This window comes from Cydia splendana, chromosome 4 (assembly GCF_910591565.1).
Source record: "Cydia splendana chromosome 4, ilCydSple1.2, whole genome shotgun sequence".
Classification (NCBI taxonomy): Eukaryota; Metazoa; Arthropoda; class Insecta; order Lepidoptera; family Tortricidae; genus Cydia; species Cydia splendana.
In genome coordinates, this window is record NC_085963.1 from 17,194,511 (window position 1) to 17,771,226 (window position 576,716).

General features: G+C 37.6%; 24 protein-coding genes across 38 annotated transcripts; 9 read left to right on the top strand and 15 right to left on the bottom strand.

Moving 5' to 3' along the window:
- Nucleotides 1–85,163: 85,163 nt before the first annotated feature.
- On the bottom strand, nucleotides 85,164–147,722 carry LOC134790035 (leucine-rich repeat neuronal protein 2-like). Its single transcript, XM_063760789.1, has 3 exons — nucleotides 147,405–147,722; nucleotides 104,360–104,450; nucleotides 85,164–87,973 (listed from the first exon to the last, which is right to left on the bottom strand). The coding sequence occupies exon 3, from the start codon at nucleotides 87,945–87,947 to the stop codon at nucleotides 86,217–86,219; it is 1,731 nt and encodes a 576-aa protein (XP_063616859.1). The 5' UTR covers nucleotides 87,948–87,973; nucleotides 104,360–104,450; nucleotides 147,405–147,722; the 3' UTR covers nucleotides 85,164–86,216.
- Nucleotides 147,723–151,776: 4,054 nt separating this feature from the next.
- Nucleotides 151,777–185,101, top strand: LOC134790021 (adenylyl cyclase X E-like). Of its 4 annotated transcripts, none has more exons than XM_063760765.1 (19): nucleotides 151,777–152,283; nucleotides 157,091–157,273; nucleotides 160,717–160,863; nucleotides 161,558–161,723; nucleotides 162,546–162,748; nucleotides 164,157–164,306; nucleotides 164,875–164,993; nucleotides 169,134–169,278; nucleotides 177,336–177,472; nucleotides 178,320–178,469; nucleotides 179,038–179,182; nucleotides 179,388–179,453; nucleotides 179,619–179,755; nucleotides 179,865–180,035; nucleotides 180,127–180,451; nucleotides 180,534–180,897; nucleotides 182,850–183,281; nucleotides 184,078–184,202; nucleotides 184,279–185,101. In XM_063760765.1, exons 2-19 carry the CDS (start codon nucleotides 157,103–157,105, stop codon nucleotides 184,762–184,764), a joined length of 3,639 nt encoding a protein of 1,212 aa, XP_063616835.1. In that variant the 5' UTR covers nucleotides 151,777–152,283; nucleotides 157,091–157,102; the 3' UTR covers nucleotides 184,765–185,101. The 4 variants fall into 4 exon arrangements, with proteins under 4 accessions (XP_063616835.1, XP_063616837.1, XP_063616833.1 ...); XM_063760763.1 differs by lacking the exon at nucleotides 151,777–152,283 and adding an exon at nucleotides 153,721–154,092; XM_063760764.1 differs by lacking the exon at nucleotides 151,777–152,283 and adding an exon at nucleotides 153,721–154,092 and having other exon boundaries at nucleotides 161,561–161,723.
- A 9,685-nt stretch (nucleotides 185,102–194,786) lies between these two features.
- LOC134790020 (general odorant-binding protein 56a-like) lies at nucleotides 194,787–195,865 on the bottom strand. Its single transcript, XM_063760762.1, has 2 exons — nucleotides 195,727–195,865; nucleotides 194,787–195,175 (listed from the first exon to the last, which is right to left on the bottom strand). Exons 1-2 carry the CDS (start codon nucleotides 195,775–195,777, stop codon nucleotides 194,819–194,821), a joined length of 408 nt encoding a protein of 135 aa, XP_063616832.1. The 5' UTR covers nucleotides 195,778–195,865; the 3' UTR covers nucleotides 194,787–194,818.
- A 3,267-nt stretch (nucleotides 195,866–199,132) lies between these two features.
- LOC134790022 (uncharacterized) lies at nucleotides 199,133–203,739 on the top strand. The gene is made up of 4 exons (XM_063760768.1): nucleotides 199,133–199,292; nucleotides 200,356–200,599; nucleotides 201,242–201,380; nucleotides 203,537–203,739. Exons 2-4 carry the CDS (start codon nucleotides 200,366–200,368, stop codon nucleotides 203,638–203,640), a joined length of 477 nt encoding a protein of 158 aa, XP_063616838.1. The 5' UTR covers nucleotides 199,133–199,292; nucleotides 200,356–200,365; the 3' UTR covers nucleotides 203,641–203,739.
- Nucleotides 203,740–205,048: 1,309 nt separating this feature from the next.
- On the bottom strand, nucleotides 205,049–224,621 carry LOC134790024 (N-alpha-acetyltransferase 35, NatC auxiliary subunit). Its single transcript, XM_063760770.1, has 14 exons — nucleotides 224,451–224,621; nucleotides 222,360–222,442; nucleotides 220,028–220,179; nucleotides 218,980–219,203; nucleotides 218,379–218,559; nucleotides 217,665–217,851; nucleotides 216,634–216,815; nucleotides 210,190–210,426; nucleotides 209,716–209,856; nucleotides 209,085–209,248; nucleotides 206,644–206,827; nucleotides 206,146–206,303; nucleotides 205,919–206,012; nucleotides 205,049–205,333 (listed from the first exon to the last, which is right to left on the bottom strand). The coding sequence occupies exons 1-14, from the start codon at nucleotides 224,483–224,485 to the stop codon at nucleotides 205,193–205,195; spliced, it is 2,163 nt and encodes a 720-aa protein (XP_063616840.1). The 5' UTR covers nucleotides 224,486–224,621; the 3' UTR covers nucleotides 205,049–205,192.
- Nucleotides 211,825–216,340, bottom strand: LOC134789593 (uncharacterized protein K02A2.6-like; the record flags this gene model as incomplete). Its single annotated transcript, XM_063760162.1, has 1 exon — nucleotides 211,825–216,340. A coding segment is annotated over one exon (1,695 nt), but the record flags the coding sequence as incomplete, so codon positions are not given.
- A 926-nt stretch (nucleotides 224,622–225,547) lies between the features above and the next one.
- On the bottom strand, nucleotides 225,548–230,484 carry LOC134790023 (uncharacterized). The gene is made up of 6 exons (XM_063760769.1): nucleotides 230,228–230,484; nucleotides 229,802–229,902; nucleotides 228,539–228,686; nucleotides 226,573–226,665; nucleotides 226,111–226,268; nucleotides 225,548–225,765 (listed from the first exon to the last, which is right to left on the bottom strand). The coding sequence occupies exons 1-6, from the start codon at nucleotides 230,277–230,279 to the stop codon at nucleotides 225,559–225,561; spliced, it is 759 nt and encodes a 252-aa protein (XP_063616839.1). The 5' UTR covers nucleotides 230,280–230,484; the 3' UTR covers nucleotides 225,548–225,558.
- Nucleotides 230,485–231,569: 1,085 nt separating this feature from the next.
- On the bottom strand, nucleotides 231,570–234,753 carry LOC134789909 (uncharacterized). Its single transcript, XM_063760594.1, has 7 exons — nucleotides 234,520–234,753; nucleotides 234,263–234,431; nucleotides 233,771–234,047; nucleotides 233,227–233,371; nucleotides 232,606–232,974; nucleotides 232,320–232,488; nucleotides 231,570–231,765 (listed from the first exon to the last, which is right to left on the bottom strand). The coding sequence occupies exons 1-7, from the start codon at nucleotides 234,632–234,634 to the stop codon at nucleotides 231,588–231,590; spliced, it is 1,422 nt and encodes a 473-aa protein (XP_063616664.1). The 5' UTR covers nucleotides 234,635–234,753; the 3' UTR covers nucleotides 231,570–231,587.
- Nucleotides 234,754–236,496: 1,743 nt separating this feature from the next.
- LOC134790025 (uncharacterized) lies at nucleotides 236,497–244,041 on the bottom strand. Its single transcript, XM_063760771.1, has 6 exons — nucleotides 243,664–244,041; nucleotides 241,038–241,130; nucleotides 240,087–240,242; nucleotides 239,567–239,656; nucleotides 238,375–238,701; nucleotides 236,497–237,969 (listed from the first exon to the last, which is right to left on the bottom strand). The coding sequence occupies exons 2-6, from the start codon at nucleotides 241,108–241,110 to the stop codon at nucleotides 236,642–236,644; spliced, it is 1,974 nt and encodes a 657-aa protein (XP_063616841.1). The 5' UTR covers nucleotides 241,111–241,130; nucleotides 243,664–244,041; the 3' UTR covers nucleotides 236,497–236,641.
- A 3,939-nt stretch (nucleotides 244,042–247,980) lies between these two features.
- Nucleotides 247,981–254,369, top strand: LOC134789527 (uncharacterized). The gene is made up of 5 exons (XM_063760101.1): nucleotides 247,981–248,353; nucleotides 250,945–251,091; nucleotides 252,683–252,775; nucleotides 253,267–253,483; nucleotides 253,892–254,369. The coding sequence occupies exons 1-5, from the start codon at nucleotides 248,284–248,286 to the stop codon at nucleotides 254,148–254,150; spliced, it is 786 nt and encodes a 261-aa protein (XP_063616171.1). The 5' UTR covers nucleotides 247,981–248,283; the 3' UTR covers nucleotides 254,151–254,369.
- Nucleotides 254,370–254,847: 478 nt separating this feature from the next.
- Nucleotides 254,848–275,147, bottom strand: LOC134789965 (uncharacterized). The gene is made up of 12 exons (XM_063760691.1): nucleotides 275,055–275,147; nucleotides 273,901–274,087; nucleotides 273,369–273,763; nucleotides 272,766–273,099; nucleotides 265,478–265,603; nucleotides 258,568–258,656; nucleotides 258,169–258,337; nucleotides 256,791–256,942; nucleotides 256,422–256,520; nucleotides 255,935–256,081; nucleotides 255,228–255,561; nucleotides 254,848–254,935 (listed from the first exon to the last, which is right to left on the bottom strand). The coding sequence occupies exons 1-12, from the start codon at nucleotides 275,095–275,097 to the stop codon at nucleotides 254,878–254,880; spliced, it is 2,133 nt and encodes a 710-aa protein (XP_063616761.1). The 5' UTR covers nucleotides 275,098–275,147; the 3' UTR covers nucleotides 254,848–254,877.
- LOC134790049 (pancreatic triacylglycerol lipase-like) lies at nucleotides 260,202–266,836 on the top strand. The gene is made up of 6 exons (XM_063760807.1): nucleotides 260,202–260,309; nucleotides 262,295–262,346; nucleotides 264,681–264,826; nucleotides 265,391–265,633; nucleotides 266,037–266,391; nucleotides 266,756–266,836. The coding sequence occupies exons 1-6, from the start codon at nucleotides 260,267–260,269 to the stop codon at nucleotides 266,811–266,813; spliced, it is 897 nt and encodes a 298-aa protein (XP_063616877.1). The 5' UTR covers nucleotides 260,202–260,266; the 3' UTR covers nucleotides 266,814–266,836.
- Nucleotides 267,485–269,602, bottom strand: LOC134790047 (pancreatic lipase-related protein 2-like). Its single transcript, XM_063760805.1, has 5 exons — nucleotides 269,547–269,602; nucleotides 269,268–269,457; nucleotides 268,465–268,859; nucleotides 268,050–268,383; nucleotides 267,485–267,557 (listed from the first exon to the last, which is right to left on the bottom strand). The coding sequence occupies exons 1-5, from the start codon at nucleotides 269,581–269,583 to the stop codon at nucleotides 267,512–267,514; spliced, it is 1,002 nt and encodes a 333-aa protein (XP_063616875.1). The 5' UTR covers nucleotides 269,584–269,602; the 3' UTR covers nucleotides 267,485–267,511.
- Nucleotides 275,148–280,030: 4,883 nt separating the features above from the next.
- On the top strand, nucleotides 280,031–284,139 carry LOC134790041 (pancreatic lipase-related protein 2-like). The gene is made up of 6 exons (XM_063760798.1): nucleotides 280,031–280,134; nucleotides 280,780–281,317; nucleotides 281,604–281,752; nucleotides 282,334–282,579; nucleotides 282,963–283,299; nucleotides 283,630–284,139. Exons 1-6 carry the CDS (start codon nucleotides 280,098–280,100, stop codon nucleotides 283,694–283,696), a joined length of 1,374 nt encoding a protein of 457 aa, XP_063616868.1. The 5' UTR covers nucleotides 280,031–280,097; the 3' UTR covers nucleotides 283,697–284,139.
- A 1,650-nt stretch (nucleotides 284,140–285,789) lies between these two features.
- On the top strand, nucleotides 285,790–291,422 carry LOC134790048 (pancreatic lipase-related protein 2-like). Its single transcript, XM_063760806.1, has 6 exons — nucleotides 285,790–285,859; nucleotides 286,328–286,514; nucleotides 287,658–287,806; nucleotides 289,902–290,147; nucleotides 290,557–290,887; nucleotides 291,346–291,422. Exons 1-6 carry the CDS (start codon nucleotides 285,823–285,825, stop codon nucleotides 291,389–291,391), a joined length of 996 nt encoding a protein of 331 aa, XP_063616876.1. The 5' UTR covers nucleotides 285,790–285,822; the 3' UTR covers nucleotides 291,392–291,422.
- Nucleotides 291,423–291,608: 186 nt separating this feature from the next.
- On the bottom strand, nucleotides 291,609–305,414 carry LOC134790070 (sodium-coupled monocarboxylate transporter 1-like). Of its 4 annotated transcripts, none has more exons than XM_063760830.1 (13): nucleotides 304,939–305,414; nucleotides 301,867–302,026; nucleotides 299,556–299,621; nucleotides 299,377–299,428; nucleotides 299,134–299,201; nucleotides 298,482–298,636; nucleotides 297,379–297,519; nucleotides 296,811–297,029; nucleotides 296,197–296,336; nucleotides 295,338–295,436; nucleotides 294,335–294,501; nucleotides 292,940–293,117; nucleotides 291,609–291,698 (listed from the first exon to the last, which is right to left on the bottom strand). In XM_063760830.1, the coding sequence occupies exons 1-13, from the start codon at nucleotides 305,145–305,147 to the stop codon at nucleotides 291,631–291,633; spliced, it is 1,722 nt and encodes a 573-aa protein (XP_063616900.1). In that variant the 5' UTR covers nucleotides 305,148–305,414; the 3' UTR covers nucleotides 291,609–291,630. The 4 variants fall into 4 exon arrangements, with proteins under 4 accessions (XP_063616900.1, XP_063616899.1, XP_063616902.1 ...); XM_063760829.1 differs by having other exon boundaries at nucleotides 295,309–295,436; nucleotides 304,939–305,413; XM_063760832.1 differs by having other exon boundaries at nucleotides 295,309–295,436; nucleotides 301,867–302,015; nucleotides 304,939–305,075.
- Nucleotides 305,415–306,901: 1,487 nt separating this feature from the next.
- LOC134790060 (sodium-coupled monocarboxylate transporter 1-like) lies at nucleotides 306,902–318,508 on the bottom strand. 3 transcript variants are annotated; one of them, XM_063760815.1, is made up of 14 exons: nucleotides 318,043–318,504; nucleotides 317,273–317,432; nucleotides 317,053–317,118; nucleotides 315,918–315,969; nucleotides 315,505–315,572; nucleotides 315,015–315,169; nucleotides 312,358–312,498; nucleotides 311,235–311,343; nucleotides 310,997–311,106; nucleotides 310,573–310,715; nucleotides 309,568–309,695; nucleotides 308,425–308,594; nucleotides 307,552–307,777; nucleotides 306,902–307,029 (listed from the first exon to the last, which is right to left on the bottom strand). In XM_063760815.1, the coding sequence occupies exons 1-14, from the start codon at nucleotides 318,252–318,254 to the stop codon at nucleotides 306,961–306,963; spliced, it is 1,809 nt and encodes a 602-aa protein (XP_063616885.1). In that variant the 5' UTR covers nucleotides 318,255–318,504; the 3' UTR covers nucleotides 306,902–306,960. The 3 variants fall into 3 exon arrangements, with proteins under 3 accessions (XP_063616885.1, XP_063616886.1, XP_063616887.1); XM_063760816.1 differs by having other exon boundaries at nucleotides 306,930–307,025; nucleotides 318,043–318,505; XM_063760817.1 differs by lacking the exon at nucleotides 307,552–307,777 and having other exon boundaries at nucleotides 306,953–307,029; nucleotides 318,043–318,508.
- Nucleotides 318,509–319,432: 924 nt separating this feature from the next.
- On the top strand, nucleotides 319,433–324,217 carry LOC134790074 (exosome complex component RRP42). The gene is made up of 6 exons (XM_063760838.1): nucleotides 319,433–319,572; nucleotides 320,102–320,298; nucleotides 321,337–321,502; nucleotides 322,138–322,317; nucleotides 322,811–323,031; nucleotides 323,679–324,217. Exons 1-6 carry the CDS (start codon nucleotides 319,516–319,518, stop codon nucleotides 323,779–323,781), a joined length of 924 nt encoding a protein of 307 aa, XP_063616908.1. The 5' UTR covers nucleotides 319,433–319,515; the 3' UTR covers nucleotides 323,782–324,217.
- LOC134790072 (sequestosome-1-like) lies at nucleotides 323,820–338,704 on the bottom strand. 5 transcript variants are annotated; one of them, XR_010144155.1, is made up of 10 exons: nucleotides 338,684–338,704; nucleotides 337,866–338,043; nucleotides 336,762–336,923; nucleotides 334,542–334,720; nucleotides 333,804–334,185; nucleotides 330,978–331,325; nucleotides 330,548–330,691; nucleotides 329,842–329,964; nucleotides 328,733–328,799; nucleotides 325,002–325,137 (listed from the first exon to the last, which is right to left on the bottom strand). XR_010144155.1 is itself a non-coding variant. In XM_063760835.1 (9 exons), exons 1-9 carry the CDS (start codon nucleotides 338,687–338,689, stop codon nucleotides 324,989–324,991), a joined length of 1,671 nt encoding a protein of 556 aa, XP_063616905.1. In that variant the 5' UTR covers nucleotides 338,690–338,704; the 3' UTR covers nucleotides 323,820–324,988. The 5 variants fall into 5 exon arrangements, 3 of the variants coding, with proteins under 3 accessions (XP_063616905.1, XP_063616903.1, XP_063616904.1); XR_010144154.1 differs by having other exon boundaries at nucleotides 329,842–329,979; XM_063760835.1 differs by lacking the exon at nucleotides 328,733–328,799 and having other exon boundaries at nucleotides 323,820–325,137.
- Nucleotides 338,705–339,782: 1,078 nt separating this feature from the next.
- On the bottom strand, nucleotides 339,783–341,322 carry LOC134790063 (uncharacterized). The gene is made up of 2 exons (XM_063760820.1): nucleotides 340,641–341,322; nucleotides 339,783–340,185 (listed from the first exon to the last, which is right to left on the bottom strand). The coding sequence occupies exons 1-2, from the start codon at nucleotides 341,320–341,322 to the stop codon at nucleotides 339,863–339,865; spliced, it is 1,005 nt and encodes a 334-aa protein (XP_063616890.1). The 3' UTR covers nucleotides 339,783–339,862.
- Nucleotides 341,323–341,327: 5 nt separating this feature from the next.
- On the bottom strand, nucleotides 341,328–343,232 carry LOC134790064 (biogenesis of lysosome-related organelles complex 1 subunit 5). 2 transcript variants are annotated; one of them, XM_063760821.1, is made up of 4 exons: nucleotides 343,172–343,232; nucleotides 342,728–342,810; nucleotides 342,451–342,639; nucleotides 341,328–341,501 (listed from the first exon to the last, which is right to left on the bottom strand). In XM_063760821.1, exons 1-4 carry the CDS (start codon nucleotides 343,191–343,193, stop codon nucleotides 341,328–341,330), a joined length of 468 nt encoding a protein of 155 aa, XP_063616891.1. In that variant the 5' UTR covers nucleotides 343,194–343,232. The 2 variants fall into 2 exon arrangements, with proteins under 2 accessions (XP_063616891.1, XP_063616892.1); XM_063760822.1 differs by lacking the exon at nucleotides 343,172–343,232 and adding an exon at nucleotides 343,011–343,159.
- A 484-nt stretch (nucleotides 343,233–343,716) lies between these two features.
- LOC134790061 (arfGAP with SH3 domain, ANK repeat and PH domain-containing protein) lies at nucleotides 343,717–443,483 on the top strand. Of its 2 annotated transcripts, XM_063760818.1 has the most exons (17): nucleotides 343,717–344,055; nucleotides 356,469–356,541; nucleotides 364,194–364,342; nucleotides 381,033–381,287; nucleotides 421,510–421,755; nucleotides 422,535–422,796; nucleotides 423,047–423,271; nucleotides 428,248–428,470; nucleotides 428,757–428,937; nucleotides 429,807–430,088; nucleotides 430,772–430,891; nucleotides 431,167–431,353; nucleotides 434,049–434,171; nucleotides 434,914–435,023; nucleotides 435,985–436,032; nucleotides 437,591–437,782; nucleotides 438,125–443,483. In XM_063760818.1, exons 1-17 carry the CDS (start codon nucleotides 343,930–343,932, stop codon nucleotides 438,323–438,325), a joined length of 3,003 nt encoding a protein of 1,000 aa, XP_063616888.1. In that variant the 5' UTR covers nucleotides 343,717–343,929; the 3' UTR covers nucleotides 438,326–443,483. The 2 variants fall into 2 exon arrangements, with proteins under 2 accessions (XP_063616888.1, XP_063616889.1); XM_063760819.1 differs by lacking the exon at nucleotides 435,985–436,032.
- Nucleotides 443,484–444,389: 906 nt separating this feature from the next.
- On the top strand, nucleotides 444,390–455,707 carry LOC134790073 (probable hydroxyacid-oxoacid transhydrogenase, mitochondrial). Its single transcript, XM_063760837.1, has 9 exons — nucleotides 444,390–444,878; nucleotides 445,205–445,283; nucleotides 446,117–446,325; nucleotides 446,905–446,992; nucleotides 447,514–447,622; nucleotides 449,681–449,994; nucleotides 450,274–450,455; nucleotides 454,254–454,524; nucleotides 455,289–455,707. The coding sequence occupies exons 1-9, from the start codon at nucleotides 444,826–444,828 to the stop codon at nucleotides 455,370–455,372; spliced, it is 1,389 nt and encodes a 462-aa protein (XP_063616907.1). The 5' UTR covers nucleotides 444,390–444,825; the 3' UTR covers nucleotides 455,373–455,707.
- Nucleotides 455,708–455,778: 71 nt separating this feature from the next.
- Nucleotides 455,779–461,909, bottom strand: LOC134790069 (leucine-rich repeat-containing protein 15). The gene is made up of 2 exons (XM_063760828.1): nucleotides 461,802–461,909; nucleotides 455,779–458,708 (listed from the first exon to the last, which is right to left on the bottom strand). Exon 2 carries the CDS (start codon nucleotides 458,693–458,695, stop codon nucleotides 456,101–456,103), a length of 2,595 nt encoding a protein of 864 aa, XP_063616898.1. The 5' UTR covers nucleotides 458,696–458,708; nucleotides 461,802–461,909; the 3' UTR covers nucleotides 455,779–456,100.
- Between the last annotated feature and the right edge of the window lie 114,807 nt (nucleotides 461,910–576,716).

Sequence of the window (576,716 nt, forward strand, 5' to 3'; positions counted from 1 at the left end):
TCCCTGACATTAGCTCTATGTTGCGGCAGCCGCATCACTTCCTGAAAGCATCATTTATCAACATGAACTATTTACATTTAGATATCCTGTGGTTATCTAGTCCATAGGCTGCACACGCACAGTGATCGCAGTAGGCTATAAAGAGAGTTATTGTTTCTTGGGCTGTACATGTACATTGGCTGAAACTGCACGAACTTTATAGTAGTCACTCGGGTCACTCCCCAAAATTACAAACCGTACGTACATAAGTTAGCGATTATTTTCTCGTCCAATTTGGATACCTATTATACAAGTTCATAGCGCATATTGGGACAAGGTGTACCTTGACACATGTTTATATATGCCACAAATATATGTACGTTAGCTAATGCCATTACTGATACTTTTGTTTTTCAATAATTACAGATTGGTACTACATACTGTAGCCATACAGAGATATTACATTATCAGCTTGTTTTTCTAGCGCTCCACACAAAGTCACGTTCACATTGGACTTCCTCAAATGACATATTTAATTGTTGTTTTAAAATCCGTATAATCTGCGTACTGTATTGTTTGAGGACAATCAATGCTTTTACGAATCCGAAGTTTGTTGTTTCGAGACAATTGCACCACGACAGTCAGTAACCCCTTGTGTCGTCTAAATCAACAAGGGAACCGGACAGATTTGCTAAACAAGCGCAGGCGACCCGGGCAGACGTTGAGAGAATAAATAATTGTATATACCTGCCTATGTACCTTTTACGCAATCAATTATAAAGAACGTAGGAGAAAGAAAATTCGCAGACTGCATTTGTTTCACAAATGTGGGTCATACATTATGCTTATTCTAATAAACTAGTAGTTCGCCCCGAACTGAAAACTCGCGGTTCGCCAAAAAGATCAATTGAATGCAGTGATACTTAGTCTTAGAGATGGGCATTTCGTAATTGATTCCTAATTCCACTATTACTTGATATTACTTTGCAATCTGATTACAGATTCCCAGATTACTTTGTAATCTAACAATACCGAATTACTAAGTACAATTCCATTTGAGGAATCAGGAATTAATTTTTCAAATATTACAGTTACTAGTAATTGGAATCAATGTCGATTCCTCATTACAGGAATGCATTACTTGATTCCTTTCAGATTACATTTCGTACTACTACTATCAAAAGTACATTTCGATAGTAGGTAGATATAGATGTTGTTGACTTACTAGGATGCATCTATACCTTATTTGAAACAGGTGTGCAGATTTCGAAAACGATGACGATGACCTATAAAACGATATGCATAACGAATTTTATGACATACAGCATGGCCGCCATTTTGGATTCCAAAATGGTCATCATTTTCGAAATCTGCGCTCACTAAAACCTATAAAACGACATCAATGACGAATTTTATGACATTATGCGTGGCCGCCATCTTGGATTCCGAAATGGTCATCATTTTCGAAATCTGCGCCCCCTAAAACCTGTAAAACGACATCCATGATGACTTTATGACATACTGCATGGCCGCCATTTTGGATTCCAAAATGGTCGTCATTTTCGAAATCTGCGCCCCCTAAAACCTATAAAACGACATCCATGGCGACTTTTATGACATACTGCATGGCCGCTATTTTGGATTCCAAAATAGTCATCTTTTTCGAAATCTGCGCCCCCTAAAACCTATAAAACGACATCCATGACGACTTTTATGACATAGTGCATGGCCGCCATCTTGGAATCCAAAATGGTCATCATTTTCGAAATCTGTACCTCCCAAAACCTATAAGCCGACATCCATGACGACTTTTATGACATACTGCATGGCCGGCATTTTGGATTCCAAAATGGTCATCATTTTCGAAATCGAGGCCCCTAAAACCTATAAAACGACATCCATGACGACTTTTATGACATAGTGCATGGCCGCCATCATGGATTTCAAAATTTTCATCATTAAAAAAAATCTTCATATAAAAAATTGTATTTCATACAATCGCGATACAATAGAAAGCTTTTCAGTCGAGCACCGTGTTCAGGCAACGATGCTTGCTGAGTTGCCCAAGTAGTCACGAGACTGAAAAGCTTGACTACATCACTATTGTATACAATACTTTTTCTACAAGTCAACAAAAATAATACTTTAAAGTCTTTAAACTAGTAGAATCATACAAACAAACCAAACCAAAAGTATACAGCTAAGATACGCGAGTATGTAGCCGCGATACCTTCATACTGGTACGCGCCCCGGCCGCCGCGCCCCGCGCCCCACGGCGGGTTGGTCAACGACATACCTTCTCGTAACTCATGAGGCCCTGGTACTTGCTCCTTGCTAAATTCAATTTATAAACAGTTTTTTTTCTCGATTTTAGCCACCGTAGCCTATGGAGTAGTCACCAAGTAACGCTAAGCGGTTTTCGTAGTCTATGGATGTTTATATATTAAGGGTGTCAAATGCGCGTTTCTGACTTATGAAGCAATTGTTCCTACAATACAACCTAAAATAATAAATGTGTAAACCGAGCACTTTCATTTGATACCAAACTCGACCATACTTTCTTGCAATTAAAATGACCAGAATAGCAAGACCCCTCACAAATAGCTTTTTAGCACTTTCAGCTCTTCTAGCTCAATAACCTCGAACCTGTTCGAGCCAGCACAAAATTTAATGACCAAAATATAATGCCCTCAACTATACGTTCACCCAATTTCATTTAAATTAGAACATTTTTACTTAAGTTATCGAGTATCAAACTATCCTCTGATAGTTCAGCTTAAAAACATCGAAATGCCGGGACGTGCCCCTAGCCAGCCGTGTGTTCAAAGTCGAATGTAAGAACTTCACTTCGCTTCGCTCTCTCGTTCGACAAGTAGGTAAAGTCAATACCGTCAATGCGATTGACAATAAGTTAGTAGTATTTGCTTGATATTTGTGCGGATAGTTTTAATAAAAATCAGGTAAATGTTATTCCTGTTTTTATCCCTATTCACCCTGGGGCCGATTGCATAACAAACTACAACTAATATTACAAGCGGAACTCCTTATTTAATAAGTGAAATTAGAAAAGGAGTTCCGCTTGTAATATTAGTTGTAGTTTGTTATGCAATCGGCCCCTGGTTGACATTACCTATGTTCCCACTAGTAGTTCGCCCCGAACTGCGAACTCGCGGTAAATCGAGCAATTTCATTAGATACCAAACTCGACCAATTTTCTTGCAAATAAGATGACCAGAATAGCAAGACCCCTCATAAATAGCTTATTGGCCTTCTAGGCTCCTCTAGCTCCATAACCCCTTGATCGAGCCTGCTCATAATATAATGACTAAAATATAATGCCTTCATCTACACGTTTACCCAATTTCATTTATATTTGAACAAATTTACTTAAGTTATTGTGCATCAAACTATCCTCTGACAGCTCAGCTTAAAAACATCGAAATGCCGGGACGTGCCCCTAGCCAGCCGTGTGTTCCAAGTTGAAATTAAGAACTTCGCTTCGCTCGCTCGTTCGATAAATATATAATTTCACAAATTTTAATATTGATGCGAAAAATCTCATAACTAATAAAATAAAATGAAAATAAAGATTTTCCCTTTCGAACTCAGTATTAAGTAATAAAAATAAACCACTAAATGCCTGTCATCTGCCAAATATGTCAGTGCCAGCTACCGCGCTCCGCAAAATATTTCCATAAAACATTAATTAGCGACAAATAAGCGAATACAAAATTACGCACAAAAACATTGGCTGCAAGTAAACGCGTTAAAATATAAAATGAGGCTATTTAAATCATAATTATTATTTCACACGGCGCCTGGAACCACAGTTTAGTTGATATCCCGACGATCTCGCATTTTGTTCGTTTAAGGGCAAGGGTCCATTGAAATATAGCTATTTTCAGTGCCAGTACCTAAATATTACCATTAAGTTACAATTACCTACTAACACACATAGGGTCGTGTTTCGTGTTAGGTAATTATATTATGAAAATTATGTAGTTTTATGCAATTGCCGACTGCGCTTGTCTTAATTCAAACATCTAATTCTCATTGTTCTCGTCAAGTTGATTCTAAAAAAACCGGCCAAGTGCGAGTCGGACTCGCAAACGAAGGGTTCCGTACCATTATCTATAAAAACGGTCACCCATCCAAGTACTGACCCTGCCCGACGTTGCTTAACTTCGGTCAAAAATCACGTTTGTTGTATGGGAGCCCCACTTAAATCTTTATTTTATTGTGTTTTTAGTATTTGTTGTTATAGCGGCAACAGAAATACATCATCTGTGAAAATTTCAGCTGTCTAGTATCACAGATCACGAGATACAGCCTGGTGACAGACGGACGGACGGACGGACAGCGGAGTCTTAGTAATAGGGTCCCGTTTTTACCCTTTGGGTACGGAACCCTAAAACAGCACAATGTCAATGAGCACAACGTCAATAAGATGCGTTGTTTTGATTTAATTTGTCATTATTTTCGCACATTTATCTAACAAAAACTACTCTTCAACAAGCTACAAAAAAAATCACGCTCCTTCTTGGAAACCTCTATACGTCCGTGTCTTCGCAAAATCACAAGGTAATAGGTAGTTATTAGACAGTACATTTGGAAGGTTATACTTATTTCATATTATAGCCATCCTAGCAAAACTGCAGTGGATCGTCGCCCTCCGCTCGCAGTGAACCTGTAATAACACAGCTGAAAGCATGGGACATAATGCTATTTACTTTGCGTGTAGTGCTTTAGTCCACTCGCGTAGCTAGATAATTTCGCTGCAGAGTATGTATGGAAGACTGGAAGCTAAACTCAACTAAATAAATAAATAAAGGTACCTTTGTAGAATCAGTGCTCGAAAGAAAAGTGCTCAGAAAGATCTATGGTCCTGTAATAGAACATGATATATACCTATCGTCAACGCATGAACCACGAGTTGGATGTACTCATAGAGCACGAGAACATCGTCAGGTTCTGTAAGTCACAGCGGCTGAGATGGGCGGGTCACCTTGAAAGGATGCCGGACAAGAGGGCAGCAAAAGTCATGACAAGGTGGACGGCGCAACAAAAACTTTACCAACTTTACCAACTGGAAGAAGATCGCCAGGTACCGGGACAACTGGAGGAAGATTGTGGACGAGGCTAAGACCCACAAAGGGTTGTAGCGCCAACGGAAGTAAATAAGTACCTTTGTAGAATTGTTTATTGCTCTTAAGGGTAAAATATAATAAGAATATAAATCATATTATTTGAACTATGTACCTAATAATTTGTAATATTAGTAGACAGCATGTTGTTGAACACCTTACCACCCAGGTACCTATAGGTAAAATAATTATTTAGACAAAATTGCAAGATCAAAAGCGAATGGATGCCTTTGAGGACTCTGAAAATATGCTATATTTATTATTATTACCTATAGACACCTACAGACACAGACATAGGTATATACCTATGTCTGTTCGAATAACTAGTAGTACCAAAAAGTACATACCTACATACGTTCCTATATTTATACAGCGACTTTCAAACCGCAGGGATCGTAGGTTCGAAAAGAGGCTCCTAAAAGTGAGTGTCATGAAACTTACGTAGGCAAGAAATTTCAGTTTTATAATTTACCAGTAACTTTATCGTGATCTAATTCGTGAACAAACCGGGCTAATCCCAATAAGGCTTAGTTTCCCCTCTGGGTTGATTGATCCAGTAGTAGTCGGCTACGTAAAATTCTACGCCAATTTTTGGGATAAGATTACTTTTTGAATTTAGGTAACCAAGAAAATGTTATATACCGGGTGTTTCTTATAACAGAAGCAATAAATTAAACAGTAGCTATACTCCTCAAACTGACCAACATTTGTTCATCAACTTTTTAAAATAACTTATGCTTTGATTTTGATTACACTTTAAAGATAAAGATAAAGAATTACAATGCGCTTATGAACGTCAAATAACCGAAAAGGGACTTAGATCTTAATTCCTTTGATATATCCTCATACCTCTAGTCTAGACGATGATTCAAATATTAAAGGTATAAGTATTAAATATTTTAAGTATGGAAGTCTTAAAAGAAATAGTGTTAATTAGCGTTTTAGCGATGATTAGTCCGATAACTGCACATTACCTACACTCATCGCAGTTTATCTTGAGGTTTCGAAAGCAGATTTGACATTCCGTATTCGGTAGGGGTTTCTAAAACAGACTTTGATTTCTTTTTAGGAAACCCGGTTTCCAAACAAGACGAATAATTCCGTTTTCTCTACTGGTTTCGAAAATTTGGTTTCGAAAGTGGCCGAAAGGTCAAATAACCGGCTCCAACCCTACACCTCTGCTTCGAGAAAGTTTATTCTAAGACGCAATGTTGCAAATTTTGTTATGTTTAAAGCGTGAAAAATAACGTAAAACACACCGTACAGCCATGTGATCTGATGTCAGCGTAAATTGAAGGCAATATTTGTTGGTATGAAAAAGAGGAAGTCTAAAAGTATCATAATTTTTAAAAGTTGTTTAACAAAGTTTTATAGTTTGAGGAGTAAAATATAAGTTTTAATTGCCTGTAACACGAGCAAATAATTAAAACATATATTTTACTCCTCAAACTATAAAACTTTGTTTAACTACTTACTTTAAAATATTAACAGGACTATAAACTGAAATAAATGTCATATACTAAGAAAAAGTGACCAAGGCCTCTAGTTAGGGTTGATAAAAACAAATTAAAATATTTTTCAGAAATAATTTAATTTGTTCAAATACTTTAGTATTAACAGGACTTACACTGGATGAGCTTAAAATAACTTACCCGAATTAGTACGAGTATGAAGGACGTAGAACTGCGTCCTCATATTTTCATAACGTTTGATTAAACTTATATAATTCGGGTAAGTTATTTTAAGCTCATCCAGTGTGAGTTCTGTCTTAATGCACCGCATCATTCATTGGTCAATAATCGTCGTATGCCGGTGACATCTGCCAGCACAGGCCCACCGACTCAGTGAATCATTGATTTCGAGCCAATTTATGTTTATTAAATATTCAATTTTGGCCGACGCATTGAGAATATTCGTTTATTTGTGGTTTTGTATTTACTCCGGGAAAAGTTTTCCTCTTACGGCTTTATTTAAATGGAGGTTTTTAAATTGAAGAAAAACTCTAGGTACCCATTGAACTCGTGTATTTTATTATAGAAGTTGGAATTAAAGTTATATTTAAAATATCGTGAAATATATTCAAAATTAAAAGCAATATTTGCTTGTTTAGGTTTTGAAATAACGGTATTATTTAATGTTACACGAAGTCCGCCCGATCAGAATCAAACCTGGAGTACCTCAACTTAACAAACATCAGCTCCGTCATCTTTTTATTTTTATTTAATTATAGTATTTATTATTCAGACCACTTGGGTACGGTGACAGATGTCATCTCCATACAATTTATAAGTTTCACCGTACCCAAGCTGTTTGAAAAATTATATAGGTAATGAAATCTGCCGTAACTTCATATTTTTCCACGTCCCGGAAATGCTTGTCATAGAAGCGATATTGCTCAAGCGGCACGTACCTATACCATCCCAGGCCTGTTGATTCAACATCGAAATATAATGAAACAAACAATACATACGTGGAAGAAACAGAAGCTAATTCAGCCCCGCACGTGTTACATTCCGAACACGTAACCCGTAAGTAACGGCGCCTCCGCTTCTCGCATGTGACACCTAGCGTTAGGTGCCGTGAAAAATGGTCCATTTCCCGAAGCGCGGATAAATTTATCTTCCAAGACTATTGCGAGCCACGTTATGCGAGTGTTAATATTCATTGTGGAACAACAACGTGACTTTGTGGGTTATAATCTCGCTGGAGTTATTTATGAAGTGGGTAGCTTATTGACTGAGAATGACGATGGGTTTGGATATCTAAGCGTGCCTGAATATATAGAGACAAGTTATGCTTTTGTAACTTCAATTCTAGATATAGTTTTTTTTTAGCATTAGAAAAAGGATAACATATCATGACGTGTCTTCTTATAGAAAAACACTGTTGAAAAATAAGTCACGGCAAATATGTAAAAAAATTAAAGCACATATTACCTACAAGAAAATTTGTGGTTTGCGAACAAGACAATATCACACAAATGATTTGAATGAATGATTCGTATAGCAAAACATCTGGACATAGTCTAATCATTTCTTTTCGTTAAAAAAAAAGTTTTGGATCTGTGCATGGTGGCCTTTTAGAGAATATGGCATGTTGCTTACGACAACTCTGACTTAGACATCTAATATAACTATCATGGAGCGTTTCTATCGACCGGCTCTAGCGATGGATCAACGCCATGAATGTCCGTTAGGCTTTGGTTTTTAGCTTATTCTTCTAGCTGTCTCCGTCATTTCGCTTGCATCAGAAACTGAAGGGATTCCAAAACGTGGGGTGAAAAATCGTTTTTATGTAAAAATTTAAATTCACCACATTTATTCCGCAGCTGCTCAATTGAGCAATTATGAAGAGGACACTTAGATAAGATGTTTTGGCAGCCTATTAACCTTTTGTTACTTTAAATCGTACCGAAGAGTCGGTGAAATAGTCTCAAATTCAGCTCGATAGGCTTGTCCGGACTACATTTTCTATACGGTATTAAAAGAATCATAAAGTCCCTAAAATAAAAAAAAATTCAAACCTTCTTAAATCAGATATAGCTTAAAAATACCCTCAGATCATACTCTAAGAACATAGTAATACAAAATAATACACATTCCAACATCAACAGTTAGACCAGGTTTTATCTGTCCCTATACTTAACGATACGGTCTTTATTATGATCACTTACATTATTTTGGTTTTATATAAGTACCTAATATATTTTTTTAATACCTACAGTACCTACCTACTACCTATACAGATTTGAATGATCTGTAATTACCAAGGTATACAATAATACCTACCTATGAATACCGCAGCTTATGGACGAATCGGACCACAAAAGCCTGCTTAACCGTCTTAATAATACATCTACATAGATACAAAAAAACATTTAATAAAACTTACTTGAACCTTGAACTTTTAGGCAGTTATTTAAATCACAGCTAGATGCATTAGTTTAATCCCAGACTGGCTAAAGAAAACAACAGAAAGAGCAACGCAAAGGTGATTGCGAAAGAAAAACACAACAGCTGTTTTCAGTTCACAACAGATTAAACATTAAAGCCATTTTCGCCGTGTTTATTCCACAAAAACAGTTTCACGAGATTTTAAAACCGATGACAAAGGCTATGCACTGAAAATGTCATACGACCACAACGCCAAACCAATTAACCGTATCTGGTGCTATAATTTCTCTCTGCGCTCAGCAAGGGTGGGCGCACACTGAAATATGACAAAAATCGCATAAACCAGACGGATATAATTCAATTCTCACCAGCCAGAATTGATCAGTGTTAGTCAGATCAACGTGAAATCTGATATTTGGCAGGGACGGTCAATTTCCTTATGCCCCTAAATAATGGATGGCGAGGGGAGCGTTATTATCTTAGTTACCAGTGCTGGTCTAAATTGCTACAGTAACGTAGTTTAGGTAATTTTAAATATGGCGAGACCAAAACTCAATATCAATAATGGAACGTACCTTTTAATGTTGATTTAGTTGCGGTTCATTAAGCAAATCAGATTTAGCTTCTGAGTTAATTTGCTTCATTTATCATAACTGACTTATATTGCTGCAATCGTACTAATTTAAACAATTTACCTGATTTACAAGTCCATTTTGGACCAATCCCGGTCTTTTGATAGGCTTGCGTGGGGATATAGATACAACACGTAGAGCCCCTTTGGAGAGCTTTAATGTCATGTAGAACGCCTGCTGGAACACGTTCACAGGCGCAACAATAGACACCCATTGAACCGGTCTCAGCAGGCAGGCACTATTGTAGAAAAAGTGAACAGTACACCGGTCTATGGATTGAAGTTTGGGTGGACAATGAGACATAACAAGTCCATCATTATTAGTTTATTTGTAGGTATGTACAATCAGAATCAAATAGTCGTTTAGTTTTTTTTTTATTTTGTTTGTTAATAATAAATAAATAATAGATAGTAACTGGTAAAATGGCCAAATATAATCGTAGGTACCTAACACACCTTTGTTGCCATATAATAAGCAAGTGGGCCGATCAGACATTATATTTCATGTTCACAGTACTTAAAAACAATTTAATGAATTTATATCTTTAAGTAGGTACCATTATGCTGGTGACATGAATTTCTTCAAGAATTTTCTATATGTGAGCATCTCAATAATAGCCGTGTATAATCAATATTAATCTAAATCAATTAAGTATCCTATTCATCATCTTGGATAATATTAGATGCGGGATAGATATCACTATTGAAACAAATGAACAATGGTATTCGTTACGTACAGTCAAAATCAATAGTAGCCGAAGAACGCGCCAAAAATATCTGTCACCCCGGAATACTTTTTAATATACGATATATATCTCTATCAGTTAGCGTTCAAAAGTACTAGTATTATATCACAGTCTAATATTCTACATTTGTAGGTACCCCTATACCTATATCTCTTTGTGTTAGGCAAGTTATTAGATAATACTTTTGACACGTAGTCTGATGCGCTACTTTGACGCCGACTGAACTTACTTATATTAAGTTGTTTTGTAAATCCAGTACCTACTAAGTTTTAGTTCCGGTTAGCTTACAACAATAGACTACCTAATTTAACTTAAAAACGCATAAGTTACTAATTGAAGATAAATCAATTTCTGTGATTTTCTAGTACAATTGCGTGATGTTATTTTAATTAGGGCTATTTGGATCTAGGGAAATCATAAGATTTAAATACGAATACACATTTTAAATATACCTACTATAGTTTGGCAATAGTGGTAACAGCACTTTTTACCTTACCAGTGGCTCATAAATCTCATAATCCCATACTATGTAACATCCCTGAATATTTGTTATTTTCTGCAGGATAATTCCATGACTCCCCTCGTACATAACCAAGCGAAAATATCGCATTATCTCATTGCCCGTCATTCGCCGGCAGCGTCCATGTTCGCCGTAAGTGTCGGTGACATCCGACGATACATGTCGGCGCGGTGACGCGCAAATTGAGTTGTACGCTTTACGCAGTGTGCTGATTCCGATTGACAAGTGAACAGTCCCGGCTGGGATGGGTCAGCACTCAGAGCGGGATTGTAAGTTACATTCACATGTCACATTTTAAGTGACCTTACGCTTTGATGTAACGTTTACCTTGGCGAAACAAAGTGACATAAGACCGTAAGGTTATTTTTTCAGCATAATAAATTTAAACCACGCTACTAAGTGATTCATATTCAAAGCTTGGGCTTAATGGGGAACTACATATATTGGGGAGAAGCAGTTGAAGTCATAAACCTAATTCGTATACGTATACGTAAAATATACGTATTTGGCATTAACATTCCCAATCGCCTTAATTGATTGGAAGACGAGACTCGCTGCACTCTCGTTAGGGAAAATTACGTAAAATGTAGATTATCGCAGAGCTATTTCACTTAAGAGCCAACGGGAGTGGTCATTTCTCCATACAAAACGTACTCCTCGTTTTCCTCCGTGGTTTTTGAAGCTAGAGCAATGATTTTTTCAACACAGATTAATATTGTCAATATCTGTGTCGGACCGTTTTGCTTTTTTTGATATTTTTGTTTTTTAAGGCGCTAGAGCCCTTCAAAAATGGCCAAAATGGCCTAATTGACTATGCCGCAATGAGAGGCGTGGCATTCAAAACTGATATCAATTAGCCAAAAAAGCAAAACGGTCCGACACAGATAATTTCATAATCATTTAGATTTCCAAATTTGGTTACGATTGGTTAAGTTTTGGAGGAGGAAACAGAGGAATACGAAACCTCGATTTTTGAGATTTTTACGCAGGATTTTTCGCCTTGTCCTTATCGCACTACTTTTAGGTGCCGTTTCCGTTAGCGAGACGGGTATATTTACCTAAAATATTTAAAACACAGCTCCTGTTTCGTCTTAAGGATGTTTTAGGTCACTCTGTTCGCAAAGATATTTAGATTTTGAAGTCTTGCAATTTACCCTTGGTATTTATTTATTTAAATTCAGCACAAATGCCGAACTTAATGCCTTAAAGCATTTTCTACCAGTCAACTATAGGGTAAACAATAATTCTCGAACGTGGGAACGTGAGTAGATATTTATATGTAGGTACGTGATGTTCATATATGTAAGTATAGAAACATACGACAGATAAACCAATCTAAACACGTACCATCGACTCTCAACATAATGCAGGCTTGAAGTCCTGAAACAACACAACACGATGTAGATATGAAATTTACTTAGGCCTGTTTGGGTAGGGCCGACATTAATCCCGAACAGTTTTAATATTCTGGGTAAAAACGACTAATATACTTAAGATTTATTTCACCAAAATACAAACAAAGCTTTGTTTGGTACAATTATATACCTACTTTTAGGAACTTTATTGAAGAAACGATAAGGTTAAATTCGTTTGAAATAAAATTTAAGTCTGTTTCTCAAATTGACATATTTATTTTGACATGTAAGTAGGTACTTGAATTTTTGTATTTTACGACGGTTAGGTTGAGGACTGTACGCAAAAGACCTTTTATAAAAAAAACCGGGCAAGTGCGAGTCGGAATCGCGCACGAAGGGTTCCGTACCATAATGAAAAAAAAATGGAAAATAATGCAAAAAAAAACGGTCACCCATCCAAGTACTGACCACGCCCGACGTTGCTTAACTTTGGTCAAAAATAGGGAATGCAAATCGGTTATTTTTTGTATGGAAATAACCGCGGTTTCGGTTAATAACCGATAATTTCCATACAAAAAACAAGTGCGAGTCGGACTCGCGTTCCAAGGGTTCCGTATATTACACAATTTTTAACAATCAGTGCTTAAGATATTTTGATGCCCTAAGCATTTCTAGGTGCCCCCTCTCCCTAGGGTCATCAAGATTACATTGATTTTTTGGTAAATTGAGAGAAGTTCATTGCCGCATTACAGCTGAGAATGGAAATCAGTCACATCATTTTATCACGAAAATTGACAGTGCCGCAGCAGTAATGTTGCAACAGAGTACCTAATGCTGTTGCAGTCGCCACCCGAATGTCACCTTTATCATAGCGTAGAAAGTAATAGAAACGCGAGCGAAGCGAGCGCGGAAATTTTTCGATATAAAAACGCAATATGATAGACAGTTGTACATTTTTACTTTTAGTATGGAAATCAGTCACATCATTTTATCACGGAAGTTGACAGTACTGCAGCAGTAACTTTGCAACAGAGTAATGTTGCTGCAGTCGCCACCCGAATGTCACCTTTATCATACCTTATAAAGTAATTGAAAACGCGAGCGAAGCGAGCGCGAAAATTTTTCGATATAAAAACGCAATTTTAGTTTTAGTCCCAACCAGGCGCGAATCCAGGATTTCATACAGAGAAGGGATGGGACAGTTTTCTATCAGCCTAGCTTCGCATAGGGCTCGATATTTAAGGGTCTCAGCGAGGTTTGTTTTCATGCATAAAATATGCAAGAAAGCAGAGAGCTTGGAATTGAATTGGCGAAGTGTGAGAAAGGCAGTAGGCCCAGCTGCGAAAGAGGAAAGCTTGGATTTGGATCCACGCCCAAGTGCAATTAAGGCAGAAGATCAACTTTGCCATAAGGCAGAAGGCCTCGCATAAGACCTAACGCCGAACCGCAAAAGAGTGGGTTGAAATCGAATCTATGCATGTAATCACGACTCTTCTACTGCTACCGATTGTTTCCCAAAGAATTACGCGCCATTATTTTTGCAAATTAGCTTTTGGACAGCTAAAAAAATCGTGTGGTAAAAACGATGTGTCAGTCCCTAATTTTAAAATTTGTTCACCTTTTTCAACCTGGCATTTTGGTGCCCTCCCTGAACGTGGTGCCGTAAGCACGTGCTTGTTTTGCTTATTGGTTACAAAGTCTTTATTAATTCAACCATTAAAGTCGACGAGTACAAAAAACTTTGAGCTAGCTCTCAATTTAACATATTTTTTTAAACATTATTTTTAATTTGACCTTACAATTACTCGTAAGTAGGTAAGACCGTTAAATATTTAAAATGATTATCTTATCAGAAAATTATCACCAATTACTCTAAGAAAACTACTACTCTAAGTAATCCGGCACTGTTAACAATGTATTTTTTATGTGAAACGTGAGTGAAATCTCTTTAAAAAATCCGTAGGGGTCGGATCAAAAACTGTAATTAAGTCCGACTCACGCTTGACTGTACATTTCTAATAGGTTTTCCTGTCATGTATAGGTATAGACCTATTTTATGTACTTATTTTTTTTAAAATTTAAGACTTAGTAGTTTCGGAGATAAGGGGGGGGAATGGTAATTTTTTGCCTATTTTCTTGAATAACTTCTAAACTGTTTATTAGAAAATTATAAAAAAAAAATATTTGAGATCCTTACAATAAGCTCTTTCATTTGATATGTAACATGATATAGTTTGAAAAATTTTTTTTTTCATTTTTTCATTTACCCCCCAAAAGTGGCCCCCATGTTTAAAATTCATTTGTTTACGTTACATGTCCGTATTTGGGTCACAAACTTACATATGTGTACCAAATTTCAACTTGATTGGTCCAGTAGTTCCGGAGAAAATCGGCTGTGACAGACGGACAGACAGACAGACAGACAGACAGACAGACAGACAGACAGACAGACGCTCGAGTGATCCTATAAGGGTTCAGTTTTTTCCTTTTGAGGTACGGAACCCTAATAACCGAAAATAACCGATTTGCATTCCCTAGTCAAAAATCACGTTTGTTGTATTGGAGCCACATCTAAATCTTTATTTTATTCTGTTTTTAGTATTTGTTGTTATAGCGGCAACAAAAATACATCATCTGTGAAAATTTCAACTGTCTAGCTATCACGGTTCGTGAGATACAGCCTGGTGACTGACAGACGGACGGACGGACGGACAGCGAAGTCTTAGTAATAGGGTCCCGTTTTACCTTTTGGGTTAATTAATTAATTCATTCCAATTAATATGTCAAATTAACTATTTAGTAAATGTATACACTCAATAATTATAAATTTAAAATTAAGTTAAATTGAATGCAACGTAATGATCTATGTCATATTGTAATAATGTACTTATTTATTATTTTTTTATTTTTTTTGCATGGACAAATAAAAAGCTTTCTTATTATTATTACCTTTTGGGTACGGAACCCTAAAAAATCACATTTAACTATTGTGTTTCGTATGTCAAATGTTATCATTATTTGCTTTTGTATCTATGTTAAGAATTACATGTTAGAAATAATTAATTTAATCAACCACATAAGAACATATAATTCAATATCACATCGATGTGACCGGCTATCCTGTCTAGAATTATTTTTGACGTAATTTAGTAATGTCTTATATATGTATATTTCAAGAATATTCTAGACGAGATAACAGTCACTTTCCCAATCAATCATAGTCTTCCTTAACTTCCAACTTCCATTTGGCTTGATGGAATTAGTACCTAAACTTGCTGAATGTTCTCCTTTTCATTCAAATTTTGATCATTAGTGTACAGAATACGGGACCTTGTTTGCAGTTGTAGATCTGTTTGTTTCCGATCTAAATTCTGATTCATCAAAACTTGGTTTCGGTTGTTAATTTTCTAGAACCGACCCTGTTAATAGACGATTTATATTGCTTGGGTCAGATGTAAATTGCATCTCACCACTTTACTAAACAACCGAACCAAAAACTGAATAATAATAATTACCTACCAGTACTTATTTATTCAAGGATTTCAATTATTTAGGTTACGTCTATACTTTCCTTTTTAGGGTTCCGTACCCAAAGGGTAAAACGGGACCCTATTACTAAGACTTTTAGGGTTCCGTACCCAAAGGGTAAAACGGGACCCTATTACTAAGACTTCGCTGTCCGTCCGTCCGTCCGTCCGTCCGTCCGTCTGTCACCAGGCTGTATCTCACGAACCGTGATAGCTAGACAGTTGAAATTTTCACAGATGATGTATTTCTGTTGCCGCTATAACAACAAATACTAAAAACAGAATAAAATAAAGATTTAAATGGGGCTCCCATGCAACAAACGTGATTTTTGACCAAAGTTAAGCAACGTCGGGAGTGGTCAGTATTTGGATGGGTGACCGTTTTTTTTTTGCTTTTTTTTTGTTTTTTTTTTTTGCATTATGGTACGGAACCCTTCGTGCGCGAGTCCGACTCGCACTTGCCCGGTTTTTTATCTCGTTGCAACTAGATTGAGCAGCATACCTCCTTACCTTACCTTTACCTTTACCTTTTTTTGTCTCCTCCTTTTCTTCTTCTTTTCCCTGCCCTTATTCCACGTTATGTGGGGTTGGCACAACATGTTTTTCTCTTCCATTCTCCTCTGTATTTGGTCACCTCAGCACTCACTCCTTTCTTTCTCATATCCTCTTTCACACAATCCATCCATCGGCTTTTTATACTGAGTACGAATTAAAAAGAGCTTTTTAATAGCGCTACTTTTAACAATGGAGCAATTTGCCCAACAAATTAACAATCGGTGAGCCCTTTACAGTTGAAACAAGTCCTGTAATAAGTAATCTTGTTAGATAGACATTGTTGGTAACAAGGTGCGAGAGACGGACCGAAGTTAAGGTAATTCCCTCTACTTAGATCGTAAGTTTTGAGTCCAACATACCCATAAGGGATCGTCGTCGTATTTAATCTATACAGTAGCGTTATTGAATATTGTTACCTTAATTATAGGATTTGGCTTAAACAGCACAAGTTTATCTAGGCTTTTAATTATTTAATACTGTTTAAATTGTCGGGGTACGATGAAGTAGGTTTTTAAGAATATGTTTTGCTACATTTCATAATATGCTCAATTGCTTATTATACGCTCTAAAATAAAGTATTATGTTTGCTGTTTCTCAACAGTTCCAACTTTTAACTGTATCGTCACTGTAGTTTCTAGATTGCAATTTGCTCTCCAAATGCAGCACCTTGAACTAAGAGTTTTTGTTTCACGTTCGTAGAATTTCATTTCCGTAAAGTATCAACTACGTTATTCGGGTACGTGAAGGCAATGCTTGAAATACGTCTCCTTTAAAACGTCTCCAAGTTGAACACAGAAAGCAGTACAATTCGCTACAAAGTAACATCAGAGTAATTTAGTTAGTTTCTATTTAGCTGCACATTTCGTATGACGTAAGATGACGAAAAATGTTTTATAAGTTTCTTAAAATTGAGAGAATGTGGCTTAATTGACTGAACAATGCATTTAATTGTAAACATATTTATTATTAAAATCAAATTTAACAAAGCCTTAGAATTAAATATTACCCTCTAGTTCGTTAGATCGTTTCTAGACCTTACATTAATAAAACCCACTCACTCGTCACTCTCGTCAGCCTTAGGCGTACGAGTAAAGCAAGATTCCCTTTCTAATGAATAAAAATTCATTCCATCCTAACCGTGGCCAATTATTTTTAAAAATAGCCCTTTCCCTACCCGAGGACATGTAGGGCTCTTTGTCAGAACAATACTAAGTAGCGCAGACGCACCCCGACACCCGTAGCGGCATAGGCGAGACTCCAGGCGCCGCGGGCACTGTCTGCTTGCCTACTTCATTTGAATCCAGACACTTTCATGATACACGTACAAAGCTTTGCAACGAACGTGAGACAAAGTTGTGTTAAACATGGTTGCAGATCTTTGATAGTGAAATTACATTTTTATTTTACGTTGCTCTCTGAAACGCTTGTTGAAGTTCATCGATTTTATTGCCGATGAAGTTGCTTGGAAAACTAAAGTTTACATTTAAGGTTACCTGTGTTGCTAGCTACATAAATATTCAAATTGAATTCTAAGGCACTAGCAACAATTCTCATTTCACCATGACTGGTTCAAATAAAAGCGAAAAATGACGCAAGACAACGTCACTCAGCTGTTGTTTCAACATATTTCAGTGCAGTGAAACTTTTCAATTGGCATAAAGTTACGCGTGCGGGCGTCTGATCAAATTATTAGCATGTTGCGGCTCCCTACTACTCCGTCAGAGTTCGAACAACACAACAGTGAAACGTGATATGTTGAGGTCTAAGGATATTCAACCTAGTGCTTTGTTAAATTGAGTTCTAAAGTAGCAATAAACTAATTTTCAAGAGCAAGTGATAAAGAACTTACGCCCATTTATGTTTTAGAAGCTTGGCCTGCGTGCCTTCGTTAGATGACGAGAATGATTAGTAGCTGTGTGTGGAAGTTCTTAATAAGTATTCATAACATTTGCATCAGCCAGAATGGTTCCCCTTCTTGTAATTTACACCAACTTCCGAGGTCTTGTTACTCTTGTAATCTCTAAGTTCACGTTAAACAACCTTGTCTTAGGTTCATTTAAATTTTAAACGGAAGCAAGAATGTTATTTTACTTTTAAGCTTAGCATAATATTGTGGACCACATAATTTAGTAGGTAATACATATAAACCATGTTAACCATTTCTTATAAATATGTTTAAGCTAGACTCGTGGGTTTCTTTACACTAGCACGATGATTTTACCTCAAATGTACGATCTTTCCCGATCTGTTGACATTTAAATGCTTGACAAACGGCGAATTGAAAATAACGTATTAAAAGTTAAAACCATCTGCCAAATTACGAGTATGTACGTACCTACAACTTGTAACATGTAAGTCACTTAATTAGATTTTATAATCACCGTAAGTAGATTTCAACACCAATTATTATAATAAGACAGTAATAAATATCAACCATCCTAAATGTTTACTTTAAAGCACTTGCCAACTGCCACCCCAGAGAGCAATAGCAAATTAAAACATTTCACTTATCCCTTTTTTCGTCCGCTTCGTCGAGAACAATCGTGGCATTTTCTCGGGCGGGCAACGGGTCATCAGTCAAGCGGAGTGGCTGCCACTCGGCCGTACAGACACAGGGGATTGTAGCCCTCAATGCACTTTTACTTTATGAATGTATAGTTCTCCGCATTTCGTTTCTCTATCTCGTTTATCATCCTCCGCACTGTCAAAGGATTTGAATTTGGAATCGGATAAAACCACGCTATGCAATAAAATGAGTTCTCGAGCAGATTGCTGGCGACTTTCAGCTAAATTGACTATTAACAATATTCGTTACCGTTTCGTTGGTATTTTGAAAGCATTTCATTAGTTACGCTGTTCAAGTTGTAAGTTACAATAATTTTCTATTGTTGTTAAATCTATTATTCCTTAGCATGAATATACTCAAGAATGTTCCGCCTATTCAGTTTATCTGAAACGATGGGTTATGCAAAGTACTGCCGTTACTCTAGTCAAATTCCTTCGTAAATGGACTATTTTTTGTCACAAAGTGACTGCGATGTTTACGTTTTACTAAGTTCGCGTTAATTTATATTTACCTAGCGATCCGCCCCGGCTTCGCACGGGTAAACCTTAACAAAGTATTCACTTAAACCTTCCTCAAGAATCACTCTATTGATAGGTGAAAACCGTATGAAAATCTGTTCAGTAGTTTTTGAGTTTATCCCGAACATACAATCAGACAGACTCGGCGGGGGACTTTGTTTTATTAGATATTAACTATAACGTATTTTCAGGTTTTTAATACTTTTAAAAATACCATTACTTATTCAATATTTTTTTAGAATACGTGTAATATTGTAACGCTTTGACCTATTATTCTCTGTTATTTTATTCATAGAATGCTCCCTAGCCGTAATATGTCAGCGGCGCGAGGGCGCGACTCATCCGTTAGAAGTCCAGTTCCTGGCACTTTAGTACCGCGGCAAGTGCCATGCCACGGAACATAGGTATACTTAGTTGCCTAGTTGCATTGAAAAAGTGAGTTCGCAGGACCACGAGACAGATGATGATGGTAGCAATTTTTCTGTTCTAAGACCAACTTTTATTTTTAATAATCACTACAAACGATTCTTATTGAGTAATTGCGTATAAAATCTGACAGGATTAATATGTCAAATCGTCAGTTCGTTTAAAATTAATTACAACTGTTCTTGTATAACATTTTAAAATAATATATTAATTTAAACTTGTAAAAATATGTTAACTCTATATGGATATCCAAACAGGAGCTAGTGCCACTTGATACAATTCGGTAAACTAACACTCAGTGCATCAACATAAATTCTAAACTAGTTATAATTACCCCGCGGTCTCGCAAGGCATTCTAACTCGCGGTAAATTACATTGGGAGCAACACGCAGCCGGAGTTGGGGCTCGCACGTCCCCAGTCCTAATTTTAAAAGGCACTATAAGTATATGAGTTTCATATGCCATTATTTCTCTCTCCAATGAGCAGTAGCGTTATGACGCGATGTCATCCCGTCCGCAACGCAAATGTACCAATTATCATATCTAATGTGCCGAACATGGAAACGCGGTCTTCGCGTAACTCTGGGTATGAATTGTGCCTGTGTTTTTGATCGCTGTTTAATATGTTTGCAGAGATATGCAGCGGATGAAACTGACGGCTTACTCATATATGAACAGTCTATAACAGAAAGCTAGAGTTAGACCAAGAAAATTCTGCAGCGATTTTGATAGCCCACGCAGACCACGCAGTGCAAGTGTTATTTTAAACGTCAAACTTCTATGAAATTATGACGTATAAAGAACACTTGCACTGCGTGGGCTATCAAAATCGCTGCAAACTTTTCTTGGTCTAACAGTAGAAACTATTCCCCGATTCTGGCCCCACCTCTCAGTGGTCACCGATCCTGACCCCAGGGCCGATCCACCGCCCCCGGTGAACCTAAAAAAAAAAAAAAAAAAAAAATAGCCCCCCATTTGAATTGATTGCGCTAGGTCTCAGCAGTGCCCGGCGCCTCCTTCAGGTACTTACGAAATACGCTAATTAAACAATACACCTTGCTCACCACGGTAACAATAGGCTTATCGACCCTTTTCTATTGTTCGATCTCGACTCGGGCGCGTTATTGTGTTACCGAGAATACTACCTGGACCCTTCACCCACCGACGTCTTCATTCATGCCTTCTTTATGTGTGTATTATACTGTAGGTGTTTGTGATAGGTATTAGCGATAGGTATTTGCAATAGGTATTAGCGATAGGTATTTGCAAAAGGTACTTATTTGCGATGCATTATCTTATTATCTTACAACCTCTTGGAGCTATTTCGATTTATAAGGAATACAGTTCTAACCTAACCTAACCTAATTAGATTTTACACAAGTAATCCGTCGGTAGCCTAAACTAACCTAAACCTTCTTTTACCAAACCTAACTTGACCAAACCTAACTAAAATCAACCTAACTTCTCATTTCAAACTAACCTGATTTCACCTAGTCTTCGTTCAAGTTATGTTTTAACCTAAATACCTAAACTTACCTATCCAAACTAAAGCATCCTACATATCGTATACATACTTACCTATATTGTGCATATTGTATTGTGTTATTTTATTTAGTTTTACCTATTTCTAACTCATTATTTTTGTCTGCGATAAATGCAATTCAACCTAATGTAGCCTTTTTTTATTCTTAAACTATTCTATCTTCTTAAACTTAGTATGTAAGTATGTCTCATTATCTAATACTATATATTTACTATACATTTTTATGTTCTTTGTAACACGATAGAAAGTAAACTCGTAGCTACTTGTTTCTTTGTATTATTAAAATAATAACGAGGCGTGTGAGGCATTTCTTGTGCACTTGTTTTCATTGTTATAACAGCTTAATTGCTTTATTGATAGACGTGTATTATATTTTATGCTGACAATGGATTATTATGTGGATATAATTTGGGTTTGAGTACAGGGAGCGTCTGTTTAGATGAACTTGTTGAGACATGTTACTTTGTATGATTTAAAAAAAATAACGAGACGTGTCAACTGGTTTCAACATGATTTAGTCTAATACGTCGGCATTTCTTGTGTGTTGGTATTCATTGTTATAACAGCATAATTGCTTTATTGGTAGACATCTATTATATTTTATACTGACAATGGATTTATTGTTTCCTATTATGCTTTTGAATTTCGGTTTTAGTAAAGAGAGCGTCTGTATTAGATGAACCTGTTGAGACATGATTTGAACGATACTGTATCCTGCTCACTATCACAGTATAAAAGCCGAAGAGAAATGGCTTTGAGTAAGTATTACTGTCGTGGCAGTCCTCTGTATCAGAGCTCCTTGTATCTACTGCAGTATATAGAAATATAGTGTTAATTCAACAGTGAAGTGTTTAAGTGTTTATAGAAAGACCCAACAATGGATGTAAGTATGTCTTTTATTACCGTAACTTACTTTGTTTTGTTTTCACTTGTGTTCTTTGTGTTTTAATTATCAAGATTGTAGACAGTGTGTAAATTATTGTTTTATATTGTTTCAGTTCACTGAAAATACTTTCAAGAACTATTACTACCCGGATGATAATAAAGACGAATCAAGCGATGAAGAGGGTACGCTTGGTCTCAAAGTTAAACAAGCCATCGCAAAGAAACGTTCAGGAAACAATATCGATAGCTTCTTTGAACGACCTAAAAAGCAGTCTAAAGTTGTGAAACGGTCTTCAAATGTGAGCAAAAGTTCACCAGACGGTGTTGCAAACTTGTCATCCGGACAAGACGACGGGGCCTATGCATCACATTTGATTAAAATCGAGATATATGATATGCATAAAATCAAAAACGTCCCACCCATGGAACACTGGAAGCATGCGGACTTCAGATTGAAATATTTTGCGTTGGAAGACGATTTGGAGCTACAAAATACGCGAAATATTATTTATAACATAACAAAGCAATTAGCTTCTAAGGACAGTAGTGTGAAATATTTTATAGATAATAAGAAACAGTGATAGTTATAATTATTAATGATAGTAGTAGCTTAATGATTGTGTTAACGTATTTCTCATTTTTTACCTCTCCTTAAGTACATTTTCCATGTAACAGATTTTTTTGTGTCGTCTCGTTTTTTAAGTAACAAAGAATGTTAAGAAATATTTTGTAAATAATAAAATTTAAAAAAAAATGTGTGGTTTAAAAGGTCTTTGTATTATATGAAAAAATAAAAAATCTTATTTAAGTACACGTATTATTTTATTTCACAAAAAATGTTTTAAACATATTCCTTAATATAAGGTCATTACATACAGAATTATCAGAAAACAAACTTAGCATATCTGTCATAGTTTTTCCATGATATTTAAAATACAAATAAACTAGACAATATTCACCACAAACTGAAGTAAAATGGTTTTGAAGAGGTTTATTGTTATAAAACCACTGTCTGGTGTTTCTTTTTAAAAATAAGTTATGGTAACCTGAAGGTTTCCGTCCGAAGGAATCAAAATATTCTCCTATACCAGTAACATCAATGTGTATGGCAACCCAGTGGGAGCCTGGTTTCGTGTCAGGGTCCAAATTACTAACAATAAAGACAGGTAGATCGACCCAAATAGGTATTTTGTTAGCAGCAAAAACATTTGATTCAAAAAGTGGGTTTAATTTCTTCATACAAAATTGAATCTCATTAGTATCCATAATTACTTAATTAATAACAATTTATGTCTTGATGATGCTGCAAACAATGACTACAACAAAATAAAGTAAACGAAAGAAAACATTGTATTTATATAATTATGTTTTTCAACTATTATAATCTACAGATACATCACGGTTTTTGTTTATTTCAATAATGTTGTCAAATTCTGCATACACGATACAATTAATGGTGCTAGTTAGAGCCGAATCAAAGCGTACTTCTATCCGAACACTTCCATGTCTAACAAGATTCCAGTGTGAAGTTGAACTAGCAGATAAATCAGGGGTTAAATCAAAACATAACAAACAATATCCTCCACCATAATCTGTTCTACTTATTCCATTACCTTCGTTGTGAAAATGAATACCAGTTCCAGAAAATAAGGTGTGATATGCCGCCGCTATTAAACCAGAACTAAATGACGGTTGTAATGTTTTAGAAGGAATTTCATGACCATCTACAAACAAGCTAAATGAATTCATATTATAATTTTGAAAATTAAATGGATTCAAAGCTAAATTTCCATTAAAACCTGAATTTGATACAAATCCAATAATACAGCGTTTAGGAATTTGTCCGAGAAATATATTATCCAATGTTTTACCCTGGACCCCTGTTGGTATTGTGAGAACCTTAACTTCTGCTCTCGTAATGGGGTACTTCGCAGTCGTTGTTGCCAATACTTTTTGATGGGCTAACAAAACGCTAGGATTGATTTTTGTTCTTCTAACAATGAGACTAGCATCTGTTATTTGTACTTTAAGTTTTTTATCTTGATGACAAATTAAATTAAATGATTCTTTTGATCGGACTAACTTAATACGCAATTCAACACCATTTATCAAGAATTTCTCTTGGTTAAATATATCGCCATGCAAATGTCCAATCATTTCCACTTCCTTACTCTCTTTGATAAATTCTAGTCTTTTCTGAAATCCTTTGTTGTTGGCATCAACGGTATCCATAAAACCTGGGGTATCCTCATACCATAACCCACAAGTAAGATGGGTTTTTTTGGCTGCCGGTCCATAGTTGAGAAGATTTTCCATATAAGCACGGTAAGCATATGTATTGTTTGGGGGTGATATGAGTTTTTGATTTAAATATACATCAAGTTGGTTGAAAAGGGAATGTAGCCAGTTATTGGTGGGTCCAACTCCGGCATCTGCTTTTAATTTTGTCCCATCTTGATTCAATACTTTAGCAGTAATATGTAACATTGTGTGTGATAGATCAATGTAGTCATCTCCTGATCCAGGTACTTGAAATTCAATGGGGCCATCATCACTTAAAGATGAAATTGGTTTGTAATGAATCCAATGTCCGCTTTCAATACTTGTTTGAGTTGATGGAAGGGCAAATATATCTAATTCAGATTTTGCACATTCACATGAATGACTGTGTAGAAATGACATTATTTAACTTGAAAATATATCGTTATTTTTATTATTATTTCTACTTCCTCTTCGTCGCGATGCTTTTCGAGTAATGAGTGGTTCTCTTCTTTTATTCGACATTTTATACCCAGATCCTGACATGAGAGAATCAATTTTTTCATCAGCCTTTCTTTTTAGGTTAGCGCTCGCTTCCTTAAATCGTGATCGAATGGAACTATCCATAGGACGAGAATTTACCATATCAGTTAACAAACCAACCCCTGCCCCTAAGGTTTCTTTTCCAATGGTTTTTAAACCGCTAGATAACAAAGGGAGCACTGATCTAAATAGTCCACCCAAAAAACTGCCTATACCATGTCCTCGTTGATATGGAACTCCCTTATAGACAATACCTATCCCAGAGCCGGCTTGGTGTGAATAATAATGTTCGTAAGGACAAGAGACTGACGATCTGTTGTAAATCATTTTACTCGTTGAAAGTGTAGCTTCACGCAAGAAGATCCAAATTGAAATGGTACTCTGACACCAGTCGTTGTTCTTATATCTATTTCAATGGTATCGAACTCTCTTCGTAAAACTGGTACATAATGAGCGGGTGAGAAGATGTGAGTTTTATAAGCTCCATAAATGAACTTAGTTGGATCTAAAGGTATTATTCTGAGTAATGAAGTAATAACATCTCCGACTACTTGTGGGTGTATTATATCAGTATAAACAAATATTTGAGATGGTAAACCTAAATATAAATTTGCAGGGCTTTTTCCTAATGTATTTTGTTTTAAATTTGTTTTCGGTTTAAAACCCAATTGCAGACTTAGTATCGGAGTTGTAATGATAGATGTTATTTCTTTATTTGTTGTTGCTATTCCAACCAGTTTTGTTAATCCATCATATCGAAATTTTACGTTATTTTTTAACTGTGGGTTTTCATTAAACGCTTGAAGAAAATGATCTATATTATCATATGTAGTGGCTGGTATATGAGTTTTTATATCTACTATTTTTGTAGTTTTATCGGTGGGTGATAACACCTTTTTCTTTAAATAAATGATGTTTTCGTGCTCTTGAACATTATACATGGAACAAGGATATTGAAATTCCACCAACCCAACTACCCATTCTCCATCCAATTTAATGGTCTTTGGTAATTTAGTTAAGAAATGTGCAGTCGTGTTATCCGTGTAGTAATCTGATGAACTATTACTTAACAAAGTTAGATAAAAACTATTTTCACTCATATTTTCTTTAAGTTTGATTCAGGTATCCAAGAATTAAATTTATTAGGATAACCTTGCCACTTAACTAGTATTTCCTTTCTGCCAGCAACTCGACGCGAGCGTATTATTTTATCAATTTTATACTCGTTGGAGGGGAGGTAAGTTACCTTTTGTAATTCTTTAGAATAAAATGTACCAATGATGGGTTCACCTTCTAAATCCTTTATTGTATAAACAACTCGTGGCGATCTGTTAATAATCGAATCAATAATAAATATTTCATCACTCCAATTACTTTCATAACCTTTTTGAAACACATGCTTATATTTAGTGATTCTAACATGATCACCTACATTTAGTTTTTTAGTTTCTAATGAAATTTGCCTATCTTTTTTGCGATCATATAAATTACACCAAACAGTCATAATATTATTAGAACTAACATCAACTGGGCGCATTTTAATGCTAGAATGATAGCTATGGTTGTAAGAATGTAGAAGATCTTGTAATATATTTGTGTAGTTATATGTATTCTTATGAGTGAAGTAACGCCACATTTTCATTTTAAGTGTTCTTTGAAATCTTTCTACTATACTTGCTTTAATGTCGGGGTTATTAGTGGTATAATAATTAATATTTTTGCTCTTAAAGTAATCTCTAACCGCCTTTGAAACAAATTCTGTACCTTTATCAGATTGGATGTGACGGGGAACAGAGTTGGCTTCAGTAAATATGCTTTCAAAACATTGTTTAACAGTTGCTGAATCCTTCTTCTTCATGGCTCTTGCAAAAGCATATTTACTGAACACATCAATAACACAAAGAATATATTTGTACCCATCATTATATTGACTATAAGTACTCATATCACTTAAATCAGCTTGCCAAAGTTCATTAAAGTTCGAGAGAATGTATTTATTTCTAGTAAATCGTCTATGAATAGGTTTATGCAGCGTGTGCGTATCTTGAGATTGTAACCATTTTTTCACTTCCTCTTTGTTCATTTGACCTTTCATTTCCTTTGATAAATTATTTAAACTGCTATAGCCAGCTGGATTAGAGACGTCATAATAGATTCTGTTAATATCTAATAAGGAGTCCATCTTTCCCACTCTATTTTCTTTCCGGATCGCTTTTGCTCCCGTGTAGCAAGAGGCGTAGAAGTGTTATTATCTTTATCTGTTGAGGCTCTCGTCTTCACAGATGTGGAGGGGGTAAAGGGTTCAATCAAAGGAGTACCATTAATAAATGCTAAATTTGTAGGATTACCTATGCATGACCTAGGAACTTCGATATCTTTTAAAAGTAAAGCAAACACTTCCCATCCAATTGGCTTAGGACGTTTAAGACATCTAACGGTGTCGCTTACCAAATCAGTAATATTACTATTTTGAATGGTTTGGTTATTTATAACAACTTCACCAGTCTGTTTCCACCAAATTTTCGGTTTACTTGAAACAATGTAATCTAACAACGTTCGAGCTTTTTTTTCATAAGATTTAGGTAATATGTTTATAATTTTTGACGGACTAATTGGCATTAGTTCTTGATTTATTTCGCCAGGTGGTGTATTAAACGATGACGGTGTGGCTGCTTCAGTTACATTATCTGTAACTGACTCATTATTTTCAATCTCCTCCTTTTTGTTCACTTTTGTTTTTATAATATCATTACTTTCGTTGATGACTTGATCTACCCCCTCCATCACGATGGGTATTCTAAACGGTTTTCGATCTGTTTCAATAAAATGTAGAAATCTTTGTAATGCTTGAGAATATAACGTCCACTTTTCGCGATCATTCATTTTACTTTTAAGGATTTTTTGCATCTCTCCATCTAGCCGAGATGAGGAATTTTCGGGTGGACTCTCATTCCGTTTCAGCCTTTCAATAAAATCTGATTCAACTAATAACATTTTTTTTGTGTTTTCCATTTTGTTTATGATAAAGAGTTCACTAAAGCACTTAAAACTGCACCTAAAATAATAGGTAGAAATGCACCTCCTTTTTGAACTATAACAGTTTTTCTTATTTTATGTTTCCCTTTCGAAACTAATTTTCTTAAAATATCTTTATATTTTTTTAGTTTCGTCTTTTCTTTTTTTTCTAATGGAATTTTCCCATTTAGGACGTTATAAATGCACTCACAAATAATGTTGATCTCTTCATCGTCACAAGATTTAAGTAATGCAGTACGATATTTGGGTTTAAGCAACTGCAATGCTTCAAGTAAATGTTTATATGTGTTTACTCTTGCATGCATCATGTAGAACTGACTAAAATATGGTGATTTTTATCATATTTAAACCCCTTTTTAGGTACATACACTGTGCAATGACCATCAAACGGAAATATTTTTGTTTTAAAACGGCATATGTCATTTGTATTTTGTTTCAGGTCAATCATGAGGTAACCATGAGCCTCCTTTGTAGCATCTTTGTAGGCTTCGTCCACAAACTTTGAGTTTTCTGGGTAAACTTGTCGTGACAGGTAGCGTATTTGAGTTTTATCCCTGGGATTTTTAAAAAATACAATGTAGCTTGTATTCAATGAAATATCACGTTGACCTCTACCTTGATGAAATACGTTTTGTGTAATATAAAAAACACTTAAGTTTCTATGATGACTACCTTTCGTAAAAATGTCAACGATTCGTCCATCCGATTCTCTCATCAAATCATCTATAATAAGAAGTTTAGGTTTCTTCCCATCAAAAATTGAAAAATCTGGTATTCCTTGACTATAATTTACATTTTCCAGATTGTAGAGAGGTTGCATTTCATCATAACACCAAATAATTTCATCAAATTCAACATTACATATCTCTTTGGAGTTATTCAAATGCGAGGAGGATTTTAAACGCTTATTACGAAAGGGTGTCTATCCCTATGAACACATGTCATCATACGATTCTTTAAACTTAACAGCTCTTCCCTCTAAAGATGATTTCTTTAGTTCCTTGTCTGATAGTCACATCTCAGAAGAGGATTATGATCACGCAAAAGATGTTTGGTCTCATTTTCAATGCAAAAATATGGGTGATTATTCTGATTTATATTTAAAAACTGATGTTCTATTACTAACTGATATATTTGAAAATTTTAGAAACCTTTGTCTTAAGACGTATGGATTAGACCCCGCTCATTATTATACTGCTCCGGGATTAAGTTGGGATGCAATGTTAAGAACTACAAAAATAAAACTAGAACTCCTAACTGATATCGATAAAATAGCTTTTATATCAAAAAATATTCGAGGTGGCATATCACAATGTAGTAATAGATACGCGAAGGCTAATAATATTTTTTTGGAAGATTATAATCAAAATATCCCATCGTCATTTCTTATGTACTTTGATGCAAATAACCTTTACGGGTGGGCTATGTCTCAATGTCTTCCTACCGGTAAATTTGAATGGGTAAATACAGATACTGACTTTAATATATCTGATGACGCTGATCATGGTTTAATTTTAGAAGTTGATCTCGAATACCCTAACGAGTTGCATGACTCTCATTCAGATTTGCCATTTTGTCCTGAAAACGTTTGTTTGGGTAATTCCAAAGAAAAAAAATTAATTCCTAATTTAAATAAAAAAACGAATTATGTCATTCATTATAGAAATCTAAAACAGTGTTTGAAGAATGGTTTGAAATTGAGTAAAATCCATCGCATTCTTAAATTTCAGCAGTCTATGTGGTTAAAAAGTTACATAGATTTGAACACCCACATGCGATCACAGGCATCATCCGATTTTGAAAAAGATTTCTTTAAACTAATGAATAATTCAGTGTTCGGTAAAGCCATTGAAAATGTTGCAAAACGCGTAAATGTCAAATTATTAAATCACTGGGAAAATCGAGGAAAAACGCAGGGGGTTCAATCTTTGATAGCGAAACCTGAGTTCCATAGTTTATCCATATTCTCTGAGAATTTAGTGGCCGTTCAATTGAATAAAACTAAAATATTTTATAATAAACCGATTTATCTGGGATTTTGCGTATTAGATATATCGAAAACTTTGATGTATGACTTTCACTACAGCTACATGAAAACCAAATATCCAGACAACCTTAAGCTTCTTTATACAGATACTGATAGCTTAGTATATCAAATTTTCACGGAAAATTATTACGCAGATATAAAATCAGATCTTAATTTATATTTTGATACATCTGACTATCCTCCTAACAATAAATATGATTTGCCGTTAATAAATAAAAAGCGATTAGGGTTTTTCAAAGATGAAAATAATGGTAGAATTTTAAAAGAGTTCGTAGGTCTGAGATCTAAAATGTATACTTTAGATGTTGAAAAATATGACGAGAATGATGAGAAAACTGAAAAATACGGTGTTTTATCAAAAGCCATTATTAAATATCGTAATCTATGTGTATGTGTGTATGTGTGTGGGTGAGTGTTGATATGTTAACGGATGGACTTTAAATGGTAATATTCAGAAAGATGATTACTATTTAAACAACTCAGATATAGTAGACAAAAAACAAAACAAAATGATTACGTAAATTTTTTTTTATTATTTATGATCACACTTTTAACATTATTTTTTTGTTTCATATTTACAAAAATACCTTAAAAGATACAATAAAATAAAATTCATACATTTTTTTACATGTTTACAAGTAATACCTTAAAAATATACAATGTACAAACAATAATTTGGAATTCGAATGTTCTGTGTGATTATATTACAACTTTGAAACTTTTTCATTATTGCGGTATTTTATAATGACCCCACGCTAGAGTGTCAGAAGAGTTTTCTAATAAGTACCGTTTTGTATCTTCATGCGATAATGATATTTTATTTATTTTTTGAGTGAATATTATATGTTTTATAGACTTAAATCTTAGCATTTGAGCGCGTTGCAAATTTTTATTAAATAAACACGTTTTGTAATTGTCAAGAGTAAATTTTTTTGTAACACATTTATTGACTCCTTTGGCTTTTGATAAAACACCGTATTTTTCAGTTTTCTCATCATTCTCGTCATATTTTTCAACATCTAAAGTATACATTTTAGATCTCAGACCTACGAACTCTTTTAAAATTCTACCATTATTTTCATCTTTGAAAAACCCTAATCGCTTTTTATTTATTAACGGCAAATCATATTTATTGTTAGGAGGATAGTCAGATGTATCAAAATATAAATTAAGATCTGATTTTATATCTGCGTAATAATTTTCCGTGAAAATTTGATATACTAAGCTATCAGTATCTGTATAAAGAAGCTTAAGGTTGTCTGGATATTTGGTTTTCATGTAGCTGTAGTGAAAGTCATACATCAAAGTTTTCGATATATCTAATACGCAAAATCCCAGATAAATCGGTTTATTATAAAATATTTTAGTTTTATTCAATTGAACGGCCACTAAATTCTCAGAGAATATGGATAAACTATGGAACTCAGGTTTCGCTATCAAAGATTGAACCCCCTGCGTTTTTCCTCGATTTTCCCAGTGATTTAATAATTTGACATTTACGCGTTTTGCAACATTTTCAATGGCTTTACCGAACACTGAATTATTCATTAGTTTAAAGAAATCTTTTTCAAAATCGGATGATGCCTGTGATCGCATGTGGGTGTTCAAATCTATGTAACTTTTTAACCACATAGACTGCTGAAATTTAAGAATGCGATGGATTTTACTCAATTTCAAACCATTCTTCAAACACTGTTTTAGATTTCTATAATGAATGACATAATTCGTTTTTTTATTTAAATTAGGAATTAATTTTTTTTCTTTGGAATTACCCAAACAAACGTTTTCAGGACAAAATGGCAAATCTGAATGAGAGTCATGCAACTCGTTAGGGTATTCGAGATCAACTTCTAAAATTAAACCATGATCAGCGTCATCAGATATATTAAAGTCAGTATCTGTATTTACCCATTCAAATTTACCGGTAGGAAGACATTGAGACATAGCCCACCCGTAAAGGTTATTTGCATCAAAGTACATAAGAAATGACGATGGGATATTTTGATTATAATCTTCCAAAAAAATATTATTAGCCTTCGCGTATCTATTACTACATTGTGATATGCCACCTCGAATATTTTTTGATATAAAAGCTATTTTATCGATATCAGTTAGGAGTTCTAGTTTTATTTTTGTAGTTCTTAACATTGCATCCCAACTTAATCCCGGAGCAGTATAATAATGAGCGGGGTCTAATCCATACGTCTTAAGACAAAGGTTTCTAAAATTTTCAAATATATCAGTTAGTAATAGAACATCAGTTTTTAAATATAAATCAGAATAATCACCCATATTTTTGCATTGAAAATGAGACCAAACATCTTTTGCGTGATCATAATCCTCTTCTGAGATGTGACTATCAGACAAGGAACTAAAGAAATCATCTTTAGAGGGAAGAGCTGTTAAGTTTAAAGAATCGTATGATGACATGTGTTCATAGGGATAGACACCCTTTCGTAATAAGCGTTTAAAATCCTCCTCGCATGAAAAATTCAATTTTAATTCATGAAATTGTTCAGGCAACAAGTTTTTTGCCAATTTGTCAAGACTACTGGACATAAATTTAAGTGAATCGACAAATCTCAATTTAATTGTGCGATTATTTATTTGTAAGCTCTTAGAAAATGAAATGTATTTCTCTTTGTTCTCTGGAATCAGTTCAATGTCGCCTTCCGCCAAACCAAGCCCATGCACTATAAAATGACTATCATAGTTACACAAATTATGGAAAAATACAGGTACAAAATTAGGTGCCCTGTATTTTTCAGAACAAAATTTATGTGCCACTCCTTCATAAAGACCAGTATGGTAATTATAGGAAATGACTGAATCCTCGTTTAAATTTTTATCACAAATATAACATGTACTACTCTGAGCAATATGCACATTATTTGCATTAGATAAAGGCAATGGAGTTTTTACAAAAGTATTTCTCCTACAAATAGCCTTTAAGTCTTGTTCCATATACTTCATAAATTCCTGGGTGCAATTTTTGCCTTTATATGTTCTGTACACTGACAATTTATCATTATAAGAACATTTAATGTAGTATCCAAAACTATATACCTCATGTTTTTGTACATTTGTTGTTGAGGATGTAGTAGGATTAATTGTACCTGTTTGAATCGGGTTTAGAAAGGCCTCGAAATCAGCATAAATAACAAAAGGTACCCTTAATTTACGTTCATAATTATCGAAAGTAAGTATATTGGAGGAAACGTTTTCATTGAACCAGTTTTTCTTTTTATCCTGTTCTGAAGGTAAATGTGTACAAACATGGAAACAATCGTTTCTTTGATGATTCATTAAATTGTCGCGAGTTGTAAAGTTCGACAAACAACCATCACAAATATGTGCAGCATGCTGTGTATTTGATAATTGTTTAGATACTAACCTAGATAAATTTTTGATATAGCAATAATGCCCCTTACTGTCTTTGGATATGTACAATAAATTCAAGTGGGTAGCTTTTTTGCACTTTGTTAAGTGTAATGGGCCTACTACGTCATGTTTTTTACTTTTCGAATTGTATTCAAGACCAAAAACGTTTATACTTATATCATTCATTTTTTCAAATTTCTGAATATCTCCAACCTTAAGTGGGAAAGTTAAATTTCTAAAATTTAATTTATTTTTATGCGCTATATACGATTTCGTAGTGTTTGAACGATGACTTGTAGGTGGATACAAGCCTGACAATACAGCCCATCTAAAACATTCATGATCATTATTTTTTACATTAATAACTGCTTTTCTGTTCTGAATATCACGTGGTAATTCGATGTAGGAAGAACCACGCAATGGATTAAATTTGTTTACATTGACATCTAGATAATTAAATTTTACTAAACTCCATCCACTGTCTTTTCTCTCAAAGTTAAATAATTTTGTTAATATATCTTTAACAACTGACTCGAAAATATCATCTTTGTCGCTGCTAACATCAACTACATTGTTACATAATTGGAAATCAAATGTATTATTTACTTGTTTGCTCTCTTGAGTAAAATCCGCATTCAAAATAAAGTTTACTTTTAAAGCATGGTGATCAGTGAGGGAACGATCCAATAATGCAAAGATTTTATCTTTATTTCCTAGTAAAATGGATTCGGGAGTAAATGGTTGGTGAACATTTTCATTTAATAGTATTCTGTAAGTGGCCACCCTATTCTTAAAAGCATTTTCAATTAACTGAACATTAACCCATTCAATGTCAGCCCTTAAAACATTATTTTTGTGAAGATTACTATTTAAATGATTTTTAAAATATCTTTTAGAAACAAACTTATTACACACAGAACATTCAATTTCATGATTATTATTTGTACTCACAATGACATCGGGAACTGGTTCGGATGATGTTGATGCTACAGGTTCAGCAGCTGCTGAACGGTTTTTCTTCACCAAGAATTCTTCGGTCTCCAAAACTGCAGCTGTCCTTTTTACTCCCCGTCCTATTTGAGAAGATCTATAACAATACATAATAAACATAAATATCTTAATGTCAGATAAAATAAAAATAATTACTAAAACGGTTGGTTGTATATACTAACGTAAGTCTTTTCGACACTGCTGACAATAGGCCCGCATCATCAAAACTCCATCAATCACATCTGATGACTGAGTATTCCCCTTGGAATTTTTGATATGCCCATCACATGGTGTATAATACGGTATAATATCAGAATCTTCCAGTAACGAGTGAGGTAATTTGTTTGATATATACCACATTCTTATATTTCTATGAAAATATGCTAAAATAAATTCTTTACTTAATTCCTCAATCTTATCACGAGGCAAAGTGAGACCAATATGATAGTAAGTAAACACCATTATATGATAATAAGGAAAAGGATATCACAGTACAAGCACGGCACCAAAACACTGAATGATATGAACTCAAGATACCCCGCTTATATAACCAGCACTCTCCCACCCCACGTTTATCCTAACAATAAGTTCTGGTCACAACAAGTTAGGAGGAACCCATCCTTTGTTAAACAGGTACTGGTTAAGAGTTATAAACATGTATGAACAGGAATACTTTTACTTACGCCTCTCGATGTAGTTGGCTCACAAGACGGGCAGCCTCGCATAGATCTTCATTTTCTTCTATTTCTTCACAGAGTCTGATAAGTTCAAGATCGTAGACATCACAACTCAAAGAGTCCATTATGAAATGAGAAATCATACAGTGCTTTCTTTCATTTAAATAGTTGACTACAGGTATAAGATTTCTAAGAGTGGGGACTGCAATCTTTACAAATGAGAAGTATTAAATTAAAACTTGTTGTAATGTGATACAATAAAAATAATCTGTTACATGGAAAATGTACTTAAGGAGAGGTAAAAAATGAGAAATACGTTAACACAATCATTAAGCTACTACTATCATTAATAATTATAACTATCACTGTTTCTTATTATCTATAAAATATTTCACACTACTGTCCTTAGAAGCTAATTGCTTTGTTATGTTATAAATAATATTTCGCGTATTTTGTAGCTCCAAATCGTCTTCCAACGCAAAATATTTCAATCTGAAGTCCGCATGCTTCCAGTGTTCCATGGGTGGGACGTTTTTGATTTTATGCATATCATATATCTCGATTTTAATCAAATGTGATGCATAGGCCCCGTCGTCTTGTCCGGATGACAAGTTTGCAACACCGTCTGGTGAACTTTTGCTCACATTTGAAGACCGTTTCACAACTTTAGACTGCTTTTTAGGTCGTTCAAAGAAGCTATCGATATTGTTTCCTGAACGTTTCTTTGCGATGGCTTGTTTAACTTTGAGACCAAGCGTACCCTCTTCATCGCTTGATTCGTCTTTATTATCATCCGGGTAGTAATAGTTCTTGAAAGTATTTTCAGTGAACTGAAACAATATAAAACAATAATTTACACACTGTCTACAATCTTGATAATTAAAACACAAAGAACACAAGTGAAAACAAAACAAAGTAAGTTACGGTAATAAAAGACATACTTACATCCATTGTTGGGTCTTTCTATAAACACTTAAACACTTCACTGTTGAATTAACACTATATTTCTATATACTGCAGTAGATACAAGGAGCTCTGATACAGAGGACTGCCACGACAGTAATACTTACTCAAAGCCATTTCTCTTCGGCTTTTATACTGTGATAGTGAGCAGGATACAGTATCGTTCAAATCATGTCTCAACAGGTTCATCTAATACAGACGCTCTCTTTACTAAAACCGAAATTCAAAAGCATAATAGGAAACAATAAATCCATTGTCAGTATAAAATATAATAGATGTCTACCAATAAAGCAATTATGCTGTTATAACAATGAATACCAACACACAAGAAATGCCGACGTATTAGACTAAATCATGTTGAAACCAGTTGACACGTCTCGTTATTTTTTTAAAATCATACAAAGTAACATGTCTCAACAAGTTCATCTAAACAGACGCTCCCTGTACTCAAACCCAAATTATATCCACATAATAATCCATTGTCAGCATAAAATATAATACACGTCTATCAATAAAGCAATTAAGCTGTTATAACAATGAAAACAAGTGCACAAGAAATGCCTCACACGCCTCGTTATTATTTTAATAATACAAAGAAACAAGTAGCTACGAGTTTACTTTCTATCGTGTTACAAAGAACATAAAAATGTATAGTAAATATATAGTATTAGATAATGAGACATACTTACATACTAAGTTTAAGAAGATAGAATAGTTTAAGAATAAAAAAAGGCTACATTAGGTTGAATTGCATTTATCGCAGACAAAAATAATGAGTTAGAAATAGGTAAAACTAAATAAAATAACACAATACAATATGCACAATATAGGTAAGTATGTATACGATATGTAGGATGCTTTAGTTTGGATAGGTAAGTTTAGGTATTTAGGTTAAAACATAACTTGAACGAAGACTAGGTGAAATCAGGTTAGTTTGAAATGAGAAGTTAGGTTGATTTTAGTTAGGTTTGGTCAAGTTAGGTTTGGTAAAAGAAGGTTTAGGTTAGTTTAGGCTACCGACGGATTACTTGTGTAAAATCTAATTAGGTTAGGTTAGGTTAGAACTGTATTCCTTATAAATCGAAATAGCTCCAAGAGGTTGTAAGATAATAAGATAATGCATCGCAAATAAGTACCTTTTGCAAATACCTATCGCTAATACCTATTGCAAATACCTATCGCTAATACCTATCACAAACACCTACAGTATAATACACACATAAAGAAGGCATGAATGAAGACGTCGGTGGGTGAAGGGTCCAGGTAGTATTCTCGGTAACACAATAACGCGCCCGAGTCGAGATCGAACAATAGAAAAGGGTCGATAAGCCTATTGTTACCGTGGTGAGCAAGGTGTATTGTTTAATTAGCGTATTTCGTAAGTACCTGAAGGAGGCGCCGGGCACTGCTGAGACCTAGCGCAATCAATTCAAATGGGGGGCTATTTTTTTTTTTTTTTTTTTTTTTTTCTTTTTTTTTTTTTTAGGTTCACCGGGGGCGGTGGATCGGCCCTGGGGTCAGGATCGGTGACCACTGAGAGGTGGGGCCAGAATCGGGGAATAGTTTCTACTTCTAACTCTAAATAAGTATAGATGTAGTGAATAATCAGTTCCCATCGTACTCGTATTTTCTCGGAAACGTTATAGAAATAGAAATAGAAATTTATTTGCTAGAAATGTGGTAGGTACAGAAATTTGGTGTTAACATGCAATTTTGCGAGTTCAGCACATTTCGCCAATAATCTAGGCATGCAAATTATGTTTTGTTTTAACCTATATTATACTATACATTATTTACAAACTATTTACATAATCTGGGGGCACGGCCGTGCCAAGACGTGACATATCATATTACTCACCATCGCATTAGACTGGCAAATATAAATCATTAATTTAAATCTACAGCTCTTGATAAAAATATTTCAAATTAAGCAAAACATAATAAAATAAGAAATAAATATAAAAATAGTTCTAAATGTCTAAAAATAACTCCTGTACTGAATAAAAAGCTTTTTCCAGTAACCATTTATGCAATTTTGACACAAACCTTGCATAAGTTAATTCTTTTATGTCGTTAGGTAGACGGTTATAAATTTTTATGGCCATTAGGTAACAATTTTTGCTGTAAAGCTTACTGTTATAATTACTTGTCACTACAAGCCTGTTTGGATATCTTCTATTGAATTTACACACATTTCTCAGCTTTGTAAACAATTCAGGATGCAACCTTACAAATTTACACGCTTCTAGTATATATAAAGACGGCAATGTTAGAACTTTTAGGCTCTTGAATATGTCTTTACAAGGTGTTAGCGGTGGTAGGTTACATACTGCTCTAACGCATTTTTTTTGAGAAATAAAGACTCTCTTAATATCTTTTGCGTTTCCCCATAACAGAAGACCGTATCGAATAACTGAAGCTACGTAACCGTGATAGGCAGTAAGAGCGGTAGCTTTATTAACAGTAGTAGCTAATCTTTTAAGGACATAGATTAAACGATTAATTTTACAACATTTTTCCTGTATTTGTGGTGTCCAAGAGCAATTTTTATCTAACAGTATGCCTAAGAATGAAATTTGTTCTGATTCAATAATGTCAATTCCTTTATATTTAACACTTAAATCAATTGGTCCTTTTTAGGGTTCCGTACCCAAAGGGTAAAACGGGACCCTATTACTAAGACTTCGCTGTCCGTCCGTCCGTCCGTCCATCCGTCCGTCCATCCGTCCGTCCATCCGTCCGTCCGTCCGTCCGTCCGTCCGTCCGTCTGTCTGTCTGTCACCAGGCTGTATCTCACGAACCGTGATAGCTAGACAGTTGAAATTTTCACAGATGATGTATTTCTGTTGCCGCTATAACAACAAATACTAAAAACAGAATAAAATAAAGATTTAAATGGGGTTCCCATACAACAAACGTGATTTTTGACCAAAGTTAAGCAACGTCGGGAGTGGTCAGTACTTGGATGGGTGACCGTTTTTTTTTTGCTTTTTTTTTTGTTTTTTTTTTATATGGTACGGAACCCTTCGTGCGCGAGTCCGACTCGCACTTGCCCGATTTTGTTTTTTATTATAAAATTGTATATATTTGGTTTTAGTCAGGTTAGGTTGCAAATTATTATATTCCATCCATTGTATAATGTCATTAATCGTATTGTTTATGTCCGTATTATATAATTTAATATCATCACATGGTATAACTACAGATATGTCATCAGCGAAGAGTAAACAGTGGTGTCTTGTAGCCGAAGGCAGGTCGTTAATATACAGTAGAAACAAAAGTGGCCCAAGGACACTGCCTTGGGGTACACCTCTGTTGTTTTCCATAATGTTAGATCTCGCAGAACATACCATTTTTTTATCGTCAATATTGTCTATCTCCACAAATTGAGTTCGATTATTTAGATAGCTTTCTATCCAACTCGAGGCTAATCGTCGGAGACCATACAGTTCACATTTTCGCAACAGGCGATGATGAGATACAAAATCAAACGCTTTGCTCATATCAAAGAAAACAGTTACTACAGGTACTTTGTTGTCAATGTTATCAGTAATTATCTTAACAAGGTTAAATGCTGCTAAGGTTGTTGATTTACCTTTTTGGAAAGCGCTTTGTTGAGTATTAATTGTGTCATGCTTATTGCAAAAAGAAACGATCCTCGCATGCATTATTCTTTCAAAAATTTTCGAAAAAATAGATAATAAGGCTATAGGTCTGTAATTATTAAGGTTCTCTTTATTGTCTTTTTTGTATAATGGCTTAATAATGGAGGTTTTTAATCTATCTGGAAATGTGCCAGTTGTAAATGAAAGATTTATCAAAAAGCATAGCACGGAGGCAAAAGTATCAATGCTCTTTTTTATGATAATCGTAGAAAATCCATCAGGTCCCACAGAGCCTGTACTTTTCAGCGATTTTACTATTTTAATGAGTTCTTCTTCATCACATGGATAAAGAAAGATAGTACTCTTAGCTTGATTTGACTCTAGACTTAATTTATATTTGTTGTGATCGTAATCATTATTTGTTAGGTTAATAAAAAATTCATTAAATGTGTTGGAAATTTGTTTTTTGCAATGAATAATATTGCCATTGTTATTAATTTTGACGATTTCTGTTCGTTTGTCATGCTACTTCAATCAGTCTCAGTAGAAAATTGTTCTGACTGAACTAGTCAAATATCTATCACAAATACCAACGTTTCCGAGGAAATACGATGGGAAAAGCTTAATATTTACATCTGTATCTATTATGTCGGCGGCCGATCTAAAAATCAGGCAGATTGTAATTCTGTGTAATGTTTTGACGGTAATCACGTTAAACCAATAGATAGGTAGGATAGGTTTGTTAAGTTACTTTAGATGCCGGAAGGGCAAATTGTCCAGAAATATAGCAGAGCTCTGTCGACTCAGGGAACGGGACAAAGATTTTCACGTTTCACAATATGCCTAATAGGAATATCACGATTTGCCTGATCTTACGATCGGCCGCCGACATCTATAGGTACTACATTTTACTGTGTAGAAAACTACCTCTGGCAAACCGCGTCACCTCTCGGCTTTTAGGGTACTGCCACCAAAATAATGCTATGTCGGATGGATAATTTCAAGATATGTAAAATGCAAAGCATTTCTCCTTGTTCTTTACCATTGGGTGAATTTTAAGTCGTAGTTATTGTCTTTTTAGGTCTAAACACCAATTACCTACCCTCCATGTACAATATACTGTGACCTCTGGCTGTTATGTTGGATCACGACAGTGAATAATGGCGGAAAAATGAAACAAATCACTCCTACTGTGGATCTATATAGACGAAATTTTAAGTAGGTACCTAACGTTTTCCCTTAAGCGTAGCGTTAACGCTGTCGATATTTGAAGACAAGCTTTTTTTATATCTTGCCCAGGCTTAAAGTTCAGCGAGCCCGTTTATCTCACGGCCGTTAGATGTTGAAATGAGTTTAACTGCTTGCGAATAAAGATGTCCTTTTTAGATAAAAATATCCAAAGGGGATGAAAGAATTTTCTAGTTTTCTTCGAAGCGGTCCGAACAGAGGGTTCGACGATGGCGAGTGACAATAAAATTAGATAAGTACAGGATAGTCCCGTTCCGTCCGGCCCGTACTGCGGACGAAATCAATCGCAGTAAAACACGGGACGGCGGCCCACGACACTCGCTGACTTGATAAGAACATTTATCCGATTCCAGACCGTAGGTCGTGGTCACAGTATGCTTTTTCTTTTGTGCCTCTAGAAAAGAAACGGTCAAAGTGTATAATCTTTTCGCTTTGCTGTAAAGACACGAAACGAATGAACTTTAGCGAAAAGCGGCAGCATCTATTCTCTCTGTATAGCTAAATTATCTACGTAGAGGTTGGAGAATATTTACTATTTAGTTCGATGTTTGTTGTGTATTTTGAAGAAATATTTATACAATTATCTACCAAACATTTTAATAAAATCTAGTTATAAATATAACTGATTTATCAAATTTTGAACCAGATGACTGCCCTCTTGGCTGCGGTCTTTAGGTTAAAATTCAGATTTATTTGCCATGTATGATTTGAGTGCCTAGTCATAAAACGAAAAATTAATAAGTGATAACATACTTTTCCATGTAGTAAATAATTAATTACAAACGGAATATGAATATCCATAAAATTATATTCCGTCTTCATTTTAACCTGCAGATAAGTTAAAAGTTAAAATAGGAACTCAAAGTTTTGTGCTGTGTTACTTGCACCTTCCGAGACCTCTACAAAACATAGTTAAAAACCAATAAACCGATAACCGCTACGCTATTCCGAAGGCCATAACATTAATGCACGTGTTGAAAAATGAAATTGATTTCGCCCCCGCAGTTGCGTGCCGTATCACCGGGGCTCAAGTGGATGGGGAGGCTGCGCTAATAACTAGCTCCCTGCCAGAGATGTTTATTTAATGGCGTACCATAGACGCTCTAATAGGGATTCGCACTTGTATCTCCGCGCCGCGAAATTATTTTTAGAGACAGCGTGTACCTACGCACGTGAGAATTGATGACGGCGGAATTCGATAGAAATTGAAAAGAAACGGTTTAAATTACGTCGATGGCTGGAACGTGATTTATGTGGAATGTGTAACTTTAGATTTGTATATGAGGAAGATTATTTAATGATAGAAATTAGGTATTTAAATATTAACTAGGTATTTGCCGTATTTGCAATCGTCTTAGCATTATTGATAGTTTTTTTCTATTTTCCTTAACAACTTTTTACGATCTAAAAATTACCTACGAACAATTTAATATATATACCGGCACGTTATTTAGTTATGTAAAGCACAAAATGTATTTATTCTAGAACACTTTGGCATCTTAATCTATCTAGGTCCATAGATAACAAAATAATGCAACTATATTAAAACCGATAATGATAACTGAAAACGTAGGGAACCTAGTAGGGAAGTTTGAATAGTAAATTACAAGACTCAACATTTGTGGCAACCATGTAATTAGGTAATATCTACTTGCTTGTCTGACCCTCGACACCGACAAGCACTTGTCTGTCACGGCGCTTCAAAAGGACGTGGTGGAACTAAAATTCTCCTTTGCCTAGTTGCATTGAAAAAGCTCCTTTGAGACCTAACAACTCGGGGAACTGTATTATTGTCTTCGACATCCGCTTCGCTTTATTTCGAGTCGCTCTCCACATAAAATGAAGGTAGGTAATTTTGTGAACCAAGGACAGTAAAAACCCGGAGACAATTACCTTACTTATTTAGAATGGCCAGCTTATCTTTAGCGGCTATGCTAATATAATTTCACAGTGATGTGACAAAGTTTCATCACCTAAATCACAAAGAGCTCGCACCTCTAAAAAGGAAAATGCAATGTAATACGCTTAAATCAAGCTAATGTGACGTTTTTGGCGTCGGCCTACCGCGTTCTTACTACGCGAATTCGCAAAGCGTATGGCCAGATTATCATTTGAATGTGCCCTCAGACGATTGTTGGATTCCGTGACAGTTGTACAATGGGGGAACGCTGCCCCGAAGCACAATATTTTTGTCGAATATAAACCTGTGTTTCTGGCGCCTACACGAGGAAATTACATTTTTATCAGAAGTTACATTTAGCATTTGGCCCGTTATCTCAACCTTCTTTCCCTGCGTAAAAAGCACTTTGGATTATCCTTATCTTTAAACGTGTTTTGATTTGTAAGTACAGAGGCTGAAAACCATTGCTAATATAAACATTCAGAGTTTAACACTACTTAGGTACATTACGAGTAGGTACATATATTTTTTATCTTTTTTTATCGAAAATTAAGGCAAAGGTTAAAAAAAATGTTTTGATCGTTATTTATTTCAGTCGGGAACTTTAATGAAAAATGCTCAATTTGTAATAACGTTTTTTTAAGGTCTCCTACCTACAGTTGACATTATAGAGTTCCAATTCAGCAATGAGTGGCAAGTTCCAATTTCAGAATCGACTCGCTTTTTACAAGTCATTGGTAGCTATTATAATGTACATTGAGTAATTTTCTACTTTTCATAATAATAAAACGTTGAATGACAAGGCATGAATGGCGCTATGGAATTCATTAGGAGTATAAAGAAACAGTGGAAAATAATATAAAATGGAACCTAATCTTTTAGTAAAATTTTGCTGGACATTAGGGAAGTACCTAGTATATTTACTTAGACGTAGTGCAGGTGTGCCACTATAGGAGTAGGTACCACGCTTCTGAGGGTATCCCAGATCGGTACTGTAAGAATAGCGATGCATTTCTTGCTTTTCCTGAACCTTATCCGCCGAAATGCCAGCATTGGATCAATGAAAGTATCGAGAAAATGAGAATCGTGCAGAAATTGATTTTGCCTGTGGCCCAAGGCGATGCGATCTTCCATTACTTTTTTTCAACCGCCTTCTATCTTGTCTACCGCCAAACAGGGATGATAACAGTTTTTGTCGAAACAATAACATAGGTAAGTTTATTCTTTACCATATAAATTGGATATAAGGAAGAAAAGTTTTCTTCTCGGTAATAACCCAATTTGTGTACGTTGCTTTTATACGTTTAACGTAGCATCGCTTTTGTTTTTTATTAGAAAGAGCAGAGAGCTCAGGTTTGCTTTTCTTGATTTATAATTCTTTTTTGAGATTTCTTTTGGAGTGTCTATATTATACCAAAGCTACTCTGATTTTATTATTCATAGGTAATGTACCTACGCGAACACTTTTTACTCGCTCGTACTACTTAAACATCGTAACTTTAGTTATTTATTTATTTACTGTAATAAATATTAAGGCTTTGTTATTCAAATCCTGCGAACGATATTTTTACCATTTCTCAGTGTCCGATTGAACTGAAATTTAATATAAGTACCTCGTTCATTTCTGGTTCGTGATAATGTAATAATACCTACTAATAATATGCTAAAAAGAAGCTGATCTGTTTATGTATGAAGTAGGAAGGTGATTAAAGAAACTTATAAAGCAACAAAAACATTGCATGTCCATCGAATTTAACTCATTAAACACGTCTTGGGGAAAACGAATTAGGTATAAGATACGAAAGAAATAAATAGGTAGCTGACCACAAAAACTTGTACATTAATATATAGGCATATGAAAAAAGTATACATGTCTTGCTTTAGGTACTTATGTAAATACTCTTACTAACACTAAATTAAAGGTTTAAGATGGCTTATTTTCCAACAGATGATTGGTGAAAGATATTTAATAAATATAAAATCTAAAGTAAGTATATTTCCGTCAACAATACCCATGGAAACAAACCAAGTTTGCTCAAGAAAACATCCTACAGCCTAGTAAAGTTGGCGCTTTATGAGACAGGAGAAAATTACGATATCAATCTATTCCCCTATACAGAAACAGGGTGTCCGCAGTCATATGCAAGTGAGACAGGCCGGGTATTGTAAACAGTTTATTTGAATAAACTCTGAATAATAGACTAGTTTGAAAGCGAGCTTTGCCGATAGTGTCCGCCGACGCGACGCTAATCAATCACTACTACAACCACGCAACTGACTCGATCTGTGCCATAGTAAATCTTGGATACAACAAGTAAGATTTTGTGGAATGATATGAGAAACGCGTTTCTTGTTTTGTTGTGAGATGCACTTGCCCTAAGGCTTTCTATAGCAAGATGTACAATTTAACAATGTAGAGCCAACTTTTTTAATACGAGTAACTACTATTTACCTCTAGAGATGTTGCTAGTTGCAGGTCTAAATAGATATATTAAGTGGATATTCAATTACTTTCAGTCTGCTCAAAAAGCAGATCGAAAACCGGCCTGAGCATAATCTTGTTTAAGAATTAAAATTTATAATTTATAATTCCCCGAAATTCTGACAAATTGTGAATCTTGTCTTTCTGAATTGCAAATAAACAACCACTGAACGTTATAGTAGATTTTTTATGCATAAATACAAATTACAAAATTATACAAGTCACCCTAGACTTGCCTACCTTTTAAGTTTTCTTTTGAATTTATCTTTACACGCTTTCAATTAGCTAACACTCGCCTTAAAAATACAGATGCCTTCAGTTCAGACTTGGAAGTGGCCTTAAACTTTATGAATACTTAACTATCCGTCAGTTAATTAGATTACGTAGGTACTTGGCACTCGAAAATTGTAAGTACCTATTTAACTCCGTAAGAACGTTCTTAGTACCCTCATAAACAAGTAAATAGTCTACCCGAAGGCATTTACATTGTGATTCCGTCCAGGGCTCGGCCTTGAGATAAATAATTCGGGCGAGGACAACCAAACAAGATTTGAATAGGTCGCATCTTAGTAAATAATAGTACTTATATATACCTATATTATTTGGAGCATGAAGGCCCCGGAGGCCTTAGCATTAGCTTGTTTAAACTTTCAGTATGCGGATCACGTATCATAATGGTTTATTTGAAGATATTTGTTGCATGAACTGACGTAGAATCGGGCCTTAAACTCATTTTGTTTGAGGCTTGATTCCACATCGTTTTGTGCCCATGACATGATATTTTTAACCGGCTTCATTTAACTTCAACTGCACCCTACAGTCCTTTTTAGGGTTCCGTACCTCAAACGGAAAAAAACGGAACCCTTATAAGATCGCTTTGTTGTCCGTCCGTCTGTCCATGCGTACGTCCGTCCGTCCGTCCGTCTGTCTGTATGTCTATCTGTCAAGAACCTTTATCTCGGGAATGCGTCGAGGTATCGAGTTGAAATTAAAACCATTTAATGTACACTTAAGCTAACGAAACTTCTAAGTTAACAAAAAGAAAAGATACGGCCGTTTATGTCGCAAAAAAGTATATATCGACACTCTCAAGGGAATCAAAATTTATAGGGTACTTCCCGTTTACCTCTAGAACTATGATATTAATGCGTCACTTTACTAAACATTTTGACCTTAAGCTAGCAGAAGACTTATAGCTGGCGGAATTAAATATAGTTATTTGTACAACAAGAAATCAAAGTTTGATATTTCTTCGAGTGCTTATTTTGAGTCCCGTGCAAGCGAAAGATTCTATAATACTCTATCTCGCTACGCTCGTGAATCTAATTTAGAATCTTGAGCGTAGTAAAGGACTCAAAAGCGCACGAGTAAATGAGTCACGAGTAAGTAAATGCACGATGTAAATAACTTTGATCTCATGTAGTACACAAAATTTTTCACCTTAGCAGTGAGAACACACCTATTAGACAACTTGAAAAATGTAATCCTTCTTCGTCGCTTAATACCTATCTACTCATGTTTTCTTAAGATATACAAACAATTAAGTTTAATTACCGCAATCGAACACAAAAACAAAACGTAATAATAAATTAGAACCCAAGTATTTCGAACTTGTATTAGACCCCGCATGTTGAAATGACATTTGACTATAAAGGTCACTTGAATGTCATTTTGTCTCACTCCGTGAGCAAAATCGCATTTTGCTCACTGTTTTTAAGAAGCAAAGTACCCTTGTTCGAGCTGCTGAGGTGAAAAATATATTACCTTATTAATTGTATGCTATTTGTACAAACATTTTAATTTTAATTAAACTGAAACGAGTGAAAAACGACCATGGCACGCCACAGTTTGCGGTGGGCGAATTAATTTTTAAAAGTGAATTACTTTCATTTAGCATTCGTCGAAACTGACATGTTATTATACGCATAACTTAATTATTACGCATAATAGAATTGTTTTAACCAAACTAACCCTTTATTAAAACAAAAATCAGTTTTTAACTTCTAGCATTCTACTTATTTATTAAATTATGAAACCTGTTGAAAAAAAACTTACAAAATTGAGCACAACCCCATCTTGCACGTTACTTAATGATAGAGATATACTAACGTGTAACTATTCCACAAATAATTAAGCAGGGACCCCTGGTGCATGAAGAAATGATATGATTGTAAACACATTAATTCCACAATAAATTGTGTAAACTACTATAATATTGTACTACAAAAACTACTTATAATATTGTAGCGTTAAAGTATTGTTCAGGTAAAAAACCAACGAAAGACAGTTCTTAGCTCACCTGTAGGCTTATTTGATAAAGTAGCCATATTGTTATACTTACCAAATAAGCACAAAAACAGTGAACAATATGGTTTGAGTGCATATAACTATGTATATTCATTTCTCCTCCCATTTTTGTCTTTATAAATGACATGGGATAACTTGTTGAGTGCACGCAACGCATGTATATAGCCAGCCTAGCTTCGTGCGGACCACTCGCGCCAAGTAGCGGCCATGTTCGCTTCTCCATGTAAACTATTGCTCATCGCGATAAGATAATGTTGTGCGGAATCATGAATTATTCCACTCTGACGTCGCTGCGAAGTACAGGAATATTTTCTCAGTTGCCTCTAGGTACCTAATCTATGGAAGTAAGCGGATCACGTCGGCTTATTTGTGTTTGTTATGAGATCGCAGCCCCTTGGCGCCACAGTGCAGTTGCATAGACTAGCTACACAAGTTTGTGCGGAAGAAAACCGAAATTATACCTTTGCCGGTGTATATTTTTGTTTAGCGAGCAATGAATAGAGTTTTGTACAGTGAAGGTTAGCTGAAAGTGTTCCCTAGCAGGATTCATAATCATCTTATTCCCTCTTCATACTCATGATTTCGCGTTCGGTTGCTAAGGTCTCAAGAATCCTGGAGCTCAAGGTCCGTTTTTGGCAAACTAATCCAAACGTTTGGCATTGTGTTTACGGAAGCAACTGTTATCTGACCATACAACCGAAAGGGGAAGCAGTCCTTACCGAAGTGCCATTGCCATTGCCTAGTAATTGATTCGTACCATCGCTCGCCCACTCTGTTAACGTGGACCTTATGCCTTTTGTAATAAGGTCCACCGATGTACCTACAGTTAGGAGTATTGCTGTTTGTACAAGTGGGGGTTCGAACCCACGACGTTGAGTTTGAAAACTGCACACGTTAGCATGGTGTATGATCATCATAACAGACAAAGACAGTTGTGTATAGGTCTCTCCCAATGCAATGAATACCTACTAGATCCCGTGCCGCTCTCGACCAGTATGCCCCTTAACCGAATCATCGATTTCCTTACATGGTCACTATTATCAAAAATACAGAAATTGTAATATAATATGTTCTATGATTTGCCTGAGTGAGCCTTTTTGAGTTAGAAGTGCCTACGTAGACCCCAATGAACAACAAAACAGACTGTCCAGCACCGATTGGACTCGGCAATTACACCTGAATTGTCCGTACTATGTTGGCACTGCAAGCAATTCCTCGCGTCCGCATTTTTCAATGAAACATCTGTATTCGACTCCTCGCCTGTACTGCAGTCACCCTGCATTGCCCTTTCTATTGTGCAAACAGAACTAGTTCAAACCGGACGTATCTAGATTGTCTCCGAACAATATCTACTGCTTACTGTCTCAACCTCATTCTTTAGACAAACGCATTGGAAACTCGAGCTTTATTTATTTGGACATAAGATTGATTTCAAAAGTTAATGTTGATATGATATAAGAGCTGCGGAAAGTAAGAAGTGAGTATCGGAATTTATATTCCCCCGAGTAACCTTGATAACTTTAACAAGCTACCAATGTTAGAACAATGATATATTCCTCGTATTTGCCTACTAACAAGGCTTTATAAATAAATAACTTAGTGTCAATATTAATGTGGTAAATTATTTTAAAGTCGGGTCTAAGAGTTTCATGTTTCATAAGATATTGTCATTATTCAGAACCGAGTTCCAGGATATCCAGTGTCCATATACCTACAAATATGATAAGACAAAAAAACGATGTTATTGACCTTTGTGATGTTCCATTTATAAAAAAAAGTCAAGTGTAAGAAATACAACTCGTAGGTACCTACATTGGTTGTCTCATGTACAAAACAATGTGATTTATTTATAATACATTACCCTCGGTTTAAAAGTTCTCACAAAATAATTGTATTACTAAATAAGAACATTTTATGTGAACACTACTTATCAAAATCAGATTAAGTACTCACTCACGAAGCGTACCTATTCTAATTTTAAACGCATGATGAGATGTTAAAATCTTAGGGTTTCGGGGTGAGATTCATAAGTTGATAGCTGGTTGAAGAAATGTTACTTTTGATTTTGAAATATCATAATATCCATAACAAATCTAGTTTGTTATGTATTAATAAGATCGAAGATCGAACTCATATTACGACTCTCCTTCGCTCAATATCAATTAGTGCGAGACGTACCTACCTACGTAGATTTATTATATAGATAACATGATTCTAAGTTTACTAGCTGAATTTCCACTGTTTTTATCATACTACGGAACCCTAGACAATTTCAACCCGCGCGAACACTTCAGTAATAAAAACATAATATTGATTGATTGATGTAGCCGTTACATAGTTACTATAATATCGCCCCACAATAGTTTTCTAGTGCCAATGTTCTAACACTAGATAGCTATTAATAAATTCGCACTCCACTTGTTAGTTTTTGTCCATTGCATTGTATTCTTTGGCCATCTTGCAAGAATTCTGAGAAAATTAGTGGAACTGCCGGAACTTTCCCATCGCATCAGCTTGTAATTTTTTGCAAATTAAGTTCATTTTTTTTCCTTTTCAAGAATGTCTTTGTTCGTCAGGTCCATGTTAAAATAATAGTAAAAGTCTGATGGAATTCTTTTCATTTATTCTAGGCCAAAGGTAGAATTCCTAAAGTAGTAGGTAAGTAGGTAAGTAACATTTCGTCGGTGCGAAAAAAATATAAAAAAATTTTTTTTTAATCTTTATTACTTTTGAAAATATCCATAAATAACGAATTCCGCTAAACAACATTAAATTTGTACAAAAAAATAGCTATGTGATTTTTTTAACACATAACGAAATTAAATGCCTTGTTCTCCGTTGAGGGTGATGGCGATTGTTGCACATGGCGATTTATTGTAGAGTGGATTACCCTAAAATCCGCTGTGTGTCATCTCGTGCTACGTTACTTTGGCAATAAATCGCTGTGTAAACTTCACACATGACGATTTTAAGTGAACCAAATTTAAGTCGCTATGTAGTAAAATTCAGGTTAAAATAATTAATATTGTAAAAATTTACGAAAAAAACTGTTTATTTTCTTCATGAGTATCATATATAAACCATTGATCTATTAGAAAAAAAATATACAGGTGCAACAAATATATTACAAACAGCAAAATAAATAGATTTGTTCGTCTTCTGAAAAGTAGCTTAAAAAATACATGGCGATTTATTTATTCGCACCGACGATTTGTTTTTGTTACACAATCATGGGATATATAGTCGTAATCTATTAGAATGTTCGAGTATTGCTTATAATACCCTGATTGTATCATATAATTTTATGATGATTAAACAGAAACATACATATTTAGAGAATAGAACAGAGAATAGAGAGCGTTTATTCGAGGCAAAATAATTTATTCCTCCCTAAGAAAAATATTTTAGTTCGTACATAAAAATCCCTTGTCTTCTGGTGCAAGCATGTTGAAATAAGTTTAATGTTAGGTCGTGAAACCACGATTTTATTTCCTTCAAACAATCACAAACGAATAAAATCAGTGTGACTACAGAATAATGAACGAATATTACATAACAACTACATATTGGCATGGCGCGCTTCCAACTGAAATTTGAGCTAAAATAAAAATATTTACACAGAAAATAGCTTTGTATATTTATGGCAAAGATGTCGATTAAGTGTTCGTGTTCATTTCTAACACGTGTTCTCGAGAATAACATGTATAAACAACGATATTATACTGTAATCGAGCTGGAAAGCATCATCGGATTCATTTTATGTCCAACGCCTTGAATCCAACGAATAAAACTTGTATGTTATTCGCAGTACGCGAATCGTAACTACAAAACGTGCACACGATGCTGTAAGCTTGGTTATTATCAGATGTTGTTACTATTAGAGAATAGTTTGGGAGAATATATATACGGACCTGTATTAGAAAAATACTTACCTAACAGGCAATATTTCGTACTATGCTAATGCTTAATGGTGCCCGAAAGTCACATCACTTTTACTGACCTACCTATATCATTAATTTATTGCCTTCTTAAGAATGTTAAATCCTAGTAATATTGAAACTGATGGCTGATGGGACACAAAAGTTCTTGCGTGGACACCAAGTACCGGAAGACGGAGCGAGGAAAAGTCCTATGGATGCTCGCTCGTTGTGGTGCTCCTTGGGAAAAGCCTTTGTTTGGCAGTGATTGCTTTTAGCTGAACTGATGATGGTAATATTAGTTATCAATTAAATTCCATTATACTAATGAATAAGGTCCAAATTGCTTAGCAAAGTAGGTAAGACAAAAAGGAAAGTTTTTATAATTTTAAACTGCTGAAATTTTTTGGCTTGGTAAGCTAATAATGAATGATCCTTTTAAAAACTTTAAATAGTTGTAAACAAAGAATGGACGGAACATTTTCAAGGCAATCTCTTTAATTAAATTCATGGCGCGCCAGTATAGGTGCTTGAAAGTTATACGGTAAGTATAAGTTATACGTTTCAGGTTATAAAAGCTGAATTACACACACGTTATGTAAATAAGCCATCACCTAATACTCCACACGGCCAACACGAGTAATGGATTGCTACAACAGTATGCAAATCGTAATATTTCGCCATTATTAAAATGTAAAAGTTCCATAAGGACCGTTATGCTGAAGTATTCTGTAGGGTTGAAAACTTGCCGTTTATTTTATTTAAATAATCCATCGTAAGGTACTCTTAAGCATGGTTCTCGCTCCCCTACTTTTCGAAGCTCTTTTAAAACGCTTTCAACATATTGAAAAAAAGTAAGACATTTGGTATAGTACGCAGCTTAACGGCGATAGAACTGATATCTGTGTCAAAATAAAGCATGTAATGCTTGCATAATTGATTTATTTTTCGCTCATAATATTAACTGTAATATCGAAATTTTGTGTATTAATTAAGTATATCGCGCATATTGTATATATTTAAATTCTAATGTAAGTAGTTAATAATTTGTATAACGAGGTTTATTTGATAGCTCGCATTGTTTAATTAATTCTGTTTCACTGTAAATTACGCAAATTATAATATTCATTGCAGTTCAGTAAAAATGACAGAGCGTGGTTATTTTGTACGTGGTTTATTTTGTAAGTTATTTGATTTGAAGCCAATTAGATATAAACTAGAGGTCTGCGTTAATGGGTTGTTATGTGTAAAAATGTAAAAGAGCTGGGGGCCGATTTTTCAAATTTCGAACGCTCCATTTAGTGCATTTTTTCGTTCAAGAATATCTTCACTACCAGGCATTTAAATTCTACAAATAGAATTGAAAACGAGCTGTTGTCAATACCACTAGAGATTCCCAATTTCTATCGTTAGTATTTCAAAAATTAGCATTTCGCTGTTTTCCACCGATTTTCGAGTGACGGAATCGAGCGATCGAAATTTGAAAATTGGCCCCCAGCTATTACATATACCATTAATACATAACAATCCATTAACGTGGCACTCTAGTTTATATCTAATTGGCTTAAAATCAAATAACGTACAAAATAAACCACGCAATTAGTGGTTGCCAGCCCTAGTTGTTGGTAACGCGTAAACACACGTCGCTAACGAACCGGAGCGGCCCCTGCACAAATTTGCAATTTCGATTGCTTGCGTGCTACCTGCATTGCACCCACATATGAGTGTTGCCGTTTTAAAAATGCAAAGCGGCGCTATAACACTTTACATTGATTAGGAGCCTTTGATGAAGGGGACTAGCTTTTTGAAGTTTAATGTTAATGCTGGAGTAACGTCTGGTTTTATTATAATCAGGGTTAGAAATATTAGTGCTGGTGACGTTAAAACACACGCAGACGCTTTCAAATAGTACCTATTTTCTTAAATAATTACCACTTATTAACCTCTTTGATTAAACGATATCGCCACTTGAAATGAGCAGTACATAGTACATAACGTCAGTGACCGACATTATCATTAAACTAACAGGAGGTCAACTATATCTGGAGGTGACAGAACCTATACTAAAATGTATTTTAGTTTAATAGTACATTTGTAAATTTATTAAAGGTGCATACGATACCTTACGGTAACCAGTTTTACTATAAAAGACACATTTACAAATTTTTGGTTTTATCTTAGGTCGTTGCATTATTAACGCAAGTTATTTATCTAAAGACAAGGGTAATCATAAGTATATATGTATAAATTTATTTCTAAAAAACCTCTCAATAAGTTGTTACACAAGACTTTATAGCACACAATGTGCACGCAGCAACCGCCTTATAGGTTGTAATAAAGTTAAAGTCGTAACATCTCACACTCTCCACTTACCACTCGTCTGTAAATGTCCCGGTAAACCTAAAATGTTTCAACATTTACACTTCTAAGAAGATTTCATTCATAAACAAGTCTTCGTTTTTCGTCGCTTTGATAAAATCGTAAAATCATTTTTATGTGATCGAACATCACCTCTCCCGTAGGATTTTCCCACAATGTTCTTTTTACGACTTGAATATAAAATCAGCTGTAGGTGTATTCGAATTTGCTGTAGATACCTATTGTAAAGTGAAATAGTGTATTTATCGCATAAGTGTTGTAAGGATTTAAATAATAAAAAAATTAAATATAAAACCAGCATCAGCTACAAATATTACACAATCTACTTTTCAGTGCAATGTTATTTTCGGTTCTGTAATATTTAATCTAAAGTTTTCTCAAAATCACATGTATGTTCAAACAATTGTTAGATACAAGAACTTACACCACCTATAGAACTATGTAGTTCGAACGATCACAAAACTGGAGTAGCCCAAGAATGTCCGTGTGAGTAAAATAGTTACGAGTGACGTGACGTGCAAGCTTGCAAATAAAACTAATTATTAATTTAGAAACATTTATTGGCACGCGGCGTAAAATCTGATATTCAAAACATATTCGTTAAAAATGGTGTTAAAGCTTGACGCAACATATCAATCAACAAAGGCACATGTGCACAAAAATTACGGTTTCCACACAACCACTCGGTCGTTTTGCAAGTTTAACAATATTTCAGTTTTGCCGTCAAACTCATACGAACATGGTTTTATTTCATCGCCGGTGCACGATCGACTGCCGTCGTTTTATTTGCCATAACGCTATTTCATACAGCTCTCCGACATTTTTTAGTAAAATCAATAACAATATAGGTACGGTAGTGGAATATTGAAACAACTATTATAACTTACTATCCAACGACCAGTTAAATACCAACATCTAGTTGCAGCTATTTATAATTACCTATGTATATTAAATTACTTTTCAATAAAGGAATCATGGGTGGACAGTAAAGGATATTATTTATCTCTTTTATCAGAGGGGCAAAATCATTCAACGTGCGTTCTTTGTGGCCAAAATTAACTGCAACAAATTCTACAAGTCAAGTCAAGAATGATATGACTGAACTAGTCTTGTAGCAATGTAAGGTAAGTAGGTTATTTTTTTTTTATAAATATACAAATCGACCTAATCCCATAGTAAGCTCAATAGGGCTTGTGTTGTCGGTACTAGACGATATTTATATAATATAACAGATAGATATATGTACCTAAACACTTATTATACATAAATATGACCGTGCCAGGATTTGAACCCCGGACGGAGATGCTTTGTTGGCAGGGTCACTACCAACTAACTAGGAGCCCATTTTTTTTATTAAAACCTAAATGAATGCTGAGTTCATTAAACTACTGTAGCTGTAAATCAAATATTATTTACTTTATTTAGTAACCCTAAATATGATTAATGGACATATTATTCTTTATCTTATGTCAATAAAAATAGTTAATTTATTCATAATTGATAAATGGGTTGCCAGGGTACAGGCGCACTCGCTGGAGAATTACCAGGGCCGAATTGATTTAAAACGTGCCCGTAAAGCGTACCCGAAATAATTTGCTTTGAATTTCATATTAAATTTATTTTCATCACTTCAAATAGTAATAAATGAAGTATGCATTATATGAAACTAATACTCGTAATTAAGAATTATTTCTTGTCTGTTGTGTTGTTGTTATATACCGGGTGTGGCCTGTATCATGAGCAAAAAATTAAACTGTAGGCTGTACTCATACTGACCAACATTTGTTCAGCGACTTTTAAAAATAACTTGTGGTGTGATTTTTATTACACTTTAAAGTTTATTCTAAGACGCAATGTATTGCGAATTTTGTTATGTTTAAGGCGTGACAAGCAACGTCAATCACAATAATATGGCGTGGCGATGGCGTCCATTGAAGATAATATTTATTTTGTATGAAAAATAGGGAGTCTAAATACTTCATAATTTTTAAAAGTTGTTGAACAAAAGTGTCACCGTTTGAGGAGTACAATCTATGTTTTAATTCTTTGCTCGTGTTACAGGCCACACCGTGTATACACATCAAATTACGTATCTGATTCAAATACGTATAAAAAGACATATATTATTATTGCTATGCCAAAATTTAAATCACAACATGTTAAAGGAAAAATGAGAACAAACACCAGCTTTTCCAATAATTATCTAAAAAGTGCCATTTTTCAAATGTATGTACAACAATTAACTAACTAATAACTAACTAACTACTAACTTAAATGCGATAGGGATAAGTAAAAAAAAATATCATTGTCATTTTATTATTGCAACAATAGCGTTCTAGTGTACAATATGTTACCCGTTATAAAGAGTAAACATAAGCACAATAATAATGTAATCGTGACCACGAAACCGATGACAACGACGACTCATCTATTAGCTGGGCTTCGGGCTGCGATACAGTTAATTAAAATCCAATATTGTCCAACCAAAATTGATTGCGACAAAGCGCTGGTCGCTAAACTAAGCAAGACGTGCTGTTGTTTTGTTGGAATAAATACACTGGGGTGAAGTGGGGTCTCAACTTAAAGAAATATCAAATAAAGTATGTTCTCTCAAAATAATTTTAATATAATTTTAATTGACACGATTATTTAAATGACACACGTTTATATTTTTGGTGAGATTGTTTTTTAGATATAAACTCAAGTCGCACTACGCACTTGTAACAAAGTACATTGTTACAACTCTTCATGTAGGTATAATATATTTCACATAACTTACGACATTTAAAGCTTTTGAATAGTTGTTTCAAGAAATTATATTACGTTTTCAAGCCTCAGGCTGTGCTTTGAAAATATATGGCGCAGACGTTTAGCACATCAAATACATTAAGGAGCTCTTGATGGACGCTTTTTCAAATCCACACAGTTTATTCGGCGCCATTTATTTTAGTTTAATAAAATTAATGCAGCCTTCTTTAGTATTCCCTTAAACGATGACTCACGCTAAACCGGGCCGTGCCCGGGCCGAGGCGTCGGACACGTCATTTTCTATGGCGGCTGATCGGGAATCACGTGGTGTTTTCCATAGAAAACGAAGCGCCGGAAGGTCTGGCCCGGACCCGGCCCAGTCTAGCGTGAATCATCCTTAAGCCTGCAAAACACTCGCAAAATCAATAGCCCGAGGCTTTATAAATCCGTCTGAAATCTTACCACTTGTGTGCATTTTTAAATAAATGACAGCTGTAATAGCGTTCCATTAAATATTTGCACATAAATTAACTCCCACACTAGGAACGTGCATGGTGCTTTCCCATTGTCGGGCTCTTCAAATGAATAATATTATTCTTGCTAAGGTATAATATTAGTATCGTGTAGCCTCTACTTAGCAATTAAAGCTGTGTACTAAAGCTAACAGACCACGCCTACATGTTAACACTATATTAATATTGTTACCCTTAACTAGTGTGAGACAATAAAACTTTAAAATAATATACTTTTTAAATCGGTGAGAGGTGTCTATAACGTTTCCAGTCACAATGGATTTGAAGGCATCCAAAATTGAATTGAAATTTTTATACATTTTTAACAATCGTCCTCCATTCTGCCATTGACCCGGGCCGGCTTGCGTGCTGACAGCCCCTTGCGCATACTAAAAATGCTATAAAAGCTCTAGCGTGTAAATTTACTTATGTCCTTGTGGAGAACTCGGTAGCGCGCACATTAATCCAGCAGACAATACTGACCGTGACGCAACGCAGTGTTTGCAGAGACAATAACAAATTATTCATACTCGGCGATGGAATGTAAACAGAATATGATTGGCTATTAGCATGCGGGTTCCAGGCCTGGCCTCTTGGGACCAAGGGAAAGGTCTACGAGGGATCATCTCCCCATACTATTAACAAGTAGCCACCGCATCCAACTTTGTTCCTAGCGTATTCCAAACTTAATTTAATTAATTACGGTCCCCTTGGTGAGTCCATTTTCCTAAATATTATTTCATATTTAGGGAGCATATATACTTAGATCAAACGTGGGCATAAGAAAGTGATGCCCTCGGGTTTATGTTTTAATGTAGAGTTAAAATTCAGATTTAGACTTTATTAAACTGGAGAGCTTGTGGGTTTTTGATATTAAATATAGGCAAGGTCAATGTATAATATATTGTTATTTATGTATATTTAATACCGAGTTCATACATTTGTCACTAAGCGCGAGTAGCCAATGTATGATCTCGCAATAAATAAAATGATCATCCAGAAAAAATACAAGGATTTGGTTCAAAAGATTTGGTTTATTTAATTATTAATACTTTATTGCACAAAAAAAATAACTTAGTGTACAAAAGGCGAACTTAATGCCATGAGGCATTCTCTACCAGTCAACCTTAGGGCAAAGCAGAGAAGATTGTAGGCGGTGCATTATAGAAAAAAAAGAAAATATCAACAACAACACACAAGATCTTGTTTACAGTTCCTCCAAGTAAAGTAACAAAAAAGTAAGAGACAAATTGGATGTCTGGTCGGAATAAACTTAGGTTAATATGATATAGTAATTTAATAATTATATACCTAGTTAAAAATACTCGGTAGACTGGCAATAAATTAAATATTCTTTAAAACTAATATCCAGTAAAGAACACACGTGACGCATTTTGCGGGACTATTAAAGCGTTCCGACCACTGGCGGCGGCGTTCGGTTGGATTTTATTGATCATTATTCATTATAAACAGCGACATAAACTGACCACCGCGTGTTGTATTAAGTCGTTACGAGGGTTTATTGCTAGAAAAAAAGCAACGTTGCATAAAATTAATTACGATATTTATCAAGGATAATTTACACGTGGTGAAAATAGATCGGCGCGATAGGCTGCGGTCGCAACACATCGGAATTGCAGGATATGTTGACGGGGCTGGTTGCTAATTAAATGTTATTATGGTTATTAAATATAAACTTGCTCAATTATTATTGAGTGGTTATAACTTGTTGCAGACAATACAAAAATTTACGGATTGATCGGATAACTTGATGGAATTATAGTACTAAACTATAAGAGAAGGAGGCGTATAGTGGGACAGCTAGAGCCTAGATTACATAAGTTTTTGAGAAGCCGGTTCAAAATTGCAATAAGTACAAATAGCGCGCAAGGATTGGTGTTTTATTGGTACGTTCTGGAGACATCGTGCGCTAACTCAATATCTATGCAATCTGTGGTTATCTATTTTCAGCTATTTTATATGTACCTTAATTTGGCAATCTTCGCCCCTACCAAAATAACCTTTGACCCTCGTTTTGTATTTTTTTCCTAACCATTGACCACCATTAACCATTAGGTATTGACGGTAAAGGAAGCTTGAATTACTACATTGACGTTTTTATGCCAAATTACATCACATTCATAATTCAATATCAAATTGATACGAATCGCATAATGTTAAATAGATATTGATATTTTACATAACTCCTACATCATCCGCTCTCAGACTATCCACCCCGAGGCTTCCTAGCTTAATGCCCACTTGTAATTTAACACGTCAAGTGCATGTGAACTGTGCATAGATAGGTACATATGTCTGTATTAAATACGCCAGTAGCTATTTGCTACACGCTCCATGAAGAGTATTCAAACGTGATAGATATTGCCATAGGGACAACAATATATAACCACTTACTAGACACCTGACGGGTGCTTGATAGACATCCGAAAACTAACTGAATGCGAGTTTAATGCGGGGTTTAATAAAAATAAATCGATAATAAAAATAAATAACAACCGGATCCGTAGGTAATTCGAAAAGTAAAAAATACAGAGATGGATATTGTTAATATAAATATTTGGAAAAAGATATGTATTTGATACTTGTACGTATTATAAAGCGTTTGTAGTCAATGCTCTAAAAGAGTAGAAAAAACCCATGGCCATGCTCAATGTAGGGTTCCGTAGTTACCCGTCCATCGCAATAGGTTAACCGATCATGTTCCCTATAGTTTTCATTGAAAGTCTTTAAGTAAACTTGAATCGCACAATATTTGTCATATTTGTTAAAGTTAGAGGGGCTTCCAAAAGTGCAATTTTTTTCTTTCGTAGCATTTATTTTCTCAAATAGGATTGAAGTGGAATACAAATTTATTCCCATTTTTTGTGTAGGGACGTACCCTAAAAACTATTTTGTAGTTATTATTTTACCACTTTGTCGGCGTGATTGATTTATATATTCATCAAATTGCGGCTTTCTAGCGCTAACGATCACAGACACGTAGTCAGACAGACGGACGCGGGGAAACTATAAAAGTTCCTAGTTGACTACGGAACGGAACCCTAAAATCAAATAAGTGGTTATTTGTTGTGTATATATTTTTTGTACAACTCGTTGTAACCGCTGCAATATTCCGGTAATATTCGAACTCGTGTTAACGAAGCTGTGCTGCACAAATTTGCAATTTTGATTGGCGCAGAACAAAGCCGCCATATTGCTCCCTGTTAGTTGATTGTCAAATAAGTAATAATTTAATATTTCGTTTGCTATTCGCAGTTATTTTTTAATGGTTTTTATTGTGACCCAATTGCAACCAGTGCAGGTCGCCGATTACATTCGAATATTTGCCAATTTCATCTATGAATTTTAACAAAGCGTACTTTTGCTTTTTATGTTAAATTTTTAATTTTAATTTAAACTTAACAATTTGATTCAATAATATCAATATTATCGTTTTAAGTTAAAGAACGTACCGTAACACGGGAGAAAAAAGGATGGTGGGGGCAGTAGGAATGTAAATCCATAATTTATTTTTTAATTTTCGGCTTTATTTTTCGGGCTCAGATTGCTCTTAAAGTATTTTTATTATAAGTATTTGCCACCCTGGAATACTATTCCAAATAGAAGTTCGCCTTCAAAGCTATCTTTCACAGTCCAGTACTACATGTAAAGACATATCAGTTTTTGCTATGTTATTAGAGAGACGGGGTTTAAAGTTCATATCGGGGTCGATCTTTTTTTGAGTGGATGACTACAAACTTTGTAGAAACACATTATGACAGACAAATGTCACGTTTTATCAAAATTTCCAGTACGGTTACCATCAGTTTGTCACTGACATAAACGCCGTCGAGAACGTAATTTACTTTCTATACATCCCGTTTGCACTAATATGCGAGTGCGAGCGAGATGTATAGAAAGTAAATTACGTTCTCGACGGCGTTTATGTCAGTGACAAACTGATGGTAACCGTACTGTTTGACGTTTCCTGTAGTAATGCAGTTAACAGTATTACTGCTATAGTATTGCGGTCCGACATTGCTGCCGATTGTATGTAGTAACGCTGGTGAAGTCTGAATCTTAGTGTTACCTTAAGGTGCCAGTCCATTTCTAACGGGTACACTACATAATTCCGAAATATTTTATGCCGAATTTTAAAATATCGAATTTTATTATTCCGATTTTTAAATGCTCGACCCATCAAAATTCCGATTGTCGTAATTACCGAATGATGAAAATCACGAAGTTTTATATTTCCGAATAGTAAAACCGACGATTTTTTAAATTCTGAACCACATAATTCCGAATATAACAATTCCGATAGGGAGAAACACCGAATTTAACATTTACGATTTTTGATATCACGAATTCCGAATTGTCATAATTCCGAAATTTTGAATTCCGATTTGACGTGATTCCTATTTTTTAAATTCCGAATAACGATAATCCGAATTTGTTGTTAATAAATAAAGGTACCTACGTTTCTACGGGGGGTAGCAGTTCTAACGTAACCTAAACCTACTTTTTTTAAAACAGTTATTTACTGTAGGGGTCGCAGTTCTAACCTAACCTATACCCACTTTTCTGTAAGCAGTAAGTTTCTAGGGGAGGGAGGGTCGCAGTTCTAACCTAACCTAAACCTACTTTTCTAGTAGAAGTTGGTTTCTGTAAAGGTCGCAGTTCTAACCTAACCTAACCCACTTTTCTAGTAGCAGTTGGTTTCTGTGAAGGTCGCAGTTCTAACCTAACCCATTTTTCTAGTAGAAGTTGGTTTCTGTGAAGGTCGCAGTTCTAACCTAACCCACTTTTCTAGTAGCAGTTGGTTTCTGTAAAGGTCGCAGTTCTCACCTAACCTAACCTACTTTTCTAGTAGCAGTTGTCTTCTGTGAAGGTCACAGTTCTAACCTAACCTAACCCACTTTTCTAGTAGCAGTTGGTTTCTGTAAAGGTCGCAGTTCTAACCTAACCTTACCCACTTTTCTGGTAGCAGTTGGTTTCTGTAAAGGTCGCAGTTCTAATCTAACCTAACCCATTTTTCTAGTAGGAGTTGGTTTCTGTGAAGGTCGCAGTTCTAACCTAACTTAACCCACTTTTCTAGTAGCAGTTGGTTTCCGTAAAGGTTGCAGTTCTAACTTAAGCCACTTTTCAAGTAGCAGTTGGCTTCTGTGAAGGTCGCAGTTCTAACCTAACCTAACCCACTTTTTTAGTAGCAGTTGGTTTCTGTAAAGGTCGCAGTTCTAACATAACCTACTTTTCTAGTAGCAGTTGCCTTCTGTGAAGGTCGCAGTTCTAACCTAACCTAACCCACTTTTCTAGTAGCAGTTGGTTTCTGTAAAGGACGCAGTTCTAACCTAACCTAACCCATTTATCTGGTAGCAGTTGGTTTCTGTGAAGGTCGCAGTTCTAACCTAAGCCACTTTTCTAGTAGCAGTTGCCTTCTGTGAAGGTCGCAGTTCTAACCTAACCTAACCCACTTTTCTAGTAGCAGTTGGTTTCTGTAAAGGACGCAGTTCTAACCTAACCTAACCCATTTATCTGGTAGCAGTTGGTTTCAGTGAAGGTTGCAGCTCTAACCTAAGCTAACCCATTTTTCTAGTAGGAGTTGGTAACTTAACCCACTTTACTAGTAGCAGTTGGTTTCCGTAAGGTCGCAGTTCTAACCTAAGCCACTTTTCTAGTAGCAGTTGACTTCTGTGAAGGTTGCAGTTCTATCCTAACCCACTTTTCTAGTAGCAGTTGGTTTCTGTAAAGGTAGCATGTCCAAATGATTTAATATAAATGCATTTTTTTTTTGCAGATCCATTTTAAAAACGACTGACCATATAATTACTTCCCTTTTGAAAATCACGAATTTCATTATTTCGAGTTTACAAAAGATCGAATTTCTGAATTCCGAATTATTTTATTTCCGATCGGTCAATGATTTTTCGGAATAGACAAATTCGGATTTTTTTTTTTCGGATTTTTAAAAAATCTGAACTTTAAGCTTTCGTTCATATGACAATCGGATTTTAAGTATTCGGAAATAGCGCAGTCGTGATTTTCTTCTTTCGTGGTTTTCAAAGTCGTGATTTCGATATTTCGGACGTATAAAAAATCGTGATTATGAAAATCGAGGTTATGAAAGTCGGAAAAACATATTTCGGAATATTTGGGTGTTCCCATGGTATAATAATATACTTACTCCGCCTGGTACTCTATTCCGAGATTCGCGTATGACCTAACTGACACGGGCTTACGTCATCATGCTGTTTACAGGTTCTCAAACTTTAAAATGTGGGAGAATTTTAACCAACGGTGAAAATTATTTTAACGGCATTAATTTTAAGTTATTCATGTAGAAACATAGGTAAATAAAACAAATCTAATGTATTAAATTAAACTTTATTTATCTATACAAGACAAACGTTTGAAAAACGAATTCACAGTTACACATTAATTACCAAGCTTACGGCGTGAAAAGTTTGGAAAACACTGCGACTGCTGACACTGAGCGAGAAGGAAATAACAATTAACACGCGTTCGACAAGGATGACGGTCAGGGCATGAAATTATCTAGATTCGAATTGTCAAATGTGACAGAGCTATCCTGTGTTGTCAGTAGTGTAAACAGAATTACCCGAACGTCTGAAATTTCTGTCGTGAATCGGAAGATATTGCTAACGAATAATTAAAAATGACGTGTTATTGTAAAATTTAAGATAAAATACATATAAATGAAAATTATAAAATTATAAAGAAATATTTTAACTTATTAACCATAGGTATAATGTACCCATGTAACATGTTATGTTGAAATAAAGTGGCAATGTTATTGTGACGTAGGCCCGTGTCACTCTGGGAATAGAAGACCATGTTTTATTAGACCATGGGTGTTCCCATTTCTAACGACAGCAGCACTACCATACATTTTACTATGGAAATTGACAATAACACCGACGCGTTCGTACTATTAGTGCAGCTGCGGTCAGAAATGGAATGTTACCCTTAAACGCTTCAAGAACAAAAACAGGTAGCAACAATAACATGACGCGCGCAGACTCAATTTACTTTACAGCTCGTAAAGGATGACTACTTCTGCCACTCTCGTTTGACAGTTTATGGTAAAATAAGGTTTTACGCTAACGTGGATTTCCAATATCTCGTTTATATGCAGAACATAAAACGTTTTGTTACAACTACGTTCGCACCAGACAATGAGAGTGTTGAAGTTTCAGATTTGTCTGTAACTTTATTGGTCTTCGTCATTTGAATAAATATAGCAAATATAGCAGATACCGATTTTTGCTTAGATTTTCTGTTTCCGAATTTATTACTTAACAGCTGTAAAACTCAACAACTAGCAAAACTTTCAAAAGTAATAACAAGTTCGTTAAGAACGCAGCAAACAGCTTGCCAACGGGCAATAATATAAACGGAAAACATAACTTTATCCTACTGTTTATGAAATCGAAATTCTTAATCCACACAAATCTTACTAAAATTTTAATTACGGCGTCGCGGCTATGCTCAAATTCTAATCGACTTTTAAATTGCAGCTATTCTTGTCTGGTGCGCTCGCTTCAGACGGCCTGGAGGCTGAACTTTCATCCGCGGACCCATTCCTCGTTAGCTTCTCCTTAAAACTTCCCCGGCAACTCCGACAAGTTTTTTAACTTTACTGGAACCCGCTTCCCATGATTAATTAATTCGATTGTGTGTGAGCTATTCGCGGCGTGATCGCTTACTCCAGTGTCCATTATTTCCATGATTTCGGTCGAACGTTCGGGGGTCGATTCTGCTCGGTCACTGCGCTCAACACTCTTGTTACATTCCGGCTTTCCGGGCGCTTTTTTTATCATTGAAACCTGAAAGGGGGGGCGTGTTTCTTATAGAACGACTCAATTAGACGATGGGGGCGGTTTAAAACATGGCTTTTGTTATCTTTTTAATTCCGCAACATAAGATATTGTATCACGTATTTTAAGTCGAAATTTGCTCGACATGCTTCGCTTTTCATTGAGGCAATACGAAAAACTAGTTTTAAATAGGAAAAACGCGTTTTCACTAAAAACGTTCCTCACGGTGACATAACGAGGGAGATGTGTATCGAGTAAGTTCATAATCATAACCACATCAAGTTGTTATTTCTAAAGTTCGAATGCCGCTCTTGAACTCTTAAAATAAAAGTAACATTTTCTAATTTGCACGTTGAAACTAATCACTTTCTTGCCTCGCTCGTTTGCGGTGCCAAAGCACGCACGTTATTTAATTAAGGCACCATGTATTAAAACATTGAAATTCCGCACTTCACTTCACCCTCAGTGCTTTCTTGTGTCGTGTGTGATTTTATGAGTCTTGGCAAGTAAAGACAATAGTTTGGGTTGACTTTGTAATAATAAATATTTATTTAATAGGTATTAGGTATGCATATTACGCTCATTTTGACGCTTGAAGTTCCTTTCCATTTGATATTGGTATTTTATATGTAATTATTAATATCTCTGCTTTATTTTAATAGTAGGTACCTTCGTGTATTTTAATGTTGAGTATTATAATTTTTATTTTAGTACATTTTATTTTTAAAGTGGTAAAAATTTACTTTTACCTCCGTATTATTTTTATAACACATCGAGGATTTAAAATAATCCCCAAAAAAATCAACAAAATATGCTAATATTATTTACTTGCCATTAATACCTAGTTTATTTTCTGAGTAGACTTCATCGTTCAGTCGGTACAACGCTCAGAGTGCAACTTTAAATAAATGATTAATATTCGGTCGGCAGGTTGGCGCGAGTGTGAGCCTTCACTAAAACTAAACTTATCGACAGGAATAAATGTGTGAAGAAAGCTTAAATTCCATGTTGATGAAATTCCCACTTTATGTAGATCCACTGCAGGAGTAATGGGAACATTACTCACGAGCGGATAAACGCCTGTAGCGGTTGCCACGTTATTGGCATCACGGTCGCATTTACCTTACAAACTGGTGTCTTAAGTACACTGTTTCAATTTAAGACACGATAAATTAAGAGGATGGTATTTGTTGGTGACTGCAACATAGGTATCGCTGTTACACTATTCCAAGGTGTGGGATTTTTAGTTTTTAGGGTTCCGTACCTCAAAAGGAACCCTCATTTTTCCCATTTTTCTCTATGCTGCTGAGACATGGACACTAAGGGCATCCGAAGAACAGAAGGTGAATGCCCTGGAGATGTGGTGCTGGAGACGAATGCTGGGTATATCATAGACTGAGTTCCGGACCAACGCATCAATTCTTGTGGAGCTTGGCATTAAAGACCGGTTGCTTTCTACGGTCAAAACTCGGATCCCCAACTTCTTTGGACACGTGTCTCAGCGAGATGGAACATCCATAGAACGCCTAGTTGTGCAGGGAAGAGTGGGAGGTGACAGGGCTAGAGGAAGATCGCCAATGAGGTGGACCGACCAAAGCCAGTGTGTCGGTCACAGTAATAAGCGAATGCTCACGGAAAGCAGCTCTACGGGAGAAATGGCGACGTGTCGTTTAACAAGTCGCTCAAAAGTCTACATAATGGCCACGACCACTCTAAGGAAGAAGAAGACCTCAAAAGGAAAAAAACGGAACCCTTATAGGATCACTCGTGCGTCTGTCTGTCTGTCCGTCTGACCCCCCCCTCCCCTCCCTTTATCTCCGAACGTACTCATCTAAAATTTTGAAAAAATACAGAAAATAGTTCTTTAGCTATAAGTAGATGACAGGAAAACCTATTAGAAATGTGCAGTCAAGCGTGAGTCGGACTTAATTACTTAGTTTTGGATCCGACCTCTACGGATTTTTAAAGACATTTCATTCACGTTCCACATAAAAAATACATTGTTAAAAATTGAGTAATGTACGGAACCCTTGGAACGCGAGTCCGACTCGCACTTGACCGGTTTTTTCGTAAATAACTCGTAAACTCTGGCCCATTCGCTCGCTAGGATCAACATTTAATTACGACAATTATTCAGGAAAAACGTTAAATTGGACCTTTACACCCCAAACAAACAACACTGATACCTAGCTGCATGCATTTACTCCAAGATTTTTTTTTTTATAAAAATCTCTCCAACCTCTATTTTTCTTGAAAGTATGAGCCTGATGCCTGATTTCATTCGTATTCTGTACAAAAGCCTTTTCAATAACACCGCACCCTACTTTTAGAAAATTACGAACTGAAGGGTTTTTCTTAATATCATCTCAGGAGTAAAAATATTCTCAAATTTCGTTATAAAAATCAGGGCTCTTCGCGAGAATTAGAGCCGGTTGACATGGTTTTAGCAATGTTATAATTTCGTAATTGAAAGAGCTTTCTCTCAGAAAATTTTCTCTCAAGAATATTTTGCCACGTTGCTAGCGCGATTTTAATTTTGTTGTGGTTCTTCTAGCACGTTGTTGCAGTATGACGTTATGCATTCTAAATAAAACTGACTTACTTTTTAAAGCTCGCCTCTACAAACATGCAATTACGATAAGAAATTTTCTAACTTTATATCAAATCTCAGTTTTTTCTAGTCACATATTTCTTGGTGTTTAAATATTTGACTTCACGGTCAAAATTTCTCCTTGTAAGTTATTGAATGTTTGATCCTTAACACAGCACTATTCACATTCCTATAACTAGCCTCTATATAACTGTAAATTTGTGCCACACTATTATAGAATGACAGTGGTCTGTCAACATTTACTACTTACTACCTATAGATTATTTGTTTTGCATGAAATAAATACTTAAAATACAAATATATATAGCATCTGCGCTACCGAGCGAAATGAAGGGAAAGGGGACTATAATTAAATAAATTAACACGAAAAGAAATTTGTTATCATTTTCCTTTCATGTCCACAATAGAATGGGGTAAAATATAGTCCAATTAAAACTTTATTACGATATCGTCCAAAGATCTTACACTTTTCGGTGCGTGGGGCCATTTGAAAATTTTGGGAATGGGGGAATCCGGGAGACACCCTGGTGGGAGACTTGAATCCAGCTTAAACGTAGGTATTCATATATTCAGGCATATGCATGCCAATAAAGATTTTATGTATTTTGATTTTCGCATTTTTTCAGGAAATTTGAACTAAATCTTCCATCGGGTTAAGCCTGCCAGACTCTATGAGTCAGTGTGGCAGACACATATTTAAGTAAAAACCACATAATTTGAGACAAGTAAATATTCAAGACCGACAATCTCCTCGTAACACCACGAGCCCCGCGTACCTCATCGTTTTTGTAGCTAGCATTTTTTACGATTAATACTGCAGCGTAAAGGTGACATTTGGATAGCAACGGAAGTATTACTGATGCAATGTTACTGCTGCAACGTTGACGCAGGCGGTCTCATTGTCAAGCTCGGCGGTAAACTGAATGACGGATTGAATATTCTAAACGCGACAGAAATACGGCAAAGATATCAATGCAACTTTTCAATAAAATTAATAGTGGCATCGCCCTCGTCAATGCTGTAGCAGTGACGTTGCAACGGTAAGGCTCCGGCACTGGCCACTGCTGCACACATCCGAATTTCACCTTAACAGCAGCGGAATTAAATACCTACTGTAGTCAATAAAAACAGCAATGGCCTTAATCAGATAACGTAAATGTTTAAACAGTCGATAAGTATTATATGTTATTTGAATATGTTGATTATTAAATATGCTACAATATTACCTACATGAAAACCATTTTAAATTAAGGAAAATGTGAAACTCAGATTTCAGTAGAATTATCCGGCTTAATTATCGCTCAAGCGACCCGAATGTTTGCAACATTATATTCATAACAAATACCCGAAGTTTTCCCTAAAGAGTATGTCATCCGTACAGCAGTTATCATAAATAAGATAAGCGTTTGTGTAGGAGTTCTTCGAGCAAAAACCCTAGTGAGGGAAACGGCCTCGGGCGCGGTTGCGTTTGCTGTATGCTTACAAATTATATTGTATGGGGACGATAATTATCTCGGCGAATAAGGGCGCATATAGGTATACAAATTCTCTGAGATAAGCAAACGTAAATTTTAGTTGATGTTTTTTTTTGTGCTAACCATTGTTGTGTTAAATCGCAATGACATGGAAATTTAAATATAATGTATTTTGTGGTTTTTATTTCATTTTGTACCCTCCCCACGTGACCGCCACCATACATGAAGCTGGGACAAATGGAATGGATTATATGAAGCGCCTATTCCTATCTGTGCCCGGCGGGACAAATGGAAATACACTGTTTCAACAATTCATTTATTCATTATCTGTGTTAGGTAGTTAAGTAATTCAATTTGTAAATACTAAAACATACCGCATCAGCATATGCGGTAAAAGAGCTTGAACATATATTCAAATAGGTTTTGCATGCTCCACATGTTCACACGTTCACAAACTGCTAGTATCAAAACAAAAATAGTTTTAAACTAAGTTAACTTTAACATAAAAGTCTACTCACACAACTTAAATACACGCGAGGATAATGTTTTAATTGACACGTTTTCAAGTTTCAACCAACCATGAAGTGTCCTCTGGCGGAACGCCAGTACTACTTCCAAATAGATATCTTTTATTCAGGAAAACTCAAACTTTTCTCGCCATAAATCCACAAGTAGAGGGAGCCTTCATGAAAATGTAATGAGAAAGAACTATTTATGGCTAATCCTTCCGAAATAAACTGCTCGAAGCGGTGTCCGTTGGAATTTCTACGCATGACTATTGCAAGAAAGTGTCTGGCGGACTTGCAAAATGTTTGCAACAAAAAGTTGTGGCGGTGGAGTAGGACGTATTTATAGTATTGTTAAAAGGAGACGTATAGGGTAGAAGATAGATGAATGAGCTAGAAGGCAGAGTGGATTTTTGAATTGCAAATAGGGGAAATGAAACTGCCACCGCCTCGGTCGTCTCCGCCACCCTAGACCTCTTCCGTCGTTATAATCATCCTTAATAACACTGGAGTGTTTTAATGAATTTATGTAGTGATCAAAGCAAGAAGCTAACTTGAAGAAACTTCAAGTGTGTATGTATAAGGTTGTGGGATTATGACTTGTAAGCCTCTTTTCCTATTTCGATTTGTTCAACGGAACTGCCGGTAATAGAATTAGTGAAGGGTGGAGAAATGTTTTTAGGGACGTTTCAAGAGAATTTTGATTTTATTTTAATCAGTTAAAATAGTATCGTTTCGTGCTTGCAATACTTGGGCACCAAAATTTTTAAAGGAAACTTAACTTTATTAATTTTAATTAAGATTTAATCTCCAATATGTTTTGAGATGTGGCCGTATTGCAGACAGATGGCGGTATGTCTTTAAAATATATCAAAGGTATTTAAGTTTCTTTGTATGGCACTATTGTGATACCGATAACCACATTTTAATCGTAGTTAGTTCAATTTTGTATTACTTAAGTGACTAAGAAATTAAATGATAAATAAGGTACGTTTTGTTACCAAAAATACTGTAATATTTGGTCCCATTCAGAAAAATAAGCATAAAGCTCAATTCGACAAACAGAAGCAAATGGGGGTCTATTTAATTGTAAAGACGGCTTGTGGCTGAGTTAATAGCTAGAATTTAATTCTGGTGGGTAACATTCCTCGGTAGATTGCATTCCGCCGTGTGGCAGGCTGGCTGGCGACGTAAAGTGCATGACGGGGATGCTACAAGTAAATTAGTCGCGTTTTAAGAAACAATGACTCCCAATTAAAGTTTTTGTATTAAACCAGTACAGATTTAGTCAGAGCTGAAGCATTTCTCAAATATTGATGGGTTAGTGAAATATCGTTCCAAACGAATCAAGTAACATACAATACAGTTTTAAAGCCAAGAACTAGTATTCTTAAAAATAGGTATTTGCTTTGAAATCAATCAAACACTATTGATAATATTTATGATATATTAATGATGTGGTTTACATTGGTACAAAAATTATAATATCACAAAAATGTTCTAAGTTTTTCTTTAAATTGAAAATAATTTAATATCAAGTAACTCTATTTCACATAGAAAACGGTACCTACTAGAAAACAAATAATAAAAAAAAATATTTTCTACTAGACACAATTTTTTCAATACAATTTTTCCTATTCAAATAACCCGAAACGGCAAAAACGATTGTTCAAAGGGACAACACTCGAAGCTCTCAACTGGAGGGCATGCAAATTGATACCACTCCAGCATCGCGACAACTCGAGCACCAGTGGGGACTGTCTACGAGTGATTTAATTAATACTTACTATTGTACACTTATATTTATTCCATATTGTTTACAAGTACATGGCATTTTCTCTATTGAGAGCATAACAGCCCTAGGTACTAGTGAAACTAGGGTTAGTTGCGCACAACAGTCGTTGAATTAGATTTAACACGTTCGCTGCGGCAATTAGCTTAATGTATTAACTATACCGATAATTCGACTCCATACATGTCGGTACATGTATCGTATCGTAGGTGAAGTGGGTTCAGAGTTAAGTAAAAAGCCTAAAAAGGGGTTGAAAATGTTAACTACATTTCACGAAACATTCTACCACGCGTCATACCTACTCGTTAATTTGGCATAGAAGGTAATTTGAAAATTGTTCAGCCTAGTTAGCCTAGCTAGTTATTGAAAGCGCAACAGCGAAATTCCATCAACGTTTGTGTCATAATGACTAGGCGATCGCCGAAATTCGGCAAATTTGCCTCAAGCGGCTTATTCGAATAGCCTTTGACTTTGCGAGCATGTGAAGTTGTTATCTTATTAACTAAAATTCATCGCTAGACCGTGATTTCAGCATTATCATGCCAAAATTCTCATTAAGTTTCAATGAGAGTTCGCGTTTTCATCGACTAATAAAGTACAGTGATCGTGCTTGAACTACGAAAATAACATGTGTATTATTACTTATACATATCAAAAGTGTACAATACCTACCTTGGTTTTTGTCAAATATGTTTTAAAGATATCAGCTTTAATATGCGATTAACATGAACTAATGAGCAAAAAATAACTTTAGTCGATATAATTTGATTTTTTTATTACAGTTAATCCCATTTACAATTGATCTCCACAAAACCAGAGATTAAATAAATCAATGCCAAAAGTGACACTGGCCTATTCTAAAAATCCCTAGAAAACTTAAACCTTAAACCTAACCTTGAGGATAGGAGAGGAGGAATAAACATAAATAGATCGGATCCCACTCACTCCACTCAATCGGCATAGCTAAGGTGCATAAAAAATGGATAGCAGTGTGGTAATCACAGGTTTGATTACGCAAAAAGAGATAAGTATGTAGATAAGTATACCCGTAATGTTTGCTGCAGTGCTGCTGTAGTCCACACTTGTAGTCCCTTATAACCTTCGCATGTTTTCTACTAGTATCGTAAACAATAAATTACAAGCGTAGTACATACGTTATCCGAATGGACAGCTGAGTAAAAATTGTTTTATTTGCATCGCACCTGACTTGACACAACGGCTTATCTGTGGTAGCCTTTTTTAAATTTACTCCTTCCGAATGGAAATGAAACGAATTTATTAGGTTTTCCATTCGAATACGATTTGATGGTATCCGTTTTACGGTCACACCGATGTAGGTGCACGGGCTGTGTTCAGTAACATCAATAAATCTCTATTGGATATTAGTATTTTAGCCCTTAAGCGCTATTTATTTAGTAGCGTTGGGATATCAAGCGTATTTGAAAGTGCTTCGGAATATGCATTGATCATATTTTTTAAACTAATACCTAATAATACCTATAATGTATATATGTCAGTTTTGTTTACATAGCTGAATTTGCAAGCAAATGCAATAACTGTACTCTTTAAAATAGGTAATATCTGGGAGACCGAGCTTTGCTCGGAAAGCATATAAAAACTCAAAGTCGCGTTTTTCCAGAGATAAGACCTAGCTAGATCGATTTATCGCCCCCGAAAACCCCCATATAGCAAATTTCATCGAAATTGTTAGAGCCGTTTCCGAGATCCCCGAAATATATATATATATAAATAAATAAATAAACAAGAATTGCTCGTTTAAAGGTATTATTAGATTTATTACTTTGACAATATAACAATAGCCAATTCAGTCTGCTGTAGCAAAAGGACAGTCCCCAGATAATTCCCCTTTCTTCTAAGGCAATTCAATTAATATTCTTTGTCCTGACGAATAGATTCTTAATCTCAAAATCTTACTTAAAGCTTGACGGGTTTATATTAAATTCAGTAATTTATGAAAGTTGACTGTTTGACCCTGGCCTTAAGAATATTGCGAGGGTTTAACTATCTGAAATAAAATTGAAATATTCAACATGACATCAAATACATAGCTAGAAATCTGGCTGCTCAAATCGTTTTACCGAATACCGACCAATCGTAAAACAAGCGTTTTTAGGGTCGTACTCGACCGGGATTTCTATTTCACAAATTTTAAAATACGAACAGCATTCCTGCCAGCAATAAAGTTATTAAGCTAGAGTAGTCGACAAAAAAATTTCGATATAGCATGGGAGTTTGGTGTAGTTAGCCAAAAATTGGCTAACTAACTATGCTGGATGCTTTGTAAATATTGTTTCATTGCAGGGAAGCTAAATTGTATCTCATTGTTGGCGGACATTAACTACAGATTATAAATCTCGCGCGCTGTCGTGTACTCGCTTCTATGGGCTAAATGTACGACATCTGCAAACTCATTTACAACTTTTCGCTACAAAACTAATGGTGTTTTGGTTGAGTTTTTAGTAACGCGTAGTTTAACTGCGTTATCCTATATTTTTATGCCATAATGATACGAATAAATTAAAATGAAAACTTTGCAAAAACATAAAGGTCGTTGGAAATATATCCAAAAAACTATTATTTTACGATACTCGTTAATTATTAAGGAACTATGAGGTTAAATTACCTACTTGTGATGACTACCCATTGTATGATGTAGGAGGTGTTTTGGATGTCTCGGCGACATAGTTGAGGATTTTATAAGAAAGTAAGTAATACTTTAGATAACATTCAAACGATTAGTAATGATAAAGCTTTTTATTACCTTATGAAGCATAATGAAAATGTTTTCATAAATTCGATTGAAAGAAAGAACGCTGCAGTCGGGTGAATAAATTAATATTCAATTTGCGATGCGAAAATGACCGAACTAAGTGCAATAAAAAAATCATTATCCCCATTTTGAAGTTCTGCATACATATATGTAATTCATTATTAACGAAAAAAGGAATATTGTACTTTAATCACTAATATTTCCGCTAATATTTATGTAAAACAATAGACAAATGCAGTACAATGTGATATAAGTCCAGTAAACAAAAAATAATGTAGGTATATAAATCACTTCTAAATATTATCACATTTTTAGCCTCATTTGAATATGAGCCCTTCGGCGTGTCAGATTATGAAACACGTAATAATAGTATAACAGCTTGAATAGGAATACATTTATCATAAAAAATATTCATTAAAATCTTTGATAACACGCGCCACTGAATGAAACTTGATGAATTTTCCCCCATAATGGAAAACGTAATAAGAAATCGTAATTTATTTCTTATTGAAATGAGGATAATAGACGCCCAGCCGCCCTAAGAAGCACCGAATTGTTCCCCGCAGAGCGAGCGCACTGAGCATCATGATATTAACATTATAATCCAATTTGTGGCCTCAACTGAGGTGGGACTCATTATGAAAGTTCCTGCATTATTGCAACTGACGTTAGATCTACTGTACGTCTAATTCGAATTTGTGAAATGCATTTTATATCACGCGAATGTCAGTTAAGCGGTCGGTGTCGGGACGAATCTAATAAGATTTGGGCGCAGCCGTGTTACTGTCATTCTTTAATTTAATCTCTTTTGAGGAAATTATATCACTTTGGCTATTGCATTCATTATTTTTTAATTAATTTTAATACCTATTTTTAAATGTTCTACTTAACAAATTAAGTGATATTTTTTTCACCACGATGTCAGCAGACAGGTAGGTACTATCCGTTTAATGAGGAACAGCGATCTATACGAACTCCTGATATTCTGGTGGTTTCAAAAGCGCGTTTTTCACTAATATTAGAAATTTAATGTGCACGTAATTGTAACTTGATTAAACGTCCTTATATCCACATTAAGTAACAACTTAAATATTTGTGAAATCAACATTTCTAATAGAATGCATATTTTGGTCAATGGAAACACTTGGCTGTTACCTAAAGTTTTTGCTTCTTTACACAAAATCCAGCTATTTTTGCGAAATACCTAACCGTTCTCGGAGTTCTGAAGGTGTTTTTGTAATTTTTCGTTGTTCAAAGTGGATAACAATGTTAATTTTATTGATGCGAAGGCCACCCCGGAGAATAGACTCGGCAGAGGGCCGCAATCATTAGTATGCTGATCGTAAAAAAAGATAATTTTGTTGTTGGAGCATACAATTTATGCGATTTTTTGGGAAACTTAGGTGTTATTGCTTTTTATTATTATCGAAATGTTTGTATAATTTTCCACTGTATAATTGATTCGAAATTATCATACTACAATACTAAAAAGTCCAGGGAATAGGATCTTGCCAGCAGATTGACATATAAAGAGACGAGCCTGTGCACGAGTATGTGAACTAGCTAAACACTATTATACACAACTAAATAGTACATTGTAGGAGAGGGCGGAAAACCGCTAAAAGATGGACGAGTGCGTTTGAGGGCCGACACGTCAAATAATACGAGTCCATCTTTTGCTTTCCGGCCGAGGCATTACATAGTGTTTTTCACGACTACTGCGAGGAAATAAGAAAACATTTGCATAACTATAAGTTCTAGCCCGCGATTTCTCTGGTAACAAATTACTAGCCACTGCCTGTGTTGTCTCTTGAATTTCGGAGGGCGTCAGCGTAAGAAGATCATTTTCTTCACTAGAAGGACTCATTTTTATAGCGAGCGTAGATACGTGTTTCTTGTATTTTTTAGTCAAACACAATTTACACTATCCAATTCAGTAAAAGTATTTTAGGATCCCGCCTTTTTTACTTTTTTTATCACTTTTAAGAGGCGTTTTTCTGTTATTTGCTTCAAACCGACTCTAAACTTAGAAGCGTTTTTGCTAAAAATACCACAAACAGCTACAAAAGTAAAAAATGCCTTTAGCGTGAGCTGAATGTATAATTGTTAAAAAAAAATAACAGAATGGTTTTGTCATTTCTTTTTTTTTTTAGCAAGAAATTGGTCCTTTTTTATTTTTGAACGAAAAAGTTGCGCCACAAAACCTTTTATTGATTTTTATGTTTTAAATGATACTCATTGCTATAGCGAACCGTCACCAATGACAGATCATGATAACAATGAAACATTGTAGTAGTGGTGGTTCAGGTGCTACAGCTATTGCCTACTTTCCAGCTTGGTTATAGACCATCTATTGCCACATTTCCGAACAGTGGCGTGAAAATGAAATTGTAGGTTATAATTTAAAGAAAGTTAATCTTTTTAAATAAATATGTACTAGTATTCATAGTAATTTGTATTTTCAATCATAGCAGAAAAAAAAAAAATATTGCAAATACATAGGTTTATACAAGTAAGTAGGTATCGATTTTTTAGTTTTTAATAAAATACCTATTTTTCATTATGATCACATGTAGCATTCCCTTTTTATAGTTTCAATTATTGTTTATAGTATTCCGCTTTACCCCTGTAGCAAATACATTAAATGATAATTATCTAATATTATAACTACCTGCACCGTTACTATCTTTATTATATCAATGCCAAAATATTATTCAAAGGCGACGAAGTGACATACCTACATATAACCCAAGGACACTAGAGGAATAATCACAATACAGTTTGTAACAGCGGGAACTCGGCTGTACAATTCTTAAAAACTTTTTTTAAATTCATTTGCACTGCATTCAATACAACGTAGAACATTTCTTTAACCAACCCCTGCACGTCATTAGGGGAGTGCCACTCGTAAAGCAGACGTAATGGGTTTTATCTGTGACTATAAAATTTATTTACACATCTACTAGTATATTATAGGGACGCAATGTGCACGGCAAACTTAAAAATGGGTACTTACAGAATGATAAAATGACGAATTTATATGATTTATTAACAATTTAATGACAAAATGAGGAAAATATTTTTTTGTTCATAAAACTTACTGAGAGAACGGACTCAACTCAAATTGGTCAACATGGTATGGTGGTTTAGATTACTTACATTTTGTCGTAAGTACTTACTCTAAAATCCCTTACCTACCTACTAATTTCCACTGTCGATATGCAACCATCGAGTTAGTAATTTACCTGTCAATAAAACGCCTCTTTTTCACTATCTGAGCCTTCAGAATGATACAAATGAAACATGCAAATTCAATATGTTAATCAAGCCTCAAACCAACAAGGAGATAAAGTTTACTTCCGATTAGAACGTAGAGCGTTCTGCCAACTTCCCGACTTCCCATTCAGTAATTATTCTACAATGACAAATTGCCGTTTTCAAACATCGAATTTAATTAAGAACAGAAGGAGCTACCATCCCAATTCCCACATACAATTCCGCAGAATACAGAATAGTCTGTTGATCTGCGGTTACATTATATGTACTTACTACGCACGTAAGTACCATAGAACTTTCCAAAGGGAGAGTGAAAAAACTACAGAAGGAAAGTAACTATGTTTCTTTGTCGCTAATTTCATCAAAAAAGTTTGGGGATCTAAAGTCCTAAAAAGAAACCTACATAAGGGAAAGATTTATATTAAAGTACTTTATTACCGGGAATAAGCCCCGCGTTATACAATTACATATTCCTTGGTATAATTATTTACATTTAGTTTTTGTACCTGTGTTCCCCGATTTTTCATGGACGCTTGTGGGATTTGTGACTTCGGCCAAACTCGGCTCCGCTCGGCTTAGCATTGCTCCGAGCTATTATTAAGGGTTGACACAACTTGCCGCTTTGATTTGAAGGGACAGCATGATTCGACCCTGAACCGCTGTCAAACTTCGGTTTTGTAGGAAGTTTCCTTTGTGTACGGCAGTACTATTATTTATTCTGTGGTGGCGCGTTAAATATAAAAAAAATCCCTCTTACCTACCATCCTTACACCCGTGATGATTTTTGTTGATCTGGCGGTCTGCTGTAGTATCAGGCTCTACTGGCTGCAGGCTGCATTCCCTGCGACCGTCCCTTCGGTCCTATAACGAGCAGTGTCGTGAAATAAATCTCGCACACCAGCTGTACCGGGCCGTTTCAGCCTCCTTTCAGGAGGAGGATAAAAGGTCTTTATTTTTTCCCGCGAACCTTTATGTTCGATGTGTTTTGATTGGTTCGAGTTTACTGAGCGTTAAATATTAAAGCTATTAAGAGATTGAATTCGGGTTTTTCAATGTTTTTTTTTTACGATGAAAACATCGTTTGGAAAAAATGTTGTGTAGGCACTCTTAAAAGCCGATAGCGTAACCGTTGGTACATGTACAGTCGGCGTCTCGCTATCAAAAATACCTGTTCTCTATATATACAGAGTACTAAAAATATTTGAGCGTGTACTACAACACTTTAATTATAAAGTTTTTAAGGTATTTTTGAACACTTTGTTCGTTCCGATACAACAGATGGTGACTGCACAGTTAAATTGATTCATATAATGAGAGCATATCACCAAAAAGAATAGATAGTATAGAGGGGTCCTGTCATTGTCAATTTTGTAGTCACGGTACATTTACTGCCATCTGTCGACACACGATTAAAACTTAAAATAAAATTGAAAATGTATAAAATAATCAAAATATGTTTACGGATAAATGATTCTTAATTTTTATTGTTCCATACTGACCCATGTTCCTTCACTGATATGTGTTAAAACTGTTAAATACCAAGCGGTGTCGTTAACGCCATCTAGCTGAGAATAGGCCAAAGGTAATGGCGCCATCTATTCGAGAATGACTTTTTCTTGGCCGTCCGAGGCACGTTTTTTTCTTAGACTTTATTTATCTTATACGGAGTTATATGTATCTCTGATATCACTAACTACTTATGTACTTAATTTGAATCTCCTAAAAATCTATTGAAAATAAATTGACTTTCTATTCAAACGAATAAAATGTTTGCAAAAGAGTATTTTATTCAATGAAATGTCAAAGGAGTCAAACAAACCGAACTCGGAATTGCGAATTTGGCAGACAAATAAATTAAACGCGTGCTGTCTATTGGCACAACCAATAGGAAGCTTTTGAAAAAAATGGAACTGCCCGCCGTATACAGAAGGTTCCCAAATTTATGCTACAGTTTCACTCCCTTACCGAGTCCATTAAAACTGTCCATCTATCCGTTTGCGGATTTAAACCAAACGGTCGACGGTCACGAATCTAAAAAACATTTATCACTCTCGATTTCCCGCCCTCGACCGCGAGCGTGCCAGGAGTATATTTTTCACCGGCCAAGTACGAGGAAACTTTATGGATCTTTTGGCAATTCTTATCACGAGGCGAGTAATAAATGTGCATGGACAAAGTCAAATAGGCCCACCGCAGAATACACCCGCTGGGAATTTGCACGTGACGATGATGTTGTAAGTGGAAAATTTTGACTAGCATGCGTGTTTTGTTTTTGGTTAGTCTGTAGTCAATATATGCATTAACTTTCATACTATATTATAAGTACCTAATTATAGCCCAGCAAAATGTATAGAAATAGCACTAGACTATTTAAAAAAAACACATTTCTTTCTACTTGCTCTATTTGCATGTCACTAATTCTCGTTTAACAAACTACAAGAAGTAATTTATTTAGCCTAGATTGTGTAAATTCAAGTTTGGAAAACAAACCAAGTCAACATCACCTGTAAACAGCATTCACCATCGCGCTGCCAATTACAACGGGCTAACAAATGATACATTTAAACGAAGGCTAATTGTGAAATAAATGCCCTACACGTTTACTCCATTACACAGGGAGTAACCCGTGCAATTTTACTTTTGAACCCAGCCAGCGCATGGCAATTTGAGTACTTTGACATTCATTTATCTCCATTATAGGTCTGCGAAGGTAGTCGTGTTTGGGACGCGGGAATGGGTCCCGTGACGATCGTCCCCTCACTATTGAACGAAATGAAGATGTGGGAAGCTCAAAAAAGTAATTATAATGCATTACTTTTTACATTTTCAAATATTAATGTGACGTGGAATTGTAGATTTGAACGTACTGAGATGTCTGAGATAGAAACATCGTAAAATTGAAAGGCCAGGTATGTTCTTAGCAGTCTAAAACTTGAGAATTGAACACGTGTAGGTTTAACTAGGTACCGTAAAATGTGCCTACTTTACTTTCCATTGGGTAATTGTGCTCCAAAAGTTTTTTTCAGTTTATGAAAACTATATAGGTATCGTAACCCCATTGAACTATCACTAAATGATACAAGTGATGGTCTACTTTAAATCGGCTATCAACATATCTACCTACCAGATTATGATAATTTTTTTAAATTAAAATTAAATTTCGAATCTTGGAACAAATTTTGAAACAAAACATGCACATTTTACGGTAAGTACCTACTGTCAGCATCAGAAGTAGCTAAGCAGGCCAGGTGCTCAAAATGATCTTGACGCGACTTTATTGTTAAGAGAATAGGAGCGCGTCAAGGTAATTTTGAACACCTCGCCCGCTTAGCAACTTCTGCTGCTGACTGTACGAGCACATATAAGTATTTATTTCTATTTATATCAAAACCTTAGTGGATCCATTAGTTAAAGAGACCTTCGCAGGAAAAGTGCTTGTACAATTCAAAACAAACTTTTAAAGCCTGTTTACAACTTAGGCCACAATGATTATCAAGTCTGAAGTGCCCACAAAATTACAGTGAACCCACAACTTTGGTTTGACTTTAGCCGGGCTAGATTATGACCGATTGTGTTTATTTGTGCGTGTTATAATGGTGTTGCGAACGACCGGCGTCAATGTATCAAAGTTTAAAATTACAGGGCGTAGGGTGCACTTTGTATCGTTTTTGTTCCCGTGTGGGTTAACTGATCTATAACTTATCTGTGCCCTCGGGCTTTTTACATCCCCTTGTTAACGTCAAACCGAAAACCATGCAGGATATAGATAAATAAATCGTTTATCAATTTTATTAAGAGTAGAACCCCCTCGGCTTTATAGCTGATATCGACATTTTACCGGGAATTCTGTTGATTCTCTCTTCCGTATTAATATGAAATATGAGTATGAATTAAAAATATACTTGTATTCCCTACCCCGTTTTCCCTAGCTAGTACAAGTGTATGATACGATGATATGAATTTTTTCGCATCACGTTTATTTTGCATCGATTGTATATACCTACTTATAGTACTTTTCATATAGCCTGGGTGCAGTAACAGCTATCATCTCCATACAATTTATACCATTAAAACGCAAAATATGTATTGAGACGACAGGAAACTCAAGGTACTTGAAAAATACTATTATATTTATATATATAGTTAGGTACCTACTGACATACCTACATGCGTCGGTTCAACTTTGACGGTTTGGTATCATAATTCATTTTTTTGTATTTAACAAAGGGTAACTAATCCTTCCGCTTTTCTTTAATATTTTCATTATCCCAGTTACACAACTGGCATATGTAAAACAGCAATGGGCATTTAATCAGAAACCGGTCACAATTCTTTACTTAACCCAGTGGATTACTTAACCGTACATTACATAACCATATATATTAAATCATACATTACATACATACATCAGCATCACAAAGGCTGTGCCTTCATGCAAACTATCCGTTCCTAGAATTAATAACTACTACGGGGATAGAACCCTTAGGAAAAGAATTCCATACATACTTAATAGTTTGCCTGAAGCCATAAGACGTGAAAATATTAAGCCAAAATTTAAATTTATTGTTAAATAAAAACACTAGGATATAAGTTATTAAGTTTCATAACTAGAGACTGATGACGCCACAGTCAAACTCATTGTTGAGTTTTGCGGGTCTATGACTATTTTTTAAGAACCCCTGTATTTTATTAAGAAATAATAATAATAAAAAATACTTAAATCAAAAAGACTGAACGACAAAATCAGATGCCATCATTTAATGGGCGCCGATATCGACTGAACAAACGACTTTATCGTAATCAACTTGTTGCCTGGCAGGACTGAAATTCATTATCTGAAACGCATTACTGTATTTCATTTTACCCGGAATACAGTAATTAACAAACTTAATTGCTATTTATTTTCACGTTTGCTTGCCGAGATGGCGAAATGTGGTATTATCGATATCGGTGTTCGAATCAATGTTAATTATAATGATTAACGATTAAATCTTGAGTGCTGTGTGTGGTCCAGCCTACTTGAATTTTGTGATTTAATGAATGGGACGTAGGTTGTGCCTACTGACGTGAAATCATTACTTTTGTTCATAAGGTTGCGCTACATAATCAGTTTTTGTACGTTAATCAACAGACATCGTAAATTTTAGACAATTTTTGGTGCAGCGGACTGGTGTTTACGGAATTGGTATAGATTATTCCAACTGAAATGGTAAATTAAGGTTAATATTAACGTAATTAACGCTAATTAATCATTGGGGTTGAAATTGTCTATACCAATTCCGTTAACACTACTCCGCTGCACCGAAAATGCTATAAAATTTACGATGTTTGATAATCAATGATCATCACATCAACTTTTTTAAGGGTTGGCAATACTATGATACTCATCATCATCATCATCATCATCATCATATCAGCCTTTTATCGCCCACTGCTGAGCATAGGCCTCTCTTCGAGTTCGCCACTTATCCCGGTCCCGAGCCAATCTCATCCAGAAGTGACCCGTATCAATCTTCCGAATGTGGTCCACGTACCCAACGAGCCAACGGACGCCAAACACTTATTTCGTCTGTAAGCGGCCACCATTCCGTTATGATAATATTTTAGAATAAGTTTTTGGCAAAAATTTAATTTTTGGTACAAGCTTTTATCGCTGACTGTACTTTTCTTACAACAGACAACTAATACTCATCGAGACAATTCTAAAAACCCCTAACACAAATAGGTTGCGTTGTTTCATCACAGAGTTCCTATGGCCACCTCCTGTCTTCATAATCAGATCAGCTCGATGGTACCATAATATTGCATTGTCATCCGATTTATACATGCATGCAAAAATTCAGCTCAATCGGAAACCGGGAAGTAAATCAAATTTAACTTGCAAAATTTGATGACAGAACGACAGACAACGGGATAGGTGAAACTTATTCCCAGCTGTTGGCATCAAGATGTTGCCACTGGCAAAACCTGATTTTTTTCTCACCTTTCAGTTGGAACAATCTCCGGGGTCTCAGTAGTTACCAGCAAAACATTTTTAATTTTCAATACTAAAAGCCACCAAACTAAATGGTGGTTACTAATGTGTTTTTTTTTTCTTAGTTGTTCTCGGTAGAAAAAGTGAGAAACCCAATCTAGCTGTTACAAGTGGCAACAAATTCGTGGTAACAGCTGGTAATAACCAAAAATACTAATCAGCACACAATACTTACACATTAAAAATCTAAATTCAGCAGCAGCATCCAGACTCGAAACTTGTGTGATCGCGTAGTTAACCATCTAAAGAGGCCAATTGTGATTTAAGTATAGAAATGTAAAATATCCAAGGCCAATGGTTATTTATATTCGTAGAAATGTAAAATATTCCATTAATTTGATCAAAATGAGCGTAGCAAACCTACTGCACGTTTTTTGATGTATATAAATGAACGTTTACGTTTCTAAATTAGAATAACGACTGTCGTTTTAGACAAATCTTAGGCACTTGTCCCACCAAGAGCGAGTAAGCGATTAACTATCGGCGATTTTCTCGCCCAAGAAACGAACAAAAGATTAGGATCCTGTGTTAGTAAAAGAGACACATATATTAATAGTTCATCGCTGGCTGTTCACACTGGCGGCGAGAACACTCGCTCTACTAGTTTGTCGCCGCGATAAGATAAAACTAGCTCAGCGGTACTCGCTCGGCGATGCTCGCTTCGTAGTTAGAACTTAAGCTGCGAGACCAATCAGTCTGCGTGTTCGGCTACTACGCTGCACCGCCCGAGCGAGTGACGCGAGTAATAGCCCGTCGCACTCGAACACTCGCCTATAGCCGAGCGACAAAACTATTGGAGCTAACACTCGCTTCTCGCCGCTCGCCCACTCGTTTCTAGTTTATCGTTCTACTCGCTTATCGCTCATCGTCGGCGGTGGGACAAGTGCCTTTATAAAAATAATCTTCTATGTGGTACCTAGCCAAGGTGACAATCGTTTGCGCTACGATAACGAAACGCTTTGTGTCTCTCTATCAGTTCTGTCACTCTTACATATTACGTAGTGACAGTTGCGTTTCGTTCGTTACTGAGCGTAAACGATTTGGCATGTTGGCTACGCACCCTGGAAACACATTTTTGATATTTAGATTTTTATTGATGTCTTAGAACTTAAAAGATTTTAATTCTAGCTTAGCTCCTGACAAACTGTAGTAGTGTGGAAATTGTGGAATTCATAATTCTTATTAAAATTGTGTTCTTCATTATTTTGACGTATACATACATACCTACTTACTGAACCATTGTCAGTACATATAGTAGAACGGGGAATCGTATCTACTCTTAGAGGATATAACCAAACGGAGACGCCATGTCTATAATTTTCGGTACAAAATAGTCTGCCTTTTTTTGCGGGGGAGGGGCACATCAAATGTATACGTAACGTCAAAAGAGCCATGTCAGATAAACGTCAGTCCATACATGTGGTTGACATCTGGTTGACCATTGGCCGCCTATTTTTGACAGAGGGGAACGCCTGTAAATGACCACTCCGTTTGGTTATATTCTCTAAGTATCTACTGTTCTGATTAGAATAAAGGTGCAAGAAAACAAAGAAGTTTATTAATTTTTTATTTTTTGTTTGTTTATAATATTTAAATAAGTTTCATAACAAAAGTTTTATGTATTCCGTATGTATGTATAAATAGCCTTACTCTATCTATATGACTGTAGGTATTATCGATTGAATAGGTATTTTGTTTCTCGGTTATGAAGTTTATAATATTTGTAAAATTCATTGAATAATGTGTATTATTATGAAAATGCAAAGATATTACTTCCAGCTAGATCATTTGACATATTCACTAAGTACAAAAATATTAATTCAAGATCTATTAAGAGAAAAAAATGCACTAAATAAGTCTTATGAAATCAATTTACAAAAATAGCCAATTAAAATGTATCTTTATTTTGTACCCCTTTTCATCAGAGCAGCTGGTTGGTTGATTAGTGTATATGTATATATACTTGATTAGGCTATGTACGTATGTGTTAAGCACATGGATGACTCGAACAATATATCTCGCTCTATTTTACAACTAAATACGCTATAACAATGTAGCAAGATAAATTAACAAATTTATTCCTATTCTGATATTATTTGAAATTATTATTACTCTATATTGCTCGTCTTTGTACAAAGTTTCAAGTACCTATTGGTGTTCTATTCAGAAAATATAACTATTATTAATATACTTTACAATTACATACATAATTATGAGTAAATATTTATTTAGCATTGAATATCTCAAACAATTTGTAACGCACTTAACAATGAATGAGTACTCAATTCTGAGGAACTATGCATACAAAACAAAACGAAGACATAGAGTTTACTCTATTAGGCATATTTAAATGGGTTTTAGGATTAACATGATTAAAGGAGTTAAGTACAAAAACGAGGGTAATGTCTTTATCTGCACTGCTAAATTAACTATTTACACGTCTATTTACAAAGCTATCACATCTTACAATTTTAGTCGTATCACTATTTACAATATTGCAAATTCATTGTCTCTCGTCTTCGTGACGATAATACACGGTATCACTAATTACCTCTCGACGTAGCAAAGAAAATATTTTGGTGATAATATTGTCCTTTGCAAGAAACTTTTGTTAGACGTACACTATGTGCGGCTTTTCGGGGGTCCGATGGTGAGGGATCGTTTCGTAAGCGAATTGTTGGTAAATATGCTCCTCACTATCTTCTTGGAAATATGGATTCTTATCCACACTATGCCACGGTGGATTCAATGAATGAAAGTTATTAGTCACTGAGGAACCGATCATCAGATACCGATCGGTGTCCCTCTTATTTTCTTGTTCCCTACTCCTCGTTGAATAGCCAAGTCCATTGCTTAACTTTGACACATCACCGTTTAACATAACACTCGTCATAACTTGCTTTGACTTGTCCCCTTTGCACTTTTTCAAAGGTCCCAAAAAGTATAAAACACCCCCCACGACGCTTATAATGATACTCACAATCAGCACCACAACTGCCACTATCACCCAACCGCTTGAGCACCCAAATTCAGATTCAGGAATCTGTACAAATAAAACACCCTTCAAAGGCCCCGGGCCTGCGCATTTGATGTCCTCATAATCTAGCGTAAGCGTAGCACTCGCATTGCCCGACTTTTTGCTACTAACTTCACACTCCGTTCCTAGTTTCCACAACCACAACAATGAGCAATTACAGACAAATAGATTTCCTGATATCTCTAGTTCTTGTAGCCTGTCAATAGGAAAATGTGATGCTTCTAGTGTTTCTAGGGCGTTGTTCTTCATAAACACATGCGTGAGTTTTGGGTTTCCGTGAAATAATCTCGGTGGGACTTCGCTCATCTTCACGTTTTCATTCATCCAAATTTTCTGCAGATTTATGTTGTCAACAAATGCCCTCGCATCAATCGTTTTGAGTTCATAAAGCCTGCTCAAATGTAAGTGTTTCAGATGGAAAAGGTTTTGGAAAGACAAGGGTGGAACGCTTTGGAAGAAGTTCCCACTGAGGTACAAATGCGACAAGTTTACTAGTTTGGAAAGAGCGGATGTGGGTATCGTTGTCATGTTGTTATCGCTCAGGTCCAAGTGGCGAAGTGCGGGTAAGTTGTGGAATCCCAATGGATCTACGTTGCCAATTATGTTACTATTTAAGTCTAAATGACTCAGTTCTTTTAAATATGGCATACCATGCTTAGACACCTGTTGTATGAGGTTTTCAGATAAATCTAAGTATTGTAACTTAACAACGTAGAACAAATTGATAGATGGTATGTCTAATATGGAATTATTTTTGAGCGATAAGATCTTCAACGATGACAGGGGTTCAAAAGTGTCCGGATCGAAACTCTCCAGCCCGTTGTTTGACAAATCGAGTCTCTCCAACATAGATAAATCTTGAAATGTTTGTGCGTGTACATTACGTATTTCATTATCTGACAAGTTCAAGTCGATCAGTTTTTTCAAGCCGACGAAGGTGTCCCTTTCTAGTCGCTTCAGTCTATTATGGCTGACATTCAGTTGTGTCATCTCAATATTGCTTTCAAAGTTCTTACTACCTAAGTCCTGTAATCTGTTGTAAGAGATATCTAGGATGGTGATTTGTGTGTAGAAAGCGAAGGTGTAAAGAAGATTGTTGATGGAGTTGTGCGTAAGATTGATGTGGGTAGCCTCGGGGTTGAGTTGTATAGGAACAATCTCGAGACTGGCGTTGGCGCAGGAGGCGGTGCGCAGAGCATCGTCGCAGGCGCAACGCGCCGGGCACAGCGTGCGCGCTGCCGCGCCCCACGCCCATGCCACAACCACCACCCACCAACGCCACTTCGCTACGCCGCGCGGGCCCATAACATCTCATGCGTACTCCACCGGCCCTGCAATGAAAAAAAGAAGTTGATTATAATTAAAAATGTAAATCTTATTAATGCAAGAGAACAAAGTTGGAGTTGAACATACAAAAGTTAGACTGTGGCCAATTCCATCGGCGTAGATGAGAATCTACCAACATCATTTTTCCTAAATTATTGTTATCGCAAAAATACGCCGCTCTCCGGGGGTAAATCGCCCTACAGTGCCACAGAGCAAAGTAAGAATATACAGCTTTATCGCTATCGCTTGACAAAATCTTAATATAATTTCTGCCAAAAATGCAGATAACAGAGTGTTTTCTACGCAACTTGCGTTAGGGGAGTGAAATTGTTTGATCCAAATTAGACCGATAAGAGACATGCTACGACGGCAAAATATTTTTTCCTTGTCTTTTGTTGTGCCGTGAGATGGAACGACATAAGTAGTACGGCAGGCGGGCAGATTGCACGGAGTCTTGAGGACGGACATTATTCATGTCCATGATTTGTTATTCAATATACCGCCATGACACGTGGCGCGGACAATATGTTTGGAACGCTTGTCATTTTATCCCACGGACAAGCACATGTAGTTTAATGCGTTTTCTGCTTTATGGGGTTTTCATCGTATTTTAATGAAACTTGAAAGGTATATCTTATATGTAATTCTAAACGCATTAGTGCATTAGATATCTGCTCCGTAATATAAATCGCCTCTGATGCGCTCACTGATAATGATGACCCGATCTACATACTACAACCGTTTTTTTAAACACTGATACTTTGACATTTTACATGTTCCTGCGATTAAGGCAGCATTATGTCACGGCGATAGTTTACGAGTATTTACTGGCACGTTTCGCCTAAGACGAATGTAGGTACGCCGTAAACAGAAACTAGCGGCGAGCAACCGCGCCGCTAATCCTCCCGCCCGAGCGATCCTCTAGTTACAATACCTTCCCAAATGTTCAACGATTTAACAAAGGAGCGTTTGGTACTTTAAATTAAATGTACGGCTTTACAATTCGACGGAATGTATAATGAATAGCAGCGTAACATCTGTTAACGAAGGCGAACGATCTCGAAAGTTTTCACGCGCGGGAATAACTAATTGCGAAGGTTGGAATTCAATTTATGGGTTCTGGTGCGCCTCCCGAGAGATCAGGCCATACTAAAGTATTAATAATGCAAAACAGTGTCACGGAAAGTTTTTGATTCCAAATGCAAATTAAATTAGGAAACAAAGTTAGGAGTGCTGAGCTTGATCCAACGCTTTGTCAGATGTCGGTAGCGATATTACAGCAAGCGTTTAACAAACATTAACAATGTTTAACTTAAAGATTAAATCACCTAGTAAATTTAGGCTAAATATACAGAAACTGCTTTCATACATCGGGTAGTCTGTCAATACGACGGTTGAAATGGTTTTAAAGGACGAGAAGACAGCATCAAGTCTCCCTCGGTAACTAGATCCGCCGAACGGATTACCCCGGCTCGCCCGAATTACAGAAACCATACACAGACGCACACCCGATACACATTAGAGCTCCCCGTATAAGAACGGATTAATTCTGTAATGTTACAAATGTATTCTAACTTACGTGAACCCAAAATATTGCGAATTTAATCATATCATGATTTTGTAAGACCCAGTTGCATTTGTATAGGAAAGCTTTAATAAAATCGAAATGTATTATCCAGTAACTTAGGAAAATATTATAAATAGGTATTCATGATTTTATTAAGTAAATACATTATCTGAAAACTGTTCACATCTCAGGGAAACGCTCTGCACCAGTCGCTTTCATGCCATTCCCAACCGCTAGTCAGGATTTGGTAAGTTATTCGTGATTAGTCCATAAAGCTATAGTATTGTATCGGTTATTATAACTCGACTGTCAGCTGTCATCATTTAGCATTAGTACAAAGTGAGCCATGGGTAGGTGCGATCAAAAGGGAGGGCACGCCCTCACTTCCGAGCCGAAACAGCTCCGGCCGGCACTCTTTTGTCTTTTAATTTCCTGTCCGCCGAAGTGCGGCGATGCCATCGTGAATTTCGCTTTCGTGAGCTTCGTTAACTTGTATCGGCCTTTGTTGTTGCCTATTGAACTTTTCCATTACGACGTCATCGATTGAAACCGCTAAATTCGTTGGAAAATTTGTGTCGCCCAAATCAACTCTCGAATCAGCCCTAGCGGAATTAACTGAGGCTCTTCGTTTTCCTTTTATAAATATGTGTTTAAAAGTTTGTTTTGTTTGTGCTGTTGCTCTAAAATGGAAATTAAATATTCCCTTATTGAAAATTTCTGTTGGTCTGTTATAGAATTTCAATACGGGATTTCAATAAAGTGTAGCGGACTTGTGTTATGAGAATTTCGTTAGAGACTATTCTTGTTTTGAATAATGGAACGCAAATTTTATGCATAAGTTTATATTCAATTTGCGTTTGTTGTTTTCTGACCTAATTATGGATTTGTATATTTAGTCTTCTTCCTTATGAATACATAAATTAAATTAAAGTATTTGCCTTATTCCTATACTTGGATTTTAGTTGTTACTAGCGACCCGCACGGGTTAACAAATTATAAACTTAAACCTTCCTCAAGTCTCACTTTATTGATAGGTGATAACAGAATTAAAATCAGTTCAGTAGTTTTAGAGTTTATCGCGAACATACAAACACACGAACAGACAGACGCGGCGGGGCACTTTGTTTTATAAGGTGTTAGTGATATCACAAAACTATTTACAATTATTATTTGTTTTTATTTTCTTCAATAAACTTGTTTGTAACATGTAGGATTAGTTATCGTAGCACTTTATTAACTATTGATCATAAACGTGGCCTTGAAGGGTCGCGGACATGTGCCATACATTTTTAATGTCATGTTTGTCCTGATCGATTACGTTACATTTGATGTAACTGACAATGTAGCTAACTTTTAATAGGAACTACAAAGCTTTAGATACATTTGTGTTTCAGTAACTTCTGGGAAATGGTTGGCTATCATCCTAATTACGTCATAAAATCGTAATATAGTTCAGAGCGAAGGGTTCCTCGTAATTGGCTCTAAATTCAATATCCAGGGGTGGGTTACAATCGTATTTATAACATTGAATGTCATCGGTTCCATTTAAATGGCGGAAACTATACAGTTGGGCCTAATTGCAAGAGGGCGATCGCTACCCCATGCCGAACGGGTCCACTAAAGTTATCATGGTGTTAATACAACTTGAGACGTTACTGGCACAAAGACGGTTTACGAGGGGCGCTGAGACAATAAAACCAATGTAAAAGTCGGCTAACCGCTCTCCCTCTTCGAGAAAATACCCCTCCCGCTTATTTTATGATTCGCCTAAGACGAAGGTATGTACGGTTCATTTAAAAATAGACTGTGCATTATTTCGAAAGTTCCCCTCCGTTTCAAACATACATTTAATTTATAATATCACTTAAGCCATCTTAATCTTTGGGGCGTGTATGAGTCTACTTATACGATTTTCAGACGTCGATCGAAGTGCGTACGTGCCTCATGATTCGTCAGTGGTTGGTGAATCGGTGAGTAGTCGGAGTGGCGGCAAGCACTAACGGCCATAATGAGAAAACTTGGCCGGTTGGTGGAAGTCTGCCGCTCCAATAGTTGCCGAGAGCGTGGCAAAAACCAAGCGGAGCGACTAGCGGTGATTCGATTGAAACTTTACGCTCAGTTCTACTAACAAATGTTACAAGTTTTTCCGCTGTCCAAGTGGAAATAATTACCCAAGAATGTCTATTATGTCGCTTTGCTTACTAATAAACATCTAAATTGTAGTTCACAACAAAATAAATATTTTATAAAAATATTATATGCATTCATATAATAAAAATACATATAAGTACTTATCGGAACATTGAATGTTTCTGTATACTTCTGCTACAGAAGTATAGTAGAACTTCATTAAATATCTTGCAGCCAAAGAAAAATCAAAGGCAATCGAAACTTTCACCAAACTCAGTAAATGGCGCAGCTGCAGTGTTTTAATTAAATGGACTTGGAAATAATATGATGTAATTGACAATGCGTGTTCGGGACCTAAGCTGTCGAAATCTGAATGAGCAGAGATTCAATAACCTAGGTAGGTTTTTTAAGATATTTACTTTTCTCTCTAACAGTCAACGATCTTATCGCCATATTAATAAAGTTGTGTAAGTAGATATTCTTATCATCATCAACTTCACCAACTTTACCGCTTCCCATATAACAATTTTTGCTCATCCCAAAAATTTTATTCCGGCTTTTATTCGGTAAACTCTAAAATGTCTGTTGTTTTGGTTTTAGAAACAAATCTCGCCGGCAGCTTGCAGGCTTAGCTACTGCCAGCAAATTTTAATATCACTGGGGAAAAGCAGCCACTATTAGTTGCGCTACCGCTATTGATTTTGCAATCACAGACGGATTAGAGCTTCGCGTGATTATTATTCGGCAATTTAATTGCTGGCCGCTCAGGCTATACGTGTGGTAAGTAAATACTAGGATAAATTATACGTACTTTTATCAGCCTTTCAATAAGCTTTTATATTTTTTATTTAAATACTTTATATTTTTATTTTTATAGTTGCGTGAGATTAAAGTCAACAAACATGAAACCCATGATAGTTTTCCGATGTTGGAAATCGATTTATTGTTTGCGATAGGTTTTCGGAAATGGATTTCCATGTCGAGTCATTTTGCAAAGCCAATGTTTGTCAGACGCTCACAGTTTATTTACTTGAAAACGTTTTTTTCGACGTATGGGTACTGGTGCTGGTACTAGTGCATAAATAAGATGAATATTTGGCATGGTGGCGATGGTTTTGCATTCTCTCTTATCCAAAGAACAGTCATAAATTAGCATGGAGTCAAATGTTAATTCAGGCTAACGTTTCATTGTATTTACATATGTTAAAGAGAAACGTGAGTTACTGATTAGCTGGGTCGGATACAAGTCATAGTATCAGCGGCTTTAGTAGGTAATTTATTATGCGGTTGGAAACGCTGACACGGTTTAGTTTTGAATGTAGTAACATATCTGGGTAATAAAAATTAAATTACCATACTTAGCAATATCAGTCAAACGCTAAATCGATCTCGCCGTTTTGCAATCACAATAGAAACCAGTTTCTGCTTTCGTTACTTACCTAAACGTATCTGTAAAATATCAAAAGCAAAAGCGACTCCACATCGGTATAGGTTCACAATACAGAATGTTGCCACAAATATCTTTCAAGCAAGGTTTACAGGGATGAAATAAAAAAGTACCGAACAAAGCGTCTACACAATACCATTTTCTCTTTCAGAGCAACAGAGCAGGTCTAGTGAATCAAGCTTCTCTATGGGCGCCTTTATAAACGCAATAATGAGGAGTGCCAAGGCGGCATTCAGCCGTGCGCCCTAACGAGAAGCGCCGATGAATCGCCCATGAGGCGAGCACAAAACTTGCCACTTGGCGGCGTAATAGCGAGCTCGCCTGCAAGTCGCAGCACGCGCCGCGCCGCCGGCCGCCGTGCCTTCTCGCCAAGCTAAAGGGCTTTTAGGGAACACCAACTTGCTTTCGCTTTGACTTTCATCGCCGACCGAGGATTAGGCGCCTTGGCCCGATTGGATGCGGCCTACGATTGAATAGTCAATGAGCGAATTCAGGCCAAAGCAGCGAGCGCACAAATTTAAAGCAAGTGCAGTTTACGATTTGCTAATGTTCTAATAGATCGTCGTACTGATTGTGCGGCTTTATGTAGTTGCTCATTGAATGGCCCGATAGCGTGTTTATTTCATTTATCTAGTTTAGATGCTTTAAATCGATCGCCGTCAACCTGATTTAAAGTGGGCCTTATAAAATAATACCTATAATCAGATTATTAAGTACAACCGTACAACCTTCATTACACCGAAGTTAAACATTATCGCGTTGATTGGTACTTAAAGTACATCCGGAATTCTGGATAGGGTCTGAAAAAATAGCATTAACTATTTTACTCAGCAATTTATAAGTTAGACGTACTTGGTGATTTCAGGAGAATTCCGCCCGCAATTCTTAAACCGCAGTATACGGTTCTCAATGTTTACACATTTCCAAACTTCCGATTGTAACTCGAGGAAAAAACGAACAACTGCCATGAATTGTTTGCCTGTTATTAAAACTTTTCCTTTGAGAAATGGAGTCGGTAACAAAATTAAAAAGTTACCGTTTGCATAATCATAACTTTAAGTTTGGGTGGATGGTATAAGAGGCTGAAGACTGTTTAAGGGTGGTGGGAGTTGCAAATGACGTGCTTACGTTGGTGATATCGAGCGGATCGCGCGCTAAGCCCGCAAAATGGGCTCGGGCCAAATGAAGACGCGCCGCAGAGCTCGTCTTAAGATATACCTACTGCAAAATTAGTCAATCCTATCGCTGCCATCTTTAGCAAAGTCGGTGAGGCTGAATAATGAAATAGCTCATTGAAACGGTGGATAGGCGCTATCGACACTTGGGGGGGCATTGGAACGCGATCCGAGACCGAGCCGAGGCGAAAATCCCACGGATTCCGTATGAGGTATCTGCGGGCTCTTTTAGGGTTATTAAATGGAGTGGGTTTTAGGGAAATGAGCTGGGAAATATATCTATTCTTCCTTTGGCCGAAGAAATCCTTGTTTTCGGTAAATAAAGTAACGGCTATAAAATAAATTAGGGAAGTTCACACTTTGTCTTCATTGCGGGCGGACCGGGTGGAGTTCTCATCCACGCGCTCATATGGCGGTTTGCCAATAAGGAGCTCGAAACTAGAATAGTTTTCAACTTTCAGCCTTTTGTTTATATTGATCTGAATGGGAGTAGAATAATGGCAATAGACTTTTGAGTAGGTAAAATAGTTGTTAAGCCTCTATGATTAGTTCACGTTCACAGCATATATGTATTACGCACACAGTCCTCCTCCCTGCGTAATTAATATAAATCTGAATGTCTATACGAATTCATTAACTACGATTTCAGCTAAAGACGATGGTTACGACTACCTCAATTTATTAATGTAATAGGAACTGAAAAATCAATTAGACAATTTTAATGACTTTGCAGATAATAGCGAAAGCCATAATACTTAGAGGCGGAATAGAAGTTCCCCTCAGATCGTTTCAGCGCTCTTCTTAACGCATGGCCAGTATAATTATCAAGTTACTTTAAATTGTTAGAATAAGCAAGCTCGACGAATTTCATATTAATAAATACACAGACAGTAGATAAAAAATTAAAAAGTAAAGCTACATAATCCTCGCATGTTCTCTTTTAACTGACATATTCGTTTGCTTCCCCTCAGTTTTATTACAAGCGAATACAAAACGGCCTCATGCCTAGTCTCGCCTGTTACAAAGCTAAAGCACACTCGCATGAGCTAAGCTCGGCCACACTCCGTGAGCGTAACTTGCAACAAAATCCTACGTTTCAGTTTCCATCGGGAGGTGCAACGCGCGAGGGATTCCCGGCTACGTATTCCGCGTCCGAAACGAGACGGGGTTAGGGTGCGGCGGCTAGGGTAATGCGTTTTATGAATGAATGAACAGCTGAATGGGAAAATTTTACTCCCGACTAACCATTGGTTTTGGATCTAAAGCGCAGTCGGCCAACGAAACGAAGACCGGAGCATTCTTATCGCCGCAATTTCGAATTCACAATTCTACCCTACCTTTACTACCTATTACCTATTTGCCAGAGGCGTGAAATTTGATATATAAGACTTGAAATGCTGAAATAAAACTCTCGTTCCTAATATGAGTTTAATGTATTGAAATTTTGCTCTTGGCGATGTGCGTCGATTCCACTGCAGTTTTACGATGTGTATAAAATTTTGCTAAGAACTGAATAAGTTTATGACGCTTAACGGTTAAATGGAGCACTAGTATTTATGCCACTAGGTTTATGGGACAATCATGACTTTGAGCTTTTATAGTATACTCGTAAGTACATAATTTTATAAATCACGCTCGCTGTGAAAGCATTATAAAATAATGTCGGCTGCGCTCTGCATAAAGTTAAGTGCAGGTCCGCTGGTTCCTTTAAAACCGAATAATCCTCCTCATGTTAGCGGTCGCATCCTTAAGGAGCCTGTGATGGTCCGCTTTGGCAACCTGATTCCAAGAATTGGCGTAGGCACTAGTTTTACGAAAGTGACTTTCATCTAACCTGCCAACCTAGAAGGGAAACTAAGCCTTATTGGGCTTAGTCTGGTTTACTCATGAATAATTCTATAAATTTCGAATATAAGTTTCATGAAGCTTGAAACCGCTACCTTGAAAGTCACATCACACGCCTAAAACTGTTAGGATGCAACAGAAAAATATTATATTGTAATTCCCGAACTCAAGATATAAGTATTCGAGAGTATACTGAAAGTTGCGAATGGAAATTTTTAGCGACAAAATAATTACGGAAATGGAATGAAATGGTAAGCTTTTACGTCTTAATACCTAAGTAATGAATTTCTCTCAAAGGCCAGGGTCTTAACTCGATTTGCTCGGACTGAGCGTTTGATTACGGCGGCCTGTAGTCTGTTGCCTCAGCAAATAATCAAGAACACGTAACAAGGAAGTTTCAGTCTACGTGCTAATCTCAACGCTTTGGCGAACGTGTCCTGAAAGGATGCTTAATTTCGCACATCCAATATACTGTACTGTACCATGCTTTAAGATTTAGCGCCAGAGGAAATAAGTTTGGTATAACGACTCCACGTATATTTATAGTATACAGTATAAGGTACTGTATACTATAAATATTGTATACTATAATTTTAACTATTATGATTTTTCGACACTTGAAATAATACAACACTTTTGCTGCATATTTTGTCAACCACGTCGCTATGTTACTTTATTAAGTTATCATTCTTGGCTAGGTCAAGCCAGTATTATTATTGTCTCAAATATATTTGACTAAAGGATAGGTTTACTATGAGACTATAGCAGAGTATTTCAATGGTCGTGTTTCAAATGTATTTTCATTTTACACAAAATCAGGAAACATTACTTAATTAAAACGACGTAAATTAGAAATTAATGCTAATATATGTTACATATGAGTCGCTTAACTTCAAACTCAGATAAATTCACCGTCAGATATTGCGATTTTGGCATTAGAAAAAGGTAATATGGTAAGATATTTGCTAAGAGGGTCGAATGGACTTATTAAACGTGAGACATGACATTTTGAGAGTGAACGTCATATCTAACACCGCAGCTTCTATTCGCAAACAGACCAGTGACCGTAGCGGAAGCAGCTGTCACTGTCAAACGGATAGTCGTAACTTCACGCGAGTTACGGTACCTGCGAGCTGCGTCGGCGCAAACGATTTTTTACAATTTCCACTCGGGAGGCGACAGGTGCGCGAACGGAATCCGGCTTAGAAATAATCAAATAATGTAAGAAGAAAAATGGATTGCGGATACGCGTATTTACTCCGATTTAAATATAATTCAGAACATAATTGGTTTAATTAAACAAAACCTGTTGATTAGCAAAACAAATCATATTTATGACTTGACCGTGAATAGCTTGTAAATATTTTTTCTTGAACTGTTACAAATTAACATGAGAAAAATGCCAAGCTAAACATTTAAAAGAACAATTAATCTCAAAGTGCTCCGAAAAAAAACAGCATGAAACTGTTAAAATCTTGTAAATAACACCGCTCGTTAAACTTGTAACATTCAAAACATCTTCTCACGTCAAATCAGTTTCGCTTTGTTACGTGACTACTGCTAGTAAAGCTTTAATATCTCCAAACCAATATAATTACCATGCTATAAACTCGAGTATAAAATATGTCTTTACTTCTTTCGTTTCCCACGAACGCCTACTTCAGTGGCCAATGCCCCGTTATCCAATGATCTGAATCTTTGATACGATAATGACACTACAAAGTATTGGTTACAGAAAGTTACCGAAACTTTGTGGCGGCGAATATCGGGTGTCGAACTGTCGTCAATGCATTCAAATAGTAAATTGATCAGCAAGTTTCTTCGACCAAAAACCGCAACTATTAAATTGCTTCGGCATATGAACAAAGATAAAAGAATGCCGCTACCAAATATTTTTAATCACAGTTTAATGAAACATATTGACTGTAAAACTGTCCATAGATCAATCCAATTTAGAAACGTGATACATAGTTAGTTGAAGATTTATTTTACATTCTTCCTATACTCTGGTAAGATGTTTTATGGAGGCAAGATGTCGAAATAATGGCCACTATTATTATGTCGTATTTTTAGTTGGAATATCCTCTTATTACTTTTGAACAAGAAGCTATTGTAAATATTATTGGTGTTGAATAAAGGCTCAAACCGCAACCGGTAAACAGAGAAGTGGATTTTCCGTAAAAAGACTAATAAGAACGGGCTAATATTGCGGTCTTAAACCACCGAGTTCCGTTCAATATCAAATTTAGGCTAAACCAAATTCAAAACGTTCTCACCGCTCCGCTCCGCCGCGCACGAGTGTAGCCTCTTTCATAATAAAGCTTTAATTATTTTTCTTGTGAGCCAATACAATCATTTTAATTACGGCGGAGATTGATACTCCACATCCCAGCATTCGTCATGGCTCTAGATGATATTACGCTATTATTATGAGTAGTAAAAACTATTGTAAATACTTTATAACAGATCAAAATATTCGGCTCGCACGTTTCGTTGATGGTAAACAAAATTTAAAATCTCCGACCATTGATACCTGCCACAGACATTAATTAGATATCAATTCAGGTCTGAGCGCGGACGTTACATTTATTATTGCTTTAAGCAATGATTAATAACACTATTATTAGCAGAAGCAAGACCTTCTAATTTGTTAACGGTATCTGAATGTATAATTCGCTCATTCTAAAGCACTTCAAACGGACCTAAATAAGTAGGTAGTTTATATTATATTTATTGATGTCATACCTAAATAGAGATATAACAATATAACAAAGAAACTATATCCTGTGTGAGACTGGGCTACAAATACCCCGCCCTATTCGAATTCACGTCAAGTCGACGTATTTGTAATTCAACACGGAGTCTCCGGCAGGGCTGGCTCGCGGTTAGAGTTCGCTTGTCCGCAGGGAGCAGCTACTTTCAGCCATGGCTGTGGATAAAGTGACGCTACGTACTTCGCCTCGTTTACCTACAGATGCTTTATAAAATGAAGACGCCTTTCGAGTTAATAGAGACTGAACGAGGATTAATTTAAACATAAACCAAGTCGGAATATTCATGCAGTAGACCGCTGACTTAGCATAATTCTTAGTAGTACTTTTCCTAATTCGTCATTAAATAATAATACTGTTTATTATAGCGCCTAAAATCTCAACGGGAACAATGATATGCCTACACATCTACATAGTAGGTACCTACATTTGTTATTAATGAAGTAATTTGTAGGCAACGAGTTAAAAGTAATTTATTTGTAATCAAATAATTACTTATATATTACTTACTAACTTTTCTTGAAAATATTGGGTAGGTATCATATGTATTTAGTTGACAACCCTGAGTTTTGAGACTCGTGTACGACTGTACGTATTGTTTCACCTACAGCCCAGTGCACACATGTACCTACAGTCAAGAAAGTTACAGTTAGTGAGACGGTTCAGAAATGCATCTTAGGACTCGATACAATATTCTTGTACGTAGTACCTATTTGGTTCACACCTCAAATCATGTCAAATACATCGTTTGTTATATAAAAAAACAGGAGAAGTCAACCATAGTTTTATGGAAGTCGAGCGCTTCAGTCACCCGTAAAGCGAACCGCGGAGTTTGCCATCGGCGAGTATAGAACATTTCTGCACCAACAGATTGGACACAGAAAAATAGAGACATGTTTATTTTTATTCTGGCCATGCAAAGAAAACACGAAGATTTTAATCCATGCTACTATGCACATATTGTGCGTTTTTAAAATGTGTATGTATATGTATATTATACTTAAATAAAACCCGTTCTATACTGACTTATAAAAGTCTGCATTTGAAGCTTTACTTGCAAGTAACCGGAAACGCTAGCGGTAAAAGAGTATATTTCTTCTGAATACATTATAATAATTGCCGTAAGCCAAACTCACACAAAGCAAGCACATTTAATTATGCTGTTATCTTCCTTGGAGATAGTTATGTTAATTATCCACTGTGTCATCGTTATTCCATTACGTGTATAACCAAATTAAGTTATAACCTAATTAATGCAACCATGCAACCGGGCTGCAACAAAGCCCCAAAATTCATTATGGCCAAAGCGTTGCAGTATAAGCAATTTAGGTCGTCTCTAATTTCGTCCACCTACAAGCCACGTAACCGCTGTTGAGACGACGGATCCACGTCCGAGGATCTCCTGTTCATTAAGTGAACTGGGAAGGTCGATGGCTTTATGGCACGATTTGCATTTACACGACCCCGGCACGGATTACACCGACACTTATCCGCTGCCGAAATGAGCCAACCACCAAATAAGCCTTTGTTTATATACAACGAATTTTTCACCCCCATTCATTTTGACGGGCCATCCTAAAGGTTTTCACGACGAAAATGCTTTACGACGCGTATTCCGTGAGCACTTAGGATTTCTCGCCGGCCCTTTTTGATGATTAGTTATTTACTTCAGCCAGGGGGCGGTTGATTTTCTAGAACGTCATTTTTTATTTACTTTCAACGAATCAATTATAATTAATGCGATGTCACAGTACCTACATAAAAATAATTTTCTTACTATATTAAGTATGTATTTCATCGACAAACAATGATATCTACCCTACCTACTTCTGATCTTCTTATATCACTTTTTTTATAATTTTCATGTAGCCTGTTAAAATACACTAACGAATATTCTACCTTATAGATACGATAAGTACTTGAATTAACCATAAAGAACATTCTAATATTATCATGTTACCTGAACTATTATCATTTGAAACATAAAGACACTCATACTTGAGTACCCGAACAAACCTTATATTTCTCATGCGACACGATATTTCATCCGATCTTATGCATATTAGATAGCCACACTATCAGACTATCGCTTCTCGTATCGTCCTTTGTTCACATTCCTGAATCAACTGCAACATATAACCGTTGACTTTTAACAAAGCGCACATAACACCTACTTCAAATAGTTGTCCGAAACCTAAACACGAGAACAAAGGACCACTAGTGCTGGAGTCTACGTGTGTATAAACACGACGTTCAGAAATCCCTGCTGACCCACTTTCGGATAACCACCTTTGAATCGCCCTGACAAAAGCATGTCGATAGAGGAACATAATGTCTGTCCAGCCGTCGAAGCCTCAATTTAGAGCCCGCATGAGCCTATCGACAGATCAGGTCGTAGAACTACGAGTGATGGCGTGAAGCCGATCGCCCGCGCCACAGAATAGAACCATTGTTATAGCGGCTAACCTTTTTTTTACTCATATAAAATAAGCATTTGAGTGAGCAACCGTAAAATTTAAAACGTTAAAAATGGCCACCAAAACCTTACCATTTTTTTGGGAAAAATAATCAAACGAACAAGCTAATGGAATGCATGAATTTTTAAAAGCCAGCGTAAGCTCAAAAGCTGTCTAAACGTGTTCAGGGATAAGAATCCCTTTGTTTATCTGCACACAACCAGGATCCGTTTACCACATAGAAATTGTTAGCAAATTGTGTATGTTGTGTGTATAGATAAAGGTAGCTATTCATTGTGGAGCACAATCGGCCTATTTGCCGGGCTGTCGCCGCCGCACACAGCGATACCCTTAATCAGGGAAATTGCTTAGTAATAGAGCCCAACTAAAATTTGTATGATAATGAAACTGGGCACCGCTACCGAGCTTCCACGGTGATTTTCTATCGTTAGCCAACCTTACGTAATGGGTTTAATTCGCGGAAAAAATAACGACACTCCATAGCTGTTTAACGTTTAACGTCGTTAATTGGTTAATTATGATACGTTACTTTTATGTGTCACATCCTTAGTGGTGGCAAGCGTGCATCTCATAATAATAAAGCTGGCTTATATTATGTAATCGAGTAGCTAGTTATTACTGTGTACATTCTGGAGCTTCAATGGCGTTATGTTAATACAATTAACGGTAATACTAGCACTTTAACGGCCAATTTAGATTAATCCTCGCCCCGTCAGCGAGATATCTCGAACTACCGAGAATTTTGATGGATAAAGATAGCTTCTCATGCGCATAGAAATGTTGATAATTATAATAATATTCCGTACTCTGACAAAGTATCTTAATACTTATGATTTAAAACCCGCAACACGTTTCTTCAACTTTGTATAATTTTAATTACGTTTATGTATGTACATATATTATTACAGTTTTACTACGCATTTCGTTCATATTATAGTGCGTAAAGTACTTAATTACATTTTTAATAACCCAGGAGACACATCGCGACAGATCATTTCATTGTAATACCAAACTAAAAGCAGTCACTCATAAAAGCCGTCACTGTCGAAATCACTTCAACGACAGTGTCAATTAAGCATTATTCGATTTGCTCACCCTCAAAAAATGTCGACTGACTTCGACACGTCGATCGCATGTAAGCCTTGCATGATCATTTGGCATCTCCTGTGATTGACGCATTGGGTATATACGCATCACTCACGCCAACCGCTTTAAATCTGTCATATGTGTCCGAAGGGGTTGTCGTTGAAAAATGATTGGTCATATTTCACCGCGCGGTAACGTAGAATGTATACCTATGTTTGTACCTACCAAGTGTCAATCATTTTATTAGATTAGGGTTTTATATGTTTTTCCTAAAACAATAACTTCTGGCTTCGTGGTTTAAAAATTATTATCTATTTTGAGAATTTTATTGGGAGTTAATCTTATTAAGTTAATAACATTCTTATGTAAAGATAAGTTTTATTTTTTAACATTTGTATTATAGCTTAATAGCACCAAAACCCTCCAGGTGTAAGGGGCAAAGTTAATTTTATTAGGTCACAGGTACTTAATTAATTGACGGGAAGACCTGAACACCTTCTTTAACAACTGGTCGGAGGAAGCACTAGTAAAATAGTAAAATAACAATATTATAATAAATTATCTAGTTGATATTTTAATATTAGATCACACGAGGTAAAACCACCTGAATTGGCGACAGGAACGTCACATTTCCCGTCAAAACAAAACTTTGTTTCCGTGTGCAGTAAACTCCCCCAACCAGGTGATATATTAGGAGCAGTGAATCCAACAAACTGTTGCAGTCGGTATACGAAGCAGTTTTTCAATCTCACTACAAATAGGCTAACATTTACAAGCCTTAGCTTAGAATGGTGGAACAAATCGTGCGGGCACAGGTGTTGGTTTATTGAAAAAAATACAAATCACCCCTTTCTTTGGGTGGAATGATGGGTGTTGATCCATGTTAGGCGACTAGGCAAGCTTTTACAAGCCGTAAAGGGTTTTTATATTCTATCTAGACTGGCGTACTTATAATTCTAATTGGATTTGTATCTTACTTGAAAAATATTACTCTGGAGAATGATTTTTTATCTTTGTTTTTGTTATGTACCAATTTAAACATGGGGTGTTCTTTTTATAGTTGGGGGTTTGTATAGGTAAGTTATAGTGTTGATTTTAATCTAATTTTAATTATTTAAATTTTATAAACAACTAGCGGCCTGCCCCGGCTTCGCACGGGTAAACCTTTACAATGTATATGACACCGTAAGATTGTGTGTATATACTTACTTAAACCTTCCCCAAAAATCACTCTATTAATAGGTGAAAACCGCATGAAAATCCGTTCAGTAGTTTTTGAGTTTATCTCGAACACACATACAAACCTACATACAAACACACATACAAATACATACGTACAAACAGACAGACGCGGCGAGGGACTTTGCTTTATAAGACGTAGGTAGTGAAATGATGTACGTGTTGTTTATTAAACACATTTTTAAATTAGTTTACGTTTAGTTTATTTTTTCTAGCGAATTAGAATCAAATTTAGTTATTAATACAAGTGTTTTTAATTTAAATTATAGTTTAATACTTAGTTAAAATAGGAAAGTTAACTTTGTCAATTTAATAATAGCTTTATTTTGCAGAAAATTGTAATATTCGTTCAGTCTAATGGTTTAGGTTCAGGTTCAGTACCTGTTAAAAAAAAAACATTTGTTGCATAGGTATTTTGACACAATAAATGAGTTTTCATAACTCATAATTTATTCTAAATCTTACACTATCCGTAAACTCGTACAGTCAGCAGCAGACGATGCTAAGCGGGCGAGGAGTTCAAAATTACATTGACACGCTCTTATTCTCTTAACTATAAAGTCGCGTTAAGATCATTTTGAACATCTGGCCCGCTTAGCAACTTCTGCTGCTGACTGTTTATATTGGCTATTCATTGTACTCATATTTACTCACCTAAGTGTAGGCAGCTCAGCTTGCTGTTATGATGTGCCGTTACGTCGAATCATGAGTGCAAGCCACGAGTAAAGTCTCTCCAGCGCATATCCTAAAACAAACAATAAAAAACACTTTTAACAAAGCTGTACAAAATCACGCTATAGCACTTTATACCCTTTAACACACCTTTATTTCAACCAACCGGGTTCCAATGAATGAAATACAATGCCCTTGCATTTGTAACGCATTAAACTCACAAACTTTATTATCTCTTTGGGTAACAGTTACTACCATTATAAAGCATCGATAAAGGAGATTCTCCCTTAGGGGCCTATAAAAGTAGACCTTCATAAACAAGCAATATCTCTTTTATACATCCTCGTAATTCGTTTTCATTCTCATTTCAAGGCAAGTATGATACACAAACAAAAATGCAAGAAAACGTTTCTAAAATGCTTATTTTTATAACTTATAATATGAAATTGTCTAGGAAACGAATAAAATGGTGATTCCTTCTGTTCCCGTTTCCGTAGAGCGAGCTCGGACGGCGCCCGCATAGCTCGAATCTAACGATAAAACTTCTCCGGTAAACGTCCCGAATTCCGAAACAAAACGTGCAGAAAAGCCAGGTCGCAGGCGGCACAGGTGTGCGCGGAACTAGTGCCCTCTAATCAAGCGGAAACGTGGACCCAGCGCCAGCTGACCGAGCGACCCCACCAACTAAAATGCTGCCAACCTTTGCGATAACGCAAATCGACTCCATACTCACTCAAGTGTTAGGTACAGAACCTATTTTAAAAATCGAATTTTATAAAATGTAGTTAAAAGCCTTTGTGAAATGAAAGGGTTTATCACCGGTCAGATAAAAAAAAGCAGCGATATCTTTATGAATTACCCGGGCATAAACACTTTTACAATCAATTTAACAATGCCACGGGGTTACATCACTAGCTCAAATTAATGTAGTGTTTCAAACAAAGAGCCTGAGCACTCGGCTTATCTAAGAGAAAGCGGTGGACCAGCCAGCGCGCCCGGCCCGTCCGCGCAAAACGCGCGTCGATGTCCGGATAACAGAGTGAGCATTCTTTTGTTTTCATTATGGATAACCGCGCCTCGTTACCGCGAAGATCTTCGTAAACCTTTTGACATTTCGCTAAAAGGTTCATTTCGGCTGATTAATGTTGTAATTCCTCCGGTTGCTCGTACAAAAAAAGACACTCGAAGCATTTATACGGCGACGGCTCGTGAGCGCGAGAAAAATGGAGGGAATTTATCTAAAGCCGTGTATCGTAGCGGAGCGGCCGACGGGCATCTATTTTAATACGGACGCTATAGTTGAAAGGGGCACGTTGGATCTGTGTACGAAACTAAAAAGTGGATAGTCCAATTTCGCTTCGCTGCGTTTGAGTATGATACATGTAAATGGCGACCCTGTTACACTGCACCAGTCGCGGCCGTTATAGGCGTTTTCAGTTAAAGCATTCAGTCTAAAATGGGAGTAAATGGCTGATATATTGGCAGGTCGGTATATTTAGACGGAGGTCTTGGAGCAGTACGTTCGAATTCGAGCCTGTAGACCATTCCCCTACATTATCAAAGGTTTAAATTTCAGCGGCCACCCCCATACGTTACACGTTTAATTGCGTTAGAATAATGTGCGGCGGTTGTTACAACTGTAGGATCGATCGTCGTTAGATAAGCGCTTGTTTGGGGTACCTCGCCGTGGGGTCTTATAATGTACCTTTTATGTTTTTATGACTCAATAACAGTCGTATCATGAACTGAAGGGGAATACGTGCATTATTAACTAAACGTTTGCTCTTACTACCAACCGATTGTAATGCTTAATTTGAATGTAAAAAGTTTATCGCACTATTCAGGAAGTTTATATTAGTTCTGCACACCTAATTTAAGTTGTGATAAGCTGAATTTTAGCTGAAACAGCTACAGTTGCCAACTCCGCGCCAATTATCGGCTAACTAACTCAGATGCGGTATTGTCGCGACTCGGGGCATTTGTTACCAATTTTTATTCATGACGGCGCAGCGGAAACTTGTTATACCTATACAGAAATGCTAGGACTTTTAATATTAATGAAGTTTGCAGCGCAAAGCTAAACAGAAACACCTGCCACAAAGGCGGCGCCAGGCGCGAGCTAACAATCTAGCTCATTAGTACAGAAAATTTTACTCTGCATAACTGGAAAAAAATCCATCGCAGCTTAATTCCAGTTTAACTTCTGTAATTTTTACTGCACTGGTAACGAGGTAACTCGCCGTGCCTAACAAAGTTGTGTTGCAGCCAGGCTGGAGCGCTTTTCGAATCTATACCGTCGCGAACGGTTTCTTAATTTTCTTTGAAAACTCTTTAAATATTGCATCGCTTTTAACTTTTTAAGAATTAGAAACCCTTGAAACTAAAAAGCGAGGAGAGAAATTTAACGTTCAAGCTCGTTATGACCGGTGACAGTTAATAAGCACAGTGATAATATTTCATTAAAGTGAGTACTTAAATCACGATACTAATAACTATTCTCTAAAACATTTATACTAATAGGTATATTAATTTTTCATAGTACAAAACACGTGTTGAGAAAATTTCCAGGTGTTCAATTTGGATGTGTTGGTGACATTTAAATGTCAATGTTTAGGACTAACACATCCCTCCTAAAGAAGAGACGCTTTTCAGATAGATTTTCGTACATTGAACCGCCTGTTGCTATCTCTATTGCACGGCATTGACAACCGGCATCATAGGCGGGACAGAAATATAGTTATCCGCGTGCAATAGACGAAAATCTAAGTGGAAAGCGTCTCTGCTTTAGTGGTCGTTTCATCAAGAATGTCATTGTACCATAAACCTTTTCATGCGCACGGTGAATGGCAACGTGCGTCTCAATGTACGGGACGGAAACCGATATTCCAGCAATGCGTAATCATTTTATTCTACTGAATGGTATAAAGACGTAGGCATGTAAGTAATGGTCCGAGTGGGCGTTGTATGCCCATTCACGTGGTTTACTAGCTTCTCGACCGAATGCCGGGCATTTTCTTTACTGAACAGGTAGTTTTTCATAGATTTTATCGAGGCGACCCGTGGTTTATGGTGGTCTAAATTGAATAAATCTAAATTGAATAAATAACGGATTAAGCACTCAATATGGACTTAGTTGCGAAAGCTCAATTAGTCTAAAAGTATACTAGACCCATAGTCGGGCTAACACAGACATCAGGCACTTTAATTAATACATCGTTTTAAATATAAACATTTATGCCATTAAGCTAATTTCCTTACAGCCTTTAATAGCAAGCATTAGAGAAAAGTAGGCACCTGATTTTAAATTAATGCTGTAATAAAGAGTATGCACGTAGCAAATCGTAATTAACCTTCGATTCTTTGGGGTTACCTTATAAAACAATAAAGCTCGAATTAAGGATTGAAACAGCAAATTGGGAGACTTTACTTAGCGAAAGTGTAATCTTGTAGCGACAGAGTGCGGTATCAGGTTTGTACCTACTCTTCTGAAGTTCTTAATAACACTTGTAGACTTCTAACTTGAGGGTCATTCCAGTCTGGTGACCTTCAGTAACTTTATATGTATTAAAATTATTAATATTCCGAATTGGATTAAGTATTATTTCTAACCACAATCTATCATTGATTTAGATGGAATCTTTAGAAGATTTGCTAGCGAAGAATTTAGGATAATAAAATACTCACTTAAGTACTACTGATTCATAATATATTAAATTGGTGATAGAAGCGTCTATAGGGCCCAAAGGATTCATTAGGAACTTGTTAACGTCAAGGAATTACTAATAAATACATAATTTAGTTGCATAAAACTACCACTACGGCTACAACCTTTCATCACTTTCATAATAATAGGTAAGCAAACTTGAGGCTAGATTAATCAAATGTTGTTGTTTAAGGTTTGTATATAAAATTCCAATTTAACTTTAACTTACAAAAAACATGTACATAAAATGTATAAAATATTATTTTCTGGGAAAACTTTATTTCTGCCAATGGATCTCATTTTAATTACATATGTTTGTAGTTGGTATTGAAACGTTCAATTACGCAACGCAACGCAAATTACATAAATCGTGATTACATACTTATTCACAAATGTAACATAAAACATATCAGCTATTTGCTTCGACTACATATTACAAAGCTCGTTGGTTTGTCGATGTGTAAATTGTGTTTGCTTCGTTCATTTTAATTCCACCACTATTTGGTTCGTATTACGTACCTACATAAATTATTATTTCCAGTTAAATTTCTAGTGAGCACAACTTTTCCCATCTATTACCAAATTAACTACAAAGTAGGTATATACATTTATAACTGAAAAAAAAATGATTGCATTTGTATCTCAGAGTTAAAATTTATTGTATCACAGACGGACAAAAATTTTCAAATTCTCACTAGATTCGGAACTATGATTATTACAATAAAAAAGGCTTATAAGTATATGATGCGTATATCTTTACCAATTGATATTATACATTTTCCTATTAATTTAATTATGATTTCCTTCTTGTTATTAATTTTCCTCGCGTCCCCTTTAATAATATAACTTAACCTTTCAGTGATGAAAGCTACAACGACCTTTGACATACTTGAAAGCCGGCTTCGCAGATGTACAGGTCACATTTAAGGGAAAAGTAATTATAAACCGTCATCTCAGGGTTGCCATAAAAAGCTAAGGGATGAGCGTTAACCTTTACTACCCTACGCAACATGTAGCGGCGGTAATAACGTAGTAATGTGATGTAGACAAGTAATATAGCGTCCCCACCCTCGCAGGTAGCACGCGACGGGTGACAAGTAGCGCCTAGTACACAAGTGCTAGGCGGCGATGAATTAAATTCGTGTAGGTATTCTCTTGTAAGTACAAGTGTGTGTGTATGTACCTAATGTTTTAAAATAGGTTGGATTTATTTTTCATATTTGTACAAATACCTATACGTTTTGTCTGTTCATATTTCGTTAAATTCTATGAGAAATGAAAGCTATGCCTAATAGCCTATCATAAAATGATATATTAGTATTGATATTTTTCACCATTTTATAAGCAAAGCAAAATACATATTTATCACAAAAAAATGTAATACCTACCTAATAGAATAATGTGTTAAAAACATCCAAATAAAAGTATGCCTTACAATAAATAATATGTATATTATAATACTCTTTACACTTTGCTACTATAAATGGAGTAGAAAAAAGTACCTAAAAAAAACTGCCGAGCAAAAACAATTGTTTGATTTATTAATAATTACCTGAGTAAGAAATTCCTAGAAAACACGTAATAATTTTAACAACGATTTGTACAAAGAGTGAATTACTTAAAGCAATTTCGTTCCCAACATTCCGCGACACTAGGTAGGTACATATTTTAGATTATTATTAATTATAACGCGCGGCTGCCAGCACGCGGGGTCGTGGGGGTGAAAAAATGCAAAATACACATTTAATTTCAACCCTCTGATGGTGAGGGGGAACCCTACTAATTAATTAGACCACCTGCCTAGCAAAACACCCCGTGTAAAATTGTGGTGGTGTGTAGCAAGTAGAAATAAAACTGTTACACTCACTTCGTTAATTATTAAATTATGGACTTGAACGTTCACGTCATGACTGTCACTATCATGTGATGTCATAATGTAATCAAGGGGTAATCTCACTAATACTATAAATATGTGACAATTTACATATTTAGAGAGAGGTAATATAGAGGTGTAATAAAAGTTTATAGAAAGTTTTATTTATGAAGCTAATGTTAAAAAAAACTTCCTTTTTTCCTAAGAAATATACATACCTATGTATAGATAATCCGGTGCCGTTTGTATGTATGTTTGGGTCAAACAGACGCAAAAGAATTCCTTTGTTATGGAAAGTTATAAAGGCTAATTTCTAGCCTAATCATAAATGCAGGATTTTGAAACTCCTAACCTAATTTTGGCATAAAGTTCTTAATGTTTCTAAGTAATTTGCATGTATGTTTGTATACCTCCATAATGCACTCCAATTTTAACCTCGTTGTAAAATTACCGTCGACCCAGTCACGTCACGCGTCCGTCACTTTAGCCATTTTCAAGTTTTCGTTTCCGGTAAAAAATAGCTCCTACATCGCATGGGATAGGCAAATTTGTAAGTAATATTTATGAGAAAGCAGGGTAGAATAATGATATGTATATTATTTGGGCCTCTGAGCGAGCACCCCGGGAGCTCGGAGAGCAACATTTGTCAATGCCTTCCAACGCAGGTGGGCGGTAGCTATGATCCTTGTTATTACTTTATTTTTTGGCTCATTTCAATAATCATTCTGGCTACTAACGTATGCACGTCTGGAGACCCGTGTTGTTTATTTTTCCGACTTGAACACGTTATAAGGTTCACGTGTGGTCTCGTTTATAGCCACACATTCGGATGATAGGTAAGTGCTAAATACAAATGAACTGTAATGCACTACATTCTTTGTCAATTTTATGTGTGTAATTCGGTACGAAGTAATCACAGTAATTAAGAAATTTTAATATATTCTAAGTATGGTAGTTATTAAACAATTTAATAAATGTCAGAAAGCAAGTGAGGTTTAATCCCCAACAGTCATTGACCGGATCATAACCGAAAATCTTCAGTAAGTCAGTGAGCGTAGTCACGGAGCGCAACGTGAAAAACGACGTCCATTAAGGAAGTGAATACATTTAAAATAATCGGCTTAGTCGTCCGACGTTGACGTATATTCGTACTTATCTCACGAAGATACCGGCACAGATATCGCCAACTAATCCCTTACACAAACATCTGAAAAAGTCTCGGTACTCCTTATAAGGCTCAGCCGAGTAATTGAATGGCCCCAGTCAGCTCTTTCACTTGAACAAAAGTCCCCAATAATTTATGCCTATAATCTGACGCGCGCTGCGCGCACTCGACTCGTATTCGTTTTTGGAATCAGAACTATATTCTCCCGGCGGTTCGAATATTAACAGTACAATGGCGGCGACAGTCACAATATTACCCGCATGCGTTTTCTTTATCCAATTCTTTACTGGCTGTCACGCCCGCGGTGTGATATTTATACGCTCCCGGATTAACACTATATTTAACCAGAATTTATATCCTTTGCTTAAAGAAGAAATTCAAAGTTACTAAGCAGATAAAGCCCGTAAACTTGTCTTTGGTCACGAAAATAGATGTAGTGAAGTGTCCCGAACATAACGCATACCACGGATCTTTAAAGTAATCAGGATGTCTCCATTAATTTTTAAAGGCTTCCTTTGAGACGAAACGCTGTATTTACTTTGAAAACAAGGAAACTTTTAATGGAGTTAGATCTCTTTGACCCTCAAACACGGTTCCTGGACCGTGAATTGTGACATTATTTATAGGTAAGTGGCTTCAAACGCCATCACCTCATAACCCTATATTTAGTAAAAACTCTATTTACGAACGCATTATAAAGATATTTTGTAAATTCTCCCTGGTACCAGTTATGGAAAATGTTTGTATAGTGCGAAATCACCGTCAAATAGCAAAGTCGTTGAGTATTCCACCAGCGTACAGTCAAACACGACTTATCGATTGCGACTTGAAACTGCGAGCATGTCTCCAATTAAAGGTTACATCTAAGAATATACATAGATGGTTTCTACATGGCGCTCCGTCGCTCTTGTAGATATTTTTAGTTGACTAGTGTTATAAAAGTGCTAAGGTGAGTCTTAGTGACACTTAACAACGTAGTGAAGTGGCTGCCACATCAGCGAAGCGCGCCGGGATATGAATTATTACGAGAGGGGCTTGACAGTCTGTATCTAAATTTGAAGTAGTGTTTTGACACGAACATCTCTCACCGCACTCGAGTCCGCGTCACTGTGGATGTGTACAAATAATTACGAGGACGGTTCTCACCGGAACGACTGAAGCACACTCAATGATGAGATGAGGAGGCGGGACTTCGAAATTCTAAACTTTGAATTAATAATAACTGTCACTCAATTTCATGGTACCGCACTATAAATTAAAATTTCCAGCGACATGTTATGCAGTTTAGCAGAGTCCCGGAATCGAATAAATATCCCGTCGCATTAAATGCATTTCAAGTTATATGGTGTTGATGTATGGTTCGATAGTTTGATGAATTGTGATCACCTTTAACAGTCGATTAAGAGGGTTTGTAAAGATGACGGTCAGGCACAAATCGCTCAGCGGGAGCACTCCGGCGTCGCGTCGCACGTCGAGATTGACGTCTTCATCCTCGACACGCTCGCGCATTAGCTGTAACATTTCCTCGGCGCCTGCGCACATGTAGCGACATTTTAAAACCCTCTTCCCGTGCCGCCGTCTCTGACGAATTAAGTTATTAACGCTTCGGGACAGCTGCTCGACACAAATCAATGTGCTCGAGAGTTCCAAGCGCCCACTCTCCGCTCCTCCTCAACAGTTTTATGGCCATTTTATGAACCCTTTCATATTCAACTTTCAGTACTCGAGTCGAGGGTAGCAAGACGGTTGGCATCATAAAATGAATGAATGCGGGTGCCTAATTTGTGATCTTACGCTAGCCGTCGATTGTTCTTTGAAGTACTCGACTTATTATCTGTACGACTTCCTTTGATGTTGTTGATATGGTAATACTCGGTATCGCAATACAGGTAATAACATCTAAAATTGAATGCTTGACAAGTGAGGCGTTAGTTTGTTTAATGCCTTTAGCGGAATTTGTTTGCCCCAGTAGTAAAGCTTTGAAGTGCTTGCGTTGCGAAATTACTAAACCCATGACGAGGTGTGCTTTGACTCCCTCGTCAGCAATAATTTTACTTAACGTCGGTATATTTTGCAAGAGCATCTTCACGTTATCTTCCGGCTTGTCAGCGCCATGTTGGAAACGTAGAGGAGGGTTGGTTATAAATTATTTACCGTTTCCGTGTAAATTCCTTGTATTTGTCACCCCGGGCCAAGGCATGTATTAAGATATTGCTTCGTATTCCCGCGAGTCTCATTACCAGCGGGGCGGGCAGCGACACCTCTAATACTTCATCTTTACCAGGGGCTTGAAAAACGCGCAACTTCCCGTAACGACTCCAGCTAGCGTTAGACGAATCTCGCCAGGGTTCTCTCATTTTCATAAAACGTCCATCGCGACGCTCTTTAGAACGTTATTTTTTCTCGGATAATATATTTACCTTTAATTTCATTAGGAGCAAACGTTCCGTGGGAAAGAGCGGGAAAGCGATTCGCTAAAAAGGTTGTTTTGATGGTAGTTACATTAAGGTAATTGGTGTACGGCTGCGAAACACCTTTATAGCCCATCGCAGCGGTCGTTTGGGGCTGCGCTAGGCCAATCATTGTCAGTCTTCGCCGCCGGCCAAATTTAATACGGGATACGATGTTAATGGAACGAATTTAAGTATCCTACGGATAAATTGGCTCTCAAGATTTATAGAACAACAAACTGCCCAATGTATATACATTCAAATTAAGTGCGTCCGAAATGTGGTATATTTTACGGCGAGGGAATTTCGTTAGCGTGTATTTTTATTTATAAACCAAAAGGTCAATCGTGATAACATTCTAAAAGAAATAAAGAGCCCTTTGATTGTTATTAAGTAGATATAGGCATAAAAACCTTATCAAAAATATTTCGACACACGCCGGTGATTAAGCCAGGCGTAATCGAAGCGAGATGTCATCATTTCACTAGCGCGATAGCGTTTGCGCCCGCGCTCGACTAGGGCTCACAGATCAATTTACTCTCACAATGACTTTAATAAACTCATTCACTGCCGGATAGAGTAATAACTCCATATGAGTGAAAGATATTCTATGTCGATGCTATCTCGAGCGTGAGTCGCGTGTGCAAGAGGAAACTGGAGGCGACGTTATTAAAAAAACACATGTGCCCGAGATGCGTATCGCAGCGTCTGTTTATTACTTTTGACACGCAGCATATGATTCAATTATCATTATGATTTATTCCGAAAGAACGGTCGAATAGGCGCGGGGTGAGACGGAGAGCCCCGGCAGTTTATTTAAGCGTTAACTATCGCATTAATTTCAACGATGGATCTCCTTTCCACCAGATGGCAAGCCAATTCTCACAGGACGGTAGCACGGTTTTTTGTTGAAAAAAGTCTTGTTAACACGCTACCGATTTGTGTGGGCTGCAATCTCAGCTTCGGCATTTGGACTATGCTAAATATTTGTAGGAAACCTTTTGGTCCAATACAATTGAAAGGTCAAAAGTTTATTCCCATTTATTGTGGTTGAGGCATTGAAATTATTTTATACAAATCTTCCTCAGGATTGTGGCAACTGGCATAGCTATAAATTGTATGATTATCGCACGCCGTATCTAAGGAGTTAGTGTTAAACACATAAAAAACAGCTTTAATTGCTTAACTCTAGCGTCCCGTAACCACATAATTCACGTTAAGCTCGCTTTCACACGAAAGATCGCCCAGACTTCATTATAAGCCCCGAGCGTACCAGAACCGGTTGATAATAAATACTAATTACATGTAAAATAACACGATAGCATCGCTGTCAAAATTTGAATCGACATTCCTAGAACTACAAACTACAAGCTACAATGTTGCCGGGTGCGTCGGAAAAAATTGTCGTTACCATACATAGTAAATCTTGCGTGACACGTAATGGTTTAAAGAGCTTATTTATCGCCGTCGGTCGCTTCTAGTGATCCATTTAATATATATTATCACACTTTAAGCGTCAACAAACGTGAGAAGATAGCCGTTGACCCGGTTCGTGATATTTGTCTCATTTTGAGGATTATAAGTGATCGCTGCGAACGCCAATGTCTTCCGTTTGTTGAATCTGCGTTTACAGTAAATAACGTAGTTGGTTTAAGGCTCTTGGCCCCTACATAAGCACAGTGTATACATATTTAGACCCGGTTTATAATGGCTTTGCTTTTCGAGTGTTCTTGAATGACAAAAGGGGACTTAGCCGGTCTCGTAAAGAATTAAAGGATCTTCAGTTAATTCTAAACACGTTTCAATGGCGCTGTTCTATTGCATCTGATGGAGCTAATGTTTTCTAAATTCATATCCGGTTTAAGTAAAAACGTACTTCAAATTTCAAGGATTTAAAAGAAAAACGACAATCGATTTAAAAGTGGAACCACCTGGGGGTAAATTGAATAGCATATACATATAAACAGACGAGTGCAGACCTAAGTATATAGAAATTGCTCAACATACGCAATAAAGTGGTCCTTCAAGTAAGAAGCAATAAGCATATGTGAAGGTACATGGTCAATCTATATAGTAAGTACCTACGTAGTACCAATGCATTTACTTTAGTTTACTTTTAAACTAAGCATAATTTATCTGGCAAGGTAGTTACATTTTAATATCACAACAATGAAGTAACGAAGTCATTAGTGGGGCAACATCTTGGCGATGTTCCCACATTTGCCACCACATGGTCAGAATTGATACTCGTCTTTTGTACGCCAGCCTGTTCTCAATATGAATTACCTACTGTTTGTGTAACACACACAGTATTCATATTAGGTACCAAATACTTATGTATGTATAGAGATTATACGAAAGTTATGGGTCAAACAGATCACTGTGTTATGTCTTTCCTGTAGACATACACAAGAGTTAAGGGCTATAAAGGTTAATTTTCTTATTTAACCCTTATCCACGTGAAAAGGTCCTCCTTTTATTTAGAAAAATGTACTGTTCGCGATAACACATTAGTTTTCTCTCCTGTGGGCAATAGTTAACAGCTTGTGGGCATGTAAGCAATGATTTTATCATAGTTCTCTTAATAAAAGGAGGACCTTTTCACGTGGATAAGGGTTAAATAAGAAAATTAACCTTTATAGCCCTTAACTCTTGTGTATGTCTACAGGAAAGACATAACACAGTGATCTGTTTGAACCTTATATAAAAATGGACTGTTCGCGATAACACACTAGTTTTCTCTCCTGTGGGCAATAGTTAACAGCTTGTGGGCATGTAAGCAATGATTTTATCATAGTTCTCTAAATAAAAGGAGGACCTTTTCACGTGGATAAGGGTTAAATAAGAAAATTAACCTTTATAGCCCTTAACTCTTGTGTATGTCTACAGGAAAGACATAACACAGTGATCTGTTTGACCCTTATATAAAAATGGTCAGCAGATTTTACAATTTCAGATAGAGATAGATTCAATGTGCAACTGGGATTTACTCCAAGTTTTTTTCAAGCGCAGAGGAAATACGTGTTATTGCAGCTTATGTTTCTAAATCGCCCGCTGCGATATTCGAAACACCCGTCCGTTTTTTGTGACAGACCAACTCAGTGCCATAAATAATAGGTAGGGGTTCCAAACCATACGAGCTTTGTAATAAATTCGTTGCTCCTTTTGGTAGCAAAAGAGCGGGCCATCCACGATTGAATTATGGTGATGCGTTAAGCCAGCGAACGCCGCTGGATTCCAGCGTTTTTATTTTCTTTTCATTTCTCGCTAAGCCTGCTCTTTGCATTTGTATCATTACTTTCGTATGTTTTCTTCGAAGTCACGTCTTTGTAGTATTGGGAGCCACTAAGTACGTTTCTTGTTCCGCTATCCCTCGAACGAGGCGCGTATTAAGTTACATATAGTACTCACGGCTATTTGAAAAAGACAACACGCAGATGGTGCATCCGTATTGGTTTTCTTTTAAAACATGGAACAAAATCACATGGGACCGTCAATATTTCCTTTCCAAGTAAAACAAAGCCATTTGTCCGTGTTTCGTTTTAAAAGGAGCAAGGGACTTGAAAAAGTAAACTTGACGTGTAACGTGGATATACAAGATTCAATTACACATTTTTCTTTTATTTGGATTGTGAACCGTTGGACGTGAAAGTAAATTTAAATATACTGAGAGACTTGAGGTAAGTAAATGTGAAACGTTCTTTAATAGACATTAGTTAAGTAAATGATTCAACAAAAGCTTATTTAAACAAGAAAGGCGACAAACTGCGCCACAGGAGGCATCGTCTTTTGATTACACTATCAGTCTATCACTATTACACGGCCTCTTATCGATGAGAGCCGTTTGCTACACGACATATCTATGAAATAATGCTCCATAGATACCAAACCAGGCTTGGTTTTGTTTTTATTGCGTGCGTCGGTGACAGTCATTTGAAACAGTCAGTTGATGGAAATGCGATATTCAGTGGCGAATAAATGACACTAAAATTCTAAACAATTAAGTTTCAAATTGTTATATGTACAGTCAGCGTAGGTAGCATCCAACGTATTCAAATAGTTCGGTACGCCATACAAATTATATGGTGTACCGAACTACTTATTATAGTGTCGTAATGAGTAAATGTTTTTCAGACGAAATTCAAACTTGAATGTTTTAATAATTGTTTAGTATAGATAGTCATTTGGATATTTCGGAGAGCTAATGACATTAGGTAAGGAGTTGTCACGGCACTTTAAAGTGTTCGGCCGGGTGAGAGCAATCGGTGTAGGATTACTGAGGCGACTCGGAGCTGGAGTGCAACGGCGACGGCGTCGGACAGGGTTGCACGATGCCGTTTGGAGCGTCTGACAGACCGGCAGGTTGCGAGAGCCTCTCAAATTACCCCCGGATAAGTCAATCATTGGGAAACGTCCACGTTTGCCCGAAATAAAACGCTGTTCGAATGTTGCGTGTGGCGCTTCGGGTATAATGCGTAGCGACAGCCGACATGTTTTGTGCGAGAAAATAAAATTGATGGTGTAGGGACCGCTCCAGACTTAAATAGCACAGTATTCGTGTTGCAGTTACACTTTTGTCTATTTTATGACTGGCGTCACGGCTCGCTCCCGTTTTCTTTTGTTTTCATTTCTGCGTGTAGCGTTATTAGCTCTCTGACAAGTATTCGTGTCAGCCGGATATTGCTGTCACAAATTGTGGCGCATTAACTAAACGGTGGCGGTGTTGTATTTAAACGACTGTCGCTTTTGTATAGGTGCTTAGCTATTAAACAGCCCTAAAGGAAGTAATTGGACAAGTGTTGGTTACGTTAGCCATGTAGAAACCGGCGGCGAGGTCCAATTTCCTGCTCCGGCCGCAGTCTTCGACGAGCAAATAGCTCTTTGCAAATCAAACAAGGGACCGTCTGGCGAATCCACATATCAACTTCGCATTGTTTCTCCCATCATTCGGGGCTAACCAGAGGCGTTTTCGATTATCCGCCCTGCAGAGAACAAAGCCTCTGACCGCAGAACCAAGTCAATTACATAGTTCAACAACTCAGCCCTTATAACTTTCATGGGCTGCCACCGGAATACAGAAAAGGGTATCTGTTTTCAATATATAGGGCGCGCGATGCGATTGACCCTTTCGAGTGTCCGCATTGACTTTTAAATTACTAATCCCGCGGGAGCAAACAGAAACAGTGCCTCTGGGGCGCTTGTTTACACGCTCGAGAACACTCGCATATCTTCATTACCGTCCAGCTGCGAGCTTGACCTGCTTGCTCAGCACTCGTGGGCTTCCATCAAGGGGCTACCTGGGAAACCTCATTACCATTCTTTTATTCACACAACTCAACTTGAATTCTGATTACTTATGATTATAAATCTCCAAGTTTACGACTAGAATTTATATGAGTTTATTTTAATAATATAAGTGTACGTAATAATGCACGGTGGGCACCATGCGCAACAAATTGACACGTATTTAACTAAACATAAACTAGCGGTCACGCTTAGTGAAAACACAATCATTTAGGTAGTTCGGACTTGAACTGTCGGAATGTTCATCCGGAAATAATTTATTTAACTTAAACGCGCGCTATTTTAGACGTTAAGGGATACCGTAGGGACTTATTAATGTTTATCTAAGCATCAGAATAAGAATGCATCGGACGGGAGCGGCTGACGGAGCCCGCCCGTTGGGAGCAACCAAGCGCACCCATTTCGACTGATGGCTCTATAGAACCAGGCTTTTTTCTATGTCAGACACAAACCCTTTCAACTTCAATGAATTACTTAATTTTTGTGCGTTGGGTCTGTCTGTACCCACAGCAATTCGATGTCGAAATAAATTAACGTTATCCTTTGTGAGCCAAACGCTACGAATTGGGTTTGGAATTTGTGGTTTGTGAATTGTTAGCATGGAGCTTAATATTATTTCATCAAATTTTCATGTCAGGTCTATTTTGACACATCGTTGCATAAATCCGGGCCTTTCCCCCTACCAACACGTCTTGGCAATTTATAAAAAGATTATCGACCTAAATGGTAGTACTTTAAAAGGATAGGTAACATTCGTGTAGGCGTTCCACTAGTAGGTACAAAAAACTTAGCGAAATAATCAAGTCATTCCAAGCCTCTTTTATGTAATGTTCATTGTTAGAACGAAGATCCTGATTGAAGCTTAGAATTTAAACCAGTGGATAAAACTATTTTTTTTGTTTCGAATGTAGTAGTTTGGAGCTAAGCCGAAAAGTTCTTGAAGGTAATTTGAACAATGCATACGTAAATTTAATAGAATAGGTACCTACATTAATTACAGAATTATATTTTATTTTACACAAGGTTAGAGATGGGCGCCGGCGGGTAAATACCGGGAAAATACCCAAAACTACCCAATCTACCCGATATTTACCCGTATCTACCCAAATTGTTGGGTATTTAAAATTTATTCGTTTAATTGAAGAAATTCATTATATAACTAAGATATATCAATATTTTTATCGTATAAATATGAAAATAAGTTAAAATAAAGTATGTATATAAATCACACTCACACAACTTTTTTGTACACACTGTATAATAATATATTTTTTCGACGAGTGCATTTTGTTCACTGATTTGTGGTGTAGGAATTAGAGATATATGCAACGGATAGTTGTTTGGCCGGATACCGGATACCGGATGTTCGGCCTGACCATCGGCCGAATATTCGGTATCCGACCGCCGAATATTCGGCCGGTGGAACTATACTTACTTTTCGGTTTTTCAGGTGCGCATTGTGCATGTTTTGACCTGTTTCATAGTGAACTTTCACGCGCTAGGTACGAAATGAGTGCGCGTGCAAAAGAGTAGAATGTTGAATTGTTTTAAAATAATAAACGAGTAAGATTACGACCGTGACCGTTTCTTAAATCCAATTTGTTTACTCCGAAATCAAGCAAAGTTACTATCCGGTATCCGGCCAGATTGTTGGTCAATATCCGGTATCCGGCCGGATAGTTAGTTAATATCCGGTATCCGGCTGAATGTTAAAATAACGGCCGGATAGGCCGGATACCGGATACTAACCGAATATCAGGTGCATCTCTAGTAGGAATGTTAATTTAATTAAGCTATTTTATACCGTATTATTTACATCTCTTTGTTAATTTGTGTATAACTATTTTACGTATATATACATATATACATATTTTTTTTTTTGTAAATTTTTATTTTATTTTATACCTACCTACTATTTTTATATTGTTTTCATATTTTGGTTTTGATATTTCTACATTTTATTTTATTTATTGTCTGTATTTATTTTTCTTCATAAGTTAGGTTCTTTATAACATGAATATAAAAGTAAAATACAAAAACACATAAAAAACAATAAAAAATACATATAAACACATTATAAAAAAACCTAACCTAGGGTGCCGCCAGCAGCGGGGCAGGGCCCAAGCTACCGGTGGTCAGGGCTGCAGAGAGGAACCGGCGGACTATCCGCGCCGTGTCCAAGATCACCGCCTTATTGTATTTATTGTTATTGTTTAATACAGTATTTTTTTCGTTAGGTATACCTATGGCCAAATTTGATTTACTGAAACCGGTTTGGGTGAAATTTTGTGTGTATCTAGATTGTTTGAAAACACAATATGACCCAGTAGGTGGCACTGCTATCGGTATATATATATAGCAAATAGTGTTTTCAAACAATCCAGGTACCGGTTGAAATATACACAGAATTTCATCCAAATCGGTTTCAATAATAAAATTAGGTGATATACCGACAGCAGCGCCACCTATCGGGTCCAATAGTTTTTTCAATCCAGAAACCCGTTGAAATATACATACTTATACACAAAATTTCACCCAAATCGGTTTCAGTACATGAATTTGGCTATATACCGATAGCAGCGCCACCTACCGGGTTTAATTGTTTTTCCCAACCCTTCAGGAACCCATTGAAATATACACACAACATTTCATCCCAATCGTTCCAGCCGTTTAGGAGGAGTAGAGTGACAAACACACGTATTGTAGAATGTACGTATTAAGATATTAAACATTTGACAATTTCGTTAGTGAATACATATATTATACATTTTATAGAACTACATGAGTATAAAAAAAACTGTTATTTACATTATCTCAACTCAATTTATTACTCCGTTTCCAACTTTTATTTATACCCACTCATTTGGGTAGAAAAGGTAAATACCGGGTAAATTGGGTAAATACCCGATATCTACCCCGGGTATTTACCCGCCGCCCATCTCTACACAAGGTTATTAAATAAATATAGTAAAAAACCGTTCAAGTGGGAGTCAGACTCGCGTTCCAAGGGTTCCGTGCATTACTCAATTTATAAGAATGTATTTTTTTATGTGGAACGTGAATGAAATGGCTTTATAAAACCCGTAGGGGTCGGATCAAAAACTAGGTAATTAAGTCCGACTCACGCTTGACTGCACATTTCTAATAGGTTTTCCTGTCAACTATAGGTAAAGACCTATGTGTATTTTTTCAAAATTTTAGACCGAGTAGTTTCGGATATAAAGGGGGGGGGGGGGGGGTCGGACAGACTGTTTGAGGTACTGAACCCTAAAAAATAACTGTAAACAATTCGTCATTACGTGTCTAAGTCTTATAGGTACAAGTATTGGGAAGTTTGGGTAGTGCTGTAGCAATTTAGAAATAATATTCGAGGCATTTTATTAAATGAACTACTGGTGCATATTAATTTATGAAATAATGAATGGCTATTTATGGGCGCCTTGGTATTGAATTACACAAGAGGACTCGTGCTCTCTGCCTTCTGCTTCACTGCCTATTAATGAGGCGAAATAGTCAATGACAATGGATTCACAAAATAAAAGTACCGATTAAGAGTGTTAAACTGCCGTGACTGATTGAAATTCGGTCCGCCAGCTCTGGACGCCCATTGTATTCATAATAATAGAACTGTTTATATTTAGGTAGCTTTTTTCACTTTACTACAAAAAAAGTTAATAACAAGCATCCGTTTACCTGGAACGGTAAACCCATCCATCATAGCCCATAAAGAGAAATTATAGTCGTTATTATTGCTTCTAGGAAAGACTAATAGAATCGAGACTTTATATTATTTGCAAACATTGTAGGGCGAGAGCTTAAATCGATCACACCAATAAATAACCTACATTGACTTGTCAACCTTTTACACAATAGAACCTTTTAGAATCAAAACGAGATAATATCTTTTAACGACTGAATAATGTTTAGACATAAATTACAATACGTATCTTAAAGTATCTTTATTTATAAATGCAAGTACGCTTTGGGACTGTTTGTAATGAAGAGAACACGAACAAAGCGAGAACGTGAGACAAGTACGGTTTGCTGCTCAAACACTTAATTATTCCAGATGGTTGATACTTATTAACATAATTCATAAAGGGCAGATTTCAATGTGGTGTTGTTTTGACGGGCGTACATGTTAAGTTGTCGGTACATCTAATATGCAGATTAGTGAACGGATACGCTGACCGAGCGTTCCGATCCGCGGGCACCGCGGCTGGCAATTTATGTACAAATTATTATTGTTTAACTTAGCGTATGTAGTACATACTAGACAAAAGAGCTACACATTAGTAAAAACCATAATAAAAAGTTCAGACGTAAATTTTAAAAAGTGTAAATTGTGCTTTACAACGAACTACAATAATACCTACAACGAGCGTAAATCATACACATCATGCATAATGTAACACAATAAATAACTTTAATGTCACAAACAAATTGTGTGTTAAACATTTATCATTTAAATTCAGACTACGTTAAAACAAAAATCTAGATATTGTATGTAGGTACAGCGGCATGTAAATCTCAACAGCAAATACAATGTTTCAAATAAATGTGCATATCATTGCACTAACAAGCGATGTCGCGGGCGAGCGGGTGTGTGGTCCCAAGTCATGATACCTATACCTCCATTTTATTTTTATTTTCTCTCAAAAAACGATTTTATCCCTATCTATTAATGGCCTACACGCTTGTAAGCCATTTTGGTCGTTTGGATCATTAGGAAGAAATATTCGAGAGTTTTAATTAATTAACAGCTATTATCCAAATGAGAGTTATTACAACGGCGCTGTAACTTATAAGATACTGTGGTTTATTGGATTCATCTACTTTCAGGTTTGTCGGCTGATATAGGCCTAAAACTAAACAGATTTGAAACAGTTTTGTATTTAAAAGTGACAAAGTTCTAATATTATCGTCTTAACATTAACATTTATACAAGTAGCATAGTGTGCAACACGATACCGAAATTTCAAATAATTTATTTGTCACAGGAAGTATAATAAAGAATGTGATACATTGTACATCGCAATGACTTAGCAGAAACAGCGGATCTCTTGCATTATCTGCCTTTTGTTTATTCATGCCATTCTTTTACCCACCTGGTGGACTGACGAACGTTAAATGTTGGTTTAGAATTAATACCTCATGACTTTGCTACAGAAAAAAGCAGCGTCATTCTTGACTGAGTCATTTATCATTTAATATTAAAATATTCTTGTAACTTTACTTGATATTATTACTCGTAAATGTGTTTTACAATAATTAAAGAATAGTCTAACCAATATTTATAATTTATGTGCCGTACAGTATATATGCATGTTTAAATGCGTTTCATGAACAGTATGATATCTACCTGTTACAAATTCAATCATCAATATATATAGGATAGGAGTCGATAAATAGACATTTAATTTTGTTTAGAGGATATGAGAAACCAGAATGACTAAAAGAAAGTCTCTAAAATTATCTATAGGAATAAAAGCAAAAATGCTAATAAGGCAATATTATAATGTACCTACTAGAAAACAATACAGAGGATAGGTAATAGAATTCTTAAGTAATATCGAATGGAGTCCATCAATCATCCCAGATATCCGATATGATCTTATCTGAAATGAAACTCATCATTTATAGATCTGTCCGTCGGCGCTGGACGAATGTTATTAATAGATTACTATCTGGTCATCAACTGAATCTGGTAACGGTAATCCCGGTCATTTTGTCGGTTCACTGATATCGGTAACAAATTGTATCTCCCGTCACTCGAATTTGGTATGTGGCGGTGAGTTGAGTGAGCCTAGTCGATTCGATTTATGACAGATTGCCTTTATAAATTAGTTGATCGGGTATTATTTTATGAACACATATTCGGCTATAAAATGATGAATTTTATGAGCAGTAGTGCTAGAATTATCAGTGGTTTGGATACATAATAAAGCCATTTACTTACGTAACATATTTGTTTTATTTATAACATTAAAAGCAGTTTTAGTTAATATAATTCGTTGACAGGAAGCTTGATAAATATTACTATTACTAAATTAAGTAACTTCAACTTTGATGTTAAATATAAAGTGCTAGATGCAAGGTAAAACAGTAAAACCAGGATCATTATGTGTCATAGCTTAGATAAGAATAAAATTGCCGTATAATAGGATTTAGTAAACGTAATTTGAGCTTTAGTCCTTAATGACTCGGTTGTAAACCACTAAAATGTTACGACACAGCATTAACGGCTAATAATTCGTCTGGTGACGATTTCGAAACGCACGGGCATTCCGTGAGATGCAAGATTAGTGTTACTGACAGCAACGATAACTTAAAACTTTTTTCTTGTACGCGCGATAATCGCAGCGGCGAGTGCCGTAGATGGAGGCGTACGATAAAAAAACTTGTCAATATCGTTATTACGTCTATCAAAAATGGACTTACTTAACGAGATTGTGGGCTTCTTATCCGGTTAATGATTGTAATAGCTAGTTTCGTCTATAAGGTTTTTGTGGGTCTGTACTGTAGGGATGTGTCTGAAAATACACGATACTGGTTCTTGTAAAGGCAGGCCGGGCTTGTTTAATTACGCGTCCGAGCTGGCTGCGGTATCGGTCGAGTTGCATGCTAGAAATGGTTTCAATCCTAATTTAGAGCATGCAAACAAGGCTGGTAAACATAGACATTAGGACATTTTAAAACGCGTTAAGTAGCTATGGAGGGAAGTTTCGCATTTGTTAGTGATTACCGGAAAACTACCTTCATAACCTCATGCGTAACTACCATTTGTCGATTTTGTAAATATACATTTCAAGATATTTCTGGGTATGCGGTTTGCGATGTACTTAGTTTCTTAGTATACTTATTATACAACGTGGGCAGATTTGATTGATTAATAATAGAAATCTTCTTTCAGTTTACGATGAACGAAATACTATACCGCGTCGCGTATCAAAATAGAGAATCAACTGTGGGCGGAGTTATTTTAATGACAATCGTCTAAAGTCCCTATAAGTTGTCAAGTTAGCAATTTACATAACACATCAAGGCATAATGCTGGTGTGTCCATATTAATAGGTTTACATAGTGGAGTGCACTCGGCCGAGCCTCAAACGCGTCTTGTGGACTGACGCTTATACAAATATATTCAGCAGGTGTCCACGTATTTACATACAATTTCCTAAGACATACAGCCGATAACTGCCTCTCAGCATTAAAGCCGGTGTGATCGGTTTCATAAACGATTTAGCCGCACATTGTGCTGTATTTATAAGGGATTAAGCTATTTACAAATTTTAATGGCCTCGAACTCGATTGTGAGAACGAGTTTCTTACCTATAGTTTATTATTCTACTAGCCAGTTTAAGTGGGCAAATAAGGCCTTTCCCCAGGGGTCTTCATAACTCCTGATTTTCTTGTTCCGCCCAGTTGTTAAGGAAGGTGTCAAAAACGTTTCGCCCTCTCCGCCTGGACCTACCCCGCCCACGTTCCTCTATTCACTATTGCATCATTATTCCACTATAGTTAGCCATATATATTCAAAACGGGACCCCGTGTAAGTAAATATAATCTCAAAATAACGTTTCTATATTTAAGTGCAACACTTGTAGGTAAAACAATATCTTATTCAATAGCAACACTTTACAGAATTAATCTGTCAACTGGATTCTGCTCGCAGGAAACGTTGAGCAAACAAAGCACATTTAGTGAATTGTGGGCCACCCCAGTGTGGGGCTGCACGCCCACGGCGTCGTGACGCGGCCTGCCCTCGACCGTGTGGTCGCGCTTCGAGAGGGCCAGCCAATAACTTTATGATATACATATTAAATATGTACCTACATTTGACTTAGAATGGCTAGTACAATTCACTAGTGCCCGATTTAGTCAAAGTAGGTAGTAAGGTAGTAGGCAGGTGTACCCGGCCTAACAGATGGGATTGGTGCGATTGTATACCCTTATTGAATAAACAGAAACGCTTTGCATAGGTACGCTATGGGCCGCTATCTAAGCTGTCCGCGTCCCTTGTCAGTACGTTCTAAATAATTTAAAGGACCTTTTGTTATAACCCTGACATATATCGCTTGGATTATAAATTATCAGTCGCAATGATAGAGCGAATGGTGGGAGTGCATCCGTCCGGTGGGTCGTGTGCTACAAGCTTGTATAAGTAGGTATCCAAGGCCAGACTGAAGTTGGAAACTCTAACATATTGCTATCACAATATGCAAGTTGTGCTGAACCTTATTTTCCGATAGTTTACACATAAATTAATAATCTAAAAAGGTTGTACAGCGTACATAGCATGGCCAGCTAATGCTGACTTTTATATTTTCAGGATGTCACAACATTCCGCAGTGACTATTATTAAAAATTTTCAATTCTTAAGACTTACAACGCACTAGATTAATATTCAATTGCATTCGATTCTTCCGTGCAATCTTACAAGGCTAAGGAGATCCTTTGAGCATTTACGGAAAAATATCAACATACAAAAATGCTTTGCCGTTTCATTTCCCAGCGCAACTTAGTTGTGAGTTCGCCGCCACTGGGGACCGACTGCGATACCCACTCGCTCAAACTCGCGCATCGCGCAGAGAATACCAATAGGAGTGGAAAGAAATAGATATGCTTTTTGGCAACACGTTCATTAAAGATAAAATCATTTTTTTTCTTTGGTATCCATTCAAAGTTCAATAAGGCACAGTGATTTCGGGGTCGTGATTCAGAACCACTTTTTCTGACTCTGTAAATAATCCACATTATCATATGGTAGTATTTGATTAAAAGATAATTACTTGAATTATTCTTATTTTTCAAGTAAAATTAATGTTATACTAAGTAATTATGGTCACCCTATGACTATTGACATACGCTGTATGGAAAGCGACAAGACGTCACATTGAGTAGGGTCACCAAATTGTATGCAAAAATGTTTTTTCCTACTTGTCATCTGAAAAACAATCATCATTATTGGTGATAAACAATAATTAACAACATCATTATGCTCATCTTTGGATTCTGTATGATGTCTGGCTCTCTTGCTCCACGACCCCGAAATCACCTTGTATATAATAAAAAATTAATAGGACCCACAACATCTATTTACAGATAAATAATATATATTTCATAGTATAATTTAGTAAGTAAGGTTTGCATAATTATTTCCTATATGATCATTACAGTATTTTCCTAACATACAAATGTTGTAACGTGATGAAACAATGTGTCACAGAACGGCCGTAAGCTGTCCTCTAATGATTTCGTGTGATATTTGCGCAGCTGAGCGTTGCTAAAAGCAGCCCAACTAATGGCAATATATACAACAATACATTATCTCGTAGTATCCTAATATATCAATCAAAAATACATTTGCAAATCAAATAAAATGAAGGTATCGAAGTTTACAATATTGAGTACCTTTCATGAAAATGAAATTCGAGTTAAATTAAAAAAAAACGCGCACAGCTTCGAAGTTGTGAACAAATATTACACCGTACACACAGTTTACTGACACCACACATAATTCTCAGAACGACATCTGTATGACTCGAAGTCGCTGCGGTGCGGTAACCAACATACCACATAAACACAACCTGACAATGCGACCAACAAATATCACTGCTCCGCCGTCTCCAACTTTCATTATCATTGTTATTAGCTTTATTCCAGGGACGCCTTTTATTGTGCTGTAAATATTTTATTCGACGATAACAGCTATCCATAGATAAAACAAATTGATCGGGGATAGGCTAGAGTTTAGGAAGGTTTACGAGATACGTGGGCGGGTTTAATTGATAGGATGAGATTGTGCGAACGACGCCTCACATATATTAATATTTAAAGTCTCCGTTCCGAACACTAATGCATAATTCTTTAGATAAACGAGCTCAACACAGGCTATTAGTACAATGAAATGCTTCGGATATCACGTTGTTTATGGCTGTTTCGCATAATCAGAACCGATAAAATTGTACTGAACAGTCGAATGGCTTAATTCCTCGGTTACAGATTTAGTAGGCTTTTTTTGGTAGGCATGTGGTTTGGGCGACCCCGATAAAACCACCGAGTAAAGACTAATAGGGATTTTAATAACAGTTAAAACTAGAACCAGCTTAGCACAGTCGAAACCTTATGCCAATCTAACGAATCTATTTTCTACATACTCTCAACAATGCTTTAGTTGCTGAAGATATAATACCATTTATATTGATTACTCTATATACCTAATATTATCGTTCTGAGAGAGTTGATAATAATCCAGTTGTTCAAGTACAAGCAGACAGTATCAGGTAGGTACCATCCAATATTATCTCAAACATATTACAATAGCGTAAAGCTGCAAAATCAATGTAATCATCCTTAACTAGCTGAGACTGAACGTACATTTACTGGATTTGCGTTAACATTAATCTCATCAAAATCCGATACTGCCGTGAGCGTTTACATAGCAAACGTTGCCGTAAAATATTGAGATGCGTAGAAATTCTTACTATAAACAACATTATTCATTACCCTTTTTGTTAATGTATAAGCGTATATATTTTTATTAGCATTTAATTAAGTGCAAGTCGGAAGCTTGGAACATTAGAAGCGTGCGTTCGAGATTACGGAGCGGAGGCGAGGAGGCTCGCCCCATATTGCACGGTAATGGAAAGCCGTATTAAATGTGCCTTAACCCTAATAGTACGTTATCGAGCATCTTATGTTTTATTCAGAGGAGATTAGCAGTGGGCCGGGCCGCGTGCCTCGCAGGATTTTTCTTAACTATTCAAACTTATTCAAAATAAAAATGTATAAATAAACGCGACGGGATATTAACGTAGCGCTGGTTTAACCAACCAATTTCACCTTAATGTTTGTGAAGCTCTAAAAAGTAATTTTCCAATTCGATTATTAATTGGATCTACTTTTATATATGTAGATGAAGCTTGCGACATTCACACGAATTAAATAAATGTAAACATATTTATTTTACAAGTTATTTAAACATAAGATAGACATAAATATACTTATGCAGATTATAATATCACTATAAATGAATGTATTATAACTGTTGCAATGGATTTTGTGATTTTGTGTCATGAGATACCAACCCAATTTAAGGGTTTCTAAAGAGCTGAGAGAATTATTAGTATGTGCCTGATGCATAATATCATCAACTATAAGGATTAACCCACGCCTATTAGTACAATGGCCGGCTCTGTCAACTAACCAATCGTAAACCTTATTGCATTGGGATAAGGTTCGATAACGTAAGTTAGATAATTGTTGCTGTTAGTAGTTAGTAAGTACATACAAGCAATTATTAAATGTGAACTTAACTTTCCATGTCACGAAATCAAAACGTAATTGCTGTTATTATACAATATACATAGGTACATAGAGAAAGCAAAGAGCATTAATTATTTCGTTGGCCAAATCGAAAACAGGCTGAATAACAAGTATGTCGGCGGTGAATAAAGTTGAATTATACATTGTTTATACGACAACGGTTTCACTCACTTGAATTTTTAGTCGCTATTGGCGACATGTTAAAACATGTCAATTTAAAACATGTCTCACGAAAGTTTAATATTGAATTATACATTTATAGAAAATGTGGATAATTTAAATTTTGTAATAATTTTGTAATTTGTTTTAGTTGCATTCCCGCATACTTATTGTATTAGTAAAAGTTGTCGTCGACACGCAATGCATGCAATCAAACAAGATACAGCGATAACCTTTGAGGTCGCATATAATACAACGTGACTTTCATCGTTTTCACCTTTGGTCCCGTCTGTTAACATGTGCGGACTATTAGGTTTAAAAACTTCTAAGGAAGTTTTGCGTCCATTAATTGGGCTTTATCGTTTAAAATTACTTTGGATTAGGTATAGTTCAACTTTATTCTAAACTAAAATACAATTATTTATAACAGCATAATAGTCTTTAATATAACACCCTTGAAAACACTTATAAAACCACTCTCACTAAGATTATTTTAAATTCACAACTTATTTTGTAGAAGGTCCCTTGAAACTAGTTAACGTTAATTTACATCGCATGGTTAATTAAATTAAATGTAGAATATTTTACAATTAACCTTTGCATCGGGCACGCACCTTGACCATCCCAAATTAATAATAATTACTATGACGTACAATTTGAGATGGAATCCGGCTCAAAAAGGACGAAGCGGTCTCGAACCGACGCTCACTTGACGGGCAGCTGCAGACTGAAATTATGAGCATTTTTATCCACGGCCTACACCTGCCCGGCCCGGCCACGATTGACACCTACCCCATTATAAAGATACATCGGCCCAACGATGCCCCGGGAGAAAAAAATCCCAACAATGGTCCGATAGCAGCCGCATGAGAACTTATTATTAGCCTTTATAAGCTCAGCCATTCATTTTTACTTCTTCATACAATCCTGGCCATTAACGCAGGCGTGGGCAGTGTGGGCTCACGGCTAAATAAAACTATTGTTACATCTAACAAAACGTCCAAGTGAACATCTTCATAAAACTACATCTCACTCGGTCTATTGTTACGAAAGGTTGCGTTCGAAAGGCCGATATTTTAGATGGGAATTTATTGCCAATTTCGAAGAATGTTTACCGAAAAGTGACTGAATGGAAGGCGAGTGAATTACTTTATTGTAATGATAAAGGAAGCCAGATTGAAAACGTCCGATGAAAGCCGACGTCAGGCGACGGGGACTGTTTGATGATAATGATTTATGGCGACAGGAGCGCGACGCGATTTTAGCACGTTAATGCTAAGAAAGATAAATGTGTCAGATGTCTTTGTCGAGGGCGGGAAAAATTACGTCGTCGTTGCTCAGATCACAATACGTGACGATTTTATAGGCGGGAACAGATGGCTCTGTTTATGTAAACATCTTGGCAACCTTATTGCCAACAACACGAAGCAAACCGCCTACTTATTACATAAAGAAATGAAATTTCCCGCCCTCGACATAGCCGCGGGTAAAGGGGCTTGATGACAACTACTTGTATTTCGCACGTCTAACAGTAGAGAATCTCACTAATAGGTACTTTATTTTGCTGAATATGAATTGCTGGAAAGCTGCTGTAGGGTATGGAATTTTCGAATGAACATTTATGTTTTATCAACTTTATGTCTAAGTTACATATGTATAAAAATAAGTGCGACTAGTTTACATTAATGATAAAATGTGTAAAAGTAGAGTGCGCACACTGATGATTCTTATAGACACAACAGATAGAAAATTGCTTGCAGAATGCAAGCCCAGGTGTGAATAAAGCACAACCGCAAAGTGGTTACAGTCACAGAGTGGTCGGTGCTCGACAGAGGTTCATCTCGACTCTAAATTTAGACCGACTGAACTGGATTAGTGACGGCGCAAGGTGTCAACCACACGCGCTGCGCTCTTAATGCGCGCTTATTGGAAACATAAACAAGTTAGTGCAGTAGGCGGGACTGGTTACAAGCGGCTTGTTGACCAGTCTGTATTGTTTCTTTGGAAATGTTCAAACGGCTCGAAATAGTCACGCGAAATTGATTTCAGGAATAGTTCGTAAATAATTACATGCACCAGAAACAGATTCACCAAATATTTAGGAATAGATTAGTATCATTTTATCTACTACTGGATAACATTTCTGGCCCAGGACATAATTCCAAGTGTATAATTTGAATGCAGAGTGCGTTGTGATCTCCGGTAATTTAACTCTTTATTTTGGAGGATCAATTTTTTATACAACACAAGGAACCTCTGTACTATTCTCTAATCCTTTGCAGATACTAAACTCTATTGTAGCAGGACTTGCAAGTCTTACAACACTCTCACATATTAGAAGACCTATAGTAATTACCAACGCCTATCATCATTGACCAGAGCTATTAAAAGTTTCTTGTGTTGGTGATTTTGGTTGTTATTAATAAAATTGTATATGTTTAAAAAAACATAGATAATTATTAAAATGCAAAAATAAATAATATCTATCCTTACCACATATTTTCATACTAATGTGTGTTTTTCTCAATATAATTCACTGGATCTTTCATAAAATATAAACCATAAATAGCTTAACACATAAATGGAATATACAATCACATCAATGCACTTGCACGCACAAAATTAGTACGTTATCTGAAATGTACAGCGATGATCATTAAGTAGGAGTACAAATGAAGCCACCAAAATTGTCTTCTGTTAACGGCAGCGCTGCGTTAATGATTGCGGTGTTCGGGGGCGAAACTGAACCTTCCGGTTATGAGGCGTCTCGGCCGGGACCACGCCACAACTAACTAGTTTAACACAGTACCTGGACTTTATATAGATAAGCAATCGGACAACATCTAATCTTATCTGCCGTCAGGTTTGGTAGCTAGTTTACAAAATATTGATAATGCTCTACCAGATTTTTTTTAAACAACGACATATATGTACTGGTAATGCATGTACTTAATGCTTATTGTACTAAATAATATAGGTACACATTAAATTTTAAATGTGTGATAATGAAACATGCGTATCTTGTCATCATTATTTCTGCCGTTCTAACAACATATGCAGTAATCGCAGTTGAAAAGTCATGCAATTGTTTAAAAGACTAAAATTAATATAAAAGTGGCATATAATTTATTTTACTCGCTGTGCATTCATAGTGGTTGTATGAAGTTAAGGTGCTGATTAATGTCCAGTACTGCGTAAGGACTTCGTTAGCCGCCGCTCCTGTAATGACTCGCTTAATTCGAGATAATTACGCTTCCAGCAAACGTGGGCTTGAGAAATTTATCGAGACTCCTCCAGACGGAATGGAACATGTTTCGCAATATTTTGTCCAACGTCCCACTTCTTCAAGCATTTACACTGGCTTAATAAGCCTATAAATTACAATGGAGCACTATTATGATGACTAAACTGCAGGTTTATTTGTTTTTAAATGCACACCCTAATTTAAATGCACCGAATGCGCCGCGCCCTTCCCATCACGCGTTTTGAATTTCCGCTCATATTTTAATAACCAACATTAACGTACAGAATCACGAAACGGCAGTCATCCTGTCAAAAATCGCTTCTTTTTAATCGGGAGTGAGTCAAGCAAATTCCGAGTCAGGCGCGCCCGCCGCGACCGCTAAGCCATTTTAATATTCCTCACGAAACACGGCGTTCACTTTATTTGAAAGTTCTTTTATTCTTGTTGTTTTTGTGAGTGTCGCTTAGACATTCTGTCAGTTAGGAATAATTCACATTAAATACACCTACCGCATGCCGCCGCGGCGCGGGGCGGGCGCCTACAATCGTGCTGGAATTGGAAATGAGTGCGGCTGATGTTTTGTTTTAATAAACTCACATATTTGCCTTCAAAGTAAAAGGTTTTATTTGATTTGTTCTCCCGACCAAACGAGTTTCAGTTAATACAAAGGTTCAAATATTTATTTGTTCAACATAGGTAAGGTACAAGATGTTAAATAAATGTTTCAGTATCACTATGTCGTGCCTATTGGCATACAAGTTCAATAAAAATACACACTCTAATCATAATATCACAGATAAACAATAGGTAATAGTCAAAACAGGGTTACAACGATTAGGTTTCCAAGCTGTAACGCTTGAGAACACAAAAGGCAAAGTTGAGTTTGAATTTGAAAGTTTTCTTAAACGAAATTGAACCCCCTTTCTGTCTATTGTGTATGTGCCGTTTTCTTAAATACATTTGCTCAATAAATTGGATTTTAAGTCACTACAAAAGGTATAATATCTGGTATAAAAGGCTTCGCTGCGGCCAAATCAGTTTAAGATTATCTCTAAATACTGAGATAGCTTTATATTATTGTTTCTATTAGAAATATTACGTCTAGACCGTCGGAACGCGGTGGGAGCAAAACGAATGCAGTTCAGCGGAGATGCTATGCGCCGACACAGGCCGGCCTATTGTTAGCGTGGTCCGTGGCGGTAAATTCTCTACCAATCCCATCATAATATCTAGATATAATTGTAGCCATAAATAATTTGCTGCTACCACACTAACGAATGCTACCACTATTCACAAAATTTTAAGTTTGCTGTAACAGTTAGCATTAGATTTATGAAACACAAAATTAGCGTCCTTTCCACAATTGCTACCTAATTTCACAACACAAGAGCTAAATTAGTTATTACTTCATTTTTCGTATTTTCGAATCGCGACCACGCGCGTGACTACACAAGTTCGTGTGTCACGAGAGATAATATTTTTTCTAGTCTAGCAACCCCGGCATGCGTGGCTGAACGACCATAGCTCCTGTGCCAACATTTTTTTTGTTTAATTAAAACGAATACTTATTTGTACCATGTCGAGCTGCACCTGCTCACTGCATACTTTCTGATGGACGTGGATAAAAGAACCATGATTAACAAAACTGGTTTTTGCATATGGTTTGGACTGCGTTGGTTTCATAAATATATGCTTTTCACGATTTTAATCAAAATAAAAAACGCAGATACAATCTTCTGTCTATCATCAAGATTTTATGTAACAATTTGACGGGAAATTATGTCAACCATTAATTTTATTAGAACAAAAAACAATCCCATTTTAATTATATTAATAGCTTTAATCATTCAAATCAAAACGTAAAGTGTGTTAATGAGACGCTAAAACACGTGACAGAAATATTAAATCAAATAATCGTACTTTCAGGATAATGATATATTATATAAATTGATAATAAATAAGTAGATTATGTTTGGCGCTACACTGCATGATGAATGACGCTAAGCTTAAAATGATAAATAAATACCCACAACACGTACCGTTAATTTTTGAACAGTAGATAATATAGCGAGCACGTTCCCTTCTTGATTTCGTGTTGTGATATCGCTGTTAGACTGGGCCTATTAATTCTTCAACAATGCTACAACTGATGCTACGTCATGGTTTTTCATCTTGTTCTCTTTGTTGTTATTTGTAATTGATTTTTTATTTGTAACACCGACTGAAAGGTTAACCGTTCGACCGAGATCGAACCATAACAACATCGAGTTTGTTCCGGCTCGTTCTGATAAAAGAATGTTAAAAAAGAGAAAGCAAAATCCAATCTAAACTCACAAGCAAACACCGCGGATCCTCAAGACAGTAGACAGAAGAAAAACAAAAAACTCTCGCTGCGATCAATCCGCCGGGGCGGAGGCAAGTGAAAAATCAAAACTCAAAAGGAACAAAGGAGCTAGAATATCCCAATAAATTACACCTGCTTCACATAAAGGGAAGATATTGTTTTAAAAATAAGTCCCGGGCGAGTGATTACGGCTCCGTACCTAACCCAGACTAGAAATTCCGATAGTTTTTGCGGCGGTAAAAACTGATATTCCGTTCGGCCGCATTCTGTCCGTACATTGAGTTAATGCGGGTCGTGATTGTACCTGCGTCTCAGTCCGGTGTAGGGGTTGGAATGAGACAGAGGTTTGTTTCACGCGAGAAAGGTTGAATCGCATTTTATGGTAAGTTGGCGGGACAGGTGCATCGCGTACACCTGCGGACGCGGAGCCGGTGGCGTGGCCGAGCGAGATGCGATCGAAGGACATCGAACCTTCCCCGAGCCGCGGTACCCACTCGTATCTCTAGATAATGCCGTCCCCATAACTCTGCCGCCATGCTACATAAATTAGCAGGTGATATGTGAGGAAACGCGGGCGGGATAAGAACATTTCTATAAAACGCTCCACATTCAAGATCGTTTAGATAACGAAATCGCGCGGCACCGATTCAGCCGAGGTTCTCGGTAATCTTAAAACACGAACTGTTAATTACCTGCTCGAGTACTTATCGTGTACCGCTGCGAACTAACCTGGCATACCAACTGTTGTACAATGGTACAAGACAATCTGAGTTCTTAACAACGGGGCAGTACATTTGTTGCATTTTTAGTTTTAATTAATACAGTTTGCGTGAATGAAACCGCGGTCAAACAACAAAAACGTGGAAACAGCAATTGGAACAGTTTTGACGAACATTGTTAGTTTGTTCAAGTTAGGTTAACTTTAACACTGTACCGAAAACGTTACGCTCAAGCGTACTGTCATTCCCGAGTTGAAAGTAGGTACCTATTTTTTAATCGACTTCAGAAAAGAAATGGAATAGAATATAATTATTTAAAGGTGAGTAAGTTCCCGTCAGGTTTTCTGACAAGATTCCCATCTCGTCACACAAACTGAAAGAATAACTAACGATATGACGCATCATCTTTTAAGAACCATACGAATAAACAATGACAGCAGCCCCTTGAGTGAACGACGAAGCATTTAGTGTAGTGTTATGGCTAAGTCGAGTGCGTGCTGGAGAGCTCGTAACGTTTTATGGGATTGCGTCCAGCTAAAGTTATCTAATGTTTTCTCGCGTTATAGTGATAATATCAGACTGATATACTGTAATTCGCTAAACAAGACCATTTACAAGCAACAAGCTTCCTATTTGTAGTTTGTATCGTATTGACACACTGTTTTGTTGCAATTGAATGTTGTAAGTGAATTAATTTTCTTTTACATAAGAATGCGTTTGCGTTGACATGAGAATGTTTATAAATGTCATTCGTGAAGAAAATTAGATTTTTTTAAATACCAGATCAAAGTGAATAGTTACGACGCCGTAAACGGAATTCTTAAAGAGCGAGCTCCATTTGCTAAAGATTTTTACTTACGTCATAACTAAAACGATAACTTTATTATATACAATTGGTGAGTTGAGTATTATTTTGGAGACGCTATAACTTTATCCTATGGAACAACTAAACAGAGACGAGTGAAGATCAAATGTTCATTACCTGAAACAAACCAAAAATATTTTTAGATGTATAATACTTACATACAAACCATTACAAGGGTTCAGGGCATACATTCATAGAACAGTTGTAAATTAAATCAATATGCAACATGCGATCGGCCAATCGTCTAAAAATAAAACCTATCTAATTGTGTAAGTATATCTAGTATGTACTTTTATTTTTATCTAACCCTACGTACGCTTTATAAAATTATAAATAATCCGAAAACTTATGCGCTAAAATACACAAACGGGAAGTATATACGAGTAAAAACGTATTTAAAATAATGAACTAGACTACAATCTAGATTTGATAAGCACAGGTAGAGTTAAAATAACAGTTTGAAGAAAAGTTCAAAAACATACATAGATTTTCAACATGGGAAACCAATTGTAAGAAAATATATTGAAAATAAATAAAAACGGGTCAAATTATCTAATCATTAGGTCTGTAGGGTTGTAGCTATTTTTTAATTACGTTACCGTACCCCCAGAACGATTACAATGGGGTGTGGCATGCGGGTTGCCAATCCTTCAGGTTTCTTGAAGAACCCCGTAGTTTTAGCTACTATAGTCTAAACCTAACAAAAATACCAACATGTAGCATCATGTAGTCAACCTCAGCATAAGATTATATGATGTGCATAGTAAACCCACACATATATTTTTTCGGCCCAATCTCAAATAAGCGTTCGCCCGGAATATTGCTTTTATATTTGCCAAAACACGAGTGGTAAGTTTAACCAAGCAAGTATCGGTAAATCCGGACAGTAGTCTGTAGCCGGTATATCCGGTCGGAAGAGGCGAATTTCGTCCGGATATTGAATATCGATCGCACACCCTTAACCCTGATGTATCGCCGGTCGTTACAAGCCCTCTAGGGCCGATGAAAGGATATTTGCCGATTATTCAATTGTGTTCGGCAAAAAATACAATAACGATTTTTGTTGGGTAATTGGCTACTGATGGCTTCTAAAACTATCATTGATTGAACACTACTACTGCTTCTTCAAGTATTTTCTTAATAATCTCTCTAGCTACATATATAGTCTGCCTGATGTCAATTTTTAAATAAATAAAGAGTCGTAATAATACTAATTATAATAAATACAGTGAAACCGGGTTAAGTGGGACCTGGATAAGTGAGAAACCTCTATAGCTGGGACTCATGGTGCGGTCCCGACACTTTAGCACTGAATTACCTCTGTTAGTGAGATAAAACGAACCTCTATAACTGGGATTAGTTGTTGTGATTTTATAGTCACATTTACCTCTATAATTGAGACAGAGATTGTATTTTACCTCTTTTACTGAGACTATATTTATAAGATTACATTTTCCTAATTGTTTTTTAGAATTTTATAGGAATTGACCTCTGTATCTGAGATAACGTCAATCTATGACCTCTCTAACTTGGACTTTATTGATCAATTTCCATATTCTTACTAACTCTTAGTTCATCCACAAATTCCGCATTTGCTTAATTGTGTCTAAACGACTTCAAGTTTGATTTAGTTTTTTATGTAAGTAGTTAAAACTATCGAAACGAAAGCTGAAACCTTGATAAGTAACACGAACAAACAAATTTTCATTTATTAAATTTCTAAGACGCAATGAAATCCGTATCAAATTTAATGTAATTTTAAAATATCTATCCTTTGGAGAATAATTCAAACTAAATTCAAAGAAATAATTAAACAGACTTAAAAAATATTTAGGGACAAGGATTATTTTACCTTATTTATTTTTAAAGATAATTACAAAATACCTTATTAACCACCTCTATAACTGAAATATACTCTATTCTCACCTCTATTAATGGAACCCTCTGTAAATGAGACAGAAATTTATTTGTACCTGGCTAACTGAGAGCCTGGGTAAGTGGAATACCTCTTTAAGTGAGACAAATCTGCTCGTCCCTTGAAGTCTCACTTATCCAGGTTTCACTGTATAAGGATATAACAGAGTGGAGGCGAAAAACGTTGGCCCTATCACACATTAGTATACTTTAAATAATATTACTTAAACTAAAAGTATATTCGGATTGATAATAAAAATCGGTCTATACCAGTACACGGTAAGAGACGTCCACGGAACTTGATTCTTACTAAATAAATAAGCCAGATTACAAGCCAGAGGCATTGATTTCAAACAAGTCTGTTGCTAGCGCATAAAAAAGGGTTTTATATTTTATTTTATCCGTTTTGAAATCGGTTTTTGTTTTTTTTTTAATTATAACAATTGCTTAATATTCAGAAATACAAATGTGCACTACATGCTATTTCGGAACGTAGGCAGAGTGGCAACGAACGAAACGGCAAAGTACACATGACATATTCATGAAGTCCATATCTCTGCAAACGCGGACGGCGTGCTAATTTTATAGGGCGTGTGAACCCTTCGTTTACCTGGGCGGCTCAAAATCGCGTCAGCAGATTATGATAAGGGGCTTAATTTAACTTATTTTTATAACATCTTCGAATGGGGTTTTATTTTCAATGTTGACACTTCTGTAACTAGTGACAATGTATTTCTAAAAGTCAAAGCTTTATTTTGATGAAATCTAAGGTAGGCTTTTTGTAAGATAACGAAGCCTGCGTTGTGGATTTCAAAGTATGCATTTTTTATTCAATAAAGTTGAACCAAAGGAAAATAAATAATAGCCTTCTAAGGCCCACGGTCCTAGGTGTAGTACTTATTCAGTTCGATGGCATTTAAATTACTATATTCAATTGGAACAGACTTTAATTTATATTGTTTCGTTTAATTTTCATACAAAAGAAAATCATCATCGAATGTCACCAATGTGAACAAGAAGTAAAGATTCCAAATGCAAAAAAAGATTCCCAAAGATACAAGAAAATATTTTGAATATGTACATTTAATTTTTCACATCAAAAAAAGGACGAAGGATTGCGTAGCATTTCAATTATTACCATATGTAAGCTGTTTGTAGAGACAGTATCTCAGGGCCAAATATAATATTGTCTGGCTTTACTTCTGAAACAATAATTTATCCAACACGTTTTATAATTCAATTTTCCGATAGCTACCATCAATCAATGAATACTTTGTACCATTATAATATTGTTCGCAGCAGGATAATTTGTAGCTAAGTTCGGATATTACGCATTCCCTTATACAATGAACCTACAATCAAGTTATTGTTCACTCGACCATTTCTACCATTGAGAGCGCTATAAAGTCCGCTCCGGGATGAAGATTCAGTAACGACCCGCTCTGTATTGCCAAGCCGTGGCAAGACATAAACTTTTCGTAGCGAATCGTTTTGTATTCAGTAGTAATCCCTTTATGTCCGCTAGGGCGACACTGTCTTAACGATGATAAAGTACTCTTCAGCGTACCTACGAATGTGCCGCGAAGATATAAAATATTAAGCCGTCAGCGCGTTTCAGTTTTAAGTGTAAAATATCAAGTGTCTCCCTAACCGCGCTCGCAAAGTAAAATGTTTATGAATGTAAGAAAGTTTGTGTTCGGTGGCCAACTTTTAACGTCTCTTGGCGGAGCCCGGATTACACGGGAACTGCGTTAGGTCAACCGCTGAGACCGGATAATGGAATAAAATTGTGGACTTTTCACACCGCTGTAATTCAAAACCGCCGATGAGAGCAATTGTATTTGAAAGAGGGGGTGTGCGTGCGGATACTTCGAAATTGTTTTAAATAGGTAAGTACATACATTATCTTATAGTGTTGGTAGCGAAGATTTACCTGCTTACATTATTTTGTTGAGAATAACATGCAGTTTAATTTATAACCACAAATCGAATAACATATTAAAATCTGGTCGTAGGTAATATAAATAAAGTAAGTATTTTTCCTAGAGAGTTGTCAAGCGAACCCCAGGCTCCCATGAGCCGTGGCAAAATGCCGGGATAACGCGAGGAAGAAGATTAAGAAGTAAGGAGATTACCTTCTATGATCTGAGGAATAAGCTAAGTGTAAATAAATTAGCTAATATTCTTATTTGTTAAACAATAAAATACATATTGTTTCCCCAAACAATAAGTTACAAAGTGTTACAACACACTACAGATATGTCATAGATAATAACTAAATTTAGTAAGATAAATATACCCTGAAATTGATTGTCGATTGACAATTAGCGTAATAATGATTGATTTAAGCGGTTGTGGCGATGGATCTAGGTGTGCGTGCGCAGCTTTTAGTTTACAGCTGCATTTAATTGTCGGCGGTCACGCAACTCTGCATCTGCCTTAATCTTCGAAACGCCTACTAATTTTCCATTCCAGCGAGTTGACAGCTGATGCTTTTGAAAATCATTAGCGTTACATTGTAAGTAACATGTTAATGTTAAAAACAAGCCCCTTTTTCTTCACGACGGTTGCGTGGTGTAAAAACAAATTCGTCACAATCCATTTGGCAGTGTTAAGTTAATTTGTTATTGTTAACTTTACAAAGTTATTATGATCATAATATATATAGAACTAAACAAAAACACTAACAGGAATTATGGTTTTTTAAATATATTTTTCCATATAAAAAGTTTTTTTGTAGGACTGCTCCGTAATTAATTGATATATATTACTTATAATAGATACAGGTCCCAAATCATAAAAATGTGTATCTAAAAACGAACTGGTAAAACGCCTTTTGTTCAAAGGCAGACATGAAAATACGAGTTAAAAAACGCTGTTCTATTATTTCTGCGGGTATAGTCTGTGTAGCTTTTGATTGGAAGTTTAAATAGCCAGCGGTCGAAAGAAAACAAACGAAAGTCGCACAAGTTTGCGTAAGCATTTAGCCGATCATAATGGTTTATTGGTCCATAATAACAGACAAACCAAAACCAATCACATCGCTCCTGACAGGCTATTAAAAATCGAAATAATTGGAAACGAAAGCAGTTTATCGAAATATATTGCGCTATTTATTTTAACCACCGATGTATATAGCCCCGAGACAAATGGAGGATTAGCTTCTCGCTACATCAGCCTACACTACACCAGCCTTGTCAGACCATTATATAGCCCAATAACGAACGTTGAATTATAGAAGTACTGTGAAAAGGAATCTATAAATTTAGGCTTGGGTATCGTTTATAGGCGATTTAATTGTAAAATATGTTAACGCTTAACCTTATAAATAAAGGTATTCGGGCGATCTTGTAATTCCTCAAGTTTAAGCAAGCATCATTTGCTTTACAGACATTAATTTAGCACGAAAGTGAACATTACTAAAATACTCTTAATTAAAAGGGTGAAGACATAAATCTGATATGTTAATTCGGCCTCAACCACCAGATTACTTTCGGCCAGTTGAGTAGAATTTATCAAATGAAAGGTGATATACATACAGGCCGAACCGGGACGGGCAGCGGTCGGTCAGATCAATTTTCTGTTTACAACCGCCGGCTATCAAAGAAAACCGCCTTAGACCCACTAATTGGTAGTAATAGTACCGCGTAAACACAGCCCGAGAGACCTCCCTGACTGCCTTACTTAGGCCATCCGAATCGATCAAACAGTAAATCAACTAAAAGTATAGGATTAGCGTCGTTTATAAAATACGGTCAAGCATAAATCAAATAAAAAAACGTGCTCGAATAGGCTCTTGGGATTGTGAGAATTTTGCATACCTAAAGTAGTTTAAATGTTAAAGTACTTTTAGCCTGCGGCTAAGACATGTTTTATGTCTAGAAAGACAAAAGTTTTTTATTGAATTTGAACATAAAATGTTTTTGTTCTAATATTATCTAAATGTAGATAGGTATGCCATGCAAAAATAAATGCTACTTACTGGAAAGTGCCAGCAAATAAAAGTTTCATACTTTTATCATCGGACATTGTTTAAAAAGTTTTGTGGGTACTTACCTACATAGTACAAGTTGGAAGTGACTATAGTCTAGATAGACTAAAACAATGTACTAGATGGTGATCACGGCGTTTAGATAGGTAACTATTATTTTTATTTGTTTAATATCGGAATGAAAAATTATAAAGTATTAAATATAAGTATAGCCTCGTCTTGCCCAGGACACCTAACATACGGTAGGTTATTACTAATATATTTAGTAATATAATCTTCCATCATTGAACTTTCTAATGTTCTCCAAAGAAAACTCAGATTCATTCTACTTGATTGTTATGGATTAAACGGACATCGGACGTGGCGAATAAAAACATAATTGGTATAACGCAAATACTACAAGTAATCCGAATAAGGAAAGAGAGCGACATTGCGAAATCCACTTCGGAGCTTTAGTAGAAATTGTTTTTGCAAAGAGAAATGGCATCTGTTCGTAAAAAGTTAGAATTTCGTAATAGGGAACTAGAACCAGATGCTAAAAACGAAGTTGCTTTGTAAACATGCTTTTTCCTAACTTTTTTTATAATACGTACGGAACATTTTCTTTTTGTTAACTGTAAGTAGCTATATTAGTTTATTTTCTCATTACGGAAGAGATATTAATTAAAACATTAAATCTACATAACACCATTATGAAAGTTCAATATTGTTCACCCGTCGACTATTCGAAAGTTAATTCAATATTAAAGTCATTCTTGTTTTAGTAGTGTGACCCCTCTTAATCTAACCGCTGTTCAAATTTGAACAAACCGAACACCAAGAGGTTACAGGCCAGGACTTGGTCACGTCGGCAATATTAAATTAACTCTCGACGACTGGTTCAATTCACTTCTGACCTTTCATTAATTACTCGTTCCAATAAAAACCTTACCTATTAGAGAAATTTTCACGGTATAAAATTGGTAACAGGAAAATAACGAATCAACTCTTATTACTCAAATACATTGTCTGAACGGTATTTATCCTCATTTCCCAGATTAATTTTAATAAACAAGCCGTGATGGCTCAGTCACTCTAACTAATTCTACAACGGAAGTCATTATTTCTACAGCAATTAACATTTTGTAAACCGGCTAATATAATTTAGCTACGTCAAGCTTATTTGATATGAGACTATGTTTTTTATAAGCACGTGAGCTCGCAGTTACCTCAGAAATACTTATTAGTTTTGAATTAGACATGCATCAATAGTACACTTAATAGAACTTCCTAAGATTTTTTGCCCGAAAAACCCTCGTGAAATTGGGCCGGCCGGCATAGTGGATAATTTAGAAAACAAGACGCGCTGCCCTCCGAAATGTAAGGATAGATTGGACGAGCATGGATCACGGAACACGCATATTTAACATCTTCTAATCTCCGAAGTTGTGCAATTTTGCCGACAGACGAAATGGGCCCCTGTGTTTCCAAACCAAAAAGCATCTGTAATTTCTCCGTTTGCTTACATTTTTTGCATACATTTATGGGACCTAAAACATGAAGTCAATTGGATATCTCTGCGTGATTAATGTAGATTGTCAGTTTTTTATGAGGTTTCGAAATATTTAAACCGTATAATCACATCAAACTGAAAGGCAATACGCGGCTACGCACTAGTATACCTACCTATCAAAATTATTCCAATTTGCCAAAAGGAGCGAGTCCGGTGACCTCTGGGAATATCTTGATACATTCAAAAACCGTCTGGAAAAATTTTCGAGGTTTCGTTTAGTGGAAATTCCTCGCATGTTTCAACGTACATCGCTCGTCCACCGGCACCGCCCGGCAATCTCATCTTACACGAGGAACATGCTCAATAAATAGTTTAACCGTCACACGATTCGCGATGGCTAACAAATACAAATCATAACGCCCGGCCGCTGCCTTTTTTGTTAGAAAATCACAATTCAAATAAAGGGCCACTTTGAATAATAATACGTGGGCTATAAAAGTATCACATTTCAAGGCGGTCAATTCTGATTTGTAATACAATATAATATAGGTAGACGACTAAGAACACAAGTGGGCAGGGACGCGCCTAGTTAAAAAGTCTTAAGCAAACTTTACTCGGAAGTCCAACATAAACATTGAAGTCGAGTAATCTTTTCAAGTAGCCGGAGTGATAAGACAAACAAAAACTTTTAAGTGCCTTTTTATCGATCGTTAGCATTTTGTGACAATTATAACTCTTTTTAGTTTCGTTGAACATATGTGACGTCCCACGGTCAAAGGTACCTTATGGCGGGTATGGAGTTATGCATACCCCAGTAATCTACAATAAATAAGCTATCGATAACACAAAAGATCAACCTTCTAGGTTGCGTAGTTACAGAGATATGATTTTTTGAAAATAATGTTGTGAAATGAGCAACTTTACGATAGAGAAGTTTTAAGTTTAGCCGCCTAAAAAACTATGTTCCTGAAGTAAGTTACATAGTTGACTACAAATAATAATGCCTTATATATCTGAGATTAAAAAAATATTGCGACTTGTTCTGTAATGCAAATAGAAACTTTTGATATCGACTGATTTATGTGTATACTAACCAATCTCTTGAAAATAAAGTTTTATTTCATTTTCACGATTGATTGCAATGAGCTCTCAAGATTTAAATTTTATCTATTAGAAAACGACACTGACAGACAGTTTAAGCAAAAAACAATACCGATTTAGAGGTGAAAATGTATTTTCTGACTTTTTCATATAAAATCACAAAATTGAATATTTTTACTTTTAATGTGACACACAATCAATTTTTCTGAGCACATATGAAAGAAATTCTGTCATTCAAATGAAATAAATCCTAAAACCCCAACTAAATACTATATTTAACCCCTTATGCCACTTTAAACTTACATAACAATAACAGTATTTGCTCCATACATTTACGAAAAGGTACCTTATGGAAATAAATCTAATAATACATCACTACAAAATATCAATCATATTATAGTTTATCTTTTATGAATAGAAAATATTAATTTACATTAAACTGCCCCCAATTTAATTAGTTCTTCGTCATAATAATCTTAAAAAAGACCAATAATTTGTATGTAATGAAAAGGTACCTTGTGGTCAAGTTACATGATGAGGCATGATGATGATGGAACAGTTAGGATAAACTAATAATATTTTGGGGTTAAGATGGTATAAATCGTCTATTTCTTATCAATAATATATTTCGGTTGCTATTGAAGATAAGCGGCATTGAGGTTCAATGACCTCAGATATTCCATAAGGTAATGCGTCGGGTATTGGCATTTTTCAGCAAACCAATGGCTGATTTACTGCATGCGACCAAACCAAATGAAGATTATTCTAGTTAAGACTTGACGAGAGTAACTTTGGTATAATAGCAGTCTACTTGGATTTGTGATGTCGGTCTATGTACGGTTATAATATTTGCGAGGCGCCCCAACCAGAACTGAAATTATCAAATTAGTTTTGCAGAATGCTAATACAGTTCTCTACCAAACTTCTTTTCCCGTATTGACTAGTTTTTTTGGGAATTTTCAATCTTTTTTCCATAAGGTACCTTTTCTACTAAACTCTGAGACGACATTACTAGGCTTATAACTAACTTATAACAAAAATAAAAACAGGTAAACAAACGTTACGCATTAAGGTTTCAGATCACACAATAAAAAAAAATGAGCATTTTTTCACCTCTTTACAAAACATTTAATATCTCCGAAACTAGAAACCCTCATAAGGTACCTTTTCCCGTGGAACGTCACATATAGTGACATAATTATTGCCAGAACTCAAAATGACTTAACTAAGCCTATTTTTGACAACTAACAAGTACTCATTTCCACCAAATTTTCAGGAACGTTTTCGTTATTAAAATAAAGGATATTCGTGTTCTAATGTGATAAAACTTGATGTTATATATGATATAGATGATAGTTAAATTAAATTAACATACCTTTTATTCATGTACAAATTATTTTTTTCAATTAACGTCCATTCAGCCAAAAAAGAAGACAGCCACTACAACTGAAAACAGAATAAGTCAACGAAAAACGCCTCTTAATAATGGCACAGTCACGTCCAAATCCAGTTCGGGGCACAGAACACACGTAATGAAGCTTTGTTAATTATCTTTCGTTTATAATATCGGGAGCGGGCGCGAGCGAAGTGTTGGGAAGACTGTGACGCGGTCGTCCTCGAGGCGCGCTCGGCGGTGACTGGTCCACGGCTCGCGTCGTGTGTACAGAATACACCCCCAGTGCCCGCGCACCCTACGGGCTACGAGCGCAACGCGTGTTCCATGCAATTTTCCATAAATTTTCGCATAAGCTCCGAAGCCACGCTGTCAAAAGCTGTTTCTGGAGCTCCCTGAAAACGTTTAGGGTTTACCGCGTAATTGAATTACCTGTAACGCCGCCTTTTATCAGCCATCATGATTTAGGATTTGATGATCAAGATACCAATTTATATAGGTATTTTATTTTCGTTACTAATTTATTAAATGTTTTAATAAAAAACTCGGTGTTTACTTAAACGTGTTAAGGTTTAATTTTAGTGTAAGCTACAAGTTTTAATGGCGAATCGTAAGAAACAGCCCAGTATATAAGTAATTAGGTAGCTTTTGCTTTAACTATTTTTTGTACGTAGGTAATTAAATGTTACCGTAAAACCCGTTAGTCGTGTAATTTTAGTTTTGACTAATTGATCGGAATTTTTTTTAATAGAATAGAATAGAATAGAATAGAAATCGTTTACTTCGACCAACTTCGGATCATATTACATTTACATTTACTTATTATATTAAAATTAAGATTAAAATTAAATTAACTATTTTACATTAAAATTAAAATAAATTATAATAAATTAAATTCAATAATTAAAATTAAAATAAATTATAATAAATTAAATTCAATAATTAAAATTAAAATAAATTAAATCATTATATTCTAACTTATACTAAAACAACAAACAATAAGAGCCTTAGAGAGGCTTGGACACCAGTACGTGAATCATATGACAGTGATTCAGGTACTGGCAGTCAAACCTCTCTGCGAACGCCCTCAAGATGCCGCTGGAACTAGCCCGTACTCTACGCACCAGGGATGTGCAGCGTTTCCTCATTGTGGTGTAAAAACAGTCCACCCTGGCCTCCGCGAACATCCCCGACGCACTACAAAAACGAGGTAGTCCCATCAGCACCCTGAAGGCGTTATTATATTGTATACGAAGAGCGTTGTACTGCTTTTGGGTATAGCACGCCCACAGATTAGCAGTGTAAAAGGTAGTACAGAAAGCTCTAAAAAGAGTCTTTTTCACCTCAGTGGAGCAACTAACAAATCTGCGGGCCACCATATTCGCTCTAACACACAACGCTCTTCGTTCCCTTTCAATGTCAGCATCATCTTTCAAGTCAGAGGTTACTACATGCCCAAGGTATTTGAATCGGTCCACCCTATTAAGTGGAGTTCCGTTTAACTTAATAGGAGGTACTGGTGGTAGTTTTTTACCTCTAACTTGAAAGACCATGCATTCACTTTTCTTGACATTATATGTCAAACCGTGACTGAGTGCATATTTCTCACATATATTTATGAGCTTCGCCAAACCACAAGGAGAGGCACTCAGCAGCACCATATCGTCTGCATAGCTTATATTATTCAGACATGTATCGCCAATGTGGCATCCGATATTAGTGCTGCTGAGCTCCTCTAAAAGTGCATTGATATACAGGTTGAAAAGCTTGGGCGAGGTCACCCCTCCCTGCCTCACCCCGCACTCCAACCTGTATGGCTCCGAATAAGCGCTTGACCATCGTACTACATTCCTCTGGTTTAGGTACCAGTATTTAAACATTCTACGAAGCTCAACCGGCATTTTCGTGTTCTTTTACTTCCGCCAGAGGACGTCGTAGTTGACGAGGTCAAACGCCTTCGATAAGTCAAGGAAGCATGCATAAATACATGTGCCTCTCTCTGTGTAGTGCTTGACAGTTTCCTTAAGACACAATATGGCAGTTTCCGTAGAGAGTCCAGGCCTGAAACCGAATTGATTTTGATGTATATCAAGGTACTTGTCCAATTGTGTACTAAGCAGACTGTCCAGCACTTTAGCTACCACTGTCGCTAGCGAGATCGGTCTGTAGTTGGTTTTATCACCTACATCACCACCCTTATCCTTGACAATTGGTACTACCACAGTCCTCATCATTGCCTCGGGTAAGTACGCATGACTAATGCAGAGGTTGTACAACAGAGCGAGTACCCTCAGCAAGTGAGGGCCTGCATTCCTCAGGTGTTCAATACTGAGGCCATCGTGACCAGGAGATTTTCCACGCGACATAGATTTTAAAACCGTAGCAACATCTTTCGCTGTAAATCTAGTTTTAATCTCCTGGTCACTCAACTCATCCTCCAGTAATGAACATGTCAACTTTAAGGGTGACGCCACAGTAAACTGTTTTTGAAATAAACTGGCTATACACTTATGCTCACTAATGCCCTCAATACTCGCAGGAAGGCCAGGTTTACTGTTTAGGTTCTTCGTGGCTTTCCAGAACCCACGAAAGTCACGCTTAGAATGATGAGATGCAAGGATATCCATCCTTATCTGGTCAGCGTGTTTTTGACACCATTTCAGTTTCGCTTTAAAAATACCTCGGCTTCTCTGCATCTCATCATAATAATAACCTGACTCCGGTCTCCCATACCAATTCCACAACCTAAACTTCTCCCGGGCCTCCCTGTGGGCCTCATCTACATGTTCGTTCCAGCCAATTACAGTTTTCCTTTTCTGCGAGCGTTTTAGTGTATAACTCCTCGAGGCGGCATCGCATAAAATATTAATTACATTGCTATATATATTGTCAATAAGTTTTTTGTGACCCGCCTCACAACAATGACTATCACAACTTAATAATTAGTCTTAAAAGTTTTGACGCTAAGACACTTTGCGATATCTAGTTTTGACTGAAAATAAACAGTTTTCGACCAAGGCATTTTGGAAAACTAGTTTTAACCAGGGAACGCACGGGTTTTTACGGTAGCATAATTATGCGCAATAGTAAACATTTAATGACTCTATTAGAATCAAAGTTTAAGGTCTGAATTTCCTAGTTCGTAACCATAGTGGTTGCATAGGGATAACGGGAAATAATATTGAGCAACCAGAAGGATTTTGGGTTAAATTTATTTTGTATTAGGGTAGAGCGGGATAAACAGACATTGTATAATTTCGGAAATTACCCGTTAATTTTATAGTATTTGACCGGAACAAAACTAAATCGGTCCGATCATAAACTAAACCATAGATTATTTTTACGACTACAACTAAACTAACGCCTCAAGATGCGTGGGAAATACAATTTTATTCGATTCACTTGCGTTGAATACCTACTAAAATTTACAATAAATTATTATATGTATTTTATTCCAACGGACCAAATCAGCCAAGTCACCTGTTGTTTTTTATTAGTCAAATAGGGTCCCTGGACTAGTGATTCACGTCAAATATAAAGCATTTCTCCCGCACTCCTAACAGCCAGTATTAAACTACATATTTAAGTGCGAAATACATAATAAGCGGACATTTCTGTCTATGAATGCCAGGTAAAAGTTGAGTATACATTAAAACGCAAGTAATCGACGATTTATTGTGTTGACAACGTAGTGGACTATTAGCCAACGCAGGTCCTAGGTTAACATAGTCGGGATACCCACTATGGCCTCCTTTACTAGCCAACAGGGGCTTTGCAGCACCTTTGTTTCATAAATAATCATATTGTACCAAGAAATGTTTTTTGCTTATAGGATGAAAGGTAATAAATAATTAGTCACAGTACTTATTTTAAATAAAAATCCGGTAAATTGTAAATTAAATTCTGCTCTAAGTATAAAAAAATATCAACATTATTTTACGCAATGGAATGACACCGATGCCCTTACAATGATTCTTGAATATGTTGCCAGAAATAAGTATAATTATTGTTATTAACTGACACGATTAAACAAAAATGCAACAAGATACTTCTTTATTTAATAATACTTAGCTATAAATTAGTTAAATTTACGTAGGGCCGATCAAATATGTCATTGTTGCCTCCATGTCACGTGATACGGACATATTCATTCATAAACATATGAATGCATATTTATTTTACATTTGCATTAAATCGGATTAAATGTTTGTATTGCTCAAATTTCAAGGCATTACATCTTAATAACACGACGTTAACTGCATAAAGTTCAACATTCTTGCATAATATAAGTGGCCTGTCACGAGCCAAATTCATCAATTTATTACGACCAAAGAAGTTTAATTACTGTTAGTCAGGGAAATGTTACAGTTGACACACAGAGTGGATTACGCGACTTAACAAGCACAAAGAGACTCTGAAGTGCCCTCCTTGTAACTTCAATCAAATCGGACTGATACCCAATTCCATATTTACATTTTCCTCTCACTGAGCACAACCCCGCGCCATCTCTCGGAATTTTCATGAACACAACCCACACACGAGTCCTTTAGATTTCTGAGTTTCCTCGCCAGATGGAGTTAGTAAAACAGGTGTTAATTGAAACATAAGGCGGCCACTATATTCGTGTCCTAGAAAATGAATTACTATTATTTAGATTTAGTATTACCCGTTATCTTCGTGCTGCACAGAAGTAGAAACTTTAATATCGGGTTAACTAAAATGAAACGTTGTAGTTTCCAGCAGTTGCATTTTATTGGAGTAAAGTGGCTTAACTTTTGACATTACGAGTAACAGTGAAGCAAGTGTCGTAGTAAGGGACGAAATATGTAAAGGAAATTTGTATCTAATCACTTGCAAGTAGGTAAGAGTAAGACAAGTAGCTATCGTCGTTTCAAAACCCTATATAACTTAACTATTTGGAGTTCAACCCTGGGATAGAGGCGCTACAAATACCTTGCACCTATGGGAATTTTGAGGATTTGTCATAGGTGTACCTATACTTTGTATACCTAATCAGGAAAGTGTGGACTAGCCTGTAGTTAATATTTGTTAAATTCCAATGTTCTCACAGAGATGGAGGATCGATAGAGTTTACTTTATAATCATTACGTGGTTATTAAAATCGGGTTCCAAATATTAAAAAAATCTCAATTACCTATGTAGGTTCTGCCTTCCATAACTTCTCTCCGAATATCAATTTGATAAAATCTGGTGGTGTACTGGTGTTACATGTACAATAAAACATCTGAAGGGGCCACTGAGTACCAGTTCGCCGGACGATACCAGTCAGTTAAACGCAAATTTTGACAGCTCCGAACAACTGACAGGCTGATATCGTCCGGCGAACTGGTAATCTGTGGGCCCCTGAACTTGATATCCTAAGTTTCTACAACTAGCCATTCTCACGAAAAGATCACTGCTCAAGAAGCAAACAGTAGGTTGTTAACATTTATAAAGTATTAACAAGGTTCAGATATAACACGAAGATACCTAATACATTATCACCCAATATTATAACTTAACTTCGAAACCCGTTCCCACGCATTCGATGTGTCGCCTACTGCCACCTTCACAATTTAGTGTAATTCCAGTAATTAGGTACTTGCACCGCGATCTTACACAAATTTCATGCAAACAGTACTAAAAAGGTAACCAAGAAAATAAGCCACAGGCAATTAGAAGGGACACCATAATGTGTGAAGACGTCAGTTATTCTCACGGGTACTCTGGTAACCGAGTAAATGAGCCAGTCTGTGTGAAGGGGAAACGAACTTTATGAAATTTGCTAACAAGGGCATACCAACTAATGCTACAAATTGATAATTAAAATAGCTACTTAAATATTAGTGATAGTAGGTTTATTATAAGTACCTACAGTAAAAAATCTAACTTGGGGTCTTTTCTGCAACTAGCCATTCTCATGACAACCTGCCTAGCATCCTTTTGGATAGTATCAATATCTTATTCAACGACTCGGCAATCTCACTAGTTGTTAAGAAAACATTCTAAAAATAAAAGTTCTAGGTATATTATGTATGTAGTTTTAGTTTATAAATGAACAGGTAGGTATACCATTATCGAAAAATAGTATAATTATGATGTAAGCAAATTGAATTATATTACGGGTATTTGAATATCACTATTTTAAGTGCCATAGAGCTAAAGTATACAAAGTAGGTACCTATACTTAAACCACAAAATTTTACCATAGTCCCAAAGTGGGACCAATAAAGAATTTTATATTTATGAAAACCAAGAATTCATGTTTCTGTTATCTAAATAATAATATCGGTGTCGTAATCGACCGCATCGCAAACTCATATTTTGATTGCAAACCTATGATAAAAGAATAACAAATTCTAATATAATCCCCAAAATCATTGCAAATCTACGTTTGTTTCTAATTTATCGTATTTAGCCAAAGCATATCCGTCCATACATATTTAGTAATTAAGGTGAAATCTATTATTTAAGGGTACGTTCGATTATCATTAATTATCAGGTAATATCTGTTTAAGTGGCGCTTAATCATAGATACCGTCAGCCAGCAACTCATTCATTCATCGCCCGTTCCTCGCTGACACAACCGTCAAATATAACCGAGTGCTGTAATAGTGTTTGTTTTCTTGTTTGTGAGTGTGATAATGATACTAAAAATCTTCTGACAATGGTACGTTTTTAACAATATTGATAAATTACTTAGATTTACAGAAATTTTATTTTATTGTGTGGGACTTTGCCTGCGTATTGTTATGATAAGGACACCTAAGCAAACAAAACATGTTATTTCTCTATTTATTGTTATTACGCTTTGTAACATGAAACTATGGTGTGTTATTTATGTACCTACTTAATATCATATTAATCATAATTTAACTAAAGAGCCAATTTCAATTTGTTATGTGTTTATTAAAATATATATTTTTCAATCATAAAAAACAACAAAAATTTTGAAACAACGAGCTACAATATAATTATTGAACCACTAAACAAAAAAAATATATACAAAAGTGTTTTTATCAACTGTTTTCCTCACCTAGCAGCAATAAAAAAAAAATTCTATGGTACAGCCCAGTTTTAGTAATTAAGTATATTTAGTTTTATTTCTTTAACTACTACTATTAAACTTTGATATCAAACTACGCATTGATTCATAAAACGGAATCTAGGGAAATCGATCGGAATAAAACTGATTTCTGATTAGATATGTGTTTATTCCTCTGTTAACCAAAAGTTTAAACACCAATCATTTTTACTGTACCTAATTACAAACGGTAACTATTATTTTTTGTTCAATTTTTAATATTAATCCTCAAATCCTAAAGTAACATGGGGCTGTTGGAATCCTGGTATAAAACTTTTTATATACAAAAGAAAACCGAGTTCAAAAAGGATAAAATAAAACATTATCCTATTTAACTAAGTAGGTATATGCGTTCTGATATGTATGACCTCTCAAACACTACCCTCTGCCCTGGTCTTGGCCTTCACATGTGACATTTTATAACATTTAATATCTATGATACCTTAAGAGCCCATCAACGTGCACACTAGCGCCACAGCTAAATAATCGTAATTATTTAAATAAAGGGGCCAGTGGACACGCATATGGGGTGAATAGTTACGCCATAGGGGGTGAATAGATACAACAAAGGGGTGTAAAGACACGCCTTGGGGGTTAAAAGACACGAAAAAATAATTTTGTGTTAAATAGCTGTTTAACATATATATACCATTTTCCAATAGAGTATCAACATAATAATGACCAAATTCGATGCCTATGACAACTAATACTTAATATTTCTATTCACCCCTTTCTTGTGTCTATCGACCCCGTTTTAAGGATATGGAGAAAACAGGTAGTTTTCTTTGATTTTCTCTGAATTGGGTAGGTAAAAATTTATTTCACAAATGCAAAATTGAAGAACTAACCAAGACTCAAAAAATCATATAAATATTGATATACTTACGATATACATATACTTTTATCATTTGGATTATTGGCGAAAATCGTCCTTGAAGTTGAAAATCGTGTCTTTTCACCCCGTTTTACGGTATTAGGCATGTACAAGATAAAATTATAATTCATTGACTGATTGACAAAGAAAACGAGATTGGTACGTGTTCGAAGATAATGATACTTACAGCACTAATTCGCTTAACTTTTTTATTTATGTCAATCTGGAGGCACAGCAGAGTCCCCGCCAAGTCGAGCAAAAACAAACAAAGGCGCAGCAACCGTAGAGTCAGACCAAGCCAACTCGGCAGTGAGTTTGATAGCACAGACAGTGGCGGATTTGCCGTAAGGCCCAGTAGGCCCGGGCCTAGGGCGGCAGATGAACAATAAATAACTTAAATGTAGTCAATATGATGGGTGCTGCGAAAGGGGCGGCTACAGGGCCTGGGGCCTAGGGCGGCAAAGACTGCAAATCCGTCACTGAGCACAGACAGTGCAAGTGTTATTATAAATCTCATATATTCATAGCAGTTTAAAATAACAACCATCTTTTCTCGATGCCATTTTTTGCCAAGCGAAACAGGGCATATTCGTTCCCTGTCTAACTTCGCCATGCCTGAATCTCTAGTTTCTTATTTTCGTGTTTATTATATAAAAAAAATAAAAACGAATATTAATACCGCTGACTTGCCACTATATCATATTATTGCGACGCCAAGCACTATATTATGTTATTATGTGACGTGCGGGTATAAAAAATCAATCTCAATATTTAGGGACTTTAGAAGAGTGCCAAAACATTACTAGGCTTAAAATTAAAAAAAAAAGTTACAGGAAAATCTTTATGGAAATATGAGACGATCTAAAGGAAAAAACAAATTTTGAATAAAAATTCGTTTGATTACGGAACCCATGGTGCTCGTGTAGGTACTTGTACTTGGCCGGTTTTTTTTGTGTAGGTAATCGGAACTCATTACTCGATAGCACGGGTGCGAAACTCCTGACTTCGGCCAAACTCGGCTCCGTTCGGCTCAGCATTGCTCCGAGCAATTATTAAGGTTGACACAACTTGACATCCCTTTACGTGCACTACCACAGATAAGATAATGGCTTCAATTTTGACAACCCTAAATAGCCGAAAGGGATAGTGCCATATATTGAAAAGGGACAGCATGATTCGACCCTGAACCGCTGTCAAACTTCGGTTTTGTAGGAAGTTTCCTTTCAGTTACTAATAAACCAAGATCTTCTTCTTCTTCTTCCTTGCGTTATCCCGGCATTTTGCCACGGCTCATGGGAACCTGGGGTCCGCTTGACAACTAATCCCATGATTTGACGTAGGCACTAGTTTTTACGAAAGCGACTGCCATCTGACCTTCCAACCCAGAGGGAAAACTAGGCCTTATTGGGATTAGTCCGGTTTCCTCACGATGTTTTCCTTTACCGAAAAGCAACTGGATATCAAATGATATTTCGTACATAAGTTCCGAAAAACTCATTGGTACGAGCCGGGGTTTGAACCCGCGACCTCCGGATTGAAAGTCGCACGCTCTTACCGCTAGGCCACCAGCGCTCACTAATAAACCAAGATCTCCCCGAATAAATAATTCCATATAAAAAAATAAATTTCAAAACCTGTTCATTCATGCAATGCATGGTCATTTTCAATATTGTAGTTTTTTGAACATGGTCACAATCAACTTTTACCCAGGGTGAAAGTTCCATGTCGCGGACCACAGGCTCCGTGGTGCTACAGGTGGGGGCGCTCGAGCTGCTAGCCAGATATTCCATGAACAATGGACGAGCGACGAGCGTGCTGTCCTCGCTGCACGAGTTCAGGGTACAAGAGGCCGAGCAGGTTGGCGGCAAGCAGTGGAACTGGAAGTACTTGAGGGTAAGTTGAATTTTGAATTACCCAGTTGATTGATTGTTTTGTGAACATTGCCCGTAGAACCGATGGCCGTTGGGGCGGAAAGGTTCTCGAGTGACGACCACGTACCGGAAGGCGCAACGTGGGTAGACCCCCCACAAGGTGGACTGACGGGGTTCCCCTAATCTGGCATAATATTGTTTGTCAGAAATACACTTCGCATAACATGTATCGCAGAAACACTTTTAGTCGAATGATAATTTTGCAGAACTATTACTTGGCATATAACACTTCTTTGTCTACCCCGAACATTTTTATAAACTAATTTCGGGTAGTTTAGTGGTGTTTTATTAATATCTCCGTTGACAATTGTTGGGACGTCAGTCTTTCCGTGACCACAGCTGGTGCAAACTCAGCTGAAACGTGAGCAAAATGCGATTTTGCTCACTGACTCATTTTGTCTCACCCAGTGTGCAAAATCGCATTTTGCTCACTGAGTATGTCTCACTCAAGCGACCTTTATAGTCAAATGTCATTTCAACATGCGGGGTCTAATACAAGTTCGATATACTTGGGTTCTATTATCTCTGTCCCTCTAGGAATGTTCTCACTGCTTAGGGTGAAAAATTTTGTGTACTACACGAGATCAAAGTTATTTACATCTCGTGCGCTTTTGAATCCCTTACTACGCTCAAGATTCTAAATTAGATTCACTCGCTACGCTCGTTAATCTATTATAGAACCTTTCGCTTGCACGGGACTCAAAATAAGCACTCGAAGAAATATCAAACTTTGATCTCTTGTTGTACAAATAACTATTGCAGCTTATTATTTAGCAAAAGATAACTTTCGCCGACTTTAGTTTAGCATAATTTTATTTGCGATAATCATCCTGCAGCATACTCTTATTATGGCATAGTGATATTTTCTGCTATTAGCAGAAAAGTGGGTTAAGTAAGAACCGCGACCCCAACAAAATTGAAGCTGTGCCAGAAAAGAAAGTTATAATAATATTAGGTTGGAACTGCGGCCTCCTATAAAAACGAACGGGTGCCGGAAAAGTAGGTTAGGTTAGGTTAGAACTGCGACCCTCTACAAAAACGAACAGCTACCAGAAAAGTAGGTTAGGTTAGCTTAGAACTACGACCTCATACAAAAACGAACAGCTGCGAGCAAAGTAGGTTAGGTTAGAACTGCGACCTCAACAAAAACGAACACATGCCAGAAAAATAGATTAGGTTAGAGAATAACATTAAGATAGGTACCTATCATTAGATTATGAAATCTATTTCGTAATCTTTTTACCCGACGGACTTTATAGCTTACTGATTATTTTGCCGTATAAACACACTTTAAAAACTAAAAAACAGCAAATCCATCATAACTCTATCCGTCTGTATGTTCCCTCTTCACGCTTAAACCGCTAAAGTGATTTACGAGTAGATGGAATTTGGTGTGCAGATAGTTTGAGACCCGTGGAAGGACAAAGGGTAGTTTTATTAAATCTTTAACACCATTCCTCGTAGACGAAGACTCAACTTGATAACTTTATGCCACCTTAATATTATGGAATAGGTACATTTATCTGCGAAAACAATATTCGTTTAAAAGACTATTATGAACATGGTTCTGCATTTTAAAACTCTGCGAAATTATTGTATGCTAAATGATATATGCGAAAGGTAATTCTGCCAAACGACATTTCTGCCAAGTAACATTATGCAATACAAAAATATGTCAAAAAAACTTTCTGCAACACATTAGTAAACTGGACTGACGACCTGGTAAAGGTCGCGGGAGTCCGCTGGATGCGGGTGGCGCACGACCGGTCATTGTGGCACTCTTTGGGGGAGGCCTATGTCCAGCAGTGAACGTCCTCTGGCTGATATGATGATGATGATAATGATGATGATTGTTTTTGGTGAATTTATTGATTAAAAGCTAAAATTAAGCTTTCTTAGAAGGGATCTTTCTTTACAGGTTCCTTGAAGCTTAATTCAGTGAAAAATAACGTATGAGAAGTGATTAAAATACACTCAATACTCTAGCGTAGGATTATTTATACGGTAATAATCGGGCCTATAAGAAATTGTTTAAAAATATCCCAGAAAGGAATAGGTATATTGAATAATATGAGCAGTTGACCCTTTGGTAGCAGTATAAACGTTATGCGAAGATTATTTTCACCTCAGCAGCTCGAACAAGCGTACTTTGCTTCTTAAAAACAGTGAGCAAAATGCGATTTTGCTCACTGAGTCATTTTGTCTCACTCAGTGAGCAAAATGCGATTTTGCTCACTGAGTGAGACAAAATGACATTCAAGTGACCTTTATAGTCAAATGTCATTTCAACATGCGGGGTCTAATACAAGTTCGATATACTTGGGTTCTATTATCTCTGTCCCTCTAGGTATGTTCTCACTGCTTAGGGTGAAAAATTTTGTGTACTACACGAGATCAAAGTTATTTACATCTCGTGCGCTTTTGAATCCCTTACTACGCTCAAGATTCTAAATTAGATTCACTCGCTATGCTCGTGAATCTATTATAGAATCTTTCGCTTGCACGGGACTCAAAATAAGCACTCGAAGAAATATCAAACATTGATCTCTTGTTGTACAAATAACTATTTTCTGTCACGAGCAGATCTCTCTCTCTCTCTCTCTTCTCTCTTTAGCCCTTTTCTACCCTTCGGGTGTACGAGCAGATACCTATACATAATAATAACACTAGATAGAAGTAATATGTTATCGTCTTAATTAATATTACTATATACAACACTATTGAAATTGGAAAGTTCATAAGCAGGAAGTGCCTTCTTATGTTTCTTATCGGACGACGATTATGAGTACTGACAAAGATGAAGTGCTATTGTTTTTGTAAGTGTCATTCATGTTTAAAAGGCGTTCTTTCTCTGTACTTTTAAAAGAATGACACAGAGGAAAAAATATCAGAAACTGTGCAAAACATTGCTTTGCTTATTACTAATGGAAACGTAAGAAAGAGACTTGGGCAATATGGTTGTGAACTATTCTGCCTCATGCTAAAAGCCACTCTTATGTTTATAGGCGCAACAGGACGTGAGGGTAATAAATCATTATTATCGATTTCAATTTGATAAAGCAGTAAAATCTGATTTGATATCGATAATTTTAGAGCAGATACTTAACAACTTAAAAAGATGTATGACTCACTTAGTTACCGATTATTTATTCATGAAGCTACAATGCAATGCAATTTGTGTACCTATACGTATAGGTAGATATACAATACTATTTCTAAAAGCTTCACATTGCAGATCTCGTACGAGTAACATCCGTATTATGTGGTTATATATTATTAGGGACTTGCAAAGGCGGTACCAATATTGACTCTATTGTTCTTTCAAAGTACCCGCATTTCTAATGATTTGTGTTAACATAATCGAATGACACTCTAGGAATATACATATTGTTTTCCTTGTTTCAGGACCAATTTGACCAAAAAGACTTAGAAGGCCTATATAGAAGATATGACGACAAATTAAGGGAATCGCTCATCTATATTTATATATCGTTGTTAGTGTTTTTTTCAACGACTCACATTGGTTTAGTAATTATTAGTACGTATTCAGAGGTAAGTGAACACTTGATGCGGTTGTTTAAAATAGGCCGAAGGAACATTCTGACGCATGTACAGTCATCAGATATATCGCAGCGGCCAAGGTAGTCACAATATCTGAACACACGCTCTAACGCCTTAACAATAGAGGCGTGTTCAGATATTTGTGAGCGCCTTGGCGGCTCCGATATATCTGATGGCGACTATACTAGAGAAAATCTAAAGTGGCTATTAAAAGCGGTACAGTGTTATTCGAGATAATTCTTATAGTATTTTAATATCTTCACATTATGATAACATTGATAACAGTTATGCTGTTGCGTTAAAAACTTTCACAATAATATAGATATTGTCATTAAATTATAATTTGTAACAAAACTACAAATATTACCTAAATAAAAGCAAATTCAAAAATATTCCAAATTTGGCCAGATTTCATTTGACTCTTTGTACTTTAGATGTACTTAAAATGTGTTAAGTAGAGACATACTCGTAGGGTCCGTGCGGAAAGAGAAGAGTTGTAGAATGTATGGGCTCCCCTACATTTCACGACTCTTCACTTTCCGCACAGGCTCTATGCGTTATATGACATTATCATCACCATATAATGTATTTAACAAAATAAGCTCCTGTTGTTTTGACGATAGTGCTTCCTATGAAACAATACAAGTTAATGATATAATTAATAAAGTTTTGTTCGTTTGTTTAGCAGGTGTTATGGAAATCAACGTATTTATCGTTTGCAATGTACATATTACGGATTGCGGTGCCAATGCTGTTTTTGTGCAAATGCTTCTACAACCCGTTGAAGCAAAGGTGGTTCTGGATACCCATTTTTGTAACGTTTGTCATCACACTTGACCTCGTGTTCACCGGTAAGGAATGTGATTAATTGTGGTCATTGCAAGACATTTTAAGACTTGATACAGATGAAAGCAAAAATCAATCGTGAATCAGTCACCATGACGTAGTTTTATTCACCGATAATACCGAGTGCTTCGAGATAAGCATAATATGATATGTGGAAATTACTTTCATATCGCTTGAATGTGAGAGAAGAGCTCGTCTGAAAATTCATTTTATCTCCGGATGCGGCAGTTGTGAGAAAAACTAAAGATGGTGCTTATTTGTGGCGTTTCCAATAACGCTAAACCATTAATCATAGAGACGCACCCTCCCTCTAGGTCTCATATATTCTGCAGAAATACAAAAACTCTTTTGTTTTTCTTTCCGCGCTTAAGGTAAAACTGTTTATCTCGCCTTGTTGTTTCATTTTTGTGCAAAATACCGTAATGTATTTTACTGTATATTTACTTGCTTAGTAGACACTTATGGTTAACAACACATGAGTGGAAATGTAAAAGAAATGTAGGACCCCTGCAATGAAATATTAAAATAGGTTTCCGTAACATTAATTAACTAATCCTCTTGAGTCACATAAAATTTGACTAATTTTAACCTTTTGGACGCCAATGACCGATATATCCGCACTGCAGGTTCAACACCAAAGACCGATTAATCGGTCACAGACCACAGAGCAACATAGACCTACGTGCATATGCATAAAGTTCCATTTCAGTTTTAACAATTGGGTGACGTGGCGTCCGAGTGACAGCTTTTGTGTTTGACACGGCGTCGAAAAGGTTAATAGTGATGCGGAACTTCATTGTTACAGTGCCGTTGTTTTAATTTCACAGACATTGCAGTACCAATATTTAGCCACTATGAAGGAATGTCGCTTCGACCTGCCTACTCCACGATGGCACTCCTCTCGATATATATCTTTCTGCCCATGAGGAACAACTTCCTTGCCATCCTCCTCGGCGTTCTAGTCAGCGTGATATACATATTTATCTTCGCCTTTATCACTTATATTGAGGATCCACGGATACAGGTAGTGGTAAGTTTATTATCATTACAAGTCATTATTTTATTAGGTACCTACCTACACTATAAAAGTAACTTAGTTTATGTGTATACACGTAATAGGTACACCTATTCTCAGCACCCATGACTTATAATTAACCTTAGAAGATATTACCTACATAAATAGTAATCCTGTTATTGTTTTTTTTTTAATAATGACGCACCTCAAGCTAGCTTTTTATGTACCTACACTATTTTTAGATTTATACATTAGAATGACCAGGTCGATCATTCTTTTTGTAGTATTTTGTCATCCACATGAGAAACACGTGGTTCAGAGACATGACGATAACTTTACAGAAAATCTTTTCTAGATGCACATTCGTGGAGACTTTATTAAAATAGCAGCATGCTTGGGACATCTTGTAAACAAGTTTATGTTTATAACATTGAGTGTGACTGTTGATCTTTGTCACAAATATTTTGGTTAACACTTACCATATAAAACAATCACAGATTTACTTAATTTGTTTATTAATCCGATAAAATTTTAAATACAAAGTCTTTTTATAAACCACGATCAATCATGAATCGATAACATCAACCAATGAAACATAATATTATTATTTTACTTATATAATCCACTGGAATCTGTATCGACCATTGACTTCATAGGCATGGTACCTCTTAGTAATATTTTGAATTTGCATAGTATTCAGTACTATCCACCACATTAAAGCCAGGGGCCTTACCATGATGTCCTTATTGCGATTCTATTTAGGACCTAAACTGAATTGCTAAAGGACGGAGCTATATAAGTCGCCTAACTCCATCCCTTAGCAATTCAGTTTAGGTCCTAAACAGAACCGCAATAAGGACATCAGGGTAAGGCCCAGATATCCCAGCCAGACCGGAGACCATCATCGAGTATTGATAAGCGAGTTTTAGTTTACGCCGACAAGTCATTTCTCTTAGTAAGTGTGCCAGCAGTGTAAACTGTAAACGATCCCAGATTAACTACCTATCTCTTTATTGACATCTACACCTTGCGCGAGAATATAGTATTATGCAAAGAAATCTGTGTAACTCGAACAAACATTTGAGTAGAAGTAAGAAAGCAAACAATAAGTTTTTGTCAAAACGAAACATAAACAAAACGTCTTAGTTAACTAACACAATCAATACACAAAGCCTTTCCGGACGAAATGAAACAATTATCCATGATGAAATATGTATGTTCTGGTCATATTTCACTCTAAAAAAGAAATTAAACACCACACCTTCACCAGTCAGCTTTCGGTGGGTCTAGTAGAAACTTTCCACTCTATTTGTTGATTCATTTGTTTAATACAATTGATATCAATTGATTAAATTACACTTCGATAGTCAATACATAATAGATATTAGATAGCCTATTAATAATGGGATTCCCCTCGTCTTAGGTGGCTTCAGATACACTGTACCTTATCGGCGTGAACCTGATGGGCGTATACTTCAGGCTTATGAACGAGATAGTGACGAGGCGGTCGTTCCTGGATCGTCGGGCTTGCGTTGAGAGTACGCTACGGTTGAAATTCGTCAAAGATCAGGAAGTAAGTGCGAAATTAGTCTAGTAACTAGTAGACATGGGCATGGAAAATCTTATATTAATTGTGAGGTCTCTTATCTGCATTGAGCTAGTGCGAAACTTTATATCTTAAAGCCTCTTGTATAGTTGAATTTTTTTAAGCTGACAGTTTTGAACTGTGAGCTCTAAGCCCTAAACGGTCAGCTTAAAAAATTTCAACTATACAATAATATGAGATGTTTACCCAGCAATGGAATGCATAAATATACCTAATTACCTAGGTAGGTACCTACTGCCTATGGAGGCTAGTAGAAGTAGTGAAAAGGGAGCAAATACATGATGAGATCAAGCACTATGGACTTACATTTAAATTATATCTTATATACCTATTTTGGAATAATGTTTTTGAATACGCATTCCGAAGTTGTATATTTTGGAATAATGTTTCTGAATACGTATGTTGAAGTAGGCAACTATATAGTAGATAAGTTTGTCATAGTAGTTAGACGATTGTGACTATAAGGGTTAGATTTCGTGACGTTATGCGTTAGTTTCCAATACTTTAATAACAATTTGCTTTCAAATATTTTCAGGAGCGTCTCATGTTGAGCATCATTCCGGAGCACATAGTATCGAGAGTTCGCCAAGATATACGCACCATGTTTCTTGGTATAGAGTCCCATACTCTAAGCTACACTATGAGATCATTCAAGTAAGATTTTTTTATGAAGTACATTAGTAATGTAGTAGGTAACATCAGCTCAACATGAAAAAATAAAAAAATAAACATGAAATTTAACAATCATAATCACAAATAAACTTTCAAAGAAACATAGGACACCCAAATAAATGCAAACGTAGTAAAAATAAACAACCAGTGAGAGTCAGAATCGCGTACGAAGGGTTCCGTACCATTACGCAAAAAACCGGCAAAAAAAATTACGTTTGTTGTATGGGAGCCCCACATAAAAAATATTTTATTTTGTTTTTAGTATTTGTTGTTATAGCGGCAACAGAAATAATAAACTGTGACAATTTCAACTGTCTAGCTACCCTAATAGCATTTTCTTGTAGGGATTTGGTTGGGCCTTTGTTTACGTATTAGTTGGGCAACCGTTATATTTGGCCGTACGATTTGCTGGAGGGCCCTCGACAAAGGCCCTCCCAAAGATTCCCAACAGAGGGCCATAAGAGTAATTGTTTCGTTGGGCCTATTTAAATAAATCATACAATTATTCAACGGTGGTGGTTTTGGTTGGGCCGTGGTTGGGCCTATACACATTTGTTTGATGGTTGGTTAATTGTTACATTTGGCCGTACGATTTGCTGGAGGGCCCTCGACAAAGGCCCTCCTGAAGATTCCCAACAGAGGGCCATTAGAGTAATTTTTTCGTTGGGCCTATTTAAATAAATCATACAATTATTCAACGGTTGTGGTTTTGGTTGGGCCGTGGTTGGGCCTATACACATTTGTTTGATGGTTGGTTAATTGTTACATTTGGCCGTATGGCTTGCTGTAGGGCCAACTGCAAAAAAATAAAAAAGGGCAATTTTTTCGTTGTGCTTCTGTTTGCAAATTCAACAATTACCCAACGGCAAGTCAGGTAGGTCGGTAGGTAGTCGTGCACCAGGTTGGAGGCCCAACACAGCTTGTCCCACAAAGGGCCAACATTGTAACTTTAACGTTGGGCCTTGTGTAGGATTCTTACAATACTACCATAGGTAAATAGTTGTGTAATTTATAGAGGGCCTACAGTCTAATTATGTAATGGGCATTTGTTTACGAGTCCTACAGTTACCCTACGTTAGGTAAGTGGTTGTGTAATACGACGTTGGGCCTTTGGTGATAAATATTACAATTACACTACGGTAGGCATTGGTTGTATACGCACATGAAGGTCCTAGGCAGCAGTTGTTGTTAATCTTCTCTGTATCGTTCCAATTTTAGTATATGTACTGCCGAAGCAAGTACACTTACTATACACTCTAATTTGTATATATACTAACCGCACTTCAAAACTTCGTAAGCGAGATTTATGTTTTTTGAGATTTAAATTGAGAAAATGTTGGTAAAATGCAATTTTTAAAATTAATGTATAAATTTTATAGTTATAGCTATTACATTTATAAGTTACTTTTAAAAAATATTATGATTATATCCGGAATAATCGAGAAAATAACTATAACTTCGATGTTTGGAGACAGTAACGCCATCTAGTGACGCCACAAGCAAAGTTCCACAGCCAATGTTGGTAAATGCGACATTTGTCGTCATTGGGCCATCGGATGATATCGTTGATTAGCCAACGTTACCAAAGTAAACAAAGGCCCATTGTTGGGCATCAGTGCCACAGCCAATGTTGGTAAATGCGATATTTGTCATCATTGGGCCATCGGATGATATCGTTGATTAGCCAACGTTACCAATATACACAAAGGCCCATTGTTGGGCATCCGTGCCACAGCCAATGTTGGTAAATGCGGTATTTGTCACCATTGGGCCAACGAATGTTATCGTTGTTTAGCGAACGGTAGCAAAATACACAAAGGCCCATTGTTGGGCATCACTGCCACTGCCAATGTTGGTAAATGCGATATATGTCATCATTGGGCCAACTAATATTATCGTTGTTTAGCCAACGTTACCAAAATACACAAAGGCCCGTTGTTGGGCATCAGTGCCACAGCCAATGTTGGTAAATTCGATATTTGTCATCATTGGGCCATCGGATGATATCGTTGATTAGCCAACGTTACCAAAATACACAAAGGCCCATTGTTGGGCATCCGTGCCACAGCCAATGTTGGTAAATGGGGTATTTGTCACCATTGGGCCAACGAATATTATCGTTGTTTAGCCAACGGTACCAAAATACACAAAGGCCCGTTGTTGGGCATCAGTGCCACAGCCAATGTTGGTAAATTCGATATTTGTCATCATTGGGCCATCGGATGATATCGTTGATTAGCCAACGTTACCAAAATACACAAAGGCCCATTGTTGGGCATCCGTGCCACAGCCAATGTTGGTAAATGCAGTATTTGTCACCATTGGGCCAACGAATATTATCGTTGTTTAGCCAACGTTACCAAAATACACAAAGGCCCGTTGTTGGGCATCAGTGCCACAGCCAATGTTGGTAAATTCGATATTTGTCATCATTGGGCCATCGGATGATATCGTTGATTAGCCAACGTTACCAAAATACACAAAGGCCCATTGTTGGGCATCCGTGCCACAGCCAATGTTGGTAAATGGGGTATTTGTCACCATTGGGCCAACGAATATTATCGTTGTTTAGCCAACGGTACCAAAATACACAAAGGCCCATTGTTGGGCATCTGTGCCACAGCGAATGTTGGTAAATGCGATGGTGGGCCAATACAAATTTTAATGTTGGCTACGGAACGAACCTCATCCCAACGTTTTCCCTACCGTTGGCACCGTGGGCCCCAACGAAAATGCTACTAGGGTACCACGGTTCATGAGTTACAGCCTGGTGACAGACAGACGGACGGACGGACAGACAGCGGGGTCTTAGTAATAGGGTCATATTTTTACCCTTTGGGTACGGAACCCTAAAAATGTAGCATGAGGCAGCAGTCCAGCCACCGTCAGACTACTAGCTAACGACTATTTACTTAATATCATATAAAAATAAATATTATTAAAAAAATACAAATTCGTCATTAAAACAATACTTACCAAAATTTAACCTACAAGAAACTAATCAGTCAATACCGGAGTTGGCTCAGTTAAGTTCTACATACGTCCTTCATATAATCCGAGGTGAAAGATAACTAAATCATTCGCAAATCCATCGCAAATTGTAAATCCATTGTCGATAAGTCCAATATTAGATTATCCCTAAATTAAATTGATTCTGTGGATCTACATTATGAATAGTTATGATTTTTCTGGTACTTACATCAACTATATCTTTTTACAGTACTTATACGATCAATTAAATTGTAAACCAAACATAATATATATTATTTGTAATCCCGTTCAATTTATTTTAGTTTCAAACAATTTGATGATTTTAACGATTGAATTAATAATTCATTGGTCACCGATAAGTCAAATCCCTGGATTATCTTAAAGTGACTCACTACTGCATGTCCTATACGTGATGACTGAAGAACAAGTGCCATCAACATTAATATGCATATGTAATTGTTCTATCGCGCTTCTGAAAACCTTTTAATATTTCAATGAAATTATCAAGTACATGCCTCTAATGGCACAAAACAAATCTAAGTTACATTCTTATTTAAAAACTTATACGGACAAAGGAAATCTTTAAGGCAGTGGTTTTCAAAGGGTCTCTATTGTTTCCCGAATAGTTTTAAGTCATGTATTGTTTGTCCGAATTTTCGTTAGTCATAATTGGTTTTTCTCAGAAACGCGTAGCTTTTCAGGATTGCCATAAAACAAACGTAACCTAACCTATCTATAGAATAGTATAACCTTATGAAAATCCTGAAAAGTTAACGGTTTTATTTTTATGACTAACGATAATATGACAAACAGAACATTATGGATTAAAACTTTATGGGAAACAAAGGGACCCCGTTTTCAAAGTTGACTGGGCTCCGACCCACCTCTTGGCTGTCTTAAAAAGGGGGCATAAAATATTATTGGTTACGCTCAGATGCCCTAGTAGTTCCAGGGCCCACTCAATATTCGGCTCACCAGTGGGTCGCGACCCATAGTTTGGAAAATCCTGCCTTAAGATATTTTTAAGCATTTTATAATCACCACTCAGCACGAAGAAAAGTACATGATCATACCTTTGGCCCCTGTCCCGCACCAAGCAGAGTTATACCATTAATTGTTTTAAAATTTCAGCCAATTGTACGTGGAAGAGCACGATAACGTGAGCATTCTTTATGCGGATGTCGTAAATTACACCATGATATCGACCACGTTATCACCAATGCGGATGGTGGAACTGCTGAATGAGTTATTCGGCAGATTCGATGAAGCATCTGAGGTAAGATATTGTTTTTGGAAATTGCCAATTCAACGTCGGATTTCAATAATACTGTGGAGTGTAGACTGTAGCTTTTTCGTGATGTGGGGGTTCGTTGGGAGAAGCGTGGAAATCCGCCGCTGGAGCGCGCTGGCCGCTGTGCTGTCTCGAAGTCCGCTATACCTCCATTTACCGGTATATGTGTTGTGTGAAATGAAAACACATATATTTGATTTATTCACTTGGAGAGTGTTCAGGCTGGTATGAGTGAAGCTCTCTTGATGTCTCTGATATCTCTGAATAAGCCACGAAACGGCTCTGCCTTATATAGTAAAACACAAGGCCGTTTGGTACCTTCTTCAACTAGTGGGTGTATCATGCAGAGTCAGTAATGTATATTTTTGCCAATCTCGTTAATTATAAGCACGTATGAAAGGAGCACGAATCCTAGACTTATAAATAGGTACAATATTAAGCACGTATGAAAGGAGCATGAATTTCTAGAGACTTATAACTAGATATAAAACATTCCACGCAATTCATTTGACATAATATACGAGCACAAAGTAAAACATGATATACAAAAGTAAAAATAGTAACCTAAACGTAGAGACTAATTAAACACATACATGAACCCTAATAGCTATTTACGACAGTCTCCCCCACGTGTGCCAACACCGTCTTCATGCGCGGAGTAAATGGGGATAAGTCTAGAAACTGGGCGGCGGACGTCACCTGCGCGTGTGCGAACAATGGCCACTCTCACATGACCATCTGGGCCAGGAAATAGCTGGGCGATTACGCCTCTGGGCCACGTTCCTCGTGGCATGGAGCTATCCGCAATGATGACTACGTCACCTTCATGCAGTTTTCTCACGTTTTGATGAGCACCGGGCCTGGGGAGGAGGCTGGGTCGGTATTCCCGCTGCCAGCGCCTCCAAAATTGGTCGGCTAGCGTTTGCGCTGTTTTCCACGAAGAGAGCGACATAATTGCGTCTGTGAAGACACCCAGTGGCGACATGGCACTTGATCGACCGATTAGAAAGTGATTCGGCGTCAGGGCTTCGATGTCTAAATCTGGATTCACTGGTGTCAACGGTCTGGAATTGACTATGTGCTCTGATTCTAGCAGTAAAGTATGTAGAACTTCTTCGTGGGGTGCTCTTTCTTTTAGTATTACTTTTAATGCGGTTTTAACGCTGCCCACGAGCCGTTCCCAGGCACCGCCAGCGGAGGGGTTGCCGGGTGGAATTTTCTTCCATTTTATGGCTCGCTCGGTCAAGAAGGGCTTGAGACTGTCGGGCAGCGTGTTTTTGGCCTCTGCCAGTTCTCTTTCCGCGCCGTGGAAGTTGGTGGCGTTGTCGGAATAGAGAACCGTAGGCGTGCCGCGTCGCGCTATCATTCGGCGTAGCGACAGTATCATGGAGGATGCCGAAAGTGAGGCGGCAAGCTCCAGATGTACAGCGCGAGTTGTGAGGCATGTGTATAATACACCCCACCTTTTCTCGCGGCGGCGGCCTATCGTTATGTGCATGGGGCCAAACAGGTCTACGGCTGCAGCGGTAAATGGCGGCTGATTCACTTTTAGCCTTTCTGGCGGCAAGTCACCTATGGGAACTTTGATTGGCGTTCCCCTATAGGTTCTGCACCATTGGCATTTATGCGTTATATAGCGAATGCTACCGCGCAGCCCGATAATGTAGTACCTTTGTTTCAACTCGTTGATGACGGTCGCGTGGTTGCCGTGATTGTAGAGTGCATGAAAATGCTGTACTAATAACTTGACGAAATCTTCTTTCGCATGTAAAACAGGCATGTGCGTGTTTTTATCGATTCTAGCATTTAGTACGATGATTCCGTTTTTGTCAAGTTGTACAGCGATTTTGTATAGCGGAGATTTCTTCAGGAGTGGCCGCCCAGTTTCCAGAAGCTTCATTTCCTCCGGAAATGCAGCATGTTGACTCCGTCGGATTAGCAATATCTCTGCTAAATCTAAATGCCCCTTATTTATCTCTATATCTGTTTTCTTAGCGAACAATGCGGCTTTGAAAACCTCGGCGGCAACCAGAATACTAGCGGTGGCGCGAACTAATCGCACGAACTTTGAGAACCTACACACCTCCGGCAGGTACTCAAACCTATTCTCCGCGACGCCTACTGAGCATACGAGTTTATTAACGCGTTCCTCGCCCGTATCGGCGACGGGCGTAGGCACTTTTTCGGTCGGCCAATGCTCTTTGGATTTACGTATAAAATCGGGCCCTATGAACCATCGGTGGTTCACTCCGAATTGCGCAGGTACTCCACGAGTCGCGTCGTCAGCCACGTTAGCTGCACTAGGCACCCAGCGCCAGTTGGCGGGGGTGGTAGTGTTCTCGATTTCTGCTAACCTATGTGCTACGAACGTTTTATACCTACGTGGGTCCGAACGTATCCACGTGAGCGCCGTTTTAGAGTCAGACCAAAAATACTTGTCCTTTATTACGTAATCTGACTCCTTGACTATGGTTTCCGCTAATCTAGTAGCTAGTACGCAGCTCTGCAATTCCATCCTCGGAATGCTGACTACCCGGAGAGGTGAAACGCGGGCCTTGGCGGCCACTAACGCGGAGGTTCTAGTCCCCTCGGGGTTGATGCTAACTAAATACACGGCCGCGGCATATATTTTTTCGCTCGCGTCGCAAAAAACATGCATATATGCCTCCCTATTAAATGCGGGCACGTGTCGCGGAATCTCTAAGTCTCGTAATTGTTGTACGTTGTCAATGAACGATCGCCAAACGGGTGCGAGTGAGACGGGTATAGGCGAGTCCCAATCGATTCCTGTCCTCCATATTTCCTGCATTAACGCCTTGCCTAAGACGGATATGGGGCTTACGTAACCGATCGGATCAAATATCGACATCGCGCTACTTGTTACCTGTCGTTTTGTAGGTAATTTCTGACCGTTAAGTACGTCTTCGGGCGTATTACGAAAGTTTACGTTGAAACCTAAGGTGTCACGTTTGTGATTCCATTTCAAACCTAAGGTACGTTCGCTCTCGTTGGCGCCTAACAGCGACGTTTCCTGATTGCTATTAACTACGTCAGCAATTACCGCAGGATGGTTCGATGCGAACCCGCGAAGCTCGAATGACGCGCGCATATTCAGCTCGTAAACTTCGTTTACTACGCGTCTCGCTTCCTCTTCAGACGTGTCGAGGGCGATCAACATGTCGTCCATGTACGTATTCTTTATTGTTTTTTCCGCTGCGATCGGAAATTCTTTACTATGCGATTTTGCGTTTTCGTTTTTGACGTATAGGGCGGTTGTCGGCGACGCTGCCGAACCAAATATAAGCCGCTTCATCCTATATTCTTGCGGTTGGGAGGTACGGTCCTCTCCCCTCCAAACGAAACGTAACGCATCACGATCCTGCTCAATTATTTCGATCTGTAAAAACATCTCTTTGACGTCGGCTATTACCGCGATTTTACCCTCGCGGAAACGCACTAACACGCCGAAAAGTGATTCTAACAGGTCGGGGCCAGCTAACAGCGCGCTATTGAGCGAGCGTCCATAAGCTGTTGCGGCCGCGTCCCAAACTAATCGCATTTTCCCGCGTTGCGGATGAAAAGTTGGGAAGTGGGCTAGGTACCACGTCCGGGATGCCTCGGGGGGCGGTCGCGAGTTCATTTTCTCCGCGTAACCTTTGTCGAGCAAGTTGTTCATATGCTTTGCATATTCGGCTTTAAGTGTCGCATCGCGGTCTAGCTTTCGTTCTAGACTGTACAGCCGTTTCAATGCTTGCGCTCGGTTATCGGGGAGTTTCTCGTCATCTGACCGCCAAAGTAAGCCCGAGCGATACCGTTGCTCCCCCGGTATCTTTTCGCAGGTGGCTTCTAACAAATCTAGCGCACGTTGGTCGGGGTCGGCCCGAGGTAATTTTTGCGAAACGCCTAATGACTCTATGTCAAAATGTCGTTTCATCAATTGTAAGGCTTCGTCATCCGCGGTATTAGGCCTTGCGTGCCCAACAAATTGTACCGCGGCGCGACGCGTACGGTCTGGTCCATGCAAAACCCATCCTAGCCTGGTTAAACTCGCGACTGGGAGGTTAGGCGGACCGTCTATAATTTGCCGACTAATGATGAGATGCCAGTTATCTTGGCCTATCACGATAGTAGGTACTGCGGGGGGGTAACTTAATTCGTCCGCGATTTTAGATAAATGATCGCATTTATCTACCAAGTCTCGCGGCACGCCCTGCGCTCCTAAACCTATATCGCAAACCGTGTAAGTCTCCATCATTTCCATATGTCGACTACAAAAACCCCGTATTGCGACTCGTAACGCATACGAATCTGGGTCCCGTACTACACCGCCTATGCCTTCTATCTCTAATGTTTCACCGCGCACACGAGGTGCGATTCTATCCGCAGTTTCATGTAACATCAACGTCATTGCCGCGCCTTCATCGAGTAGCGCGAGGGTTTGGACGGTACCTAACGGTCCCGACACCTCTACTGGCATGATTTTGAGGTACGTCTGCGGCAGTTTAACATTGAGTACTGCTTTGCGTGCTGCCGGCGCACTATTACCGTTCGCGGACCCGGCCGCGCTTAAACCGTGTAATAGTCTACTATGTCCGGCTTCGCACTGATTCATGCCACACGCGACATATTTACATCCAAAAAGTTTACGGTGATATTTATTAGTACGCGATCTATTTCCCGTATCACGTGTGTATGACTCGCGGAAATCTGACTCCGAATCCGAACTATAGTCGCGAATGGACGCGGGGGCGCGGGGCCCAGCGAGAGCGCGGCTCGACCTGCTGGGCTCGCGCACAGAGGAAACCGCGTTTCGTTCATTTCGCGATCTATCATACGCATCACGGTAGAACGCGGGGTCGCGAGACCTAGAGAGAGCTTGGCTCGATCTTCTGGGTTCGCGCGCAGAGGAAACCGCGTTCACTGCATTCCGTGATTTGTTGGACGGCTTATATCGGTTTATGCGCTTGGCCGCAGTACTAATTTCGTTAAGAAACTCGGAAATTGCTACTAACCCGGGTGTTTCTACGTTAGACTGCCAGTATTTGGCCCATTCATAGCGCACTATCAGATTTAATTTATCCACGATTTTATTCACGAGCTCAGGCGCGTGCAAGTATTTCTCTTGACGCAAGGATCTAATGGTGGCGACGGCATTCGCTACATGCGCGGCGAATGAGGCTATATTCGAATTGTCTTCGGATAAACGCGGCATGCGTTTAATATTATGAATTTCCGTAAGAACAATCTCCTCAGGGTCGCCGAACTGCCGTTCCAGCGCTTCCATTATCTCGTACGGATCCTGAACTGTGTACATTATTGATTTTACGGCCGTCCGAGCTTCGCCCTTAAGTGCGCGCCTAATCCGACTGACGTTATTGACGGCACTAAACATGGGCGACGTATCTTCGAACTCTGCCCTAAATGATATCCACTCGGTGATATCTCCGCCGAATGCAGGTAATTCCGGCGGTTTATGGTACATTGGCGCGTAGGTACCGTGCGGTACCTCTACAACGCGCGGGGGCGGTCTGCTAGCCCGGTCGGCGGCGGCACGCGGCGGCGGCTGCGCGGTCTTTTTCGGCGGCGGGAATTTAACGTTTTCCTGTGCGACCTCGTGCTGTAACCTAGCTTGTCGTTCTACCCAACTTCTAGTACGTTCTTCGACGGTCGCGTCACTGCTGCCGACAGACTGCGCCTTCAGTGACGCAACCTGCGGCCGCAAATTTGCAGTGACGGACCCTGTCTCAGAAGCTTTGACGGTCGCGCCACTGCCGCCGCGAGACTGCGCCTTCAATTGCGCAATCTGCAGCCGTAAATTGGCAGTGTCGGACTCGGTCTTAGCAACGACTAGACGGGCTTTATGAACCTCGAGCTCGGCCATTAGCACGGACAATTCATTGTCGCGTTCCCTAACCGATTTGCGATTCTTTAATTCGCGATTAGACGGCGCCCGCGACGGCGGCGGCGGCGCATCGGCGTCTTTATTTACTAGCGTATTCGACCTACTACGATTTACTACGGTGCCGTCTAACATCTCCGAGTGTACCGACTCGGTTCCACCGGTAGCATTCGGGTTGCCACTGGTGCCCTTGCTCCACGTATTAGTCTCGTTGGACGTAGTCTTACCAGACGAGGGGGTAGGGGTATCCATGTTCGGTGCGGGCGCAGGTGGGCCCTTGGTGCGTGGTCGTAGGCTCCTTGCTTCCTTTTCGGACATCTTTCTGGCTGGAACCACTTCACTTAACACACGCGGGGGGTCCCTAACTTGACCTGCCTATGCCTATGACTGACCGTTGCCGTGCGCAACGTCAGTGCCCTAAGCGTGGATCCCTCGTGGCACTGAATCTCCCGCAATGGCAAAGTGCAATGCCTAGAACGTTCGAAAGCAGCGTGTGGGTATCAACCATGTGACACATGCAACGAAAGTTGCCAGGACACGTGAGCGGAGATGATTCTACGACGCTGCACGGTCCGTCCGGCAAGCCGGTAAATGGGTTACGGAAAAGGTATAGGGTTTGGGTCTAAACCGAAGCGAACTTCTAGGCTCAGCGCGTCCTTTATTCTTTCTTGCCGTCTGAGTCAAGCAACGTTCGCTTAAAACTCAGCGCGTACTTGTTTCTTTCTTGCTGTCTGAGTTAAGCAATGTCGCTTGAAACTCAGCGCGTACGTTTTTCTATCTTGATGTCTGAGTTAAGCTATGTCGCTTGAAACTCAGCGCGTACGTTTTTCTATCTTCATCCGGCTTCAAAAGGACCAAACTGTGGAGTGTAGACTGTAGCTTTTTCGTGATGTGGGGGTTCGTTGGGAGAAGCGTGGAAATCCGCCGCTGGAGCGCGCTGGCCGCTGTGCTGTCTCGAAGTCCGCTATACCTCCATTTACCGGTATATGTGTTGTGTGAAATGAAAACACATATATTTGATTTATTCACTTGGAGAGTGTTCAGGCTGGTATGAGTGAAGCTCTCTTGATGTCTCTGATATCTCTGAATAAGCCACGAAACGGCTCTGCCTTATATAGTAAAACACAAGGCCGTTTGGTACCTTCTTCAACTAGTGGGTGTATCATGCAGAGTCAGTAATGTATATTTTTGCCAATCTCGTTAATTATAAGCACGTATGAAAGGAGCACGAATCCTAGACTTATAAATAGGTACAATATTAAGCACGTATGAAAGGAGCATGAATTTCTAGAGACTTATAACTAGATATAAAACATTCCACGCAATTCATTTGACATAATATACGAGCACAAAGTAAAACATGATATACAAAAGTAAAAATAGTAACCTAAACGTAGAGACTAATTAAACACATACATGAACCCTAATAGCTATTTACGACAAATACTTTAAGTGCTTACACCGTTCAGTTGTAGTGCATAATTATTTTACATCGTACTCGTATTTTCAGGGTATAGTACGAACGTGTCTTGCTATTTCTGTCAGTCTTGGTACAAAAAGTTCCGAGGTTGACTGAAGTAGCATGACGAATACGAACGTTTCCGAGAAAGTACGATGAAAAACAATTATGCACTACATCGGTAACATACTTATACTGCATGGGTGCATCTAAATATCAAGCCACTTTTTAATACAATGTTGTTGTTTAGGTATATTTTACATCATTCCCTTCAATGTAAATATTATCGCATGATTGACGTTCAATAAATATAATGTAATAATCTATTTTGAAAAAAAAAAGTATTATTATTTTATTGTTCCCTAACTTATTCTACGATTATTAAGTTCATTTATATGTTATTTTACAATTTTTACATTATCGGCATCTGAAAGTATTAGACAGTAGGGTAAATTGCAATAAAATATTTGTACGTAGTTAAGAGTACGATTAGGTTTACCTAGTCTTAAGTTAATTGATTCTACATACCTCTCCGGTTTTTACAATCCACCCTGTAAACTATCAGGTTTTTAAGTATTTCAATGCAGCACCTTAATTTACTCTTATTTCCTATTAGGTAATTAATGAGGTTATTAATGAGGGTAAGGGTTTTGTGTCATTAAGATGTACATAATCTAATTCCAGGAGTTTGATGTTCTTCGCATAAAGTTCTTAGGCGACTGCTACTACTGCGTTAGTGGCATCCCGAAGCCGACTACCCAACACGCCAAGAACTGCGTAGATTTAGGCCTCGATATGATTCACATCATTAAGGACGTTAGGTAAGTAATTAGAACTAAATAACTTAGTTCTTATATGACCTATAGATTTTATTTTGACAGGGGATTCTTTACTACATATTTACTACTAATAGATTTTGAAGTGTAACTTATGTGAGAATGTAGTAGGTACTAATCGGAGACAGAATTTTGGTTGATTTAGATTTTGAATATATTTTCTGAGCGCGTATAATAATATATGATATTCAAGCAAGTGACTTTCCTTTTTTAGGGTTCCGTACCCAAAGGGTAAAACGGGACCCTATTACTAAGACTTCGCTGTCCGTCCGTCCGTCTGTCACCAGGCTGTATCTCACGAACCGTGATAGCTAGACAGTTGAAATTTTCACAGATGATGTATTTCTGTTGCCGCTATAACAACAAATACTAAAAACAGAATAAAATAAAGATTTAAATGGGGCTCCCATACAACAAACGTGATTTTTGACCAAAGTTAAGCAACGTCGGGAGTGGTCAGTATTTGGATGGGTGACCGTTTTTTTTTTTGCTTTTTTTTGTTTTTTTTTTTTTTGCATTATGGTACGGAACCCTTCGTGCGCGAGTCCGACTCGCACTTGCCCGGTTTTTTACATTTTGATTCGCATTAACAATTATCGATGGAAGGCTATCATTTTGAAATTTATTTCTTACCTACAGTGTAATTCTTTTCTCATTATGTTATTCAACTAATGTTTCTAATAACAAAAGTAGGTAAGCTTATCTTATTCCTTTGGAAATTATATCTCTACAAAGATTCAAGTTCATTATCATCATATTTTTATGTCAAATGACTCGTTATTTTTTTATAATTTGTTGTAAATCCTATATGTCAACAAATAATTGATTTCAGAGAGAAGCGGTCATTGAACATCGACATGAGAATCGGGGTTCACTCTGGACGGATTCTAAGTGGATTAATAGGCATGAGAAAGTGGCAATTCGATATCTGGTCCAAAGACGCTACTATAGCTAATAAGATGGAATCTACAGGGAAAGCAGGGTAAGGAAATAACTACTTGTGGCTAGTAGAACACATCAGACATGCCTCCCTTTTGTTTTATAATATTGTATTACCTTAAAACCTGTTGTTAATGAAAAACGTCCCTAGTTTACTCTTAAAACGGGTTTTTACGGAAACATATATAGGTATGTGTCTAAATTAAATAACTTAAATATTTAATCAAAAGCGCTGGTGGCCCAGCGGTAAGAGCGTGCGACTTTCAATCCGGTTCAAACCCCGGCTCATACCAATGAGTTTTTCGGAACTTATGTACGAAATATCATTTGATATTTTGAAAGAAACATCGCGAGGAAACCGGACTAATCCCAATAAGGCCTAGTTTTCCCTCTGGGTTGGAAGGTCAGATGGCAGTCGCTTTCGTAAAAACTGGTGCATACGTCAATTCTTGGGTTTAGTTGTCAAGCGGACCCCAGGTTCCCATGAGCCGTGGCAAAATGCCGGGATAACGCGAGGAAGAAGAAGATTTAATCAAAAATATCACGAAGGCGGGCACTAGTAATAACTAATCTACTAGGCAAGTTTTTAACGGAAGGTTTTTACATTTCAGAAAAGTTCACGTGACCAAACAAACCCTGGAATTATTGATAGACTACGCTAGAGAATACATAATCGAACCTAACTTTGAATCTCAAAATCATCCGTTTATTTTAGAAAATAAATTAGAAACATTTTTACTCTCAAGGCCAGACAGAGTAAGTTCTTTATACTCGTCAATTAAATCTCAAAATCTATTTTACGACCTATGTAATTTTACTATAGAATACGTTTTTTTTCTAAGTTATTTGTCATGTACAATAATGAATGATACTTATTTTACTTTCATTCTAAACAATTATTTTGATATTAAAGAGTAGGTACAACTGCCTTGATGTATTTTTTTAATTAATATATTTGCAGATTATTACAGAATACAAGCCGTATCGTAGAGCATCAGTTGGATTCAGCAAAATGATTAAAAAGAGAGTAAGTCCACATCTATTAATAAATAACCTCAAGTTTTTATTGCGTACCTACCTATTTACTCAGCTGTTTAAACTAAACTATAATACATCTTCAATTAGTTTCTGCTTTTTAAACTGTTGTTTAATATAAAATTTGCGAAATAACTCGACACTGTATTTCCAGTAGCGGTCGGAAAATAAAAACCAATCAAATTATCGGAGAACCACAACTTTTATGGACGAAAATTTGGTGGAATATCAACAGATGTTGAAAGCAGCTGACGCTCAAATGGCAAAAGAAATCGAAGATATGACCAGTGGCAAGTAAGTAAAAAGAGTATATACCCTGTAAGAGTATACACAGTATAACCCTGTTTGTGAAATTTATTTGCATTCTATAGACATACATACAAATATTACCTTCACATTTTAGGGAGCATTTCAAAAAAGAATCGAAGCTGAACAGATTTACGTTAATGTTCGACGACTACAAACTTGAAAAGACATTTTTATTACTACCGGACCCACTTTTCAAGTATTACATCACATGCTGTCTCGTCATATCTTTACTGATAGCATGCGTAAATGCATTGACTACCGACTGGTATGTATATCAACTGATGTAGTGACGATTAACGATTAACATGGTTACTTACTGAAATACTTACGTACTAATCAATATAATTATGTTTCAGGTATTGCTGTTTTCTCTGGTACACATTTATCGCCGTCCTTTTTCTCATAATGGGCCTTATAATCATGCAGCCGCTAACTTGGTTTCAATTTTTCTGGAACAAATATAAAGGACTGGAACAACCTCGGAATCGCTTCCTAAGAAGGATATACGATATATCGGAGAGTATTACCAGATCAGCGAAACTAAGGACAGCCATATACTTGCTTATTAGTTTCTCGTTAGCTGCAACTTCTATGGTCAGTGTGATCGAATGCATAGAAGTTAAAACCGACGACCCTGATGTTCAATCAGTCACCGTTTTATCGAACTGTTATTCTTCGTGGGTAATATTTGTTATACTTTTCGATAATGCTTCTAAGTTGCGTATTTCAATAAAATGTTCTAATTGTAATGTTTGTCTTTCAGCACGTGACACAATGTTGGGGCTTAGCTTTACTACTAAACTTTTTGTTTAGCAGAGTATTTTTTATTTTTAAATGGATCGTGGCTGGTGGAATGACCACATTTTACCTATGGGTAGTGTGGGAAATGAAAACCTCATTTTTCGCAGAAGATGCTACATTTAATGTGGGATTGGATCCCCGGGTATCTCACACACTATCCGTCGTTTTTATAACCATCACGTTGTATTTCATAGATAGAACCACTGAATATAGGAACAGACTGGATCACTTGTGGCAGTTGCAGCTTACAGAGGAACAACACGAAGCTGAAACTATGTTAAAGGTTAACAATATGCTTCTAGAAAACATACTGCCGGCACACGTAGGTTTGTATTTGACAGTTGTTAAATATGTTAACATTTTAAATCCTACAATAGGGTACCCGGCTATAGCCGCGGCCGGGGTGCACCTGCCGCGCGTGCTGGCGATGTTTTACACCCTGGCTCTGCGTCACTCGTATTTGCCTGAGGAGTGTATGAAAACGGTGGTTGTACCAATAATCAAGAACAAAACAGGGGATCCGTCTGACAAGGCTAATTATAGACCCATATCATTAGCGACCATGGTAGCCAAGGTGTTGGACAGTTTGCTTGATCGACAATTGTGTAAATACCTTAAGCTGCACGATGCCCAGTTTGGTTTCCGAGCAGGGTTATCGACTGAAACAGCAATTCTTTGTCTCAAGCACACTGTCCGATACTACACCGATAGGACAACGCCAGTTTACGCTTGTTTTCTTGACCTATCAAAAGCTTTTGATATGGTGTCTTACGACCTTCTTTGGCATAAGCGTCGTACAGAGACCGACGTACCGGAGGATGTAATAGGTGTTTTTGATTATTGGTATAACAACCAAACAAATGTTGTCATGTGGGGCAATGCCTTTTCTGATGAGTACAGGTTGAGGTGCGGGGTGAGGCAGGGGGGGTTAACCTCGCCGCGTCTCTTCCACTTGTACATCAATGCGCTCATAGAGGATCTCAGCAGTACCAGAGTTGGATGTGCAATTGCCGGGGAAATGGTTAACAATATTAGTTACGCGGATGACATGGTGCTGCTGGGTCCCTCTGTATGTGCAATCAGAAAACTTTTGAGTAAGTGCGAGAGGTATGCTGTGACTCACGGACTTAGGTACAATGTGGCTAAAAGTGAGGTTGTTGTTTCCCAGCCACGTGAGCATAAGGTGGATAGGGTACCGGAAATCTCGCTGTACGGATTACCTCTGAATAGGACCAAGAATTTCAAGTACCTGGGTCATTGGGTCACGGAGTACCTCTCGGATGATCTAGACGTTGAGAGGGAGCGCAGGGCGTTGGCTGTCCGGGGTAATATGGTGGCTCGCAGGTTTGCTCGGTGTAAGTACAAGGGAAGTTAAGATAACTCTGTTTAAGGCATATTGCCAATCCTTTTACACTTGCAGCCTGTGGGTCAACTATACTCAGAGGGCAGTCAGCGCCTTGCGCGTTCAGTACAATAACATATTTAGGATGCTGTTGGGTCTTCCTAAGTTCTGTAGCGCTTCGGGTATGTTTGCGGATACTCGAGTAGATGGTTTTCATGCCATAATGCGAAAACGAACCGCCTCCCTTATGCGCCGCGTACGTTAGAGCTCCAACAGCATCCTAAATCTGGTGGCTAATAGGCTAGATTGTCCTATAGCAAGGCACTAAGGATAGTCTCCATGTTCCCACATTATCCTAACTTAGGAATAGTTTTTTATGTCTTGACATTTTAATTAAACTTGACTGCGCATAACTTTAACTTTATTTTTTTAAATTAAATGTCATATATATACATTTTATTATTTTATTATTGCTTATCAATTTAATTTTTTATCAATTATCAAATGCTCAGTTAATTTATTTTTAATGTCTAGTCATGGATCTCTATATTATATACCTATTTTTATTGATTTTAGTTTTAAATTTTGACATTTTAATTGAATTGGACTGCGCATATATTTACAGTGTTTAACCTTAATCTTTAATTTTTATTTTATTGTTTTAAATTTTAATCTTTTAATCATCAATGAATTTTATTATTACCTATCAATTAATGCCAATTTATTTTATATTTTATCAGTTAACAAATGCTAAGTTTAATTTGATTGTAATGTCTAGTCATGAATCTTTAATGTTATACCTATACCAAATTTTTATATTACTAATTTTATCTTAAATGTATGGATCGATGTTGTTTGTAATAAATGATTTATTATTTTTTATTATTATAGTCGAGATAAAAATTCATTAATTTTAAAGTTTTTTTTTTCTTTCAGTTCAAGTATACTTGGATTTAAATAGATCTATAGATGAACTTTACTACGAAAAATATGACAACGTAGCGGTAATGTTTGCGTCTCTGACAGACTACAAATTGGGCATTGAAGAAAACTCGGACGATAAACTAATGCTAAGTATATTGGATGAAGTGATATCAGATTTCGATAGACTCCTTCTGACGGGCACATCAGTGTACAAAGTGGAAAAGATTAAAATGGCTGGTTGGACGTACATGGCCGCCTGCGGTTTAGATCCTAACAGGAGAGAATCAATAGATTCCGACTCTTATCATGACCGTCGACAAAACACTCCTTACAACCGTGCGATAGTTGTCACCATGGTCGAGTTTGCTGCTGCAATGATGATGCAACTACAGAATTTTAACCGTGGATCGTTCCAGTGTTTCGAAGGACTGAATCTGCGCATTGGTAAGTATTTCATGATGTATTTGTAAAACAACTTTTCTATTTGTCTGTGGATACTATACCTACTACGGCTTCTACCGCCGGATGAAACGATGGTACATTGTTTGAGTTCGAGAGTGTTCTTGGCTATGCTTGGTTAAAAGTCTATGGAACAATCTGGCTTCTGTAAGTCTGATCAATTCAACTTATGCTGCTTATTTTTGTGACACCAACGAATATAAAAAATATAAGGATATGATAACTTTGACCTGAAGTCTATTAAAAAGTCACCTCTTAAGAAGGTAGTCTACCTACTGACAAAAGGTACTTTTTTCATACAATTTTCTACTAACTAAATCTTAACATAATTATCACTTTGATTTTGATGTCGATCGCTTCAGCATAATATATTCTAGGTTTATGTGATTCACTTAAAAAACATTTTTTTTTGTGTATCCAAATTTTTAAGAACGGAAAACCTATAAACCTAGTTTTTCATTGTGTCAATAACATACTAACAATTGAACAAATCATGGAGATTGGAAAATATTTAGAAGTGGAAAACGTTTTCTCTTCTTGTATGGACGAGTACGTGCTATACTTCCCTCTTAAACGGATGGACTGGTTAAGGTGTAGTTTTCTATGAATAATTTGTGATACATCTGTAAAAATCACAGCATCACGTAGGTGTTATGGTTGTAATTCGCTAGAGGAAGCAGTGGTATATTCATTTCAGTATCTTTAGAATAATTTCGTATTCGTATACCTATTTGAAAGTTTTGATATCAAATTCTAACCTTTTATGCCATTTTATACATAGGTATCTCTAACGGAGAAGTCGCAGCTGGCGTAGTTGGTTCTATTAAACCATTGTACGATATTTGGGGACATGCAGTCAACATGGCTTCGCGGATGGATTCTACGGGTTTAACTGGCAAAATCCAAGTAAGAAATAAATGATAAAGATTTAATAAATATTGTATAATAAATTGTAATGATCAAATACTATTTTGTTCAACAGGTGACAGAAGAAACAGCAATAATTCTGGACGAGTGTGGAATAGTAACGATGTATCGCGGTGAGACATTTGTCAAGGGAGCTGGCTACATAAAAACGTTTTTCGTCCCGCTTGACGAAAATTATGACTTAGTTAAAAGGGACTTGTGTACAGTAGGTGACAGAAATCGACACTACAGTGCGCGCAATATCACCTCGTCGGAGTCAGACTACGATCCTGATTTACCTGTTTATAATACTAGACAGCTGTCCGGTAATAGCGGAAGGCAACTGTCAATATTTAGCGATAAACAGAATTCGGTCAATAGCGCTGGCAACTTTGAAGTATCGTCGATGATCGAAGATATAGAAGACGAAAACGACACCGAAATTCTAACTGGCGTAACATCAAGCAATTCTATTAGTGATGATATCATATCAATGTCGTCTTCAATGCACAGTGATACATATTCAGACTCCGAAAATGAAGTTTTGGAAACTCGTTGTTGATATTTTGTAGTAATCTCGTGAAAACGTACTGTCTTACTTAATGTCCTAAAGTCTATGATCCGAAAGGACATACCAAATGGAAAAAACGGGTCTTCGATTAGAAAAGTAGAATGTCTCATGTAACCAGTGATAGTGCCTTTTATGTGATTAGTTATAGACTAGCAAATAAGTAACAATAGTGAAATTATAGAAATAAAGTATTTATTATTAAATTATTGATCAATATGCTTCAATAAGCTATATTCTAGCGTACTATCCTAACTTTTAGTTATGTCTATTTTAAATAAAAATACTAAACAAACTTAAAAGTATTACACGATTTAAACGTAAAACTTAGATTGTCACGCGTATATTGCTATCATCTCTCAAACACCTGGAAACATTGTACAATACATCAATGCGATCCTTTCCTGGTTTCTTGTTGCACTCCTCTAGAGCCTTCCTGAGAACTGCTTGATGTTGTTTCGGTACAATCTTCAGGGCTTCATCCTCAATGTATTGTCCATTTTTCTTCACCACTCTAAGGTCTTCAAGGGTGCAGTATAAAAATTTCAAGAATTTTTCATCTTTCGTTTTGTCTTTACTTCTTAATCTTTCCAGTACATCTAAATTGAATCCATGCTTGCTAGTACATTTGAAAGCACTTTCAATTACTTTTGCCGTCTTCTCTGGTTCTAGTTGTATTACCTTCGAAAAATAAAATTTTATCAAAATTATTCAAGTAGGTAAGTAGTGCGATCACGCGATCAGTCTACCTACTTATAGTTTGTCAAGTCAAGTAAAAGAATCTATTTATGATTATAAACTTGACAAAACATTATATAAATAAAACTAAACTAACTCCTGCAAACTAACTGCTTGAGCGAATCCGATGCGGTTTTCAGTTATTAATCTAAAACCTGTGCTTTTTAATATTAACGTATGCGGAGTGAAATTTGGACAAAGTTCAATAGGTATTGTTTTAAATAAAAAAAACACCATTCTTTTTTAAAATAATTATGTTCTTATAATAATGTATATATCAAGGCTTAATGTAAAAAATAGTTTACTCCCATGCGAGATGCTTTACGGCAGTTCTGTGGTACTTTGTCCATCGCTGTCTAAAACACAGATGTCGGCATTTTATTCAGCTCCGATTTTATTTTTCGAATTAAACTCTGTACATTTTTGGGACGAAAATTATTGCAATATACTCGCCTCTTTAGATTTGCCCAAAAATCTTCTATAGGGCGAAGTTGCGGAACATTAGGTGGATTTGATGTCTTCGGTACGTATGGGATGTTTAACTCGGCCATTTTGCTAAGGGTTTTTTTGGAATAATGGCTTGAGGCTAAGTCTGGCCAAAACACTACATTTTCTCCTCTATGACTCGTATTTATGAAATCCCGCACTAATGGCAAACAACGCTCTATGTAGCGGTCGGCGTTCACAGCTAAACCTGACTCAAAGAATACAGGCTTAGACATTCCGCGTCGACTGATGGCAAGCCATAGCAAAACTTTTTTAGGAAATTTTGTATGCTCAACATATTTCACGTTCTCATCGGTTGGACCATTGGTGTTCTCAAAATAGTAATTGCCTTGCCACTCGTTTCCATCTAACGTGAAATATGACTCGTCATCCATAACGCAAGTGACATTATTTTTAGCGTAAAATATTTCTTTGACTAATTTACGCAGCCGTACTTTCTGAGTGATTTCTTGGTTTTCAGAGACAGTGGGCTTAACTTTTCTACATCGCTTATCGATGCCAATGTCTTTAAGATATTATTTAACAGTTTTTTTCTTAATTTTCCGTAATTTAACTCCGTAATTTTCTTTAATCGAGCTCTCTCAGAAACCTTGCTCAAGCTGGAATAGTTTCAAGAACCAGGCTTTCTAGCAGTGTTTTCTTCAAGGCAAAGGACGCCAGAATATTGTAAATAGTGCTTCGACTCTCACCCATTTGCACAAAATGTTCCACCACCTTTGATTTCTGCCATAGGGGATGGCTACTATAGAAATTACATACTGTTTGACGACGGCGTTCTTGTTGATTTACCATAATTACAAAATTAAACACCCAATCTATATGAGACTTACGAAACTGATTGGCAGATATATTGACTTTACATTGACAATACATATTTTTTATTTAGATTTTTGTGTTTTTATATTTTATATATACAAACTTTGTCCAAATTTCACTCCGCATACGCCGCATAATATATACTATTAATAGTTCGAATAGTACATTGTGTACAACGCCCTTATAGGGCGTTAAACAAGAATTCACAAAGGACTGTGAATTGAAGCCCGAAGCCGAAGACAGGGCGAGGGCATAATTAACACGAGTTCGTAATTCATGTTTTTCATGACACTTGTGAGAAATAAAGAGAAATAAATAAAACTTCCGCATAATTTCGATTAAAATTTAGAATTCGCGGACCGCATCGCCTAGCAATTGTGATGAAAAAATGCATTACAGCCTACGTGATTAAGTTAAGTACGCCTAACACCTTTTACGGGCAAGTGTGATGAAAACACCTTTAAAAGTTTCAAAGATATTTTTAAGAGATTAGGTAGGGGAAACTGTTGTACCTACCTTGGACCTAGTTTTACCTCAGACAGATGGCAATATTTCCACATTGCCACGGTTATTGAAATATTTCATTTATATTATTTGAAACGTTATTATTAAGAATAAACAACAAGTTATCAACGAGACTTGAGAGCGGCCGGTAAATCAAGAAAAAAATTAAAATATAAATTGTGTTATGAAAAGTCAGTATTTCGAACTTTACATCAAGGATGATTATTTCATATTTTGCTAATAGATAATAAAACTTAATATAATAAGTTAAAGTTAAGTTAATTAGCTACTCGATGGTAGGATCATTTCAGCCTAATCTCAATTGGAAGTGCTATTACGAAGCTTACTTGTCCAAAAAGTTGCTTTGTTGTACCCCGAACACCGAAGATATGTTGTACCTTGGCCCGTACTTGCTACTACTGTATTTATTTTTAACTAAGGTTTCATATTTGCCGTATTTCTAATTATGTGTTATCTGCATTATAAGTTACCAAGTAATCGATCTTAGAAAGGATGCCTAAAATGTTTTAGGCAGAAATAACAAACCGGGCAAGTGCGAGTCGGACTCGCGCACGAAGGGTTACGTACCATAATGCAAAAAACGGCAAAAATAAAAACGGTCACCCATCCAAGTAAGGTCACTGTGGGTAAGTCCGTCTACAAGGCAAGTCCGTCAACACGTTATAACTTTTGAATTTGAAGGCGTATGCGACTTTGGAGTCCAGTCGATTAACCAGTTTTTCGCGCTAGTTCCGTCTCTGTAAAACAGATGGCGCTGTGACAACCAAGTTCAGAGCAATCCGCCTCAATAAGTCATTTCGTGTTTTGAACTCGAAGTCATAGTGCGACAGCCGTTCGAAAAAAATTTGTTAAAAATAGTTTTTGAAAAGATTGTGCATCAGAAAGTAACTACGTAGGTAGCATAAGAACCAGCTGTCTTTATTCTATTTTTAAAATATCAGAAATTAGCTTAGTTTTGTAATTATACGTTCCACAATTTATCATATTAAAATTTGACTAAGTTGGAAAGTCCGTCTATTATGTTCAAGGCAAGTCCGTCATATGCCGGAGTTTCGTTAAATCAGAGATTACCAACTGTTTTTGCGATTTTAATATTATAACGATTTGATAAGGTATCAAAAAATCCTCCAGACTTTGCGCATGATGTTACTTTATTAAATTTTGATCTCAGTATATTAAAAGAAACGATTAAAATTCATTTTAAAATTACTATTGATCTTTTATTTCGGAAATCAAAAAAATAATTATGTTTAATTACTTGCAAAAAAGGTTTACCACCCCATTTTGGTAGTATATGCCGGACTTGCCTTTGTTTTAGAAAAATGGTGTTTATTTCGAATCTGAACCGTATATTAACAAGTTTAAAATACACTTTTCATTGTCTTGATCCGTTCTTTTTAGGAATTTGACTACGAACATATACGCACCCATATATTGGCTGCAGGGGCGTATTTTGAAATTTGGCGCCCCGGGCCAATACGTTTCGCCGCCCCAAAAGTCAAGGAAGAAAAACAAAATGCAATCCGCCAGGGGTGGCATATGCCGCCCCCTGGGGGTTGGCGCCCCGGGCCATGGCCCGGATGGCCCTAGGGTAAATACGCCCCTGATTGGCTGATATCATAACTAGACGGACTTCCCTTAAACTGCACGGGAAGTCCGTCTACTCGCCGAATTTTAAAAAATGCCATTGTTTTGCTTAATTTGTGCTTGAAATGATCTGTCACTAAGGCTAAACTATTAATTATTAAATTCTTCATCGTATGTGATTACAAGCAGTAACATAGTTGAATAATTAACGGAACTAGATCACTCCAAAGTCAAAAAAAAATAAAGTATGCCGGACTTCGCCACATTGACCTTACTGACCCCGCCCGACGTTGCTTAACTTCGGTCAAAAATCACGCTTGTTGTATGGGAGCCCCACTTAAATCTTTATTTTATTTTGTTTTTAGTATTTGTTGTTATAGCGGCAACAGAAATACATCATCTGTGAAAATTTCAACTGTCTAGTTATCACGGTTCGTGAGATACAGCCTGGTGACAGACGGACGGACGGACGGACAGCGGAGTCTTAGTAATAGGGTCCCGTTTTACCCTTTGGGTACGGAACCCTAAAAATGACCATTGCTAAGTATATTTTTCTAAGGTAATTGTACTAGAAAAATATATTCAATGGCGTAAATATGCTAAAAATATCTGTGATTTCATGTATAAATATTATTTCTATGATTATAACATAAAACATTTTAGGCAGAAATAAAAATGACATGAAATAAATTTAGTAATTAAAATTATCATGTCCGAGGTACAACGGGAAATGACCAAGGTGCATCAGGGGTGTTGTTCCTTGGACACTTTTCCCTTTTTTTCGTCAACGTATCCCATAAAAAAAACTTATATTTAAACAACTTTCGGAACAAATCAAATTATTTCATTAAATATTTTGATTTGTGTTTTTTAAGTAGTCACACTATCCGGGCTAACGCCTTGAACCCCTTGGTGGCGGGGTGGCCCAGGGGTTCAATGCGTTAGCCCGGATTGCTAAAGACGCCGGTTCGAATCCGGCCTTCACCACTGGAGGGCTTCGTCACTTTTTCTTTAATTTATCTTTAAATTTTACATCGTATTAGATAGTTTATTACTGTATCTTATAATATTCGGATAAACAATAATTCTGCAGCCTTTAGTTTTTTTTTCTAAAATTCATAAAAGAAAATACTGTCCAAGGTAGAACAGCTTCCCCTACACTAAAAAATAAATAATTCTGCATTATTGCTGGTTAGTTTTCTTAGAAAATATTTTGTTTGTATATTTTTTTGAGTTAAGAGGAAAGGGGTCGGCCATCCGGATGAGTATTATTTTGAAGCTAAGGAGACTTACTAACACACGAAAAGCTTATTCTCCGAATCATAAAGAAAGAAAAAAATACTTACCACTTCACAAGTACACTCCAAGGCAAATATTAGGCACAAGGCGGTTATGTAACGCATTTTAGATACACTGGTCGTAGATGGAAATGCAAGGTTGGTTGATGCAGCGACCTTTAAAACCTAAGTGAGGTCTAATCTATTCCAATCCTTTTTATATAGCCACATGTTGAGGATAATTTAGTCAAGCTGTTCGTTAGGTTATATAAAAAAGCTAGTAGGGGTTAGGAAACTGATGTCATAATGACTTTTCCTTTATTTTTCCATACGGTAACTACCTAATTTACTTTTATGGTTCAAAACAACTACGTCATCCAAATGTAAATTTGATTTGACTAACGAATATTAGAGGTTATACAATACCTACTGAGGAAAAATAAAATAAAAATGTATGTATAATACGTCTATTTGTATGTAAACCCACCCATAACTTTTTATCTATGTAGGTACTGTCTTATTATTACAATTTTATTTACTTAAATTAAAAGAACGTGCACCTACTTAATATTTCCGATTCAGCCCATTGGTTGACTGGTAGAGAATGCCTTAATAAAAACCGGCCAAGTGCGAGTCGGACTCGCGTTCCAAGGGTTCCGTATATTACACAATTTTTAACAATCAGTGCCGGATTAAGATATTTTGATGCCCTAAGCATTTCTAGGTGCCCCCTCTCCCTAGGGTCATCAAGATTACATTGATTTTTTGGTAAATTGAGAGAAGTTCATTGCCGCATTACAGCTGAGAATGGAAATCAGTCACATCATTTTATCACGAAAATTGACAGTGCCGCAGCAGTAATGTTGCAACAGAGTACCTAATGCTGTTGCAGTCGCCACCCGAATGTCACCTTTATCATAGTGTAGAAAGTAATAGAAACGCGAGCGAAGCGAGCGCGGAAATTTTTCGATATAAAAACGCAATATGATAGACAGTTGTACATTTTTACTTTTAGTATGGAAATCAGTCACATCATTTTATCACGGAAGTTGACAGTACTGCAGCAGTAACGTTGCAACAGAGTAATGTTGCTGCAGTCGCCACCCGAATGTCACCTTTATCATACCTTATAAAGTAATTAAAAACGCGAGCGAAGCGAGCGCGAAAATTTTTCGATATAAAAACGTAATTTTAGTTTTAGTCCCAACCAGGCGCGAATCCAGGATTTCATACAGAGAAGGGATGGGACAGTTTTCTATCAGCCTAGCTTCGCATAGGGCTCGATATTTAAGGGTCTCAGCGGGGTTGTTTTCATGCATAAAATATGCAAGAAAGCAGAGAGCTTGGAATTGAATTGGCGAAGTGTGAGATAGGCAGTAGGCCCAGCGGCGAAAGAGGAAAGCTTGGATTTGGATCCACGCCCAAGTGTAATTAAGGCAGAAGATCAACTTTGCCGTAAGGCAGAAGGCCTCGCATAAGACCTAACGCCGAACCGCAAAAGAGTGGGTTGAAATCGAATCTATGCATGTAATCACGACTCTTCTACTGCTACCGATTGTTTCCCAAAGAATTACGCGCCATTATTTTTGCAAATTAGCTTTTGGACAGCTAAAAAAATCGTGGTGCCGTAAGCACGTGCTTGTTTTGCTTATCGGTTACAAAGTCTTTATTAATTCAACCATTAAAGTCGACGAGTACAAAAAACTTTGAGCTAGCTCTCAATTTAACATATATTTTTAAACATTATTTTTAATTTGACCTTACAATTACTCGTAAGTAGGTAAGACCGTTAAATATTTAAAATGATTATCTTATCAGAAAATTATCACCAATTACTCTAAGAAAACTACTACTCTAAGTAATCCGGCACTGTTAACAATGTATTTTTTATGTGAAACGTGAGTGAAATCTCTTTAAAAAATCCGTAGGGGTCGGATCAAAAACTGTAATTAAGTCCGACTCACGCTTGACTGTACATTTCTAATAGGTTTTCCTGTCATCTATAGGTATAGACCTATTTTATGTATTTTTTTTTAAATTTAAGACTTAGTAGTTTCGGAGATAAGGGGGGGGGAATTGTCATTTTTTGCCTATTTTCTTGAATAACTTCTAAACTGTTTATTCGAAAATTATAAAAAAAATATATTTGAGATCCTTACAATAAGCTCTTTCATTTGATATGTAACATGATATAGTTTGAAAAAAAATTTTTTTTTTCATTTTTTCATTTACCCCCCAAAAGTGGCCCCCATGTTTAAAATTCATTTGTTTACGTTACATGTCCGTATTTGGGTCACAAACTTACATATGTGTACCAAATTTCAACTTGATTGGTCCAGTAGTTCCGGAGAAAATCGGCTGTGACAGACGGACAGACAGACAGACAGACAGACAGACAGACGCACGAGTGATCCTATAAGGGTTCCGTTTTTTCCTTTTGAGGTACGGAACCCTAAAAATAAGTCCGCCATTTGTACTATCATGTATGTTATGGAAAATATTTTTACACATTTTATTGTATATTAACCAATGCTCCTAGGTTTGACTTTTTTAGTTTTTTTTTTCATGAATTAGGATCAAAAAACAAATTACATACGTATATATCTACAAGTTTTTAAAGCTCCTAACTCTAATAACAATTTAAAAAAAAACCGGGCAAGTGCGAGTCGGACTCGCGCACGAAGGGTTCCGTACCATAATGCAAAAAACGGCAAAAAAAAAAACGGTCACCCATCCAAGTACTGACCCCGCCCGACGTTGCTTAACTTCGGTCAAAAATCACGTTTGTTGTATGGGAGCCCCACTTAAATCTTTATTTTATTCTGTTTTTAGTATTTGGGTCAAACAGATCACTGTGTTATGTCTTTCCTGTAGACATACACAAGAGTTAAGGGCTATAAAGGTTAATTTTCTTATTTAAGCCTTATACACGTGAAAAGGTCCTCCTTTTATTTAAAGAATGTTAACTATTGCCCACAGAAGAGAAAACTAGTGTGTTATCGCGAACAGCACATTTTTCTCTCCTGTGGGCAATAGTTAACAGCTTGTGGGCATGTAAGTAATGATTTTATCATAGTTCTCTAAATAAAAGGAGGACCTTTTCACGTAGATAAGGGTTAAATAAGAAAATTTACCTTTATAGCCCTTAACTCTTGTGTATGTCTACAGGAAAGACATAACACAGTGATCTGTTTGACCCATTTGTTGTTATAGCGGCAACAGAAATACATAATCTGTGAAAATTTCAACTGTCTAGCTATTACGGTTCGTAAGATACAGCCTGGTGACAGACAGACGGACGGACGGACGGACGGACAGCGGAGTCTTAGTAATAGGGTCCCGTTTTACCCTTTGGGTACGGAACCCTAACAATAAAAAAACTGTGCTTTAATACTTCAAATTGCGTAAAAAAATCTATAATATTTATATTCAGAGAGGAAAATAAGGACGTAGAAGCGGTCAAGGGACTTCGTCCCCTTTCGTTCTAATAAAAAAAACCTAAGCTTTTAATCAATTTATTTATTTACAAACAATCGATAAATAGTAACAAATAATGCAGACAACAAAAACAAATGTTATTAGTTTGTGATAAATTACAATTACCTAAATACAACAAAATGTCTTATCAGATATTACCTTCGAGCAACACGGAAGGGAGGCGGCATTCGCACTATTTCCCCTCTGCCGAGGTACAAGATTTGCGCGTCAATCTAATCTAGCGCGGGTAATAAAACTAGTTGCACTTGGATTTTTCACTAGACCGAGTCCACACGCGCGCGTGAACACTGCTGCACAAAAATGCCTGTTTGCCAATCTGTTTGCTCGGTTTTTTGTTATAAAAAGAGGTCGGGGACATCAAATTTACAAAAAGAAAGTGTTACATTTCACATGTAATATTTTTTTACATATCATACGTTTAATTACATTCAAACACAATTTTTATATTTTAGTCTCATGTTGTTGTTGGATTTATCGATTTTGCTCGCTCAGTACAACTTGCGGATCGGTCGAGCGACAAATCCGACTTCTCATCTCTCAGAATACAATAACATACTTCAACGAAAATGTGTTAGTGTGCGTGTTGTGACACTTGTCACTCGTCCGTACACAAAAAGAGATCGAGGTTTGCAAGATTTGTCGTTGACGTGTGTCATTTTCTATGTATTTATGTCGTCATTACAGATTGGATTTTGTATGTAAGTGTGTGAGAAGTGCGACTGTGTGCACCTTTCCCCCCGCGAAAAATGGCAGAAAGATTTGTACGGTGAGATATCGCTTGGGCCCCTCCCTTCCGATGTGTCGGAAGCCGGTGTTGCTCGAAGGATATTACATATTTAGAAGACAAGTAGGTAATTAATTAGTCCTATGTTTTAAATTATTATTGATAACATACTTTAATATTTGCATTTAAACTACATAAACATTAGCATTTTAAGAAAACAAATCTATATTAATTCCTCGATAGATATTTATTAACATGTTTGCCTTAACTTAACCTATGCTAACACAAAACACAACTTAAAACTAAAAACTAAATATAAAAGACTTCATGTTTTAAATTATATAAACAAACGATGTAAACATGATCATTATTTTTGTTAAAACACAACATGTGTGGGAGTAGCGCGATGATAACACTTGAAAACTTCAAAAGCAGTGTCAGCGGAGTCTCTGCCTTTCTTTGTCCTACATTCTTCCAGAGCCTTCTTCACTCCCGCCTTATCCGCGCCCTGGGGCAACTTCGATAGGGCCACGTCGACGTTCAATCTTCCATCGCGGTCTATAATCCCGGACTTTTGGAAGAAGCAAAGCATAAACTTCTTCAACGCTTCGTCATCCTTGAAATTCTGCTTCTTCGCTTCGGCCAAAACTTCGGGTTTGACCCCGGATTGTTTCATGCATTCTACGGTGTACTGTTGTACCTTGTCCTTTTGTGATTGTGATAGATGCACGTTCTGACAAAATAAAAATGTAATTCAGACAAAATAAATACAGGGCTCTTTTAAAGTACCTACCTAAGTACTTACATAGGTGTTATAATTACATCTTAGTTGTTACTAAAAAAATGTTAAAAATGTTTTTTTTTTGTGCCATTGTATTTGTTACCGTAAAAAACCCGTTTTAGTGAAAACTCGTTTTCCGACAATCCTTGGTAAAAACTAGTTTTAACTGTGATTTTTTGAAGTGTCTTGGTGAAAACTAGTTTTGATAGAAAATTTCCCGTTAAAACTAGTTTTCACCAAGGTGTTTCGGAAAACTAGTTTTAACTAGTAAAAAGGCGTTTTCACCAAGACGTCACGGAAAAGTAGTTTTAACATGGGAAACCAGATTTTCGCTTATACGGTATTTTTGTTTAATACAAACTGTTGTTATTCAAAAAAAGCTTTATGCAACATTAATATATGAGAAACAATACAATAATGTGTGATGCTCTTAATGTTACTCTGGCCAATGATACGGGCCATAGAGCCATTTAATCCCAAAAACATAGACAAAGATAACTTACATTAGCATAAGTTACTGCAGCAAACGCAGCTAATACCAGCAGAGTCTTCATCTTGGCGGAGTAGTGATGTTCCAAAGCAGCTGAAGCAGTTACTAAATGAACTTACCACACAATAACCCCTTATATATAGATCACGAAGGAAATCGAGTCGGGGTCTATAGGTACATAGGTGCGAGGAAATACATATTATGGAAATCATTAATCCGCAATGTCAGGGTTGACATCTTTCCGGAGGCTCAATAAAATTAGTTCTGTAATCTACCAGTAGGTACCTACATTTATTTAGGTCACGTCCATTACAAGTATCGATCGATATAGTCAGTCATATTTTTCCATTTTCTTTTTAGGGTTCCGTACCCAAAGGGTAAACCGGGACCCTAAAGACTCCGCTGTCCGTCCGTCCGTCTGTCACCAGGCTGTATCTCGTGATCTGTGACTAGCTATCACTTGTCAGCTGAAATTTTCACAGACGATGTATTTCTGTTGCCGCTATAACAACAAATACACTGTACTAAAAACAGAATAAAATAAAGAATTAAGTGGGGCTCCCATACAACAAACTTGATTTTTGACCGAAGTTAAGCAACGTCGGGCGGGGTCAGTACTTGGATGGGTGACCGTTTTTATGGATAATGGTACGGAACCCTTCGTGTGCGAGTCCGACTCGCACTTGCCCGGTTTTTCTATCAGATGAAACGAGATGGTATGGGAACAAAGATCAAATCTATTTCTGATCTTGAGAGTCAAATTTCTACAAATTTTTGCGACATATTTACCTTTGTATTTTATTCTGGGGTTTTGTGCACAACCAGAGGTCCAATGACTGGAGGCCTCTGCTCCTGTTTCGTTACGGCAGGTTTTGCGCCATTTGTGCATAGTTTTTGCTACGCCTTATTACAAGCTCTGACCATTTTAATATCGACTTCATATGAACGCTATTAACGAACGATTGCATTTTTGAATATGGACAGCCGCTTTGAGAATAACATAATATTTTGTAGGTGCTTAATCCCACACATGAACGGGGAGTCGTCGGGATCCCCTCATGCATTTTAAAGTGATTTTAAACAAACACGCCTTTAATTCTCATCCTAATAATTAAATCAAAAACGCTTATATAATCGACCTACGTGAACTGATCCAGTTAATAAAATATGTAACAGGTTCGTATATAAATTAACAATTTCTTGCAAAGGAAGGTGGCCGGTTGGCAGTGACACGTCGAGTCTAGTTCTAGACTAGATCGTAACCGGACAACTAGGTCACAGCGATTAGACTGTTTTTAGTGTTTTACGCATAAGTAATTTAACTGTATTTCCATGAAACTGCATTATCCTTCAAGAAAACCTTACACATTTAAATCAAATAATACTTAATGACTGACCCAAGTTTCATGTAAAAATTGGCGCTTAGTCGTAGTGATTAAAATAACAATTCAGTGGAACGATGAAACCTTATAAAGGGCAGGGTGAAATAACTGTTGGTTCGATTCGATTGTTGTACAACAATGCTTTTGAATAGTACTATTCAAAGGCATTCAAATACTAAAACATCACATATTCGTTTTTAAAAACTGGCACTAATACTTAAGTAGTTATCTACGCATGCAATTAGTCTAACCTTACTTTTAAGTACCTAGGTTAAACCACTAATACCTTCCTTTGTCATTTCGAATGATAAATTGCCATTTTCATCGAGTTTACAGATTATCGATAAATAATAATGTGCACTGTAATATTACCATACCTACTACAATAACTAATTTTGTACCTAAGTAATTAGGTACCTACCTAATAGGTAGGTAAGTTATCGTGTTGTATGTCAAATGAAAGAGCTCATTTTGATAATACCAAATATATTTTTTGTATAATTTTAAAATATATAGGTTTGAAGTTATTTAAGAAAATAGCCAAAAAATTACCATTCCCCCCTTTATCTCCGAAACTAAAGGGTTAAACATTTTGAAAAAAATACACAAAATAGTTCTTTATCTATAGATGACAGGAAAACCTATTACAAATTTGCAGTCAAGCGTGAGTTGGACTTAATGTACGGAACCCTTGGAACGCGAGTCCGACTCGCACTTGGCCGGGTTTTTTTTTAAACATGGCTAAGTATAAATTATTATAGTATTTTTTTAGGGTACTTTCAAGTAACAATTTAGGCAAAAGTATCGTTATTTATGGAATGGGGAGTCAAATATCAGAATGGAAATTGTATAACAAATCCATTTATACCCAAATTTCAATTGCTTATCGTAAAAAATCGGGCAAGTGCGAGTCGGACTCGCGCACGAAGGGTTCCGTACCATATAAAAAAAAAACAAAAAAAAAGCAAAAAAAAAAACGGTCACCCATCCAAGTACTGACCACTCCCGACGTTGCTTAACTTTGGTCAAAAATCACGTTTGTTGTATGGGAGCCCCACTTAAATCTTTATTTTATTCTGTTTTTAGTATTTGTTATTATAGCGGCTACAGAAATACATCATCTGCGAAAATTTCAACTGTCTAGCTATCACGGTTCGTGAGATACAGCCTGGTGACAGACGGACGGACGGACGGACGGACGGACGGACAGCGAAGTCTTAGTAATAGGGTCCCGTTTTACCCTTTGGGTACGGAACCCTAAAAAAATTATAAAATCGTACTTGGAACCTAAAATGACAACAATGACCGTCTTTCAGAGAATGAGAAATGAAAATATATTTCCCTTGTAGGTACGTAGAGTCTGTGCGGAAAGAGAAGAGTCGTGAAATGTATGGGATCCAATACATTCTACGACTCTTCTCTTTCCGCACAGACTCTAGCACTTAATTTTAATAATTCTATACCTAAACCATGATGTTGATAAATAGAGTTTGTTGTATTGGGCCCATACATTCCACGACTCTTCTCTTTCCGAACACTCTAAATTCGTTGCCAGTACCGATTGCAAAATGAAATGGCATCGATTGGAATTTAGGTTTTTGCTAATCGGGCGTCTCGAATGGTTGAAAGCAGGCTTAGTATCATTAACATTTTCCGTGTCAACAAGGTTTCTTCACGGTCTCTACAATCGATCGAAATTAACTGTAATATAACGGAATAGCTTTCTAGGAATAGTCACCAACGCTAACTAGACAAAAAAATCAACGTTTTTGCTCACTTAGCGTAGTGATGCTTCGATCCTTGTGAGTTTATACCTATTAGGTAATATTGAGTCGAATATTACTTATAACGCCTACAGCGGAAGGATTTCCTGTTACAGCCACGTTACAGCTTGAGCTATGTCTATGTGTCTATATAAATAAGGGCAACTACTGGATCTTTTGCAACTAAGCGAAAATGATCGAAAAACATAACCCAACTTTCAGCAGAAACCGGATAAAAAAAGGTTTTCCCTCGCTGACACAAAACCCTGCAGATTAAGTTCTACGGCTTCGGTAGCCCGAGTGTCAGAGGCAGTACTGGCAGTGTCAGCCCACAGCGATAATAGGCCCACTACGTCAAGACGGCCAAGGAAGGCAGTGTTAGGTAACTACGAATCAGCTGAAGACGGATTGCTTGCAAGAATTCAGGAATTTTAGTAAGTTTGTGTGTAATATAGCAAGAAAAGGAGTGCGATATGCAGCCCTAACAAGTGTAAATCCACATGGGAGGTTAATTTTATAATCAGCTGACTGTTGTAATTTGATTAGCCATTTTGTTAATTATAATAACGACCTTGGTAATTAAAGTAAATTAGATATACACCTAAGACATAGTAGGGTATTAGAAATAGTTAGCCTTTAACATATGAAGGATAGATAGATTAGACTATTAGAGATACAAAGATCTGGTACGTAGTGTTTACATTACTAACAGCTATAGTTCGTTTTTTTAGCGTTAGAAAGGACTTGAAAGAAGGTAAGCGATCTTGACACGTCTTTTAATTTAAAAACGCTTTTTAAAAATCAGTAACTATTACTTATGAAAGCAGAATAATATTATAAATGATCGTATTGGATTCATAATTGTTACATATTTACCGTAACTTATTTTTAAAATGTGTTTTCAATTAAAAGAAACATAAAGATTGTTTACCTTATTTAAAAAAAAAACTAATTATACCAACAAATTTTCGCGTTAGTCAAAGGCGTAACTTGACCTCGTAAAGTAAATGAAAACTACATCTGGTTACCATATCAATTACCTACAAATTACAATAAACTAGCGAAGCATGTGTGTGTAAAATCAATGTAGAATTACGTTAGATATGGCTCCCATCAGGGTGCCACGTAACTTCCGACAATATTTGGAGTCGAATTCGGTCCCTAGATATGGCACTTAATTATTTGTGATGATGAGGATGACTAATGGGCTCAGATATTTTCGAATTAAAACTACAATTCCTATATGTGGAACTACGCAGAAATGTGACCGCGTAGGACTTAGATAATTCTAAGTGGACGAAGTCCAATCTAAATTTATAACTTAGATAAGACGTACCTAGGAAGCCTAGTTTAGCCTAGGAAGTTAATTCCACTATGAAATTGTGTAGGTACGTGTGGGCGCTAGATGTGATTGACGCCTTTTTTTTCTGCCAATGCCGTCTGGACGGGCCGTTAGACGGACTCTAAAAACAATACCGTACTCTCATATAATTCTAGACTCGACAATATGGCAGAAGAATCAGCTGAACCTTCCTGCCAGCTGCGTAGACGCCGCTCCGCGGGCAACCCGAACCTGCCCCTGAACCTCGAGGTCGGGTACCAGGTGAACGAAGGGGGGCCCAGCCACGGCACCCCGTCTCCGTCTCCTGGGTGCATCAAGTTTGCTGCGAGCTCGAGGTCGCCCACGTCTTCTTCAGCCCTTTTAGAGTTTAGGAAGAAGCAGCAGTCTTTTGATATACAGGTAAGATTTTTAAAACGACGTACATACTCCGTCGACGTACATTCAATGTAGGTACGTAACTAACGCTAAGTAAAAAAACCGGCCAAGTGCGAGTCGGACTCGCGTTCCAAGGGTTCCGTACATTAACCATTTTTTAACAATCTATTTTTTATAATTATGTGAAACGCGAGTGAATTGCCTTTAAAAAACCCGTAGGGGTCGGATCAAAAACTAAGTAATTAGTCCGGCTCACGCTTGACTGCATATTTCTTATAGGTTTTCCTGTTATCTATAGGTAAAGAACTAATTTGTATATATTTTTCAAAAGAAATATATGTAGATTTTCAAAATTAGCTCTTTCATTTGATATGTAACACGATATAGTTTAAAAAAACATTATTTTTGAATTTTCTCATTTACCCCCAAAAGTGACCTCCATGTTTAGAATTCATTTGTTTACGTAAAATGTCCGTCTTTGGGTCACGAATTTACATGAGTACCAAATCTCAACTTAATTGGTCCAGTACTTTTGGAGAAACGGTTGTGACAGACGGACAGACAGACGCACGAGTGATCCTATAAATAAGGGTTGCGTTTTTTTCTTATGAGGTACGGAACCCTAATAAATACAAAATATACCAAATAAAATTGTTGTCTTGATAGATCGAGGAGTGTGAAGAGGAAGAGATAGTAATAGAGAGTGACGAGGAGACCGAGCCGGGCACCCCAGCTCCCATGATCAACCGTGCCGTGACGCCCACGCCTATACAGGACTTCGCTGCCAACGTCGTTTACACTGAAGGTAACATTTTCATTCCTATAAGTACATATAGACCTAAATTAAAAATACCTACCTCAGTTTACCATCGCCCGTGCCTATAGCGGCCTGTTAGCAATGTTTCGGAGCGCCCACTAAGCTGTTTTAACTTAGAATATCTTTCACTGCAACGCATCTCTCTCATAATGAAAATTTATATATATTGGAAATGTGTTGAAATTGGAACTCTGATTTTTAGAAAATCGACAAAAGTTACACGCAAACGGATAGTGAAAATTACATATACCTACGAGGTTTAAAAACTTACCGCTGTTCAACTGTTGGTTAGTCTTCAAAGACGATACACGAAACACGAAAATCGAAATTTCGTTATCTGCCTCTCTATCTTTCGAATATGCAAGTGATAGAGAGGCAGATAACGAAATTACGATTATCGTGTTTCGCGGTCGGCCCTCTGATGATGGCATTGGATCCGGAGTAACCACAGTCACTAAACGCACACGCGGAAACTTTCTTGTTTGCTTTAGAACTTTAGACATTAGGATTCACAGTACTCAGCAGTCGATTTACTCAACGAAAAATTTACATTTTAGTCACCGATTATTTTCTAATAGATCCATAGGTATTATTGCCACTGACACATAATTAACAATTTGACAGAGAACTCGATAAATACCTGTGACATAAGGGCATGACATTAAAACTTCTGTTCCACTATGAAGGTTACATTTTTTCACATTTTGGCTAAGCTGTGACGCGCCCACATAATATAATATAATCCAGTGAAATTGTAGAATTTTGTAACGTGGCTCTTCTGCGTCAAATCCGGTAAGTAGTTCTGATTTTTTGCAGACTTATTTATGATGTTGGCCCAATTAATAATCCAAGTTTGTGACCTTGAGCGCCGAACGCAACTTTGTTAAAAATCGAAAAACCTGAGCAAAATTTCGGTTTTTGTTTAGTTTTGGGCGATTCTAACCCTAAAGGACTAGCTTTTGATAGTACCTTCCTTAGACGTTTTTAAAGAAGACTAAATTTGCTACAATACGAGATTAGAACTGTCTCTGTAGATTGAATAGTTTCCGAGATAAAGGCTTTCAAAATTTAGATTTTATTGAAATTGAGCTCGTAAGCTAAGTGAGTGCAGTGGGTATGCACTTTTGACTCAGGCGATGCCGCTTGGCACGATTGTTCCTAAGGTCAAACAAAGCTGATTTGGCCCAGTAGCTACGAGATCGTACCGTGCATACCCCCCAAAAAGGGAGGGGAAAGGTCGGATTCCCAGGTCCAATCTTTGTTCTATTTCTTCGTACTCTTAGGCCCCGTTCGCACGGCAGCTTTTTCAACGCGCGTTAAAAAAGCGTTTGAATGACACAAATGGATAACCATGTATGTATTCACACGAAGGCGGTTTTTAAGCGCGGCGCTTTTTTATCGAGCACTGTTCGATTTTCGGCGTTGAGCGTTGGCGTCAAATTGAATAGACCATACGGAAATCCGTGTATCTGTTCTCACAAGCGTTGAAAAAGCGCCGGCGCTGCTGTCAGTTGGCTGTCAAGTGTCAATTTTTGGTGTCAATCGTCAAGATTATTATTAGTTTCACCTTAAAAATGTCAACTTATGCTTACAAATTCCTGAAATATTCAAGCTATATTCAAATAATACGTCGTAATAGCAAATAAAGTATGGCTTTGCTGAGATGCGTACGTGGCAGTACGACTCACAAGTGATTTTTAAGCGTTCATATGAACACAAATATTGGAAACGGTAAAAAAGCGCCAACGTCGGGTTTTAACGCAACGCTTTTTAAGCTGTCGTGCGAATGGGGCCTTAGGTACTAGGGCACGTTATATATCATTTTCATATAATTTAGGGATGAAAACATTACATTCATACTTTTAAAACGTCAAGCTAAATGTTTTTTTAAAGATTTTTAACTTTTGACTTTGGCCATAATTACATATATATGGAAATCGTCACTCAATCCGCTTCATATTTTACAAAAAAAATTATGAATGCCTGCTTTGAAGTGATACTTTATAGAATAAGGAAGCCCTAAATTATATGAAAATCATCATCTCAACAACTAATTTAAGCGACAAGATAAACTGAACGTCAAGTTTAGATGAATAACGTAACATCTGTCAAGGCAAAATCCAATTAGTTTTTATCTTTCACAGGACCTCAAGTAACGGACTTCCTGAAGGTCAAAACTATAGAACAGGACTGCCTCACAGACGTCTCGGACGCGGACTCGGACGCCGAAGGCGACGGCGAGGAGTAGACGTGAACCCTTACCAAATATGTATTATTCTTCGTGTATATGAATATTATAATTATGTATGTTGATCTTATCGCAATAAATATAATGAGTTGTTGATAATTTATATTTACCCACCATCATTTTATAGCCTTTTATTAGAATTCTAACAAATCGTTGTTACGATAATTTGAGTTGACTTGAAACTCAAAAGTAAGCAAACAAAAATGATTAAATCATAACTGACAAAATCTTATATTATTATACCGCATGCGGTAAATGAAGTTATCCAAGAAATGTTTTGTAGGTATTTTATTTCACTTTATAAAGCAACAAAACAAATCCTTTATTTTTAAGATAGGTATATAATATGATGACTACATACAATATGGAGATGTGTACGAGTATAAACATCTTTTGTTATGTACAATATTTTGGTCTTAAGAGCCAACGGGAGTGGTCATTTCTCCATACAAACGTACTCCTCGTTTTCCTCCGTGGTTTTTGAAGCTAGAGCAATGATTTTTTCAACACAGATTAATATTGTCAATATCTGTCGGACCGTTTTGCTTTTTTTTTAATTTTTGTTTTTTAAGGCGCTAGAGCCCTTCAAAAATTGCCAAAATGGCCTAATTGACTATGCCGCAATGAGAGGCGTGGCATTCAAAACTGATATCAATTAGCCAAAAAAGCAAAACGGTCCGACACAGATAATTTCATAATCATTTAGATTTCCAAATTTGGTTACGATTGGTTAAGTTTTGGAGGAGGAAACAGAGGAGTACGGAACCTCGATTTTTGAGATTTTTACGCAGGATTTTTAGCCTTGTCCTTATCGCACTACTTTTAGGTGTCGCTTCCGTTAGCGAGACGGGTATATTTACCTAAAATATTTAAAACTCAACTCCTGTTTCGTCTTAATTTTTACCAGTAATTTTTAATTCAGCAATTACGAGTAAAAAGTTAAACACAAAATTAGTTTAATGCCATTAGTAGTGATTTGTGATACTTAAAATTTAACATAATTCTTGGATATTCGAATAACTATATCAAAATATATCACGATCAAACATTTGGTCTAATCTTACATGATGGCAGGCGTATTTTAGTAAACATTAAACCCTTTTCGCATTTTGCTCAAATAATAAAACTTCTAATCTAAGAAATAGACCTCAAAATATTGGATAAAGGTATTATTACCGGTGGATATGTTTTATTGTATTAACGAACCGGTAAAAGGGAATACATATCGAAAAAACAAGAGTTAATAAAATAAACTTAAACGGCAGAAAGTCTGAATAAAGACATTACGTGCTCATAAGTCATAATCCTTATGACCTTTAAGTACCTACTCAGTTAGGGCTGATTTAGACGGCGGGCGAACTCGCATGCGATTTTAGTTACATTGCGGATTGTTGGTTACGTCCAATCCAACCGACCGATCAAAACCCGCAATGTAATGAAACTCACATGCGAGTTCTCGCATCGTCTAAATGAGCCCTTAGGGTACATTTAGTGATATACACTGGGCAAGAGTGTTGTTCAATAGTCTGTCTATATTATAAAGATCTATTTATTATACAAGTTTGATAATGGGAAAATGTCTATGTACAGTGAAGTCGAACTCTGGCGGCGTAGTCGAGTCCCGCTTGTGACCGCCGGCTAGCAGCTTTAATACTACGAAATTTGTTTTTGCTACTTTTAGAAGATCGGTTATCTGTAACAAATATAAACGAAATTCTTTACTGGGTAAATTTATCGGAATACACAAGCTAGAATTATTTTCATTTAATCTTAGTCAAATCTGTCTACATACAATAAATAATAAGCAAAAATAACTTATTGTAAATTACATTTATGCTTGTTTCACCACATTACACAATTTATACTGTGTAATATTGTAATTCAAGCTATTTCAATTACAATTTGAGAGATTTTTTTTACGATCATGATGTAGTTCTCAAATATCGCAATACCTAATAAAAAAATATAATTCTACGGGTACATGTCCTTTAAAGCAATGACGAGTCTAACTAAATAAATAATTTTGCCTATATACGTCCCACTGCTGGGCACAGGCCTCCTCTCAAACATGAGAGGGTTTGGGCTACAGTCTTGGGAACAGAGCCTAATTGACTAAATAAGTTTACATGTATACCCGAACTCAACCACATAATTTCATAAAAAAAATAATGATTATTCTAATGTGAAATTATGTATGTGTCTCATTTGTCGTATTTTTACAATAGACTTATAAGCAAACCAATAAAATACAATATCGAGCGAGGTTAAACAAGCTTACCTCTTGATCTGGAGTTGTGATAGTTTCTAAAAGCGATCTAGCTTGCTGAAAGTGTTTGCATCCTCCTAAATATAGTATCACAGGATTTTCGTATCTGAAACAAAAAAAGACAAATTATTAACCTTTCATATGTCTGTGATGGTTTAAAATCGTGGGTTCAAACCTGGTCGAAACCACCATAATTACGCTGAGATTTCTATAACTACTTTAGACTTGTAGCAACTTACTGTGCAGGCTGCGTCATCTCCGTGAACTCGTGGTAGTGGACTTGCGGTGGAGTGAGTACGGACAATGGTGCGAAGCGGTGCTTGTAACGCACGGCTTCGTTGTCGAACTGTGACTGGGGCTGCCGGATCTTGCCTTGCAGTTTGAACGCTACCAAAGCCTGTGGAAAAAAGATAAATTGAGGAATCTGACGCAGAAGCTAGGCGACTTAAGTACGATTCCCGAACGGGCGGAGTCAGCGCGCATTTGACATTCTGTGCGGCCTGTCGCCTGTACGCGGACGCGACCGGCTCCGGACGGACGCCATCGCTTCTGCCAAACATAATGTATAGGCATATTGAAACTTCGCTCTGGCGCGGCCTGCCTCCAGCTGGTCGGTGGAAATCGTACATTAGGAAATATTACATAGCAGATTTGTTTTCAGGACTTAAAAGAAGTATCCACATTGACAGTAGTAAAGAAGTAGTTTAGGTCAGGACTTTTGTAAAGCAGGCATTAACCTTATAATATCCCCCGCACATGTTCTGCATGACCTGGCACATGAGCGCCTCCCTGGCGTAGGGCCGGCTCCTCTTCTTCTTGCGCGCGCCCTTCCTCGCGTCGCGCCGCCCCCCCTCCCCCGCCAGCCCCTCCGCGCGGCCCAGCGCCGACACCAGCCAGCCGTACAGGAACTCGTACAGGTACCTGAAAGGGAACATGTCATTGGAGATTTTTTCATAGTACATACTTATATGTGACTCTATAGCGGCGGTCGGCAACCTGCGGCCCGCGGGCCGCATGCGGCTCGTGAAACTGTCACTTGCGGCCTGCGAGCCTCTCTGGATATGTAATATTGAGAAACGACAATGTCTGATAAAGTCATAAATATTAACAAAGTGCGGCCCGCGTCAACTTACTCATCGTTAACTACGCTACTAAAACTACGCAAAAAAGGTTGCCGACCGCTGCTCTATAGGATTGTCTGTTTAATCGTTTCGGCAGAAAAATTACTGCAGATACCATGCAAAAGTTTTTAGCATTTAATAAACTAGTAGTTCGCCCCGAACTGAAAACTCGCGTTTGGCAAAAATTATATAGAGCGATTTTGTTGCACCTACTTACTCGTATATTGCGACATAAAATAGTAGAAAATAATGTATCAAAAATCGCGTGGATTTATTGCAAGGTCTGTGGAGCCCTTAACTGATAGATTTAAGTCACCATATAGATTAAAATAAACTGTATCTGTGTTAAGCCGAAATATTTCCTGTCAAATGTCAAATACCTATATTATGTTTATTTTTATCTTGCTAATTATTTTAAAATGGTAAATTTAAAAACGATATTATAAAAGTGTAAGCCGAGCACTTTCATTTGATACCAAACTCGACCATACTTTCTTGCAAATAAAATGACCAGAATAGCAAGCCCCCTCATAAACAGCTTTTTGGCCTTCTAAGCTCTTCTAGCTCAATAACCTCTTGATCGAGCCTGCTCATAATTTAATGACTAAAATATAATGCCCTCGACTACATGTTTACCCAATTTCATTTAAATTAGAACAAATTTACTTTAGTTATTGAGTATCAAACTATCTTCTGACAGTTCAGCTTAAAAACATCGAAATGCCGGGACGTGCCGATAGCCAGCCGCGTGTTCAAAGTTAAATGTAAGAACTTCGTTCGCTTCGCTCGCTCGTTCGATAAATAAATAAATAGATAATAAATAAATATTATAGGACATTCTTACACAGATTGACTAAGTCCCATAGTAAGCTCAAGAAGGCTTGTTGTGGGTACTCAGACAAGACAATGATATATACAGTGTGAAAAGATAAGTCGGGCCCTGGTGGGAAACTACCTTAAATCCTTAAGCTGGCTCATTTTACTTAAAGGACACATTCCTTTATTTTTAAAAAGAAACAAAACTGCGTTCAAAGATTTTCTAAAACTCGCTTGCCTCGCCCGCGACTCACACCGACTAAAAATTCCAAAAAATAAAAACTCGCAATTTTATTCTACTAGTCGATACAGTTAATGTTAATGATAACATTTCTCCAGGAAACATTAGGTCTTACACTCGTTTGTCGTACAAAATATCCATAAAATCTAATATTTAGTACTCAAGATTTTTTTACACAAGCCAAATTGCAGAAAAAAAGAAAAATATTTTGAATGCAGTTTTGTTTCTTTTTAAAAATAAAGGAATGTCTCCTTTAAGTAAAATGAGCCAGCTTAAGGGTTTAAGGTAGTTTCCCTCCAGGGCCCGACTTATCTTTCCATCCTGTATAATATTATATAAATATGTACTTAAATACATAGAAAACAACCATGACTCAGGAACAAATATCTGTGTCATCACATAAATAAATGCCCTTACTGAGATTCGAACGCAGGAACATCGGCTTCACAGGCAGGGTCACTACCCACTAGACCAGACCGGTCGTCAAAAATTTAAGTGACTTTAATAATGTATTTTTAACTTAATTGACTTTAATAATGTGCCGAAGCATCACTACTGCGTCATTGGTCACAAGACTCACCAGAATATGTAGTGGTACTCGTGGACGCTGTAGAGCTCCAGCTCGAGCCCGGACAGCAGGTAGGCGAACATGACGCGCAGCACATGGTATAAGAGCCACGTGCCAAAGTATCGGTACTGCGTCATTGGTCACTGACTCACCAGAATATGTAGTGGTACTCGTGGACGCTGTAGAGCTCCAGCTCGAGCCCGGACAGCAGGTAGGCGATCATGACGCGCAGCACGTGGTATAACAGCCACGTGCCGCAGCATCACTACTGCGTCATTGGTCACTGACTCACCAGAATATGTAGTGGTACTCGTGGACGCTGTAGAGCTCCAGCTCGAGCCCGGACAGCAGGTAGGCGATCATGACGCGCAGCACGTGGTATAACAGCCACGTGCCGCAGCATCACTACTGCGTCATTGGTCACTGACTCACCAGAATATGTAGTGGTACTCGTGGACGCTGTAGAGCTCCAGCTCGAGCCCGGACAGCAGGTAGGCGATCATGACGCGCAGCACGTGGTATAACAGCCACGTGCCGAAGCACGCCCGCGGCGCCGTGCCGGCCGCTCCGCTCACTACTGCGTCCACGCTTTCTGCCTGCAATTTACTCATTTGCATCAAGACTTTTATTATAATTAGTTGTTAACCCTTTGACCGCCACTTAGCCGACCGAGATTATAGTATAAATTGAAAGGCTCAATGAAATGAGAAGTTCTAATACCAGTTATATCAAATTCGAATTTAAACTGTTGCGAGACATACTAACATTGAATGCTACTAAACTTGAAACAACTACTAAATTTGAGTATATCAAATTGTCGTGGCGGTCAAGTAGATCTATTATTATAAAGGCTAATCAAGAAATATTCGTCATTGACATACATAAGAGTCATAAAAAATATTATTCGCAACTGATTCTTTATCTTATGTTACGTGTGTGCCCCGTCAGAAGCCCCCTTTTAACAGACGCAAAGTTTGGTTGCGACGTAAATAAATTAACGCTATATCAGGAAGTCAGGGTGATTTTTGCCCAAGTGATAGAGTTGAGTTACTCTGATACTAACCTCCTCTTGCAACGCTGCGAATTCATCTAACAAGAGGGCCAACTTGTCTCGCTGGCGCGCACGATTATGTCCGCAGACTTGCAGTAACACTGCGAACGGACGAACGCAGCGAGCGAGGAAGTTCTCGACGAATTCGCGTGCCTGCAAAAAAAACAATTAAGAAATTGGTATTCAGAAATCCCTACATAAAGAAAATTCACGTTTTCATCCTTTGTGTCCACAGCGTAGGTGACTTACTGCCCTGCTAAGCTAAAAAAATATGTATGTGTAAAATAAAAAAACAATAGTCGTAAATACCTGCGGTGTAGGTATAGGTGACTTGGGCGTCAACGCCGGTGGATTGACGAAGCTTCGAACAGACTCGCAGTATCTCGACGAAGGCGTGTGGCAGTCCTGGTTGTCCGGGCGGCACATTCATGGCGCTCTAGGCCATATTTTATTGGTCCTCCGCATAAAAACATTAGTCATAAATACCTGCGGTGTAGGTATAGGTGACTTGGGCGTCAACGCCGGTGGATTGACGAAGCTTCGAACAGACTCTCGCAGTATCTCGACGAAGGCGTGCGGCGGTCTCGGCTGTCCGGGCGGCGCGTTCATGGCGCTCTGTGCCATGCTGGCCGTGCTGGCGGGGGACGGGCTGAGGTACAGCAGCTGTAGGGCCGAGCGGGAGAGAATGCAGGCGCGCTGCCGGCTGAACTCCATGAAGAAGTCCTGTCGGATAAAAGAAGCCATCTTTGTCAGTAGAAAAAACCCGTAAAATTTGAAAAATGTAGGCGCGAAGAATAGATGTCTCATACAAATTTTGAGTATCGCGCCTTTTTCTACCGAGAAAGTTGACTTGTCAAAGTATATACAAATTGCGTGATAGTTTTCGATATGTGGACACTTAAAGTGGCAATGGATGAAGAAAGAATTGGGACATGAAGGAAAATGGTTGGGGTATTAAAGACCTTGAAAAGATGGCCGGCCAATCTTGTAAGAGTTATTAAAAGCCGTTGGATGCGAGTTACGCAGGAGCGCACTTTGTGGTGATTAGGGTTTCTGCTCGAGAATTCTCGAGGCGAGAAATCTCGAGAAATTTGTCCTTCGTCGAGACGGGAAAAAAAATCTCAATACCTCGAGAACTCGAGAAATAAATCTCTTGTGATAAGTAACCACAAAACACGCGCATAAAGACGTGTTGTGACTATAATCAAGTGTATTTTTAGTATTAGAAAAAAGGTCAACAATCTTGACTAGTCTTTTTACTGAAAAACGCTTAAAACAATTAGTAACTTTTACTTATGAAAGCAAAACAACATAATGATCGTATATATGCTAATGTTACATATTTGCCGTGACTTATTTATCAAAAGTGTTTTTCATTAAAAAGACACGACAAGATCGCTTATCTTTTTTCTAATACAAAAAAACGAATTATAGGGCCTTGTAATAACAAATATTGCTAAACTAAATTACTATTGATAAATCAAATCATCCCGATATATTCTTATTAGCAAAATAGCACAATATTAGCAGCTTCATTGTTACGTTGAGTACCTAATGTAAGTATTCATATTACTTAGAAAAACTTGATGATAAAATACCTTATTGTGATTTGTTTAAATTTTGAGAAATACCTAAAGAAATACACTATAGCATATCACATCGCCGGCACGCATGCACCTTTAGTTTTTTTGTTGTTGAATTTCGATTATTAAGTGCAATTTATGGTAACTACAAACTTTCCATTTGTTTGATTTGATCTCACCTACGACACCTATGAGTCTGATTTGTAGTAAAGCAAACAATTGAAAATAACAAGGTGTTTTTTGAAACTTTAAAAATTTCTCGAGATACTCGAGAAACTCGAGAAATTCTGGTCGAGAATTCCCGTGCCTCGAGAAATAAAAAAGGCCGAGAAACCAGAAACCCTAGTGGTGATCGATTGGGAAGGCCTATGTTCAGTAGTGAATATGTGTGGCGGAAAGTTAAATAGGGATTTCTTCTTCGTCGTTATCCTCACAGCTGAGGGTCGTGACCACCAATAAGTACGAGTAGCTCTATCTGTAAGAATTTTCCAGGCTGCTCTGTTCTGAGCCTGATGAAGTGCGGACTGTGTGCCTGAGGTATTTAGTAAAACAACCGTTCGGACCAATGACTGGTTTATTACTGAAGCATGCAGGTACAGCGTCAATACATATCACTCCTCCCACATTATTCTGGGAACCTGACAACAAAACAGACAATATTTTAGGTATAGGTATCTTCAAGAAATATAATAAAATATTATACTTCATTATTATTTATAATTAACCCTTTTAGTTCTAGGCCTTAAATTACATCGGCGCGGAACCGGATCCGACTGGTTATCAGTCTGCTCGTTCTGAGCCAGGTGCTGCTGCTGCGCTCGCGGGCGCAGCAGTTGCGAGTCCGCGGGGGCCGCGGGGGACGCGGGCGCTGCAGGGCTCGCGGGTACAGAGCTTAGCGTTTCTAATTCTGGCACCGGTCGATCCGTTTCCTCTCCCTCCACATTATTATCATCACACTCATAAAAGTCGTTGTCGGATGCAATATCTTGTGGTTCGTTAATCTCTTGATCAATATTTTCAATTGCGTCCGGCCTCGACAATAACATAGGTGAGCGCGGGGGTGAGGGTTGCAACGCCTGTGCCGTCGGCGCCTGAGCCGGAGCGGGCGAAAAGGTCAAAGGGCGCGGGGAAGGCGCGGGCGCGGGCGCGGGCGGCGGCGGCGAGTCGTTTGCTTGCGCAGCATTATCAATCTTATCAGCAAGCGACCCACCTGAATATCGCAACAGCTGATCGACGTGACGTATACATTTACCGATACCTCTAACGTCTACAGTAAACATCCTATTTCCAACTTTATTTATTATTGTTCCCACTCGCCATACAGGCTTTTGAGCAACAAAACATCGAACTAAAACAACTTGGCCCACATCAAACTTACGCGCACCTGCTAAACCAACGTGCACTTTATTACTATCGGTTTCTTTGCTAGGTAACATTAAATCGAGTTTACTACGTAAATCCCTACCGAACATAAGTTTTGCAGGTGTTTCGTTAGTGCTACAATGGACACTGTTGCGATATTCAAATAGAAAACTTAACAATCGCTCATTAATAGCCTCCGTTGACATTTTATCATCGCAACTTTGAATACATTTTATCATTTTTTTTGAAATCTTAGCACATATTTCGGCCTGACCATTACTGCAGGGATGGTAAATTGGTGAGTTTAAATATTTTATTCCGTTAACTGCACAAAAATGTCTAAATAATTCACTATTTATTTTTGGGTCATTATCTGACACTATAGTTTTGGGTAAGCCGAATGTAGAAAATAGATATTTTAATTTTACAATTAGGGATTTTGACGAAACATCTTTACTCATATGTAGACACTCCAACCATTTGCTGAATGCATCTACCACGACCAAGTACATCCTTTGCCCAACCTGCACGTAGTCAATGTGAAGACGTTCCCAACATGCGCGCGCGCTAGGCCACGGGAGGGGCGAGCGGGGTGGGGCGGTCCGCAGTTTACTGCATACGGTGCAATTTTGCACAATGCGTTCTATATCGGAGTCCAAACCTGGCCACCAAAGCTTACCGCGCGCAATACTCTTAGTTTTTACGATCCCTAAGTGTCCCCTATGCAATTCCTCTAACACGCGTGCTCTATGAGCCGGAGGGACAACTATTCGATGACCGCGTAAAATACAACCCTTTTCGACTTCTAAATCAGTTTTACATCTAAAATATGGTTGAATATTCTTACATTTAATTTTACGCGGCCACCCGTTTTTAATGTACTTCATAACAATTTTCATTGTCTTGTCTAAGGCCGTCGCCGCCCTAATATCTTCAAAAGATATTGGCAAGGTTTGCTCGTCTAAAAAGTTTAAATACGAACTACCTTCGTCAATGTTTAACTCAGACGGATTTACTACTTTCGGCGGTGCCCTAGAGAAATAGTCCGCTACAACATTTTTTTCACTAGTAATGTAACTAATGACGTAGTTGTAGGCTGATAAGTAAATAGCGTACCGTTGCAAACGGGAGGCAGCCATAACGGATATGCCATTTTTCTTGCCAAATATGGCAAGTAGGGGTCGATGGTCAGTTTTGAGTACAAATGGTTCACTTCGCCCGTAAAGGTACTGGTGGAAATGTTTCACTCCGTACACTATGGCTGCGGCTTCCTTGTGCACTTGGCTGTAGTTTTTCTCGCTGGGCGTAAGTGCCCGGGAGGCGAAAGCCAGGGGTCGCTCGTGACCTTCCGGCCCAAGCGATATCACGGCACCCAGACCGGTAGGTCCCGCGTCAACACTCAAAACCAGTCGCGCTTCCGGATCAAAATGAGTTAGAACCCGGCCTGAAGCCATTTCACGTTTAATCGCGATGAATGCCTCCTCTTGCTCGGGGCCCCATCTCCACATAGCATCGACCTTAAGTAACTCGTGCAACGGATTAAGTACACTCGAGGCGCGCGGTATAAACTTCCGATAATAATTAATAAACCCTAAAAACCGCTTAACATCCAGAACATTATTTGGGCGAGGGGCATTAACTATTGCCTCAATCTTTTTTGGACATGTTCGAAGGCCGTTTTTGTCAATGACGTAACCTAAATATGTGACGCTCGATTTAAAAAACTCGCACTTATCTTTTTGTAATTTTAAACCGGCGTCTTTAATTCGAAACAAAACTTCACGCAACCTTTCCAAATGAGTCGCCTTATCCGGCCCTGTGATACACACGTCATCCAGCCAGATGCTCACTCCGTCTATTCCTACCAGCAGGGTCTCCATTGTTCTCTGAAATATAGCCGGCGCATTGGCCAGACCATATACGAGCCTGGTGTATTGGAACAACCCTCGCGTGGTGCTGATGGTAGTGAGCTCCCGGGACTCGTCACTCAATACGAATTAGTTATACGCATTGCTCAAATCTAGTTTTGTATAACGTTCGCCGCCTCCTAATTTCGCGAACACTTCTTCTATACGCGGCATAGGGTATTTGTCAATAACCAAGTCTTTGTTTAGCGTTACCGAATAATCGCCTGCAATTTTAATTTTCCCGTTCTCCTTCAAAACCGGAACAATTGGAGTCGCGTACTTCGAAAAGTTCACTGGTACTAATATACCTAAACCAACAAGGCGTTCGAGTTCCTCATCGACTCTGTGCTTAAGGGCAAAGGGGACTGGTCGGGGTTTAAAAAAAACTGGTACAACATTTTCTTTAAGGCGAAGTGAGATTTTAAATTTATTAAATTTTCCCAATCCCTCGCTGAACAAATCGGCATAAGAATGTAATAATTGTTGAACCTCCCCGGCGTAATGGTCAGTGGCTATACTATTATTATTATAATATTCCTCAGTAGTAACTTTAATGCCGAATTTAGTCATAAAATCACGACCAATTAAGGGTGGACCTCCTTTAGGTATCACATATATCTTAAGGACGTCTTTAATTGAATTGTACTCAGCATTTACTAACAATACACCCATTGGCGTCATTTTATGCCCGTTATAAACACATAACTTAATGTTACACTTATGTAACTGAATATGAGAAAAATATTGTTTATAACATTTATCGGAAATCACACTTATACCCGAACCCGAGTCTAGTTCCATATAAAATTTGTCACCGTTGATTAATACAGTTAAAATAATGGGATCGTAATGTTCATACCTTAAATTGTATAGCGCACACTCCTCACAGTCCTCGCAAGAAGTTTCCGATTCTCCTTCCTGTGCCTGGATATTGTGAAATCTTAGTTTGCATACTTTCTTTAAGTGTCCCTTAACACCGCACTTGCCGCACTTATAACCTTTATAACGACACGTTTCCGCACTGTGGTTCTTCATACCGCAAATATTACACCTATTGACGTCATCACGTTCATGCCATTTGGAACCCGATGCGATATCCGTAACACGACCGGCACCAGCTCCGCCACCGCGGCTGGCGCGACCACGGGCGCCGCCGCGCCCAGGGATCGCCGCGCTCGCCGCACGGAAAACCGGCTCCTCCTTTATCGGCGCGTTGCCGATACTGCCGTTCTCGCCTACCACCACCTGGGCTTGCCTAGCACTAGCCGCTTGCTCCGCGACCTCCAGCGCCTTGACGAACGTAAGGGTCGCCGCGTCTTGTTCAAACAACTTATCGCGCTCGGGGCCAGAACCCAGACCGAGGACGAAACGGTCCGTCAGCACCGTCTCCAGGGCGTTGCCCAGGTCGCAATGACTTGCCAACCCGCGTAGCCGCGCCGCCCAGTCTCCTAAAGACTCGTCTGGTTTCTTCGTCGCACTGTAGAACTTCGCCTTATTAGCAAACGAACACTTTTTAATTTTAAAATGTTTATCTAAAACAGCAATAAGTTCGTCATACGTATGCACTTCTAAATCACGAGGGTACACGAGATTACGTGCCAAGCGATACGAATCGTCCGAAAGATGCGTTATTAACACTGCACATTTGTTATCGGCTGTAATACTATTAGCATTTACTTTGAAAAACTGAGTTAATTTGCCTTTAAAAATAGACCATTCTCCGGATTTGTAGTCGAAATTAGGCAAAGAACCGAGATAAGAGTCGCGTCGTCGCCAGTGAGGTATTTAGTAAAACAACCGTTCGGACCAATGACTGGTTTATTACTGAAGCATGCAGGTACAGCGTCAATACATATCAGTGCCACTATTAATTGCCTCCAGGAGAGGATCCGTCCAGCGAGTTGGAGCTCTGCCTCTACTTCTTGTTCCCTCGACACGACCAATCATTATGTTTTTCTCGAGGTTGTGTGGTTCTCGTCTCGCCGCTCGCGTAATAGGGATTTAACACGTTCTTAATTCAGTAGTAGATGGATCAATTACTTGCATTTGGCTGAGTAAAGCGAGGTGCACATACATACCAGTGCCGTGTGGAAGTTAGTACAGGAGGTGATCTTCCAGGCGCGGCGCAGCCTCGACACGAGCTCGTCGCAGTAAGCCAAGGCCTCGGCCCGCGGCTTGATGCGAGTGTAGCGCGGGAACGTGGGCGGGAGCAAACGCTGGTTTATCATGGGCTCGAACCCCATCGGGTTCGGAGAGTCCGCTGGAAAGAGGCAATATAATTAATATAATTATCCACTATTATTATTGCGAATGAATGTGGAGGGAACTAACGGGAGAGGAAAACCGATAAAAAGGTGGATGGACTGTGTGAGAGATGATATGAAACGAACGCAAGTGAATGGTGAGATAACGGGCGAGAGAGAGGTATGGAAGAAAAAGACATGCTGCGCTGACTCCAAATAAATGGGATAAGGGCAAGCGAATGATGATAATTAACCCCTATTCTTGCTGAGTTATGGAACTTATGGAGTCAACTAACTTAAAAGTCGGACATTTAATCGTCAACAGAAGTAGACCGCAAATAAAGATGATGAAATTAAGATTTAAAGAGTAAACCACGAATTAATATTTATGAAGGGCATTATAGATTAATATAGATTGTTTCATTCACGAAGACGCGTGCTTTGGCTCGTATTGCCATGCTATTAAAGGTTAGATTTGACAAATCTGCGCGTCATCGTGCATGACACGATCTATATTTTTGGTCTATGTCCGGTTATGACATTTTCAGAAATGATATAAATTTTATAATAGCGTCTATTTAAATCCAAAAATAGCGTCTATTTAAACCTTAAAAAAGCCTTCTGAGTAAAAGATTATATCTAAACCAATAGGCTTGTGTAATGTGTAGGTATATTTTTTTATTATATTCATAACCAAGAATGTTTTATATAAGGACCAAATGTCTTTATGGCACCAACTGTATAATAGTAATGAAAACACAAAAGAAAGACAAAGTCGGACCCAAGAGTCCGTGCCACGTAACACATTATACATATAACTTCGAATCGAACCACACCACCACCAGTTTTTCTTGGTTAAAACTCACAATTCTCTGCAGGCTGAGTCCCCAGCCCAGCCGTCTTGATGATGACCTTCATCATCTCGGAGCAGCCATTGAGCAGGGCCACGCAGTCGGCACCAGACTGAGGGTCCTTCTTGGTGATCAGGAGAAGGGCCTGGTAGAACATCCTGGTGAAGCGGATGCGAGCGGCTAGCGCGGTCCACACGTTGTCCTGGAAATGTGGGTTTTCTTTCATTTCGGATGAGTGTGGACACCTAGTATATTTTATTTTCTTTATTCTGTAGTGTAAATCAAACTTAAATCATATTCTAAAATGTATTCTAGTATTTAGATGAAGAGATGTAGAAAGATTGGAACTACGAAATGTGGTGTTGGTGGAGAATGGAAGGGATTTAACTAATAGTTGGACAGAAAAAAATATCAAATGTTAGAGTTTTAGATAGGATTAAAGAGGAAAGAAATATAATAAAGACAATAGAAGAGGAGTACTAATTAGACATCTGCTACAACACGACCTTCCTTAAGAACATCATAGAAGGAAAAATAGAGGGAAAGAGAAGAAGAGGAAGACCGAGAAAGCAATATTTCAACCAAATAAAAGTTTGTGTCATACCAGAAGGTTAAGGAGTTGTCTGTGGACTAGACGAGTTGGAGATTGCTCCACCGAGAAGAGCATGGCTCTTAAAAAGAAGAATGTAGTAAAAATCACTTCATAATTAATAGGAAATTAGAACTCACCTCCTCACCAGAAGCTCTAGCCTTCTTATTAAGCTCCTCCTCCTGTTCTCGGAGCATGGCAATACATTTCTGCTCCGGCACCTCCAAGTTGGGATCAAAAGTGTTGCCAGTCTGCGGGTTCGAGCCCAGACGATAACCATAGCCCATTGGTTGGAAGTCCTCTTCTTCAAACACTTGGGCTCTGAAAAATTTAAGAATTACAGCTTCTACAGTACATTACTAGACATCAAACCTACTCACAAAATATCAAGAGAATCGGTTGAGATTGTGAGCAATGCAACCTGTAGAGAACAGCAAAATATTGCGTTTGGCCCTCACTTGGACAATTAAATGTGTCTTTCATGTGCATGGACCCTTCTCTAATGAAAAGCCACAAATGGGCACTATTTGATTTGAATTAAGTTACCCTATTTCAGGATACAATTTATATATGAAACTAAAATATCTTATATGTATTCATCTTCCAACCAAAGATTCACCAATTCAATGACAAATTTGCATAGTTTCAAGTAAGGTGTGTTGTTCTTATTTTACATAAATAATGTAAACTAATGATTAACAATAAGTACAGAATGTACTACTTACTTATGTATATACTTACTTGTTAATACAATCTCTTATACAATCCAGCAGCTTATAAACAGCAATACAATAAGCCTTTAGAGTCCTGTTGTTTATTGAATGGGGCTGATGCAAATACAGGTTTGTGAAGACAGTCTGCGCCAGGGAATGACCTTCCAACCATGAGACAATGCAGGCCATTGTTGCATCTATTATGCCAATCAATTCACTTGGCTCTAGGTCGTCAATCTTCAGTTTCCCTGCCTGAAATCATAGAATACACATGCAAATTGGTATACAAAATAATTATATATTAAGTAACAATTTGTTTATGTCGGCGGCCGATCGTAATGTTCCTGTGTAATGTTTTGACCATAGTAACATTAAACCAATATATAGGTAGAATAGGTTCGTTAGGTTGCTTCAGATGCCCGAAGGGCAAACTGCCCAGAAATACGCGGGGCTCCGTCGGTTCAGGGAACGAGCCAATGATTTTCACGTTTCACGATATGCCTAGGAATTTCACGATATGCCTGATCTTACGATTGGCCGCCGACAGTTAGAAGTAGCTACACAGAATGACCTTCAATGTTTTTTTTTCTTGATCATAGGGGTCATACACACTACAAAAAAAAGTGTTTCGTCCCTAAAGTTAAAGATACTGGAGCAAAATTACTAGGTAAGTATGACTCATGCATATCACTTAAAACTGATCCCAACATAGATTAAAAAAACTGCACATTTGTTTCACCAATATTTATAATTTATGGACAAAGAAAAAACAAATTGGAACCTAAATTTTTTTATGACCTGTAGAGGTAGTTCCTATGAAAATTATTATGACCTCAACATTATTTAATGAAAAAGTAAAACATATGAATGCTGGTGCCACATGGAGCAGGGTTGTCAGAAACAGGAACGAATGGAGAAGACTGGAGGAGGCCTATGCCGACTGGCAAGTGGACACCCAAAACATTTAACAGTGAATCAGTGAGGAGATGGGAAGAGCATAAACAGCATTTAGTTGCCTCGACAAAAAGGCTATAATAAATATTTCAATAAAAAAAAAAAAAACACATATGAAGTACCTGAACAGCCTGCTGAAAGTTGAGTGGTTTGGGGTTGCCTCGGTTACAAAGCATCCCAGCATCCATCTTCGGGTCCATCATTTCAATAGCCGACATGGCTTCAAACAAGCCAAACAGGTGGCCATCATGTAAGAGTTCACCTAGTTGTAAATCTGTAACAAAAATTTAGATTAGTATGCTATCGCTAACAATAACTGAAATTTTTCTTCAGGCTACTATAGAAATGCAACGCTGGCAGTTCGGAAGACGCCAAACAGTGTAGGCTGTGGTAATGACACCTGATAACAGTCTTAAGCACTTGCTAGTGAGATTTGATGCAGAGTTTGGTCAGAATTCAATTTATGTAGCTGCATGAATAATACTGCAAAGACATGTGTGACGTCCCACGGTCAAAGGTACCTTATGGCGGGTATGGAGTTATGCATACCCTAGTAATCTACAATAAATAAGCTATCGATAACACAAAAGATCAACCTTCTAGGTTGCGTAGTTACAGAGATATGATTTTTTGAAAATAATGTTGTGAAATGAGCAACTTTACGATAGAGAAGTTTTAAGTTTAGCCGCGTAAAAAACTATGTTCCTGAATTAAGTTACATAGTTGACTACAAATAATAATACCTTATATATCTGAGATTAAAAAAATATTGAGACTTGTTCTGTAATGCAAATAGAAACTTTTGATATCGACTGATTTATGTGTATACTAACCAATCTCTTGAGAATAAAGTTTTATTTCATTTTCACGATTGATTGCAATGAGCTCTCAAGATTTAAATTTTATCTATTAGAAAACGACACTGACAGACAGTTTAAGCAAAAAACAATACCGATTTAGAGGTGAAAATGTATTTTCTGACTTTTTCATATAAAATCACAAAATTGAATATTTTTACTTTTAATGTGACACACAATCAATTTTTCTGAGCACATATGAAAGAAATTCTGTCATTCAAATGAAATAAATCCTAAAACCTCAACTAAATACTATATTTAACCCCTTATGCCACTTTAAACTTACATAACAATAACAGTATTTGCTCCATACATTTACGAAAAGGTACCTTATGGAAATAAATCTAATAATACATCACTACAAAATATCAATCATATTACAGTTTATCTTTTATGAATAGAAAATATTAATTTACATTAAACTGCCCCAAATTTAATTAGTTCTTCATCATAATAATCTTAAAAAAGACCAATAATTTGTATGTAATGAAAAGGTACCTTGTGGTCAAGTTACATGATGAGGCATGATGATGATGGAACAGTTAGGATAAACTAATAATATTTTGGGGTTAAGATGGTATAAATCGTCTATTTCTTATCAATAATATATTTCGGTTGCTATTGAAGATAAGCGGCATTGAGGTTCAATGACCTCAGATATTCCATAAGGTAATGCGTCGGGTATTGGCATTTTTCAGCAAACCAATGGCTGATTTACTGCATGCGACCAAACCAAATGAAGATTATTCTAGTTAAGAAAGACTTGACGAGAGTAACTTTGGTATAATAGCAGTCTACTTGGATTTGTGATGTCGGTCTATGTACGGTTATAATATTTGCGAGGCGCCCCAACCAGAACTGAAATTATCAAATTAGTTTTGCAGAATGCTAATACAGTTCTCTACCAAACTTCTTTTCCCGTATTGACTAGTTTTTTTGGGAATTTTCAATCTTTTTTCCATAAGGTACCTTTTCTACTAAACTCTGAGACGACATTACTAGGCTTATAACTAACTTATAACAAAAATAAAAACAGGTAAACAAACGTTACGCATTAAGGTTTCACATCACACAATAAAAAAAAATTGAGCATTTTTTCACCTCTTTACAAAACATTTCATATCTCCGAAACTAGAAACCCTCATAAGGTACCTTTTCCCGTGGAACGTCACATGTAAAGGTAAAGACAGTGAGCATGTAATTAAATCATAATTATAGCTGGGTCTATCGCGAATTTTAGACCCTGTTATAAAATATGATTTAATATGTGTTCAAACACGAAACTATTAAATGTTATAATAATAATAATGAAGGCCGTGATCTTGGACATGGCGCGAATAGTTCGACGGTTCCTCTCTCTGCGGTCCTGACCACCGGTAGCTTGGGCCCTGCCCCGCTGCTGGCGGCACCCTAGGTTAGGTTTTTTATAATGTGTTTATATGTATTTTTTATTGTTTTTATGTGTTTTTGTATTTTACTTTTATATTCATGTTATAAAGAACCTAACTTATGAAGAAAAATAAATACATAATAAAATTCTTCTAGTGAGCATGTCAGTCAAACATGTCCATAAGCCACTTAAATATGATTACATTACCTTGTATATATTTGAAGAAATCAGTGGTGACATCAACCCAGTTGTATGTGACTTCAGGCGCATCAGGCATAGACTCCATGGCCCTATCGGAAAGAAGGGTTATTACTATGGTATTATAGTGTCTTGTTGTCTTTAGTCCATAGTTTTTTACCTGTAATCATAGACGTATATCTCAGGACAAGAATGAGGCATGAATGGGGCCAGTACAGTGGTGTGACACAGCTACAACGCGACTGGTTGGTGAGTTCGCATCAGGCGCGCAATTGGTCACAACTAGTTGCGTTAGACTGCATGATTGGCGCGAATTCGTGAGTGACCCAGCTGAACTAGTAGGCTCTAGGCCCGTCCTGAGATACACGTCAATGCCTGTAATTATAACTAGTGATTCCTCGCAATAACCCAAAGAACATATATATAATGAACAATATAAGTAGCAACTTCAACTATTAAAAGTGAATTATAATGATGTATGTTAGACAAAATATTATCTATAAAAACTAGTGTCCGACCGAAGGTTCGGTTTCGGTTTCGGTTTCGGCCAAAAAGTCATGTTTCGGCTGTAGTTTCGGTTTCGGCCAAAAAACGGCCGAACCTTTCGGCCGGGCCGAAACTTACGAAATAGTACTTCGGACAAAGACCAAAAGTTGGGGAATAAGTAGGACAACAATATACATACCTACATATACTGATTCATGTATAGGTACAGAAATTAATTGGTTTATTATAAAACACAATTCGACTAATGAGAGCGCCACTGGACGGTCGACGCAGTCTTAAGAGGCTGTCAATACCTATAACGCGCACACTGTCTAATTGTATCGGAGTGAATGAGATAGCACTGCCGCACGTAGCCGTTGGCCGAGTATTAGCTCGGCCCGAGTCTAACGATGTCTTTTTCGCTCTTATTCACTCACTTATTCAGTCATTTTTCTATCTACCTCTAATGGCAAATTTTAAGCGAGGCTAAAGGCTACGCTCAACTAGTGCCGCAAAGTTGATTTTCTCAATAGTTAATATTTTGCGAAGCTGAACAGCTGACTATTGATTAAAACGAAGAAAAAACCCTTATAAGTGTCCCCAGTACAGTTTTTCATACAAATGCTCGACCTTAGCCTCACTTTTTACCTCAATTTACCATTGGTTTGTGTTCCACATGTCCTCTACTTCAGCTTAGCCTTTGGCCTCGCTGCGCCATGCTCGGCCTGCGGTCTCGCTTTTTAATACAATGGACATTGGTTGGAGTCTGTGCTTAACTACTTATCCTGAAGCCTGAAGCACGGCTTTGACTTCACATGAAAGTTCGCCTCACTGGGGCACTTCGGACTTTTAGGCCCAGGTGAAGATCGGTATCCGGCCTTGCGATATTGTTAACAAAAAATTTTGCGCTCGCTGCGCTCGCGTGTTTGGTTGGTTTTTTGGTTGACCCTGTATCTATATGTTAGCTTGACTGGTGAATGAATAGAGTTAGACCAAGAAAATTCTGCAATGATTTTGATAGCATACGCAGTGCTACTAGTGCAAATGTTATTTATACGTCATAATTTCATAGAAGTTTTGACGTTTAAAGTAACACTTGCACTGCATGTGTTATCAAAATCGTTGCAGAATTATCTTGGTCTAACTCTAGTAATTTTCTTAAAAAACTGCTTAAGTAACATCAATTTCAAGGACATTGGGTGTTGACAGCCCCATAATATGTTTGTAAAAGCGGTTTTATGACATTTTTTCAACGATTTTAACAAGTCTACAAAAGTTTCGGTTTCGGTTTCGGTTTCGGCCGAAACTAGAGCCAAAGCCGAACATTCGGTTTCGGTTTCGGTTTCGGCAAAAAAACATGTTTCGGTCGGACACTAATAAAAACACATAGATATAATACAATAGTCCAACAAAGTGCAAAATTTGATGAGATGAGGGGTGCTTGAGACAATGTTATTGAAGGTTAACTTAGCTTCTTAGATTAATAATGAATGAGATATAAGCCTCCCATGAACAGCATCGTAGCTATGCTTAAACAACATATATATACAAATCCAATACACACAAAACCAACACGAATAAAGGAACACTAAAATTCATGCATTTCTTACTAACCCAACACCATCGAAATAATCATCACTGTCACCCATGTTATAATAAATTCATAAACTAAGCAATGATGAAGGTAAATTACCATCAATTCATATATAACCAGGCGGGGAAAATCAATACATTACAGTTTTCCGAGCCGGAATAAGATATTTTTACCGACGGCGAGCGCAATGGAATACAACCACAGATTATAAAATGTAGCACTTGTCATAATTACAATTGTCATTGAAATGTCACAATTGATCCATAGACTAAATAGTCATTTAACGGCCTTAACACACTATCGCACCGCACCGCGACTTAGGTGCGTCGCACCCATAAGCGAGAGCGAGAAAGAGATATCTGTTTCTCGCTCGCTGTATCACTTTAAGTAAAAAGGCCGGTCCAGACGTGATCAGAAAAAATTGGCGTCAATCTCATCTAGCGTCAACAAGTACACAATGTCATAGTAGAATTGGTGAGCTAACGTTCTTCAATTTTATTAATGCATCCACACCACCTGATTAAATTGTTAATTCAATCGGATTGGACGAAAAATGTCCCGCCTGGACTGGCCTTAATAAACATAGCAGACTACCGCATCACACCGCGACCTTGGTGCGATCAAAATTAATCTTTCTCGCTCCAACTTATCGCCGCGGCCTTAACGCACGTACGGTGACCACCTTACACATCATAGATACGCGCGCCGCACCGCACCACCGCACCAGTGTGGTAGTCTGTTACGACTTTAATGTTGGCTAAGCTGTGGGCCTGCCGCGAAAATCGAAATTTTGTTATCTGCCTCTCGCACAATTATAGAAGAGCGATAGAGAGGCAGATAATCTCGCTTTTGCGGTAAGCCCTCTGTATTGCTGCCTTCTTCAAATCACCTTGAAGGATTTGCTACCCTGGGGCCTGTATTGGAAAGTGATTAGATTTAATAACTTAGGTCACATTGACACTAAATTTTTAAAACAGCTTGCCCTGTTATACGCGTTCTACGGGCTGGCTTTGTTCTGCAACCTGCAGATTACGCTCACCATGCGGCATGAAAATAACAGCCACAATCGTTGGCTCACGATATTCGTTCCGGCATGACGCTATTAAAATAAAACGGCTTTGTAAAACTTTAAATATATTTAACAAAGTTGACAGTCGGTGCTTCAGTCGTTGGCGACCTTTCGGTCACGGTGTCAAAGACATCACTGTCTATTTGTTCAGGTTCAGCAGTAGAGTTAGCTCCGTCGGAGGCCACCGGCTTAGTTGTAGTAGCACTACCAGGTTTGGACAGCATTACTCCCTTCAGTCCCATGTCCATGCAATCGAAGTGAAGAATCTGATGACAAATTAAAAACTTAAAATGACGAATATTAAAGGCAAAAGTGGAAAAAAAATACGCTTCCGGCAGGACTTGAACCCGCAACCTCCGCAATCCGTGCGTTTCCTCTAACCAATTGAGCTACGGAAGCCAATCAATCGGAAGTCAATTGGTTAGAGCAAACGCACGGATTGCGGAGGTTGCGGGTTCAAGTCCTGCCGGAAGCGTAATTTTTTCAATTTTTTCCTTTAATATAAAATTTGGAATATCGCTTGCAGACGTATCTGCTTGTTTAAAAATTGGTTTGAAATGACGAGTTGATAATTTAAGACTACTTCATGGCGCAGGTTGATAAATACTTACCAAGACAGGAGCTTTGTCTATACGAGTGTCCATGTCCATGCAAACATGTACCCCTTGGTCTATGAGGGTAATGTCGAATAGGCGTATACACATGTCGACGAGGCCAGGCGGCAAGTACGGAACTGGGATGGGAATGCAGAATGGCGGAGCATTTGCAGCTGGAAGATGATTAAAACGCATTAGCTATTTATACAAATATTTAGAATAGGTACTGAGTAAGTTGCTAAATCCTATGGTGGATGGCAAACAGTTGATACATCATTGTCCTCAGCTTCGTACGCCCCACTGATTGGAACAGATATCCCCTCATTGTCCAAGGAGTTCCTGCGCTTCCCCAATCGTAATAAGATTTTTAGATGGGTGCATATTTGGTGCATATTCGAGATCTCAACTACTGACGTACGTATTGAGAATTGAGATTAGGTACATATTATAATTGTAGGTACCCATTTATTTACCTACCTGAGAATGAAGTCTTGTAAACAGTAGCGTTGTTCATTTGTACGTCCATTTCGATCATAGAATCCGATGGGTCAAAGGTCAGTACTGCACATGCTGTCGATAAACAAAATAAATTATTAAGTGTTTGAAATAACAACAAAGATTTTGGTAGATTCCAAGTACTTCATCACCAATAATCCGTAACGGGGTGGCCACACGGTGACCAACCAAGCTTCCGAGGATTCAAGGACACCCTGACCTCGGTCGGGGTTAGATATGAGCGCCGATAGGCATTTAGCCGGCGGCGGCGCGCCGGTCAAAATCGGTCGGCGGCGGCGGCGAATCGGCGGCGTGGCCTTGAAACTCCTTTGATTAATGAAAATATGATTCAAACCAAAATTTTACCAAATAAACATGTTTTTGCTATAAGAAAGTTATAAAATATGTGCATCTTTAAATTTCAAGGATAATTTATTGAGTAAAGGATCGAAAATAGTTTTATATAGTATAAATAGTATCGCGCGACATCAGAGCCGGTCTTAATCTTGGTGAGGCCCTGGCCGGGGTAGGCCCTTATCTTTTGTGCTAATTAAAAAGTAGCGGATTGACTGTATCATCAGGAATACCGATAGGCCGATAAAGACCAAGGCCATTATGTTAAAAACCTGGAGATGCAGGCGCATCCTTGCGAGGCAAAAGGCCGTGCTGCAGCGAAGCTAAGATCGGACAAAAACCAATGACCAAGCATTTTAAAAGCGAGGCCGAAAGTTGAGCTCCAAACAGAGCCGAAAACATTGAGGTTCAGATAGCGGCAATAGCGGCATACTTCCATGCGAGCGATGCGAGGCCAAAGATTGAGCTGCGAGAGAGCAAAGCTTGAAATTTGAACAATGGCCAAGTTTAAATGAGACCCGTTTGTTTCCGTTTCCGACGCCCTTCCGTGCGAAACCAACGGCCGGGCCTTTGGACGTGAAAACGCTTAATACCTATCTAAAATTTATCCCTTTTTACACCTTTTAAAAACATTCAACCATGCTTGCAATGGTTAATTTCGCGGTGAATGTCGGATGAGCTAACCTGTTGGCAAAATTTGTAATTTCATTGTCCTAAGACTAGTAGCGCTGTTACTAGACAGAAAAGTTTGAATTTATCTTCGATATTTTTTAATTATATGGACCTACAATACCTTTTGAATGTCTATAAGCTATTCGGAGTGGCGCCGTTAATGATATAAACTAGAGGAGTTTTTTAAGGAGGTTGGGAACCGTTTGTGAGATAGAGGCCTGGATCCCCGCTCCGGGTCATTCCTGGTGCAGAGGTTGTCCATCGCGATTCAGCGCGGTAATGCTGCGAGCGTTTTGGGCACCTTTGCGCCTGGGATGACGCGGGGTGGGATATTTGACTACTGACTGCTTTGTTTTTGACTTGTGTTTTTTTACATATTTAATTACATTTGTTGGGACGTCAGTCTTTCCGTGACCACAGCTGGTGCAACTCAGCTGAAACGTCGGAATTAAAGGTAAAAACAATGAAATTATATCGCGGTAGACCCGTTTGTGTAATTAAATATGTGTACAAAACGCGAGAGTTTAAAGTGTTATAGTTTTTTTGTGTTATGTGAATTGTAGTAAACCAACCAATTTCGTCGGCGGCGGCGGCGCGCCGGCGCGGCGCTCATGTCTAGTCGGGGTATAATGGGTGACGGGTGGTAAACTCAACAGTCGAAAACCAGCAAGGTCAAGGAAGCTTTATTGGCAACCGTGTAGCCACACCTTAAGTTTAAAAAGTTTGGACACATTATATGGTGTTTTGCAAATGTTCAGAGCCATCTTCCAGTGCATCAGTTATTAAGTAAAACATAAGCTAATTTGCTATAAGTAAATAAAATGTTTTTACGCAATATTATATCAGTTAGCTTAGCAGGTGCCTGATCGTTCCTTTAAAAACCTTGGTAAGATAACATAATTTCGATGGGTGCTTCACTCACTTTTTCTATCAAAGTTGAGACTCTGTATCCTGATCCCGGTACAGCATGTACATCGAAGTTCCTTACACGAACAGGGTCCTCCTGTGAACGGGAGTCGCAGCATCCAGCCAGGCTTGTACCACGGCCGGGGCATCATCCTCGTTATTGTCTGAAAAAAGTTGTATTCTTATACATGTAAGATATCGTCAGTAAAACTCCAACAAATGCAGCACAAACGTATATTTATTATTAATTACAATAATAAACATTTAAATCCAACAATCGTATGTTCGTTCTCCACAATCTCCCACTGATCTTCCTTTGTTTTCCTATTCCTCATCTTTTTTTCACTTCATTTTTTTTTAAATTTTCAAGTTTCCCGCCAATGGGCAACGACCCGCCAATTTTCGAACATATACCTACAGCCAATGCTAATATTAAATGTGTTCTCATTTGTCAAGTCGTTTAGAAATTATTATTAATGAGTGATTTATATTTTAAATAAATTGAATGCAAATATGATAACAATTTTGTAACTTTACATACATTAAACTTTGAGCTCCCTGCAAAAAAAAGTTGTCTGACTTTTTAAAAATCCCGTCAAAACATAATAGTAGATTGTACAACAAGGGCATAAAGTGACCTATTTATACCCGAGGCAATTTTTTGGTCTGAGCGAAGCGAAGACCAAAATAGTAGACGAGGGTAAAAATGGACATTTATGCCCTTGTTGTACACTCTGCTTTTCACTTCGATTGCGAGGAAAATAAACAAAAAATCAAATATTTTAGGTTATTTTAACGTAAGACTAAAGAAAATTGTTCTTGGGCCGGTAGGAGGCGCGGAGCACGCCGATCGGGAGAGCGCCGGTCGGGGGCGCGCCGGCAGGGCTGGCAGTTTGTATGGCAGAATTTGGACTTTATTGCTAAGTCAATAAGGGTCGTAATAGATGATTTTACTTTATGCTCTAGAGCATAAAATGCGATTTTATGTCGTCTACGCACGACATAAAGGTGCACTTTTTGAGCATGAGAAGTGAAAATGTAAAATGACACATTGCCGCGCGTCTCAAAACAATGTAATGCGGACTTTTTGTTTTAAAATGCTGGCTGAATACTTAAAAGCTTTTTAAATAAAATAAAAATGCTATTCTATTCTAAAACACAAAACACGCGCGGCGCAACGCATTCCGTAGGTTAGCCGCCCGGCATCTTTTCCATTTCATTAATTATAATTATTAATGTAACGTTATTTTATTAATTAAATTGTTTTCGCTAAAATTACCTTGTTTGTTTCTAAATCGTAATACACGGAAAAATCTGTCACGTCCATGGCATCATTGGAGAAGAAATGCTTCCCAATTTTCTTCTGTTTCCATGACGATGCTAGAACATGTCAAAACACAACACAACAAGGTAAGTTTTTCTTGAACATATCAAGATAAACTTACACTTTTAAAATTGCATTAACATATATATTTTAAATAAACACTTAATTGACTGTTGTAATGTATACACGTACATGACAAATATTAAGAGAATACCTAAGTGGAACAATGTGTTAATTATGTATTTGTATCACACTTATTACTAAACGTAGTAGTTACCTACCAAGTGTTACCATTTAGTTGCGTAATATAATCACTGTCTATAAGTACTTTTTTATGCAAAACAAGACTAAATAGGTATGCGAAAAACTTGACGTACTCACCGGCAGCTAAACTCGCAAATCCCGCCAAAACCAAAATCACTACTGTTCTCATTTTACTAAAACCTGCTTATAACCGCCTCAAGGGACACCATTCAAATAACTAGACACATGTGTAATATCGGCTAGGGATCGATTTGCGTTTAGTATGCGAGAGACGCCGCGTGCGCCTTGCGGTACTTTCTAGTGAAAACGTCCACGGCCGATCGCAAAGAGCTGTCTTTAAATGCACGCTGATGCTCTCTCATAATACCTACCCATTATGATCGTGTTTTCCAGTAAGATCAAGTTTAGTCTTAGTAACATAAGTTATTGCTCAATAAAAACAGTTAGAATGCTGCAATGGGAGGACTTTATGCGATATGCTATGCCATTCTCTACCAATCAGCCTAAATATTAACGAATATTCAAAATGAACTTGCAAATATATTTTTTTAAAGTAGTCACAGAAAAAAGTGCGTCCCCAGGTATGAATAGGTAGGTATCTATTCCTGCGCGATATTGCTTTGATATTGGCAAAAAATTTCCCGAAAAAGCCATCCGCTTTTTCACGTACCTATCTAATTGCTGGAAATATGGTAAGTTCTTCTATTACGTTCATACCAGAGCTCTACATAGACAGGTACCTAGGTATCTAAACCTTGTAATAAATAATTTTGACTGGCTAGACTGCTAGAGTAATAAAATTTAGAAAGTCTATTTTAGGGTCAAACAGATCACTGTGTTATGTCTTTCCTGTAGACATACACAAGAGTTAAGGGCTATAAAGGTTAATTTTCTTATTTAACCCTTATCCACGTGAAAAGGTCCTCCTTTTATTTAAAGAACTATGATAAAATCATTACTTACATGCCCACAAGCTGTTAACTATTGCCCACAGGAGAGAAAACTAGTGTGTTATCGCGAACAGCACATTTTTCTTTTGTGGGCATGTAAGTAATGATTTTATCATAGTTCTTTAAATAAAAGGAGGACCTTTTCACGTGGATAAGGGTTAAATAAGAAAATTAACCTTTATAGCCCTTAACTCTTGTGTATGTCTACAGGAAAGACATAACACAGTGATCTGTTTGACCCTTTAAGATTAAAACCACGTCTGTTATCAATTATTAACACCTTAAACTTAGATACATCGTAAATGTATTTTGTCCACATTGGATTTTTATTTACTTGAATAAGTAGAGGGCTATTCTTTTTCTTTAAAATAATGAAACGTTTATAGTGAAATAAATAATGTATTATTACTCAATAATCTTAACGATAAATTTGTTCTTTTTAATCCTTATAAGTCTTATAATATAAAAATAAATAACTTTCTACAGCTCTACATGATTATTACATTATTATGATTACCAATAAGTAACTATTTTCGATCGTCATCATCAAAGAAATCAAACAGTGACTTGACATTGTTCTCGTCGTACTCTTCAATGTCATCGTCGCCAGAATCGACGACAGCATCCACTCCCCCTCCAGGGTTGGGTATCACGAGCCCCCCATTTTCCTCCGGCTTTACCATCGCCAGGCCGTTTGCGCCCATCCTGAAACGGCACAGTTTAATAATTATTTAGATACGAAAAAATAATTTATACTTAGTAATGAAGTTTCCCTTACAGGTACATATTTATTTAAGTATTCACAATTTACAATGATTAGACAATGACTGTATAAATAGCTTTTAAGTTAGAATGAACGAGATTTTTGTATAATAAATAATATAAAATTAAGTTGTCATTATATAATATTATTATGGTTGTTTTTTACAATTTAGATTTAATTAAGAATAGTACTGTTAATCATCAAAAATGTATACAATACCTACAGGAACTTAATCTTCCACTTTAATTAGGTACGACTTAATTTTGTACAAACCTTTAACATAAAACTTTTTTATCAATTGTGACCAAAGGGACCTATTATAGGTAATAAGAATTTACCTACAGGTGTTATTTGAATGTTTAAAGTGGTCCAATAAATTATCTGTAGGTACACTTAATGACCCATTCTTAAACATACAAGGTACTACAATGCACATACACTAGTACAATGCAACGTAATAAAGGTGAAATATGTGACTGACTTAAACTCTACTCACCTTAAACAATCAAATGCCATGTTGAAGAGTTCAAGCTGCCGCCATTGGCCCGTCATTGCCAGGCAAAAGTGAAAGTTTCTTCCAGGGAAAAATACATTGTAAAATTTGGCGCATACTTTCAAGTTTCTAAGTCTTGGTGGATTTATACATATCGGTTTCGGGTTTTTTCCTGCAATATAAAAGTAGGTTGTATTGTAACTTTACTGTATTTTTTTAACGCATATCATTTTATGTACATTCTATATATTTTGGGTCTTTTAATTCTGTAATATTCAAAATAGTTTACCTGACATAGAGTTTTCATAAAGTACCCTGTCATTCATAGACATGGCTACATCGAAAGCGAAATCCCCAGGATGATAAGTGATCTTCATACAAGCTTTCTGGTTAAACAAATCCAACACTAATCCCGTACAACACTTGCACACGCCAAATGAACATGTGCATCTCCTTGAGGGTTCATCATCTTCTTCTTCTGATGTAGATGTTGCGTTTTGGACTTCTGGACTCTGCCGAGCTCGTAACGATAATTCTTTCATGCTTTTAGATTTTAATCGTTCTAAGAATATCAAGGCACTATCGGGAACTTCCAAGTCTTTCAAATCTTGGAAATGTAGAGCAGTTCGTGTTAGGTTTGTTTTTTCTTCGACTGTAACTGACAAAATAGAAAAACATCAATAGGTACAGTAAATATTGCAATTGAATAATAAAAGCAAATTATAAGCCATATTTATTAGATATAGGTATCGGCATTAAATTATTAAAAATGTAACGCTTATTTGTAACATAACTAAGGCGCGAACTTTTGTTCTTGTTTCGTACTCCGTGTCTTGTAAACAAAATTTAATTCCGAATACCTGTTTTTTTTGTAATGTGCACTTTAAGAAAATACATTAGTTTAAGTTACCGTTTCCGTAGGCTGGTGATAGAAACAAAGCAATTGACACTAAACACACAATGAGGTTCTCCATGGCAGAAAGCTTTCGACGCGAGGCGGCGCGGGCGGTTCGCGAAGTAATAATCCACGCTTCAATTCGCCTGCATATTTGAACCGGTTAGCGGCGAGAACATATCTCCAATAACTTAAAAGTGTACCTAACATATAGGTATATTATTCTAGATATAGTACCTACTTAGTTGATTTACAGAAGCATTCATACTGATCTTTAAATTATAATAGTTTTTTTAATTACCTATAGGATAAATCAAAGTCTATTAGGTAAATATTTACTAGTGGTCTCTGGTTATACCTATACATTATACTACTAATCGAGTTCTAGTGGAAATATAAATTAAAAATGGCTCATGTATTTTTTATTTATTTACAAAGTAATAGATTAGGTATATCCTTAACATTTTACGTTGGATTTTCATTTAAAAATAAATAAGCACTTATGTTAAAAATAAATAAATAAATACTTATTTCTATTGTCAAATAATTAAGTGAATTTTCTTCCATCAAATAAATCTCCAACGGCATCTCCTATATCATCCAGCGGTCCTCCATCGTCATCATCGTTATCAGAACCACCTCCAAAGATTCCTCCACCCCCACCCCCACCAAATAGACCCCCTTCATCCCCTCCGCCAAAGATGCCCCCAGCAACATTGGAGAGGAAGCCATCGCGGTCGTCGTCGTCATCATTATTACCAAAAAGGCTTACGGGAGCGGGACCTGATGATACTGGCTTTGGATTTAATCCAGTTTGAAGGCCTTTTGTACCTAATCTGTAAAAAATAAGGTCTTTAGATAACATAACGCCTCATGTGACAAACAACAAAATCCTGCTGTTGCGTATAGGTGAACCGCCCACTTTCTAGCAAGTTTAGTAAAGCTAAGAAAAGAAACCTGACCCATTTGCCAAATTTTTAAATTTCAACACTCTTATCACCTGATTTCTGTATAAATCTATGACTAAATCATATTTTTTTTTATTAATTACCCGAAACATCTAAAGGAAGCGGAATATATTTGAAACCCAGCAATATCCGCAGTGATATCCAAACAAGCGAACGCGTTGTTATTACGGATCCTAATATTTGAGATTTCTGCGCAGATACGGACGAAAGGTGCTCTACCAGGATTGAAGCAAATTGGGGGTGGGTTGTCAGCTGCAAAAAAGGTTTTTATTATTTAATAAAAATGTTAACTCACAAATATGCTTATTACAATAAAAGTTAAGATAAAGTATGTAGGTACCTGAAACTCTTCGCCGAAGGACAGTCCGATTATTAACACTCATTCTGACATCAAATACAAAATCTTCAGGTACAAAGCTTATATTGCCACATGTCTTCATCCTAAATCTTTCCATAATAGTTCCCGTACAGCACCCGCATTGCCCCCGAACACATGAACAAGGGAATCGAAATACAGAGCCGTTTACTTTATCTGGCGTCACTGTCGTGGAAGCTTCTTCATCGAGTATAGGTGCACCTGTTATGTTGGCTACAATTGCAGGGGTTGCAGTTACTACATCTTGGACCACTGGTTCACTGACTGCTTCTTGCACTATATTTGGCTCTGTTACTTCTAAATCTTCTTCGTCTCCTTCCACATCATTTGTATCGTCAACTGCTACATGTATAGGTAGCACAACAGTCGCTTGTTGTCTTAAAATTGGCGTAGGATTTAATGCTTGCTTCCAAATGGTCTTTGGAATTTGAAAACGTACTACTTCATAGTTTCTATCATTAGTATAGATTATTTCGCCTAAAAATATTAAATAACATCATAATGATATAATTGATAAGTAATACATTTTTGTTGTTATTACTACAATTTTACCTAGGTACTTACATATTCTTGTTTGGTAGAAGTTACTATAAATATATATAAGTGTGAGTAAATTTAATTTTATCATGGCTTTGCTTTACTATACGGCTTGCCAATTTCACTTTCTATAAATGAGTGTCCTGGCAGGCTTACGGGCTTAAATTATATGTGAAGCGAGACACCACAAAGTATTTAAGTGATGTGTGTGACTAAGAACCAATACTCATTTTAAATGCACAGTCTACAAGCACAAGAAACAAGTTTTAAATATTTAGTGCCGGAACAGGAGAAAGTTGGATGTGATTAAAAATATTTATGGAAACTTGAGTGTCCAAAGTTTTAGAGTTTGGTTTGCGTTTTCCTCAAAATAATCTTCAGATTTTATAGGTGGAGATGTTATAGTTTAAGATAAAATTGAAAGATTGACGATGTCACGAACTCGCGTTGTGGTACTTGTGGTTGTATAAAAATGCAATAAATTGTATAAAATTGACAGATATACTTGCGAATACGTACTTATTTGTTTAGTATTGTATTTATTAATTTGGCGACCAAAATCATAATGATATAACAGTTGATTTTTGACTATGTATTTCAAATAATCAAATTTCTGCTGAAATTATTGCTAAGTATTGTGACTTCACATTTGTTCACAAAAAGCAACTCATAATATACCTAGCTTGAGGTAAATATACCCACTTAATCCGTTACACGATTTTTCATATAGGTATTCTTTGTGAGTATTATTCTGTAGTACTTAAATAAACAATACTGAGATCATGTTAGTTATTTCACTAAACTGAATCTTAGTATTTCCCTGCTTCCTTGTTTGGATACCTAAGAGATATTTTTATGAATCCAGCAAAGGCAATAAATATTGGACCAGGAATGCTACCCTATTTTGATTCTAGAGGTTTAGATGTAGGTATATTAATAACACTAAGCGTGCAGGCAGGCTCATGTATGGGCCATGGCATTGGGCCTAATGTACTTAAGTTATTTCACAATTTTTATTTTAACCCCGACCCCGATCCAGATATTTGGCCAGCCTCAGCAAGTTTATGGATCACAGTCATGCTTTAGAGGGAGCAAGCCTTTTTACACCCTCGTACCACCTCAAAGCTGCGCATTTGCCCGAAAGTAGGTCCAACATGTATTTCGAGCTTTACTTGATGCCTAGTGACTGCTTCTAAATTAAACGTTTGGAATAGATATTGGTTTCTCTTGATGCTTAATTAAATCTTTCTTAGTATAAGATATCAGTAAATACGCAAATACGGTCCTGAATTCTTAATCCTGACGTGCATCAACGCATCCAATGCATCCAAACCTCAATAAGTTTATGAGCTACACTACAAACTTCAAGGTAGGTAACAAATAATAAACCACACATTATTACACAACATGTTCTTTATTTTTAAATCAGTCAAAATAATAAATAATCACTTACATGTTATAATGCTATTTACAGCGATTCAATAAGTTAGAAAAATAAATAACCTTATACGTTAGGTAGGTACCTACTTAGATCTAATTTTCTTTAACGTCATACTAGATCCCAATTACCTCGCATCATTTTGTTTTGCCTTCCTCTAGGCTTTTTCTTTTTTTGTTGGTTATCGTTTCCAGTAAAGCCTAATGTATGACTCAATTCATCTAATCCAAAAATATCAACATAGTCTTTGTTACCTTTTTTGCCATCTTTTACTTTTTGGTTTTCCTTTTCCTTATTATCACGATTATGTTTCTTATTTTTTCCGAATAAACCAATTTCTTTTCCGACGGTCTCGCCGATTTCTGATAATCCGATAACATCTAAGTCCTTGTAGTCAAAATTGCTCCCCCTATTCTTTTTACCCAATAAACCAATTTCTTTCCCGACGGTCTCGCCGATTTCAGATAATCCGATAACATCTAAATCCTTGTAGTCAAAATCGTTCCCCTTATTTTTTTTAACAAATTTTAATTTTTCATAGACCTCATTAGGAACGCCATGACCATTTTGAGACCGACTTTCATCAGCTGATTGAACCGGTTTCTCTGAAATACTTTCTTCCGAGTGAGAATCTAAATCGTGAACTATTTGCACCAAATCGTCGTTAACAGCATCAGCTTCAGAAGAGGGATGAAAAGCAACAGTAGTTGATGTCTTGGGAGTGATGGTTTCAATTTTCTCGTAATTTGTTTGTTCCCTGTTGGTAGTAATCATACTTGATACCTTAGCACTAGTAGGTAAAATAGGAGTTACAGGCATTACAGATAATTGTCCAGTTAGTTGTGCTAATGACATTTCAAGCCCAGGATCGCCAAACTGCGTTTCATCTTTAGCAGCTAGATCAGCTAATGTGGACATAGGTTTTTGTGTCACTATTACTACGGGCTCGAATGTTTGTTCCTTTTCGGGGCTCACTAATGGTATATTTTCTGTTGATGGAAGTCCTGCAGTTGTTATTTTAATGGTAGGTGTCGTTTCCGTGGACAAAATAGTTGAAGATACTTCAGTAACCGGTGTGACTTCCACAGTCGAAGTAGGTGGCCGTCTAGATGGACGAGACGGACGCCTCGCTGGTCTGCGAGTAGGCCTTCTGCTCGCGGGGCGAACTCTCACGGTAGTCGTTCTAACAGTCGTGGTGGTAGTAGGCCTGGGGGTGGTAGTTCTCGTTGGCCTTCTAGTTGGTCTTCGAGATGGTCGAGGGCGCCGGGTGGTCGTAGTTGTAGTGGTCGTTGAAGTAGGAGCTTGTTTCTTAATTTTATTCTTGTTTTTTGTCTTTTTGCCTCCAGATGAACCCCCGAATAAGTCGCCCAATAGGTCGTCGCCTAGGAGGCTGAATCCCGTGTAGTCTGCACCATCTACATCATTAACAGCGTCTAGACCTGGAAAGAAAGAAAGAGTTTTTCGTTTCTATAAGAACGGCACGATGGAACACTCTCATATATTATTAAGACAATAATATAAAATTGTAGGTATAGTTTGTCAAGCAGATCTTGTCAGTAGAAAAGGCGAATTGAAAAATGTAGGCGCGAAAAGATATCGTAAAACGCTTTTATTATTATTTACCATTTCCATTGCCGTTTAGGTACAGATCTTGTATTTTTTTAGCATTTTCGTATATTTTATAGTGTACAATTGTGATAAATTGTTCATTTTCTAATAACAATAACTCATACCCGATAGATACCTAAGTCACTAATTGAAAGGTATATGATGTATAATACTTACTGTTGTAATCGAATTATTTGTTGTAGAAATCGTATATTAACTATTAAAATGATGCTTACCATCGTCATCGTCGTCATCATCGTCATCGTCTCCGACAAGTCCAAAAGCATCGTCGTCATCATCATCGTCATCATCGTCGTCGTCATCATCAGCCTTCTCATCCTGAGGAATTAACGGTAGCGGATCAGCCGACTCTGACGTCACTCCTCTTGGGCCGAACTTAAAACAGGAAACTCGCACTGCTGCTTCTACAGTGCTCTTAGATAGAAGTTCTAGGCCTAAACAGGCCCTGAATTCTTCACCAGCACGGGCAATATTATAAACTCTTCCGCAGAATTTTGAAATGCCCCCTGGCAATGGCATGCATACTGGGGTCGGCTTGCGTCCTGTTAACCAAATATTATTAATATTAAGTAACCTTTCCGAATTTATATGAAGCTGCTGCGAAGTTTAGATAGCGCCATCCTCGACAGTGGCTCTCTAACTATAATTTTTCCTTAAATTCATTATTCCCCTTATTCATCATAAAACTACGGGCCTGATTTAGTTAAATTATGTTTTATCCCTTTCTTACAAATACATAAGTCTGTCAGATACAAACGATTCATAGCGAATTCAGGCCAGTATCGCGTTTATAAATAACGCCATAAGAATACAATTGAAATTGAAGTAGGACGTTTCATGGATGACAATTGAGAACGACGGGTATGAACGTATCAAATTAATAAATTTTGTTTTTATTTCCAGTGCCTATTTTTTGTTTTTACGATGCATCTATTTATTTTCACCACACCAGCTCGGAAAGGCTTACTTTGCACTTCCAAAACTGATAGCAAAGTTGCATTTTATTCACATGTGAGACAAAGTAATCAAATGCAAATTTTGAGTTGTTTTCTTATGTTTGCTGGTAGAATTGACTTTTAAATGATGATTTTGGATGATAAATATTTAAAAACATTCATTTGGATTTGATTTGGTTTGATTTTGTTTGATATTTTACATTTAATATTTGCTTCGGGTTGGTGTGGTGAAAAATGTTGTGTTTCACTCGGAGGCAAATTTTGTTTAACCCTCGTGCTTTGAAACCCTCGCAACGCTCAAGATTCCATTTTCAACTTTGGGATCTTTCGCTTGCTCGGGTATCAATATTAGCACGAGCGGTTAAACAACAACTTTGCCCCCTTGTAAAACAAATAACTATTATATGACTTCGTTTGATACGCATGTGAGGTGTAAAATGCAGTTACTTACCAGAGAGAGTCCGGTTGGTGATGACCTTCTTTCCGAAGCTCAGCGAAACCGACATTTTATCGCCATTAAGGTACCTTAGAGTTGCACAACCTGTAAATATAGCGAATTCACAATTAACACTTTAAACAATAAGCTCTACTTAAACATTAGCTATAGTAGAGTCATACGAATATAATTTGTTGGTACATTTTTACAAATTGAACTTATTTATAAACTACTCTACTTGTAATAGAAAAGGATAATAAAACAGGATTCTAAAAGATAATCTGTATTATGTGGTTTCCAGTGCCTATTTTTGTGATTTTATTTATTTGAAGTTAATAGGTTTAATATCTTAAATGTTTAAATAAACTGACCCCCCTTATTCTTTAAACGCGCTACAAGCCTCAATTAGCTGATAATGGTTTGTCTTTATCTGTCATTTTGACTTATGCATTTGTAGAAAGGGATAAAACATAATTTAACTAAATCAGGCCCGTAAAGTTTTATGAATAAGGGGGTGAATGTTTAGCAATATTACCAGGTCCATCTAAGTTGACGACGGGCAGCTGAAAGTCTCTGCAGCAGTTGCAGTAGGATTCCGAGCATTTGCAGTACTTGTTGATGTTATTGCTCGCGTCATCCTGTTTCTCATCGCTTCCGATGCGGACACTCTTATTGCTATTCTTCTGCTTTTCTATAAAACAAAAATATTAACGTTATCTAATTTCTTCTCGAGAAAATATCTCTCTAAAGTTTTTAGAGAGATCACGATATTAATAATTTAATCTTCTTTTTTATCCTCCACTATTTAAATTTAACGTTTCCGCATTAAATACGGATAATAGTTTAAAAAACAAAACATTCCATTTGCATTAAAAAAATATTAATTTTTTAATTTATCTTATAAAGAAGCAATAATGCATTAATTTCGACTTAAAAGATAGAGTTTAATAAGAACCTGGTTACGTGTTCTTATAAAGCAAACACTTAATACGTGTTAACCGATTATAACCGTAAATTATTTAAAATGCTTTCGCAATATTTGTAAAATTTATTAAGCTTGACAAGTTCATCATTTAACAAAAATATTTGTCATTATTCTAGTTTATAGGACGGGTTGCGTGTTTATAAAGTATAAACGACTCTTTAATTAATAATGCATACTGGTACGAAATGCAACATGCACGTTGACTTCAAAGCGTAACCATTGCGTTTATCACTCACTAAGGCCTGTGATTTACACACTTATTAATTACTGTTAGTGCGAGTTCATACATTTGCTACTATACGCAAGTAGTAGTTGTAGTAAGACAGTAATACATTGAATGCCAACGCAGAAGTAATAAATGTAATGCAAACACAGTTATTTGATTTATCTTAACAAATAATAGTACTTAATCGAAACATGAATTGTTTTATAATATATAACAACAGATTAATCCCTCAAAAATTAATTACTATCAGTATTCGCCATCTTATAGGTACTTACTTATACTCTTAGATGCGGCGAAAGCCAAGAGCACGAATATAAGAAGAAGCTCGAACACCAGGGAGAGCCTCATTGTAAAGACTCAGTCCCCGTCTGGAATGAAAAATACTACAATTAGATAATTACATTCTAATACATTATACTATGCGAACATAACATTTTATATGCATGTTGTTTTGAGTACATTTTTGATTAATTGATTTAGAGTACCTCATACAGTACTAAATTTATGTAGAGTGGCTCCGTCCCACGTCCAGCGCTCGGCCAAAAACCGGAGATGGCCGCAGAAGACGCCTAACTTTAAGTGCCGCAAATATGCATAAAAACAAAACAATTACATGTTTGCGGCACTTGCAGTTGAAAACTTGAAACCTTTGGGCCGTGGTCTTCAGACACTAAACAATTTGTAAAGTAAATTTCCCATAAACTTGTCTGGGTGTCTGACGACCTGCGAGCGGGTTAATATTTCCCTCAGAGGATAAGTCTGACGATCCAACGACGGGGAAAACAGCTAGTGTCCTGGGGACGAAGGCAGGGGCAACTCTAGATTTAATTACGGAAATAATAATGTATTTTAACTTATGTATCCCTTATTCAATACATTTAAAGATTAGAGTTACATACAATGTTCACCTAATAGCAAAACATAGTATATAAATGTATTTTTATCATTTCCAATTTAATGTAAGTATATGAAGTTTGTGAGCCAATTTTGTTCATTATATATGGCATGAGACATCAACGGAAAACAAATACAAAATAAAATCACGATTGTAACTAGTTAGCACAAAAATATTTTAAATAAGTAGAACGTTACTAAGTTTCGGTATTTTTATGCTATTAGTAATTAATATTATAGCAAGTTTGTAACAAGTCAGTAATAAAATTGGTAATCTATATATTATAATACCTTTAAACGAGCAATTCTTGTTTATTTATTATGTATATATATTTCTGGGATCTCGGAAACGGTAAAAAAATCCATTTGGCATCAATTAGTAGGGATAGATGGAAAAGTATCCCTACCAGTAGAAATAGATGGAAAAAATATTCCACGTATCCCCACTGGGGGGGATATCGCGGTAGGGATAGGTGGAATAGGCGAGGAATCGTACATTTTCCAGCATTTTTGGTGCACGAAGGGTTGTTAACGGAATTGGTATAAATAATTTCAACCCTAATGATTAATTAGCGTTTATTACGTTGATATTAACCTTAATTTACCATTTCAGTTGAAATCATCTATACCAATTCCGTTAACACCACGCGAATCGATTTGGTGCAGCGGAGTGGTGTTAACGGAATTGGTATAAATAATGTCAACCCTAATGATTAATTAGCGTTAATTACGTTAATATTAACCTTAATTTACCATTTTAGTTGAAATTATCTATACCAATTCCGTTAACACCACTCTGCTGCACCAAAAATGCTGGAAAATGTACGATCACTACTTATAAATGTATTAAATACTTATAACAATACCTACATTGCACAGATAAACACGTAAAATGTTGAGTAGGCAAATACTTAATAAATGGTAGTTTAAAGGCCGATGAGGATTATTAGGTACCATCGCCCACACTGTTAACTGTACATCGGTGGACCTTATGCCTTTAGTAATAAGATCCACCGATGTACAGTTAGGAGTGTTGCTGTTTGTACCAACACAATATTTCCAGTTAAGCAATATTCTTTTTTTTTGTAGATTGTGCATATATCTTACGTAGAGTAGTACCAGTTAAGCAATATTCTTTTTTTTTTGTAGATTGTGCATATATCTTACGTAGTGTAGTAATCTAAATAGCTGATAGAAAGCCGAATGCGTCATTGATTATGAGGATCTGATGCAACCCATGTAACCCCGGGACGCGACCTAGATTGCGCTTTCACGAAAGTTTTCGGTCATTAACACGTCAGTGACGCATTTCTTTGTTTGTTAAATTTAACAAAATTTTCTTCCTTTTCTAAAAGTACTTTAGAAAATATTGAGGTTGGGATATATTTATATTTTAACGTACTTATTGATTGCCATCATAAAATAAATTAAATATTATTAAACCCAGTCTTGATTGATTAGTGTAATCGAACATTACAATTTCATTTATGTTTAGGAAGTACCTGTATGAATGAAGTAATCATGAAAATTACGATGGTAAACAAATTATTCAATTAATAATATAAGCTATATGTTATTGTTTTTAAACGTGTGATATTTACGTACATAAAAAAATGATGCAGACTTTCAAACCTGTAAAATGTGCCCTATCGCGCGTTGAAGTCTTTATTCTACGTTACAATAATAAAATAATTTATTTTGGACCAATAAAACACATTTTTAACAAAGTGATACGACGTTTAGTATAAAAATTGGCAATATAAATACGACGTTTAGTATCAAAATTGTCTTTGCATCGATATAAATTAACGCACTGATAATCAGTCCTTCGTCGCTGGTATATTTCGAGAAAACTTTTTGAGATGATTTGAAATAAGGGATATTGAATTTTAGTACGAGTTGTTTTTATTTGTAAAAAAAGTACTCAAGTAGAAACTTAATTACACCTCCCTACTTACTATCATAAATATCAAAACAAAGTTAAATAATACAAAACTTAAAACTTACCCGGATCAATTAAACTTTGATTAATGTTAGAAATCAAATCCAATTAATAAAAATAAAGCCTTTCCACTGTTAATGTCCACAATTAATTAATAATTCCAATATCACAATACTATTCTAAGAACGCAGAAGACACCGGCTTAACACCAGCACTGATTTGATATTACCGCCTCCAACTCGGGCCCAGAGAAATGTGCAGTGACGTATAACACCCGCCGAGAAAGGAAAACTGGCAATAGTGCGTCCCTTTCACTCTCCAATTAATAGAATGGGATAGGCGATAATGAAGACTCACTTGGTTGCGTATGTAGAATTTAGTGTCAAGTCAATGTTGTTGACGTGATTCAATGCAGGAAAAGATCTCGGCGCCCATATGTCGTACATGGTGAAATGGTTCAAATGCGATGGTTGTTTTTATTGAGGAATCAATAATATCTAGGTAGGTATAATCAATAATATGTAGTGTATTGTGTATGCAGTTGTTGTTCGCCTCGTTATCACATAATATAGGTACGTTTAATATTGAACTAAATTTGCTAACGATACCTACATCCTGTTTTAGCGTAGGAATTTAATATTCTACTTTAATGAAGTAAGAGGAAAATATGTATCGTAGACCATGGAATAAGTTATCTGTGGCTACAAAATTTCATATCTGCATGTAAAAAAAACTTTATTACTATTTCAGCAAACCGCAAGGAAACTAAAAAAACAACCTTGTCTGAACCGTTCATCGATTCACGCAACGCAATGCCGACAGCTGCTACGCATTGGCTGCGCACAAAAACGGTTAAATTTTTAATTAGTACGTCGTTATAAGTATAGCCAGGCGTGGCTTACTCCGCGATTTCGTCGCTTTGCTACAGGTAGCTAAAAGTACATCCGTTCCACACCAATTTTGGTGGCTAGCCATAAGCCGCGCGTGGCGCTGCTGTCGCCACCTAGCGGCTATATCTGTCCTGATCGTAACAGACGCGTTTTGTTAGAGAGTGAGTCTTCTATACCTAGTACTATTATTTATTCTGTGGTATAGCTATATATTTAAAAAAATTTAGTTGCGTAACAAATAATAATTCTTAATTTCGGAATGTAACGACCCCATCCCCCACTGGTTTACCCAGTGCAATCAGTCAACACAGGGCAGCTTGTGGCGAGTTACTGGGGAGTAGCGATCCCACGTTCCCCGGTGCTCCTGGGGAGTTCTATGACCCAACATTGGGTGGGTGGTACAGGGCCTTCTGACTGTGGCTTGCCTTAGCCGACCATCCAGAATCGAGCCTCTTCAAGAGCTGTGTTCTCGAGATCTCGAGATTGAGAGAGAGAAACATTCTTATGGCGAGTTGGATATATGTTTAAAGTCCAGGACACCTCAGCTCTCTACCCCTGTCTTTTATAAGTACCGGTGTTGTAGCTTATATTGCTGTATCTATGTAATTTATCCGTTTAACCCAATAGCCTAGAATTTTTGATTCCATTAACCCTCAATAGTTAAGAAGTGCCTTGCGGGTGGGTGCTGTCTCTGACAATGAGTGCATCCCTTGACACGGTTAGGGGCAGTTCCCGCCCTAGCATGAAAAAGTGTTCAAAATTAATCAATCCACGTTAATTTTCCAATCATGTCTATAAATTCACGTTCCAATCTATTACCAACATTTAAAGTGTAAAAATGAATTATGCGCGTTTTTGTTAGTTCTGTTGAAGAAACTATGAAATTTGTAACGCTTTGCCTGTTCAATTTTTTATCATTGCAGGAAATGAAACATCGCTTACAATGTTGTTTAGAACGTGTTACATATATGGCGATTAATTTTTTTTGTAAAAATCCGACAAAACTTGATATCGAGCAACCGAGACAGCTACGAAATAGGTACAATGTCTCGGCACCGTCCTAAAAAAACTAGCTGAGGAGACCCGTGACCTACCTCAATAACATAAATATGGAACGACAGAAACACTAGTGGGTCTAAAATTTTGCCTCTTTTATTTAATTGCCTGTCCAACAAGCGTTTATGAGCGAGATTGACGCACCACACGATAGATGATAAAAGTGCAACTAGTCGAATGTACAAGCCAATACCTACATTTGCGTCGTGCAAATGATGCCTTTGATTATCCACACTAGTTCTTTCGATTTCCCTATAAAATTTGTTAGGACTACCAAAGCAGCATATTTATTTAATCGTATGGCGTAGGTATTCATATTGATACGAGTATATGCAAAGAATTGACGCGTTAAGATAAGATGCTCACGTCGGATGCCAAGGGTAGGTATCCTTAAATACAGCATTACGGTATAAATGCTTCAATCCCTAAAGTATTTAATAAGCCTCACATCAACAGACACGTAGAAAATATTTCTCATCTCGACATTTATAGATAATTTTCACCCTTTTGTGTTTGCCAAATTGTCATGACATGAAAGAGGCACCCCACTCAGTGCTATAAGAGCGCAGAAACAGCCAAAAAATATAAAGTATGCCCGTATAGGTATTTCAATATGTAGAACGCAGTCAATCTTGTTTTCATTTTTATCTTTAAAGCTAAAAATCGGCTCATTGAAATGGCTTTTCACGTCAAAACCAAGGGCCCTTTTGCCTCGACAGTCAGTCCACCCGATTGTGTAATAAATATAGACCGTAGGAATACGATCACCCTCGTATGTACCTACCTAAGAGAGAGCGAAATAGCAGACCAAGCTAGCTGACTATGGAATAGTATGGAATAGTTTCATCGGAATTTCTAGAAGCTCCACGGACGAAAGTTCGTTTATGTTGAAAGTAGAAAAAAGAAAATTGTTGTTGAATTTGATTATTTAGGTGGTAATAATGGTCCTAAACTAGAGCCTATTTTAGATTTAAGCTGCTTATTCATTTCGTTTAGTAGTAACACTGTATATATCTTGTATGTAAATAAATTATTTTAATTAGTAAAAACTAATGGTAGGTTAATTTGAACATTAAAGTTTCAATGTGAGATATATTAGGGCGGGAAATAGGTATGTCTAATTTTATATGTTCAGGAGCGTGAATTATAGGTATTTAAATGAAAAGCTGACGTCAAGTTTCCCAAAAGGTAACAATAACCATAATATGACCTCTATCCGGATCTTGTTATACAACGACTTTACCATAACCATGTCAAAATGACGCGTATAGGACGGGCGCCCAGCGCTGCGACGGTCACTTTCTACAAGAGAAAGTAGTCAGGATCGGCCGAGACTTGTTTTTATTTGTTCTACCAATTCCACTGGCTTGGAGAAATTGTTAGCAAGTAAATACACTGCTAACTATTACATACAAGTACCATGCTAATTTTACTGCTGCAAAATATTACAGGCCATGCTAATATTTGACGAGGTGGTAATAAATATTGAAATGAAGAATAAACATTCAGTATTCTTAGAAACGTGGAAATTAATTTGAGGATTTCTTCCAAGAAAATATATGTAGGAATAGTAACTGTAAAAAAACATATCCAAAGTATAAATTATAGGTCTACTGTTGACGATTAGCTTCGGACTGGTTGGAGGTTGGAGGAAAATGTAATAGGATACATAAACTAGTTTTAGCTCCAAAATTCAGCTACCTTCATTACGAGATTCAATACGAGCCATTAGACACACTGCGCTGTGCTATCGCACAGGTGGCTAGGCTATATGTGGCCAGTGATCGGACGTTGACCTCGATGTGGGGCAGTGGGCCGTACTGCACTGGACGTGCAGCGGCATGCAACTCGGAAACAATCGGGCCTTCTTCAAACTAATGGTATCTACGTGGTTAATTAAGGGGCCAGGAGAAAGCTGGGAGGAATAATCAGTAGAGAATGGCTGAGTAAATGTTAGTATGAGGTTTAATCGCATTAAATTGCTCTAACAATTATACAATTTTAATTTGATAAAAATAATTATCCATGGTTGGTTAAAGTAGACCTCCAACTAATAAAATATTAATTTTGTTAATTACTAATTTTACCATAATAGGCTGTTAGGGAATGAATACACAGATATATCTTCAAACATTTTTTTTTCACTCCTGTTAGCAGCTAACATGTATGTATGATGTGTTAAGTAGTGAATTAATTAGGTTAAAAAAGAAGCACCCGTTTATTCGGATAAGGGTTCCATTAGAAACAGCGTCTAAACTTTAAAGCCCTTAACTTTGTGTAAGCCCACTGGAGACGCGTGGCGTGGCCCTAAATGCTGTATTTATTAACTTTAACCGAAATCTCACTAAATACCTAATCTATATTTTAATTTTCTTCGTTAACTCATACGTAAAACATAATAGCATCCCAAAATAGAACTATTTACATAATTACGTAATTCAAAAGTTACCTGCTCGTGGGTAACCAACCCAAACATTTACGTAAACGAGGCATAATCCGACCGCTTTCTCGATGCATCTCACCGGTGCATGTCATTATATATTGCTTTATGCTTTATTTAAATTTCACCTTCTATTGTGAGGTGAAACGGGCTGGAGCGAGATCGGAGGAAAGCAGTGTTCGCTCGGCGTCGGCGACGACCGCCTCTTCCAATCCTACCGCTCACGAAGCCTGCCTACTTACCGCGCGCAAGATTGAAAAAATCGTATTCATAATTCCTGATTAGGTACATTAGTCGATATGTCGGTCAAAGTTGCTCTCGCGCTGGTTCTAACGATAGCCGGAGTGGCACACTCGGCGAGCATTTTAGGTGAGTACTTTGTTTGATTAGTAAGTACTTAGCGTTCGCGACGCGTCGGCAGAATTGATACGATGAGTTAACTAAGTAGATGCTTAATGAGAAAGCGTGAAGTGAGATTTTGTATGCACATAGTTTAACGGAGTTTGTACTATTGAATAATGGTTTGATGACTGTGATTTCTTGTACGTGACTCTAAATGTATTATCCAATATCAACTTTTTCTGTAAACAAACGTTTTAAATGAACTATGTTTGGCATGTCATTCCTTCTATTTTCATCGAACACGCATATTGTCTGCTTTCTATTACTTAAGTATTATATAAATAATGTTATAAGATTTATTTTCTAGTTGATACTCGTGGCATCATTACCTACTGACTATAATTATATGGTTAATGAATAGATAATTTATTAATTACGGCAAAAATATCGCACATATTACCTAATATACCTTGACTACCGATATGTTACGTATGATATAACTAAGAAAGCGTTAAGTTTCATGCTTCATAAACATTACTGTCACGCCAATTTTACGACCATACCTAACTTACAGGAAGATTAATCAGCATAATCTCATGAATGTTTATAAAAATGTTAATATTAATATCTCTATGTATAATATTTGTATATACCTAATACACCTAAATCACTAATATTGTTTTTATCTGAAAACATTCTAGATCATCGACATAAAGTCTGGCTATCGAAAGTTACACCCCTGAAATGTATTCATGCGGCAAATCTATTCAACATATTACATATTCCTTGTTTATAATGTATTCTAATATCAAATAATATGCAGGCGGTTACGTTATACATATTTTAGGATAGGTAGTAAAAAAGTTTGAATCGTTACAGTTGTTACACAACTAACAACACCATGACCAACATCACAACACGCACAAAAAACAATGGTCCGGACTTTCATCAACCTTCATAATAGACACAAAACGAAACCCAAGCGCGAGTGAAAGTAGAAACTGCATGCGTGAAAGTGACCACTAAATATGCAAGTAATTTTGGACGTGTAAGAACTACGAATTGTACGAAAATTGAGGAATTGGATGGATTGTAATGGGTGCTTTAATTATGATTCTATTGATAGATCATTTGAGTCGTGCTTCTACGTGACTACAATATTATTTATGAGTAACTTTTCTAGAAAAGTTAAAGTGAAACCGTAGAGCGAGGTTTACACTAGCAAGAACTTGCGTGCAATTTTCATTACATTGCGGTATCTGATCAAACTTTTGAATGTAGATTACCTTAGTAGTCGGCAATGTAACGTAACTACATAAATTGCATTCAAATTCTTGCTAGTGTAAGCCTCGCTTATGGGGTGTGTAAAGGCCGAGCCACACCGGCTGCGTGTGCAGCACGCTGCGTGGCGTGCGCTGCGTGACGTGCGCAGCACCCCTGTCACACCGGGTGACGCGCACGTCACGCAGCGCACGCCACGCAGTGTGCTGCACACGCCACGCAGGCGCACGCTGCAGCTCAGTCATGCGTGCAGTAAAATAAAATACGCCTGCGACAGTACCTACATCATGTTATTATAACTCCCGTTGCAAATGGAAGCAGCTCAACTAGTGCCGCCATTGCAATTAGAGGAAAAAAATGTCTCATATTTGAATCGAGATAATTGAGAGTACATAATATTATTCACCAACGCACAATAGTTCACAATACAACAACCTTGTTTTCCAATAGTATCGTTAATACCTAACATCGATTTGTTCCCACAGGCCAAATAAAATTTTTATAAGACGTATTTTTTGTAATCTTTGTGCTATGTTGTAAATATACATTCGTATTGACGAACGATTTTAATTAGTTTTTCTTTTATCACTGAATCCATATTAAAAACCAGCACGCGCACCGGCCGAGTTGTAAATAAATACAAGCGAGCTGCGCGTGTACACGCACAGCACCTATGCAGCACCGAGCTGTGCGTGTCCGAACCTGCTCGGTTCGCCCTCTCATAGGGAACGCAGTTAAACACAACGTCAGCACTGCACGCAACGAAGCGACGTTGCCGCTCCGCTGCGTGGACGCGTGCACGCAGCACGCAGCCGGTTTGTCTCGTCGGAGCTGCGTTGCGTGCAAGTCACGCGTACGCGCACGTCACGCACACGTCACGCAAGCGGTGTGTCCTCTCGTATGAGTTTTCGTATTATACAACGCATCGGGACGCGTACGTGCACGTGCACGTCTACGCACACGCATCCGGTGTGGCTTGGCCTTAAGTATTCTAAAATTAAAGTATTCTGAAAATCTTATTAAAATTTCACTAGCTTCTACTTCTAACATTCAGTGATGGATGAACTCTTTTTTTTAATACTACGTCGGTGGCAAACATGCACACGGCCCGCCTGATGGTAAGCGGTCACCGTACCTACCCTATGGATGCCTGTAACTCTCTTAACACACCTCGTCAAGCATAGGTTTTGTAATTTAAGGGCTAAATCTTAAACCAACGATTCTGACAAAAGATAAAGTAAAATTTAAAGAAGGAAAGTGCTACAATGTGAATAGGCTGCCTAAATATGTAACCTTGAATATTACATATTAAAAACTCATTCTCAATTTATAAACAGATTTCATAGACAAAGACGTAGCTAAAAGGCTGATCGACACGCCGGAAGTCCGCAACGAGCAACCGAACCGCAACTGCATGTGCAAGGGACCGGCGTGCGTGTGCTGCGTCGACTTCAACATGACTCTCGTGGACTTGGGAGGACCAGGTACATAGAGTTAGACCAAGACTGCAGCGATTTTCTAGCACTTCAACATGGCTCTCGTGGACTTGGGAGGACCAGGTACCTAAGACAAAGACTGCAGCGATTTTCTAGCACTTCAACATGACTCTCGTGGACTTGGGAGGACCAGGTACCTAGAGTTAGTCAAAGACTGCAGCGATTTTCTAACACTTCAACATGGCTCTCGTGGACTTGGGAGGACCAGGTACCTAGAGTTAGTCATAGACTGCAGCGATTTTCTAGCACTTCAACATGACTCTCGTGGACTTGGGAGGACCACGTACATGACTCTCGTGGACTTGGGAGGACCACGTACATGACTCTCGTGGACTTGGGAGGACCACGTACATAGAGTTAGACAAAGACTGCAGCGATTTTCTAGCACTTCAACATGATTCTCGTGGACTTGGGAGCACCAGGTACATTAGAGTTAGACCAATACTGCAGCGATTTTCTTGCACTTCAACATGACTCTCGTGGACTTGGGAGGACCACGTACATAGAGTTAGACCAAGACTGCAGAGATTTTCTAGCACTTCAACATGACTCTCGTGGACTTGGGAGGACCAGGTACCTAGAGTTAGACCAAGACTGCAGCGATTTTCTTGCACTTCAACATGACTCTCGTGGACTTGGGAGGACCACGTACATAGAGTTAGACCAAGACTGCAGCGATTTTCTAGCACTTCAACATGACTCTCGTGGACTTGGGAGGACCAGGTACCTAGAGTTAGACCAAGACTGCAGCGATTTTCTTGCACTTCAACATGACTCTCGTGGACTTGGGAGGACCACGTACATAGAGCTAGACCAAGACTGCAGCGATTTTCTAGCACAGAGCGCGGGAGTGTTATATTAAACGTCATTTCATAGACGTTTGACGTTTATGATCTAGAAAATCGCTGCAGAGTTATTTTGGTGTAACTTTACTAACTCTACCTAATTAATATAAATTATATTTTAATTGTCCCGTTTACTTTGCTTGTTTTATACTCGGTTACGCTTAAATAGTTAGTCCCAAGAAATGAAGACCGGTTTTTCAGAACCTACTTCTACAGGAACTTTCAAAATGAAAGGGATACTAAACCTTATTAAGTAAATTGATAATTTATCTGCAAGCTTTATTAAGAGAAATCAGTAAATAAAAAAACCGGCCAAAAGCGAGTTGGTTCCGTAATCACACATTATTGTAAGAGATGGAGATAATTATACTTCGGCTGATCGGCGTTATGGAAAAAAACCGGCCAAGTGCGAGTCGGACTCGCGTACGAAGGGTTCCGTACCATTACGCAAAAAATGGCGAAAAAATCACGTTTGTTGTATGGGAGCCCCACTTAAATATTTATTTTATTTTGTTTTTAGTATTTGTTGTTATAGCGGCAACAAAAATATATCATCTGTGAAAATTTTAACTGTCTAGCTATCACGGTTCATGAGTTACAACCTACCCTTTGGGTACGGAACCCTAAAAATGAAGTTTCTAAGCTGCGTTTCGTTGTTCTAAGCCTATAATTATAAAACTAAGAGTAAAATATCAACTTCCAAGCAACTAATTTTCATCATTTCTGAATTTCAGGGTGTGTCCACATGAAGTACGTGTCTCCAGAGGAAGGGTTTTCAGTCAATGTTTCTTATGGCAAAAATCTTATCCACAGCTCGAAAATTCAAGGTAAATACGAAACATTAACTAATTAATAGTTTTCTTCTTCTTGATCATTGCTGCTTTTGATGAGATCGACGTTTGTTATTAGGTGGGAAATGTAAAAAAATAGTCCCTTGAAATACCCTAACCATTTTTAAATAACTTACGGCCACTTGCACCATTAACTAACCCGGAGTTAACCGGTTAAACCTGGAGTTACCATGGTTACCAGTACAATTTGACACTGGGATAACGGTTTAACCGGTTAACCCCGGGTTAGTGGGATGGTGCAAGTGGCGCTTAATAACGTCTTTTATTTGCTCTTTTGTCTTTTTACTATAAGATATTTTCCTTGGGGAGTAATAACCATGGTCACCATCGTTAATCGTTAACGCCATCGAAAATTTAAAAAAGCGGAATGATAGATGTGAACGAATAGGCATGTTCTCATTCCTATACATTTTTAGCGTTAAGTAGCATTATTAAAATTATTATAAATAATTTCTTTTTATTCTCAGGAGCTAACCCCGCTCCAATCTGCTTGGAAGTTTTCGGCAAATTCGCCCAAGTCTGCGCGAAGTTCAGTGACCTGGCGCCTACGGCCGACGGTCTGCGGGGCTGCTTGGAACTAGAGCCCCGTCTGTTAGGCGAGACTCAGCTGGAGTTCCCCATTGGTTGCTTCAAGTCTACTGCTGGAGGAATGGAGATGGAAGACCCGCCAGCTGAGACCGAAGAGTAAGTTTTTGTAATTTGCTAGTTGATTTTTCTTTAATCAATTACTCAACGACATGTTATCATTTTATCTATAGATGACAATTAATGAAATTATGATGTACCTAATGTACCTATTGACATTACATCATCTATACTATACGATTTTTTTTTGCGAGTATGTTAATATCTGTTCGGGACCAACTACGTTCAGTTCAATTAAACGAAAAGTCAAAAATTATCGTCAAAGTTGGACATTCCAAACAAAGCCGTTTAAGAGACTCATACCAAACTCATACTAAATACCAGCAATAAGTGATGTCAGCATCGCGTGTTCTAACAACCCTAATTAGCTGTGGTGATATAATTTTCCATTAACATGTGAAGAACCTAAATTTATAATATTTACTTAGAAATATTATTCGTTTCCAGGACCACCGAACAAAACACCGAAGAGAATACCGAAGAAACCGGCGGTTTCGATGCTGAAACCTTCCTACTCGGTGTCTATCAAACCGCTGAGCAGGGCGTCGCCTTCCTTAGCAGCATCCTAGACCTGCCCAATAAACTGAACGCCACTAGAACTACCACCACCTCCACCACCACTACTCAAAAACCAGAAGAAACCAGCCCTGCTGAGGCTTCTCAAAGAAGAGCCCCCAAGAACCTAAAACACCCCAACCAACTGTGATATCCAGATATGACAAACGACTGATCGTATTGTTTACTTCAAACTAAATACGATCGCTCGGGTATTATTAAGAATGCATATCGACAACTCAGTCCTATTTTAATACTAAGTACAAAACAGCATTTTTGATGTTCGCTTTTCGCACACGGAAAAAAGCTTCCGAACTGAGCAAGGTTTCCTATTTATTATGACTATTAAGTATTAAGAGGTTTATTAATAAAATAAATGTTGTAGGTTTCGTATATTTGCATTTGTTTTGAAATAGTTATTTGTACAACAAGAGATCAAAGTTTGATATTTCTTCGAGTGCTTATTTTGAGTCCCGTGCAAGCGAAAGATTCTATAATAGATTCACGAGCGTAGCGAGTGAATCTAATTTAGAATCTTGAGCGTAGTAAGGGATTCAAAAGCGCACGAGATGTAAATAACTTTGATCTCGTGTAGTACACAATATTTTTCACCCTAAGCAGTGAGAACATACTTAGAGGGACAGAGATAATAGAACCCGAGTATATCGAACTTGTATTAGACCCCGCATTTAGAAATGACTATAAAGGTCACTTGAATGTCATTTTGTCTCACTCAGTGAGCAAAATGCAATTTTGCTCACTGAGTGAGACAAAATGACTCAGTGAGCAAAATCGCATTTTGCTCACTGTTTTTAAGAAGCAAAGTACCCTTGTTCGAGCTGCTGAGGTGAAAAGGTTATTGACCGCACAATTTTGTTTTATCCTTGAGAAAACGGAGGAGCAGCATTCGTTTCAAGCAGGTACACACCCGTGGAACTGAAAAAAATAATGAGATTATTCACTCATACAAGTACAATCCCTTAAACGTATTATGCTCGGGTATTATGCATGTGATTTATTTTTATTTCCTATTAATTTCAGACTATTAACATGTACATGTTACTAGAAACAAAAAAATCTATCAAAATACTTATAGGAGTTAGAAATGCTGCCAGGCATCACCAATCGGTTCCATTTCTCTAAATTAGGCTTCTTGATTACAAATATAAATTAAATTTTCCTATTTCGGACACATTTGGGAAATAAGATTGAGAAAATTAAGCCTTACCCAATTTTTGGCCTCAGACCACCCATCTGTAAACGGAGAGGCAACAAGTTACACTGTTGCAAAACTGCAGCCAAGTAGTTGATGCATTGTCTTCCAGTGAAACCACCACTGACGACGGACTCTGCGAAGTAGTGTATGGCTCTCTCGTGGTCGCAAGCATGGGAGCTGCAGCCAGGCATGGCTTCGCCGCCGTTCGGGTAGAAGTCCACTTGAGCTAAGCTGGATAGGTAACCGTTGATTCCGCAGTTAGTGTGGATGACTTCTGTGTAGATAGCATCAGTTTCTTGGAAGCGGTCTGGATGGTTTATCCAGCCGACGAGAGATGGATCCAAACCTGGTAAAGTACGATATATTACTTAACTAGATATAATTTGTAGGGAAGGACAAAAGTTTTGGTCCTGTCGTCAATGTGCGAGAGTCACTGATTAAAAACATGATTTGTTATAAAGAGATTAAAGTACATAAGTAGTAAGTAGATTTATAAATTACAGTATAAAAAAAAAACAGTTACAGTATTATGTCTGAACTGCCGTGAGGCATACCTACTCACACTAAAATAAAACAGGAATTTGAAACATGTCACGCTACGCTATATATGACTTTAGTACGTAAGTTAAAAAGTTATGAGTTTATTTTTTTTTAGGAATGTTAAAATAATGTGAGTACTAAAAGTTTGTTAATTGGGTGATCTCTGTGATTTCACTAACCAGTAACATAGGCAACAGTTCCTCCCAAAGTCCTGCCAACGACTCCTGCCTGGTGTCCGCCCATACCGTGCCCCACAATATGGTACTGCACATTGCTAGAGAACGTCTCCTGGTTGAGCCAGTTGATAAACGCAGCTACAGCGCGACCTATACATGTAAAACTTACTTAGTTTAGATCATGGAACTCAACAGATTTGGTATTAAGGACTAAATTTCAACTTATTTAGGTTTATATAAAAATATAGATTCAAATGCCTACGTTATTACCACTTAACCGATTCGTTGCGTGTTCTATTTTCAAAAACTTGGCTGTGGCGCAGAACAATCATTTCATGACACGGCAGTCATGCCATGCGCCATAGAATATGATCATCGTGTCATCAGCCATGTGTAAAAAACATTCACGACACGGCAGGCGTGTCATCAGCACCGAATCGGTTAAAAGCTCAAAATAGCATAACTTCGAATGAAACTGCTCTTATCTTACCTGAGGCGATCGCGTTGTCGATGGCAGACGCGAAGAGGCCGCTGGAACCAGCGCTCCAGTCCACGACGATCACATTCACATCCTCGGCGGTGAGGAAAGCTAAAAGACAAAATATTTTTAACGGGCAAATTCATATTGGGTCTCATGACCCTAATTACAAATCTTAACAAAATATAGGTCTGTAAGGTACTTACACCATCCAATGTGTAATAGGTACTTACATACCAATAATACCTACTTTCACATTATTAATACTAGTATTAGTGTAACATAGTGAAAAACAAAGTGATCCTATAAATAAGGGTTCCGTTTTTTCCTTTTGAGGTACGGAACTTACTAATAGTAGTTTATAGTAGATTTTTTATATACCAGGTACAAGATTGGTGACAAAAGGTGAGGCAACGTCACCATCCCTCCAGCCATGAATAAGTATGATGGTCCTCCGCGAGTTGCTAAAGTTAGTCTGCTGCAACAGAGCTGCGTTGTTCATCAGCAACGGCTGACTCACTGACGGGTTGTCCCTGGAAATGTTTACATGAATATAATAGGGGGTATTACTGCAATGTTCTGCCGCCAGAGTGCAGCACTAGCACCCATCGTAAACCATAGAGTAACTTACATACTGTACCTCAGACAATAAAATATGACATTGATACATCAAGGCGGTTTGTTTACAAAGGGCCTACCGAGAAACGCGAAAATCGAAACTCAGCTATCTGCCTCTTTATCGCTCGAATATGCAAGAGTGATAGAAAGGTTAGATAACAAAATTTCGACTCTCTCGTTTGCGGTAGACCCTTAGATTGTGACTGATCGTGGTAGTGGCCCCCTTATGCAGAGTTTCGCGTAAAGGGCGCCACTACCCTATTAAACCCGTTATCAATTAGGGTTGGCCAAAGTACCTATGTGTTCTAAATTCGCCTTTAGTACGTAACTTTGTATTAACCAATTCGAGTATAATGACATGTACTGGGACAGCGACGACTCGGACTCGGAATTTAAAATGCCACTAATAATCCACCAAACTGTGTCCTCCATAAGCATTCAACTTCATTCCTTCGCATTTTATATTTACTTATTTTTACACGTTCTTCCTTTTAAATTCAAGGATTATTGACGTGGATTACGTAAACAAAAAGATAATCCGTTATCAAAGTTAAGCCGGAATTACAGGATTAAAAAGTTACCTACATATAGTGAGAATGTGCATTAACAGTAGGTAATTTTATAGTAAGATAGATCGAATTCATATTTGTATGAGCGCAACACAACGCACTGATAAACGTATGTTATTCACTTACTACGCAATAGAATAATAGTACATTACGATAAAAGTGCGAATAGTAGGAAACCTTTTCGCACGTGTATTGAACAACGTTTTACAGTGCATATGGCCCTTTAAATTGTCGACATAGTCAAGTAATGTACTAATTATCACACTAGTGCGCTAATAAAGTAGCACGATATGTTGTGTACTTGTACCGTAAATTATAATTACATGAGGTTCTCGAGAAATTAGGTAGAGTCAGGTTAAGCTAACTCTGCACTGATTTCGATAACACAGCGTGTTATCATATTTAAACGTCAAACTTCTATAAAAATAACAATTGCACACTCTGTGCTATCAAATACGGTGCAGAAATAGCTTAGCCTGACTCTACCAAACGCAGAAATTTAACGACTTATTCCGGAAATGCAAAGAAATCGTATTTCTTGTTAAGCGATTATGATTATACAGATTACTGACCTGGTGAATAGATGATACACATTGGACGCCAAAGGGTCGAATCGAGCGACATCTAAAATGTCATCAAGGGTCATCCACATGTCCACAAGGTGGTAGTTTCCTGCCGAATCCCGCGCATGCTGGTACCGGAGATCATCCAACTTCCTCAAGATAGGTTGCGGCGGCAGAGCTGTAATATAAAGAGGTTGAAATTTTGCCTACAATTATTGTTATAAAGAGTAAAATATATTAAATAGCGTTAGATGTAATTACGGTATGATCAGCTAAATATCTCTATACGGGTCAATACGGGTAAGGCAGGTGTGGCGGGCCTCCATATTGAGGCCTGTTTACACTTACCCTTATTGACTTTATAATGGTTTAATATGATATAAAATAGATAATGATATAAACAATTACCGGCGCCTAACCCAAATAGACAGACGAGAAGGATAGGAGCGTGTCTCAGCATTGTGTTCATTCGCGAAATGCGTGCAAGCATCGAAATTCTTATAATTAATACATTATTAACAGATTATAAGCCATTTCATCATCATAAATCACTTTTATCGATGATCTTGTCAACAAAACTTATCAAAAGTTGCGTAAGTAAGAGTAATTAGTACATTTTGATGCATTACAAATTAATGTCAATAACAAATGAAAATCAGAAGATAAAAGAAATTCATATAAGTAATACTTATACTTAGTTCGCTCAATGACTACAAGACCTCAATTTGAGAGACAGGTTACCGAAATAGTAGATTGTTAACCAAGGGTTGAAAGGCACCCATTTCTGTCGAGGTAGTTTGGCGCTCGAACGCAGTGAGAGCGCCAATAGTCCGAGACGGAAATGGTGCCTTTCACCCGAGTTAAACACTCTACTTTTCATATCGAATGCGAGGAAACCAAACAAGACAAGGCAATTTCGCAAAATCAGTAATTGAAGTACTTACCTAATAGACCTACGGCCATGATTTTTTCCTTAGGACTTACTTGCAATCGGAGACTTTACATGTGTGAAGATTAATAACCCTAGCGAAAATCATTTAGATTGCAATATTTACGAAAACACATTTTTTAACAAACTGCAGTAATTTTAAAATTATTTGTTCATTATAGTATGAAAATCAGCGGGATTGCCTCTTACTTTTTAATTTTATACTTTTTCGTTCTAAAAGCCGCAACAGACTACCGGACCGCACCGCGACCTTGGTGCGCCGCACCACGTAATAACATAATAAAAGTATTTTAAATAATAAATAATAATATAAGACATTTTTATCTTGTACTTTATTTTATTTTCATGAATATAGTGGTAAATAACTTTAAAAACCCATTTAATAACGTACAAACGTTTAACTGTGGCTGTATACGATTCTGCCTTTGCTCATTTACGCAAGGGTAAGGCTTAAAAAAATATTTTTGGTGTATTCCTTTTGGTTCCCGCCTTATGAAATCGAGTAAATAGAATTCAACGAAAGAAATCAAGAATAATTTGTTTTTAACAATTTACTTACATCATTTTTTATAAAAAAAAGGATCAACGTGGGATTAGTAAAATTAAACAATTACCAATTGTTCCAGGCGAGGAAATAAAGACACTATTTTTCCATTTTGTTTCCACCCAGTTGTTCGTGGGACGGGGACGCAGAGGAGCACACCACTTTTCTGCGCTAGAGCATAAACGTATCACTTTCTGCGCACCTTTTAGAACAACAACGACCCACTTTCAGAGCGTGAGATATGAAAAATATTATCTCGCCCGAATCTTAAGCAGCCCAAATGGGGAAGTGGCAACGCCCTTGTAACGACGCTGTTTTTGCAAGCGACCCATAGGCTGCGGCCTGTAAAGTAACTGTAAATTAGTGTTTACAACGTGCAGTTTTCACTAAAGTAACAAAAATCCTATGACACATTATTTAGACATAAATTGTATAAAGCCGGAAAATAACAAATCTTTATCATAAACAGTAGCAGTGGGAAACACGTAACAATTTCCGACGGTTTTATTGCAGTAAATCAATTATTATCAATGGGATTATGTTCTTAGAATCAATTGATAAATAGACGTTAAAACCTGTGGATTTTGGAGTGATATTGTTAATTTCGGCTAAACATGTACATCAAGTGCGCGTTGGTTTTGTGTGCTGCTGTGGCAGGTAGGCAAACAATACGGTGACTTTTGTGACAACACCAAAGTTTATAGTCATTTTTTTTACATTAAAGTGAGAAAAATCTAAAATATGACTCAAGTAGGATTCCACCCCGGAATCTTGGTTTCACCTGAGCCAAAGAAAGGGGTGGAAGGGACAAGTCAAGTAGAAACCCGGGGATTTTTTCTGAGATTTTGAAGTTCGATGCCACTTGAGATAGATGTCGCTATTAGTTCAAGTAGGCATATTACAATGCGCTTATGAACGTCAAATAAAGCTATACCGGCTCCATAAAATATCTGGAAGACCGAGCTTTGCTCGGAAAAGATAAAAAAAAACGAAAATGCGCATTTTCCCAGAGATAAGACCTAGCTAGATCGATTTCTCGCCCCCGAAAACCCCCATATAGCTAATATCATCGGAATCTTTAGAGCCGTTTCCGAGATCCTCGAAATATATACCTATACATATAAATTAATTAATTAATAAACAAGAATTGCTCGTTTAAAGGTATTATTAATAAATAAACACCGAGATGCCACATTGGTACTTCAATTAATTATATTAAAGCTAAAGTTGCGGGTTCGAGTCCTGCTTGGGTCACAAATAAAAAAGGCTTGTTTCGTAGCAATTCTGTTTAATAAGGCACAAGAGATTTGTGACTGATTATGCTACAAACCTGTTAAAACGTAATGATAATATAAACGTAATGTATCTGCAACGATTTTAAATATTTTATCTTTCACATTCAATGTTAATTCTTCTTATCTTTATTATTAATTACTTATATAGATTAAAACACGTATCAGCTTAACAATTTAAAGACTTTTAAATAGGTATTTGACTACTTACCTATTACCAAAAGTAAAACATCACATATGTATAACGTATGTAAGTATATACCTAAATAAACTTGTTTAGAGTCCGTCTAAGCTAGCGAGCGAGTAATGTCGCAATAATGCAGCTCCAGCGGGGCTACCGCGAACTACATTCGACGTGTTGCCTCTCTGTCGCACTTGTAAATTCATACGTAAGTGTGACAGGGAGACAACACGTTGAAAGTGGTTCGCAGTAGACCCTCAGTTCATATCCGTATTATCTGTAGCCGCGTTACTGTTGCAGTGTTGACGAGGGTTATGCCGATAGCCAAAGTTTGAGCAGATTGTTGTAACACCACCATAAACTTCAACTGTCTATTAGGTAAGGGCTTGTGCACAAATCACGCGAGGTTCAATAGGGGGAGGGGGGTTACGAAAAAATCACGATGGACACGTTGGGGGAGGGGGGTATAAGGAAACCTCACGTGTATTTTTTTACAGTGAACGAAACTAAGAAAAAAAAACCTACCACATGAGTAGATACTTTTTCTCGGTTTCGTTAAACATAGATCTTCACTCTGCACTTCAAAATAGCGAGTCTATTTAACGAAAATAGAAAAATAAACAAGATTTTCTATATACAATACTATTTATCTTAAAATTTGGTCGAATGAAAAATATTTTAAAAAATACACGTGAGGTTGTTTGGGGGAGAGGGGTAGCCAAAAACCTCACCAAATATCACCAAGGGGGAGGGGGGTCAAAAAGTAGCCAAAAACACCTCGCGTGATTTGTCACAACCCCTAAACATGGCTTTTAAAGTGGTGCAGCCACATTTTGGCGCTGCGGACTCTAAACTGTTAACTACGTATTTTCTACTATTACGGAAACATTTTAGTTTACATTTTTGATTTTATTTTCATTTAAACACAGCTAAGTGTTATATTATTCGTAACTGTTACCAACGTTACCGCTTATGTTAGCTTTAAGAAATATGTTGCGACACCCTATCAGGGTAGGTACCTACTATTGGGATGTAATGTAAGTGTAGGTACTATGATGAAAATAAAGATCTCTAATTATCTCTAACTTGGTACAATTTCTTTTTCGTGGGCGGATAAAAAAATAAACTTTCGTCTGCTGGCATTCATTCCATTTTTTTTCCACTTTCAGCTCACGGATTTAACTTAGCACCCTCGGATGTTGAATTCCATCTATACACCAGGTGTGTACACCAAATAATATTTAAAAACATAGGCTTCATATCATCCAAGCCGTAAAAATTAATCGTTTGACATCTTATTTTATTTATTTATTTACAATCTTACATATTACATACATAAATATACTTACAGACTAGTCCAACACGTGTATTGCATAAAAAAACTTAACATTAACAGATTTAACAACACATAAAATATCACAATGAAACAAAGCTGAACAAACATATTTGGCAAAGAACTATGTAGTTGGCGTTTATGCCGCGTCAAATTAAGCCGAATTTGGGCAAGCTGCGGAAATAATTCGTGTAGTTTTGAAAATTGGTACAGGCATACCTTGTGGTGTCCAGATAAACATACTAAAAGTCCTCGAGGGTAGGGGGTGTGCTGGAGGTGTAGAGGGGGGTTAAAGGTACCTTTTTTCATATTTTTGCTCATATCTCGAATATCTGTACGAATAGCATTATAATTACTTCGGACAAAAGTAAAACGTGAAAATAAAACTTAGTAAATACTTTCAGGGAAAAATATGGCGAACCTAATTGGTCTAGCAGTTTTTGAGTTTTTGCAAATAGTCTATTTTGACGGACGGGTAACTACGGAACCCTACACTGAGCATGGCCCGATATGCTCTTGGCCGATTTTTTTATATTTTATCAGCAGGTTGTTTAGCTTGCTTATTCTATACTAAAAATTTTATTTATGATGAACAACTATGAAAATACGACGTTTTCTTAAACAGTCTATTTTTTATCTCTCATCTTACTTTAACAGCCTGTAGCTCCTAAAGTATTGATCGCAGACTATAGTACATTGTACGAGAGGACGGAAAACCGCTAAAAGATGGACGAGTGAGTTTGAGGGCCGACACGTTAGTGGAGGCCCTCAAACTCCACTCAAAGCCCTCAAACAAAAAAAGTTTCCGGCCGAGGCATTACATAGTGCTTTTCACGACTACTGCGAGGAAATAAGAAAACATTTGCATAACTATAAGTATTAGCCCGCGATTTCTCTGGTAGCAAAAGCCACTGCCTGTGCTGTCTCTTGAATTTCGGTAGGCGTCAGCGTAAGAATATCATTTTCTTCACTAGAAGAACTCATTTTTATAGCAAGCGTAGATACGTGTTTCTTGTATTTTTTAGTCAAACACAATTTACACTATCCAATTCAGTAAGTATTTTCCGATCCCGCCTTTTTTACTTTTTTTATCACTTTTAAGAGGCGTTTTTCTGTTGTTTGCTTCAAACCGACTCTAAACTTAGAAGCGTTTTTGCTAAAAAACCACAAACAGCTACAAAAGTAAAAAAAAAACGCCTTAAGCGTGAATCGAATGAACTGACTGAATGAATGAATGGTTTTGATATTTCTTTTTTTTTAATAAGAAATTGGTCCTATAAATAACCTAATTTTATTTTTGAAGGAAAAAGTTGCACCAGAAAAGACCTTTTATTGATTTTTATGTTTTAAATTATACTCATTGCTGTAGCGAACCGTCACCAATGACAGATGATGATAACAATGAAACATTGTAGTAGTGGTGGTTTAGGTGCTACAGCTATTGCCTATTTTCCAGCTTGGTTTTAGACCATCTATTGCCACATTTCCGAACAGTGGAGTGAAAAAAATAAACATAACCAAATTTGTAGTAAATTTTATGTTAAAACTTTTATCCGAAGAAATTATAGTGCTATTCGTACAGATATTCGAGATATGAGCAAAAATATGAAAAAAGGTACCTACAACCCCCCTCTACACCCCTAGCACACCCCCTACCCCCGAGGACTTTTAGTATGTTTATCTGGACACCACAAGGTATACCTGTACCAATTTTAAAACTACACGAATTATTTCCGCAGATTCTTCTAATTTGCTTAGTCTATTTGTAGCTTCTGTGCATTCAGTCAGGGTGCCGCTGCCGTTAATAAGTCTAAATGTTTAACGGGATATTTGTATCCAAAAACCGAAAGTCACCCTAATTATATCGAGTGTGTAGTAATACCTATCATGGATCCAAATATTTCGAGAAATAATCACGAGATAAATCACGAGAGTGCATAAAAGTTAGCTTAATTCATAAAAATCAGCTCGATAAGTAGTGTACACTACGTTACAGGTGTCACGTTTGGGTCCAAGAAAATTAATTTTTGTCCCTAGACATACCCAATAGAAAATATTTGAATACAAAGAAAGCCTACATATACACACAAGCAAAGATAATGAAATCAACAACATCACTGCATGAATTGAGATTAAGATTTTTATCACTCGAGTTAACCTATTGCTTCAGTATACAATTTAATTTCGCATAAATTAAGCTCGCATTTGACCAATTTTTCCAGGACTAACCCAACTGTGAGCCAGCCTGTCACCCCGACGCTCAATTCTTTTCTAACGACCAACTTCTTGCCTTCGCGCCGCACCTTCCTTACAATCCATAGTAATGGAGAAGGCGTCGCTGGAAACTTCAACGCCTTTGTGGTTGGAGGTAAGTACCCATACTTATAAACCTGTCAACTATATAACTATCAACAACAGAAATAGAGAAGAGAAGGTGTAGGTCATAGGTAGTTAACTTCGGTTCTGCATAGCATAATTATCAGTATGTACCTCTATTACAGTTTTACAGTACCTACTTAAGCTGCAGAGATAACCCCCGGGTAGAAACTTGTTTGCAGGGGGTCAGTTATCGCTGCAGCTTACAGTACACCCAGCTGCAAAATTGCATGGCCACTTTAAGAGTGAATTCATTCATAATGTATTCATGCAATTTTGCAGCTCGCGGTATATAAAATATACATACTTTTAAATCCCACTTCTGTTAACTCTCATACGAATGGTTGTTGTTGGTAGCGAAGGCTTTAGAGATTAAGTACTTGTTCTTTTTAAACAATATGTTCATACATATTGTATAGAGATCCCGGCATTCAATTGCCTTCTGGAGTTTTCAAAATCAATAACTCTGTTGGTATTTACAACTATCCTCACATGTACATATCGACTGATTACTATCTCCCACACCGTGAAGTTCATGTAGAAAATATCTTCTAAGGTTTACTGACCTCTGCGGACGTGAACGTGATCGCCGTCGACTGGAGCCGCGCGTCTTTGCTCTACACGTTAGGTCTGGCTAACGCGCCCCAGGCCGGAGCAGTGATCGCAGAAATCATCAACGTCCTCATCATCAACTTTGGCTACTCGGCCAACATGGTCACCATCGTTGGTGTTGGACTCGGGGGCCATCTCGCTGGTATCACCGCACGAGCTATCAGCGGAGATGTTGCTCATATTGTTGGTAAGGAACTACATTTTTTTATAGTACGAATTCATAGGTCAAGTAATGTTACGCCTGGATTTTAACTCGAGCTACACAATAGGATACTATCATAGGATACTTGTATTTATTGAATTTATTTTTTAATCAATCAAGGAAACGTTGCTTTCTCTTTAAAATATTTACAAAAAAACAACACCCATTATTATACCACAATTACACAATTTACACACATTGAATAATGTGTAGTAAACTTTATGAAGTAATTAAATGGTCAGCCAAAAAATATATTTTGGTCAGCATAAAAATCAATCTTAGGTTAGGTTAGATTAGTCTTTTGCTGACCAACTGATTTTTCTGCTGACCAAAACTGCAACTTTCAATTGTTATAACAGCTAATACATAAATATTGGTTGACTTCCAGCGATCGATCCCTCCTTCCACGGCTGGACTCACCATCCCGATATCCTCAAGGCTGACGACGCTGGCTCAGTGGAGGTCCTCCACGCCACCGCCGGAATCCAGGGCTACGACTATCCTCTGGGTACCATCGACTTCTACCCCAACGGTGGAACGTACCAGAACGGCTGCGGAGCGGACGTCTCATGTGGTCAAATTTACGCATACGCGTTCTATGCTGAGTCTCTATCCGCGGAGTTGAACACAAATACTAACAACAAGTTTGTCGGTACTGCTTGTGAAAGCTACGAACAGGCCATTGCAAATAGCTGCTCTGGCCCAAGAGATGCTACTTTCGGCGGAACCACTGTCAAAACCAGGTACCTATCTTCCTCTCTTCATCCAAAAATATACTTGCAAAACCTTCTTCTACAGATATTAATCAGAGGTGATCTAAGCGTTAAGATTATATAATTTGCATAAGATCCATTGATAGTTGATTATCAATGCTAATGATGATCACTTTATAAAGAATGACTCACGCTAGACCGGGCCGGAGCCGGGCCGTAGCTTCCGACGCTTCGTTTTCTATGGAAAGCACCACGTGATCACCGATCAGCCGTCATAGAAAATGATATGTCTGACGCCCCGGTCCGAGCCCGGCCCGGTTTAGCGTGAGTCGATCATTCTTAACCAGACAAGTTACAGCTACGGTGCTTTAACTTCCTTTTGTGATTGTTTCAGTGAATCTGGAATCTACACTTTCAACACCAACGCCGTTCAGCCGTTTGCCCAGGGTTAAAAGGTTACTTATTATTAAAAATATTGTATCAAAAAAAAAAAACAAGTAGACGTATTTTTATTTTTGTTATCTCGTTTTATGATATTACATTGATTGACATTATAATACAAAATGCTCTCTACATTTTATTATGAATCCTTTAGGTGAAAATTGAGCATAGTGGGTCATTTACATAATATTGGAATAGTGTGGCAATATTATCGAAAATGGTCTATCTAATCATTGACTTCAATGTTTGAATTAAAACTTCGTGTTCGTTCGTTCCTTCGTTTACTCCATGGAGCACCCGACTTTACTAATATGGCACATGATTAGAACCCCTATGACCCGCAATTTTGAAAATTTTCCATAAACAAATTACACGAAAAAAACATACATAAAGATCGAACCTAGAGTAGGTTGGTATCTCTGGAATCGGCTGAGAAGTGCGCCCAGAAGGTTCCCCTTTAGGCGAGCAAACAAAAGATTTATTGTCTGAGCCGAAACAGACGCTTCGCGTGCGGTCAATAAATTTTAATTGGTGAAGTTTCAAGTCGTTATTCGTTCTTTTGTTTCACCGTTTTAAAGTTGTTTTGGTTCAGTATAACAGTAAGGCATAATATAACTATTTTCGATAACCGTAAAAAATACAACTTTATCTCTAAAAATATTTATTTTCTCTCTCTCTTGTCAGATCAAATCTTTGGTTTATTATCGATTCAGTAAGGCCAAGAAGAACCAGTTGTCAGACCGTAAATACCGCTTCTGGAAAAAAACGTTATTATTAGTATCTAAATTCGCTATATAGTAGCAAATATACCTGGTCAAGCAGATCTTGTCAGTAGAAAAAGGCGCCAAATTTGAAAAATGTAGGCGCGAAGGGATATCCTCCAATAGAAAATTTGAATTTCGCGTCTTTTTTTACTGACAAGATCTGCTTGACCAGCTATAAATTATTTTATATATAAACCCCCTTATTCATAAACACGCTACAACCCTCAATTAGCTAATAATCGTTTGTTTTTATTTGTCATTTTGACATATAGGGATAAAAAATAATTTAACTAAGTCAGGCCCGATAGAAATTCGACGCACGAAACAAACTCGTGATTAGCTTGTCTGCAGTCTGTATTTTACATGTTGTCCTCCAAGAAGGACTTGCTCATGGAAATCGGTTGCTGGCTATTGCGACAGCAAATACATGTGTTATTACAGCAAACACATATGCAATGTAATAGGAGTTTTTATTTCACTTACCCTCGTTTATTTACGTCACTATTCCCCATGTTGAACTGCGCACCAGTACACTGATTGTTTAGGGCCTGGTTCAGATTATCGCAGAGCCGGCCAACCAAATGGTTGAAGTGAACACTAGACGCAAAAAAGGCCGGAGCTCGTCCGTGGGAACAGGAGCTATCGCTACATCCTGGCTGCAAGCTCCTGCCACCGTTGGGGTAAAAGTCGGCGTCACCAATAGGATTGAAGATGCCGAGAATATAGCCGTCAGTGTGGATGCCTTCTACATAAACACCAGAGTTGGTATTTATAGCATTGGAGTTAGTTTGCCAAAGAGGACCAGCAGGATCCAACCCTGAAAGAAGACAAAGACACTTCAATAAATTTATTATTTTTACTGGAGTTTAAAAGCAATGTTTGGTAATGCGCAACTTACCAGTCACTCTGGCAGGTAGTCCACCCGCTTGGCGCCCAGCTACACCAACAACATGAGCCCCTAAACTAAATCCAACGAAGTGTACGTTTGTCCACACTCCTCCTCCAGTAATTTTGAGCCAACCTACAAAGTCGCCAAGCGCCTGCCCAACGCTGGGAACACCTAGCACTGCGGTGATGTAATTCGAGCTAGCAAGCGCGCGCCAGTCCAATACAATAACGTTGGCATCTTCCACGGCGAGGAAAGCAGATGTAATGAGACTGTTCACGCCAGAGTTGCCGCTACCGTTCCAGCCATGAACGATGACTTTTAATGGCCGACTGGCTACGTAGTTCGAATTCCACAAGGAGTTAGCGTTGCCGTGGATGATAACTTGTGGAGTGGTAGGATTCCATCTGTAAAATAATCGAAGTCTTAAACGGAGGATACAATTCACAAACTGGGAAGACCTGTACGGATATGATGGTTGTACTTTTATAGTCTATTTTTTATGCGTCACACTCCCTCTTATACTTATATGACGAGTTGATATTAGATAGAGTCGACGAAAAATGGCGACAACTGTGAAAAATTGTGACTCTTTTGTTTATATACGAGTATAGTTGAATTATCGAGAAGATGGAATTGCATTTGTAGTGGTTGTATGCTGATAGTACAAGAAAATAGAAAATTCAAATATAGAATGCCTGTAAACAAACAATACTACTGCATATGCAATTCCACGCTCTCGATGATTCAACTATACATGTCTTGTAAGTTTTTATGTAATTGTCTGGAATGAATCTGCTTTAAATATATATTACCGTGTATACAACCAATACGCGTTGTTCGCTCCGTTTCTGGAATTAAGTAACGCATAATCGACTGGCTCCTGCAAATCTACTAGATGATTTTTACCATCGCCGTCGGGCATCCAAATATATCGGCTCTCACCCTCGACATAGTGGCTATTATCCCCTGGCGAAGGAATTTCATTATTGGCTGAGGCACAACCTGAAACACACAAAATAATTAACTGATCATATTGACAGATTGCTAATGCTTAAAGCTCTTATTAATTTTATTTTTTGCTTAGCACTAACATGCTACAACGGAAATAAAAACCACTAGAAGCTTCATGGCTCCTCCGGTAATTTAAATTGTAAAGTCCTCTGCTGGGGTATTTATCCAAAGGCTATCAAAAAATATTTGATAACCGTAGAATTGAGCGCTAATTATATTCTACAACATCAATCAATCGTCTTTATCAGATTTCTGGTACAAAACAGTCCTATGACTATGACGTCTATGATATGTTGGTACAATAGTACTTGTACCCGGAGTTCAAAATGATGCCACACAAATGCTTCCGGCAGACCAGGGGTATTACCATGATGTCCTTATTGCGATTCCGTTTAGGACCTAAACTGAATTGCTTAAGGACGGAGTTATGCAACTTATACAGGGTGTCCCAAACTTATGGGACATGAAGGGGAAGTACCTTAAATATCGTAGATAGTGTATTTTGCTCAAAGAAGACTTTATGTTATTTTTAAAAGTTAGTAATTCTGCATTCATAGATTTTCTAAAAATTACTAGCTTCGTCTGGGAATCGAACCGACTTAAATGTCAAAAAAAAATCATCCTACTTTTATGATGCCAATCGAGAGAATAGCTAAAAAATAATAACTCTGCTTAAGTAACATTGTATTTTAAAAGAAAGGAACAACGTGAAATTAATCATTTTAATCAAATTAAAAACATACATGAAACTGCCGTAGTCAATTAAGTGGGTATTTTTTTGTAAATTAATTAATTAAATGCTCAAAATGTGATCCCTCTTGTCTTACGAAAATCGCCAATCTTTTAATGAGTCCGCTGCCTGTTGATTTTCTTATCATTTTATGGTGAACACTCGATGTGATATGGCACAATTCTGTTTGCAACTCGCCCACGTTCTCGTATCGCTTTTTGTATAGCATATCTTTCACGTATCCCCAAAAGAAGAAATAATTCACCATAAAATGATAAGAAAATCAACAGGCAGCGGACTCATTAAAAGATTGGCGATTTGCGTAAGACAAGAGGGATCACATTTTGAGCATTTAATTAATTAATTTACAAAAAAATACCCACTTAATTGACTACGGCAGTTTCATGTATGTTTTTAATTTGATTAAAATGATTAATTTCACGTTGTTCCTTTCTTTTAAAATACAATGTTACTTAAGCAGAGTTATTATTTTTTAGCTATTCTTTCGATTGGCATCATAAAAGTAGGGTGATTTTTTTTTGACATTTAAGTCGGTTCGATTCCCAGACGAAGCAAGTAATTTTTAGAAAATCTATGAATGCAGAATTACTAACTATTAAAAATAACATAAAGTCTTCTTTGAGCAAAATACACTATCTACGATATTTAAGGTACTTCCCCTTCATGTCCCATAAGTTTGGGACACCCTGTATAGCTCCGTCCTTTAGTAATTCAGTTTAGTTCCTAAACAGAATCGCAATAAGGACATCATGGTAAGGCCTCAGTTTAGACATAATGTTAGAATCGTCAAATCTATCTTTTTTTTATCGAATGAAGCTTTTTCAATCAGCGGGCTCAGCACGGTTCCATTTTTATCGACTATCACTATGCGCGTCCCTTTCGCACTTACATACTTGTTAGAACGTGACAGGCATGGTGACAAGGGATAAAAACGCGACCGTGCTAAGCCGCCTGGAAACTGAAACATTATGACGTAAAGTCCGCAGCTAGGTACACTTTTTGTTATCCCAGTCCATCGAGTAACGAAAGTGTCACAGAATAAGCCATCACTGGACAGATCATGTTACGCAATCAGCACAGAATAAAACTGTAATCTCGTAAATTAATTTTGTCTCACCACGCTTAGCCAGTATTGGAATCAAGTGACATTGGAAAAAAAAAATAACTTGGAATTTATCTATTGCTCTAGAATGTGGTAGTACAGATGTAGTGCATAAATTGAATGAATTCTCTATCATGAAAAATGCAAGCAAGCAATAGGAAATGCTGAAATCATCCCTTTGTCACACTGTCCGTTAGTTTTAGGAAGTCCTGTATATTTTTTTATTTATTTTGTCTGTTTTATCTTCTTGTATGTGTACGATTATGTGAGTGGCAATAAATCATTATTCAATTATATTATATTTTAAACTGAAGTAGATATCATCATAATAGTTATATCATATGGTACTAAAGAAAACGTGAAAAAGCTCTCCAGTGGCCGAGTCAGGATGGAGTTAGCCGCGAAAGCTCATGACGCCGGTATCTCTCCGGCCTGGACCACTGGTCACTTTTTAGGGTTCCGTAGTCAACTAGGAACCCTTTTAGTTTCGCAATGTCCGTTTGTCTGTCTGTCCGTGACTTTGCTCCATGATCGTTAGTGCTAGAAAGCTGCAATTTGGCATGTGCAGTGTGGTAGTGTGAGATGTCGTTGGATAGGTCTTTCAAAACAAATAGGGGTCTTCAACAAACTATTTTTAATATAGTAAAGAAATATTTTTGAAAATAATCGCTCCGAAAGAAACAAAAATTGTGTTGAACAATAGGTCACGTGATGCTTTCCATCGAAAACGATGCGCCGGAAGCTCCGGCGCCCGGGCGGACGGCCCGGTCTAACGCGAGTCATCCTTTAGTCGTTAACCAGGGATATTAATTATAATAAAATAGTGTTTTTGATCAAAATATTTATTGACGTGATGAAGTCAAGATCCTCAGTAAGGCCAAGAGGCGCTGGTCGTTAGTCCGTATAATCCATTTCTGTAACAAAGTTAAATACAGAAAGGTTGGAAGATAAAATAATAAAATACATAGGTTGTACATTGTGCTAAATCGGATTAACAGTTTTGAATGATTCACGGTTAGTTTCACTAACCAAACAAAACAAAACAATACAAAAGGTTATCACGGTTCATATCCCGGTCGATATAAGTCTAGCAAAACGGATTAATTACCTAATATATCTGATATATAAAAAGTAGGTACCACGAATATACAACCAGCGAAACATCAATTTTAAAACTCATTCAATCTTCGAAATTGTTTACCGTAATATTTCCAGTGGGGCAGAAATGCCTAATGATAATAGTCATGATTGTCATGATACATTTGAGTATTTTTATTAATTATGGAATTAAATAATTATTTTTATAAAAGTAATTCCCTGTCATTTTATGTTAATTATTGTTAATTTCAAAAAGAGGAGACAGAGTTAGATTAATTTAGCATTAAAAATAATGTAAATGGGCTACAAGGATGTTATGAGTTTATTTTCTTAGAAACAAATACTTACCCTCGTTTTGCAAGATTGCCGTTGCCCATTAGTAACGTGCCTCCCGTGCACTGGTTATTTTGAGCTTGGTTGATGTCGCCGCATAGACGTCCGTTCAGATGGTTGTGATGGACAGTGGCGGCGAACAGCTCGTAGGCACGGCTGTGGGAGCAGGTGCTAAGCCAGCAGCCGGGCTGGGGGTTTCTGCCACCGTTGGGGTAGAAGTCAGCGTTGCCGCTGGGGTTGAAGATGCCGAGGAGACCGCCGTCGGTGTGAATACATTCAACGTAGGTGCCAGCGTTGCCATTTATGGCGTTACCGCTTCCACTCCACAGTGGACCAGCAGGGTCTAGGCCTGCGGTAAAAATGTTTATGCAGTGTCATGTATCGTCTGCGTAAATAGCGACAGAGGAAAATATTATTAACATAAATTAGGGTAACATTCCATTTCTGACTGCAGCTGTACTACTAGTACGAACGCGTCGGTGTTATTGTCAATTTCCATTAAAATGAATGGTAGTGCTGCTGTCGTTGGAAATGGACTGTCACCTTTAGAGAGAGAGAGAGAGATAGCTAATGGGAAATAAATATCAAATAATGGCTGTAGCCCCAATTTAAACATACCAGTCACTCGGACAGGCCACCCGCCTGCCGTGCGGCCAGCGTTGCCGACGACGTGAGCTCCCAGACTGAATCCGACCAGGTGGACATTGTTCCAGTTTCCACCAGCGGTATTGATCAGCCACACTAAGAAATTTCCCAGGAACTGTCCAACACTGGGAACACCAGCAGCGGCAGTGGCGTAGAGACCGTTGGCCAGAGCACCCCAGTCCACAACGATGACGTTGGCATCAGAAACGGCCAAGAAAGCATCTCTGACTAGAGGGTTGATGGCACTGTTTCCGTTACTGTTCCAGCCATGGACGATAACCTTCAGCGGGCGACTGGCGACGTAGTTGGAAGACCAAATGGTATTAGCATTCCCATGAACAATTACTTGCGGGTTGGTGGGATTCCATCTAAAAATATAAATATACATCATATTAGTTGAGACCCTAATGAACTAATCATATTATTAAATATTTTTATGCATATTTTAATTACTTATACGATGCATTATATAATGACCGATGAAGTTTAAAAGTGTCATTAGGACCTGGTGTAGAGCCAGTACTGATTGTTGGCGCCATTTCTGTTGCGCAAGAAAGCTTCATCAACTGGTTCCTGCAGGTCTACTAGATGGGGTACTCCTTCGCCATCAGGCATCCAAATATAGCGGCTTTCGCCCTCGACATAGTGGCTGTTATCCCCTGGCACCAGAGGAATAGCACTTCCAGCGCACACTAAAAAACAGAAAAAAAAACAATAAAATAATTGTTAAACACAAACAAAATTCTACAGTAAAGCTAAGGTCAGGTGGGTTAAGAGAAACATACTTTATTTTGCTCGGAGCAAGTTGCCACAGTAAGAAGAAAGTCCTTCTAAATACGTAAATATTTTTAAGTTATTTTATACTTATGCCTTAGTTTTTTTTGTAGTACCTATTATCATTTAATAAACTGTTTATTTTCCCTCCAAGTGTTTCTCTTGACCCATAGTTTCTCTCCCACCTAAACGTATACGTAATTATACTTCGTTTTTTTAAACATTTGAAAAATGGTAAACAATCTTGCAGTGTCTTTTCATTGAACACTTTAGAAAAATAAGTTACATAATTAACAATTTAATTTACCATACACAGTATACACACAGATAATATACAGGGTGTGGCCTGTAATACGAGCAAAAAATTTAACTGTAGGCTGTACTCCTCATACTGACCAACATTTGTTCAGCAACTTTTAAAAATAACTCGTGGTTTGATTTTTAATACACTTTAAAGTTTATTCTAAGACGCAATGTATTGCGAATTTTGTTATGTTTATGGCATGACAAGCAACGTCAATCACAAATGATATGGCATGGCGATGGCGTCCATTGAAGATAATATTTATTTTGTATGAAAAATAGGAAGTCTCAATACTTCATAATTTTTAAAAGTTGTTGAACAAAAGTGTCACCGTTTGAGGAGTACAATCTATGTTTTAATTATTTGCTCGTGTTACAGGCCACACCCGGTATTATACACACAAATATGTAACAATTATACAGCTAACATAATCATTTAGTTACATTCTTTTGGTTTCTGTAAGACACGTCAAGACTGTTACCTTTTTCTAATGTTAAAAAAACGAAGTATAAGTGAAAGCGAAAAAATCATATCTGAGACTATATTTCCACACCAACTGTTTACGTATAAAAACTACTAACACGCTACAAGGGCGGATAACACCACCAAGACCAACACCTTCATGGTTATTGCTAATTTGCAACTTCGGTGTCATTTGTTATTTTCAATAGTTTTATTCAATTTTATCATAAAAAGATACGACAGTTATCATCATTAAGTGTTTTTGGAATCGATAATAGCTACGTGTCCTTCTCTCAGCTGCAATATTGTTTCTAGGCTAGGATTCCGTACCTATTATGGCATAAACATCTAATAACCAGCTCAAAGTGGTGGTAGAAGGTGCTATACTATATAATCTTCCTGGTTTTTATTCGAAACGTGGCCGCTAATTGAATAGAATATGCAAGGAACCTTCCTCTAATGCCCAGCTTTAGAAGACAAATAGAATATGTACTACAAGAGAGTCATCTTCGTTAGATATGTGGGAAACAAATTGTAACGAAATGTAGGTACTGATGCGGCTCTCAGTGGTAGGAAAAGGAGGAAGGAACAAGAAGTATAGGAGTATAGGTAGAGAAAGATATATGTGTGCTTTGCACATCTCAAAAATTAAAGAAACAGTACAAGTTATAAAGCTTTAGGGTAGAGGGAAAATTGTAGATTATGTTTATTGAAGTAAAATTGTATGTACCTACATAATAAGAAATACAGGGAATACAATAGGCAGACTTACCTTCTGCTAAAAGGCGACTACTCCTCTAACTGCTATACCACTCCAAACTTCATATTCCAAATCAATAGTAAAAAAAAAACCAAACGAACGAAGCAAAAAAATTCACAGATTTCGTGCCTCACACGACTATCGAGCACATTGGAAATGAATCTACGGAATTCGAAAAAATATTGTCGCTGAGCGACGAGAAAGTCTGGATAAGGAAAAAGTTACAAAATAAAACTACAACGTTGAATGATAATTATTTTATTCTTAGACTAACACAAGTATCCTGGACATAACGCATGTGAACAAACAAATTGCAAAATTTCCACACGCGTATCCAAGTTTGAATAATTGTCGCCGTGGCGCATAAGTATAGGTACATATTTCATTTTTCGATTAATAAGCAGGATATATTAATGTTCAAAGTACAAGAAAATTATTACACGGCAAATCCGTAGTCAACTCGAGAAGTGGTGATCGGCAGCGGCCCATTTGCTGCAAGATATGAAATTTTCTTGACAGCAGTTTGACGCGACGAGAGATGACCATAACAGCGTTTGTCTATGTTGCACCAAACCTGAGTTCCAATAGGTACTACCAGGGTTCAGCATCAGCTCTATCTTGGGTACTACTCTCCTAAGTGCTCCCTCTCCTAAGTGCTCCCTCTCCTAAGTGCTCCCTCTCCCTCTCCCTCTCCCTCTCCCTCTCCCTCTCCCTCACCCTCACCCCTCACCCTCAACACCTCACCATCTCCCACAACCCTCTCCCACTCCCTCCAACCCTCTCCCTCTCCCTCACCCAACTCCCTCTCCCACTCCCTCTCACCTCTCCCTCCCTCCTCCCTCTCCCTCTCTCCACTCCCTCCCCACTCCCCTCACCTCTCCCTCTCTCCTCTCCCTCCCCTCTCCCTCTCCCTCCCCTCCCTCTCACCTCTCCCTCTCCCTCTCCCCTCTCCCTCTCCCTCTCCCTCCCCTCTCCCTCTCCCTCTCCCTCTCCCTCTCTCCTCTCCCTCTCCCTCTCCCTCTCCCTCTCCCTCTCCCTCTCCCTCTCCCTCTCCCTCTCCCTCTCCCTCTCCCTCTCCCTCTCCCTCTCCCTCTCCCTCTCCCTCTCCCTCTCCCTCTCCTCTCCCTCTCCCTCTCCCTCTCCCTCTCCCTCTCCCTCTCCCTCTCCCTCTCCCTCTCTCCCCTCTCCCTCTCCCTCCCTCCCCTCTCCCTCTCCCTCTCCCTCTCCCTCTCCCTCTCCCTCTCCCTCTCCCTCCCTCTCCCTCTCCCTCTCCCTCTCCCTCTCCCTCTCCTCTCTCTCCCTCTCCCTCTCCCTCTCCCTCTCCCTCTCCCTCTCCCTCTCCCTCTCCCTCTCCCTCTCCCTCTCCCTCTCCCTCTCCCTCTCCCTCTCCCTCTCCCTCTCCCTCTCCCTCTCCCTCTCCCTCTCCCTCTCCCTCTCCCTCTCCCTCTCCCTCTCCCTCTCCCTCTCCCTCTCCCTCTCCCTCTCCCTCTCCCTCTCCCTCTCCCTCTCCCTCTCCCTCTCTCCCTCTCCCTCTCCCTCTCCCTCTCCCTCTCCCTCTCCCTCTCCCTCTCCCTCTCCCTCTCCCTCTCCCTCTCCCTCTCCCTCTCCCTCTCCCTCTCCCTCTCCCTCTCCCTCTCCCTCTCCCTCTCCCTCTCCCTCTCCCTCTCCCTCTCCTCTCCCTCTCCCTCTCCCTCTCCCTCTCCCTCTCCCTCTCCCTCTCCCTCTCCCTCTCCTCTCCCTCTCCCTCTCCCTCTCCCTCTCCCTCTCCCTCTCCCTCTCCCTCTCCCTCTCCCTCTCCCTCTCTCTCCTCTCCCTCTCCCTCTCCCTCTCCCTCTCCCTCTCCCTCTCCCTCTCCCTCTCCCTCTCCCTCTCCCTCTCCCTCTCCCTCTCCCTCTCCCTCTCCCTCTCCCTCTCCCTCTCCCTCTCCCTCTCCCTCTCCCTCTCCCTCTCGCTCTCGCTCTCCCTCTCCCTCTCCCTCTCCCTCTCCCTCTCCCTCTCCCTCTACCTCTACCTCTATTTCTATTTCCACCACCACAAGAATGCATAGATTGTCGAATAGTGCGTTATCTACGCCCGTCTCAAACAGGATAGATAGAGTTAGACCAAGAAAAATCTGCAGCGATTTTGAAAGCCCACGCAGTGCAAGTGTTATTCTGCCGTCATAATCCCGATAATTCACAACAAACACCGATAACGAACTCTGCGAAACATGAAGTCATAAATGTCCTGTGAAAAATGTCGTTCTGACTTTTTGACTATTTTAAGGTTAGGCTACAGGGCAAACCCTTAACCCGATCGTCTTTGTTTTAGGCTCAAATTGTAGCTGACTAAATTGTCCAGAGCCGTTTTTCTCAAATTTTTGATATCATTCTTCGTTTCCAAATTATCGAGCACCAAAATCAAAAAAACGGAAAAAATTGAATTTTATTTTCACTATTTCGACCATAACTTTTTTTGTTTTTGACTTTCTCGAATAACTTTTTGCACCTTACAGCTCTCGTGATTATGCGTCTTTTGAGCCTATTTTTTAATATCATATCTTCACAACTTTCCGAGATATAAGGGGATCGCACTTTTTCGTGAAATCGGACCGTATACTGGAGCGAACGAAAAGACATTTCCAATGTCAAAAGAAAATCGTGCATAAAAACACTTATAACAATTTCAATACAAAAATTTCAATATTTACCCCATAGTAGTTCTTCTCTGACCACTGAACTCTAAAAACCTATGCCTACCTACTTTTTGATTAATTTGAGCATAATTACATTTAAGACAGTAGGACACACTTATCCCACGTACGCAATATATGCAATGCACTATGACAATCTGAACCCTGAAATTTGTATGCTTAGCGCCACTTGCACCATCCCACTAACCCGGGTTAACCGGTTAAACCGTTAACCCAGTGTCAAATTGCACTGGTAACCATGGTAACTCCAGGTTTAACCGCTTAACTCCGGGTTAGTGGAATGGTGCAAGTGGCCCTTAGAAACATACTTGTCATGCGTTACGTTGTTTCTAAGCATACAAATTTGAGAGTTCAGATTTCATAATGCATTGCATACGTTGCGTACGTGGGCTAATTGTGTGCCTAGCTTTATAATACCTCTAATTACAGAACAAAATATGATAAAAAGGATTTGTACGATAATAACATAGATATAAAAGACATTGATAATATGTATATTGCATTCTTGTCTGAAAAAATAAGTTGCTGGTGGTAATACTTGGCATGGTTGCATGTAAGTATATTTACCTATTACACATTGCAAAAAATGAAAAGGATGTTATTTAATCATAGATACAATAATATAAAACAAAAAACATGGGTTATTTAATAATATGTCGGAGAACGGCTGAATTGTGCCTTCTATCGCCATTAAGATGCGTTTTATCACGCAACCTTTGACAAATAAAGCAAACTAGGGTGTTACCAAACCAAGGCGTCATAGAGTGCGCTGTCAAAACAAATCAAAATCCAGAACAATTGAAATTATGCTGTCAATGAACCTTCAAGAGAGCACGATGAGAACGAACGGGAGAAGATGACGTATGTGGCGGTTCCTGGGTCAAATCCACTGGTTTGCTTTGGATAAGAAGTTTAACGTGTGCTATGATTTGTAATCAGTCTTGTCCAGTAAAGACTGTGAGTTGAATAACGTACCTATTTCATTGAAAGCCCTCGTCATCCACGATTGAAGGTCCTGATGTGCTTCAGATAGTATGATACGCCCACGATTCCCGACAAATATTATTCTCACTATTTGGGGTTCTTATGAGTGAGTTTAACTTTAATAATTTGAAAGTTAGTAGGCCACCGTCTGACAAAAAGTAGCACTCATGTTATTTAGGTACAAAAAAACGCCGTGTTCAGAATAATTGCAAGGTTTTGCAATTAAGTAACAACATTTGGTTTAAGAGAAATTGATTAGAGTTCCTCATAACTATTATTATTTATTTGATAAGAAATGAACAACCTGCTTCATACAATCATACAATAATACAATCATACCGGAAAAAAATCACCACGTGGTTCGTGTTGGATGGCTGCATCGCTACTCGTAGTTATTTAAGGAAAGACAATTTTTGGGAAAATAGGGTCAGCTATGGGCGATCTACCGCTTGAGGGAACATAAACGCCCGCAATTATTTTACACGTCATTATAAGAATACAATTCAGAGTCATGTAATTAAATAAATATGTATCAATCTGATTTTTTTTTAAGTCCCTCTTGAGGAAGAATCGACCAAATGTCTTACCGCTACCTAAAAGTAATTAAAAACCACTATTAGGCAATTTTAATTTAACCGATTGGTTAATTATAAGGTAACTAATCAAATTACCCACGCATCATAAGCATTATTAAATACAAAAATCACACCTCCCAATATTACGCAAATGAACTCATCTGTTCTTGTATTCGTAATTTTAGCAGGTGAGCAGATTTACCATATATTGAAGATTTTCATTAGTTTCATTACTTGTTACATATGCCTAAGGATACACCAAGGGTTTCATCATGTCAGGCACGACAGACACTTCCTCTGGAATCCCCACAACACCCGTTAATGCACAACTGGACCGTCAGTCTTCCTACTTACCTATAGTTTGAAGCCATCTTCTGGTACGTAGCTGCCACTCAAGCACATGTCTTAACTGCGCCCAAGTACATTTATTTGTGGCAACTTTATGAGCTATTACATCAGCTTTAGTTCTTCTACGGATATCTTCATCCTTAATCCGATATCGCAATGATCAAGACTCCATATATGTTGAATAAAATGAAAAAAAATATGAAAGTTATTTATTAGAAACCAAACAGCCATTGACATATTTCTGAGAATAGCAGTCTCAAGAAATTTATAAACCCAAAAAATATAAATAAGTAACGGTAGTAGACTCCTCGTGTTTATCAACTGCTTGCCTATTAATATAAATAATAATAATAAAATAATAATTCAGGCTATTTACGTCCCACTGCTGGGCACAGGCCTCCTCTAATGCGCGAGAGGGCTTGGGCTATAGTCCCCACGCTATTAATATAATTAACAATATTACCAATATCATATCACGGTTACAGCTGCATCTGGAAGGAACAACAAAGATGTAAGCTTCGAAAACTGGAGGGGTTACAAGCCTGGTGACAGGATCTTCTATTTTCCCGGGGAAGATGGTAAAATACACAAAATCGATACCTGGAAACCATTAGATAGAGATTGTATCACAGTTACACCCCCCTCTGTACGAAACAACAAACATGCAAGGTTTAAAAACAGGAAGGGTCACAAACCTGGTTTCAGGATCTTCTATTTTCCCGGGGACGATCGGGTCGATGATAAAATACACAAAAACGATTCCTGGGCATCACCACAAACCGATACGGAACCGAACGGGCAAATCGATAGAGATTTTACCACGGTTACACCCCCATCTGGACGAAATAACAAACATGTAAGGTTTGAAAATTGGAAGGGTTACAAGAATGGTGACAGGATCTTCTATTTTCCCGGGGACAATGGTAAAATATATAAAATCGATTCCTGGGAACCAATCGATAGAGATGCAATACGCAACTATACTTGCTGCCCGGTCAATAACGGGTATTGGTTGTACACAAGGTACTATTTCTTATGTAAAGCATTTTTAAAAACTTACCTGGTTTTTTTTTCAAGCAAATATAGGGTTACTTATGCCTATTTGGTTGCTGAGCGGACGAATCTTAAGTGAGCCAACTGAGTCATCACAAAAAGCCGAGAGAAGATGATTATGTTCAAGGGTACCACTCACACACATCACACAGGGTCAGGATCAGGGTATCACATTAGTCGATGACAGTTATAAATACCTATATACTTATTTTAGTACCTATTTAATAATCAGGCTTAAAGAAATATATTTTAAAAGGTCAAATGCAAAGGAAAAACAGATTCTGATAATGGGGAATAAATCGAGTGTAAAAAAATCAAATTTCGACCCGAACAAACCTACCGTCTTTACATCTCACGGATGGCTAGGTGACGGTAACACCGAAATGAATCAACTTCTTACTAAAGGTTGGTATTAAAATCCATGTTAAAGTTTAGTCGATATAGGTATGTATTAAATTTTTCGTAAATATTTAGAATTATATATTTTTTGAAGTGAAAACTTCTTTAGCGGCGCTGTGCACTTTTTGTGATGGGGAAAAAATGTTAAACTCGCGACAGGTCACGTGACCGTAAGATTCGTAAGACGGACACGTGACCTGATCGAAAAACTGTTACACTTTCATTGAGTTTTCACTTCTGCCGGCACTCCCGGAGTGCAACCCGTTGTTTTTTTTATAATGATTTGTGTTTTTGTCTTTTGTATTGTTTAGTATTAAGAGCTCATAGTATTATTAGATTTTTAGATTTTAAATTTAAATTAGGACATGTACTTACCTTGGAAAATATGTACATATTTGCAAGGTTTACAAAAAATTCCAATATTTATCATAAAAAATATACACATTTAATGATTTAGTTTATATTTATATTTAAGGTTAGTTTTTAATTAGTTTAATGTAAAATTATTAATCATGTTTCATGGAAAACATTTTACTCATATTTGGCGTATTACTTACCTAATAAAAAAATATATTTATCTGTTTTAGTATTCCTTAAAGACGCTGATGTTAACGTCATAGTCCTTGATTGGAGTGGACTGTCCAAGATGGGATATGTGACAGCAAAGGAGTCAGTCCCGAAAGTGGGCCGAATGTACGGACAGTTCATTTACTGGCTACATAAAAACTTTCACATGTCCTTGCAGAATATACACCAAGTGGGCCATAGTCTGGGTGGCCACTTAGTTGGCAACGCGGGGAGAGAACTTAAAGGGGCTGCACAGAGAATAACAGGTTACGAAAATTTACCGTATTTTTGTCGCCAATTCTGACATTCTGACGTTTTATTTTTTAGAAACTAAATTTTTCAGAGAAGATACATTTGAAATATATGTTTCACCCTTTTTCGCTAGTAGGGACCGTTATCTACGTAGGTATTAAAGTATATTGTAATCCGTATTTCATCAAGAAACATCTGTTTTCATCCGTGAGTTGCACTCGTATGCATCTGATGTCGATCAATAAAAGTAAGGAACTCTTTACCTTATAACCTCCGCACAAAATCCTTTACATAGGTAGAAATAAATACTTATAACTCAAGCTAAAATTAAAATACTTTTACATTTTTTCTTATTAACGTTTGGTTTCAATCGATCTTATTTACTCTTTGTATACAGCCCTCGACCCAGCTGGTCCTCTATGGTGTTGTGATAGGCGCCGTCTATCCAAAAAAGACGCACACTACGTCGAGGTCATCCACACGAACGCCTACATGGCCGGCTACCCCAAACCCTGTGGCCACTCCGACCACTACCCCAACGGAGGCTCGTTCATGACCGGCTGTCATTTTTTGGACTTGATTTGTCATCATTCTAGATCCTGGAAATATATGGCGGCCAGTATAGAGCATAATAAGTTTCTAGCTAACAAATGTTCAAACATTTGGGAAGCATATCACAATCGGTGCTCTGGCATTGAAGGGTTGATGGGCAACAGCTTTATCGCAAAGATAGAGTAAGTAGTGTTCATGTCTTTTACCTTAGGTGCTCTCACGCATCAATTTTCAAGTGAATTAAATAACTTTTAAAGATTGAATATAATGTCATGATCTCGAACTCAAAGTATGTAGGGATATCAATATCATACTACGTAGTATACCTGTTATCAAGGTTCACTAAATTTTAAGTTTTAATAAAAATCCTACCGGTACCTACTTATAACCCTACATTAAGCGGTTTTTTTTCCTAATTATAAAAATGTTAGTACGTAGGTTGTTGCGTTCAGCAGTATCTTAGGATTTCTTAAATTATTATTCATCATTATTTCCATGTTGGTTATTTACAGATTTGGACTTTATAGAATAAACACACTTGCAGATTATCCTTACATCGATATAAAACTCCATTATTAAAATTGTATTAGAGTAAAAATAGCCTGTCATTATAATTATCCACTACCTACTGTGTACGCACAACACGCCTCCAGAAGAAAATGAGAGAAGAGAATAGAATAGACGTCGACATGGAACAGTCGACGTTAATCGATAGTTTCTACCTAGACAAATCGACCGATTGGTGTGGTAACACCCTTAGTGGAGCCGCACCCTTAAGGATGACTCACGTTAGACCGAGCCATGTCCGGGCCGGAGCTTCAGGAGCTTCGTTTTCTATGGAAAGCATCACGTGATCACCTGTCATTTGTCTTAGAAAAGTAAGCGCCGGAAGCTCCGGCCCAGCCCTGACACGGCCCGGTCGGCCCGGTCTAACTTAAGTCATCTTTTAGACCTATTGGTGAACTTATAACGACGACACAGATCATATAAGATAAGAATACAAGCATATGCGGCTATCCATCTTTCTTTCTTTTCTTTTAATTTTAATTTCCCTAAGTATTTAACCCGTACTTGTCCTTCTTGTCTTGAATTGAATTGTCAAGCATAATATAAGTATGTAAATAGCTGAACACTATTCTACAAAAGAGAAATACTTACTAGTAAACAGAGAAACACCAAAAACCAACCAACTAGTAAAAGAAGTTTGTACCAAACTAGTCTGGGTGTGTGGCAACCTACGAGCAGACGCATTTTTTGCGCAAATACTCAGCCTCACTGTGCAGAGGGGGAACGCGGCCAGTGTCCTGGGAACAATGCCTCAGCCTAATTTAGGTTTAGACTTATGATAATTTTTTTAATCTCTGTTTTATAGAAATGTAATAAAGATATAGTAGAAAGAGAAATATTTCCCAATATGACTGTCTTTGTCTATTTTAAATGTAAATTGCGCATTAAAAAATAAATTATTTACTTCTTAACATGTCATTGTGGCCGCATCTTACCTAGACATCATTCGTATAGATAAGTATTCGTCGTACAGATGTGTATCGAATGTTTTCTTTATCTTTTACTTACGACGGTAAAAACCAAAAAACATGATAAACTAGCATTTTAAGAGCAACAAAAATTACGTCCAAGTCCAATATATCCCTGGGATAATAATACCTACATGATGATACTAATTTGAAACAGATTAAACCAGTAGTGCTAACTTAGCTTTAAGGTCAGATGGGGTAAGACAAACACTGGGACAATAGTAACACTTGCTGGGAATACTCATACTGTTACTCTTGCCCCGAGTAAAACTATGTTTCTCTTACCCCACATGAGCATTGTGCGCCCTACTGTCACACGTGTGCTGGTAACTAGTATAGGATTCCATACTACGGTAATTCTGGGGCGCTCTACGGGTTAATAAGTGAACTATAATGTTATGAATACTATTCTAGTACAAGAGCTATTTTTATTAGTTTAATAGTTTTGCACAAGCTTAATTCTGGATTTTGAAAGAATGGCGCAGGTACCTACCTACTCAATAGTGTACGACAGGACACAGTCGGCGTTCAGACTGTTCAGAAGCTGAAAATAGTTATCAAATACATGTGCGGACAAGTACGAGCGAAATTTTGAGCATTTAGAAGTCACTTTGATTTCAATGTAGGTACGTTCAAAATAACACATTTACCGCTAAGCTACGGTCGTAGCGCTCCACCGTAGACGATAACGTGGGTTTTAAGGTATGAAGCGAAAATGCTTGGTATTAGAAGCAAAACGATAATGTGTCGTGATGAGCGCTGAATGGGTTAAATAATAATATAAGGTATAGATATACATAGTTCAGCCTATATACGTCCCACTGCTGGGCACAAGCCTCCTCTCATGCGCGAGAGGGTTTGGGCTATAGTCCCCACGCTTTCCCAATGCGGGTTCGGAATTTCACATACACCTTCGCAAATGTATGCAGGTTTCCTCACGATGCTTTCTTTCACCGAAAAGCTAGAAAAGTACATTAATAATAATTCGAAACTTGGCTAGAGCTCTATAGTGCACCTACGTAAATCTTTACAAAATAAATAACATTCATCATATTATCGTTTAATCATCATTCATAATCAGTAGATAATCTAATTAACAAGGTACTACTGTAATTATAAAACAATGGGCATGGAATAGACTAATCGTAGTTTCTATCAGCTTTCGTGAAAATGAAGTGGTTTGTCCTGATATCCGTCGCTATAGCAGGTACTTTTATATTAACTGATTGTTTGGCTGCATTTTAACATGAACAATACGAGTAGTCAAATTACTTTGCCACTCATGTTAATAAAATGCAACTTTATCATCGGTTTTTGAAGAATAAAGAAGCCCTTATGACCCACCCTCACCCTTACTTACGAGCTGGTGTGGTGAAAAATTATAATTTCACTCTCAAAATAATGCAACCTCACCAAAAAAAAATTGATATGTATTTAAGAACAATAAGTGGGCTTAATAGCTATAAAGCTAAAACAAGTATCCCCTAATTATTTAAAAAAAAATATGTTATTCGTTTGCTAACGAAAACTTATTATACCTGTCAAAATAAAAACTTCTATAAAGTGACTGAAACGTACTTAAGTAGGTACCAATATTTATGGTATGGTGGTATTTATGGTACGGGAAGGTATAATTTGTTTAAGTAAAAAACTTTTAAGTTGCAATGTTTGTCAGTTACGTCTGCGAGCGTCATCAGAGACCCTACCGAGGGTTACCAGGATGGGGACAGATACTTCCTGTTTCCGAGCGACGACGGGGACAACGTACTCCATCTGGTCGACACACTGGAGCCCATCGACGAAGAATTCATCCGGGACTACGCGCGAAACCCGGATAACAACGGCTACTGGCTGTTTACACGGTAAATTTTGATTCGTTGGCAACCCTGACTGAATTGCAGAAGGGTTGTCCCACGAGTATTACGGCCTCTACAGACCTTACAACAAATAGAGATAATGGCCGGCTAAGTATAGTATGAATTATCTCAAATGTTTTTTTCGGGCTCGGGTGCTAATCTGCGATGTTAATCAAAAGCCCTTGTTTCTTTTAAGAGCGGTCTTCAGCACGTGCCAAAGTAACCATGTCGTTTAAAAAGCAACTACCTAGCGTGATAGTATTACGGTTAAAATAATATGACAGCTCGTTCAGAGAACAATCAGGGTGATGGTCTTGTTTTTGGAGATAACAAAACGTGTTATCTCCGAATGGGCTGTTTCATAAATTTGAACCATATAAAGCCTGACCAGTAATATAATACTATATGATCATTGTCACGAGGGCATTGTTATTCTCATGTATAGAGTGACAGTTCAGTTATGAAAAAAATCGTTCCAGTGAAATTACGCAACATGGCGCGTGATCATATATTCCTGCATGGTCGTCAGGGTTTAATTTAAATGGTAAAATTTCTTTTTAAACGGACTTGTTCCCGTTACTTATGTGGGGGCTATTAACAGTAAGCAATGTAACCACTGCATAAAGGGTCGGATTAGGATTGGAGCCCGAAAAAATCACCTGAGAGAATTTATACTATACCTGTGTAGGTGCAACGTATTCAATCGATAAATCAAATGCCGCAATAAGTAAATCCCATGAAATTATCAGTGCTCTGCCTCTTGACCAGTTTGAAGTTTGAGAAGTAAACGCCTAATAATCTTTTTTGCTTTTGGCAACATCAGCTTCTGGGTCTAACAAGTACCTAGTTTCAACAAACTCTAATTTATGGACCTACTTAGGTATGTACCATCAAACACTGCAAAAGTTCTTAAAAAGAATTCACTCTTCCCTAAACATAATAATACCGGGGTTTACCACACTGATTTCAATTTACATGAGATTATTATCCTCCAAAATAGCAATAGTCAGCGTGGTAAAACAGGGGCCAAGAAGTAAAAATTGTATAGGCCATAAGGTTTCTGTGCATCCACAACCTACAACACCCTTCTGTGCAAGGTTTCTGTGGAACTTTGACCACACTGTTAATTACTATTTTATTTTTGTCCAGGGCAAATCCTCACGTGGCTCAGTTGCTGCTAGATGGAGACGTGAACAGCGTAATACAGTCCAACTTTGATTTGAGAAAGGAAACCGTTTTCCTAGCTCATGGATGGAATGGTCATGGTGGAAATAATATGAACACACAGCTCACTGAAGGTAATAATTAAGGATGACACGTTAGAACGGCCGGGCCGGGCCTCCACTCCGGGTCCGCACTTTGCCACTCCAGAGTCTCAGTGATCACTTAATGCTTTCTGTAGAAAACGAAGTGTCGGACCCGGCCCGTTTATATTTTATTGTTTGACACTTATTATATGTATTTACAAATTTTATCTTTCCTTTTGATCATTTTGATATCAGTTCAATATCTACAATCGATTATGACACTTGATAACTTAGAAATATCTGGAAGACCGACTTTGCTCGGAAAATATATAATAACCCAGGTGCTCTCTAAATTTTCTACTTTTCCCCCCTCCTTCTTCTTCAAAGGTCTACAACAATTCGTTTAGTTTTCGCGCAGTTCGGTTGTGGAATGCTCTACCCGTCGATATTAGACGTGCAAAATCCCTCTCTATATTTAAAAATCGTCTAAAGGAACATTATTTGTCTAAGTCCTAATCCTTTCGTGCGCTCCCTGAAACTCACGGTTGTTATGGCTACCTTGGCATTTATAGGTATTAGTTATATATAGATTGTATGTAGTAATTTGTGTAGTGTATGATTTATTGTATAGTTGTAGTTTATGTATTTTATTATATTTGCTAATTTTTATTATTGCACCACCCGTACGCTTAGTATGTTCGCCGTTTCGCTATCTGAAGGTTGTCTGGAAGAGATCGCTGTTTAGCGATAAGTCCGCCTGTTGTTACCTACACCGTTAAACTCCAATGTATTTTCTGTATCTTTTGTTTTGTAGTGTGCAATAAAGTATTTTAATTATTATATGTCTTTCCCATCACGGAACAATGGTGTTCCGGACCTTTGGGAAGCGTGCGCGGAGCCGAAGCCGACACGTAGAGGCCCTTTTGACACTTTAATGAAATGTAAGGGGTACACCGAGCGGATGCTGCCCTTACCCGTGTCATGGGACGCACGCAGAGGCAGCACCCGCCAGGGTGTAAGGCCTATTGAGAGTTGATGGTATCTAAAATGAACTAGGTTATTGGGTGAAAGCGATGGACTAAGTACTGAGCTACAATGGGGTAAAAAACCGGACGCCTGCCTAATAAAACGGTATGCAATTTTATTTCCGGCAGACGGTGACTCGCCCTCACAAGATGGGCCCCCACAAAAAGCGACATCTAGGATGGCTCAAGGGCAACACCGGTGTGAGCGGCTCAGGGGTGTCGAGAGGTGTGCGCCGCTTTCTACCCAGTGGCTGTTAACAGCCACTGTGCCAACTCGCGTCTTATGCATATTTCACTTCCACCCCTGGAGCTTATAGCTCTAACGATTCCACTCTGGCCGGCCGGCTAAGGCAAGCCAGAGGCAGAGAATCCTGTCTCACCCGCCCTCCTTGCGGGTAACAGAACTCCCCAGGAGCACTCGGGTACGTGAGGTCGCTAATCCCCAACAGCTCGCCACAAGCTGCCCAGCGTTGACTGATTGCACTGGTAAAACCAGCGGGCGATGGGGTCGTCACATCCCTACGCCTATTCACATCCCTACGCCTATTTATTATTATTACTATATTATTATTATTATAACTCAAAAATGCGCAGTTTCCCAGAGATAAGACCTAGCTAGATCCATTTATCGCCCCCAAAAACCCCCATATAGCAAATTTCATCGAAATCGTTAGAGCCGTTTCCGAGATCCCCGAAATATATATATTAATAAACAAGAATTGCTCGTTTAAAGGTATTAGATAGATAGATAGATTTATAATAAGTATTTATCAAATAACTTTATTTATAAGATAGATAGATTAGATAGATAAGAAAAAAAAATTGTTGCTTCTCCTGAAAGACGACCCAACGGTATACGTCTGAAATGACTAGAAAGGATCCGTAACAAATTATAGGTATTTAAATTACATTTTTTATGTAGGATTGGTCGTAAAGACATGACTTTCAGAATTTCACATTCTTACTTTTGATATCATGTCTTCACGCACACTAGCACATTATTACTAAGGTAAGTCTCTCTATTTGGTCAACAGCTAAGGCTTGGGGAGAGGTTAGAAGTATATCATCCGTATAGAGAGCTTCGCTTGGACCCGTTTTGAACGTATTTTTTTCTCTTCCAGCTTTCCTTCAAACGGCTGACGTGAACGTCATCGTCCTGGATTGGAACCTCCTCGCCAATCGCAGCTACATCACGGCCAAGAATGGAGTCGCCGCAGTCGGCCGTGGACTCGGTCACTTCATCAGCTGGCTCAGCAACGGCTTTGGGCTCTCCCTGGATAGAGTGCACTTGGTTGGGTTCAGTCTTGGAGGACATTTGATGGGCAACGCGGGCCGAGAGCTGCAGGGCCAAGTTAAAAGGATCACAGGTGATTTTGAACTCAATATTCTCAACAAGACTCTGGTTTACTGTTTTCTGTTCCTAAAAGTTATGAACATATCTTAGGTGATATACATATGTATGTAAATGTCCACAATTTTGACACTTCCGAAAACTACGTTGGGGCCGACTTTCGAAATTTCCCTCCAGTATGTTTAATTTCATTTTCTTAAAATTTTCCTATACACTAGCGATGAGTGTCATGAACATATGAGAGCAATTATGGATGTGTGTGTTATTGTAATCCACCTTTTGGTAATACTTTGGTAGAATTAGTTTTATGCTAACGTAATAGTTTTAATCTCGCTCACTGTTTAGCTGAACCTGAACCTGGCGTATCTCTGATGGAAACCAGCCTAACTGCAAAGACTATTTCTGACTGTTTTTTTTCTGTTTAGCACTGGACCCGGCCGGCCCCCTCTGGGGCAGCGACAGCAACCGCATCGCCCCAACTGACGCCCGCTACGTCGAGGTCATTCACACCAACACCGCCATGTTCGGCTACTCCAGCCCGTGCGGTCACTCAGACCACTACCCGAACGGGGGCTCAAGCATGCCTGGCTGCTGGCTTAACAGCTGTTCACACTCGAAAGCCTGGGAATACATGGTTGCCACGGTCAAGTATGACCATCTCTTAGGCAACGAGTGCGAGACCCAGAGAGACGCTAGCAGGGGCAGATGTTCTGGCGAACTTCATTCAATGGGCAATGGAGATATCAATAAACAACAGTGAGTACACTGATTTTACTTTTAGGAGGTCACAGCATATAAGCCTAAAATTATTTTCGTTCCTTGCCGGCTGCGTAAATAGGTTAAGTATACGTATAAGTTTGGGCAATGGAGATATCAATAAACAACAGTGAGTACACTGATTTTACTTTTAGGGGGTCACAGCATATAATCCTAAAATTATTTTCGTTCCTTGCCGCTGCGTAAATTGGTTAAGTATATATAACGTATAAGATAAAAAGGTGGAATGTTTTTTGCTGCATTCTCATGTAATAATGACAGCCCTAGGTAATTCGCAACTAGTGTCGATTTAAAACACTCCCTTCGGTCGTGTTTCAATTTATCGTCATTCGTTGCGAATTTCCAACTTTTCGTACCTACTTGAATCGTAATGTAGGTACCTACTATTTTGAAACAAATTAAAGTGACGTATGCTAAATATCAAATGTTTTTTACAGGCTCGGCATCTTCAGAGCAGACACCGGAAGAAATTACCCGTACTAAATAATGTGATTAACAAAACTATTTTGTAAATAGGTATGACTGTATTAAACGATTTCAGAAAACGTCTTTTATGTTTTCGTTTAAAAAAGTAATTAATACTTTTACTCGAAATCAGAATTTGGTACCTACCTACTTTTAAACAAACGTCTTTCTGAAATCGCCATTTTTAAATAATATTATCGCACTGTTGTACAAATTATCAATAATAAAGTTCCTATTATAATGTAAAGCTTATTTATTTACACCAAGTTTAATTTTACGAATTTTATCTCTTGTGTAGTTCGACATCCCCGTTGTTCACTTTCATCTGAAATAAATAAACAAAAATTAATGAAGTATAATTTATTGTCAGAACGGAATCAAAAAAAAAATTAAATCCGCAGCCTCTTTATTAATATATTTTGCCTTAATTTCTTATATAATAATAATTATTTTATTACTCGTACTCAAGCATTTATTCAAACGTTTACATTACTTTAAACCAGCGGTCGGCAACCTTTTAGCAGCCAAGGGCCAATAGTAGTTAACGGAGGTGACGCGGGCCGTACTTTGTTAATATTTATGACTTTATGAGACATTGTCGTTTGTCACTATTACATACTTAAAATAGCCAAGGCGCCTCTCGGGCCGCAAGTGACAGTTTCGCGAGCCGCATGCGGCCCGCTGGCCGCAGGTTGCCGACCGCTGCTTTAAACCAAGGATTTCATTTTCTGAACTCTAAGGCTAAGGTTATATAATTCTTATAATTCTAAGTAGTTCTAGGGGTTATTACCCAACGCAACAATATTTCTAGAATTAGATATATTTAGTTTATGACGTATTAAATGTTTGATAACATATCTAATCGGTTCTGCACAGGAAGGTGTAAAATGTAATAACAATAGCATGCGATTATAATCCAATAATCGATTGTCGGCAATTGACACGGTTTCAATAACTGTCTGATAATTGGTGCTAATAATGTTGAATAAAAGCTAGAGGTAAATTCGAACGTACATTTTGGTATTAAGATGATATCATTTTGTTAACATTTGCCCGTGCGCTCGCTCGCCTGTACGTCAATACATCAATAGGTACATCTACGAACGAGCGACATGCACATAATAAAAATAACATCATTTTAATATCGGAATGTAGGTAAGTTCGAATTAGCCTCATATTTGCTAAATCATTAAACACAGAAGTGGAATCGATTGCTTGTTGCTTCATATTTTGTAGGGAACTATATATTGTCTAAGTAATAAAAAGGTGACTCCTGGTTACCAAATACTTACTATAGAGAGCTACCACCAAAAGCAATTGATTGATTAGTTATTTTTAGATATACCTATTATATAGCACTTTTAACTTGCTTTTTCTTTCCTGCTAATCTAATCCATATCGTTTCTAGATCTATTAACTGACGTATCTTAAAGTTCGAATTGGGCCGATGGTCATGATCTTATGTAGGTACCTACTCGTTGGGTAAAGGTACCACAAGATGGATCGGTATGGAGATCCCTGGGGGAAGTATATTTATCCAACGCACCGGCTAACAAAATGACGTACCTGATATTTGTTTGCTATCCATTTTCTTATGAAAGGCGCGTATAGTCGCAGCTCGTTGAAGTGTTTTTCTTTTTTCTTCTGCGGCCAGAGGTTGATGAGACACGCCACGACTATGGTTACGATGCAGCCGAATGCAGTGTACCAAAAATATGATATTCTGTATAAGTAGGCCACATCGCTGAAAATAAAAAAAACTTTATTAATAATGGTCATCACCAGTGGTCGTCATCATTATCATTGCAGTAGTTCCTACCTTATTTTAAATTACGACGAACTCATAAACTACAATGCTCATATTATATTAAACATTCGGAACGAGTAGGCCAGTAGCAAAATGTTTATATTAAAAACTGACTCTGACTCTTATACTGACTGAATTTTAATTTTAATATTTAATTTTACTCCTCATGTACATAGCTATGTAAATATTTCTACGCCGATGCATGCCGGCAGAATATGCTGACCTAACACCTTTTACTAACCAACATTGTATGTACCATATTCTTGTAAATAAAGTATTGAAAATTGAAATTGAATTGAACGTTATCAGATATAATACAGTAAAATCATACATTTTGCGTTTGCGTCAAATCCGGTAGATTTGGGGAATTATAACCCTAAAGTACTAGTTTTTGATAGTAACTTCCTAGGGCGTTTTTAAAGTAGACTAAATTTGCTACAATAAGACACTAGAATTGTCTCTGTACATCTAATATTTTCCGAGATAAAGCCTTTCAAAATGTATAATGTTTTCGAACTTGTATTCGTAGGCTAAGTAAGTGCAGTGAGTATACACTTTTGTCTCAGGCGATGCCCCAAAATGTTTATATTAAAAACTGACTCTGACTCTTATACTGACTGAATTTTAATTTTAATATTTAATTTTACTCCTCATGTACATAGCTATGTAAATATTTCTACGCCGATGCATGCCGGCAGAATATGCTGACCTAACACCTTTTACTAACCAACATTGTATGTACCATATTCTTGTAAATAAAGTATTGAAAATTGAAATTGAATTGAACGTTATCAGATATAATACAGTAAAATCATACATTTTGCGTTTGCGTCAAATCCGGTAGATTTGGGGGATTATAACCCTAAAGTACTAGTTTTTGATAGTAACTTCCTAGGGCGTTTTTAAAGTAGACTAAATTTGCTACAATAAGACACTAGAATTGTCTCTGTACATCTAATATTTTCCGAGATAAAGCCTTTCAAAATGTATAATGTTTTCGAACTTGTATTCGTAGGCTAAGTAAGTGCAGTGATACACTTTTGTCTCAGGCGATGCCTGAGATGATTTTTATTATTAAAATGATGTAAGTACCTACCTATAAGTTATGATGTTAAATTGGTACATGTAAAATTGGTACATGTAAACAGACTTACTCCTCGGTCGCCTCCAGTACGGTTTTCTCGGGGAACGTGTAAGTACAGTTGTGCAGAAACCGGGGTTTCTCCTCGAAACGCAGGGAGCCGTGCGCCTGCGCGAGCTGTGCTTGCGCCGCCACCCACCAAGAAGTAAGCAGACCAAACACCCCCCCGCTCAAGGCGCTCTGGAAAATATAATGTTCTCGGTTACCATAGGTACCTACCGTAAAATGGGTTGAGTAGGGATTGCGAGGAGAGTCGGGTTATGAATGGGGAGAGAAGGGCTGACAGGGGGGTGAGATGGTTTTTAAAGGCTAATGCTACCTAAATAATGTATTCATATTGCAAATGGAGCTATAGTAATATTCATAATAAAAAACATCGAATCAACAACGTTTCAAAATCACCTTTTGTATGAAATCCCATTTCACCCCAACTACGAGAGACTACGGGGTGAGGAGGGATTTTGTGTTTATCGTTAAAGTTATGATAAAAAAACTAAAATACAAACGGCCGGAACATTTATTAATAAAATTAAGTTTGCATAAAATGTAAGAATAAAATGTTATCGAGATTTGAATGTCAGTTTTGTCCCTACTCACCCCATTTTACGGTACCAAACTATTTTGTTATTTTCTTAAGTTAAGCCCTGTACATGTGCAAGCCACCATCCAGTAAAAGCATAAGGTCACTAAACCTTTTAGAGAGCAGGAAACGCTGATTAGAAAATACTTACATAGTATTGTTCTATTACTAATATATTTTATTTATATATTTATTTAAACTTTATTGCACAAAACATAAAAATAATGTACAAATGGCGGACTTAATGCCTAATGGCATTCTCTACCAGTCAACCACAGGGCCAAACAGAGACATATGTAAAAATGGTGCAAGGAGAACAGATGAATTTATTAGAACAATCGAAAACAACTGAACAACTAACTATTTTCATTATATCTAGAAAAGAACTCCAGTAGGTATATACTTACCGTAGAATCAATAAACGGTAAGAACAGACCCATGAGGAATACACCAGTCAGAGGGCCCATAGATGCAGATGACAAGCTCATCGACAATTGTAGAACGGATCCCAACTTCTCAACAATAAACACTAGGCCTATAAAGTAACGCACATTTTACATTAACCTAGAAATACAGTACAATACAATACAACACAAATACTCTTTATTGCACACTTCAATACAGAAAACAATACAAAGAATACCTAACTACTTAGTTACATATAATTCCTGCCCCACAATGTGAAATTTTATTTACTAAAAACTGTATATTATCTTCTTCTTCCTCGCGTTATCCCTGCATTTTTGCCACGGCTCATGGGAGCCTGAGGTCCGCTTGACAACTAATCCCATGATTTGACGTAGGCACTAATTTTTACGAAAGCGATTGCCATCTGACCTTCCAACCCTTAGGGAAAACTAGGCCTTATTGGGATTAGTCCGGTTTCCTCACGATGTTTTCCGTCACCGAAAAGCAACTGGTAAATATCAAATGATATTCGTACATAAGTTCCGAAAAACTCATTGGTACGAGCCGGGGTTTGAACCCGCGACCTCCGGATTGAAAGTCGCACGCTCTTACCGCTGGGCCACCAGCGCTCTTTCTGTATGAAAAATCTGTAGGTATATTATGCATAGTCTAAAATCAATCGGACTACAGATGTAGGTAGTGCATAATTATTTTCCTTCGTATTTTCACGGTAACATACGAACGTGTCTTGCTTATTTTGGTCAGTCTCGGTACAAAAAGTGCTGAGGTTAACTGAAGTAGCATGACAAATACGAACGTTTCCGAGAAAATACGAGGGAAAACATTTATGTACTACATCTGTAAATTGAATTGCTGTTTTTGCATACCGACACATACGCATCCAATAACTACGACCACGGCGCGCATAAGTATTTGTGTCTCCTTGTGCGAAGGCTGCCTGAAAAACGGCTTCCAAAAGTCCTCCAGCACTACTGCAGACATTGAATTAAGCCCGGTCGACAGCGAACTGAAACAACATTTTAATCTTAGAGGAAAGTAGGAGTTTAACGTTTTCTTTAAGTAATATAGAAAATTCCGTTCATTTAAGTAATAATTGCAGCGCGAAAAAAAAATGAAACTTCGTTATCTGTCTACGTACGAATATGTAACAGCGATAAAGAGGCAGACAACGAAATTTTGATTTCCGTTTGCCGCGGTAGACCCTGGGTGCCTAACACATTGCATTGAAAAATCACAACTGGAAATTAACGGTCTTTTTACATAAACTTAAGCAGATTTAAGTTAGGGCCTCTTACATTTTCTACCTACTAACAAGTAGCAACTCGTGACTTATTCTGTGCTCGTGATGAATAAGTTGAAGAAAAATATAAACAAAATCAACTAAATATATTCCCTACACTACATTATTGGTCCAGACTTCACTGGCAAATTTTGGACTTTTTTCTTGTATGGCTGGGCCTTAGGGTGATAGTTAACCAACCTGAGTGCTGCACTAAACACTCCAGCTACAAAGATACCCGGCAAGCCATTCCATTCTCCTAGGACGTCCATAACCAGCAACGGCAAGATCTGATCCTTGGCTAGAGCCAGCTTGGAGTCCAGGGGATCGCAGTCGTAGTATCTAGCGTATGCTAGCATCCCGCTGAAGGCACAGATTAACACTATAAGTGCTATTCCACCTAGAAAACCCCACACTGCCCTGAAAAATTAAAAAAAGCATAGCTATCAGTAATCAGAAATATTTATTGTGTAAACTGCGTAGGTACAAGAAGCATAACTAGGTACATTTTTTGGTGAGTATCAACAGTTTTACCCTTAAAAATGATAATGATAATTTGTCAAAAGAAAAAATAAGTAGTAACGCTAAGCATTTTCTACCAGTCAACTTTCGGAAGCGGAACAAATGTTGAAAATTCAGCAAATATTAGTGATTATTAGCTGTAAATTCCTACAGCCAATATTCCAATAACCTATAGTTTATATTTTCAAATTATTTACCTATATTTTTCAACATTACACTTACCTATAGGTTGGTGATTTCTGCTTACCTTTTTGACGACTTCAAATCCGGTAGGGACAGAAATCTCTGCATCATAGATTGATTGACCGCTATATTACCAGTCCAATAAAACATGGACCCAATGGAGACGGACCAAATAGTATGTCGATCAGTCAAATCAAAGTGAAGTCTGAAAAAATTCAAGTTAATTTAAAAAAATACGGTAGAAAAAATACTTTGGGTAAGGCATAGTGGGCGTACAGTTTGCCTGAGGCCGATGTTAGGTAAAAAAAAATATTGTGATCAGCTACGGATTGATTGAAAGCTTGGCTGCAAATGTAATATATAAACTAGTTTAGTCCCCAAGGTCTTGCTGTGTTTCCTCCTACTAGAAAATCACCGCACAACTTATTTCCCAACTACCTGAGATAACCGATAGACCTGGCCCCAATTTCACCACGGTGACAGGTGCGACAATTGTAAAACATCACTGTTGCTGACGTCACAGGCATCCATGGGCTACGGTTACCGCTTACCATCGGGCGGGCCGTATTCCTGTTTGCCACCATCATTGTGTTATTAAAAAAAACTTTATTATATCGGAAAAAAACAGATATTTCTCTTGCTAAGTTTATGACAATTGTCACAAGAAACACTACAATTGTCACGAAATTCCGACATATAACTCATTTCCTGTCAAGATTCACGGACAATTCTACAAATATGTCGACTAGAAAAAATAATTCTTGTTTCACAACATAATTGTAATACATACAATTGTAGCAAAATGCCTGTCATGTTTGTAAGTATTTCTATAGAAAATATTTTATAAAATTGTAATATGTCACCTGTCGCTTGACAATAGTCGCTCGACATATGTCACTGACAATTGTAGCCGTGGTGAAATTGGGGCCTGCAGGCGTATTACGGATGGCTTTATCCACATGATAAAATAACTGTCACTTTTAAACACCGCGGGAGAACTATTATTATAATCTGTGCCGCGGGATAGAAAGTGACGGAGACCGTTTTATCACGCTGTCACATAGACAAGAACAACCATCATATATCCCTTCCGAAGGTATTAGAATTATAACCAATAAAAAAAATGCTATCAATCAGTAGGTTACGGACAAACAAAGTAATATTTACGAGGGCATTTCTATCCTTCCTGTATTCCAGTTCCGTCGCCAGACCTCGCCTAGGCCACCAACAATAATCGTCCCTTTGATGATGACTAAAATCATAGCACCCGTCATCACTATAGTTTGTATCACGTCCGTCCAAACGACGGCTTTTAAACCTCCCTGTTAAATAATGAAAGAATGTTAAAGAGAGGAAATAGCTAGAGTAGGTAGGTGTGTACCTACTCTAAGAGTAGGTATTGAATATATAGTACTCATTTCAATTGAACTTAGGTATATATAAAGCTAATCACTTAATATTGTCTTCGGTTACCGCGATAGTTACTCATGAAATAAAACTATTGAAACTATTGAGCTATAAAGGGTTCGAAACGTCAGGATACATACGTATTCAATATACAATATACGCAATATAATCCGTTTCAATAGTTTCATTTCTAATCACTTAGTTTTCACTTACCTAATTAAAAAAGATATAGCAACAGGCGGATTAATGTACGAAAATATATGTGTAACGCGTCTCTGCTTTAGCAGAAAACCCATAGGTACAATAACGTAGCTATTTGAGTCTATTGCAGTGAAGGAGTAAACATATTGTATCGCTACAAGCGTGGATTTATATACAGTGAACATTTAACAGTTAATGAAAAAGTTCTTACCAATGATGTATAGAATATGCAAACAAAGCATACGATTGGGGTGACGATATGGATATTGACACCGGTTACTGAAATGGGACGGACAGGCGACATTATAATACGCTTTATAAAAGCATGATTCAAACTGAATAACTTACTAAAAGATTAATTTCCCGGAATTAATGATACCTAAAAGATGAAGTAACTAGGCTAACTAGGCTACACTAACATATTAACTAACTAACTAACATATAAGCAACGCACCTTGGTTAAATGCTAAAGCTGGCACGTATATCACAATGGGTAACCACGCCATCTAAAATTAAAAACATAATTATAATTTTATCATAACTTAAAAACCAGACATTAGTTAAATTAATTAGTTCATTAAATACACGTTTGTTATTGAATTTACGTTTTCTTATTGAACTATTATTACTCACCAAATAAAAACTAAATATGATAGAACCAAATAATCGAACCCGCTTGTCGTAACGAAGTTCTAAGTACTGAAATAAATAAGCACACATATAACATACAAATATACAGAAGACACCTAAACAAAACAAAGAGGAACAAATCAGAAGATGATGTCAAAATCGTTGAATCGTAACTAATATTTCTAATGCGTATTTGTACCATAGTAAAGTTAAATTCGAATTGCGACCAATTGCGAAGACATTGACATAATAGTGGGGAAATGAAGCCGACAGCAATGCGGCGTGGCAAATGGAAATGTAAATTTTAGGTGACATTGGGATGGCAACTACAACTGCATTACTGCCGCGGCGTTAACACGGCCGCTGTCACTGCAGTGGCGGATTTGCAGTCTTTGCCGCCCTAAGCCCCAGGCCCTGTAGCCGCCCCTTTCTCAGCACCCATCATATCGACTACATTTGAGTTATTTCTTGTTATGATCTGCGAATTTTTTGTCACAATTTACCGCTCGATATCTTGCGCCTATTCCACCTATCCCTACCGCGATATCCCCCCCAGTGGGGATATGTGGAATATTTTTCCATCTATTTCTACTAGTGATACATGGAATCAAGTCGTCCATCTATCCCCCCTATTTTTGAATGGTAGGGCCAGATGGAATTTATTACGCTTTTCCCAACTACTTTCCCCCCTGGTAGAAATAGGTGGATTTTTTTCCACGTGTACCTGTTGATTTCCCCCCTGGTGGGGATAAGTAACTTTTTTTCCACTTTAACCTCTTTTTTCCTCCCCAGGTGGGGACAGGTGGATTTTATGTTACCTATCCCTACTGCCTTTTTGTTTGGTAGGGATATATGGAATCTCTTCCACTCGTCCCTGCTACCTTGCTGTTTGGTAGGGATATATGGAATTTTTCCACTCGTCCCTGCCACCTTGCTGTTTGGTAGGGATATATGGAATTTTTTCCACTCGTCCCTACCACCTTGCTGTTTGGTAGGGATATATGGAATTTCTTCCACTCGTCCCTGCTACCTTGCTGTTTGGTAGGGCTATATGGAATTTCTTCCATTCGTCCCTGCTACCTTGCTGTTTAGTAGGGATATATGGAAATTCTTCCAGTCATCCCGTCCCTGCTACCTAGTAGGGATATATATGGAATTTCATCCACTCGCCCTGCTACCTAGCTGTTTAAGGCCTGCGCAAACCGGCGGACCGCAGCGCAGATCACCCAGGAGGATTAACGTGCTCCTCGATGCCTCGGAGTAACAATCCTCCGTGATGCTCCGAGATGCTCCATGTCTCAGAGCATTCAAATTTATACCTGAATGAAATTGAAATAGGGAAGAATACACATTGATAAATTTAAAGTGATCTGCGCTGCGCTCCGCCGGTTTGCACAGGCGTTTAGTAGATATATAATATGGACTTATTCCACCCGCCCCTGCACCTTTTCATATATATGTTCAGATAGCCTCGTCACATTTTTTTTGGCCAGTCTTTCCAATGTAATTAGGTAAAGATGATTGGAGAAAACTTCCATGTATCCCTATCAAAATACAATCAGGTAAAGATGATTGGAAAAGTTTCCATGTATTTCAACCAAAATACAATCAGGTTAAGATGATTGGAAAAGTTTCCATGTATCCCTACCAAAATACAATCAGGTTAAGATGATTGGAAAAGCTTCCATGTATTTCAACCAAAATACAATCAGGTTAAGATGATTGGAAAAGTTTCCATGTATTTCAACCAAAATACAATCAGGTTAAGATGATTGGAAAAGTTTCCATGTATCCCTACCAAAATACAATCAGGTTAAGATGATTGGAAAAGTTTCCATGTATCCCTACCAAATAGCGAGGTTGTAGGGATAAGTGAAAAAAAATCCACCTATCCCCACCGGGGGGGAAACCAATGGGTATACATAGAAATAATTCCACCTGTCCCCCCCAGGGGGGGAAACAGTAGGGACGGGAGGATAAAAATCCATTTATCCCTACCAGGGGGAAAATGGTAGGGATATGCGGAAAAAAATCCATTTGGCATCAATTAGTAGGGATAGATGGAAAACTATCCCTACTAGTAGAAATAGATGGAAAAATATTCCACATATCCCCACTGGGGGGGATATCGCGGTAGGGATAGGTGGAATAGGCGATATCTCGCCGCCCTAGTCCCAGGCCTACTGGGCCTTAGGGCAAATCCGCTACTGTTTCACTGATAAAATGACTGAGGGCCGCGTGAACGCCGCCGCTGCACGCTGTAATGTCGCAACAGTAAATACACCTGCCCAAAGAAAATCAAAACAGTACACACCTCATAAGCCGATGTTATTTGCAAATCGTGTAATACTGGCATGAAAGTAAAAGAGATGACGACTGACATTAGGCAGGCCCCGATAAGGAAAAAGACGTATGATGTCCCGTATAAGTATAGCTCCGTCGGTGTACCCAGCAAGGAAATACCTGAAATAAAGCTGTAAGATATTTTAGTACGTATAGATGTCGTAATCAAACTCCAAAGCGTCCATACTCTCAAACGGAGGTTTACCTAGTCAAACATCCAGTCCAGTCTTAGTTTAAGTCGAAAACAGAAAACGTTTTCCTACAGTGTAGGTATTTAACTCCGTAATGCAAACGATCAAATCGGGGCTTGGCCAGATAATTGATAAAACAGTTGACGAATACCCGCTTTGAGGGAGGTATTTATTTTGAAGCGAAGTTGCAGGAGAACGGTACCTAAAGTTACAAAAGCCATTGAAGAGCGAGAGCTTTATTAATGCTCCGATTAGAGTGTTTTGCGTTTTAGTGTTTGACTTTAAAAATTAGACATAATAAGTTAGTTAATAAATAGGTATAGGTAGTTATCATCTCGTAGCATACTTGCTAAATTAGGATTTGAAAATTTATTGGGTATGAAATCAAAGTCATAATCCTGTTTTTAGCCTTTTTTAGGGTTCCGTACCTCAAAAGGAAAAAACGGAACCCTTATAGGATCACTCGTGCGTCTGTCTGTCTGTCTGTCTGTCTGTCTGTCTGTCCGTCTGTCACAGCCGATTTTCTCCGGAACTACTGGACCAATCAAGTTGAAATTTGGTACACATATGTAAGTTTGTGACCCAAATACGGACATGTAACGTAAACAAATGAATTTTAAACATGGAGGCCACTTTTGGGGGGTAAATGAAAAAATTAAAAAAAAAAATTTTTTAAACTATATCATGTTACATATCAAATGAAAGAGCTTATTGTAAGGATCTCAAATATATATTTTTTATAATTTTCGAATAAACAGTTTAGAAGTTATTCAAGAAAATAGGCAAAAAATGACCATTCCCCCCCCTTATCTCCGAAACTACTAAGTCTTAAATTAAAAAAAAAATACATAAAATAGGTCTATACCTATAGATGACCGGAAAACCTATTAGAAATGTACAGTCAAGCGTGAGTCGGACTTAATTACAGTTTTTGATCCGACCCCTACGGATTTTTTAAAGAGATTTCACTCACGTTTCACATAAAAAATACATTGTTAACAGTGCAGTGCCGGATTACTTAGAGTAGTAGTTTTCTTAGAGTAATTGGTGATAATTTTCTGATAAGATAATCATTTTAAATATTTAACGGTCTTACCTACTTACGAGTAATTGTAAGGTCAAATTAAAAATAATGTTTAAAAAAATATGTTAAATTGAGAGCTAGCTCAAAGTTTTTTGTACTCGTCGACTTTAATGGTTGAATTAATAAAGACTTTGTAACCAATAAGCAAAACAAGCACGTGCTTACGGCACCACGTTCAGGGAGGGCACCAAAATGCCAGGTTGAAAAAGGTGAACAAATTTTAAAATTAGGGACAGACACATCGTTTTTACCACACGATTTTTTTAGCTGTCCAAAAGCTAATTTGCAAAAATAATGGCGCGTAATTCTTTGAGAAACAATCGGTAGCAGTAGAAGAGTCGTGATTACATGCATAGATTCGATTTCAACCCACTCTTTTGCGGTTCGGCGTTAGGTCTCATGCGAGGCCTTCTGCCTTACGGCAAAGTTGATCTTTTGCCTTAATTACACTTGGCCGTGGATCCAAATCCAAGCTTTCCTCTTTCGTACCTGGGCCTACTGCCTTTCTCACACTTCGCCAATTCAATTCCAAGCTCTCTGCTTTCTTGCATATTTTATGCATGAAAACAACCTCGCTGAGACCCTTAAATATCGAGCCCTATGCGAAGCTAGGCTGATAGAAAACTGTCCCATCCCTTCTCTGTATGAAATCCTGGATTCGCGCCTGGTTGGGACTAAAACTAAAATTGCGTTTTTATATCGAAAAATTTTCGCGCTCGCTTCGCTCGCGTTTTCAATTACTTTATAAGGTATGATAAAGGTGACATTCGGGTGGCGACTGCAGCAACATTACTCTGTTGCAACGTTACTGCTGCAGTACTGTCAACTTCCGTGATAAAATGATGTGACTGATTTCCATACTAAAAGTAAAAATGTACAACTGTCTATCATATTGCGTTTTTATATCGAAAAATTTCCGCGCTCGCTTCGCTCGCGTTTCTATTACTTTCTACGCTATGATAAAGGTGACATTCGGGTGGCGACTGCAACAGCATTAGGTACTCTGTTGCAACATTACTGCTGCGGCACTGTCAATTTTCGTGATAAAATGATGTGACTGATTTCCATTCTCAGCTGTAATGCGGCAATGAACTTCTCTCAATTTACCAAAAAATCAATGTAATCTTGATGACCCTAGGGAGAGGGGGCACCTAGAAATGCTTAGGGCATCAAAATATCTTAATCCGGCACTGATTGTTAAAAATTGTGTAATATACGGAACCCTTGGAACGCGAGTCCGACTCGCACTTGGCCGGTTTTTTACGGCAAGCTGCTATTCATTCATTGCCGAGTTCCAATATAATTATTTTGCAGTCCTCCTCGCCTAAAATACAATATTTATTTTAAACGGCAGTAGTAACTGTAGACGTGGTTATGACGCCTTTTACGCATAGGCGAGGATTATATTTAATCTAGTGATCTTTATCACTTCTTAAAACAATTAATAATGGTATTACGATATACGATAGATATCTTAGTGTGATCAATTTTTAATAAATAGTAGTTAGTGTAACGTAACACCGAAGTACCATTAACAATAACTATGAAACTGTTGGTGGTACTTTCCGCTCCTAAAGCATGTTAGTAATTTAATTATTAATTTCAACACATACGATAAAAGTTTTTTTAAATTTAGAGCGGGTCTTCTAAAGTTTTTAATAAGTACAAACTTTCCAGAAATGTTCAAAGATAAATACGAAGAACTTTCCTTGGGTAACAATCTACATGAATTCGTTGACTGTATAGCAGATGTGTTTAAAACGCTTACCTCGCAACCAAAGAGAATGTAACAGGAACGATGCCCATGTCCCTTCCACCCATCAAATAATCCTGCGCAGATTTCTGTTTCTTTACACAGCCAAAATATAGCCCAATTCCCGTGCACACACCTAACATTAAGACGAACACTGAATAGTCAATCACTGAGAAATGTTGAAATGACTTTCTAACCACTGATACATCTATTGGATCATCCATTTTGTGATGTTTTTGCACTATCTTTTTTTCTAATCCAAGTATGGGACACTTCTGTTCCCGAGGGGACGATGCCGTAGGAATGAATTTTCCAATTATACGCCCGCGATTTTTGTGCACTAGGTACTCGGTTGGACTATTTTAAACGACAAATTGCTGATTTCCTGTCTGGAAATAGACCTCAAGCTGGCCTCAGGTTTGAGTGGGCGTGTAATCATCAAGACGATAAGCCGTCAACATACCGGTACTTGCACTTGTAATGAGTTGGACTTCCTTCGGATTAGGTGCTTAACGTTTCCTTTAATGCTAGCAAATGTGACTTAAAATAGCTCGATCTTCTAATGAATAAAAAAAATGCTTTAAAAATAAAGACATTACGAGATAAGGAGCCAATAGTTAATTGTCATCATCCATTACGTCTCACTGGTAATCACCACATTTCGTGGACAAACAAGAAAGAAGAGTCATTTTACATTCTGAAATAACATGTAAGTAACAATTAAAACTAAAAACTAATACTAAATAAAATTAAAATATATCTATGAAATTGGGCTCCTTAAATGTAAGTTGACATGACCATTTAAGTAACCTACGTGTGGTTCTTGTTTTCATTGCTAGAAATCGTAATAAAAAATTAGAGCAAGTAGAATTTTTACATAGATACCAATATGTTACGTATTTATGTATGAACTTTTGGACATGCCAAGTTTCATATAACTTAAGCATGTCGTTTTAAAATGCATGGGAACTGCTTTTAGGCGGCGGGTTCCTGTGACTCTTAAGCTCTTACTGACTCAATGCGTGAAACTCCTCACTACTTCACACATATATTTTTTATTTAAGTATAAAAAGCTAAAAAGTTAGTGAACAATTCCTACTGAAAACGAATCGTAATTTGATACGTGAAGACGAGACTCGGCGTGGGTCGCCCCCCTACGAGATTGGCTGATGGCCTTGATGGTCACTAGAAGATATTGTTAACCGGAGGTGGAATCTAATTTAACAATTTGTATTGGTTTTGAACTGGTTTTGACATGACCTTGACAATCGTCTTGGTTACAGGGCTAGAGGAAGATCGCCAATGAGACGGACCGACCAAATCAAAGCCAGTGTGTTGGCACAGTAAGCGAATGCTCACGGAAAGCAGCTCTACGGGAGCAATAAGCGAGGCGCTCAAAAGTTTACATAATGACCTCATGGTCATTACTCTGTAAAGAGTGTAACGAAGAAGACTGGCGCGCAATCGCGCATCTCTAGCATGACTTTCCCGACTTGCACGATCCTTACGGCTCGGCCACGACATTACGCGACTGGCGGCAGCAGCCACAACCATAGGTGGGAACAAAAGGTCTGATCGCTGTGTCCTGCTCCAACCTATAGTTATCGCTGCCGCCGTCGCAAGTCGCAAGTCGCTCAATGTCGTGGCCCAGCCGTTATAACCTTATAAGGTCGTATCAAAATAAAATCACTCTTTTAAAAATGATTATCGGCCAACTATGTTTTAAAAAGCCGAAAGTTCTTAATCTGGCCTGGTATAGATAGATCATGTCATTCACGAAGACGCGTACCTTGACTCGTATAGTCATGTAATTAAGGGTTATATTTGACAAATCTGCGCGTAGGTAATCGTGGATGACACGAACTGTATCCGGTAGTATAATAAATAGCGACTGGTTACCATGTTTGTGTGGCTTGTTAGATTTGTAAAAAGGTTACTGGGGATAAGGAAAAAAAGTGACATTTTGGTAAACAAAAATGTAGAAATAATTTATTACGAATTAATTGCTTATAAATAATACAAAGCTTCATTACAAACTCAACTCACTTCTTCGCATTCAGAGATGGGCTTCATATTTATACAGGACGAATTCACTTGATTGGCTTCCTGGAAACAAAAAAAGGAAATTATTTTGAATTTGAATCAAACACAACTGATTTCAACTGACTGCCCGATTCGAACTTTAAGATGTAATACATCAATTAATAGATTTAGATACCTACGATATGGATTAGATGTGTCAGTGTCAAAAGTTTTTGTTTTTAAGAAACGTCACATTTGACACTGACAGTCATATCTAATCCATATCGTTTCTAGATCTATTAATTGACGTATCTTAAAGTTCGAATCGGGCCGTGAATCAGTTACTCGAAGTTTGACGCTCTATCTTTTAATTTGTTTTATCATTGAAGCCATACTAATATAATGACTTAATGACTAATATATACTCGTATTATAAAGTAACATAACCATTTTAGTTTGCTGATGACATTCGTCCAATACTTTCAAAAGACATCATAAAAATAGTATAAATATAAATAGATAATTAGATAGAGAAGAATAAGAACATAAGAACTATAGAAAGAGAAGAAAACACGTGGATCTAAGTAAAATTAAATTCGAACTGACCTTATTGTTGCCGAAAGCCTTTATATACGGTTCTTCGCTCGGATGCGGCGGGTCCTTATAAAGCCTCCGCAACTGTGGCGCCAATAGCTTCGGCGCCGGGGGTACGTACGCCGCACCACACGCGCGGTTCACGCGCGATACCGATGCGCCTACTGCGATGGTGACCAACATGCCGGCGAGGGTGTACCACATGTAGGATACTCGCAGGATGGGGTTTACTTCATCACTGAGATAACAAATTCATGGAAGGGTTCATTAAACAAGCAAATAAAAAAAAACCCCACAGCGATATAATTGTTTAACCAACTTGAAATCGTTATAGATCCTAAATGGTCATTCAAAATGATCAAGGAACCTAAAGATAGATAGATAGATAGATAGTTGATTAGTTGATTAGTTTGTAATTTTATTGCAGTGCCCTTACAGGGTTGTGTTGAAACATATACAATAATCATAAGATCTTTTTGTACACACAAAGCAATGATTAAATGAAATGAAATGAAATGAAATGAGATAATTTTCAAATTTCTATGAATTGATACCCATTTTCATTTTCAGCTTTCCACTGACATCTAAGTATTTTTTTTTTTCAGGATGGTATCCGATTGTCGCCATATTCGGACAATTAAGACAAATATCGGACCACGCGTTTTCTTTCTTAGTGTGCTACAAAGGAACGATTGACGGAAACATTTCCTTGCACGATAATCATCAAGGAACTAGAAAGTATAGAGACAATTTTTAAACAGACAATTTGATTATATACTTAATCACAATTTTCCGTAACAAAAATGTAAAAAGTTGCTGCTTCTTTTTGTACAAGCAACACATCGAGAAAATACTGTTTTTTTTTCATAAGTAATAGAAACTCACACAATAACCGGAACGTCAGCAACAACTGCAACAGTGTAGTTATACGAGCACCCCGCCGTTGTGAGCGGTTTGTGCCCGTGGGTTATAGCTCCTCGGGCGATGGCGAACTGCGCCGTCAAACACCATGTCGCCATCGTCAGCAAACCGCTGGCACCTCCTATCAGCGCACCCTGGAGAAAGAATCCTACTTTGAAAGTTGAAAGTGAACACTAAAGCTATTTTTTTTTTGTTTGGACGGAATGTTCTGTTTGTGGGCATTTTTGTATTTAAAGTTGTACCAAACATTGTTGTCTTAGAATTGGAATTTTTTATATTATTTCTACTCAGAATCATTAGCTTTTTCCATTTTTACTGAAAAAAAAAGTGTCCCCATAATTTTTGGTCCGTTTGGTTACGGTTTTCAATACAACCTCCTATGACCGTAACAAACGGACTAAAAAATTTATGAAATTTTGGGGACACTTTTTTTCTTGTATTAGGATCGAAAGAGCTCGTGATTCTGAGTCGAAAAAATATAAAAATTCCAAAATCTAAAATGCAAGTTGGGTGTACAACTTTAAATAGAAATGCCCATGTAATTGATGAGCAAAAAAGTTTACAATTGGCGGTGCTTTTCAATACCGTAGCTAAGGCATATGAAGTCTCATACTTTTATACCCATATTCTCATCGACACGTTTCACAGCAAAGTGAAGGCATAAAAGAATTAGAAGGGAAAACGCCCAGATATTGCTCCGTAATGGAGTCAATATTCAATAAAGACTACCTACCTATAGTCTGTATCTTTAGGTATTTAAATAAAAGTAAACAAAATTTACCCTCAAATGGCTCCTTAAGCCAGTTGAGGGTAGATGAAAACATTACACGATCAAATAATGTAGGGTAAAGTCAGGTCGTTCAGTGACAGATCCAGGTGGTTTTGTATTTGGTTGGTTAACCAATAAATGTTATAACTACCCGAAAATGTACAATTTTTTTGTTTACTTTTATTTAAATACCTAAAGATACAGAGTATAAGTACCTACCTATAGAGGAATCGAAAAGAGCATGTTACATGCTCACGGAGCTCGTGCGTAAACAGTCTCGAAGTAGTGCCGTCAAGGTTTTTTCAAAACCTGCCAATCATTGACTAAAAATTACTTACAGAGGCATCGACCCACGGCATCAGAATGCCCATCGTGAACACACCCAGCAGTGGACCCATGGTCATCGCTTCTAAAGTCATTGTCAGTTGCAGAATGGTGCCCATCTTCTCCACGACAAATACTAAGGCTGCATAGAGAAACAATAAAGACATATAAATATAAATCATGAAATGTACCTAACAGTTACGAGTATTATACACTTTTATGCAACCGAGCGATGGTAATAGTAGTTTATGTGACTGCTACATAATAAAAGGCATTAAAATACGAGTGTGGGTTTATGAAACGAATGAAATAAGTTTCATAATAGTATCACACGAGTGTTTTAATGCCTAACAAATCATTTTTTAGTTACAAATTAATTAAAATATAAACTGTACGTCAAATGGCGGCAAAAGAAAACTTTTTTCACGTATGTCACGCATCCGTAGTTTTTTTTTAATTCAGAGACAAACTAGAGTCGGGGTCGATTACCATATCGTCCGATACCGACTTACATGCGGGATTTGTCAATATTGTATGCAATTGTCATTTGATTTCGAATAAAACGTAATCTCGATTGATATTAGAATATGGGTCAAATCAAATTGCTTTTTTTTCAGAGATGTTCGAAATTTGAGTGCATTACCAAATCGATTTTGATATAGTAATGAAGCTATTACCACATTTTCACAGATAAGAAATTTGCTGTAACAAAACAGTTTATCGTAATGTGGGCCATTATTTACGGATTTTGAAGGCGTCATAGAGAGTTTATGATATGTGTGTAGATAAAATCTTATAATCAACAAAAAGGGCCAAAGATGTCTGAATATAGATTTTTACGTTAGTTCTAACACATTTAGGATCGATCACGGGGAAACAGACTGGACATGTATATATATATATACATGACTGACGCAGAGGACCTTGTTGCAAAAAATCGCGCTGGCATTCGATTTAATGTGATGATCGTCGCGCCCCTATGAATGAACGTGCCAACACAAGCATTTAATAGTCATTACCTACGCTTACTACGCCCAACAGCACAACGACTCCCCTCAACAGCCAGTTAGTCTGACTTTCCGTCAGTTGCTTCTTGAAAAATGGTTTGTAGAAGTCTTCTAGCACTACCGCCGACATTGAGTTTAGACTTGTAGATAAGGAACTAAAAGCAAAGAAGATACACCTTTAAAGATGACTCACGTTATTCCGGGCAGGGTCCAGGCCGGGGCTACGTGAGTCATCCTTTAGATATAGTTTAATCAAGGTTTTAACAGTAGGTACATAAACAATTTTGCTGTAAAAATACTTTTTCATGACCATTCAAATCTAGCAGTAATTAAAGGTTTTGTGCCAGCTCAAAAAAAACGGTTCGAAAACCTAGTTTAGGTATTAGGGCACGATTTATTCTATAACTTATACTGCGATCTATAATTTTTGTCATACCTCAGAGCCGCGCTGAATATGCCAGCTACAAAAACGCCGGGTAATCCGGGGATATCACCGAGGACATCCATAACAAGCAATGGCAATAGTTGATCCTTCTGCTTCGCCAACTGAAAATATACTCTAAATTAATAAAAATAATCAGGAACGACAATGTTGTAATAACTTCGTGTATAAAGGAAACTTTCCAAATTATGATTTATTTGTTTTGTTTTTATTAAAAATAAATTATTGTTACCTTGGTCGTCAATGGATCGCAGTCATGGAATCTAGCGTAGATGAGTAATCCACAGTACAGGCAAAAGCAGTAAAGAGTGGATATGCCGATGCAGAACAATATTACAGCACTGTAAACAAATGAACAAATAAGTGACTAAAGATTTCAAAGTTACTATAATTCCTATTCCAAAACCGTGTTCGGTTCCTTAAACTTTGCAAATGGACACAAGGAAAATTTCAATTCAATAGAAATTAGTTAAAGTTGGTTATTGAAGTGAAAACTTCTTTAGCGGCGCTGTGCACTTTTTTAGGTGGGAAAAAAATTCGGGCAAGTGCGAGTCGGACTCGCGCACGAAGGGTTCCGTACCATATAAAAAAAAAAAAAACAAAAAAAAAAAGCAAAAAAAAAACGGTCACCCATCCAAGTACTGACCACTCCCGACGTTGCTTAACTTTGGTCAAAAATCACGTTTGTTGTATGGGAGCCCCATTTAAATCTTTATTTTATTCTGTTTTTAGTATTTGTTGTTATAGCGGCAACAGAAATACATCATCTGTGAAAATTTCAACTGTCTAGCTATCACGGTTCGTGAGATACAGCCTGGTGACAGACGGACGGACGGACGGACGGACGGATGGACGGACGGACGGACGGACGGACAGCGAAGTCTTAGTAATAGGGTCCCGTTTTACCCATTGGGTACGGAACCCTAAAAATGATAAACTCGAGACAGCGTAAGGCGTAACGCGTAAGGCGTCTCTCCTCTCTTTCTACCGCGCGGCGAAAATGTATGCCTGAGCCTGCTGTTTCATTTAGGCGGCGCAGTGCGCTTGCGTGATGTGTGACGGACAATGCCATTGTTTTTTTATTAAGTGTTTAGTGAGATTCCCTCAAACTGGTATTAATATAACTGTAGTACCAGTAGTACTCACAGTGATGTGCTTAGGGGTTTCAAGTAATGCGATGATACAACGCTAGATGGCGTTAACCTCAATTATACATAGTGCTGCAGACATTTTGCACTATATGGCGCTGTTATTAATATTTTGAGTTACAATGTCGTTGAGTTTTCACTTCTGCCGGCACTCCCGGAGTGCAACCCGTTGTTTTTTTATTAGGGGGTTGCTAGTAAAATACATACCATTTAGCTCCGCGTAAGGTCGGCAGCGCCAAGTACCGCTGGACCATGGTTTGGTTGACCGAGTTGGCCTGTAACCAATAAATCAGCCCACCGATCACTAGGTTCCAAATTGTATGCCGCGCTGTGGGGCTGGGATCCCAGCTGTGGACAAGTAAGCAGTGGCATAAAGTCACCTGGTAAGGTAAGGCTTAAGTACCTATAGTTAGGTAATAAAAGCTTTTATGGGTTTACCCTTGAATTGCCGACAGACATTTCATCGAATGTTATTTCGAAGACAACGTTTCAAGTATTTTCATTTCATCGACAAGTTATTGCGTCGAAGAATCTATACTCGTAAATTTAAATCGGGGACTTTTAATTGGTACTTGAGTTATTTTGTATATAGTTTATATCGTGGTATTTCTTTACGGGTTTTCTTATTTCATTTTGGATTGTATTTAATAAAATTTATTACGCGTAAAATTATTTCAATTTGTAAATTTCGTTATCGAAACCAATCGAAACTAAACGCAGTCACGTCAGACGGCTCACTCTGCGCGATTATAGCTATGTGCTCTAATATTAAAGATATAATTTTACAAGGCTGCCATTTTCATTTTGGGCAAATTATAAATAGGTTGGTAACAATAATTTTTAACCGACTTCAATTTCATAGAAGGAGGAGATTCTGTATTCGGTTGTGGCTATGTTTTTATTTTATGTATGTTCATTGATTACTCCGAGATCCGTGGGCCGATTTGAGTAATTCTTTTTTGTTCGAAAGAAGGTATTTCCAAGGTGGTCCCACATTAATCTGGTGCTGTTCTGATGATGGGATCCATGAGGAATTGAGGGAACTCCTCAATTTTTAAATGCACATGTAGGGTGATTTGGGTGTTTTCTTAAGCAACTCGAGCATTTTCTCTCGAAAACCACCAATTTGATGAAATGGACCTGATGATGATGATTGTTTTGATGATGATCATGACGATTTCTTAAAATGTACGACATTCGATTATTCCGAGACCCGTGGTCCGATTTGAGCAATTCTTTTTTTGTTTGACGGGAACTGCCTCCAAGAGTGTCCCATATTAATCTGGTGCTGTTCTGATGATGGGATCCGTGAAGAATTGAGGGAACTCCTCAATTTTTAAAGGCACATGTATGGTGATTTGGGTATTGTCTTAAGCAAATCAAGCATTTCCTACGTACATACATATATAGCCACATTGTTATCGAATCGCCCTAAAATCATGGTATGCTTCAAATTTGGCTTGGCACCGACTTCAAACATATCAGTTGGTAACGCATATACTTAAAAACTGATAATATATTATTTTATCCTTTTTGAAGTCGGTTTTCTTTTTTTTGTAAAAGTTTTTATACAGCCGTTCATTTCTGTGTAGCGTCGCAGTTCTAACCTAACCTAAACCTACTTTGAAAGCCGTTCGTTTCTGTGTGGGATCGCAGTTCTAATCTAACCTAAACCTACTTTGAAAGCCGTTCGTTTCTGTGTGGGATCGCAGTTCTAACCTAACCTAAACCTAAATACTTTGAAAGCCGTTCGTTTCTGTGTGGGGTCGGAATTCTAACCTAAACCTACTTTAAAAGCCGTTCGTTTCTGTGTGGGGTCGCAGTTCTAACCTAACCTTAACCTACTTTGATAGCCGTTCGTTTCTGTGTGGGGTCGCAGTTCTAACAACAACTTAATGGAAAATTTAAGAGGATACACTACCTTAGGTAGATATAGGGACATGGACCTATTTATGTGTCAGAAGGTACGCAACATGACAACCGCGAGTTGGCCACCATATGATTACCACAAGGCTACTTATGTAGCCTCAACGTGTCAAATTGCGGCAGGTCAGTCGTGCAATCGCCATTTACAAAGTACACCTTCAGTGACTTTCTCGTGTCAAATAGGCGCCATGTTAACCTTATATTGCAACTGAAGGATTTTCCTATTATACTTAATCCAGTGGTTGATGTCACCGTTGAGGATGTGCTATTCCTATGAATATTTATAGCCATGTGTGGGACGAACAAAATAGAGGTATTATTTGATGATGATTGACCTAATGCATTGCATAGTGCATTTGTTCTAGATACGTGGGTAGAAAAATAAATAAGATGATAACCGGCATCCATCTGTTCCATATGCAAATGCGTATCCTGTGACTATTTTTAAGTGACATACACCAAGGGTATTCGTGTAGCAATGTCGCTGCCGTTTGGATTAATTCCATTTGAAGTTACTAGTGAGAGAATTCAGTCAGGCAGCATATTTGAAGCTTATTGGCATCATTACCGGCGAATAGGTACCTACGTGCCACTGATGGGTACATGGTACCTACATGACTCTTTAAATTGTGCAATAGAGTAATAATAATTTCATACTAGCTTAATGAGTATTGCGGACTTCACGAAAATCTATGGCATCTGTCTTTTTGTACCTATGATGCCACAGAGAATATGAATTCATTAGGTGCCCATAGCCTCGTTAGCTCGTTAGTCCCTGCGTACGTGTACAAGTCCAAATCAAATTCGAGGTTTGAACTCTTAAAGAAATAGAAGAAAGTTCCAAATTCAATAGCGCAAAAATTGATGGCTTGGGTCTTACGAGGATAGAGATTCAGACTCTGGATCTCTGAATAAGCTCATGGGGTGATATGCCTTACTTCGGTAATTCTATCCTCCCTGAGTCCATGTTGCGCTGCCACACGACCCCGATACCACCCACGTCGAGGGTACCCTTGATGGCCACCAACGCCATCGCCCCCACCATAGCGGTGATCTGAATCACATCCGTCCACACCACCGCTTGAAGACCACCCTGGGAAAGAAAGAAAGCGTTAAAAATTATGCGCATATAGTATTAAGGTAGACTTGCTTTGCAAATTCGGTTCAATGGTCTACAGACAAATTTGACTGAACTTGAACATTTCCTAAGCGATAGGGTCGAAGCTTTCTTTCAAAAAACATGGTATTTTACTTCAAACTTTTAATTTTACTTAAAGCTTTTATTCTAATTATAGTTGCGTAGAGTTACCTAGACCGACAGAGTGTCGGTTGTTATAATCATACGAAAATGGTTATCATTAAATAATATTTAGATATTTAAAAACTTCCGATATTTTACAGGCATATAGAGATAAGACAGACTCTTACCGCACTCGTGTAAAATATGCAGACTAAGCACACGATCGGTGTGATAATATGTATATCAACTCCAGTAACTAAAAAAGAAAAACAGTAAACATTTCAGATATTTATTCAAAATCGAAAGATATTTTTTATAGGTCTACTTTCCTACCATTTAATTTTACCTAATGAGCCAGTTGGTAAGAAGTTAGCTACTGTCGTGAGATAGGGGTAGAAGGCGTAACTGCATGAAACTAATTTGTAGGTATTCAATTAATTAAGTAAAAATTTAATTTATTAATATTTATTTAGATCACAAAACTCAGCTACCTTCTACTAGAAATCTCTGCGTAACTTAATCTCTAACCCATCCTAAGATATAGGTAAGTGGTAGACCTATAGATTTGTAAGATGAAAAGGTGAAAATATAAAATCATCACCTTGGTTGAACGCTAATGCAGGCACGTATACAACAATCGGCAACCAGCCTATCTGCAGAAAAACAAGATCATTAGTAAAGACTGTATCGTTAATTCTAGGGACAACTTTACTTAGCCGGTTTTTTTGGTATTATATTTTTATTTCAAAATTACACATGTGTTTAATTAGTGCTTTAATAAGGAACACAATTCGTCCTGGGACCTCGACGTAAAGCATATGGCTTGGACAAAATTTACCCAATCCTCTCGAGTAACAAGTTACGACTGCTGACAAATACTACAAGAAAATTTGCGGTTTGCTAACAAGACAATATCACACAAAAAAAATCGTACTATGTAAACAGCAATTACACATGATTCGTATAGCGAAACATCTGGACATAGTCTAAGCATTACTTTTCGTAAAAAAAAAGTTTAGGATCTGTGCATGGTGGCCTTTTAAAGAATATGGCATGCTACTTACGACAACTAACTATGACTTTGACATCTAATATAACTATCATGGAGTGTTTTTATCGACCCACTCTAGCGATGGATCAACGCCATGAATGTCCGTTAGGCTTTGGTTTTAAGCTTATTCTTCTAGCTGTCTCCGTCATTACGCTTCCATCAGAAATTGAAGGGATTCCAAAACGTGGGGTGAAAAATCGTTTTTATGCAAAAATAAAAATTCACCACATTTATTCCGCAGCTGCTCAATTGAACAGTCATGAAGAGGACACTTAGATAACATGTTTTGGCAGCCTATTAACCTGTTGTTACTTTAAATCGTACCAAAGAGTCGGTGAAATTCAGCTCGATAGGCTTGTCCGGACTATATTTGCTATAAGGTATTAAAAGCATCATAAAGTCCCTAAAATAAAAAAAATGTCAAACCTTCTTAAATCAGATATAGCTTAAAAATACCCTCAGATCAAACTCTTAAAACATAGTAATACAAAATAATACACATGCCAACAGTTAGACCAGGTTTAATCTGTCCCTAAGTCCCTATACTTAACAATACGGTCTTTAGTGTCGTACGAATAAAATAAGAATGGCAATGTGCGTTTAATGACCCGAAGAGTTTTAAGTTATTATTTAAAAAAAATATTTATTAAAGTACTAAATCAAAAATATTTTAACAAATACTCACCAAAGTAAAAGCGAATAAAAACGATCCAAATAGTCGTACCCTGTTGTCAAATCTCATTGATAAGTACTGAAACATAAGAATAAATAAAAAAATATATAATATTACTTTTATAAGATGACCTAACTAGGTAGGTATATCATTTTAGAACCTAATATTTAGACAAGACCAGACAAGACCTAGTTAGTGCGTTTAAAATATAAGCCCTAAAGATAGCACTAACCTCATAGTTGGAAGTGATTTTGAGTTCGTGGAACACGGGAAGATATACTTGAGTCATCACGAAGGACATCAGGAAGATCCCGCCCATGATAAAAGCGTACTGCGTTCCATACATATACACCTCGGTCGGCGAGCCCAGGAGCGTTATACCTGATACAAAACTGAAAATACCTATACTTAATTAAATCATTTATTTAAAATAACAACTGAACTATTTGTGTTGTGTTGTGTGAAGTAAAAAGCAAACGGGTTTTATCTTTTGTTTAATCGGTAGTTTTTTTTATTTTGTCAAACTCTAAACAAATGAGTATTTTCTCTGATCAATCCTGGTAGAATTCCACCCAAAACCTAACAGGTTATGGGCCTAATACCACGCGTACCTTGGTACGCGAATAATTAGTACGTAAATAGTTTCCGGCAAAAAGTGTTAAATCAATTCGAAAATGTCGACGATTTGGTGGCGACGACCTCGTCTTCTGCATCGAGATCCGGGATCGCAGCAACTTTGAAAAGCTCAGGGGAATAGCAAACTATGGCAACTGGAAGTTTTTGATGAGTATGTACCTGATTCACGAAAACCTGTGGGATTGCGTACAGGAAGCGTCCCCCGGCGTTCCCAAGGTCAGCGATGAGCGTCTTGCAAAAAAGGGTCCAAATTCGACCAAAAATCGAATCGTTTGACATTAGTTCGAATTTCCGCACAAAATTACGAATTAAATCGATCCAGCGATTTGATTACACCTAGCTAGGCATTATGAGGTACCTACTCACCTAGCCACCAAGGACATAGCAACGGGAACAACCTTCATATTCCTTCCGCCCAGCAGATAATCGCTCTGCGTCGTCTGCTTCTTCATGAAACCCCAATAAATACCAACTAGAGCACTTATTGCCAGCATGAACACAAACACTACGTAATCCACCCACGAGAATCTTTGCATTTGATGCACCATCTCATTTATATCTCCATGGAGGTGCCCCATTTTTGGTTCGTATGAAACTCCGTTGGTGGTAAAAACTATTCTCTAAGAGGGAAACCCGCGCGTCTTTCGATAGGGGTATTAACAGCTCCTAATAATCCCTTTACCACTAATGTTTTTTCCATGTAAAAAATATTGTTTCCCGATATCATGTCCTAGTCCACAAGGCGCCCTGAGCTCGAATGGCACAAACCAGCAATCTGGCAATCAAACAATTACGATAACTCGCAATTTAAAAGAGGATGTTGCGAGATCCCCCCACGGGCAAATCGGGAACTGACTAATACTTGAAAACAAGTGAGTAACAGTGACCACCGAATCCTGCAACCTTGCCTGTTAATGAAGACCTTGGCTTGATCAGGCGTTTGTGAAGAACCTGTGGTCCCTGGGTAATTACGTCGACTACGTCCTTCATTGCCGCTGGTATCGCTACTTACTACATAAGTAGATAGGTACAATGATTGTAGTGTTGCTTAGTCTTATTAAAGTGCTAAAAACAACGCGGGGGCTCAATTAGAAAATTAAAGTCTATTCTGTACACATAAAGTCAGGCCAGTCGAAGTCGTCGAAGTTTCTTTTGGAGCGATTATTTTCGAAAATATTTATTTTATCAAACTCTTGTAGACCGATATTCGTTTTGAAAGACCTATGTAACGTACACCCCACACCAAGCCGCGGACGGACCGACAGACGGACATTGACACCTATAGTTGACTACGGAACCCTAAAAAAAGGTGGTGCAACATTTGTATCCTTTTCGTTTTACTATTTTTGATTGCATTTTTTTTCGCGAGGTTCGCTTGGTGTGTTTCGGGTTGTCCGTTTTGTTCTTAATTTCATCTTTTATTAATTTCAAATATTTTTATTACTTTCGTTGTTAATCATTGAAATATCAGCTAAAGGTGCCAATTGAAACTGAACATCCATTTTCATAATTCTGTAATAAATATACATGTAGTACAAACCGAACATAACTATATTGTGACATGTATAATTAAATAATATATCGTAACCTGTTCATGAACAGCATAATTTCGTTACAGTCATGTTCCGTTCGTATCCGAAAACTCGTGAACATTTTATAAAGTATCAAACAAACGTTTTGGACCATGTCATGTCAGTAGTGTCACAAGTGTCAACTGTCAGTGTCAGTAAACTGTCATATTCACATGTACTGGATTTATGTTGTCTTTACAAACGTAAATTCAGTAATTTAGTTGCCTTGTTTTGTGCTATGCTACAGTGCTATCTATTCCATTAGAACATGGCTAACCTATTATTAAGTCCATCGGAAAAAGTATTTATTCTTCACGGCGTACAAGTAAGTATTATTCCTAACAATCCTAACCTAGTCAAAACATTAATCAAAAGTTGTTTAAATTAAATAAATAACACATGTATTTTATGCTATTTACCTATTGAATGCTCTGATGGGTAGATTATGTGTTCTGGTAAACATTGTAACATCTTTACTATTGTAAATGTACCATAAGCTTGCAATAAAGACATTTTTGATTTTGATGTGTTGAATGCTTAGAAACTGTATTCTCTACGCTTGCATGCTTTGCCCAATGGGTACACTTTAGTTATTATGTATATGAAGTAAAGCGAGATTTTATTTTACATCTATTGTTCTCTCACTCATTTGTCAAGCGGACCCCAGGCCACAACCGTGGCAAAATGCCGGGATAACGCGAGGAAGGAGAAGTTCTCTCACTCATTTTAGTTTTTGTCTCTTAGTGTAAAATTTAGTATTAATTTTAGTTTTTAATTTGTTTAAGTACTAACAATGCTATGGACCTATAAGTTGTCTGAAAATAAGCACATTTTATATTTATTATTTATTGCAGGATGATTACCGTTCAGATGGGCGATCAAACATAGATTACAGGCCCATGGAGTTAGAAACTGATGTAGTCAGCCATGCTAGTGGATCGGCCAGGCTTCGTTTAGCCAATACGGATATACTTGTTGGTGTAAAAACTGAAATTGATGTACCAAAACCTGACAAACCAGACTTAGGAAAGATAGAGTTCTTTGTTGATTGGTGAGTTGTGTGCAAATATATATCTACCACAATGGAAACAGGCGTCAGCTGAGTATGATTCAGCAATAAGCCTTAAAACTGTATGGCATTTGTTGCCATTCTTTTATTTTTTTCTATTATATAATTTGTTTGGACAAATACTGATAAATACCCATTTATCAGTTTGTAACTTATAGTATGTCAATTGAATGTTCTGTTGGTGATCCTAATAAACAAATACATGAATAAACACCTATTCCAGTTTCTGTCTTTCTGAAATCATACCCATTTAGGGGTCATCCATTAATTACATCACACGTTTAGGGGGAGGGAGGGGGTCAAGAAAATGTGACATGTTGTGACAAGGGGAGGGGGGAGTCATAAACTTTGTGATGTCACTTTAACTTCGTCAGTAACCGAAAATTTATTTAAATTATTTTATTCACTATACAGTTAAATAACAAGTTGAAACGATAATCGTTTTTATTCGATTAATTTAATTTCTTAATCAGTTTTGGGTTATAAAATTACTAATATTTCTTTTGTCAAAAATATTTTGATAAAATAATTAAATAAATATTTGCCGATTTCGTTGAACAAATGTGACGTCACACCAGGGGGGGAGGGGTTTGCCAAATGTGACCAAGTGTGACAAGGAAGGGGGGAGGGGTAAAAAAACCCTAGAAATTCGTGTGACGTAATTAATGGATGACCCCTTTAGCCTGGGAATATTTTACTTTAGGTATGCAAAACAATAGATTTTAGTGAATTACTTAAAATACAAAGTACTCTACTGCTAAAAACCAGGTTCAAAGTAGGAACCCATTTACTTAATTCATAGTTGAATAAGGTTAGATGGGGTAAGAGAAACATCGCGGCAAGATGAACACTTGTTGGGAATCATCATTCATCAATTTCATCATACCGTTTCTCTTGCTTCAGGCAAAGGAAAAAAAATGTTGTTACCCCACATTACCCCACATGTCCACTAGCAAGCTAAGAAATTAATAGTGTATTAAAATATCCATTTAAATCATATTTTTATATTTTTAATTCTAGCTCTGCAAATGCAACCCCAGAATTTGAAGGTCGGGGAGGAGAACAGCTTGCTAACAGCATAGCAAACCTCATGCAGCGAGCCTATCACTCCTCACAAGCATTTGATCTCAAGCAACTGTCCATCTTAGAGGGAAAGCAGTGTTGGAAGTTGTACATTGATGTTTTGGTAAGAGCTTGATTAAAGTTATGTTTTCAATAATATGCACTTTTAAACTCAGGGTCTATACAGTTTGATTCAGCATAAAGCTTTTAGATCTTTCTTGTTTCTACTTTTCATAATGTCACTGAACAATCTGTTTTGGCATTTCACTGTGCATCTGCATTACCAAGTATTACAAAACAGTCGGTACTTTTTAGTCTATGCACATAGTAAGCAAGCATTGTACACATTCCACACAATTGTCGAGAAATTATGCCTAATATCATTATATGAAGGTGCCTTCAGGTCTGATTAACCTTTTCGACGCCATGTCAAACACAAAAGCTGTCACTCGGACGCCACGTCACCGAAGTGTCAAAACTGAAATTCAACTTTATGCATATTGCACGTAGGTCTGTGTTGCTCTGTGGTCTGTGACGGATTAATCGGTCTTTGGCGTTGGACCTACGGTGCGGATATATCGGTCATTGGCGTCCAAAAGGTTAATGTGAAGCTAATGCGTTATTCACCAATCATTTGCAAAAAACCGCATACACCTGTGCAGTGCATAAGAGGTTTGCAAATGACACTCATTTGCCAGCTTTGGGGACACCTGAAAAACCATATGGCATTAACACAGCTCTTTACATTTGCAATTCCAGATTCTTGAAAGCGGTGGTAACCTGTGTGATGCAGTCTCCCTAGCCGTCAAAGCGGCGTTGTTCAATACCAGGATTCCCCTCGTAAAGGCAGCATTGATGGACGGAGGAAATGTTGACTTGCAGCTGTCTGACGATCCCTATGATAGCAAACTGTTAGATGTTGGAAGTGCACCACTCTTGGTTAATATTTTTATTATCTTTTAATCTATATTTAAGGCCTGATTTCTCTTTTTTTTTAAAGGTCATATGACAGCCACTTTTATGAAAACTGGTTACTGCACCAATCCTTGGGATTAGGTTGCAAAAGGAAAAAAAAACCCTTGATTATGACGAGCAGGGTTAACTAAACCCAACCTAACTTTGGGTTTAAAATTAACATATCATAAAATTTGAAATGTTTTAAAACCCAATAGCCGGGTCCACACAGAGCAAGCATACGCGCGAGGCAATTTCCTCGCGCACAAACGGCCAGTGTAAACGTGCCTCGCGCGCGCCGCCTCGGCCGAGCTAATCGGGTTTTTTATCAATAAATTATCTTGTCTATACTCACAAGGCGTTGTTTGAATAGGTGCCAACAAATGCCTGACACAGTAATCCGCCTAGCTCCTCACACCACTTCGCAAGCTAGCTTTCGCAAAGCCAACTTAAAACATGTTATTATTACAATTCACAGGTAACATTATGCAAAATCGGGGACAAGTGCGTTGTAGACCCATCAGCCGAAGAAGAAAGCTGCAGCGTCATCTCTCTCGTAGTTGGAGTTTCGGGAAACCCCCGACACTACAGCACGGAAGCCCTGGAGGCTCCCGAAGGCGGCAAGTGCACCACTATAGCCATGAACGGCCCGGGCAGCGTGGCGCCGAAGACGCTCAAGGATGCCATCAACCAAGGAATGTAAGTGCTGTCTGCTAACCATGAGGATTGATTATACCAGAGAGACCCTAAAAGCACCTGAAGTACATTTTGAACTATGATAGCCATATGAAAAGGAGTCTGGCACCTAAAAGACGTCAGGATGCTATGCTATTATCCAGAAACGTAATTTAACCTTTTCGACGCCATGTCAAACACAAAAGCTGCCACTCGGACGCCACGTCACCGAAGTGTCAAAACTGAAATTGAACTTTATGCATATGCACGTAGGTCTATGTTGCTCTGTGGTCTGTGACCGATTAATCCGTCTTTGGCGTTGGACCTGCGGTGCGGATATATCGGTCATTGGCGTCCAAAAGGTTAATGAATCCTATAGAGTTCATAGAATTGTATTCAGGTCGTCAATTAACCCGTATATGCATGATAAAAAAAAAGTAATAAATGTCATTTTGGATACCTGCATATTGAGCCACGGGCCATCAAAATATACGATGTTGATCTACATCATCATCCATTTAAGGGTTAAACAAGGTTATTAGAAACCTTATTTTGTTAAAAAATAATTACCAAAAATAAAGATTAGAGAAATAGAACAGCTAATGTTTTTCGACCATTCATTGCTGCCAGTCTAAATTAGCCGAATTTTATGAATTTCGTTCTCTTTTCAGAATTGCTGCCAAATCTCTAGATGAAGCTTTAGGAGACGCACTTCTACGAGAACGAAAGGAAACTGTCGGTCTAAAAAAGCATTCCTATGGATTTCTCAAATAAAATCTTAAGTATACTAGGTTTTTTAAAAAAACTACATATGTTTTCCCATACGCCTTTATTTAATTAAGTATACATTCAGATACATTTTCGTAATCTATAATTAACATTAACCCTTAACAATAGCATCACACTTTAGATATCACATCCATTCCTGTCTAGTGTAGGCCAAGCCAGTCTTTTCTTCCCTCACATTCAAATCTATTTCATTAACAGCAAGTAATATTATAGTATCTATAGTGCGTAGTTGCTATACCATTCAATACACCAAGTGATGACATATTTTAGATATTTCCAGAACTATGAATATCAAAGAGAAGATGACTGAATTGAGGGAATATCAAAACAATAAATTCAATATGTATAATCATATTTTAACAGTAAAGAAATATAAAGAGTACCTAACTTCTCTTACAAATCAAAAGTAATCAAATAAAAAGAATAATTCTAATAAATGTGTAATCGTTGAGTAAACTTAGGCAAGTAGACAACCTACATTATAATAAATGTCTATGATTATTTTATAACATTCATTATGGAATAGTAATTGCACAACATTCAGTTGAATAATTGCATGAATACACGCCAAGTATAATCTATAATTAAAAATAGTTTTAAACTAATTTCAAACATCAAAATTCATGTGGAGTTAGTAATTCCCAATGTAATAATGCTCTTAGAATATATCCACATGAAATGCTAATATCTCGTTATAATGACGATACATATAAAGTTATGGATAATATGTACTTTATTTAAAATAATGCGGGATTATTCTTAAAAGATGGCGTTATTGTCGCGCCACTAACTTCCTTCAGGCACTTCCTGGTTACTTAGAGCGGGGCCTCACTGGCGATTTGCGAGCGAGTTGAAAGCGACGTGAGCAAGCAGCGAAGTCGCCGCGAGCGCACAACGAGTTCGGTGCGAGCGTGCAACGACTTCGCTCCCATTCCAGTATGACAGTACGCAGCGAAATCGTTGCGCACACGCGGCGAGATGTTTGCGCGCGCTCGTCTCGCTTTTATGGAATAGATTATTCAAATACCTACTCATTTTCATGTTATCAATGTAACGCTGTACTCTTTTCAGAGAGGTCTTTATGATGGTGGTGCGTAGTCGCTGCTGTAATTGTTTGTGCTAGTCACTCTTACGATGTTTCCATTGGTGACAAATGATGTATAACAAAACAAGAAGTGCCCAGTTCGCCGCTTTACTTCTGCTTAGGGTTGACAGGGGTGAGCAGGTCGAGTACGGCGGCGATGTTGCCATCCTTGCTCTCGAGCAGCTGGGTGAGCCAGCCGCCGTCGTTGGTGAAGCCCATGGACAGCATCTGCTGGATGGATGCCTCGATGTGCGGAGCTGGGGAATGAAGAAACCATATTGAGCAAAAAAGGAATATTTATTTGAGTCTACAATCCACACTAAACTATGGGTAGAATGGGTCTGCATCTGTATGCGATAGAAGGTTAACAATAATGTCATTAATAATTATTCTACTCATGAGTGGCAGGGACCAGTGTTGGGCATTCAAGAATAAAATCATTATTTGAATAAGAATTCGTAGGAATAAAATCATCTCGATTTTATTCCCGTCAAAAATATTCAAATAATTTTAGTCGGGAATAATTCGTATGAGAAAAAATTGAATGAGAATAACTTATTCTTAATCAAATAAATATAATCATGATTTTTAATCGAAATAATATTCCACGAATAAAAATGTAGTCCGGGTACCGTATAGGTACTAATTACGTATAGTTAGGTAGATGTAATAGTAGTTAGTCTCTTGTCTAATTTATACCTATTTTATGGAATAAAATCTTACAAATTGACTGTCGCATAACGCATAGTTTCAGTAACCGTATTATTTTTAATTTACTAACCAAATCATTAGGTTCAATTTAGCTGGTCTAAGCGCTTTGTCTCTATCACTCTTACATATTAGTGCGATAGAGAGACGGAGGTAGCGTTCCGTTGACGTAGCGCAAACGATTCGCATATTGGCTACGAACCCAAGGTGCCTAGCCAAGATGCCAATTTTTGTTTTTATTTTAATAACCGAATCATTAGGTAAATTTAGCTGTTCTGGGGGCCTAGCCAACATGCCAATCGCTTGCGCTCCAACAACGAAGCGCTTTCTGTCTATATCACTCTTTCATATTAGTGCGATAGAGAGACAGAAATAGCGTTTCGTTGTCGTAGCGCAAACGTTTGGCGTGTTGGCTACGCTCCCAATGTGCCTAGCCAAGACGCCAATTTTTGTTTTTATTTTTATAACCAAATCATTAGGTAAATTTAGCTGTTCTGGGGGCCTAGCCAACATGCCCATCGCTTGCGCTCCAACAACGAAGCGCTTTCTGTCTCTATCACTCTTTCATATTAGTGCGATAGAGAGACAGAAATAGCGTTTCGTTGTCGTAGCGCAAACGTTTGGCGTGTTGGCTACGCTCCCAATGTGCCTAGCCAAGATGCTAATTTTTGTTTTTATTTTGGAGCGTAATATCCAACATGCCAAACGTTTGCGCTACGGCAACGAAACGCTATTATCTTTGTCTCTCTATCGCACTAAGGGGCAATTCATAAATTACGTCATTTCAAATTAGGGGGGGGAGGGGGGTTCTGGACATCGGATGATGGTAGCATGACGTAGGAGGAAACGGGGTCATTCGAAGCATAAGATTTTTGGATGATTTTAGGGGGGTCGTCGTCGAAAATCGTCAAAAATCGATGACGTAATTTATGGACAGCCCCTAATATGTAAGAGTGATAGAGACAGAATTTGCTTCGTTGTTGAAGCGCAAGCGATTGGCATATTGGCTAGGCCCCCTGAACAGCTAAATTGTACCCAAAGATTTGGTTATCAAATTAAAATATGCCAATCGTTTGCGCTACGAGAACGAAACGGTAACTCTGTCTCTCCATCGCACTAATATGTAAGAGTGATAGAGACAGAAAGTCCTGCGTTGTCGGAGCACAAGCGATTGGCATCTTGGCTAGGCCCCCAGAACAGCTAAATTTACTCAATGATTTGGTTATTAAATTAAAAACAAAAATTGTCATCTAGGCTAGGCACCTTGGGTGCGTAGCCAATATGCCAATCGTTTGCGCTACGACAACGAAACGCTATCTCTGTCTCTCTATCGCACTAATATGTAAGAGTGATAGAGACAGAAAGCGCTAAAAACAGCTAAATTGTCCTAATTATTTGGTTATTAAATTTAAAACAAAAATTGGCATCTTGGCTAGGCACATTGGGAGCGTAGCCAACATGCCAAACGTTCGCGCTACGACAACGAAACGCTATCTTTGTCTCTCTATCGCACTAATATGTAAGAGTGATAGAGAAAGAAAGCGCTAAAAACAGCTAAATTGTCCTAATGATTTGATTATTAAATTAAAAACAAAAATTGGCATCTTGGCTAGGCACATTGGGAGCGTAGCCAACATGCCAAACGTTCGCGCTACGACACCGAAACGCTATCTTTGTCTCTCTATCGCACTAATATGTAAGAGTGATAGAGAAAGAAAGCGCTTCGTTGTTGGAGCCCAAGCGATTGGCATATTGGCTAGGCCCCCAGAACAGCTTAATTTACCTAATGATTTGGTTATAAGAATAAAAACAAAAATTGGCATCTTGGCTAGGCACATTGGGAGCGTAGCCAACACGCCAAACGTTTGCGCTACGACAACGAAACGCTATCTTTGTCTCTCTATCGCACTAATATGTAAGAGTGATAGAGACAAAGCGCTTCGTTGTTGGAGCGCAAGCGATTGGCATGTTGGCTAGACCCCCAGAACAGCTAAATTTACCTAATGATTCGGTTATTAAAATAAAAACAAAAATTGGCATCTTGGCTAGGCACATTGGGAGCGTAGCCAACATGCGAAACGTTTGCGCTACGACAACGAAACGCTATCTGTCTCTCTATCGCACTAATATGTAAGAGTGATAGAGAGAGACTATGCGCAACTCTACGGAGGGTCAACGTTTGGTATGTTGGCTAAGCACCCTGATCGGATGATAGAACTAGATAGTGTATAGCGGAACTCTTCAATGTGTACTATACCTAAACTATAGTAACAAATATCAAATCAATTCGACTTTTAAATAGAAGGGTGAAAATCAACTTACAAAATATAACCGATTGTACTACAAAAATTAACTTAATTCTAAATAACATTTTAATTGAATAAAACCTTAGTTAGAATAGGCCCACTTCTAGAATAATTATTCTGTTTTTTATTCCGCATTTAAAATAAAAGTCACATGATTTATTCACCTTAATTTTATTCTAAAATAACTAGTGCAAGAATAATTCTAATTCAAATCGATTTGAATAAGAATAAAATTTCTGTTTTTATTCTTATTCTTATTCAAGTTAATTTTTGCCCAACTCTGGCAGGGACTATGGTCCGTCGAAGTCGCAGACTAGCCAACGCGTTTAAAGCGGTGGCGTGTACAGTCACCTGCAGTAATATGTTACACAGCGAAAGCAGCAAAATATATGATTCGATCTTATTGCACTACGAATAAAATCGTGTCAGATATTTATGAGGCCGCTTTGTATCAAATATTATTGCAGGTGACTGTACCGAGTATACACAAATGCTAATGGGAAGATTCAGTGTCATTTATTGTCGATTTCTAGCCCTAAACCAGCCAAATATAGTGCTAAAGCTTTGTTTTCCTAGGATAGCGGTGCCGTCATATAGCGGCCGTCTCCATACAAAGTAATATGGCTAAATATGGATGCCGTAGTATTTTGTATGGAGACGGCCGCTATATGACGGCACCGCTACCCTAGGAAACCAGAGCTTTAGGGAGCAGTTTCACCAACCTCATATGCCATCTCCCTTACTCAATGAAGTAGGAAATTTGTGGTGCAAAAACACTTTCAATCGATATTAGGAGGGAGTGAAAATGGCGTGAACAAATGACAAACATAGGACTTACACAAACGACGGTATAAGGACCCTATTCAGCATGTTGCAACGGCAAGACGTGGAAATTGTAACTAGTTCTATGGAAGAATAAAATAAATAAATAATAAATATTAGGGGACATTGTTACAAAAAAGCTTTAACTATCAAGTTTTTAATTTTTAGCAAGCAGAAACGTCTGCGAACGATGCTGTTAGTAAGCTTAGAATAAATTTAAAAATTACTGTCTTGGGTGAGACTTGAACTCACGGCCGCTGGATCGATACTCCAGCGCTCTGCCATCTGGACCACCAAGACATCATCCAAGTCTTTATCAAGCTTTTTGTAACTAGTTGAAGTTCTGTTGTGGTGGTAGATGATACATATTTTGTACCAATATAAGGAAACTGAACGTCGACAGCAAAAATAAATCATAAATGAATCGTGAAAGAACATCATGAATACTACTAGCCTCGTGATCATGTTATTAAATAGTATCGCCATAAAATTAAACAGTAAAAGTAGAACAAAGCGAATCTAGTACAATTTATCTTATCCGTTGAGGGTTTTCAGACCGTTATTGCGATGCTATCAGTAATACATCAAAATACTAGTGACTCATGTTGTGATAAAATTTAACATTATTGAACGTACAAAACAAATTCCGTTTTGTCTATGTATAAGTATTTCATTGTTTTCGGCATGGAAATGTTTTCGTAATCTTTCACGCGAATTTGTAGACGTGTGCCAAGTTTCGTATATTAAAAGACTTTATAAATATTCTGGATAGAGCAACGGAATTACATAATAGATTTATGAGATTTTTCTATTTTTAGTTTATAAAGACCCACAAATGTTGTTTTGAAACGGCACTTATTATTTGTTGTATTTTTGCTAGTTGTATTATTAAGCTAGCTGGGTTGTCTACACTGAAATTTGGGCTCACAACCAGTGTAATTAAACTTCTTGTTTTTCCTTAGTAATAGTTCACAGTACGATAACGTCGATAACTGTAATATTTCCCAGTTTTATAACAGTGAAATAACCACGATTTGCTTTTGTGCAATTTGAAGATGTAGTGACAAAAAGTACAATTTAATTACAATGAGTTTGTGGTGTAGTTAAAAATGTCAATTTACTTACAAGGGTGACGCTGCGGCTGCGGGCTGGGGGTCTGCGCGGGCGCGGCGGCGGCGGCGGCGGGGGCGGGGGCGGGCTGCGCAGGCGCGGGCGCGGCGGCAGCCTGGCTCGAGGGCACTTCGGCTTCTTTAGTATTCAACACTAGATATTAAAATCGGGTCAATGTTTGCATATGATAACAAATGAGACAAGACAATGAAAAAACTTGTGGCACGGGTGAAGTGAGCCCGCGACTTCTGTTAAACTAGTCGCTTTGCAAATCTTGGCAGCTACCTACTCTAGTTACAAATTTTAAGGGAGGTAATATACACTTAGCAGTACGTTTTTCTGCATGCATCAACATATATTGTTTTTAAACATTTACAGAAGTATTCTATTTGATACGTCTAACAATCTTTTACAGAACTCATAATATAACAAAGGCTGAATGAGGATAATCAGTGAATGCACCATATCAAAGCAAAAGTTTAGAAAGACCACAATTACTGGCGACTTACTATAAACAAGGCGACTAGACAAGTTGGTAGAGTAGAATAACGGAAAATAAACAAGTAATAGAATACCCGACCCGACCCGTTTTTAATATATTTAATAAGTAAAAGAATATTTTATTTCATTAAATATGATTTAATATGACCCTTTGACAGCAATATTTATGATGTCAATAAAGACAGCGCGACATGCATACATAGAAGAGTTTTTTAATTACCTGCAGTAGCCATATTGAGAGGCGGGTACAGATTACCACCGGAGATGTTGACGCGCTGCTGGAATTCTTCGGGAAGGTTGAACCCAATCGGGCCCTGTTCCGGAGCGGTTGGCTGAACATTCACATAAGCCAGGTCCACCAGATCTGCACCGAAATGTGGTGATTAGGAACAAAGATCATAGTTCATATGAAGAGGCATTAATAATCAATTTACATAATTGATTTGTTGCTTTTAGATTGCCTGCTTTGAACTATGTCCATTATTGAATATCTATAGGAAATAAATAATTGGTATAAGTAGATTTAAGTTTAGACATTGTTATTTTAGTCTCAATATAATGTATTTATTTGAATTATCTATATAAGTAACTGTTGAAATACTCCTATTTGTCCAACAAATTTTTAAAACGTAAAGCTGAGATATACATACCCTTGTCCTGATTGACCATCATCCAGTCATCAGCTTTGTCCAAAGACGGCTCCTTTTTCACGTCATTAGAAATCACAGACTCATTGGACTTGACACTGGCTCTGTCAGAGGTGCTGGCTTTATCAGACTTGACGCTTTCTGCGTCATCAGTGGTCTTCCTATCACCTTGACCTTCCTCTCGCATGTTCTGGTCACGAGGAGTCTGATTAGACAAGTGGGTTTGAAGAAGCGTCTGCAGAACATTGAGGTCCAGTCCGAATGGGAGGTTGAACGGGGGAAGTTCAGGGTTTGGTGTTGTGGTGGTGGATGGTTTGAAGGGACACTCTGTTGGCTTTGGTGCGGAGTTGTCTGTTGGCATGGGGTAAAAATAGAATAATTATTTCTCATATGTTTTGAGCTACATATGAAATAGGATGCTTAACCCTTTAATTCGCAATGTTGAGTATGCTTAACATTAGAATCAAAAAAATATTGCAACGTAATTTTCACTTAAACTCAGTACTTTTTTTAATAAAATGATAGTTTAAAACCTAACCCATCTTCGACGAGTGAGATTATTGCCCAGGCGCACGTATTTTGACAGATAATGGCAAAATGGTGTCACGACAGCAATTGACCTCAGGACGCAAGTTAATTAAAAAATATTAAAAGATATTTATACCTGTAATCTCGATTGAAATACTATTACAATGTGTTCTTGAGGGTGTGTGCTTTGTGTTTTTATGTTTTTATAACACAATAGAAGCCTAACTAACACAGGACTGGGTTACCATTATGCGTGTTGAGAATGCTCAACATTGCGAGATTCTTAGAAATATACTTAGTGTAACGCATGTTGAGCATTCTTAACACTGCGACGCTATGAATAAAGTACATTCTTGTTAGGCTGTTAAGTAATTTTACCAGTGCGAAGATAAGGTTAATATAAGGGAAGATGCAACATCCACGACTTGATGAATTCAAAGGTGGTGGACCGCCAAGATGACCGTTTTGCAGCGAGCTCTTCCCATCCCAACGAGCAGGATCGATATCACACACGTTTAGGTGACGCTTGAGCATGTCCGCCGTGCTTCCGCTTGCCCTCTGCTAATTCTGTTAGAATATAGCTTTAGGCAGTCGGCGATCGTCCATCCGAAGAACATGCCCACACCACCTGAGCTGACGCTGCATCAATAGTGCCTCCATGCCGTACATCCCGGAACGACGCAGAACCTCAGAGTTTGGAATACGGTCCTGCCATTTAATTCTGAGTACCTAAACATTAGACATCTTAGGTGGTGCGTGTCTAGTCTTTTGATATCTGGCTTGTACAGGTATCGTATCTCTGCGCCATACAGGACTGGGATTATTACGGCCTTATAGATGCTTATCTTAGTCTCAAACTTGATATCATGGGAGCGGCTTTGGCGATTTAATGCATCAACGTAGCTTTGGAGATGCGACATACTGCCAGACATAAGGCATACGTCGTCAGCGTAGAGTATCTCTAATATGGAGACTCGTTGCACTTTAGACTTCGCCCTGAACCTTTAAGACACCTTTCTCAGGCCCCTCACATTTGGTTGTCTCCACTGAGAAGCATGTATATGGCAAATAGTGTGGGTGCCATGGCACATCCCTGCTTCACTCCGCTTGTAACCTGGATCTCCTCAAAGAGTTCGTTTTCCTGTTGAACCTGCGCTTTCATACCATTGTGGAATTGGCGAATGAGGTTTACGAACTTCTTTGGATATCCAGATTTTATAGATAAAAGTAAATAATGTCTGGTTGTTGTATCGGCGACAAGCAGGAGCTACTGAAAAGACTATGCTACTGAATAAATTAAGACTACAACACAACTAGCAATGGAGCTGCTAAAAAGAAACTAGAAAAGTGCGAGGCGGACTCGCCCACCGAGGGTTCCGTACTTTTTAGTATTTGTTGTTACAGCGGCAACAGAAATACATCATCTGCGAAATTTTCAACTGTGTAGCTGTTAGCTACCACGGTTCATGACTTTCATGAGATACAGCCTGGTGACAGACTGTGGTAGAGTCTTAGTAATAGGGTTCCGTTTTTACCCTTTGGGTATGGAAACCTAAAAACAGGGCTGGGCCCTGTTTTTTTTAGAAGCTTCAAGTTCCAAGACCTCCACATCTTGTAGTTCAGTATATAAAATCAGTGTACACCTTGAACGTATTGCAAAATAGGATACACGAACATATTCAAAATTGATATTATGTCTCGCCTAGTAGCAAAAACAAATGGTTTCTACTCTTTTCATGACGCTCAATAGAAACTTTTTGTTAAAAACTATAATTTTTTTATTTCTTCATTATCTCTAAATCATGCGCAATGTTGAGAGTACTCAACATTGGTTGCCAATGGTAATATTGTGAAAGTTGGGCAATGTTGAGTATTCTTAACATATGTTTTCTAGAAGATCATATACAAAATATTTTTTTTATTATTTTTCTGTACTTTATATTACCCCTAAGAACTCATTTATGTGCTTAAAAGCAGAAAAAATTAGAAAATTTTTTTTGAGCATTAAAGGGTTAATGCGCAGTACGTGTGACCTGACCACTTAGGCCGAACTAGTGAGGATGCACATAATATTTGTAATTTTGTATGTAGTTTCCATGTAAAGTATGAACTTTACACAGTTTAAATATTACACGGCGAGTCATTGTGATCGCTAACGATCTTTCTCGCTTTGCGAGTTGTCTTGCCAATGATTTTATTTTCCTGTTACATACACAAATTATTATCGTAATTAGTGATTTATTGTATTACCACAAAATTTTAAATAGAAACTTGATATGCATATATATTTGCAATACACACCTGATTTGGCTTCAGCGGTTGGTTTGAACGGGCAGCCCATTGCCGGCTTGAAAGGGCACTGCGTCTCCGACGTGCTCGGTCTCGGCTCAGCCGTATTAGGCGGTGTCTGCTGTTCCTTCTTCTGATCCTTGTTCAAGGTGTCAAGGTCAATATCGCCGGCCAAGTTGGCGAACTCGTTCATGTAAGTAGCGAAGGTGTCGAGCCAGCTGGGGCGCGAGCGGCGGTCGCGGTGGTGGTCACGGTGGTGGTCGCGGTGATGGTCGTGCTTCTTCTCGGCGCTGCGGTCACGACGGTGGCGTTTGTGGGATTCTTCTTCGGCGTTGTTGGCGACGGATTTCAGGAAGTGGCGGGAGCGCTTGATCGCCGCTCGGATCATGGCACGCTGTAAGATTTTTTTAACATTATGATCATGAACTTTTCGATAACGGTACGCGACGTCAAGCTTGCAGACACGGTTTTCGTATTGGGACTATAGGAATTGATTAGTCTATAAGTCTACAATATAAGGACTACAATCCCATGGAATACTTATCTAACGTTAAAGTACTAACCGGCATGCTTGGAGCGGGCACGCGCATGAAATGCTCCGGATGGTTGCCAGCGGCCTCGCAGCGGGAGCACAAATCGTAGTCGGCACAAACGGTACATTTGTAGTTGTATCAGTACCCACCATAGTCCCATATATATAAAGACTACAATCCCATGAAATGGGTAGCTGCCCTAGTAACAGGTACTAACCGGCATGCTCGGCGCGGGCACGCGCACCATGCAATGCTCCGGATGGTTGCCGGCGGCCTCGCAGCGGGAGCACAAATCGAAGTCTGCGCACACGGTGCATTTGTAGCGGTAGCCGGATACTGGGGTCTCGCAGTTGTCGCAAACCACGCCGATGTGGTGCGCGGAGGGGCCTGTGAGGCCTGTTCAACAAATATTAATGTTTAGAATAAGAAATAAGATTTACTCATTTTATCCCCTCAATTCCAAGCACTTGAAAACTGAATTATATCAAAACCTTTTTTTACTTCCAGGCTTATGTGATTCTCTATAGATGCATAAAATCTCGTACTTGAAATGGCGATGGCATGGCAAAATCTAGTGCCTACGCCAACCACTCGAAATAAGATTATGACATTTTACACTCTCTGCACATTGACAACAGCATGGCTTGTGTGTGTATGATTATATTATTCAAGGCGAAAACAATTATTAATCACTGTCGTGACGATTTCTGACACTGAAGTCAAGTACGTAAACAGACGAAAAAAGAATCTTAAAAACGCTAATTTCAAAAGTTTCAGTAAAGCGATAACAAGATCTTAAGCAATACTTTACTAGCTCAAGGGAAAATATTCGAAGTCATTGGCCTGGCGTATACGCTTATATTCAATTATAATTGAATATAAGATTTATATGCGATTGTATATAATTAGAGCACACAATACAGTGATGGTCATAATGTTGCAAGTGCATAATGCATAACTAACCGATTGTAATAAAGTAATAAACTAATAACATTAACTACGTAAGTAATTAATAATTAAATTGTATTAAAGCACTGTTGATAACAAGATCTCATATTAGTTCAAAGTAGTCAAACAACTTTTCCACTTATAATACAAGAATAGCCACAGAAAAATAAATTAGCATATTAAAATCGGAATGACGTGAGCATCCTCGTAGTTTATGGATCAAATTCACCAAATTGTGTATTCATGTGTAACGGAACTTTCAAATCTGCAACATCATCTCTTGTATTTGACGCAAAGGAAATACCGAATCGCGGTTTTGTGTTCATGAAACTTGTAATCTTACTTGCTTATTGTTTTTAGGGTTCCCACGGGACCCTATTACTAAGACTCCGCTGTCCGTCTGTATGTCTGTCACCAGGCTGCATCTCATGAACCCAGATAGGCAGTTGAAATTTTCACAGATGATATATTGCCGCTCTAACAATAAATACTAAAAACAGAATATAATAAATATTTAAGTGGGGCTGCCATACAACAAATGTGATTTTTTTGGCATTTTTTGCGTAATGGTACGGAACCCTTCGCGCGCGAGTCCGATTCGCACTTGGCCGGTTTTTTAATTTTTGTTGTGTAAAAGTTGCTTGGCGAGATAACAAAACAGACTTTTAGCCAAAACCTCGGTAATATGACCGGTTTTGGCAAATCCAAATATTTTAATCTAGTTGCTAGCCATGCAGGATAAGTACTATCAATTTTGCTTTATCATTATGCTACATGACTCAGTGCAACTTCAAAGTTACTGGTTTTGTCTTGTTGTATTGATCGCCTCGCTTACAGTGCGCGGCGCGTCATCGTGAACCTTGTTGTTATGTCCGAAAACTGCCGCGCGCAGTTGACGTCTTTATCAGCCAAAAGACTATGTATATCTTTAGGCAAGTCACCAAATATACAAGATAAATGGATGTTCTGTTTTTGTAAGATATCATATAAAGAAAGTTGCTGGACCACCTTGGAGTCAGGAAACGCGGAAGAGAGAGAGCGCTGGAAGGTTTTAGAGGAGGCCTATCTCAGTGGACAAGCTAGAAATAATTAAAAAATAGAGGAAATAAAATAAAACATGTAACTACACATAATATCTAGCAATAAAGGCTATCTTTATCTTTATATGAAACTATATGTCACCAAGTATCAAGTACACATTTTAAAAATTAACAAATCTTAATCCTTTATAGCGTGCAATCTATATTGTACAGTGTACACCCTATAACATTGTATGTTTTTCATAGGGTAACATTCCATTTCTGACCGCAGCTACACTACTAGTACGAACGTGTCAGTGTTATTGTCAATTTCCATAGTAAAATGAATGGTAGTGCTGCTATCGTTGGAATGGACTGTCACCTTTATACATGCAGGATTTAAAGAACTATAAAGTGACACTGAGGTTAAAATTGTAGATCCTGTAAAATCTGCTTTTAAAATTACTTACCGCAAGAGACCTCCGGAAATGCGATTGTGATGTCAACATCCTTGTCCCCCCCGTCTTGGATTTTAGGTTTCACGGTCAGCTTGTAAATGTGGCCTTGGAGAGAAGACAGCGCTATCATCATTTCATCATCCGATGAAATGGAAACTTCATCACCATCCTCGTCTGAACAAAAGGAGAAACTAGATAAGAATACAAATAGGTAAGATTCATACCCCCTTACCCCCTTATTCATAAAACTTACGGACCTGATTTAGTTGAATTATGTTTTATCCCTTTCTTACATATACATCAATCAAAATGATAGATAAAGACAAATAATTCATAGCTATTTAGGGCAATAACGTGTTTATGAATAATGCCATTGATGTGTAATATGCTGACACATAAACATATCAAACACACATTAATTGCCTTACATTATAGCTAGCTAGTTAGGTACTACATATATTCATATAATGTTAGGCAAAAAGTACTAGACAATAGGGTAATTGCGCCAGTTTACCGTCCGGTGTTAGTTTCCGTCCACTTGACGGATTAGCAAATAATACATTTAATAATTTGCTACTTGCGAAATATAATTTTTATGTAGATAGATAAATTGTTTAGATATTAAAGATTGCAATAAGTCCAAATTTGTGCAGCAATGAAGATTTATATTCAAATTTCGTCAAGTAGACGTTAACTAGAGCCGGAGGAAAACTAGCGCAATGACCCTATGTTTAGGCAACTATGGTTGCACTGAAAAATATACTGGTGAAATGGTTACAGGGAAAGTTACAAGCAACATTAAGGTTGTTTGTATAGTTTAAGAAATTTCAATTTAATTATACAAATATTTTTGAGGCAGTTTTATACAGCATTATCAATCTAATCTAAATTAACTTTGATGATTCATGTCATTTTCATAGTCAGATAGCAGACTGTGTTTACACTGAACCCTGTTAGATGCAAAATGCTCACAAAGGTTTCCCTTGCCGAGATGGGCAAAGTAATCATGTAACAATGATTTTTTTTTGCCTCAAATGGGCAAAGTAATCTTGTAACATTGACTTTTTGTGTGGTCCCAATTTTAAGTATATCAAACAATGGTTATTTTTTAATTACCTTTCCACATAACAGTGTAAGCCTTGCCCTTAAGTCCAGGGAAGACATCTTGCAGCTTGGCATTCAAGTAGTGGAAACTGGTGACCACACTCTTCTCGATCCCGAAACGGCGCACCTCTGGGGGGCTGTCTTGGGACCAGTAGGTGAACACCTTAAACTGCACTAGGTCTTCCATTGTCTGTGAAAGAAATATTGATTTTAAAAAAGTTACAAATTCAAGAAAAATAAAATAATGAATACCTAGAACATTAATTCAGTAGATTCATTTAAATGTGGTAAAGAAAGAAAAACGGTGTTTCACAAATAAATAATTGTTAAAAGTTAAACCTTGTCTGTAATTACCAGATTAGATGATGCAACAATAAGAAAGAGAGAAATCTATGATAATTCACTGCACAAAACTTACTACCTCGAATTTAGTACTAATGTTAAGTACTTATTACTCTGAAGAGCAACTATTTAAAAATGCAAGTAAACAACTGGTACCACTTTCCTTATGAGGCGCCATTTTGTTTGAAATAAATATTACAAATCAACTACACTAAATTAACTCCAAGCTTACCATGAGATTTACCGACTTTTAAATGTTTTCAACAGAACAAAGAAACGTACAAAGTCGTCGAAATATGCGCGCGCAACAGGTATTCCAAAAAACCGAAACTATTCAATTATCGACTTGAAAAAGACACTACGTTTACAAAATCAGTAAAAACAAACAAGAAACGTGAGTCTTCCAGCACGGCACAGAGCGAATGTTGTCGTGCGGCGCGCAAGCTTAAATATACGGTGCAAAATATTATGATTCATCAGATACTCACATACATAGAACGTTGGAGAACTCAATACGAGAGATAATCAATAGTTGTGCAACTAAAATGTCAAAACAAAAAGTCATGTTTATGTCGCTCCTTTACACAAAAGTTTTATGTTTACAAATTCATTGATTTTTATCAGTAATTGGATCAAATAATTTACAAGTATAACATGTGAATATTACAGAAACCGATGACCTTGTTTTTGTCACGGCTTTTAATATCATATTTAATAAAACTCTATGAAAAGCCATCAGTTTTAAAACATATTTCTCAGTTATCGTTAACTGCACTCTGCGTGGATAGAAAATACAATCCTATTGGCCTTGCCCCAGAATCTAGCTTTAAAAATAATCAATTTAATTTTTTCAGTACAAAGAGGCGGCAAATTTGAAAAAAGGGTCGTATTTCCTTTACAAATACTATTTATAATAGTCTATCAAGCCATTTCCGACGTTTTCTACTGACAAACTATACTTATTTCTTACTCCCTTGCCGCACACGCACGGAATTTTCATTCCGATTCCGTACGGAATGACAGGTGGGAACGGGACGTCGCTCTACAAATGCATAGCGCTGTCTCGCATGCACATGTCATTCCGTACGGAAAATTCTGGGTGCGCGGCCAGGCTTACAAGTTGATTTGTTAGTATTCACTTTTACAAGTTGCAAGATGCATAAAACTCGCGCGTATTCCTTAATACCGCGGTGCCTCCACTGCACAGGTTGTGAATAATATATATTAGAAGCGAGCAGGTCCAGTCCAGCGCCTTAAGGATGTCAGTGAGAGCCATAGCCGTCTGCGCACACTAATCAAATTTCTGTGGCGCACTATTTATTTCTCTACTTTAGCGCGGTAAGTGCGGCTCTTTATATCGGGAACTGCAGCTCGCCACATGAACTTAGACCACTCCAAAAAAGTAGAATTACTTACCTAATTTTCAACTTCTGTGGCTCCTAAAATTTGATTAGGTATTTCTACTGGGCTTCTCTTGAAATGTTTGCCAACCCCCGCTTTATGGAATAGTTCTAGTAATATATATACTTACTGAACCCCTCAGGATGAAAATTTGGGATATGGCTGAAGAAAATTCAAAATCAACAATATTTTAAATAGTTATTAATTATAATAACTTACAACAGCAATACATAAAGAAACTATACAGTAAATATAGGAATATTATACTAATCTTGATGTTCCTTACTATTAACACTCTTATTAATAACAACTTTCTTTTGGCTCCCATACTTTTCTTCGTCAACAAACTTAGGAGGTCCTCCTATCTGTGTGGTTTCAGGAACATTTAGCTCTTCATTAAGCTTCTTGGCCAGGAAGTATATTTCAGCAAGGGCGATCACCAGAGCACACATTACTCCAAGGAGCAGCCGGAATCCAAAGTCAAGGTTACCGACCATCCATTCTATTCCTCTGAAGCCGAACAGGAATCCAGCAAATATTGAAATTATGAATTGGCCAATCGCAATCAGCTGCCTGTTCATCTGTTTTACTAAAACATGGAAAAAAAGTTTAGAGACTTTTAAATATTACAATTATATGTACTTAATCAATAAAATGTAAACTGATTCATAGGCCTAGGTTTGATTGTGAATCATCATTACCATTAGTAAGCTTTTTTCAATAGTTCCAGAATGTATTTGAGCATTATCCCATATTGTGAAATAAGTAATATAAGTAATAATTCAAAATAACTAGGTCTAGTTACTAGTGACATCAAAAATAGAATTGAAGGCTAAAATCTTTACATGTAAAATAATAAATAAATGTTCAATGCTATTATACATACAGATTTATAAGCAGAAATCTTTGTATAACAATAAGATTGATGTAACAAATCATAAAATTCATTTGTATGGAAAAGTGTTCATTACGTTGGCATAGAGTTAGATTTAATCTTGATCAAAAATGGGGAAACTTTTATTCATTAAAAAGTTAAGTACTTACATTGGAAAGCAATAGAATCGTCAGGGAACCTGATCCTTACATTATCAACACCTTTTGTCATTTTCCTGTAATCTCTAGCTTCTTGTTGAGCCCTCAGTTTCACACACCTCTGTTCCAACACAGGGTTCCTTTTAATAACACTGTTCTCAGGCATTTCAATGTGAACTCCTTCCATAAGCTCATGTAAATATGGGGTGTCTGTTTCAGTGCTTCTAACAGTGTTAAGATAAACATATAGCCAGTCTAAATCTGAAGTCTTCAGAAATGGACCGTCTCTTTCTTTTTCATTATCCTGTGACTCTTTCTCAATTTCTGTTGAATCTGATTCTAATTGTCTCTTTTTGTCCCCACTACTATTTTCTTTGAGCACTTTCTTGGGTACATTACCAACATTCTTGTCATTTTCATCAATTACCTTCTTCTCAGGTACTTTAAGGTCTAATTTTTTAACCTCTCCTTTAATTTTCTCTAATTTTGATACATCAGACTCGCACAAGTGATATGCTTGTTCTATGTTCTTCAGTTTTACTTTATCCTTTCCTTTATTAGGTTGTGACTTAATGAATTTCAGAATGTTTTCAGGTATTTCATAATTGCTTTTTATTGTTTGGAGGAACTTAATCAGCTTTCCTGATGGGTAAATTTTAAGGCTAGGATCTGTGAGAGATGATTTTTGATCCATTGTAATTATTTGGTAATATTGAGCTTGTGGTTTAGGTCTGCGTAGAGATCTCTCAGCTCTTCCTCTTTTTCTTCAAAAGTGTTGTCAATCCTTTGGCACTTAAAGTTCATATCATCAACAAACTGATCCCATTCCTTTTGCCTTTTTTCACGATTTTCAGCTCTTTTTTGTTCACAAGTCTGAAAATTAAAATGAAATCAAACATCTAATTTTAAATATATCTGGACAACAATAATAAGCAAAAGCGATATTGTCCTAATGCAGTCAACATCAACTATACAGGGTGATTCATGAGACGTGAGCAGGACTAATCCTGCACACTCAGTAACTGATAATTGATCGATCACCGTCGTATTTAGGTGAAACAGCCAGATTTTTTCCTATTTTTTTACTTTTTGGTGAGGGCAAATTTAATCCTCTACAATCATGGTCACCCTACAAGACCTAATTAATAAGCATAAAGCCTCTTTAATTTTTGATTACGAAGAAAATAAACTGTCAAACTTGAGTGAGATACGAGTTTTCAAAAGTAACCAGACCGCGATGAAAAGGACATTCAATTTGACACAGAATATCGGTAGTTTAGTATTCTAATTTTAGGGTGACCACGCATGTCGTAAATAAATTAATAACTTTTTTTTTCAACACAACTACAAAATTAACGTTAACCTCACTAATACTGATACGAAAGTGTTGCTTATAATCTATGAAATGCGCAGTATTAGTCCTGCTCACGTCTCCTGAATCACCCTGTATCTTTATACTAAAAATGTAAGACATATATTTGTCATCAAATATACCTATATGAGGACTAACTGGCAGGATAGACAGACAGTATAGGTGTCTAGTGCATGCCACACTGATATTCAACTAACATACCTTTTGTAATAAAACTATTGAAATGGATTATATCGCGTATATTAAATACATACTACATCCCAACGTTTCAAACCCTTTACAGCACACACACACAGTACAGTTTTTCCTCAGTCACCCGTTGACCATGAATGCTGTAAAGGGATGGGAACGCTGTCGGGATGTAGTATGTATTCAATATACGAGATATATTCAGTTTCAATAGTTTTATTTCATGAGTAACTATTGCGGTAACCGAAGACAATATTATACCTTCTGTACTTCAAGATAATCAGTCTCAACTCCTTCACACAACTGGAGTGCCTGGTTTAGTTTCTCACCGAGTACAGGTAGTGCCGCCTCACTACCTTTCTTTATCTTGTCAACCTGGCTATCTTTAATGTCAGTGACCTTCTCAAGAATGTAGAACAAATTCTCTACTTCACGGTCTCCACGTTTTTCCTAAAATAAAGTTGAATAAGTAAGACCCAAAGGACTTCTGTTATTTACAATTAAATTTCACATCTACTTTGAAAATTGTTGTGCCTACCTCGAATTCCTTTAGCATAAACTTTATTTCTCCATTTAAAAATGGTCTATGATCAAATAATCTGGCCCAAACTTCACCAATTTCTGAAATCAAAATAATTTTGACATCAAACATTTGACAATGCTAGTGACCTAGTTTGAGGTTCATTATGATGTTTTTTGAAGATTTACAAAATATATATTATAATGATTGCTGTCATCACGTAAATCCAAGATAAATTTCGGCATTAAGTAAGTAATTCTACATTATTTATTATAGTAAAAAGAAAAGGTAAATGGATGACCTGGTAATTTCATGTAACGACACAACTATTGCATCATGAGTTAATTATTAGTCACAGGACACTATGAGGATGGAACTTGACCAATTTTTAAGGAACGTGATAAGCAAATTTGTACAGATTTTCCTAAAGATAAATAAAAATTCTGAGCCCTTCGTACATACCTCGTGACAGTTCCGTCATCATTGGTTTACCAAATAGCGTTTCGATCACTACTTATAGGAACAAGTCATACGATTATTACGTACTAAAAACTACTAAAGATGGTAATATTATATAAAGAACTATGTATTAGATGTGAACATTTTCATTCATATGGACTACTAGTGTTTTAAATGACTGTTCATTAATTATAAGGTACTACATAAATTAACTCACTAAAAACGAAACGCAATTAATACAATAATGTTGCCATTTATAAATTCAATTTGCAATGACAGATAACATAAAACCTCAAAAACAATTAAAATGGCCATTGAATTTCATCATGGTTTCTTTGAAAAATTTACCTTTCAGGTGAAATACCATTTACTTACATTGGTAAGCCGACAAGAAGTCTTGATATAATTTTGAAGAAAAAGATTGGTTTTATTGTGGTTTTATTTTGCTTCTAGCAATACTGAACGAATGACTGACAAGAAATCAATTTAATACATTCATTCATTCGAAACAATCTCTTTCTCGTTCTATCAATTTTCGTTCATTCGGTTAGTGAGTTCATTCATCGCGTAGTAGACGGGTGTACGTTAAATTAATGGATTGAATTCGATATTGTTTTTATTTGCGCAGAAGTGTTTTGAAGGCGACAATGGTGGTTAAAGGTTTCGTTTAATTGTTTGTTAACTGCATTAAGTGATGCGTTAAGCGGAACTGAATGTGAAGTTTGGGATTATTTTGTGTGTAAATTGTGATAGTGATCACCATGCCGGGTCTTATAGGCATTGGTGAATTTATCGAGGAAACTCGAGAGGATTACAATTCGCCGACGACTTCCACATTCGTGTCGCGTATGCCGCAATGTCGGCAGACCATCGGTGCATTGGAAGAGGTAACAGTGTTTTTGTTTGAATAACCGTTCCCTAATAAAGTCGAGATTCTACAGCTGGCATGATAAGGTGCGCCTGGCTTGACAGGAAATGCTTTGTGATTAGATTTTCCTTAATAAATTACCTTGATCATTTAATAGGGACGTCGAAGGAACTTTAAATGTTTTTGCGAAACAAATAAAATATCCTAGTCATTCACGTTATTCACGTAAGCAATGTTATGAATCAGTTGAATCACAACATAATAATTATTTTATGTAGGTACCTAAAATACCTAAATACATGTAAATGTTTTGTTAACTTAGTGCTTAAAACGCTGTTTATCTACATAATGACCTAGTCATCAATACTTTCATTACCGTTAATGATGTCAGTAAATATTTACTGAAGTAAGAATATTATGCAAACATATTTTCATACAAAAGGTTGATGGGAACTTCATAGGCATACATATAAGCATTAAACATTTTAATTTTGAATGGAATGGACCCAATCAAGGAGCATCTCCAATATATCCTATACATACTTTGTTTTTGTCTTTTATCATACATTCACGGCAACCACCAGTATTAGGAAAGGGCAAGTAGGATATGAGAAATGAGCACCATAAAAGCGTAAATTAGAACTTTATTGCAGTACCGATTAAGTTGTTGTCGAAATCGTGAACAGGTAGGTAGCCAGACCACCGCAGGTATAAATGTAGGTAGGTACCTATTTGAGCAAAACACTTCTGGCGCTTCTATTATATAAACGTATGTCCTGTTAAGTCTAATAAGGCCTAGCTAGATAATCGCTTGTCCATCCATAATTTTGACTTTTTTTGGTTGCTAGCTTCTAACGAATGCCTAAAGTATTATTAACAAAAAATACTACCGAAGTAGATATGTACTGAGATAAAACTATCGTGTTAAAGGACTGCATACTGCATACTACTCGGAAATCTTTTACAAGTGATAAGTTAGTTAAGTACGGCCTAAGCAGGTACGTATAATATACGCTACGTACCTACCTATTTGTCGTCACTTTATCTTATGGAATCAGAAAGTGACCATTACGATCAGAAAGCCGGCGTCCGACTTAGTTTGGGGGCAATTTGGAGACAATCGACCCACTCGTCAAAAATTGTGTAGGTAGTACTAACCAAAAGTCCAAACCCGATGTTTTGACTTTTGACTATTAAAGGCAACCAAAGGTAGGTATTTCTTCTTAACCTACTAGTCCTACTACGTTATCGTTTGACTAGCGTTAGGTGTACCGCCCAGCTACAAAATTGCAGGGCCATTTTATAATTGAGTTTCATTCATAATACATGTGTCCATGCAATTTTGCAGCTCACTACATCGCCCAGCGTCCCCTGCGATGCGTGTGCTTATAACTGTAAATTTCCTAGGTTAGGTGCCCAAATAAGTAACCTATTAGTACAGTGTTCAAAATCATCTTGACGCGACTTTATTGTTAATAGAATAAGAGCGTGTCAAGGTAATTTTGAACACCTCGCCCGCTTAGCAACTTCTGCTGCTGACTGTACCCGACTGCACACGCGGCTTTAATTCACCTACCTTGCCAATTTTTCTATACCTATTCACCAATTCACCAATGTGTAGATAGGACCATTACGAAGCTATAATTGATTGTGATTTCGTGATCATACATGTGATTACAGCTGCGTAGTGTGGGCGACGGGAGCCCGACCTTGCCATCACGCCCCCAGTGCAAAAATAACTGTATCTATACAATCTATAACTATCTAGTACTTCCATCTATCTAGTATTTACTCGACCAGATTGAGCGGGAAACGGAAAGTAAGAAACAAGAAAGTTTTATGTCAAAAGGAGCTATACGCGAGGTGCTTGCTGAAGGCAAGAGCAAGATGTTGTACGGCTTTGAATGTTCTTTATAATTATTATAGTTATTTACAATAGGTGTATCATAATTTCATATGCGCTTTGTTGGCCGTCTTCAAGTTTAATCATATTCGGTTTAAGAGTCTAACGGCTCGATTCGGAAAATGAATTAGATTTCTACTAGACTTCAACAAGTTACGATACGGATAATTTAATAGTACATTGTGCAACATGGGGCGTAAGTTGAATATTGCAAACGAGAGTAAGTTAAATCGCGACGGCTTGCCGGAGCGATTTATAGACTCGAGTTTGCAATATTATTACGCCCCGAATTACACACAATGTTTTTCATCACACTTGCGATACAAAAATTACGTATAAAGACAAAAAACTGTTAATTATGGCACTAGAAACTTCATAACTCCCTAGGGAGAACGCTTTTTCTATAACTCCCGCTAAACCTGCGTGCAATTCCACATTTACTGAGCGAGTGTGATGAAAAGATATTTGTAAGATAGATATTATGTCAAATTTGACGTTTCCGCGATTCTGGAGGTCCTCTTGAACGATTTCGACAAGTTATGACCTTATGACTTAGATATCCAAGTCACATCTAGTCGATATCTAATGTAGATCTAGTTGATCTCTAAATCGTCTCAAGCTCTTGTGATTATCTGGAAATCCGAATAGACCTGTAAAGCCCGTCACAGATAGCTATAATATCTCTGTAGATACCATGTAGATACCGACAGATATCTTAGAGTATCGCTAATCACCACACACGCCATCAATACCAAAATTTATATCGCTCTGTCTAGCACCTACACTGTGAGAGAGACGATATAATATAACATCTTAAGGTATTACAGCTTCGTGTGTGGACTCTGTCCAATAATACGTAAATGATATCGCAAGATGCCGTATCCTACGGTAAGTATCTGCCGATATATTATCGCTCCGTCTGTGACGGACTTAATGAAAGTTACCTTTAAACACAAAGTATCTTCAGTTATTTCACGAATAACACAATACATAATATTATACGTAATACCTATTTATACACACAAGCAGAGCCCAATCGTGCAAGTTCGATATCTGAGAAAGATATACAATTCCTGCTGAGATGCTTTACGGCCGGCACACTCTAACGATTGTTATAACTTACTTGTAGGTAATGGCCCCTTTGCATTGTCTGCTAACTTAAGGCTCCGCACACAGGCGCGTTCTGCGGGCGGGGCGCGCCGCTTTTACATAAAACGCTCACGCCCCGCCCGGAAAACGCGCCTGTGTGACTTCACCTCTAAAAGATCATGAAGACCACAAGTTTTCTAAAATATCCGCTTTTATACGTTAGAAAACTAGAACAACCAACAACTGGCACACATCAACCGACCTTTCTTTACAAGTAACATTTGGAGGGTTGTTAGTTGTTAATTACTGTTTAAGGGTAAATGTCATATGTGGTGGTATTAAGTGCCCAATTGTTACGCTTTACCCAGACACGCCTACTCAATTAGTACGGGTTATTAAAAATTAAGTACATATTCTGTAGTTAGACTTTTTTTACAAAGGAATGATAAAGTCTTATTCGTTTAAATAATATTTTAGCAACAAGAGAGTTGATGAACTGTGACTGTATATTTGGTCCATTAAATATTCGTCATTATGCTCACTTACAATATATTAGTCAGGTAGGGACATTATTATATTTGCCACGATGACGGGCTGATTTAGACGGCGCGCGAACTCGCATGCGATTTTAGTTACATTGCGGACTGTTGGTTACGTCCAGTCCAGTTCAACCGACCGATCAAAACCCGCAATGGTATGAAACCCGCATGCGAGTTCTCGCATCGTCTAAATCAGCCCTGTTTTGTCTGTGGATAAAACATTCTTAGGACAGTCAAGCGATAGAAATGGGACTGTCATCCGCGGTAATTGGTTGTTGTTACACTTCAGACTGATACAGAATACAGGTACGGAACTACGGAATACGAAACATTTTCTACATCATAGTTAAACTACACAAGTACATTATAGGAATATTATTTCTAGTTGTTAATTCCGTTTAAGGGTATGCCACATTTATATGAAGTACTCAAACGTTACGCTTGCTTTGTACTGTCCCCGCCTACTCAATTAGGCGGCAAAAGCAAAGGGTGCGGATGGGGTTATTAAAAATTAAGCATTCCGTAATAAGGGCCTTCCTACGAATAAATTTAGGACGTAGCGCAGAACGGGCCGTTTTATGGAGATAGTTATTGTCCCTAATTGTTCTATTATCTACTTTAAACACTTCACACTTGCTTAGGAAATGGTTAAGGTAATTATGGAACTTTGACCGTGTTGGCAATTGTTTTCTTTTTAAATTAGCTTGTGGAAAAGTCAAACCAAATGCCTGAAATGCCGTTTTTTTTTTTTAGGGTGTTGTATATTATGTCTATTCGTAGTATTCGTATTCATATTATAAAAATAAGATTTTTATTATTTTACGTCACTAGCTAGACTCTGACCATGTTAACTAACAAACTTGGCTGCATGGTATAATAATATACTCCGCCTGGTACTCCATTCCCGTCTTTTCTAGGTCACCTAACTGACACGCGCTTACGTCATCATGCGACAGCGCTATATGATAATATGCGATAGCGCTATATATAGCGGCCATGTTGTTGTGACGTAGCCCCGTGTCACTCTGGGAATGGAAGACCATGTTTTATTAGACTATGCTTGGCTGTAAGAATGCATACATATCCCTATAAGCTCCATAGTTCCATACTTGACGTTGCTATTGGCATTTTTACTTAATAGCGTGGTTCGACTCTAGGCAAAGGTAATTTTAATAGGTAACTTCCCTGCATATGGCTCATTTTGTTTCTAATTTTTGTGAAAAATTCTGTTTGCAGATAGATTTAACAGATGTGAGTGACTCATTATTGACTGCATGTACGCGTTGTTTTAATTCCAGCTAGGTCAGAAGGCCATACCAATCACTGCAGACGACCAATTGGAATTAAGTGACGATCGTATAACTAAGTTAGCATTAGCACTTAAAGATTTGGCTCCGTGCCAACTACTAAACGGAGCAAACTTTGCAAATTGATACTTTATCTTTGTCGGAGCAGAACTCGCTAAGTGCTCGATAAAAACCAATAAAGAGATTAAAGTGTACGTGGATGAATGTAGTACATATTAGGCTGCAATAAGATTAACTTCTAGATTAGACAATGGGTAACTTAAATACCTACCTGTATTTGCGTTGTAAGAGGCTCTGTTCGGCTTATGCGAAACATTTGGATGAACTTTCTATACAAAAGTTATTTTGCTCATTTATGACAAATAAATCGTTTTAGTATTAATATCAAATATGTACTGCGTTTTGATAAAGTACATTATCGCAGTTGATAATTTTTAATGCGATTGTAAACAAAAGGCTTTGTTTGTATTTTTGTTGAATTTTATTTTATTGAACAATATTAATACTTAACATTTTATATGTGCAATGACACGAAAAGTTAACCCTTTTAAAAACTAATGTCTAATATCGTCAGAGGCCCCATCAGTTAACGCATTTTCATTTTTTAAAGATTAAAAATTATGATTCGTTAAATGACTAGTAACTTATAACCTTGCTATCATACTTTCCTCCAACTTTACTGTGACCCTTGCATGTTGTAAGTCAAAACCACGATGAGTCACCACATGTGAATGCGCCGGGTCCCGCTGCCAAAGCCGACATAAAAAAAGATGCGCATACGTTTTTAGAGTTCCGTAGTTTTTACCTTTTTAGCGTCTATTACTAAGCCTGCGCTGTCCGTCTGTCCGTTCGTCTGTCTGTCACCAGGCTGTAACTCATGATCCGTAATAGCTACACAGTTGAAATTTTCACAGATGATGTATTTCTGTTGCCCCTATAACAACTATATTTAAGTGGGGCTCCCATACAATAAACGTGATTTTTATGCCGTTTTTTGCGTAATGGTACGGAACCCTTCGTGCGCGAGTCCGACTTGCACTTGGCCGGTTTTTCTGATAGCTAGGTTTAGTTGTAACGTTGTGTCTTGAACTCTCAATTACGCTGGTTACCCGAGGCGATATGTTTGTAAACAAGGAGAATAACCCTGCCCATAGCGCGTAACACCTGATGCAGCTGATAAATGAACCGGCATCCGCCGTCCGTGAGTCATTGTTCTTATGCGCTTTCGTTACGTGGGCTCTTGTAATGTCCTACTTAACATAACTACACTCATTTAAGGTAAGTAAACGGCTAGATTTGAACATATTATATCCTATACTGATAAACGAGAATAACTTGTATATTATTACCATTATACCTACCCAAATATGTTACGCCAGTTACTAGCACGACGTCGACCGCTCGCCGGAAAGTCAACCATATACATATTATTTTAACCGTTAGGGAATGATTTCCATGGGAAAAACTATCCTCGTTGTTCAAGTATTAAAGTACATATCTGTGTGTTTCATTATTCAGAAAGAATAATAACAAGTCGAATTAAAGAAAGTAAAAATACCGGTTAGGCTTCGCAAGTCATTTTATTATAGCTTGTTGTCACTCCCACATCACCACTCTAATGGCTACGTGAGCCAGGCTGTAGGTCGTGCCAAAGAATTAGAGATACATATATACAAACATACACAGGCTCGGAATACATAACCCTTCTTCGGCAGTGTAAAAACATTTTAATTGCGTCCTTAATAAACTAATGTGTGGAGGATTTGGTGCCAGAACTCCGGCTTGCGCTCGTGTCGTGTCGAATACAACAACGTGAGTCACGATGATCCTGAACTCTACAATTTACAAGACTAATTTATAAACGTCTCGTTATAGTTCCGTAAAAACGTCGTCCCTTGGTTAATTATAAAAACATAGGCTGCAAACGCATAATCGGATTCCTTTACAAATCTGTTAACAAAGCGTTTTGTAGCCGTCTCGTCTCTAATTCGATGTGCTTCAAACCTCCATTGTATTGTCTTAAGATTTTACGCGCGGACATTTTTTAAGACAACAACATATATTTTATTGTTTAGCGAGCCTTTGATGAGTGCCGGTGGTTTTCTAAAATGTCCGTTTCGAATTGTTATCAACCGTATTCTTTTCTGCTAGATATTTTATTTTGTAGTTTAGAGAACACAGCAGCTTCACTTTAACTACTACAGTCAGACGTAGTACCATTACCCGAATAATATTGCTTTTTTTCTATGGGTCGCATTTTCTGCTGACTCTCTCTCTTTTTTACTGTTTTTTATTATATCTCGCTTAAATTCATCGCCATCGCAAACGCTATACAAGTTTAGAAATAATAAGTGTTTTTATTAATCGTTATATTTATGTAAATTCAGGGAACCTTTGATTGACATTTTTGTCACATGCCAAAACCCAGAACCCTACATCACTTTCCACTAGACAGAAGGGTACCAGCCTTAGTAAGACCCTTTATATTAAAGTTTTAGTTTAGTTCGAGACAGTCCCTTGATGTTATTTTATTACCTATGAGATGTCACTACATATTTTGTACTTCCAAGCTTATAAATTGTATGATGTTACAATCTTCGGTAACATCAATTATTATACCTATCTAAGTATAGACCTTTAGATCTTTTGATACGTGCTTTTGCCACGTGTTCGAGATTTTAACTAGCCTTACAAGAGCACTCAAAGGCATTATTAAATCAAAGTTAAAAGTACTTACCTGCAACGTTACTTGAGGTGGCGTGCTCAAGTGCAAGCAACTTTATCACGAGGGAGTATGCACGGTGCAGTATTGGCATGCATAAAGCTATTATGCAACCTTACTTTAGATGCAGGTTTGAGGCTAGAGCTTTGCTTTACGTATTACATATTATGTTTATGAAGTCATAATTATTATAAATAAAAGTTACTTATCATAAAAAGAAAAGGAACTGAACAAAAGAATTGACGTTATGTTCAGTTCCTTTCCTTTTATGATAAGTAGGTACCTTTCAATTATTTTGAATAGTAACAATAAAATGTATAACTGACCAGTTTTGTATGTAAGTACAAATATTACATTCAGTAAAGTACCGACTTACAAGAAAAATGCACTGATCGCGTAGAATCATACTAATAGTAAAATAAAATCACGATGAACAAAACGAAAGTCCCTAAACAAGTTGCAGCAGGTACCTACTTAAGTTTTCTTACCAACTTTCTCTTTTAATTATGTGCGTACATATCCGATATACGTGATTAACTTACCTTAAATACCACTTTGCAAACCGTTCAATGTTTGATTTGTATAAATATAAAACAACCAACCTGTTTAGGCCCGCTGCTTTTCCTACATGATGTTCGACTGTAGTTTTTATTGAAAAGTAGTCATCTAGGTACTTTCTCATTGTGATTTTCTGTAAAACCTAAACTCGACGCTCGTAAGCTCGTGTTATAGGTATTTTATCATCAAATTAAAATCAGCACAATATTATACTATCTTCTGAATCCATAATGTAATGTATGCAAATTAAAACTTTTTTGAACAGCAGAAATGAATCTATTCATTGATAAATTTAATAAGTATGGAATTTGATTACCCTCGAAGTAGTGACATTGAGGCAGGTGAAAGCAGATAGAAACCTGTATTAAGTATTATGTTAGGTCGTAAGGATCCTACCTCAACGCCTTGTGATGACTAATTTTATAGCAGTTTCGTCTTGCCATTCCTAAACATACGCTAAGAATCGATATAAAGTCTTGAAAGTAGTTTCAAATCTCCGATGCCACATCAGGTTACAAGGTCAACAACTTTCGCCGTCAATATTTGTGTTTGGACCGGCACGATCTTCGCAAGTCCCTTCTTTGAGTCAGTGCTTTCATGTTTTGGTATACTCGTATGTAAGTACAAACAGCAACACGTCTAAATGTCCATCGGTGGACCTTATTACAAAAGGCATAAGGTCCACCGATGTACAGTTAACAGTATGGGCGATGGTACAACCTTATTACGGTTATGTGTGTATGCCTCAAAGTCAGTCAGTTGCTGCAGAGTTCAAAAAGATCTGAACATTAGATCTAGATTACTTATAAGAGTATTGAATTGTAGGTATACTTTTTATATTTGTTAGAGTATGTAATAGTTATATACATACATAGTTATTTTAACTTTCGAGTTTATTGCAAAATAGACTACAATCGAATTCGTCTGGTTTAATTTTTGTATATTAGTAGAAACTAGAATCCGTATCATTCCATACATCCATTTATTATACAATAACTAAATTATGATCATGACCATACGCCGTTTTATATTTATACCAAAGCGATATAAAAATAAACCCAATTCCATTCCACTTTCAAACATCCACTCAGCCCTTTGCTCTATGAACTGAATCCGTATTCACTGTTTCGGAACGCAACATATGTGGAGTTGTTCATATTCGTAATTGGGTTGCTTTGAGAAACAATATTGATGACAGGTAAATTTTACGCAATATAAAAATAACAAAAGTACTTAGAAAACTTAGAATAGGTTTACGGGTAGATATTAGCCTATCAGAGCCTAAATTGAAGTCATACTCAAAATCTTACACTTGCTCTAAGCCAGCGTGTGTGAAGCCACTAGCCTGGACTAGACCATTTTTTGACAGCCTAAAAACATATAACAGCATTCGAATTCAAAAACATTACATGTACAAAGGTGCAAGTCTCGCAACGCTTCTACTACAAAAAAGTTTTGAGATGTAATGTGAAACCAAGTCGGTTATTTTAATCAGTGCCAGGGGGCTAGCCTGGACTAGACCATTTTTTGACAGCCTAAAAACATATATGTAACAGCATTCGAATAATTCCGCTGGTTTGGTGGCTAAATTTTTGATTCATAATGTACTAGCGTAGTGTGTAGGTACGTTTTTGAACGTAGATACTAAAATTCATTGCGGCGTATAAGAATCACAAACAGGAAAGGCAAGTAATAACCTAATTCTGCGTCCGACCCAATAAGAAAACTACACACGCATGTCGTATGTAACAAGTAGTAAATGTAAATAAATCTTGTTAGCAATTGTGTCGACTCCTTTCGCAAGTGGCTTCGTCATGCGTCGGTGAATGCAACCGAGAAAGCGAATCTGCTTATTATCATTATCTTGTGAGTTGTGCATAAACGTTAGCAATTACGTAAGTTCCGGTAATATATTCAAGTAATATATTTACAAGCCGGCTGACCCACTTACCAGTGGCTTTGTTTTTGTTTTGTGGATTAGGACCGCTCATCTTGTTAAAGCATGTGCCTGGTTCAAAGAGACTACCTAATTTACTGATCCCTTTGTAGAAATATTTTTTTGTAAGTGTCATGGCAATTGCACGGGTGGTTCAAATTGAATCTTATGACGTTGCATTAGGATTGAGGTGTTTTACCTACTTGACTGACAAATGTGTACAATGGATGGATACTCGTGCCTCTACCCTTATATTTTACCCGCTACTTATACATATTTATAAAGTAAGTGATGCATAAAATTTCATTGTAATTTGCTGGCTCTACTGACGGTACTATGATAAAAGTTCTTCGATTTGCCAAACATTTTATTTCGCAAACATCAATGGCGACATTGGCGACTCTCTTTCTTCCAATGTATTATTTGTAACTGAAGAAAGAACATTTCCCAGACCTTTAATTTAAATTCTAATTTACCAGATATTGAACATAAACAGCGATCAGCTCGTAGAGGTAGGTTATTTTAATTGAGATCAAGTGTTCAATTAAACGAATCGACTCGAGCATTCTCCAGTTAAAAAGCAATCGAATTGAGGTCTCGCACTAAAACAGCTTGCATTTTTATTACAGTGAACTAAAAACAACCAATAACAGTTCGTTGTAGCTATGCACATATGTCATTTTGCTTAACACGGTATACTTCCCTAAGTCAAAAAAGCCGTATGTCGCGGTGAAATTGAAATAGAGAAACGACCCTTTGGTTTAGCTGGTATCATGCGATTTAGTTGGTCGGTTGCTCCATTCGGAGGGGGCTTTGATAAATCGCCAGTTGGGGCGACAGATGTTAGGCTACAGCTGAGGCCGCTTTAGACGCGTGGCCATTGTATAACTGTGATGCAGCGAGAACAATCACAAAACTTATTTGCGGAAGAAGAGTGTTTAATTGATATAGGCAACACAGCGGAATATCTCGTTGATTATTTTGGAGCAGAGCAGCCTATCTGGGGAAGTAAAGTACCTGGAGGTACTTATAGGTAGAAAACGCCACTATTTTTGTTCTAATATTTCTAGAAGTGTTTTGACAAAGAGGAACATGCATTTAGCTTTTAAACTTACAGTGAATTCGATACACTTTGTGAAATGGATATAACGGGCTATTATTCACTTTCTGGTTCTTACTTCTCAAGCGAGCGTTATTAGTCATAATCATCATCATCATATATTTAAGATTATGACTCTTGTCGGTGGAGCAATTTCCATGTTTGGCGGTCCTCTGCCTTCGCTTTGACATCCTGATACGACACGACGTTGATCTTTTCCTTTATTTGATCCATGTACGCTCTCCTTGGTCTTTCCTTCTTCCTGTTTGTTTCAACTTTCCCTTCTATGATGTTTTTGATAAATTCGTCGTGTCGTATCAGGTGCCCAAGCATCTTTCCTCTTCTATTATCTATAGTTCTTAACAAACTATAATAACGGCATAATGATCAAAGGCTTTTTATTTCTTTGACACGTTATCGCATCAAGTATAACAACGGAACTGTCACTTCAACTAATTATTAGAGATGCAACGGATAGTTGTTTGGCCGGATACCGGATACCGGATATTCGGCCTGACCATCAGCCGAATATCCGGTATCCGGCCGCCGGATATTCGGCCAGCTGAACTATACCTACATTTCCGTTTTTCAGGTGCGCATTCTGCAGATTTGACCTGTTTCCTAGTGAACGTTCGCGCGGACTCATTTCTAGGTTCGAAATGAGTGCGCGTGCAAGTCAAAGTACGATTATGACCGTGTCTGTTTCTTAAATCCAATTTGTTTACTCCGAAATCAAAGAATATTACTATCCGGTATCCGGCCGGATAGTAGGTCACTATCCGGTATCCGGCCGGATAGTACAATAATGGCCGGATAGGCCGGTACCGGATAGTAACCGGATATCCGGTGCATCTCTACTAATTATTGATGCATACACGTTATTACCACAGGAAATGGTGCATTTGCAAATGTAAGTGACGCTGTCTCGAATCTCTGTCAACCCTTTTGACACCCCAAAATGTTTTAACACCCTAAAATGGGTTTTATTTTTGGTCACGAACGCGGACAGTTAATGAAATGCTGTCCATAAATTACCATAAGATACAAAAAAGGTAACAAAATTAGTATAAAAAAAACACAAAATAAAAATGTTAGATCCGGCTTGAGGCTGATTTAGTACAAAGGCGGATTTTAGCCTTTTATGAGGTTGCTAATCCTTTATGTCAGCTGTGTTTTTTTTTATAAATTGTTATATATTAAGGAATAAATATTTATTCATATTATCTAAAAAAAAACTTCTAATAATAATTTGTTAAAAATACGTTTTTTTTTGTTTCAGACCCTGGACTTCGACCGAGATGGCCTAGCAAAGCTAAAGAAGGCCATAAAGGCGATACACAATTCTGGAAATGGTATGTACCTATTCGTGTTTTCTCAGTCAAAAGGCACCACTTTGTTCGTTATCTATAATTGCATCCTTATGCCACTATCGCGTTATTAACAACGAGCAAAGTGACATGACTGTTTGCCGAAATATGCTTGTCGCTTTATAGTCATTGAGAATTTCTTCTTATTTCAATGACAACTTGCGAACTCCAAATGTTCAATTTTCATCTTCCATCACAAAAGCATGCCAAAAAGTCCAACGTCAAATCGCATCTTCTACAGGCCCAAGCGTCGTCATTTCAGTCAATATGATAATCACTTGCAAGACGTGAATAGTCACGACTACGTGGATATAGATCCATTACATTATTTAAGTTTTGATTAGCGTTTTCTATCAACGATTGTCATCTTGCTGGCTTCGCCCCTAGTACGGATATGATGGTCGTATTTGTATACGTGTTAGCGACAATTTCAGTCTCTTTCAATCGGGTGGTGATAAAAAGTGACACTTATCACGTGGATAAAGCTATCCATAATCCTTAATACGCCTGCTGGTGTGGACATACCTTCCCCGGCCCTAGTAACACGTTAATTTAGAACGCGAGACACGTTCCGCTCCAAATATAAGCCAAACTGAATGCCAAGCGAGTTAAGTATGCATCGGACAGTTCAACTATTCCAGTCCTATCTATTCATATTGCTTCCTCCATCCCCTATTTTTAGTCGGAACGAGAGTCGGGAATACAAAACAGTAGATCCATATTTATCTCGTGTTCTTCCGACAATAATGCGGGGCGGTTGTGTCATTGCCTCATTGCCGATGTTCTGACATGTCTGTAATCAAGGATTGGCGATTGGCAACTTTTTAAGATGAAATAAAAAATTCTAATGATAAAGTTAGTTAGTCGTCTGGTTATTTTCACATGCTAGTAGTCATATGGTGAACCTTTTGGTTTTGAGATAATTAAAAAGTAAAATTTCGCGTGAAGGGATGTTTTCCCTGGGCGTTTTAGTATTTATTGACTTGTTACATATAACGTCCCAAATTGCAAAGCAATCAATACCTTTATAAAATCCTCGTGTGTCTAAAAGTTACGTAAATGGACTAAATACTTTTTTATCAGAAAAATTTAGTTATCTGGTCCAACAATTTAGCCATTTTCTGCTGTATAACATGGAATTGAAAACATACATTTACCTTTGTGTTACTATTGTTAAAGCCGTTACTGTAGTTCGTGATTTACCACTCAATAGTCAATACGGTAGACTAGAGGCTGAACAGACTACTGAACTAGAATGACCCAAATATCGCAATAATAGGGCTGTCTGTAATTTACCACCGATATTAGGAAGGGAATTTAAAGCGCTCATAGTCACGCAGTGCTTCTCACTGATTACTTGATTATATTGTATTGTATTGTAGTATTGGTCAGGATTCCGCAACTCGACTTCTAGCGCTTATATTAGCCTATCCCCCAATCCAGCCAGCCCAACTCCTCAAGAAATCCTATCAAACCTTTGAAATTGGACCTCGGGGAGATCCAGACGCTAAATATGAGATTGTCTCTTCTGTCTCGTATAACGTCTATAGTTCGTTTTTTTTAGCATTAGAAATAAGGTAAACAATCTTGATGTGTCTTTTAATTTAAAAACACATTTTAAAAATAAGTTACGTCAAATATGTAACAATTATGAATCTAATACGATCATTTATATTCATCTGCTTTCATAAGTAAATTTTGATTTTTAAAAAGCGTTTTTCAATTAAAATACTTGTCAAAATCGCGTACCTTCTTGCAAGTTCTTTCTAATGCTAAAAAAACGAACTATAATACTTATTAGGGGCTGTGCATAAATTACGTCATCGATTTTTGACGATTTTCGACCCCCCCTCCCCTAAAAACATCCAAAAATCATGCTTCGAATGACCCCGTTTCCTCCTACGTCATGCTACCATCATCCGATGTCCAGACCCCCCCACCCCCTAATTTGAAATGACGTAATTTATGAATAGCCCCTTAGTTATTATCTAATATTATACCTACTTATCCTATCGAGGCAATTTTAACACTTCAAATTGACCTCCTGGAAATATATCCAAAGCCTCTTTCTTGGTTTTAATTACATTTAAAATGGAAATACATATTACTATTTTTTTTTACCAACGAAATTATTCGGTAAGAATAAACTATTGATTATTTTCAAGATTGTACACATGCAGTTCAATTAAGCGCAGAGACAATTAAACGGCAAGCGTTCTAAATATGGAAGTATTGCGTGTCCTGCCCACTTGGGCGCAAAGAACTTGAGCTCCAATTAGGGTATAAAGATGCTGTAAGTGCATGCAATACAGATACCCAAACTGTGTATTTGTCGTAACTTTTCCATAATGGTTATGCTGCATGAGTAAATGATTAACCAAAAAAAATTTGTCAGGACTTTTGAATTTTTTACCTAACCGTGATCCCTATATTCATTCGTCTCGGTACAACCTAGACTAATATGGCGAAAAACAGTCGATAAATCATAGCTTGGATTAAAACAAGAATTGAATGTCTGTCCGCTGTCGCGAGTGCATTTCCCTTAACCAACTTGTCCAGGAAAGTGGGTCACGTCTGGTTTCGCTCGCCACAGTGCGATGTTGTTGCAGTACTTCAAATCAAGTTTCTAGACTGAAATGCATCCTTGATTGCGTAGAATCTTAGAAACACATTCATTTGTTTAGCGCTTTGCAGATGATGCAACGGTGTGTTTACACTGATTAATCATTCAGTTAGAAGCTTTATTTGAGCACCAAGAGCAAACCGAACAAGTACAGTCACGGTCATAAACATTTGATTACTTCTGGCTTGTGGTAAACGGATTTTCTGAAAACGTTCACTTTGCCGAATATAAGGCAGACTGTCCCATCCCATGTCATCTTTAAACATAATTCATTAGCGATATGTATAGCAACGTGACCGTAGTTCGTGAACGTTATAGGGGACGTGAGGGTGTCAGCTATTGGGCAGTAGAATTTAGCATGCCGAGCGCCAGGACATTATGAGTTACGTAAAAAATGCTAACTTTTTTAAAAAGTGAATTGCAGGTGTTTCTTTCTACACGTTGCATAAAACTTCATGGTACCATAGAACGATACCTTACTTAAGAGTATTAATGAAATAAAATATGTATTCATCGAATTGTACACGAAGCTTTCTATTGTAAAGAATTGAAAGTTATTTATACTGAAAAGATTCTCGAAGCGAGTACATATCTAACACCTGCTGCCAGCCTATGTTTAGCGAATATGATAGATATTCACACGGATACACGGGTTTCGAGGAGAATATTTATTGCGTTCAAAATCTTTGGGATGCCCGGTCAATAAACTTGTAGGCGTGAAGCTCGTGGCTCAAGCCAAACGTGACGTATTACCAATAGTAAAAGTAATCAAATACGTGATGTTTTCGTATTCGTGGAGTTGAAATATGTGTTTTCAAATTAAATGGTACTTATAAAAATAGTACCTACAATCTACATAATACAGTAAAATGTACTTCACTCCCAAACCAAACAAAAAAACTGTTCCGTTACCGACGGTAATTTACCGTCAAGTAGTTTTTTATTCTTGCACCTACTAGTAAGTCTGTCAAGTCAAGCAAAATACGATTAAAGCATACACATCGATAGCCAGACCTTACAACAAACCAAACACCAACAAAACACTGTTAGTGCCTCTAACTTAGCGATATTACCTAGTCGTCCTAATACGAGTAATAATAGTCGTGCCGTTGATGGCCATCAGTCAGTTATTATTTGTTAGCCTGTTGTGTCCCACTGCTGGGCAAAGACCTCCCTCTCTTTCTTCCACGCGTCTCGTTCTATGGCAATATTAAGCCAATCTTTCCGAAAGACGTCAAGATCGTGCCACCTCCTTCTATTAGGTCTGCCGTGACGCCGCACTATGTTAGTGTCCACTCGGTAGTTTTCTTGGCCCACAAGTCGTTTGGCATACGGCAGATGTGTCCGGCCCAGTCCCATTGAAGCCAGTTAGGATTATTGTACTAACAAATGACGTGACAATATTCGTCTATCTTCAGCAACAAAGAGCTCTTTTATCTTCAGACACCTCCATATCAAAGAACGATATCACCACAAATACTCGTGATATTAAAAAATTGCCGAAGCGCATAATCCTTGTTGCCACTGCAGTACTGCAATCAGGTTTAACTTTCCAACGTGGGTTTGTTTACTGCGACTGCGCAAGCGCTGGAACTCGTCGCGCGAGTTCGGATTGCACGCAGCCGGCAAGGTCGCGCGCGCAAAAACGACCTAATGAAACCTTAAGCATTCCTATAGAATGACTTGTGTTGTGTTTGAGGAAATGTTTATGTTTTTTACTCGATACCTCGTTTAAGTAGTCTAGGATTTCGTAGAATTTCATTCATATATGTCGTGGATATCTACTTAGTAGAATTGCTCCGTGTTGGTAAAACCGGTATACTTGTATACATATATTTTGTTTATTTTATTATTTCAGTTAAAGAAAGTTGCCAGTTTATATTCTCAAACTAGTATGTTAGGTTAGGTCATAGATGTTGTGAAGACGTTGACAGTTCTAATAGCCTGGTATGAGTGGTAAGGGATGCAACGGACGAAATTGCACGAATTCGCATGGGAAACTGCTGGTTAATTTGCGCGAAACCTAGTTTGCGAACACGTATGGAGTTTTCCTCTTCTCGGAGACGAACTAGTTTAAGGTCAACCACATTTATAGCTTTTAAAGTTTTCCTCCGCCATTCTTCAAATATTGGCAACTAATATGGACGCGTTAAAAGCAAAATTACAACAATAGCACTTTTGGATCTCTTCCAAGACTCGACCGTTTTATTGCATTTATAGTCTGCCGGCTTTAGATTTATGATAAACAGCTAAGTATGTACTCTTCCGCGTCGCTACCCCGCCTGTCTTTTGTTTGTTGTTTGTGTGTCCATCAACAGGGTTCAGCAGCATATTCACAGAAGCATATTGTCCTTACCTAAAATGTCTTGAAAAATTGTCCTTGGCTAAAACGATAGACTCAGAAACTCGACTAGATCTTAAAACATCTGGAAATATTTGGTTTGTAAGCCATAAAACCGCGTTATATTTTGTCTGCTAATGCTAGTTAGAATGCATTTTACTTCATTTTGGCAGTAGTTAGTAAAATTCACTTCGTCTATTATACAGCGTCCTTCGTCCTAATAGCCAAGACTATTCCATACAAACGGGAGGAAAATGCCCCGAGGAGAAATTGAAAGGCGAGAGGCTCTCGCTCAAAATTTAGTATTCAGATGCCGTCGGGATTGAGCTAGCAAATGTGGGCCGCGACACGGACCTTCATTTAGCCCGCTATTTTTGTGTTTTACATAAACTTGGAAGTTAAATTTAATTAAAGTTGATGTAAACAAATTAATGTTTCTTAGCTGTTAATGTTTCTACGCCAAATTAAGGTCGGTAATTTTTACCTGCCCGTGAATAGAAACGGAATAAATTAGCGACGTACACTTTTAGGAGTTGATTTACTTATATTCAAGTCAAATGATAGCGATATCGCTGAATCTATATTTGCTAATTGCATATTTTGAATGAAAAAAGTAATTTCCTTAACCAATTATTGACGATTGATCGGCTTTGTGGTTTACCGTGAAAGTGCCACAGATAAAATTAATGACATTACTGTTGGATTGACAGTGTTGTGCTCTGAAAACAATAATAATTGGAATGGAATATTCATGTCATTATTACTCATTGATAACGTCTCAACCTGTCATTCATGCAATTTCAATACAGTACCTATTTAAAATGATGGATGAATGGAAAACAGTGTATGTGTGTTACAAAGGCGATATCCTTGGCATAACTTTTAGACTCTTGGTTACAATTCTGACCATATCCTCCTTATTTAATAATAATAATAAGCCACTAATAGTGCTCCTTTCAACGCGTTGCGATTTAAAAAAACATGCCATCCTTCTCTTAACCTGAACACAATAAAAACAAAACTCGTAACATGCAATGCCAAAACAATGGTGCATTTTACTACCCGCAGTTTTATTTGACACAACGTCGGAATCCATCTGTCCGTCTAGACAAAATCTTTTTACATTTGCTTTTATGGAATAGCAATTTGTATGTTGACTGTAGCTTTCATTTACGCATCTGTTTATTCTTACGACGTGATGGATATAGTCACGAAAGAGTGTATCATGGTGTTCAATAGAAGTTGCCATAAATGTAAACAAATCAATTCGTCTGCCGTCGTCTCCATCCATAATCAATTAACTTTGTTTGTACATCGTTTACTCTTTGTAAACATTACATATTTGATTGAACCTACACTCATTAATTTTAATTAAGTATTAAACAACTTCTAAAAAGGAGGACATTATATTTCTCTTCTGTGTTTGTGCTTACTAATAAGTGATTTCTCTTTCTATATTAATTAGGGTGTAGGTATGTATTTTTTATGCAGGTTCGTATTTTATTACTACCTTTTTTTTGAAGATTGGGGTGTCTTTTTAGTTACAAAAGTTTGTATTATTTATATCCTTTACTTTTCAGTGTATCTTTAAAACCTTACATTGTTTATGACCCATTTTCATTTTGAGGACAGTTTTTTGTTCTAAATAGTGTAAACGAAATAGAGTTCACGATTATTTATTTGCCAATTTTATAGTTAAAAGATCTACTGTCACCATGAAGATCATATGTCAAATCAAATTAAAAGATTTGCAAGTTTTCTTTCATATTATATACAACGTGAGACCCGTTTTCATTTTTCTTGAGTGTATTTGTATATTGTACCACGTATGCGCAACTTGACAGTTTAAGTAATTAGCGTTGTTTAATTCATTGTATTCCTTTTTATGTTTAAAAACAGAATCGAAATCTTTAATCAAGAGCCTTTTCATTTCCGCTACTATTTTAATAGATATACCTACGGCAATGAAAGCGTCAAAACTATATGAAACTCTTAATAAACGCTTTAGAAAGCAAGAAGGAAATATTACAGCTTACAGCTACCCAGGCTTATTTACAACGAGAGCTGCGAGACTAATTAAATGTCCAGCAAGGAAGACGGATTTCGTTGAGTAGGTACTCAACAGATTCATAGGGACGATGAAACTTTATAGCTGTTAAATCTGGTCATTGCGTAATATAAGATTTGTAACAGGAGAGGGATATCTGAAGCAATTAACTTACGCCTAACACTGTTTTGGTATTATTCTACATACTTATTCTTTATCACATTAATCACTTTGTTAAGAGCAGAAAGACAGGTTTGGTTCCGACCTAACCTAACTACGACTAGTGTCTGCACTAGCCTGAATGTTTTCAAAGATAATGAGATTTCGGAACTTCGACAGGAATGTCTTGGAGATACTTAGAACACGTGGTTAAATGACTAAACGACTTGACTCTGCTATTTGTTTCTAGTTCCACTTTTGTATAGTCGCCATCGCCATATTGGAACGGCCGACGTGCTAAAAATATCTCAACACGCACTCTAACGCGTTGACAATAGAGGCGTGTTCAGATATTTATTAGCGCCTTGGCCGCTCCGATATATCTGATGGCGACGGTACGTAACTGACTACGAGATTAAAATTTGTGTGTGATAAACTGATAAAATGCATTGATGTTTTTGTTCCAGCTCACGTGGACAATGAGATGTATCTCGCCCGGGCGCTGGAACGCCTGGGCGGGAACGCTCTCAGTAAAGACTCGGAGCCCGACATTGGAGCTGCATTCTTCAAGTTCGCTGTGGTCACTAAGGAGTTGTCCGCCCTTATGAAAACGCTGGTGAGTACCGTTGTCAGATCACCTCAACTATTTACAAGATGGAGCATACATTTATTTAACTCAATTCGCTGACTACACGCGATTATAGTAGGTAAGGGTAATAGCTGTTCTCAAGTACCTATTCATCCTCATCCATATAACAAACTCGAAATAAACTTATCGTAAGTACTAAATTCTGCGACATAACTACATATTAGACTTTATAATACTTTATATAGCTTTGTTGCTTGAGATGTTGTGCTTAAAGCGTTTGGGACTGCTGTGTATTACATAGTTAATTCAATTAAGGAACTTGAACTGTCGTTAAAGTGCTTCCTCGCTAGAGATATCAAGTGTTCGTGTTCGTGTCCCGGAACTTAATACTAATTAGTGTTCTTCCGGGCATTAAACTATTCATTGGGTATTTACCTGCAAGAACATGTCGCGTTTTAGATGCTCAGTTTTAAATATACCGACTGCCCGATTCGAACTTTAAGATAAATAAAAATAAAATAAATAAATAAAATAAATATTACAGGACATTTTTACACAAATTGACTAAGCCCCACGGTAAGCTCAAGAAAGCTTGTGTTGTGAGTACTCAGACAACGATATAAATACTTAAATACATAGAAAACAACCATGACTCAGGAACAAATATCTGTATCATCATACAAATAAATGCCCTTACCAGGATTCGAACCCGGGACCATCGGCTTCATAGGCAGGGTCACTACCCACTAGGCCAGACTGGTCGTCAAACGTCAAATATTACGGCTAGATACGATATGGATTAGATATGTCAGTGTCAAAAGTGACATTTTTGTTTGAAGAAACGTCACATTTGACACTGACATATCTAATCCATATCGTATCTAGCCGAAATATTTGACGTATCTTAAAGTTCGAATAGGGCCGCGAGTGTTAGATTAGTCAATAATTTCATAGAAATAGGCATACCTATAATGACTTGACCTAGTAAGGCTCAATGTACATTACAGTAGGTATATGTATAGGTATATTCGTTGCAATATAAATAATTAGACCCTTTCATGAACTAAATTACGTAGCATTTCTTTTGTTTCATTGCTTTTTCAAATGTTACGAGGTTCTAATTAAAAATCCATCATTACCATTTCAACATTAATCCGTTTTCGAAATTATCCGACATTCGAAATTGCCTAAATATGTACACCCTAGGTTCTCTTTGCGCAGTGACAGCTTCTTTGTAATTTGTGTGTAGTGTAGTACTTAAGTTTTTGCATCACTTTGTTGATACTGAAGTTATGGCTAACCTAACAACTTCCAATAAACTAGAGATATATATGGTCTTTCGTTTTAACAGATACGGAAAAATTGAATAATATTAGCTACCACAATTACTATAAAAATAGGCTACTGTCTGTATGAATTGAAATATTCTTTCATACACGCACATTCCTATCTTTACGCCGTATAATTGCTATCTTTTAGGATATATTAAATGATAATTATTAGGTTCTTAAACGTTACCATCTATCCGCATAATTTTAAACCGTAATTGGAGAAAGCAATCAAGATGAGTTATGGCACTTTCAATTTCAGCACTGAATTTTAGAACCAGTTTTAGCGGGATACCGTAATAATCGTGATAAAAATTGATTGCTTCGGAAATTATTAAAGCTAAGGGCTCATAACGATGCAATAAATTAAATGACACAGTTAAATCAATTTCACTCGCTTGTGTTTTGCTCATTATAGACATTATTTTAAACAGCGCGTTTATGTCTAGCATTTCTCGGATCTATCATTTTAATCCGCTTTACAAAATACCACAGTCATAAAATACCACTATACTTTTCTGATTTCTCCCACTGTGCATAGGTGCGTTGGTATTTAGATATGTAGTGGTGTTGTGATGATAAAGTTTCCTTGCCAGAACTCCCAAAGATGCACTGTGATGTCGGAAAAGGGTCAATTGAAATTATGCATATGAATATGACATATCTAAAATTGCAGGCGTACCTATGGACGCTTTTATTTTTACGGTATCCATTTAACACCAGAAGGGCCAAGGTACGCCAAATTATTTGCCAAAATAAATGAACAAGTTTGCCATTGTAGTTTAGTTATTGAGCACTTTCTCACTGATAGAGTGAAGCGGTAGAAAAGTGTACCGAACAACCAGTTCGCCGGCACTAGCATGTGCCCCAGTTTCGCGTGTTTGCACAAAACTGGTACTATCCTTCCCCGCGCCGAAACATCGTATCTCCATACAAATTTCATTATGACATACGGCTTTTTAGAATAACATTATTTAGGCCGCTAACCGGCAATGCACGCCTATTGTCCAACTCGATATTTTTCATCTGACTGGATATGGATCATTTGTTCCATATTTGCATAAACTGTTTGATACATGACTGAGTAACTTGTGTTTAGAAAGCATAAATCGGCTCTTTACAGTATGCATTTTGACACTTAATCGCAGTCTGAATTGAACGACAGCTAATTTATATATTTTGTTCCGTGAATAACATTGTAGGTATTAGTAGGTATACCTACCTACAGTACTTTAGTGGGCGAGGGGTCAAAAAATATCATTTGTTCGGCTTACTTATTTAGGATCTTAAGGGATCTTAAGGGATATCCTCAATTATTGTCTCAAAATTGATAAACCTATGGGACTGTGTCAAAAGTCACTAACCAATTTCCAAAAGGCTTACAGAAATGGAGTCCTATTTCACCAAGTGTATAAAACGGTAATGGAATTAAATGAACCATAAACCATAACACACAGTTTAAACTGAATTAAACCCTCTCTGTCATCTGTGTGCCTTTATTACGTATGAATCGTAAAGTGGGTCGTAATTAAATTTCAATAGCAAAATTTTGACAACAACATACAAAGGTAAAACACAAACACAGTTATATCTTTTTTGAAATTTGAAGTCCATGGAACCGACCGAAGCTGGTAAAACTTATTTCCTCTGAGTAATCAGATTAGACTCTTTGCAACATTACAGCAAGTTCAACCGACTGTTAAATGAAAAAGTCTATAATAAGCAAGCAAAGCTCAAACGTCCTTACAAATCCCTGTTGCTTCATTGTCATTCTAATCGCTTAAGAAGTGCGGGTGAGTTAATCCCTCGAGAGAACCACTACAAGAACATTATCTGATCATGCATCGTTGCTAAGGATCTCGAGGTCTCATTACACTGGTTATCTTAAAGAAGCTCAGCCAATGAGAACACGTTCAGCCTTCATAATCCGGGCCGTGACGGAAATTGAGTCATTGCGGGAGCGACCATCTCCAGGGATCTATGGCGCGAGGAAAAGTGATACTTACCCGTTTGTCTACAAAACGTTCATTTTGTCCCCGCTGCTAGATTATTCCCCGTATAAAAAGAACTTGGGATCGAGACAATTTTGTTCCAATATATCTCACTAAATAAAGAGATACTTATAAAATGTATGGACTGCTTACTTGACTAGCTTCTACTTTTTCTCAGTCATTCCATCATGACTTAACAATGTGACCGAACATAATGACGCGGTCGAGGTCCATATAGGCTGCTCTCTGAATGAAACCACAAGCTTTCTTGACGGTGTTATACTTACTAGAACCTATAGGTACAAAACGGTGCCTACGACACGACAAGCGATTTTTGTATTAAAGTATGTCTTGACTCGTTTTTATCGCCATTAAGAGTAAAAATCGTGATCATCTACTCGTATTAAAACGGTACAAAAGTCTCGTTTTTCGACCGTTTTAAGGCAACGTGCCGAGAACCGCTATATTTCGCCCACAAAACGTTTGGCCGCGACTGAATTATTCATACATTAGCTATCCCAGTTCACCAGTTAGGGCCAGTTTCTAGTTTTCCCTTTTCACATTATTGTTGCTCTAAATTGCGAAGAGCGAAATTTACGCCATATGCAAAACAGGCCTTTTCTATCATATTTTAACAACGTAACCGTGGTATATAATTTTTGAAAGAGCTGTATTTTAATTGTGCTACTCGTCACTGAGCCATAACGAAAAGGACATTATCTACAAAAACAAAAATCACCATGAAACTGCAACTTCGGGATTAGTTGCCAAGCGGACCCCAGGCTCCTATAAGCCGTGGCAAAAAGCCGGGATAACGCGAGGAAGACGATGATGACAAAGAAACTGCAACTTATGCAATAAAAATATCGAAAAGGATTGAAACAGTTAAAAACTCTGTATGAACCTCTCCTTCAACGAGCCGGAGATATCAACCTCTAACACCGTAAATCTAAAGAACATCTAAAATTGCATCAACCTTTGAAACTGTTTATTTTTTATTTGCTCTGGCAATCTATATTATATTAGGTAGGTACATACAATTTAATGACTTTGTAATTTTAGCATGTAGGGAGCTTAAACCCGGAGGTTGAATATAGGTTTCCCTCCAGGGAGGGAGGGAAAATAATACAGACGAAAATCCACATGATCGGAGTAGCAGGATCAGCTATTACAAATATAATTGTAGATTTATACATGGATAAAATTGGCAGAGATCGGACATTCTCATCTGTGGTGATCGTTTCTAGTTAGTCCCATCATAATTTTAAATCAGATTTTCTATGAATAAATCTTTTATAAGAATAGGTAGGTACACATGATTTGCATAAACTCTTATCCGATGGCAGGCCATCCATTATACTCCCATGGCTTCGCCTTCCATTTTCTATTAACAAAGGTACATTAATTCTCTAGTGAATCTCGAAGCTCATTTCTGTAAATGTATTGTTTCATGTTAGATAAGCCGTATCGTATTATAATCGCTAACCAATGTAACACGATAATGATAAACCATCTACCTATCGCGTGTTTATTATTGACAGAGTTTATGTGATGTTAATAAGGACTGGCAATCTACATATATAATTGCATTTTTCTTCAATGCAGTTGTTGATATTTTTTACCGAGGTCCCGGCTCTTTCCGATTTATAGCTGCTGATAGCTGATATTGCCAATTTGCCATGCACGCCATTCAAAATAATGATCCTAACCTAAGTATATCTAGCTACAAGTGATCCCTTCCGCTGAACCAGTGTAAAGCATGTCTTTAAGCATCTCTCTGGCTACTGGCCCTCTTCTTCTTTTTAAAGTTGTTCAGTTGTGTTTTTAATGCTAGTCTTCTTTAATATGGCCTTCTAACTTGGTCCTATCTTATTAGTTTTATCCTGGAGTGCTCATCGTTGAGCATCTTTTTAAATATCATCGACTGATCGGTGGAATTAGCAACTCTTCTTTTGCCAAGTACCAGTATTTAGTATTTCTATTCAATCGTCTCTATTGTCGGTTAACGGATGTACATCGCGGACTTGTAGATGTATACCAGAGCTGGAATTTGAAATTTTGTTATTAAAAAATTCCGACGCGAATGATGCGGTTCTAAGAAATGTGAGGTATTCGTGTTATTTCATGAAGTATTTCTTGGAAGTCGGGCTGAATACCTACACTTATGCGTGTTGAAAAATTGAAAATAACTTTTTGCACATGCACTGCACACCTCAATACTAGAAAATAATACAGAGAACACAGAAAGTCGAGTGTATAGGAAAACAACAGGCGATCTTATCGCTAAAAAGCGATCTCTCCCAGACAACCTTTAGGTAGCGGAAATGAATAAATGATCCTAATAAATAATTATTTGGGCCAAATGGTATTAAAGCTTTTTAATAAGCTTGTGTCTCCTAATACCTTATTACTTAGCGCTTTCTCCGTTGGTTTCTAAAAGAGCCAGGATTCCACTTCTCAAAAATTGGCCCGATGAAAGCTACAGAACGGAAACTATGCCTTATAAGTGACAATCCGATTCCTCATCCTCACATTGTATTATTTATTGAACCACCTGGCACTGGTAAATATTAAATGTTCATTCGTAGGTACTAGTATTGGTACGAACCTGGGTTTGGTGCGAATCCAAGACCTCCGGATTGAAACCAAAGCAAAGCTCTTCCAACATGTTTACGAAAATTACCTGCATCGCGAAACAATAACCGTTTTATGTACCTATTGCCTTTCCTCGCATATAAGGTTCCGAGAAACCCATTGGTTTATACCAGTTCCTTTCAAATCCAGACTGAAGCCAAAGCGAAGCTTCAATACGTTAAACGAAAATTAACTGCATCAGTTAATAGCCGTTTTATGCATCGTCCTTCTTGGAACGTTCGACATTCGAAACGTTAACCGCTGACGCAAATTGCGTGGGCGCAGATTTACTTGCAAATGGGTCACGGCGATGACCCATTATTGTTACCTTGCCAGTTACGCTACACTGACTCGGGAGCGTGTCTGTTGATCTTCGCTGGCCTTGTGTACATCGAACGAACAACTAAATTTCTACATATAGACATTGGTATTTCAGTGGATATTAAAATATTAATATTCTTAACTCGGAGCCTCGACACGAAAGAAGAAGAATATTCTTAACTAAGTCTGTATAACGTTTTTATAGGTGTTGCTACTTCTTAAAATAAATAAATCAGTAAGGCCGGAGCCCCACTGCTGCGCACGCTATGTACACGACCCACGGTCCTATACAAAATTTCGTGGGCTTGCCCACGGTTTGTATTAAAACGTGGGCCGTGGATGTAGCGTGCGCAGCAGTGGGGCTCCGGCCTAATACACAACATTTGCCAGGCTGCGCAACAGATATGGTGTAAGTAAACAAGAACATGGCCTACTTTGTATTTTATCATAATGTCATTACGATATACCCATCATACGATGTATTTCGAAAGTCAAAACAAAACACACTCGGATTTTAATTAATTTTATTCGTTTATTAAAAAAACTATTGACAGTAAACAGTAAGTAATAGATACACTGCTCGCTTAGTTAAATGATTTGCCTAAAAATTTCAACTGTCAATCACGACAAAATAAAACTGTTAAATAAGAATTTGGTTTAAGGTCTCTACCCTTAAAGTGTTTTTCGTCTCATCAGCTCATCACAGTAATTTGAAGATTGCCTACTGGATGTGTCCGTCGTCAGCCACATCCCGGCTATTTAAAATTAGTGCGGATGTGACTTATTGAAAATACAAACCTTGTCCTGGTGACACAATCGCAGAATAACCATTGCTGATGTTTCAAGTGTTTCAACACCATTATTGGGCATTCTTAAGTATATTTTAATAATGTAGTAAAATTGCAGCCTCATTTCAATTAAGCTGTTGGAATCTTCGAATTTTGAAATAAAAAGATTTCAACACATTATTTTAAAATGTATGTGGTTACAGTGGCCTTCGTCGCAAACTTTAATGTTTTCCACACTTAATCTCGAAATTTTAATTTAAGGGCAGTCTACATAATTCGCTTACCAAACGAACAGAGCAGGTGAGTCTAAAATTATTGAGAACGCCCGGAACCTTACGTTTATTCGATATTTATCTGCTTATGAATTCTCTTGGGCATTCATCTTCCTTTTGTCAATATTGCTATTATAAATGACGGAAGGAAGCTACGCTACGAGAATACAAAGCGCTTACATTGTATCAGATAAATGAAGCAAAATCGAGGAGAAAATATGCCGAGCATTCTTATCACGATACCCGAGGCTACACGACCTCAGGTTTATTTTAGGCCGCTTTATAAGCGTCTTAAAAAGTGAGCCAAATTAGCTCTGCAGCGCCTATAGTAGCCGCAAACCTATCTAAAGGCCGGTGTCATATACCTCTTTCAGTCTTGATCCGATCACGCAAGTGTGAAAGGGAAGTTTTACAACCCCGATCGTCAGTTTGATTTGCAAATAGTATAACGCCATTTTATTCATTATTGAAAAGTAAACTAACTTCACCATTACACCTCAGTATTACATAGTATAGTATAGTATACATTTCAGCTTGTTTGTCAGCTCGGCTCTGCAAGGTCCCGAACTTTTCTGCGCAGAATCCTCGGCCTGCCCTTGACATGGCGTGCAATCCTTTGTCCTTCGAACCCGGGGCTATGCTATGAGGTGTTTGAAAACGTGCAGATGAATTATGAAGTAGTTATTCAGTTGTTTATTTTTTTTATCATAGACATGTATCATAAGTCCTTATTTTTTTTACATAATAAAAAATACATTTTCATTTGATTTTATGTCCGACATGCCAAGTTGTCCTCTAAGGATAGTACGATCATTAAAAGTGATTGATTCGTAATTAATCGTTTACGAGTGAGTAAAGAGGCGGTTAACCCAGTTTGTTTTCTTTTCGTATGAAAGTAAACGGCTGGGATGCTTTATATTATATTCTCGCTTGAAGACTTTGCAAATAAAATTGTAAAATGTTATTTCGACGATAATCAGAGGTCAGAGCTGGTATTTCTGATGCTTCAGAAATTAAATAAAAATCATAAGTCTAGTATTTTTAAGAAAAAAGTATAGCTTCATCAATTCATTCAATCAATTAAATTTTAAACGGGACTATACCTCAAAATCGTCAATCATAAAAATACTCAAAATCGTTTTCTAATACATACCTACTATAAACTAAAAATACCAGCTCTGACCTCTGATTATCGTCGAAATAACATTTACAATTTTATTTGCAAAGTCTTCAAGCGAGAATATAATATAAAGCATCCCAGCCGTTTACTTTCATACGAAAAGAAAACAAACTGGGTTAACCGCCTCTTTACTCACTCGTAAACGATTAATTACGAAACCAGACATAATGTACGTTCTGCAAAACATATTAATATCATCTTGAGCGTGTGACATCCACTTAACATACAATGGAGAGGCATAAAGCCGCACGTGCTCTCATTCCTAACAATGATCATTGTTACATCAACATTTCATTAACTAGAAATATTGCCGAGCGCAAAAACTGCTTCAAACGCCGTGGAAAAGGCATGTGCTAAGTGTAGACAACGACGATCGTGCTTTGACAACAAGCGTGCGTGTGTTTGTAATTTGTAACGCTGTAACCGATAAGTTTTGAGTCGCAATATAGGTACTATAGGGCTGACAAGCAAATATTCCTCTCCTGCATCGGAAAGCTCCTGTTTCCTGGTTCCTAGACCTACATTTTGGCGTTGTTAATGTATACAGAGTTTTGACTAGTGTTATATTTGTAGTTAACTTCCAGGTAACTTATTACTTGTTACTAATACTTAACAGGTTTCATAAGCCGTTAATATGTACCGTCAGTGCTAGTTTGTACTACTTAAATAAATGTTTTTTGAACCTTTTAAAGTAATTATAAGGAATATCTATAACACCTACTTAATTTTCTTCTCAATTGGGTTAAGCAAGAGTAATTCGGGCAACAAGTTTTAAATGTCAGAGGTCAGAGGAATACTTCACTTTCGGTAAGCAGTTGACTCAACTCAAGTCGGTACTGCACTTAGCAATTATTGTTAAGTCTCTTGGCCGGTATCGCATTTCAGTGGCATTGTCTCTGGAAAATATCCTTTGTTCCAGAACACTTTAACAAACAGCTCGTTCATGTTTCTGTCAAGGCTGAGATGGCACTTATACGGTGTCCTAGGTTACCCATTGTCCTTATTGGAGCGACAACGTAATGCTCTGCGCTAACTTCGACCATATATTTTGACGAACGGATTTAACCCTTTATTTGGGGCAAAACGTGGAAGGTTTGACGGATATGAGTTAAAGCCTTCTCGAAGCTCAATCGTGCTTAAATTCTGTTTCGGAATAAAATGCAAAAAGACGGTCTAAGATAATGTCCTGCGTCCCGTTGGCAATTTATGTTACAGTTGACCATGGTTTAAACAAGACAATTGCCTTCTTGCAAAAAAAAAATGACGTGCGGCGATGTGATTAATACGCATAATACATAACAAACATTTATGCAATTCGATTTGCGTGATATCATTACAAGAGACAGTAAACGTTTGCAATGACGTTGCAGGCGTTGTTAGGGCCCATATTGTCTGTGTCAATGTTTTCTTGCCTACTAACCAAACCTACCTTATTAGTAGGTAGGTCTAATGCAAATGACGCATCATTGTCGTCTCTTTAGCATCTCATATTTCATAACAAGGAATGACTAACGACTATACCATCTGCAATCGCATCATGACATGACGTTAGAGGTTTAATTTTTGTTGTTGTGATAACGATGATTTCTACTTGTTATCGTAGTATTAAGTCGGTTCTATTTTCTGGTTTAGATTCTAGCACACAACTTTATATATGATACATAAAATAACTTGAAAAAACCAAAAACCGTAACGCCATCGCCATCATATGACTTTTTCTCACTTTACGATTGCCAATACATGCAGCAACAGGTGACGTCTATTGATCCGTCAGACCTTGCGGGAGAAAAGATACTCAGAGATAAGAGCGATAAAACGTAATATCTCTAGCCTTTTCTTGTGATAAAGCGGAATATGATTGCGGTGCTCGATTCCAGTGTGCAATTTCAGTGCATAGTGGAGATAAGGGGTTTGTGCCGCGTTACGGTTAGTGGCGTGAGAAGCTCCACGTCAAGATTATTTGAGAATTTAGCATGAGTAACAGTTAAGATGGCTACATTATACAAGTGTGGTTAGGTTAGGTTTTATCAAATGATTCACTTCAGACGAGTACTTAACTAGTAAAGAAATGGTATAGCAATAAATTTAAATAAAATCTTAAATCATTCATTTGTAGGTTTAAATTGCAAGGGTTCATTTCCGTTATCTACTGTCAAAATGTCCAGATAAACCCAGCGGTTGACAACCTATGCTTTATAATTTTAACGCAACGTTTCCACTCGATTAAATCGCGACATTTCACAAACCATTTGCCCGGCGTGTAATAATTAGCAGGTCGACAACAATGTCCAGGAAGGGCTTCATTATGTTGTACGTTCTACAACCCTTTATCTCCCCTCTCGACTGACAGACGCGTTCACTCCATTGGTTCCATAATATGCCATGTATTTACCCTTTACTTTTTGAGTAAAACTAGTCTAACTCTGAACTTGAGGTCCGTAACAAGAATGCGATATCTGAAAAGCATCTATACTGGTTTTACCTCTCGCCTGTGCTCGGATCGAGAAAAGATTAACACTCAGACCCTCTACAAAAAGCCTCTCTGTATCCTTTAAGATCATTTCCAAAGTTTATTAGATTCGTACCTTTTATAGGCCAGTTTCCCAATACTTCCCATACGTTATGTAACAAGGATAGGAGCTTATTCAACCGTGCTCCAAATATTAAAAGTGCATTAGGGGCAGCGATGATGTATGCAACGACTAACGAGTCTTTTTTTTTAAATGTTACATAAAATGCTAAAAATACCTGTAAGATAGAAGATAAACCGTCTAAAACGAGATGAAATGAGCGAACTCGATCCAAACTGCATCCGCTTTATGCAAACTTGGGGCCCAAGTAACATTTTCATTCAATGAGGTTGAAGTAAATATCTAGCCGTGCATCCCCATTGGATGGGCGAACGCGGGCCAGTCGTAATATTATTGGACGAACCAAAGTAACGTGACTTCTAATCGTGGACACACCTAAAGGTGGTATTCCACCTGCCCAATTTCTTTGTCCAATGTGTATTTGCGTCTCACATTTTGCTTATTGAAAGAGTGAGACGCAATGCGTCCAATGTGCATTGCGTCTCACTCTTAGTTAAGTAAGTAATTGGACGGATGGAATACCAACCATATGCATGTCTTATAGTTATACCTCCGCGACAGAGTCCGAAACGAGGAGATCCGGTGACGTACCTAAGTAGTAGGTATAAGACACCGGCTGTTGGCGTAGGTATACGGATGTCGCCGAGATAGACGTCTCCTAGGCTTCTCTGCACCAAACCGGCTCACAGACCTCCAGCCAGATGGGCGTTGTAGGAGAAGCAAGTAAATCGGACTATTTGAAAGAAATTTGGAGTTGCCCTACGGTGTGCGCAAACACGCTGAGGAAGAAGAGATTCAGGATGTCGAGATACGTAACAACAATGTGTACATCAGAGAGCACATTTTTACGGGTTCTCCTGAATGGTCAAGCGATTGGAATGACTCCGTGACTCGAAATTGGTTTCACTTTGAGTTCGCGGTAGATTAGACTTCGCAATTCTAGCGCGCTCATATTAGAAATGGCTGTTTCCTTGCCAAATTCTACACCTGCATATGAATTGGCAACGTTATTCAGTTCACGGTGCTTGGCGCCTATTCGGGCATTTTATTTGCAACTGTCATTCCAAATTGCAGGGTGAAGCAACACTGAGTTAAGGCGCATACATACCTCATCGACCTTGGCTTACATAACATAACAACACGATATGACGATATATAAGCCTCTACAGCAATTATAAACAATAAAGTTTCACACAAATTTTAAACTTTCCTCTACTGTTTTATTTAGTTATGTGTTATGTCCTTTCTCTAAAAATAACATCTTGCGGTCGTATACGCTATACGCCTTAAGCCAACAGCGCGACGCTTTTGGAATGCAAGCGTTATGCAACGCATTGTGGCTGCGCCTAGGCGACGCTTCCAGACTAGAGATGGGTAGTGAGTAAATACTCACGGGTAAAAACCGAGTAAATACTCAGTATTTACTCAATATACCCGTATTTACTCGTTTATACCCAAATTGGTGGGTATAAACTATTTAGAGTGCTGAAAGGGGCATATAAATTTGAAATATAGGTGTATTTTGTAAGCCGCTACTGGCTTAAGAGCGCTATTACATTTCGGCGTCAACCATAACAAGACTAACTGTGCTTAACTTTTAAAGTCCTAAAACTGTTATTTGGTAAGTACGAAAATACTAAATGCAGTGCAAATGTAAGTGTGTGCAGTGTTCATAAATTACGTCATCTATTTTTGACCCCCCCACCCCTCAAATCATCCAAAAATCATGCTTCGGATGACTCTGTTTCCTCCTACGTCATACTACCATCATCCGATGTCCAGACCCCCCCCCCCCCCCCCCCTCCTTCCATTTGAAACGACGTAATTTATGAATAGCCCCATACTCGTACTTATGAAGGTATAAGTATTACTCGAAATAAATTATAAGTACTCGCTTATTTACATGTTTCGTCAAAGCATTTGGTACCTATAGGTTGTAAAGTTTGTATCAACGAGGGTTTAAAAACGAACTAGTATTGAGGATCTGATGATAATGATGATGATTAAGGTGGTCACGGATACCAATCAACCATGTAGTAACATGATTAGGCTCGTTTGATTCGTCTCAACAAGATCTTTGACACTGAAGATACACAGGGTCTGATGATGGAGCTGGAAGGTGGCCACGGGTACCAGTCTATCATGTAACTAAACCACTTCGTGTTTGGGCTCGTTTGATTCGTCTCAACAAGATCTTTGACACTGAAGATACACAGGGTCTGATGATGGAGCTGGAAGGTGGCCACGGGTACCAGTCTATCGTGTAACTAAACAACTTCGTGTTTGGGCTCGTTTGATTCGTCTCAACAAGATCTTTGACACAAGACAGTACTCAGGGTCTGATGATGGAGCTGGAAGGTGGTCACCATTACCAATCAACCATGCAACTAAACCACATCGTGTTTAGGCTCGTTTGATTCGTCTCAACAAGATCTTTGACACTAGGTGATACACCAAACACGAAGCCCAAACACGATGCCCAAACACGAAGCCCAAACACGTAGCCCAAACACGAAGTGGTTCAGTTACGTGATAGACTGGTACCCGTGGCCACAGTCCAGCTCCATCATTAGACTCTGAGTACTAACTTTTGTCAAAGATCTTGTTGCGACGAATCGAACGAGCCCAAGCACGAAGTGGTTTAGTTGCATGGTTGATTGGTACCGGTGACCACTTTCCGGCTCCATCATCAGACCCTGAGTACTATCTTGTGTCAAAGATCTTGTTGAGACGAATCAAACGAGCCCAAACACGAAGTGGTTTAGTTGCATGGTTGATTGGTACCGGTGACCACATTCCGGCTCCATCATTAGACCTTGAGTACTATCTTGTTGAGACGAATCAAACGAGCCCAAACACGAAGTGGTTTAGTTGCATGGTTAATTGGTACCGGTGACCACCTTCCGGCTCCATCATCAGACCCTGAGTACTATTTTGTGTCAAAGATCTTGTTGAGATGAATAAAACGAGCCTAAACATGAAGTGGTTTAGTTGCATGGTTGATTGGTACCGGTGACCACCTTCCGGCTCCATCATCAGACCCTGAGTACTATCTTGTGTCAAAGATCCTGTTGAGACGAATCAAACGAGCCCAAACACGAAGTGGTTTAGTTGCATGGTTGATTGGTACCGGTGACCACCTTCCGGCTCCATCATCAGACCATGAGTACTATCTTGTGTCAAAGATCTTGTTGAGACGAATAAAACGAGCCTAAACACGAAGTGGTTTAGTTGCATGGTTGATTGGTACTGGTGACCACCTTCCGGCTCCATCATCAGACCCTGAGTACTATCTTAAGTCAAAGATCTTGTTGAGCCGAATCAAACGAGCCCAAACACGAAGTGGTTTAGTTGCATGGTTGATTGGTACCGGTGACCACCTTCCGGCTCCATCATCAGACCCTGAGTACTATCTTGTGTCAAAGATCTTGTTGAGATGAATAAAACGAGCCTAAACACGAAGTGGTTTAGTTGCATGGTTGATTGGTACCGGTGACCACCTTCCGGCTCCATCATCAGGCCCTGGGTACTATCTTGAGTCAAAATTAATACATATAGAATGTCAGGTCGCTTCAAATATTTTTAATCCTGTCCGGTAGTTTATTAAACTGTACCATTATAAATTATAATACTATAAAAACAGTGCTAGGATCAAAGTGTCTCGTTGCGGTTTACACGCACACAGTATAGCGTTTTACACGGCGCCCGCCGCACACAATGATAAAAAATCTCGTTGTCGCCGTTGAAAATGTGCGGAGCCGACCGACACACGTCCTGCCTCTACAAGCTCTGCCGCGGCACTGAGCTGGCGCAGCGCGCGTCATCGGTAATATAGAGTAGTTTTCAAAAAATTGCCAAAAAATTATAGTAGAATTTCATAAACACTAATGTATACCAACAGTATAAGCAAACGTTGCAGATTGCTTGAGTATGAAAATGACTTCGATATTAAGTAGATTTTCGTAGGAATTGACACTTGTTTCGGAGAGAAAATTGAGTTCGTTTTACTTTGATTTTCTCTTTCTCAAAGGTGTGTAGGAAAAATATCGTTTGATATGTCTAAAGTACAAGGTATTAGTAATACAAAATAGCCAGGTTTAGCAGAGTAAACTTCTCAACATTTCCAAATAAGAGCTTGCCATTCAGTGCTTCACGGGGTTTTTCGGAAACGACCATCAGAAAAAAAATCATTACTAATTTAATAAGTCCTTTTTCTAATATTTACAACGATATTTAAAAAGATAAGAAGAGACTTTTACTGGAACAAGTACTCATTGTTTCTAATAATGAGCACAAAGTCCTGAATTTCGTCGACTAGTATCATCAATTTTGCGTTATTTCGACTTTTCTTGTAAGAGCGCTCTTAAGTACTCAAAATTGTAAGGAATGTATTTTTAAGAGGGGCACTCCATACATGTAACTAATTGTCACAAAAAAAATTTTCAGAAACCACCAACGTGTTGCACATCATTAAATGGGTCTTTAAAAATAACTGGAATGTTTCTAAGAACATTTTTGGATAAATTGAATATTTTTGGAAAAAAACCGTTTTGAAAGACCAAAATAATGTTTATCTCTCTATAACTTTAGAACCAAAGTTCAGAAAAAATCTGAAAACTTATCGGGAGATTAACCGTATAATAGAGTACAAAAAACAATATTTTGAACATCATCGGTTGAGCCATTTTCGAGTTTTCTTTAAAAAACCCTTAATAAAAGGTCGTAAGTGCCGCGTAAACACGCATTTTTGCGCGACATGCAGTTATCTAGAACATCGATCGAATTTAAGTACCTTATTTTTAAAGTAAATACCTTCTTATTTGAAACAAAATTGTTAACTATGCATTATCACAATTTGCCTCTCACTAATAATTACCTTTTTCTCCTAAATTAAGCTTCCTATATGCTTTTTATTTTATAGATATTGTTAATACACGTTAGCACTCTTGAATGAAAGACAATTTTGTTCTTAAATCTCACTTTTTGAACATTTTATAAGCAATCGTTTTTACCCACCTAAATGAGTAAATACGGGTATTTATCGGGTGCTTTGAGTAAATACCGAGTAAATACTCAGTATTTACTCACCCCTACCCATCTCTATTCCAGACAATTGTGCTTGCTGGCAAATTACTGTTTGCTTGACTGGAAATTGCATATGTCTGGTGCACAAAGCCGTTTATTCTCGGCTACATATTTTAGTGCCGTGAATAAATCATGGATTCGTTTACGGCGATGCACTCGCAATATGTAATCTTAGTTGTTAAGAAATATATTGTTGTTAAGAAATATCTTACGCTGAATGCAGCATACGGCGCAAACCGGAGACCAAAAGCTTTACCCAACAACAATGTGCCAAGACTATATCGGAAATCACGACTCATGTCCGATAAATAATGAGATTGAGCTTCTGATATTGTAGATCCAGTATGGTGTCAGCTTAATAAGCCGACGATATATCGGTATCAGGATAGGACAAGGTGAAGGGCGGTTACCATAATCAGTTATATCACCCACTTTACGTGCCCCCATATGATATAACAAGAGTGATGGGAGTCCTAACTAATGTACCCAATAACCATTTAAGCTGATAAATGTAATTTTGTCCACAGATGCAAAATATAAATAACATAGTAATGTTCCCGGTGGACAGTCTTCTAAAGGGTGACCTCCGAGGTGTCAAAGGCGACCTAAAGAGGCCATTCGACAAAGCATCCAAAGACTACGAGTCCAAGTACCTGAAGATTGAGAAAGAGAAGAAATCGCAGGCGAAGGAAGCTGGTCTCATCCGCAGCGAGGTCACTCCCGCGGAGATAGCAGACGAGATGGAAAAAGAAAGGAGGCTGTTTCAGTTGCAGATGTGCGAGGTAAGTTAAATCTGAGTCAGTTATTCTTATCTTATACTATCTTATCAGCCGTACGACAAACGAAGCGCTTACTGCACAGTCGCTATTAAATATATCGTAGCGCGTAAGATGTTCAATGCGCGTAAGATATGTGAAGTTGCCAAGCCGTTGGAGTGCATAATCATGTTTGATTGTGTAGATATTTTAGAGCACCCTGTTCGAATACCTACGTACAAAATACCAAAGCGCAGAATAGCGATTTATCACAAGGGTAATTAATTGTCTTATTGATAACCCCTAGGTTTCCGAATTCAGGCTCTGGGTAATTAATCTTCTATCCTGTGTTATACATAGAGTTAATACAAACCATAAATTTATGTCACGGTATATTGATGCAAGTGCATAACGCATACGTGACGGAATGATTGATTATCTCTTGGGAGAAAAGTCGTCCAACATTAAGGCGTGCTTTTCCCGTACGAGCTAAGCGAACCAGTTTTTTGAATCCATCGGAAATATAAGAAACAATGTTTTAAAATTGTGAAAAAAATATATCTTATACTTAAGGATCTGTCAGATATGTTTTGGATCTCAAAAACATGATTAGATAAACTTTGCTCGATAGAAAAAAATTCCAAAGTTACGCCTTTTTTTAACAATAAATCAATCTCAGAGCTACAATACAAACTTTTTTGACTTGTTTTTTACATAAATGTATAGGTAATAAGATAATCTAGATGATTTGGATCACTTTGTCTCGGTAACATCATTAAAATAATTTCTATGTTTCAATACCTACTAAATCCGCAACCGCCATCACTCGCGAACGCACTTACGCCCTCTTCAGTCGCGCGGCAGCGCTTGTAGAGGACGGACCTGCGTCAGTATGTTCCGCGCGGTCACGTGATTTTACCATTTACAAACAATGGGAAACAAAGCATATGAAACGTAAGAAAAAGTCACTAAGGGCTATAAAAACACACTTTCTGATAACAGAAGCATCTAATACTTTACGAGGTGCTTGAAAGCGCCTAGCTTTCCTACATCAACAGTTAAAACATTTCAGTATTTTCACTAGGTCAGCAACCAATTTCAATGTAGGTAAATAATATTATATTCCTAGATAATATAATTGTGAGTATGTAAGTATGATATATTTACAGTATTTCACCTTTACTGATATACCTACGTCCGATCTGCAAAATGATTATATTCCTTCGTGCTCTTTGAGTCCTTTGAAAATCAGAAATTATTTATTTGGATTGATACAGTATGGGGATGTTACAATATATGTATAGTGTTACGCTTTTAGTATGAGGGTGCCGAAGGCGCCCGGCTTTGGATTGCATGCAACGCGCCACGCCCGTCAAGCGTGCAAATTCATCATCATAATCATAAATTTAAATAAATATAAAATGTCAAACTGAAATAATTGAAAAAATTACCCTAATAGGCATATCGCAATACAATTATTTAAGAACTAAATACATATCACTAATTTTAATATTTGACCACGGTCGACATGAATTAAATATAATTGAGAGTTCAAGGTGCCTACAGGCAGTTCATCTTGCGCTTGGTTGTATTAGTCTTGTTCGAGAAACTGAACACGGTGAAAAATAGAGATAATACTCCTAAAAATACGTGTGATACCTCATTAGATTCGTCATAATGCCTAGAAAAATGCATTCGAAGCGTGCAAAAAAAGGGGGAAAAAGTAGAGATCTTTAATTTCCCCAATATCTCAAAAAGTATTCATATTACGGTGCGAGATGGGTGGGGGGTGCTCGACCAAATGTCATAGAGGGCCCCAAGACAAAACAAACTGCATTTAAAAATTTTCAAAATGGCCGACTTTATTTTTTATTTTTTTCAAGTTGGTCCGAGCGCGCTGAGATTTGGCATGGCGAAAGATATAGGCCTCTAGATTCCTATGAAAAAAAAAATTTAAGGCCCGACGGCGAAGCGTCAAGGCTCGCGAAGGCCGAAGGCCGAGCTCCGCGTTGGGCCGAAGGCCCGAAGCGTCACACGTGAGGAGGAAGTTGGAGCTGAAACACGACCCAATAGGAAAAGTTACGATTTCCCAAGCACGCGAGGCCGAAGGCCGAGCTGCGGGAATGAAGTTCTCGCATGCGGATCTTTTCTTTCTATCAAAAGTACAACTTTATTTATTTCTCCCTTTGGAAAACAAACTACTACACAACAATAACAACAGCAGGAATGGACTGCTACCAACAATGTGGGTTAGGTTAGGTTAGAACTGCGACCCTCACAGGAACAGACTGCTACCAGAAAAGTGGGTTAGGTTAGGTTAGAAATGCGACCCTCACAGAAACGGACTGCTACCAGAAAAGTGGGTTAGGTTAGGTTAGAACTGCGACCCTCACAGGAACGGACTGCTACCAGAAAAGTGGGTTAGGTTAGGTTAGAACTGCGAACCCTACAGAAACGGACTGCTACCAGAAAAGTGGGTTAGGTTAATAGTTACAACAGCACAAACAACAGCAACAACAACACGTCAACAACAGCACCAACAGCAAACAACATGCGTACCGCGGGGCCCTCGGGCCCCGCGCATAGGGCAAAATCTAGTTAATATTATTAAAGAGGAGGATATTTCCAATACAACATTATATACTTGCAGGACTGTATCTCCATTATTTATACTTTTTATTCAACGCTGAACACAGTCTTCCACGCCTCATTTTCGGCGTGAAAAAGCGATTACGTAACATTCAATATAATTTTAAAGGTATTAAATATTCATGGAAAATTTAAAAAAAATTATGGTGTATTTAAAACATGTCAACAAATGTACTACTTGTAGAAATTTATCTTAAAGTTATTTAGGCAATTGTTAATTAACAAAATTTTCTCAAACTTCCTTCTTTATTGAAAACGAAAAAAAATTTATAAATAACTAGCGTAAAATTTTGTCGCTCTTCTCATATAAATGCTTAATAAGATCACATTATAAAAAATTTAATACGTTTTAAGACGCTATTTTGGGTTTTACACATTATTACGCGATCAAGATCATAAAAAAAAAAATTTAGTAAACTTTACTAAATCAGATTATTTGTGAAGGGTGCGGAATACGGGGTGTGATTACAGGGAGTTCAAAATAAGGCGGGTATAAGACAATTTTTTTTTTATATTTTGTGTTATTCAGTCAGTTACGTGGTCTTTCACTATCGGCCTCATCTGAGAATTCAAAGTCGCTCAACGAGCTATGGAGAGGGCTATGCTCGGAGTTTCTCTGCGTGATCAAATCAGAAATGAGGAGATCCGTAGACGAACTAAAGTCACCGACATATACTGTGTGCATATTTATTTGCGTTATTTGACATCTGTCACTCACAACAGCAATACAACGTAAAATGTCTCGCACTCGCACATCGAAATCACAAAGGAAAACAATTGCACTACGAACGTTTACGTTCTACGTCTTTTTTTTTAATTTTAGGGCTAGCCGGACACCACCTTTATGAATCGGTAGTCGTCTAAGTAAATCGATATGAATTTTTCATTTTTCTTTTAATAAAAATAAGGAAAAGGTGGATAATCAACTGTAAATATGGATATATTTATCGTCACCTAACAGACAAAAAATTTGACACAGAAATAACATAAATAAACTTTAAAATAGATCCCCAGTTAGTTTAGATTTTGACGATGGGTGCGACCTACTCGGTCGGTGTATTAAATGCCTTGCGCGAAAACCATATAATTCTAGCTTTATTTAAATCGCAAATAAAAATTCATTATACGTCACAATTCGATACCTCAGTCTACGTGCCATCCAATCGTAATCGCTTGCTGTGACTATCGATTTGGGTTAGTTACATCTCTATACAGGATGTCCAGTAATTAATGGACAACCTTCTAACCATCGACAGGGCAGCTTAGGCTGGTCCAGAAAATGCACTTATAGGTCTAGTAAAAGTTTCGTGGTTTTCGAGATAATCGCACTTTTGTCTTTTTTACTAGTTAGCACCATACTTCACTTTAAACACCATCTAGGCCATATCTTTATTTGTAGAAATGTAAATAGCATGTGTGATACCATTTTAGAATCAGTATTAGATAAACTATTTTTAAGAAAGTTGGCCACTCTGTTCTCCATACATTTTTTTTTCACCACAAGCGACCAGACTTCTTGAAAATGTTATATATATATATATATATGTCGAGTATCGATGGTCTCAAAGCGGTGGGCGCGTGGGGTAGTATCGATAATGTATTACTTCACAGCTAAACCAGTATGTTACCATGCTACCAGTGCATGAAATAAACCTTAGGACTCGTTAACCATACTAGTGCCTACTATACTTCAGTACTAAATGTTTAAAAGAACTAATTGCTATGTTTAACTCAAGGGAGCGATATGAAAGTAAAAAGAAACCGTTTAAATCTTTATTCAAGTCAAACTAGGCCGGCTCCAACCCTACGCCTCTAACATGAGAAGATTTAGCCCTATATGGGACCGGCAACAAACTCAGAGGGACAAATCTTTTCAAAACAAGTTAAAACAACACATAACACATCATTTCTTTATTTCACAAAAGTAAGCTTCTAATGAAACATAAGAAATCAAAATAACACTTGAAATAAAACACTTAGCTAAATGGTTAAAGAACGCGGGATTTTATAAGCTATCAGAATAATCCTTTAGGTATAAGCCTTCAGGAACGTAGCGAGTTAGGCACGAGGTTGGCTAACGAGTATGTCCGATCTCTAGCGCGGTCCGATCCAGAAGAACTACCAACGGCGGAGCCTCTCCGCTCCCGCCTCAGTCAAGTTGGCAAACCTGCTCGACCAGTCTACCAACATACCGACAAAAACGCCAACTCGTGCCTACGCTCACTCGAGAGAAACCTCTCGACGTTCCAAAGCCTTCTACCTGTCATCTTAGTTCAACAATACGTCAATAGATGGCGTTACTCTCTACGCAACTTTATTTATTTCGTTACAACCAAATGATACGTAGCTCAACATTGCTAATCGATTTTATACAGGCGTCTAAAATAATGAACTATAACGCTGCAATACGTCTTTCTGGTGTCAGGTTCCGACACGGCCGTCCTGCGCTACACACGTCCTCGTGTGTGGGTGTATGCATTTGATTCTGTAACAAAATACTCAGCACAGTATCTCATCGCTCGGTCATTCCTGACCCACAATTTGGGTCTCTCTCAAATTACTATTAAAATCAAACTTTATTATCAATCAAACCAAAAAAATAGTTCAAAGTCATTAATCAATCCTCATTTCTCTAGTCAAAAATAGTCCATCGAGCAACGACTTAATAAAAATAATCAGTAATCATCGCCGCTATCTAGCGGATACACTCCAATAATCATCGCCTCCATCTGGCGGATACTCTCAAATTTATGTGAAAACAGAACAATCTCAAACATCAAAAACACAAATCACAACAGCTCTAATTCATTGCTCGACAGTATCACTACCATTGTCATCAATATCAATTTACGGGGAAATTATCTGGCATTAAAAAAAATATTTTGGTCAAATGTGATAATAATCATTGTAGGACATCTTAAAATAAATAGCACTCTGACTTAATAATGCCAATTTTACTCATATGAACACAGTACATCAACGGGAATTCATTTTTAACAAAACAACACCAGTCCTTCGGTGCATTGCCAGTCCTTCGCCAGATACCAGACCCTCGTCAGAAGTAACTATCTCAGCCGCGTAAGTGCTACTCCTTGCAAAGAGCATTCTGCACATAAAAAGCAGACCACGTGCACCTCTCACATGCTCCGGCACTTCTGATGCGGTCACTAAACAATACCCAGTCCATTTAAAGCAAAACATTAGTGCCCAGTCCATCGGGCGTGCCTTCAGTCCATCGAAAGCAAAACAGTAGTGCCCAGTCCATCGGGCGTGCCTTCAGTCCATCGAAAGCAAAACAGTAGTGCCCAGTCCATCGGGCTTGCCTTCAGTCCATCGAAAGCAAAACAGTAGTGCCCAGTCCATCGGGCTTGCCTTCAGTCCATCGAAAGCATGACAGTATTGCCCAGTCCATCGGGCGTACTTTCAGTCCTTCGAAAGTACAAGCTTTCAGTCCATCGAAAGCAAAAACAATGTTAAGAGTGAATTCCAAAAAGAAAATAAAAACGGTTCTTTAAATCATGTTACTCAGAACCATTGGTACTATCAGCGTCAACTGATCAACTCAAACTGAACATCACTGATCAAAATCACTAAAGATAGCTTTCTACTTTAGCTTTAACAACAGAAACTCAGCTTTCTACTTTAGCTTTAACAACAGAAACTCAGCTTTCTACTTTAGCTTTAACAACAGAAACTCGCTCAAAACTTCTATGCAGAAGTAAATCCTCTCAAAATAATCCCAACAAAATGGGAACTGCTCACCAGATTAATAAAGCATTATGCACGCGTTCCAGTCAAAGGTGGTGGTGAAGTCCAACCCAAGCACGAAGGCTGATGTTTTCCGCCTTGCAGTTGCCGTTGCTGCGGCAGATGGCGAGATGCACGATGTAGTTTAACATAGCTGGCTGTTACTGAAATCACCATTAACACGGCATCAGGTTTATCATGTAAGCAGGATAAACTCAAAGGTTTATTAAATGCAATGTAGCAGACAAAAAAAACATGTTTCCAATGTATACGGGACTACAAAAATCTCAGAATAAAATTTAAACTTCAATGAGTGCGTTTTATTTCATTCTATGAACAAACAAACATGTGTTCCAAAAATAAGTAACACGGTAAAATGGGCCAATACGAAAAGTGACAGCTAATTAGTTATGTTAGACTGTTATGCTTCGCCATTACACTGAAAATAAAATTCACTAATAAACAATTGGAACGAAACCTGTCCTTTTATTTCCAAATCTCCAGAACAGACGATAGTGCACAGCTGCTTCTGTGTTACAGGTGTGATGGCGTCTGTAAGTTGTCCCTGCTCAGGTTGCAGCACACTGTAACATTAATTTTCATATGCGTAGCTCATGCTTTCATTATTACATAATCCTATGCATTGGCAAATCAGCAGGATCAATTTCTAACGGTGCATTGTATTTTCACGAAAAAAAATAATTTTTGAGGGTAGAAGCACAAGTGAGCGATGAAATAATATCACGTCGTGATAGCCGATATTTGGTTGTAATTAACAACATGGATTTCACTTCAAAATAATTCAAGATCACTTAGATTTAAATGGATTATAAAAATTAATTGTATCTTCATAAAAAATCAATTATTGAGGGTAGATTCACAAGTGAGCGATAAAATAATATCACGTCGTGATAGCCGATATTTGATTGTAATTAACAAGATGGATTTCACATCAAAATAATTCAAGATCACTTAGATTTAAATGGATTATAAAAATTAATTGTATTTTCATGAAAAATCAATTATTGAGGGTAAATTCACAAGTAAGCGATGAAATAATATCACGTTGTAATAGCTAATACTCGGTTTTAATTAACAGTATGGATTTCAAATCAAAATAACTCAAGATCGCTTCGATTTAAATGGATTACAAAAATTAATTACAAAGAAACGTAACGATCCCAGAGATGACGTCACGTAACGACCGCTATGCTCGACTGCCTCAATCACAATTTTATTCACATTTTCACAATAATTCTCACCAAATAACAATGAATTACACTCACCTTTCAATCAAGGTTAGACACGTGAGCTTACCATTACCACGTGTCCAGATTATGGAATGTAGGTCACCAGAAATACACCACGCTCCCAGGTGGCTGTGTAAGCAATACATGAAACTCTGCATCGATCCCACTTGCTGATGTCGAGTATCGATGGTCTCAAAGCGGTGGGCGCGTGGGGTAGTATCGATAATGTATTACTTCACAGCTAAACCAGTATGTTACCATGCTACCAGTGCATGAAATAAACCTTAGGACTCGTTAACCATACTAGTGCCTACTATACTTCAGTACTAAATGTTTAAAAGAACTAATTGCTATGTTTAACTCAAGGGAGCGATATGAAAGTAAAAAGAAACCGTTTAAATCTTTATTCAAGTCAAACTAGGCCGGCTCCAACCCTACGCCTCTAACATGAGAAGATTTAGCCCTATATGGGACCGGCAACAAACTCAGAGGGACAAATCTTTTCAAAACAAGTTAAAACAACACATAACACATCATTTCTTTATTTCACAAAAGTAAGCTTCTAATGAAACATAAGAAATCAAAATAACACTTGAAATAAAACACTTAGCTAAATGGTTAAAGAACGCGGGATTTTATAAGCTATCAGAATAATCCTTTAGGTATAAGCCTTCAGGAACGTAGCGAGTTAGGCACGAGGTTGGCTAACGAGTATGTCCGATCTCTAGCGCGGTCCGATCCAGAAGAACTACCAACGGCGGAGCCTCTCCGCTCCCGCCTCAGTCAAGTTGGCAAACCTGCTCGACCAGTCTACCAACATACCGACAAAAACGCCAACTCGTGCCTACGCTCACTCGAGAGAAACCTCTCGACGTTCCAAAGCCTTCTACCTGTCATCTTAGTTCAACAATACGCCAATAGATGGCGTTACTCTCTACGCAACTTTATTTATTTCGTTACAACCAAATGATACGTAGCTCAACATTGCTAATCGATTTTATACAGGCGTCTAAAATAATGAACTATAACGCTGCAATACGTCTTTCTGGTGTCAGGTTCCGACATATATATATATATATATGGGCAGGCCACATTGCGCGCAGAGAAGATGGCCGATGGTGTCGAAAAGTGCTCGAGTGGAGACCACGGACTAGCAAGCGCAGCGTAGGACGTCCACCCACAAGATGGACAGACGACCTTGTTAAGGCCGTCGGAAGACGCTGGATGCGGGTCGCTTCCGACCGGAATGGAGGTCCAAGGGGAAGGCCTATGTTCAGCAGTGGACGTCTTATGGCTGAGATGATGATGATGAGTCAGTTACAACTTAATTAAAAAATATATATATAATGTACTTAATAAAATGTAGGTACCATCGGTGCGCGAGTTTGACTCGCACTTAATTGAATTATTTTCTTGAAAACATTGTTTCGTTAAAATTGTGTGATCATTAAAGTAGGTATAAAGTCGATAGGTATTGTAAACAATAATTTATTAAGTTAGGCAACAAAAGTATTGGAAATTGTGATAATGAGACCCACCAAAAACATTTTCATGTAAAATGTTGCCAAGAAGAAACCATAACGCTTGCAATGCCAAAAAGTTATCAGAAATTTACTTTGAAACAGTTTTTTTTTTGTTTTTAGAGCTTATAAATAAGTACTACTGATCAGTAACAACGTTTTAATTTCACGGCAGCGTTATTGAGTTAAAGGAATCTGTAAAGTAAAATTATTGATTAAGGTTAATAACCTTTATAAATAGAACCCGTAATTGACCGTCTCCTTTAAAATTGTTACTTTCCTTTAGGTACTTTAACTCGAACACGCTGCCATGAAATTAAAACGTTCTTTACTGATCAATAATAAGTACTCATGTCTATATAAAAATAATAATTCTACATGAAATGATCAGAAATACGTAATGCAAAAAATACATACGTACATATACAATAAAAACTCTAAAACGTGACCATTTCCCGGTCTAGTTAAAATACTGCCATCATAAGATCATTATACTGTGACTAGGGCTCGCGGTCGTGTCCGGGTTTCGTGTACACGTGTTCGGTACCCGTTTCCGAACTACACGTACACGGTTTTCTGACCCGTTCTACACGTGTAGTCGTGCACACGTGTAATTAAGATCCGTGTATCCGGGTACCCGTGTACCCGTGTACACGGCGAAACGGACCTTAAATACACGCGGGCCTAACCCGTCCTTGGCGTGTAGCGGAGATTGTAGTAATGTATATATGGATGTTCAATGTGATTGATATGTGTTGTACCAATTTAATTTATTTTTCACCTCAGCAGCTCGAACAAGGGTACTTTGCTAACAGTGAGCAAAATGCGATTTTGTTAAAGGAAAATATAACATATTCCGTTCGTGGTAGTTTCAGTCAGAGATGGGCAAAATTCATTTGAATGACGAATTACGAATGAGAATTACCAAATCATTCGCGAATGACGAATATTTTTTTCGAATGATCATTCGTGTTCAATTCATTCGTGTTCAATTCATTCGCGAATAATTTATTCGGCGAATAAAATAGCCCACGAATAAATTATTTGCGAATAATATTGTCGAATAGTTAGCTTACAAAATAACTATTTAGCTGTTTTATATCCCAATAGTAAAAAGAAAATGTTTTCTATCGGTTTATCTGGTTGGTTGATTTGAGGTGTGGAAACTGGGAATACGCCTCATGTATTGGCGGTCACGTGGGGCGAGAACAACTGGAAATACACCAATAATGGGGGTATTCCCGTTTGTCCCCTTCGGGAACATGTGGGAAAAGACAAACAATCTTTCCCATTTGTCCCCACTTCATTGAAGCAGGGACAAATAGGAACACACCATTAACGGGTGTATTCTTATTGTTCCCCGCCGGGAACAGATGGGAATAGGCGCTGCATATAAAACATTTCCATTTGTCCCTCATGTATGGCGTAGGTCACGTGGATAGGGGACAAATGGGATTACATCAATAATGCACCCATTATAACCAATAATGGGTGTATGCCCATTTGCCCCCGCGGGGAACATATAGGAAAAGAAGCCGCATATAAATATTTCCCATTTGTTCTCACCTTATTTTTGTAAGGACAAAAGGGAACACACCATTTTCGGATGTATTCCCATTTGTCCCCGCCGGGTACAGAAGTGATAGGATTTGCATATAAATATTTCCCATCTGTACCCTCCTTATTGGTGTGGGGACAAATGGGAACACACCATTTTCGGAAGAATTCCTATTTGTCCACGCCGCGAGAGACATTTGGGAAAAGACGCTGCATAGAAATCTTTTGTATCGGCACCAAATGGGAACACCAATATCGGGGACAAATGGGAACACCAAAACTCATATAAAACATTCCCATTTGTCCCCGCCTCATGTATGGCGTAGGTCACGTGAATCGGGGACAAATGGGAATACACCAATAATGCACCCATCATTACCAATAATGGGTGAATTCCCATTTGTCTCCGCGGGGAACATATGTGAAGACCCTGCATAAAAATATTTTCCATTTTTCCCCACCTTATTGGGGTGGGGATAATTGGGAACACAATTTTCGGATGTATTCCCATTTGTCTACGTCGGAAACTGATGGAATAGGTGCTGCATATAAATCGTACCCATTTGTCTCCGCCTCGGGGACAAATGGGAACACCAATATCGGGGACAAATGGGAACACCAAAACTCATATACAACATGCCCATTTGTCCCCGCCTCATGTATGGTGTAGGTCACGTGAATCGGGGCCAAATGGGAATACACAAATAATGCACCCATCATTACCAATAATGGGTGAATTCCCATTTATCTCCGCGGGGAACGTATGGGTAGACCCTACATAATAATATTTTACACAAATATCGGATGTATTCTCACTTGTCCCGGCCGGGAACAAATGGGAATAGGCGCTGCATATAAACAATTCCCATTTGTCCCCACCATGGATGGTGACGGTCAGTTGGGGCCTTTCCCAAAATTTTCCTTGGCTCTAAAATACGCTGCAGTTGCATACCTATTCAGATTTGCCATCTGAGTGTGTATTACAAAAATCCTTCGTGTAATTTATTCGAATAATTCATTTCTTATTCGAAATTCTAAACGAATGGTTTATTCGCGAATAATTTATTCGCGAATATTAATCTCACCATAATTATTTAGATTAAAAATGATTCGAATAATGCCCAACTCTGGTTTCAGTAAGCATAACTATCTACTTTTGTATTAAATAATCATTTAGGTTTATATAACACTTTAAACTCTCGCGTTTTGTACACATAATTACACAAACGGGTCTACCGCGATATAATTTCATTGTTTTTACCTTTAATTCCGACGTTTCAGCTGAGTTGCACCAGCTGTGGTCACGGAAAGACTGACGTCCCAACAAATGGTAACATGGTGGTGGTGGTATTTAGGTTTACTTTAATTATCAAAAAACTACATCAATGAAGAAACTGAAATACCAACAATGAAGTCAACGGTTACTGAGATATTGTTAATTTTAATCTTATGATTATTGAAACAAATTGTACTTACCTACCTATTATTGACATTACAAATCAATCCAGTAAAACTGCAAAGTAGGTAATCGAATCTTCCTAACCTTCCACATATTCAATCGCATGTCTTCATAGCACGAATCTCCGCTACACGAGAGTGAAGGGTCGAACCGGCGGGTAAATAAGATCCGTTATTTCGTGTATCCGTGTACCCGTGTACACGGGTACCCGTGTAAACGTTTCCGAATCCGGGCGGGTTCGTGTAGTTCGGGTTCTTAAGCCCGGCGGGCTTAAGAACACGGGTACCCGTGTCAGCGTGTAACACGTGTATCGGGAGCTCTAACTGTGACCCGTCTGCTATGTTTACCGTGCGCGGCGCGCGCTCACGATCTCGGCGAGCGGGTCGCGGGACGCGCGGGCGGGGCTTCACGGTTTGCCGCGCACCTCACCCCCTCAGATTCGTTGATGAGTCGAATCATATCGCCTTAACGAGGTCGTCGTTTCATCAATATTCCTTTGTGAATAGGCAAGGCGTTTAGAATTTTACGACGTTTTAAATACATCTTCAGGCATTGCGTAGTGTCGAAATAAAGGTATATACCCAAGTAGCACAGATAGCTCTATAGCTACTCACGTTTAGTTCTATCTAACGTTCTGTGCGTATTAAGACACTTATAAGAGCACACTCGTGGTCCTACAGCTGTATAATACATCTCAGTGATATTTATATAGCTTAGGGCTGATTAAAAGCTGCATTACGGCTCTGAAAACTACCATTAATACGCAAAGAGTGATATAAAGGTATATTTGCTACGACCCTATACAGCTTTAAGGGTTATCAAATGCTTTAACCGTTATAAGGTCTGTTTTGTGGATAAAATTACGCCATGTGCTGTATAAGGAGGTAATTGTGGACTTTTATTACGTTGACTTATTAAGGGAGCACAAGTGAACTATTATGAAGCTAATAGACGTATAATGGAACACATGTGGCACATAATACAGCTTGTCGCTTAACATGTTTACCACTAAGCAGCTTTTATTACACTGACTTTTAAGGGAGCACGAGTGAACTAATATGAAGCCAATAGACGTATAATGGAACACATGTGGCGCATAATACAGCTTATCGCTGCACGTGTTTACCGCTAAGCTGCTTTTATTACGCTGGCTTTTTAAGGAAGCACGAATGAACTATTATGAAGCCAATATACGTATAATGGAACACACGTGGCGCATAATACAGCTTATCGCTGAACATGTTTACCGCTATGCAGCTTTTATTACGCTGACTTTTAAGGTAGCACGAGTGAACTAATATGAAGCCAATAGACGTATAAATGGAACACATGGGGCGCATAATACAGCTTATAGCTGAAAATGTTTACCGCTAAGCAGCTTTTATTATTCTGACTTTTTGAGGAAGCACGAATGAACTATTATGAAGCCAATAGACGTATAATGGAACACATGGGGCGCATAATACAGCTTATCGCTGAACATGTTTACCGCTAAAGCAGCTTTTATTTCGCTGACTTATTATAAGGGAGAACGAGTGAACTATTATGAAACCAATAGATGTATAATCGAACACATGTGGCGCATAATACGGCTTAGCGCTGAACATGTTTACCGCTAAGCAGCCTATTATACTACCATTGGAACTGTCTGCATAGCGGCTGTTAAAACGTTCATAAGATGCCTTATAACTGTTTAGAGGTTCACTAGTGTATCGAAATAACGACTTGGACTTTATAGTGGTTCACTTAAGTATCTTTATCAGATATATAACAGTCGTATGCTGCATATAAGAATTTTAACGGTTCACGTTGCTTTTTAACATTGACCGCCATTTTATTGTAAATAACCTACAAAATTGAAATTGCTTTTCCAACTTTTAAGGGTAACAATATGGTTTTGTGCCTGAGTACTTAACCTAAATCATTAGTTTAGTACTTCCTATAACGTATTATTAACTTTTTATCTCATAATTCTGTCCAAACCACTGAAATAGTTTTTACACATAGCTTATTTATATCATTAATTTAAATAAATACTGATTATTTTCGTGGCGCACTGAAATTTTCTTAAATAATGTATATATATAAAGTCAATAAACTTGCATTCCCAAACATCTTTCTCGCATTAATATATAAAAGATGATGTACAAACATTTAACTAAACACTTTAACAAAATGACTTATAGTGTCGTTGCGCTTAACGTTTTTGCTTCAATATAAATATATTTACCTCTGCGTTCGTCGTCACTATACTAAATATAATAGCTGATTTTTAAGGCAGAGGTGTAAAAGTATGTTATTAATTATCTTTTATTCAGCCCAACGTCAATCTTTCCCGGTATTAGGGCGCACATGTGACATATTAGCTGAATAAAGGGTAACTGGTGGTCTCTTACCCAGCCGATATACACCTCTTATAACTCCTGTTACCCCTTATAATTCCGTTAAATTGCTGCTACAACGCTCTTAAGTAGCTATGTGAACTTAAGGCCCTAATTTGTGCCCATTTAAGAGTTATAAAAGCTGAAAAGACGCTTATACAGCTCTTATGCAGCTTTTATATTCCAGCTTCAAGCGTATTCGTACTTCATTATGCGGCTGCTATACAGCTAATCTGTGCTACTTGGGTATAAATTAAAATGTCTGATACTTATTATAAAAAAATTAATATGCTGTCTTTTTGACTTCACACAGCATACATATATCAAAGTATAAGGGTATAGGCATTTACTTATACTAAGTTTTCTAATATATTTATGAATATATTTATTTGTATGATGATACAGATATTTGTTCCTGAGTCATGGTTGTTTTCTATGTATTTAAGTATTTATCTTTATATATAAACGCGAGCGGCTTTGACGGTAGAAACAAATTAAATTATGCTCAAACAAAAGAGCGTAAAAAAATAACACTTTTGAATCGACAACATATATCCGCAAAATTCGTATTGTCGCGTATTTTGCATTTAAAAGTGAAAAAATTTCGACAAACAATACTAAAGGCTCAATTTGTTGGTTGACATTTGACAGCTATGCGTTGCGTTTAGAAACTGCAAACATGCTTACAAGTTAGGTTGGTCGTATTTTTTTTAATAAAAAGCAAGACGAATATTACTGTTTATTTGATGACTTTCCGGTATGTATAATGGTTATTATTTGCATTAAGTTTCGTTTCATATGGATATGTATACCGGTATAATTATTACATAAATTTGTTTTTAAGCCAGAACGTGCGATAGTCTGTTACGGCTTTTAAGACGATAGCAACACTGCCTAGACGTCAACGACGGCTGTTATTCGAAAATACTTTATCCGGTACTCCAGACGTGATAAAAACCTGTTAAATAGTGTATTGTGTGTGTTAACAATAAAAAATAGTCACCGAACATAGTGCAAAGTGCAAACGCCATCGTAACGTAACGAGATTTGAACTTCAAAGCGTTCCATGGGTGTATTGTGTTTAGTATAAACATCGGTCTCTCAGTTGTATTTTAATATTTCAGAATGATTCCAAATATTCTTACATGTCAAGGCACTACTAGCTACCTGGAAATGCAAGTGAAAGCAACCTTGAAGCAGCTGTGATAAACTAATAAGTGAGCGAGATGAAAATGACGTTGTTCAAAGAAACTTTGAGTTAAGTGCCAGCTGACTGTAACACACTCTAATTAAGTACATTGCCAGTGTGAAACAGTGCAAAAAGCTACAGTGTATTGTGGACATATTTAATAACTGTGCTTTAGACTATGAATCAAATTTGAGGTGTATCGGTGAATTGGAAAGTCAACTGCATAAAGCTAATAAGTTATCTCCGGAGTCAATGTAAGTTGAATATAAGATTAAATATAATAAGATATATAGATAGTATATATGTCGCAGTCAAAAGTGTGAACTGGTCAAAAGAACTTTTAACCGACAAAAACAGGCAAAACTGCTTTTGACTGAGCATGTTGGTCAAAAGTAGTTATACCTGAAAATCATTGGTTAATAGTAATTGTGTTGTGACTGTTACTATCAGTCAAAAGTACTCGCAGAGATAGGTAGGTTAGGGTTATTTTTTTGCTACGCCCAAAAAACTAAACTGTTCCCAGAGATAGGTAGGTTAGGGTTATTTTTTTTTTTGCTACGCCCTAAAAACGAAACTGCTGCCAGAAATAGGTATGATTTTCAGGTAAAACTACTTTTGACCAACATGCTCAGTCAAAGCAGTTTTGCCTGTTTTTGTCGGTTAAAAGTTCTTTGGCCAGTTCACACTTTTGACTGCAACAGGTTGGGCTGGACATATGGCAAGGGAAGGTAAAGATAAGTGGGATAGAGAGGAAGCGGAATGGTATCCTAGAGATGGAAAAAGGAGAGAAGGGAGACCAATAATGAGGTGGTCGGATGACATAAAGAAGCATGCGGGACCTAATTGGATAGGGACGGCAAGGGATAGAGAGCTGTGGAGAGAGCTGGGGGAGGCCTATGCCAAGAAGGCAGACTGAAATAATTATTAAAAAGCAATGACATAAAAATTATTTAATAAAGTTACTAAGGAAAAAATATTGAAACTAATTGATATAAATGAAATGTGAATTTATTTAAATGTAATATGTGCTGAAATTTAATTTTTTGGTCAATAAAGGCTATTCTATTCTATTCTATTCTAATTTGACAGGTGACAACAAAAAAAATATTAATTCCTGCTAAAATTTCAGAGTCATAGTGAAGCATAGTACATAGTACCAAAACAAGGTTGATTTTTAGGGTTCTGTAGCCAAAGGGTAAAAACGGGACCCCTATTACGAGGACTCCAATATGTTATTAGATCAAAACAAATTATTTTCAGAAAATATTTAATTTAGGCTTAGGGATGGCGAGGCTCCATAAACCTTCAGTAAGTAGTGCATAAGTATCCTTGGAAAAATTCGACCTATGCCGCCGTGGGTGGCCCGGTGGCAGAATGGCACAGGCACCTGCTGCAATAGCAGAGGACGCTGCTTTGATTCCAGCCTAGGGCACTGGAGGCCTTGGTCACTTTTTAGGGTTGCGTACCCATAGGGTAAAAACGGGACCCTATTAAATATTAAGACTCTGCTGTCCGTCTGTCTATCACCAGGCTGTATCTCAAGATCTCATGAACCGTGATAACTAGATTAACTAGACTGTTTCAATTTTCACAAATGATGTATTTCTGTTGCCGCTATAACAACAAATACTAAAAACAAATTAAAGAAATATTTAAGCGGGGCCAATGCAATGCTAGGCTGGATATGACTGATGAAATGAGTAAATTTTTATTAATATGTTTTAATATGACATGTTGGTGGCAAACAAGCATACAAGGCTGTTAATGCCGATGGTAAGTGGGAGTTTAGACTAGACCTCTGCTTCTCCAAGGGACTCACATTGCTGACCGAGTAAATTTTTATTAATATGTTTTAATATGACATGTTGGTGGCAAACAAGCATACAAGGCTGTTAATGCCAATGGTAAGTGGGAGTTTAGACTAGACCTCTGCTTCTCCAAGGGACTCACATTGCTGACCGAGTAAATTTTTATTAATATGTTTTAATATGACATGTTGGTGGCAAACAAGCATACAAGGCTGTTAATGCCGATGGTAAGTGGGAGTTTAGACTAGACCTCTGCTTCTCCAAGGGACTCACATTGCTGACCGAGTAAATTTTTATTAATATGTTTTAACATGGCATGTTGGTGGCAAACAAGCATACAACTCATACAAGGCTGTTAATGCCGATGGTAAGTGGGAGTTTAGACTAGACCTCTGATTCTCCAAGGGACTCACATTGTTGACCGAGTAAATTTTTATTAATATGTTTTAATATGACATGTTGGTGGCAAACAAGAATACAAGGCTGTTAATGCCGATGGTAAGTGGGAGTTTAGATTAGACCTCTGCTTCTCCAAGGGACTCACATTGTTGACCGAGTAAATTTTTATTAATATGTTTTAATATGACATGTTGGTGGCAAACAAGAATACAAGGCTGTTAATGCCGATGGTAAGTGGGGGTTTAGACTAGACCTCTGCTTCTCCAAGGGACTCACATTGCTGACCGGTTACAAATCTATTACACTCATACTAGGGTTCCGTACCTGAAGGGTAACTAAAAAACGGGAACCTATTAGCGATTCCGACTCGCACTTGGCCGGTTTTTCTTAGTAGGTATATGACATTTATTTCAGTTTTACTTCATTGTCCGTCTGTCTGTCTGTCTGTCTGTCACCAGGCTGTATCTCATGAACCGTGATAGGCCTAGGCAGTTGAAATTTTCACAGATGATGTATTTCTGTTACCGCTATAACAACAAATACTAAAAAGTATGGAACCCTTCGTGCGCGAGCACTTGCCCGGTTTGACATTTCAGGCTCCGTCACACAGGCGCGTTTCGCGTGCGGCGCGTGAGCGGGGCGCGCCGCTTTTTCATATAAAACGCTCAGGCCCGGCTCTGAAATCGCGCCGGTGTGACGGAACCTTTATTTCAGTTTACTCCACTGTCCCTCTGTCACCAGGCTGTATCTCATGAACCGTGATAGCTAGACAGTTGAAATTTTCACACATGATGTATTTCTGTTGCCGCTATAACAACAAATATTAAAAAGTGTTCCGTTCTTGATGGGTGAGTCCGACTCGCACTTATTCAGTTTTTTTTTTGTAAACGAATTTAATATTAACGGATAGGCATTAATATTAAAGAATGAAATAGTAGTGATAATTTCCATACTTATACTTTATAGTGTAAATAACATTATTTGCGGTATTTGACGTCTGTCACTCACAACAGAAATACTACGTAAAATGTTTTGCACATCGAAATCACAAAGGAAAACAACTGCACTGCGAACGTTTACGTTCTACGTCTTTTTTTTTTAAATTTTAGGGTTGGCCGGACACCACCGTTATGAATCGGTAGTCGTCTAAGTAAACCGATATGAATTTTTCATTTTTCTTTTAATAAAAATAAGGAAAAGGTGGATAATTAACTGTAAATATGGATAAATTTATCGTCACTTAACAGACAACAAATTTGTCACAGAAATAACATAAATAAACTTTAAAATAGATCCTCACTTAGTTTCAATTTTGACAATGGGTCCGACCTACTCGGTCGGTGTATTAAATACACCAACCGACCGGTAGCTTGCGGGAAAACCATATAATTCTAGCTTTATTTAAATCTCAAATAAAAATTCATTATACGTCACAATTCGATACCTCAGTCTACGTGCCATCCAATCGTAATCGCTTGCTGTGACAATCGATTTGTGTTAGTTACATCTCTATATACGTCAGTCATAATGTGTCAAATACCGCAAATAATGTTATTTACACTATAGTGCCATGAAGGGTAGGTACAAAAGGGTTCCCTCTTTTGAGATTGGAAAGTGGGCTAGGTTATAAATGCGGCCTTCACAGAACCGATCTGCGACCAGAAAAGTGGGTCAGGTTAGAACTGTGATCCTTACAGAACCGAACTGCTACCAGAAAAGCGGATTAGGTTTTTTTAATTACATATTTGTTTTTAGATATAATTATCGGAATAGTAAATTTTTCGAGTTATGATTGTATGTTACGGATTTAAAGTTTTCTGAGATGAGATAGGTTTGTAACCGCCTTGATGAAGGTATGAAGTCTAAAAGTAAATAATTACTTAATTCAAAATGAGTATTACCTATTACTATTATTTATTTTACCCGAGCGAAGCCGGGTTTTCATCTAGTATATTATATATATCGTTGTCTGAGTATCCACAACACAAGCCTTCTTGAGCTTACCGTGGGACTTAGTCAATTTGTGTAAGAAATGTCCTATAATATTTATTTATTTATTTATTTATACCGGCATAAATCTACTTTTTGGGAATGTTACTGTTTTCAGACAAGAGGTACTTCCTACTCTGTCGACTGATAAGAAGGTGCTCATATCATAAAGATGGATTTAGAAATACAGTGGAAACTGGATAAGTGGAATCGCAAGGGACCGGCTGTTTAGTTCCGCTTATCCAGGTTTTCCATTTATCCAGTTTTCCACTAAACCAGGTTCAAATAAAACATTTTCTCACTTACAGAGGCTCTCGCTAACAGAGGTTGTGGATGCTAGTAATGTCGCTTATAGAGGTCACGTATGGTATGATCAAGACTTAAATAATCATCTTTTATTAAATATGTATGTATTAACAAAAATAGGTACGTAATCATGACTTTAAAAAAAGCAATACTGTAAATAATCCACAGTACCTACTCGTATACAATTTTCAAAATTACAAAAACAAAATCACTCCTAATATTTATTTATGCAAGAGAAACCAGTATGGTTAAATAAATCAATGTACCGATTGTACTTTAATGCAAAAAAAACTGAACGATGTGTGATCTCATACAAAATACGTAGTTAAAACACGAACCATAATGTTAACGAAACAAACTACCCTCCTTGTGACGGTTTATTAAAAATACAAATTTTATAACGCCGAGCTATTCCACTCATAGAGGTTTCGGAGACGGCTGCTTCAAGTTACAGAGGTAAAAATAAGAAATTTTCGAAAAAATGGATTCCGCTTATAGAGGTCCCAAAATTCCACTTATAGAGGTAATTCGTTGCCAAGGGACTGGAACCGAGAACTTGGGTCCACTTAAAGAGGTTTTCCACTAACCCAGGTTCCACTTATCCAGTTTCCACTGTACCATTATTGACTGACGAATTGGCAGTTTTTGCCTGAAAACGTAACAAACTACCACGTTTATAAAACTTGTCGTTTGAAGTCTGTTCCCGTTTCTAAATTAAAAATAAAATTCTTACTCCGCAACCTCGTTTCCAAGCAGAAAAGTGCATCGGAGCTTTCCTGCTGACAACAAATTAAACATAAAAGCTGTTATTTTTATCGTATGTTGCTAGTTACTGCCGGATGTTTTAAACTTTTTATACAGCGTTTGACCTACATCCGACCCACCTAGTTCCGATGTAACGTTTCCATTTAATTTTATTGCGTACGTCTGTCGTGTACGTGCTGAAAACAAATTACGTTTTGATTTTTTTGGGCTGAATATGTAGGTCATTATACTGATCTGCCTTTAGATACTATAGTGCCAATATCAAACTCACTAAAAGGCTTAGCGGTTCTTTACCAATGAAATTTCCCATGCATCTTTTTTCGCTATTCCGTTGTTAGATTCGTGTTTCATAAATAGTAAAAGACGGTCAATATGACCGCCTAACTGCGCCTAAAATATCGGTAGGTACCACAGTCGTGTATTTATAACATATTAAAGTTAATTGAATCAATCTAGCAAATGAAGTACTTCCACCGTTAGGGTCAACAGTTCAAGTTCGTGCCAAGATCGAAATCTGTGCTCACGAAAGTTAATCACAAACCTGTTCAATGGCCTTGTATTTGAATGCTTGTTAATTTCCCTAAATAGGAAGCCATCGCATGAATAACGGGCCTATAATGCTCTCGGAACTAGCATTGAGGCCTTGTGTCTCCGGTAATCGCCGTATGCAGCGCTGAGCTTTACGTTCTAAATAAAACTTTCTTTCCATACAATGTGACGCTGTTCTGCGACTAACGGATACCAAGGCCTTACTCTCTTCTTACTCTTTTCTTCCTAAGAGTGATAATGTGTGATGATCGTGATCATCTGACATCTTTTTACTTAACTGCGCCCAGAGTACATATAGCAGATTTTTATTGACGTGAGTCGTATTTATTCCCTCGCGTCTTCTAAAGTACTGGATGGACTTTAATGATTGAGGTGTCGTTACTAGAACTGTAGGTTATATGCTAGATTGTTTCCTATACATACGTCACAAAACACGCCACTGTATCTCTTTGATCTGATAAGTTCATCTAGAATCGGAGATCTTCCACGTGCTCATTGGTTTTCCAGAACCCCAACTATGATCAGATATCCTAGGAATATCCCCGTTACTGACTAACCCCCTTATTCAAAAACGTCTACTAAAGTTGACAAGCCGATAATAAGCGTTCGTCCCTTTCCATCATACCAATACGTCGGAAAGGGACAAAGGATTATTATCGGCTTGTCAACTTTAGTAAACGTTTATGAATAAGGGGGTAAGGCGATATCTTTGAAAGAGAAAACTAATTAAGCTATAGCTTTCAGATCACGTATAAAACAAAAACTGGTGGTCACGGTAGTAAATCCCCGGGACTAGCACTTAGCTTAAGCTTCAGGCAAGGAAGAAAGCCGGGCAATTAATGGTTAGTGCGCAATTTGCACTGGCTTCCAAGCGTACGGTACGGACATGTTGGTCTCTACCTATGTGTGTGCACAGACATATACGAACTAGTAGACAATCAGTGGCTTTAAGCTTTTGTCTGGATACGAATGGTTAATTGTGTGCATGCGGAATACCTATCAAACGTTTTATGGCGAAAAAAAAGGTACGTGTTATTTGTTAAAGACATTAGAACACTACCCCAGTCGTTTTTGTTATTGCAAAAAGTCTTCTCTTCTTAGTAAAAAGACGTACAGTGCGCTGCGAAGGTACTCCCTTATGCTTGTAATGTACATGATACTTACTAGGTAATAGCGCTCGTTTAGCCTTCTCCTCAGTTCTGACAGAATCTTAACTACGGATCCCTACACTGAGCATGGCCCGACATGCTCTTGACCGATTTTCTTCTTCTTCGTTAGGGGTATATATCAGGCTCCTAAGCCTCTGTATATCTGTGACCATTTCTGACGTATTGTGATCGCCACCTACTACAGTTCTCGGTCAAGCCCTGCAACTTCGAACAGCTGCAACTTTAAATTTCCAACCAGATCTGAGTTACGAGTGCGCATTAGGGCTGGACAATCTGTGAGGATGTGCAAGAACGTCTCCTCTGCATCTGTGTAGAGTCTATTAAAACATGTCTGTGTCTGCCACTCCCCGCTAACCGCGCCCCGGGGCCCACAATACGGTCCACTCATTAGGCTTCACTCACGATATAAACGCTCTACATATTTCACTGCCTAACAACATAGCCAGTTTTTTTTCTAAGTATACTGCTTGGCATATCTAAGCTTCCGCTCAGAAAAGGGTTTGGGGTCTCTACGCTAGCTCAATGTAAATGGGGTTCTTCAGAAAGGTCTTTTAATTTCTTGGCAGATATATTCAATCTTACGGCTTATTATAATTCATGTTAAGCGTCGAAGAACTCATTGGTACCTACACGGTGGCGGGATTCGAGCCACCACCTTTTTCTAAAAAGCGCCGCCGTTTGGGTACATGATTTTTTTTTAACAAAAGTTGTTATTTTCTTATTAATCTTGGCCACGTGTTCAAAAGTACAGATCGTATTACCTATTCGATATTAGTATAAAACTAGGATATCGTGACTTTATTATATTCAACTATTTAATCATGTGTGAATGACCGACCTGAATATACTCGCATTGTCTAGGGAAACACGTTTATCTCATTACACTTCATTCATAATGATAATTATGCAACTATTTACAAATAAGTACATCATTAGCGCATATAATTGTATCGCGTGCTTAGCTTTAATGATTCTCTATCAGCAATTCAGTAAACATGATATGTGCTGTGGTGTATGTAAGTAATTAGTGTAGTTTTGATAGCACGGCTCACTTACCCACTAGAACAAACAAGGAAAATAAAAGCAAATCACGTGCATATGCGAGGGATAAGGAATGGTGTGGGATGCTATACAACGGCGTTGAGTAGCCCGTAGCTTAGTTCTATACAGGACAGACTTGCAGGGTCTATTTTCGACTCTCAATTATGTGAGGTAATCGTGTATTTTATACTAAACAACATTTACTATGCGACCAACCCCGAGACATACACCACATAATTAATAGATGTAGCATAGCTAGGGTTTGTGTTTTTGCATGCCAGTTGCTGGTGAAGTATGCATTTGCTTCTTAATTGCTAAGTCCATCTTTTGTATCATATTTTATGCAAAATAAAGATATTTGATATTTTATTTGATCCTTTATAAGAGTTATAAGTAAGTTTTACGCGATTTCGGGGTTGGTCTCATAGTTCTCTAATGTAGTAAAAGTTATTCAGTATGATCCGTATATTCCGTATTGTCATCTCGCAGATTTTGTTTAAAATTACTGTCGACTATGTTTGGCGACAAACAGTGATTCTTGATTCGTCTGGTAACTTCATCATAATGCATAGTCAGAGGCCATAGAAGGTAGTCTGTGGTAGATCGTATCTCATTTTAGCAATTCATTAAACCAATCGAACGGGACGTCCTCATTTCTCTCTATGATTAATGTGCGTGGTATGTAGTTGGTGTTTTTCCTTAATTTAACCAAATTTAACTAAGTAAAAGTTTGTTTCCTAATTTTGATACGCTGATGAGATTTATTTGTTGCCCGTGACCCGTTTTCATTGCTCTTGGAGGTATTTTTTTCTCGGTTTTCATCATGTGTTCAATTTTAGGCAAAAAATTCATACCGTAAAATGGGGTGAGTAGGGTTCGCGGGGAGAGTTGGTTTATGAATGGGGAGAGAAGGCATGAAAGGGGGGTGAGATGGGATTTTAAGGCTACTGCTCCAAAAATAATGTATTCCAATTTAAAATCGAGCTATAGTAATACTCATAATAAAAAAAAATCTATCCAACAATCTTCCAAAATCACCTTTGGGGTCATCCATTAATTACATCACACGTTTAGGGGGGTAGGGGGTCAAGAAAATGTGACATGTTGTGACAAGGGGGAGGGGGAGTCACAAACTTGTGACGTCACTTTAACTTCATCAGTAACAAAAAATATTTGAACTCATATTTAATTACACAAAAGACTCAGTCTTTCCGTGACATAGAAGGTAGGATCGTATAGAAGTGGTATACGCGTGCCTCCGTGAGGGACAAAACATACGCAAGTGCGACACTGTGATTGGTCGAATTCATTTGTTGCCCACCATTATCCATACTAAAAAAAAGGTGGGGAACAAATAAAATGTGAGACTGTGACAAGGACAAACAATAATAGGTCTTTCGCTGCTACTCCTACTCAAAAATTCACATGAGACTATCCCGTTCTGTCAGTTACCCCCACCACTCATGCCAGATCCAGGTATATCCTAGATTCATGTTCCGTGACCACAGCTGGTGCAACTCAGCTGAAACGTCGGAATTAAAGGTAAAAACAATGAAATTATATCGCGGTAGACCCGTTTGTGTAATTAAATATGTGTACAAAACGCGAGAGTTTAAAGTGTAATATTTGAACTATTTTATTCGCTGTTAGATATGAGCGCCGATAGGCATTTAGCCGGCGGCGGCGCGCCGGTCAAAATCGGTCGGCGGCGGCGGCGAATCGGCGGCGTGGCCTTGAAACACCTTTGATTAATGAAAAAATAATTAAAACCAAAATTTTACCGAATTTACACGTTTTTACTGTAAGAAAGTTATAAAATAAGTGCATTTTTGAATTGCAAGCAAAATTTATTGAATAAAGGTACGAAAAAAGTTTTATATAGTATAAACGGTATCGAGCGGCATCAGAGGCGGTCTTAATCTTGGCGAGGCCCTGGCCGGAAGATCTTTGCGAGGCCCTTATCTATTGTGCTAAGGGGTCATCCATTAATTACGTCACACGAATTTCTAGGTTTTTTTACCCCTCCCCCCTCCTTGTCACACTTGGTCACATTTGGCAAGCCCCTCCCCCCTGGTGTGACGTCACATTTCTTCAACGAAATCGGCAAATATTTATTTAATATTTTATCAAAATATTTTTGACAAAAGAAATATTAGTAATTTTATAACCCAAACTGATTAATAAATAAAATTAAACGAATAAAAACGATTCTCGTTTCAAAAACTTGTTATTTAAATGTATATTAGCGTATAAAATAATTTAAATAAATTTTCGATTACTGATGAAGTTAAAGTGACGTCACAAAGTTTGTGACTCCTCCTCCCCCTTGTCACACATGTCACATTTTCTTGACCCCCTCCCTCCCCCTAAACGTGTGATGTAATAAATGGATGACCCCTAAGTAAAAAGTAGCGGATTGACTGTATCAGGAAACATCTGGTCGACTGTCCAAAGAGCCGAAGTGAGGAAAATCAAGCTCCGTTATTAACCAATATCGACCCAACAAACCGGTTTATGTCAAAAAGTGAGGCCCAAGGCCGAGCTCCACCTAACACCGAAGACCAGATTCGGACGCCTTCCCATCCGAGGCCAGAGGCTGAGCTGCAGGTAAGCATACAGCTTAGAATCGAACGCCAAGTGTGAGCTTGGCTGACGGCCGAATGCGCGGAGTGCCGATTACGGCGCGCTTCTGTGCGAGGACGAAGGCCAAGCTGCAAGAGGGCAGAGCTTGGAATTGGTCCAGTGTAAGCAAGACCGAAGGCCGATAAAGACCGTGGCCACAGTGTTAAAGACCTCTGGGGCTCTCCTGTAGCTGCATTCGTGGGAGGCCAAAGGCCGTGCTGCAGTGGAGCTAAGATTGGAGAAGAACCAAGCATTTTAAAGGCGAGGCCAAAAGTTACGCTCCAAACAGGGCCGAAAACTTGGAGGTTCAGATAGCGGCTTACTTCTATGCGAGCGATGCGAGGCCAAAGATTGGTCTGCGAGAGAGCAAAGCTTGAAATTTGAACAATGGCCAAGCTTAAAATGAGACCTGATTCCGTTTCCGATGCCTTCCGTGCAAAGCCAACGGCCGGACCTTTGGGCGTGAAAACGCTTAATATCTGAAATTAACCCCCTTTTACACCTTTTTAAGACATTTAAACCATGCTTGCAATAATTGAATTCGCGGTGAATGACGGATGAGCTAGCCAGCTGGCAAAATTAGTCATTTCGTTGCTCTAACACTAGTAGCGCGGTTACCGAACAGAAAAGTTTGAATTTACCATCGATATTTTAGAATTATATGGTCCTAAAATACCTTTTGAATGTCTATAAGCTATTCAGACTGGCGCCGTTAAAGATCTAAACTAGATAAAATATATATTATATGATTCTGAAAGTAGTAGTATCTAACAAGGTCACGCCGATGCCACGCCGATAGCGCAGCGTCGGCGGCGGCGGCGCGTAAATTTTGTCGGCGGCGGCGGCGCGCCGGCGCGGCGCTCATATCTATTCGCTGTACGGTTAAACAACAAGTTATTGGAACGACGTTTTTATTCGTTTAATTTTCTGTCCCAATTTGGTTTGGTTTATAAAATTACTATAGGTGAAATACCTATAGTAATTTTTGTGCAAAATATTTTGATAAAATATTAAATCAATATTTGCCGATGTCGTTGAAAAAATGTAACGTCACACCAGGGGGGAGGGGGTCTGCCAAATGTGACCAAGTGTGAGAAGGAGGGGGGGAGGGGTCAAAAAACCTAGAAATTCGTGTGATGTAATTAATGGATGACCCCTTTGTATAAAAACCCAACTCACCTATCGTCAATGTTATGAAATGGAACTACCCAAAATAAAATAAAAACTAAACTACAAACGTCCGAAACACTTATTATATATACCATTCAGTTTGCATATGTAAAAACAAAATGTTATCGAGGTTTGAATGTCAGTTTTGCACCTACTCACCCCATTTTACGGTACCTAGATATTTAACGCAGGTGACTCGAGCGCTTCTACTTGGCCACAAGGAAACTGAATAATGTTATATTAAAATTTTAACATTACATTTCATAATACATACATATAATAAACAGGTGAGTCGATTATAGCCTTATAGGCTAAGGTTATAATCGACTCACCTTCTTCATTAGATTCATAAACTTGATAATCATTTGTGCCTTGTCCATTAACCGATCGTTAGCGAAGGTCTACGTTTCAGCCTGGGCAAACATTCTTTCGTATATCTGAAATCTGAATATTCTCTACAGGTCGCAATTTTCAAACGATTCTCATGAAATTTTGTGAGCAGATTCGATAATTGAAAATATTTTTTGTCGATTCAATTTCGTAAATTTTCATAATGACGAAGCTATACATATAATCAGTTTAAAGCTATCCTCGTGAGGTCTACAGTCTACAGGTCACAGAGCCCAGTAGTTATTAATTTGAATAAATAGTCATATAGCAATGCATTGCAACCACAATTATGCGTCACTTAAATCCCGGATTGCAATGCGTATGACAGCCATATTGGGACATGCATTGTCTCGATTATTATGACTATATTGACTACTCTCCATTACATATAGTTCTAAAAGGGCGTATCTGATTACAATAAAATTGTGCATTCACCACTTGCATTTTATTGTGATGTTGGTACCTGCATTGCATTTGTTAAATCTGAAAGCTTGTTTCAGGATTTAAAATTTTGGGTTAGCATGAGCTCGAACTACTTATACCATAAAAATCAAAATATAGTTGATGCATTTATCTGAGATGACGGCGTCTTTTTCGTATAATATATTGCATAAATAAGTTACTTCATTTTGATAACTAAACCGAATTGATATGTCTAAGATAAAAAGCAAAACGTGGCGACAATTTTGCATTCATCAAAGGTGCGTGTCGAATTGTCGATCGATCTTTTTAGTCTTGTCTTGGTAAGAATCTAGACTAGATTTTTATTAAACTACTACAATAAAGGAGGAATTTATATAGAAAGAGATACGTCGCTTGATTAGTATTCAATACTTTTTTTATGTAAAATAGTTTCTACTCATTACCATTTTGAATTACAAAAATATTTCTGTTTACACCGAATAATATTTACAATAACTTGTATAGCGAATAGCAGCAAATTATATTTCACCAACTTTACTTATTGCCTTTTTCCACTGTACCCATAGTTGGGGTCATCACAAAGGCCGTTATACGCAAATCGCGTACTCCCGCATATGTTGAAAGGTCGCAGGTTGTCAGTGACACTGGTTTACAGTTACCAAGTTTGGTAATGTACGTGAATCGACGCGGACAATGGCTAACTTGCATTGTACAGACGCCATCAGATATATTGGAGCGGCCAAGGTGCGCACAAATATAGGAACACGCCTTTATTGTCTATGTCTAGTTAGGCGTTAGATTAGATCGCAAGTGCTGATATTTTGAGCCTCTTGGCCGTTCCTATGTATGGTGATGACTTGTGGTGGGGACTTGTGTTCTTGTTCAATCTTTTCAACCTGAGTACCAGGCAAAAAAGCTTGTAATTATTAAAATATTTTTTTGAAAAACCTAGTTTTTTAAATTATGATTTTATGCCCATTTTCTAAACTACCTACCACTACAGGAGGACTGCAAATGATTGTCGTTTATCCCCTTGTCTCTTCAGATGGCTGCGACAAATGCTCTATCAAAATCCATTCAAAATCTAAACATGTTAATACCCAGAAGTTTCCTTACATGGAAGTATTTAGTCCGATTTCAAGCCAGCGATCATGTTACTACTGTAATCCAAGACTTCGTTGCGCATTGTATTTGATTACATAGCGTGCACGCCTAAAAACCTAAATGTTCAAACGCATAACTTTTCTAAACGTGATTACTTACTTACAAATTGTTGCATGTCAACACTTTATATGTTACATCAACAAATGAAGATAGGATATAACTTAGTATACTCATATTGTGTACTAGTAATAAAGATTACGTATCATAGAGGGCCAAGTGTTCAAAGTGACACATCAAAGTGACGATCTTAGAGATTTTAGAGCAAGAGATAATTTTGAACACTTTTTATATAGGATTCCTTTTGAATTGCTAGTGTTGCCACCGACATTATCGACATAAGAAAGTCAGGAGCAGGGACTGTATAACCGGTTTTATTAAATACCTGTATAAAAACTGTCAAACGAATACCGGTTAAAATGTTATACCTATATTCGCATTAGAGGTATTGCTGTCATTCCGTTTTTTTCTTTATCGCTATTTGTACACTAATTGACATAATGAAATACCGGTATTCATGAATACCTCAATAATAACAGGTATTCAGTATACCGGTAATGGTTTTCGTATTTAATACCGGTATTAAACGGTAAAGAGTAACCAAAAACTTTGCGACAAGAGGTTAAAGTTGTTGTTAAGTCCTCATGCCAAAGACATATGTAACTTACTATCTATTCTTTTTGCTCATGCTTATATTGATCGCTGTACAAGCGAAAGATTTCATGATTTAACCACGAGCGTAGCAAGTGGTTCGAAATCTGTAAAATTGAGCGTTGCGACCGTTTCAAGGCACGAGGTTAATGAATGAATTAATGAAAATAATTAATCCCAGAAAACATTTCCATATGAAATATGAGCGCCGCGCCGCCAAAATTTTCGCGCCGCCGCCGCCGCCAAAATTCTGCGCTATCGGTGTGGCATCGGCGTGACCTTGTTAGATACTAGAGTCTGTCTAAGCTAACTTTGCACCGATTTGAACAGAACAAAGTGAGGGAGTGTTATTATAATATAAACGTCATATTTTCATAGAACTTTGACATTAACGATGATATTTACACACGTTGTCGTTGCAAATGCTATGCAGATTAGTTTGATCGGGAATTTATTGCTTTTATATAACGTGCTAACAAATTAGGTACCGATATTTTAAGAAATGGTACTTTATATAAAAACAATTACTTAACTTTAAATAGAAATCAAGAAAACTTTTCATATCATATTTTTGTTTTATTTACCGAACAAAAATATAAATTAAAATTATATCTAAAAATAATCATTACGTGCATTTAACCACATAAAGAAAAAAATACATAGAGTGCTCACTCAGAAAAGTCTAATGCTCAACAACTTTCAGCGAATATTAAACAAGGATTAACTGGAACTTTATTTTCAACTCCTTCTGCTTTAATATAGTAGTAGTAGTAGTAAAACACTTTATTGTACAAAAATCAAAACAAAACAGGAAAAATAACATTCGTCATTAGTACAAAGGCGAACTTATGCCTTTAAGGGATCTCTTCCAGTTAACCTTTGAGCAATATTAGTTGTAAATAGTTGTTCAATACAATTTTTGAGACATTTTTGAAATTGATATTATTTTTAGGGTTCCGTATTTCGTACCAATATCAAGTTGATATCAACTGCAAAAAAGTTTCTTGAAGGGGTTTTTATAGGCTTTTAATATCGTACATTTAAGTCACATTCACTCATTGATTCATTCATACTATATTTGCGATTAGTAGGTGGTCTGTGCGAGCAGTGTGTGTAATCATTCACCTCTCCTGGCGATACGTACATATAATAACTATTATATTTGACTATAGCTACCCGCACTGACTTCGCACGGATTACACAAAACCTTAACAAATTGTACACCTAAACTAAAGCTTCCTCAAAAATCTTTCTATTGATAGCTGAAATCCGCATGAAAATCAGTTGAGTAGGTTTTGATTTGAGTTCATCGTGAACATACATTCATATAGTTACAGACAGACGCGGCGGGGGACTTTTATAAAGTGTAGTGAATTAGTGATAGATTCAATTAACAGTAACCTCACAATATAAAGAGATGTTCATTATGCTGCTTATCTACAGTTAATGCCATGAAAAACTTTTTTCCTACCATAATTCAATAAATTAAATGAAATTAAATTAAATGAATTAAGGTTTGAATTCTCTTCGCATAAACCAAGTTTTCAAGGCTACGCCGCCGATTCGCCGCCACCGCCAACCAATTTTGACCGGCGAACCGCCGCCGGCTAAATGCCTATTGGGCGGCGCTACACGTGCGCGCCGGACGAAAAAAATTGGGTGGCGGCGCGCCAGAAAAAAATCCTCGGCGGCGGCGTGGAATTTTTCGACTTTTCAATATTAAGACGTATAATGAAAAGCCATGCTTAACCCTTAAATCGACAAGGGAAAAAAATCTCAAAAAACTGTGTTAGTATTGGTGTTATTATCTTATTATGTGGTTGTTTATTGTAGAAAAATCATGAAAAAATCTATTTATAATAGTTTCGAAAAAAACATAGGTATGTCAAATATGTTGGATGTTGCCAGTCGGTGTAAATAAAAAGATACGCCGCATAACGAAAAGACGTCTAGTATTTTGGACGTTGCCTAGTTAGTATACAGTACTTTATATGCATAAGGTTTTTTTTGTCAAATTCATGTTTTTTTTTTAATAAATATAGAATAATTGCATTTTTAATTACAAATACACTTACTGATAATGTCAACTTATGTTATGAACTAAAGTAAAACCTATTATTTTTATATTTTTCCAAATGCTTTATAGCTCGTAGGTGGTAAAATTTTACCAGTCATTGGCGTCATTTTATTAAAATTAAATCAAACTTAGCGGGGTATCGTAGGATGCAGCAATATCTGAGCAATGGTATACAACAATGCATGCAATTTTATCAATATTTTCGTAAGAAATTTCTCAAATGAAATCGGGTCTGTCTCTTGATGTCTTGATGAACGCACAGGAAAAAAAAACCGTAATAATATTTTTTTATCTATTTGGTTCATTACGTTGCAATACGACAAGTAATGACTTTTTAAAAGGTTTTGAAACACCTAAAATCCCTCTGTTTAATTCATATTCATATTCATAAAAACTACCAGAAAACGTGATAATTTTACTCTTCGCATACTTGGCACTAGTGCCCTGTAATCGACAACGGTTAAAACACTGGACATTATACTTTGTAAATTTTTGACGTTGTGAGATTAATTAATCTTTAATGGTGTGTGACGTTTGTAATGGGCTTGTTCAAAGGTGTGTTTTATTGTAATTGGTGTTAAATATGTCTTAAATTCTTAATGCGCTTTTGATGTTGTTTCTTTGTCGGCTTTGTCCTAACTAGTAGAAATAGTAGAAATAAAATAGTAGAAATTAAATTATATGACCAAAAAATTTCCGTAAGTACGTAATTATTGCCATGTTAAAGTAAGTATTTTACGTCAAAAATGTGAGAGTTACGTAGGAAGTGGCGCCTATTTCAACTATTTCTTATCGGACTATAACCTATTACATATTTTAACGCTGCATAATACTGTCTTATAAAAAATATTCGGCGCGCATTTTAATCTACCGGCGGCGGCGGCGGCGCGCGGACTCCTTATGGCGGCGGCGCGCACGTCTAATCGGCGCTCATATATTTGAGATTATAAACTACATACGTAATAAAATACAATTAAATCAACAAAAAAAAACAATTAAATGAATCAAATGAACGCTATTAAATATTTATCATTCAAAATCATCACCTAACAGCTAATTTTACCAGCCAACATGAAAACGGGCATTCTAAGATCCGGATCTTAAGTATTTACAACTTTACAAGCGGGCCGGACAACGTCCTTGACGAGTAGCGAAGGAACGAATCGTGGTACTACTACAACCGGTATTGGCACTTACTTATTACCGGTAATAGCTTTAGGAGTAAACTATCAAATAGTGGTATTTGTTGTCAATTGGCTAAACCGATAACACTATTGAATACCGGTATTCGAATACCTCTATTCGGAGCTTAAGTTATATAAATACCCAAATTCAAATTACACCGGTTATACCTCAATAATAACCTGTAGTCAGAATACCGGTAACGGTCCCTGGTCAGGAGCGAATTAAAATAATTTTGTAACAAATCTAATACTTACTAATACTTCATACCATTGGTATGGTACCCAGTTGAGCAAAAACTGGGTTACACGTACCAATGGTTTGATGGATCAAAATATGTTTAACACCAGGTTTTTTTTATCGATGTTTGGTGCCACTGCCTTGTCTACTACCTAAACGTGCATTTGATTGAGGCATGTTTGTGCCTGTCTAAAATATATTTAGCTGGCAGGCTTAAACTAAAATATGTTAGGTATATGTATGTATTATATGTATGTATTTTTATTAGCAAAACGGAACTATTGCTGAAAAAGAACCACCACACAGTTGTCATATGTCATATGTTTACAAACTGAAGTTGTAATGAAAAGAAATAGCGCCGCAGTAGAAACAAGTTATTAGCATGCACATGGAAATTGAAAGTTAAGTTCGTTGACATCGTGTAGCTTGCAAAATCGATGCGTCTGTCTCGCTAGAATGCCAAATTATCTCCAGCCGATGCCAAATGACTCTTAGTTCATGGACACTTTACGACATCATAGAGAACGACAAATCTGGCCTTAATTTATCTAGGGTAGCCTTATAGGAACAACAGATTCTGTTTTAATACTTTTACATTTACATATAAAATAGCGAAGGAAATGCCCTGACGCAAGAGTGTTTTTTATCATAAAAAAGAGGAAAGGCACTTAGGTTATTATTTGCATCCCATGCCAAATGGTAAATTCTTGTTTCATAACCCGACAAGAATTCTAAGATACCATGATTAATTGTACAGAATTCGCTAAGTTTGAGAAGAAATTTTATTCTAAATTGGTTCCTGTTTTAAGTTGATTTTTTTTAACATGGATTTTCTACTGGATTTTTAGAGGTCAGGTTTATAAAAACCTATTTTTTTTTAATTCAAAGCGTAGCAATGCCAAACAGTTCATCATAATTCATGGACACGTACCATGTGGGATGACAACAAATCAACGTCTAGTCTAAATTTATCAATAGAGTCTTACGAGACGAGGTCGCCAATTGAATTGATGGGCTGATTGGATGCAGTTTTTTCTCGCTGTCTAGTCCATTTGTGAAAATACTTGTAGGGAATCCTTATACACATTTCTTGTACCACGAGCAAAATAAACTATGTGTCTGTTACGCCACATGACCTTAAAGCCTTTTCATATTTATCGTGTCTATTTCGACTGCACATGCACTTGATAATCCCACATTTGGTTATACATATTATTATTATATTTATGCTTACGGTTCAATATCAATTCTGCATATTCGTTGATATTACATCTATACCGGGTGTGGCCTGTAACACGACCAAAGAATTAAAACATAGATTGTACTCCTCAAACCGTGACACTTTTGTTCAACAACTTTTAAAAATTATGAAGTATTTAGACTCCCTATTTTTCATACAAAATAAATATTATCTTCAATGGACGCCATCGCCACGCCATATCATTGTGATTGACGTTGCTTGTCACGCCTTAAACATAACAAAATTCGCAATACATTGCGTCTTAGAATAAACTTTAAAGTGTATTAAAAATCAAACCACAAGTTATTTTTAAAAGTCGCTGAACTTTTTAAGCCTACAGTTTAATTTTTTGCTCATGTTACAGGCCACACCCGGTATATGTTCAGCGCTCAAACAAACATTTTCCACCAGCAGACAACGTACGTCTCTCGCGTGGGGCGTAATTAATTTAGATTTAAGTTATTCTCGAACACGGACACGAAACTTATTGTATCGTTTTTTGTAGAAGATCCCTGAGCGTTATTAAAAATATAAAAACATTTTAATCTTAGGCTAGGTACTTATTATTTAGGTTTTCCAAGAAACCTAGGCATAATTAGCTCCAACCACGAACCTAAACAAGTTCTTTTATCAGCTTCACGAAGGAAACTACCACGCAAAGGTCTAAAAAGCAATTCCGAAAGGCCTTGCGTGATAGAGATTCTATAAACTGATATGTCACACATATACATACATACCTAGTTTATCACTCGGCTATTCTTTATGTTACTACCCTCAGGATTTACGGAGGTTCTTATCTACATTTTTATGATCTTGATGCAGTATGTTGGTGTGCGTAACTCGACCTCGTTGGTTCATCTGTTTCTATTATGTTTATGATGCCGGAATGTGATTTGTATTTCATATCGATAGCAGGAAAAGTATATTAAAATGTAGCGTGCCCGTGCCTAAATAAAAAAATCTTGTTAGAATATTTATCATTGCAAGTGTTATATAAAGGTTCTTCATTTCCGTCTTGGCTTTACTCGGTTAGTTCAGTATTTAGTCCAGGGATCTACAAGTTACATTGCGTTGGTATTGTCGTTTGTCGCCCCGGCAACAAGGCCGTCTTCGGCTGGTTTCATTTCCAGGCCGCAAGTTTTATTTCAGGTCCTCTAAAATCAATCTGGCTACACAAAGGGCGCTAAAGTTGCATTTTATGAAATTGATACTAAAGTACCTATGAACATTTTAGATTACAACTTATATAAGCTTTCCTATATACCTGCCCGGCTTCGCACGGTTAGTCAAGTATTTAGTCCAGTCCAGCAATCTACAAGTATTGTAGCCCCTGCGACGTTGCTGCGCTCCGCTGGTTTCATTTCCTGGCCGCAATCAGATCCTCTCCTCAAACTAACCCGATTTACCATTTGACTAACGGAGTGGAGTTAGCGGAAACGACGGAGCGGGCGGAATAGGAATACGAGTTACGCTGTCTACTAAAATTTTAGATATCACAGTTTTTATGGAATAAACACTGACTCATTAATTTAAATCCCCAGCCGGCGTATTATGGATGGCTTTATCCACGTTTATCCACGTGATAAAATAACTGACAATTTTTAACACCGCGGGATACAAAGTGACGGATGCCGTTTTATCATGTTGTCACGTAGACAAGAACGACCATCATATCCGTGCAGAGAGTTATTGACATAGGTTAAGGTACCTACAGTAACTGTTGAAACTTTACCTTTGAAATTTATATGATTGACATGATAAAATTGACATGGTTCCATGATGGCTAAGCGTTGCAATTCGTTGACTGTTGTGGTTTTTGTAATAATCAACAGTCTTAAATATTGTACTAAGTAGCTATTGATTAAAATACCAGCACGTCTAGCACATTTTTAGGGTTCCGTACCCAAAAGGTAAAAACGGGACCCTATTACTAAGACTCCGCTGTCCCTCCGTCCGTCCGTCTGTCTGTCTGTCTGTCTGTCAGTCACCAGGCTGTATTATGAACCGTTATAGCTATTAGGCAGTTGAAATTTTCACAGATGATGTATTTCTGTTGCCGCGTTGATGTATATGTTGTTATTATTATATTTTATTTTGATTTAATTCCATTTCTTTTTAATTTAAATTAATTTATTTATCTCTGACATTGTATAGAATATAGATCATAATACTAACAATATTTTATAAGTCATAGTCGTAAGTACTAACAAAAATGATCTCAGTTGGTCCTTAAATAAATGATAATTAAAAAATTATAACAACAAATTCTAAAAACAGAAATAAATATTTAAGTGACAACAAACGTACCTATAAAACAAACGTGATTTTTTTGCCGTTTTTTGCGTACCTAATGGTACGGAACCCTTCGTGAGCGAGTCCGACTCGCACTTGGCCGGTTTTTCCACTACTGGCGCCACTCCGTATGTCAAATCGCGCTTGATGTATGAAATCTTAACTGTTCCCAGCCTATACATACTGATTGTTCTCACGGACTTGGTTAAAAATCTGTACTTGATTGAAACCACAGAACAGAGGGATAGACGTTTAGCTTCTAGACGTAAAGATTTACCTCAGACCGTGAGTGCCAAACTTAAAGTAGTCAAGCACGCGGCTGGTTACCAGGCTATTGGACTATTTAATAAGTTACCTGTTGAGTTAAAGTCACACACGAATAGCCTCATTTTCAGAAACAAGTTGAAGTCTTTCTTGCTAGAGAAGTGCTACTATTCCGTAGAGGAATTTGAGAATGAACGAAATTCTGACATATAAAATTAAAATTATAATGCAGTTGTTATTAATGGCTAAACTTACAGTTTGACATCCTATGTTTATAATTCCTAATAGGGTATTTGATTGTATTTAAAATAAATTATTTTACACCATGCATGAAATAAAGCACCAGAAGATTAATAGAGAAACGTAGATAGCAGTTACTTTTAGATACAATTTCTATTTTTAAACCCATACAAAACTATAAAGAGTAGGTAATTTTGATTGTGACGTCACATGCTAGTGTTTCATATAAGTAAATTCCATAGTAGCAAAATTGCTTTGACGGTTCGAAAAAAGAAACTGATCTGACTAGTGGTCAAATACCCTATTCCCATTTTACTAATTTTGTGTGTTTTATGTTTTAATTTTAATATTAGCTGCATGTTTGTTTGTTGTTGTTGTTGTTCTTGTAGTTTTAAGTTATTTATAACATAATTCAAACACAATGTAAAATTGTTTTATGAATAAATGAATAAAAAATAAAAAATTGCGCGATTTTTCACAAGATATAGAGAAGACACCTAATGAACAAAAGTCAATTAGGTATGTGTTCGGATAAAGGATTTCATTAATTGTTTGAGTACGCTGAGATTATACAGTGTTGATAGTACCTGTCATTCTTCGGCTCGTGCGTCATGATTCTCGGAAAGTAAATTAGTTTCGTCGTAGCGTTTTTGCTGCTATCTCAATGACGATTGAGATTTTCTGTTAAATTGAATCAATCATTCTAAATTTTAACTTAAATCTTCATCGATTTACGAGAAGATAATAGGTATGTTGTCGTAGCGTTTTTGCTGCTATCTCAATTTCGTTTGAGATTTTTTGTTAAATTTAATCAATCATCCTAAATTTCATCGATTTACGAGAAGATAATATTTTTTCTCGTTATTATAGACATCGTCATACGTACAGCATATTATAAATCACAAGGTACGAGTAGGTATCCTAGTCTTTCCGAGTAACCTTGATAGGTATCAGATTATCAGATACCTACCTTAAAATATGAACCCCGTAAAAGAAAAACAAAATGATCATACATGTTATTCTTTAACCCGAATAAGTATGATGCTGCCATTAAAATCATTAAATACTTACACTAAAAACGGTAGAAAATGGTTTTTGTTTTCAATGGGATTCATTACAGACTGCAGCTCATTTTCACTAGTCTCGAGTATATTTTACTGAAAACCCGACGTTTTTAGGGTTCCGTACTCAAAGGGTAAAACGGGAGCCGCTACTTGTTGCCGCTATAACAACAAATACTAAAAACGGAATAAAATAAAGATTTAAGTGGGGCTCCCATACAACAAACGTGATTTTTGACCGAAGTTAAGCAACGTCGGGCGGGGTCAGTACTTGGATGGGTGACCGTTTTTTTTGCCGTTTTTTTGCATTATGGTACGGAACCCTTCGTGCGCGAGTCCGACTCGCACTTGCCCGGTTTTTAAATAAAAAGTTCGTCTGTGATTCCGATTGGCGAGCCTTTGTGGCTTACAAAAATAAAATAGAAATGAAGCCCTACCTACCGCCGCCGGTGCGGTACGGGCGTCGGGTCGTCGACCGGCCTTGCGCCCGCCGCGCAGGGCCGCTGCAGTTCTGACCCTTGCTTTGTTCCTGTGCACGCTCTTCCACCACATTTCACCTGATATTGTAAGGCTACAAAGACATGTGGTAATAAGTTGACAGAGGTGGATTTTCTCATTTATATTTTCATGGAGTGTAGTAACTTGTAGTCAAAATGATATGGTAATCGATGATGTAGGTCCGCTTAGCAGGTTTTATGTCCATGTCGTATTTCCTAGATGTGGATTTCCGTACAAAAAACAGTGTCAGCTAGTTAGAAAGGAAGGAAATGCGTTACTTGTTACTCTTATTTTAAAATGTAATTTTGGCCGGATGTTCATATCCGCCGTTATAGAACTCGTTTCAAATTTTTTAAGGGCAATTTCATTTCAACGCTCAGAGCATATACTTAGTTTGTTTTTGTTTTTTTTTTATGACCCTATTCATACGGCAAATCGAATTATACAAATACAAATGTTTTTTTCGGAAATATTTACATCTTCAGAGAGAATTGAAATCGTAAAAAGGCAAACCTTAAAGCTTGGTCGTCCACTCGCCACACGCAATACCTCAAAGTTCCACACCATTTCACTCTAGAATCTAGATAATAAGTAATAACTTTGTTACTTAACTAAGGTAACTATTACTACTATTCGTTTTTGATACGGTAATCAATGATGTAAGGTATCGATAAGCTCGTGACGCCAGCCGGCGAGTCGCCAACAGTTGTGCAAGGTCGCGCACCGTATTATTATTGCACAACCGCAGCTTCTGCGAGGATGCGCGTTTACACGTCATCAAGAGTAATTTTAACTCGCGGAAGGGCAGCTAGTAATATTTGTGCGTTTCCACAGACAGTCCGCATGCCGCGTCCGGCACACGCGTCCTATTTGCCATATCAATTGCGTACTCAATTTAAGCCGGCGCTAAAGCTGGCGCGCTTCCATCTATAAAAACTAATTTTAATCCCCTTGTTTTAGTACCTGATAAAGTTCAACGAGATAAAGACAAAGAAGGGCATAGAGTTACTACAGCACTTGGTAGAATATTACCATGCGCAGACGAACTATTTCCAAGATGGACTGAAGACGATAGAGCATTTTGGAGTGTATGTGGCGGATTTGAGTGTACAGCTTCAGAAGATTCGGCAGCAGCAGGACGACGAGAGGAAGAGGTTGTTGGAGTTGCGGAACATGCTGCGGGCAGCTGCTCCGCAAGACAGGGAGGTGGGTTATAACACTTATAACAGTAATATTGTAGCCACATAATTTTAGTGCTATAGTACAACGCGGCTGCATGCCAGAGGAAAATGCGCGGTTGTCTAGACATCTTACTCCGCTTTCGCGAGATTCTAACACTCAATTGCGCGGAGCGGTAGTTCACTAGTATAAATACTAGTTCATGATTTGATTGTAGAAAATATAACATATAATAGTTACAGTGCGTGGGAGGTAAAACCTTAGAGAGCATTCAATATTTTATAAATATTTCTATGCTTACTCTTAACTAATGGCGCTTATCATGTTGAAAGACGCTAAGAAATTGTTCCCTTAATGAAAATCCCACGTAGGTACGTGAGTATATATTATTCAGTCACATGACAAGTATAGCAAAGCAACTATAACATTACAAAAACACATATTTATCTTTTAGGAGATAACTGCCTCTACAGTCTACGATAACTGCACGGAAGTGCAATAAACGGTTGCAGTAATTGTGCCTGTTGTTACTCGTATTTTTTTAATACCTACATTTTGTAAAATTATGTATTTGTAATGCTATATTACAAACTTAACATTTCAGTCTTATCTTTAGGTATTCTACTTACAAAGCGTTCCACTTTCTCCTTTGCTATCTCTTATCTTAAAAGGGCATCTAATTAACAGACTTGTTTTTTAAAATAATACATATTAAATTTTATTTTCCGAAACTGCATTACTGCATCAAAGACTTTAACGTCACTAAAACAAGAGCGTAATAAAAATCTCTTACTATCCCTTTTTAGGTAGCGTCATCGTTAGGCGGTTACTCGCTGCACCAACTCCAAGGCGACAAGCAACATGGCGTCACGAGAAGCGGCTATTTGCTCAAAAAATCCGAAGGGAAAGTCCGAAGGGTGTGGCAGAAACGGCGTTGCCGAGTCACAGCCGAGGGTTACCTGGACATATTCCACGCGGACGAAAACAAACCGCCCGCGAGGGTCAATCTTCTTACGTGCCAAATCAAAGTCGCCGCTGATGATAAGCGGGCGTTTGATCTAGTCTCATGTAAGTACCTACTTTACATTACCTTACACTATTACTGGAGAAGTTGGTACAGTCGGTTCCCTAACATAAGTACCTATCCATTTTTTTATACAATTAGTATGGCAACTTGGGTACTTAAGTTGGGGCACCGACCGTTCATCTACAAGGAGTCGAAAGGGTGAGGTAGACACGTTGCTGCTGAGTAAAAGCTGAAGGCTATTTAAAGTTAATGGTGGTCAACTATTTACAAACTTCCTTTTCGCAATTCCAGATAACCGTACTTACCACTTTCAAGCCGAGGACGACAGCGAGCAACGAGCGTGGGCGTCAGTTCTAGTCAACTGCAAGGAGGGCGCTTTGATGAGGGCCTTCCACCAGCAAGCGGGGGAAAGCAACGACTCGGGGCATTCGTTGTTGGACCTACAGCGGTCCATTATAAGGGCTGTGAGGGCTATGCCGGGTAACCAAGTGTGTGCTGACTGCGGGTCTACCAATGGTAAGTGACTCAATTAACTCACTCAATCACTGTTATGATATGCAACAGAACTGCCAAGGCGTGTTGATAGGGTTTTAACAGGAGGCAAGGGGCGAAAGCAACGGTCTACTACAGGAGCTGTGATGGCCAAGCCATGAAACCAACTATGTGGACTACGGATCTACTTTAAATTATAATTTATTACAATTGAACTGCTATAGTGTATTCCATATGGAACTTAAAAGAGTTAAAAGGATGTAAACAAAAAAATCCAATTCACACTGTCAATCAGCCAATGAGGTACAATATTTTGTATCTATGGAATAGTGTCATTGGAGGAACGATTGAGTCATAGGTACAATATTTTGTATCTATGGAATAGTGTCATTGGAGGAACGATTGAGTCATTTATGATCCACATGGAATATATAGACTATAAGTAGTGGTGAGAGAGTGAGCCGATTCTGCTGATACTGATTTAAATGCGTCCGCGGGCCGAATGCCAATTTACAGTCATTCCCACTACGTATATGGATTTACATTTTGTAATGACTAGATTGTCAATCGTTAAACTTGGCAATCCGGTTAACGCAAAATATATGGCGCTGTTCTGTCATCTTTAGTTCAGTTATTCAAATCCACATGTCCTATAATGAGTGCCATTACTTCGTTATTGATTGTGTAATGTCAATGAGCTGAAAATGAGTCATACAAAACACGGTAATAATCGTAAAGTAAATGAACTGGTTTGTTAGAGAAAACAATGATTCATGAGCAACTTAGGCATCCTCAGGTTTATTTTATAACCTGAGTACCTATTCTACCACAAAGTCATAACATAATTAATATTACTTACCTAAAAAGAGTGCAGTTAGGTACCATGTAAGACAATATTGAAACATGCAAACATACCTATATTTATGTACCTTTGTTTGAAGAGTAATTATATTAGCTCTACTATAATATTACGCCGCATCAGAAAAACGTGATGGAACATGTTTAAAACATTAAAATTGCGTGACTGTGGAATCGATTCGATTGTTTCGATTAACCTAATCGTTATTAGACAAGAAAAAACTCCCATTGAACCATCCGGAACAGTAGCTGATCACTTTGTAGCTCACCAGATATTTACGTACTAGATGGAGCATTTAAGACGATTAGCGGTTCCATACAAATTTAGTTGGGGTAAGTGTTTCCATGCTCTAAACTTCTAAATCCATACTTGTCGTTTAAAAGGCCGGATATAACATTTTAGACGTTTGTATATAAACAAAAACCTGAGGAAAGCTGGACAAGCCGGACTCATAACATATTGGGCGGCATGGATAGGAAAAAACCGGACAATCCGGACATGTCTGGTTAAATCTGAACACCGGGCTTTCTTAAACGGAACCGTTTAAGAAAAAACATTTTAGTTGCATCCTCGTTTATGGCCTATACGCACATTGTAGGAGAAGATCTGATTTATTGATGATTTTATGTAAGTAAGAGTGAGTACAATTAGTCGGATGCGCCAAGTTATGTGGCTCTGGGCGTAGTCCGTTACTATAAGAAGATCACCCTTGCGAGGCAGAGAGCCTCGTACAAGCTTTATAATGCAGAGTCCAAATGATACTACTCGATGCTTCAATTTCACACGCTCAGAGAGGCCATGACCGCCAGTTAACGCGTTATGAAACATCCGAATAGCAAGCATTCCAGAGTAATCTGTTGTGTGTTTACAATGTTTCCTTGTATTGTTTGTGCGTGAAGACCACACTCTTTGCACAAGCTCCGAGGAATCGTAAGGAAGGCAGCATACCCTTGCCAGGTACACAACACGGCGCGCTCATACTGTCGCTTCCTCAGTTTGAAAATTCTTAGAGCTCTTGCTTGGTCTGAAATACTGAAAAACTGCTCGTCCCACGACACCAGTACGGTTACCATCAGTTATTCACTGACATAAACGGCGTCGAGAACGTAATTTACTTTCTATACATCTCGCTCGCACTCGCATATTTGTGCAAACGGGATGTATAGAAAGTAAATTACGTTCTCGACGGCGTTTATGTCAGCGACAAACTGATGGTAACCGTACAGAGCCTTAATAAAGACCTGTCGCAGCGTTTATCCTCTCGCTAACTTACGGCCCGATTCGAACTTTCAGATACGTCAAATATTACGTTACGACTAAGTATACGATATGGATTAGATATGTCAGTGTCAAAACTGGCGTTTTTGTTTGAAAAAACGTCACTTTTGCCCCGAATCCACGGTTTTCGTGTTCGAATAATTGTGAGATATGTTTCGTATCTGATCCAAATTGAATTCTGTGAAATTCTAGCCCGAGCAATGGAATTTTGTTTAAATCATTGGAACCGTTTTGAACGCTGAGCACAAACTAACCTATTACCTAGATTACATCAAAGTTTTCCCGGAATTTAGGACGAACTTTAAACCCATATTTGCATGCAGTTGTAGAGCTCTGGGTACAGTTTCGTTTACCGAAGTTCGGATGTTCAGTTTAGAACTAGTTCCTCATCGTGTTACCTAGTTTGTTATTTAACTTTGTGAAAACGGATAAGATTAGGCCACTGTGATACGTATGAGAAACATTTTATTGAAATACAATGTAATTGATAGTGTAGTTTTCAAGCAAAAAGTATGTCAGAATTTCATTCTCCGTAATTTCATTCGACTCTAGGCACATTAAAATATTGACCCAGCTTTCTTGTACAAAGTTGTTCAGTAGGTATGACCTATAAAGTCACTACGCAGAGTATGGCTGGTGATTAAAATTTCACCCTGTATTATCGTTTATCTTACGAACGTTTGTTCGTATTTCAGAAACCGCTATTAAGCAGATTTTTTATTCGCTTCCTAGTATATACTCTCAGAAAAATAAGAGAATCGTTCGTAAACGACACTATGGTGGAATACTCTAATACAGTCCGACCAGTGAGTCGTGTCACAAAAAAAACGCGGGAATTTCAGTACAAACCGCACCTGGCAATAAAATTACTATGAAATTAAATGACAGCTTGAAACTCACAGCTTATTTGATAGGAAAAAAAGTTGCCATATAAAGAATTAAAAAAAATAGCTTGTGACACGACTCGCTGGTCAGACTCTACCGAGACCATGACCAATTAACTGTTATGAAACCACAACCTTGACCACCAATCGTCGCAGGAAGGAACTCCGTTTCCGACTCGTATCTACACTTTAATTACGGAATCGTTATCAGCACTCGATTGGTATTGTTAATTAGTGCAGAAACTTTTTACGATTGCATGCATAATTACAATTAGGTTCATTTAAAAGTTAAATAAGAATTAACAATTTGTGCAGGCTGCAACAAATACCTACCTTATTGATTTTGAGAACGGTGTATATTAACATATTACGAAATTGTCATGCTCACCTTTTCATTTTATGCCTGTGTAAATACAAAGCCAGGTGTATTTACATAGGCATAAAATGAAAGGGGGCACAGAAGTGTAACCGACAAGTTCAAGTAGCGTTACGTGGTACATATTACTATTTTTTAAAGTTCCTGACGTGCGTAATATTGACTGTTGTATGGCAAGGACGAACGACTGCTGAAACGAAAAGTTAAATGCTAAATTCATTCTTTTGAGAATGGGTTAACATATCGACGCTGGAAAGGAGAAATTGGATAAGCGACATTTTCAGAGATATTGAGTTATATACATCGTTGGAATCGCCAGATTTTTCTGCATCGAATGGACTAGGGTTCGTACCAATCTGACGACTTTAGTGTCGCTTATCCAGTCGGTGATTTGGAGAATCACTGGTACATTTAAGTTACTAAACGACTTAGTTTTCAACATTTTTTTGAAAAGTGGAGATTAGATGAAAAGTTATTCGATGTAATTAACCTTAGAGTTTTTTACTTATTTGCCAGTTCAGCTTAACCTTAGCTTGGATAATTTTGCCTTATGACAACTAACCTTTCACTGTCGGTTAGCTATTTTTACCTGACCGAATAATAGCTTTCTATATCATGTGGATAAATTTACTTAACTGTCAAATGTGAATTATTGGCGTTTTTCAATATTTACCTAATTTCAGATTTAAAATTTTTGTCGTTTATTCCATTTTACCTGAAATTTGTTGGAAGCTACCTAGTAATATTTTAACTTAAGTACTTTCTTTTTGTTGTTAGTTTTCATAATATCAGAAAATGCCAAGTAACGGAAAAAAAAATATTAATCTCAGGTATGAAAACACGAGATAATATTTTTTCCTATTTTGGTTTCAAATATAAATTTCCCATTCTTACTGTTACCTCATAATTAAGTTGATTCTTTTAAGCAATTTTGATCTCAAATAGAAATGGTACACTTGTTATCTTAAGACTCGTTACATAACTTCTTATTTGAAATAAAGCTATACAAATTCCTTAAAGGGTGTTTTTTTATATGCGTAGGTATGACAATCTTCCTTGTGGTTGATAACTATACAACTCATAGAATGTAGATGTATCATAGGTTGAATGTGTCGCATAAGCAGCTTATCGAGTTTGAAATTGCTCCTTAAAAAGTGTTAGATAATTTATCTTGATTTGTTTTTTGGAAAATATTACGTATATACTTTTTTGCTTGACTATAAAATAAGCATACTTTGCAATAAGTTAGTTTTTACTCAATCAATTCTGACAACAAATTTACCTTGGAGTTTTTTACCTGACTAATTTCTTGTGAAATATGTCGGTAAGATAAATTTACCTAAATTTATTTTTACGACCATTTTGCTTAAGCGACACAAAATTCTTAAATAACTCATTTGAAGGTAAAATAATAATAGGATAATGTAGAATACATGACTATAACCTTATAAAATGTCTAATTTAGGAAATACGTCATCATTAGGAATTTTAATGATTTTTTTTTAGAAAACCTTGCAGTTTTTTGGCTCTCCCGTAAAGTTAGTTGCGTGTCGGTTATCCAATTTCTCCTTTCCAGCGTCGATATTATTTTGTTTCATTCCAGATCCCACATGGCTATCAACAAACTTCGGCGTAATAGTCTGTATAGAGTGTTCAGGAAGTCACCGGGAGCTTGGTGTGCATATATCCCGGATCCAGTCCCTTACGCTCGACCGGCTCAGTACGTCGCAGTTGCTCATCGCGAGGCATATGGGCAACCAGATGTTTAACGAAATTATGGAGAATATGCTGGATGAGAGGGACAAGTTGACGCCAGAAAGCTCAATGTAAGTGGAATTATAGTATAAATTATGTAGGATTATCGATTTACAAATAAGCAGGTTGTTTAGTTTAAGTATCGTTGATATTGGGGCAAGAAGATTCGAATTGTAAAAGTACGCTTTAATGTTCAAGCAAAAACAAATACTTTCTCTCTTTAATTCTCGACTTAACTGCATATTAATTCTCGACATTTTATTAGTATTTTTTATCGAGACGATAACTTGCTCTATTTAATACATTTTATTTGTGTTCCATAATACAGTATTAACATTGCATGTATAATATTTTCAGGGAAGAACGGCTAAGGTTTATCCGAGAAAAATACGTATACAGAGCGTGGGCCGCGCAAACGTGTAGAGATGCGGCAGAAAAACTATCCGAAGTTGAACATGCAGTCAACAACGGGCACTTACAAAATCTGCTGCAAGCGTACGCCGAAGGCGCGGACTTGGCTGCGACACTACCATGCTCAGTAAGTACGTTGGGCTAAAGTGGTTATTTTCTTGCCCTTCAATTATATGATGATTTGATGACCTATTCGTGCATTCTCTATAAAAATAAAATAGACTGTAAAAGACTGAACTTGGCTGTGCCTCTAACTTGCTCACAAGTATGTGAAGCTAAAGTAATTCAATTATCGTCCTGTTGTTGTCCCTCGTGAACAACGGAAATTTTATAGCGCATTGTCTGACTTTATTGCGCATGTAACTATAATATGCTAATGTGGATATTTACTGCCAATTTTCCACATATGTACACGTACATATAATGTACGAACACGCATTTGTCTTTAAGTAGGTATATTTAATTTTCAATAGTTATAATAATATTATTGTACTGCCTTATGCTTCTAGCATCAGAATAATGTTCTGAAATATGTTTTGCTCCAAAGCGTATGTTGGTCTTTACTTATTAAGGAGTTTACCAAAAAAACACAAAATAGGTACTGATTTAGTTTCGGGGGAAATCTGTTCCACGTTGAGTATAAATGTTGATAATATTATCTGCGGGCTCAGCACGGTTCCATTTTTATCGACTATCACTATGCGCGTCCCTTTCGCACTTACATACTTGTTAGAACGTGACAGGCATGGTGACAAGGGATAAAAACGCGACCGTGCTAAGCCGCCTGGCTGAGAATGTTATTCAAAATCAAAAACGATACGTATTGTAAGCCATGTATACCTTGAATTCCCTTTTTCCAAAGATTTTCTTTATCCCTCAACTCCCAGAGCGCCCTTTGTCCTTCAAAACACAACCTTGAACTTTTACATATAGGATCGAATTTTGATTCTCTTTGGTGGGATGGGAAGCGAGGTGTTAAAAAATCTATAATTTCAGGACTGCGGCGAGACGGCGTTACACCTAGCAATCTCCCGAGAACTAGGCGACGGTTCCTTCCTCCACATCGTTGATTTTCTAGTCCAAAACGGAGGCGCCCAACTCTTAGACAAAACCACATCTTCGGGCATGACCGCGTTACATTTATGTGCGGCGACGGATCGGACGGAGCCTATGAAGTTGTTGTTGAAGGCGGGCGCTGATGTTAGCATTAAAGATGGGAGTGGGAGGACGGCTTTGTTCATTGCGAGGACGCTTGGACATCACGCGTGTCAGGAGTTGGTAAGTGTTGGGAATCGTTATTTACACACTTTTCTTGGCAAATGATTGAAATGATATCTCTAATTTGGATGTCGGCCTGTGATGTGATCACCTAATCCACTGTGGTGCCCAACTCTCAGATAAAAGCATATTTTCGGGCATGACGGCGTTACATTGTGTGGCACTTGTAAATGGCGCTTTCGAAGAAGACACGTTTTTTTGTATGGAAATCGACAATGCCATAGTCTAAGGGAACCGTCAATTCTTTGGCATAGACAATCAAATTGACAGTCTTACCCATTGTGAATGTAGATAGAGTTCGAGTACGCTAAGTGTTTTATGCGTGCTAGTCGTTGACGTATATTTCGTGACGGGCCTTACGGGCACTAAAAATGGTACTAGTTCACCGGTGTCACTCACGAATTCGAGCCAATCGTGCAGTCTAACGCAACTAGTTGCGACCAATCGCGCACGCTGATGCGAACTCATCAACCAATCGCGTTGTAGCGGTCACACCGCTGTACTGGCCCCATTCATGCCCCATTCTTATTGCCAGTCCTGAGATATACGTCAATGGTACCTACTAATCAGGTATGACTCCTGCACATTGTCACTTCCAAATCGGTGCAAACTTACTGTAAAGACTCTAGTACTATTGTAAACATCTGGATGATTAGTATATACTGTAACGTTTTTTGTTTTAGCTGGAAAATGTGGACAAAAGGGAGAAGAGTATGTTTGAGAACATCAACATCGATTGGAATTTGTCACATGACGATGGCTCGACAGACTTCTCTGATGACGATACCGTCATCGATGAAAGGGTAAGATTAGAGTTCAATCAATGAAATGTGCAAATTGTGTACCATGTTACTAGAATGATAGGGAAAAGTTGGGGTACTAAAGAAGTTAGACACGGTGATTTTATTATGTCTGACCATAGGGGTGAATATGCGGATCATATTGAATAACATTTACTGTAGACCCAACCCATAAATCGCATAAAAAATCTACCGTTCCATAGAAAACATTATTAACATATGATGCGCCAAAAATCTAGACTAAGTACAGAAATTTACGTAAAATATTTAAATTTCAGCAAAACGGCAGTGTAACTCCTGAAAAGAAATGCCCGCGCTCACGACCGCCCTCATACGCCGGCGCGGGCGAGCGCGAGCGCTCGGGCGGCGACTCCCCCGTGCTGCGCTCGCGCTCCTCCACCTGCGACTCGCTGCACCACCCGCCCACGCCCACCCCCGGCACGCTGCCTAGGAAGCCTAACGTCTGTGAGTCTACAGCTCTTACTTTGTTTAAATATCTTGCAAGCAAGAAGCGTAAAATTGAGATTGCCCTCGCTCGTGACCGTCTTCATATGCCGGAGCGGGTAAATGGGAATGTTCGGGTGGTGACTTTTCCGTACTACGCGACACCTGCGAGTAAGGCCAAGCGCGCACCACGACTTTTTGTCGCGCGATAATTTAGTCGCAGAAATGTAACGTATGTGTTTATATGGCAGTGCGCGCATATGCGACAAAAAAATCGCAGCGATTTTAAAATTGTGATTTGTCACATTTTTCCGCGACTGCTCGCGACGCGATTGTCGCAAAGTGAATTGCAGCATACGGAGTTGTATGGCCCTGCGCGCACTGCGATAATAAAATCGCACCCCGGACCTCAGTCGGCACTTCGCTCTCCAAGCCTCAACATGTCGGAACCTGCTTCTCCGATGGAGTCTCAAGATGAGACGCTAGATGTTGACCATTTAATTATGGAAATAGAAGGAGACCACCTTTGTGGTATAAATACTCAAAGTTATACGGCGATCGCATATTAAAGACACGTTTCATGACAAACGACTGGTAAGAAATCCATGTTGAGAATGAACAAATCGTCGACTTTTTCATCGCAGTGCGCGCAGTGAATTTTCTGCGATATATTACAGCGCGATTCTAAAATCGTGTCGCAAAAATTAAAATCGTGGTGCGCGCTTGGCCTAACTAAGTAATATACAATTTTCATCAATGGTAAGGCCAAGCGCGCACTACGATTTTTTGTCGTGCGATAATTTTGTCGCAGAAATGCAACGTATGTGTTTATATGTCGGTGCGCGCACATGCGACAAGAAAATATGTATTACAGCGCGATTTTAAAATCGTGTCGCAAAAATGTAAATCGCATTGCGCGCAGGCTCTAAGAGCAGTTTTTACTAGTGTCAAAGGAATTTAAACTTTCTGTACATGCCATTCATCGCGATAATTCGTGGACGCTGGTATTTTTAGGGTTCCGTGCCTCAAAAGGAAAAAAACGGAACCCTTATAGGATCACTCGTGCGTCTGTCTGTCCGTCTGTCACAGCCTATTTGCTCCGAACTACCAATTAAGTTGAAATTTGGTACACATATGTAAGTCTGTGACTGACCCAAAGACGGAATAAGAAAATTAAAAAACAAAGTTTAGCAAACTATATCGTGTTACATATCAAACGGAAGGGCTCATTATGAGAATCTCAAGCATATTTTTTTTATAATTTTAGGATAAAGAGTTTAGAAGTTATTCAAAAAAATAGACAAAAAATGACCATTCCCCCCCCTCTATCTCCGAAACTGCTGCTGTCTAAAATTTTGGAAAAAAATACACAAAATAGTTCTTTACCGGAAGATGACAGGAAAACCTATTAGAAATCTACAGTCAAGCGTGAGTCGGATTTAAGAACAAAAATGTGTTTAGGTAATTTTAGGGACACAGCAGCAATGGTTTAAGTGAAACGTGGTGTAGACAGCTATTGCGAAGGCTCTAGGCCGATATCTGCATAAGGCTGAAGGTCCGAAGCGTCCCGAAGAGGTGTGCCTTTAGGTTCAAGCGTGAGTCCGATTGAAGACAAGAAATGTCGACTAGGCTGTATCTGGCATACAGCCGCAATGGTACTTGTACTGTTGATTGATTAGGTACTTGTACTATTGTTACGTGTTCTAGCACTAATATCTGGGAGACCGAGCTTTGCTCGGAAAACATAAAAACCAAAAATGCACGTTTTCCCAGAGATAAGACCTAGCTAGATCGATTTTTCGCCCCCGAAAACTCCCATATAGCATAGCAAATTTAATCGAAATCCTTAGAGCCGTCTTGCGAGATTCCGAAATATATATATAAATAAATATATAAAATAAATAAATAAATAAATATTGGGGACATCTTACACAGATCGACCTAACCCCAAACTAAGCATAGCTTGTACTATGGGTACTAGGCGAAGATATAAACATACTTATATACCTAGATAAATACATACTTATATACATGACTCAGGAACAAATATCTGTGTTCATCACACAAATAAATGCCCTTACCGGGATTCGAACCCAGGACGATACACAGAATTGCTCGTTTAAAGGTTTATATATATTATCTCTTTTCGACCTTCGCTTTTAAAACACTTGCAGAGCTTTCATCTCTACGCGGAGCTCAGCCTTCAGTCTTCGCATTTGGACACTTGTACTATTGTTCGGCATGTAATCTTCCTATCCAAGCTACTTTGCATAGTTGCAGAAATATAAGCCACCGCGCCATAACACTACATGTTACATCTGGTTTTTGAACTGACCCATTCGGGTATTTCAAAGTTTCACTCACATTCCACGTACAAAAAAAATTGCTATAAATTGTGTGATGTACGGAACCCTTGAAACGCGAGTACGACTCGCACTTGACCAGTTTTTTTATGGAATTTTAGTAAGATGCTCATTGATTTATCGCCATGATGACGTATGTTTGCTGTGATCCGGTGATCGCATTTGATTCCCATTCATCGTTGTAATGTGCACCATATATGACACGCACACTCTCTTACATGTTCCCTATATATACCCTAGCATAAGTATCATATATCAGAATAAACCTATACTCCAGAGATAGTGTTTGTTTTCACGTCCCACACCACATGGCGACCCTGTCAATCTGATAGTAAGTTTTCCGTATGTTCTAGACAATATCGGCAGCCTGAAGAAGCGCGCGGCGCCGCTGCCGCCCGCCGTGGCGTTGCAGCACCCGCCGCCGCACCCGCGCTCCACGCCCTCCCCGTCGGCGGACAGCACGCGCTCCTTACACTGTGAGCGATCACCGACCACTGATTTCGCTTTATAATCATCATCACAGGCCTTTCCGTCTATTGCAGACGATTTATGCATTGGTGTTTAGACAACGGGTTTGGTGACTGTGGAGGCCGATACGTGAGCGGCACGACCTCCCACATTTTTGGCAGAGAAAGCTCATGCCATCTGAGGTTCCAGTCCCGGTTTACTTTATGCGACACCTTCTGCTATCTAAACTCTAAAGCATTAAACCAGGCTTGGTCGCATAGCCTTCTCCCCTCCACAACACGCTTGCGCCATCCATCACGGTCACGGTATAATAGTACATTGTGTATTAAGGGTGGTAAACAAGAAGTTAGCAACGAGTGTTAATTGAAGCCCGAAGCCAAAGGCGAAGCCTTATTAACACGAGTTCGTAATTCCTGTACCGCCAGTTGCACACACAATGTTTTGCATCACACTTGTGAGGGAAAAAAGGGAAATAAATAAATCTTTTGCCTAATTTCGGACGTACATTACAGCCCTAGGTCGAAATTTTGGGACGACGATTCTACGAGCAAGTGTGATGAAAATAATGTTTATTTACAGTATGGTAGTCATACGCCACGTCAGCTTGTGTTACTTTCTCGAGTCAAATAAAAGCCTGATGATGACCCATTTTAAAGATCGAGTTAATTTTAGTTTTTTTTTACTAAAAATAGAGTTGTCCAGCTGTAATTTACAATAGTACTAATAGTCTCTGGTTGATTTGTTTCGCAGTATCCCACGGCGCCACGAAGCCGCGTCCGGCGCAGCCGCCGCCGACGCCGCCACCGGGCTCGTTGCTCAACGGCGCGCACCGCGACGAGCCCACGCCGCCGCCGAGGAAGGTACATGTCATATTTGTTTCTTACTTCACCCTCTTCTAGTAGGTACATTCAGAGAACCTACACACAGTTCGTTCGTCTCTCGCTTGAATACGTAAAAGTAATAGAGAGGTAGATAACGAAATTTATATTTTTGCGGTAAATAGGCCCGCAGAACTGATAAACGCGCCTCTTTTTGAAAGGCTCGCTGACTGGTATTGTGGATATGTAAATACTATGTGCAGGGCACGAATGATTACCGAATGGCGCGCGAGCGAAGCGTTCGCCAGATCTGGACTCGCCTCCATATGTATTCAAGCCGTCCTTTCCTTTTCTTGTATTCTTATATGTATTAATTGGATCGAATGAAATGTGGGTCTACGGGACTCTACACTTTTTTTAGGAAACTATAGGTATTTGCTGACGGACTTTTGCAAAATGGATTAAACCACGAACATCACATTACGAATCTAATGTTGGAGTGTTATGTTCTAAATCAATAATATGTGACGTTCCACGGGAAAAGGTACCTTATGGCGGGTATGGAGTTATGCATACCCCAGTAATCTACAATAGATAAGCTATCGATAACACAAAAGATCAACCTTCTAGGTTGCGTAGTTACAGAGATATGATTTTTTGAAAATAATGTTGTGAAATGAGCAACTTTACGATAGAGAAGTTTTAAGTTTAGCCGCCTAAAAAACTATGTTCCTGAAGTAAGTTACATAGTTGACTACAAATAATAATACCTTATATTATGGTATAGATAAAGACATAAATATTCTATCTATTCCTTATGAAATATCAGATAGCTTATTAAATATCAGAGAGCCCTTATTGTTCTTGTAAATACTCCATTCGGACAAACTTTGTAAATTAACTCAATGTAACACTGAGATTAACGCTTAAGAGTTCACATAAATCCTTCAGTGGGCTGATCATGAGCAACAGAGAGTACAGATTATGTTTGTTTTTGCTTCAGAAGAAAAATAGATTGCACCTGGATAAGGCGAAAGCGAAACTGAGAAGGGTAACGAAAGAGAGCTTTAGTGTTACTCGCTTACCCCTGTTTGATTTCCCCTGACTTTTGTTTTTTATGTGACATACAGGGCAATAGTTTGTGCGTTTGGACCGCTGCGCTTATTTTAATATTGACAATCACTTAATAGATCTTCTTTGTAAAGTAAGCGAAGAATTTCGTACATTTGACCTGCCAATTCCTATCTCTATTGCACACGCGTAATTATATTGCTGTCCTGCTCATAATGTCGGCGGTCAATGCCACTGCGGGCAGGACGGCATTATAAGTATGCGCGTGCGATTGAGATAGAAAATGACGGTTCAATGTACGAAATTCTTCATGCTTATTTTAGGTTAGAAAGAGATTTATAGTACCAACTTGTGAATAAACTGGTGATCCTTTTGAATATTGTTGTCTTCAGTGATTGTCAATATTAAGCAGGCAAAACCTTCAAACGTCGCAAATTTACTTTCAGAGAGAAACAAAATTATAATCGGTTTTGGACAAATTATCGTTATTGGCAAAAAACTCTCTTGGCAATGTTTAGTATGTTTAGCAACACCATAAGTTATCTATTGCAATAGTGAGCATTGCGTAGCTTATGGTTACAATTCTACCATTTTGCATGATATACTTGCTTACAGCTTAACCGTAACGATTTTAAATTGTGATTTTATTTCTTAATACTTATTTTCCATTAGCTCTCGCGTAATTTATTTTAGAAATAGAAATTTAGACGTTTGTTCTTAGTTTATACAATTTAGTTTAACGCTACATAAACGACTAAAACAAGTTACGGTTTAGTGGTGACATATTCGAAATAAATAACGGTTGATTTTAGTGTTCGTGACGTTTTTATACCTAATTATAACAAACTTTTTGTGTGAATAATTAACAAAGTCACAAAAACACTACTAAAATACACAGTTAGCCATTATAGCATGATTTTATAGGTCAATAATTATAGAAAATCTAAAATTCGACGCATTTTGGTTAGATTATTTTGATGTTCATAAACATTATAATTATAAATTTAGGCTTTTTGGCTTAATATATATTTAATTAAAAACACTTTCGCATCTACAAGAAAAACACGCCGAATCACACATTTTCTCTTTGTTAACACAACCATTTATAATGGCACGATAATATTATAGTTATTTACGATACAAATGCGGAAAAGAGGAAATTCGAAACGAGTGGCGATAAATTAAAAAACGACCGAAGGGAGTGTTTTAAATCGACACGAGTTGCCAATTACCTATTCGCACGTGTATCGTACAACGTTTTACAGTACATATGGCCCTTTAAACTTACTTGCTTGCTATTTTACGCACTAGTGCGGGAAAATAGGACCATATGTACTGTAAAATATAATACTTTATTTCTTTTTATTCCAAAGAAAATTTTAACTGTCGAATAAAAAGTTATATAAACACATTATTAATGTTATCATTTTTACACAGTTCACAATTTGCATAATCTACATATTTATGCAATGTCCTCTCGATTAAACCCGTCATTCAATTAAATCTAAAAAGCTTTAACCAATCTTCCATCATTCCAGGAATGTTCTAGTCAAGACTCATCACTGGAGCTGTGCGATATATCGGACGGATTAGACGACAGCCGGCTTGGCGCGTTGTCGTGCGACAGCACAAGGTCGCGCGAACGCGGTCGACGGAGCGACAGCCGGTCATTGGACGTTTCTGATACCTCTAGCGTGCATTCGAGGTCGCCATCTACTTCTATTACCATGGTACGTGCTACTCTAGGGAGTAGTCGTTCGAGCTTGGCCTTATATCGGACGGATTAGACGACAGCCGGCTGGGCGCGTTGTCGTGCGACAGCTCAAGGTCGCGCGAACGCGGGGCACGGAAGTGACAGGCGGTCTTGGATATGTTGGATACCTCATACCTCTAGCGTTCATTTGAGGTCGCCATCTGCTTCTCTTACCACTACACTAATCGCTTTAGCCTTCAGATAGATTCCTAATGTAATCATTTCAGTAATTAAAAAGTTAAATATCGATTTTGGATGCAATCTTTTGCCATATGTTTTAGTCTTAGTGAAGATTGTTGATCTTATATTTCCGTCCCAGATGGGTGTGGGCATGCGCCGTTGCCGCGCGCTGTACGACTGCTCGGCCGACAACGAGGACGAGCTCTCCTTCCGCGAGGGCGAGGTCATCGTGGTCATCAACGAGCGCACCGAGGACGACAACTGGATGGAGGGCCAGGTCGAGGGCACCGCCCGCCGCGGCATGTTCCCCGTCTCCTTCGTACACATGCTGCCCGACTAGGCGGGAACGAGACGAATCTAGGTTTCGTAGTCGCTACCAGCTGTAGCTGTTCCTTTTAACACGCCCAGTGCAATCTAAAATGCTTAGCTCGATTTGAAAGCTCATTCGAATGTGTACCTTATTAATCAAGGATAAGGTATACAGTCGCGTTTTCAAACGATGGACGATATTGTCAGTTGAGATGTATATGTATATAATTATTTCTATATGTATACCGAGCGTAATCATACTTTATTTATGGGTTTTTTTTGTGCAATGATGTGCTTGAAAATTAAAATGAAACTAAAAACAATTTCAAGTAACGTGCATAACTTATTCATATTATGTAAATAATTTTATATAAATATTCAACAACCAAAGAATATTTCACAATTTTCTCGCTACGAAATGCATGCAATACACATTTTTCAGCTTAAATAGCATTGGCCGTGTTAAATGTGGATATATTATTATTGTGTTCCTTATGTTTTTAATAAGAATAGCACTGAGAAAGGTCGATGCAATGTCTTGTAAACTTTTCGTGTCATACAAAATTGGTTGTATTAATGTTCTGTGTTCAATAAAGTGGGTAAATTACACTATACGATAAACCGGGACCCGGTGTAAGGGCCATTCCGCACTAACGTCTTTTGAGCGTCAGCGTTATAGAAAATTGCGTCGCTGCTTGGTTGCACCAACGTTGCGTCGAGCCATAGAGTCGACTAGTCACCGACGCTCGGAAGACGCTAGTGTGGGGTAGCCCTAAAGGGACCCAAAGGCCTTTCCAAGCAGGCTTTCAGGTCCGGTTTATAAGATACTGCCATCGTACAGTCGACGTCAAAAATATGTTTACACTTTTGCACCTTACTCCTCTGTAATAAGGCGAAAAGTGTAAACATATCTTTGACGTCGACTGTACATCGTGTAGGGTAATAATCTTGTAATTTTGAAATCATACGTGACTGTACATTTTTAAAGTGTTCAGGAGTGAATTAAAATTTATTGATAAATATTGTCTGAACGTAATTTTCTTATAATTCAGGCAGTTTGACCTGTCTGTATCATCTTTATGTGTGTGTTACACGCTCTGTAAGACTGTAAGCGTATGCTTTTTTTTCATTCGCGTAGGCAAGCCCTATCTTTGTCATTTCGTATTGAGACTTTAGCATATAAAAAGTAAATCATGACATCGATCATTTCATTACATTTACGACGGTGAAGTCGTTAAAATTATTAAACCCCATTTTCGGCCCCATCGTGATTGAATTTAATAAAAATTCTTCCTCATTGAAGCTCTATAACGTTTGAAAATATATATTGCATATTTGAAGGTCCTAATTTCAAGGGATTAGGCTGTGAGTTGTCTGTTAATATCTAGGTAACGGGTGATAAATAGGTTTCTCTTATTTACCGGGGCCATAATTTGTCTAACTAAGTACCTACGAAATATAAAAGTTTAGGGCTAGCCGTTGTGAATGAGAGTATCTCACATATTAAACTATGGTCTGCAAAGTTGGCCTAACGCTATTCATTTCCAACTCTATGAGCTTATTTTAAGTCTAGCATGTTTTCATACTCTGATCGTATTTGATATACACACTGTTAAAATAGTTTCGAAGATAATTCAACTGTTAAATCCTGTAGCGCACAGTAACTTACAGTTAGAATGATTTTATAACTTATTATAACACAATAAGATATACAATTGCATGAGTTTTAAATCGTTGTTACTGGATACTAGCGCAGCAGTGTTATCAAGGCCAGTGCTCAGATAAACTCGGCACACCAATTTATAATTAATGTGATATGTCACTCAATACCATTTATATAGTTATTGTTTTTATACAGGAATTTTAATACTCATACATTTGAACCATTCCAATTTTCATAATTCGTGAAATTAGTGCGTTAAGTTTTAAAATTGCCTAAATTTAAATTGTCGCGAAGCCGTTACGTAGCTTTATATTGCTCTGATGACGACATCAAGGACCTATTCATATAAAGATTACTATAGTCTGGCCTGACGTAATAACAATTTTACAGTACATCTGTGCTACATTACGACATCAGGTGCTATAATAAGCACATTACGTAACTACGTCGGAAATTTAAAGGGCCATAAGTACTGTAACGTTGTACGATACACGTGCGAATAGGTAACTCGCAACTCGTGTCGATTTAAAACACTCCCTTCGGTCGTGTTTTGTCGGTAGTATTTTTCGCACTTGTATCGTAAATAACTATTAAGGGGTAGTGTTAAAAATCATCTATCTCTGCCGTATACCAGGAAAAATGGCAGGATTATTTAAGGTTAATGATTTTATATGAAACAGGTCCAAGTAGATACTGAAAGTTTGCCAGTAGCTAGTCCGTCCCTTCGCGGCTTTGTTCACTTCCGAAACTTGAGTTTCGCGAGGGTTTTTGATAGATTTTTTTCAATTTTCCACTTTGGAATTGTAAAAATAAATGACTTATATAGCTTAACTTCTTTTGTCATACATTTTTCGACGTTTAAATAGCTTGTTCGAGATGTTATTGAATAACTAAAATTAGTAACTATTGAACCAATATATATTAAGAATTAGTAAAGCCTAGGATGTGAGACTTCAGCAGTTACAAGGCAATAAATTAAAGCACCAGGAAAAATTCAAGTCAATGAAAGTTCTTTAGAATTAGTAATAAAATTTTACTATATATGTGTAGTGAGTAACTTAAGCTTCCTGTCTCGAAGTCAACATAACACAATTACAATACGAAACTATAGTGTGTTCGATATAATTCAGATAGAGATTTGCCAAAAACTATGTGATGAGTAGTGGAGAATGATATCAGTTACAAACTTCGGACCAGTGACTGTTTGTTATCTAGTTTGTTCTTGTAGAATATTGAGGTGTCTTAGATTGTTGGTGCATGATGTCTACATTGTTGTGTATGGTGAGAGAGATTTCAGTCGCTTTAATGCTTACAAATAATAGGATAATATAAACCCCGCAAGTGCGACAAAATTACATTTGACGACCATTTGATACGTTACGAGCGCTTTCTCTGTTCGTAAGTAAAATACTTGTAGATTTATGAAAATATGAATTTACGAATTTGTTTGCAATTTAATACGATTGTTATACTTACTGACTGCGCTAGTGCGCAATACCCGTAACTGCATTAAGTATAAAACGAATTTGAATTTAAACCATAATGTCGGGCAATACAGTACACAATCGAACTAGTTTTCATGTGCAGTTACGGTTATGAATAGCGGGGTAGTCGATTTCAAATGAATATTCGGAGTAGTTTTTTTTTTCACGTTTTCTTGCGGCTTGGCAAATTATGATCAGCAAGACCAGCGGCCGTAGCACGGTCGCATTTTTATAACCTGTCACCAATGCCTGTCACGTTCTAACAAGTATGTAACTGCGAAAGTGACAGGCGATAAAAATGGAACCATGAAGATTCGAAGCAACGTAACTAGATTGTACTTTGATCTCTCTCAATATACATAACTAAACTTGTTGTAACTGTTAAATTTTAACGATTTCCACGTTTTCAAATATATGATATAATTATCGAGATACAGATCTATTTCAATATTCTTAGCAATAGTTGTAGGCGCTATATTATGAAGGAACAAAACCTGTTATGCAGAAATATAGTATCGACACATTCCCTAAACTGCTTATGATGGTCGTTTAGGTTTACAAACAATGTTCTGTCATCTCTTTCGCACTTAACCATTTGCGAGAGAGAGAGAGATAGAGAGATAAATTGTTAGTCTATATCGACCATCATAGGTTTTCTTGTAACTACTTAGTTTTTTTGTATATTGGGTTCATTTACTCGCATAGATGTTAAGGATTGCAGATTGTATAGAGTTACCCACATTACCGCATGCGGTGCCATACATTAGTATTATTTAAACAGTTAAAATGTGTATTTTGTTAAGGTAATAAACTGATATAATTATATGTTTGCCTGTGAGCTTTGAGCTAGAAATGTTGTTTCTCCATTTGATAACTTTTCGTTCCAAAGTGCGCTGTTTTTTCTTACGGTAGATGTCGCTACTCTCATTATAGAGGCGTGTTACTTGATGGATCAAGCAAGCTTCAATAGCTCCGTTGGTTTGATCGATTGGGTCAGTGTTCCAAAAGGTCACGGGTTCAAGTTTCGCTCTAGGTGTTTTTTTTTTTTTTTCATTTTAAAATAGATTAAAAATGTATCAATCGTTGCAAGCGGAGAAACAACACTTGGATTTGAGATTGGATCGCCCAGGTTGAATTTGCCATGCTTGTATTACAGCCTTCTTGGCGTTTATCACGTATACTCTTCTTATTCGCATTCAGCTAATTCGATTAGTTTTACGATAGACAATTCCACATTTTTAAGGTGAGATGGGCAGAATCCGTATCGAATCCGAAGTCGAATTCGATTTTATATGCAGTCAACATAGGGATGAGTAACTATATCTTTACCCATCTCATCTTAATTGTTAAAAATGCTTATCTGTATGCCATACGATCAGTTAATTTTTCGCGCTCGCCACGCTGATGAGGCTCCGCACTCCGGTCCGGTGTGTGAGCATGACAGTGCTATGCACGTACATACCGGTGTTCCGCTCGCACACCGGAGCGTTCCGGACAGTTTTAGGTTACCTAAAAACTAAAATATCGGGCGCGGGAGATTGATTGTCGGGCATCCATACAAAATTAAGTAAACAGGTGTATGTTTGGTTGGAAATAGAGTATATAATATATAATTAATTATGTATGAGTGAAAATCTAATGCAAATAGATATAGTAACGGTGTATATAGATCTTAGTATAGAACGTACGAACATAGGCGTCTGTAGAATAAATCCATAATTTATTGTAAACTAGATATGTTAGAAAAGTGCTGACTTTGTCTTGCGTTATGTACTTTTCTATAGGTAGCTCATATGATATAAATGATATTTATTTATATATTGTGAAAATCTAATTGTGATGAAATATTTTAATGCCATTTTTAGCCTGTCAGTATGTTACTTATTGAAAAGTTATTTAACCAAATGATGCTAGTAGTGTAAGATGTTTTATTCTTTATTGTAGTATATTAACGGAGTTGTAGCTGAATAGTTTTTTCTATTGTGTATTACGTGAATGACAATCTGTATGAATTTATTAATACATCACTTCGATGTCTACAATTTGCTTTTTATTTATTTTAGCAAGAAACCCAATTTGAAATGAAATTTAAAAAATGTCACCGGTGCTCCAGTTCTATCAGAAACGAGTAGTCAATCATTAAGATGCAGTGAGTTTAGGCCCTTCTGAGCGTTTAAATCAAGAGCTTCTGCGTTCGGAGCTCGCTGAGCACTACCTCAAGTGGACTCTTTTTCTCTGGTCTGGTACGAACACCTTTCTGGCACGGTAAATAAGGGTCAATTTAGTATGACAAGTGACAGAAGTCAATATAGTTTCATGATTTAAACGCGCGTTGTATAAGCGCTCGTGCGTAGGAGGTCTTAGCGTTTGATAGGTCTGTCACGGCTTTTAGGTTATTCCACCTCTCCAATTTCTTGGTCCATTGTGCATTGCGTCTCATTCTCTCACTAAGCAAAATGTGAGATGCAAATACACATTGGACAAAGAAATTGGACAAGTGGAATACCATCTGTCAAATTTGATTTGCCGTCGGTTTGGATCTCGGAGTAATTAACAATGGAGCCGCCATTAACAGGCGTTCCCCTCTGTCGAAAATACGCGGCCAATGGTCAACCACATGTCAACCATATGTATGGACTGACGTTTATCTGACATGAACTACCTATACATTTGATGTGCCCCTCCCCCGCAAAAAACGGCAGACTATTTTGTACCGAAAATTTTAGACATAGCGTCTCCGTTGGTTATATCCTCTAAGGTTTGGATGGACGACGAGAAGAAAATGTCTGTCATTCCCCGTTTTACTCGTTTGGCTGAATGCGCCAGGAGCGCTTTGCTATTAAAAAAAAAAGACTGTCACTAGTGTCACTGTCAAATTCAAATGATGTGTATCATTGTGGGAAACAAACACAACAAGTGGATTTGCGTATTTCTGACGTCATTAATCAATTTTATACATACACCGCTAAAAATAAGTCGCAAAAAGTCCTTATCATTAGCTTGAACTGGCGATGATTATGTAACCGAACGGCGAACAAGCAGATCTTACATAATATTAACCCATCATCTTACCTACTTGTTTTGTAATGCAAATAGAATACGTTGCCGGAAAAAGTAATTTTCCACTTGTCGTTATCATTTGTTTTAATTAACTTAAGAGCTAATGTCAATCAACGTCATTTAGAGCATTTCGCTGCTATACTATATTTTATAGAGGTGGTATGACATGGAATAACAATATCGCATGACTTGTTTATATAGCCGCTTACATCTCCCGATAAACAAGTCTCCATAGTTGCCGTGCCCCTTATCTATTTTAAATACTGCAGAGATTAAAGCATGTGTTAGTTGTCCGTGATATTTTGGGGAAGGCAGTCCATCAACATGGCTAGTCGCAAAAGAGTGTTTGATTTATTGAGGACTGTTAATCAAGCAGCGTAAGTATTTTCCTTTTTTTATATCTACAATTACCAATGAGCCATTTTCTTATTTCAAGGTTGACTTTAGATACAGTCTAGTATGGGATAAAAGCACATCTTTACACACTTCTCTATGTCAATATAATTAACAATGTATAAAAAGTTTATTTTTAAATTCTTTTTAATTAACTAAGTATATTCTTATTGACACAGCACAATTTTTACTTACAAAGTGATTTGTTTATTATTTTTAACCAACTTCCAAATCTCAAAAGGAGGAGATTATGAATTCAATAATATCTTTTTAATTGTTTTTTTATTTGTTTTTTCTTTTGTATTTGCAGATGCAAGTGTCCGGGACACGGTCACCGGGGTAATGTCCAAGTATCTAATGCAACCCCTATACCATCCACTGCATTTGAGGCAAGTTTAAGCATTTAACACCTTGACCATGTTCATTATTACTCGTAATGAACCATACTGGTCTGGTAGAATTAACCTGAATTTGTGTTTAAAATAAACTTGTTCACTTTTTTTAATGCCTGCCTGCCTGGTAAGAAAGCTACAAGCAACAAGTCGACAAAGGAGACTAAGATGTAGCTCACTGATTCAATCTGGATTTCAAGAGACATATTTTTATATGTAGAAGTAGCCTCTCCCTATGGACTGGTCCATGAGGAATCATCAAAGATGTCGCTATCTAAAATCTACCTAGTATTTGTGGGTTAAAATGTAGATGGTGCTATACTTTAATTTCCATACTTTTTTTGTGTGTACTTTTTGTTTTGTGTTTTTGTGTGTTGCTATTATATTTACACAGTCAGGCTAGTCCAATGTTACATTTGTTATATTTAGGTTTTTTATTCATACAAAAAATTACATTCTTTTTCGTTCTTTGGTTTATTTTATTTTTATTTAATGGGATAATCTAATAATACAAAGTTGTTACCTAAATGATTCATTCCTGAATAAAGAGCATAAAATAACTAAAAATATTGGGCTATTTTGGGTATTTTTCAAAAACCTGGCTCCGAGCCCTGCATATGGCAAGTTTACACTGTGGTTTTAGTATTTACATGCAAACCATATCTTGAATTTAGTATTCTTTAAGTGATAGCGTCTTTTGGGATTGGGAGATCATTGAAATTCTTGAGTGATCTGTCATACTTGGTTATTGGGCATTCAAAAACCGTTACAGTTGCGATTTTGCACAATAAAAAAACACGGGAGGTAAAACCAGAAATCTATCATTACAGATCAAACACTCAACTGTCCGCTATGGCCTCGGAGTCACGCAAGAGGTTGGATACGACTTGGTTAACCTAGGAGCCAAGAGTGTGTGCGTTATGACAGATCCGAATGTCGTTAAGCTGAGTCCTATGAAAGCAGTGCTGGAAGCACTTACGAAAGCTGGAGTCAACTATAAGGTCTATGATAATGTTCAAGTGGAACCAACAGAAACCAGGTAGGTCAAAGGATAAATAATTTGTAAAGTAACATACACCACTATTAATGTCCTTGACTGTACAAGGGCTCATTGAGACGATGCGAGAACTCGCATGCGAGTTTCATTACAGTGCGGGTTTTGATCGGTCAGTTGAATTGGACGTAACCAATAGTCCGCAATGTAGCTAAAATCGCATGCGAGTTCGCGCGCCGTCTAAATCAGTCTTAAAGAGAAAATAGAAAGAGATAGGTAGACTCGCTTGGTCGCTTGCTTGGTGTGCGCTGAGAATAACAATAATCTGTAATCATTCTCATGAAAAGTGACTGATAAATACAGTGACACCATCAATACAAGGTCAAGTATAAATAACAGTTATGTGTCCTTATCTCAACTTACGTCTTTGGACAAAACATGGATAATTATTAAAACTAAACCTCAAGGGTGTCGCCAGTTGATGGGATAGGGGAGGCAATTCATATGGCCGATGGCTAAGGGGAGGGGGAGATGCATACATTTAGTTAGAATTTTTTTCTGTACGGGGGCAGCTGCTCCCGGGTGTTAACCGTATGTTTTTAACAATCGTGCATTTTCTTCTAGTTTCAAGGACGCAATAAAGTTCGCCCAAGAGAATGACTTTGACAGCTTCGTGGCGGTCGGTGGAGGTTCCACCATGGACACTTGCAAGGTATGTTGTGACTAGGGATCTGTTGGCTACTGTTCTTCCCGTTCAGAGAGTCAGTTTTCGTTTATTTGTTTATTAGACATCGGTTACACGCTAATTCTGGCGTCAGTTCAGTCCATCATTCTGGTCAGAATGACGGGAGAATTATCGTGTAACACGCGGACTGATGGACTTTTGGTCTGGACTGATAAAAAAATTTAATTTTTTTGATAATATTCGTCAGTCCGTTTTGAATGACAGAAAACTGATAGGAGACTGATCGTGTAACCTCTTTGTGTCATTCTCGCGTCAGTCACCGTCCATGCAACAATGGAATGATGGACGGAACTGACGCCAGAATTACCGAGTAACCGATGTCTGTGTCGTAATTTGATCAGTCTGTTGTCAGTCTGGACTGATCGTCTAAACGTGTCCATTTTCCATCATTCTGGCATCAGTCAAAACTCGAATGGAATGATGGACGGAACTGACGCCAGAATTAGCGTGTAACCGATGTCTAACATTGTATAATTTATTTTTTTAAGGTTGCCAACCTGCTGTCCTGCTATCCAGGCTCGGAACTGATGGACTTCGTAAACGCTCCCGTTGGGAAGGCCAAGCAGATCGACAAAGTCTTGAAGCCTATGATAGCTAGTCAGTGTTTAGTAAACCGTGTTTTGCTTAATTTATTAGAGTACAGGTGACAGTCCATTTCCAACGACAGCAGCACTACCATTATAACACTATAAACTCTCGCGTTTTGTACACATATTTAATTACACAAACGGGTCTACCGCGATATAATTTCATTGTTTTTACCTTTAATTCCGACGTTTCGGCTGAGTTGCACCAGCTGTGGTCACGGAAAGACTGACGTCCCAACAAATGTCAACGGAGATATTAATAAAACAACACTAAACTACCCGAAATTAGTTTATAAAAATGTTCGGGGTAGACAAAGAAATTGCAGCTACCCGTTAAAGTTTAATGTTTATTGTCCACGGCACGACACGCAACACTCACAGTATCCATACACTGGTCCGAAGATATATCCGCTGGTTTCAACATTTGAATCACTGGTCCCCAAGTAGACGATAATTTGTACCCGTCCTCTCGATTGAAATTTTTAGGGTGTTTTTCAATTTCAATCGCCTCTCTCACGATCCGCGGATAATAGTGTCGCTCGTTGGAGAGGACTTTGGGTTTATGTAGCTCAATCCAGTGACATCTCCGTTGACATTTGTTGGGACGTCAGTCTTTCCGTGACCACAACTGGTGCAACTCAGCTGAAACGTCGGAATTAAAGGTAAAAACAATGAAATTATATCGCGGTAGACCCGTTTGTGTAATTAAATATGAGCACTACCATTCATTTTATTATGGAAATTGACAATAACACCGACGCGTTTCGTACTAGTAGTGCAGCTGCGGTCGGAAATGGAATGTTACCCTAACCCGTGTTTTGCTTATTTTATTAGATAAGAGAGTCACGCATGGGGTCAATATGGGGAAGAAAGATAACCCTATGACAGTCAAAGACGGCCATAGACGCGCTCGGATATAGTTTAATATTAACCTTCATGGATTTCGATAAGGTTTACGGTGGTGCGTTGGCGTGGCGCTAGGGATTGGAAACCGGTGTTTATTTGTATGAAATTTCGGTTATTAACCGGTATTCCATACAATTAAAATCCGGTTTACATTCCCTAGTTGGCGCGGCATTCATAGACTAGTTCACGATATCGGATTGGACTGAAATTTTGAAAACATATTAAGATCGATGACAATGCAATATTTTGATCTCATTATCCTTATCTGATGATGGAGGCCGAAGGTGGTCTTATCTTTGTGATAAAAACGTTTAAAACAACTGCTTGTAGGTATATGTAGTGCACATTTTACATGCAGATACTTATATATTTACCTATAACTTGCCTATATATAAGTATAATCTCTCCCCATAATTAATGAGCTGAAACTGAAAACTGATTGGTCCTAAACCCTCATAGAGTCTGCGCGGAAAGAGAAGAGTCGTGGAATGTATTAGGCCCCATACATTCCACGACTCTTCTCTTTCCGCACAGACTCTAGATAGTCTACCTGCCTACTGTTGTATTAATTAGTGCACTTATGCTAGGCATTAGACAATTATTGGTAAAAGAATCATAATGAATGCTAAATGTAGACGGCGCCAGCTTTTTATGACTGTTATCTCGAGTGTAGTCATAAGCATTATGATTCGTGCGATAATTGGCCTAATCCCAACGAATCTTATTTTTCTCTCTGGTTAAAATATGTTATTTTCACGAAAAATAGTGCTTACGTCGATTCTTTCAGTTAGGAAGTCTAGCAGCCCGTTTTAAAAATAGTCACATTCAGTAATTTTGTATGCTCTCAGTACTGGTTTCCTATGCAAAAATGGTACCGCAACCGGGTATTCCCGATTCTTGCTGTACAAAATCAGTACCGGAAATTTTTCTTATTTAGGATCGAATCAGGAAAGCAATAAGACTAGGAAGGAGGACATAATCTGATGAGTTTTGGATGAAAAAGATACACAACAAATAAAATAAATAAATAATAAAACACTGTTGGGTGTTCATAAAGCCGACTTTTACTCATCAGCGCCTTTTTGATAATCAAAACAAAACATGGTATATTTTGCTCGAAAACGCCATGATATATCAGTGCAACTATTTGATATATTTCCAGTCCCAACTACCAGTGGAACCGGCAGCGAAACGACCGGCGTGAGCATCTTCGACTGCGAATCCATCAAAGCCAAGACTGGAATCGCAGGCGGCGCACTCCGTCCCCTCCTGGCCATAATCGACCCTCTCCACACCCTCACAGTACCGCAAACTGTAGCCAACTATGCTGGCTTCGATATCTTCTGTCACGCCCTGGAGAGTTTCACGGCGATACCGTATACGAAGCGAGAGCCTTTTCCGACTCCGGCCGCGAGATCTCAAGCTTATCAAGGCAGTAATCCTATATCTGATGTTTGGGCCAGATTTTGTCTGCAGGTAAGATGTCTGTAGACTAGTTTCCTATTCCAATTTTCTGTCTTTGAGGTTATACACATATTATTCTATCATACCTTAGGATCAACATGTGAGACGAAAATACACATTGGAACAAGAAATTGGACAGGTGGAATACCATTCTTAGACACTTTCTCTGTGATAGCGACCTATTTTCATTAAATTAACATCATAATATCTCAGAGAGCTCACTAGATGGCGCTGGTAAAGCTAGCCGGAAATAGGACTTTTTTATAACATAGTGTTTATTGTCTTTTACAGACTATCCACAAATACTTCGCCCGCGCAGTGTACAACGCAGACGACGTCGACGCCCGTTCAGGCATGCACCTCGCGGCAACGATGGCCGGCGTCGGCATCGGTAACGCCGGTGTGCATCTCTGCCATGGACTCGCCTACCCTATCGCGGCGCGGGGCAAGAAGTTTATACCGAAGGACTATGGGTACGTAGTTAGCCTTCGCCAGGATACCTGTTATTCGCTAGCTTAGTGTACAATGCAGACGACGTCGACGCCCGTTCAGGCATGCACCTCGCGGCAACTATGGCCGGCGTCGGCATCGGTAACGCCGGTGTGCATCTCTGCCACGGACTCGCCTACCCCATCGCGGCGCGGGGCAAGAAGTTTATACCGAAGGACTATGGGTACGAAGCTAGGGTTTGCCAGGATACTATTTGCTAGCTTAGTGTACAACGCATCTCGGCGCTCGTTCAGGCATGCACCTCGCGGCAACTATGGCCGGCGTCGGCATTGGTAACGCCGGTGTGCATCTCTGCCACGGACTCGCCTACCCCATCGCGGCGCGGGGCAAGAAGTTTATACCGAAGGACTATGGGTACGAAGCTAGGGTTTGCCAGGATACTATTTGCTAGCTTAGTGTACAACGCATCTCGGCGCCCGTTCAGGCATGCACCTCGCGGCAACTATGGCCGGCGTCGGCATCGGTAACGCCGGTGTGCATCTCTGCCACGGACTCGCCTACCCCATCGCGGCGCGGGGCAAGAAGTTTATACCGAAGGAATATGGGTACGAAGCTAGGGTTTGCCAGGGTACTATTTGCTAGCTTAGTGTACAACGCATCTCGGCGCTCGTTCAGGCATGCACCTCGCGGCAACTATGGCCGGTGTCGGCATCGGTAACGCCGGTGTGCATCTCTGCCACGGACTCGCCTACCCCATCGCGGCGCGGGGCAAGAAGTTTATACCGAAAGACTATGGGTACGTAGCTAGAGTTTGTCAGGATACTATTTGCTAGCTTAGTGTACAACGCATCTCTTCGTGCCAGTGGCGGTACTTCCATACAAGCCCAAAAGCCGGGCTTGCCTTAGTTGCCTTTCCGAAATTACGTCGTGATAAGATCAATAATCCATATGGATTATTTATAAACCGCGCGCCAAATGAACCCGTATTATTAAATTCAAGCCACAACGCTCGGACCGCGGCGCCAGCGTGTTGCAAATTTTTACCGTGGTGACGCCTCCTCCGCGCGAAAGAAATCAGGCCTACGATAAATATCTGCTGAGAATTAAGCTATCCTGCTCGCACTCGTCGGCTTGCAACCGGGCTTGCTTTTTCGTCCCGCTCTAGGCGCTTTTAGCCTACAAACCGCCATAGAACGATGTAACTATTTGTTGGTATGTATAGCAATGTTATAAGGCGATTTAAGCCTGGCTTTTGGTGTGAAGTTAGCTGCTTAAAAGTTCGCACGGGCACGCGTTTACTTCAAGTGTATTATTATTTTATTAGTCGAGTCGAAAGTAACGAATGCTCAATTTATTTAAGTGAATTTGAATTAAGTAGTGAATGTGGATTTGTTCGTTTGTTGTGACGTTTATAAGTGTTAACAATGGATGAAGTTGTTGAAGTTGCTCCTTGTGACGGTATGAGATGCGTCCACGTATTACTCAACGAAGGCAAGGTAAAATCGTTAAACTTTGTAGAAAAAACCGGGCAAGTGCGAGTCGGACTCGCGCACGAAGGGTTCCGTACCATAATGCAAAAAAAAAAAACAAAAAATAAGCAAAAAAAAACGGTCACCCATCCAAGTACTGACCACTCCCGACGTTGCTTAACTTGTCAAAAATCACGTTTGTTGTATGGGAGCCCCATTTAAATCTTTATTTTATTCTGTTTTTAGTATTTGTTGTTATAGCGGCAACAGAAATACATCATCTGTGAAAATTTCAACTGTCTAGCTATCACGGTTCGTGAGATACAGCCTGGTGACAGACGGACGGACGGACAGCGAAGTCTTAGTAATAGGGTCCCGTTTTACCCTTTGGGTACGGAACCCTAAAAACGGGATATCACCTCCGCGCCAAAACGAACACCCGACTTGTGTATTCTCAGATAAGTCAGTCGCATTAAGAGAAAATTTTGTACGGCCGTTTACAAAACACAAGGATTGTTGGTTTATTCCAATTAAGGCGTAATTAGAGTGACAGAGAAAGAAGCATGCAATTTGCAAACTACAGTGTTCGCGGTAGGCCCTCTGATATGTTTGTAAAATTCTATCTAGTAGTTATAGTAGTACCTAGTATGCCCTGTGCGCTTATGATAGCTCGCCGCGATACGCTAGCAAATTCATTTGAGTCCAAAGAGTGAGAATGGACGTTTATTACGAAAACATATCTTTCGGCTTGCTTTACTCCAAAACCCTAGGCACGCCACTGGTTCAGGCATGCACCTCGCGGCAACTATGGTCGGCGTCGGCATCGGTAACGCCGGTGTGCATCTCTGCCATGGACTCGCCTACCCCATCGCGGCGCGGGGCAAGAAGTTTATACCGAAGGACTATGGGTACGTAGCTAGAGTTCGCCAGGACACTATTTGCTAGCTTAGTTTACAACGCATCTCTTCGCGCGTTCAGGCATGCACCTCGCGGCAACTATGGCCGGCGTCGGCATCGGTAACGCCGGTGTGCATCTCTGCCACGGACTCGACTACCCCATCGCGGCGCGGGGCAAGAAGTTTATACCGAAGGACTATGGGTACGAAGCTAGGGTTTGCCAGGATACTATTTGCTAGCTTAGTGTACAACGCAGAAGATCTCGACGCTCGTTCAGGCATTAAATGAAGAAGTTTACAAATACAAATGGTTTATTCGCAGTAATATGGTTACATAGTGGTCTTGTAGGTACAAAATTGTTCTACATATTACGCCTTTTCTGGCGTGCGAATATCAAATGAAATGTATACCTAGTAATTATAGTTTATATTTATACCAAAGGGCTATGGGTACGTTTAATTCGACCGTATGTTTATTTACAATACAATGATCACCTACCAAACATGTGACGTGAACTCGTTAGCACTTTCATACTCTGTACCAAATCCGTCTTTCTCAAGGTTAGTATCACGTATCACTTAACAAATCGTTAAATACCAAACTAGATTGACAGAGTGACGAACCGTGGCTATACCTACAAGGAAAACGTTCATATGTTATAAACGTTCATATATTTTCGCTAAGTAATTCCCCTAATGATTTATCCAAGGTTCTACCAGCGGATTTGTTCTGCGTATCTAGACTTTAACTCTTGGAAGCTAAAGTACCAAAACCTGTTATATTGCTACAAAATATTCTTCGCGATCGGTTGGTTTCATTGGTCAATATCGTTGTCAGTAATAGAAAACACTGGCTTTAGAGTATGTTCATAATTCCAACATGCAAAAAACATATGACTTTGTTTGTGCCAAGAAATCTAGGTTTAGCTTACAATCGTATATAACCTACTTATCGCAACTCACGTGCAAGTAGGATAAAATGTTATGTAAACATGTAATATAATTCTAAGAAAAACAGTCGTCACTTCGTTTATGTCGTGAAAAATTAATAATTGGAAATTGTTTCCTTAGCATGAGGCACGTGACTGCTGAATTCCATAATAGATGGCGTTAGTAGTACCTAGTACCGTACTGTTTTGGGTTGGCAGGTGCAGGTATTCCAGCCGTCCAATTTCTTGGTACAATGTGCATTGCGTCTTGCTTCTCACTCTGTCATTAAGCAAAATGTGAGACGCAAATACACACTGTACCAAGAAATTGCGCAAGGATGCCTATAGATTTTTTTTTTCTTTGTCATTAAAAGCAACTAGATATAATTGCCATGTTGATGCGAATTTTAACATTAGACAGGCATTGTAAATATGAAATTGACGTCATTATTCTGACGACAATAGGCTTCTTCCATTTAATCATAATTTGTGACCCGAACTAAATAAATAAAGTAACTTCTTTCTAGGAAAAAGCCCATGATCCCCCACGGCCTCTCCGTCGTGGTGACCGCCCCAGCAGTGTTCCGCTTCACCGCCGTGAGCGACCCGGACAAGCACCTCGAAGCCGCCAACCTGCTGGGAGCGAACACCACTGGCGTCAAACAGGCTGACGCTGGAAAACTGCTGGCCGATACCATACTCAAGTACATGGATATGATGAAGATAGAGAATGGATTGAAGGCGCTCGGGTTTTCTGGAGAGGATATTCCGAATTTGGTGAAAGGAGCTCTGCCACAGGTTTGTAATACTTCTCTTTCTCCTTGATTTAAATTACACGAAAGTCAAACAAGCCGACGCTGGATAACTGCTCGCCGATACCATACTCAAGTACATGTATATGATGAAGATTGAGAATGGATTGAAGGCGCTCGGGTTTTCTGGAGAGGATATTCCGAATTTGGTGATGGAGCTCTGCCACAGGTTTGTGATACTTCTCTTTCTCCTTGATTTAAATTACACGAAAGTCAAACAAGCCGACGCTGGAAAACTGCTGGCCGATACCATACTCAATGGATTGAAGGCACTGGAGTTTTCTGGAGACGATATTCCGAATTTGGTGAAAGGAGCTCTGCCACAGGTTTGTAATACTTCTCTTTCTCCTTGATTTAAATTACACGAAAGTCAAACAAGCCGACGCTGGAAAACTGCTGGCCGATACCATACCCAATGGATTGAAGGCACTGGAGTTTCCTGGAGACGATATTCCGAATTTGGTGCAAGGAGCTCTGCCACAGGTTTGTGATAGTATTATTTTTATTTTAAGTGGATTGTTACGGGACGGGAGTCAAACGGGCTGATAGGTACTGGAATGTATTGCTAATACGATACTGACTTACCTACATTAATTAGTTGATGATGAAAAATGGATCGAAAGTGTGGGTGGTTACCTACGCTACAGGGGGTTTAGTTACTTGTAAGTAAGTATAGTTGTTGTAAACTCGTTACTTTGATTATTGAATTGGATTTTCTATAAGGAGTTAATGTTTTATTTTACTTTTCAGCAACGGCTGTTGAAAATAGCACCGCTCCCACAATCAGAAGAAGATTTATCAATGATCTTAGACGAATCAATGACCGTCTTTTAATAAGAATATGTACATATGTGATACATAAATGTAAATGTTGTTATCGATGTTTAAATAAATATATATTTTTAATGCACTGCTTCCACAAGCAGAAGATTTATTAATGATCTTAGACGAATCAATGACCGTCTTTTAATAAGAATAGGTACATGTGTGATACATAAATGTAAATGTTGTTATCGATTTTTAAATAAATATATTTTTTTAATACGCCGCGCCGCTCACACAATCAGAAGATTTATCAAAGATTTTAGACGAATCAATGACCGTCTTTTGATAAGAATACATAAATGTAAATGTTGTTATCAGTTTTTAAATAAATATTTTCAATATTACATTGTTTTTTTTTTAAATATATTCCACTCAAGTTGAATCGGAGCAGTTTAGTTTACATAAAACAAACACCAACATTTTAGTACCTAGTTTATTTTTAATAATTATAAGTACATAAAATAAACCTAAAACTAATTTGTATTATATATAATATGTATACCTTAAATTAATTTGTTGTAAAAATTTGACTTTTCATTTGATACTTTCATTCTTTAATTAAAACAAGTGACGCGCTAGATGGTCCCGATGAACGAGATGAAGCTACCGTATTATGAAATGCTCTTTTTGTTAGTAGTGCTCGACTAGCGCTTACATCTACATCACGTACTGCTTACGTAAATTACAGCAGCTGTTAATGTTGCATGTTCTTAATGTAAAAGGTGCGGCCGCGCGGCTCAGACCGCCTCTGGCACGATGTTGTTGTGGTGAAATGGACTGCTTTCATACATATTGGAAGCCTTCACTGTGACACTGTGCAGAGGCTGGTAGCGGTTCAGTTTAGGGGTCGCCGGACCCGTCAGGTCCTCTGACAGCTGCTGGTATACCAGACCACAGTCTTTCTTAGTGCGGCCCTGTTGACTCATGGCAGCAATTATGGCACTATTGTATCTCATTTGCTTATCTCTCCTACTGCACATTACCATAACTACCTTGGCGATGATGAGCATCAACAATATAGCTCCCAGGATGGCGATGAGGATAGGCCACAGGTACAAGTAGTGACCGTGCTCGCCTTCCTTTACCATGGAAGCTTCCTTAATGTAGGGGTAGAAGTCTGGTTCGGGGTCGCCAAACACGTTATCGTTGTCCAACAATTTAACATCGATTTCAACTTTGCTGTCTTCGCGGATAGTTGGCACGGTGGATTTGGCTTGTTTGCTCAGGGCGGGCTTCTCCTTCAGCTTGACGCTGAGGTCCATGTCGTTGCTGTCCTCGTCCTCGCCGGAGTCGTCCTCCTCTTCGTCATCGTCGTCCTCATCTTCGTCGTCATCGTCAGAGTCATCAGCACCGTCCATATCGTCATCATCGTCGATTTCCTTGTCGTCGTCAGTCTGATAAGTGTCTTTTCCGTCATCGGCAATTTTGCCGTCGTCTAGGGTGTCCTTAAGGTCGAAATTGCCCACATCGTCTTTGTCGATTCTCTCCCAAATTTCCTCATCCGACACGCTAGGAAGAGGCTCGACTGGGTGAATAATAGTGGAACCGCAAGTTTTCTTTGTAAGGGCCTCCCAGCTGTACGTTGCTTCCTCTTCCTTAGCGTCTCTGGCCAGGTTGGCGATGCTGGTGGACTCGCCGTTAGATGAAACCTTCTGCTTGCTTAGCCACGTCATTAGATTTTCAAATTCACGGCCGCAAGCCAACGGATTGTTGCTGATATCCAGAGTCCGCAGTTTTTTCAGATTTTCCACTTCAGGCAATTTGATCTCTGCAATCCGGTTATGTGAAACGTTCAGGAAGCTCAAGTTGCCAAGAAGTGTTTTGGGATGATTCTTCTCCAACCTCCATAGAGAAGTCAACTCAGCATGGCTCAAGTCCAGCCACTGTAACGTGGGAGTATGAAGGAAAACTTCCGCTGAGAATGTTTTGATTGGGTTGCCTTGCAGATTCAGCCTACCGAGCTCAGTATTCTTTTCAAAGATCTTGATGTCAAGTGTCGTCAACATATTGTTGGCTAAGTTGATGTCCACTAGTTTAGGGCAGCGCGAGAATACTTGATTACTTATTGATTTGATCTTGTTGCCGGACAGATTGATCTGAGAAAGTGCGGTGAAAGTCCTTAGTGCGTTGTCGGAAATTTCTTCAAGGCCACAGTTTGAAGCCTCAAACAAGTACATATTGAATTGATCAGCGGAACAGTTGAATCCATCTTCTGGCAGCTTCTTCAGTCTAGGGTTATAAGAGATTTTGAAAATATCCAGCTCAATGTTTTCTTTGATAAGAATGCTTGAAATGAAATCGAGATTATTATATGAGAGGTCCAAGTAGTTGAGTTCAATCAGCTTGTGGAAAGCTTGGTTGTGTATCTTTTCAATGTTATTTCCGCTGAGGTTAAGATTGGCAATGTACGTCATTCCATTGAACATAGATGGCCCGACAAACTTGATGTTTGTCTGACCAGCATTTAACGTAAGCAAGTCGGAAACTTGTAAGTCATATACAGTATCAATTGGATTCCTTTGAATGTGGAGCGTGGCAAGCTCGGTATTTTCCGAGAAAATGTCGTTGGGTAGAGACTGGATGTTATTATCGCTCAAGTCAAGTTCTTCCAAGTCTAAGAGCTTCTTGAACGTATCGGGATCCATTTCTGACAAATTATTGCCAGCCACATTCAAGTACATTACACTAGGTAAATTTTTGAAACTGTGAGGGGTAATGTATTGCATGTTGCAGTAGGATACATCAAGCTCCTGCACGGATGATGCATTCAAGAAATAATCCTGTGTGTTGGGTGCAGGAAACTTCAGAGGGTTGTTGGAAAGAGTCAACAACAACAATTTCTTGTTGTTCGCAAACGTCTCAGGGTGAAGACTCTTTAGCTTATTGTTGGATAGGTTGACCGCATAAAGGTCCTGCAGGCCATGAAAAGCGTTAGGGCCGATCGTGCCAATCGTACTGTTCACAATTTTCACGGTTGCGATTTGGTGAAGGCCGAGCTTCTTGAAAATGTAATCGTCTAGATTAATGGGGAATCTTGGGTCAGCGTTTTCAATCACTATGTCTGTGATGTCATCGCCGAATTTCTGCGTGCCAATTTCGAGACGGTTGCATTTGGCTATTTTGTATCCTTGTGTGGCGGTGCAAATGCAATCTCTAGGGCAGGGCTTGTCCTCACTGAAGAGAACTTTCTGGTCGTCGGCGGTCTCGTAGTCGTCATACTGGTAGAGGAAGTTGTCGTCCTTGTCAGTCTTTGCAGTCTTGTTGGCGGACTCGCTGAGCGCCAGCGTGCACGCCACCAGGAGCAGTAGTAACTCCCGGAGCCTCGTCCCCATGTCGTAGCGAACTCTGAAATACGAAAAATACCACTATTAGAACTGAATCATTACATCAAGGCTTTTCTCGAAACACGCGGTCGGTCACGTTAAAAATAACAGTGCTTAACAATGGTATTTCCTTTTCGTACTATTTTTCAACTTTTAGTTTACCAAGAGCACAATGGACTTAATATGTTGTGTTCAAAACAAGAATGATTAATATTCTTTTGTTTACCAGACATATAAACAAATAGCATTAAAATCTATTTGCAGATGCGGGATCAAATAAATTGCGCTGTTGTTCATTTGTCTTGTGTAGAGGAGCGATAAATTGAAATTGTGCTTGCTTGGAGAATGCGATAGTTAAAAACAGCTGGCAAATGAGTTAGTGTAGATGTAGACATAGGTATGGCGTGTTATAAAACAGATGGTCCTGGCATTGTTCTAGTGAAATCTAATCTGCGCTATGTATGTCCATCTGTCAGTCTATCGGAGGAGATATGTGACACTCTGCAAGCGATTGTTCTCTGCTACTTAGTATAAGGTCACTGCATGGGATACTGTTTTATAATACATTAGACAAAGGGACTGTTAAAATCGTGGATGGCATAAATTTCGTCTCAATTATTAGTTTTTAAGTATTTGCGAAAGTAACGAATCAGAGCTATTTTGGGATTGTTTAATAATAGGTAATACATTCGAATATGATCTAACGTATCTCTACAGCGAGGAAAATGACAACCGGTTGACCTTAACACAATCATGAAACAATGCAAATCGTATATTGGCTGCCAAGTCAGAATTTCAACAAATTGTCGCACATATTTTGCTTCATGATTACCTGTACCTGGTTTAGGTACATGTTCGACAAATCTAGCAGATTTGGGTTACGATTTAGGTATTTGTCTATTTTTTTTATTGTAGGTACGAAAAAATGGAACATTTTTTTATGATATAGGATATGGATATGGATAGAAAGTGGACTTAGGGGACTCTCTACCAGCCTGCCTTCCTGTTATGTAGGTACATACCTACATATTACAAACGAACGCACCCAGACAACCATTTTCTAGATACACACTTTGTGTCGAAAGTCAGTTAATGAACTAAGTAAGTTTATTAAGAATCGTCCTTTCCAGTTAAAACTATTGTATTGCTCAAGTGTTTTAGAAATTTCCCTCGGTTTAAATAAACATTAGATGCTAAGTATGTAATTTACCCTTAAACCAGCCTGATTAGTAAGTTTATAACATATTTATAAGTTCTCGCATGGCGTGTAGGGTCAAAAGTTTCTTTTGTATTGTGGAAACTAAATAGAAAGTCGGACTTTTTATATTCACAAAAAGGACTCGGCTAAAAAGTTCTTCACATCAAACGATAGTTACTTATAATCGCGCCGTGTTTACACAGCTCTTCCTACTTCAATACGAATTTACAAATTTAGTGGCCAATCCACCGTAGGTACCTACACTAAGGGCAGACAAAATGATTTGTAAGGAAATGTATGTGCAGGCACTGCAGACAACTTTACACATTCACATGGAAGTGTTTCAAAAGAGAAATGTTGTTTCAATTCGTAATTCCAACCAAATATTTACTATCTATTTCACTATGTGTCATTCTGATGAATAGTCGAAAACAAACCTTTGATGATTATGAATTATAAGAGAAATGATCACTAATTGCACTAAGAATAACAAAGAAAGTTGACACTTTTTAAAGAAACACTTTTTAGTTACGAGTATGGCGGTTCACTGTTAGTGTACGCATCGCTCTGAGGATTCAGGTAGATAACAAGAGATTAGATAGCAGTGGGCGCCGGTCCACCCACCTTGAATCAACAATGATACATTCAAGATATAATTATGTATTGGACGTGCAACATGTACCACAATACATTAAATCGAGCGGAACGAGACGGCTAAACAAAAAAATAAAAAAGAATTTTTGAACGTTTGTAATCTCTACCTAAGTAACGGGGCTTGAAAAAATTGCAAACATTTTTGGCCAGTTACATATTTGTGCCTAACGCTCTATGGAATTGTTTTTATCAAACCTTTTGATATTGAACGATAATTCTTGTAATTGTTGATTCTTTCCAAAATTACGGGTGACAATTTAAATACGTAAGATACTCAATAAATCAATACCTAACAAAAGAAATCTAACTCTGAACGAGACATACAAGATATAGCCACTGCTAAATAACAGATAAAATGATAAAGATGTTTGTTAATATCTCTACCTACGTGACGATCGAAACTTATGTTTGAGTCATGTTAAACAGTTTCTCTAGAATAAATGTTTTATGAAAACAATTTTAGTAAACAAATGTGACATCGTTTTACATGAATCTTATATTCAAACCTTGCAAAACTAGACCAACTAGGCAACTACGTACTGTACGTACCTAACGTTAAACAAATATTATATTACAAGATTGATTGGGTAGCTTAGGCGTATAAAATAACAGTGTAGACTAGGTATTTGGCATATTGATGATACCGAAAGCTAAAGTTACAACACCTTTCGCATATTAAACACAAGTCGTTAGATAAATGATTTGCTTTGCATACAATCGGAACTGGGGGCCTATGCTATGTCGTAGTGCGTGCAAAAATGCAAATCGATTAACCAGCTGCATTTAATCGGGACAATTTATGAATCACTTTTATATCCCTGGCCCAAATCGGACAGTGACGTAAGCAATCTTTATTCCTTCGATGAAAGTCTGTTGAACCAGATGCATAATATGATAAAGTAGGTCTCAATACCGCAATACAGAGTGTTTGGTTTAATACAGGTGTCATGTTCTGGATTGAATTTACAGAGAGTTTGGACTGTTCCATTATTCTCAATTTCATCCAGCTGCGGATTTTCTTTTCTGCTACCCAGGATCGGAGTCAGTGGAAGAAAAAGATTCGAGCCCTACCCCAGCAGGTGGTAACAGGATGGAAAGAAGAAGAAGCTACTAACACTATAAATTTAAACGAAAATAATAGTGTACCCTATATAGGTATAAACGAGTATTCAATAAATTTTAAATCTCTTAAAAAAATTAAGAAAAAATACAAGTGCGTAAAAGAGCTATTAGGTACGTCTAATTTGCAAAAACATTACCCACCTTTGACCTTGTTCAGCCAAGCGGGAACTTCTTTATGCAACCTGCAACAACAAAACCAGTTATTAATCACATGCCTTATGTAGACAAACAATTTTATGGCAATCACATGTGTGGCGTGATACCCAACTATTATTATAATACCTACTGGCGCGTACTCTATAAAAGTGAAAACAGAAACAGATGTCAGAGGTCGGTGGCCTAATGATGAATGTTCCTTGTTTCAATTGCTTTGCTCTATCGATTTTGCATTGAAATTATATGTGTATTTGTATACCTACTTTAAACGTAGAGGTAATCTAGCTCAATGTCTTTGGTATTAATATTGTAGGCAATATAATCATGCTACTAGCTAGTATAACTAATTATAAGTCGACATCCAGGCTACGCAGCCAATCGATCGCATCAGGTGTCAGATTGGTGTAGAGGTCCTCCGGGCCGCCCTGGAAACGTCGAAACGAAATGTCTTTGGTATTTGCTTGCGTATAAAGTTGCAAGTCCGGTGACTTGCAACTGGTAAGAGCAGCTAAGGCTAAGTAATCAAATTTATAAATATTACGAAGAGAAGAGGAGAAAGTATACCACCCTGTGGAACGCCTGAAGGGAGCTCTAGCCAGTCCGAAAAGGACAGTAGTCTTGGGATTAAATTTGACAAAAGATAATATCTTCTTACTTACTCGCGTTATCCCGGCATTTTTGCCACGGCTCATGGGAGCCTGGGGTCCGCTTGGCAACTAATCCCGAGAATTGGCGTAGTCACTAGTTTTTACGAAAGCGACTGCCATCTGACCTTCCAACCCAGAGGGTAAACTAGGCCTTATTGGGATTAGTCCGGTTTCCTCACGATGTTTTCCTTCACCGAAAAGCGACTAGTAAATATCAGATGATATTTCGTACATAAATTCCGAAAAACTCATTGGTACGAGCCGGGGTTCGAACCCGCAACCTCCAGATTGAAAGTCGCACGCTCTTACCGCTAGGCCACCAGCGCTCCAGAGCAGCTAAGGCTAAGTAATCAAATTTATAAATATTACGAAGAGAAGAGGAGAAAGTATACCACCCTGTGGAACGCCTGAAGGGAGCTCTAGCCAGTCCGAAAAGGACAGTAGTCTTGGGATTAAATTTTACAAAAGATAATAATCCAAGCAATATATATACACAAGGCATTACGTAAATACGTATCTTCTAATAGTTCCAAAGACAACTCCGTTTTTCGTCAGGCCTTGAATAGTTGACATACCTATTAGATCATATTAAATCTGCTCAAATGAGCACATTCGATAGCTATTCGTCGAGCTGTAGGACAGGCCTAGTCAACTTGTGCAAGTACTAATACTGGTTCTAGCTCGCTTCGGGGCGTCGCGTCGTGTCGTAAGTAGGAAGAAATATTAAAGGATACTTTATTGCGTATTATAGTATCAACGAGCATGTTAGAATTTATGAGTTTAATATTGTTGCAGGTAAATCTTTAGACTCGGGCGTTTGCTTGACCTAGGTACCTACGATGTAGCAGTAATATTATCTAAAGATGAAATAATAAAAAGACCTCTTGGAACTAAACCTAAGAAGTGAAAAATATATGATAACTTAGAAAAAGATAACCACCTAAGACTCAGTAAGAAACTAATAATTTATCCCAAAATAAATGACGTAAAATAAGTTGAAATTATATATGAATAAGTTCAATCGATTTCTCCAGAATCCAGGAGATATGATGACAATGGGACTAATTTTGAAGTTTTCCCTATCAGACGCTTAAGTATTGTGGTAGGTACCTACATATTGTTTTTCTTAGAGTGAAACCTATATTGACTGAAACATACGAAGTAACAAATAGAACATGCCTGCGAAGTTTCAAAGTACCATAAGTACTTACCTACTACAAAAGTACTTACAGTATTTAGTAGTTAGCGTAAAAAGCGGCGAAATTGTACAATTATGCGTTAATTGCAATGAACGAAATCAGATGCAACACAACGCAGTACGAACCGTTACGCAGTACTTAGGGTTATAAATAGTTTCGGAGTTGGAGAGTCGGAAGTGTCGGAACCAGTCGGAAGTTTGTGGTTAAGAGGAAGTGGAGGATTTAGTTCCCTGCGGTTGGCGTGTCCCCGGGCGACGGCTTCGGACTATAACAACCCCTATTAGATATTTACATTTCAGACATCTTCCGTTTTACTTGACTGTTGTTAATTAGTAAAGCATTATTGACGACAACTTTGCGTCTTTTGTTGTATGATTTTAGAACCTGTATCTATAATCAGAGAGCGTACTATCGTACGCGGTCCGTGTAAATTCTGAACCTTAGTGAATATAAACTAGTGGCTCTGTGAGCTGTAGACCTCGCGAGCAGAGCTTGAAATAACATGGTGCTAAGAGCTTTAAATACACCGTGTTTTTTTTGATTTCCGTTAATTTCAAGGGTGCATTCCTGAGCTTAAATCAAGTAACTTTCTCAAAGACACCGATGTTCTAATTAAGTCCATTTCGGAGATAATCCATAATTTATTTTTTTACTATAAGGCCTCTACAAGCGTGTACACTTGCCTTAGGGCCGGCTTACATATTGATTAGTGTTTAGAATGAGTTCATACATTTGCTACTAAACTTAAGTACAATCTCGGTCGATTGATGTACGAAATGACATTGATATGTCACAGATTTCAATTGTTTGGTTGAGTTAAATGTAATGCCCGTGTTACAACAACGCTATATGCTACATTTAATTACTTTTTAAACAAAAAAAAAACAAAAAAGAAATCAAAAATTTTTTTTTTTTTTTGAAAATTAACTATGCCATTTAGTTCTTATAAACGTACTTAACTATACCCCGAAATTAACGGAATTCAATAAAAACACGGTGTATAGTAAATTAAAGAAAAACAATACGAAATTTATGTGTAAAAAAATACAAAAAGTTATAATATCCCAGCATACAATTACTGGGGATCGAACCCAGACCCTCTGTTCAAACAGAAAAAGCGAACGTTTACAAACTGAGCCAAAAATAATAAATAAAAAAATAAATAATATAAATAGTTCTTAGATGGGTTGACGAAATTTAGCTACTCCTTCTCAAATTAAAATTAGTTAAAATTAAATATCTAAATACCGCCTAAACCAGCGATAATTTTTTTCTGCATTTTTTGCTATTAACTCTGTAAACATGTTTCAAAAAGAAAAAAGTCTTATGATATCGATACGACTATTTGTTTAGGCACAGGTATCACGACTCCGCCATTTTTAAAAATTTCCAAAAACCGGATTGACAAAAAAATTTTATTTAGTCATAAAATTCGGTCACAAAATTTCACGAGAATCGGTTAAGAATTGCGACCTGTAGAGGAGAACATCCGGACATACGAAAGCAAAATGCCCGAGTCAAAACGTAGACCTTCGCTTCGCTTCGGTCAATAAGATTCGGTATGTCTCGCTTCTCAAACTTATAAATAAATATGTTCCATTACAATATAAAAATCCAACAAATTGAGAACCTCCTCCTTTTTTTAAGTCGGTTAAAAATACGTAGGTAACTTGCGTACCTAGATGCATATTGCTTTAGTCTACGTCAGTTTGGTACCTTTCACACTTTAGTAAATACGTAAATGCAATGCGTTAGATGCATTAACTTCGACGCAACATCTTATGTAGGTACCTAAACTCGTACCTACTAAAATACTTAAAATAAATATTGCCCAATCTTTCATGACGATTGTCACAACACTATTGCAGTCGTAACTCGTAACTTCATAGAAATACGTCATCCGATATTGTTTTAAGAATGACGTCATTATAAAGGACATTTTAAGTATTTTAACCATGGTCTGGACTGGAGGTGTACTCGTATATCCCCTAGTGTTCATAACTAGGTAAAATGTCTTCGACATCTATAATATATTGGTTAATCGTCGTATATACCACCGCTGCTGCTTGATGGGGTTCAAGTGCACGAGGTCAAATATCTTGGCCATATTCTACTGTCTAGTTTAAAAGACCAGGATGACATAGAAAGGCAAAGGCGAGCTACCTACTGCGGTACGGGCGAATATGCTGGCTAGAAGATTCGCCAAGTGTAGCAACGAGGTAAAAAGGCAGCTGTTCCTCAGTTTCCGTACAAGCGTCTACACTGTGGAGCTATGGGCAGACTACACCTGCGCGGCGATCAGAGACTTCCGCGTGCAGTACAACAACGCATGGCGGGCGCTGTTCCGTTTGCCGCGCTGGTGCAGTGCGAGCGCCATGTTCGCAGAGGGGCGCGCGCTAGGCTGGGACGCGCTGCTGCGCGTAAGGAGCGCCACTGCCAGAAAGGCGATCTACTTCTCCTCCAACACGCTACTGTCGGCGGTCAGAGAGTGGGACGCCAGTCCGCTGCACGAGCGATGGAGGGCCTACCACAAGCCTGTCGTATCGGGGTCGGGGTGACCCGAGACTCAGGTTCTTATAATTAATTGTTGTGTTTGTGTACGTCTTAATTTAATTTAATTTAGTCATCATATTTTATTATGTAATTAGTTTTAAATGTTTTAATCACATATGGATTCACATTCTGGAATAAATTAATTTCAGCATTCATTCATTCATATACCGAATAACCGAATAGAGGTATTGTATCAAAATGAATGTTGGTCTTCTCTATCATTTACCGTTAATAGAGATATTGAGCTTTTGGTTCAATTGAATCTTCATTGTGCATATGAACAATATATACTTAATCCTGAACTTCATAACTAGGTAATTATACGGAACCCCTTTATGCTTAGCACAGGAGCGCAGTCTAATTAATAGAGTTAGAAAAAGACGGATAGGTACCTCGTCTGACTCGCGAAATTCGCCTATTTTAGACCAGACGTCGAAAATTTTATCTAATCATTCATAGATTCGTTTATCCGTAATTTATGTGATTGTCTGTGGTTGGCAAAATTTATTTTACTTTCAAGGCGTTACTATTCAAATCAGGACAGCGCCTCTATATTAGTTTTAGAACTAGCATCGCCTTGAATGTAGATAAGGTCGTTAAATGCTCCGGTGCCGGCCATGTATTCTCTTGGAAATACGTGACAAATTCTGTGCAATCCAGTGTAACGTGGCCTCTGGACACGTAATAACTATGATTAAGTGAAGAACGCTGCTATACGGGTTAGGGTTCAACATGCCCACGCTTTTCATGCGATTGGAACGGTTAACACGCCTGTTTGTCAATGCTTAATAAGTGCTTAGACAAATATGAACCAGTATAAGTTTGAACTACGAAAGCTCATAGATCTTTGTATCAAGAGATCAAATTATGCTTGCGATGAGCACACATACAAAGGTATAATTTATGAAAAGCCTGTAAGACTACCGTCTGGCCTGACGCAACGGTATTCAATAATTGCCACTAAAATCGGACAATCCACCAACGGTTTGCAATTCATATTTCCTTATATGTAAAATTTATTCATTTTGAGGGTTACGTTTCTTGATGTTTATTTTAGTATTAGTGAGTGCCAAGTCCTGGCTTAAATGTTAATTCATGCAAATAACCTAATAAACTATACCTATTCCACTTATTTAATGCAAACTTAATCTAATAGTTGGTAACAGTGTGCATTGATATTAAAATATCAAAGTGTTCATTCAACAGCCTAACAAAGTTTTTTATTGCAACCGGTCCGTTTTGATTGACATTGAGGCAAATAACGGTCATTGCGCTAGTTTTCGTCCGGCTCTAGTTTTCGTCCACTTGACGAAATTTGAATATAAACCTTAATTGCTGCACAAATTTGGACTTATTGCAATCCTTAATATCTAAACAATTTATCTATCTACATAAAAAATATATTTCGCAAGTAGCAAATTATAAATGAAATGTATCATTTGCTAATCCGTCAAGTGGACGGAAACTGACACCGGACGGTAAACTAAGAAACTAACGCAATTACCCTATTTCGTTAATAAAGATATAAGTGACAACGTCATACAAAGGTTGTTTCATATCAAGCCAATTCCTTACAACTTTCCACTTTCTCTATTCTAATACATTCTAATACATTGTAATGCAAATAGTCAAATACTTTATACATACCATTTTACCTATCTTATCTCAACAAGCCTTATCATTGATAAACTCTAGTACTAATACGTACTAATGCTATCGTCCGGACAATTGTTCAATCAATGGACCAATATCAAAATAGAATTAATGGATAAGTACTTCTATCTTGTAATTGATTAGTACCTACAAACAATAACAATAAAAAAATGTTTGTGACTGTGATTTTTCAGTCATCGCAGACGTTGTAATCAACCTCCCCGCAACACCTGAGGGCCTACCGCGAAACACGTTCGACGTGTTGCCTACCTGTCACACTTAGGTAAGAATTTACAAGTACGACAGAGAGGCAACACGTCGAACGTGGTTCGAGGTAGGCCCTCTGCTCCTAACAACGCTGCAACCCATAGTATAATACTTAGTTAAAATGACGAGTATTTAAGATGATCACACGAAACACGAATTCTTCAATTTATATAAATAACAAATAAATCCTTCTTAACATCCACTCTTTTCTTATAGGTTTGCTAGAAAACTCAAGTTCTCGTCTCGCTCATTCATGTTAAATAATTTTATTTCAACCAAAATAGCGTGAACATATTTGGTGCGACTATTATCCCATTTGCCAAGCGGTTTCATGGTGTGAGATAAACAAAAAAATGTAGGTATCTCAAGCCACAGGTCATTCAAATTGGGACAAAAAGCGTAGGCGAAAACGATCGTCATCACTGACTTACCAAATTATATGACTGTCTAATCTATCGTCTCATTGTCTGAGATTTTCAATCGATTCAAGCGTTTTTGCGTTCATGTCCCTAGTCAGCGTATGGCAACTTAAGGTCGCTAGTAATAAATAGGTATTTAACAGATTTACAATTAGAGTTACACAAGATATTATGTAATACAATAGTTGGTAAAGATGGGTCTATAATAATATGTCAACTATACCTCTTTTTCTTTCCTAGCCTTTTAGGAAAATGTTACAACAAAATGGTTCCTCTAGTAGTTTTGTTGCGGTTCTAGGTTTTCCCTATGTTACAATTGTAATTATGCGTTAATCGTCTGATTTTCCTCTGCCTTCTACCTGTCCCCAATAATTAAACAACAATTTTCATTTGTTTATTTAACAACAATACCTACACCTTGACTTGACTAAAGTACTTAATGTCACAATTATCGATACCTATACTAGTAGGTACAGGCACATAAGGGAAGTTTAGCCTCCTCCTAGTCTTACTCAGCTACCCAGATTTTATTATAAAAAATATTTTGGTGAGGCAGTTGCATACTCGTGAGGCATCTTTTGATACGGAAAGCCATATATGGCCAATTGGCCATGAGACTAAACAACGTATTCGACTATGTAACCCCGAATTTGCGACAAAAATATTTTATTTATACATGTTGTTGTATAGATCTCATGTTAATGTTTCTAATAAGACCCCAAAATGAGAATATAAATGTCACTGTAAAAGCCCGAAGTTCGGCAAAACCTAGGATTTACCGGTAAAACCTAGGTTTTACCGCTGCCGATCGGTAAAAGCCCGAAATGTTAAATCTTACTACATAGTTTACTTCGGGCTTTTACCAACACCGACATGGTAAATCCTAGGTCTTACCACGGCGACCGGTAAAGTTTGAATCATGCACTGATTATCAACCCCTCCCGCTCAAACCCCCGTACACCGCACCGCATGCTAACGGCGCATGCCGTGCAGTGGGTTAGGTTAGGTTTGAACTGCGATCCTCACAGAACCGAACAAAAGTGGGTTAGGTTAGGTTAGAACTGCGAGCCTTACAGAAACGAAATGCTACTAGAAAAGTGGGTATAGTTTTACCTCCTTTTCTACATACTGCACCATCTACCATAATCTTTCATCGGGATCCATAGAAGTCTGTTTTTTTTTCTTAAAAATTATCATCTAATAATCTCAAGAATCAGTGCATGATTCAAACTTTACCGGTCGCCGTGGTAAGACCTAGGATTTACCATATTGGTGTTGGTAAAAGCCCGAAGTAAACTAGTAAGATTTAACATTTCGGGCTTTTACCGATCGGCATCGGTAAAAACTAGGATTTACCGGTAAAACCCAGGTTTTACCGTACTTCGGGCTTTTACAGTAACATAAACATTGGCTGTTTATATTCACATTTTGGGTTGGTAACTTTGCAAATGAATTAATTTAGCTATAGTGTATTTTTGTTTGTTTGGCTATTTAAAGGCAGTATGTACCTATATTATAAATCGGTGACTACGTGTAATAAATCTAGAAGGTTATAGGTTATAGCAGGATCTCAGAGCAAATTAGGGCAGAATATTTAGATCTCTAATCTGACTGCGACTCCGTGATCATCTTTTTATGTCCTTGTTTTTGCAAACGGACCAGAGCGCGTATGTAGTTTTTCGGCATTATCAAATTACTGCCGGCGACCACCTGGTACGTCCATATTATGTTCCATTCCACGTAATATATGTTAATTTATGTTCGGTCTCGTTTAGAGTCACCGCCGGCGTCTGGTAACTATTAAAATTAGGTACATACATACGTTCGGTTTTCAATTGGGCACACAAAACTCTTTTTTCACGGTGCTGTGTATAAAGACAATACATCTTTTGTTTACTGGTTACGACATTAAGAATAATGGTATTACAGTAAACTTTTGCTTGTAAAACGAAGGATTCTTTACCTAAATGACTAAGAGATTAAAATTTTGAATTGTATCGTATATGAAAGTTTATTTCAATTATTTTTAGTGCTCCGTACAAAACTTTAATACCGACGGATCACTTATTTTGGTACATTCCATAGTCTAATCCAAACGGCTGCTTGAGGCATAGGTGACTTATGCTTGAAATGTGAAGGATTCCGTCTTGTATTTGTCTACTTGTGATTATGACACAACAACCCTGTTTTTCCTATATAGGTACAGGGTGATTCATGAGACGTGAGCAGGATCAAGTCTACGCATACAGTAAGTTATAAGCAACTGTTTCGTACCAGTATTTGTGCGATTAACTTTAATTTATTTCATACTGTTTACAAAAAAGTTTTGTTTTATTTACGACATTTATGGTCACCCTCTTTGTTTTATCCATTACAAGTGCCAAATTGAATGTCATCAGAGTCTGGTTACTTTTGAAAAATCGTATCTCGCTCAAGTGTGACATTTTATTTTCTTGATATCAAAAGTGCTGTCATAACGGTTAAAAAGGTTTTATCTTTGTTAATTAAATGTTGTAGGGTCTCCATGATTGTAGATAAATAAATTTGTCCTTACCAAAAAGTTTAACAACAGAAAAAAAACGTGATTGTTTTACTGAAATATTGTGGTGAACAATTCATTAACATTTACTGATTGTGTAGGCTTAGTCCTGCTCACGTCTCATGAATCATCCTGTATATAGACTTATAGCTTCAATCGAATCTTGCAATTTACTGGAACTTGGCACTTTATTATACTTAATAGGTAATCATAAAAGGACACGCCGCCAGATGAAGTTTGTTCGCTTTATCTTTAGTATGCGTTTAAAATTTTTAAGATAACAATGGGTGTAACGACCTAAATGCGAAGTCCTTGTACTTAATTTTCGTCATATGGATGATTATAATAAGACATGTGTGCGTATAGCAGGTGGCTTGCAGGTGACAGAAATAAAGTAGGCAGTTGAGGAGACAAATAAATAATAACATCTGCCTACCCCTATACCACGTGGCTGATCAATGATGCAGGCGACATTAAAGGTTTCATTCGGATGACGACCGCAGCAGCATTACTGTTGCGACGTTTCTCACTAGCGAAGTTATTGACATGACTACCGCGAAAAGAAAGTTCCATCCATTACTAATTTTATCAAGGAAATTGGCAGTGATACCGCCCGCGTCAACGCCGCAGCAGTAACGTTGGAACAGTAATGCTGCAGCAATTGCCATCTTAAGTTTATTTTAAGAATAGCCTCAGATTCAGAAAATACAGGGCAACGCCACCATCTATTACATGCAAAGACTGTTAAATTCGGAGGCGTTTCTTTAGCATTTTAAGGCTAGCTAACACTTCTCTTAGTGATTCGCGACTTTGTAAGATCTTACGCTAAACGCCAGCTTCGAAAATCTCGGTCCAAACCCCCCTTACACACACACTGACGACTCAAATGGCGAGCTTTCCTGCATTATCTTGCGGCCAGAAGTTTAAAACAAAACTCGGTTTCGCAAGTCGCGTTCGATCCCATGCGCGTCAGAATTTACAGAACACCTGATTTGTCCGGGTGTCGCCGTCGACGGATACGTTTGGGAGGATATCATCATGATACCTAACCTAAGTGACAGTCTTTTATATATTTAGTCTCTGGTAGTTGTTAAACCAGTTCCGTCACAGCTTGGGCACACGCCATGGTGTTGTCTGTCGCCCACTGATGAGGACACCTCATTATGTCGGTCTGCATTTCGAATTGGTTATGCGACAAAAAAGAACAGTAGATTTAGCCTTACTTGGCGATCAGATGGTTTGTTAATGAAAAGGTCACCTTAAAGACATTCATCAAAATTAAAGTCAGCTAATTATAGTAAATAAAATGACTTTGCGATTGCATACGGCGCATTACGAGTAAATGTACCTAGGTATACCTAGCTACCACTACCAGTATGTATATATGTACCTATCCTTAATTTTCTTAGTGGTAGCGTTTTGTAAAGTTTTGTTTGTTAAATTAGGACTCATTTACCTAAATATGCATATAAATTATGTAATCGGGTGATTGCGAAAACTGCCGTGTATTATTGCTTAGTCATTCTATTTAAAAATTACAATTTTGATGAGGTCACTACCTATAGTACCTAATTAGTTAACCAATCATTATTAGATAGGTAACAATTATTTATGACAGTTAAATTATAATTATGGACCGGTAGATAAAACGGTGATGAATAAATTAACCGACTTGATTTTACATTACTTGTACATGTCAAAACGGTTTTGCAGTAAAATAGTTGTGTATATACAATGTTTTTGATGGGATACTTATGACCAGGGATCGTACATTTTCCAGCATTTTTGGTGTACGAAGTGTTGTTAACGGAATTGGTATGAATAATTTCAACCCTAATGATTAATTAGCGTTTATTACGTTGATATTAACCTTAATTTACCATTGCAGTTGAAATTATCTATACCAATTCCGTTAACACCACGCGAATCGATTTGGTGCAGCGGAGTGGTGTTAACGGAATTGGTATAAATAATTTCAACACTAATGATTAATTAGCGCTAATTACGTTAATATTAACCTTAATTTACCATTTCAGTTGAAATTATCTATACCAATTCCGTTAACACTACTCTACTGCACCAAAAATGCTGGAAACGATCACTGCTTATGACTTCGCACTCGCACTTCGTGGTTTCATCTAAATTAGCACAAAACTTAATTAGTATTTAAAGTATGCAATGTAAACAATGCATGCGTTACCAAATTTTAACTGAATATAAATGTAATACCGTATTAATTGAGTGAATAATTGGTATGTGGAGCGAATGTGAGCATGAGTCAGAGTCGTTCGACTGGTAAACTAAAATTTATAAGTATGGGTTAGGTCACGTATTCCAATTGCCTGCTTCTCGAGATGTTTTATACCTTGGGGGTTTAGCCAAGTTGACAATCGTGGATGGAAAACGCCAATGGAAACTTAAATAATGTAGGACAATAGTCCACGTGGATTTTCCTAGCATCTATCATCCCGATATGTTTTTAATTTTCGTTTGGCGTTTAACGATTCAATTTTCATCTTAACTTGGCCCCCTGGCCCTAGCCTGATTAGACTTAGTTTACACTGGTACAGTCACCTGTAATAATATGGTACACAACTAAGGCCACAAAAATATCTGCCACAACCTTATTTGTAGAGTCATAAGTCATGTCACATATTTTTGCGGCCTTCGAAGAGTAACATATTATTGCAGGTGACTGTACTATGTGTATGGCCCAACCCGCGGCCACCTTCAATAACTTATCAGCCATACTACGGAGGTACATACACGGTAAATAGGTATAGATACGTTTCATCACTGTAATCAGAGCCTAAACAAGCTATGCAGCCCGGCCAGATGTCACTTTCATCGAGTTGAATGTAAAGTTATAATAATTATAAGTATTATAACTCTGACTTCGAGCTATAAGCTACTATGCGCAGTTGAGGAGAGCATTTGGGCTGGTTACCTTAAAGCATTCGACTGGGTAAATATTTTGAATAACACTAGTACAGCTTGTATAGGAGCAAGAGCGTATTCGGCACGCTTTAGTAACGCTTGCTTGCTTTGCACGCTTTTGCAATTACATACGTATTTACCTACTAGACTTCCAGTTAATATGGCACAATTTACAGTAGCTAGTAGTAGTAGTAAGAAATACCTTAAATTACCAAGTAATCGAAACTCTGTACTATTAATCTTTGTGTAGATAGACTAGACTTGATGAACAAAAGAAGAAAATAGGTATCTTTATGTATTATCGATAGAAGCTAATAAGAAGATGGAATGTTAGATGTGTCGATAAGTCTATATGCAAGTAAAATAAATTATTTATTGCTCTCTCTCTAATATATATTTACTGGTATTCGTTGAAGATAAGCATAAATCTCGCGGGCTGACCTACTTGATCTACTGTTCCCCAAATGCTCTCTAAAGATCTCAAATAACACAAGGAATACCTACATACGTCGAAGTGCAAGTCACCCGATCGAGGTCGATACAATGGCTCATTTTCCCTCCTGGAGGGAAAATGTAGTTATTCTTATTTCTTGTCATCCGACGATTATGGATACCGTAATAGGTATTTAATCTGTCAGTGACTGATCTGGTTGAAGAAATGCTGACAGATCATGTCCATTTACCGTTTGTTAACAAAAAAATACAGTCTGAATAGCGCTCCTGTAATCGAGACGGATCAGTTTGCCGGCCATTATTCTGAATTGATGCCACGAAGGGCGCATTTGGAGTAATGTAAATGGAAATTAGAAAACCCTAAAGCGAAATAAAGCCACAAAGATTTCAAAAGTAAATACATATAGGGCTCTTTCATAATGCCGAGCGAACATGGTGCGCACCAACGAAAATGTGCATAAACCATGCATAAACGCCATTTGCGCACCAACGAACTGGCACACCTTGTATATAGTCTGTATCTTTAGGTATTTAAATAAAAGTAAACAAAATCCACCCTCAAATGGCTCATTAAGCCAGTTGGGAGTAGATGAAAACATTACACGATCAAATAATGTAGGTTAAAGTCAGGTCGTTCAGTGACTGATCCAGGCGGTTTTGTAACTGGTCGGTTAACTAATAAATGTTATAACTACCCGAAAATGCACAAATTATTTGTTTACTTTTATTTAAATACCTTAAGATACAGAGTATAGTGTCCGTAAGGCCCGATTTACGAAATAATATAATTATGTCAATGCTTATTTATGAGAATTTTTACATTAAGAGCATAATGTACCGTGAGTCTATAATTTTTAATTTATGTTTTAAATATCACAAAAGATACTTCATTATCAATAACAGTTATCTATTACGATGTGATTATCTTCTAGTAATCTAGTTCATCAACAGAGGAATAGGTACCTACAGTACCTATCTGTCCTACCTACACAGTATCTGTTGAACTCAGTTTTTAAAATTCTCTATATATTTTGTTATGATAAAACATATTTACAGAAAGTTAGGATCATGTTGAAAAAGTTCTTAAGAAACAATACTAACGTAATTCTGGTGTGAGTTCAAAACCGGGCATCTAATCTCCTCAAGATTATTAGATAACTCTTTGCTCTTACGTCAGTTCGCATTGACCTTCAGATTTTTTGCGCAAAAAATTTACAAAGCAAGCTTTATAAGTACCTCTAGGTCTTCATGACTCAGATGTACCTAAGCACTCGCTTTTCCCCGCAAAAAAACCCGTGACGGCGATAAACTGAATTCATTTCATCGCAACCTAATAAATACCCTGAGGTTTCTTTTGAAGATTGAGATTCTTTTACTTTAGGTATTTACAAACGCAAGGTTTGATACCAAAGTATATTACCTAAATATCATTTCTGAGTGTAGAAAAAACATGCATTGCATTACAGGGCAATTTGAGACTACAGAAGTCATTGTGACAAGGCTCAACGAGACGTGCGCTTATTTCCATGACTGCCACAATTGAATCGATAAAATGAAAAATAATGTATTTATTGCGGTAAAATGATGTTGAAAACGTGTTACTTTCAGTATATTCCAGCGTTCAAGGTCAAAACGATATATTCGACCTACATATATAAATGTAGTATACAGTAAACTCCTATAATTAGGTTCATAATAAGATTAATAAGTCCGGTCTATTTAAATCTCAAAAATGGCCGTGTGATATGATGACGTCAGGGCTGGGAAAGTCCGGCTTGGGACATATAACTGGTTATGAGGCTGCTTTCTTTGACTCCGCTTTGAGAGCCGTAAGTAGGTACATATTTTGATTTGTAGCAAAGAGCAATGAGCATTAGAATTTCTCCGATTTACTTCCAAAGTTTATTGAGCAAATATAAATGGAAATATTTGAACAGGTCTCGTGTTTCTATAAATTTTCAAGTGCTATTTCTTTTAAGTATTGCTTTTTGTATTATATGAAGGTACGGAACCCTCCACTTGGCCGTTTTATAAAACAACGCTTTAGGTACTTTATAATATTTTATTTTAAACTTTCGCGTTTTGAACACATATTAACTCACATTTATAGACGGGTCTAACGCTTTACTTTAATATAAGTAACTTAAATATGCCGTAAGTTAAATAAGTAACTATACTTAACAGACTACCTTCTTAAGCACTACCTTAAGGACTACCTTTTGAACACGTCGTTAAAATGCAACAGATGCTCTGAAAAGTCTGAAAGGCTAACTTCCAGACAAAGAAGAGTGATCCTGTGAAGGGCTTATTTTTCCCTTTAAAGATAAAGACATGTTCGTATGCGCTAAACGTGTTTTTTTCTTAAATCTGTAATTCAACACATGGCGAAATATGCAATTGTCGATGCAATATCTTTTCTGAACACATTGCGCAACTGCACCTTTGTCGACCAACTACGTTATACAGGAAGATTAGGTATTATACTTATCGCGAATTTTTAAACCCCAAATAGTGACTGGACAGGAGGGAAGCCAAAATGATAACCGTACTTACATCGACAAAAGCCAAACGAAAAGTAAAAATGTAATGGATGACAGATGCTCCGCAAAGTCACGTGATCCAGTACATTAATGTTTCGATTGGCGTGTCTAATAGAAATATAGATAGGTACCTAAATACTAAACTACCCCTTCTACCTTTGTGTATTCTTATGCCACCATTAACGTACCTACATAATAATATTACCCAAACAAAAGATAAAAGACACGAGTTTTGACATAAAATTAATGAAATCCTGTAACTAAACCAGGTAGGTATAAATCGTTGTAAAGCGTACCGTCATTACATTGTATTCCCAACAAATAGGTTATTTAGGTGTGCGGCATTGTGTCCACAAATGCCGTGGCACCATAAATCCAAGGCCTTGAACCGATATGCCGTGGGCCGTGGGGCATAAAATCGTGTACCATGGTATATAAATCTAACAGGATATTGACCCAAATCGGATAGGTCAGATGCTGGGGACAGCTGAATTAGTTTGTCTGGTGAACTTTTGACCGCGAGTGTAAAGTGCTTATAGCCTGGGCCAGCTTTGTGTCGACTTTAACACCTATTCAAAGTGTCCCATACCTACAAGTACCTAATTTTTTTTTATTATTATTCATTTATTAACATAAAAATATACAGCTTATACAAGTACAGTGTTCCACAAAACAGTTTACACGGTTTGACCATGCGTGTGTGTGTGTGAGACTCAATTATTCATATGCAAATTTGTGGTGCATAAACTGGCTCCAAACTCTCAAAAAGGGACCGTGGATTTGAAAGACCAACGTTTGCTTTCATATCTACTTATTAAAAAGGTTAACGTTTGATAATAATGTTCTTAGTCCCAGGTCAAAAAATTAAGACACTTTCGGTTACATTATAATAAATTCTTTATCTTAGCCCAGAAAGGTGTTACTATTGAGTAATAAATTCACGGATTCGTATCCATTTCCTGGAAGGATTATTTCAGCGGCTTCTGTAATGTGTGCGGTATGTTCAGGATTTATTGTTGATATCGATAGCAGGAACATAGGTACTCGTACCAACTGCAGCCAATATCAACAATAGTTATTTACGATACAAGTGCAAAAAATAGGAAATTAACTATTCGCACGTGTTACAGTATATATGGCCAGTAAATTTTCGCCGTAGTTACGTAATGTGCTTATTATAACACACATTTCATACTGAGTAACACAAAGGTAAAAATGTAGGTAACACAATCAAAGCGTGTAAGAAAATGAAAACGTCAACCCACGGAAAATATTTACTATATAGTTCTGTGCGTCAATCCATCGATAATTGATATTACATAGTAAAATGATGCAGAGTTGCGAATATGTGGGTTAACTGCTAACTCGTATTAGTGTGAACACATAAAATGGTGTCGTGTTTTCGCCCAGTCTTTATTCCGTGCGAGTTTACGAGGGAAAAGTAGGTGTTTCGTAAGCTGATGAAATTTCTTTACAGCAAAAGGTAAAGCGTGAAATATGAGAATGGACTATAAATAACCCGCATCTATGCATAGAAAAATGCATGTATAATTAATTTGATTAGTCCTAAATGACATACTATTAGAGTAGGTAGGTATCTGACAACACCGTTGTTCACGGAGACATTTAAATAAAATGTCATTGAAGAAATTGGCAATGTTGACATTTCGCTGCCCCAATATTACAGGGTTCTATGTTTCACTTTTATCGAACTGAAATTTGAACATTGTCATAGTGACATTAAGTCGAATTTCAACTATCTTGAAAATGTAACATAGAACCCTGTAATATTGAGCCAGCGATTTAGGTACGCTCGGTTATGGAATTTATTTTAGCTTGACAATAGCACTTGGCACTAACGACTTGTCGATTCCTTTATTATTAGGTAGTTTTACTAATCAATAAAATTGAATTATCAGTCAATAATATGGGTAACAAATATCGAACTGAAGAAATTATACGAGTAAACCTGACTGCGCAATCAATACGCAAGCAATTTTATTCAAATCTATGTCACTCACATAACTGAGACGAATCAAATGACTATGTGGGCTATTTTACTTAAAGTCCCTAATTTTTTATTTTTTTGTGACATTTTATGTTATTTCTACTCAGAATCACGAGCTCTTTCTATCCTAATAGGAGAAAAAAAGTGTCCCAAGGTTTTTATTTCCATTCCGTTAGGTACCGTTTTTCATAGACTTTGTACGGCGGCCACGGAATGGAAAGATCGAAAATTGTATGGAAATTTTGGGACACTTTTTTTCTCCTATTAGGAACAAAAGAGCTCATGATTCTGAGTAGACATAACATAAAAAAATCCCAAATTTAAAAAAAAAGTGTAGAGGACAACTTGAAATAAAATGGCCCATGTAATCCGTAAAACCGTGTCGGCCGTGTCAGAAATTTTGACAAACCGGTAGGGTTTACACACCACATACGCTAGAAAAACCTAACCTTTCTACGGCAATCATGTAAAAAGTATCGAGATGCAGGTATGACGTCGATAAAATACCTACGTCTGCTTATTGTCTGCCCAACAACACAATAGTGGCAATTATGGGTATCGACCATGACGTCGGAAAAAATCGCACTAGCACTAGTAGATGTCTGTTGCTTCAAAGGAGGATGTAACAAAATATCACACTAGTTCTTGGAACTATACATAAAGAGGAAAACGATAATATTATGGTTATCTTTATACAAGGTTCAGAAATAACATAGGGACCTTTTAAAATTAATAAAGGATAGAGTGGAATTATCTTTTTAAAAATGTTGTAAACTACGGTTCATTAATCCGACTGCACAACTCACTAATACGTCGCCTAGTGAAGGGATCTATCACTTGATATAAGGGTAAAAAATAACGACTATTGAGTTTTAAGGCAGGGTTGATCGAGTGACAACCCTACCGTAAACGCGAGTAATGGAGCCCAAGTGCGGGTAGTTCGAAAAATTTCGTTACTCTTACTCATACCAAGAAGGAATAAAATTGTTACGTCAAAAACGTCAGGACAAATAAACATGATGAAGTCCTGTTTTGTTAAAAACAATATCTGGGAGACCGAGCTTTGCTCGGAAAACATATAAAACCTCAAAAATGCGCGTTTTCCCAGAGATAAGACCGAATTAGATCGATTTATCTCCTCCGAAAAATATAGCAAATTTCATCGAAATAGAGCAGTTTCCGAGACCCCCGAAATATATATATAAATAAACAAGAATTACTCGTTTAAAGGTATTGGGTGGATAATAGATACTGTGCTCGATCGAATCGATATAAAATGTAATTTGCAATTAGAACGGAGGATGACTCACTTAAATTCTCACTTAGTTTAATAGCAAAAATGTAATGTTTCTTGACAATGGCAAGGTTTCGTTCAAACGAACTGAAACGTGACTTATTTCCCGTACAGATAACAAACTACAGAACTGTTTCTTTCAGCGGCTCTGCTCTCTTCCGTGCCTTTGTGGATCGTTTGTTTTCAAGACCTTGAGCCGACCTGTTTGCTGATTGAAAGGTAGGAAAAAGCGTCAAAGCAATTTCTACGTCGGTACAATACAACTCGCGGTTAACTTTTTTCATATGTAGTTATAAATTCATTTGTAACTCTATCAGCTTGCTTAGTTTTTTATTATGTTTACGCCTAAAGCGCAGGAACAATTTATTTATATAGGTATATAAGTAATTAGAAATATATTACGATAGGTTGTAATTTTAAAAGAACAAGGTCGCGGGCAAACGTTAGTAACATAGTAAAATAATCAAAGAGATTAAATTCCATTGCCTGTTACGCTTGATGAATTGTTATGAATTCTCAATGAAATACCGTATGCAAAATGACGACAATAAATTATTCTTGCACAGAGCCTAATGCTAATTTGGCATCCACTATACATAAGTAAAGCGTCATTAATTTGTTTAAAATAATGATTTTTAAATGCACACGTTAAATTTCAATAGTATTCCTATTGTAATAAAATTAAATTTTGAGCGCAATATTATATGATATGATCGTTATTAATTTCGTTATGTCTACCTACCATAAGTTGTTTCACAATAAAATTGAACTCGCCGTGAAAAGTTAATGTTCATTATTATAATATGTCGTGTAACACGTAAATAAAACATTTGAACGTTTACACGGCTTATGTCAGACATAGAAAAACAAGCTGGGTGTTGCTAGTTCAAAAATAATTCCAGTCAAGGACAGTTGAATATTGGCGCCAACAACAATCAAAAATGCGCCAATGAGTAGCTAAAATGGCTAAAGGTGTAAATCTTCGGATATCGTGTCCTGAATAAATGATAAGGTGTTGTATTATGCCTGCTAATTAGCACGCCTGCGGTCTATTTAAATTGCTTTGAGTGAAATATATGTAGAGGGCGTCATTCGCGAAATATAAAATATGTCTGTGACCACATACTAGACGAGAATTACAATTAGATAGGTAGGTTTAGTTCGTGTATACTGTAATTTTAAAGAACTACAATACTACAATAAAATTATTATATTAAAATGACTAATAAACTAATCTAACAACAAAACTGAATCGGTTTTTTATTATGGCTTTATTATTTATTTATGTATATTAAATTAATAAGGTACAAATGACTCACCAAAACATTGCGGACTCCTGATTTATTATTATCACATAATATTCGTAATTAATTACATCGATTAGTAGATACACGTCGCCGTTTTATTATTCGATTGGTGTTCATGTTCAATGTGATCAAAGGTGCTATTAATTTATTTTAAGCGATGACGAGTCATCGGTGAGCCCTAGTCCACAAATGCGACAAAGAGGGACATTCGAACTGTAAAAATTAGTTATTGATTAGCTAATGATACATCTGTTAATAATCGCAGCTTAGGTATCTCGCTCGAAACAATATTCAAGTAAGTACAAGTAGGAGAACAGATTTATTTTCGCTAAGAATTAACTACATACCTATTACAAAATTATTGTCAGGTGACACAAAAAATCCGACCATCTAGTGCGCGTAATGTACTAGTTATCTACCTATTTAGTAGGCTAATAATATGTAGGTATATCTGAAATCAAGAACCACTAAAATGCAAACGCAACATGACATAAAAACAGTTGTTGTTTACATAATATGAAAGTACCTACCAATTTATTTTTAGTGCTGACACTAAAAATAAAATGAACATTAAATTAGTGCAATTTATGTCAATAAAAGAGATGGCTCGCTTAATTGGTCAAATATGGCACCCTCACTAGCAGGTACATATATTATTGTACTAATATTCCTTGCTCATCCTTTACTTGACAGCCTACTTATGGATTTAACTAAGCCATAACAACAGGAGCCTAACGATTACAACTGTATGTTTGAATACCTGTGTGTAGGGTTCTAGTAATAAGTAGGACTGTTAAAATTACCTGAGTTTTTTTCGCGACTTGATCGACCCTAAGCCCTAAGCCCGCTTTTTAGAGAACTAGCTTGAAGTTTACTGGGACTATAGGCGATTAACTAGGTGCTACATTTTAAGTTCTTAAGCATAAAAGTAATTATAATATGTAAGTATTTGAATTTAGATTAAAACACATCAATAGGTACAGTCAAAAATAAATACGGGCGGTAAGGACATAATACAATAGATACCTATTTATTTACTATATATCTACGCCCTACGGATATAACGGAATCAGGAAACTCAGAATATAATATCCGTGTACAGCAAGCTGTCAAAGTGCAAATAAGTACATACTTAATGAATTAATTCCTTTCATTAAGTGGGTATGCAATACACTTTAGCAACTGTGTGTACATCACCATCAAATAAATAAACCCCTTCGCCTGATTAAATTCCAATTTCTTTTATACCATATGGAATAAAAGTAAAACTAACTAGTTCAAAAAAAACTTTATCAATTCGATTTGAACGAGGCAGAAGAAAAAAGTAAATTACCGTTGAACGTTTGGTCGATAATTTCGAGAGCCATGGGAATGGTTCCCGTTACTTGCCTCTTATCTGCAGTTACTTAAGTATTGAGTACTTAACACCGACTGTTAACAATATCGAATTACTAAGTGTTTACTGAACAAAATTGTAAATTGTTGAGTTCCATCGAAATCGAAACCTTGATTGTAAACAAATTACGGGAAAAGTAAAATAAGAATAGTGCTATACATACCTATAGTCTGTTAGTAGCTAATCCTAAGAATAGCAAATAACACACTAATATACATATAACTGTTGTAGGTACCGATTAATTTATCGTCTCAGTGAGTACGTATTACAACTAATTTATATAATATAAGTACATAATTCCGATAAAATCGGAAATTCATTATTCTACGCTAGAGAATATCGACTAAAACTAGTCAGGCGGCCTCCGCAACTTGCTTAATGTTTACCTTATTACTTATTGCCACCGACGCGCACAGAAATAAAAACACACACCCACAAAATAACGCTGCCAGGTTAGGCGAGTCTATTTATCAATGGGATGTAAAGCTTTAAAAGGTCTCTTAGAAATGGTCGTAGAACAAATGCAGCGAGAGCGCTGGCGTATCACTCCAATTGCGCCGAGTCTCTGTTATGAGAAGGCTTGGGAAAACCAGTGTAAATTCTTTCACAAAGATGTTACGGATCTCAGGGTCATATTCTACTGGTTTCCTCAAGTTCTTGACTCACCTGCGTTCGTGCGAGTAAAGGGAATACATCACCTGAACACCCATGAATGTGTTTGTAACTTTGTACCCGTAGCTAGTTCTTCCTTATTAAATGAAGCGAGCGCCCACAACAAAGACCTCAATATCTAATACTTCTGAGTAATTCGTATTTACGAACCGTATCCGGGACCAATTCCTGCACATAATTTACAAATTCTAGTTCGTTTTCGGTCTCTAATTTTAGAGTAGTTAAACAATGATGCACACGGCCGATTTGGGCTAACTCCGGTCGTTTGCCTGTGAACCGCCATCATATGGTCCTTTGTTTGCACTATTTAGACTGTAGACGCGTGTTTCCGCTGGTGCATTCATACAAAAGTCAGACACGGTCAAGGGAACGTGCGTGCTGTTTCCGATATCAACTAATGGAAATCATTGTACCAGAATTTTATTGAGGACTGATCACAACAAAAACATATTTCGGTACGCAGTTGCGATGTTGACAATGAAATTATATATACTTAAGTAAGTATTTAGTTAAAAACAACAGATACTTAAGTATTTAGAGAACTTGAGAGCTCTTAACGAATCTCGACTCAGTGTTTCCTACATTTCACAATAGTACAAACGTTTCAATTGTCGTCAAATCTGTTGAGCATAGTCACGCTCTCTGCAGTCGCAGTATTGTAAAGATTCTTGGAAACGTCTCGACAATCACTGAATGTGGGTACATAACACAAGCGACACCTCGTTCAAGTTCAGTCGGAAGTGTTTTTGCCCCGGGTCAAAGTATTCCGTTTAATTTCTCACGTGATCACTTCCTTTAGACGGGGAATGCATGACGGCGACGGGGCGGTGACGCAGAGTGAAAGAAAATAAATAAGGTGCCTCGAAGTTGGGCAACGATTTAGCGGATCTTTAACAGGATACTAAAATGCTAGCCTGATTTCCAAAGCTCTAAGTTTCACTTGACGAATCATTCATGCTATTGTTGTATATGCATTGGACACTTTTTTTTATAAATCCCGAGTTCACGACCCATCGTAATTAGCTGCACGTTACGTTGCTAATTAATTAAGTCAGATAGGTACAGAGATTTAATTATTTCGAAACATTTTCCATGAAAATGCAATTTATGTCGGTGATTTGTAAATAAGCAGTAATTTACAAATCACCGACATAAATTGTATCAACTTTAAGTGCATATTTACATCCCATATGTAACTACAATTTAAACATCATCATACACATTATTCTTATATGTAAGTCTGTATATCTTTAATTAAATAATAGGTACCTGATAAAATGAGCTGTTAAAATTAATAAGACTAAATATAGGTGTTCCTTTTAGTGATGTTTGGTAGTAACCTGAATCTTATCTAACTATTCCGAGAGCCGCTCAGGGGATCAAAATATCTTGTTTTTATAGTGCTTCATTGTTTGAACTAGAAATTCCATGGCGATAAGTTGCGACGCGCGGTTAATTTATATCGAACAGGGTAAGCGTCCGCTCCAATTTTTAATTGGTGATTGGTGTACATTACATATTGCTGTTTTTCTTAGTTGTTGACAGGATATTCTAATACCTAAACTAATTATAGGCATGACTAAGCGAGTATATAATAAGACCAGTGCGGCAAGAAGGCAACGTTGTAATTGGTAGCTACTTTATAAGGTATAACTGGAGCACCGTTCTGAGAGGAGACACTGATAGGTATCAATAGTTTCTACTACCTTTGAATACGTATATTGACATTTAAATATTTACCTGGTTTTATCTGACTTTAGCTGGTACAGAATGCCTATCCCTTGTTGTGTTTAGTGCAACGTAGCAGTCAATCCTGGCAATCCTAATTTTGTATACTGATTACCTTGCATGGCCTTTATTAATATTCAGCCGTTAATTACTTGTAATTAGTGGAAAGGTCAAAAGAGACATAATTTGCGAGTAATTTATTAATATAAATGTGGTATAACATGTTGGTAATGTTGTCTGCTTTAGGTTAGTTTATTTTAACAATCTCACTTGGATGCACTAAAATTTTGTTTTGATTTTTTATCACAAGCAAACAGTCTGCACTGAGGTTGGTGCCGTGTTTATATTTCAGCGTTATCAAGATATACCTGATTGAGGTTATCGGAAAACCGGAGGATAACGAATTCAAAACACTGCAGCAAATAACCTCTGGGAATACCGATAGCTATCTGAGTCAATGGAAGTGTTAAAAATGTCATATAGATAGATACATATTTATATTCATAAAACTGCTAGCGGAAAATACCGACCGACCATGCGAGATTAAAGGAACTGTGCTCATTCCATGCCTCCGGAAATGCCTATTTGATTATTTGAGGAATTGCATCCCATCCCTTGAGCTACCTGGTTGTGTATTTTCCCATGTCATGAGATTGCAGGTACAGTCGACGTCAAAGATACATTACAAGATTAGATAAGTTACAAAGGGGTAAGGCCCGGTAAGGTGTAAAAGTGTACCTAAACATATCTTTGAATTTGTCTGTACGAGTAAGGTAAGTTTTAGGTTAAACCAGTCTAACGTGATCTGGACATCCGTAGAAAATATGTTATGTAGTGGGGGAGCTCACTTACGTTCACTTAATAGCCCATCTGCTGCCGTAATAGCTAAGATGATAATAGTTTATCGACAAATGCCAATTGAAAAGCAAAAATACCAAATGTAAAGTACCTATGTAGTCCTTTATAGTATAAGTATGTTACAGTATATTCGTTTTATTATGTTAGTGCATACGAGTATGTATGTCTGTAAGGTTGTCAGGCAGATATCGCTCTTTAGTGCTAAGAGCGCCTGTTGTCTACTATGGTTTAATTTATATGCTTAATGTGTTGCTGTTTCTTTTGATATTGGTGAGCAATAAAGAACATTTGTATTGTATTGTAATGTATATGGATGTAAGATGAGAACGAAAAGTCCCGTGATGTTTTCGTTTCCCGTGAAGCTTTGACTTACCTACAAGCGTTTACAAGACATTTCTGTCGTATGTATTGGGGTTTTATCCTTCGATTTCCAGACGATTCGATTTTTGTTGAATCCAAAATGAAAAGTCATTCACTGTGGTAATTAAACTGTCGCGAGGTAGGCGGCAAAGCAGCTGAATCATCCATGCAATATCCGTTTGCCTTAATAACGCCTCCAATTTGCAAACTTTGTGAATACCTTGTAGTCTTATGAATATTTTATTCTACGATGCAGTATTTATTTCTTACACCGGGACTAAGTAAATATTGATAATATGTGATGTGTGATATGCTGATATGAATCGGAGTCCCATTGCAACATAATAAGTATGTACATACCTACCTACATATTTATATACATGGGTACCTACATGTAATGAAACAGTATAAGATGATTTCGTTGTCTCCAACCATATTCTGAGCGGCGCATGTGTGTGTCTTATTTTACCTACGTATAACCTTTTTATGGGTACAACCAACCCCAAAATTGCAAACAATAAATCAGCTTTTCCATAGAAAACAACGAGATGTGATTCACAAAAATGTATGAAACAGCTGATTCTTTTTTTGCTATTTCGGGATGGGCGTTAAGTAGGTACGGTAAATGTTGTAGTGTGACTGTGACCTACATGCTAAACAATCACCCTATGTTGTCTATGTCCTATATGTATTAAGGAAGTAAGTTGTATACGTATTATATGTAACAATAATCGAAATTAAACTTTCGTGAGACATAATAATATTTTAAAGTATTTAGACGAGAACGGTTTCTCACGACACGAATTTTGAAGCCTGAGGAAGGACCCCCGACGGGCCCGACACATGACGCCAATAGCGACTAAAAAAAAATCAAGTGAGTGAAACCGTTGTCGTCTAAACGTTACAATAATATTTATTTAGTAGTTGTTTTGGAGGTAAGTTTCACCTCAAGAAGGTGAAGATTAATGAAACGTACCTAATAAAAGTGATCATTGGCTGTCATCAGCCCATCGTTTGATTGGCTCTTCAAATTGTTCTATTGAGTAGTGATATTATTTGATATCTACGCTTTCACGGCTCCACGGTTAGTTCAGATTAAGATTTAGTAGTATTTTAATAGCGTGACTTGTTTAAACTTTAGAAAATTCTAGGTAGGTACCTGAATTTCCGTCTTATATTTCAGGACAGTTTAAAATTGTAACTTTTTTAGTTAGATTTAGTTTAGCTATCGCTAGAATACCTGGAATATGCAAGAATGATCGAGAGACAGCTAACGTCTGTTTAGTCAGGTTTATTTCCTATGTAACCATGTAACCTTTAGGTATAAGTAGATAAAAATATTTCCTGGCAGTTATTTTAGCGGAAGCACTTACAAAATACAATTTTCCCGGGGCCAGGGACCCTTCATTTTCTTCTCCGGTCGCAGGCGAAAGGAAATTGTGTTGAGTTTAAATGAAATCACTGCAAATGCATTTAACGACTGCAGACGCTTCATAGAAAATGCTTCTAAAAGAAATGCAATATTTTGAGAAGTAAATCGAAATCAAAAACGGTTTAGAAGTTTTAGAAGTACGAGTAGAACTTTTCTAGGAAAGACGACATAAAGTGATAAAGCTTTCTCGTATTCAAGCGAAATATGTAGGTACATCCGTACACCGTGTATAATTAGTGTGAAAGTAAAGCAAAGATTTGTTTGATTTAGTTGACAAATTATACGCTAGATAGCGCTGTTACGTGGATGTTAAAATTTCTGTAGAGATGTTTTTACATTACGTACACGTTCAACCTTATGAATGGCATATTTAGATATTGTACGCCAAAAATGACCACCATATCAACATATATGTGTGCTTGAGGGTCCTTTCTGATCCCCACCTGACCATCTTTAATTGTTTGTCCTAAACTAGTTAATTTGCCTACCTTATCCTAGTTACATATGTTAATTACCCACCGCCGTCAGATTTGAGGTCAATGGTACATATCATTACATCAACTGACCAGATCTTAGAAGTCATTAATTGTATAAATATACGAAAAAAATATCAATGGACGATTTTTTTTCGAATCACAATATTGTAGAGTATGTACAGGTGTTATAGTTTTAGGCATTTCACGGTATTTAAATATGTTTATAATAATTTATAGCTACGCTGATATTTTTTGCAGCTGTACTATATTTTATATAAATATTTTTAACAATAGGAGTAAGTAATAGGTACCTACCTAATTTTCTAATGTATAGTTCAGAATAAAGGTATTGTTGACTTTTCTTGGTATTAGTTTTATACAGCTACGTTTAAAAATAATCTAATATTATATAGAGGCATCAATTAACAAAATTGTTTTTTATAGGTACACATTCACTTTATTTTAAAGTAAAAAAAAAAACGTTTCGTTATAATTATACCGCATCTAAAATAGATACATTTCAATTCAACATATGTATAGCCGTAGTCGATACGAATATATACCAGGTAATATGTTTGCAAGGCTTTATTTAGAGCTTACGTAATGTTTGGTGGATGACCTACGCCGCTGTTTACTAAGTGACTACAGCTACATATATTGTATCGCATTAAAGTCAGGATTTTACATACGAGACACATACCGCCTATACAATACAGTCACGACATCGCTTATTAATGTTAATCTATTCAATTAAGAAACGATACCAGATTTTTAATTTCATTATAGGTATAACTAGGTAGGTACTACACCTTTTAGTCCGGTTACGTCAAATAAAATATTCGTTATTAAAGTTAATTAGGTATGCTATAATTTGGCTGGAAAGGGTCAGAACACAAACAGAAAACCTAGAAAAATATTTTTCCGGGGTGCTTGGGGTGATAGTATAGGACTGGTGTAAGATAGAATGATTCTGATAGCATAGACATGTCTTTTCTCCAGTGAAAACAACTACTATTGTGGTGCTCAAAATTAATCTAATTTTTGAAATGATTCCACATTCCGCCAAAGCAACAGCGCTATTATATTCTGTACAAATGCAAAAGGTACTAAATGTTTATCAGATACCTTTATTGTTTAGTATCTTTTAGCTTTAGTTGGTCAGAATAAAGGTTTGCCGCCCCGCGCCGGCGCTGCAGAATGCCTGGAATGCTCCTTGCGGTTCTCGGAATAATGTCCGCCCATTCCTGCCCTTAGGAGCCGCATTTTGCACCATTAGCCTGTTCCTGCGCGTGATTCGATATTTTAGTCCAGCTATTTCCGTTCGATTACCACTTAGCACACCTGCTTTCAATACAGTGTTCTTATACAGCTAATGTTCCTTAATACATTTCAACAGGCCAATTTTCATGGCAACTTGCGAATGTCTTTGGCTCCTGATTGATACAATTACTTTTAATTTGCTTCGTTTATGCGATCTCCAAATTGCGACAATAGTTATATAGGCAAAGACGTTTTTTGCGAAGGGATCGCATCTAGACTAAATGCCATTTACGTTGTAGACTTGAAGAATTACGCTTATTTTAATATAATTGCGTTTTTTGTCCGACATGGCTGCTTGGCTACGCTACGGCAAATGAAGCGAGTTTTTGCAGGGCATCATTTTGCGATGGGCTCTGTATCCATGGTTTTTGCTGCTTGGCAACAGCCGCACCTAATTGCGCCGATTGATTGTGTCTTGTGATCCGTCGACAGATTACTACGAGTACAGGAGTCTAAAGACTATGACGTAACATTCTTATTGCGACCACAATCGCACAATGTCATTTCAATTATATAGGTCAATCAAGCATAGAAAACTGGGGATTAAATTACCTACCAAACAGAATGGATACGAAATACCACGCTCTTGAATTACCATTCCGAAGTTTTATCGTAAATCTGACAGAAACTAATCTTTTAGGAAATTTTACTTAAGATTCTAATTCCTTTTAAGCCAGGATTAGCAAAAAGCATTAGAATGGATCAGATCTCGTAGATATGGTTGGGTAGAATGAAGTGTTTAAGTGTTTGATATTATCGGGGGAGTTCGATGGCCAGATGTTAATGTATGTTGTCGTTTTGAGCCAAAATGGCGTATGTTATTATGAAATTCGTATAGAGATACAACTTTTTGGCTCGGAGCAGTGGTATAGGGGCACATGGTAAATGCAAACGGGAATGGTTTAGCGGAACGAGCTATAGAATAACCGAGATTAATGCTAGAGCGAGACGGATACATGAATGGAATCAATTCAATAGAGGAACGAATGATTTACGAGTAGTTATTGAGGCTAGGCTAGATTGCAGGCGTTTAAAAATAGATTTATACGCAAGGTAGCAACGGTTTCAGCAAAATATGTAAGATGTTTTGTATTTTTCACCGATGGGTCCTTAACTAGCAGTAGACGACTTTTGCCTGGCTAATAATATGGTGAATGATGATCCACTCATAAGAAACTTTGTCATTGAAAAAATTTTTTTTAATCAACCAATTCTTTTTTTTTTTTAATAATAATGATTAAACGCAAAATAATTAGTAAAGAAGGAAATGCCTTTCCACGAGCGGTCTGTACCCACCTTGGGTAAAATAAACAAAAGAGGATTGTTGAAAAAATCGGATCTCGGAACAATACAGACTTCTGACAAATACTTTGCGTTACAATCGTCCGTTTATTTCACAATGATTCTTGGGACAAGGAAAGACAGAGCGACATTTACGTTGATTTATGGTTATATTCTAAACAAGAACAAAGACCAATTTAGAGTCAAGATCTTCAAAGAAGCTAAGCTACCTAATAGAGCGTGCAGTAGTATATGTTTAAGGTAACGTGTATTTTGTGCTTTTCCGGACCGCATAAATGGGGTCCCAAATTCTTTAGGCTCTGTTGAGTGACAACGAAATTTAAATGGGATCTTTGGAGGAAGCTTCGCTCCATCAATCATCAAATTAAGGCTTTGAAAATGGTCAGTGAGGTGTAGACGGCGGTGGGCCTTGACAGCCGACCGTCACTTCCACGACTGCCAAAAGGCCGCATCTTCTTTACACCTACACGCAACACTACACCTTATGTCGTCACCATACAAATCAAAGTAACACTTACGCAATTTTAATTTTAAATTCTATCGACTTGACAAAAGATATTTGAGAAGCTTTTAATGCCGCTTGAATTTCGCTCGGGAAGACATTTTGTAGGTTAACATTCTTAAGTTACTGCGACGGAGTGATTGAAATGGAAAATTTACGAATGCGCTTATAAACATTTGATCATGTGATGGAGCGTTTGGAAGCGCACACACGCTGCACACAGATAAGACCGATGGTACCTGCATTTATTTACCTAGGTATACGTATGTTACGCAATAATAGCCTATGTAAATGTCTATGTACCGTGTTTGTCACTGAATAGGCATAGGATTGTACAATGTAGAGTCGGATAACACAAGTAACTTTGCGCTATGGCTCTACGTACTGGTAAAGGTAGTTATTATTTATCGTTTATGACTTTATGAGTCATTTTACTCTTCGTTATAGGTATAAGGTATGCTTCTAGTTCTAGGTATAACGGTGCTTCTGAATCGTCGCAATTTCGTTACGTGATTTACCTCTTAGCATTCCTTTTAAATGACTTAAGATACCTACCTAGTAAGAGGTACATATAACATTGATCTTAAGTATGCGCAATTAAATATCGTTAATTGCATGCTTCTTATAATTAAACTATTGATTCGTTCTTAATTAATATTTATAGTTTTCACGGAATCCTCAGAATGTAAAATGATAGGTAATCAAATGAATCGTGGTGGAACCAGGTAATAAAAACATTGCTCAAAGATGTGACCAGCGATTAAGGCTTATTGCTGAGGTATATGTTGCAAGACGGCGACAAACACACTTTCAACAGATAAGGCACTCCGAAGAAAACGCTCTCAATCCCAAAACAATACGTTTAAAACACAAAGACACTGACCACGAATATTTATAAGCACCCGACACAAACAAAGAGCACAAAGTCACATTTACACTTCACTAACTCTGTCGTTATTTACCAAAAATGTCACATTCTGTATACTTATAATGTATAGAGTTGTATAGGTGCGCGGGCGCTGGCGAAGGCAGCGCCGCGTTGCGTCGGCTCAGAGCCTCCGACTTAAGTACTTACATACCTATATGCACGCACCGCCCTCGGTAAATTCTTTGCATAAATATACGTGAAAGCTTCACCTCACAAAACGGTTCATTCGCACTTTTTAAATTCACGAAAATAATATAAACTGTTCCCTTACCTTAACACTGCGCAGTAATGATGTTTTAGCACGATCGATGGCACAACAAGCGAAAAGTAGACACAGTCACGTTTGTGGATACGAGAGCAATGGCGCCGGCCCGTTCCGTCTCGTCGAATGCTACTCACAGACTCGGAAGGCTAAAGCCTTGTTTGTTCGGTGACGCGAACCCCAACAACTCCGTCCCTTTCTTGACTGCACCCGCTCCGCCCACGCTGAAAGAGCGAGGCATATTTCTGACAGTTTCGCGGTTACCTGTGGTAGAGCGCAGCAACCTACATCATCGGTACGGTGCCTCAAACAAAGTCTCGTGTTTGCTGTTCGTCTCCAAAATGCTGCAAAACTCTGTCATCTCGTATACAATGATAAAATGCATAGGGAAATGAATATTTAGAGTGAGGTTACATAGAAAATGATTTAGCAAAGGTTGGTAGAGATGACTCAATTATATGGAAAATACCTGAGAGACACAAAATACAAAGGAAAATGCTTGAATGATTACTAAACAAATACAGTTGTAAAATCGTTGACTAATTGGCATCAACAACTTGTAATTAAAATAAATATTATGGAAGTTTCTTGTAGTGTGGATAACATGTTATAACAAAAGTTATAAACCATTAACATCAAACTTATAAAAACTTTAGGCCTACTAAATAATAAGCAATTTTTGGTAATAAAAATTATTATCTTTTATTTTTGTAGTTTTTAACATTTTATTATATATTCTCCAGAAATAATTTGTATTAAATACGATAAATAAAATCATACAAGTAAACTATTTAAACTCTAATTTACACCACGAACAACAGATGTCGCTACAGCGCCGCGTCTTACAGCGCCATCTACCGGAAAGTGTGAAAGTAACTAACTTTACCGGCCGCTCTACTTGGTAGAGTTAAAATGATTCACGAGGGCGCGAATCAGTACGTTGTCGTGTTTTAGTAATGCGGTGTACTTCTAACAGAGGGAGACGCTACTGTCTTTCAGTGCAAACTTTTAAATAGCTATGCCTAGGCCATAAATAAAAAAAGTTGACTAATTTTAAACGCTAACCCCCTTATTCATAAAACTTTACGGACCTGATGATTTAGTTATGTTTTATCCCTTTCTCATAAATACATAAGTCAGACTGACAGATAAAGACAAACGATCATTAGCTAATTGAGGCTTGTAGCGCGTTTATGAATAACGTAACTCTCTACATATTTGTCACAAATGTATCAACTTCGTATCCGATATCAAAATAGAAGTGTGATCTGATAAAACAATGTATGATGAAGTAGTACTGGTTTCCTACTAATAATTATTGTACCAAAATTAAAAAACATAATATATATATTATATTATCATATAACTTGGTCACCCTTAGACCCCTACACTTCAACTGTACGTCCTTTTTTAGCCCATAGTCCCCATATGGTTGTCATATTGGTCTAAAACGGATGCCTTAGCTATATTAAACTTAGTATGTACCTTCAAAATAAATTTTATGTAATGTAATGATAATCAACCAATGTAATGTGATGTATTGATAATAGTCCAATTGATGAAGTAATGAAATGTCCTATACAAACTTTAGAGTGTAATTTATTTTATCGTAATTGTTATTACATGTATTAAAATAAAATTCAATAATATAATTATTTTCTGTCTCGCATATGTGCAAGACTGAAAATTATTATTGTTAGGTAATATAAAATTTGCGCATCGTTTCAGTACGATAGAATACTGGACAATATTCTACAAGAACATCCTGTAACTATAATTAAGTATTCTTGCAAATAAATGATATTGATTGATTGATTGATTGATTCAATAATAAAATTATAAAAAATATTTGGTTTATGTTACTAGGTACGTTGAAACAGTTATTTATTAACTCAAAAAAGCTAATTTCCGATTTCACTCTGTACAACGTATCTGCAAACCCGATTTATTGGACATAATTCTGTTTTACGTCATTTATAATCGCGTCGTTACGTCTGTTATCTTTAACACGACTGTCATGTAGTCATGTCAATCTGTCAATTCGATATTGCAATGTGGTAGCGGTAATTGTCGTAATTGAATTGCGACCAGTTTTGACCAAGAATTTGCATGATGAATATCGATTGAATTCATTTAGTGATTTGGTGATAAGCAAGAAGTAAGTACCTAAGTAAATATTCTGTCGGTAAATTTAATTGGCACGTATTTAACCGGTCAACTAATTAATCGAATTAGAGTAGATAAATAAAATAGAAATGGGTACTAAAATTAATAGATTGGCAACAAAAAGAGAGCCTTAAAATATATCAATATGAGACAACAATTTAAGCTTTTGTTTATTTTTAGGCAGGTACCAAATACTCGTATTTATTTGGCAACTGAATTATTATATTGGAAACCATTTACGAAGCACCTTTTATAAAGAAAACGGCTAACTATTAATTAAAAAAATTAAGTTCTTTTAAAATATTTTGTTTGGTCACTACACGGTCAACCTAACACGCTCCTCCTCGCTTCGCTCGTCGTCGCACCTATCTGTTGACTCTAGCAGAACACCGTGATAACTATTGAAATTAGTAATTAAAAATCTAAAGACCTAATGGTATAATGGCCATTAGGTGTTTCATGATTAGGAATTTCGACTATAAGTATAGGTACTAACCTAGCTTTGGTAAATAAATTAGTGGTGTTTTGCGGATTAGGAAATTTGTCAATTTAAAAAACTAGGTACTAATGCATTTGTTTAAATTATTTAAAAATGGAATATTTAAAGATTATGTATATTAAACAACCAAATTTTATGATCGCTTTACAATATTAGTTGCCAACTTATTATTTTAGACGCCAACCTATCAATTCAAGTTCCCTATAATTTTTTGGGTGGCTTGATTCTGCTGCCAGTTTTTTAATAATATGATGCTTAAATTTGAGGCTAATATAAATTTATTGGCGCTAAAATATTAATGCACAGCCGAATTATATTATTATATGCCCAGTGAAAATTCCTGTTTATTATTTTAGTTGCCCGGTTAATAATAAGCCAATTGAATTGAATATAACTATGAATAATAGTTATAATAGTAGTAATAAGGTAACGACAGGCAGTCTTATAGCAAAAAACGACGGTGCGAATAAAAAAATCGCTGTGTTTTTTTACGATTTATTGATTTTGGCATATTATAATTAATTTTTAGGGTTCCGTACCCAAAGGGTAAAACGGGACCCTATTACTAAGACTCCGCTGTCCGTCCGTCCGTCCATCTGTCTGTCACCAGACTGTATCTCACGAATCGTGATAGATAGACAGTTGAAATTTTCACAGATGATGTATTCTGTTGCCGCTATAACAACAAATACTAAAAACAGAATAAAATAAAGATTTAAGTGGGGCTCCCATACAACAAACGTGATTTTTGACAGAAGTTAAGCAACGTCGGGCGGGGTCAGTACTTGGATGGGTGACCGTTTTTTTTGCCGTTTTTTGCATTATGGTACGGAACCCTTCGTGCGCGAGTGCGACTCGCACTTGCCCGGTTTTTTTCAATTTCCCGTCGACCCATATAAATATTATTTTGATATCTTTATTAGTTTTGAAAATAACTAACAACATTTGTACAAAAAAATAATTATGTGATTTTTTTTAGCACATAACGAAATTAAATGCCTTGTTTTCCGTCGAGGGTGATGGCGATAATGTTGCACATGGCGATTTATGGTAGAGTGGCTTACCCGACATTGACCCTAAAATCCGCTATGTATAATTTCTCGTGCTACGTTACTTCAATAGAACCAAATTTAAGTCACTATGTAGCAAAATTCTGGTTAAAATAATTAATATTTTAAAATTTTACGGTAAAAACTGTTTATTTTCTTCATAAGTATCATGTAAAAACCATTGATATACCAGAAAAAAAATACAGGTGCAACAAACAGGAAAATAAACAGTTTTTTTGTCTCCTGAAAAGTAGCTAAAAAATACATGGCGATTTTTTTATTCGCACCGACGAAAAAAGAGTTCTTCCTTTGGATAGCAGGTAACTAATAAAAGAACGGATAGTGCGATATGAATTACATTGAAAAATATATACCTATTAAAGCATAAATACCTGTCAATAATGTTTTAGTTGTACCTATATTAGATATTTACCTCAAGATTCAATGTTCACTAAATAAATTGTTTATTATTTAGTTATTCGGAATAATAATTGGTTGAAATGGTTGATATAGACTCTCTTCCCCTGACGGATCGACCCTCCAACCAACTTGTCCAAATGTCCATCTATTGCTTACTTTCTCTCTCATCTTGAATGATGGATTTACTATATAAAAACCAAATTAACCAAAATTGTGTGTTAATTTTGTGTTTTAACACAAGCGTGTAAAATAAATTTTTAAATATTTACCGAAATCTTCATAGTTAGTGTACCTATTGTTTGGTTTGTTATTTACTGAATTATATGCTACGTTATTACATATTGCTCTATACATGATGGCAAAAAAATAACTTTATTCCCGTGGCCAGGGAGGTTTTGCGATTAATACTGGACAACTTTTACTATGGGACCAACCCAATCGCGAAAAAAAATTTACCCTTCCATGGCTTCCATAGAAAATGGACCAACCAAAATGTATGAAACAGCCAAATTCTTTTTTCGCGATTTCGGAGTTGGTCCCATCATAGTAAAAGTTGCTCAGTATAATCCCAAAACCTCCCTGGCAACGGGAATGCAGTTATTTTTTAGCCATCCTGTATAAAAATGTCTTTAAACTGATAATTTATGATACAGTTGAATCAGATAGTCGACTCGAATCAGATACGCAGCATTTTGCACCAAGTTCACCATTAAAATCATAGTGACATCGACATAATTGCCACCTTGGAGCCGCTTTCCAATACCGGCTATTTCTCATTTGCGACAATAAATTGATATAACATTACCTTCTTATTGGGCTGTTATTTCCATCGCTGACTAGTTTTTGCCTCCGGCGAGTAATGGCCCTTCTGACTAGGTAGGGCTGGTTGCCAAAAAGTCATAGAAATGTTTTTATGTATTATGTTTCATTGCAATATTGTGGCGGTGACAGCTGTCAGGTAAATTCAATTTTACATTTAGATGAAAAAAAAATTTGAAATAAGAATAGCGCCTTTAGCACCACCTACAACAATAACGGGGTTCGCGGCGTTGTATAGAGGTTAAAGGTTATTTTTAAATAATTAACTACTCTGTGGCTTTATAGAAAGTGTTTTTTTGCGGATTTTTTGGTAGGCCGTAGGATGAGGTACGCAATCGAATGCTGATAGTGATCCTGGGGCGTTCCTCTACAAGGCGGGGTCGGCATTTGTTGGTGATTTTAGACGGTAGCCCTGCCACTGGTTAGTCCTTCATCGCTCCTGCTTCCCCCGAGCCAGGTGGCATGCGTAAACGCATTTCCCCAACATTTAAAAAAAGCCGTAGGATGAGCCTGCTTGACTTTGCTCTATAAAGCTATCGAATCACACACTCACACAACTGTAACATTAAGCTCACAATATACTGGTTTTGAGTAGCACACACTCCTACGCCCGGGCAATAGCAATATGCCTGGCTTTGCGTTGCCGTTGTAGGCAGGTTTGCACTGTATGCATATATTGCATATATGTAATGTAAATGTAGGATACGATATGAGCGCATTAATTGCATAAGATTTTTACGACTGGTGAGTTGCATATTGGAAAAGACCGGGATGCATAACGCAACGGTTATTAAGTATAAAAAATTATAATCTAAATATTCATTTTGACATTATATTAAACTGTTTGCGTTCGACACCCGATTTCCAATAATAAAGTTCTTAATTTAGAAACCAAATGTTACCTATTATCTTAGAGTATCTTTATGTAAAGTTTATTAGTAATTATTCAACATAAAAATTACTTGAATATTCGATTTAGTTTATTAATTACTTCAATTAAATTAAAACCATTTATATTTGGAACAGAGATATTTCCTACAAATAATTTAAATATACGATTTTGAATGTAACTCGCAATGTTTCTTTACGACGTACCTTAGGTGGTAAATAATGTACCTATATTTTAGGAACAATTATGTCATCAACGAAGTATGCCTGTTACTTCTGACACGTAGTTAAATATTAATTACTGTCATTGTCATTAACCTTTCCAGGGATTTAGCCGAAATAGCATAATTATCTGACTTAAGTTTAAAAATACCTCCATTAGTAGTTACCATATCTAAAATCAGTACAATTACTTTACTAAAAAACGTTTTGATCTCGTATGTAATAATAGAATCAAATAGTATTTATTCGTAAGCACAAGCAATCGAGACACTACATAATAAAAAAGAAAACACAAAATAAGATTAAAGTGCCACTAAATGGCCCCATCTCAGCATGTTGCTGGTGGCTTCTAGCGCTGATCTTCCTTCCGATGAGACCATCAAGTGAGAAGAATCACGGAAGGTAACAGACAAGAAGAAAAAGACATAAAAATAATGTGCAGTAAACAAATAGTTATAATGGCTATAGATATAAATAGATAATGGCGTGTAAACGTCGCGTTAGCGTTAATTTGAAGCTTGTTTTGTGTGCATTTAAACCTCAATAAATTCCAACGTTAAATAAATCCATAGACGGCTAATTAACTTTTCATTGAATCTAACATTAACGAAATATATAATTACATTTATGGGCTGTTCGTTGCAACCGGCCTTAAAGTAACTTATAACTGCAAAAATGTCTTAAACTGCCTACCTACATATAAAATGTGTCCAAGCTATGAATTTTCTACGTCAACTTGCAGCTTGAAGTCACAAAGCCCGGCTTTCTCCGTGGGAGGCTTATTCATACCAGCACGGCTACAAACAAAACGTTTTGCACACTTCAAGTTTGTTTCTAGTATATTTTGACCCCTAATTTCATACAAAAGTTGTATAATTTTTGATACAAGCTTTTATTGCCGACCGTATTTTTTATTCCAGACATCGTAAATTATATAGGTAGCATTTTTGGTGCAGCGGAGTGGTGTTAACGGAATTGGTATAGATAATTCCAACTGAAATGGTAAATTAAGGTTAAGTAATTTTAATGTAATTAACGCTAATTAATCATTAGGGTTGAATTTTTTTATACCAATTCCATTAACACCACTCCGCTGCACCGAAAATGCTATAAAATTTAAGATGCTTATTGCATAGCCAGTGGTTCGGCAGGTACTTGGTTCAAGCCTTGCTATTCGTAGTAAAAGCTTAGTCATGGTAGAATAGATGTAGAGCCTAAGTAAAATTGTGCCTTTGAATTTGACAGGCAGATGGCGCTGTAACGGCGTCATACGTTTTATAGTAACTGAACTGTCAAACGTCTAATTTTGACGACCACAGTTGCGGCATATTGTACGGAGCTTCACAGCGCTATCTATATTTGCTTCATTATTTTCTTAGACTTAATGTATCTTCAACCATCTCTAATCTCATCATAATTATTTGCTTGTAATATTAGATCAAAATAAACTTTTTTTTTGAAGATCCTATGTAGTGTCCCACTGCTGGACAAAGGCCCTCCTCCCTAGACTTCAAATCTTCCCGATTAACTGCAGCAACCGTCCAGTTGCTGAGAAATGCGTCTAATTAGGTCATCCCGCCATCTCCTCTTAGGCCGACCATGCCGGCGTTAACATTGTGGCACCCACGCCATGGCTAGTTTAGCCCAACTCTGTGATGTAATGTAAGGTCTCCCTTCAGTCTCCTAAATAAACATAATATCTAAAAATAAATGCTTTTTGACGGAACGGTCCGAGTGAGCTTTGCTAATTTCCTTCCAGTGTTCCTGGCAGCCTACGAGCTTCATTGTCGCCGCTCGCAGTTTCCCTCAATGGACTCCGAAATAGACTTTCAATCTGTTCAACAATTTGCTCTACCGTAGCACCTTGCTAAAAGCAAAGAGAATTTGATATAGAGGCGGATTGTCAAAGTAATTTTTGTAGTCACAGTAAATTTTGAATGAATGTTTTTTTTTTTTTCAGGCATCTAGTGGCCCATACATAAATACCTTAAAACTAGCATATTTATACTAGTATATTTGATACCACACCGTTGATTAAACGATCACCATTAAATATCTGATTTTTTATTAATATAGCCTTCGACTGACTCTGAGTCATGTAGAAAGGCAAACTGGTCTTCTTTTTCGTGTAGCATGTAGTATTATCGCCACTTGTTTCTTCTCGTTAAAAATTTTTTTTAGCCTATTTTGGTGTCCCACTGCTGGGCAAAGGCCTCCTCTCGTTTTCTCCACTCGACCCTGTCATCGGCATTTTCCCACCATTTGGGGTAGAATGCGTCCAAGTCGTCCCGCCATCTCCTTTTCGGTCTGCCTAAACCCCGACCTGCACCGTCTATTGTGTTCCGTGGGTCCCACTCAGTAACCATTTTGGCCCACCTTTCTGGGTGCATGCGGCAGACATGTCCAGCCCAGTCCCACTTAAGCTTAGCGGTCTTGACGCCTACATCCACAACTTTAGTTTTGGAGCGTAGTTCCGTGTTTCTGATTCGATCAGTTCTGCGAACACCTAGTATACTACGCTCCATCGCACGCTGGCAAACCTTGAGTTTAGATTTTAGAGCCTCAGTTAATGACCAAGTTTGTGCACCGTAAGTTAGGATGGGCAGGATGCACATGTCAAGGAGTTTGCGAACTTCATTAGCGCTTTCATGGACCAGAAGCTCTTCCAGGCGTTCTCGATACGTCTATCGATTTCGATAGACCGCCTGTTCTCGAAGGGTGCTATCTGGCCCAAGTAAACGTACTCGTCGATATATTGTATATCCTGCCCATCTACTACAATGCTATGTTTAGCTTGATTGGTCATCAACTGAGTTTTCGCTCTATTCATTGTAAGTCCAACCTCAAGGCTCGCCGTGCTGAGGTCTTGCAGCATTTGTTGCAGATGTGATGACGTATGGGAGAAGAGGACTATGTCGTCAGCAAAGCGCAGGTTTGTTAACCTCTTGCCGCCGACTTCAATGCCCATCGTCTCCCATGAGACCGCTAGCTTTTGAAATATCACGTCATGCTCCCTGGAAACCCCACTGCCTGTTTTGTGATTTATTGAAACGTAATGCTGATGTACACAATATGTACTGAATTAGTACATACTTAAAAAAAATTGTACCTCAATAGATCGAGAGTACAATTAACTCAATGCGGACTTGCTGTAGAGCATCTCCCCAGCAACCCCAAAATTTAGTTAAAGAAAATTCACGTAAATACTTACTTTTTAGCAAAAAAGACGCCTAAAAATAATTGTACTGCTATTTTAACGTTGATCGAGTTAGCCATGGCTAGTTAAATTACTTAATTGTCGCCAGGACGCAAGCGCCTCCAGCCGACTTCTCAAACGTACGAAACTTTGTATTTTTATATAGGTACAATGCACACATTTCATTTATGTTATGAACTTGGTTTCTGGTGAGAGTTCCAATGTTTTCTTGTCAACCAGCAATGGTGTAGTTGCATTGATCATAAACGTATGTACTTATTTTTAGTCGTACCTACGTGTTTTTTACATGACATTATTGAAGTATGTTGATAACGTTAAAACGAAGATTAGGTACTTTTATTTTTATTGCTAGGTAGGTACTTATAGGAGTTATAATTCATAAAACCATATTTTTATCTCATTTTTAATTTTGTAACGTAAAACTAAAACTACCCAACTCTATGTTGAGTAATGAATATACAAAGTGTAATAACGAACAATCTTTTGGCGCAGTTACGATGACCTATAATTTATCGGATCATATTATATTTGAAGTCGTCGTGACTGTAGTCAGTGACTATAAAAGAAGTGCCAAAAACATTAGTTCTGCAAAGCAACAGACGATACGACCTAGCGTCAATTATTGAGTTTGTACCTCCAACAGTTGCAACAGGACTCGGTCATTTTACAGCTCATTGTAAAACGGGACCTTACTGGTACTGCTATGATGATCTCAAGACAAAGGTACAGTCATCAGCAATAGTATGTTATACAACTAGGGCCGCAAAAATATGTGACACGTTCTTATTTGGAGCGCAATAAGAGCGCGTCATATATTTTTGCGGCCCTAGTTGTGTAACATACTATTGCTGATGACTGTACATAAAACAAATTTTGGTAAACCATTTCAATCAAACATACTTATTTACATCAATATTTAATTTTATTAAAAATGCAAAAAGTCAATCGAGTTTTATATATGTTTAGGTGATAATGTTTATATGGGTTTATATTATGTTTAGATGATGATATTTCGTCAATAACATAACTTAAAAATAGTTTTCAATCGATTTGTTTGTTATGTTTTCTTGTCGTATGTGATATTTTACGTTAAACAATTAAAAATGAGATAAAAAAATATGGTTTTATGAATTATAACTCCTATAAGTACCTACCTAGCAATAAAAATAAAAGTACCTAATCTTCGTTTTAACGTTATCAAGATACATCAATAACGTCATATAAAAAACACGTAGGCACGACTAAAAATAAGTACATACGTTTATGATCAATGCAACTACACCATTGCTGGTTGATAAGAAAATATTGGTACTCTCGCCAGAAACCAAGTTCATAACATAAATCAAATGTGTGTATCTCATTGTACCTATATAAAAATACAAAGTTTCGTACGTTTGAGAAGTCTGCTGGAGACGCTTGCGTCCTGGCGACAATTAGGTAATTTAACTAGCCATGGCTAACTCAATCAACGTTAAAAACTGCAGTACAATTTTTTTAGGCGTCTTTTTTGCTAAAAAGTATGTATTTACGTGAATTTTCTTGAATTAAATTTTGGGGTTGCTGGGGAGATGCTCTACAGCAAGTCCGAATTGAGTTAATTGTACTCTCGATCTATTGAGGTACATTTTTTTTTAAGTATGTACTAATTCAGTACATATTGTGTACATCAGCATTACGTTTCAATAAATCACAAAACAGACAGTGGGGTTTCCAGGGAGCATGACGTACACAAACGTACGTAAAAACTGCAGTACAATTTTTTTTAGGCGTCTTTTTTGCTAAAAAGTAAGTATTTACGTGAATTTTCTTTAATTAAATTTTGGGGTTGCTGGGGAGATGCTCTACAGCAAGTCCGCATTGAGTTAATTGTACTCTCGATCTATTGAGGTACAATTTTTTTAAGTATGTACTAATTCAGTACATATTGTGTACATCAGCATTACGTTTCAATAAATCACAAAACAGACAGTGGGGTTTCCAGGGAGCATGACGTCTTTGTGTGCCCTATAAAATTACTGTGCACATGCCGCTACCATAAGCAACTATGTCTGAACTGTAGTCCCATTGTGATCCACTCCACGCAATACCAGAGAAGTAAAAGTCATGTAGACGTACATTCAAATGCGCAACCCTCAGGTGGTCCCTATCCAACCCTAGTGGGGTGTTACATAGTAACTTGCATAGTATGCAATCCCTTGGGTATATAAAATCGATCATGCTAACCATGTTGGGTTCGTCATATTATTCGACTTAGGCGTCGGACGTGCATTTGACTGTACTACCTTCTGGTAAACCCCTATCAACCTAACGTACATGCAGAGCACCCAATAGATTTGCGTATTGGAGTAATTCACATATGGATGAGACAAACAAGTAGACCTGAAACAGAGTCTAGTAAGTAATGAATAGACAAATAGTGCCCAAGAGAGAGACAATATACACAGCAATGATATAAGAGTCGCCCCAAATATCATGAGATCAGTCATTTCATTATTTTATATTAGAGTTTACTCGAAAGTAGAATAGAACTACTAAAAGTAGAATAGAAGCCAGTTGGATTAGGGTTTGTTACCTTTACCCAATATACAACAAAAGGCTAAGCATTCATAATACAGGTTTGAATCCAGATTGAATCATACTGAATAGACACTTATAATAAAGTTGTCCTCATTACTGAGCTTGTGGTAAAACTCAATAATGATTCAGTTATCTATGAACGGGCAAAGGGGTTAGCGCCCCGCCAATAACCTGTGTATCATCATTGACTCCGATACAGAACCATCTCGTCCTATAAATATATATAGTCCTACCAATAAGTATATAAAGGAGTCTTTAATGGCTTGTACCAGCAAACGATAAATACAGGTTTCTCGCCAGGGAGGTGAAAGGCGTCTTGTAAGGAGGCGTATTGCATGAATCATAAGATTAATGCAATCAATATACTTAGCTTAGCTCCACTGAACGTGCTACAACCACTGAAGTGATCCCTTTTCAAAGATCCCTTCAGTGCCGGAGGCCAAAGACGGGACACCCTTTATAGAAACAAGGACAGGCCCTATAATAAAACACGTGGACGTATTTCACCAACCTGGTATACATAAAACCATTGCTTAGTGATATCTTAATAAATGAACTTGGGTAACACCTAAATACCTCATTGTTAAAACAGCCACTTATATGTGACTAACTTCAACAACTACAATTTGTTAGTAAATAAATAAATATAATATACTTTTAATTGGATGTAATCCAAAATGGTAGTGATAGGTATTAACCACTCTCTAGTCGAATGACTTAATTCAATATGACAAATGAATTTGGGGCAAGTAAAAATATTGGCTAAATATACATCAAACTATATACCAAATATTCAAAATATACACCCACAATAGCATTTCATGACTCTTGAACTCTATAGCATATAGCTGTTTGCGAATCACAAGGACTCGTAGCTCAAGTATAATAATATGTAAGACCATAAGAAATATACCAATCTGTTTACCAAATATTATCAGTAATAATAGATAAAATGATACGCATTAGCAATGTAACTACTATGCTTTACAAATGATACAGTGATTCGCAACCAGCTTAAGCTGAACCAGATTGTAGGAGAGAGAGATATATATGTAATATGATTAGCTAAGTCATGTTTGGATGAACTAGAAAATACTTGCATTAAAATATGAATACGAAATCACGATCATTAAATAGGTATCAATTATCAGTATTATCACACAGATGGCTTTACCGAATGTTCTAGAAGTCGTCAAGTCATTAGCTTTCAAATAATTCAGCAGATAGTCATAAGAACCATAGACTAGATTTTTAAATCAATAATCAAATGAACGTTAAGAAATAAAATCCGTACCTACATTTTAAACCAAAATCCGTAATAAAATATATCTACCTATTCTCATATTAAAACCGCAATAATATAAACCTACAAATATGTACAAATAAATACACCGTAATAAATCAATAATCCTATTTAACCGTTTTAGGACACCTAGCATAATTGGTAATGATCTACGTCACCGTTTAGGTAGATATTAGGATCAGCTTGGCGGGGCTTCGAAGCTCTCACGTTGTGGAGAAGACAAAGCTTGCTCATCCCACGTAGGTGAATACCGCACCGGATCCAGTAAGTAGCTTGAAGGTTCAGATGCGGCGTAGTGCTGCCAGTCTCGCTTCTTCCTGTAGAAGGTAGGGGCGCCCGTAGCAGCGGGATTGACCAGGTTCAGACGAGGATGCTCCGAGACACACTCGGAAGCCGTTGATGGAACAAGGCTCGCTGCTGCACCCACTCGTGAACCGGGAATTGAGAAATAAAATAGTGTTTAATAAACTATTAAGTAATTGGTTTAAATAGGTACCTAATTTTAATCTAACCAAACATTTACGCCCTACAGAGCTAATGATTTATATGGACAAAGACATCTAAGCATTTATAGGGACCATCATTTCAATTATGAAAATTATAAATTGTAAAGTTTAATTAGAATTATGGATTTCTAATACTGAAAATAACCTATAATCTATTACTACAAAATATTAATATTTTACTGTCAAACCAAGAATAAATATTCATAATTATAATGTTAAAACTTATGATGTTTTAATCTAAACGTTCGTTAAAATTACACCCAATACTATTTATGGAAGTTTATGAACGATATTGATACCTAAAACAATTAACTACTATAGTAAACGATAAAGATATACTCGAAGAATGCAACACTAACTCAATCTAATTAAACACATCTACCTATTTCATTTATATCTAAATCAAGACGCGTCCTACCTTACCATTTTATTAAAACGGGTAAAATACATACATACACATCTAATTCTCTGTCGATAGTAATAGATAATTCTATTAAGGGTAACTACTGAACAATCTAATTTTAATGTGATATTTTGTAAATTGATCACAATTTATGTATGCTAATGATGTAGATGGCAAATGTGCACACGAAGTAACAACACAACACCTGAAGGATTGCAAGCACCTTGCTAGCATCTAAGATGGGAGTACGATAAAATACACTTACATACACTCATAGATGATGAGTTCACTACACGAACTTCAAGTTGAATTAATATAATCACACCAGCACATATATGATTAAGGTATTCACTGCACAAATACAACTGAATAGACTACACTAATCAAGTCTGTTATATGTGTTAAAATTCACTAACGTACAAAGATCGGACTTACATAACCATGAATAAAAGTGTACTTTTGTTTGTCAATGAAGGGTATAATCTAAAGCGATCGATACAACTACCTGCTATTCATACGACAAGCATATAAAAATAATGATTCTATTTTTAACTCGCCGACATCAACAAGTCTATAATCCTACGGATAGTAGGCAATCACTGCAGCCTATGGACGATCGCAACATGTATGTAGGTTTCCTCAAAATATAAAATGACATGCAAATAATAAAGTGTAAATGAATTAACGTACCATCATAAGTAGTTGATTGGCAGCGGTCACGTGATGGATTCGTGTAATTATACACGCCCATAGTCCAGGTGAAGCTTCGCTCGATGATTGCGAGATGCAGTGCTTTTGGTAGCTGCACCGCGGTGACCACACGCCCGGTCTTCACACCCATGGTTCAACCATGGTACCAGGTGCTGTCAGCGGCATCTCGCCCATTGGATGTTGCTGGCTCTTGTCCAAATCTTGAACTCGTGAAGACAACAGCTACTCCTCATATCTGCAAACAAGCTTAACACATGGTTTTCCTTACAAACTAACACTCACAGGACTCCTTGTTGACTCGACGCTCTGCTGACGGAAAAAGCCCCGAATGCTCTTTTCGATCCCTTAAATAACCTCGCTCGCGGGTTCCATGAGAACCCCTAAACCGCCATGTTAATGCAAGTTCCTCAATGGTTGAACCAAAATCGAAACTTTTGATTGGTTAACATTTGCCACCCTTGCATATGATTGGTCTACTTCATTCCCGCGTATTTTGATTCATCTACCTTACAACAGATGGCATCTCTAAGGATAACATGAATAAATTAAAAAGCACAATGAAGTAGTAGTAGTATTTAATTAATTAAACAATAAATATTGCTTTAATAATTTTCATCTAAAATATTAAATTATATAATTTTGCAGGGTAGTAAATAGTGAACCAAAACTAAGCTACCTACTAGTTTACCCATTGAAAGCCAGATGGCGCTCCGACTCCACTGTCGCATTAACAGTGCAAATATAACGCGGGAAATTCAATCCTAACAGATTCAGTAATTTCCGAGAGAGTAAATAAATGAATGTAGATGTCAGTCTGTTACAAGCGGTCGCCACAGCTTCAGTAATGTCGTAACAGTAACGTCGCAGCGGTAATGCAGCTGCAGTTGGAAATGGGCTGTCACCTTTAGGTGTACGTGTAACGTATCTTGACTCTTGAGCCATCCTGTATTATCGTCATTTTTGGCTATGATATGATGACGATAAAAATGATGGTGATGAGTTGATGACGAATTAACTATATGTTTCTTTTAACAGAGTAATATGCAAATAAGTATATTCTAGTGCTGTGACAGGACATTAAACTACTTTACCAACCCGTTCATACGCCTGTCGGTCTAACGTCAACATTAATGAGATTACCATTTAAAAGATATATTAATCACCCCAGGGCTAAAAAGGCTAGCGTCAAACCAACAACAAGTTAGCGAAGAAAGCTAATCACGACCAAGACATTCTAGACATTCTTATCTAAAAAACGACGAAGCATATTCACATGGATATGGTTTTTATGTCTTTATTAGCTTGACTATATATTTGGGACTCAATTTAGCCAGTCCGCTGTTATAAGCCATAAACGATTAACCTAGATGATACTGTGTGTTTATTTTTACGTACACAGGGTCCGATAGATCAAGCCGGCAATTACCTATATTTACATACAGTGCTGTTATGTACCGTTAAATGTATGTGCGAAAGTTTTCGTACGTTCGGCATAGACTGGATGAATAACTTTTTATTGGCAACTTATTTTTATCTCTCTATAATATACAGTCAACAATCCTATTGGACTTACACCTTATTGTGTCTTTTTTTTTCTTTGTTTGATTCGTTGCTGTAAGTTTTCTTTTCGACAATAAATTACTTTTAATCTTTATTTTTTTATTTTCTATAATGGACGTGGCACTAATTATGAGATGTAAGCCACTAATCCTGTTAAATAGCTTCTCGAGCAGGCGTTCTACGACCATACGGAGTTATTCTCTAGTACATAATTGTAAGACGCTCTAATAATAACTACAGTGAAACCTGGATAAGTGAGACTTCAAGGGACGAGCAAATTTTTCTCACCTAAAGAGGTATTCCACTTACCCAGGCTCTCAGTTAGCCAGGTACAAATAAAATTCTGTCTCATTTACAGAGGGTACCATTAATAGAGGGTGAGAATAGAGGATATTTCTGTTATAGTGGTGATTAATAAGGTATTTTGGAAACATTATGTATTATCTTTAAAAATAAATGAGGTAAAATAATGGTTGTCCCTAAATATTTTTTTAAGTTTGTTTAAAATTTTATTCGAATTTATTTTGAATGATTCTACAAAGGATATATTTTGATCAATACAATTTTATACGGACTTCATTGCGTTTTAAAACTTAATTAAATGTTTTTTTTTTGTTTATTCGTGTTACTTATCAATATTTTAGCTTTTTTGTTTCGATAGTTTTAACTACTTAAACTAACTAAATGAAACTTGAAGTCGTTTAGACACAATTAAGCAAATGCGGAATTTGTGGATAGACTATATAAGAGTTAGTAAGAATACGGAAATTTATCAATAAAGTCCAAGTTAGAGAGGTCATAGATTGACGTTATCTCAGATACAGAGGCAATTCCTATAACATTCTAAAAAAACAATTAAGAAAATGTAGTCTTATAGATATTGTCTCAGTAAAAGAGGTAAAATACACTCTCTGTCTCAATTATAGAGGTAAATGTGACTATAAAATCACAACAACTAATCCCAGTTATAGATGTTCGTTTTACCTCACTAACAGCGGTAATTCAGTGCTAAAGTGTCGGGACTGCGCCATGAGTCCCAGCTATAGAGGTTTCCCACTTATCCAGGTTCCACTTAACCAAGTTTCACTGTTTATAGTTTGTATACATATTTTAATGTTGACATGTTATTGAATACTTCCAATAAAATGAATATGAATAAGTATTTGAAATCTGTTTTTAAACACTGGCAACATTTTACTATAAACAAGAGTCAACGAGCTGCTTAAGATTGACGTTTTATTAATTCTAAATTCTAAAATAGATGGCGCCATACTGTCTATAACTAGAAAAAAAAGGTAATTATATTGAAACCAATTGTGATTCGACAATGTCGATAACATACTAGGCATTTAATGCGCAAAGCGGTAGAAATTTTGCAGGTTTCAGTAAAATAAGAAAGGGCGATATTTTTCAGTGAACCTAAGGGTAAGTAAATATAAGCTGGGTAACAACAGGTGGTCTTATCGCTAAGAAGCGATCTCTTCCTGTAAACCTTTGGTTGTTTGTTTTATTAATAATACCAACGTCTTTGTAGACGACGTCATATATTAATTTACTATAGTACCTAAGTAAAATGACGTAAATATATAAAAACAAGTTGTAAAACTATTAAAAATGCTGCTAATTAGGCAAGAGTGGCGTCAAATATTGCGTAAAACGAAGGTGTGGTCGATCCTTGCAAAAAAATCATACGTCAACGCAAATCCGAGAAGTTTTGCAAGTTGTCGTGCGCACACACGCATCCTGCCGTGTGTTCTCATCGGTTACGCGAGCACAGATAAGACTAGCTCTAGGAAAACCAGGGTTACATGACCTTTTAATGTTCATAAAAAAACAATTATTTTTATAACTTTTTAATGTATTTTACCTTTCTTATCCTATGCCTATAATGAAGACCACTGTTGTGGGGACGGCAATATAAATGCTGAATTTGGAAAAAAAAAGATTTTATATCTATCTAAATTAGTTGTCAAGTGGACCCCAGGCTCCCATGAGCCGTGACAAAATGTCGGAATAACGCGAGGAAGATGATGTTACAAAAATTTTTATTTTTCACCCATAAGAAAGCGTCATATGTTTTGCCAAAACTTGCCTGCATAATGTAGGCGTTTTAAATCACTGCTATACAAATCTAGGATACCAGTGTCGATTCCGTCGACCAATTTTCTGCCCCTACTCTTACATAAGCTTAAGACAGTGAACAGAAAAGGGACAAAGGTATTCGACGTCGACATGTTACAAAGTTGCTAAACATGAACAGGTTGTTTATTGAACTGTAAACAAAAGATCCGTGACCCCGACGTGCATATGACGCACAAGAAGCTGTTTCGTTTTGCGCACGGTGGTAATTAATATTTGTAAATATTAATACATTTTCAGGGTACCTGAATTGTATGTGTATAGTTAAATCAAAAGTAGTGGTAGTCTCATCCTCTTTACCTTTCATTTCGCTCTTTCAAGTATTATCATATCTTTTCTGTATTAACATGTTGTCTATCCCTAGTTGTGATTAAAACTCAAGTGATCTATGAAAGTTGTAGTTTTGATCACTAAAATTAAAAATGTATTAGAATTGTACACATAAGAAAGAAACTAATAAAAATATGTTCATGCAACGTCGTGTTCATTACCATTGATGTAAATAGCGTTAACTTAGAAGAAAAATCCATGTATTTTGTAGGTATATTTATTTAACCTGCACATAAAAGGTCTTACAAAATATATGCGACTCTGACTTTCCTTAATATAACCCCATCTACAACGCAACACAACATTGAATGAAAACTATTTATTAGCATACGTCGCACTTCAGCGGGCAGTTTTGGGGCATGTCATTTGGTAAGGTTTACAAAAAAAACATCTTAACTTACGAGTATATGTACCTACTTAGTATTTGTAACATACCCGTTATCATGTATCAATCTTAAATGTGTATTTACTCTTTGGAGGGATAAGTTCATTTAAGCGGCCACTTAAAAAATCTAATAAATAGCTGACATGGCGAAGAACCTTGACTGCACAAAAAATTGGAAAAATATTAATAATATATTCGCATAATATGTTTAAGTAAGTTGTTATATCAAATATACTACATATTATTCAACCTTATTTTTATTTAAAATTGAATGGATATAAAAAAAAAGATACCTAACTAACGTACAACTTTAGTTGCACATTACAAATACTAGGTACCAAATACTAAGTACAAATACTTTTTCATATCTCATGCTCTGAAAGTGGGTCATTGTTGTTCTAAAAGGTGCGCAGAAAGTGATACGTTTATGCTCTAGCGCAGAAAAGTAGTGTACTCCTCTGCGTCCCCGTCCCACGAACAACTGGGTGGAAACAAAATGGAAAAATAGTGTATTTATTTCCTCGCTTGGAACAATTGGTAAGGTCACTGTGGGCAAGTCCGTCTACAAGGCAAGTCCGTCAACACGTTATAACTTTTGAATTTGAAGGCGTATGCGACTTTGGAGTCCAGTCGATTAACCAGTTTTTCGCGCTACTTCCGTCACTGTAAAACAGATGGCGCTGTGACAACCAACTTCAGAGCAATCCGCCTCAACAAGTAATTTCGTGTTTTAAACTCGAAGTCATAGTGCGACAGCCGTTCGAAAAAAAATTGTTAAAAATAGTTTTTGAAAAGATTGTGCATCAGAAAGTAACTACGTAGGTAGCATAAGAACCAATTGTCTTTATTCTATTTTTAAAATATCAGAAATTAGCTTAGTTTTGTAATTATACGTTCCACAATTTATCATATTAAAATTTGACTAAGTTGGAAAGTCCGTCTATTATGTTCAAGGCAAGTCCGTCATATGCCGGACTTTCGTTAAATCAGAGATTACCAACTGTTTTTGCGACTTTAATATTATAACGATTTGATAAGGTATCAAAAAACCCTCCTGACTTTGCGCATGATGTTACTTTATTAAATTTTGATCTCAGTAAATTAAAAGAAACGATTAAAATTCATTTTATAATTACTATTGATCTTTTATTTCGGAAATCAAAAAAATTATTATGTTTAATTATTTGCCAAAAAAGGTTTACCACCCCATTTTGGTAGTATATGCCGGACTTGCCTTTGTTTTAGAAAAATGGTGTTTATTTCGATACTAAACCCTATATTAACAAGTTTAAAATACACTTTTCATTGTCTTGATCCGTTCTTTTTAGGAATTTGACTACGAACATATACGCACCCATAGATTGGCTGATATCATAACTAGACGGACTTCCCTTAAACTGCACGGGAAGTCCGTCTACTCGCCGAATTTTAAAAAATGCCATTGTTTTTGCTTAATTTGTGCTTGAAATGATCTGTCACTAAGGCTAAACTATTAATTATTAAATTCTTCATCGTATGCGATTACAAGCAGTAACATAGGTGAATAATTAACGGAACTAGATCACTCCAAAGTCAAAAAAAAATAAAGTATGCCGGACTTCGCCACAGTGACCTTAATTGTTTAATTTTACTAATCCCACGTTGATCCTTTTTTTATAAAAAAATATGTAAGTAAATTGTTAAAAACTAATTTTTCTTGTTTCTTTCGTTGAATTCTATTTACTCGATTTCGTAAGGCGGGAACCAACAGGAATACACCAAAAATATTTTCTTAAACCTTACACTTGCGTAAATTAGCAAAGGCAAAATCTTATACAGCCACAGTTAAACCTTTGTACGATATTAAATTGGTTTTTAAAGTTATTTAGCACTATATTCATGAAAATAAAATAAAATACAAGATAAAATTTTTGTTATATTATTAATGAAATAGTTATTTAATATTAAAAATACTTTTATTATGTTATTACGTGGTGCGGTGCACCAAGGTCGCGGTGCGGTCCGGTAGCCTGTTGCGGCTTTTAGAACGAAAAAGTATAAAATTAAAAAGTAAGATGCAATCCCGCTGATTTTCATACTATAATGTACAAACCATTTTAAAATTACTGCAGTTTGTTAAAAAATGTGTATTTTCGTAAATATTGCAATATAAATGATTTTCGCTAGGGGTTATTAATCTTTACACTTGTAAAGTCTCCGATTGCAAGTAAGTCCTAATGAAAAAAATCATGGCCGTAGGTCTATTAGGTACTTCAATTGCTGATTCTGCGAAATTGCCTTGTCTTGTTTGGTTTCCTCGCATTCGATATGAAAAGTAGAGTGTTTAACTCGGGTGAAAGGCACCATTTCCGTCTCGGACTATTGGCGCTCTCACTGCGTTCGAGCGCCAAACTACCTCGACAGAATTGGGTGCCTTTCAACCCTTGGTTAACAATCTACTATATATTGACAACTCGAAAATTGATTTGTGAACCTTACCAATGACATGTCCGCAAAATGCCCGCTGGAGTGCGACGTATGTTTATTAGGCATTTAACTATGCTTGGATATTGTGGTTTTGTAGCAACTGGGTATCTAAGCGATCGGTCCCCTGCAGTTTTGATGAAGTTATAACCTAGTTTGGTAGCTGCGCTTTGGAACCTTTACGATATTTGGCTAGCTAGGACAAATAGGCAAGAAGTGCTTATGCGGAGAGACAAGATGTAAATTATGTATACGTACTAAATACATACATCTGGTATCTCAACGTTGGACCTAAATGGCTCAAACAATTCAGAATTTTATTTGTATACAGTTGACTGGACTGCAACTGACTAGACAAAACCACGTGCAAGCAATTAACCTAAAATATTGTTTGTTTCGCATTGGTCAGCAAAATTAAGAACAATATCGACGTCTGTAAGCTAAACTGTATTGAAACATGTCAAATCTGAATTTGCTGATACTGATAGTACATGATATTTTGGCCAGTTGAGGTAGCCAAGCCTTTTATATTGATGTCCATTACTAATCAATATAATCATTCATCACACTTGTCTTTACTGTTTACTTGTCTCTGTAAACTTATATGGCCGCAATGTCAACACAGTTTCTCACTTAAAATAACACTCGACTTTTACTTCTATAAATAAGCCAACATTTGCGTGTCATAAAAACTTTATAACTATGTTAACGTAGTTGTGTCTAGACAGTCCATGTGTCCAGTATAAACAACTAACGTATGCGAAGGCACTACTAGACATGAGCACAAACATTAGAAGTATCTACAATAAAGAAAGCGAGAGTTAAATATCGTATTCGTATACCAACTCGTACACACCGCAGAGTGTCAGCCAAGTTTGAAAAGCAAAAAGGCGACACAACGGTCGATGAAAACAATCCATTTAGACCCATCTTCAGACACATATTTATAGGTATATAACTTAATCCATCGACTTGTATGATTTAGATTTTTTTCTAGTCAGGCTCTGAGACCAAGTGTAGGCAAATAATTAGTACTTATAGTATTAGCGTGTAAAAAAAAAACGATTTCATGACTAAGACGTCCGAGACCACTGCTCACAACGAATTTTCAAAGTCCTGATTGGTCAGACTAAGGAGAACGTGAGAGAAAATATATCGTCCGAGATGCGATTTATCATCATTCACACAACCTATTAGTCACTATTAGTGCTAACTTGTTTGTCGGCGTGAAATACCGACACATATTCTCTAGCTTACAAATAAAAAAAACCGGGCAAGTGCGAGTCGGACTCGCGCACGAAGGGTTCCGTACCATAATGCAAAAAAAAACAAAAAAAAAGCAAAAAAAAAAACGGTCACCCATCCAAATACTGACCACTCCCGACGTTGCTTAACTTTGGTCAAAAATCACGTTTGTTGTATGGGAGCCCCATTTAAATCTTTATTTTATTCTGTTTTAGTATTTGTTGTTATAGCGGCAACAGAAATACATCATCTGTGAAAATTTCAACTGTCTAGCTATCACGGTTCGTGAGATACAGCCTGGTGACAGACGGACGGACGGACGGACGGACGGACGGACGGACGGACAGCGAAGTCTTAGTAATAGGGTCCCGTTTTACCCTTTGGGTACGGAACCCTAAAAAGATATATCAACTTTTTATACTTAGATTTAGAATGTTTTTACTAGGTGTTTATTTTTAGCTTACTTTCTTCAAGTTATTTGCCAGCCGTTTTTGCCGACAATTTATTTTAGCATACTTTCTTCAAATCAAGTTTCTTTCAACATATACTTAATTTGCAAATAGTTGCAATCAATTTTCGGATAAGCGAATAAGGACGTGTTCTGTACATACTTAGAATACAGTGGTGACCGTATATGTTATTTCACAATATATAATTTAATTAATTATTCTATCAAATATACACGGTGGCTAATAAATAGCTGCATTCCCATTACCAGGGAGGTTTTGGGATTATACTGACCAACTTTTACTATAGGACCAACCCCGAAATGGAGAAAAAAAATTACCCTCCCATAGAAAATGGACCAGTCAAAATATATGAAACACCCAAATTTTTTTTCGCGATTTCGGCGTTGGTCCCATAGTAAAACTCGCTCAGTATAATCCCAAAACCTCCCTGGCAACGGGAATGCAGTTATTTTTTGCCACCCTGTATATGGCTTTGGATTCGTATCGTAACTAAACATAACGCATTTAGACTATTTAGCCTCAGGGTTAAAGTGCGCTACGAGGTCCTAAAAATATTTATTGGATATTGGGTAAGTAGGCAAATTCTATTATAAATTCCTCCTTTTACATGAACCTCTGTTGCAGTTGGTCATACTTGCGGGCTTGCAGAAGTTGCAGACCCAACAATTGTTGCTATTTGGCTAGCTGCCATTTACAGAATTTGACAGAATTGTTTATCGCGGTTATCACGCTGATGCGGATTCGCACAACCCCGCATAAATACCGATGTCTCACTCGCACATGTGAGTGGATTCGCAACCAAGAGCCCAATTCGAACGTAGGTAAATTTTGACATCAAAAAGATGTCATTTTTGGTGTTCCGTACAAAACTTTGTTCACGGAACACTTATTTTATTCTTCGCTCGTGACGTGACACGAACAAGTACGAGCGAAATACACGTACGAATCGTAACTAAATGATATCATTTTAATATCAAAATGTACGTTCGAATTGGCCTCCTGTGTGAAGACCGCCTATTTTGATCTGCCTACCTGCCTGTCGTGTACGTAAATGTAAAGCAATCACTAATACCAACCAGTTAATTAGGCCGCCGAAACGGCGCCTAATCTGAACAAGATTTATGAAGCAGATGCTGATTTTTTAGATTTACAAAGCAATTAAAAGCTATCAACTTTTCTATAGTGTTTATTTATGAGTAGATAGTACACATTAGTTAGGTAATTTATCTACTCACTTAGGCTAGGTTGCCGACTTGCCGATAATGTAGATAAAACAGCTTCTTTTTTAGGTACTCAAAGTAAAATGAAAACTTATCACTACTAAGAGCCGATTTTTCAGTCCCAAGTTAACCAGACGGGTATAATTTATTCCATTGATAACACGATTCTCATGCGTCATTCTCATAACTTCATTGACAAAAGGTGAATTTGGTTTCATAAATACCTACGGAAAGTCAGGCTATCCGGCTACACGAGTGAATACGTGAACTATGTATGAAGTAATGATTATTATGTTTGTAAGAGTCGTTCACCGGTTCGCCTTCGCTGAATAGGTAATTGTAATTAAGGAGCCGTAGACGATGCTCGTATTCAAGTTGATTCCGCGATTTTTCGTATCAATGAGGCATCGGATTGGTTTTCAGAATGTATTACGTCTGTATACAGGCTGAAGTTTATCAAACCTCACTCAACGTGTGAAAAATTATTTCAAATCATGTACATTCCTTTATGTGTAGTCAAAAGTAATACGGAATATTTTATTCCTAACCCAATTGATCTAACACAGATAATACCTACTTATGTACTTACATAATTAACTGATATATATAATAGATATAGTAGTAGTAGTAGTAGTAGTAGAAAAACACTTTATTATACAAACATCACAACACAACAGGAAAAATAACATTCGTCATTAGTACATAGGCTAACTTAACCCTTTAAGGGATCTCTTTCAGTTAACCTTTGAGCAATTGAGGGAGAATTGGAGACTGCAGACATTCTATAGATGATACTTTTCATTTCGGTATTTTCTGTTAATGTTCATTTTTATTTCATTAGGTAAGTAGGTAGTTCACAGACGAAATTATCCGAAACGAGCACTGATCAGTGTTCTTATAATGAACCCAGGTTCGAAACTGTTCGAAACTCTCGATTCTTGAATAATCATCGACAAAAAGATTTTCTTTTCAAGTCAAATCCTTAAATTAGTAACCACTCTGTAGATATTGCACACGGGGCGGGAATGCAGCGGACTCGATTCACAGTTCACAGGAAACTGTCTGATCGGGTTACTTGCCGGCGATATCATTATGTGTAAAATGTACGTTTCAATGACGATATTCAAATTACTTTTTTATGCCACGGAAGTTAACTTTGATCGTTTCCTTAAAATGTGTGAATAATGTGATGTTAAGTTTACTTAACGTCTTATAGATGTCGTGGGATGGGTCCAAACGAGATAGGACGACTATTCAATTTTTATAAATATTATTGATCAAATTCACATTAACAAGTACCAATACAAATAAAAGTACAAATGTTTTATTTCGGAAATAAAATTATAACAACGTTACATTTATGCTGGCCCCCACACTAGGCATAGCCTGTCCTGTGTTGGACATAATTCGGCTTACAAGTAATAACAATACTACAATGAGGCTTGAAAGAAAAAAAAGCAAACAATTATTTAGGTAAAAAAGAAACGGTGAATGATGGAATTTACAGAGATACAGTTACCAGAAATGACAAAGAAAACAGAGAGAATAAAAGATCGAGTAAGGTACCTAATATTAAAACAAACATAAATTATGTTTACCATTAGAAACGAAAAAAAAATGTTTTTAAATAAAATTAAAAATATAATAACACTTGACCACTTGATGTAACATGTGTGTAAGCATAGGGATCCTTGAAAGAGGCTATTATTAAGTAGTAGACGTATTTCGGATGCTTTGATGATGATGCCGATTCTTATCATTCTTCTCAAGCTCCGAGTCTACTTTGCGTAGACCATCATCTACCTTTTGTGAGGGCGGCCCACATTTCTGTTGCTGATCCGTGAAAGACTATTTCATGATAGAGAGGGAGAATATGATTATCTACACCAGCAGTTAATCGGCTTCAATGCTAATATCAAATCAATTATTATTTATTTTCAGGTATCTGGGGCCTATAGATATTGATTTCGGAGACACAAGGGCGTGGGTCGAGTGTATAGATCTTTTCCCCAAAATCGTTAATTCCGCGTAGCAAATTTTCCATTCGCATTTTTTCCCACCCGAATTTCTATCCATACCGATTTTTTGTCATTCGCTTGTACTCTATTCTCAAATTATCGCAACATTTTTATTTCTTACGCTGTTTTTTTCTTATAATTAATACTTTCCAAGTCGTTTTTTTTCGCATTCTTTTTATTTCTTAGGCGATAATATTACCATGTGGTCCCACCGCACTGTTTCTTTTAAAAAAAAATTAGTTCACAACTTACCTAGACTCTGGGCGGTATGCCCTTCGGGCATCTGAAGCTACCTAACGAACCTAACCTACCTAACCGTCGACATCCATGAAAACATTACACTTTGGGGAAAAAAGTGTAGGTAGGTTAGGTTCGTTAGGTAGCTTCAGATGCCCGAAGGGCAAACCGCCCAGAAATAGGAGCCCCGCGAAGCGGGACTCCGTCTAGCTAAGTTGTAAACTAAATGTTTTTTAAAAAGAAACAGTGCGGTGGGACCATGGTAATATTATCGCCTAAGAAATAAAAAGAATGCGAATAAAACGACTTGGAAAGTATTAATTATGAGAAAACTTTAACCTAAGAAATAAAAATGTTGTGATAAATGCCAGTAGGTCATATTTGATAACAGATATATAAGCGAATGACAAAAAAGGGTATGGGTAGAAATTCGGGTGAGAAAAAATGCGAATGGAAAATTTGCTACGCGGAATTAACGATTTTGGGGAAAAGATCTATACAGACTATACACTCCCTTGTCCGGTGTCCAGGGGCCCGTTTCTCAAAAGCTTGTAACTTGGTAATACAACTGGAAATCCCTTTCTAACAAAAGCTGTCAAAAAGTGACATCCGCTTGTATTACAAGTTACAAACTTTTGAGAAACGGGCCCCAGCAGTGCAATATGCCTATTGCGACTAATCTGGTGCTTCATATCTATAGGCAAAAAGAATAGATAGTATAGAGGGGTCCTGTCATTGTAAATTTTGTAGTCACTGTAAATTTACTGCCATCTATCGACACGCGACTAAAACTCAAAATGAAAACGTATAAATTTATCAAAAAATGTATTGTATATGGATAAATGATTTTATTATTTTTATATCATTTTTATCCATGTTCATTCACTGATATCTATGTGTTACAATTGTTAAATATGAAACGGTGTCGTCGCGCCATCTAGCCGAGGATAGGCTAAAGGTGTGTGCGCCATCTATTCGAGAATGACTTTTACTTGAATTCCGAGGCACGTTTTTTCCTTAGACTTTATTCGTCTTATACGAAGTTACATATGTCTTTGCTATAGGTAAATGTGTTCTCACCTGGATCAGGAATACATTACATTATAATTAGGCATCGTTGAAATGGCTAGTAGGTAGATACATACATTTCCCATTTATTAATACGCTTAACCCTCGTTTTTCGCAACAGTAGTTACTAAAAAACCATGCGGGTCCTTTTATCACACGTTATCAGCTTTTACGACCGAAAGTGCGATTCTGAAAAGTCATTGCTGATAAGTTTATCTAATTTTTAACGTGACTAATTTCCGCTACTTCGCACGATCAACAAAAGTTCGTTGTTCTGTCTGCCTGAACTTGGCATTGAGTCATGTTTAATAGATAATACGGTGTTACGGTCACAGAGCGGTGAGATAGGCCTCAAAGGAGACAGTGGGTCGACTTGGGAGCCTGTTGAGTTCGTCAGAATAAAATAGGTCGTGATTAGGCTACCCTTTATATTCTCTCTGTAGATGTAGTGTACCTGAAGACAGTAAAGAAAGAGATAAAAATAAAAAGAGCTATGCAACTATTTTGCCAAAAAAATATTGTAGCAGTGCCCAATGGTAAGTTAATCATGATTTATCTTATCTTATCTGATAATTGGACACACGGCAGCCACGTTACCTAATTACATGTCATCTTTATAAGTTATACTAGGCCATCTGAGAAGCATTCTCATGTTAATTTTGATAACTGATAACATTTTGCCCAGTAAATTTAATTGAATGACATGACTAACTTTTCTATACTTTCTATGCTTTAATGCATTTCGAACGTTACTCATTGTACTTATTTATAGACGTGATGGTTTTACCGTTTCTTAAAGCAAACACTTTGTTGTTTGTGTTACTCATGGTCATACAATTAATAGATGTGTTGTTGAACACGTGGCTAAACTTTAAACATAGGTAAATATGTATTTTGTTTTGTGTGCTTACTAAGAAATGTGACGACCTTATACAGATTTTTGCGAATCAAGGAGGAAAAGAGTACCTATTTAAGTATTCGGTAAAGTTTAACTTATTTTTCACCTCAGCAGCTCGAACAAGGGTACTTTGCTTCTTAAAAACAGTGAGCAAAATGCGATTTTGCTCACTGAGTGAGACAAAATTACATTCATGTGACCTTTATAGTCAAATGTCATTTCAACATGCGGGGTCTAATACAAGTTCGATATACTTGGGTTCTATTATCTCTGTCCCTCTAGGTATGTTCTCACTGCTTAGGGTGAAAAATTTTGTATACTACACGAGATCAAAGTTATTTACATCTCGTGCGCTTTTGAATCCCTTAATACGCTCAAGATTCTAAATTAGATTCACGAGCGTAGCGAAGAAATATCAAACTTTGATCTCTTGTTGTACAAATAACTATATTAGTCATATGCACAAATAGTAAATGGTATCAGGCATTTAAATTTAAACAGTCATTAGTCAGGCTCTCGTGATAGGTGACCAACAAAGACAAATCATGTGTTTTTTTAAAGATTAATTCCATTTAGGATTGATTAATACTTCATTGAGAAAACGTATTTTTACTCGGAATCACGAACACTATCAATTAAGGAGAAATAAAAAAAAAACAATTTATAAATACAGAATATGTAGAATAACATTCGACTTTTCATTACGGACTTCCATACAAGTGCCCATGGGAATGGCAGTGTTAATAGATTAGAAAGAAACGGAACATAGTTTTCCTTCTAATAGGATCAATACTGTTCATAATTCTGATCAGGAAAAAACATAAACTGTCTTGGAATCTTAAAAATACAATGAACTTATTAAACAACGCCCATAAATTTCAAAATTCAACTAAGAAATTACTTTATAGTTATATCTACAATATACCAAAATTCGTTGACATATTCCTGTAGGGAATAACTCATTGTCTTGGACAGATACGTTAATCAGTCTGGCAATTTTGGTTGATGCAACTGGATCTTACTAATAGTTTCAATATTGCCCATAAGTACCTACATAATTTATTTCAATATTGCATGAACTTAATGTCCTACATTATGATACTGTCACATACTCGTAATTAATGAACAGTTACAAAGTAATCAAAACACGATATTGATAATAAAACAGTACTTAGTCTTCGCCGAAACACGCCGGTAGAGAGTGGTAGTAGTCGACAGCAAAAAACAAGCATCAAAGGTTGGCACACCTGTTTTGGTGCTCATCGAAGTAAGACATTTTGTGCGGGATTCATAATTCAAGTTATTTTTCTTTATTGTACCCACCTTGTCGCAAATGATAAATCTGATTTTCAATTCGTTGGTCCCATTATGCGTAAATAACTTTTCTATACAGCAGCATTTACTTATATGATTTTAGGGAGCCGGCGTCTCTAGGTTGGCAAGAATTGATAAAGAAATCTGATTTATCTGATTATCACTGTGTGGCGCTAAGCATTCAAAGTTTGGTTAGGTATATTATTACTCCCGGCAAAATACTTTTGATCTAATCTGGATACTTGAAAATACGTACTTAAAACTAATATTGACTTAGTCACGGATTGTTAGCGTTTATTTGAGTCAAAATACTGGTGGCACTCGTGATGCGGGCTGTATTTCGATCGCACTATGAGGTCAACAATCTAAAAACGAGCAATGCAGTGCAACTTATATTTAATACAGTATATTTATGTATACAGGTCACAATAGCGTCGTCATAATGAACTCACGTCATGCTGCACATTGTACTAGGTGTATAATTTACTAGGTACGCGAGAAATAGGTTGCGGTCAGCAAGCCATTGTGAGTTTTTAAGGCGATATACGAATGTTTTTGTGTAAAGAAAATTTCAAATTTGTCGAAAAATATTCGAAAGAGCGTGCACGAGAGCCATAAACAATAGGTACGTCTCTTTCTAGTGGGCGTGATCTAAAAGAACTTCCATCCCTATGAAGGATTGCCCAGGAATTCCAGCGTTTTAAGTCCGTCTAGATTTAAGCGGAACTGTAATTGGGTAATACATACCTATAGGTTTTTAAGTCTTAATAATATGTATATGGAATAGACATTTTTCGTCTCCCGCATTTTGTTATACGTATTTTTTTCTATGTCATGGTAAAAAATGCTAGATATAAACTGATGAATCACCATTACTGAAAAGTTTACCATTGACCCCTCTTTTCCCCCAATTAGAACCGGTTTTACCTAGGCACGTACAATTTCTCGTGTGTACATTTCTAACATATAGGTACATATATGTAACTCTTAAGAGTAAAAGAACTTTACTCGTATCTTATTTATACTAATGGGTTAGTTTCACGATAAAGTAGTTTGATAGAGAATTAAATTAAGTACACCTTTTTTAATTTCATCCAGTTTTGAAACCTTTCCTTGGAAGTAATACGATTTAGCTACCGTGTCTTCAGCGTTGTCTTGATTGGATGCATATCGACCGACACCCGATAATTGTTGAAGAACGATTGCTGACTCCCACGACGCTTTGTGCGGTACAAGCCACAGAAGACATGGCACTTATGTTCAAAAACATATAGTGAAAAACATGCCAAGGATCTCTAGATTGATGTGTATCTAAAAATACATATATTTTAGCACTGACATACTTACGAAATATGACATGTGAAGAATTATATGTAGTAGCAATTTCATATGATTTTTAGGGTAGGTACGCCCTCATTGTAATGAAGTAAGTATTTAATGCATGGTCCCGGGTTCGAATCCAGGTAAGTGTATTTGTGTGTTTATCACAAATATTTGTTCCTGGGTTATGGATGTTTTCTGTGTATATAAGTATTTATATATATGTGTATATTATATATAACGTTCTCTCAAACCTTATTGACCTTACTATGGGACTATAGGTTGATTAGTGTAAAATTGTCCTATTTTTTTGAATGCAGATAATGCACATTATGAACTGGAGTAAGTTCGTCCGTTAAAAGCATGTCAGCATTAGTGACACTACGCTCACTTCAGTTCGTTAGTAGTGAATTGTTTTTCACAAATTGAACATGTGCGTTTCTGAACAGGCATTCAGAGGTTCACCTTTAACTTGGACAGCGCCCGTAGTGGAAGCCTCAATGGTTTATACTCGTGTAGCAGACATAACATGTGTTACTGGTTATGAGTTAATTGCTGGTATTGAGTTCGAGTGCCACGTTATAATTACTGCACGCACTTTGATTGGATGCTTTAGATGTTTGAAGGTAGTTTTAATAACTACTCTATTCAATTAACGATGAAAATTGGGTAATAGTATGTTTTTTAACTTATCAATATGAAACGACTTAGAGCGGTTTCGCTCTACGTCCGATTCGAATCCGATCCGAACCCGTGAAAATATGGTCCGTAGCAGCCGTAGAACTATTTCTATGGTAAGTTACGCACCGCACACGTTGAATGACGGAAAGAAATCGGATGACGGAGATCGGATCTAGTGCGTAACTTACCATAGAAATACGAGTAGTTCTACGGCTACTACGGACCATATTTTCACGGGTTCGGATCGGATTCGGATCGGACGTAGTGCGAAACCGCTCTTAAAGGAGACATTCGGATGGCAACTGCAGCTGCATTACAGTTGCGACAATACTGCTGCGGCATTGATGCGGCGTTATCTGTCAATTTCCTTAATAAAATTGGTAACGTTCTCCGCCGCATTACTACTCGTACCGCGATTATGACATCCTATCCTATCCGTCACTAATTGCGTAATATTTCCCTATCATATCGAGGAAATTGCCAGATACAGTTGCGATCTAAATTTCACCTTGAGTACCCGATTAATTAAATTTCCTGACAACTATGGAGAATATCAGACCAATCTCAAACAAACTCATCTCTTCGATAAGAATCTTAGTTTATATAATTTATCTAACACATTAGAAAACCAATTACCCTTTAAGTCTCATTAAAACTTAATTGTTTCCCTTTAGAAGAGTTTAACCAGCAATTACCCACCGATTTCTTCAAACTAACGAATAATTGGTGTATTGGCTACCGCCACTTGACTGCCCAACCGAAAACCATTAGCTTACCATGTTGGTTACGTTAGTTACGCGAGCAAGAAGAGTCGACTTCTAAGATAAACCTGGGTAGCCTGACCTCAAGATTCCAAACAGCTATGCAACAAATTCAAAATTCAACAATGTATTCTGTAAGGACTCTTTTCAAAGACAATACAACATTTACAGTGATATCATACATATAGTGTCATAAAAAATACATAGCAACTTTTATAAATAAAACAAATAATATCTGGGTTAACATTACATTATAATAATCTGAAACAGATATGTATGGTCTCTATGTTTAATAATACATTAAACGTGAAAAATATATAAGGAGAGAGAGAGAAAAAATGTTACATCCAATGAGTCAATATAATAGGCACCTACAATATTACAGAGACGTATAGTTTCCACTGTTAATACATTAAGTTTGGAGATGGAAAATGTGTGGGGTCAGAAATAAAAAAATACTATGTAGATTTGGAGGTGCAAAGGCTCTCTAAGTGTCCAAAAAAGCGCATTTAAACTAGTTGGTCTGTGCTTACGATTCGCCTGTGTTTGTTAAACGATTGGAACAACGAATATGCTCACTGAAGCAATTCGACTCAAAGAACGCAGTAAATAAGTGCTAATTCTAAAGATATGTATACATTTCGGTGTTTATGTTCAGGAAATAAGGTTTAGAATTGTATCGATGTTATAAGAACGGTTCATAAAATTCTTATATCAGTTAAATCATTACTCATAGGGACGGCGCATCAATAGAATGATAATAATAATGGTGTGTATGGCGGTGGCGCCATTTAAATTAGCTATGAGGCCTATGAGCAATAATTAGTATCCGTAATGATTATGGTACTTATCAGTAATAATTGTGTCCAATGGAAGGAATAATATAATAATAATGTTTTATAAAATGCGATAATAATGAATACTCATGCATTAGTAACTATGCATTAGTAGTAAATACTTACTGTAAGCATTCGGGCCGCCGATGACGAAAAAATACGCGAAAAGTTTAATATGTACAGTTTATTTTTACACAGTATTTACACAACACATAAAGTACACAGAATATATACAACTAGAGGCAATTTACACATTTAAAATACAAACTATGGGCAAAACACAAAACATTCGTTGCTACCATTCGCATAGAAAAACTCACAGTGAAACATATTTACAAAAACAAAAGACGCGCGCTGGCCGCGGCATTCTTACCGGCCAGCACGCGCGCAGCACGGAGGTTGGTAGTATAGGTCCGTCGCCTACACTTACCTACCTAATATCTAGTGTATAAATTGTTTATATACCTTATTTGACATGTAAAATATTATGTTTTATGAATAAATAATGAATGAATTAGAATTCAATTTATTTTAACAAACACATTACATGTATTGTTTTTTTATTTTATCATAAATACATTATATGGAATCCCTCTTCTTACCTCAAACAACAAGGCAATAGATGCGGAAGTAGGTATCATAACGATATATCCGATCATAAACAGGTTAGTATACTTTTACTTTTAACATATTAATAATGTAATGAGATATAGAAATATTAATCACGAATCGTCTGTAATTATCAATAATTGTTTCTTAGTATATATTTTGACGTGAAACATTAATTTAACCTTTCAATTACAACGGCCTGCTATTCCAACTGCTTACAGTGCTTACTAAGCGCAGGCGAGCAATCCGAGAGCCTACCGCGGGGTGCCGATCTCGTCGCATAATAATTAATTGTCCTAATGTAATGGTACGCATAAAATACTTTTCGCATAATTTCTCCAGCTGAAACAAAGAGTATTTTCGAAAATATTTTGCATAGGTTGTGTAGAAGACATCGAAAGAGGGGTAATGTTGAAAATAGCAGATATTACTAAACTAGAATATTCTACTGTGGCAACAGTAAGCAAGCATTGCACTAGCGTAGGGGTGCTAACGTATGATGTATTTCTGGTTTTACAGATGTATGCCATTTTGGAAATTACCCTGATTTCGAAGTTACCTCAGGTACTACTTCTACGCCAATTTCTGGGGAAACTAAGTAAGTCTTGGGCTTCTTTAAGATGCAATTATTGATAGTTGTCATGAGTCTTAGAAATCACAGTCTTGGTTCTCCTGAGTCAAATGCTATGTAAGCGTCATGTGACTCAGTACAGGGCCAGGACTGTAAATCACAGTAGAAAGCGGTAAAGTGGTGCAGGTAGGTTTATTTGTCACGGTTACTAAAGATACATAATAAACCAATAAATTACAAACATTTCTAGTATTAAAATGTTGATGGGCACTTAATAGGGTTGCCGAGTATGGTTCGTAATGGGTGGCACTGGACACGTAATTATAGAAGCTCTTTAACCCAAATAATATTGTTCAGACTGAATAACAAAACTAGATGGCGCAGTGTAATTAGCAATCTCCCGGAGTTTATTGTGATAGGGTCTGAATTTAATATGTAGGTATCAGTTTGATCTTAATTACTAAAATAACACTGCCGCTGTGGCCGCTCCCGTGATAGCAGAGGACGCTGGTTTGATTCCAGCCTGGGGCACTGGAGGCCTTGGTCACTTTTTCTTAGTACATAATATATGACATTTATTTCAGTTTATAATTTATAAAGTAGTGTTTCTACTTGAAATAAAAACAAATTACAATATTTTCTGAAATATATTTTTTTTCTAATATTTCTAATAGTATAAAATAACACTGCTTTACTTTTCCAACAGTTTAAGTAATTACTCGTACTATACTATGGACTTCCGCAAAATGAATCTGATATCTATATTCACAGCTAAGCCAAATGTATTCGAGCGTGGCTCACTGATTGCAGTAATCATACTACAATGATGTTGATACGAAGATGGACACCTTGCTTTTTACGCGAAAACTAAGTACTCGTAAATTTTTTGGTGTTTTTAAGAAGAACTAATTACATGAACAAAAAAGAAATAGCTAATACCTAAATGAATAGGTACCTATTTTGGTAATTATACCTATTCATTTTTATTGCGTTTGTTCTAAGGGTACAGCATATGACATATGCTGAGAGGAAACCATTTTGGTGAATTTTATTGTATTTTTTCTCAGCCAAGATATTTACAGGCCATGGCCTGGCCATATTTACATGATGCGAGGGTATAAATAAATCGTACTTATTGGTCCACGTGTCTAAAAGATGATCCTTTAGTTTAGAGCATGGTCTAATAAAACATGGTCTTCCATTCCCAGAGTGACACGCGATTACGTCACAATAACATTGCCACTTTATTTCAACATAACATGTTACATGGGTACATTATACCTATGGTTAATAAGTTAAAATATTTCTTTATAATTTTATAATTTTCATTTATATGTATTTTAGCTTAAATTTTACAATAACACGTCATTTTTAATTACTCGTTAGCAATATCTTCCGATTCACGAAAGAAATTTCAGACTTTCGGGTAATTCTATTTATACTACTGGCAACACAGGATAGCGCTGAGGACATTTGACAATTCGGATCTAGATAACTTCATGCCCTGACCGTCATCCTTGTCGAACGCGTGTTAATTGTTATTTCCTTCTCGCTCAGTGTCAGCAGTCGCAGAGTTTTCCAAACTTTTCACGTCGTAAGCTTGGTAATTAATGTTTTGTTACGAAAATGGTTGGCTGTTCTATTCGGAACTGTAAGAGTAGGAGTAAAAAGGGCAGTATAATCAGATTTTATACGTTTCCGAATAATGAATCCGTAGCCAATGAATGGCTTCGCTATTGTGGACTGAAAACAATATGTAAAAATGGTATGTATACGTAATTATCGACAATAATTACTATTAATGATAAAATTTTATGTTCTATGTTTGCTTGTTAACGCAAGCAGCCCCCCTAAGAAATTAAAACGAAAATTGCTTAAAGTGTCGAACACCGTTTATTGATTAACTGTGAATTAGTTTTTCAAACGTTTGTCTTGTATAGATAAATAAAGTTTAATTTAATACATTAGATTTGTTTTATTTTACTATGTTTCTACATGAATAACTTAAAATTAATGCCGTTAAAATAATTTTCACCGTTGGTTAAAATTCTCCCACATTTCAAAGTTTGAGAACCTGTAAACAGCATGATGACGTAGGCGCGTGTCAGTTAGGTCATACGCGAATCTCGGAATGGAGTACCAGGCGGAGTATATTATTATACCATGGTTTAGAGGCATCCCTAATTCCCAATAGTAAAACGTATTAGAAGCAGTGATAAATGCAGATACCATTAACATTCCATGGGTTAAGTCGTCTTTTTGTACACGGTTGTCATTCCAAACGGTTACGGAGTTCGAGAGTTTGAGGCACAAACGCCATAACTATGGAATGCTCTCTGCGAGTGACAAAAATCAGACATTCATAATTTCAAAAAATTCACAGATTTCGTGCCTCACACGACTATCGAGCACATTGGAAATGAATCTACGGAATTCGAAAAAATATTACGACGAGAAAGTCTGGATAAGGAAAAAGTTACAAAATAAAACTACAACGTTGAATGATAATTATTTTATTCTTAGACTAACACAAGTATCCTGGACATAACGCATGTGAACAAACAAATTGCAAAATTTCCACACGCGTATCCAAGTTTGAATAATTGTCGCCGTGGCGCATAAGTATAGGTACATATTTCATTTTTCGATTAATAAGCAGGATATATTAATGTTCAAAGTACAAGAAAATTATTACACGGCAAATCCGTAGTCAACTCGAGAAGTGGTGATCGGCAGCGGCCCATTTGCTGCAAGATATGAAATTTTCTTGACAGCAGTTTGACGCGACGAGAGATGACCATAACAGCGTTTGTCTATGTTGCACCAAACCTGAGTTCCAATAGGTACTACCAGGGTTCAGCATCAGCTATCTTGGGTAATGCTCTACCATGTGCTCATCATGACGAATCGGGTGTCCAAAACAGCGTGTGCCTATGTTGCACCAAACCTGAGTTCCGCTAGGTACAACCAGGGTTCAGCATCAGCTCTATCTTGGGTACTACTCTCCTAAGTGCTCATCGAGACGAGTCCGATGACCAAAACAGCGTGTGCTTATGTTGTATTAAACCCGAGCTCCACTAGGTACTGCCAGGGTTCAGCATCAGCTATCTGCTAGCAGCCGCCAGCAACATGCTGAGGTGAGACCATTTCGTGGCACTTTTTCTTTTTAATGTTTCTCTGTATAAGTTTTTATTTAGTGTTTCTCCCTCTCCCTCTCCCTCTCCCTCTCCCTCTCCCTCTCCCTCTCCCTCTCCCTCTCCCTCTCCCTCTCCCTCTCCCTCTCCCTCTCCCTCTCCCTCTCCCTCTCCCTCTCCCTCTCCCTCTCCCTCTCCCTCTCCCTCTCCCTCTCCCTCTCCCTCTCCCTCTCCCTCTCCCTCTCCCTCTCCCTCTCCCTCTCCCTCTCCCTCTCCCTCTCCTCTCCCTCTCCCTCTCCCTCTCCCTCTCCCTCTCCCTCTCCCTCTCCCTCTCCCTCTCCCTCTCCCTCTCCCTCTCCCTCTCCCTCTCCCTCTCCCTCTCCCTCTCCCTCTCCCTCCCTCTCCCTCTCCCTCTCCCTCTCCCTCTCCCTCTCCCTCTCCCTCTCCCTCTCCCTCTCCCTCTCCCTCTCCCTCTCCCTCTCCCTCTCCCTCTCCCTCTCCCTCTCCTCTCCCTCTCCCCTCCCTCTCCCTCTCCCTCTCCCTCCTCCCCTCTCCCTCTCCCTCTCCTCTCCCTCTCCCTCTCCCTCTCCCTCTCCCTCTCCCTCTCCCTCTCCCTCTCCCCTCTCCCTCTCCCTCTCCCTCTCCCTCTCCCTCTCCCTCTCCCTCTCCCTCTCCCTCTCCCTCTCCCTCCTCTCCCCTCTCCCTCTCCCTCTCCCTCTCCCTCTCCCTCCCCTCTCCCTCTCCCTCTCCCTCTCCCTCTCCCTCTCCCTCTCCCTCTCCCTCTCCCTCTCCCTCTCCCTCTCCCTCTCCCCTCTCCCTCTCCCTCTCCCTCTCCCTCTCCCTCTCCCTCTCCCTCTCCCTCTCCCTCTCCCTCTCCCTCTCCCTCTCCCTCTCCCTCTCCCTCTCCTCTCCCTCTCCCTCTCCCTCTCCCTCTCCCTCTCTCCCTCTCCCTCTCCCTCTCCCTCTCCCTCTCCCTCTCCCTCTCCCTCTCCCTCTCCCTCTCCCTCTCCCTCTCCCTCTCCCTCTCCCTCTCCCTCTCCCTCTCCCTCTCCCTCTCCCTCTCCCTCTCCCCTCTCCCTCTCCCTCTCCCTCTCCCCTCTATTTCTATTTCCACCATATGCAATGCATAGATTGTCGAATAGTGCGTTATCTACGCCCGTCTCAAACAGGATAGATAGAGTTAGACCAAGAAAAATCTGCAGCGATTTAAAAGCCCACGCAGTGCAAGTGTTATTCTGCCGTCATAATCCCGATAATTCACAACAAACACCGATAACGAACTCTGCGAAACATGAAGTCATAAATGTCCTGTGAAAAATGTCGTTCTGACTTTTTGACTATTTTAAGGTTAGGCAACAGGGCAAACCCTTAACCCGATCGTCTTTGTTTTAGGCTCAAATTGTAGCTGACTAAATTGTCCAGAGCCGTTTTTCTCATATTTTTGATATCATTCTTCGTTTCCAAATTATCGAGCACCAAAATCAAAAATTCGGAAAAAATTGAATTTTATTTTCACTATTTCGACCATAACTTTTTTTGTTTTTGACTTTCTCGAATAATTATTTTTGCACCTTACAGCTCTCGTGATTATGCGTCTTTAGAGCCTATTTTTTAATATCATATCTTCACAACTTTCCGAGATATAAGGGGATCGCACTTTTTCGTGAAATCGGACCGTATACTGGAGCGAACGAAAAGACATTTCCAATGTCAAAATAAACCGGGCAAGTGCGAGTCGGACTCGCTCACCGAGGGTTCCGTACTTTTTAGTATTTGTTGTTATAGCGGCAACAGAAATACATTATTCGTGAACATTTGAACTGTCTAGCTATCACGGTCCCTGGTGACGGACAGACGGACAGTGGAGTCTTAGTAATAGGGTCCCGTTTTTACCCTATGGGTACGGAGCCCTAAAAAGGTTAACTGTGTTTTATACAAATTGTGCACATCGAGAAATTTAGACGCGTATTTTATTAATATCACCTTTCTTTATTTTGCGTAATAAAAAATGTCAGAATTTAGCTCGGGAACTTTTAAAATAAATGCCTCTAGATAGGTATCACGTAGAAAAAGTGAACACTTTTCGAAAGGTCACGTTTCATTGGTTTGCCTGAAACTTCGATCCTCCCGTTCTTGCGCCACCATTGGGACCACACCGGTTAGGATTAGAGTATTAGGGTACAAAAACTAATAAGGACCAGTGATTTACTAATACTGCATCTGACGTAAAGTACAACATATCCAATTCTTATATCTATTAGTATTACTAAAAGTCTTAAGATTTATGTCTTTGTAGTAAATCATGGGCGTTTTTTGTAGTTACAGGTTTATGACCATGTTGAATTTGGGATGTTTTATGAGTTTTTGTTTTGACATTCTAGAGTAATTTGTCGATATGTTATTATTTATTTTATTTTATTTATTAGGAGAACAACAGAGTAAAATGTACATAAGATCCTATTAAAAACTAGCTTACATACTAAACATGCATTTTCCTCCCCAGCAGTTCTCACCGAGAACTAAAAATCAGTTAAATTTAGTTTACAAAATATTATTAATAGATATTTTCTATTGGCACGAACCATTAGTAAAAAACAAACAATTTGTAGTATCTTATATCTTAAGGCTATACTTATTTATACCATTCACTAACAGTCTTCTTTGATTATTCCAAGGATTTGCTTTTTAAATTGAATTTTGCTAGTGTTGAAGATATCGACCGAGACGAGACTTACTTTACTTTTTGGTGTGGGTATCTTTGTTATGAAATGGTAAACAAACAGTAAACAAAAAATTAGTCAGGAAAATTATATAACTTGTTTTAAATGTTTTTATACCTATCTCTTCATTTAAATTATTTCTAAAGTTACATTTCATTTTAAAAAATGGCAAACTTTTTTTAAGTATGGTAAATAAGTATAACTTTAATTACTATTCATTTATTGTTTTGCAATTGTAAAACTTAACAAAATTACTGTGAATATAACTCAGAGCACGTACCTATGACGCATTTGTTAGTCAGAATCAAAGGTACCTATTAACACAAATTATTTTTTTACTAATAACAATATGGAAAAGACACTTGGTCTTCGTGGTAAGAAGTTACTTATTATCAGGTACTTAGTTGCTACAAAACTTGTTACTTTCAACCTTTCCTAAGCTTTCAACTTGTTAAAAGCTCGAAGTGTAAACAGTCTTCCACCGTCGGTTTAACAGCATCCTATATTATTGCACTTGAGCTTTTTTGCACACTTTACAGCTTTTACTTAAGCTTCGCAATTGACTTTTCTCTATACAAATAACAAAGACGTAATTTAACTAGTTAAATATATGCTCGGGACATGACAAATATAATTTTATATATGCTGCCAGCGTCTACGGGACCTTGCCGAGGGGTGATTTTTTATTGTAGTTTAGGTTTAGGGATGTTTTATATTTATTAATTTAGAATAGTTAGATACTTTTAGTTTATAAGTTTTTATACAATATTTATATTTATTTGAAAATGTTTCAATAATCAATATGTGGCTAGTTTTAAATAAGACGTAACAATGTCACTCCTGAACTGACAAAATGCAATAAACAAAAGAAAGTCGGTATGGGCATAATATCAAATTGAATAATATGCCAACCCTGGAATAAGATGCCATGTCGCGTGGATCAGAAAACTATTTGGAATTGCGCCCAAGCTCTCGAACAGCTACTAGGTAATTTCCTAGTATTTTATGGCAGACTGTAATGAGTTTAGAAGACTCGAATGTAAGATACGATCTTCTCATCTGGTACCTAGAGCAAAGGAAACTCAGAGCGGCACACCGTACCATCGCAGTATACCATACTGCCTTCCTAAGGGCCACTTGCACCATTCACTAACCCGGGGTTAACATGTTAAATCTGGAGTTACCATGGTTACCTGTACAATTTGACACTGGGTTGACGGTTTAACCGGTTAACCTCGGGTTAGTGGGATGGTGCAAGTGGCGCTAAGCCGAATAGCTCTATCTCAAAAAAAAACCGGGCAAGTGCGAGTCGGACTCGCGCACGAAGGGTTCCGTACCATAATGAAAAAAAAAACGGAAAAAAATGCAAAAAAAAAAACGGTCACCCATCCAAGTACTGACCACGCCCGACGTTGCTTAACTTTGGTCATAAATCACGTTTGTTGTATGGGAGCCCCATTTAAATTTTATTTTATTCTGTTTTAAGTATTTGTTGTTATAGCGGCAACAGAAATACATCATCTGTGAAAATTTCAACTGTCTAGCTATCACGGTTCGTGAGATACAGCCTGGTGACAGACAGACGGACGGACGGACGGACGGACAGCGAAGTCTTAGTAATAGGGTCCCGTTTTACCTTTTGGGTACGGAACCCTAACAAATGGTTTTGAAAATGGAACTATCAGCTATAGAAACCAAAGTATAAGTTAGCAATGAATTATCTTTTGAGATAGCGCTACCCGTATTTGGCTTAGTAGGGCAGCATAGCAGTAGTGGTGGCTTTTTGTACAAATACCTATAATTTTGTAGCTAATGGCCGTACCTTAAAGAAACATTCATTGTGTAGATTACCATAATAGTTCCTAAACTATATGAATGTCAAATCCAACAAAGCAAGCTTCTTCAATATGACAAATAAAAGTGACGCAGCGACGCAACGCAATAACATTAGAGTCGGACCAAGATAATTCTGCATGGCATTTGCAATGACAAAGTGTGGAAATGTCACCATTAATGTCACATTTCGATGAACATATGACGTTTGTAATGACACTCCCTCACTTTGTTCTATTCAAATCAATGCAAAGTTAGCTTAGATACACTCTAAACCACGAAGCGAGTTTCATCTGGAACCATGTTTATTTATTTATTTATTAAACTTTTTTGCACAAAATAAAAAATAATTACAGATGGTGGACTTAATGCCTAAAGACAAAAAAGGGTGGCTTTATTTAACTTACAAAGCATTGGTGTAAGTGGGTAATTCTTATTCTTATGCATTTTTTGTGTAACACGTAAGAATAGCATATATTTTTGTGAAAATAAGTAAACTCTATATCAATATACTTAGCAATTTACCTCGTAATAATAACCTAAATGTATTGTCCTAAGAGTATTAGAAACATATAAAAAAAATTACAAGTGCGAAATGTCACGGACCGTGTAGTGTGACTTCCCCAGATTTTGTGATATTTGATATATTTTTGAAATAATATGAAGTGATTTTGCAATAATTTATATCAAATATAAAAAACTAATCCTTGTTCTACAACATTGTTTAAAAATTGTATGGATTTATAACGATTTTATATAATTTTAAACAACATACATTTTGTGATTAGTTTTCGCGTCACCACCGCGCGTGGTAATATAAACATGCGGTACTCGGTAGAAAATTATCTTTACTACTGCCAGCCTTATTAAAGTTTTTTTAGAACAGCAACACTGTGATGTTGTCAGGTTTACAAATGGCTGAAGGAAGAAGTTTTATCGAAAAATATTATTTGTGTTCATTTGAAAAAACGGTCAACCTTAACGCGTCACCGCCGTGTTAGAGTTTTAAAAGTAAGTTCCAGTTTCACGTTATTGTTTGTAACATAAGATACACCTCATACATTGCAGATTAAGCTAATTATTTAACATTTGCAAAATCAAAGGAAATGTTTATGTAATATCGAACATGTTCCAAATTATCACGACCGTAGCCTCAAAAATCTTTCACCGCCACGGACTTTTGAGTCCACGTTCGTGACATATAGACACGTGGTCGTGTCATTCTTAATTCGTTTGATTAATTTAGAGGCACATGCACTTTTCAGAAATGCATTTTTATTAGCTACAGATCATTTGCTATTATTGCCCGACTGGCAAAGCAAAAAAAATGTTTTTCGCTTGTATGTATGTATGATGTGTACAGCCTTTATAGTTTGATGGATTTCAACGTCTGAGCTGTCATTAGGTTTGTCGTAGTCATAGGAGTGACTTAGGCTATGTTAAAATAACTATATAAATCAAAATAGTCGAGTTGGCCACCAAAATGCCGAAATGTCACGACTGAGGGACACTTTGTCACAACCGTGTTTATGTACTCATTTTATTTATCTTTCCTGAGGGTATTAAGCTTGACCATATGAATTTAAAAAATGCTTTTTGTATTTACTTTTGATATATGTAATAATATATGAATAATAAAAACGTTTAATAAAAAAATTTTTTTTGGACACAATTTAAGAATCACCCAGTTAGCTATAAAATAGGCATTTATTTCATAATACATACATATAATTTGAATTGAACTGTAAAAGGAGATAGCGATAAAGTTTAGCACTAGCCGAGATTTGTAGCTTCCTTGCCAATTATAAGGATTATTACCTGGATTTTAACTTCCAGCGGTTATTCGCGGTATGGTAATATAAAATACTAATTAGAAACCGCTTTATTTTAATACCTGCCCATGTTATAGCTTGCAATTATGACAGTTAAAATAACTGTAAAGCTGGTTCGACTAGTGTAAATATCATTCGGTCAGTACACACACTATTTTTAGCGCATAGCAATGGAAAATTTATATACATATACATTTTTTTTAAACAAAATTTCAAACTCATTTATTGTATAATAATTGTATAAAATGAATACAAAACTAAAATTAACTACAACTAAAAACTAAAGCTAAAAAATTAAAAATACCTATCAAAATTTTGCGCCCTTGGTAAGGTGCCCATTAAGCAGGCAGCGTTCCATATACATATACATATTTTTCTTAAATCTGATATCTCACTGTTCATCATCATCATCATCATCATCATCATCATCATCATCATCATCATATCAGCCAGAGGACATCCACTGCTCGACATAGGCCTCACTGTTCAGACGGACTAAAACTCGACATGTGAAAAAAATCTGCAGGAATCCTCTATGAGAACATAATACACAGAACTTCCATGAGACAACGATATGTATTTAACCATGTATATTTGATTTAAAAAATATTACAAGCCCCCTCTGGGGCCTTCCCACGCTGCGTCTTCCGGTACGTGGGAAGGCCCCAGACTATAATATATATACCCAGAATATATTATAGATGGACCGATGAGCTGGTTAAAGTCGCGGGAAACCGTTGGTTGAGGGCAGCAAATCACCGTTCGTTGTGGAGATCCTCGGGGGAGGCCTTTGTCCAGCAGTGGACGTCTTTCGGCTGAGACGATAATGATGATGATGACTAACCCCCTCGTGGTTATTCGTTAAACAAAACTTGTAATAGGTACCTACAGTCAAACCCATTTTGTATCTTGTCACAGTGACAATCAATATGAAAGTCGCTAGAAACCTCATCACATAGCTCGCAGAGACCTTGACAACTTGGAGAGACTTGTGGTGATGGGAAAGGTGGACGGCAGACGGCCTAGAGGACCAAGTCCAACGAGGTGTGACCAAATATCCGCCCAGATGGACATCACACTAAGCAACGCTTTCCACAAAGCAACCGACAGGGAGAAGTGGAGAGCTGCCATAGGAAAAATTTGCAAGCGGAGTCACGATCCTCAGCAGTGAGGGACCGACTTAGAAGAAAAAGAGAAGAAACCTCATACTATTGTCACTGTGACAAAATACAAAATGGGTAGAAAATTGAATTCTTTGACTGTGCTATTTGTTACTACGCAATTGTGGTTTAAAAGAGAGAGCTTCCTTTATTTTAAACTTGTATAGCAAAACACTTTCAGCACAATCCATTCGATTTTATGCAGAATTAATTAACATTGAGGGCGCGGCCGCCGAAGCACTATGATTATCCGTGATTGTATACTTTCAGTCTATAAAGAGGAGCGCGGGTCCTACAGCTAGTACTGATAGCACGTTTGTTAGACCAGTCAAATGAGGAGTTGACCCTAACGATATTGCTTCCATAAACTATTGGTTATTTGTGCGTCAGCGATGTGCGATTACTAACTACATATTTTTGATTGTTTTTTTTTAATCTATAGGCATATGCGCAGGAATTACAGTGTTTTCGTATCCGAACTTCTCCTATTTGCTTTCTTTAGTATTAGCTGTGGCAATCTAACAAGTAAATCTATCAACGCAGCTAGCTAGCTCTGACACCCTTACATATTACTATGAAAAAAATCAGTATGTAACGAATAGATTAATTGTTGATTGATAATTGATTGCATATTGAATTCCACGGTAGGTACATTGGAGGTTGAATAGATCTTAATAAAAATACAGCAGCGTTATCGTATTATTATGTACTACCGTATCGTATTAATATTATGTAACATCGCTGCCTACTGGGGCATCCATCGTATGAAAACATAATTCGTCGAGTCATAACCTCGTGGTTGTTATACTTGTATCAATGGCAAGTCATGGTGTCAATTGAAATTGAATGTTTGTATGATACAAAATGACACTTCAATGGTTGGAGTAACTCTTTTACGAGTAAAGTTAGAAACGAATGAAAGTGGCATTAAACGTCTGACAGCTTTTTCATAATCGTTGATTGATGTGATGCGCCGACGGCACTGGGCAGAGAGAAAGGTGGAAAGTGCCCGTTGTAGTCAGTTTGCCAATATTTGTATTGACATATTATCGTACGAGTTCGAGTCTAGCGGGGGATTACTTAATAAGTAGACTCAATGATTAATAAGCAGACATCGTAAATTTTATAGCATTTTCGGTGCAGCGGAGTGGTGTTTAACGGAATTGGTATAAACAATTTCAGCCCTAATGATTAATTAGCGTTAATTACGTTAATATTAACCTTAATTTACCATTTCAGTTGGAATTATCTATACCAATTCCGTTAACACCACTCCGCTGCACCAACAATGCAATAAAATTTACGATGTCTGTTAATAAGTCATTGCATGTGTATTTTACAAATCCACCTTAGACTTATGGCTACTTTTTATATGAGCTAAGTCGCACTACACACGTCATCCAAGTAAGCTGACTATGGCGTTTTTCATAAACGTCTGTCAATCTAAAACCTTTGATAATGATAATTCGTTTGTTAGAAGTCATTTTAAATTCCTGTTTGTTACAAGGAAACAAATTTTAATAGAGGTTTATAAGACGTTGTTAAGTTGCATGATTAAGGGGGTAAGAAGATACATATTTAAAAACCCATGAAGGCTTTTGGAATATTGGTCGCCAAAGAAACACTCGAAAAATATTAACTATCCTTCTTAAGTCAATTGAAGATATGAAACTGATAATTGCTGCGTTAGTTACACCATAAAAACTGAAAAACTACGACGTAAGATGAGACTTATTTTTTTTTAATGCTATCCCCAAACTGCATAGTCATCGACCTAACAACCCACCGGTCCCAGATTAAGAAACTATAACATATAACATCTCCAAGTCATCACGTCAAGTCACATGGGATTACTTAAGATCTGTGTGCCGGTAAGCTCACAACCTGCCACAACGACTATAGATACACCCATCTTGACTGGCGTTATTCAAGTTGCCAACGAAGTCAAAGGGTAGGAAACCAGTAATCAGTATAGTTCATCAGAGTATACAAATTCTATGTATAACGTATAGTTTACAGACACTTCATTCAGGAAATATTATAAATCCGTTATTTCCCATTTATGGAGCCAAAAAACCTCTATGTAAAGTCAACCTAATCAGCTAATCACCCAGTAAAAGTCAACTGTTATACTCGTACGAGATAAAATTGTTTAGCTTATTCGGGCCCAGGCTAGTCAACCATAGGCTCGGTGAGTTATGGGAATAAGAGACTTAACACACCCTTTTCATTCATCGTTAAGGCTTTCGTCGGAAAAATGCCATTGACGTTCCTATTTGGGATTCGTGGCCTTTCCTCGACATGGTACAAGAATGTTGTTTTGACATGCGATTTTCTCGCACTCGTGCATAGATCAGTTAAATTTATTTGCTACAGGATAATAAGCGCTTTCTACAATTCTTCTAGTGCTAACGCGAATTAAAGTACGGAATAGAAATGTATAGTGACAACTGAGATTAAAATTATGGAGTAAACTACGTTTGCGACTTGCATTTTTATAGCAGGAGATCTAAGGTCCCGTTTTCTAAGGGGACCTTGCATTTTGGAGACAAAGCAAACCGCTTGGAACAGGTGTTCCTGGGGGTGACCTGAGCTGATTAAGCCCGGTTGCCGAGAGGTTCCCCCCAGCAGGTGGGCAAGGGAGGGGGGGAAAAGTGACTCCGGCGCGCCTCACTCTAAGCTTTATATCTGCATACATCTCGCAACTATATCAAGTTTGGTGTCATTTTCGTATAATTCGAGGATGAAGAATTCATTTCTGTGACTAAATTTTCACTCACCCATACAAAAAATACGAAAAATTCAAAATTTATAAAAAATCTTTTAATTTTTCTTTTCGAAAATCCTGTACAAAATTTATACTATGAGGATTTGCTCTAGAAAAAAAATACCTGTGAATAGCCCAGTTATCCTACTATACAGAATAGTAAACATGTCAAACATTTTTTTTCATAACTCTGTTAAAAAAAATGTTTTGTGTCGGGCGGCGTACCTGCATTGTAAGAGCGGTATGCAACTTTTAGGATTTTTAAGTATGTTTAGATGATTTCTGATAAGTTGTTATTCTTCTGGTGGTAGATTACATTAATAAATTACTTCTGGACGTGATATATATACAAATATAAATTAAATATATGAATAAAGATGTTGGGAAAACTTTCGCTAATAGAGTGAAGTATTATAAATGTGATAAAATTAACATAGGAGATGTTTGACAAGAAATGCTTGTTAAAATAAGATATATATTGTTCGTAATTGCCATTACATGCCCATGGGACTGTGCATTTTAGGTTTTTTTTAACACAGTTGCACCTCCCTGCGCATTTTGTTTTGCAGCGGCAACGAATAAGCTCTAAACAAGCAGCAGCCGCCGCAGGTAGGCTTGTCCATATGGGCTCCGAATAACTATGTTGTTTGGACCAGCCCCAGTCAGCAGGGCATGGTGGCTGTTGCTGAGGGGCTATAATCTGTCCCCAAACATAGACCAAATCCTACACCGGAACATGCGACACAACTGAAAACCGCCGTGTCGCCGAAATGTCAACCTGGTTGACAAGGTGCAGAAAACCCTAGAGGAAAAGCAAACCGCTCTATGTGCGTTCCTTGATGTTGAAGGTGCTTTCGACAATACACCCACAGAGACCATACTCAATGGTATGAAATCAAAGGGAGTAGACGAAACCACCAGATGGGTACATAGCATGCTCTCGAACAGAGTAGCCACTCTGACCATCAATACTATATATAGAGCATGAATTGTATACCACTAAAGGGTGCCTACAAGGAGGCGTTTTATCCCCACTATTATGGACCCTAGCGGTGGACCAACTTCTTGCAATCATGTCAGGCCAAGACTTTGATACACAAGGATATGCCGACGACCTTGTAGTCATCGTCAAAGGCCCTTGCCTCAACACAATATCCAACCTAATGCAAGGAGCTCTAAACACAATATTCAAATGGTGTAGAGAAAATGACTTGTCCATTAATCCGAGCAAGACTGTAATAGCCATTTAACCATTCACAAGGAAACGGAAGCTCGATAAACTCACAAAACCAAGACTTAATGGACAAATAATACCGTTCTCGGCAGAGGTCAAGTATCTAGGGGTCACCTTCGACCAAAAGTTAACTTGGAACCCTCACCTGAGAAACATTATACAAAAAGCGAAAATGGCCATGTGGTCATGCTGTCGAATGGCAGGAGCAAGATGGGGCTTAAGACCCAAATTGCTATGTGGTTATACACAGCGGTAGTGAGGCCAATTGTCACCTACGCCTCCGCAGTCTGGTGTAACAAAACCAGCCAAAAGACAGCAATAGACACTCTAAACAGCCTGCAACGCACGGCTTTAACAGTAACAGGCGCCTACTCCTCGACACCGGGAGCGGCCCTAGATGCACTGCTGGACATCATACCACTCCACTTGCAGGTGCAAAAGGAGGCCAAGCAGTGCGTCTACAGAATATGCACGCTAAACAGGCCAAAATGGCGCTCTCAGGCATTAACCGATCTAAAGGCCTGGGTTTTTGCGAATAGAACTCTTAGCATACCCACTGATGACACGCACACCGAATGTCATCTCACCAAACTGTACACAGTAGAAATACCTCCTAGAGACAAATGGATCAACAACCAAATGTACGTCGAAAAGGGAAGCCACATCTGGTATACTTACAGATGGTTCCAAGAAAGGCAATGATGTAGGATGTGGGATCTATGGTGAGAGATCTAAGCTCAGAACTAGCGTCAGCATGGGCACACTGGCCTCAATCTTCCAGGCAGAAGTCTTCGCCATCAACAAATGTGCGGAGATCAATCTGGATAGAAACCTAAGACACCAGCATTTCTACATCAACTCAGACAGCCAGGCTGCTCCGCTGGCACTAGAATCCCTTGAGTCAAACTCAAAACTAGTTCAGAATTGTAAAACAAACCTAAATGCACTGGCTTACTCCAACAAAGTTACACTTAGATGGGTACCAGGGCATTCCGACATTAACGGAAACGAAGAAGCGGACGAACTTGCTAGAAAGGGCGCAGACACACCCCTGGTCGGCCCAGAAGAACCGTTCTGTGGAAGCACAAAACGAGATGCATATTCTCTGCTCAGCAACTTAGAAAAAACGAGAGCAATCGATTGGTGGAAGTTCGTTAAAGGACAAGAACACTCGAAAGCTCTGATCAAAGGGTTCAACAGCAAAACTGCTAAGGAGCTTTTAGGACTCAAAAGGCACAAAACCTGCGCGGTGACCAGAATACTGACTGGACACTGCAAGTTGAACAAACATATGTTTCAAATTGCCAAGAAACAAGATGCGACATGCAGGTTCTGTCAGGAGTCAGAGGAGACTGCAATGCACATTCTCTGTTCTTGTGGACCACTAATGTCAAAAAGGAGTACCTACATAGGGCGACACGTAGTGCAACCCTATGAGGTACAAAACATTACGGCCCAAAGAATCTGGAACTTTCTGGATGCAACGGGCATTAGTAATGAACTTAAAGGGCCGTCACAATAGATCAATGCTGGTCAATGCATCACTCAAAGGCCCACAAAACCACAATAATAATAATAATGTCCCGCGGGGGCAGCTTGTGGCGAGCTGACGGTGAGTGGCGACACCGCGGACCCCTATTCCAGAGGGCCCTGTCATCTGGCCCTCGCCTCTGTGCTTGCCTTGATTGGCCGGCCAGAATGGAGTCGCAAGAGCGGGACCTATGCTCCAGGTTGGAAGTGTAAAATGTCATAACGCCAGCGGCCTGCTGAACGGATTACCGGGATCTGGCTACCGCAGACTCACATCTCGACAACCTCACAGCCACTCTAAAGTGTTGCCCTGTTGTCGCATTGTGCGTGCGGCCATTGCGGGGCCCACTCAAGGAGTTGGCGAGTCACCACCTGTCATTTACACTTTTGAGACTGATTGTCACGGCAGGTGTCCGCTAGTCTCTCCCATAGCCCATTATCCAGTCCATCCAACTTTCAAATCTATAGCCCATGACCTTAGTTCCCATCGCAGCACAAAAGTGCTGCACTGCAATAGTCTTTGCACCTGGCGGGGACCATCTCCGGATGTATCACATTGTGCGTTCGGGGATAGTATCCACCACATGTATCCCTTGCTTTTAGATTAAAGTGCCTTAAAGGGCCTCTGCGCTGTTGGCTTCGGCCCCACGTACGCCTCCCAAAGGTCCGGGACCCCATGGTCCCGAGATATGGAAAAGACATACAAATAATAATGTTAATTTTATCACATTTATAATACTTAACTCTGTTGGCGAAGGTTTTCCCAACATCTACATTTATATATTTAATTTATATTTGTATATATATCACGTCCAGAAGTAATTTATTAATGCAATCTACAACCAGAAGAATAACAACTTATCAGAAATCATCTAAACATACTTAAAAATCCTAAACGCTGCATACCGTTCTTACAATGCAGGTACCCCGCGCGACACAAAACATTTTTTTTAACAGAGTTATGAAAAAAAAATGTTGGAGAAGTTTACTATTCTGTATAGTAGGGTAACTGGGCTATTCGCAGGTATTTTTTTTCTAGAGCAAATCCTCATTGTTTAAATTTTTTAGAGGATTTACAAAAAAAAATTAAACGATTTTTTTTGAATTTTTAATTTCTCGAATTTTTAGTATGGGTGAGTGAAAATTTAGTCACAGAAATGAATTATTCATCCTCGAATTACACGAAAAAGACACCAAACTTGATATAGTTGCGAGATGTATGCAGATATAAAGCTTAGAGTGAGGCGCGCCGGAGGCACTTTTTCCCCCCCTCCCCTGCCCACCTGCTGGGGGGAACCTCTTGGCAACCGGGCTTAATCAGCTCAGATCACCCCCAGGAACACCTGTTCCAAGCGGTTTGCTTTGTCTCCAAAATGCAAGGTGGTGGACCTTAGATCTCCTGCTATTTAAGTGTAAGCCTGAATCACGAAATGATTTTAAAACTGCTTTAATATTTTTATTTAATTCTAGACATCACTGTAAAGTATACCTTATGGTCTACATTCGGTGATTTAAGTTTTCTTGAGAGTTTTTCAGAGTAGCGTAAAATGTAATAAGACAACTGCTTTTAAGTTACATGACGACCACATACGCAGAAACATAATTTTCAATTCTTACTTAAATCACTTAAAGTATCATTCATTAATTCATACGAGTAGTTAAACGACATTTTTCGCTAACCAGTTAAGTCTCATAAACAAAACGGTTTGTCTACGTGACAAACGCATCGTAAACACGTATGGCCGACATGACACCCCATTAGCTAGATAAAGATCGGAGGAATGCGCAGGCAATTATGGCACCGTTACCCTGCATTCGAATTTCGAATTTGGGGTACCGGTCCACTGGGCTGGGCCAAGGATTTGTCGTATAAGGAAACACACCGTCAGTGACAAAGATATGTTGACATGACATGGGTGTGTGTGTGTTTTTTATGGATATAACTTGAAGATACTAAGAGTAACAGTTTTATGGCAAAGAAGGAATCTGTCTGCAGGATCAACTTACGTAAATTAACAACTTATTTTGCTAGCTTAAATATTTGTTTGAGATTATTTTTAGATATTACCGCTGTTATTTGTTTCACTCACATAGATCATAGATATCAGTCACAGAAACAAACCGTTTAAATGTGCGTCACACATGTTATCTGCAGTTTAAAATCCGACTACACTTAGAACTTAAGTTACTACTGGATTTCAAGCCTTATAAGCCCTTTTTTAAATGGTACACCAAATTCACATGCGTCCTAGGCAATGGGGTGTTCCCATTGTCGCTTTTTACTTTCTTTGTTCTTAAATTTTTAGACATGTGGGAGCAACAAATCGATGCGTCCTATAAAAATAAAACACTGTTGTCGCTGAACAAGTTTTTGCGACTTTTATCCGATTGTTGACATGTTCCGACACTCTACGCCACACTTAAACTATTTTGTGAAATATTGTGACAACAGTTATACGACGGGTAGTCTATATCGCGCGAGATACTGTCGCGGTGCACTCATGCTAAGCCTACTGACTAGTTTGTCATGCGAAGCGATAAGAAGGTAGGTGGGTCAGGTGGGTGTGCAACGTGCAACATTACTGTGCACCATATTCTTAATACATATTAAGTTTGGCTTGAATCACAGCAAGGAAACAACATTTGATAATACTCTGGCGATATCAATTTTATTTGTATGATTATCATAGGAAGTCTAGTCAAATTGCATGTTTTTATTGCTATGACATTAAATTATATCTTAATCAATTACTGTACATAATTATAAATGCCATTAATGACTTAATGAGTTTCTCGACCATTTTGCTAGTTATGTTTGCAAGTGGCAGGTTCCTTATATCAACACAAAGATGACAATATAGGGATTTAATTGTTAGTTTTTACTCTAAGATATTATTAAAACGTATGCTTATTATATTATATAATATTATACAAAAATCAGTTTCAATATACAATTTTAATATTTTTTTAGAATTTTTACTAACTACCTAAGTGCATAAATCCAAAGTTAATGCGCTTAGTAGTAGTAAAAATTATAACGACATTGAACTAACACCTTGGATTTTCCAGAAAGGTTAGTTAGCCAGAATAGTTTTTGTATCATTAACAAAAAAAGTCGCAAGTTCTGGAATTCTTCTGATCATGTCAACACACGCCGCGTTTTTTGTTCTCTGAAAGAAACCGCCCGTTTTCCGCTAATTACAATAGTAAACGGGTCTTTATGATCTGTTAATTATATGCGAGGCCGATGCAGTAAATCTCGGGTTAGCTAATTACTTAACTGCACAATAGTATCAGTATAATCAGTATTGGGATTAGGTTGGTCTGTATTCCGTAAAAGTTACGGCGGCGTATCAGGAACAACAGGAATAGTCTGTAATAGAGTCGATTATACAGGGTGACCTTAGCCATTGGTCAAACCCTGAAATCCCACGTAGGGTTACTTCTAAGAAATTCTCTAACGGTAATATTTTTTTAATTAGAACAAAAGATAAAAAAATAAATTATCAAACAAAAGTAATTTCCAATAATCGACAACAAAAAGAAATATACTGTACGAGTATTAATCATTGGCAGTTCTTTTGACAATTTGTTTGAAAATGTGCGGCAATGATGACATTTGTCAAAAGTCAGAATCTGATTAATGTCATAAATAAAAAAGATAATCAAAACGGTCGAAGAAGGTTTCATACTATTTATTACCTCAGGAGCTACTAACACATACAGGTTGCTCCAAAGTAAAAAAATGGTAATTTGTTAATTTCTTCATAACCGCTACACCGATTGTTATGATAGGTACTTTGTCTACTGGTTCTAAAATACCCTAATGCATATGTACATTTCGGCTTTGTACAATGGCTAGGGACACCCTGTATGTACCTAGTTGGTTTGCTTTTATTAACTATCATTGGGAATAATGACACATTCCTATTATGTATATTATATAATAGAACAAGTAGTGTGGCCCCTATAGCCCATAGGTATTAAAACCAAAAAATGGCAACTAATGGGTGCAATGCGATCGCACAGCAACGTAGGTAGGCATTGGATAAAAAAAAAAGTTTTTTGAACTATTGCTCATTGCTTGAGTTGGTTTGTCACATATCAAAATACGCACATACTACCACCTTCAGTATATTAAAAATGTACCAGAACTACAATAAAGCACGACCATATCTTAAGTGAACGTATAATATGTAGGCGCGCTAATTTCAAAAAGCTGTGATGCTTTCCTTATTATTGCTATAGCTCGTTTTTTTAGCATTAGAAAAAACTTGAAAGAAGGTAAGCGATCTTGACATGTCTTTAATTGAAAAACGCTTTCTAAAAATCAGTAACTATTACTTATGAAAGCAGAAGAATATAAATGATCATATTACATTCATAATTGTTACATATTTGATGCCGTAACTTATTTTTAAAATGTGTTTTTCAATTAAAAGACACATCAAGATTGTCTACCTTATTTCTAATGCTAAAAAAAACGAACTATAAGGCTTGCTTTTATATTTCATAGAAATCTAATCAAGTTACTGATTACAATGCTTTACTATTCTACCTGCGCCAGCGTATAATTGGTAGGTGTGTCTACCCAATAAACAAGAGCCCCGTAAAACATTGATTTACCTCCCGCCTAAACGAAGCTATCGTAGCAATTTCCATCTGGGCCCTAATAAGGCCAGAATAAAGCGACGGTTACCATGCTAGTGCGTACCTATTTAACCAGGACGCAGTTCCGTTCACAGCCTAGGTCGTAGACTAGACGAAGGCAGGCGCCCGAGCATATCGACACTCGATACGGTTGCCGATCGAGTCGTCATGTTACAGCACCAGCTTATACCTACATTCCAGAAATGAGAAATGGGCGAATTGGAACCTTGTGCCGTTGACGTAACAATGGAGAATCTGTCAGTGGACAGTCAACTAGTTCAAGTGGAAGATCATGTTGGCGTCTTGCCAGCACTAAATATTTGACGCTATAGTTAATAGTGTTGGTGAAGATTAGAGTCCTATAAACCTTTCAATACTCGGGTTATTACTTATTAAGCTTAAATTAATTACTTTACTTCTTAGACACGGGAGTCTTCTTGAGAGGCTCGAATCCTTTTTTATTTAATTTAGAGATTTTCATCGACTTTTGTTCTTTACATTCAAGTCATAGTGGTGCAGATTATGTCACCTAATTGAGATAGGACCTTCAAAATTGAAATGGAATAAGTAAGTCGTTCTTAAATTCTCTTAAAAATATTCGAACTCAATCGAAAGTCTTAGAAAATTGAAGGGATGTTTACAAAAACAAAATAACTGACTACACTGGTTGACACCTGAAACGATTAACAATGTTCTTAAAAAAATGTCAACCGCTCTAAGCAGTTAAGTATGTTGTTTTTGTAAACATCCCTTCAATTGTTTCCGTATCCCAACTCTTGTAATGTTCACAGAATAGCCGATTTTCCCGAACGATTTTGTCCCAATAGGCATTAAATAGCTCACAATAAAAATACTGTTGCGGCAAAACTTATTAAGTATTACATTTGTTATCCGATATTTCCTCTACACTTTATCTAGGTTGGCCGACAAAGGATGTTTCTATTTGGAATTCTAGCGTTACGCTCTTCATTGATGTCATAGGTTTGTCAAGGATATCACATGACATCTATAGAATTTCTTTTACGTTTGTTCAAAGATCTATTATATCGTTGTGTTGGATTGGATGATCAATGATCATAGTTATTTATTCTATGAGGTTTCTTTAATTGTAATATTATACGTAATTTTATTGGCGGAGTTTCCTGCAAATGTTAATTTATAATGATAATTTAATGAGATAATTTCTTGAGCACGCACAAAGCGAATGTACTTGAGATCTTTAGCCCAAATTTCTATGAAGGCCCAATTAATTGAAACAGTTTCACGGTGATTTCATCGAATCATTAATGGGTGTTAATTAAACTTCACTTACCCTAACTACAGTGGTTTTAAAACCGCGAAAGTAGTCGAACCATTTGCATATTCGCTCCTTTAACCAAACGCCGACTCGTTCAATATTATGTGGCCTCGATGATTAAATACATGTACAGTATAATTAATCGCAATACGCATCTAATCTAGATTAATTATGAAGCTGTTTACTTAAGCTAGGCGAGGCTTATGAGCTCGAAAGCGTAGTTAAGAGCACAAACTACAAGTATCAGTTACTGTAGCTGACATTCTAAGGGAGATGTTATGTGGAAAGGAGAAAGGTTAATAACAGTAGGGACAAGTAAAAGGTAAAGCCTGGTATTCCATAGTTTTGTTCCTTACTATTGTTGGCGTGACTTTGGCAAGGGTATATGTATGTATGTATACATGTATGTCACTTTATTGCACATAAACAGGTTTACATAAAAAGGACAAAACAAAACAAAAATAAAAACATCATAGAGGTATAAACTTTGCACGCGACTTGGCCTCCTATTTATGTCATTAATTTTGTTAAATATCATAATGTTCGCTAAATGATATTATTCTGATGTTCGAAGGACAGAGCGTCATATGAATCTGAGGCCTTGCTCATGGGTGTTATAACTATAACATAGGTACGGGACGTGGCTCTGTATTGACATGTACCTTCCTTATTACGTACTAGTCAATAATAATATCTACCCTGTGGCTTTTAGCGGATAATGCACAAATCGCTGCAGTCACGAATGTCTACGTCTCCAGCCTCCACCGCGAGTGAAATTGTTGTGATAAATAGGTACATATTCTGCGCAATCCGACCACCCGCGTTGAGGAGACAGTGGACCATTTGTCACCTGAAGACAGAACTAATTTAATACCCACACGACACTTTAATCACACAAATTTAATCTTTAATCCGTTGACATTGAAGGTATAATCGGGAATACGTGGTTTACCGAGTGAAGACGAACTTGGTATACTCGTAAGACATTGAAGAGTTGTATTAGAAATCGAGAGGTTCAATTTTAATGGGAGGAATTTGATTTTACGATGTGTATGTAGGTAGATATCATTAGTTTGAAGCGCTGTTTTCACTAAAGCTAGTGGAGATTTAACGTCAAAGTGAGCTTTATTTAAGTGCCGAAGACTATTTGTAAAACTTTGAAAGTGATGTAAGCGTGATCATTATATCATACAAAACTTTCGCAGTTTTTAAGAAACCGTAGTACGAAGAGAATATGTTTAAGGTAGGTACACAATTACCTAAATATTTGCAACAGTATTGTAAGATATCATTTTCATAATTCGTTAACAAAAAACACTTCCTAGATTACGTCATACCACTTAGCACCATCAGGCGACCTAGCAAATCTAACAAAAACTGAGATCAGGAAGCGAACTTAAGAAGTTACGGTCAGTCGTAGTATCTGCTAAATTAACTCCAAATTAAGCGTGAAAGTAATCTCTAAATCGATTTTAAATGACCTAGTAGACCTGCCAGCTTGTCAAATTTTAACACCATTTGTAACTAGACGGCCGTTTTGTATTGGCACTTCCATTGATGCGAAATATTGCCAATGCCCATTGGCCAAATGCTGTTAAAATATGTATTTACAAATCAAAAGTAATAAGTGTTCACGATCACTGAACAAAAAATACTTTTATGTTACATAAACACAGTTAGGAGTAAAGTTATTTAGTAATTACTAATTAAGTATGTTGAAAAGTATGAAAAATAAAACATGAAAAAAGGAATACACTTAGTTTAAATACATACCTCTGTATTACCTAAGTATCTAGTAACACTGGTGGGCGTAACATATAATCACTCCGCAATATTTAAATGTTTGTCAATCAATTATTATAAATGGCAAAATATATTGCGAGTATTAAGATACGAATGATTGATTATATCAGCGCTACTTAGTTATCGAGAGTTGAAAGGAACGCTTTCACTGAAGCGTTTTTTACTCGTAGTAGCACATGTTAGTGATCGATTTAATGAATGCCAGTATGTAATAGGATTAGTCGGTATTTAAAAGATTTTTTTGAGAACTTTCATCTCGGCTTCTTTGATTACGATAACTGCTGTTGTTTCTCTTAAGCTTTTTAATGCAAAGTCAAACTCTTTGGGTAGATTCATGATTCCAAGACAATGCCATTAACAATACAGTACACATAAGTGTGTAAAATAATGTCCATTGTTTTTCAAGACAATTTACTATAAATACCGAGGTCATTTTACGCCGCGGTGCTGGTCAAACATCTGCTTTACCATTGTACTTAAGCACCTTAAGCAGTTATTTCATTTATCTCTCCATAAAACTGTACTTTAATGATAAACAAAAAACTGGTTAATTATTTAGAAATAAATATATAGGTACTCAATATTTGAAAGGAGTTGAGAGCATTTTAAAGACTGCTCTTAATTAGTCTGGCAATTCCGGTATTACAGGACTCCCATGCCCCGCATTTTATTGCACACTCATTAATTACCATTTATTAATTGCTGTTTTAAATATAAAAATTGTAGTTCACTGGCCTCTGCCTTTCAATCAGGTCTTTTAAAGGGGTTCGCCAAAAAGTTGGTCACAAAACACAGAGAGACAGTAGCGTATCGTCGCTACGGAGTGAACGATTGGCATCTTGGGTCGGCACCCATTATGGCTATAATGGTGGTGTTTGTCTATGAAACATACAACGCGCATTTTTGAAAAGTGACATTTATTTTATCACGAGAATAACGCCCATCGTGGCTGGTAGGATTAGAAGAAGGATATTATGTTCAAATGTGTTTCATCAGCACAAAAATTCGACAACCACTGATAAATGTGTAAATATTACCATTCACCGTTTCCTGCGTTTAAGGAAACTGGTTGGGATTTTGCAAATTCTCAACTAATGTCAGGCAATTAAGTGAATGTTGGGAAAAGTCGCGAGAGTCGGTACCTACCTAAGATATTATTTAATTAAAATTAATACGTTTGATTAGCACATAAATAAAATTAGGTATATTTTATTGAGTGTTTAATCTTAGTCTCTGGAATTGAAATTCCATAATTGGGAAAATCAACATTTTTTTGTAGTGAACAATAAATTGTTTGTCAAGTTATAAGAAATGGTAGATCCATCGAATTATTAGTTACCTGTATTTATTGTTGGGTGTAACCATTAGTCTTAATCGGTAACGTTACGTTAATCTTTAATAACGTTAGTCTTTAATCGGTGAAATGCAATTAAATATTTAGCGAATCAATTACAGTCAATATTTCTTGGATAAGAAATATGAATGATTACTTTCCTCTCTGGCTGTGACGCAACTGTCCTCTGGCTTGCTGTCACTAAGTACCTACGTAGACTTTCATTTAATTTTATCACAAATTAATATTAAAATTATGGTTAACATGTAATAGTCGGTAAACCTGGACGTATTCTGATTGTAACAGGTTATGAATTTGATCTGGATTTGTTATGACATGGATTTGACATGATCTGTTAGTGTCAAAAGTAACGTTTCTGCTTGAGAAATGTCACTTTTGACATTAATAGTAATATACCTACTGTTCATTGCCTTGCCTTCAGCGTTCCCAGCTATGAGCAACTTAGCTATTTTGTCTGTAATTGTACCCAGGGCCGGATTTGCCTAGTCCACAAGGCCCGGGCCTAGGGGCACAGGCAACCTAGCAATGGTTTTAGATGAAGAAGGGGGCCCCCTAAATTCTAGGTACCATACCAAGTGCCTAGGAACCCTAGGTCTCTAAATCCAGGCCTGATTGCAACCTAAATACACACAAATTAATGTACGAGGCTTAAAATGTGGTTCATTTCGCATGGGCGCACGTGGACCTGATAAATGTCGCATGCACGAATGCGCTCGGAAACCGATGATCGATCAGCTTTACTTAGAAGCAATTATTTAACACCAGACCCACGACCACTTTACTCTTTCCGCCCGTATGACATGATTACTTACAACTTTATATGGAATTAGCCCTTTTAACAAAATATTCATTAAACAGAAGTATACGTTGCTCGGGCTACTTAGTGTAGTTGCTCCCCAGCTATTAAAATGCAGTAGGTGTGTAAGAGTACATCGGCGTTTCTGGGACCTCGCCGTATAGCAGTGAGGCGGCAACAGAGGGGGTTTTAGTGGGTAAACCAGGGGTCCCATTAGCCTGTAAGAGTCCCACATAACCATCCCAGACTTGTCCCCGCGCCTAATGCATTCCCCTTCTATAAAAAAAGGTGTGTCCTTATTTAATAAAATTAAATAAGTATCAGGAAACTAATTTATATGAAACCTAAACTCGCTGTAAGTGCTTAGGAGCATAGGCTTTCATGAAAGACTGGGTTAGTGATTAACGAGAATATACGTTTTGCTTTACATACACGTGTACCTACATAGTTATGACAACATAGGTAGGCTATGAGTAGGTATATGAATAAAATACAGTGCAGGACCGCTAGCTTCGTATCTGATCCTAGACTAGATCGACCCTTATTACTAACATCTAGGTTAACCGCGTTGTAAAATAAACTGTCGTCTTTATTGGATGCAAGCAACACTATTTACATTAATGTTAATATTCAGCAAACCGTATTAAAATTTATAATAATACACTGAGGACTTATATGTATCATCTGAGGTAAGTACCAAATGTTAGTTGTTTGATGTTGCTATTTCATCGAAAATCGATATGTATACAATCGCAGGTAAAGCAGAGACGCTAGCCACATAGATTTTTATACACTGACCCGCCTGTTGCTATCTCTATTATACACGCACAAAATTGCATAATCTGACAGATGGATTTACCCGAGTTTGAAGTTAAGCGAGATAGAGATGTCAATGTACGAAAATCTATATGGAAAGCGTCTCTTCTTTATCTAAAATCTACGCTCACACTCGAACACACGCTTTACTCAAGATTGCGCAAAAACATTGGCAAACTCGTACACAGCATAGGTGATAGTGAAATGAACCCACAAGTCAAAATATAACATTTCACTGTACGTGATCAGAAAAGAGATTCACGAGCATTTTAATTCAATATAGATTAGCTACAGTTAGGTCGTCATCGTTCCTATAAAGTCTGAAAACACCCGCCTTCGATCTTCAACGGCCATCATTTTCTATCACTCAACGATCAAACTTAATTCATAGCCGTTGATTATAGTAATGTAGTAATAACAGTATCGTCTTAGCGATGATTGTAATTTAGTAAGCTTTTTGTGGGAAGTAAAAAGTAAAGTACTATGGCACGTTTGCTATAAAACAATATCGATTTGTAAGTCATCCATTAACGCGTGGTGCAAGCGTGTTTCGCTTGGTACGCGTTTGTTAAGAAGCAATGTATAGTATCATGTTTACAATGGTTGTTGATTATGTATGACGGCTCTGCCACACCGTCTAGCGGCAGTCTAGTCGATGGAGTCAACGGCAGGCCTACTTTCCCAGACGAAATCACGTCACGTATTTTTTTGCCGTAACAATAACTAAACTAAGCGACTGTAATCGTGTTCGTTGATTCTAGAGATTGCTTTTGTTACATGTGCCTATTTTATATTGCTCTACAATTGATTTTGCTTTCTATTATGTAGTTCCGTATTGTGAGGTGTATTTATTCCGGCGCGGCGTCATACAAAAGGGTTTGATTGAAATATAAATATTAATAAATAAATAGCTATAATAAATAAATTGCCTATATTATAGCTGGCAAATTAAACAGTTAGACTGTCTAAACATGATCAAAAAACACAGTCAAGATATTTAACTGATGTTTTGGATACCCAGTATTCATTATTGGATCTGTTTCAAAATCTTTAGATACCTACTTTTCTATAATATTGTACCAAACGAGAGTCAATAAAAAATGTAATATTGAATGAAAGGATCAGTTAAAATTCTTACCTTATTATACTTAGGTACTTCTTTTTCCTAATCCCCCGGTGTCGACCAACGCATCTTGTACCGTTGTATCTTAGCAGTTAATTTTGAGTTAAGTTATTGTTTTTTTTTACAGAATGTGTAAACTAATTATTTAATAGGTATGAACAAAAACATTGTGCGATATATAATGTATGTACTTCGGTATACCTAGTATGAAAATCTACAAAAATATTTCAGACAAGTCCACATCATTAAAACACACATTACAATTACAAATAGGTACAAATAAAATAAAATAGAAATTCAATTACAAATAAAATATAAATTAGTGCACGAGCTTGACTCACAGTTTCAAAAACATATTTTATAATATTGTGCTAAATTTAGGCAAAAATAAAACCTTGGTAAGAAAAATAGGATGTCTTTGTCGGTGTTCCCATAGTTTTTCTTGTGCAAACGGCCTTGAGAAAGGAGTAAACACATAAATTAATGTTGTTTTCCCGACCAACCCTTACGGCTGACCTACTTATATTTCCTTCTGATGGATATGTTCTCATCGTGATGGATAAGACAAGCATATGAAAATAAAAATGTATAGAATCAGTTTATGAACCCTTTCCAAAGTCGCTCTAATTATGCCATTGTAGTTGGGCCATTTTATGTAAAGTTGTCCCTTGATCTTTTTTTTATTTGTGAAATTTTATGTTATTTCTACCCAGAATCACGAGCTCTTTCTATCCTAATAGGAGGAAAAAAGTGACAAAAGATTTTTATTTCCATTCCGTTACCATTTTTCATAGACTTTGTATGACGGTCACGGAATGGAAAGATCGAAAAAATGTGTGGAAATATTGGAACACTTTTTTTCTCCTATTAGGATCAAAAGAACTCATGATTCTGAGTAGAAATAACATAAAAAATCCCAAATTTGAAAAAAAAGGGACATTTTTAGATAAAATGGCCCAGTTGCCGACCGAAGATGCAATTCACAATCGAACCCGTTTCAATTAAGGCCAAAACCGGCATTTCAGAGTAAAGTGAGTAATTGCTAGTTCGGCGTACGTTGAACCGGCGGGTGTTATTTTTCTGCGGGCATTGGGTCGGCGGTCGGTACACACTAATTTAATTTCATCGTCACAGTTAAGTGGGCGCAGGATGCGATAGGATTCAGGTTGGTGGGAAAGAGTTTCGGAGAGATCGGATGATGTGACCTGAAATATTTCGCACTCGTTAATGAATAGTAGAGCACCGAAATGTATGAACAAATTGCCCCACAGAGCTGGTACTAAGTGTTGTAAGTGGTGTAAAAATGTTGACCGTTTAGTATAATTCTATCTCATATGAAAAAAAGGGGCATACTTTAAGTTTCATTTACCTAGGTGATTATTATGTACCTACATAGCGATGTGTTAGTACGCGCTACAGAGAATATGCTATGCTGCTACGCTTCTACAAAATTAATTAGTCACAGGGTTGTTTGGTAAGTCATATAATTATGCTTCTTTACCATCGTAAGGTAAAAATACGAGTAGCCATTTTTTGTCATTTTCTTGAAGAGCAAGTCATATTTTCTTGAAGAGCAAGTCATATGGCTATATCTTTAGGTACACGAGTTACCTTCAGAAATGAGATTCCATTTCCACGCAATCTTCCACGCTAGAGTCCGAGTTAGATTCCGACATCCTCCTCAAGACTCAAGGATCACACGTGTCATCTTCCTCCTGCTGTATTCCCAACACTTGCTGAGCACACGCGAATGTTCACCTCAGAGAAAAATAAGTAACTATTAACTAGTAACTGTTCGCAGAAATCGCGAAGCGTCTGATTGACGTAACTGGTGACCGAAGAGCTGGCGGCTACCTCGCACAACGTATCAGCATTGCGATACAGCGAGGAAATGCCGCCAGCATCCTTGGTACAATGCCTCAAGGCATTGTACCATTTGCACATTTTAGATTTAAGCTAGTTATTAATTTCGTTTAGTAGTACCTCTGTATATATATTGTATATAAATAAATGATTTTGAACTATTAAAGATGTTTAAATGGATGTCGCTATCTATTTCATGTTGACTGTAGTACATTGGTGAAACAAAGTATCATGCAAGAGAATTGCTAAACTTTCCAAACAAGCTAAGCAAATTTTTACGGGCTGCCTACGTTTTACAGTTTTTTGTATTTATCATTCTACAGGCGCAATAAAACTGGAGATACACGATCTTCAATAAAATACCAGCTGAAATAAAGATATTGCCTATTAAAGATTTCAAAAACACATTGTATAAAATATTAATTGACAATTGTTTTTACAGTATAAACGATTTTTTATTGCATACGTTTTAAAATGTTAAGTTGACATCTGAAGATCTTTTATAATTTTATTATCCTATTTATTGTATTTTTATGAACTTTAAGTGACAGAGTGATCTAATCACTGACAACTGTTTTCACACGTCTACCTAGACTGAAAGTATCATGGGACGCAATGCTTGTAATTTAAGATCTTATAATACCATATGTTCATTGTGAATAAACGATAAACGATTTCATTCAAATTTCAATGTTTACACTAGGTATGCTTGATAGGCCCCCCCTCCCCTCGAACGCCGTAGCCAAGGTGGCAATCATTTATCAACGAACCTTAATTGAAAACTAAAAATGTATCGGGATGGTATGCGACGAAAAGTCACGTCATCATTTCCATACATTGTCAACATTTTCTGTAAACGTTTATCAGTTTTATCACTTGGTTCGGTCCCCTATTCCTTATGAGGCGGTGCATTTGGTAAGCGATGGCAAGAGTGGTGTGCGAGCGCCGGTACGGTGGCGGAACCATTCTAATTGTGTCCTGGACAACCAAGGTCGGATCAATCCGGAGATTGCTCGGGATTGGGGAGCGACAGCAGAATGGTCTAGCTTTAAAGTTCATGGCTTTAATATATATTACTTTTTTGAACAACTCCTCGTCATGTGGAAGTTATAGTGTAGTATTTTATTGCTCTGTCAGCGAGTGTTAACACCTTGACTGCATGATCTGATATTATGTATAAATTTTCCGCAAGCAAATGTGGTCGTGGCCGCCTTTTATTCTGCGAATTGGCCGCGATTGTATCCTAAGGTCGCAAATGAACGAAAGTACCTACAGCTGTGCTGATTTGGTAGGTCGACCTCACGTCACGTCACCTGCGCCTAAGATAAGGTCAGTGTCAATGGTGAAATTGGTCATGTGATTATTTAATTTAGTCACATATGAGAATGCGTCAAGTCGAGACGTTTTAACGGTTACTATTTAACTGAGGAGGAAACAGAAACTGCAGCTTTCATGTGACTACCGTATAGAAGACTGTTGTACTTGTGCAAGGTTGTACGGTGGTCACTTTTCTGTGTAGTGGATATTTTCTAACAACTGAGTTATCAGAAATGGCAAACAAAGCCATCGAGCTTGAGGAACTTGGGTAGTACATACTTTATATATAGCTATGACTTTTAATTACACCGAAAAATAATGCGAATACATGTGTTTATTCACTCGCGGATTTTATTATTGGAACTAACTTTAATAGTTTACTTAAAAATACTTCTCAAGACTGTGTGTTTTTGCAGTTAGTACGCGAAGTCTTAGCTTTATTTTGGTATTAGTAGATGAATATGAAGATTGATCTGAATATTTTGTCAACAAATTATCCCGAGTGACGTGCAACCCCAACGTATCAGGTCAGGACGTCCTTTATCATGATATTCAGACAAACATTACGCGTGGGTCGATTTCATTTTAGACGTCACTGTCCTGCCATTACTGATGCAAATGTGTAATGTAATCAATGTTAATGCTTAATAAAATATTAATAATTATTACGGGTAAAAATGTCAGTTGGTCTGGTATTTTCTATCCATTACTCTATATTTTTATTGTTATGTTATATGAATATTCTTCAATGTAATTTTAATCGCTTAAGTACTTATACACTTTTTATTTTTATAGTGTTTAGCGAAAAATATTGGCGGCTTTTATTTACTTCGATTATTTTAAAATTAGATCCGGGTGGAATCAGGTAACAAGACCCATATTACAAACATATACTTTGTAGACTAACATAGGTACATAATTATTGTTTTCATAAACAAAAACTAAACCCTTTTTTGAAGACGGAACAGCGTTGCAGCATTGAATCTGCTCTTGTGTTGGATTGCCCACCAGTCGGTGCACTTTTTCTAAGTAATTTTGTACTAATTTGAGAATTTGGTAGAGCAAGCTAGTAGAGCAAGTAGAGCCCTATGAGCAATTAAATTATTTAACATCTTTTGAAATGCTTGCACAACTTGGGCAAGAAGGCTTCTAATTGTTAATTTGTCTTAGCCATTGAATTTATGTAAGTAAATTCATGTCATCCTACTGCGTATTAAGTATGTCTTGTCGGTTTGTCGTAGCTTGCCAACGACCATAAAGGTAGCGTTTGCAAGCTTGGTTATAATTTCATCAAAACTGCAGGGGACCGATCGCCTTGATAGCCATAAAGTTGCTACAAAGCCACAATGACCCAGGATAGTAAGATATGTGAATATATTACTGGAAATAGTAGGCTAATGCGATACAATTAATGTGTAGGCAATATTTACACTGTTTATGGGGTCAGCGAGATAGAAATTAATAATAAGTAAGTATATGAAATAGGTAACATACGTCTCCTTTCTCGTGTGAATGATCAATTGATTTAAAACTATATTTTCCGTTGACAAATTCTTTGCCAATTCCATCCCTGGGGGTGTAGCTTTTAAGAGATCCCCTTTAGTGCACGTAACACGGTTTACCAGAATGGATAGTTCACAGTTTGAATTGTCCCGTTCCTCTCTCTGATGCTATACAGGCACTCGGGCAGCCTACAGCCAACATCGTGAAATCGAGAAACGTTATCTGCCTCTCTATCGCTCTTGTATATTCGAGCGATAGAAAGATAGACAAAGAAATTTCGTTTTTCGCGGTAGGGCTCTCTTGTTTTATGCTTCTGTATGTCTGTATCATCCCCATAGTCCGCTGCTCGCCGCTGTACTATGGAAATAAAACTCTTAAAAGCAGCTCTAAACTCTAGGCTAGCCGAGCTCTTCACATCGTTCAAACGACTAGCGGCCCGATTTGAATTTTAAGATACGTCAGTTAATAGATCTAGAAACGATATGGATTAGATATGTCAGTGTCAAATGTGACGTTACTTCAAACAAAAACGTCACTTTTGACTCTGACACATCTAATCCATATCGTTTCTAGATCTATTAACTGACGTGTCTTAAAGTTCGAATCGGGCAGTTGGTAACTGGGCAAAAGCCATATTTACACTTACATTTTCAGAGAAAGTAGAAATTAACAAGAGTACGCCGAGTAAGCTTTCATCCGCGCGTTCATGTAAATTGTTCAAGTCTGTGTTGAATGCGACAAGACCGTATATTTTAATATTTATTCCTATTGAATGCGTAAATGCAAGTCAGGGCTATAACGAAACACATCGCTCATTCGTCTATGTGTCTCATCGTTCCAATATGCAAGAGAGATGAGAAAATGTTGATTTTAGATCCTCGTGGTAGATGCCTACTCGCCTAGTCGAATTCTAAAATCAACTAGTGTCACGTGACGGTAACGTATTATGTCCACAATTGTTTTGCATAACATAAATATGATAATGCTTTTTTGGTATATCTTTGACATATATTTATGTATTACGCGATAAATGTGATATTTCATAAGGTAGAGTCTTGTACTATTTAATATCTGTCATCTGTCAAATAACGAATCTGTCTCATAGCCGCTGGTTAGGCTCATGCCCTCCCGTGCTCATGAAGCGATTGGAATGCGACAAGATCTATCGCCTGGGCTGCGGCGCCTGCGCAGCCGTGCGTTTTCAATTAAGTTAGACTTTGGAGGGCGGCCGCCATACAAATGGCTTTACTAATACCTTCATAAGTTATCTACGGGGTAGGTCTGGCGCTACCCGACTACAAAGAATTGACGTAGGTACTTCGTTACAAATTTTTTTGAAAACCGCGGGTGAACTAGATCAGAGTAACATAAGATAAGGCTTTTAATATTTGATAGAAAGTTTTGTCACTTACTGTACTTTTCACAGACATTGTTACTCTTAACCCGTCGAATGCCTTGTCCCTGATACGTCACAGACAATTTGAACTTTAATTTACAATTTCAAGGTTATTAATTCAATACCAAATCTTTGACACGGGCGTTCGAGGGGTTAAAGGCGAATGTAACCAGGTTATTTGAGCCAAATTCAACTACGTCACACACTACGAAACTATTACACACTAATACGCACCTATGTTTTGTATTTAGATAATAGTTAATGTTAAAGCTTTCTAGTATAATAAATAGTTAATGTTAATAATAGTTCATGTTAAGTAACCTCCTAATGAAGTACTAAAAGTACCTAACAAGAGCTAATAAGGCTGTAACATTAACTCGATATCTTAATCTGACCAATTTATGGGCTACATAAAGCCAGTCACAAAACTATGAATGAACAGGTCCTTAAATTAAAATCTGATCAAGATCTCGGCTAAAGGCAATCCTGAACCAAACTGCACTGGTTCGCCCACGGCAGACAGCTGTGGGATTTATTCGTTAACGAACTGACATTTATACGCAGAATACCTCATATTAGATGTAACTTACCTAGCAGGAAATTGGCACACCCTATTTTTATACACCCCTAGGTGAATCAAAAATCAATCAAATGAAAGCTAATGCCTAATGTACCTACTTCTAAACGCAGTCCTCCTTTATGTTGCGTTGTTTTATTTAAAGTTTTATTTTACACGAAATTACGAATGAATTAAAAATTGCTGGCTTTTTGAATTTGACCACCCCACGCAAAACCATTTAAAACACACTTAATAATGTATGTACAGTGAGCTGCGAAATTGCATGGAGAAATTATGAATGAATTCATTGATATAGTCGTCATGCATTTTGCGGCTGATTGTACCTGTGCGTGAAAAAGAACGCATAGTTTGTCGTAATCGTCGATGCATGTATAATGTCGTCTTGTTAAATAATGTTTAGCTTAGCCTAGTGACATCAGGTCACATTTACTGACATATACTCGTAATAGCCGCTCGAATGTGCGCTATCCTCATCCAACGGCACACGATCTTGGCCAGATAGTCGGCCTGCCTTATGAGGAGCTTACATATTATGTTTTCATACGGTATCTAATTGAAGATATCTGTGTATAAAGGTACAGGTACTAAAGGCCTGGTAGTACTGGGCTATTCTACTTCTGTCGCGGAAAATGTATTAGCCGTGTTATTGTTGAACGTTCATTGCGTGCCAATGTTTAGATTTCCCCTCCGCATTGCAATTAGCTTTCTTGCTGATTTGTTTGCTTAAAATAACATAAAAGTAATGTTCAACATTTTAAATAGATACAGGATTGTAGATTAAATTGAAACACCTGGCGAGATTTAGGGGCTAAAATAGCGAGGGAAATTAGAGCACCCCATTTGAATTGTATTTATAGCTGCACTTTTGTTGCAACTTACGACATGGTAATAAACGCATTTTTTCCAATTGAAATCATTAAGTTATGTATTTTAAACCCAGCAAATATCGCTGTTTGGACCAGATGACAGCCGGAATGGGGCATAGGTTTTGAAATAAGTACCTACTTAGTAATTTTTCATCACACTGGCTCAGTAAATGTGGAATTGCACGCAGGTTTAGCGGGAGTTATAGAAAAAGCGTTCTCCCTAGGGAGTTATGAAGTTTCTAGTGCCATAATTAACAGTTTTTTGTCTTTATACTTAATTTTTGTATCGCAAGTGTGATGAAAAACATTGTGTGTAACTCGGGGCGTAATAATATTGCAAACTCGAGTCTATAAATCGCTCCGGCAAGCCGTCGCGATTTAACTTACTCTCGTTTACAATATTCAACTTACGCCCCATGTTGCACAATGTACTAATATTTTATATTGTGTGTTATTGATGTGTGCATTATATTCCTACATAGGTATATTACAAAATTTCTCATTGAAAATATTACTTATTTTATATTTCTAAAGAAAAACTATTTCATTCATTGATTTTATTTGGCCGTTGTATCTTTCTGGTAAGCAACTATGAAACATATCAAATTATAGTACCTACATATTAAATAATAGTGATGTGTTTCCCGGGTAGTCTAGAGGCCATAGCGTCAGCCGCGAATGCTGAAGATGCTGGTTCGATTCCAGTCTCGGTCACTGAAGACCTCGGTCACTTTTTTCTTTTATATACGACATATATTATATTGCAGTTCCTGTGTAAAGGATGACTCACGTTAGACCGGGCCGTGTCGGGGCCGGAGCTTCCGGAGCTTACTTTTCTATGACATGACAGGTGACACGGACACCCGGACACGGCCCGGTCTAACGTGAGTGATCCTTAAGCTCGAAGCCGGAATAGCCCCGTCGCCTACCGCCCGCTAGTTTACGAGTCGCCCTGCATTTTGTTGTCGCCGACATCCGCTGAGTTATTGCCGTCCGTATCCTAAACCATTTCCCCTTAGAGCCGCGCCCGCGCATTATGATCAAGTCGTGAATTAATGCGTGTTTTAGACCCCCGTATGAGTAACAATGATGTAAAACAATGTTTTTGGGCACCGAACAAGACAAGTTTACATAGCCCGAAGGTTATGTTTACGAAGTCTATTTATTTTGTATCACTTCGCCTATTTTGCTTTCAATAGGTAGGCGGAAAAATATTTTATTTTTGGTTGTACCTATTTAATAATAATCAAGAAAATGTTACAGAGATACAGTGGCTATAATCTATTCGCGCATTTACTTCAGAATCGTATTTTTATTATGGCTATCCGTAGGTATACAGGGCATTATAAACATAAATATATGTGTTATTTACACTTACTTAGTCTGAAACTACCCTTTCCTTAATCTGCCCATAAAATTGTAGCTTCATTAACGCGAGACTGGTGAGAGCAGACTAAAATCCCAGACAATTTAAAAGCTTCCAAACAAGAAAATCTCTTATGCCGTTTTAGCTTTTATTTATACATATTTCAATAAACATAAAAGTAAACAACAATAACTGTTAGCAGTTCAATTAAGCGGCGGACTTTCTCCGTCGGCTTAATAAGTTAATTGGCTGTTAAGAGAATGCGGGGTGTTAGCTTTTTTTGGAAAATAATTATTATATACAATCAAATGTTGCTTTCTCATTATGTTTGTAAATTGGATATATACCTATAGCAATCAGACATATTTTACGTAAGTAGATACTTTAAACAAAAGCATTTTGAATTATCATCTGTTTTAAAATAAATAAATAAATAAATAAATAAATATTATAGGGACATTCTTACACAAATTGACTAAGTCCCACGGTAAGCTCAAGAAAGCTTGTGTTGTGGGTACTCAGACAACGATATATATAATATATAAATACTTAAATACATAGAAACAACCATGACTCAACCATGACATGAAATAAATGCCCTTACCAGGATTCGAACCCGGGACCATCGGCTTCATAGGCAGGGTCACTACCCACTAGGCCAGACCGGTCGTCGGCAGATTTTAAAGAACAATTATTTTTAACAAAAAAAAAACTTTAGTAACGTTAGGCTACGTTAGATATTTATAATTAGTAAAAAAAGATCCCAACAAGCCGGAATACAGACAGAGTAAAGACAATTCTTGTTGAAAGATTACAGAGTCAATTTTTAATAATATTTTATTAAGTAGGTATATCTTCATTTAACTAACGACTGTTTGTTTATAACAATGACATGATTTCACGTTGACACTGTAACCGGATTGATCATTTTGACTATTCCCCGTGACAAAAATAAAACCTTACCCATCTATGAAGAAATGGTCGCCGAGTGCCCCCTTAACAAGTTAATTGGCGGTTAACGCCGATCGGGACGCTTTCACGGTGCTGGATATATTTCCCAGGCCGCTGTGATCTATGGCATCGTTCCTACTGTTGGATGGGGACAGTTGCTGCAACTTTAATTACTGTCGTGAAAAGTTTGGGATCACACTAAAGTGTAGAATCAAAAATTTTACGCAGCGTATACACAGCGCAGTGACATCTTTCGCCTTTGTTAAAAAGAGGTGTATGCGCGTCTTTATCAGTTCGAAATGTTTTTTTAATGACAACTCTTAATTTACCACTTATAAGATTCTCCTTTCTCCGTAATTTTCTTTGCCCGTGGGTTCGCCCATAGTTTTTGGTAGGTGCCTATATTAATTTAATTTTGAGAAGTTAACGACAACACTATGTTGTCAAATTGAACATAAATCATTTATACAACCCTATTGTTGGCCTTACCAACAACGCCACTAAATTATATTGCATGTTTAATTCAATAGTGTTGACTGTACTTAATTTTTATTACACACGTCTACTTTTGTAAGTGTTGTGTGCACTTAATTAACGTCTACTTATGATTTACAAGGCCCGCTGCACCGGGGGTCATGAAAATGTATGGATTGTATGGCTCCATGACATATCTTAGTAATTTAAAAATTACTTATTAGGGACAGAATTAGATTCATTCAACAGAGGGGAACGAGTGACATACATTTATGGTTTTTTGCTTTGTCAGTAATGCAACTATTGAATTAAACAAGGGTGAGAATTGGGGGTGGAGACGAGGGGAGCTTTATGGGTTCATTTATAAATTTTAATCAAGTTTTATCTGTATTTACATACTTTGGAATAGTATTTTATTTTTATTTATTGCTTGTTTTTACTACGGAACGCATAAGTACATTACCTCTCAAAGCACTTATGTACCTAAGTAGTTAATTTAATATTGATTTTATAGTATGTCCATCAGAGTCTAAACGGGTAACACTGACTGTAACTGTATCTGATGAATGATTATCCTAACGCAGCTGTTATCTCATACAGCTAATACTGTCAAACATATAGGTACTAAAGTTTTAGCGATCGTCCTATTTATAATCATAAGGTAATTGGTGCTCGTTTTGTTGGAATCCAGGTAACAAGAGTATTCGATTCTAGGGGTACTTTGGATGTCTATTTTCCGCTAGTACGTCGTAAAGAATATGTAGTTAAGTGGATGATAGGTGTGACATTAAAATATTCTTGCACCGGGCATCGTGTGGCGCTCGTTTGCCGCTATTCTATTTCACACAATAAGTAGATTATGTGAAGTAATGACGCAATACACGAACACTTCGCCCGTGTGCACAGCACATTAGTCGCACCTCGTGCTAATAGAAAATACATCTTTCAATGACCTTAGACTCACATAGTACAGTTTACCACAGAGGTATCACCGTTATTTGCAAAGCGATAACGTTTAGAATTTCAACAACTTTTGTGGGCGTCCGTATGGTTGTTAACGTGCATAGATGTACTTTCGGCTTCTGTTGCTTTGTGCTCTGAGAGTTCCCGCGGTTCTACAAATATGCACTTTCCGGTGTTATTTATATCTAGTTTAGTTTAGATGGAGATTACATGTTTACAGCATGTGATTTGGGCTTTTTAATTAACATTTTACAGTTAAGGTGATGAGGCTTATTATGTGGGCAGTAAGTTGGTTTCTTGTGGTATCTTTATCATTTTGTAGTTGTCATTAAGTTACGTTTAATTATTTCTTGCTGTGTCTTGCAAAAAAAAAGTAAGCTTTAATTAGTAGGTAAGTCACATAACTGCCACACTGATACATACTATACACGGTGTGGCCTGTAACACGAGCAAAGAATTAAAACATAGATTGTACTCCTCAAACGGTGACACTTTTGTTCAACAACTTTTAAAAATTATGAAGTATTTAGACTCCCTATTTTTCATACAAAATAAATATTATCTTCAATGGACGCCATCGCCACACCATATATTATTATTGTGATTGACGTTGCTTGTCACGCCTTAAACATAACAAAATTCGCAATACATTGCGTCTTAGAATAAACTTTAAAGTGTAATAAAAATCAAACAACAAGTTACTTTTAAAAGTCGCTGAACAAATGTTGGTCAGTATGAGGAGTACAGCCTACAGTTTAATTTTTTGCTCATGTTACAGGCCACACCCGGTATAAAATTAAAATGCCTGGAAGTTAAACCCATCCTCCATCAATATTCACAAGTAAAAAATAGGTTAATAAACATTCTATACATCTGGTTAAGAAAATGTTGGTGCCTAATGTATGTGAGTATCACCATACTTATTTAAGAATAAATTATAGCCACTAATTTCGTTCATGTGCATATCATGGGTAGGTACCGCAAAAACAGCTACAAGTTGTGCACCGTAACAAGTTAGTTGTCCCGTCACGCCGTAACAAAGTGGAGCGCAATTTCTTCGCTTCCATTATCTTGCTAATGTTCGCTTATCGTTCAACGACACCTCGTTAAACTGTTGTGCTCCAATATCAATTACCAGCTTCAGTTAGCTAGTACTGGCTCTGTGTTCCAATTGCATCGAATACATCGCTTCGCTCGCTTTCGCTCGCATCGCTTTGGGGGGATCTTTAGGTGGATTAGCCGAAGGGCGGAGAAATATCATTGTTGATAGCTGACAGATCTTATCCGTAACAGATCGAAATCGAAACCAGTTATTCAATTAGAATAAGCCTCTACACTTTATAGATACTAAGTATAAATCCTAGGCCTTCGCCTAATCCGCCTAAAGATCCGCCTAAAGCGAGCCGCTCGACTAATCTGCCCATGTTCTCTCACTCACACTACTACATTAGGCGCCAACATTTTCTTAACCAGGCGGCTTAGCACGATCGCGTTTTTATCCCTTGTCACCATGCCTGTCACGTTCTAACACGTATGTAAGTGCGAAAGGGACGCGCATAGTGATAGTCGATAAAAATGGAACCGTGCTGAGCCCGCAGATGTATAGAATCACAGATATAATATGTATATTCATATCTGTGTATAAAATCTTTATTTTTAAATTGAAAATGTAGCATCTAGGTATGTTAGATAGATTACAATGAAATCGATTGACTCTTAATTGATTAAAGTCCTTTGGCACTACGGTGGGACACAAGCCCACCGATGTTATAACATTAGGTAGGGTAGGTACATTAGGTACCTCTGAAACGGTAAAAATCACATTAATTAATTATAAATATTATAATTAATGTGATTTTTACCGTTTCAGAGGTTTTTGTTTAGAAATCGGTAGTAATAGTTTTCAAATATATTGTCAGTGCGTTGTAATATGACTAATTATTTAAAAAACAGACAGTTATTATCTGTGTTTTTGACTTTACAACCTTTCCTGTTAGGTATATCGTTACAACGACATCGTTGTTTATTAAATGAGTATTATTTTTATTTATTTTAAGGCGTACACTTAACATTGTACCTACATATTATTAGGGGGATGAACATCGTACATGTCCGCATTTAGATAAACGAGTAAAACAACAATAGAGGCTATTGCACAAAATTTAAATGGATAAAAAAATATTATTTATTTAGTTATAACTTGACGTCATTAGTATCATCGTCAAAGTCCATTTGCCTAGTCTTTGCAGATCTTACTTGTACTACCGGCGTATTATGGAATGGATGGTCTTATCCACGTGATAAAATAACTGTCACTTTTGAACACCGCGGGATAGAAAGTGACGGACACCGTTTTATCACGCTGTCACGTAGACAAGAAAGACCATCATATCCGCACTGGTTTGCGTGAGGCCAGTCAGTCGCTAAGATAATGGAAGACTGGTTTAATACTGCGTGCTGTACTCGTATTAACGGCATCGATAAAGGAGTCGATGAAAGCGTTTAAATTCATTAAGTACTTGATGTGTATGTATATCACTTAGTAACAGCTTGTAGGACAAGCAACTTAGAACATTTACGGCATTGTAAGATACGGCTTTGTAATTTAAGTTATCATTGTTACTTGAAAATATCTCTTTTATATCAAGCCCAGATTAGATTTGTCCCATTGAATGCCCCATACAGTCTGACAAAAAAGAGTAGAAATTAAAAAGTGGTAATTAATACTGTAGTGTCGTCAATTTCAAATCAATCTAAAAACAGGGGACGACACTACAGTATTGCCACTTTTTAATTTCTACTCTTTTTTGTCAGACTATACGACCCTACTTTTTCTTCTACTTGTCTCTTATATAGCTTATCCTAGGCATTTGTATGAGTAAACTTTACTAGCAGTTCTTCCCTCGATACCGTCATTTTGCACTCATTATGTTTTGTAAAAATATTTAATGTAGGTGCGTATGGGAACAATAACTCCATTGCTGAAACTGAAAGTGAAAATCCATGGAAAGAAATTCCTACACGGTGACAATGTCAACGAGTTCGCGCCATAATAATGGTCACAGACGCGGCAATGACAATGGCATGGACGAATCCAGCAGCTGTTACGTTACTACTGCAGCGTGAAGAAGTAATTATTATTTCATATGATTGGACCTAGATCCTAAGGCAAATTGTAAATTTGTAACCATGTAACGAAACTCTAGTTGTAATAACTACGGCGTTTGAGCATGCAATCGTCACGGAGTCTGACCGGCTATATGCAATTACTCAAGTGTATCGCAAGAAGTAAAAATAAAAGTAAGTACATGAGTATTTATATCGTCGTCTTTTCATCTAGTACAGTCACAACACAAGCTTTATTCAGCTTAGACTTGGACTAGGTCGGTTCGTGTAAGATTGTCCCTTAATATTTATTTATTATAAAACATCCCAGATATCCGCGGCTAAATATATTATACATAGAACAATATCCCTGTAAATGGGTATAACTATAAAACAAATTAAATAAGCTATGGCGACATAAAGCTTTTAGAAGAAAATCCTAAGGTTTAGGTAACAATGTTTCAAAGAAGATAACTGTGTCTTTGTTTTGCGTAAAGTTAACGTTACGTGGGCAGGGTAGAAACTAGCGGCAACATATGTTTAGCGCCTTTTGCATACAAATTGCGGCTATGGCCTGTAGGCTATAATAATAAATAATAATAAAAAAAAAAAAAAAAAAAAAAAATGACGCTGTCAACGTCAGTCGTGTTTTTATAAATTTTCTCAAATTATTTTCTAGATTTTGTATTTACATGTTGCTTTCTACATTATTTTTATGAAAAATATAACCCAAGACTGCTGCGTACTAATACATATATATAAGGGTTATAATTGGCCATAGAATATGATGTCCTAACATGTACGACAAAACTCCCTGTGAAAGAAAATGCAAACGAGAAGCAAAACACGAGCTCAACTAGCGTCTCCACGAAACGCACGCCCACCACCCCCGTCCGCATCATCCGTCTCCTCGCAATCGTCGTCGGGCGATGAATTCGCCACCGCGCCCGACACCAGCGAGTCGAGCGATGAGTGCGGGCCGCCGCCACCGCCGTCACGACCACCTGCGCGGCGCGGGCGGCCACCGCTGTCGGCACGCTTGGGGCCTGCGGGACATCCTGCCCCGCCCACGGCTCCCGCTGCCGGTGGTGTAGTGCGTCGCATGCGATGGTCTCAAACCATTAATGAGAACGTCATGCGCGCCTACTATGGGGCTACAGAGGGGGGAACCAACTTATGCGCGTACCGTGTCCGAATGCTTCCACTGTTTCAGGCCCTCGAACCGACCATCGACGTGACTGCGCAACGACTATCGGATCAGGTGCGAGTCATCCAGCGGCAAAAGCGGTTGGATGACTCGACACTTGATCGGCTTCGCCTGGAAGCTCTCTCTGCTCGCGCAGCTTCTACCTCGGCGCGGGATCCGCCCGCCACGTCGCCGGATCCGGTGCCGGCACCCGACCAGGCACCGGGGGCGCTGCGGGTAGATCTCAGTGCCGACGAGGAGGAGTTCGCGCAGAGTGTGGGTAGTACAGCCCATGAGCAACTGAGGAGGACTCTGGACGAGGCGATTACGCGGTACCGCTCCACACCCGATACTAGGCCACGATTACCACGTTTGCCTATGAATAGACACAATCTAGCGCTAATGGGAGCCCTAAACGCTTTACTAGAGCCATATTTGCGGACTAGTAAAGATTTAGATGATACGCACGCGATCATGTATTGCGGAGCCATCGCGGCGTGCCGTGTTGCACGAGTCAAGTTTCCGGACTCTGAACGTGCACCTAGGACCGCCGGAGGTGCCCCCGCATGGCAAATACGGATCGAGCGACGTATCAGCTCTTTTAGGACTCTTATCGCAAAGCTGATCTGCTTCAGGGGGGGCAACAATCGCCCCCGAGTAATGCGCTTTGTAAACCAGGCATTCGTGGGGACGGATATCAGGCCCCGCGACTACATGGCCAACGTTACGGAGCGCATCGACTTTCTAAAGCAGAAAGTCTATGCATGGGCAAACCGTATTCGCCGCTACAGAGAGCGTGTGGACCGATTCCAGCAGAATCGTCTTTTCCAGAGTGACCAAAGGAAGATGTACCGAAAGTGGGAGGAAACCAACCTTCGTGCATCCGACTCGCGGCCACCGGATGCTACTGTCATGAATGACTTCTGGCGTAGCATCTGGTCGGTGCCTGTCGGACACACCGAGGGGAGTTGGATGAGTGTTGTCGAGCGTGAGTGCGAGTCCATTGAACCTATGGGGGCAGTCACCATCAGCCCCGATGACGTAAGTTGTGCCATCCGCACGGCCCAGAACTGGAAAAGTCCTGGACCGGATGGATTGCACAACTTCCGGCTAAAATGGTTCCGATGCTCGCACTCCTACTTAGCAGCACAATTTCAACAAGCCCTCGAACTTGGTTCTCTCCCACCTTCCTTAACAACTGGTGTCACCTTCCTGCTCTATAAGTCCGGTAGTACCACGGAAGCGAAGAACTACAGACCCATCACATGCTTGCCTACACTCTACAAGCTCCTTACATCCATTTTGAGAGCAAAAATCAACGCGCACATTGTCGCAAACAATATTTTGGCCTCTGCTCAAAATGGATGTAGGGTTGGGTCCCGTGGTACTAAAGAGCTCCTCCTCATAGACATGACCATCTGCCAACAAATCCGGCGGACCAAGGGGGCCCTCTCAGCCGCTTGGATTGACTACAAGAAGGCCTATGATTCGGTGCCTCATTCATGGCTGGGGAGGGTCTTAGAGCTGTACAAAGTTGATGCAGCTTTGAGAGCCTTCCTAAGCGCGTGTATGGGGCAGTGGACCACAGTCCTTCGTCAACCAGGAGGCGGGGATGACCGACCTGGCCCACAGGATTTTATAAGGATTGAGCGTGGAATATTTCAGGGCGACAGTCTGAGTCCGCTATGGTTCTGCCTAGCTCTGAATCCCCTCAGCACCTTGCTGAAGGATTTGGGACTAGGTTGCCGGCTTCGGAGAGAGGGTGAAGTTATTTCTCACCTTCTGTACATGGATGACCTCAAATTATTTGCACCAAATACCCAAGGCTTGTTGGAGCTACTGAAAACCACCGAAGTCTTCAGTAGTGCCATCAACATGGATTTTGGTGTCGATAAATGTGCGGTTATGCATGTACAGCGGGGGAAGGTTGTAAATTCAACAAATTTACAACTTTCTGAGACAATGTCTTTCAGGTCTATCTCTGAATCAGAGACCTATAAATACCTTGGTATGTCACAGTCGTTGGGTATTGAGGACGAGGGTATTAGACGGTCGGTGAAGGAGCGCTTTTTCAGTCGGCTCACAAAAGTCCTTAACAGTCTTTTGTCAGGAGGCAACAAAGTGCGCGCCTTCAACGCCTGGGTAATGCCTCTTCTCACATACTCCTTTGGCATACTAAGGTGGACTCAGACCGAGCTGGACGCCCTGGATCGGAGGGTCCGGTCACTGCTCACCACACATCGCATGCTACACCCACGCTCGTCAGTTATGAGATTGTACATCCCACGGAAGTGTGGAGGCCGAGGCTTCCTAAACGCCAAGGATCTCCACAACCGCGAGGTGTACAATCTCAGGAATTATTTCCTTAACAACGAGTGTGGGATGCATCGTGATGTGGTGGCAGTAGACAGGAACCTCACGCCGCTATCCTTGGCAAACGAGAACTGGCGCAAACCTGTGGTACTAAGTACTGCGGATCGCAAGGCGGCATGGGAGAGTAAGGCGCTACACGGGCGGTTCTACAAGGCCCTCACGGGACCCGATGTGGACCTGCTCGCGTCGGTGAACTGGTTACGATTCGGGGACCTCTTCGGAGAAACCGAGGGTTTTGCCTGTGCAATTGCGGACGAAGTGATGATGACGAACAACTATCGGAAATATATCCTGAAGGACGGTACGGTCGACATTTGTCGGGCATGCCGCCGTCCCGGAGAGTCACTCAGGCATATCATTTCCGGTTGTTCTCATCTTGCTAACGGTGAGTACTTGCACAGACATAATCTCGTAGCCAGAATTATTCACCAGCAACTTGCTCTTCTATACTGCCTTGTGGACCGCGAAGTACCGTACTACAAGTACTTACCTGCGCCTGTTCTCGAGAATGGTCGTGCCACGCTCTATTGGGATCGATCTATCATCACTGACAGGACTATTGTCGCCAATAAGCCTGACATCGTGCTGATAGACCGATCGCAGCGCCGGGCCGTGCTCGCCGACGTCACCATCCCCCATGATGAGAATCTCGTGAAGGCCGAGAAGGACAAGTCCAGCAAGTACCTAGACTTAGCTCACGAGATTACCGCCATGTGGGATGTTGACTCGACGATCATTGTTCCGATAGTTGTGTCAGCGAACGGTCTCATAGCGAAGAGTCTCGACCAACACCTAGAGAGACTCTCGCTGGGTGGTTGGATCAAGGGTCAGATGCAGAAGGCGGTAATATTGGACACGGCGCGTATAGTACGTCGGTTCCTCACTCTGCGGCCCTGACCACCGGCAGCTTGGGCCAAGCCCCGCTGCCGGCGGCACCCTAGGTTAGGTTTTTTATAATGTGTTTATATGTATTTTTTATTGTTTTGTAAGTGTTTTTATATTTTACTTTTATATTCATATTATAACAAACCTAACTTAAGACGAAAAATAAATAAAGAGAATAATAATAATTCCGCCTATATACGTCCCACTGCTGGGCACAGGCCTCCTCTCATGCGCGAGAGGGCTTATAGTCCCCACGCTAGCCCAATGCGGATTGGGGACTTCACATACACATTTGAATTTCTTCGCAGATGTATGCAGGTTTCCTCAGGATGTTTTCCTTCACTATATTATGAACTTTTAAACAAACCCTTTTTATTTTCTGGTATATATGTTTTTACGAAACGAAAACAAAAATGATGTAATACTCGAAATATGCCATAATAATGATCTAATTATCATGCAAAATACACATAATTGAGTAACTAATGTTTAACTCAGTGCCATATCAGAACTATAAACATTAACGATCAATGAATGTGTTTATGTCTAAGTCTTCCGTAATAAAATTTAATAAACAATGTTATCAGCTACCACATCCGACCGAGCTTTAACTAGTATCTCAAAAATGCAACCAAAATCAGTCTGTTATCACTTTCCTGTTTTTACATGCTCCACTCCTTTTTTGTTGCAATCATGAATCATGGAATAACAAGTATGTTGACTCACATTATTATCATTGTCCAATGCCACACGCAGATACAGAGAACCACAAAAACGTCTGTATGACTAGAATTACCTCATCTGACTAGATGTAATATTCTTACCTTATGTTCGAGCTCATTATATGATTCGATTCAACCTAAATATTTTGTCACTCATTTACCTATTGGGAAGCGTTGGTAGCCTAGCGGTAAGAAGTGAGTGAGCGGTGAAGTGGTGAGTGCTTCCAAACCTAATTCTTTGTATTAAATTGCCGAGCGGACCCCAGGCGCCTAATGGTAAATTGGGATGACGTATGGAGGATGATGACTTATGTACACAGGTCTTGGAATATATTAGAAAATAGAAAAAGTATGTAGTTTCAAAAAGAACACGCGGCGTAGGAAGAACCCCAACAAGGTGGACGAACGATTTGGGTAAGAAGACAGGATATCGTTGGGTGAAGTCAGCGTTTTTGAGTATTGCGCGAATACGATTAACATAACAATTGAATGAGTTTTTCAATGGATGTTACTGCTGTTATACCGAGCAGAATATCTGTTATTGAATAGGCATTATTTTATTTAAGTGATCTCATTTTTCATTAATACTTTCTTACTAATGAACTATGCATTAAATAAGCAGACAATAAGTCATTGCGGTTACATACTTAACTGTCATTAGCTCCTAATTGCAGATTTCTAATGAAATTGACACCACCGTTTGGGAATATTTAGCAACTCATTTGAAAGGAAAAACAAAACACAAATAAAAATGGTTCATTTGAAATATAACTTATATGTAATAATATAAAATGTCTTACAGGAAACATAAGGTGGTGGTACTAGTGCTCGACATGCTAATCCTCAATAGATGAAACCCTGCTGTCACCTCTATTGACAATTACTTAAGTTTCAAGACTACATGTACTGGGACCGCGTCGAGCACCAGTACCACCATCACCTTAGCTAAACTTTATGACGCACGTCTATTTAAACTAGAAATTTCAAAACTTAAGTTATCGAGCTTAATTTAACGGTATATTGGATTACATTTAGCCTGGCCTAATTTAAAGTGATTGCCCACTAGAGTAGAATAGCGTACCTCTTTATTTAGAGGTGTTGTAAGAGGTGATTAAGGTTGACCGAATACCTACATGGTTTTCATTCCCAATGCTTACAAATTTAGTGCAAGTTGAATAGTGCATATGTATCATACATTTCATGAAAAATGAAAGATTGGATCACGTTTTTCTGTATGGGAGCCCCCTTCATTTTAATTTTATTTGTTAGGTCTAGACCTAATAGTTAGACAAACATACCTTCAACTATTTACAATTACAAGAGATAACAAGTTTGCCCTTAAAC

Coding starts and splice junctions, on each gene's coding strand:
- LOC134790035 (XM_063760789.1), bottom strand. CDS start 87,947: ATGGGCCCGCGCGGCGTAGCGAAGTGGCGTTGGTGGGTGGTGGTTGTG.
- LOC134790021 (XM_063760763.1), top strand. Junction 177,473..178,319: donor CACATCATTAAGGACGTTAG/GTAAGTAATTAG, acceptor AATTGATTTCAG/AGAGAAGCGGTCATTGAACA. Junction 180,898..182,849: donor CATACTGCCGGCACACGTAG/GTTTGTATTTGA, acceptor TTTTTCTTTCAG/TTCAAGTATACTTGGATTTA.
- LOC134790020 (XM_063760762.1), bottom strand. CDS start 195,777: ATGAAGACTCTGCTGGTATTAGCTGCGTTTGCTGCAGTAACTTATGCT. Junction 195,176..195,726: donor CTGCAGTAACTTATGCTAAT/GTAAGTTATCTT, acceptor TTATTTTGTCAG/AACGTGCATCTATCACAATC.
- LOC134790022 (XM_063760768.1), top strand. CDS start 200,366: ATGGCAGAAGAATCAGCTGAACCTTCCTGCCAGCTGCGTAGACGCCGC. Junction 200,600..201,241: donor AGCAGTCTTTTGATATACAG/GTAAGATTTTTA, acceptor TTGTCTTGATAG/ATCGAGGAGTGTGAAGAGGA. Junction 201,381..203,536: donor CAACGTCGTTTACACTGAAG/GTAACATTTTCA, acceptor TATCTTTCACAG/GACCTCAAGTAACGGACTTC.
- LOC134790024 (XM_063760770.1), bottom strand. CDS start 224,485: ATGGGTGACAGTGATGATTATTTCGATGGTGTTGG. Junction 219,204..220,027: donor ACTTTCAGCAGGCTGTTCAG/GTACTTCATATG, acceptor CTATGATTTCAG/GCAGGGAAACTGAAGATTGA. Junction 206,828..209,084: donor GAGTACCACTACATATTCTG/GTGAGTCAGTGA, acceptor GTTCCCTTTCAG/GTACCTGTACGAGTTCCTGT.
- LOC134790023 (XM_063760769.1), bottom strand. CDS start 230,279: ATGAGAACAGTAGTGATTTTGGTTTTGGCGGGATTTGCGAGTTTAGCT. Junction 229,903..230,227: donor ATTTGCGAGTTTAGCTGCCG/GTGAGTACGTCA, acceptor GACATGTTCTAG/CATCGTCATGGAAACAGAAG. Junction 226,666..228,538: donor TCTCAACTTTGATAGAAAAA/GTGAGTGAAGCA, acceptor GTTTATCGACAG/CATGTGCAGTACTGACCTTT.
- LOC134789909 (XM_063760594.1), bottom strand. CDS start 234,634: ATGGAAAGATTTAGGATGAAGACATGTGGCAATATAAGCTTTGTACCT. Junction 234,432..234,519: donor CCTTCGGCGAAGAGTTTCAG/GTACCTACATAC, acceptor CCTTTTTTGCAG/CTGACAACCCACCCCCAATT. Junction 232,489..232,605: donor TTATGAAAACTCTATGTCAG/GTAAACTATTTT, acceptor TTTATATTGCAG/GAAAAAACCCGAAACCGATA.
- LOC134790025 (XM_063760771.1), bottom strand. CDS start 241,110: ATGAGGCTCTCCCTGGTGTTCGAGCTTCTTCTTATATTCGTGCTCTTG. Junction 240,243..241,037: donor CGCCGCATCTAAGAGTATAA/GTAAGTACCTAT, acceptor TTTGTTTTATAG/AAAAGCAGAAGAATAGCAAT. Junction 238,702..239,566: donor CACCAACCGGACTCTCTCTG/GTAAGTAACTGC, acceptor TTTGGTTAACAG/GACGCAAGCCGACCCCAGTA.
- LOC134789527 (XM_063760101.1), top strand. CDS start 248,284: ATGTCGGTCAAAGTTGCTCTCGCGCTGGTTCTAACGATAGCCGGAGTG. Junction 248,354..250,944: donor ACACTCGGCGAGCATTTTAG/GTGAGTACTTTG, acceptor ATTTATAAACAG/ATTTCATAGACAAAGACGTA. Junction 252,776..253,266: donor CCACAGCTCGAAAATTCAAG/GTAAATACGAAA, acceptor TTTTATTCTCAG/GAGCTAACCCCGCTCCAATC.
- LOC134790049 (XM_063760807.1), top strand. CDS start 260,267: ATGTACATCAAGTGCGCGTTGGTTTTGTGTGCTGCTGTGGCAG. Junction 264,827..265,390: donor CAACGCCTTTGTGGTTGGAG/GTAAGTACCCAT, acceptor ATATCTTCTAAG/GTTTACTGACCTCTGCGGAC. Junction 266,392..266,755: donor GGAACCACTGTCAAAACCAG/GTACCTATCTTC, acceptor TGATTGTTTCAG/TGAATCTGGAATCTACACTT.
- LOC134790047 (XM_063760805.1), bottom strand. CDS start 269,583: ATGAAGCTTCTAGTGGTTTTTATTTCCGTTGTAGCAT. Junction 269,458..269,546: donor TTTTATTTCCGTTGTAGCAT/GTTAGTGCTAAG, acceptor TGTGTGTTTCAG/GTTGTGCCTCAGCCAATAAT. Junction 268,860..269,267: donor GCGTATTGGTTGTATACACG/GTAATATATATT, acceptor ATTATTTTACAG/ATGGAATCCTACCACTCCAC.
- LOC134789965 (XM_063760691.1), bottom strand. CDS start 275,097: ATGAAGGTGTTGGTCTTGGTGGTGTTATCCGCCCTTGTAGCGT. Junction 274,088..275,054: donor GTTATCCGCCCTTGTAGCGT/GTTAGTAGTTTT, acceptor TCTGTTTTTTAG/TGTGCGCTGGAAGTGCTATT. Junction 258,657..265,477: donor GATCACTGCTCCGGCCTGGG/GCGCGTTAGCCA, acceptor ATTAATTATAAG/AATTTCGATGCTTGCACGCA.
- LOC134790041 (XM_063760798.1), top strand. CDS start 280,098: ATGAACTCATCTGTTCTTGTATTCGTAATTTTAGCAG. Junction 281,753..282,333: donor GAATCAACTTCTTACTAAAG/GTTGGTATTAAA, acceptor TATCTGTTTTAG/TATTCCTTAAAGACGCTGAT. Junction 282,580..282,962: donor GGCTGCACAGAGAATAACAG/GTTACGAAAATT, acceptor CTTTGTATACAG/CCCTCGACCCAGCTGGTCCT.
- LOC134790048 (XM_063760806.1), top strand. CDS start 285,823: ATGAAGTGGTTTGTCCTGATATCCGTCGCTATAGCAG. Junction 286,515..287,657: donor GGCTACTGGCTGTTTACACG/GTAAATTTTGAT, acceptor ATTTTTGTCCAG/GGCAAATCCTCACGTGGCTC. Junction 290,148..290,556: donor CCAAGTTAAAAGGATCACAG/GTGATTTTGAAC, acceptor TTTTCTGTTTAG/CACTGGACCCGGCCGGCCCC.
- LOC134790070 (XM_063760829.1), bottom strand. CDS start 305,147: ATGGATGATCCAATAGATGTATCAGTGGTTAGAAAGTCATTTCAACAT. Junction 296,337..296,810: donor GTGTTTAGTGCAGCACTCAG/GTTGGTTAACTA, acceptor ATGTTGTTTCAG/TTCGCTGTCGACCGGGCTTA. Junction 291,699..292,939: donor GGATAGCAAACAAATATCAG/GTACGTCATTTT, acceptor TATTTATTTCAG/ATGAAAGTGAACAACGGGGA.
- LOC134790060 (XM_063760815.1), bottom strand. CDS start 318,254: ATGGGGCACCTCCATGGAGATATAAATGAGATGGTGCATCAAATGCAA. Junction 312,499..315,014: donor GGGAGGATAGAATTACCGAA/GTAAGGCATATC, acceptor ACTTGTCCACAG/CTGGGATCCCAGCCCCACAG. Junction 311,107..311,234: donor GCGATCCATTGACGACCAAG/GTAACAATAATT, acceptor GTATATTTTCAG/TTGGCGAAGCAGAAGGATCA.
- LOC134790074 (XM_063760838.1), top strand. CDS start 319,516: ATGGCTAACCTATTATTAAGTCCATCGGAAAAAGTATTTATTCTTCAC. Junction 320,299..321,336: donor ATAGAGTTCTTTGTTGATTG/GTGAGTTGTGTG, acceptor TTTTAATTCTAG/CTCTGCAAATGCAACCCCAG. Junction 322,318..322,810: donor TTGGAAGTGCACCACTCTTG/GTTAATATTTTT, acceptor TACAATTCACAG/GTAACATTATGCAAAATCGG.
- LOC134790072 (XM_063760833.1), bottom strand. Junction 330,692..330,977: donor GATGGTCAATCAGGACAAGG/GTATGTATATCT, acceptor ATTTCGGTGCAG/ATCTGGTGGACCTGGCTTAT. Junction 329,980..330,547: donor TCTCAATATGGCTACTGCAG/GTAATTAAAAAA, acceptor TTTAATATCTAG/TGTTGAATACTAAAGAAGCC.
- LOC134790063 (XM_063760820.1), bottom strand. CDS start 341,322: ATGGATCAAAAATCATCTCTCACAGATCCTAGCCTTAAAATTTACCCA. Junction 340,186..340,640: donor CGATTCTATTGCTTTCCAAT/GTAAGTACTTAA, acceptor TCCATGTTTTAG/TAAAACAGATGAACAGGCAG.
- LOC134790064 (XM_063760821.1), bottom strand. CDS start 343,193: ATGATGACGGAACTGTCACGAG. Junction 342,811..343,171: donor GATGACGGAACTGTCACGAG/GTATGTACGAAG, acceptor TTTTGATTTCAG/AAATTGGTGAAGTTTGGGCC. Junction 341,502..342,450: donor ATTATCTTGAAGTACAGAAG/GTATAATATTGT, acceptor TTTAATTTTCAG/ACTTGTGAACAAAAAAGAGC.
- LOC134790061 (XM_063760818.1), top strand. CDS start 343,930: ATGCCGGGTCTTATAGGCATTGGTGAATTTATCGAGGAAACTCGAGAG. Junction 421,756..422,534: donor CTGCTCCGCAAGACAGGGAG/GTGGGTTATAAC, acceptor ATCCCTTTTTAG/GTAGCGTCATCGTTAGGCGG. Junction 435,024..435,984: donor CCACGCCGCCGCCGAGGAAG/GTACATGTCATA, acceptor TTTTTGCTTCAG/AAGAAAAATAGATTGCACCT.
- LOC134790073 (XM_063760837.1), top strand. CDS start 444,826: ATGGCTAGTCGCAAAAGAGTGTTTGATTTATTGAGGACTGTTAATCAA. Junction 446,326..446,904: donor GTGGAACCAACAGAAACCAG/GTAGGTCAAAGG, acceptor ATTTTCTTCTAG/TTTCAAGGACGCAATAAAGT. Junction 447,623..449,680: donor CTTGAAGCCTATGATAGCTA/GTCAGTGTTTAG, acceptor ATATATTTCCAG/TCCCAACTACCAGTGGAACC.
- LOC134790069 (XM_063760828.1), bottom strand. CDS start 458,695: ATGGGGACGAGGCTCCGGGAGTTACTACTGCTCCTGGTGGCGTGCACG.